This window comes from Pleurodeles waltl, chromosome 2_2 (assembly GCF_031143425.1).
Source record: "Pleurodeles waltl isolate 20211129_DDA chromosome 2_2, aPleWal1.hap1.20221129, whole genome shotgun sequence".
NCBI classification, from domain to species: Eukaryota; Metazoa; Chordata; class Amphibia; order Caudata; family Salamandridae; genus Pleurodeles; species Pleurodeles waltl.
The window spans coordinates 1,187,794,812-1,188,371,527 of record NC_090439.1 but is presented as its reverse complement, the minus strand read 5'-3'; the positions used below and the strand labels follow the sequence as shown (position 1 = coordinate 1,188,371,527).

Genomic DNA, 576,716 nt, shown 5'->3' with positions numbered 1-576,716 from the left:
TGCTTCCCTTTGTCTAACCATCATCCCTGCATCCAACATAGCAAATGTGGAGGTTGCTCCTTCTTCTTCCTAGCAGCAAAGGCATGGAATGAGCTACCCTTTCTTCTCCAGAGTTTCAAAAGGCCCTGAAGACCTGGCTATTCAACTAATCAACTGGACCCTGGCAGTGTCTGAAAACCCTCACAGGTGACAAGAAGCGCTCTACAAATATACTGGTTGATTGAGAGGCATTACATAAAGAATTTGTATTTTAGCATTCAATATATAGTGTGGAAAATATATATACAGTCACCAGTACGTAATTATAGTTAGGTCCATGTTTTCATGGATGGAGTATTTTTTGTTTTGCTAATTACTTTAGCACTGTTTCACAAATCTTTTTTTTCTTGCATTTATTTATTGATTTTCAATAAATCATGAACTTAAAGTCAAACAGAAAATTAAAACATTGTTACATGGCAATTACTATTAGATGTTATATTATTTAACACATAAAGACTTTGATATGCATTAGCGAGTCACAGATGTAGCCTTAATAAACCCCTCCAGTTCTGCTATGATTTGCAACCACCCCCAGAACAATGTATTGTGCTTCATCTGGGGGTTTTGGGACCCATGGGGCATCCGTATCGGCTCTTCTTATTCCATCATCTAATGATGAAGTCACAATCTATATATGTCATCCAGACCTTCTTTTTGCATCAGAGATCTCTAACGTGTTGCGTCCCCACAACCAGTGTCTCACCACATGAGCTAGGATTTAGCCAGTCGCATGAGCGAGAGGGCATCTAGATGCAAGCTCAAATGGCCAAGCAGAGGCTCCTAAACATCTTGCGGTATAGAGTTTAAAGGCAGGGTTTCTGCATATAATTATAATTGTTACTATACATTAGGTCTGACAGCCACTCTTGAATTTTGGGGCCCTTCCCCTCCCCCAGCGACCGGCAATTCTACGCGTAGCCAGCAGTAACTCCAAAGCTTTAAACCTTATATAGTTTGGTTAAATTTGTTGTGAGTAACCTGGCAAGGCTGGAGAGGTGTGATTTCAAACGCTGAATCTAACATTTCCCTCAGTGTTCTATATCCCACCAGTATTCTCCTACGTAGCTGCATTACCAAGCTCAATGTAAAAAGTCTGCACCATCTATATTGCATCTCTGGCAACTGTTGCCTTCCCTCAGCCCTTATCTATACAATCTATGCGGTATGTAGTAGGCTCTGTGTAAACATTTGTAATGAGTGATACAGAGGCGACTGCTGGAAGAGACTCGGCCAGTGTGGGCACAACAGTCCTTCCAGATGTCATCCATCATTTCTACCATTAGTTCAGCTTGCCACTTCTCATGAGCCCCAACGATTCCATAGGGTGCTTCCATTTGTATTGTGTAGTATAGTGTGGAAACCAGGTGGTGCGATTTCTGTGCCTGTATCAGCATCTGTAGGGTGTTCAGCGTGGAAGGTTCGTCAGGGAACTTAGGAGACTGATATAGAAAAATATATCTAGTGTTGATGGACAACTCCATGAAACACCGTTTATGTATAGGCCGCCCCACGTGCTAGCTTTCAACATGCTGCTTCTTGTGTGGTTTGCAAAAGAGAGTTATAAAGGAGCGGTATAAGTGGAGAGTAGAGCATAGGCTTGTCTGCGTACAGTGCCAGGGCCTTCCATGCAGCTGTGGTGCATGCCACTATAAAATCTATTGAGTTTGGGAACTGTAGTGACGCTCCCAGATATGATGCCGCAAGGAGCGGGCCATATATCCCTCCACCACCGCTAGGTGTGGCAGGTAAGGAGCAGGGTTGAACCAATATATCCCACAATGGGCTTATGCACAATTGTAGTAAAGTTTAAAATATCAGTACTTCAAAGCCATCCTGTGAGCAGGGGAGGATAAGGGATTCCCAGCTTTTACAGGGCTGCTTTCAAGCTCATGTCAGTCTAATCATTTGCGTGCAAAGTGCACACAAAATGGCACATCTTGGCCGATATGGTATATATATTAAGAAACAAGTATAAGAATTTGGGAAGTATGTCCATCTTCATGAGGCCTATACAACCAGCAAGGGATATAGGCAGGACTATCCATTTTGTGAACTTGTCAGTAATTTCTGATATGACCCAGCCATAGTTCACTCTTTGTCCATGGTGACCTTAACTTTAAAGAAGTTGAACTCCGCAGAACACCTCTGCAGCGGATAGTCCGGCGTGAAGGGTAGCAATTGCGGCATCAGTGGGAATATATGGGACTCCCCCCAGTTGATTTAAATGCCAGATAGTGTCCAGAAGGAAACAAATTCCTGCAGTACTGTATTCAATGTCTGCTATAAGTCCCCATACTCTGTCAAAGAATGCATAATCATCAAATTGGGCCTATAGCAATTAGCTATAATTGCAGGATAGAATCTCAGGCTACTCCAGACTATAGTATATCACCCATGCTCATGGTTGAGTGATCCTTGGGCCCGGAAGGGAACCTCCTTCTGTATTACTGTAATGGTGCCCCGTACGTAGGACAAGTAGGTGGAGTACTGCTTACATGCGGCCTATTGCACAGCAAACATTGGCCGTGTAGAGGGTGAGAAATGTGTCTAATGCAATATATCTATATGTATGTTGTGCCTCTCTAGGTAGGTCAAAATATGTCTGTGCTTTCACCAGTCTCCTGAGCCTCAAACATAACGTGTCAGGCATCTTAATGACTAACAGGGGAGAACACTGTTTGCGCCAGCTGTATGTCAGTTTTCCGCGTATGACATGGGAGGGTGGTTTGTGGTGTGATGACTTGCTCAAAAAGTATACCCATGCATGATTCTCTGTTCTGTCTTGTGCAGATCTAAGTGGAAACAGTAAACTTCATAAACATCCCAGATGCCCACTCTGACTGCCCAATCACGTCAGGTATGCCTGATCCTCTAACATCAAATGTCTCCATATATCAAAGGTTTGGGTGTTATGGAATCTAAGAGCAGGGTTAACCTGAGGGGGGCTTTACAAGTGCCAAATGGTCAAACCCTCATCCTCACAAGGGTACGTGGTGATAAAACAATAGAATTAGCATTTTGTTTTAGTTCAAATATATGTAGCGTCTTTCCAGGCTCTCATGCCTCTCAAGCTCAGCAGGACCCAAGAGATAGTTGAAACCACATATCATCAGTCTCTGTCTGAAGGGAGGGACCCAGTCTAGAGTGTGCTTCTCTGGAGCCCTTCTTCTAGGAGGCTGTATCTATTTTGTGTGAAAAGTCCTGGACTTGTTGAGGGGTTGCAAACTCTCGGTCCTTTCCTTGATAGGTGACCTGCAGACGGGCAGAGTTTCTGCTTTATGGCTGCAAACTTCCTCCGGGACTCTTGAACCTTAAAAGTAAAATTAGGATAGATTGATACAGCATTATCATCAAAGTTCAGCGTTTGGTGCTCCCAGGCAAGTTGAAGCATCATGTCTCGAACTTTGTACTTCAGGATTCGTGATATTATTGTCCAGGTGGGCGCTTCTGGAGGCGGTCACGTCGCAAGTGATCTGTGTTGCCCCTCCACCACAAACACCTAGGAGAACGACCCAACACCAACGAGAGTGTGAACAGCAGCTTCTCCACATAATCCTGTAGTCACCCAGTATTGGTCGACTCAGGCCCCCCCACTATACACAACTTTTTGAGCCTTGAGCGCACCTCCAGGTCTTCGTTTTTGACTGATATAAGTTTCAAAACTTTTTCCATATTCTAGAGTTGCTCCTTGAATGAGGTCTCTATGGGCCAGATGTATCAAGCAATTTTGTATTCTCAAACAGTGCAAATCGCAAAATTCGTCCGTTTGCAAATGCAAAAATGCCTTTCAAGATGTATGAAAGGCATTCGCTGTGCAATTTAAAGGAATCGCTAAAATAGCGATTCATTACAATTGCGACCCCATTTAGAGAATCTCAAATTGCGATTCTCTAAATCGGAAATCGCAAATAGGGAATTCCTATTTGTGATTTCCAAAGCACATGTATCAAGCATTTCCTAAATGCGAATTGGGCCTTTAGTAAATGCAATTACCACCAAATCGAATTTGCTGGTAAGCATGTGCAATTTAAAAAAAAGCATTATAAATGCATTTTTAAAAATGACATGTAGCGCACACATGCCCCTAGGGCAAGTGTGTGCGTCACATGTCTGCAAATATTTTTTTAGGGTGCATCACCCTGGGGTTTGCATTACTGGTATTCCCAAATTGGGAAATGCAAAACCATTCGCACATATGGGCCCACAGACCCATAGGGATGAATGGAGCCCCATTCTCTAATTGCATTCCGGTAATAGCGACTGAGAATTTTAAGAAAATGCTATTAACGAATCGCAAATTTCATCCATCCCACTTTGCATTTCTTAAATAGCGATTTCTTAAAATTTGCTATTTAAGAAATGTAAAACGGATCTTTGAGACATCTGGCCCTATGTCTTCAACTTGTGAGAGCTGCTGCTCCACCCATCATTCTTCTCCAGTTTGTTCACCATTGTATCCAGCCTAGAGCACAAGTTATCCACTCTGGCTTCAATCGATGACAGGCTGCTAGTCATCGTAACAAGCCATGTTTTCATACCTACATCATCTTGAAAGCACGCGGGGGGACGTTCGTCTCCTTCAGAAGCGCCTGCGCTGTTGCATGCAAGTTTGCTTCTGCTGCTCTAATTGCAGCTTAGATTGCCGCCATCAGTCTTGCCCATGCCCACAGTGCACCGCAGCGTATTCCCCACAGTACAGGAGGCCTATAAATGGGCCGCAGTATGCACCGTCTCTGGTGATGTCCACCTAGCTCCACCATCACTTCCATGCCACTTTCTTCCCAGCACCCCCTTGCAGCGCCACTCCTGCAGGCACAGCCACGTGGCTTCACCAGGTAATTAATGTTTGTAGCAGGAGAACAGATTTCACGCATGAGGGCCACCACCTTAGGCCCTCAGCAGTTTCCATGCCACTGTCTTGCCTGTCCAGTCACCGGATGTCCAGCGGAGGCTATCACGGCACCTCTAGCAGCAGAACCTTAGTGAATCTCAGTGCACCACTTTGCTGATAGTGTGCGCAAAATGCTGCAGATTTTGGAGGATTTCTGCCCCAGGTTGCGGGACCCTCACAGATGTGTGGCCATCTTGTGTGCCGGCACTCTAGCGCTCCCCCTGTTTTATGAATCAAGCAGGGGCGAAAAAAAGGGAGAAGGTCCCAAAATGTGTTTTCCCCATTACATTTTCCATAGGGATTTTAAACAGAACCTGAGCCTGTATGCAATTACATTAAATTCAGCAGAAAGCTAGCTCTTGGTCTAGAGACAACCCCTTATGTAAAAGAAGCAAGCTTGGTTATCCACATTTGTATTCATTTTGCCCCCCAGGTCGTTAAAGAACTGAGTAAATACAGGGAGTGCAGAATTATTAGGCAAGTTGTATTTTTGAGGATTAATTTTATTATTGAACAACAACCATGTTCTCAATGAACCCAAAAAACTCATTAATATCAAAGCTGAATATATTTGGAAGTAGTTTTTAGTTTGTTTTTAGTTTTAGCTATGTTAGGGGGATATCTGTGTGTGCAGGTGACTATTACTGTGCATAATTATTAGGCAACTTAACAAAAAAAAATATATACCCATTTCAATTATTTATCATTACCAGTGAAACCAATATAACATCTCAACATTCACAAATATACATTTCTGACATTCAAAAACAAAACAAAAACAAATCAGTGACCAATATAGCCACCTTTCTTTGCAAGGACACTCAAAAGCCTGCCATCCATGGATTCTGTCAGTGTTTTGATCTGTTCACCATCAACATTGCGTGCAGCAGCAACCACAGCCTCCCAGACACTGTTCAGAGAGGTGTACTGTTTTCCCTCCTTGTAAATCTCACATTTGATGATGGACCACAGGTTCTCAATGGGGTTCAGATCAGGTGAACAAGGAGGCCATGTCATTAGATTTCCTTCTTTTATACCCTTTCTTGCCAGCCACGCTGTGGAGTACTTGGACGCGGGTGATGGAGCATTGTCCTGCATGAAAATCATGTTTTTCTTGAAGGATGCAGACTTCTTCCTGTACCACTGCTTGAAGAAGGTGTCTTCCAGGAACTGGCAGTAGGACTGGGAGTTGAGCTTGACTCCATCCTCAACCCGAAAAAGCTTGTGTGTCTTGTTCAGTGGTGGTCGTCTTTCAGCCTTTCTTACCTTGGCCATGTCTCTGAGTATTGCACCCCTTGTGCTTTTGGGCACTCCAGTGATGTTGCAGCTCTGAAATATGGCCAAACTGGTGGCAAGTGGCATCGTGGCATTCATGGGCAGTTATTTTGCGCCTTGGTTTTTCCACACGCTTCTTGCGACCCTGTTGACTATTTTGAATGAAACGCTTGATTGTTAGATGATCACGCTTCAGAAGCTTTGCAATTTTAAGAGTGCTGCATCCCTCTGCAAGATATCTCACTATTTTTGACTTTTCTGAGCCTGTCAAGTCCTTCTTTTGACCCATTTTGCCAAAGGAAAGGAAGTTGCCTAATAATTATGCACACCTGATATAGGGTGTTGATGTCATTAGACCACACCCCTTCTCATTACAGAGATGCACATCACCTAATATGCTTAATTGGTAGTAGGCTTTCGAGCCTATACAGCTTGGAGTAAGACAACATGCATAAAGAGGATGATGTGGTCAAAATACTCATTTGCCTAATAATTCTGCACTCCCTGTATACATTTGTCATTAAGGGGAAGGCTACACAAGTGCCCCCCATCCCCAGGCTGATTGCAGCCCCAGAGACCACCACCCCATGGCCTGGCTGAAAGTGAAAATGGGGGCTGGGTCATGTGACTTCTCTCCTGGTCCAGTTTCAGCCACAGGGACCCCATTTCCTGCAACTTCACTGAATTACAGAATGGGGAGAGGTACTGCATAGCCCCCCTCCCAGATCCAAAGACCCCAACCAAGGGGCTCAGCCACGCATTGGAAAAGAAAGAAAGGCCACATGCCTCCCTCCAAGACTCAGTCCCCAGGGCTGCCATAGCTATGCCCCCGGGTGCCTACCCCTAGACATAGAGGCACTGGTGCGGGCAGGGAAATCTCTGTTTGCTTTCACTTGGTGGGATTAATGTAGAGCTCCCACTAAGTGAGAGCAAACACTAAGGGCCAGATTTAGATGGCTCTAGTGGTGCTATGCCCTGCACCATATTTACTAGGTGGCTTTAAGCCACGCTTTGTAGCTTAACCCAACCTTGCAAATATGGCCCCTTCACATGCAGCACTTTGCGTAGAAGGGCCCTGCAACGGGTGTTGCTGTGGCATGCCACAGCAACACTCATTGCATGTTGACACTGCCCCAGATTTACAAGATTTTGTAAACCTGAGGCAGTGCCAAAATCTAACGACACGCAAGGGGTGGCGTTAGCATGACGCCACGAGAAGAAATGCTTTTTCTCCTTGTTTTTTGCTCTTTCTATGTGTGCTGCATTCTGCATAACACTTAGAAAGAGCAAATCACCAATTAAGGTGTCCCTTCCTACACAAAAATAATATCCCACACAGCGCAGCCATCCTTGCACCATGGTGCAAAAGTGGCTGTGTTGGTGCTCAGCAGCAAATTTAGCACAGGACAGAGGGCAAAACAGGGGTGCGCCGAATTCTATTAAATATGGCACATCCCTGCATTGTGAAAATGACAGAGCGCGGCGCTGCCAAATGTGGCACAGCCTCGCCTGCTTTTCTGCAGCAGACATAGAAAGAGGAAAATACAGGGAGCAATAATGTTATTTTTCCAAGTTCTGCCACTTTAATGCCATCCCTGAGGTGCATAGGCAACTGAAGCATTCCCAGCCTTGTAAATCTGGGAATGCGTCTGATTCAATCAGGTTCCATGGATTTTTAGCGTGGGAACACCCATAGCAACACCCACGGAGAGCCCACTTCACGCAGAGTGAAAGGGTGCCATATTTACAAGACCATGAAAAACCATGCAAGGTGGCTTTGTGTGGCCTTGTGAAAATGGACCAGCACGCAGCCTTGCAAATGAGACCTGAAGTGAGAAGGAAGGTTTCTCTCTCTTCTCTCCCTCCTTCACCCTGTTACTCACCAGAACAGCCTGCACCACTATCTGCTTCCACACTCCATGTAACCTTGTTATTTATTGTACATCTTAGTCCAGCCCTCCCTTCCCTGGAATTGTTCCCGTCCCCACTCATCACTCTCCTTGCCTCAATAGCTCCTTTGATATACACGTCCTATCTTTTTTGCTTTTAGAGACAATCCACCGTACCATGCAATCCAGCAACGAAGACTGACACACACAACAGCCCCACCAAACATCACATATTTCACTCATTTTGCTACACGTCATTGCATCACCACTTAAACACACACATTTGGCTGAGGTGGGGACTCCATTAATCACGTTATTGCAGCTGCACCTTCTTACATAATTAGGTTGGATGACCAAGCGCTCTCACTGATATTAGCTTGATTGTGCTGCAACACACAGCGGTGCCATCACAGCCATTAGGAGGTCAAATAGCGACCAGCCCAGGTGTCTTGGGCCTAATATAATTATTAAAATTGAGAAACCTAATTGTTAATGAATTTTCATGTTTACACCCTCAACCAGATTTGTTTTTTGTACATACAGTCAATATCTACTACGGTGAAAAGCAAACCAACTAGAGACAAAATGCTAAATGCAAAAGGGTTTATTTGTGTGACACATTTGTGCCCCAACTAAGGGTCAGATGGATGTCTGGTCACGAAATGTTGGTCATAAATTGTGTAAATCTGGTTTTAAATATCCGGCTCAGTGTGCATCACAATATGAATAACCTCATGAATATGAATACAGTAGGGCACAAATTGTGACTCACTATGATTGGAGGCATCACAGAGATGGTGGCCAGCTGTGGTCTGAAGAACGCTTCAATGAGGTACACTTTTTTTTTTTTTTTATTCAGCCTGCTTTCCTTAAAAAAGATGGGACTGTTTTTGAAAAAGAGTAGATGGTTTCTAATTTTCAAGAAGGGGACCCCTTCCATTTTGTGAATACGAATTGAATCTTGAGGTGTTGGTAAAATGTCATTGTTTTTCAACTGGATTTCGGTCACACAACATCGAGAAATTGGATACCAAGTCAGTATTTGGAATGGAAGCCTACAAAACACTCTTGTAAAATAAGGTTACCTGTTGCAAACTGCCACATTGGAGCTTTTGCAATTAAAATGTTTATTACATCTGAACCTAAGTGCTTGTGTTGCATTTGTGTACCTTTACAACAATTATTTGGTAATGGGTATTCTAAATCAATTTTGTGCTTCCAATCAGTTGGCACATACTGAGCCTTTTTATTTTTTTTATAACCTTTATTGCATAAATGTCCCAGCACTGTTTACATTGGCTTGGCCATTAGGCCTACGAGGTAGAATCCTCATACGAAGCCAATGCTTTTTTTCTTCAAATTGCAATGCTTTGCAGACAATAGGCCTGCAAAGGGTGTTAAAGTTTGTGCTGTGAACTGCTTTGCGGTGCTGTAATTTTCAAAAGAAATGATTTCAGAAAAAGCAGAGATAAATCTGTGATTGCCACCCTAACACCATGCAGAGCATCTCTGTGAGATTCTTTATATGGCATTTCCTTTTTCCCACTCAGCGGGTGTGCATGTGGCCTGTTTCCACCTCCCAACCGCCCCTCCCTTCCCTTCTTCTTGCTTCCATCTGTTTGTTCCCCCAACCCTTGCTCTATGGGTTCCCACCACTGGCTTCCCACATCTTTACTCTATCTGCAGGCTCTTGCTCTGAGGCAGGGCACCAAAATATCCAACATAGCCGTCTGCTGCAGCCAGCTTTGGCTTCAAAAAGCTGACTGCCTTCTTAGAAGAAAAAAATCATGAGAGTTTTGTGAATTATGTGCAAACAATACTGCCTCCATAATTTACAAAAGTGACAAACTAACAATGAACATCCTTCCATGCCAAGGGGCAGATTTAAGAAAAGTAACACTGCATCTGTCACTTCCCTTGCACCCCTTACCGCCCCCCCTATCTCCACCATGTGTGCGCCATATTTAAAGTACAGTGCACCATGGCGCGGGGTAGGGGGAAATAGCATCATTATTTGTTACGCTATTGATGTACTGCTCAGGGTTAGTGCCAAAAAATGTGGTGCTAACCCTGAACAGTACGTAGGGGCCCATTGTAACCAGTGGTGTGCCCCCTTTTAATGCCTGCTCTGAGCAGGCAATAAAAATGGCGAACAAAATGGCACAAATACATCTTTTTTTTCTGCCCCCCAATGGGGAACGTCCCCCTGTATGCCTGGTGCAGGCATAATCTGACTCGAGGGGTGGCAAAGTGGACCAATTCATGCATTGCACAACTTTGTAAACCTGGCATGGCTATTCTAGCCTTGTTGGGACACATTACAATAAAATAAAAGATGCTAATATGGCACAAGGAGGCGCTAGGCCCTCTTAGATCTGGGCCCAAATTCCCATCACTCTAGATTAAAGTTGCTCATACCTAGAATTGGAGAAGGCTTTATTCATTGGACACATTTTATTAAGTAGTGTGCAATTTGATCCTTACTGAATAATGTGTGGCTATTACTTCTTGAGACGCTTCCCATGCCCGCCATATATTCTATGCTATTTTCTTGTAATTCTTCCATTTACATAAAATCATCTAGATGCCTAATCTGACTAAGATATTCAACAGTAATCAATCTGAGATGTTAAGGGACACGTGCTAGGTTGAACATCAGGGTACTAGGGAGATGTTAACAGCTTTCTGTGATATATCTTTTTTAAAGAGTTTTTTGATGGTTTGTTTGAGTACCCAGAGCTGTGTTACAAGCCTGTAATGATGAAATATAAACCTATTGTCGTTTTCTGAACAATTCAAACATTTATCTGATTCCAGAGATTGGTTTAAAAAAGTTTGATCCAGAAGCTTATGTGTGGTGCAGTGTGCAATATTGTCAAATATTGGTATGAAATTCATAGGAAACAAAGCATCCACGTCAGAAGCAGCCTACAGAATCAATCTGCTAGACGCCCCTGAGGTCTAGCAATATAATTTTGGAAAAATCTAAGTAAATATGAGAAGAAGTCCACAGAATTCGATCACCAGAGGCCCGAGGGGATGACCTTACAGCTCACTGAACACAGCTCAAAACCACAGATCTTCAACTGCTTCTACTCAAACAGAGCCCAAGAGAAACCTCTTACCAATCCTCCCTTCAGGAGGGATCACCATCTGTGATGTTTGATGGGACAAATCACTCCACACAGACTTGAGCTGGCTATAAACAAAAGTCCAGATAGGCCTAGCAATGCCACCACCGGAATATACTTCACATGGAACTATGAATATCTTTAATAGTGTAAACATTCCTCAAAAACTGGAACATATCCTCTGAAGACTTGAAACTATTGACCGGAAATATTCTACCCTGGCTCCATGGACGGACAGCATTCTCACCTAGAAGATCCTAGAGGGGCAGTCCAAATTTGGTAGCTGGGAGATTTTGGCACAGGCCTTCCAACTAGAAAGGTATCCACACACTCAATCCTCACGAGGAGGGTATACTTAGAGGAACAACGCGTGGTCACTGCCAAGACTTCTGGTCACTGTTAGAAATGGGGTCTTTGGTTGGCAGTCAGGTTACCCCCTGTCCAAGCAAGGACCCCCACTCTAGTCAGGGTAAAGGAGAATCACCCTCAGTTAACCCCCACTCACCCCCTGGTAGCTTGGCACGAGCAGGCAGGCTTAACTTCAGAGTCTAGGTGTAAAGTATCTGTACCAACACACACAGTAACTCAGTGAGAGCACTACAGAATGACACAACACATGTTTATAAAAATAGGAAATATTTCTCTAAACAAAACAAGACCAAAACGACAATAATCCAACATACACAAGTCAAGTTATTAATTTTAATAGCAAAAGAGTCATAAATCCTTTTGTAAACAGTAAAAACACTGATGGCTTTGAAAAGTTCCTTGGTAGCGTAAAAATATCAAGCGCAGGTGAGTGTGCATTAAAAAAGGTTACTGATGCGTCAATTTCTCACCCGCAAGCGAGACCGTGTGTCGTTCTCCTTCTGTGGTCACGTCGGCATCCATTGTTTTTCCTCTCTGCAGGAGAGCGATGCATCGATCTTGGCAAGCAATCGGGTCTGGGCAGGCGTTGCGTTGGTTTCAGCACCCGGCAAGGTTAGCATCGAAAATCCTGCTGCACTGTATCAGCAAAACCGCGCTGTGTGGGTTGCGATGTTACGAGCCTCCATTAGCGGTGTGGCACATCGTTTTTCCAGTCGCATGAGTTGATCTTCCAGCCGCGCTGCAGGCGGAGTGCCGATTTCAGCCGCGAAGCTGGTGGAACGCCGTTTCTTCAGCTGCTTATCAGAGGGTGCGTCGGAAATATCCCTGCACGGCAGTCTGTGCGTGGATTGTTTCAATCTTGGTCTGCAAGCTTCACCTGTCAAGGCTCCAGGATCTGGATAGGGCACCACTTGGCAGGGCAGGAGTCTAAGCAGAGAGTCCAGGTGCTGGCAGGGGAAGTCTTTGATGGCCCTGAGACTTCAACAACAGGAGGCAAGCTCAGGACAAGCCCTTGGAGATTTCTTCACAAGCAGGAATGCACAACAAAGTCTAGTCTTCGTCCCCCTTCACCAGGCAGAAGCAGCAACTGCAGGATAGCTCCACAAAGCACAGTCACAGGCAGGCCATCACTTCTCCTCAGCTCTTCAGTTCTCCTCCAGGTAGACATTCCTCTTGATGTCCAGAAGTGATCTAAAGCCTGTGGTTTTGGGTGCCATTCTTGTACCCATTTTTCCCTTTGAAGTAGGCTTACTTCAAAGGAAAGTCTCTCTTGTTTGTGAAATCCTGACTTACCCAGGCCAGGCCCCAGACACACACCAGGGGGTTGGAGACTGCGTTGTGTGAGGGCAGGCACAGCCCTTTCAGGTGTGAGTGAACACTCTTCCCCTCCCTCCTAGCACAGATGGCTCATCAGAATATGCAGGCTACACCCCAGATACTTTTGTGTCACTGTCTATGGAGAGGTACGAACAGCCCAACTGTCAAACCAACCCAGACAGGGAATCCACAAACAGGCAGAGTCACAGAATGGCTTAAGCAAGAAAATGCTCACTTTCTAAAAGTGGCATTTTCAAACACACAATCTTAAAATCAACTTTACTAAAAGATGTATTTTTCAATTGTGAGCCCAAACTCCACGTCTATCTGCTCCCACAGGGAATCTACGCTTTAATCATATTTAAAGGCAGCCCCCATGTTTACCTATGAGAGTGATAGGCCTTGCAACATTGAAAAACAAATTTGTCTTTATTTCACTGTTAGGACATATAAAACACATTAGTATATGTCCTACCTTAAACATACACTGCACCCTGCCCATGGGGCTACCTAGAGCCTACCTTAGGGGTGTCTTACATGTAAGAAAAGGGAAGGTTTAGGCCTGCAAGTGGGTACACTTGCCAAGTCGAATTGGCAGTTTAATACTGCACACGCATACACTGCATTGGTAGGTCTCAGCCATGTTTACGGGACTACTAATGTGTGTGGAACAACCAGTGCTGCAGGCCCACTAGTAGTATTTGATGTACATGCCCTGGGCACCTCTAGTGCACTTTACTAGGGAGTTACCAGTAAATCAAATATACCAATCATGGAAATCCAATCAACAATACAATTTACACATGGAGCATATGCACTTTAGCACTGGTTAGCAGTGCTAAAGTGCTCAGAGTTCAAAGGCCAACAAAAACAGGTCAGAAAAAAATAGGAGGAAGAAGGCAAAAAGATGGGGTATGACCCTGCATAAGGGAAAGAGTCCAACAGTCACCCTTGAAAATACAGTGTTCCTTTGATTCTAGCAATCCAACGACATCTTGGAAAATTAGATCAGATACATCAGATTTGACACTGTCCCACAAACAGGGTTGGTTCACTCCCACTGCAGTAGGGAGGAGCTCAAACTATTCCCAGCCCTCCCTCAGTACAAAACAAGGCTGAGCCTCAGAATTCATCCTAAACAAAGTCATTCCCATGAAGAATGGCAGGGACAAAGTCCACCGCCTCAAACAAAGCAGCACTAGCTTTTCTTCAGAATGGCAGCCTGCTGTGCCTGCAAGAGGCTTGGGCTTTCACACAACTATTAATCCCAGGCATGACTGAAGTTCACCTCCTCGTCAAAAAGATCAGTTTTTTTGGCAGGCCCGTTGGAGGCATTTCCACCTATATAAATCTGGCGCTAGACATTACAGCAGAAAAATTAAACTTTCTACTAACTAGGCCCTGACAGTTCATCTACAAGGCCTAAAAATAAATAGGATGAATAGACCCATATTACTAATCAACTTGAACACGCAGGGTGGGGAAAAATCCATCGGAAAAGGAAATGACAGATGCAGCGGGGAACATACTAAACACATTCCTTAAAAATTACCAGCTAAACTGAACCAAAAACAGGGCCTCCATGGCAAACGTCCCACTGTCCTTCAATAATGTGTCTACATTTCACAGCTATCATATTTTTTAATTGAAATACAGGAAACCACCAACCATTACCCATTAATTGCCACATTTGCCCTGCAGCCATGGCTGGCTCAGATAATAAATGTGCTACATACCCCCAACAAAGTAAGAAATGTCTAACCTCCTTTAAAGAGTGGAATAGAGCAAGGTTAATACTAAGAACTTGGTAGCCTAGAAGTTCAAATGGCTAGGGGGCAATATCTTCTTCTCAGGAGCAAACACCTTTCTGCAATGGCCTAAGTTACGGTTGAGTAAGGCTCTTTCAACTTCTAAAGTCATGGTCATTGCTGCAGAGTTCAGGAGTTTTAGCTTTTTCTAGTATGTGTGCAAAGAGTCTGTTATTGTCAGTTTCCATTCTTCCATTGAAAAAGCTGGGTTTAGAGGGTGTCTAGGGACGGTAGATGTTTTGTCTAGTCTGATGGGCAAGATTTTGGCAAACATTTCATGATAGACTTTCAGCAGTGTGTATTTTTTAGGATCTAGAGGGCATTTATTTTCTTTGTGTATGAGCTCTACGATAGCTTTTGAGAACTTGGGGCATGTTATCCCAGTGGACATGTAGTGGTCAAAATCCTGTCCATGTGGGCTATTAGATATAGTTGGACAGATTTATGAAACATTGCAGGAAACCCATTAAGTGCAAGTGGCGTACCCTTTTTAAGGTATTTGATTACTCTGCTTATGAGTCATGGCTTATACCAGTGTGTTTATTGGCAACTAGGTAAGCTCAGCATTCATTGAGAGTGTTTTTTTTTGTCTGGGTTGTATAAATCTCTATAGTAGTTACAGAAGTGTTTCATTAATTCTTTTATACCCAATTCAACTTTGTCAATTTTACCTTTGTCCCAAAGTTGAAAATGTATTTTGATTTGTTGATTTTATAGACATAGTAGCATTTTCTCAGCTAATTCATGGAGTTTCTTTGCTTTTATGTTGTTGACCCATACATGAGCTCTTCCACTAATTAGTTTATTGTAATCATGTTGTTTTGAATTTATTTAGAGGATCATTTGTCTTTTTGATTACTAAATTTTGTTCAAGTTAATTTAAGATTCACATTCATCATGTTTTTTGGTAATGTTTTTGTTGGACGTCTATACAGTGTGGCAATGCGTCAGAGTTTCTGTCGCACAGCAGGCGTGAATGTAAATGTAAATTAGCACTTGTATAGAGCACTACTCACCCGTTAGGGTCTCAAGGCGCTGTACTCATACCGCTATGGAACCCCTTCTGGCTTTTCCCTGTGAGGCGCCCACTCCTGAGCACCCCCAGGGTGAAGCCAGGCATCCAAGCGCTGTTGGGGCCGTTGTGGAGATTAAGCAAGCTATTGCCCAGAGTTGCAGAGTGGGACCCATGAATTAGATTAGGCACCGAGGCGAGAATTATCTGGTCAAGGGGAATTGAGCCCAAGACCTGCCGAAGCGGGACTTGAACCCTGGTCTTGAGCCAGATCTCTGCTTCAGGGTCTGCCGCTCTAACCATTGAGCCACACTTCTCCACGGCGTTACATTGATTAGTCGCGCAGGAAGTCAGGCTGTTTTGTTACGGCTCAGCGATGCGTCAATCCGTCTGACTGTGCATCAAAGTTCCGATCACAACACAGATGCTGGGTCGATTCCCACTCGGGGAGCCAGGCTGCATTGTTCTGGTTGGCGATGAGGTGATTCTTTCACCTGTGGGCAGGTTGTTCGTCTATTCCGGCAGGCTGTGCATTCATTTTCACCGCACAAGGAGTTTTCTTGAAGAATGGAAGTATTTTTGTCCCTAGACTCCAGAAACAGGAGGGAAGCTCAATCCAAGCCCTTGGAGAGCACTTCTCAGCAGAGCCAGAGGCCAGCAAAGCAGCAGCGCAACAGCAAGGCAGCAGTCCTTCACAGCAAAGCAGTCCAGGTGAGTCCTTTGGGCAGCCAGGCAGCTCCTCTTGGCAGGTTGCAGGATCTTGTTAAGAGTGTCTGTCCCAGGAAGTGTCTGAGTTGGTGGGGTCAGGGACAGGGGTTATATACCCCAAAGTGCCTTTGAAGTGGGGGAGACTTTAAAGAGTGGTTTTGAAGTGCACAAGGTCCCCTTTAAGTACAGGTCTGTCAGCCAGGGTCCCAGTAGACGGTTTGGCAGTACATTTGTGTGAGGGCAGGCCACTAGCCTTTAAAATGTGAGTGTCAGGCCCCTCCACCCTTCCATCCCAGCAAGAACCATTCAGTATGCAGAAGAGTGAAAGGTGTGACTGAGTATCCTGTGTTTGCTGTTGTCTGAGTGAAATGCACAGGGAGCTGTCAACCAGCCCAGCCCAGATGTGGATTGGAGACAGGCTGTAAGGCACAGTTGGATTTTAAGTGCAGAGAAATGCTCACTTTCTATAAGTGGCATTTCTGAAACAGTAATATAAAATCCAAGCTCACCAGTAAGCAGGATTTTGTATTACAATTCTGGCCATACTAAATATGACCTGCTTACCCCTTTCTGATCAGAATCTACCACTCAAACAATATATGAGGGTAGCCCTAATGTTAGCTTATGAAAGGAGAAGGCCTCACAGAGATGGAAAATGAACTTAGGAGTTTTCCACTACCAGAAAATATAAAACACCAAGGTATATATCCTGCCTTTTACCTATACCCTGCCCTATGGGTTACCTAGGGCCTACTTTAGGGGGTGACCTATATGTAGAAAAAGGGGAGTTTAAGGTTTTGCAAGTACTTGTAAATGCCAAGTGGAAGTAGCAGTGAAACTGCACGCACAGGCCTTGCAATGGCAGGCCTGAGACATGGTTAAGGGGCTACTTATGTGGGTGGCACAACCAGTGCTGCAGCCCACTAGTAGCATTCTATCTAAAGGTCCTGGGCACATGTTGTGCACTTTACAAGGGACTTACACGTAGATCAAACATGCCAATCGGGTATGAGAGAGCATATGCACTTTAGCACTGGTTAGCAGTGATAAAGTGCGCAGAGTCCTAAAACCAGCAAAACAGTGTCAGAAAAGTAGAGAGAGGCAGGTAAAACTTTGGGGAATAACCACCCTAAGGCTGTCAGGTCTAACACCATACATCTAGTTAGGTGCTGTGCTGGTCATTTACTGCTCCTTGCAGGTTTGCATACTAGTGTATATGTGCTTTTGAGTCTGGTGTTAGAGGTGTATGTAAGGGGTGAATGAACCTGTGATTGTTCTATGTTCAGTCTGCTTGCATGATTATCTAGTGTATGGATGTTGCTTGATTGAATTATAGAGTGTATTACTGAGTAAGTGTATGTTGAGATATGGTGTCTTACCATGACAGACGGCACAGTGTTTGGGTTCATTGTAGAGTGATAGTTACATTGATCTTGGTGTGTTAATACTGATCTGGCTCTGCTTGAATGCACACTACATGTAAGGGTGTAAGCATGTAATATCACTTTGTATGAAGCCTATTAATGGATACAGTACATACAGTTGCATTAGATATCTTAATTGAGTATTAAAACAGTATAATGGATTGTGTTATTTAATGTTGATGACAAGGTGAAGGTTTAAGAAACCTGAGAGTTACAGGGTAATCTCAATTTGTAGTTTTATCTTTGTGTCTAATTACAAGTTTACAAGAACCTGTAAAGTAAAATGTGATATTCAGCATTCTGAAATCATTCCTTAGTGGTATTAAGCATTTCCTGAGTGGAAACAGTTTATTTAGTTTCTTGTGATATTCCTATTTTAAATCATCCATTGAAAGTTTTTGTTTGGATTTTCCTGATGGATTTGAGTATCCTTTCTGTGTGGGAATACCTGAGAGGTTTGAGTACTATCACTCTCTTTCTGAGACTTTAGATTACTGTCTTGCAATCTGCTTATTCTTGTTTCTGCCTCTTGGTTCTGCTTATCACTGTGAGCTCACCCCCTCAGCAGGTATTACAAAGAGCAGACAGGCTTAACTTAAATTAATGAGTAGTACATTTATGCATTAGCAAAACAGTAATAAAGTCAAAACACAAGACAATAGACATCCTAAACTGAATTAGAAAAATTGAGTACATATTAATAATTAAAATTATACCAAAATGGCCCATATTCAATAAGGGAAAATTGAGATATGAACTTTTGGATTGTTAAATAAACATAGTAACAAACATCAATAGTGTTCAACTTGACGAGGTAAATTGGAACCTAAGTGTTTTTTCAGGCCAATTATATATTTTTTATTTTATTTTTTCCTACCTCCCTCACCTCCCAGTGTGAGTCCAGGGTCCTGGAGCGGCTCTTGCAATTATTGAATATCTTTGTTTAGAGTTTTGCCCGCCTCCAACTGAGTCCCATTGAATTCTCATTCATGGCCCTGAATGAACCCCAAGAAATAATTAGTTCATTTGGTAAAATGTTTGTTCTGCACCCCTTGCCTTCCATAGCCGTCCCATGGCCCTGGAAGGACACCAAACGTTTCTGTGTAACTTTGTCATGTGAAAGAAACTTTAGACATTTATAGGAGTGTAATATAATTAAGCATTTGTGATGATGAAGATGATGATGATTACTTCACTTTTTTTTCATTTGATAGATTCTGATCTCCCACACTTCACTGACCTTTTTTGTTGTTTGCATGTGCACAAGACATCATACATGGTACTGGTACAGAAAGAAGTGTGATATTTAGCTGACAACAATTCCTGAGTCCTCCTCTACTAATTTCTTCTGCTTCTAGTGCTAAGTGTCTCCTGCTATTGCTAGGAAGGAGGTTCCTGCCAAGAAAGTGACCAGTAGGGAGAAGAACAAGACTATTAGGACCACTGGCATCAACCCCTCCTTCTTCTTTCAGATGCCATGACATGCTGCAACCTTCTCTGTGCAGAAAGAGGCTGAGCGGATCAGTGTCTGCTGTCATGGAATGCAAGGTGTCTGAAACGGAATGGTCTCAGTCGCAAACTGAATCATTTCAGGCCAACTCCCTACTATCACCCAACTGCTCACCAGCTGTGCGTGGCAGGGTTTTCTGCAAGGCCTGGTAGCAAGCACCCAACCCCTATAACCACAAGCCACACATGCCCTTCGGCTGTGCACGGGGGTAGGCTACAGATCCTGGCTTGCGCCATTCCTGTGCTCCAGCCAGACGCCATATTTATGGAATGGTGCAAGCCAATGCAAAGGGTGGGCTAGTGTAAAAAAAAAAATGACGCTAACCAGTTGGGGGTGGCGGTATGGGAGAAGGGGGTTTTGCACCCCAAAATTACTTGGGCCCCAAGTTGGGCCTCCGATGGCGCTTCAATTAACAAAAAGAAAATACTTATCCATACTTAACTTACCTGGGATGGGCACCTGTGGACCCATTCCATAGTGTTAACCATGGAAATTGATCCACGGATTCCCTAACACCTGGTCTGACCCAGGTACTAAATAATAGTGCTAAGCAAGCTTAGCACCATTGTTTAGCCCCTCCGCCTACCCGTGCATCATTTTAGCACAGGGGGATACATGTGGGGCTATGGGGATAGCACCATTTTTGGGATGGGAATGCCTACCTTGCATCTCATTACCAATATTCCACTTTCCAAAACTGTTGCGGGACCAGGGGGTAAGCGTACCCTGGTCCCTTTTCTTTTTTTTTTTACTGAAGTTTAGTTTGAAAATGGCTGTAAGCGCTTCTTGATTGAGGTGTTGGCAGCCAATCAGATCTCTGCATGAGATCAGGAAGATTTGTAAAGCAGTCACGCCTCTAGATATACAAATGTGGTTTTCCTTCAATATCTCAAAAACTGCTGACGCGATTTACACAAAATAAGGAAAATTGTGCTTTCTGGACCAAGAGCTAACTTTCTGTCAAATGTTTCTGCCAAATAATTCTGTCCAGCTGGCAGTAGTCATGTCTAAAATCTCTATGGTGAATTAACAAAACTTTCCATGCACAACAACACAACAAGACCCTTGGGCAACCTTTTGTGGAAAAATAAATATATGTATATGATGAGGGCACATATTATAGTTTCCTTAGACAGCGAGTTATAGTTACTTTAAATAACTAAATATAACTGCTGAAGTTGACTTGGTTTGTGCAAGTAAATTCAGAACCTAACTATAACGTCCATGTAACGTGTGTTTTTTTAAGTGAATTTCTATGTTTTTTTAATTCTATTTCCTAATTAGGACATCCCTGTAACCTTTTTTTTTTTTGAATATTTATATAGTTATGTTTTTTTTTTCCCTAGACATAGGGGGTCATTCCAACCTCGGCGGTAAAACGAGCTTACCGCCAGACAGAAGACCGCCATAACACCGCCGCAGTCACGGTAAACCGCCACGGTCATTCTGACCCACAACAGGCAAAACGCCAAAATACCGACAACCACAAAACCCCGCCACACCAAAGGTCAGCGATAAACTGGCGATGACCAAACCTCCACCGTCACGCCAACAGAAATACGCCCATGCCATTACGACCCACGAATCCACGCGGCGGTCTTTCAACCGCGGTATTCTATTGGCGGTACACACCGCCGCGGTCGAAATACACATACTCGTACAAAACGCTACCACATTGGCCAATTCGAAATACACACACCTGATACACATACACACACCACTCCCACACACCCAATACAATATAAAACAAACACCCACATCACCCACAAACTTCCACTCCTAGAGATTCGTGAACACGCACCGAGAAAAGACATCCGAGCACCCAGACGCCCAATTCACTGTCACCCTGTAATATTAGCACGCACTTCACACAACACAACAATACACATCACCACACTTAGCACCACACAATCCATCCCACACATCACCCACACCACCCCATGGCACCTCAAAGACACCCCAGGTTCTCAGATGATGAACTCAGGGTCATGGTGGAGGAAATTGTACGAGTAGAGCCCCAGCTGTTCGGGACACAGGTGCAGCACACCACCATTGCCAGGAAGATGGAGCTATGGAGCAGAATAGTCGACAGGGTCAACGCTGTGGGACAGCACCCAAGAAATAGGGACGACATCAGGAAGAGGTGGAACGACCTACGGGGGAAGGTGCGTTCCATGGTATCAAGGCACAACATCGCGGTACAGCGGACTGGCGGCGGACCCCCACCTCCTCCACCAGAATTTACAACATGGGAGGAGCAAGTCTTGAACATCCTGCATCCTGAGGGCCTCGCAGGAGTCGGTGGAGGAATGGACTCTGGTAAGTCTCATCTTCACTACTTCATCCCCCCCACCCCACCTGCATGCCAACTCATACCCCCACCCTCACCCCCACCCCCATCACAACTACCCCTTGCAAATGTCTCACCATCACAACCCACCCATCCCAAAACTTAGCCCTGCATGCGGCCCCAAAGCATGGACACCCATCACCAAAGCATGCCCAATGCACATACCCATCCCCCCCCCCAAAACACCGTCACAACAGCCCCCACAAAGGAATGCCAGCACTGGGTTACACTGGCACCCACCCATTGCACGCCATTGGCACACACAGAAGCAATAACCATACTTTTATACCCTTGCAGGACCCGAATGCCAGGTCACCGCGCAGGAGGGTCCACAAATGTCCACTCCACCCCCAGAAGAGGCCCACAGTGAGGACAGCAGCTCTGTCTCCCTGGATCTAGATGACCAGCTCGGTCCATCGGGGACCTCGGGACAATCGGTTCCCCTCAGACAGTCACAGGCCACAGCAGACCTTCCCCCCTCTGGGAAAACCAGCACAGCACCCACCCAGCGGGCCCATACCTCTGTCCCCAGGACACGTCATTCAGCGGTGTGTCCACCACTACAGGGAACCCAGGTTAACCCACCACCCCAACAACAACAGGGACCTGGGCGCAGTGGTAGTGGGCACACGGTCCAGGGGACGGAGGCCCAGGGAAACAGGGGAACTGGGAGGGCTGCTGTGCGATGGGGGGGGACAGGCCAAGGGAACCCTCTCTCCAAGAGGCCCTCTCCTCCGTCATGGGAGCATACCACCGCTCCAAGGAGACGATGGTGACGGTCCTGGCCAGGTTTCAGGAAATCCAGCTTCTGCAGGAGCAACAGTATATGGGGTTCAGGGAGGAACTAAGAAACATCAGTTCCGCCATGGGTACCATCGTAGTGGCCCTGAATGAGTTAATCACCACATTGCGGAACACTGTGGCACCTCAAAGGGCCCCTGTCACTAGCATGGACCAAGAACTGGCTACCACCTCTGCCGGCGCTAGTGGACAGGAGGCCCCGACACAAGACCAACAGGCCACCAGAACCCCACCCCCTGCAGAAGGAGAACCACCCCGCAAGCGGGCCCTGAGATCCAGGAAGAAGACAGAGTAACATGTCAAGACCCCCGCCAGCAAAGGATACCGCCCTGATTGTCATCCCACTGTCCCACATTGTCACCCTGTCCAACTTTAAACTGCCCCTGCTCCACTTTCCACAGGCATTTGGACAATGCACCTGTGATACTGATAGTCTGGACTCTGCCATGGACAATCCTCCACCATCACCCCTCACCGATTTGCAACCACCCATCCAAATTAGAACACTTGAATAAACGCACTTATTGCACATAAACAATCTGGAGTCTGTCTGTGATTTTAACAAATGTATTAGACATGACAGTGCCAAAATGTTTATTCACATTGTGATGCCAACAAGCCGCTGTCACACAGCTGTAGTCCATGGGGAAACAAAGCAGATGTCACGCAGTGGGGCCCACAGCTCTGAAATCGGAAGGGAAAGTCACAACACTGTTACCATACACTGGGGGAAAAAGTCAGACAGTAGAGAGGTAGGAGTCTTTAGGTAAATGTAATATGCCGGTGTCTACTCTTACCTGTGAGTCATTGAAAATACTGCTCTATTACTGTGTTCCTATTGTCTATGTCGTCCTCTTCGGCTTCCTCCTCATCACTCTCCACAGGCTCCACAGCTGTTACAACACCACCATCTGGACCATCCTCCTGCAGAAAAGGCACCTGGCGTCGCAAAGCCAGGTTGTGAAGCATACAGCAGGCCACAATGATCTGGCACACCTTCTTTGGTGAGTACATTAGTGATCCACCTGTCATATGGAGGCACCTGAACCAGGCCTTCAGGAGGCCAAAGGTGCGTTCGATAACCCTCCTAGTCTGCCCATGTGCCTCATTGTAGCGTTCCTCTGCCCTGGTCCTGGGATTCCTCACTCGGGTCAGTAGCCAGGACAGGTTGGGGTAACCAGAGTCCCCTAATAGCCACACCCGGTGCCTCTGGAGTTGACCCATCACATACGGGATGCTGCTATTCTGCAGGATGTAGGCGTCATGCACTGACCCAGGGAACTTGGCATTAACATGGGAGATGTACTGGTCAGCCAAACACACCATCTGGACATTCATGGAATGATAACTTTTCCTGTTCCTGTACACCTGTTCACTCCTGCTGGGGGGTACCAAAGCCACATGTGTCCCATCAATGGCACCTATGATGTTGGGGATATGTCCAAGGGCATAGAAATCACCCTTCACTGTAGGCAAATCCCCCACCTCAGGGAACATGATGTAGCTCCGCATGTGTTTGAGCAGGGCAGACAACACTCTGGACAACACCTTGGAAAACATGGGCTGGGACATCCCTGATGATATGGCCACTGTTGTTTGAAATGACCCACTTGCTAAGAAATGGAGTACTGACAGCACCTGCACTAGAGGGGGGATCCCTGTGGGTTGGCGGATGGGTGACATCAGGTCTGCCTCCAGTTGGGCACACAGTTCATGTATAGTGGCTCGGTCAAGCCTGTATGTCAGAATGACATGTCGTTCCTCCATTGTCGACAGGTCCACCAGCGGTCTGTACACAGGAAGATTCCTCCATCTCCTCGCATGTTCCAGGGGACGGTGCCTAGGAAGGACAACAGCGAGTACAGAGTCAATCAACCCACAGGTACGTTCCCACAGCTTGCACACAACACGATTCACTATGCATTGAATGGTTTGTATGAGTGTTGAGGAAAGGCCTATGTATGTGTGACGCAGTAGAAATTAAGCCATGTGGGCCCTTGAAATGGTGGCTGCCTGACCTGTGAAGTGTGACAATGGGATGTGAGGTCAATGCGCTGGCGTGGGACACCGTGGCGGTAAGCGGTCGAAGACCGCGGCGCAAAGCCGCATTGGTTAACATTAAAGTCTATGGGTTTCACGAGCCAATGACGATGTGCGCCGGCGGTCGCGGTACGCACCGCCGCGGTACGCACCGCCGCGGGCGTGACCACCATTTTCTATCAGCTTAATCACTCGATACCTGATCTTCCACAGGAGAGGACCTACACTGCAAGTGCTGCTGTGACCTCGGTCTGGAAGAGACAATGGCTACTGCGACTGGGGAAAGGGCCCCTGCCTTCACCTCTGAAGAATTGGAGAAACTCGTGGATGGGGTCCTCCCCCAGTATGCGCTACTCTACGGTCCTCCAGACCAACAGATAAGTACACTGGGACCATGCTTTGTGGCCAATGCCTGGGTTGAGTCGGTGGATGAAAGATGGTAGGGAGGGGAGCGATTGAGGCATGCATCAGACGACAGATGAGAGCATGTGCCACATGGCAAGGGTGGGGATGGGGGCCACTCACATCGAGCATGCAGAAGGTGATGACAATTTTTCTCTCCCTGTACATGTCACATAGGTCAGCGCCCACCAGAGAGTCGCGATTTGGCGTGCCATCGCCAAGGACGTCCGGACCCTGGGGGTCCACAACAGACGGGGCACCCACTGCCGGAAGAGGTGGGAGGACATCCGACGCGGGAGCAGGAAGACGGCGGAGGCTCTGCTGGGGATGGCCTCCTAACGTAGGAGGGGTGCCAGTCGTCAATTGACCTCCCTGATGTCCCTTATCCTGTCGGTGGCCTACCCCGAATTGGATGGGCGCATGAGGACATCACAGCAGACACAAGGGGGTGAGTACAAATACATTCTGCTGACTTTGCGCGCAGTGGAGGTGTCTGGGTGGGGGAGGAGGGCTGTGGGTATCCCTAGGCCAGGGCGATTTCTGTAGGCTAGGCCCCTCCGTAAGGCATGGCCCTGTGCCCCCACCCCCCACCTCTGTAGGGTGCCAAGTACAGGTATCCATGGCCCTGTGTCATCTATGTGTGCAGTTGTCGTCCATAGGCTTGTAGGTCATGTCCCACGGATTGCGTAGTGGACCCCAAGTGCGCGGCGTAGTGCAGGGGGCTTCTGTGTCTGTCTTGTCCGCCAACGGTAGCGGTAATCCATGCACTCAACATGTCTTTATTTCTCCTCCCCCCCTTTTTTGTGGTCTTCCTGTTCATGTGTGCATTAGCATCATCAGGCAGAGGAGAAGTGGCATCGGAGCACGAGGGAGCTGCAACCCACATGGCCCTGGAGGTCCATGCAACGGACTCTGAGTACACCAGTGGGACAGAGGGCGAGGGGAGCTCCACAGCGGGGACTCGTGCTGATGTCAGTGGCAGCGACTCGTCTTCTGAAGGGAGCTCCCTTGTGGTGGTGGCAACATCCGTGCCCCCCGCAACAACAGGTACAGCCGCCACCCAGCGCACCAGCACCGCCCTCCCAGCAGCCCCTCAGCATTTGCCCCGTGCCCGCTCACCCAGGAAGGGGGGCATCTCCTTCGCCCCAGGCACCTCAGGCCCTGCCCCTGTCACCCCTGCTGCCCTCAGTGAGGAGGTCATTGACCTCCTGAGGACCATCATTGTTGGGCAGTCTACCCTTTTGAATGCCATCCAGGGTGTAGAAAGGGAGGTGCACCGGAGTACTGCATACCTGGAGGGCATTCATTCGGGTCAGGCTGCCCATCAGCGATCGTTCAACGCTCTGGCCTCTGCACTGACGGCAGCAATTGTACCTGTCTCTAGCCTCCCCCCTCCAACTTCCTCCACCCAGACCCAATCCCCTGTACCTCTGCCTATCCCAGACACCCCTACAGACCAGCCTGCACACACCTCAACACCCAAGGGAAGCTCATCCAGACATAAGCACCACACATCACACAAGCATTCACACAAGCAACATCCACATGCAGACACACCAACACCCACTGCCTCCACTGTGTCCCCCTCCTCCTCGTCTCCCTCCTCCCTCCCTGTGACGTCTCCACTCACACTTGCATGCACAACATCTTCAGCCACTACGTCCATCACCAGCACACCCACCAGAGCACTCCGCACACGTGCAGTCACCACCCCCACTACCATTTACACGTCCCCTGTGTCCTCTCCCAGTGTGTCTGTCACCCCCTCTTCCAAACCACACAAACGCAGGCAGCCACCCACCCAACAGCCATCCACCTCACGACAGCCTCCAGCCCAAGCACCTGCACCCAAAGACACCAGACTTCACACTCCTACAACCACATCCTCTTCCTCCACTCCCATACCCACTACACCTACCCGTCCCTCTGATGGCAAAATGTTTTTCCTTTCCAAACTTGACCTTTTTCCAACAACTCCCCCACCCCGTCCATCTCATAAGACTTCAATCAGCACCTCAGCCACCACCAAACCAGGACCGATCAAGACTGTTGTCCAAGGACTGTGGAGTCCCCCACCCTCAAGGGCAACTAGTTCTGCTAGGAGCCAAGGCACAGCCAGCCCACCCCCGGAAAAACACCCAAAGATAACCAGTGCCCGGCGCGAGAGGCCAAGGACACCAGGGACCAAAATCCCTACCCTGGCTCCGGCTGGAAGTGGGGTGCCACCTGGCACACCGCCAAAGGTGGGAAAGGGCCACAGACGACCAGGGAAGGGTGGGAAGGGCAGCACGCCCGACAAGTCCGGCAGCAGCCCAGCTGCCCAGGAGGGCCCCACCAGCCCCATCCCAGGTGTGCAGGAGGACACCCAGAGGCCCGGTACGGCAGCCCAGGAGGGCCCTGCAAGTCAACAGACAGATGGGCAGGAAGGCCCCGCCAGCCACATGTCAGGTGGCGAGTGACATCCATGCCTGGGCCGGAACCGCTGCACTGGACACTCATCTCAAGCACCGCTGAACTGGGCCCTTCATCTCAAGCACCGCTGAACAGGGCACCGCCGTCTCAAGCACCGCTGAACAGGGCCCTTCATCTCAAGCACCGCTGAACAGGGCCCTTCATCTCAAGCACCGCTCCGCTGGGCACCACCGTCTCAAGCACCGCTGAACAGGGCACCACCGTCTCAAGCACCGCTGAACTGGGCCCTTCATCTCAAGCACCGCTGCGCTGGGCACCGCCGTCTCAAGCACCGCTGAACAGGGCCCTTCATCTCAAGCACCGCTTCGCTGGGCACCGCCGTCTGAAGCACCGCTGAACAGGGCCCTTCATCTCAAGCACCGCTGAACAGGGCCCTTCATCTCAAGCACCGCTCCGCTGGGCACCACCGTCTCAAGCACCGCTGAACTGGGACCTTCATCTCAAGCACCGCTGAACAGGGCACCACCGTCTCAAGCACCGCTGAACTGGGCCCTTCATCTCAAGCACCGCTGCGCTGGGCACCGCCGTCTCAAGCACCGCTGAACAGGGCCCTTCATCTCAAGCACCGCTTCGCTGGGCACCGCCGTCTCAAGCACCGCTGAACTGGGCCTTTCATCTCAAGCACCGCTGAACTGGGCACCGCCGTCTCAAGCACCGCTGAACAGGGTCCTTCATCTCAAGCACTGCTCTGCTGGGCACCGCTGTCTCAAGCACCGCTGCACTGGGCCCTTCATCTCAAGCACCGCTGAACAGGGCACCGCCGTCTCAAGCACCGCTGAACAGGGCCCTTCATCTCAAGCACCGCTGAACAGGGCCCTTCATCTCAAGCACCGCTCCGCTGGGCACCGCCGTCTCAAGCACCGCTGAACTGGGCCCTTTATCTCAAGCACCGCTCCGCTGGGCACCGCCGTCTCAAGCACCGCTGAACAGGTCCCTTCATCTCAAGCACCGCTGAACAGGGCACCGCCGTCTCAAGCACCGCTGAACAGGGCCCTTCATCTCAAGCACCGCTCCACAGGGCACCGCCGTCTCAAGCACCTCTGAACAGGGCCCTTCATCTCAAGCACCGCCCCGCTGGGCACCGCCGTCTCAAGCACCGCTGAATTGGGCCCTTCATCTCAAGCACCGCTGAACAGGGCACCGCCGTCTCAAGCACCGCTGAACTGGGCCCTTCATCTCAAGCACCGCTCCTCTGGGCACCGCCGTCTCAAGCACCGCTGAAAAGGGCCCTTCATCTCAAGCACCGCTGAACAGGGCACTGCCGTCTCAAGCACCGCTGAACAGGGCCCTTCATCTCAAGCACCGCTCCGCTGGGCACCGCCGTCTCAAGCACCGCTGAACTGGGCCCTTCATCTCAAGCACCGCTGAATAGGGCACCGCCGTCTCAAGCACCGCTGAACAGGGCCCTTCATCTCAAGCACCGCTCCGCTGGGCACCGCCTTCTCAAGCACCGCTGAACTGAGCCCTTCATCTCAAGCACCGCTCTGCTGTGCACCTCCGTCTCAAGCACCGCTGAACTGGGCCCTTCATCTCAAGCACCGCTGGCCCATTGGCGGAAGGGGCAGTGCCGCATCTGTGTCGGGCAGGGCTGCACGAAGCACTCTGGGCACCAGTCCCCCTCCAGAACCAGTGGACACTGTCATCCACTTGAGAGACTGTGGCTTTGCACTCCCCAGGATGGTACAATGGGCAAGCCACCCACTGTATGGACTTGAGAGACTGTGGCTTTGCACTCCCCAGGATGGTACAGTGGGCAAACCACCCACTGTAGAGACTTGAGAGACAGTGCCTTTGCACTCCCCAGGATGGTACAGTGGGCAAGCCACCCACTGTATGGACTTGAGAGACTGTGCCTTTGCACTCCCCAGGATGGTACAGTGGGCAAGCCACCCACTGTATGGACTTGAGAGACTGTGCCTTTGCACTCCCCAGGATGGTACAGTGGGCAAACCACCCACTGTAGAGACTTGAGAGACTGTGCCTTTGCACTCCCCAGGATGGTACAGTGGGCAAACCACCCACTGTAGAGACTTGAGAGACTGTGGCTTTGCACTCCCCGGGATGGTACAGTGGGCAAGCCACCCACTGTATGGACTTGAGAGACTGTGGCTTTGCACTCCCCAGGATGGTACAGTGGGCAAACCACCCACTGTAGAGACTTGAGAGACTGTGGCTTTGCACTTCCCAGGATGGTACAGTGGGCAAGCCACCCACTGTATGGACTTGAGAGACTGTGGCTTTGCACTCTCCAGGATGGTACAGTGGGCAAACCACCCACTGTAGAGACTTGAGAGACTGTGGCTTTGCACTCCCCAGGATGGTACAGTGGGCAAACCACCCACTGTATGGACTTGAGAGACTGTGGCTTTGCACTCCCCAGGATGGTACAGTGGGCAAACCACCCACTGTATGGACTTGACAGACTGTGGCTTTGCGCTCCCCAGGATGGGACAGTGGCCATGGAGGCCCCTCGTGGATTTGGCGTTGTGTACTCATGTGGCTGAGGTGCCCCCCCTTCCCTTCCCCCTGAGGTGCCTGTAGTTTTTTTTTATCTGATGCCCCTGCAGTGTTCTCTCTGTAGGTGTCAGGTATCCTGTGTGGGCCTTGCCCATGTGATTTGGGCCCAGTGGTCCACGGACAATGACTGCTAAAAGTATCGGACTTTTAATATTTATGTATATATTAGTTTTAAATGTATGATATTTTGATATGCCAATAATACAATATATTCGACTGTTTATGTTCATTTCATATTGTCTTTGCATTCTTCCGGGGGGTTTGGGGGTTGTAGCAGTGATGTATTGCTATGCATTGATGTGTGTGTTGTAGTGGGTGAGGGTGGTGGTGGGTGTGTAGCGTATGTGTGCCCGTAATAATTTCTCCTCCCCCCTCCCCTGTGTCGTAGGTGCAGTACTCACCGTAGTCTTCTGCGCCGGCGTTCGTGCTCCTGGTAGAGGAGCAGGAATACAATAGCTGGTAGGATGTGTAGTTCGGGTTCCATGCTGTCCAGATTCCTCGTGGGGTGTATGGAGGTGAGTGTTTTCCGTTTAAAATGTCTGTTTCCGCGTGTTTTTATCGGCGGGGCTAGGGTGGGCAGTACATTGACTCCCGCCAGTCTGTTGGCGGTGACCGCCGCGCTGTTTGTTTGTCCCGCCGTGGCGGTCGGAGTGTTAATGTGGCAGTCTCTGTTGGCGGTTTCCGCCAGGGTCAGAATTCCATTTTTTGGACCGCCAGCCTGTTGGCGGGTTAGCCGCCGCTAGTGTTTTTTTGGTGCCGCTTGAAGAATCTTCACAAAATTTTCAAAACTTTTACTTTGGTCAGTTCATCTTCTGTCTTGACTGTTTTATGGTGATCCATCAAGCAGGGGAAGAGAAAAAGGGGGTCACAAATCACTTTTCCTTTTGAGTCAATGGGATTTTTCAAGTTTTGAAACATGCCTGCAGTCCGAAGTGCTGGATGAAATTACACCAAATTTGCCAGAAAGCCAGATCTTGTTCCAGAAAGCATGAATTTTGTGATTTAGTGTAAGTCTTTTCAGTAGTTTCTGAGATATTAGAGTTAAAAAGATATAGAGATATAGGGATGCAGATCCTCTGCGGATTCAACTGTCCCCATGCTCATATCTGATTGGCTGCCATCACTTCAGACAGAAAGTGTTGGCAGCCACCTTGGTACTCGCCTTCAGCTGAGTCCCAGACAGAAAAATTAAAAGAAAGAGAAAAGTAGCAAGGGTAGGGACACACTGACCACTTATCTCCGGTGCTGGGATCCTTGAGGAAACTTGCTAGGGCTTAAAAGCATGTTTTATGAAACGTTGAAATAATCAGTGGCTCCAGATCTGCAGATTTTTCTGACATTTAAAAAAAAAATGAATTGTTTCCCACCCTTTCCATGAAACCCCCGAGTGGCCCAAGTCTGTGGGTATGGGAAAAATAAGGAAGGATGCCAAAGTCCCGTGGACTGGAATATCCCTGTGGCTGAACTAATACTACTAATGACCACCACCTCCTGGGGGGCCAATGTAATATGTTATGCGGGGATGGGGTTGCGCGGCCCTCCTGTAGCCCCGGGGACCACCTCCTTCCAAGGGTAAAGATTTAGGGGTTTATCACAACTTTGGAGGAGGTGTTAATCAGTCCCAAAAGTGACGGTAAAGTGACGGATATACCACCAGCCGTATTACGAGTCCATTATATCCTATGGAACTCGTAATACGGCTGGTGGTATATCCGTCACATTTGGGACTGATTAACACCTCCTCCAAAGTTGTAATAACCCCCTTAATTTTGTGCGGGGTGCTGTGTGGCCCCCACAGCCCACGGGACCACCACCTCCCTGGGGCTAAGATACAATAATGAGGGGGTCCCCAGGGTAATAGTCATTTGAGGGGAGCTGCATACCACCCCCCCAAAGGAGCCAATGATGGTCCTGGTGACCACCACCCCCAGGGCCAGCTCCTGCTATGTCCTGGTGTGCCCACCCCTGCGACATAGCTGTTTGCTTTTGCTTGGCAGCAGAAAGTGGAATTTTCATCTGTTTTTTTCTGCACGCAAATATGCATGCAAGGGAAACAGATGAAAACAGTGCTCCCACAAGCAGGGAGATGCTATTTAAAGCTTTCTGAGTAATACCAGCTCGCGCAGGGTGCCTTGATGCTCCCCCCATGGTCCTGTCACTTTCTCTCTCTCTTCCATCCCATAATGGAATGGAAGAGATAGAGAGATTGTCATTGACATACAATGACAGAACAGAGTCACTTCTGGCTTAATGGTCAAGGTCTTGTGCTGTCACTCAGTAGACTAAAGGTTTCAATTCTAGTATGGCTTGGCAGAGTGTTCTCGTGTTTTCACTGATAAATTTTCCTGGTGATGGAACATTCATGTTTCTTCCCATTCATATGCATTGGTTGATTGTCATAGGAATGTCTGGAAGCATCATCGTCAGGAATTACGTACAGCCTAAAGGTTAAGGTCCCAGATCCTTGAGCTGAATGTTGAGGGTTCTACTCCAGGTGTGTCTGTGGTTATTTTCCTTTTTTAATTTCTTTGAACCTTCAAAGGCTTAAGGTTCACACTAAGCGGTGCTCTCCTTCTTTTTAATTTGTTGAATACGTTGTTCTTTTCAATTTCACCAGAAATATACCCTTCATCAATGTATAAAAACGCTCTATCTCTCCCCCTCACTCTCTTTCTCTCAATTTATTTATTTCAATCTCTTTCTCCCACTCACACACTCACTCAGACACTTATGTACCCATTCACAGAACCACTCAGACACTCACGCTCCCACTCACAGCCCCACTCAGACACTCAAGTACCCACTCACACACCCACTCATAGACCCACTGAAAACATTGGTTGGGGGTTGGCCTGAGGGTCTGGCTGCATGTCAGGCCCTGTGGCCAACCCCCACTGCATACGGCCTTTGGCCATGTGCAGCATGAGGCCCTGTAGTTATAGGAGGTTAGCCAAACGGCAGTGGTTGGATTAATGTATAGTATTGAAAATTACTTCACGTCACTGAGAAAAACAAGTGCTACAGGGACATTATAGTTAGGAAATAAACATAAAAAACATTGAAATTCACAGAAAAAAACAAAGGTTACATGGATGTTATAGTTAGACGCACATTTCACAAGAACAGAAGCAGTGAAATTCTGCAGTTATTGTTACTTCAGCTAACTCTAACATGCACCCTTGTATGCACTGCTTTCACCTCACATATTACATCACTCATGACATGGTCAGTGACATCACTGATGACATCTCAAAAGACATCACTGATGAAATCACTGATGACATAATTAACAAAAATGATCAGACACCCTCTCATACCCCCATGCAAACATGTAAACCCACACACACAACTACTCACATGCTCAACCATATACTCATAAGACTACTGACACACATGCGCTCACTCACACAGCCACTGACACAACTCACTCACCCATACATTACTAAGTTAGCTATTCATATACTTATACAGGTACTCACATTAACCCACTCACACACCCATATAGCTACTCAGACACCAACTCACCTGTACAACAACTCACAAAAACAAATAACATACCCACACAGCCACTAATATACCCACTCACTCACTAATACAAGCAGTCCCACATCCACACACTCAGCTATCTAGTCACAGACACAGACACTCAATCCCTGATACAGACACTGACACACAAAGTAACTCACCTGTACAACATCTATCAAAACCTATCATTCACTCATACAATCACTGACAGACCCAGTCACTCACCCATTCAGACACTAACACACCAACTCACTTACTTACAGAGCTACTCACACATCCACTTACTCTAACATATAGGGGGTCATTCTGACTCCCGCGGGCGGCGGAAGCCGCCCGCCTGGCGGGAACTGCCAGAAGACCGTACCGCGGTCAAAAGACCGCGTCGGTCATTTTGACTTTCCCGCTGGGCTGGCAGGCGACCGCCAAAAGGCCGCCCATCCGCCCAGCGGGAAAGCCCCAGCAACGATGAAGCCGGCTCCGAATGGAGCCGGTGGAGTTGCGGGTGTGCGACGGGTGCAGTTGCACCCGTCGCGGTTTTCAGTGTCTGCTTTGCAGACACTGAAAATCTTAATGGGGCCCTGTTAGGGGGCCCCTGCAGTGCCAATGCCAGAGGCATGGGCACTGCAGGGGCCCCCAGGGGCCCCACGACACCCGTTCCCGCCATCCTGTTTCTGGCGGTGAAAACCGCCAGAAACAGGATGGCGGGAAGGGGGTCGGAATCCCCATGGCGGCGCTGCTTGCAGCGCCGCTGTGTAGGATTCCCTGGGGCAGGGGAAAACCGGCGTTTCCCTTTTCTGACCGCGGCTTTACCGCCGCGGTCAGAATGGCCCCTGAAGCACCGCCAGCCTGTTGGCGGTGCTTCCTCCGTCCCCTGCCCTGGCAGTCCATGACTGCCAGTGTAGGAATGACCCCCATAGTCACTGATAGAGCCTGTCACTTATGGATAGTCACTCCTACACCCACACAGTCACCTACTTATCCACTCATTCACCAATACTGTCACTAACACACCCACTCACTCATTCATACAAGCTCCCACACACCCACTCACTCACCAATGCAGACACTGACACAATTAGTGACTAACTGATACAGCTACTCACACATCCACTTAATCTCCCATATAGTCACTGACACATCCACACACTTAAGCATAAACCCACTGATAAATACACTCACTCAATTGTACACACACTTACTCACCCATTCACTCACTGATACAGTCATAAGCACACTCCGTCACTCACCCATACAAGCAGACACACTCACCTTTACCGCCACTCACATGCCCCATCAACACAATTTGAGAAATTCCCTGGGCTGGTGGTGGTCCCTGGGCCTGAAGTAATAGGGAGGTGGTGGTCCCCAAGGCTGTGGAGGGCCTGACGGCCCCCCTCATTAAAAATGTTAATGCCCCTAGGACCTGGCCCACTCGGGAGCCTCACAGAAACAAGCACTTTAGCAATTTTTATTTTTTTATTTATTCTTTGCTGCAAGTTTGAAAATTTTGCAAATTTGCAGCAATATTGTTTAAAAAAATGCTTTCTGGCCCTGGAGGGGTCCCTTTGGGACTCCACCATCATAGCTAAGGGGTCACTATCCTGGCCCCTTTCCCTTTTTTTTACATTTTTGAAAGGAGCTTGGCTAAAGCCAACAGTTCCTGGTTTGAAGAGCTGTGCATTTGTTGTGCACATGCTCTTAACCTTCGCGAAGTTGTCGCAGACAGCGATATAGAAATGTGTTTTCTCTTTAATATTGCATTTACACCAAATAAGTGGAAGCACAATCTGCACACCGTCAGCTAGCTTTCTGCCAAATTTGGTGTGATTCCGTCCAGTAGGTCAGGCTGTAGTCTTGCCTCAAGGTCCTATGGAAATTAACATGGGAAACACAACTTTCTTGACCCCCCACCCCTATTTCCTCTGCCCTAGTTTGACGGATCACCAAAAAAACTTCAAATGTGCAACAAGAATCACTGAGGTACTCTTTTGGGAACGTTTCGTGAAGATTCGCCAAAGGGTGCTGTCTCAGTTTGACTCTTGCTCTAGTTAAGACTGCTGGTTTTAGGATGACAGCACTTCTGTATGTAGGGGACTAAGCCAATCCTACAACAATTCACAACTGTTGGCCCAACCCTCCCAGCTCACAAGCAGTACCTCACCAAAAACCCAAACAGAAAAAGAAGCTTTGTGGCAGCCTTTACCCATGAACTCAAGAGTTCAACATCTCATGGAGGTCATGGTTTTCTCACATGAGCTATATGTCTCAGTCATACACAGGCAATAAAAGGGAGGCAGTGAAGTTTAAATAGCCTTTATTAACAAGACTGCAATCTCCTGTAAATTCCATGGGCTGCAATGATTAGGATAATGAACAATGCAAGAAACAGAATTGTAAAAACAAGAGTCATGAATACAAAGACCCCAACCATCTTGCAAAAACATAAGATGTGAAATAGATATGAGATGAACCCTAATACACCAGCATGATGAACCTAATCTCTAACCTCTAACCGTGAGGACATGAAGACTGGGTTTACGTCAATGCAACGTGTAGCATAGATAACATTGATGGCATCTAGTAGGAATACCTCTGATTGTCTTTTCTGATTGAGATGTATTTATACAGATCTGGTAGGATCCCTGACACAGGTATGTTCCCAAACAATAGATAAGAAGGCATGCTTGGGGCCGCAGTTATATAAATAATTCCCTGAAAAGGTACATTATGTTACTGTCACATGAAAGTGGGAAAGTACATGAAGTGAATACCTACCTATCTCAGTTATCTTTGACGTTGGTAGTGACAACTTTACAAAGTGGCACTGATAACATGAAACTAAAACATCTTCCTAACTATGAACATGGCAGCCATCTTGAAAGAAATAATTAAATAAATATGCTAAAACAGAGCAAGCTGAGTAGGTTAAATGATACTAGGTGACGAGGGCACAAGACTACAAGCCAGAAGGCTTAGCTAAACTCCTGATTCCCATTAAAAGTAAATAGGATCAACTACAGTGCCAAAGGTATAGGCAAGTCAAAAAAATGCTTCTTCTATGGAAACATGGTCCTAACTTAACTACATAGTGGCACTTGCCACTTTACAATACATATAAATATATACTGTATATAAATACATATATATAAATATATATTTTGATTTTTTTATGTATATAGATTTTGAACTGGACTATTCACGCTGTAAGGTAACTATAATTCACGCCATTTCCATGCACATGATCACTATGGGGGGCTATAGGATGATAATAAGTTGCAATTATTTTTTATATTATTTTTTCATTAATTAATAATGTTAATTCTTAAGAACATATAGGTAAGTGTAATATGTTACAAGTGCAATAAAAGTATGATTAAAAGTGTTTGAAATATTAAAAATATGAAATCACATTTTTATTGGTATTAATAAACTGCTGCAGCGGAATATTATTACATATTAATTGAAACAGAAGGACAATACTGAGCTATTTGGTACTCACTTTTATTCATCTAATGTTACACTGCTTTATAGAGTAATGTGTACACAAGTAGCTTGGATGACGTCACTAGTGATAATAATAATGATATCAACAAGATTGTTGTTTGATGTGTCTTCCTTGATATAATAAATGATGTCATAGAACATGCATGAGTAATGTAATTGTAGAATCCCAGAGCCCATTTTCCTGGCTGGTAAATTGGGATGGAAGATGGCAGGGGCAAATACTCCATGGTATATAGCAATTCAAATGACAACTTGACAAGCAACATATTGGAAATATGCACCAAGGGAACAGTGATAAATACCTCACATAGGTTGCAATACCAAAACTATGTACTCCAGGAATCAACAAAGTGAACAACCTCTTCTATCTAAGATAAGCTAAAGTCTTACAAATTTCTCACTCATTCATCTATGCATGAGATTTAGTGAATGATGCAATAAACACACAGTATAATGCTTCCCAAGAAGTTGCTGTATTATGTATGTCTTGGCATCATGTCGCTGGAGGTAAATTAGTAAAAAAAACAGTGTAGGGAAATGGTATAATATACCTAGAAAGCAACCCAAGCTCAAATTCCCAGATAACTAAGCACATTAATCTACAAATCAATACATTGCAGCACTTAAGGTGAGAGCAAATGTTATACTTAGAAGGTGGGTGATTTCTAGAGGGGGGGATTGTTTATTCACTGTTTCTGTTAGTTGGGGAAATGGTTGCAAGGCAGTCACACATCTATCAGGAACATATATCAAAAGAAAGCAAATAGTGATATAAAGGCACCAGAAGATCTTCAGACTTTATTGCTAGCATATAGTGAGCATCATTTCAAGAACAACAGGGAGGGCAATGATAGAACTGTGATAGAATGGGGTGGCAGACAAGGATGGCACAAGGATGGCACTGGGGGTTGCCCTGATGGGTCTGCCACCATTAGTGAGTGACCATTGGAGGAAGAATCTGATGATGATTATGTTCAACCAGTCTCAACTGTGTCACTCCCCTCACCCTCAAGGCCACTGTGTCCCTCTGTGTCGGTTGCGTCTTGACCTGAGGTCCCATGTTCAGATGCTTCCCCACTTGACTCAGACCCGTCTCCTCCACTTGCTGGTGCAGATGCTGTAAAGACAAACAGAAATAGGGTCATCACATGTCCATGAACACACCTGAACAACAGCTCTGATTAGTAAACATTATGTCAAGTAGGCACCAGCAAATAACTACACCTAAGTAGCCAAAACATGTGTCAACCATAGGCATGCATGCCATCTGAAAAGGCAACAGATTACCACAAGAAAATCAGTATCTATGAAAGCTAAACATTCTTCATATATGACCTATATGTAGTTGCAGATATGTTTCACCATTGCCGGCCACAGTGCTACGTCACAGCACTGACATAGGTTTGTGCAATACCACCAGATGCATGGTCATCGGATGATGATGGTCCTGTGATCAGGGGCTGTTGTACTGCCCTCTGACTGTACCTTGGTTTATATCACAGTGGATTACTTTGATGTGTTATGTGACAAGGCTCAAGCTGGTGACATTAACCACTTATATCTTTGCCTATTCTATAGGACCCTCCCTCTGTGGTCTGGAGGACTTATCTCAGTATATCTACCTTTCCACAATATGAGTAAGATATTCTTGGCTTTGACAGTCCAGACATCTTGACAGTCTTTGTGCTGTACATTGAAAACATTTTTTTTGTGTGGCCAGACACATTTAGCAATGTGTCTGTGTGTTTTTAGCAATTCTTAGCAGGACAGTGTACCTGTTACACATCCCTCCTTGCACTTAGCATCTTGTGTCTTCCTAATTTGCTTCACATGGTCTTACATCTCTATATAGCAATAATTGTAACAGAAGCAAGCAGACACAAACTTTGTGATAGGCGCCATTTATTGTGCATAGGTGCATACGATGAAAATAAGAGACACGATGTAACAGAAAAGTGATGGTTGATGAAATCACTGTATTAGAAGCCACAGCATTTGAGGTCCAAAGTCTTTTGTACTCCTCCAGTAGGAATTGGAGGATGTTGAAGGATAGTCAATAGAGTCATCATGTGGCACACAAAGGAGTTCATATAGGAAGAGGTTACAAGCTGGCAGTGGATGGTGACTTGCTATCTGAACCTCCTGTATTCTTAGCTGGACATCCCCATTTGCATGGAAAGGAAGCTGCTGCTACAAAGGCAGGGGTGCCTGTTGCTGGTTCGTCCCCTGACAGGGCCTCCCTTGCTGATGATGAAGGGCCTGGTGTTGGTTGTCCAAAGGAGGGGGTATGGTGATGCTCATGATTCCCGATCAGGGTACTGCTAGTCTCCCTGAACACCCCTGTTAGAGAGGCCAAGATGATATTGGTGACCTCCCACATTTGAAGCATTTCCCAATGCATGTCTGCTGCTTGATCTCCAGTATTCTGCAACTACCTGGTCCATCACACCTTGGAACTCTTGATAGACCCGCACTACTTGGCTGATGGTGTCCTGGCCAGAGGCATCAACAGTGCCTATGGCCCGTTGGACCACAGCATCCCTCCCCTGTACCCTAACTCCATGGGCCTCTGCCCTTGCCACAGGGTATCCCCTACTACTGGTTCCAGGACCATCATTGTCCAAGGTAAAGTGATGTGACTCAGGATTCTGGACTGGGGACACAAGATAGTTGCCACTCTGCTCGGTACACCTATTGTAGTGCGATGATTGGCTGTGAGGTTGATGCAACTGGGCTGGGAGGTCTTGATCTGAGCACAGTGTGAGTTAGTGTTTGTGTCTGAACCGTCCTCCATGTCCAGATGCACAGGAGTGCTGTCATCACTGAGTGATTCCTCCATGAGAGTGGTGGCAGTCTCTTCAGTTGCCTCTGTCTGCCCAGTGGCAGTTTGACCTGTTGATGTGAAAGGCACAATGTTACTGGTTGTATAGTTACATGTACCTTCAGAAGTTTACAGTAAGATTTAACAAAGACCTTGTAGGTAGCTGTTTTGCTGGTTAACCTATTGTGACAGATACCCATGGTGTTGGTTGTATTGACTTGCCATTTGTGAAACACGCCAATTGCAATGACGTTAAGCAGCTGCTGAATTTAGGAGTCCATTGTCACTTGTGAGGATAGGCAGAGAATGCCATCTTGCCACCAATGCAGTTAAAACAGTGGCTTGGCAGGATGTGGTTTTGAGCATTCTGAGGCCTGGCTGATTGTTATGCAGGCAAACAAAGGGGTCTGTTTCATAAGTATAAAAGAGTCTTCCTTTTTGCCCTGGTCACCCCAAATGTTGTGTCTGATGCTGGTGATCAGTGACCTTGACTGTGCTCTGGGCACTGCTAAACCAGTCACAGGGCCATTGCTCTGTGTAAAATGGATTATGCAAATTAGGCTAATTATAATTGGCTGTACCAACCTACCTATAATTCCCTTGTATATGGTAGGGCATGTAGGTTTAGGGACCCCAGCATAGATAGTACACCCATAGGTGCACTGCTTTGATGCCCGGTATCATTTTGAAGGTGGGCATTCCTTGCTGGCTGCTTTTAAGTTAAAGTTAACCCCAAATTCGGCTTTAGAATTAAAAGTACTTTCAAAGTCCTAAGCTACCTTATTTTCACATTTAAGTCACCCCTAAGGTTTGACCTAAGTTCCCCTGGGTGCAATATAACTATAAGCAAGGGCTTTAAAAAAGATGTTTTATAATCAAGCCCTGGTAAGGGAAAAATGGCTAGATTTGTTTTAATCATTGTATTGAATGGGCTCCATAGGCTAACATGGAGAGACTTTGGCCCTCATTATGAACACGGCGGTCCGTTCGGCGCAGCCGGCAGTGGCAGTAAAAACCGCCAACAGAGGAGCGGATGGACCGCCAAATAATGAACCAAACTTAAGACAGGCATCCCGAAACCACCCATCATCAGTAGAGGAGTGCCGCCGACGACGGCAGAGTCCGCCCACAGGGCAACGGAAAGGCCCAACCCGCCCATCAAATAATGAACCACCAGTCCGCCGCCAGTTCCGGGGTGGGAGCCACCGCCACGCAAAGCCAGGCGGAAATGAACCAAATCCAATGAAACACTCACCTGAGGCCCTCACAATGCGCTGAAGCAGACATGGATAGAGAGCTGCAGATCATGCCAGCCCTGCCCCTTCCCATATACCTTCACGACTGAGACCACTGACGAAGATGACGACAGTAAGTACCGCAACCTACGAAACAAGGGAGGAAAGAGCACAGTTACATATCCACCCACCCTGCAATGCCCCAACCCTTCACAGCAGCACAAGTCATACTCCCCTCAGCAAGAGGTACTTACCTGACACAAGGTAAATCCAACTTGACCATAGTACATACAAGTGCCCCACACCCATAAACAATGAAATGAAAGACCAGGGAACAACAGTGTGCCACCAAAACACAGGTCACACAGAAATAATTTATGAAAGCTCACAGAGCCAAATACTCCAATCAGGGCCAATGGCCAGTCCGTATGGCTACAAGTGCCATGGGCCACAACGGACCCAACCTGACTCCCAAAAGGGCATGGTACTCCACCTAATGGGGCAACAATTGGGGCATCCAGGCACGTCACAGAACGGGGGCAGGGGGTGGTGGGGGTGGGGACTTGCGACTGGGGTGGGCCTTGGACTTTCGTTTGGAAGGTGGAGGGGGGTGAGCTTGTCCTTTAAGGGGGGGTGTTTTGAGTGGGTGGAGCCAGATGGACTAGGCTCTGCCCAGGCCTTTTTTTTCCTCTGGGGAAGGGGCACAGGAATGTGAAGGTCGGACAGGGGTGGGCTGTGAAGTGGAAGGAGTGGAAAGAGCAAGGAGGTGAGCGCACTTGGGGACAAGACGGGGTGGGCCAGTGGGTTGGAAGAGGTCAGCAACGGAGAGGAAAAGTTTTTTCGGAGCAATAGGGGTGGTCCTGGATGAGGGCATGGGAGTGGAGGCAGAGGCAGTGGATGTATGTGGTGTAGGGGTACGTGTAGTGGGTGCAGGTGACTGGACAGTATTCTGTAGCGTGGTGGATGTGTGATGGGTGGGTGTCTTGGAGCGTTTGTGTGTTTTTGGAGGAGGGGGTGGACACAGTGGGAGAAGACAGGCAGCTAGTGTGGATGTATGTTCTGCGGGTGTCTGCAAGTCTGGTGAGTGTGCTGCAAGTGTCAACTACAGTAGTTGTGGTGAGAGCAGGTGGGGTATATGGGGTGCATGTATGGATGTCTGCTATTGTGGTGAGTGCAGTAAGAGGAGCAGCAACAGTGACTGAAGGTGCATTGCATGAGGGTGTGGATGCAGAGGGGACAGACAGGGAGGCGGAAGAGGTGGGCACACTGGGGGAAGTGGATGTTGTTGTGTGTGCATGTGTCTGTTGGCTGTGTGAATGCGTGTGGTGGGAGGTGTGGTGCTTGTGTTTAGAAGTGTGCTTCTTGTGTGTTGATGTGTTTTACTGCATGTCTGAATGTGTGCTTTGGACGGGTTATGGGAGTGGGGTGCTGGAAGGGGTAGAGGAAGTTGGAGGGGGGACGGAATGGCCAGGGAAACTTCCTGCCATCCAAGAGGAGGCCCGAGCCTGAAAAGATCTCTGTAGGGCAGACACAGCACTGTGAATGCCAAACAGATAGACATTTGTCTGCTGCACCTCTGATGCTAGCCCCTGGATGGCATTGACAATGGTTGTCTGCCCTACAGGGATGGTTCTCAGGAGGTCAATAGCCTCCTCTTTGAGGGCAGCAGGGCTGACTGGGACAGGGGAGGAGGTGCCTGGGGCGAAGGAGATGCCCACCTTTCTGGGTGAGCGGGCACAGGCAACTCGGTGGGAAGCAGAAGGGAGGGCGGTGATGGAACGGGTTGGCGGAATATGTCACTGTAGTGGTGTGGCCACCAAGGTCTGCCACAGCTGGGGGAGCCCTCATCGGAGGAGGTCTCGGAGTCACTACCTCCAGTGCTAGTTGCCTTCCCCGTGGAATTCCCCTCGCCCTTCCACTCACTGGTCCCCTGGGCGTTGGATGTCTCTGCCTCCGAGGATCCGTGGGCAGCTGCTTCCCCACTTGCCGGTGCCCCAGCTCCCTCGCCAGATGTTGCTGATGTACCAAACCAACACAATAGAACAGGGATGGGGAGACAAAACAGGAGAGACACTTGTAAATAACTGAATGGAGGTACATAATGGCCAGACATACACCCACCCAGAAGACTCTCCCAACAGCCAGCACCGTTCACTATGCCCATGGCCATGTCCCTGACTACTGACCAGAATACTGCTCTACATCCATCCCCTGGACTACCTAAGGAGGCGACATGTGGGAGACCTGACAAAGACACCCCTACACCCTTCGGGGACCATATGTACATGGATGCCAGTCAGAGTCCCTGCCTCTAAGCAGCATGAACCCTAATGCACACACAGACATCCTTCCGGACTGAAGTTTGTGACATGAATACTCACCCTCTTGTGATTGCTGTGCAGCCTTCAAGCGCCCATCCAGGTCTGGGTACGCCACCACCAGGATACGTCGCATGAGGGGGGTCATTGCCCGACGGTCACCCCTTCCACGTTGGGAGGACTTCCCCAGTTGGGCTTCACAGATCCTGCGCGCCGAGCACTGCAGTTCTTCCCACCTCTTTCTGCAGTGGGTGCTCCGCCGGTTGTAGACCTCCAGGGTCTGCACCTCCTTGGTGATGGCATGCCAAAGTGCCCTCTTCTGGTGGGCGCTGACGTAAAAGGGTGACACAGACATGGAACACAGAGGTCAGGCACTTGCAAGCTAGGTACAGCTGGCTAATTGTCTACTATGGGACGGACAGTACTCTCAGACTTACAGGCCATACGCACGCAGCATGCCATGCACCACGGTCCATGCAGGCTCAGAGGTGCACACATATGTCCATTCAACACCATCCATTACACCCAAACAGTGCCCCCCAAACCCAGACTCACATGTACCTCTGGCCGTCCATAAAGTTTTGCGTACAGGGGCAGGACCCCACCCACTAGCCTCTCCTGTTCCTCCTGGGTGAAGGCCGGGGCCCTTTCCCCTGCAACACGAGCCACATCCATTGCCAGAGGCAGGTCACAGCAGCACACACAGTGGAGTACCTGTCCGCATGAGATTAGGGAGTCAAGTGAATAATAGATGACGAAATCGCGTACGTACCATGGCGTTGTGCACAGTCACCGCCGGCACGATCATGATACGCCAGAGTTCTCCATTGGCATCTATGTTAACCAATGACGGTGCGAACGGCGGTAAACACCTCCTTACGCTGTGAAGTCAACCGCTAGCGATATGAGGTCACTTCCACAACGAAAGGCCGGGATTACAGTGGTCAGACATTTTGGCAGTAACTACGCATCTATAAATAAAAATGTGCACAATGCAGGCCCTACTAGCCACATGAAGCACCTAAACTTGTGACCATTCCATAATATACCACACATGAAAAACTCTGTTCCCTCATTGTGGTGTAGATCTGTCAAGAAGCAGTTAATGTTGAGTCACTACAATGAACCATGCAGTGCACAATTGATGACAATATGTGCCTATGTATGTGTGTTCATCACACCTTTTTGATACCCCTCGTAGGTACCGACCCTTGTGGCGAGGAAGGGCACCATCGGTGTACAGACCACTTGTGGATATGAGGACCATGGTGGAGTGTCAGATCATAATCAAATACAGACTCACACGTGCAACAATTCAGGAACTTTGTGCTTTACTGGATCCTGCACTAACTCCGGGAAATCGTAATCAGCATGCCATCCCTACTGAAGTGCAGGTGCTCTCCGCACTCCATTTCCTGGCCACGGGCTCATTTCAAGTGACAGTGGGCATGGGTGCTGGATTTTCACAGCCAATGTTCAGCATGCTACTGACAAGATTTCTAAATGCATTTGTACAACACCTGCAGTCGTATGTGAGGTTTCCCCAAAGTACTGACCTCCCTGCCATCAAGTCTGAATTCTATGCCCCATGTTATAGGTACCATCGATGGCACCTTAATACCGATCATCCCCCCAAGAGTCAGTGAACAGGTCTACAGAAACAGAAAGAGCTTTCACTCCATGAACATCCAATTGGTATGTACTGCAGACAAGTACATCTCACATGTGAATGCCATGTTCTGAGGTTCAGTCCATGATTCCTTTGTGTTGAGGAAAAGCAGTGTGCCACAGAGGATGGAACAACTCCAAGAGACAGAGGATGATCAAAGGTAAGTGTGTCTGTCAATAACTGACACATAGCAGACAGCCAGGCTGTCTGACTAAGGGGCTTAACAATGACTACTCTGTATTGCACCTTTTTCTAGGTGATTCTGGCTATCCGAACTTGCGTTGGCTCCTGACACCAGTGAGGAATCCCAGGACGGATGCAGAGAGGAATTACAATGAGGCCCATGGATGTACTAGGAGGGTGATAGAGTGCACAATAGGTCTCCTGAAGGCTAGATTTCATTGTCTCCATATCTCTGGGGGTTCCCTGGCCTATGGGCCTGAAAAGGTGTGTAGAATAGTGGTGGCCTGCTGCATGCTGCACAATGTGGCAGTGAGAAATTGTATCCCCCTCTTGGAGGTGGAGGGTGCTGTATGTCCTGACCAGCTACCTCAGAGAGGGGAGGAGAGTGATGGTGATGATGAGGATGGGGAAGATGTCAATTCCAGGACCCAACTGATACAACTCTACTTCCAGTAACTGTGTGGGACTTTGGGCTGACATTGGGGTTTGTGACACATACTGTCAGTGTGCTCAGTCATATGGGGGGGTTGATAATCATAGGTGAAACATGGTCCAGTTCTGCATGGCACAGATTGATATTTACTGCATTTACTTAGGGCCCACATTCAGGCACACAGGACTCCCTTCATGCACAGATTTGACAATAAAGTAGTTATCAGTCACTTGCATCCATACTTCACTTTATTCACAATTTAACGCAGGGGACAGTTTTACAGGTGTGATATGTGTTTTATTGGTTGCAGGGAGTGAATAGTGCTATTGACAGTGATGGCAACTCGTAGGGGGTAGGTGTCTTAAAAGCCAACATGGTGGCAGCCTTGTTGGTAGTATTGATGGGTCCATCTTTTCTTACATTAGTTCATATTGCCTCTTAGCAATGTGTGGTGGCTGATTGAGTGGGATGGTTTCTGTGCAGATTGTTGCTGAGTTACTTCTTGAAGGGGGCCTTGTTTTTTGCTGGGGTTCCAGTGCCATATCTTAGCCTGAGGATCCGTTTGGGAGCCTGCTGTTGATCTTCAGGGGATGACATGGTAGGTCCTTGGGTTTCCTGTGATATTAGACCCTGGGATGTTTCTGCTGATGGTGTAATCTCATGGTGGGTGTCCGGTGCTGTAGTGGGGGTCTCCTGTCCTGTGTGGGTCTCAGACTGGGTTTTTACCAGCTGCAGCAGTGCTCCTGCTATGGTGGCCATTGTGGCGTTGTGCAGCTTCCACTGCTCCATGGCCTGTTGGTGGTGTTCCTGCTGCATCCTCTGACTGTGCTCCTGGGTGGACACTATCTGTGCCAACCTGTCATGGGTATGCTGGTAGGCCCCCAATACCTCTGATATCACGGTCTGGGCTGCTGCATCCATCCTGTGGCCTCCCCCCTGGCCCACTGCCACCCTAGCACTAACCCTAGCCCGGTGTGCCTGTGTCCCCTGCACAGGTCTGGCAGTACCACTTGTACTGGGGCCCTCACCTTCTTGCATGTTGGGAGTGGGAGACCCATGCCACTGTGGGGCCTCTGTACCTGTGTTCCACCAGTCTGTTGTCTGGATACACTGGTGTGGGGATGCTTGCCCTGGGCTGCTGGTCTTGACTGGGTAGTAGGGGTGGCAGTGGTTTCCTGGGTGGGGCTGCTGCATGGTGACAGTCCAGGACTGTGTGACGGGCCTGCCTGCTTATCAGTGTCCAGTGATCCTTCACCAGTGTCCTGTGAGGTGCCTCTGTCTCCCTGGGGGGCACTGGCATTCCTTGTCCCGTCTGTTAGGGTGGCATGGGTGGTATTGCCTGTTGGGGGACTTAGACATGTCTGTTACAGCTGCATGAACGTTTGAGATGAACAGGACTGGAATATTTCGTTCTGGGGTTACTTTCAGTGGCCTTACAGTGTGCCTTTGTGAGGTTGACACTGCATTTAGCATTGACTGTGGGGTTGCATTGTGGTGGGGGGGTGTCGTACCATTGTGTGTACTTGCAGGGGTAGGTGGCTGTGCAGAGGGGGAGGGATGTGGGCCTGTTAGTGGGTTTGTGGTTATGCAGGGGGGGTGGATTCAGTGGCAGTTGCCTGGGTGTGGTGTTGGTCCTGGTGGGTGTGGGTGGAGTGGGGTGGTGTATGCATTACAGGTATTGTGTATATGGGGTATATGTTGATGACTTACCCGAGTCCATTCCTCCAGTGAGTCCAGTGAGTCCCTCAGGGTGCAGGATGGCCAGTACTTTTTCCTCCCAGTCTGTGTATTCTAGTGGTGTTGGTGGCGGTCCTCCCCCAGTCTTCTGGACTGCAATGTGGTGCCTTGATGCCATGCCCCTGACCTTCCTCCGCAGGTCATTCCATCTCTTCCGGATGTCGTCTCGGGTGCGTGGATGGTGTCCCATTGCATTGACCCTGTTCACAATGGTCTACCATAGCTCCATCTTCCTTGTGATGGGCGTGTGCTGCACACCATAGCTCCATCTTCCTTGTGATGCGTGTATGCTGCACCTCGGCACCTTCAAGATCTCATCCACCATGGTCCTTAACTCCCTTTCTGTGAAGTGTGGATGTTTGGGGAATGACATGGTGAGTGTGGTGAATGGTGTTGGGGCTGGGAACGCGGTGAGGGTTTTCTTCTGTGGGTCGGTGTGCGTCTCGTGTATGCTGGCATTCGGTGTCTGCCTCTGGTGCTCTCTTGGCCTGGTTTCATTGCAAAAGAATATGGGGTATGTCTAGGGGTGTTTCATGGGGTTATGGATGTGTGTCAGGTGTGTGGGTTACACGCTTATCCAATGTGTGCACTTCTTGCTGTTAAGTCTAGTTGCCGCACGTGGCGGTCAGAAACGCCAATGGTCGTCTGGCCTCCACTCTCCACAAAGGTGGTTTGTGCATCATTATTTGGAGGGCGGGATGTGGGTGTGCTTGGCGGTGGCGGGGTGGGTAGGTCCGGGATTCCGTCGACAGGTTCATGGCGGGAAGTGGTGGTCTGGTGATTTTTGGTAGGTTTTCTAAAATGGGTTATTGGTAAGGGCAGGTAAGGACCTACAGTTAGCAATTGGCACTAACCTTCACTTAGGTCCAGTCAGGTCTCAGTAAACTAAACCTAGCTCAACCCTTTGTAGCTTGGCAATGAGTGACAAGGCTTAAATTAGGAGGCAAAGTTTAAAGCATTCAAATATCACAAAACAGTAATTAAATAAAACACAGAAAACAGTTTGAAATGCCAAAATCAATTCATAAAAATAGGAAATATTTTTAGCTTTAAAATGACACCAAAACAAATAAAATCAGCTAAGGGGAACCGGAGATTTGAATTTCTAACAAATATTGCTTTCTAGCGCATAGAAAAAACTAGCACCAATCTGGTCATCTGGTCTTACCTCGACCAGGGCAAAGTCAAAGTTTAAGGCCGACCGCGATGGAGCCTGGCTCGGCTACAGCCCGCGGGAGGCCTCAGTCAAAAGTTTATCTTAGGACTTAGTCATTTTTCTGAAGATTTTTTCAGTGGGACGAATCTGCCAGTCCAATCTGACCTCCTGGAAGTCTTCCTCGGATATGCGTCGCAGTAGCCCTCAGTGGAGATTTTACCTTCGGACTTAGTCATTTTTTTCGAGGTGAAAATCCTTTGATCGGGGCAAACCTGGATCTTTATCTGACGTCCTGGAAGCCCTCCTTGGATACGCTGGCTGGGAGGTCCCGGTCATCTTCCTGCGTTCGAACTTAATCTCTTTTTTGCAGATTTTCTTTACCGGTACGAACCTGCAAGTCAGGCCTGGTCGCGGTTGAGGCAAGCCGGCTAGAGGTAGCGCGGCGGGTCAGTCCCTCTATTTTTTTTTAAAGTTCTCCAAAGTTCTCCAAACTTATGGATCTTCTTCCAGATGTTCTTTAAAGGTTCTTTTGGGGTCCACAGCTCACCCCAAGGTTCCAGAAGCTCTGAGACGCTCCTTGGAGGTGTGGACTACAACTCCCAGAATGCATCTGGCACAAACTCCTTTTTGGCCACTGGACAGTGGTCAGCTGGTCGGTTTCTTCTGGAGTTGGTGCAGGGGACTCTGATTAGCAAGTTTTTACCTGTAGCAAACAGGGAATCCCTCCTTGAACCAGTTGAAGCCAGGCAAAGTCCTTCTTGTGGTGAGGCCCAAGTGTGCAGCTGGTGCAGTCCTTCAGAGTGCAGGGTCCAGGTGCAGGCCAGGGGTCCGGCAGGGCAATCCTTCTTCTTCTGTAGTTCTTCCTGGTAGGGATCTGGTAGGGAACTGAGGTGTGGATGCAGGTCTGCCAGTTTTATCCCTGTTCCTGGGTGAAAATCAGGGTGGTCCTGGTTTTCCAATCAGGGGCAGGGTCCTTCCCTCTGTGATGACCACTTCCTGGGAAGTGTGGCAAAAATCAATCCCAGGGAGCAACATTCTTCAAAAATCCATCATGGCTGAAAGTGATTTTTGGAGGTTACATCTGGCTAAACCCACCCACTGGTGTGGCTAAAAATCCTAAACACACCCCTCTCCTACCCTCTCCTAATCTAATCAAGGGGGCACCTACTTGTCTGGGTTTGCAGGATTTGAGGGTGTTGCTGGGTTGCTCCAATTGTCCTTCTCTGAAGACCAGTTTGACAGCCCTCCCCCTTCCTGCTTCACCATCTGCTGAGGGGAGACCTCCTCCTCCAGCCACATCTCTTTGTGTGGAGGCAGGCCACTTCACACCTCATCAAGGTAGCCTGGCCAGACTGTCAGAGGCTGGCCAATCAGAGCACAGCAGCAAAAACACTGGATGGCTGAAGTTGGCAACTTTTCAGGTAAAGTGTAAAACTCTTTACCTGAACAAGTTATATTAAATCCAACAACTGGAACTTGTGGGATTTATTATGACAATTAATTTGATACCAAACTTACTTAAGGGGACTTTAAAAATTAAAATAAAGTTTCCCCATTCAAGCCTATGGAGGCCATTCACTACAATGAGGGAAAAACAGATTTGGCTGTTTTACCTCACCAGGGCTTATAAAACTATTTTTATAAGGTCCCTGCTTATAGTTACAAGGCACCCAGCCCTAGGGGCACATAGGGCACACCTTAGGGGTGACTTATATGTAAAAATAAGGTAGTTTAAGACTTTGGAACTACTTTTAATTCCAAAGTCGAAATTGTATATAACTTTAATGTAAAAGCAGCCAGCAAGGCAGGCCTGCCTTTAAAATGGCACTGGGCACCTCAGCAGTGCACCTATGGGTGCACTACCTATGCTGGGGTCCCTAATCCTACATGCCCTACCATATTCTATGGACTTATAGGTAGGTTGACTTAGCCAATTATAATTAGCCTAATTTGCATACTGATTTTACACAGAGGACCTGGGACTGGTTAGCAATACCCAGGGCACCATCAGAGTCAGGAAAACAGCAGCAAAAAGTGGAAAATGGGGGCAAAAAGTTAGGGTGCCTCTGCAATCATCCTGTTCTCTCACAGCGGGGTTGGGATTTTTGTTCATTATATGGTGGGTTTCCATTCACCGGCAATGGTGGACTTCTGTTAACCGCCGCCACGGCGGTCGGCGGTGTTTTCCGCCGTGTTCATAATGACCACCTTTATTTTAAAATAATAAAGGATACTTTTTTATAGCAATAAGCTAAATATGGCAAATGTAGTGACAAATTAAAAGTTCAAATAAATCCAACAACTTACCACTGTTGAAGTGATCATGACTTGTACCTAGAAAGAATTGTAGAACCCTTCAAAGTTACCAACTTCAGCCCTGTAGTGCCCTTGTCTGATTGGTCAGCCTCTGACGAGGTGTGAAGTGGCCCGGGCTGTAACAAAGGAAGCAATCAGTGGGAGGGGATCTGCCTCAGTAGATGGTAGAACAGGATGAGGGGAGAGCCGCCGAACTGTACTTCAAAGGAGGAAAGCCGCTTTAACGCCTGCTCAGAGCACGCATTACAAGGGGGCATGCCGTTGAATAATATGGGCCCCTATGTACTCTGCAGGAATGGAGTCAACATTTTAATGCTACTCCTGCAGAGTACATCAATAGCATCAGCAATTCTGCCATATTTTAAATATGACGCGCACATGGTGGCGGAAGGGGGAAGCTAAGGAGGGGAGCTAAGGGCTCAAGGAAAGTGGTTCTGCACTGGATACGGTGCCGCTTTTCTTCAATCAGCCTCTAAGATAGAATTTTAGCCACCTTGGATTTTGGATGAACGTTGCGCCCTGGGATTAATTTCTGTCTCACTTCCTGAGAAGTTGTCACTCAAGAGGGTGGTGTCCTGCATGTGATTGGACAGAGCCTCCACCCCGCTTGCCACCTGAGGAGCAAGGATAAATATGGCAGAGATGTACCTCACTTCAGATCCCTACTGGAACAAGACAAGAAGAAGAAGGGCTGGCCTGCTGGACCCCTGGCTTGCGCTCAGAAGCATGCACCAACTGCACACTTAGGCTTCATCAAGAAAACAACTTTTCCTGGCTTCTACTACTGCAAAGAGGGACGCTCTGTAAGCTACAGGTAGAAAAGAGATGACCAGAGTCCCCTGCATCAAGCCCTGCAAAAATTGACCAGCTGACCAGTGGCCTTTTTTGGATTTGTGCTAATCCCCCAAGGAGCAACCCGGAGCTTTTGAAACCTTGTGGTGAGTTGTGGACACCATAACACTTGACTCGCCATCAGTGAAAATTGAATTTTGCATAGATGACAGGGTGGTAATCCAAAAAAACAAATTGAGACCAGTAACAGTTGACGGTGTCTTACTAAACAGGTGAAGTGCAAAAGTGCAAAAGTATGTAACTTGAAAAAGTGTGTGCAGGGTGTGGTATGTGTTGTGTAAAAAATGTAGGAGTGCCTATCCTATGTTTTTCTTTTTTTAACTGCACTTTGGCTTCAGTGTGTAGCAGTGTGAATGCAAAGGATTGTGGTCTGTGAAGGGGTGTGTTTTATACTGTCTCCTTTGCAGGTGTGTTGAATGTGACATTGAGTGTTAGCTGTGCTGTTTTCAAATGAATCCAATGTGCTGTTGTGTATTACTTTGGATACTACAAACCGCTGTGGTTCAGACTGCCATTGGCTAACCACCGTGGGTCTGCAACACTGTGACTTTGGACATGTAAAATGACCAGTGGTTGGTTACTGGGCTGTTGGTGTTGGAGGTCGGACCGCCTATTCCTAGCCCTCCACACCACTGCATGTCTGCCTTTTTTGTTGGTGGTCAGCTGTCCTACCTGTGTAACTTGTAATCGCCCGGTCTGTGAGACCATTAACTGCCAGCATGGCGGTCTGGTTGTCCGACTGCCAAACTCATAATGAGGCCCTTACTCTGTACTGGAAGTAGAATATTTAATTAATGTATTCAACAACTGTTTTTTTTAAATATATTATATAGTACCGTTATAAGTGTGTTAGAGTTAGGGTCTGATTTAGATGTGGGTGGAGGGAATACTCTGTCACAAACATCATAGATATCCCATATTTCGATCCTTATAAGATATAGTGGAATCACAATTGGGCAGACATGTTATCTGTCACATTTGTGATGGAGTATTGCCCTCCGTCAACATCTAAATCAGGCCAAAAGCTTGTGTTTTGTTACTGTTGTTTTTATTTTGCAGGTAATAAATAATAGTCTGTTTTATTGTATATTTTACTAACACAATTTTGCACACACTTTTTCACAGTGTACTTTTCATAGTGTACTTTGCTATAGTATATATTACATATATATTTGTTGTAGCACAAAATCACTTTGTTGTAATGCTTTTCCACTTTTGTATATATGTATACATATATTCAGCATGTATATTTACACATACAGACATATTGTATACTGCTAGTATACTTCAGTAGGTCTTTAGTTGTATTGTGTGCTTTTACATATATGTACAGCATTTTCAATTTTGGATATTTTTTATGAAAGGAACTTAATTTTTGGATATTTTCAACCATTATTAGTTCTAAATTTCCTTTTTTTTATTTTCCTTGAACAGTTCTTTATTTTCTTGTTTTCCCACTTTTTGGGGATTTTTGTTTGCCAATTTCTGTGCATTGTTTTTTATTTGTGGACTGCTGGTGGGTCATGGACATAAGCCACAAAACATTAAGTTAATTTATTTAACTTATTTTGGGGTGGAAATGTTAATGCAGCAATTTGTAATGATTTATGGGTAATTTAACATGATGTGGTATTTTGTTTGTATGTTTTGTAGCACTTTCTATGCATTGTTACTAAATATGACTTTGGTGATTTTGGATAACAAAAGTAATGTCAAATTACTGAGATTATGCCATTACACCATATTGCATAAATTCAAGAAGATCGTTTAACCCAAGATGTATAATTTGGGTAATTTTGGAACTTGATTAGCAGTTCAGGTATATTTCTTACCTGAGTGGAATATTCGGCTAATGTTTTAGCATGAAACTATAGATCAATATGCAAATGGCATTGGTTTCAAGGAGAGCAACCAGAAATCAGCTTGAAATACATCTTCAAGTTGAACTTTTACCTGAACTAATTGTTTAAGCAATTTGAAATCCGAAATGACACAAGTGATCCCTGGCCCTAGCATTGCAGCATATTATTGCATTTTTTGTCATGGTGTAGACCAATCAATACAGATAGATTTTGTAAAATGTATTAAACATAATTTTATTTTGTGGTAGCTGGTTTGTTTGGGCCTAGCAAAGCGGGACAGAGCCCCAGGGACTGATTGCTCTAGCTCTGCACAAGGGAGGATTTGTTTGTTCCTCCAAAATGACCAGCTTGAAGACGCCCCAGTCAGAGCTCAGTGAAGGCCACACCTGAAGCCAACTTATTTAACCAGGTCACAGTTTTGCTACTCCACCCCCAGGATTGTACAATTTAAGCCATCCACTTGTTAAACCTTGTCAGCTTTGAAATCATGCTTTGGCTAATATGTCATTAGTTATGTTTCATTTGTAGATCCAGCCAATGGGCAAGAATGGATATGCCAACTCTGAGTCCCCCCATGAACCATCTGTTCTTTTTTACACAAAAGCCATTACCAGCTTAGCATGCACAATTAATTTCACAGAGACGTACAAATGATAAAAAAAATCTACATTTCCTTTTTCCTGCATATCTTCTTGGGCAATAATAACAAGTCTACACACATCTCTGAAACAGTTGATTGTTTCAGTTATATCAAGGATTGTTTTCCCTTGTCTTTAACATTTACCATGACTTGTTACAATTTGCAAACTTTCCTTTCCATGTCCCAGTGCTGACATTGTTTACTGTGAATAACAACAGAATCTATGAGCTGTAACCTTTTCAGCTGTTTCCTGTTAAACCATTCACGCATGAACCAAGGCCAGCAACCATCATCAAGCAAACATCATGTGAAAGGCATGGACAAAAATGTCTGAAAGTGCAGGTAGCTCAGAATTCTATCACATGACAGGAAACAGGAACAGGTGGTAGCCATGTGAAGCATGACCCTGGCCTCCTTTTGTAAAAATAATGAATGTATGTACTGCAGTCAGAATACAAGCCCCTTTATGCCTTTGGGTTCATCAAAATGCATGTGAGTCCCTCTGTTTAGGCTTCCCCTGAGTGTATGAGGGCCGCTCCCTCCTCTCATTCTTCTAACACTTTCAACCCTCCAGGCAATATTTTGTGTCCTTATGTTCTGCTGAGTTCATACACTAATAAGACCTTTCGGTTTCATCCACATCTTACAAAATAACATCATCAATTCATGCATAATGGATCAGTCATTGTACCAGCACTTTAAGTGTTCTTAATGAGTCATCCGGGTCAGCAACTGAAAGTGAATGGAAAAAAGCGAATGTACAGAACATTGTAACAACAACAGTTGGTTCATGATGCACATCTCTTCAGGTCTAAACTTTCAAGTAGGCGCTGTACTTAGTCAAAAAATCCCCATCTAAAGTACAAGAAGCCCTAACTAAAGGATATCCTCTCCGGTGACAAGCCACACTATATAAATCCACTTGATTGAACTAAATGGCCGTGAACATGAATTCCTGATATCAACAGCAGGGAAACACCCGGAACAACGACTCTGAAACCACGAAGTCGTGAAAAACGAAAGCGAAACAACGCTTTCGTTTTCCAAGACTTCCTGGTTTTGGTACCTTAACCACGCATGTCTGAACCACGTACATGTGTGGTTAAGGTACAGAAGAAGGGAGTCGGAGTTGATGAGGTGAAGGAGGAGGTAAGTTGGGCTGGGACTGGGGCTGTTTTTTTTGGGGGGTGGGGTGTTGTGGGGGCTCGGGGTGATTAGGGTTTGGGAGGGTTCAGAGTTTAGGTTTAAGGGATGGGTTGGGGGTTGGGATGTGTAGGTTTTAGGGGCAGGGTGGGGACTCAGGTATTTTTTGTTTTTTGGGTGCCGTGGGGGGCTGGGGGTGATTAGGATTTGGGGGAGGGGGGTCAGGGTTTAGGTTTAAGGGGTGGGTTGGGGATTGGCGTGTTTAGGTTTTAGGGCGGGGTGGGGACTCGGGTATTTTTAGTTTTTGGGGTGGGGTGGGGGGCTGGGGGTGATTAGGGTTTGGGAGAGGAGGGATCAGGGTTTAGGTTTAAGGGGTGGGTTGGGTTGGTGGTTGGGGTGTTTTAGGTTTTAGGGGAGGAGGGTTGGGGTTCTGGTAATTTTGGGGGTGGAGGTTGGGGTAGTTATGGGGATGGGGGTTGCGGTAATTTTTGGGGGTGGGGGGTATGAGGGAAGCATGCTGGAACCGTGCATGCTGATTGCTAATGCCTTTACAAGGAATGCGTTTAGAACGGTAAAATCGTGGTTCCGACCTCGTTGTTCAGCCACGGGTGCTTGAAGCACTTGTGGTTCCGACATATAACCTCAACAGCATTCTGTTAAACATTGAAGACCAGGGAACTGTTCATAGCAAACCATTCTGTGCCTTTGCTTGGCTGCTCACAGTTGGGCTGTTTGTGAATTCACTCTACACAGTAACACAAAGGGAGCTGTGGTGTGTCCTGCATATCCTGATGAATCTTCATGAGCTAGAGTGGGCTAGAGTGGGAGGAAGGAGCTGACATCTGCGCTCACACAATACAGTTTCCAAACCCTAGAGTGTAGCTAGGGCAAGGCAAGGAAGAGGCAGGGTCTTGTGCAATATACAGAGTTTCCTTTCAAGTTTGCCTACTTCAAAGGCAGAAATGAGTTTAAGTATTGAACTGCTGACTCCACAAGTTTGAAACACGTCTTGATCAAGGGGAACCTCTACCAAGTAGAAGAGCTGAAGATCTGGGAGGAGAAGTACTGCACCTTTGTTGTGTGTGGGTTTCTAGGTTAGCCTGCAGTTGCTGCTTTTGCCTTAGAGAGGACAAAGAAATTTGCTGTGTATCCTGTTTGTGAAGTTTATCCAAGGGCTTGGACTGAAGCCTGTTAAGAAGTCTCAGAGACATCGATGACTTCACCTGCCATCACCTGGGCTCTCTTGCTGAGACCCTCTGACTTACCAAGTGGTTCCAGGACCAGTCCCTGGGCCCCTGGCAGGAGAAGCAGGCAGGAGTTGAGTGAAAATCTACGCACCGGCGCCAAGGAGTAGGAAATCAATACAGCACCCGCCTTGCAGCTGTAAAATCGATGAGGCACCTGCTTCGTGGCTGCAGAAATTGGTGCATTGCCACCTCAGCATGACTTCACTGTTGTCATGCACCTGGATTTTTAATGCATCGTCCCTGGGCATCAAGATCTTCAACATCACTGCATGAACCCTAGCTGCTCTCCCAGAAATCGACGTTTCCTTTCCCTCGAGGAAAGAATTGACACATTGCTTACTGGGTGGGGAAAAAATCGATGTATGGCCTCACTTGAGGATAAGGAATCACTGCATCACTTGTTTTTCTAACGTACCCTTGTCCGTGCAACTGTTGTTTTGGATGCATACCATGTATTTTTTGCTAAAACAACGCATGCATTGATTCTTTTAGTTTAAGACTATTTTTACTTTAAAATGTATATATCTTTTTTTATGTACAGTATGTTGGATTTTTGTCCTTTCAGTCTTGTTTGATTTAATTTTCTAAACTGGTGTAGTGTTTTTACTGTGTTACTGTATGGGTTTGTGCAAATACTTTACACATTGCCTCTGAGATTAGCCTGTCTGCTTGTGCCAAGCTACCCAGGGGTGAGCAGGATTTATCTTAGGTGTGTGGCTCCCTTACCCTGACTGGAGTGAGGGTCTCTCCTTTGACAGGGTGTAAACTGACTGCCAGCTAGAGATCCCATTTCTAACACATATAGACACTCCTGTTCCTTTCTGATCCCCAAAATACACAGAAATGGATGTAAATGGCTATTTTGTAGAAAAAAACACAACCCTTGTCACAATCCCATTAGATTAATTCCTAGTTGAGTAAAGGAGGTCATAATAAATATCACTTGTTACCATGATAGTCAATATTACATAATAGAACATGGGCAAATGGTCTACATCTGTGCGATATAAGGGATAGAAATAGTATAACAACATGATGATGATGGTGGTGATGATGATAATAATAATATTAATAATAATAGTAATAACGATAACAACACAACTACTGCTATTAAAAACACTAATAATAACCACAGTACAGATGATACAAACAATAACACTACAACAATAACAACTGCTGCTACTATTAACAATAATAATAAAAATAATAATACAAATAATAATATTTACAATAATAATGATAAGAAAACCTTCTCACTCTATGTTATTGAGATACAGGGATAAACTCAACTAAGCACAATCAAGCAGAGTAATATTTATGAGGCTCAATGGATGGAATTAATACAGCTGATTAATTAGGCGGAAGAAGACAGGCCCCCTCCTCTCAGGCTCTTGTTTCACTTCACAAGGGGATGCAAGAGGGGAAACCAGAGTTAACCCAAGATTCACAAAAATATCTTGGTTACCTGTTCATGGCAGACTGCTCGGTTTTATGGCCAGAAGAGGGGCTAATATTAGGCAGGTCTGCTGGACCTAGTTGGACCATTGTTAATATTTCTTTTTAAATATTTAGGTCCTGATTATGAATTTGGCGGTCTTGTTATTGCCCTGGCAACTAGGTCCAGTTAGGTCTCAATAAATTAATCCTAGCTCAACCCATGGTAGCTTGGCAACGACCAACAAGGCTTATTAGGAGACTTTGGGCCTCATTCCGACTTTGGCGGTCCTTTCACAGGACCACAGGACCGCCCAAGCCGCTGCAGGCAAAAGACCGCCAGTAATGGAGGTCTTTTGCCTGTCATATTAAGAGTGTCCTGCTTGGCCAGTGGGTGAAAACAGCGTTTTTGCCCGCTAGACCAGCGGAACACTCACCACAGCCTGGTGGTGTTGGCGGATTGACCGTGGCTGCTCCGTCACAATCATAATGGGGCGGTCAGACCACCCTGTAAGCAGCAGTGGGCCCGCCAACCTCGTAATGAGGCCCAAAGTGTGTTTACATATTTTTTTTTAAGAATAAGGGCCAGATTTAAGTGAAAATGACTGTGCACATTGAACAAGGTCATTTTCAAAATGCAGGGATGGACCGTACTTACAATAATATAGTGCACCCCTGTGTTTTCCCCTGCGCTGGCGCAAAAGTTTCTGCTACGCGCCAATGAAACCACCATTGCACCATAATGGCTGTGTTGAGAGGGAGATTGTTTTTGTGCAGGAAGGGACCCCTTCCTGCACAAAAACAATCTTCAATGGTAATTTGCTCCTTCTATGTGTGCCACTCTAATGCCACCCCTTGACAAGGGTCTGCTGAGTTCATAATGCAGCAACAACATTGCTGGTGGGGACACCCATGGTAGAAATGAAGGACTCTTTCTTGTTATCTATTTGATGTTGCAAAGATTGGATAGACGTTTTAATGTACTGTATCTGTTTGGTCTCTGAATCACAAGATAAAATAAAATGTAAATTTGTATATTACATAAATTTAGAAAAAAACTGTTTGGAATATAATCAAAACATTTATATCCAAATTATATTTTTACAAATAGCATATAGTAAAGAAAACATGAATTAAAAAATTATATCTTTAAAAAAATAGATTATACCAACCAATACATTTGAAACAAACATACCATCAAGCTACACTTTTCAAGATACTGTAGCAGTAATATTAAGTGATATATATCAATACGTTAGTGGTCTCTGTGTCTTTCTTTTTATCTAGCTCGTACAGTCCCGAACAATCTTCCCGTGATTTATGGTTGCGTCTATGCATTTGCCTGGGCGAAGGAGTGTCTCCCCACTGACTGTGCCAGAATCAGAAATAAAAAACTCTAGTTTACTATTGTTTTATGTTTGTGCTTCTCGCACAGCCAGGAGTGGAGGGAGGGGCGGGGTCGGTCATGGGAGGTGGGAGGAGGGGAGAGTGCCCCTTAGTGCATATGTGTGTTTGGCCGGCCGTCTGAGGTCGATCAAACACTAATGCGCACTTAGGTTTCTCGAGCCCGGCTGTGTTTAACAGCCAGACTGGAGAACCTGCACAGACCCCAGGGCAGTGTCTGAACAGCAGTCACTGCCGCTTATGCCAATCCTGGCACTGCTTTCATGCAAGGTTTTGCATGAAAGCAGTGCCAGGATTGCTAGGGAGCATGTGCTGGTGTCCCAGCACCAAAAGAAGAGAAACATGAGGAGGGATGGACGCAAGGTAAGTTCAGTTATGGGGCCGCTGTCAGGACTACATTTCGCAGATGCCACTAGATCTTTTACTTTTAGGTGAATTCTGGGTGGGACGATGGCTAGTTAATTCTTGGTTCAGGGAGTGCAGTTTCTATCTGCTGGCTGTAGGGCACTAGTGCCTTTAGCCCAAAGGAGTTCTGGTGATGCCTTTCAGTTGCAGAGGGGTTCTTCCTCCTTTTGGAACCAGTCTGTAGTCCAGGACGAGCTACGGTTATGCATTGTAACTGAAACAGGTGCAGAGTTTCACACCATTTTCTTTGTGGAGTTCTGATGGTGCACACACAGGTCTCTGTTGTTGTCCTTGGCTGCAGTTTAGAGCAGATCTGAGGATCATTGATTTAGGGGCCTTCTGGGTGTTGGGACAAGTGGCCAAGAGGTTACTCATTCATTCATTTAACTTTATTTCGGTGAGTAAAAACAAACCATTAAAGTACAATACACAACAAAGAAAGAAAGGACTTCTAAAAACACGAAGGTAATAAAAACATAGGTAAAAGTACAGTTAAAAAAGGGGCAAGACAGGTTGTTAAGAAACAAACAAGAAATAAGCAGTCAGATAAACATCACTTAATATAGTAAAAGGCAATACTCAAAAATGAAAATAGTTCCATGGATCAGCACTAGTTAAAAATATAATACACCAATATCTGTATACTGTGGAGCAATCACACATCCAATTTGATAAATATAAATAGGTAAGTCTAAAAATTTAAAAATTAGTTCCCCACTCTTGCTCTTCGAAATTGCTGAACTCGGATATCATAACAGTATAAGAATTTTCCCCTTTCCCTGATTTTCATTTAAAAATTCTCATAAAATAAGGGAACAGTTCCATAGGTCTATAAATAATCCATAAGGAATCAAGCCAAAATCCATGTCCTGTACAGAGAAAAGCTACAATCATACATCCAAATTGGAAAAATATACATAAATAGGACTAAACAGTAACTACACCATTTTATCCCTTAAACTTGCTAATCTCAACCTCCAGATAGACTCGAGGAAACTTGCATCTGGTAGAGCTATCTTGACGGACGAGTCGCTTTTTAAAATTCTCTCAGCATGGAGACAGGATCTAGCTCCTAATTGTTTAAGAAGCGGGATAAGCCAAAGTGCTCTTTGTTTGGGATATGCTTGACAGTGGAAAAAAACGTGTGAAACAGTTTCTGCATCTTTACAACCCATCGGGCAACCTTTAGATCTATTAGTTGAACTGGACCATTTGTATGTAAGGCAACACAGGGGGAGGGACCCAATCCTAAACCTAATAAAGAGGGCACGAGCAAATGGAGATAACTTTGCATCCAAAAAGGGCTCAAATTTGTAATGGCATTTGACAAGTAAAAAATTGTCGGACATGGACAATGGGATCGAACCAGCAAATTGCCCAACCTGAACATTATGCCAATAAGCATCCTTTAACAGCTGTGCAGCATTTTTAGGAATAGAAATAGGATCATGCCAATAGGAACCTAACCCCAGACGGGAAAAAGATTGTTCAACGAATACAGACCATTTAGGTTTGATACTAAAATCATGGCCCACCACATTTAAGAGGCCACACCGAAAAGGGTTTAGGGCATCAGTTGTCCACAGCCGAATCCAAAACAGCAGGGGCCTTAGGGCAGCAATCTGTGAGATTGAGAAAAGATTTAGGTCCAAGTGAATGGGGAAGGATGGGGTACTCGATGGAACTTTTAGCATCATTTTTGAAAACTGGTTTTCCGCGCTAGCCAGATTTGCCAAATTACAATGGCCCCAAAGTTCGGCTCCGTATTGGGCGGCCCCCCTAGCTTGAACTTTGTATATTTCCAGTGCAGGAGATATTGCAAATTTCGGGGAACTAGAGGCAAATCTGACAATTCCACCTGCCCTCTGCTTCAGGCATAATAAAGATTTACGGCGCTGGGCATGCCAAAGATGTGAATCTTCCACTTTCATACCAAGATAATCAAAGGTGCCCACCCTTTCCAAAGGGACATCATCTAAATATACAGGCCTCTTTATTTTTTTTCTACTATCTCCAAAAACCATGTATTTTGTTTTTGCTGAATTAATTGATAACCCATGATCAGTGCAAAACTCCAGAAATCTGGAGAGCAGCCTAGAAAGGCCCATGGCAGTACGTGATAGCAAGAGGGTATCATCTGCAAACAGAAGACAGGGGATCTTCTGCCCGCCCAGGCTAGGGGCGTCACTTTGACAGTCTAAGAGATATGGCAAACAGGCATTAATAAACAAAAGAAATAAGGTGGGCGCCAAAACACAGCCTTGCCTCACGCCCCGTGTAGTTGGGAAAGCAGGGGTTAAATCGCCAATGGTACCCCAGCGGACTTTAGCACAATTATCAGAATAAAGATCCTTAATAATATTAATCATGGAACCCGGAACACCGGTAGTACTAACGACCTCCCAAAGCTTGGCACGCGGGACCAGGTCAAACGCAGACTTCAAATCAACAAAGGCCACAAATAAGTGGCCTTTGTCTGCGTCTACCGTCTTCCACTTGATGGTGGTAAATCGGAAGATCTGATCGATAGTGCTGATCTTGTCCCTAAATCCTGCCTGGAGATGGCTTAAGACCTGGTTTTTCATTATCCATTGTTTTAATCTAGTTAGCAACTGGTACGAGAAGATTTTCTGCAAGTTGTCTAATAGACTAATAGGCCTATAATTCCCAGGGGAGCTCTTGTCTCCTTTTTTATGAACAGGGACAATAATCGCCATCTTCCACGAGAGTGGATAGGATCGAGATGTCATGGCGATGTTTGATACCCTGTTTATATAAGGGGTCCACACAGATAGGTCTGATTTGTACAGATCAGAGGGAATACCATCTTGGCCAGGGGCCCTACCAGATCTTTGAGCGCAAATTGCCATCTATTTTTCTTTTAGGGTGAAGGGCGGCATTTCGGGCTGGCACAGTGCATAATCTATGGGAGTATCATAGGGCTCTGTCCGAGAGCCATACAGTTCACGAAAGTAAGAAAGCCAAATTCCTGGGTCGATATGACATTCAGTAGTGGGTGACAGGCCTGGATCACTACGCGCAACCAAAGTCCAAAAGAGCTTGGCGTCGCGAGAGCTAGCAGCCTCCGCCAAACACTCCCATAAATGCTCCTCATATTTGAGTTTTGATAGAGTGAGAGGAGACCCATAGTTCTTTCTCGCATGTGTAATGTCGTCCCGATTCTTTGCCTTTAAGGCTTCAGATAAAAGATGCTTGGCCACCCGACACTCTTTGTCAAACCATTTGCACCTAGGAGCAGGAGATTTTGTTTGGGATTTGGCAGGTTTAGTGAAAAGCTCCTTAAGTTCCCCAAAAAACCCCACATAGGCGGACAAAATTTCTGAAGGAGATAATGCAATGGAGACCTCAAAAAGTTGGTGACGGGACATCATAATGTCAAGCTTATGGTTCAGTAAGTCGGATTTCAAAAAAGAGGGCCACTTTACCGCAAGCTTATTAGTGGAAAGTTTTGACAGAACACTTCAGCCAGGCAAACCAGTGGGTAGGTCAAACAGGGCTACGTTATATGCAATTTGCAGGGGGGCGTGGTCACTTGTACGAGGAAGACCCACCTCTACATTAGTTATAAAGTCTTCCCCTGAGGTGACCACATTCGAGGGTGTGTGTCCGTCTTCTACCCAGAATCCTCTATTTTGCCACTTATCAAGGTGCAAAACCAGTCCTTGGCTGTACAGACCAGCAGCCTACCCTAGAGGTGTGGTTAGCCTCCTGACTACCTAATTTTCCCTACCTGTCTGGGTGCTAATGTGCATGGGGGCAGAAGAATGTATTCGTCTACCTCTGGGTGACAGCCTACTTGCATGTCATAGTTGGTGTGCCCTTCAAATCTCACTGCCTTGATGTGCCACTTCACTCCTCCTCCCCCTTCAACACCCTCTGCATGCTCCGAAAGATCTATAAATGAATTCCCATCAAAACAAGAAGAACAGTCACCCAAGCCCTCGTAAGCAGCAAACTGGACTACGGCAATGCCCTCTACGTAGGAACCACGGGCAAACTCCAGAAGAGGCTGCAACGCATCCAGAACACCACTGCACGCCTCATCCTGGACATCCCCGCCACTGCCACATCACAGGCTATCTGAGAGACCTGCACTGGTTCCCAGTCAAGAAGAGAATCACCTTCAAACTCCTCACCCACGCTGACAAAGCACTGCACAACACCGAACCAGAATATGGCAACAGACTGCTCTCCTTCTACACCCAAACCTGGCATCTCCACTCCGTCGACCTCGCCCTCGCAACCATCCCACGCATCTGCAGCCTCGCAACCATCCCACGCATCCACAGAACTACAATCAGTGGCAGATCATTCTTGCACGTAGAACACTCTTCCCACGTCTTGTGTCAGACCAAAGACGTCCTTACCTTCAGGGAACTTCTCAAGACCTGTCTGTTTGATCAGTAGCAGCACCCCCCACACCTCAGCGCCTTGAGACCCTCATGGGTGAGAAGTGCGCTTTCCAAATTCCTGATTGATTGATTGACTAGCTTTCCTCAGAGGAAGGGAAGTGACACCTCCCACCCAGGCAGGCCTTTGTTTCTGTCTACTAGAAGTGTTCACACCTCCTTGCAAGGAGCCAGAATACTGTTTTGGTAGATGCAGGCTGTCAAAGGAAATCATGGAGCAACTAGGTAGGCAACCTCTAAGGCAATTACCTGGGTGTATGCCGCATTAAATCTGACTTCGGATCAAAGTTAGGTTTAGTGACACAAGTTGTTCGATACAAAACATGACATACTTCAGTGGGACCATAGTGGAGCTGTCATTCTCCGGGGTGCACTGGTGCCAAACCATGTTATCCTATGGACCGCTAATCACTTATAAGGGTCGGTAATTGAAAAGGCTACTGTAGGGACATATATGCTTGCACCCACACTTCTATTATAATGCACACTGTCTCCTGTGCTTGTGAGGCCTACCATAGGGGTGACCAGCATTTATTAAAGCAGTCCTTTTGCTGTGAGGTTTTTCAAAGTTCCTTGTGTACCTTTTGTTGCTATATCTGGGTGCCTTACATGTGTTTCTGGTCTACTTTTTGCTGCCTTTGCTGTTGATGAAATGATGCAGTGGCTTGAGATGTAGCTATTCTCGCAGCTCTATTTTCTGCTTTTTTTTTTGCTCAAAGATCTTGCCTATCTCTCTATAGCTCCTAGCCATGAACAGCAGGTGCTGGTATTTGGCCGCTCTTGCTGCAAACCTATTATTTTCTCAGCCATTCAAAGTTTTTTTTTTTTAAATGGTACATATTGCAATAATGATGAAATTAGAAAATTACTGTCATCATTTCATTACAATTTAGAACGACAAAAATTCTTTGACAAAGTATGGCCACAAATAAATGTACCTCAAATTGATTTTAACTATTGTGCTTGTATACAATATGCTCACTTAAGTACTGTTGCTTCAGGAAGGGGACGCATTGTTCACACATAACTGTTCTCATGTATTCACCGACATATTGTGATAAAAATTCGTTGAAAACATAATTTGAAGACATTAGTTTGGACATGAGTCTACCTTTACAATGAATAATCTCACCTAATACCAGCAGCTTCATTTCTGGCTTATGGAAACATGCTGCAGTTCTCATTTTTGGCCCATGAAAGTGCCCCATAGTACTCTCAGGGGCATATTTATACTCTGTTTGCGCCGGAATTGCGTCGTTTTTTTTTACGCAATTCCGACGCAAAACTAACTCCATATTTATACTTTGGCGTTAGACGCGTCTAGCGCCAAAGTCCATGGAGTTTGCGTCATTTTTTAGCGTGGACACCTACTTTGCGTTAATGATATGCAAGGTAGGCGTTCCCGTCCCAAAAAAGTGACTCAGAGGCATGTGCGCCGTATTTACACTCCCAGGCAAAATTCACGCCCGGGAGTGGGCGGGTCAAAAAAAATGACGTACAACCGCTTTTGCGCCGTTTTTTAGCGCCTGGACAAGGCAGGCGTTAGGGGACCTGTGGGCTCGGAAGGAGACCAGAGGTGCCCTCCCATGCCCCCAGGGACACCCCCTGTCACCCTTGCCCACCCCAGGAGGACACCCAAGGCTGGAGGGACCCATCCCAAGGATATTAAGGTAAGTTCTGGTAAGTATTTTTTTTTTTTTTAAATTGTGGCATAGGGGGGCCTGATTTGTGCCCCCCTACATGCCACTATGCCCAATGACCATGCCCAGGGGACAGAAGTCCCCTGGGCATGGCCATTGGGCAAGGGGGCATGACTCCTGTATTTGCTAAGACAGGAGTCATTTCTATGGGGGTTGGGAGTCGAAAAAAATTGCGCAAATCGGGTTGAGGCGAAAAATTTGCCTCAGCCTGACTTGCCCCATTTTTGGGCGCCCAAGCTCCATATCCCCCTACGCCGGCGCTGCCTGGTGTACGTAGTTTTTTTCCACGCACACCGGGCAGCGCCGGCGGCTAACGCCGGCTAACGTCATTGATTAAATAAGGCGCCCGCATGGTGCTTCAGAATGGCGTTAGCCGGCGCTAAGTTTTTTGACGCAAAACTGCGTTAGCGCAGTTTTGCGTCAAAAAGTATAAATACGGCCCTCAATGTTCAATATGCTCTCTTTGGATTCATTAGTGATTGCCAACTATAGGTTGATCTCCCTGCTACCCTTCCCAGTAAAACTCTTAGGCAACTCATGAACACATCCCATAAGAAACATCTAAACCACAACCCACTCCTTTATGTCACACAGTACTACATCACATGCAACTACTGAGCACATAAACACCTACATACAATGTTAGACGTAAATCTGTTAATAAAATAAGACAGATCGATTTGACAAAGTAATATAGATTTTATTGATTTTCAGCTGGGAATGACAGGCAGTCTCAACATAGAGGCCATGACTGAAGTGCAAAATTCTACAAGCAGTGGTATTTATATTGTAAAAACCACAACAAACTATGCTCACAAGTTCAGCATTGATGTAAGCAAGAACAAGCAGTACAGATAAGATAATAGGGGAGAGGGACCTCTTGACAAGAGCATATGCATAATTATTGGTCACCTCATGGGTGGGTAAGTAACATTGACATCATTCAGCATCTCTATCTTTCTGCACGACAAGTGACCACATGCAACTACTGAGCACATAAACACCTACATACAACATCTGTCTAATCCTGGACACACAGGCACAGCTGTCCTCAGCCTCCTTGACCTCTACCTGTAATTCAACATGTTCTCATTTAGTGCCTGTACAAGATTTGCATGGTATTTGAATTCAAGGACTAGCTTTCTACTGGACTTCCTAGTACCAAACTTGTAAGGCACAGTCAGTCAGCTTGGCCCCTCAGTATATGGAGACCTGCAAAGTAATTCTGTCATTATTGAAAGGCTCATGACTAAGCCTGACAGTCTTCAACGCATTTATGAATCATCTTGCAAAATTCTGCTTCACTCATGACATTGACATGATTTGCTAAGCAAATGATACTCGTGATCTGCTCAATGCTTGCATGCCCAAAACACCTGACTGAATGAGGACCAACTGTTTTACTTAACAATGGCAAGACAAATGTTGATAGCCAGCTGAACTTACACTCTTGCCACCACCAACACCTGTGTAAAGAACCTTAGGATCATCATAAATGACAAATTTACCATGCCTGGTCAAATCAACGATGTCCCAGCTTCCTGTTTCAAAACCCTGAAGGTGAAGATAAATATCTTCAAATGCCCCCCAAGCAGCATATCCAAACTGCTGTCACAAGCAAACTGAACGATGGGATCTCCCTCAAATTTTGAAATGTAAATTATCTCACCACGCGTCTGCCAAACACTTAAAGGGCTGCAGCAAGATTCACACTCTAACTTCCATTCCACATCCACATCACACTGCTCACAGGGATCTCCCTTGGGTCACTATACACAGGCAGCCACAGTTGAAAATGCTCACTCACACTTTGAACTCTCCTCTCACAAACCATCCAGACTGAGTCTTACTTGCAAACACCCTGTGCATATGCTAAGCATGATTCAGACGTTGTTTATTCCTCTACAGCGCTCCAAATGTGTGGAATAACCTGAAGTTAAATATCCAGGTCTCCTCCTCAGGTTTTGAGTTCCACACAAAGCTGAAGACATAGCTGATTGAATATTCCCTCCTGCCTACCTTAAGTGACTCTACACTTACTCCCCTAGTCAGTGCCAATATACCTTCCTGGGTTATAGTGGACTTTACAATTACTCCTAACGTAAGATAATATAAAAATATAAAATGGTGTTTGAATGACCAATTGTATACTCCTCTTGCCCTGTGTGCTACATTATACAGCGCACTTGCAAAGAAAAAATATATTTTTTTGTGCAGGAAGGGACCACCTTCAGCACTAAAGAGTACAAAAGCACACTTAATCTATGAACCAAGGAGTGGGATCAGTAACATTTCACAAAACATAGCACAGCAAGGGTAAAATGGTGTGTCAGACCTGGCATCCTTGGTATGGTTTCCCCTACCGTTTTGAATACGTGAGGTTGGGAATTTGCTGTGTTGCGATCTCCCCATAGGGCCACATGTGCTTTGGAGGAGTCGGGTGTCCCACACATCAGTGGCACGGCACTTAGGACTCACGCTGTGGTGAAACTTTGGAGGCATTTCGGTAGCTTTGTCCTGTGTTGCAGGTGTCATTCATTACACTCAGTAGGGATCACGGCTCCGGAGCAGGCAGTGGCGTGGAGTTAGAGAGCAGCGCTGGTTCTGAATTCGCTCTGGAGCAGATGTCCTTAGTTTCTTCTTGGTTGCACCAGAGCTCACATCCAAGGGTCCAGGAACTGGATTTGGCACCACATGGCAAGTCAGGACTCTCAGCAAGGGAGCCCAGGCGCTGGTAGGTGACAACTATGATGACCCTGAGACTTCTTAACAGGAGGCAAGCTCAGTTCAACACTTAGAAAGCAGGATTTAGCAAGTCAAGTCCACTCATTTCACTCCCATAGACGTCACCTATCAGCACCTGGGCTCTTGGCAGTTTGACATGGCAGTTTAAAACTACTCACACATACACTGCACTGAAAGGCCTGAGCCAAATGTACAGTGCTACTCATGTGGGTGGCACAATCAGTGATGCAGGCTGACTAGTATCATTTTATTTACAGGCCCTAGGCACACACTGTGCACTGTACTGGAGATCTAGTAGTAAATCATATAGGCCAATCATGGAGAAACCAATCACCAATACATTTTAGACAGAGAACATAGTTACTTTAGCACTGGTTAGCAGTGGTAAAGTGCCATGAATCCTTAAGCCAACAAATACAGGTGTCGCGCCGCCGCGTGCGTCTCGAGCCGAACATTCAGCTCGGGACGCGGAGCGCGGCAACAAGACGCGCCGCGCCCCAGACTACTCTGCATTCTCCAAGGCCCCAGAATTGGCATGGGGGCTCGTTTTCCTTTTCTGCACCACGCGTACAGGCAGGTCTGAACCCCCCCACTCACCTGTTCTTTTCTTTTCTTTTCTTTTCCTCTCTGCTTTTCCCTGGCTATCTGGTTGTTCCTTCCTTTATGTTTTTTCTCCCTTCCCATATCTCCCTTCTTTTCCCAACATTCCTTGTTCCCTGCTCTCTATGGTTCCTTGTTCATTCTATTCTATGTATCTTTTCCCTATCTAAGATGGTGTCTTTGTACTTCCTGTCGGTCGCTTCATGTTTATTGGTATTTAAGGACTGTTATTCTTTCTCTCCTTGCGCTGCAACACTTTCTGTTTGGATGGTATCTTCGCTCCTGTTTCTTTGCCTTTCTGTGCTGGTTCTGGTCGATTCAGTGTATTTCCTGTATTTTGCCTCTGTTGATTCCTGTTCTTTTGTTCCTGTTTGGAGGTTTTTTTCCCCTTTTCAGTTTTTTTTCCCTCTGCCGCTATTTCTGAAGGGCACGGTCTGTTCTTGGCGTTTCCATTGCCTACAGCACCGTGGCTACCAGAAAGAGTCACCCTTATCTGGGCCAAAGCCGAACATTCAAGACCCACGCCACTCGATCTGTGGATTCCAGGCGTAAGCAGCACGTGAGTCGTGACAACAGGTCAGAAGAAATAGGAGGAAGAAGGCAAAAAGTTTGAGGATAACCCGTAAAAAAGGGCCAGGTCCAACACAACTCCTTCCAGCCTAAAGGCAGGGTAGACTAATCTATACCTTGATGGACTTCCCTGCTTAGAGAGGTAGAACATGGACCCTGGCCCGCAACAGCAGGGGCGCCTTCCAGTTCTACACCTTTCTGAACCAAGCTCGATTCTTCTGGCTACCGGGGAGGTGAAGCATTGGTTCCTTGCTGCTAGGCAGGGGAAGTGAGGCATTGGTTTCTTATGGTTGCAGGGGAGGTGATACAGCATCTATTGGTGAGGTGTTGGTTCCTTACATTCAGGCTGGTTTGATGAAAGACGTGAGACGTGACTTTGCGGTGTTACACCATGGGGCCACAGGTGCGGCAAAGGAGTTGGTTTTGCCGGTCATCAGTGATACCACACTCAGGATTCATGGTGTGGCAAGACTTTGGAGGCACTTCAGTGTCGTCGGGCCTGTGTTGCAGGTGGTGGTCATTGCACTCAGAAGGGACCAAAGGTCCGGTGCAGGTGGCAATGTGGAGGTGTAGAGAAGTGCTGGTTCTGAATTCGCTCTGGATTCGATATGCTTAGTTTCTTCTTGGGTGCATGAGAGTTCACTTCCAAGGGCACAGGAATTGGATTTGGTACCACTTGCAAAGTCAGTCTCTCAGCAAGAGAGTGTAGGCACTAGTAGGTGAAGTTATTGATGGCCCTGATCCGTCTTAACAGGAGGCAAGCTCAAGTCCAGTCCTTTCACTCACAGGCCAGAAGGAGCAAGCAGCAGGTCAGCACAACAAGCAACAGGCAGAGTGGCAGTACCTCTTAGAGTATCCAGCGCTTCTTCCTGGCAGAATGTCCTCCGTCCAGAAGTGTTCTAACCCTGTGGTGTCAGAGTTCCGGTAATTATACCCATTTCTGTCTTTGAATTAGGCAAATTTCACAAAAGCGCACAAGACCAGGACTTCCCTGCTCTGGTCCCCGACACACTCCAGGGGGTTGGAGACTGCTTTGTGTAAGGACAGTTACAACCCTATTTAGGTGCAAGTGTCAGCTCCTCTCACCACTCTACCTCAGGAAGACCCAACAGCCTGGTGATGGGCTATCAATATATGCAGCGCACACCTCAGCTCCCTTTGTGTGACTGTCTACAGTGAATGCACAAACAGCCCAATTGTCATCATGACCCAGACGTGTATTCCACAGACAGGCAAGAAAATGCTCACTTTCTAAAAGTGGCTTTTTCAAACCTACAGTTCACAAACCAACTTCATCCAAAGATGTATTTTTAAATTGTGATTTCAGAGACCCCAAACTCGATATCTCTATCTGATCTCTGTGGGAAATTAGACTGAAAATGTATTTCAAGGCAATTCCCCATGTTACCCTTTGGAAGAGACAGGCTGTGCAATTGTGAAAAACAAATTTAGTGGCATTTCACTATCAGGACATGTAAAATGCTCTAGTACATTTCCAACCTTTTAAATACAATGCAACCTGCCCATGGGGCTGCCTTGGGCCTACTTTAGGTGGACTTAACATGTAGTAAAAGAGAAGGTTTGAGCCTGGCAAGTGGGTGTACTTTTCAGGTCAACAAGGCAGTTTATAACTACCCACACAGACCCTGCAGTGGGAGGCCATATTTACAGTGCTACACATGTGGGTGGTGCAATCAGTGCTGCATGACCGCTAGTATCATTTCATTTACTGGCCCTGGGCATACACTGTGCACTGTACTAGGGACTTAGTAGTAAATCAAATATTCCAACCATGGCACTTTAGCAGTGGTTAGCATTGGTTAGGTGCCCAGAGTCCTAAATCCAACTAAAAGAGGTCAGTAAAAGTAGGAGGAAGAAGGTAACATGTTTGTGGATAACCCTGCAAAAAGGGCCAGGTCCAACAAGGATCTTAAAAAAGTCCTGCATTGTTATTTTCCATCACTGTATACCCAATTCATGAGTGGGTATTTTCCATGTCTGCTGCTTTCCTTTGTTGTTTGTTGTGTTTGTTTCTCAGGCTCTCTTTCTGGAATAAAACCCTGCTTTCCTGTTCCCCATGGTCACCATTGTTAGGTAAGCCATCTGAATCTATTGTTATGCTACAGGGATGTGCAACAGGCTCAAGGTTATCTGAGTGACCACAGTGGCGCCATGAGACAGGATTGGTCACGTCCTGTTAAATATATGCAGTCTACAAGGTCAGCAGCCGTTGGCATGTATTAGCACTCGGGTTAGACCTGTCAGCCTTGGAGTGGTCTTCCACCAAACCTTTGCCTACTTACCTGCAAATTTTGCTGACAACTGTTCTTGTTGACTTTGTTGGCCTTGCAAGTTCACAGGCCAGCTCAGCTGTCTCCTGGCCTGAAAGCTTGGCATTGATGATTTATGCACAAGTCTCCCCTGACAGGTTCAGCTTCACCATTCTTTTCTTTTGGAAGTCTTATTGGAATAACTAATTGGAAATAGACCTTTGGTCTTTCCATTAGTGGCTCAAGCTTGTGCAAGTGTTTGCTGCACTGCGTATAGGATTTAGTCTACTCCACAATGTCTAGGGCAATACGCCCCACCACACTGATCTTTTGACGGTGGTGGTGACTTACTTCAGTTGGTTTCTCCTGCATATCATTTTCAGCCTGATGATGACCCTTGTCTAAGTCATTTTGTTATATGGGTCAAAACATCAACAACTTTTGCAGAGACTGTTTTTTACATTTGATTGAGGATTTCAACACTCTTAATATGAGTGCTGGTCATTCCGTCCATATGTCCATATCAGCCAAATGTACATATTTGCATCTTGTATAGCAGTTTTGCAGTATTTATTCACTTGATCACTTGCACTTACACGTTACACTTTTAGGAGCATCTGTTATATGTCTGTTCTTCAGAACCAAAATAAGTTCCTGATGTATGTGAGATATTTTTCTCAACAATAATTCTGTTTAAGCACATTTTTCTAATCAATAAATTGCAGAATGGCCAGGTATAGTCTTTTTACGCATTCCCAGGTTTACAAAACCTTGTAAGTCTGGGAATGCATCAAAATCCAAAGTTGGTGCTTGAGAACACCCACCAAAATGCCCATGAAATGCCTCTTTGATGCAGAGTAAGAAAACACAGTGGCTTTGGCTGCTTTGCCTTATTCCATATCTATAAGGCCATAAAAAAAACACAAACTGGCTTTGCTTTGCCTTGTAGATGTGGATCTGTAGCCTGTACTGCCGGTGTGTCAATAAAAGTGACACGCTGGTAGAGGAAGCCACTTGTAAATATCTTCCTCAGTCTTTAGGTGTGATGTATCATCTGCAAAGTGTGAAATGCACTGGCAGTAGGTGAGACCGTCTCTTACAGACCCTTAGGCGATAATCTGGATAATCTTCCCAAGTGAGCAAATCACAGTCCTTATATCCTAAGCCTTTTCATAGATTGGGATTTCTGGCATAAGTGTAGGAATACCTGAAATGTATTATGTGCATCAAGGTGTGCTTTTTTGCTTCTCTGTATGGACATTTAGGGCAAAAGGATGTTGATTCAGACTAAAATATTTGTGTTTCTATATCTATATTGGTTGTTATTTAGTCTTGACTAGATGGGAATCAACATTTGACCCAGAATCATGACGCCTGAGATGTTATATCTGTCATTGATCAAAAAGATTAATGATATCACAGTTCTTAGAAAGATATGGTCTGGCGACAGCGTTGTCAATAAGTCAACAATAATTAGCAAAAACATTAATCATGGTGATGTCCACTGTTCAGGATGGAGAAGATTGTGGCATCCCTGAGCTATGTTGGCATCGGGCCTACCTAAGATGGAGTCATACCTTAGCGACTTACCTTACTACATTTTCATCTGCACCCAGGACTCCCAGAAGTGAATCCAAGGGCAAGTTGCTGGTCTCCTGTTTATAACCACAGGAGATAAAAGGCTTCCACCATCTTGAACCCACACCTAGACCTAGCTGGAGTAAGTCCTCAACCCTCGAGAGGAGTCCCACCAGTCCTAGACTCTTGGCCAAAACATATTCTAAGAACCAGAAGACCGTGAACCACCTGCTTGCATATTAGCTCGAGATGCATCATCTGTCAGAAATAATTTGTGGCTTCTACTGCTATGTTCTTCTCCATAGCAGCAAATACTTTTCAGCAGTCCTTTGTTAAGGGAGTGTCCAATCTTGTGATACTCTCTTCTGCTCTTGTGCTTTACCTAGTTCTGCTAGAGATGCTAGAGACTTCCATTTCAGATTCTAAGGGCCCTATTTTGAGTTTGGGGGAAGGGAAAGCACGTCTGTCAAACTCATGACACGATGGCCATCGCCTACATGGCAACCTTCCCGCTGGCGTCATTAAGAGTTTCATGCTAGGTCAGCAGGCAGAAACCTGAGTTTCCGCCCCCTGGCCTAGCGGGAAACAGGATACAGCATTATCTCAGGTTTGTAATTTAACCGGCGACAATGCTGTAGGATGCAGGGTGCACCAGCACCCTCGCAATGTTCATTGTCGGCAAAGCAGACAGTGAACATTGCGAGGGTGCTGGCCAGGGGGGATCCTGCACTGCCCATGCCAAGTGCATGGCAGTGCAAGGGCCCCCTGGTGCCCCCTGCACCTATTCTCCGCCAGACTTTTCATGATGGTGCTACCTGACAGATTAGGACCGCCACCAACTTCCAGACTGCTGGGATCTCTGATCCTGGTGGAGCTTGTGGTTCCCTGGAGGCCCAACCACCAGGGTTGTAATGTGGTGATTTAGCAGTCTAGTGACCGCCTGACTCATAATGAGGCCCCAAGTTTGAATGGAGAAATCTTCACAGTGGCTTCGACCCAAGTCCATTCGATGATGTCACTTCCTTCTCGGGCACCTCCTGCAGCCTCGCCCACTTAACTTTACATCTTAGAACATTTTCTTTAAGACTTTTTCTATGTCCAAAGGTAAGTGCTGACCAGGCCCAATCAACTTCCTGCATCTGAACCGTGCTCCTTTCTGATAGGCAATAATTTTTTTATTTGACCTGGTCTCACATGTCCAGATGTCTACAGTTAGCGCTTTGATAATTTATGCACTAGTCTTCACTAAAAACTCATAAAAATCATAACTCTGGTTCTACCGAATGGACATTTGCTGTTTTACAGTCAAATTCATTTTTAATGTGTATTCTATTTTTCTAAATTGGATTTGGGATTTACCTTGTGTTATGTTTTCACTTTATTACTATTTGATTGCTGCATAAATACTGTACAAATTGTCCCTCATTACAACTTTGCGGTCTTTTTTGAAGACCTCCAAAGCCACTGCAGCCAGCAGACTGCCAATGTTGGCGGTCTGCTCACCACTATATTACAACTCCTGAAATAACTTTTGCCCATTTATGGGTGGAAATCTGAATCCATCGGAGATGAAGAGACGGTTCCATCACCAGCACCGTCACGTCAAGAAGACTCCACCCGCCATATTACAATACCTAATAGGGCGTGGCAGAGTCCTGTATGGCGCGTCAGTACTGTTGGTGGAAAATGCAAGGATCAATCCCCTCATGGGCAACCACCTCACCGAAAAAGGTAAATTGATTGTCCGAAAAGGGTGGGGATCGTGTGCCTGAATGGATGTGCATGAGTACATGTCTGTGTGCCTGGAGGGCATGTGTGTGTGCATGTGTGTGGATGAAGAGTGGGTGTGTGTGGCTGAAGGGGGGTGTGGATCGGTGTGGCTGAAGGTGTGGGGGCATGTGTGCATGTGTGTGGAGGAAGGGGGTGTGTGCACGAGTGTGAATTTGGAGGGGATGTGCGTGCATGTATGCTGATGAGTAAGGATGCATGTAGGTGTGTGGACATGTGTTTGTATGTGCCAGCGACTGGAATGGGGAATCCTGTCGCCGGGTGCATGACTGCCAGTATTTTGTGGCGGGGTGACCCCTGCAGAAAGCCTGGTGGTCTACAGTCTCATAACACAACCAGCGGCATTAGGACTGCCGCCGGCCCAGAAGCACTCACCGCCAGCTGCGTCGGAGCAACCGCACAAGCCGGCCAGATGGCGTTGTAGCGGTTTGGCTGCAGCCAAAACACCCATCTCATACTGCAGCGGTCTTTGGGAGATGGCTGCCATGAGGTTGGTGGTCCAAGGACCACCAGCCTCGTAATGAGGACCATTGTCTAAAAATTAAGCCTGGCTGCGTTTTGTGCCAAATTACTCAGGGTTAAGCACAGGTTAATTTAGTGACTTTGACTTTTTGTGGTTCACCCTGCAAGGGATTGTAACTGTTGCTTGACTAGGGTTTGCACCCTAGTAAACCAACAAGTCATAGCAAGTTTGTCCCCAAGTGCTATGAGTGTTATGAGTATGAGTTGGGTGATCCCAAATACCCCAGGAGGGCACAACCTCCTAGTACAGGGAAGACCCCGGGGTTGGTCACCGTTGTGCTTGGGGAGGAGGTGACCCCAGTTAATTTGAGGGAAACCAATATGGTTACCCAAGTATCCCTGGGTGACAAGGAGACAGTGTCCAATGCCCACATGCCTGCCAATACTTTCAAGTACAGGCAGTGGGTCACCATCAATGGGCAATCTCTGGTACAAAAATTAGTAATTACTTTCTTAATATCCTTTTGTGTGACTCATGTATAATGTACATATGGTTCATTAATTAACATCTTTGTACCAAAGCTTCTGTTCCTGGCAGAGTCTTGTCTAATCCCTTCCTTCCTTAGTCTGATCCTGTTTAGTAGGAGAACACATTCCCGCATCAGTGAGTGACTTGGTTATCATTATTGTCCCACCTCTTTTCTCAAGCTTCAGCCATGACAATTATTCCCCTCTGCTACTTGAAAATCAGGCAAGGCATGCTGTGTCTACGTGGCTGCAGATCCATCCATTCCCACTACTATGCATAGTAATTGTTGCAGATAGATTATACAGAATAATAATTCTTAATTCCTTTAAAGACAACAATTCACTACTTGTTAAATGTTTGATGCGTGTTAGCATTAGTCCAACCTTCAAGTAATGGATGTTGACACAAAGATAATTTTGGCCATGACCTGGACTCAGATGTAATGGGCAATCCTTAGTTTCTTTCTGAAATGCCAGGTATCTTAATTTTGGACTCTGAGATTTAGGAATGGCATGGGTGAGTAATGAAGGCTTACACTTGAAGGGTAGAAATTCAACTACAGATGACACTTGAAAGTAACTTAACTGTCCAGCCCACACTGTTACTTCTTTAAAAAGGAATACATATGCATGATATACACTTTTAATAACATACCATCCACTGAAAGATGGAAAGCAAAGGTTCTTTAGCAAATAGCAAAACAGTAATGAATGTGTGACTTATATCTGGGGAACATCTTAGCCTCATTACAGGTAAAATGGGAGGTTTAATAATGGTTCCAGTATTTCCATAATTGTAGGAGGCTGGACTGGCTTGTAGTGAGTACCAAGGGGTACTTGCACCTTGCACCAGGCCCAGTTATCCCTTATTAGTGTATAGGGTGTCTAGCAGCTTAGGCTGATAGATAATGGTAGCTTAGCAGAGCAGCTTAGGCTGAACTAGGAGACGTGTGAAGCTACTACAGTACCACTTAGTGTCATATGCACAATATCATAAGAAAACACAATACACAGTTATACTAAAAATAAAGGTACTTTATTTTTATGACAATATGCCAAAGTATCTTAGAGTGTACCCTCAGTGAGAGGATAGGAAATATACACAAGATATATATACACAATAGCAAAAATATGCAGTATAGTCTTAGAAAACTGCAAACAATGTATAGTTACAATAGGATGCAATGGGGAAACATAGGGATAGGGGCAACACAAACCATATACTCCAAAAGTGGAATGCGAACCACGAATGGACCCCAAACCTATGTGACCTTGTAGAGGGTCGCTGGGACTATTAGAAAATAGTGAGAGTTAGAAAAATAACCCTCCCCAAGACCCTGAAAAGTGAGTGCAAAGTGCACTAAAGTTCCCCTAAGGACAAAGTAGTCGTGTTAGAGGAATAATGCAGGAAAGACACAAACCAGCAATGCAACAACTGTGGATTTCCAATCTAGGGTACCTGTGGAACAAGGGGACCAAGTCCAAAAGTCACAAGCAAGTCGGAGATGGGCAGATGCCCAGGAAATGCCAGCTGCGGGTGCAAAGAAGCTTCAACTGGACAGAAGAAGCTGAGGTTTCTGCAGGAACGAAAAGGGCTAGAGACTTCCCCTTTGGTGGACGGATCCCTCTCGCCTTGGAGAGTCGTGCAGAAGTGTTTTCCCGCCGGAAGGACGCCAACAAGCCTTGCTACATGCAAATCGTGCGTTTGGCGTTTTTGGACGCTACTGGGGCCCAGGAGGGACCAGGAGGTCGCAAATTGGACCTGAAGAGAGAGGGGACGTCGAGCAAGACAAAGAGCCCTCGCTGAAGCAGGTAGCACCCGGAGAAGTGCCAGAAACAGGCACTACGAGGATGCGTGAAACGGTGCTCGCCGAAGTTGCACAAAGGAGTCCCACGTCGCCGGAGACCAACTTAGAAAGTCGTGCAATGCAGGTTAGAGTGCCGTGGACCCAGGCTTGGCTGTGCACAAAGGATTTCCGCCGGAAGTGCACAGGGGCCGGAGTAGCTTGCAAAGTTGCGGTTCCCAGCAATGCAGCCCAGCGAGGTGAGGCAAGGACTTACCTCCACCAAACTTGGACTGAAGAGTCACTGGACTGTGGGGGTCACTTGGACAGAGTCGCTGGATTTGAGGGACCTCGCTCGTCGTGCTGAGAGGAAACCCAAGGGACCGGTAATGCAGCTTTTTGGTGCCTGCGGTTGCAGGGGGAAGATTCCGTCGACCCACGGGAGATTTCTTCGGAGCTTCTGGTGCAGAGAGGAGGCAGGCTACCCCCACAGCATGCACAAGCAGGAAAACAGTCGAGAAGGCGGCAGGATCAGCGTTACAGAGTTGCAGTAGTCGTCTTTGCTACTATGTTGCAGGTTTGCAGGCTTCCAGCGCGGTCAGCGGTCGTTTCCTTATCAGAAGGTGAAGAGGGAGATGCAGAGGAATTCGGATGAGCTCGTGCATTCGTTATCTAAAGTTTCCCCAGAGACAGAGACCCTAAATAGCCAGAAAAGAGGGTTTGGCTACCTAGGAGAGAGGATAGGCTACTAACACCTGAAGGAGCCTATCAGCAGGAGTCTCTGACGTCACCTGGTGGCACTGGCCACTCAGAGCAGTCCAGTGTGCCAGCAGCACCTCTGTTTCCAAGATGACAGAGGTCTGGAGCACACTGGAGGAGCTCTGGACACCTCCCAGGGGAGGTGCAGGTCAGGGGAGTGGTCACTCCCCTTTCCTTTGTCCAGTTTCGCGCCAGAGCAGGGGCTAAGGGGTCTCTGAACCGGTGTAGACTGGCTTATGCAGAATTGGGCACCTCTGTGCCCAACAAAGCATTTCCAGAGGCTGGGGGAGGCTACTCCTCCCCTGCCTTCACACCATTTTCCAAAGGGAGAGGGTGTTACACCCTCTCTCAGAGGAAGTTCTTTGTTCTGCCATCCTGGGCCAGGCCTGGCTGGACCCCAGGAGAGCAGATGCCTGTCTGAGGGGTTGGCAGCAGCAGCTGCAGTGAAACCCCAGGAAGGGCAGTTTGGCAGTACCAGGGTCTGTGCTACAGACCACTGGGATCATGGAATTGTACCAACAATGCCAGGATGGCATAGAGGGGGCAATTCCATGATCATAGACATGTTACATGGCCATATTCGGAGTTACCATGGTGAAGCTACATATAGGTAGTGACCTATATGTAGTGCACGCGTGTAATGGTGTCCCCGCACTCACAAAGTTCAGGGAATTGGCTCTGAACAATGTGGGGGCACCTTGGCTAGTGCCAGGGTGCCCTCACACTAAGTAACTTTGCACCTAACCTTTACCAGGTAAAGGTTAGACATATAGGTGACTTATAAGTTACTTAAGTGCAGTGTAAAATGGCTGTGAAATAACGTGGACGTTATTTCACTCAGGCTGCAGTGGCAGGCCTGTGTAAGAATTGTCAGAGCTCCCTATGGGTGGCAAAAGAAATGCTGCAGCCCATAGAGATCTCCTGGAACCCCAATACCCTGGGTACCTCAGTACCATATACTAGGGAATTATGAGGGTGTTCCAGTAAGCCAATGTAAATTGGTAAAAATGGTCACTAGCCTGTCAGTGACAATTTAGAAAGCAATGAGAGAGCATAACCACTGAGGTTCTGATTAGCAGAGCCTCAGTGAGACAGTTAGTCACTACACAGGTAACACATTCAGGCACACTTATGAGCACTGGGGCCCTGGGTTACCAGGGTCCCAGTGACACATACAACTAAAACAACATATATACAGTGAAGAATGGGGGTAACATGCCAGGCAAGATGGTACTTTCCTACAATAATCAGCTGGCATTATCAACCCATCTACTATGAACAACATTTAGGGCTCACCAGAGGTTGCAGCTGCAACCCCTGCTGTGCCCCTTGTGACCCATAGCACGGTGTTCATGATCCCTGGTCTCAGAGGTGGCAAAATCAGTACCAGTAACATAGGGGCAGCTCTTCCTTACAGACATCGGTTGGGACAGCAATCTCCTTGTTTTTTTGTCAATTTGTATGACATGAATCATCAATAATAAGATATTATTCACTATTAGTCGAATACAAATGGAGTACAATTAGCTGAAATATGATCCTCCCTAGCAGTTAAAGTAACTAGAAAAATGCTTTTAAATGTATGTTGTGTCAATGCGTGCAAGTTAGAGAGTGTTTATGTGAGAGAGCTTGTGTATGTGTCATTGTGTGTTTATGTGTAAGCATGTGTTAGTCAGTGAATGTAAAAGTCAAATGTCATGTGCTGTCACTTGTGCCACCCCTGGCCTTTTGATGAATTAATGCACATGCCATCTGCCAGCCATTATGGGATATTGGCCCAGAATCGGGAATACCACATGAACGCCCAGTATTACATGGCCATTTGGCAAATGATACAAACATTTGGGGCCCTTTTCTGCTTGGAAATTCCACCTGCTGTAATCAGTATGCATTTGTTACCCGGAATGTTGGTAATATGGGTGCAGTATTCCTGGGATGTATTATTACTGACAACTATATGGGATTAACGTGTTGTGCCACATGTAATGTGCCCTATTTGAATATTCCGGAATAGTTTGAGAGTGTATCCTAGTTCAGTCCTATGAGAAATATGCACATGTATCTAAGTACCAGACACAGCTTTGGTATAATTTAGGAAGTCTCAATAATGATTTTTGAATGTGTATGGTCTGAGCATCAGACAAGAAGTTTACTCAACCAGACTAGTGCAGGTAACAAGTAGAAAGGATGCCCAGGCTCCGGAACTATTTAGTGGCACAGTGTTATAATGTGTAGCTTAGGTATATTAGAATGCTCGTATGTTGTTATAGGAACGTGGTTTCCTAGGAACTGTGACATTCCACTGGAGGCAGTTATTTTCATCCTGGCTGTGGTGGAGGTCACACTTGTTTCGTGTTATCTAATAAACACCTAACGAAGAGATCCTTTGTGTGGAGTCTTCTTTACAACACACAGCAAAATACAATTCAATAACACAGCAACAATGCTAACTGAGTGAATGTACTTTGGGTCCAGATCCAGGTGATGTTACCTTTGAAGTTGGGCTGGTCAATGATATCCAAACATGGAACATGGATAGGCCTGTAGAAACCAAACAGCAATGCAGACAGTTTGAATCAAGTCAGCGTGGAAGAGAGAGAATATCATGCAACCCGCAGGGCCTGATTCGGAGTTTGGTGTAAAGGGTGTTCTTTGCAACCTTTGATCATCCAGCTTTATTACCATCTATCAAACCATGTTTAAAACATATTTTACCTTCATATTAACAATACTTTACAAGCTCTACCTCCTAAAGCCCTGATCTCTTCAGTTATTAAAGCTGGAACTATTAGACTTAAAACAATAATAAACATTGTTGTTGACACACATTTCATGATGCACTCCGGATATGTGATTGCTAACTTAGTTCACTTTTATATTGTACTGTTGGCGAAGTAGAATTTTAGATGCACCATCATGCATTACGGGAGTGACATAATAATGAGTCTGACAATACATATATCGTATGTCTTAACGTTACTAATGTAAAGTGGAGCATCTATATTTTATTAAAGGTGCATTCACAGTAGAAGATTAGAAAAACATACATATGCGTGTCCTAATGTTTTATTTTAACACGCTTAAGTGTGGTACTCCTGCACATTTATATTCATGTATTCTGGCTATGGCACTAAGATGTAACCTCATATAATATTTTTTTTAATTTATAATTCATGTGTTCATTTATAATTGCAGGACACATATATAATCATGTATTCTGCATGCACATTTCATATCCTATGAAGTTGACATAACCAAAGGCCTGAACTATTTGGTTTTTGGTGTTCAAACTCATGTAAACATACACGCACTGACTCACATACACACCTGTACTCACAATATCACAGGTAAAGATTCACTTGCAATGTGCACACATAGACGTGGTGACAAGCACAATGCCTCATTATTCTGATGCCAGCATTCATTTGGCAATGAATACTGACACCATAATAACAATTGTGTATGTGTGCGATATGTGTCCTGTACCAGTGTGTCCCCATCAATCACTGAAACAAATGTGTTCCTGAATATGCCTGCTGTGGCATGTATATTTCTGCAGGGATCCCAAGCTCATGTCCAGTTCCCACACAACCTACACAGTACATGCAGTATCCCCACCTTCGAGTTTTGCAGCTGGGGGGGGTCATGTGTCCTTCGTGGTCCAGTGGTAGCAGTAAAGAAGGGTGATGTCCAATCAGGTCCAGTCCAAAACAGAAGAGGAAATGTGGAAAAAGGTAGGTTTTATGTCCCTTCCCTCTCTAATTCACCAACTCAGGTGTGAAGATTGGACTGCCAAAGTTGGCTTGGCGGCAAGGCACATCCAAATCAGCTTGGCTGCAAAGGGCCTGGAGTCCTGCCATCATCCCTTATTTCCAATGTTGCTGTCGCAGTGGCTGGAGATTCTTGGTGGAGTCAGAGGGACTCAGTTGGTATTTTACCAATAGTGCTGCAAATATCTAAATAGGGTGGGCAGACCACCAAGGCGGAGGACAGGGTTTTCCGATGGAAAAGTAGCAGCAGAACTGTTACCGCCAAGATGTAAATCAGACCCTAAGTACCACTGTGTGATAATGTGACTCTGTAAGTGTTCCATATTTGAAAGTGAGGGCTGGTGATTAAAGAGTCACTTAGAATGAATTGCTGTATATTTCGTGCACAGGAGATAATAACATTGATGCAACTGCCAATGTGTCTGAAGAGGTGTTTATGAACAGTGACAAAGGCAAACTAGAGATCATGGTAGAATTGCATGCAATGGGCATTGATACTCTAATGCGACCTACATTCTGTATCATTGTCCTATCTTACTGTATTTTGAAGATTGAGAAACCTGAGGGAGGATTCTGAGAAAATAAATGAGAACCTTGTAACAGGTAATGAGACATTGGGGTCACCATTAGACCTAGTAAATTTGTGTTTTATTCCCAATCATGGTAAGGAGATTTAAGATTTGAGTTATAAAGGCTTAATTTTGGGATTGGCATTAAATGTTAAGGCTTAAAGAGCTAATGGTAGACCCAGATTTCCAAATTGAGACCCACTTTTCCCAAACTCCAATGATCGCTCAGACTTCCATGGAGTCCAATCCCTGACAAACAGACTTAAACTTCACTTTGGTCCAACCCATACTCCATTGAACTTCACAGTGATGACTGTAATGGCATCCACCATGGTTCAATGTTAATGAAGATCACAACAGAGATGTTCAGCATGAATAGGATATAACTGGCAACATAAGACTATGGGTCTTTATTCCATTGTCTACACAGTATTGAAGCATTTTATTTGCTGTTTCATCTTGTCTGACATAAACTGTTCTAAAGTGCTGTATGTTTGCCTTCAATACTTTCACAACACATCTCGCATTAAACATTCAACTATTAGCTATTTATAAAAAACACAGTCTTATCGTAAATGCAGAAGCGTGAACAAAAGTTTATTTCTTAAACATATGGTGTGTAAAGCAAGTATATGTTTTGTTTTGTTACAGCACAGTGCACACCAATTGCTGGATTATAGGGCACATTGACATTGAGGATATAAACCCATCACTCTGCTTTCGTCTGATTTAAAAGCATCACCACACCAACACAATGTGGCTGATATTTTCCATGATCTAATATTCAAAGAGGTGTTCACCTCTAAAGCCAAGAAATAGACACAAAGCAGGAATGGCTGGGAGTACCTGGTACGGTCTCACAGATAGGAGCTGGTTAAATAAGTGGGAGGCTCCTGAGAGTGGTCACTGATTGGCCATCACTGTGGAAAGGAAGAAGAAAGCACTCAAGGTCATGCCTCAGTGGCTGATTATCAATGTCTTGCTCTAAGATCTCCAGCTTCATCTCAGATGGCAGGATAAACCTTATATGGATGGTTCTGAAGCAGACCTGTTCATAATTAAACTGCTTAGTGGTGAAAAGGATGTCACAAAAACTAAAAGGGATGGAAAGTACAATAATCACCCAGTGTTGGAGCATACAGCTGCTTGTTCCAGTGCCTGTATATCACATGTCAACACTGGGAGTTGATATGTAATTTGTAGTATATTTATTGGTACAATATACATTGATATACAATCATATAAACGTAAAGTGGTTCTAATCTTTAGTTGAAAATAAATCAGGCAATGTTATTTCAAATAGAGAGGTAACATTTGATTTTCAGTTTCCTCCATGGTTACGTATGACACCAGCAGTAGTAGCACATCTGAAGAAGAGCTCCTTCTCCAACCATAAGCCAGTATCTTTGGGTGGTTGGAGCCACTGGGTTTGCATCAGTCAATGCATCAAGGAAAGGAACCTCTGAGGCACCCAGGCACCAATAATGGCTGCATAGAGAGGGTGGTAGTCCATAAACAGCATGGGTGCCTAACAGGTACCAAGCACATTGCCTACTTGTATTCTTTCTCCCAGTGAGGGTGACATGAGTTAATCTGCTTCATTCTTACAATGTTCCTCTTCACAAGACCAGCCTCTGTATTCCAGGAATGTTTAGAGTTTAAGGAATGTTTCTACTGACAATTGCTAAGCTGGGGTGGGACTGTATGAATAATGGTCTCAAACCTTCTTGGCAGGTGAGCATAGAAAATCATAACTGTAGACTTGTGTCCCGGCCAGGTAGAAATTGTTGCAGAAATCTTGAGAAGCACATCCTTTCATGCTAAACTGTCTCACTGCATCACCTATAGATAAAACACATATACAATAATCAAACAATGCTGTTACATACATGTTTTATCTATCTAGTAAATAATTCATGCCCATCCCAGTTCCAAAGTTCCCAAGGTCTCAGACTGTCTAATAGCACACTACTAATAATTGGAGCCCACCCAACCCAGGGCCTGGTATTAAATGCTGAACTTTGAATGTCACAAAAATTCCCTTGCTGCCCATGATGTTTGAATTAAGAGGTCTTCGCTCATGTCCTGACGGGTAAGTAATAACTTCAGCTTTACTGAATGTCAATCAACCACATTAGTTTATTGAGATTATCTAGAAAATAATTGTATTTTTACTATTTCTGGAGTTGTTGTTGACCTTTTTCTTTTACAACACACATTGAACTCTTCATGTGTTAATTTAACTGATTACCTGAGTGCTCAGTCAATTTTCTATAAATGTTGTTGTGATCTGTACCACATTCATGGCAGAAAATACAACTTTTTTTTTTAATGTCTTTGTGTAAACTTTGCTGATGCCCTTGGATTGTCATAGAACTCTTACCTTGGGGCCAAGACTGCTAGGCTTTGGGCGGCAGCACCACCACATGTGGGTGACTAAGTCAATGCCTAACTGTTTAGAAACTGTTGGCCTAACCTGCTCCATCCAGCTTGCAGCCCCTCACCAAAACCCGAAAAGTAACGGTGATTTGTGGCAGCGTATACTAATGACACTCTGACTCTTGAGGGAAACTGTATCGTTTTCTCAGTTACACAATGTTCTCACACATGCAAAGATAGGCAGAGAAATGCAGGACATGTTGCATTTATTGAAATGACTGCATGCTACGATAAAATACATGGACTGTGATTATTAGGAGGATTAAACATGATAACGTGATACTTGTGACCATTAGGGGGAAATAAATAAACAGTACCACCATCCTCGGAAGATCCTGTGTCGAAGGATTCCTACCTACACCCAATTCTCCTCATTCGGCATGTGTGGTATTTTTATTGCAAAATATGTTGTGTTCTGAGAACAGGCCTGACATGATTGTGTGTCTGTGACTCCATTCTCTTGTAGCGGAAATACTATAGTGGATAAATATAACAGCACTGAGCAGAGCACAGAACAAACTGCATACAAAGTGCAGATAAATGCAGAACTTGAACAAAATACATTTTCTAGGAATGGCAGCTGATAAAACATAAAAGCAATAGGTTGAAAAGCTAACTGTGATAAAATATATTAAAATGAATAGCAAATAAAATGTGTGCATGCCTAAAAGGCACAGGCTATGGGCCTAAAGACTAAAATATGGGTGCCTAACCTACGGTCTAAAAGATGAATCCACAACAGGATATTCTGGCAATTTTAACAGTATGTTTAAGAGTGCGAAGCCTCTCCAATCCAGGGGGAGTACTCCACACATACAAAGATCAGACAGGCCTATCTCCAGCTACTGCCTGTGCAGCCCCTTCAGTAATTCCGATAGCGACAGCGCTATCTCATGAGGGTGTTCCCTCATTGGGATGGGTGTGGCCCAATGCAAATTAATTGTCAGGAGGTGCATTGACAGTGTGAGAACTGATGGCATCCCTCCCGGAGGAGGGGAAGGGGGTCCTACGAACCCCACAGACATCCCCTTTCCAGTCAGGTCCTGCAAGGGGATCTCTAATCCCTTTTAAGAGTACAGCCATGGTTGCCGCCTACCCAGTGAAACACAGAGAAGCTTCAAAGTAGCAGCTCTGATTTTCACTTGAGTGTGCTGCCCCTAGGGCTGTTCCGGTTCACAGCTGCCCTGGGAGCAGTACATTCAACGTGACAGGATGCACTTTCTTTGTTTGCACCCAGCGTACCTGTTTTAAGGTGTGCCATAGCACAAACAGTGAAAGTATGCCCTACGTGTAAAAGGACCACAGTGTCTTAGATCCCATTTAGCAATCACTTCAGCCACTCGAAAGCTTCCTCTTTTTTTGCTTTCGATTCAACCTTGCACAGCATGTTACCTTTTTGTGCTAGTCAAATACCACATGCATACAGATGCATACATACATATTTTGAATCTGTCAGCTCTGTACCCCTTTCATTGAAAAGCCCACCCGGAACCAATTAGAAAAACAATCAAGCTCAATTCACTTCTTTGAGAGGACATTGGTACATCAAACAGACAGTCTGATCGAGCATCAGGATATATGTGGTCAATGAGAAATGATTTGTACTTTGTATTATGGTAGAACTGTGAAGATATTATTTTAAATTTTATGTAAAAAAATATCATTAATTAGTGTTAACAGCATTAAGCTTGAAAGAAAGGGCCAGAAACCAAGAAGATTGGTGTATTGGGATATAAAACTAAAAATGTATGTATCTCACCAGGTCTGGCTGCTGTTCCTTTGAAGGTGGCACAGGTGTTATGCTCCCCGGTGCACTGAACTTCTCCAGTCACTGCGCAGGGGTCCACAGACTGATCATCAAAGCATTCTTCACAATTATATCCACTGGTAGCCTTGTCCACAGCAGGCACTGAAACAACCCAAGACAGGAATTAAAAAGCTTAACTCTGTTCATAAAGGCTAAAGTGTCCCACATTAACAAGCAGCCACTGAGCAAACCATCTTGTACCACCAGAAGAAGGCAGAAGCTGGATTTTTGTCCTTTGTAGAATCCATCAGTTTGAGTCACTTCTTTCTTGGTTATTTCATTTTGGTGACTCACTGTAACTTTTAAGCTTACGTGACTTGCGATATTGAGGAACACCGAACAAGCAAAATGGTGGGAACACAAATCCCTGAACTAAATATCTTGAGGTGGTTTGACTACCCAGGAGGCACAGAATTTTAATAATGCTGAGTTTTGAAAATCCTAATCCAGAGATTAAAGAATGGGCAGAGAGTAACATGGAAACATGGAATCATTGAATAGTCTAATTAAGATACCAATGAAATATGCAGACATTGACAGACAAAAATTACAATTGCAGATTGATACTTTGAACACAGAATTAGACTATGACCCAGAGCAAGATATGAACAAGAAATATAAAGAGGGAATTGGTGCCTTCTTTAAGAAGTATGAGGACACCATAAAGGCAAGAAAAACCCAAACATTCTCTAGGGACAAGCAGGATTACAATAGGGGCAGATTTTTGTGTTTCCTCATCACTTTGATGCTTTAAAATGTCAGAAATTAGTGGAAGGCAACAGGTCGCTACATGAACAGCAATCCTGTGACACCACCAGGCAGGCCAATTATATCGACCACTGGGGGGATATGTGAGAACATGTCAAAATACATAGATTATTGTTTGCAGGATTTGGTTAAAAGTTTACCCTCATATGTAAAGAACACAGGAGATTTTTTGAGAGCGATATATGATTTACCTTGGGATGAAAAGTATGTGTTGATGCCTCTGGATGTTACTTGACTCTACACTAATATGGATCATCAAGATGGTTTAAGAGCTGTGCAGTATTTCTTACAGAGAAGACCACTGAGTTTGTACAAAACACACTTGTATACTTTTGGATATGATCAGATTCTGCCTTGAGCATAATTATTTTTTGTTTGATAGCCAGCTACTTCACTAAGTTTCTGGGACAGCAATGGGCACATGCTGTGCTCCCAGCTATGCATGTCTTCACCTGGGGTGGTGGGAGGAGCGGGTACTCTGGGTCAAATACTGGCAGGCTTGGGAAAAGCTTGTGGTTATCTGACTTCATTTTGTAGATGATTTATTTGTGGTATGGAGTGGTACAGAATAGAGTGCAAACTATTTTGTGGAACAAATCAATATTAATAATCTTAATTTGCACTTTACAAGTAGCATCAGCAGGGGCAAGGTCCAATTTTTAGACTTGGAAGTTTTTTGTCTTAACAACAATTTGGAAGCTAGGTTGTACAGAAGAGGAGGCAGTAGGCAACACAGCGTTGCACGCCACCAGTTTCCACCCACCACACTTGAAAGCTACTATTCCATATGGTGAGATGTTAAGAGCCAGGTAGCAAGGGACTGAGCCGAGCACCATGAGAGTGACGTCAAACGCATAACATATTATGACATAGATGTGGTCCCACCTAGCAAATAGGGGGGGTGATCAGGAGGTAGCCCTCCACAGACCAGAAATTTAATATATTTTGGATCACACCTTGAAGTCTCCTAATGGGCTTAATATGGATGAGGAGTTATGTATGTGGCTATGAGTTGGCCATGAAGCAGGATTCGTGTCCCTGAGACTTTTTTGAATGATGTAGTGGCATGCCAAGAAACATGAATAATTTTAAATGTAGATAATATCCCCAAGTCCCTTCTATGCAAATTTTATATAATGGGGCATTTCAATCACAGTAAGTGGCAACAACCACTCAGGAGTAAAATTTCATGAGGGATAACAGTTATTGCTTTGCCCACTTGGGCTCAATTATTGAGTGCACACAACAGAATATTCATTAATCATGAGTTACTGCGGAGTTGCAATATTCTAGTGGTAACCCACATGGACAACACATAAAATATAAGTTATTAAATTAATGCTGACTCAATATAAAGAAATGTTGTGAATAGTGCAGGTGAACAAGGAATATTCTCAAGTGTGCGAGATTTAAAAAAGTGCAATGCAATGTTCAATTATGAATGAAGGCACAGAATTTAAATTTATTTTTATTTTACTCTGATTAGCAACAGTGAGGTGAAAATTCATAATTTTGGAAGGACTGTAAATCGAGAAATGTGCAATTCAAAATTATGAAATGAATACATACTGGGAAAGGTTTACACATTGCAGGTGAGGAAGCACTTGTATATGAAAGCACTAAAAATGGGGGTGCAGCATTGTTTGATCTATAGGGGAGTACGCTACAGTTACTTTAGGGCATGAGTTATAGTTACTTGAGGTAACTTTAACCATAACTTGTGAATTGTTATGGATTTGTACGTTTAAAATGTGAGTCTAACTATAACTACCATGTAACCTTTGTTTTTTTAATTGAATTTCCATGTGTATTTTTAATTCTATTTGTTAACTATAACGTCGCTGTAACCTTTGTTTTTTTCATTGGATATAGATATGTATATATACATAGATATTTATATAGACATTTAGATAGATAGATATAAATATATATCTATCCATGTACATAGGAATATATAGATAGATATATTTAGATAGATAGATAGATAGATAGATAGATAGATAGATAGATAGATAGATAGATAGATAGATAGATAGATAGGTAGATAGATAGATAGATATTCACTGAAAAAAACAAAGTTTACAGGGATGTTATAGTTAGGTTATCAATTTACTCATACAAAACCATAGAAATTCAGCAGTTATAGTTAGAGTTATTTCAAGTAACTCTAACGTGAGCCCTAGTTTAACTATAACTCGCGTCCTAACCATGCACAGTTTTCTCATCAATAATTTTATTGCAAATGTTGCAGTTGTAATATCAAAGTTGCTATAGAAGTTGTCATCAATGATATAATATGTGGAGTAATTAGCTGTATTTGGTGCAAGTTATAGTTACCTTAGAACACAAGCTATAGTTACTTGAAATATTTTTTCTATACCTGCTGAATTTCTATGGTTTGTACGAGTAAATTCAGAACCTAACTATAACCTCCCTGTAACCTTTGTTTTTTTCAGTGAATTTCTATGTTTTTTTAACATAAAGTAATTTTAATTATTATACGTTCCTTGAACCACTGAAGCACATGGCCAAACGCCCTGCACAGCAGGGGTTCGCTGCTGCCAAGCCCTTATGACCAGCCAACCCTTATAACCACCCAATCCCGTGCTGCACGTGGCCTTTGGCCGTGTGCAGATGGGGTTGGTTACAGAACCTCTGTCTCTCAGTAAATCTGTGAGTCGGTGCATGAGTATCTGAGTTAGAGTGTGAGTGGGCGCATGAGTCTCGATGCATGTATGAGTAAATGAATTATTTAATGAATGAGTATATGTTTTTTCTTTTTGAATTTTTCACATTCAAGAATATGTTGAAAATAATTTGCTGAAATTTGTGATTTTTCATGATTATTGTGCATGATGATGCAAAATTATTTTAATCCCATAATTTGCCCCTAAAACACAGCTATATCACACTCCTTGCATCATGATACCTTCACCCTGACCCATTATGCCAATTTCAAGTGATGTCTTAGGTTAAAGCTACAAAATTAATTTTCTGGGCTGGTCATACACTATTTCTCTTCCAAGATGTGGCTAAGGCCACTGCAGATCATTGAAAGCAGTTCCTGGACATGCACCCTCAATTGAGAGCCATGAACGCTCAAGTAGGTTTAATACACCCCTGCCTGTTTAAGGTGATGTACAAAGATAATACTACTAGTGATGAGGAGCCTGCTGCACTTAAGAAATTCCTCCAACCACACAGAGGAGAGGACATGGAGAAGAAAAATTACCTTATTATTAATCTAGTTTTCTTGCATGTTTCCTTTTTATACCTATTAAGCTATTTGATTTCTTCATGTCTTATTGTCATTATGTTTTCCTCATAATTATGACAATGACAATGTTTTAATTCTATAATGTCTTTTGTTCTCACATATCTTTCCCCTTGTGGTCTCACTATTATGTGATGTTCTCATCAACATAAAGAGTGCTCTGCTATCCTTCAAAGTTTTGGGTCCTATCGCTGTCATCTTCAGGTGTTGTCACCCTCCCTTTCTTCCTGTCTGTATGTTTCTCACTCGTCATTTTTATGATTTGTACTGTCTCTATGTTTTCTGCTTCACTACTTCCATGCTCATTTTTCTTCCAGTGGCTATAATCTGTTTCCCTTTTGTCCTTGTGCCGCTTCCCACTACTCCTTTCTTCTTTCCTCATTCTACTATGTCTAAATGATATTCTTCCTTATGTTTTAGCCAGTTTTTCATTAATTTTGTCACAGTAGACTTGTTAAATGTGTCTGTTTGAGTTTCAGCATTACAATCCAAGTTAGTCCATGGAATATCAAGGAATTAGTTAACCCTATTAAACAGCAGAGGGTTTTAGCCCATCTTGATTTACTCAGTACTGATGTGGCACTTCTTCAGGAGATGCATCTCTAAGAACTAGAGTCCGCCAAACTAAAAAGAAGCTGCGTAGGCACTGAGCTTGCTTCCCCTGCTAAAGGAAAGAAAAACTAAACACTAATTCTATGTCATAAAAATTATACATTACAGTTATTAACCAAGATCATGTCTCTGAAGGGTTGATCTATTATTGTAAATCTCCTTGTTGAAAATATACCCATAATAATTTTCAATCATTATGGTCCAGTCTCTGTCGACAACATTTTCTGGACCACAATTCCTGGCAAATTACTTCAATGTGCTGATGATTATATCATATTCAAAGGTGATTGTAATCAAATTCACGATCCCATATTGGACAGAAACTCAGCAGTCAAAATTATGCACACTAAAAAGCATTTGCAAGTTGTCATGGTTTCTGCAAGATGGCTAATGGGACGCGCTGCTTAGAGGCTCCCATCCGACCCGGCTATAGCCCACCATAACTCTGCCTGATGTTGGACATTTGCTGTCCATCCTGCTGGCAGAGAGCATGTGTAATCTGCTCTTAATTAGTGGACCTGGGGGCCCCCTGAGGGGACAAACTGCTGAGGAGCTGCAGGGACAGCTGACTGCGCTATAGGCTGTGTGACCGTTGTCCCTTTAACAGGAGCTGCATTGGAGGTTGGAGCTGTGGAGACGACCGTGGCCCCCTCTGGGAATGCAATGCCCTTGCTGATGCTGTTGGAGGTGGGGGCACTGCTGTAGTGGGGCAATGCCCACTTGAACCCTGCGGCCTGCATTTTGCGTTTTCAATTGCCTGAGAGGAGAGAGGGCGCTGCTGGCGGTTCATTGTACGGCAGTTGCACACAGTCATTCCCACTGAGCATACCTGCAGCAGCCTCGTCTTCAAAGATTGCTATGCTGGGTGGCCCCCTGAGCTCAGTGGAAGAGACGGTGTTCCATCTTGATGGCTGCGGTGGTGGTCCCTATTGGTACCGAGTGGGACACTGCTGCATTGGGCCCTTGGACCATGAGGAAACTGCCCTAGAAATTGAGGTCTGCCTCCTCCTCGCTGCTCTGCCTCTTGCTACACTATGCTGTGCAGGTAGGGTGGAGTTCGAAGCTTGGGGGAAAGTATTGCTGTGGTGAGCGGCACCTGGGGGTCCCATCTCCTGCATGACATTGTTGGGTCTTGAAAGGGACTTCTTGCGCTCTTTTCCACTGTCATGCTGAGCCTTATTGGGGGCTGCAAGCTGAGACCTCCTGTGCATGGTACTGGGGTCTGGCTGGGCCCTCCTTGTAGTCTATGGGAGAGGTCCAGCTGCTTGAAGTGGTGAGTGATATCAGCCACGCCTGAAAATCTGACTTAGCTCACTCTGCTTGGAGGGTGGTGTCTGATGCACCCTTAGACAGCCACAGACACAGGAGGGAACTCTTTTTTGCCACTTGTTTAAGCCTTTTAGGCCTGGATCATCTAGGCCAAATGTGGTAAACAGTATGGGCAGACACAGGCAGACAGGGACTTCTCAGGGTAACACAATAAAATAATACACAATCATGACAACCCTCTTGCAACACATTACAAGGCAAATGCCTGACAGGAGTGACTACAAAGCTGAGTGGGAACCTACCAGAGTAGAGTTCCTTTTGGCTATCAATGGCTCTAGGGAAGCATTGGCGTGGAAGATTGAAACTGTGGCATGATGAAGTGGCAGCGGAGGAAGAAACCTCCCAGTGGAAGGTGACTCCACTTAGAGTGGTCATCCAGGAAAATGAGGAGAGGGGAGTTTACACACTCATGAGAATGAGGTAGTGGCTGGGGCCTTGGATATTTAGTGAGACAATTCTGCATTTTATGTTTTATTTCTTTCAGGAGGGTGACCACAGAGCTTTTGCTCAACTGTGACAACTGTGCATACTCATCCTAGCTATATGTGAAAGTTGTTTCCTGCTAATTATACAACTACATTTTGATGCAGCAATATATTCTGCAGGAGTCGGGGAGAGACTTTCCACATTGGTGGCAGGCAATTCTTGGCAGTTATGGGGTTAGTTAGCGGTTCTGACAACACTTAGGCCCATATTTAAAAGAAAATGACGGAGCGCAACGCTGCCCCAAAATTGGCAGCGCTGTGCTCCGTCATATTCACAATTTTCACAATGCAGGGATGCGCCATATTTAATTGAATACGGTGCACCCCTGCATTGTCCCCTGCACTGGCACTAAATTGAGCTGCCTAGCGCCAAAGCAGGAATCTTTGCAACACTGTGCAAAGACGTCTGTGTTGAGTGGTTTGATTGTTTATGTGTGGGAAGGTGTCCCTTCCTGCACATAAACAATCACTAATGGAGATTTGGCACTTCTGTGTGCGCTGCAGAATGCAGAACACACAGAAGTGCCAAAGCGTCATTTTGAAATGATTGTTTAGGTGCAGGAAGGGACACCTTCTCGCACATAAACAATCATGTCTGGCATTTTGCTCATTCTATCTGTGGTGCAGAATCAAAGTATTCCTCCTCGCTGTGCCTTCCTAACGTCACTAGGGTAGTGTTAGATTTTGTCGCTTCCTCAGGTTTACGGAATCTTGTAAATATGAGGTAGTGTCAAAATGCAATGGTTGTTGCTGTGGCTCCATTGCATGTCCCTTCAATGCAAAGAACTGCATGTGAAGAGGGCGTATTTACAAGGTGGCGTGAAGCCACAAAAAGTGGCTTAATGCCAACTTGTAAATACGACACAGGTCATAGCGCCGCCGGAGCGTCACTAAAAGTGATGCTCCAGTGACACTAGGGGCTCTTAAGTATGCCCCTCAGATCTATCTGTTGTTTTACTGCTTATCCAGGGTGGGGGTCTGGAGTAATTATTCTAAGTTATGGCATTGTTATAACTATGGGCCAGATGTAGCAAAGTTGGGAATTGCGACTTGCAATTTGCGAGTCGGAGCGACTCGCAAATTGCAAGTCGCAATTTCCAATGCAGAACGGTGTCTCAGACACCGTCTGCGACTCGCTATGGGGTCGCAATGACCCACCTCATTAATATTCATGAGGTGGGTCGCAAATTGCGGCCCCATAGCGAGTCTAGGCACTCGCAAACATGGAGGCCTGCTGTAGTCAGCAGACCTCCATGTTCGTGACTGCTTTTAAATAAAGCAGTTTTTTTTTTTAAGTGTAGGCCATTTTCCTTAAATGAAAACGAGCTGCACTTAAAAAAAAATCCGAAACCTTTAGTTTCGGTTATTTTTCAGGGCAGGTAGTGGTCCCTTGGACCACTACCTACCCTGAAAAAATATTTGTGGGTCCATTCACAAAGTGGAAGGGGTCCCCTGGGGACCCCTTCCAATTTGCGAGTGGGTTACCATCCACTTGAAGTGGATGGTAACTGCGACACCATTTGCGACCGCATATGCGGTCGCAAATGGTATTGCATACCACTCCGAATCGCAAATAGGAAGGGAACACCCCTTCCTATTTGCGATTCTGAAATGCATATTGCGAGTCGGTACCGACTCGCAATATGCATTTCTGCATAGGGAAACGCGATTAGCGAGTCGCAAACGGCAATTTTTGCCGTTTGCGAGTCGCTATCCGTTTCCTGCATCTGGCCCTAAGTTCTTGTTTATTAGTACAGTGCATATGGAGGTTTGTCTTTATGGGGGACTATCGCAGAAGATCTCCAAAACTGCTGCAGGGAAGATGGGATGTTGGTTCCCATTTGGGGTAGGAGACAATTGAACTCATGGTTTAACAACTGAAAGTGACAACATGCAATGTCAGAGGGCTCAGAAAGTACACTACATGATACAGGATACATTTGTTTATTTGCATGCAACAGGTACAGATTGCTTGTCTACTAGAAGCACATTTGATGGGGGAAGAGACTCTGAAACTGGGAAAGTAGAGGCGTGGACAATTATTCACTGCAATGTACTCCTCCTATGCAAGAGGAGTAGCCATTTGGGTGGCTCCGGTGTCCATTTTAGGCACACATATAATGAAGCAGATGTGGAGGGTTGATGCCTAGTCTTGCAGGGTACATTGGATGGGAGGCCTCTAACGATCCTAAATACATATGCTTCCAATAATAATGACTGCATGTTCTAAGAGAGAATGGTAGATTTGCTCAAGGCTGTGGTGGATTCTTCCATTATCTGGGCTGGTGATTTCAACTGTGTGCTGGATGAAGATAGAGACCATCACCCACTTAGACAGGGTACTAAGCCACTGATGGTGGGTTGCCCCACTAGTATCATGAGCTGTTTGGGTCCCCTGTATAGATGGAGGGTGCTGTACACGGAGGGACAGGAATACATGTGTCATTCTGAAACACATGGTACATATTGCCGCCTAGATCTCTTCCTACTGGGAGGGTTAACCATTTTACAAATGACTGCAGTCACACACCTGGGAAGATTCTTGTGAGTTCATGCTCCTGTATTGCTGGCGCTCCACTGAATATCCAAGAGGGAATGGGTGCACTGACTCCCTCATGGATATTGTAGGTCGTGAGGCACTGGCAATGTCCTTAAAAGATTATTTGGAGCTGAAGTGGGGCCCCATGCAGCACAGACCATTAGAACGGTAGGCATTAAAGGCTGTTATTCTAGGAACAATTATAGGAACTATTTGTGGAGTGTGCCCTAGATGGAGGCTAAATGTAAAGTGCTGGAGTGGCACCTGTGCACTGTCAATAAGTCCTCGTGAGTAGTGACTTATTCTGTCAGTGCTAACGAGGACTTATTGACAGTGCACAGGGATCTTCATAGGCTTAGGTAGAGGTTTGACATGATAAATCCTAGGATATACCATCAAAGGCCACATAGGGAGGGGGATAAATAAGGCTGCTTGATGTATTGAATACTTTAGCAAGAGTTTGAACCTTCCCCCATCTTATACCTTAGGAATGCAGCTGGCGTGGGGGTCACCAGTACTCAGGAGATCAACACCTCAAGGCCATTTATATAGCTGGTCCAGTGAGCTTAGGAGAGGAATTATATGATTTTTTGCACGGGGTGGATCTCGAACAGACAGTGGAAGTAGAGGAGGATATCTAACTGGAGGAATTGGGAGAGGCAGTGCAAGTGCTCATTATATCTAAAGCTCTGGGTGGGGATGAATTTCCAGTGGAGTTCTGTCAATCATACAAAGCCACGCTCAAGGGCAAACCACTGGAGGTGTTCAAGGAGGTACAGGAGAGGGTAGTACTGCCAGAATTGATGCGCAAAGGGATTGTTTGCTTCGTGTTCAACCCAGGGGGGGATGTGGTGGATACCTCCCCTTATAGACCCCTCACTATTCTAAACTCGGCATTAAGATTCTTTGTAAGGTCATGACAACCAAATTGAGGGGTGTGATCTGAGATTTGATCCATAAGAACCAACGTGGATACCAGCATGCAGCACCACTTTTAATTTGTGAGGGCTTGCCCATGTTTTACACAAGAAATCTGGAGAAAAACAAGACCTAGCTCTAGTGTCACTAGACCTGGAGAACACTTTTGACATGGTTGAGTGGTGCTACTTGATGGTAGTTTTATGGGGTATGGGCTTTGGACTATGGTACAATGGTGCCTGGGTTGGCATTAGGCAGCAAATTTGAGTGCCAGCGCTAGGGAAAGCACAGGGATGCGCCGTATTGTAGTAAGTACAGTGCATTCCTATGTTTCTGAATTGACGCAGCACAGCACTGCAAAATTTGCCACAGTGCCCCATTGCACCACTTCTTTACAAATGGGGCCTAAATTCACATCTCCATTTGAAGCCTTCGCCTCTGAAATGTTTGCTTTTAAAATCTTTCCAGACTCCTCCTATGTCATGATTTGGGATTCTTTTAACCCCTCTGGGTGCTGTAGATGTAAATGTTACATCCTCAGCCACTTCGCTCGGATGCTGAGGATGTAACTGTTATGTCCTGTACCCTGCCCACGGGGGCGCGCTAGTTCTCCCCCTGTGGGTCTCCTACCTCACCCCTGGACAGGAATGAAAGGGGAATTGCTTCCCCTACCACCCCGACCCTCCCAACCCCCCCAGTGACATCTGATGACATCAGCGCATAATCCCGTGCTGACCTCATCAGAGGTCGCCCCTATCGCACTGGAAGCTCAGCTTCCAGCATGATCGATTGGGGGCAGGGGAGGTCAGAAAGGCATGAAAAGTAAAGGAAAGGCTTTTCCTTTCCTTTTCATGTTTCTCTGAGCATTCCTGCAGCACAGCATGCCCATAAGACTCCAGGGATTAGCATTTACATTCTGTAAACACATAAAGTGAGCGGCCCCATGGGCAAGGGTCGCTCCCCTGGGGGACATTTTTTTAGGGCCTTTTATTTTATTAGGCCAATCTGCACCCAAGGGGGGCAGAAATCACTGGACTCCAGTGTTTTTAATGCCAATTACACCAAGGGGAGTGACCCCTTAGGCAAGGTTCGCTCCCACGGGGGACAATTTCATTTTAGGCCATTTCTGCCCCCCTTGAGGGCAGTTCGGGCTATTTTAATTAGACAGATCTGCCCCCAAGGGTTGCAGAAACCACTAACCAGAAGGGATTTTTTTTCCATTTTTACAGATGGGGAGCAACTCCTTAGGCAAGGCTCACTCCCCTGGGGGCAATTTTATTTTAGGCCATTTCTGCCCACATTGGGGGCAGATAGGCCTATTTTAATTAGGTCAGTCTGCTCCCAAGGGGGGCAAAAACCACTAGACACCAGGGATTTTTTTTCTGCACCAATTTTACGCAAGAGGAGCGACCCCTTAGGCAAGGTTCGCTCCCTTTGGGGTAATTTTATTTTAGGCCATTTCTGCCCCCCTTGGGGAAGATCGGCCTACTTTTATTAGGCCATTCTACCCTCCAGGGGCCAGAAACCACTAGACACCAGGGATTTTTTTTCTTTACTATTTTGCCTAAGGGGAGCAGCCCCTTGGGCAAGTGCCGTTCTCCATTGGGGCAAATTATTTTAGGCCACTTCTGCCCCCCTTGGGGGCAGATCAGCCTATTTTTATTAGGCCCAGCTGCCCCCAAAGCGGGGGGGCAGAAAACACTTAGGCACCATGGATTGGTGTGTGTGTTTTCTTTGGGGGGCAGCCCCTTTGGCAAGGGTCGTTCCCCAAGGGGGCACAGTACTGTTTTTCACTTCTACCCAGATCATCCTATTTTTGTAAGGCCCATCTGCCCCCGAGGTGGGCAGAAAACCCACTATACACCAGGGAAGTATTTTGTTTTTTAAAAAGAGGGTGGGGATATGTCTATACCCCCATCCCAAATAAATGGGGACAAAGTTGATCTGCCAACCGGTGGGCAGATGGGGCAATTACCACCAATCCATTCCCTGAGGGGGCAGAAAGCCTTCTAGATGCCAGGGAATACATTTTAAAAAAGTAGTGGGGTGGTAGCTACCAACCAGTGTGGGCACGGTTATGCCCCCACCCCAACTAAAGGGGGTAACGTTCTTTCAGCTCTCCCCCCACACACTAAACGATATCCCAATGACAAGCAAGACGACATTTGATTATTTTGTGTTTTGATTTTACATTTGGGCCATGAGAACTTGTCTGACTCTTGAAATCATCCCACAAGGAATGGTGAGGGCTGCATATTTTGGACTTTGGGACGCTGCCATCTAGAAAAATCTACAAGACCTAGACACATCTGAAAACTAAACATGCGGGTGAGTACAGGGTGGTGTGCTTCACATGCAGCCCACACCAATTTCTTACCCACAATGCCCTGCAAACCTCCAACTTTAATTGAAATCACATATTTTCCCCACATTTTTGTGATGGAACCTTCCATAATCTGCAGGAATCCACAAAATTCCTACCACCCAACTTTGTTGCATCTATACCGATAACATTCTGCCCCACTTGTCAGCTTAAAATTTTTTTTTTCATACTGCCCTTTTGGACCCGCTTTGGTTCCCCCTCAATTTTTGACATGTTTTTGGCTCTTCCTTGTCACAGGCACTTGGCCCACTTACACAAGTGTGGTATCATTCTTATTGGGAGACTGAGAGGACCATGGGGGGTGTGGTGATCCCACACAGAGATGTGGGAAAAATATGATTTTTTAGCTAAATTTAAGGTTTGCTGAGGATTCTTTGTAAGAAAACACTGGGGGATCTCACCTTCCTGGACTCCCTCCGGTGTCTAGTTTTAAAAAATGTCTTGATTTGCTAGGTTTCCATAGATAGCTGCTGAGCCCAGGAGCAAAAACTCAAAAACAGGTATATTTGTAATTAATAATTTTGTTGTGTCCATGTAGTGTTTTGGGGCATTTCATGTCGCAGGCACTAGTCCTACCCACACAAGTGGGGTACCATTTTTATTGGGAGATGTGGGTAAATGCTGGGTAGAAGGAAGTTTATGTCTTCTCCCAGATTCCAGAACTTTGGAGCACCAAAATGTGAGGAAAAGGTGTTTTTGGCTAAGATTTGAGGTTTGCAAAGGATTCTGGGTAAAAGAACCTGGTGAGAGTGCCACAAGCCACCCCATCCTGGATTCCCTAGGTGTTTAATTTTCAAAAATGCACAGGTTTGCTAGGTTTTTCTAGGTGCCAGATAAGCTATAGGCCAAAATCCAAAGCTAGCCATTTAAAAAAATATATCAGATTTCAATGTAAAAATATGATGCTTCCATGTTGTGTTTCCTGTCACGGGCATTAGGCCTACCCACAAAAGTGAGGTATCGTTTTTAACGGGAGACATCGGGGGAACACAGAATAGAATAACAAGTGTTATTGTCCCTTGTCTTTCTCTACACTTTTTCCTTCCAAATGTAAGACAGTGTTTAAAAAAGAAGTTTATTTTAAAAATGCCATGTAATTCACATGCTAGTATGGGGACCCCAGAATTCAGAGATGTGCAAATAACCACTGCTTCTCATCACCTTGTGCCCATTTTGGAAATACAAAGGTTTCCTTGATACCTATTTTTCAATCTTTATATTTCACCAAATGAATTGCTCCATAGCCGATATACAATGAAAACCCATTGCATGGTGAAGCTCATTTATTGGCTATGGGCACCTAGGGTTCTGAATGAACCTGCAAGCCCTATTTATCCCTACAATCAGAAGAGTCCAGCAGATGTAATGGTATATTGCTTTAAAAAATCTTCCATAGCTGGAGTTATAGAAGAAAACGTGGACAGAAATGGCTCTTTTATTTCCCTAAATTTCTATATTTTTTCAATATAGCTGTTACTTCCTGTAAGAGAACCTTGAAGGATCTACATAAATGGCCCCTTGCTGAATTTAAAATGTTGTCTACTTTTAAAAAATGTTTAGCTTTCCAGGATCTAGTCTTGGTTAAAAACCCATTTCTGTCACTAACTGGAAGGAGGCAGAAAGCACACAAAATTTTAAAAATGGGGTATGTCCCAGTAAAATGCCAAAATTGTGTTGAAAAATGTGGTTTCTGATTCAAGTTTGCCTGTTCCTGAAAGCTGGGAAGATGGTGATTTTAGTGATTTCTGAAAAAAGTGAAATTTTACCTGTATTTTGGCTAATGTCTTGGTCTCTGCCAGGAGAACACACAAACTCTGAATGCCTTTGGAGTCCCTTGGACATTGGAAAAAAAGGTTCAAATTTGATGTGGATAGCTTATGTGGGCAAAAATTTATGAGGGCCTAAGCACAAACTACCCCAAATAGCCAAAAAAAGGCTCCGCACCTGTGGGGAAAAAGGCCTGGCAGCATAGGTGTTAAATCAGCAGCATGGGATATTGTTAGAAATGGGGTCTTTGCTTGGCAGTCAGGTTTCCCCCTGTCCAAGCAAGGACCCCCACTCTAGTCCGGGTGGAGGAGAATCCCCCCTCAGTTAACCCCTGCTCACCCCCTTGGTACCTTGGCACAAGCAGGCAGGCTTAACTACAAAATGGACACCACACCAGTTTAGAAAAATAGGTAATATTTATCTAAATCAAACCAGAACAAAACGACGAAAATCCAACATACACAAGGCAAGATATTCACTTTTAAAAGAATAAGGGGGTCATTACGACCCCGGCGTTCAATGGTATAGTGGAGATATTACTGCCAACAGGCTGGCGGTACGTACCTCCCCTATTCTGACGTTGGCGGTTTGGCTAAAGCCAAATCGCCAAGTCAACACACCGACTGTCACAGCGGTAATGAACGCCGGGCTGGAGAATGCAGTCTCACTAGGCAGCCCATGGCATTTTGACCCCGCCAACTGCCATGGTTTCCGTGGTTTCTGTACCACCGCTGAAACCATGGCGGTAGGCACTATCAGTGCCGGGGAATTCTTTCCCTGGCACTGATTGGGGTCTCCAAAGCCACCACACTCACAGCAACACTCATTAACATACATCCAGGCACACACGCAATCTCACGATACAACATGCACGTACACCCACACCCACTCATGCAAGGACGCATTACACATGCATGCATGCATTTACACACATCACCACACACCCACACACGCACACAACACCCCGCCCCCTCTCTTGTCGGAGAACCCGACTTACCTGTTTGCAGGGGGTCCTCCGGCAGGAGACAGGACCTGGCGCTGCTGTCAGCAGCAGCGTCCGCCGGCAAAACACCGCCAGGCCAAATCAAGGAACATGACACGGTAGGCAGTGTTTTGCTGGAGTGGTGCTGCTGCTGGCAGCAATGCCGCCACCTTACTGCCATCTGCCACCATGACAGTAGACCCCCTTCTGGCGGAATTCCGTATACGGTCATTATGCCATGGACTGTCGGTAGCCACGGCGACGGTATGTTGGCGGCCGTGGCCGTGGCGGTAGGGGGCATTTGCCACCAATTTCATAATGAGGGCCACATTCTTCAATCTTAGAAAACAGTGAGAATCATGTTGTTAAACAAAGTACCTGGTTAGCATAAAAAATAAAGCATGCGTCGGATTCCTTACCTGCAAGTGAGCCTGTGCGTCATTTCCTTCTTAAATGGGTTATTGGTAGGGCAGGTAGGTACCTACACCTAGCAACAAGCCACTAACCTCCACATAGGTACAGTTAGGTCTCAGTAAATTAATCCCAGCTCAACCCTTGGTAGCTTGGCAACGAGCGTCAAGGCTTAATTTAGGAGACAAAGTGTAAAGCATTCAAATATCACAAAACAGTAATTAAATAAAACACAGGAAACAGTTTAAAACTCCAAAACCAATTTATAAAAATAGCTTATATTTTTATCTTTAAAATGACACAAAAACGATTAAAATCGGTTCAGGGGAACCGGAGATATGAATTTTTAAAGTATTATTATTTTCTAGCGCTTAGAAACAAAAAGCGCCAATCGGGTCATCTGGTTGCACCAGGACCGGGGCAAAGTCAAACTTTCAGGCCGACCGCGATGGAGCCCTGCTCGGCTACAAGTCGCGGGAGGCCTCGGTTAAAAAGTTACCTTCTGACTTAGTCTCTTTTTTGATGTTTTTCTTCCCCGGGACGAACCTGCCAGTTGAATCCGACCTTCTGGAGCCCTTGTCCGGATACGCGAAGTCGGTTTCCTCTGTGGTGATTTTTACCTTCGGACTTAGTCGTTTTTTCGAGATGAAAATCCTTCGACCGGGGTAAACCTGGATCTCGATCCGACGTCCGTGGAGATCTTCTCGGATTCGATGGCTGGGAGGTCCCGGTCAACTTTTTACCTTCGGACTTAGGGCCTCATTATGACCCTGGCGGGCGGCGGAGGCCGCCCGCCAGGATGCCGCCCTCCAAAATACTGCGCCGCGGTCAAAAGACCGCGGCGGGTATTACGAGTTTTCCCCTGGGCTGGCGGGCGGTTGCTGAAAAACCGCCCGCCAGCCCAGGGGAAAACGACCTGCCCACGAGGATGCCGGCTCGTGATCGAGCCGGCGGAGTGGGAAGGTGCGACGGGTGCAGTGGCACCCGTCGCGTATTTCAGTGTCTGCAAGGCAGACACTGAAATACTTTGCGGGCCCTCTTACGGGGGCCCCTGCCGTGCCCATGCCATTGGCATGGGCACGGCAGGGGCCCCCAGGGGCGCCGCGACTCCCCCTACTGCCATCCTGTTCATGGCGGCTTTCCCGCCATGAACAGGATGGCGGTAGGGGGGGTCAGAATCCTCATGGCTGCGGAGCGCGCTCCGCAGCCATGGAGGATTCAAACGAGCAGCGGAAAGTCAGCGGGAGACCGCTGACTTTCCGCTTCTGACCGCGGCTGAACGGCCGCGGTCAGAATGCTCGTTGGAGCACCGCCAGCCTGTTGGCGGTGCTCCGGTCAGAATGACCCTCTTAGTCTCTTTTTTGGATATTTTTCTTTACCGGGACGAACCACGAAGTCAGGCCGGGTCGCGGTTGAGGCAAGCCGGCTAGAATTTCCGCGTCGGGTCGGTCACTTTATGGAGCTTTTTTTCAAAAATTCTCCTATCTTTTCCAAACTTCTGGGGCTTCACCCAGATGTTCTTTTAAGGTTCTTTTGGGGTCCACAGCTCACCCCAAGGGTCCAGAAGTTCTGTGATGGTCCTTGGGAAGTGCGGACTTCAACTCCCAGAATGCACCTGGCGCAAACTCCTTTTTGGCCACTGGACAGTGGTCAGCTGGTCACTTTTTCAGGAGTTGGTGCAGGGGACTCTGGATAGCAATTTTTCACCTGTAGCAAACAGGGAGTCCCTCCTTGAACCAGTTGAAGCCAGGCAAAGTCCTTCTTGTGGTGAAGCCCAAGTGTGCAGCTGGTGCAGTCTTTCTGAGTGCAGGGTCCAGGTGCAGGCCAGGGGTCCAGCAGGGCAGTCCTTCTTCTTCTTTAGTTCCTTTCTTGTTGAATTCTGGAGGGGATCTGAGGTGTGGGTGCAGGTCTGCCAGTTTTATCCTTGCTCCTGGGTGAAAAGCAGGGGGGTCCTGGTTCTCCAATCAGGGACAGGGTCGTCCCCCTGTGATGACCACTTCCTGGGAAGTGTGGCAAAAATCCATCCCAGAAGGCAACAGTCTCTAAAAATCCAACATGGATGAATCTGATTTTTGGAGGTTACATCTGGCTGAGCCCACCCACTGGTGTGGCTAAAAATCATAAACACACCCCTCTCCTGCTCTCTCCTAATCTAATCAAGGGGGCACCTAATTGTCTGGGGTTGCAGGATGTGGGGGTGTTGCTGGGTGCTCCAAATGTCCTTCTCTGCCTTTGAAGACCAGTTTGGCCGCCCTCCCCCTTCCTGCCTCACCATCTGCTGAGGGGAGATTCTCTCCCCCAAGCACATTCCTTTGTGTGAAGTCAGGCCACTTCACACCTCATCAAGGCAGCCTGGCAGAAGCTGCTGCAGGCTGGCCAATCAGAGCACAGCAGCAAAAACAATGCAGAGTCGAAATTGGCAACTTTTTAGGTAAAGTCTAAACTTTTTACCTGATCAAGTTATATTAAATCCAACAACTGGAAGTTGTGGGATTTAATACAACAATTAATTTGATACCAAATTCTTGGTATGTAACATTTAAGGAGACTTTAAAATTTAAAATAAAGTCTGCCCATTCTAGCCTATGAAGGCCATTTACTTCAATGAGGGAAAAACGAATTTGGCTGTTTTTACCTCACCAGGGCTTATAAATCTATTTTTATAAAGTCCCTGCTTATAGTTACATGGCACCCAGCCCTAGGGGCACATAGGGCACACCTTAGGGGTGACTTATATGTAAAAATAAGGTAGTTTAAGACTTTGGAAGTACTTTTAATTCCAAAGTCGAATTTGCATATAACTTTAATTTAAAAGCAGCCAGCAAGGCAGGCCTGCCTTTAAAATGACACTGGGCACCTCAGCAATGCACCTAGGTGTGCACCACCTATGCTGTGGTCCCTAAACCTACATGCCCTACCATATACTAGGGACTTATAGGTAGATTAACTTAGCCAATTATAATTAGCCTAATTTGCATATCCATTTTACACAGAGCACAGGCCCTGGGACTGGTTAGCAGTACCCAGGGCACCATCAGAGTCAGGAAAACACCAGCAAGTAGGGGAAAATGGGGGCAAAAAGTTAGGGGGCCTCTGCAATCAGCCCTGTTTTCTCACACAACCCCCCCCCAGCCCACACGCCCAGGAGACTCAGCCCAACCCTGGGAGAGTCTTCCTGGCTTGTTAGGCGAGGAAGACAGTGAAGAAAACTGGCTGTCCCTTTGCAGGGCCTACTCTGCCTTACATCCTCCTGTCAGGGTCACTCCCTCTGGGTAGTAAACCCACCCCAACAATGAAAGGACCCATCTCTAACTGAAACTTCCCTCTAGAGGGGTCTTCCTCCTCTCTCTCTGCCAACTTGGGTAGTGAGGTGCCCACCTCCCCTACTCCAAACTTTGCTAGGGCAACACCTAGCTTACCCAAAGAGGTCACCCAACACTTGAGCAACCCCACCATGACCAACAGGGTCAGGGGGCCTACTTTGCTATTGGCCCTGGGTTCTGCCTCCCAGGCCAAGTACAGTGCTGCCAGGAAGGCTAGCACCCAGCAGAGGCTACTGACAGCTGTCAGTACCCAGAACCACACCCTAAGCTCTCCACTGACAGGTGGCTGAGCTGCTTTAAGGGCAACTTTGGGGTCCTGGCACCCCTCTTGCTGTCTAGAGTGGGGGGCTACCACCTCTTGTGGTAGACACCCTCCTTCCACTCTCTCTTCTGTCAGTGCAGGGGCAACACCCTGCATCTGGACAGCTGCCTGACTACTCAGGACTTCCTTGGGGTCAGGGGAGGTCTCACCAGGGCCAACTCTGGGCTCCCCCCCTACTGGGGAAGAAGGCCTTTGGCTCCCTGGAACTCTCTTTAAGAGTGGCCTACCCTTCCTTTTCTTCTTTCCTTTTCTTGGGGACCCCTGTCTCCTAACTGTAGGGACTGACTCCCCAGTACTTTGGGTTGGGGGGGCACCCTGGGCGACCACCCTCTGGGAGGTCATTGCCCAGGATACAATCTAAGGGGAGGTCAGCACTGACTACCACCCTAATCCAGTCAAGGATACCCTCCCTCTCTAGGGACACTATGGCTACAGGTTTGGAGGTGACCTCCCCTGTGGCTATCCTGACTTTCTTTGTCTCTCCTGGGACATACATGCCTGGTGTCACTAACCGGTCACTCACTATAGTGTGACTGGCACAGGTGTCTCTCAGGCCAGTGGTAGGGATCCCATTAACTTGAATGTGGTGGAAGTGCCTACTCCCACCCTCAGGGATCACCAGCTTACCATCTGGTCCTGTCTCCCAGCTCAATGCTAGGAGGACTTCATCATCTGAGGAATCCTCCTCTATGGCTACACTGGACAGCCCAGTGCTAACCACCTTCTTTGGACAGGCTGCATCTCCTCTGAAGTGACCTGTCTGCTGACAGTCAAAGCAAGCCCTACTGTCCAAGAGTTTTTTTAACCCAGGGTCTAACTGTCTCTGCTGGTCAGAGTGGGAGTGGGATTTACTCTCCTCCTTCTTAGGGTTCTGGGGTACAGAGGGAGTCTCTGTGGTGGGCTTACCACCTCCCTCTTTAGGTTTTTGGGGACCTGTCCCCCCCTTCTTGGAGTCTCCCCCCTGGGACTTGACAACCACCCTGGTTCTCAACCACTTATCAGCTGCCTCCCCTAGCTCTCTAGGGTTGGTCTGCTTAGAGTCCACTAGATGCTGGCGTAACCTTTCTTGGGTACAATTGGTCAAGATGTGCTCTCTCATGATCAGATTGTATAACCCCTCATAAGTATCTACTTTGTTACCAATAATCCAGCCCTCTAGTGCCTTTAGTGAAATGTCCACAAAGTCAACCCAAGACTGGGTACTGACCTTCTGGGTGTCCCTGAACTTCATTCTATATTGCTCTGGGGTCAGACCAAACTTTTTAGTTAAGCACCTCTTCATACTAGGGTATGAATCTGCCTCCTCCCCCCTTAAGGTCAGAAGCCTATCCCTCCCTGAGTTGGGGACCAACTCCCACAAAAGGGAACCCCAGTACTGAGGCTTGACTCTCCTCATCTGGAGGGCCCTCTCAAAGGCCCCCAGCCACTTATCTATGTCATCCCCCTCTACATAAGCAGGAACCACCCCCTTGGGTAATCTAGGGCAAACTCCCCTACCCATGGACACCTCAGCTTCTTTATCGCTGCTTCCATCTCTTTTCTCTTTGTATGCCCACTTTTCCTTTTCTAGGGCCAGCTTCTCTGCTTCCAAAGCTATGTAGGCTAGCTGGGCTTCCAGCTCTCTTTCTCTGATGGATGGGTTCTCTCTTCCTGAAAGGACCCCCTTCCTACCACTAGCTTTGGGTCTGCCCCTAGTGACTGTATCTACTGAGGACCGTTCTTGCTCATCCTCACTTGGGCTCAGATGCCTTCCCTCCCCTGAGAGGTTAGAGTTAGCATCTTCCCCTTTTTCTTACTCCTCTGGAGCTTCCTCTGTGCCTAGCTCTTGGGCCTCAGCCCATGCTGTCAGGGATGCGATCAGGATTTGCTTCCTGAGGTCTGTGGTTGCAGGCAACCCTCTTTCAGTACACAACCCCCTAAGCTGGACTACTGTCAGTGTGGGTAGGCTAGCCAGATCAAGCTCCATGGTTCCCTAGTTTTGTGTCAACAAAAACTTTTTTGCAAAAATTGGAAACAAGAATTTAGAAAAATTAAAAAAATTCAATAATTGAAATTAATCCAAATTAAAAAATTAAAAACAATGTTTGCACTAGGACAATTTAAAGGATTTTTAATTTGTTTTACCCAAAACTGTAACGTGATATTGAACACAAGTACAGGATCCCGTCGCTGCTTCCAATTATGTTGGAAAATGGGTTATTGGTAGGGCAGGTAGGTACCTACACCTAGCAACAAGCCACTAACCTCCACATAGGTACAGTTAGGTCTCAGTAAATTAATCCCAGCTCAACCCTTGGAAGCTTGGCAACGAGCGTCAAGGCTTAACTTAGGAGACAAAGTGTAAAGCATTCAAATATCAAAAAACAGTAATTAAATAAAACACAGGAAACAGTTTAAAAATCCAAAACCAATTTATAAAAATAGCTTATATTTTTATCTTTAAAATGACACAAAAACGATTAAAATCGGTTCAGGGGAACCGGAGATATGAATTTTTAAAGTATTATTATTTTCTAGCGCTTAGAAACAAAAAGCGCCAATCGGGTCATCTGGTTGCACCAGGACCGGGGCAAAGTCAAACTTTCAGGCCGACCGCGATGGAGCCCTGCTCGGCTACAAGTCGCAGGAGGCCTCGGTTAAAAAGTTACCTTCTGACTTAGTCTCTTTTTTGATGTTTTTCTTCCCCGGGACGAACCTGCCAGTTGAATCCGACCTCGTGGAGCCCCTGTCCGGATACGCGAAGTCGGTTTCCTCTGTGGTGATTTTTACCTTCGGACTTAGTCGTTTTTTCGAGATGAAAATCCTTCGACCGGGGTAAACCTGGATCTTGATCCGACGTCCGTGGAGCCCTTCTCGGATTCGATGGCTGGGAGGTCCCGGTCAACTTTTTACCTTCGGACTTAGTCTCTTTTTTGGATGTTTTTCTTTACCGGGACGAACCACGAAGTCAGGCCGGGTCGCGGTTGAGGCAAGCCGGCTAGAATTTCCGCGTCGGGTCGGTCACTTTATGGAGCTTTTTTTCAAAAATTCTCCTATCTTTTCCAAACTTCTGGGGCTTCACCCAAATGTTTTTTTAAGGTTCTTTTGGGGTCCACAGCTCACCCCAAGGGTCCAGAAGTTCTGTGATGGTCCTTGGGAAGTGCGGACTTCAACTCCCAGAATGCACCTGGCGCAAACTCCTTTTTGGCCACTGGACAGTGGTCAGCTGGTCACTTTTTCAGGAGTTGGTGCAGGGGACTCTGGATAGCAATTTTTCACCTGTAGCAAACAGGGAGTCCCTCCTTGAACCAGTTGAAGCCAGGCAAAGTCCTTCTTGTGGTGAAGCCCAAGTGTGCAGCTGGTGCAGTCTTTCTGAGTGCAGGGTCCAGGTGCAGGCCAGGTGTCCAGCAGGGCAGTCCTTCTTCTTCTTTAGTTCCTTTCTTGTTGAATTCTGGAGGGGATCTGAGGTGTGGGTGCAGGTCTGCCAGTTTTATCCTTGCTCCTGGGTGAAAAGCAGGGGGGTCCTGGTTCTCCAATCAGGGACAGGGTCGTCCCCCTGTGATGACCACTTCCTGGGAAGTGTGGCAAAAATCCATCCCAGAAGGCAACAGTCTCTAAAAATCCAACATGGATGAATCTGATTTTTGGAGGTTACATTTGGCTGAGCCCACCCACTGGTGTGGCTAAAAATCATAAACACACCCCTCTCCTGCCCTCTCCTAATCTAATCAAGGGGGCACCTAATTGTCTGGGGTTGCAGGATGTGGGGGTGTTGCTGGGTGCTCCAAATGTCCTTCTCTGCCTTTGAAGACCAGTTTGGCCGCCCTCCCCCTTCCTGCCTCACCATCTGCTGAGGGGAGATTCTCTCCCCCAAGCACATTCCTTTGTGTGAAGTCAGGCCACTTCACACCTCATCAAGGCAGCCTGGCAGAAGCTGCTGCAGGCTGGCCAATCAGAGCACAGCAGCAAAAACAATGCAGAGCTGAAATTGGCAACTTTTTAGGTAAAGTCTAAACTTTTTACCTGATCAAGTTATATTAAATCCAACAACAGGAAGTTGTGGGATTTAATACAACAATTAATTTGATACCAAATTCTTGGTATGTAACATTTAAGGAGACTTTAAAATTTAAAATAAAGTCTGCCCATTCTAACCTATGAAGGCCATTTACTTCAATGAGGGAAAAACGAATTTGGCTGTTTTTACCTCACCAGGGCTTATAAATCTATTTTTATAAAGTCCCTGCTTATAGTTACATGGCACCCAGCCCTAGGGGCACATAGGGCACACCTTAGGGGTGACTTATATGTAAAAATAAGGTAGTTTAAGACTTTGGAAGTACTTTTAATTCCAAAGTCGAATTTGCATATAACTTTAATTTAAAAGCAGCCAGCAAGGCAGGCCTGCCCTTAAAATGACACTGGGCACCTCAGCAATGCACCTAGGTGTGCACCACCTATGCTGTGGTCCCTAAACCTACATGCCCTACCATATACTAGGGACTTATAGGTAGGTTAACTTAGCCAATTATAATTAGCCTAATTTGCATATCCATTTTACACAGAGCACAGGCCCTGGGACTGGTTAGCAGTACCCAGGGCACCATCAGAGTCAGGAAAACACCAGCAAGTAGGGGAAAATGGGGGCAAAAAGTTAGGGGGCCTCTGCAATCAGCCCTGTTTTCTCACAGGTTGGGTCAGAGATGCGTTATTTTTCTTCCTTGCAAGAGATCAATGAGTTGATTTCCAGGTGGGGAACCTTTGATCCATGCAGAGTTGGGTTGAATTTGACGCTCAGGGACAATGCGTGGAAGATCCGGTCAGAAAACTGCGCTGCACGGGGTTTGCGTCATAAAGAGATATTGTGAGTTGTTTATCCAGCCATGATGCGTCGATTTCCCAGCCACGACGCAGGTGGAGCTTTGATTTCAGCCCCAAAACCAGCAGCGTGTCGTTTATCAGCCACGTTGCAGGAGGTGCATCGAAAATATCCCCACACTGCGTTCTGTGCGTGGATTCTCAGCTCTTGCTTGCCAACTTCAAGGGCCCAGAGACTGGAAAGGACACCACTTGGCAGGGCACGAGTCTCAGCAGAGAGTCCATGTGGTGGCAGGGGAAGTCTTTGATGGCCCTTGGACTTCACCACAGGAGGCAAGCTCAGTTCAAGCCCTTGGAGATTCTTCTCAAGCAGTAATGCACAGCAAAGTCCAGTCTTTGCCCCCTTTCTCAGCAGAAGCAGCAACTGCAGGATAGCCCAACAAGGTACAGTCAAAGGCAGGGGCAGCACTTCTCCTCAGCTCTTCAGCTCTTCTGCTTGGCAGAGGTTCCTCCTGAATCCAGAAGCAATCTCAAGTCTGGGGTTTTGGATCCAACACTTGTATCCCTTTCTCCCTTTTTAAAGTTGGCAAGCTTCGAAGTAAAGTCTCACGTGTTTCGAAGATCCTTAACTGTCCAGGCCAGGCCCCAGCCACACACCCGGGGGGTGGAGACTGCATTGTGTAAGGGCAGGCACAGCCCCTTCTGGTGTGAGTGACCACCCCTTCCCTCTCTTCTAGCACAGACGGCTCATCAGGATATGTGGGCCATACCCTAGCCCCCTTTGTGTCACTGTCTAGAGAGAGGTGCCAACAGCCCAACTGTCAAACTGACCCAGACAGGGAATCTACAAATAAGCAGAGTCACAGAATGGTTTAAGCAAGAAAATGGCTACTTTCTTAAAGTGGCATTTTCAAACACACAATTAAAAAAACAGCTTCCCTAAAAGATGTATTTTTAAATTGGAAGCTCAGAGACCCTAAACTCCATAGTTCTATCTGCTCCCCAAGGGAATCTGCACTTTAATATAATTTAAAGGCAGCCCCCATGTTAACCTAGGTGGGAGATAGGCCTTGCAACAGTGAAAAACAAATTTGACAGTATTTCACTTTCAGGATATGTAAACACATAACTACATTTAAGTTTAAGTTTAAGTTTATTGACACGGTTAGTTAAAACCATCACAAATTCAGACATACATAAATACTTAGCATACTCACTATTTTAAATAGAAACTCATAGAAACATATATTACTTGTTTAAAACTAAGGGGCTGATTCTAACCCCGGCGGTCTTTGACCGCCGGGGCGAGGGTCGGCGGGAGCACCGCCGACAGGCCGGCGGTGCCCCGCACGGCATTCTGACCGCGGCGCTTTGGCCGCGGTCAGAAAGGGTAAACCGGCGGTCTCCCGCCGGTTTACCGCTGCCCTCAGAATCCCCCATGGCGGCGCAGCTTGCTGCGCCGCCATGGGGGATTCTGACCCCCCCTACCGCCATCCTGTTCATGGCGGGAAAGCCGCCATGAACAGGATGGCGGTAGGGGGGGTCGCGGGGCCCCTGGGGGCCCCTGCCGTGCCCATGCCAATGGCATGGGCACGGCAGGGGCCCCCGTAAGAGGGCCCCGCAAGGTATTTCAGTGTCTGCATTGCAGACACTGAAATACGCGACGGGTGCTACTGCACCCGTCGCACCTTCCCACTCCGCCGGCTCGATTACGAGCCGGCATCCTCGTGGGAAGGGAGTTTTTCCCTGGGCTGGCGGGCGGTCTTTTGGAGACCGCCCGCCAGCCCAGGGAAAAACTCATAATACCCTCCGCGGTCTTCTGACCGCGGAGCGGTATTATGGGGGCGGAATTCTGGCGGGCGGCCTCCGCCGCCCGCCAGAATTAGAATCACCCCCTAAATCTTATCATGGTAATAAATTGTGCGTGATTAAAACCTACTCCACCCTGATCTTGATCTTAAATTTAGGATTTCTTACTCCCATGTTAAAACTATGTTGAGTCCTGGTTGCTGAAAATGAGGCTCAGGGAATATCCTAAAGTAATTAACACTAAGGGGGTTATTCTAACTTTGGAGGAGTGTTAATCCGTCCCAAAAGTGACGGTAAAGTGACGGATATACCACCAGCCGTATTACGAGTTCCATAGGATATAATGGACTCGTAATACGGCTGGTGGTAAATCCGTCACTTTTCCGTCACTTTTGGGACGGATTAACACCTCCTCCAAAGTTAGAATAACCCCCTAAGTGTTACCTGTGACTTATTTCTGGCTGGAGATAACCATTTGGGTGGTTTTCTGACATAAATTGGTAAACCATGCACTCTTGGCTTGCTAGACTTTATTCTCTCATTCTTTCAGGGCCTGTACCATGAATTTGGTCCCTCGACAAGAAAACAGAATTTAGAGACACCTAAGCCAACTGATGACGGCCGGCCTACATGAGCTTATATTCAATGACCTAAAGATGTTTTTCAGATTTTTTTCAGATTTATTTTCATGTTTTTGTCAGCGTTGACAATTTTTCTTTGTTGTTTGGGTGTGGAATGAACTCAACAGTCATCAGTTCTGTTATTGAGGTATGAGCCAGGAGCTGAATCACATTTATTAGCTTCAGCATGGTGCCTCCGTTTAGAATGTGAAATGCCCCCTTCGGGTCATAGCAAGGCATTAGAAGTAATTTGTTGTTCTCTGAAACCATCTTGTCGTGCAATGTCTGATGTCCTGGAATTCTTTTTTGTGCCACGCTATTTGTGCAATCATCTGACCAAGGATAGAAGCCATGATCTAAGATCTGTTTGTTGTTTCCGACAGATTGGTTTGTTACGATCATATTGTGTTTGGCACTTGCACATTGAGGGTTATGTTCCCAGAGATTGGCGGTTTCCAACCTATTACTAACCTGCTGAGTTCCCTGTTCTAAGCACTGGCAGATAATTGTTCTTTTTCCCTGTGGTTCTCTTAAGTGCATCTCACCATGCAAGAGGCTACTGCACTGCTCGTTGCTGGAAATAGAGGTATTGGGAAACTGCTGCTGTGATGTTAATTGATTACCTGGAGCACTTAGGCCCATATTAATACTTTTTTAGCGCCGCATTTGCGCCGCTTTTTGATGCAAAAATGGCGCAAACTTCCAAAATACAAATGCGGCACTAAAAAAGTATAAATATCGGCCTTAGTTCACACGTCGTGTTGTCCTCACTAGCCGGCTGTTCTTCCCTCATCTGACTAGATTTGGCCCTGCTTGCTGTCTTGTCACTATTACCTATACTACCTGATTCCTTACTCTGCAAGCCATTACATTTAGCTAATTATTTCCATACATTTTGTTGCTGGACTCCCTTAGATTTTTTCCGTGCTTTCCTTTGTCACTTCTTTTCCCTTTTCGTGAGTGAGGTTTCCTCCGCTATTGAATTGTTGGCAACTAATTCCTTCGATCCACCCGTGGAGGAGCCTGTTTCTTGTGTGCTAGGGCGTGATCTACCCACTAAGTTACTCTGAGACCTTTCCTGTCCAGATAAGTAATTTCCTGTGAAATTATTGCATTCATGTGGAGGATCCTTTGGGATTTGTGTGCTTTCCTTATACACTGGGTTTTTGAGGGCCTTCTCCCCACTATTACTAAAATGATCTTGAGATCTAAGGGTCTGAACTTTTACTCTTTCAAGATGTTGTTTAAGATTTCCCTAGTTCTTTGTAAGTTGTTGCCTGTGGTGGCTTGTTTTTGATGCTCACGATGTGGACGGCCAGGATATTGAGTAGGTCCATCTGAGTGTCTTGCTTGTCTGCTTGAAATTGGATAGCTGCTGACATCGCATCCATTGTTGATAGAACAGCCTTGCACAAGTCTCCAGATGTTGATGGTTTTACATTTGATTTTGCCCACTTTATATGGTCCAATGTGGCATCGGTTTCTTCTTGTCACTCCGCTGCCATGACAACTGAAGTTGCATGCATGTCAGGTGTTGTTGTTGGTATTATTTTGCAAAGTGAGCGGTCTTTCCTTGGTGAGCTAGTGCTGCAGATGGATCTCAGTTTTGCTTTATTATTTACTGATTGCCTTGAGGGATGTCTGAATAAGTACCTGAAAGATCTATCAGCGTAAGTGCTGTTCTCTTCTTGCGGGGGTTGTTGGGAAAATGAGGTGCAGCACAAACTCTCCCCCCCCCCCGTTGTTCCGGATACTGAGATTTAAGGTGAAAATAGTGTCACTTCGATATTATCTGTGAATTTCTGTGTTGATCGTTAGGCGAGTTTTATTCGGCTGAGAGTTAGGTGTGTTTGTTGTTCCCAGGTCAGCGCAAGATCTTTCAACGTTCTGCGCAGTCTCTGCTTCAACCGCGTCTGTTGTGTCTGTGTTGTTGGCAAAAGCTATATCTTTTGAAGCATTGGTGGAGTTCGACTCCTTCTTAGTGAGCAAGAAATCCGTGATTTTGTATCCTGCCTTTCTACCCTGGCTTGGAGATTTGTAAGGCGATTTCTTTTTTTGTGCCAGTTTGTCAGTATTTTCCCTTCTGTGGATTTACTTTTTGACTCGTGCCAACCCTCTCCAGAGGAGCCCTGCCTTTGCCTCTTTGTTGTTTTTTTCCTTCCACGTGTTGGTATCAACCTTGCTGCCACCCCTGGGTTGACAGGCTATGTCTGAATATTACGGCTGATAGTCAAACCTTGTGTGTATGCAAGCCACTTCAGTCTATTTGCTGGCTGCTTCTGCGCTGAGAGGGCATCCTGCAGCCAAATGCTTTGAGGAATTTGTGCTCACTGGCTTGTCACCATTTTAGAAGTTTACCACAAGGTCTCTGAATTTCTTTGCTCTATATTTTTACCCCAGGGCTTCTGAGCTGAGCGGTCTGAAGTTGCTTGGAAGCCTGGAAATACCTTGCACACCTCTGAACCTCTGTGTGCCTGGCCCAACTTGTGGCTTATGGCTTCAATGTATGGGGCACTCTCAGGGCTCTCTCCCTCTCTCTCTGACCCCTGCTGCCTTTTCCTGGAACCTATGTGCAATTGCAATAGAGCAACAGAGCAGTGGGACTGGGGTGGGGTGAATAGCCAAGGGCCGAGTGCTCAAGTTCAGAGCAGGTGGGGAAGAACACAAACTGGGATCCTAAACAGGGAGAGCAGAGACTATGCTTCCCCTCACCCACCCACTTCGCTCCTTATTGCTCCTTATCGCAGCGCTTACTGGCGCTTCACCAGCTCTACCACTCTTTTCCTGCCACTGTCACTGCCGCTGCATGCCACTGGGTGCCAACTATCGAGGATCACGGCAATCGTGGCCTGCGTCCTCGCGTTCTCATGTCTCGCCGAGAGTCACTCGGCACAGGCGTGTGTTGCATCTGCGTGCGTCAGCCAAACATCAGAGACTGTCATTCTCTCATAAGTACATCTTTAACATACACTGCACCCTGCCCATGGGGCTACCTAGGGCCTACCTTAGGGGTGTCTTACATGTGTAAAAAGGGAAGGTTTAGGCCTGGCAAGTGGGTACACCTGCCAATTTGAATTGGCACTTTAAAACTGCACCCACAGACACTGCAGTGGCAGGTCTGAGACATGATTACAGGGCTACTTATGTGGGTGGCACAATCAGTGCTGCAGGCCCACTAGTAGCATTTGATTTACAGGCCCTGGGCACCTCTAGTGCACTGTACTAGGGACTTACTACTAAATCAAATATGCCAATCACAGAGAGCCAATTACACATACATTTTTACATAGGACCACTTGCACTTTAGCACTGGATAGCCGTGGTAAAGTGCCCAGAGTATTAAAAAACAGCAAAAACAGAGTCCAGCACACATCAACAACCTGGGGAACAGAGGCAAAATGTTAGGGGAGACTATGCCAAGGATGCCAAGTCTAACACATGTTTCCCCCGGCTGAAAGTAAGGAGTAACTACCCAACCTCATGGGAGTTCTCATTCTTAAGGCAGAAGAATCTGGATAGACCATCAGTATTGGCGTTCTCTGTGGCAGGGCAGTGTTCCACCATAAAGTCCATCCCCTGTAGGGAAATGACCACCTGAACAGTTTTCGATTCTCATCCCTCATATGCATTAACCATCTGTGGTCGGTCTGAACCCAGAAGTGAGTCCCAAACAAGTGGGGTCTTAGCCTCTTCAGTGCCCAGACCACAGCTCTCTTGTACTCCACCTACGTTCCCTGGGAAGTAACTTCCGGCTAATGAAGGCTACAGGTTGATCTAGGCCCTCTTTATAAGCTGTGAAAGTACTGCTCCTATAGCATGCTCTCAGGCATCCATTTGCACCACAAGCTCCTTGGAGTAGTCAGGTGCCTTCAGCACAGGTGCTGTGCACATGGCAGCCTTCAGGGCATCAAAAGCAGTCTGGCAAACATCTGTCCAGATTAACTTTCTTGGTTGCTTCTTGGAAGTCAACTCATTCAAGGGGGCAAAAATGGTGCCATATCCCTTGACAAACATCCTGGAATAGCCAGTGAGGCCTAAAAAGGCCCTCACCTTAGTCTGGGTGTTGGGAGGCTCCCAAGCCAAAATGGTGTCAATTTTTGGCTGTCGGGGTGCCACCTGGCCGCTTCCTACTTGGTGTCCCAAATACACCACTGAACTCTGCCCTATTGGCACTTACTGGCCTGAATAGTGAGGCTTGCCTTTTGCAGGGCCTCCAACACTCTGCAGAGGTGCTGCAAGTGTTCCTCCCAAGTGGAACTGAACATTGCAATGTCATCCAGGTAGGCTACACTGAAGTCATCCAACCCAGTCAACACCTGGTTGACTACACTCTGGAATATGGCAGGGGCATTTTTCATCCCAAATGGCATCAGTTTAAACTGGAAGTCTCCATCCGGGGAAGAAAATGCTGACCTCTCCTTGGTCTCCCCAGTTAGGGCAATCTGCCAATACCCAGATGTCAAATCAAATGTGCTGAGGTATTTGGCAGCTCCAAACCGATCAATGAGCTCATTAGCTCGGAAGATGGGGTGCGCGTCTTAGTGACCGCATTGAGACCCCGGTAGTCCACACAGACCCAGGTTTCTGGTGTGGCACCAGGAGCAGCAGCCTTTGGAACCAAGACCACAGGGCTGGCCCAAGGACTGCTAGAAAACTCAATTACCGCTAGTGTTAATATCTTAGACACCTCATCTTTGATGTTAGCCCTGACCTTATCAGTCACCCTGTAAACCTTCTGTTTAATAGGTGGTCTGTCCCCAGTGTCCACATCATATGTACAAAAATGTGTGATCCCTGGAATCAAGGAGAACAGGGAGGCAAACTGACCCAATACCTGGCGACAGTCCCTCTGTTGTTCTGAGGTCAGAGAGGGGAGATGTTCATTCCCTCCACAGATCCATCTTTTTCTTCAGCAGACAGGAGGTCCGGAAGAGGCTCACTCTCTTTCTCCTCTCCGTCATCCATTGCTAGGAGCATGAACAGTTCAGTCAACTCAAAGTGTGGCTTGAGACGGTTCACATGAAGGACCCTTAAGGGTTTCCTGGAATTCCTCAAGTCCACCAGGTAGGTGACTTCGCTCTTGCACTCCTCCACCTCAAATGGTGCAGTCCACTTGTCCTGGAGCACTCTAGACTCTCCTGGCGCCATTACCCACACGTGCCTAGGCTGGTACTCAACCAGAGTGGCATTCTGGTCGTACCAGTGCTTCATATCCTCCTGGCTTACTTCCAGATTCTCTTGGGTGAGCTTCCTGAAGTGAGCTGTCTGGTTTCTAAAAGTCAGCATGTAACTGAATACATCCTGCGGAGGTTTACTAGGGGCTTTCTCTGAGCCCTCCTTCACCGGACTCAAAGGTCCACTGTTAGGGTGGCCATACCATAACTCAAAAGGAATAAATCCAAACCCTTTCCGAGGCACCTCCATGTAGGCGAACAGAAGGCATGGCAAGAGGGTATCTGTAGGAGGCTGGCCTGGTTTGTAGTCGGTACCTAGGGTACTCACACCTTACTCCAGGTCCAGTTATCCCTTATCAGTGTATGTAGTCAGTGTGTAGAAGACAGGGCTCTCTAGTGGTGGTGTGGATGAGCAGCACAGGCCTAGGAGACATGCAAAGCTCATGCAATATCACTGCAGTCATACAGTACTTACATCCGTGAAAGAAAATACTCAGTGGTACAAAAATAAAGGTGATCTAGTTTGGCTAAACACTTGCCAAAAGATATTGTAGAGAGGTAAGTAATATACACAACATATACATTAGTATCCAAAAACAGGTAAATAAACAGTTAGAAAACAGTGCAAATAGTGAAAATCACAACAGTTAGAAATAGGCTTAGGGGGAACACAAACCATATACTAAGATAGTGGAATAAGAACATCAGTTTCCCACCTAGGCAATTGTAGTGTGTAGAGCGGCGCTGGGAATATTAGAAAACACCAAAGGTAAGTAACAGATCCCACCCCAGAGCCCAGGAAAGTAGGAGTAAAACACAAGAACTTTCCTACTACACAGAAGAAAATGAGAAAGAAGATATTGCAAGAACCAGAAGTGGCTGCAAGACACCAATAGTGGATTTTTGGACCTGAAGACCTGTGGAAGAAGGGGTCCAAGTCCAAGAAGCACAGAAGAGTCCAGGAAGAACAGGAGACCCTGCTAACCCGGATGAAGGTTCAAAAGAAGAACCACTGTTGAAGAAGAACAGTCAGTACTGCACCCAAGAAGATGGATGCGGGTTCCTGGTTGGTGCAGAAGATGTCCCACGCTGGATGGATGATGGCAGTCTGGTTTGCATCACTGGATTCTGCCAACAAGCCTTGAGAAATGCAAAGCTTGTGGTTGAAAGCAAATGGAGCTGCCCAGGACCAGAAAGAAACAGGTTGACTCTTCTCAGGAGGGAGAGTCAGAGGAGACTTCAGCAGCACAGAGAGCCCTCAGAAGACCAGGCAGCATGACTAGGGGTCCCACAAGAAGAGGACAAAAGAGATGCAAATCAAGACCTATGCAGCATTACAACCAAGGGTCCCCTGCCGTCGGAGAACGTTACAGCAAGTTGTGCATCACAGGAGGGAGTGCTGGGGGCCAGAGCTGTGCTATGCATGAAGACCTTTGTGGAAGGTGGCACACAAGCCTTGGCAACTGTAAATCATGTGGTGCACGGGGGTACTGTCTTGCGTGGGGAGGCAAGCTCTTACCTCCACTAAAGTTGGACAGCTGGATGTCAGGACCACTTCAGTCTACCGCTGTGTTGCTGGATCCACGCACTTCGTCGGGAGAGGGGATCCAAACCACCAGTTGTCGAAGCAGAGGGTACCTGCTGGAGCAGGGAAGTGATACCTTCACTTCTAGGGAGATTCCTTCACTCTTCTGGTGCAGGCTGAAGACTGGAAGCCCTCTGAGGATGCACGACCGGGAAACAGTTGCAGTTTCTGGCAGACATGGCCAACATTATGATGGAGACAGTGTCACACCAGCGGGCCCCTGCCACTAGCCAGTCGTCTGAACAGCCTTTCACTTCCACTGTCGCTAGTGGCCAGGAGGCCCTGCCACAGGACTCACAGGCCACTGGCATCCCTCCCCCTGCAGAAGGTGAACCACCCTGCAAACGTTCCCTGCGATCCAGACAGAAGCCAGAGACACTTGCCAAGACCCCCGTCAGGAAATGTCCCCCTTGTGTCCCACTCAGTCACCCTGTCCACCTTGAACTGCCATTGCTCCCCTTCCGATGTCCCCTTGGACAATGCACCTGTGCTATGAACAGACTGGACAATACCCTGAACTTTCCTCCATCATCACCCTATCCTATTGCACTTCCACCTCTATATATAAGCACTTCAATAAACACCCTTTGATATAAATTGATTTTGCATATGTCATGTGTTTCAAAGATGTATTTATTGAAACAGATACAACCAATGCAAATGAACTGTGCATAGAATGAGCATAGAATCAATGACCTGTAGCTGGCTGTTGGATCACACCAGGAGTATTTGTCAAATCACCAACATCTGCAAAATGAATAGCCAGAGGTAACAGTAAGTGGGCATTGAAGTGGGAAATGCCAGCATGTCAAAGCCACACAGAATACAACCAAAGTTATTGAAATGTAAATTTGCACTGTCTCACCTGTGTGTCATAGGAGGTACTGACGGATTACAGATGTTCTGTTGTCCACATCCTCATCCTCTGCCTCCTCATCCTCACTGTCCACAGGGTCCACTGCTGACACAGGTGCATCTCCAGCCTCCTCCTCCTGCAGAAAGGCAAATGTCGTCTGAGGGCCAATTTGTGCAACACGCAGCATGCCACTGCTATTTAGCAGACCTTCTTGGGTGTGTAGCACAGGGATCCACCTGTCAGATGGAGGCAGCGGAACATGGCCTTCAGGAGGCCAAAGGTCCTTTCAATGATCCTTCTGGTTTACCCATCTACCTCATTATAAAGTTCTTCTGCCCTTGTCCTGGCATTCCTCACAGGGGTCAGCAGGCATGATAGGTTTGGGTAACGAGAGTCTCTTGTAAATATTGAGGGACAACATTTAGCTACACACTATCCTATATGACCAACAGCATAGGCATACACCAACATATACTGGGTGGGAATTAGGGCTCACCTATTAGCCACACCTTGTGCCTCTGTAGTTGGCCCATCACATGGGATGCTGCTTTTCAAAGGCATCCTGCACTGACCCAGGATACTTAGCATTGACGTGGGAGATATACTGGTCCGCCAAGCACACCATGTGCACATTTATAGAGTGGAAACTACTAAGATTCCTGAACACCTGCTGATTCTGGCAGGGGGGAGAGGGTACAAATGCAATATGTGTTCAATCAATTGCCCAAATTATATTGGGGATATGTCCCATTGCATAAAACCCGCCCTTCACAGTAGCTAAATCTTCAACCTTGGGGAATGCTATGTGGCTGCACATGTGTTTAATCAGGGCAGACAACACTCTTGTCAGCACTATTGAGAACATTGGCTGTGACATTCCTGCTGCCAAGCCCACTGTCACTTGGAAAGCACCAGTTGCCAGGAAATGGAGCACTGATAGCACTTGCACAAGAGGGGGGATCCCAGCTCTGCTATCCTACTAGGCTACCTTCTGCCTCTCTCCTCCTTTTACCTTGCTCCCTGCTGCGCTTCACTACTGTCCCTTAGTGCTCCTTTTCCTCGTTTCTCTCTCACTCCGCTCTCTCTCTCTCACTTTCACATTCCCCCTCTCTCTCCCGCGCTGCACTCCTGCTGCTGCTTCCCCCACGGCCCCACCCTCCATTGTCGGCTCCGCCCCATTTTTTGTGCCATTTGGTGTCCTCCTCCCACCTCCCAGCTGTCCTCTCCTCCCACCCACCTCCCTACTTTATGGTGGCCACGCCACTGGCGTGAGCGCCCGTCAATGCCTGGACTGCACCCTGCACCAGAACCCCTGGCTCCTGCCCGCCCCCCACTGCCGACATGCACGTATTCACTATGATGCTGTTACCCTCCACGCCCTCACCACCGACCGCTCTCCTGCCTGCCCTTAATCCTCTCAGCAGACCATCAGTGGACCCTTCTCCTTCCGGAACTGCCCCTTTACCAGTCTCCACGCCAACGACCCACCCACCAAGGCAGGACCCTCTCAGATGTATTTTCCTCCGTCCACAAGCACGCAGTAGAGCTATGGAATCTACTCGACTCAGCCTCCCCAGACGTCGCCTTCCTGACTGAGACCTGGATGAAACCCTCCTCAGTGCCTGACATCGCCATAGACATCCCGGACAGCTACAAGATCTCCCGCAGGGACCGCTCCAACAAACCATGAGGATGCATCACCTTCGTCCACAAGAACACCCTCAGGTTAACGACCAGTGCCGAAGACACCCTCAGCACAGCCAAACACCTGCACTTCCAGATCCACACTGACCCAAACACCACCCTCTGAGGGACCCTCATCTACAGGCCCTCCAGCCCACGACAGCAGTTCAGCGACTCCATCACCGACGCACACTCTCACATCCACTGACTACATACTCCTTGGGGGACTTAAACTTCCACCTCGAGAACACCAACAACAACAATAGCGCCACCCTGCTCGACAACCTCTCCAACCTCGGCCTCAAACAGCTCACCACAACACCGATCGACTCCGCAGGACACACACTCGACCCTATTTTTTCCGCCAGCAATCACATCACCTTCAGCCACACCACCGAACTCCATTGGACAGATCACCGCTGCATCCACTTCTCCTTCAAGAAACCCGCAACACACCACCCCCCACCACGGATCCCCCACCACAGTTAGAACAAGGTCACTGTAGACCAACTTATTGCGACCCTATCCAGGAACCCACCCATCAACACCACCGACACTGATGTGGCTACCCGCAACTTCAGGCAATGGATCGACACCTGTGCCAATACTCTCGCACCAATCAAGAAGTCCTCCAACAGACACACCGACAGAAAGGTCTTCTGGCTTACCGCAGACCTCCACAAATCTGAGCAAACCTGCCGAAGACAGTGGCACCAAGATCAGACTCTGTACAATCACACAGCCTTCAAAAACGTCATCCGCAGACACCACCAACTCATCCGAGCCACCAAGAGAACTGCCTTCAAAGACAGAATCAACAACAATGCGCACAGCCACAAAGAGCTCTTCAACATCGTAAAGGAACTCTGCAATCCCAGCTTCAACGCCAACGACATCCTGCTATCCCAAGACCTCTGTCTCTCCCTAGCCTCTACTTCCACAACAAGATTGCAGACATCCACAACAGCTTCAGCACCCGACCCCCCCCCCCGGGAACCACCAACACCACAGATTCACCTCCGACCAACCTCCTGCTCTACTGGACCCCCGTCAACGACAACAACACCATCTAAATCATGAACACCATCCACTCCGGCTCTCCATCTGATCCCTGCCCTCACCACATCCTCAACAAAGCAAGCTCTGTCACTGTACCCCAACTACAGAAGATCATCAACAGCTCTTTCAAGTCTGCCTCCTTCCCGGAGAGCTGGAAACACGATGAGATCAATGCCCTCATCAAAAAACCCAAGGCTGACCCAAAGGACCTCAAGAATGTCCTGCTTATCTCCCTGCTCCCCTTCCCGTCAAAAGTAATTGAGAAGGCTGTCAACAAACAACTAACCCACTTCCTCAAGGAGAACTGCACCCTGGACCCTTCCCAATCCGGATTCCACAGCAACCACAGTACCGAAACTGCCCTCATCGCCGCCACCGACGACATCAGAACCATGCTGGACAATGACAACACTGCGGCACTCATCTTCCTGGACCTCTCTGCCGCGTTTGACACAGTCTGCCACCACACCCTACACTCACGCCTCAGCAATGCAGGAATCCGTGACAGAGCCCTGGACTGGGTCACCTCCTATCTCACCGGCAGAACCCAGAGAGTCCGCCTCCCCCATTCCGCTCGGAGGCCACTGAAATCATCTGCGGCGTACCCCAGGGTTCATCCCTCATCCTGACCCTCTTCAACGTCTACATGGCTCCGCTCACTAACATCGCCCGATCCCACAACCTTAACATCATCTCATACATTAACAACACCAAGCTGATCCTCTCCCTTACCAAGGACTCCACCAAGACCTACCGCCACAATGGATGAAGGCCATCGGCGAATGGATGAAGAGCAGCTGCCTCAAACTCAATTCTGACAAGACGGAAGTCCTCATCCTCAGCTCCACCCCCTCCGCAAGGGATGACTCCTGGTGCCCTGCCACTCTCTGAGCAGCTCTGACTCCCACTGACCACGCACGCAACCTAGGATTCATCTTGGGCTCCTCATTATCCATGACCCAGCAAGTCAACGCCATCTCCTTCTCCTGCTTCAACACCCTCCGCATGCTCCGAAAGATCTACAAATGGATACCCACTAAAACCAAAAGAACAGTCACCCAAGCCCTCGTAAGCAGCAAACTACACTACGGCAATGCCCTCTAAGCAGGAACCACGGCCAATCTCCAGAAGAAGCTGCAATGCATCCAAAACGCCTCTGCACACCTCATCATGGACATCTTCCACCACTTCCTCATCAGAGACCACCTGAAAACCTGCACTGGCTCTCTGTCAATAAGAGAATCACCCTCAGACTCCTCACCCACGCTCACAACGGACTGCACAACACCGGACCACAATACCTCAACAGACGACTCTCCTTCTACACCCCAACCTGGCATCTCCGCTCCACCGACCTCACCCTCGCTACCATCCCACGCGTCTGCAGAGCTACAACCAGCAGTAGAGCATTCTCGCACCTCGCCGCCAAAATGTGGAACACTTTTCCCACCCACCTGCACCAGACCAAATACCTCCTTACATTCAGGAAACTTCTCAAGACTGAGCAGAAGCAGCACCTCTCTCCCCCCCTTTCTCCCTCCCCCTCCTCAGCACCTTGAGACCCTCATGGGTGAGTAGTGTGCTTTACAAATTCATAATTTGATTAGATTTTTACCAGGACTGGCGTTTACTTAATAAACAACTTCTGAAAATTATCAAGATCAGGAAAGGAAATACTAGCAGGATATATTGTTTTCCACAACACTGAATATTGTGAGCTGCCTGAAACCTTTTACTGTCCCATGGTCTACAAAATTAAAAGGAATGTGGTAACTAGGCTTTTAAGTGTACAGAACAGGCCAGACAGGCTTCTGTGTATAAAGAATAAGGCCAGCTGTGTATCCACGCCTTCTTCATGGTCTAATTTCAGCATGAAGAAGATTAGCTTGTTGACCCCAATAAACATGTCAATGGCACATGCACAAGCTGTCAGCTAGAATGTGGATGTCCTAAATCAGACCCACTCCCAGCAGCTTCAGGCTTCCATAGTCTGAGATGCACTTCTTATGAGAAAAGTTGTTGGCTGCAGAACATTTGTTTCAATAATGTTTAACTTTTCCAAGCTGGTTTTGTAAGCTGATAGGTAGCGCTCCCTAGACTAGAACTATTGGGAAGATTGAGCGGGTAAGTGAACAGTAACTCATTTTTGTGATTTCATCATTGGCATGAGCCATAATCACCACATATGGGAGAGTCTAGAGTAATCTGGCAGAGATTTTAAAAATTCTGTGGAAAGGCAGCACAAATCCCAAATCACAGTTGTAATATTATTTTTTTATTTATTTACTATTTTTTTTATTTGTCTGTATGTTTGTTTTGGACTTTTGTAAAGTTTATTTTTAAGATTAGGTAAAAGAAATCAGTCATGTACAATAGAGCATTTTCTGCACAAGCGCATGACTTGCTTAGCTTTTCCTCTCAGGGAACTCAGCAGAAATGACACTTGCAAGTCAACATTTTCAACCCTAGTGAAACTTTACTCACTTTCATTATTTTTCATAGTTTTTACAGAAAATACTGGAAGATTGCTAGAAAAGGTTTTGCGACTTTTCATACCCCTTCTAAACACTGCTTCCCCTCTGTCCCTCCCTCCTGCCTCCCCGGCTATCACATCATAAATTAACCCCACTCTGGACAAGTTTCCCAGCTCTCCTCCCTTGAGTGCCGTTTCTTCACTATTTTTTCTAAATGTTCTTGGAGGAGAACCCTCGTTAACCCCGAACCCTTGTTATGTCGGTCAGGCTTGCTTGTTCGCCACCGTGCACTCATCCCAAACTTTTACGACCCACCACTTTCATATGTCACCAGCCTCCACTGCTCTGCCTCCTCTTCCTGTGAGCAGTAGTCCTCAAAGGCCAAAAGGGCTGACCTCTGGTTTGGCAATGTACTAGAAATGGTGTTGTCTTGTACATTGCCAAATTAAATAAACAGCAGTTTGGCCTAAAGTCAGGTGCAGTTTAGGGTGGCTTACAGGAGGGAGGTCAGCACAACACTCTTTTGGACACATAAGGACACTTTTTGGCTCTGTAATAATGGGTCCCATAATCATGACTGGAGATTAGTCTGAAGTTTGTGTCCCTAAGCCAAGATTTTGTACAGCTTTTTTGTTATTCCTGCTTCTCAATAAGGGGCCTTCCTACATGCATTTAATGTAGAACTCAATGCTTCCTCCTAGACATTTACTTTTATTAGGGGTAAAAGAAAAGAGTGGAGGGCAAGTGACTTCTGACTAACCTTTCGGAAAACAATACACTTTAGAACACTTTGACCCTCATTACGACTTCGGTGGATGCCGTGGGCACCACCGTACCGCCAGTGCTGGCGGTATGCGTGGTGCCCTATTATGACTTTTCCACTCACTGGCCCAGCGGAAAAGTCACATCAACATTGATGCCAGCTTGTAATAGAGCCAGCGGCAATGTTGATGTGCAGTGGATGCAGCAGCACCCGCCCCTCATTTTACTGCCCATAATTCGGGAAGTGAAATGCGCAATGGGGCTGTGCCTGGGGGTCCCTGCACTGCCCATGCCAAGTACATGGGCAGTGCAGAGGCCCACAGAGGCACCCCGAGTCCCCCTTACCACCAGCCTTTCCATGGCGATGTTTACCGCCATGGACAGGCTGGCAGATGGGGACTCATAAGCCCTCTGGCGTGGCGGTCCAGGACCACCAGGGTCATAATGACCCCCTTTATCTCCAGCAAATACCATTGAGAACATGTTTAATGGCAGCAACGATCCTGCAAGGAGAGGGGTTCTCTTAAAATCAGACTTCCTTATATATGATTATCGTGACAAGACGTTGGTGGCCCATTTTGTGGAGTCCATATAGTGAAGGTTAATGTTATTGGCCTCCCTGTTGTGCTATACAACGTCAGAGCTGTGAATGCTCTTGATTTTGGGGTTAAGAGTTGGGGCAGGGAAGAGTTATATGGAGTAATGAAAATTATTGGAGAAAACCTATACCACTAGCTAACTGATCCTCTAGGTATTTCTCAAGTTTCAGTACTCCATTCACAGCCAGCTCATGCACACATCCTCTCTGTTACTGTGGACAAAAACCCAAACTATATAAACATTGCAGATCCCCTACTTCACAGACTTTGAAGCTGCACACTGTGTGTACCATGTACATCGCCTCTGCACATATGTCACAGTCACAGCTTGTATGTACACTGCAAATCCCCTCAGTTGTATATGTAGGAGTCACTGACTGCAAGTACCCTATATGTACTCTCTGCTACAGGTGTAGAATTCACAGACATCCTCTCCATTACAGATCTCAGTCACACATTGTACCTACCCTGCACGTTCGCTTCATCCCAGACTCGAAAACCCTGCTCACCGCCTGTGTTACAGATGTCAGAGTCATAGACTGTACATACCTTGCACATCCCCTCTGTTGCAGAAGTCAGAGTCACAGCATGTTCGACTGATCTGGAAAGACAACACTGAGTTTCTGAAGGAGAACTCTCTATTGCAGGTTTGTTTATTGGAAGGATCCAGACAGCCCTTGAACACGGTTAGAGCAACATCACTCCCTGTTGGCAAAAATGCATGGTTTGATTCAACAAAAAACTGATATGATTATGAGTTCCAGAGCCGACATGGGTAAGCAGCATGCTGTGCCAAGGAGAAGCAAGTGTGTGTGTGTCAAAATAACATCAATGTTACTCAGCAAATATGAATTTTAGTGAGGAAGACCATTCCTCTTGAGCAGTTTTGAATGTGACGTCACACCCCCCTTACGACCACAAATGGCATGCTGCCACTGATGTTACTCACATGCCTTTCTAACTTTCTAACTAAGAGGCAAGCAAGAGAAATGAGTTTGGCAGGTTGAGAAATGTATCCCAAACAGCAGATATTAGCCAACCATACGTTGTTCGCATGTAGAAACAGTAGGGGGCATTACGAAGGTCACAGATAAACCTTACAACCAACACCTAGATGTCCAGAATCAGTACTTAATTTGTGCTGGTGTCAACTGCACATACTTGTGGCAATCCACCACATGGTGGCCTTGTCAGCCTATTCAATAGAAAGCACACGAGCAACGTGTTTACCAATTCAATGTGGTGAAAATAAAATACTAATATCAGGGTGCTTGCTCGGGCTATTCTTACAGCTCTGACTCACTCACCTAATGCAGTCCAAGTTGTCAAAGGTGTAGGACTGTAATGGTTTGTAAGTGCTGCTGTTAATGGTTAATTACCTTGGTGCATGAACCTATTATTTTTCAAATTCCACACTGGCCAGAAGTTTGATGATTGAGTCACGTTACAGATATGTGGCATGTGGCACTCACCCAGTGTGTTGTTCTCCAGCCCTTTGACGCAGTGAGTGACGTCAGGAGAGCATTGCTTGAGGATACCTGCGCAACTGGTGGTGTTGGTAGCCAAACACTGCTCACAAAGTAGGCAATCTGCTGGGAGAAGAAATACAACCTGGAGTTCTTTGTATGTATTTTCTTTTCATTCATACAGACAGATATGACTGTAAAAAGCCATTCACTCTTCATGTTGAAATGTTTCAGTAGTAAGTAGAGGACAAAGAAATTATGGGGATCATTGGTACAAATATAATGCAAAATAAGAAATGTTACAGTGTACCACGTTTTAGGGAGTAAAAGAGTGAAGAAACAAACACAAAAAGTCACTTGGACAGAAAAAAAAAAATATATATATATATATATATATATATCAACAAAAGCGGCTCAGTTCATGGCGACGCGCTCTATTAACCGGTGCTCAAACCGAGGGCAAGCCGTACCCTCAATTAATTATTGAAATAAGAAACGTTGGGTAGAGCGCTCCATTATTAATTGACTGTGAACAAAAGAACAACGCGTTTCGACCAACACGGCCTTTGTCGAGTTCTGAAATCCTACAATCCATTTTCATCTTATTTATAGCTAATCACCTTCTGGCCAAACTAATGCATGTTGGGACTGATAGTCCAATTAAACAAAAAGCAAACAGCAAGTTATCTTAACATAACTCATTACATCCTTTTCAATACTCACACTGGTGATTACCTATTATACTCGCAAACTGTAGTTTTGCCAAATACTTTTGCAAAATGTTTTTGTATAAATACAAATCATTAAATCAACAGAAATAAAAAATATGTAAATTATGTTTGTATATAAATCGGAATCCAACTAACTTGCTATGTACATTCATAATTCTCATGTTGACCTCCTCCTTGTGCACTTTAATCCAAAAACAAACAGTTGCAAGCAACTTCACCACCGCACTCCAGGAGGAAATGATTTCTTTTTATTGCAGTCAGGATTAAATCACCATCCTTCACCACTGACGCGTTTCGACCTACTGGTCTTGATCACAGTCAACAGAAACACGTCAATTTCCTCCTGGAGTGCGGTGGTGAAGTTGCTTGCAACTGTTTGTTTTTGGATTCATGAGAGGAAATGGTCCATTCCTCACACCTGCACCAACATGAAAGAGCGCGCCAGAAGCAGGACCAGTTTGTTTTCTCATATATATATACATATATATATATATATATATATATATATATATGTGCAAAAAACTAAGGAGAACTCTGGGAAGTTCCCAATTTTAGGTGGAGAGCTGCTCTAGTAAGGAGCACCCTGCAACACCAGCAACACTCTAGATTTGCTCACCTCAAATGTCTGTTTATCTAGCAAAGTCTTTAAGCATTGGATCAGCACAGTGCTATCCACGCCGAGCTAGATAGTGACAAAGTCTTTTGCCATTTGTACAGCAAAATCTTTAAGCATAGGATTGACACAGTGTCATCCTTGCTGAGCTGTAAAATGAGAAAAGCCATATGGACAGACATATATATGGACAGATAGAGATAGTTATAGATAATAAAAGATAGGGGAGCAGATTTGCTAACATTTGACGCAAAACACAGAGCAGCAACCAAAGTTAATGCGCTGTGCTGCATCTAAGGCAGAGAGGAGAACTGCACCATATATACTAAGGTAGTGCTCTACTTTCTGCTCTGCCTGTGCTGGAGCCCTTTTGGCTTCCTTGTGCAACGCACCCACACTTACACCCTAGTGCAAAGCAGTGTGTGTGATTTCTCGCGTAGGTTTTGTACTGGAAAGCTACCCTTACAATACAAAGTTCTCATCCATATTTGTCATAAATCCAGTCAACTCTGGAGGAGAAGAGGTCACATTCCTGCTCTCTGCCTGCTCTGGCTCACAAACCGCAGTATAGTGCCAACACAGTCACCCTTGTACCATCGTGTAAGGCTCCCTGCATTCCAGGCAGGATTATTTTTGTGCAGGAAGGAAGACCTTCCTGCACAGAAACAACTCTCCACAGCTTTTCCTCTCTAAACGTGTGCTGTAAAATGCAGCACACATAGAAAGTGGAAAAATGAGGCTAAATAAAGACATTTCTCCACATTACGTCTCCCCCGGGGAGCCGTAGCGTTCTGATGAATCCCATGTCTACCAGTTATTAGTAAATCTTGGAATGGTGCAGAATCCATGGGTGGATGCGTGGTAACACCCACATACTACCACTGAAATACCTCCCTGTAGAAGAGTATTGGAAGGCATCTACTTGCACTTTCTTGCATGACTCCAGATTTAACAAGTCATGCAGGTTTTGCAGGCGGGTGATGCAAAATATGCCCCTCTATGTTTAGGCACAGCTTAAAAATATTCCACATCTGTACGAGTGCTTTGCATTGCAAAACACAAGCAAATATGGAAATGTTTAGAGAAAAGAAAATTAGCATTCTGTTAGATGTAAATGATACGACTTGTCACATATATTTAACTTCAATGGCAATGGTGCATTAATGGGTCAACTTACTTACAGGAAAGTTAATTAAACCAATGATTTGAAGCCGTTTTGAATCACAGGTTTAGGGATAAAGCACACAATGTGGCACTAAATGACAGTCACAATCCATAAATTCTTTACACCAGAAATCTTTAGAGTCCATTACATAAAAAAATAAAATAATCAAATGTCCTATAGTCTCATCAACACCTACAATTTAAATTGGTTTTAGATGTGTATACTTTGTGAAGGAAGGATGCCAAAACGGTTTCCAATGTATTATCTTGAGTAAGACTTTAACAAATTATATTTTGATAAGAAGTTCTATAAAATATCAAATATCAAATCCTTATACTTTGTGAAGGAAGGATGCCAAAACGGTTTCCAATGTATTATCTTGAGTAAGACTTTAACAAATTATATTTTGATAAGAAGTTCTATAAAATATCAAATATCAAATCCTTATACTTTGTGAAGGAAGGATGCCAAAACGGTTTCCAATGTATTATCTTGAGTAAGACTTTAACAAATTATATTTTGATAAGAAGTTCTATAAAATATCAAATTGCAGCATACTTGTGATCCTGTATGGAAGGGACTGGGCAAGTCAAATTCTGTTTCACTATAGCTGAAACTCATTTTTAAAGACTGAAGATGGTCTGTCAAAGCTCAGCTGCAAAGACTACACATTCCAGGCTCATCACGGTCCAGGCAACATTTGATTTTACAAAGTAATAGCACACATAATAGACAGCCTGGACAGCTTAAATTCAGGCCTTCCACACTACGCCTGGCTTTGAATAGTCTTTTTTCACACACTATCAAGTTGATTTGCGGCAAACGTCTCATATGTGTTGTAGCCTAAGATCACATAAGTCTAGGAACAAATTAGACTTTTGGTACAGATTGTGTTCCATACTTCATAACAGTAATTGAGCCACGATTGTAAGGAGGTTTGTTATGTGAAGGACTCAATACAGGAAAATAAATTCATAATTTTGCCACTGAGCTAAATGAGACAATTGGATATATTTTATCACAAAGGAAATCCTTAGAAGTTGGGTCACATAGACCCAAATTCTAGTATGCAAAGCCTTACAATTGTAATTCTTCTTCAATGTAGATGATCAGCAATGGCTGAATGGTTAAACCACTTAAAATGTGACCCAATCCCAGGATAAAACTACATGGGACAGATAAAGAAGTTAGGAATTCCCATGTGCTTGACAGAGGACTGTGGAAACATGTGGATCCAGCTGTGTCTTGACCCTACATGCACAGAAAGTCATCCAATAGCTAGATGTGCTAGTAGTTGCACTAGCCGCTTGCTTCTCCACCTTGCCAACTTTCATGCAAACATATGTTGCTTATCATCTTATGGTAACTGTGACAACAGGTGCTCCAAACATGACTACGCTCAATTGTCCATTGCAACTGTTACAATGTTTGCGATGGTTATTGACTGCGCTTTCATAGGGAGGCTAGAAGGACTAGTCCCAGGATACAGAACTAAAAGCTTTAGCAACGTTCAGCCTACCAGAACCTCAGGTAGACACACATGTAACGATTTGTACCCTCTAAAGATTACAACTCAATGCAAATCATTTTTCTTCTAGCCCACCCTAGAGTGCATTAATGGGGGTTGCAGAGAGCACCAGATTTTCAGTTTGTGGGTGGGTGGTTCCTTGCAAAAGGCTGTAAAAACTTACATAAAGTATGAAAACACGGTGAAAGACAGGATCAATGGAAGCAAGGGGTGTGATATGATAGTAGATAAAGTCAGCAGGGGCCATTTTAACTTACTGCTGTTTTCAGGAAAAAGTCCTGCCCTGATGATTACTCTCTTAGTATCTATATCTCTCAGTAACTATGAACACCATTCTATGTACTCAAAGAATTCAAGAATATAGAAGGTCATGGTAATCTTACCTCCAGTTGTCAGTGCCTGGAGCATGATGACAGCTGCAAGGATGGACCTCATGGTGGTAAGACAGTAAGGAGTAGAGTAATGGAATCTCTGCACCTTCCTGGGTGATTTGTACATCTCATGCTCAGTATATGCCTTTTATACTTTCACAGAAGAGGTGAACACATGATACCCGAGCTCTACACACAGGATGTGACTGAACCTTTAGTTTCTGATAGGATGTACTTCTCTGGCTGATGTCATCATCCCTTAGATATGTGTTTAAATAAATTGTGTGACATGATGTAATGCAGATTTATTGAGCAAATACCAAACTGAACTGAGGCCATAATTATAAGTGCAGTGCTAAATTCCAATCAAACAAACATATATAAATATGTGCAGGAATCATAATTATGAGTAACATAAATTGTCCAGTAAAGGGGGTTATATCAAACACACAAAAGGTGATGTGAGGTATGCCACTATAAATAGAACTACTAAATAGTACTGATCTTCTTCTCATGGGAACAATCAATCCCGAACTGCCAGAAAAGGTCCCCTCTATAAAGGAATCCAAGCAACCACAAACCACAGAGTGGAATACTTATTTACTGCACATGTATTATCACAGATCTGACAACTTATCACAAAAAATGCCCAAAGAAGAAGCTAAACATGCAGGATTTTGGGCTGTAAATACTACATCCCCCTGTTTCGTCACACTACAAGGAGCAAAATCTGGAATATTTACCACACCCGGATAGTTCTGCTCTGTGGATGCCTCATTTTATTGCATCCTACTATGTCTTGTAATTCCTACTAAATATGCTGCAGATGTTGCTTTTCGTATTTTAGCTCAATTATGCATTCATACCTCTAAGTAAATGTGCACATTGGAATCCTAAAGCAAAAGATTGCTTATTCATTGAATACAGTTAATTAAGATGCAGATAACATGCTTAAGGCAGACTCACATCACACTAATAAGATATATTTAATTGTTCCTCTTTCCTCTTCAGGTTTCCTTGTTCCCTAGGTTCTTGCTCACATTATCAACTTCCGAAATTTGGGAAGAGATGCAAACGGAGATGTGAGGGGACGCGAGCTGAGGAGCTGATGTTGAGGATGCTTCCGGAACTCGAGGACCGCTTCTGGGGTGGTGGAGCCGGAGCTGTGGGTAAGCAGCTTGTGGCAAGCAGTGGAATGAGTCAACAGAGGGCGAGCTATTGGAGGGCAGAAAGGCGGCAAGGTGGTAAGATGGCAAGAGAAGCAAAAGCAGTCAGTGATAAGCAGTGGAACACCCTGTGATTTCTTGCAACCCCAAAACCGTCCTGAACCAGCACAAACCAGCCCAACATTCAACTCCCAGCTTTCCTCCATCCCTGTCCGTCCACCCCTCGTCCTAAGTGTCGGTTGGCTGAAAAAAGGTGGAGGTGAGGGTGGATGAAGTTATCACTGTACATTCATTGGATTTTGTGCAGCACTCTACCACTGCACTCTTCCAGCTTCCACCCTTCAGTCTCCCCAATTTCTGCTCCAAACCCACAGCTTTTGTTCCTGTTCTTGCTCCTGCTGTGTACAACTCTGCATTAACCCTGCATTCTGAGCACTCTGGCAATTTATTAACTTAGTGCAGAGGGGAAAAAAGAGACAGTGATTAATTAATGAATTATTCAACGCTATAAAGATCTATAACGTTGTAGAGGGGCTGCAAGATCATTAAATGAAGGCTCCCACAGATTGTCTGACTGGCCTGAATGACGAATTGTGCTGTAAGGACATACAGAGTGCGTGGCTGTGGCATTAGAGCCAGGGCCCTAGGGTAGAGCCAGAGAGGCATGGAAGAGCCCGTGCTAGGTCTTAGTGTAGCTTGGTGCGCTTTTTGTGCTCCCCCGCCACCTTGATTCATGTGGTCGATAGTGCAGCAATTCTCATAACCTAAGTGCAACTGTTAACACTGTGTGACACCAGCACAACAACCTATACAGATTTTGGATATTAAGACAATTGGCCAATAACCGGGGCCTGTTCACTGTGCACGACACTGCAGAAAAAACTATGCTAAAAAGCAGACGAAGTACCAATGCAAGGCAGATGGTCCCAAGGTGCTCAATGAGGGTGTTTAATAGGCTTATTATGACACATCCCAAGGCAAAAGGATTTGGGTAGAAGGAGCCCAGGACTATGACAGGTGTCGTTGATGCCCACTATGGTGCTGAGTCTACAGAGCCTGATTCCTCCTGCCCTGCACTCTCACTGGATGGAAACAACCGTAGCTGGGGTGAGACCATGGTGAATATAGTCATTCCTTGACCTCCCATGAGACAATAACCAAAAGGTGGATAAGGTGCTCCCCTGCAGCAGATTTCTGAGCAAACAGGACTAGAGAAACCAGTAGTGATGCAGGGTTTGCCTGAGAGGAGAATGGTGGGGAAGCAAGAACCCTGCGTCGGACGTACAGAGAGAGTTAGTGAGACGAGAGCTGATGGAGATGTTGAAACTGTTTTGTCTAGACCTTCAATGTCAGTGCCCATGGGAGAGCAAACCCGCAAGAAGTTATGTGCCATGCCAAAGAACCAACAATGTGTGATGGATAACTTAATGGAGGGGAGTGAACCTACAGCTCTGTGACAGAATAGGAAGGAGCACAAGGTCCTGCTCCATAGCTGCTCCAATAGAGAACCAATGGTGCCAAGCGACTGTCTGGGAGATGGTAAGCCAAAGGGGAAAAGTGACTACCTCAATGAAAGTTCCCTCATGTTTCTAGACTACACACTCCCTGATGTACCTTGTAGCCCAGTAGCGAATAGGAACAAGACAAGTTTCGGAAAGGCTGGATTTTTTTAATCACCAGATGCTTCATTGACATCAGATAATGGCTCAGATTCCTGGATGGAGGCTGCGCTTGGCTCCAAATCCACTAATACCAACACTACCCTAGTGGGGGGCTCTGCTCAGATGACTCTATATTCCAGAGCATCCTGGTTTGCCAGTACTCGAGGGATAACCCAATATCTGCAGAGTTCTCACATGTTTTTGTAATTTCTGAGGCTATGACTGCATTATACAATGTTTTAGCATCAATCCTTGCATTACTGGAGAAATTCCTTTGGGAAACCGACCACATTGAGTCACTATTAACTATCATATTACAGACCCTCGTTCCGGGCTTCCGGGAGGAAGGATGGATGAAAGGAATCGGGATACACCCCCTCAATCCCCCCGGTGAGCTGGCCAGAGCTGGACCAAATTTCCAATACTGAAAAGGAACACTGTACAGATGGAAATTCCAGATACCAAACCTGCTTAAACTGAGAGTCAATTACAAACTGATGTGATTATGGCCAAACCTTACGGTGATGGTGACCATGATGGGGCTATCACAACAGGGAGGGACAGCCAGCCCACAGATGAGGATCAGGCTAGTCGCTGTGAAAATACCACAGTTTCAAGATCTAAGCAGCCATTGGTTGGTACTGTGGAGTCAAAAGTAAGAACCTTGGGGCCACATGGAAACACCCCAGGTAAATCAGCTGAGAAGCCGAGTTTGGGTATCAAGAAGAAGGGAAATGCTGCAAAAAAGGGGATGGGGTCTTCACCGTTTCCAATTTATTCCTTAAAATGGTTGTTGCCCAACCCCAAGAATGATGCAGTCAGTGGGGTATTTCCAGCTTCCAGCTTTAAGGATTTGCTAAATGTGGAGAATACAGATGCTAGCAACTAAGGCACTCCTCTGTTGGATAATGCCTCATGGCAAGATGGAAGGAGTTGGGATGAAGTAGGGGACTCTGGAACCACTCAAATCCCCTATTGCGAGTATAGCCGAAGTGGGGGAGGTTCAACTAGAGAGGCAGCCTGGCCAGAATACCCATTAAGGGCAAGAGTGCCCAGGAATAAGAAGGCTCTAGGAAGGGAATGGTTGTGAGGAAGGGCACAAGAAGGGCAGCTAAGGCTTGTAGCCCTTGGCTTCGCACTCAGATGACAGTAGCCCAAATCGGGCAGGATGATGCATCTACTCCTCATGAACTGGAGGCGCCTTCTAGCCTAAACCCTGACGCCCTACCATTTACTGTGCCCACAGTAATTAGACTCAGAGACAGTCTGGAAGATTGTGATCTGTATTATGACTGCACTGCTGTTCCTGCTGGTGTCTTTCCTGATAGAAGGAACAGTGGGAGTTGCCTGGAGTTTGTTGATCTCTTCCCTGATGATCGGGTTAAACCAACCCATAAACAGATCAAGGCTGCTAGCTCTCTTTTACGCTATTCCAGAGCAGAGAGTTCATTCTTTTAGTGAAGCTGGGAGCATGCAACAGTGGTTGGATCATGGTAGGAGGTGCATTTACCCTGTTGTCTTCCTAGGTGGCCCTATCATCTCCTGCCGTTGCCCTGCCAGGTATAGCTAGACATATCCTCAACCATACAGACTGTTTCCACATAATGGGGTTGACGTGTTGTCATATCCTGATATCAATCAAGAGGGGGTTGGCTTGGATGAGCGGTGCAGGAGTAATATGGATATGTTGAGTACTGTTAGCCCATATGGATACGGATTTGCAACATGGGGAAAACTGAGGGGGTCTTAAGCTGATGGCAGTAGAGTGCTGGAACCCTGATTATCACTCCCCATAAAAACATCAGGCAAATCAAGATCCCCAATTATATCAAGAAGAAAAAAGGGAACAATTGAGAGTATTGGTCACGGGTAGTGGCTGTACTGGCTGGAGACATGAACCCCTCCTAGAGTGGGATTTGACTGAGTAAAGGAGGAACTCCCCCTCTATTCTGTCACTCCCCCTGCACACATTTTTCGCACACCTCCCCCTTGTGATAACTTCAAGGGGCTGTATACAAATTCTGTTGTGGAACGTAGCAGGCCTTGTTAGCAAAATGTAAGCTGATGATTGGTTAGACTTTGTTAGCTTATTTGATATTATTATATGATATATATGATATTTTTTGCTTCCAAGAAACCTGTGCTCTCTGTGAAATATGTGGGGCAGCCATTTGTTTGTCTTTATTGCTAATATTCAGCATGTGAGGCTCGGGCCTGGGGGAGACATGAGGAGGGTGGTTGACATCCTGAACATATATATCCCACCAGGATGGTCCCTGGAGATCCAGGCACTCTGGAAAGAGTGCCCCGCATATATTGGAAGTGCTAGACAGGATGTAATAGATGATAAACTAATGAGGGAGAATGAAGGAGGCAGGAATTTGATGCTGATTTGTGGAGATTTCAATACACTATCATGTGATGCCATTAATAATAGTGAAACATTGATTGAGTCCACAAGAAAGGTTAAGGCATTTACTGATCTTTTGTTAAATAACCATTTTTGCCTTGCCAATGGGTGTACCAAGTCAGATGGTGCTGCCACGGCAATGGAAGATCCTCTTTGATTATTGATTATGTAATTGTCAACGCAGAAGCGTGGAAGTCCATCTTTGATATGGTTGTGATCAGCAGAGTGGAGAGTGATCACAATCCACTTGTCTTCAGTATGAGGATGAGTGTTATGGGGTTTGAACCATGGTACTATGAGTGCAAGATTGTTCTGTCTAATTGTAGAAAGAGAATAGGGTGGTATCTGCGAGAACTCCTGCAATTTGAACATATAATGGCTAACTATGGACAATCTATTATAGATGCTTTGACCAGCGTTAGCCCCTCCATCCTAGCTACATATAACATGATGATATGGGAGTTGAGGGCTACGTGATCTATGCTGCAGAGTATAAGTTAGTAGGCAATAATAGAGGGGGGCGGTCTGGGAGGAAAGGTTGGTTTGATAAGGAGTGTGCAAGGGTGAAGAGAGATGTTTCCCATGCCTCAACATGGCACCATGATAGCTGCACCAGTGGAGAGAAATTCAGAGAATGTAGAACAGACTATAAGTGCCTTCTGGCCGCCAAGAACCTGCTGTACCAAAATGCTTTATGGGCAGATTGAGGGAGGCCGCAGCTGAGAATAATTCCTAGAAGTTCTGGGAATTGGTAGCCAGAGTGGGGAAAGGGACAGTGAATGTTCTAGAAACTTGTACAGGTCCATCTTTTTGGTTCACCATTTTAGTACTCTTTATAGTACTGCTCCGATTGGTCCCCTGGATTTCAAGCAGACACAAGATGTTCTGACCACCTCTCCCACTGCAATAAAAATGCTATTCCCAGAAGTAACCAGAGCACTAGGAGCTATGAAGAAGCATAAGACCCCTGGCCCTGATTTGGTATCTTGGGACCTTTATTGCAAGGCACCCTATTACTGGGTTAGACTCATCACTAAGGTGTTTAACAAAGTCCTTGGGGGAAATTAAGTACCTCAGTCCTGGCACTCTGCCATTGTTGTCCTGCTTTACAAGAAGGGTAATCGAGGCTGTCCTGCTAACTATCAGCTGATCTCCCTCCTTGATGGAGCCAGGAAGATTCTAGGGAAAGTCTTGCTTAATCGCCTGCTAGAGTGATTAGGTGCTCAGGATATGATGACAGAAGTGCAAGCTACCTTCCGGTCCCGGGTTGGAACTATTAACCAGGTTATCTGCCTCTATATGATTTAAAATATATTCACAGTAATCAGGAGGTCCTCATTGTACTTGGTCTTCATAGACTTGTTGTGTAGCCATTTTATGTATAGCTCCATATATGTTATTTTGGCACACTAGGCCTGCCACGGTGCACTTTAACCTAGATATATATAGCCACATTTGCGGTCTTGTTTTATTTCTCTCTATCTAGCTGTTCTTTGCCTAGGCCAACACTACGTTCCTAAACAAGACATTTCTTTCACTCTGTGCTTTTCTCAAGGCTGCAGTAAGATAGGTTGCTGGTAAACCTGGTAACGCTTTGTCTCTGGTATTCATAGAAACATACATATCGTTACGTAGTGACATTTCTCAGAACATCAGCTGTTTTATTATGAAACGGTTCTCCGTCCCATACACTTTAGAAGGAGATTCCAGCCAGATGACAACAACTGTATGCTGATTGCTTAACACATCACAACAGCTGCTTCTGCAGACGTCAGGCCTCTTGCTCAGATATGAGGGATGATGTCTTCCCAGAGGAACCTGAAGGGCAGAATTAGAGCTTAACATGTTGTGCTCTAACATAGCCTAGGTAGGAATTATTTTAATGACTCTGGTAACAACATGGTAGCCTTATTCTTATGCTTTACTCTTCTTGTCACAATTTTAATCATGTTATGCTTTATCGTCCTGGTTATTGCAGTACATGCATTACTATCTGGGATGCAGTTGCTTTATTAAAATCTTATTGAAACATATACTGCCTCTGTCCTTGTATATGTGAGACTAATGTAAATGAGAGAAGCGCATGCGATCTGAGTGACCACGATTTTCCTGAGAAGTCAATTGTATCATGCGCTCGGCTGCCAAATCATCCCTGCTCTTGGGTGGAGATGAGGCATTGCTAGTTAGCCGGAGCAAAACCCAGATTAGGCTGACAAGTGTCACCTGTAGTGGGTTAGAATCAGTCCCCCACCCTACAGGCGATTCTGCCACTCAAATTCAGCAGTCTCATTAGAATAATGAAAGCCTACGCAACAGACCTAAAAGCTGCCTTCAACTCAGTGGACATGGGAAAATTATGGAGGTAATTTTTGGGTTTGGGGGTTGATGCATCCTTAGTGAAAGCTATAGCAGCACTGCACTCAGACAATATAGCCCGAGAGAGATATGGAATGGGCAGGGAGTGTACAGATCTCTTCCAGGTACAAAAGGGTATCCGTCAAGGTTGGGTTCTGGCTCCTCTACTTTTCAGCCTTTTCCTGAATGACGTAGTTCACTACCTCCTAGAAGAGCAGTTAGATGTTCCTGTTGTAGCCGGTAGCAGGTTCCCAATATTAATATTCGCCGATGACGCTGTGCTTATGGCACACACTGAAAATGCATCCCGTAGGCTACTTGGCCACTTTGTAAAATGCTTCGAGGAAAAATCATTGTCCATTAATTGTGGTAAGACCATGGGTATGACTTTGCAGCCATCTCCTAGCCTTAGTCGAAAATTAGCAATTAATGATGTACCAATTGATGCCATTAAGCATTCCGACTATCTGGGTGTGTGGTTTTCGGATAACTTAAATTAGGACAGTCATATGCGGCTGGCAGCTATAGTTCTAAAGCAAGCAGCGGGGCAATGCTGAAGTTTAAGCATAAGGCTGGAGCCAGAAGTTAGTACCATCCTAAAAATATATGCCCAAAAGGCAGTGGCTGCAGCAGTCTACGGGGCAGACCTTTGAGGATAGGCAAACACCTGAGCTACAAGTAGCTGAGAATAATTTCCTGAGTACCGTATTGTGGTTAGGGCCAGGATCCCCCTTGAAGGCCCTCTTCGCAGAGCTTAGCCTGGTGCCAATATCAGAACTAGCAGTTCTAAGGCCAATGTTATATTGGGTAAGGTTAGTACAGAACTCCAAGGCAGCAGTGTATTTGGAAACTCTTGAAGAGGTCACCGTGAGTGGTGGATCTCGGGGATGTTCATGGGGGCTTATGTTTAAACGATTTTAGGAAATCCCCACCTAAAGGCTCTATGGGTGGACCCGAGCAGAGTCAGACAGGACACTGTGGGTCAGGTAAAGGACTGGAACCGAGAATTCAATAAGATGAGGGTACGCCAGGAACTTAGACCCAAATAAATTACAAGCTACTACTTTATAAACGTCTACGACCCTGCCCTCTCAAATTATCAAGATTTGTTGTACCCCGAACTGTCTACAAATATATGTTGGGTGTGCTGCCACTAAGAGGCTATCTAGTCCACATCCATGGGCTAGCAGCTAGACTGGAGTACTGCATCTGTACCTCTGGGGAGTGAGAAAATGTGTCCACTTTATCCTGTTTTGTAGGAAAATTTGATGAAGCTCGGAGTTGGTGGCTTTACCCTCTTTTAAAATCTAGTGGGGCAAACTGCACCAAAACTGCACTAGCACTTTGTATAACACCGGGTAATATCAGTGCACATAATTTGGTGGCCTCACATATATGGGCTGTTTGAGAGAGTTACCAACTAAACTAGGGTTGACTGAATTATAAGATCTCATAAGGCCCCAGCTTGATGCCTTTTTGAGATGGAACTATCTACTCCCTCCTCTATAAATGGGGCTGGCCTCAATAGCCATATGCAATGCCCTGCTGCATCAAACTGTTGTACATTTAAGCACCTCCTCTCTGAATTTCTTTTCAATACTATCTGCATAGTGAGGGTCGGCTCAGAAGTAGATGTTTTCTTTTTTTGTCTTGTTAGTATCAATTGCCAAATGCACAAGCACTCTTTCTCTGGGTCCTCTTCATGAAGGTTTTGCAATTGATGGGGTGGTTGTTCTTTTTATAGTCGTAAATGGTGGTACTGTAATTGCACACATGCGCGAAAGGTGGTTCAATGATTAGTAAACTGCCTGTGTGGAGCTGATTTGCTGCTGTTTTATCTTCTCATCTAATGATTATTTCTTTTTATACGTAAATTAATCTTTTCTTGTTTTATGCATACTGTTTTGATACTATTGTAAGGCTTGTAGCTTAAACAATTAACTAAATAAATAAATAAATAAACTTATGAAGTTCGCCACGCAGTGGTTTAAGTGATTCTGTCACGCAGGCTTGGGGTTTTTCAAGGCTGTGAACAATTTATTATAGCAAATAAATGTATATTCTTAGTTACGAGATCATCAAAAACTCTGCGTAGGTGATTACCACACAGATGTACCACCTCACTACACCTGTGCTGTGATTGGTAAGTTCTCACTCCTCTAGTGAATCACTTGTATTGTTTATGAAAGAACAGGAGATAAAGTGACAGAATATTTACAAATATCATGGAACATAAGGCGTTTGACAAGTCAATATATGAGAGATATGTAGCAAAGTCACAATCACCTTCTCCACTAATTAATAAGCTGAGCACTACAAAACCAAATAACATAACATAATAAACATACAGCATTTCTATATCCCATCCTAGCCAAAAAGCAGAAAAATATAGATGGTCAAAGACAAGCATTAATAGCAGAGGAGGCTAGATTGTGGATGGTTACTGCATTGTGATGGCGAGGTCTTTAAAAAGGTGAGTGTTCAAGTCTTTCCTAAATTAGTGCAGGTTGGGATGATCTGGATGGATACAGGATTATTGTTTCAGACCCTGCGTGCATAGATGGATATGAACTGTTGTCTTGTTCTTCTTTTTCACTCTTCTATTTATACAGCAAGATGGTGTCCTGGATACAGGTGTGATGCAAACCACCAGAGATGCAAGATAAGTTGGGGTGCTGGTCATAAATGATGTAGCTAGTTGTAAAGATGCCACTTTAGGGTGCCAGTGAGACACTGTGAGGCAGAGTAGTAGGAATTTACCGCAACCCAGATACAAGAGTAATAGGAGTAATAGGGCTTGCACAGCAGTTCTGAAGATGCATTCTGTAAGAGACCATTTGACTTTATTTAGAAGACAGAGCTGGAACCAGGTAGTCTTTGTTAGGCACTGTGTTCTTTGGGGGTGAGGTTGGTGTCCAAATTGAATTGAAATGACTTGGCTTATGGTGAGCGTAGGATTTTGAAGCCACCAAGGTTCATGTTATTTAGCCAGATTTGTACTTTAACTATCTTGTTGTCCTTGGCAAACAATAGGAATCTGTCTTGGTTTCATTGAGTGTTAGGAAGCTGCTGGACATCCAAGCATGAGTAATGGTCAAGAAGTGTTTGAGGTGTTGGATGTCTTAAACAGAAAGCATTTTCAAATAGAGTTGTATATCATCAACATATTGGTGAATCTCAATACTGTCATCCCTCTATGGAACACTACGTGAAGGTTATATATAGCAGGAGACAGAAGGATCCCTGAAGGAATCTACAGGGGAGAGGGATACTCTACAACTTGGAGGTGCCCACGTGAACAAACTGGTGTCAGGCTGAGAATCAGTAAAGACATTGCCAGGGATTTCTATTTAAGACTTTATCAAAGGCAAAATAAAGTTTCAGCATTATCAGGGTTTAGGGGTCATCTCCATCTGTGGTCAAAATCACATTGTCTGTGACATGCAGTGTAGTAATATCTATGCTGCAGCAAGACCTGAAATCAGACAGGCAGTCATGCAGGAGATGGTGAACATGGATGTGATCTTGGAGTTGAACATATAATTGTTTTTGATGATCTTGCTTATGAATGGTAGTAGGGTGATGGGCCAGCAGTTGTCAAGGTACTTAGGGTCTAGTGAAGGATTATTTAGAAATGGGATGATCTGGCCTGCCTCGAGATCTTCTGGGAAAATAGCTTATCTAAGCAAGGCATTGACAATGGTAAGTAGGCATACGAAAGCACCCCCATAGAGAGCTTTGATGAAGTATGATGATATGAGATCATTTCATAAGAAGTAGCTTTGCAGTCTTCTGTGGAATGGGGAACCCAGGAGAAAAATGGGTGCTAGTCTGCGCGAATCTTCTAGAAAAGTGAGGACCAGCTCTTCATGTCATGCAACATTCGAGGTGCTGTGTGGAAGACCCGCTAATTTCTTATGTTTTGTTGGTTTACTAGCCATTTGGAAGCAAATCTAACTATTACCACCAAAGAGTGAGTAAGCTGAAGCTTTCCTAACCTCAGTAGAACAGGCCAGATGATTGAAGGCATTAATCTTTTTTCGATCTTATAGCCATCAACCTAACAATTTCTAGAATTTGATTTGCTTGAAAGTTTGGCCCTGTGCAAGCTATTACAACCATATCTCCTGCATATAAAAGAATGGGTGCCTCACGATTTCCTACTTTGGGTACCTGCAAGCACAATTTTAAGAAGCTCTCAAATCCAATAACAAAAAAGATGAATTGGAGGGAGAGAAGTATGCAGCCCTGATGAGCTCAGTACCTAAATCCATGGAACTAGAGCACTCCCCATTAGACCCATGTGTGGCCTCAGTGGCACAAAATGTATATACTCATTATCTGTACATAGTGTGGCCATAATGGACCCCATATTGGTTCTATTGATGCCATAAAAGGTGGAGCTGAAGCCCATGAAGGCCAAATGTACTTTTTAAGACAACTGTATATTTAGTTATCACAAGTTTAATATTTAAACATAGCTCAATTGCTCCTAATCCACATCCACATCCAAGACCATAGTGAGTTCAACCAGAAGATTGTCAGTCGGGACTTGAGACAGGATTTTCTCTAAAATTCCCACCACATTCACCCAGAAATCACTGAGGGGTTTCAATGAATAACAATGCAGATCCTCTTCCCCCTTTTTGAAATTTTGGCAATAGTAGATTCCAACCAAAATTTGTGGATGGTGGATTTGCTATGTGCATTCAGAAGATTGGTTGCAATGGAAGCCAGCAAGTCTATATATTGCTTGTATAAATATATTGGGATCCCATTAAGGCTGTGGATTTCCACGGCGGGATCTTGCGTAGAGCTTTGGCTACCTCATCTAAATTAAAGTCCACCTTTTTACCCAATTGCTTTACACTATAGTTGATCGTCTTCACAGTTGGGCCATAAATACTACTAAATTGAGTAACACACATACCAGGGGGGATATGAAAATGTTCATGAACAAAGGAGCTTTTGACTGATTGTCAGAACAATTGCTGATCATTGAAGGCGCTGACCCAAGCCTTGTCCTCACAGCTATCCTTTTAGAGATTATTTTCTTACAGACACACCTAAGCATCATAATCATCATAATCTCATCTATGTCTGAAGGAGAACATTTAATGGTGAGGTGAAGGTAAGAACTCAAACAAGCATGATTGAGCAATTTGGGCTTCTTAAAAAAGTTATTGGACCAATTTTTCTTGATGTAAAAAGATCACTTAGAAAGTTATAGCTTTCTTTAAATATTTATAAAACATTACAATCAGCAGACCCTCCTGTTAAACAATCTAACTCACTATTTTGTTTGTCTAAGTGTCTCAGTTAACCGATTCTGGTTTTATACCTCTTTCATGGTCAGCCATAGCCAATATAGAGGGACATATTACTTTTCCGTTGTTACTGTTGTTACTTGAACTTCTGGTTCTTACATAATCTTCTTTCTCATGTCTGTGGCCCTCATTATGACCCCGATGGATGGCGTTTATATGGAGGAAAGTACTACCAAGAGGCTGGCAGTACTTTCCTCCATATTAAGACTTTGGTGGTTTGGCTGAAGCCAAACCGCCAATGTACCCACCGACTGCCACAGCGGTAACGACCGCCGGGCTGGAGACCTCACTCTCCAGCCCGGCAGCCGTCACTTGCCTGCCTGCAGGATTATGACCCGACCTACCACCATGGTTTTCGTGGCAACCTTACTGCCACGAAAACCATGGTGGTAGGCACTATCAGTGACAGGGATAGGGGTCTCCCCTGCCCCTCTCCTTCTCCAAAGCTTTCCCCCATTCCCCTTCCTCCCCAGAACTCCCCTTCATACACGCACCTTCATTCACACAGGCACACCGGCATACACACACTCATTATCATATTCAACCATGCATGCATCAATTCACACACACACACATCAACACACACTTACATACATACAAGCACACACACATTCACACAACACAATATACACGCACTCACACATCCATACATGCACACACATACAACACGCAACACACACCCGCACACATGCACACCCAACATACACAGACACCCCCACACACACACACATCACCCCTCTCCCCTGTCGGAGCACCCAAATTACCTTTTGTCAGGGGGTCCTCCGGCAGGAGATGGGATATGATGCTGCTGCCAGCAGCAGCGTCTGCCAGGAGAACACCAACAGTCCTTATCATGTGTCAAGATACTGTCGGCGGCAGTCTACTAGTGTGGGGCTGCTGCTGGCAGCAGCGCTCCTTACCACCTTCTACCGGCATGACCACAGCGGGATTTCTGACATCCTTCTGGTGGAAATCTGGCTGTGGTCATAATACGGAGGATGGATGGTAGCTGCGGCGACGGTCTTTTGCAGGCTGTTGCTGCGGCGGTAGGCGGTATTTACTGCCATTGTTGTAATGAGGGCCTGTGTGTTTTCTGGGGAAGTTACTATATATTACTCCTGCTTTCCTGGGATCTGGGGTGGGTTCTATTACTTACCTTTGGTGTTTTCTAATACTCCCAGCACCCCTCTACACACTACACTTGCCTAGGTTGGAAAGTGACTTTCGTATTCCACTTTCTTAGTATATGGTTTGTGTTCCCCCATGCCGATTTCTAACTATTGTGATTTTCACTATTTGCCCTATTAAATGTTTTTACAGCTTTTTCTGCATAGCAGTGTATATACTTTGTGTATTACTTACCTCCTAAGGGAGTATAGACACTGAGGCCCTCATTCCGAGATTGGCTGGCGGCTACTGCCGCCAGCCAAACGGGAACCGCCACTTGGCCGCTCCGCGGCCATTCTGGCTTTCCCGCTGGGCCGGCGGGCGCCCGCCAAAGGAGCGCCCGCCGGCCCAGCGGGAAAGGCCCTGCAACAATGAAGCCGGCTCCGAATGGAGCCGGCGGAGTTGCAGGGGTGCGACGGGTGCAGTTGCACCCGTCGCGATTTTCACTGTCTGCAATGCAGACAGTGAAAATCTTTCTGGGGCCCTGTTAGGGGGCCCCTGCACTGCCCCTGCCAGTGGCATGGGCAGTGCAGGGGCCCCCAGGGGCCCCACGACACCCGTTCCCGCCATCCTGGTTCTGGCGGTGAAAACCACCAGAAACAGGCTGGCGGGAAGGGGGTCGGAATCCCCATGGCGGCGCTGCAAGCAGCGCCGCCATGGAGGATTCTCCCAGCCTTCACAGCCGCGGTCGGAATACAAAAGGAAGCACCGCCAGCCTGCTGGCAGTGCTTCCGTGGTCGTCGACCCTGGCGGTCGATGACCGCCAGGGTCAGAATGACCCCCTGAGTATTTTCTTTCATGTGTGTGAGTACTGTATGACTACAGAGGAACAGTGGAATTGCATGAGCTTTGCATGTCTCCAAGTTAGGCCTTGGCTGCTCATCCACACTACCCCTAGAGAGCCTGGCTTCTAGACACTGTCTACTTTTCTTAATAAGGGATAACTGGACCTGGTGTAAGTTGTAAGTCACTTAGGTACCCACTACAAACCAGGCCAGCCTCCTACAGAAGGATTTCAGGGTTCAACCTCCAAGAGGTTCTATTGCCAGTATTAGTAGGCAAATTTAGTACCAGCAGCACTGGTGAGTGATCAGAATACGTTCTCACAAGGTGGCAGGTCTACCGCACCCAGGGTCCCAATTTTTCTGTATATATAAGCCAGTAGTCTATGTCTGGCCAGCTATTGTGTACACCTGAGTATAAGGTGCCCTCCGGAGTTTCAGGGTGGAGCAGTCTCTATAGATCGATTAGGAAGTATTCTGCCATTATATCTGTAACTTGCTTAGCGGCTACACTGTGTAAGGTGGGAGTGGGACCTAACCTGTCTTTTGTAACAAAAGGTTTGGGTGTTACCGAATCAAGACAGTAGGGTTAACCTTTGGGGGGCTTTGCAAGTGCCAGATGGTCAGACCCTCATCCTCACGAGGGTTTGTGGGGATAAAACAATAGCATTAGCATTTAGTCTAAAGTTAAATGATATTTGCCATCTTTCCAGGCTATCATTCCTCTCAAGCTCAGCATGGCCCAAGAGACAGTGGAAGTCACCTTCCAGTTGAAGACTAATATCATCAGTCTCTGTCCGAACGGAGCGACCCCATCTAAATTGCGCTTCTCTGGAGCCTTTTTTTCCAAGGGGCTGTATGTATTTTGTTCAAAAAGTCCTGGACTTGTTGAGGGGTCGCAAACACTTGGTCCTTTTCTTGATAGGTGACCTGCAGACGGGCAGGATTTAACATTGCATTGGTGGAGTTCCTGTTTTATGGCCACAAACTTCCTCGGGCCTCGTGCAACTTAAAAGTAAAATCAGAATAGATTGATACAGCATTTCCATCAAAGTTCACTGTTTGGTGCTCTCAGGCAAGTTGAAGTGCCATATCTTGAACTTGGTAGTTCAGGAGTCGTGCTATTATTTGCTGTGCAGGGGCTTCTAAAGGCAGTCAAGTCGGAAGTGATCTGTGAGCCCTCTCCACCACAAACACCTTGGAGAAGGACCCAGCATCAAAAAGTGTGAACAGCAGCTTCAACACATAGGGGGTCATTACGACCTTGGCCGCGGGAGACAGAATACCGCCATTGCCGCTTGTGTTTCTGTCTCCCTATTATGACATTTCCGCTGGGCCAGCGGACAGTAACAGTGTTACCGTCCACTGGCCCAGTGGAAATGTCACATCAACATTGCAGCCGGCTTGTAATAGAGCCGGCGGCAATGCTGATGTGCAGCGGGTGCAGTAGTACCCGTCGCGCATTTCACTGTCCGAAATTCGGACGTGAAATGCGCAACGGGATATGCCTGGGTGCCCCTGATGTTCAGGATCCTGGCGGTGGTGTACCCGGAGTTGGATGGGCACTTGAGGGCATCACAGCAGCCACAAGGGGCTGAGTACACTCTCATTCTTCTGATTCAGCACGCATTAGAGGTGTCTGGGTGGGGGAGGTGGGCTGTGGGTTCCCCTAGGTCAGGGCGAGTTTAGTAGGCAAGGTTCCTTCTTAAGGCAGGCCCTGTGGCACCCCACCCCACCTGTGTACAGTGCCAACTACACCTAGTCAGGCTCCTGTGACATCCATGTGTGCAGCAATCTGGCATAGCCTTGTAACCCATGTCCCTGGGATTGATTAGGGAACTCCAAGTGCACGGCGTAGTACAGGGGGCTTCTGTGTCTGTAGTGTCCGCCAACGGTAGCGGTATTGCATGCATAGCATCATCAGGAGGAGGAGTGGTGCCTGAGCAGGAGGGAGCTGCATCCCACATGGCCCTGGAGGGTGACACAACGGAGTCTGAATTCACCAGTGGGACGGAGGGCGAGGGGAGCTCCACGGCGGGGCAGGAGCTGAGACCAGCGATACGGACTCCTCCTCTGATGGGAGCTCCCTTGTGGTGGCGGGCCCATCTGTGCCCCCGCATCTACAGGTACAGCCGCCAGCCCTCTACCAGCACCGCCCTTCCAGCAGCCCCTCAGCGTGTGTCCCGTGCCCGCTCACACAGGAGGGTGGGCATCTCCTTCGCCCCAGGCACCTCAGGCCCTGCCCCTGTCACCCCTGCTGCCCTCAGTGAGGATGCCATTGACCTCCTCAGGTCCCTCACTGTTGGACAGTCTACCATTTTGAATGCCATCCAGGGTGTAGAGAGGCAGTTGCAACAAACCAATGCATACCTGGAGAGCATTCATTCTGGTCATGCAGCCCATCAGCAAGCTTTTCAGACTCTGTCCTCAGCAATGATGGCAGCCATTGTCCCTGTCGCTAGCCTCCCCTATCCAACTTCCTCCACCGAGACCCAAACCCCTGTACCTCAGCCTATCTCAAGCACACCATCAGACCAGCATGCACACACGTCAACACACAAGGGAAGCTCTGGCAAACATAAGCACCACACATCGCACAGGCACTCACGCAAGTATCATACACATGCAGACACACCAATATCCACTGCCTCCACTGTGTCCCCCTCCTCCACATCTCCCTCCTCCCTCCCTGTCTCGTCTCCACTCACACCTGCATGCACTACATCCTCAGCCACTAAGTCCCTCACCAGCACACCCACCACCACACCCGCTCACGTGCTGTCACCACCCCCACTACCATTCGCACATCCCCTGTGTCTTCTACCAATGTGTCTGTGAGCCCTCCTCCCAAACTACACAAATGAAGCCACACACCCACCCAACAGCCATCCACCTCACAACAGCCTTTAGCCCATGGACCTTCACCCAAAGTCAGCAAACGTGCACCTCCTACAACCACTACCTCTTCCTCCTCTCCCAAACCCCCTCCATCTACCCGTCCCAGTGTGTCCAAAAAGCTTTTCCTGTCCAACCTTGACCTCTTCCCCTCACCTCCCACACCCCTTCAGTCTCCTAGGGCCCGCCTCTCCAGGTCTGAACCCAGCGCCTCAGCCACAACATCTCCGGAACCAGTGGTGCCAGTAGTAAACGGCTTCTGGAGTGCGCCAGGCAGCAGGGCAGCCAAATCAAATCAAATCATTAACATTTATAAAGCGCGCTACTCACCCGTGCGGGTCTCAAGGCACTAGGGGAAAGGGCGGGTTACTGCTGCTCGAATAGCCAGGTTTTTAGGAGTCTCCGGAAAATGGAGTGGTCCTGGGTGGTCCTGAGGCTGGTGGGGAGGGATTTCCAGGTCTTGGCCGCCAGGAAGGAGAAAGATCTCCCACCCGCCGTGGAGCAGCGGATGCGAGGGACGGCAGCGAGTGTGAGACCAGAGGAACGGAGGAGGCGGGTGGGGACGTAGAAGCTGAGGCATCGGTTGAGGTATTCCGGTCCCTTGTTGTGGAGGGCTTTGTGTGCGTGGGTGAGAAGTCGAAAGGTGATCCTTTTGCTGACTGGGAGCCAATGCAGGTGTCTCAGGTGTGCGGAGATGTGGCTTTTGCGGGGTACGTCGAGGATGAGGCGTGCCGATGCGTTTTGAATGCGTTGCAGGCGATTTTGGAGTTTGGCTGTGGTCCCGGCGTAGAGGGTGTTGCCGTAGTCCAGGCGGCTCGTGACCAGGGCGTGGGTCACGGTTTTTCTAGTGTCGGCGGGGATCCAGCGGAAGATCTTGCAGAGCATGCGGAGGGTGAGGAAGAAGGCGGAGGACACGGCGTTGACTGGCTTGGTCATGGTGAGAAGAGGGTCCAAGATGAAGCCGAGGTTGCGGGCGTGGTCTGTGGGGGTCGGTGCGGTGCCGAGGGCCGTGGGCCACCAGGAGTCATCCCAGGCGGACGGGGTGTTGCCGAGGATGAGGACTTCCGTTTTTTCAGAGTTCAGCTTTAGGCGGCTGAGCCTCATCCAATCTGCGACGTCCTTCATACCCTCTTGTAGGTTGGTCTTGGCGCTGGCGGGGTCCTTGGTGAGGGAGAGTATAAGTTGGGTGTCGTCGGCGTAGGAGGTGATGATGATGTCGTGCTTGCGAACGATGTTGGCGAGGGGGCTCATGTAGACATTGAAGAGTGTCGGGCTGAGCGATGAGCCTTGAGGTACGCCGCAGATGATCTCGGTGGGTTCTGAGTGAAACAGAGGGAGGTAAACTCTTTGGGAACGGTTTGAGAGGAAGGAGGCGATCCAGTCCAGGGCCTGGCCTTGGATCCCGGTGGAGCGGAGGCGGGTGATTAGGGTGCGGTGACAGACGGTGTCGAAGGCAGCCGAGAGGTCGAGGAGAATGAGGGCGACTGTTTCACCGTTGTCCATCATGGTTTTGATGTCGTCAGTGACTGAGATGAGGGCGGTTTCCGTGCTGTGGTTGGTTCGGAATCCGGTTTGTGAAGGGTCGAGCAGGTTGTTGTTTTCCAGGAAGGTGGTCAGCTGTTTGTTGACGGTCTTCTCTATTACCTTGGCTGGGAAAGGCAGAAGAGAGATGGGGCGAAAGTTTTTCAGGTCGCTCGGGTCAGCCGTAGGTTTCTTTAGTAGGGCGTTGACTTCGGCGTGTTTCCAGCATTCGGGGAAGGTAGCAGAAGAAAAAGCCAGTGTGGCAAGGAGCCAGAGCACGGACAGTCCCCCACCTGTAAAGCACAAAAAGTTGGCCAGTGCCCGGCAGGAGAGAGGAAAGAAATCAGCCACCAAAGCTGCTCCCAGGGGTACAGTTGGGAGTGTGGAGACAGCTGCGCCACCATCCAAGGTGGGGAAGGGGCACAGTAAAACTGGAAAGTCTGGGAAAATCTGCACGGCAGACAAGGCCGCCACCAGCACCGCTGCCCAGGACACCTCCGCCACCAGCACCGCTGCCCAGGACACCGCTGCCACCAGCACCACTGCCCAGGACACCACCGCCACCAGCACCGCTGCCCAGGATACCACCGCCACCAGCACCGCAGGCCAGTGAGCCCCAAAGATTCCGACGCTACCCAGGCCGCCACGGGCCAGATGAAGCACTCTGGGCACAATGCCCCCTCCAGAACCAATGGAGATTCACATCCACTACCTCAGTCATTGGCAGGATGAAGCACTCTGGGCACAATGCCCCCTCCAGAACCAGTGGAGAAAGACATCCACAACCTCAGTCCTTGGCAGGATGAAGCACTCTGGGCACAATGCCCCCTCCAGAAACAAGTGGAAAATTTTATCCACTTGAGAGACTGTGGCTTTGCACTCCCCAGGATTGAACATGGGCAAACCACCCACTGTAGAGACTTGAGAGACTGTGGCTTTGCACTCCCCAGGATTGAACAGTGGGCAAACCACCCACTGTAGAGACTTGAGAGACTGTGGCTTTGTACTCCCCAGGATTGAACAGTGGGCATGGAGCCCCCTTGTGGATCTGGTGTTGTGCACTCATCCGGCTGAGGTGCCCCACCTTCCCTTCCCCCTGAGGTGCCTGTTTTATTTCTACCTGATGCCCCAGCAGTGTTCTCTCCGTCTTGTTTGGGTATTGAGCGTGGGCCTCGCCCATGCCTTTTGGGCCCAGTGGTCCACGGACTATGATAGTGGAATACCTTGGACTTGTATTCTTGGTGTATATATTTGTTTATAGTGTGAATATCTTTATATATGTATATATTTTTGATTACTGTTTTTGGATATATTACAATCATTCAACTCATTTCCTTTTGTCCTTGCATTCTTCCATGGGGGGCTGGGGGGCGTAACTGTAATGTATCATGATGTATTAATGTGTGTGTTGTCGTTGGTGAGGGTGGGGGTGGGAGTGTTGCATGTTGCATGTGTGTGTCACTGTTTTTCCCTCCCCCGTCCCCTGTGTCGTAGGTGCAGTACTCACCGTGGTCTTTGCCGCCGGCGTTCGTGCTCCTGGTAGAGGAGCAGGAAGATAAAGGCTGGTAGAATCTGAAGTTCTGGTTTCAGGGTGTCCTGGTTCCTCATGGGATGTGTAGAGGTGAGCGTTTCCCCTTCCAAGTCCTTTTTCTGCTGTGTTTTTGTTTGCGGTGAATCCGCCCTGGAAAAGATGGCGGATTGGACTGTTGTAATTCTGTGGGCGGTACATTGTCCTCCACCTGTCTGTTGGCGGTTACCGCCGTGGTGTTTGTTTGTACCGCCTTGGCGGTCGAAGTGTTAAAGTGGATGTCTATGTTGGCGGTTTCCACCACGGTCGTAATTCCATTTTTTTTCCCACCGGCCTGTTGGCAGTTTTACCGCCGCTTTAACACTGACCACCAGGGTTGTAATGACCACCATAATCCTCTAGTCACCCCTTATTGGTTAACTCATTTACCCCCACTATGCACACATTTTTTAGCCTTGAGCGCGCCTCCGAGTCCTCATTTTTTGCTGACATGAGTTTTCAAACGTTTTCCATACTCTAGAGTTGCTCCTTGAATGAGGTCTTTATGTCTTGCGAGAGCCGCTGCTCCTCCCATCGTTCCTCTCCAGTTTGTGTCAATTCCCAGCACGGCCTAGAGGTTGATCAGCATGGGTCACAGCCTGCACCATCTCTGGCGATGTCCACCCAGCTCCAGCATCACTTCTATGCCGGTTTCTTCCCGGCACTCCCTCGCAGCGCCACTCCTGCCACCACTGTCAGTCCAGGTCCCAGTCAGGAGCAGAGAGTCCCTTGCAGGCACAGCCATGCGCCTTCACTAGGTAATTAATGTTTGCAGCAGGTGTATGGATTTCACGCATCTGCCATATTAGGCCCTCAGCGGTTTCCATGCCTCTGTCTTGCCCGTCCAGTCACCGGCCGTCCAGCGGAGGCTATCACGTCGCCTCTAACAGCAGGACCTTAGTGAATCACTTTGCTGATAGTGTGTACACAAAATGCTGCAGACTTTGGAGGATTTCCTCTCCAGGTCACTGAAGCCTCACAGATGTGTGGCCATCTTGCGTGCCTGCATTCTGGAGCCCCCCCCTGTTTGACGAATAAAGCAGGGCAAGAAAAAGTGAGAGGGTCCCAAAATGTGTTTTCCCCATTAAATTTTCCATAGGGATTTTAAGCACAACTCCAGCCAAAACTGCTGAATGAAATTACACTAAATTCGGCAGAAAGCTAGCTCTTGGTCCAGAAAGAACCCTTTATGTAAATAAGGAAAATAGGGCAGTGGAGGAATATCCAGAGACCATGGGCCTGCTGGTGACATGGCACAACAAGGAGAAATGCGTTCATGTATCCTAATTTTTTGCTCTTTCCATGTGTGCTGCGTTCTGCAACACACATAGAAAGAACAAATCACCAATTAAGGTGTCCCTTCCTGGCCAAAAATCTCCCCCACAGCGCAGCCATCCTTGCACCATGGCACAAGGGTGGCTGCGTTGGTGCTCAACAGAAAATTTGGTGCTCATCAGCAAATTTAGCACCGGTGCAGAGGGCAAAACCAGGGTGAGCTGTATTCCATTAAATATGGCGCATCCCTGCATTGTGGAAATGTGGCACTGTGTTGCACACCGTCATTTTCTTTTAAATCAGGGCCTAAGTCTGCTTCCAGTGGGCAGGAGCATTAAAAAAAATCATGTCCACTGAGAATGGACTCTTCATCTTTTTCCCTGTCTCCTGTTGAGTGGGCAGAGAAACAGATGAAACAATTGGTTCTGTCCAAGGGGAGCAGCATTTTTAGCTGCTCTCTGCGGGCAGGAGCAATGCTGGCTCCTGCTGGAGGTGAGGAACCTGCTGGGGCCGTGGGGTCATTGGGGCTCCCCCTGCAACCTCCAAAAATAGTGAAATGGATGCCCTGAGTGGGTTCCAGGGCACATACTCTTTATTGATTGGGCTCCAAGTGCCAAAAATAACCCAGGGAGTGGGTCAATGCAGCATGCTGGTTCCCCTCTCTTTTGTGCCATTCCTACTATTACCCTTTCCAATTCATCTCTCTCCTGTGCCCTTCAAGAGTGACCCCTTCCACTTAGTATGTGTCTCTCTCCCTCTTACACTATGGGCCTCATTTACAAGGAAATGGTGCAGTTTAGCTCTGCAAGCCAGTTTGCTGCACTGAGCAGCGTAATTTTGAAAGTGCAGGGATTCATTGTACTTACAGAAATACAATGCATTCCTGTACTTTCATGAGCTTTAGCATAGAAACTGCTGCCTAGCACCAACACAAGCCTAGCAAGGGTGCCTGCATTACAGGAATGATTGCCTATGTGCAGGAGGGGGCACCTTCCTGCACATAAACAATCATTAATGGTGTTTTCCTCTTTCGATGTCTTTTGCAAAATGCAGCAGACATAGAAAGCAGAAATCAGAGGGAGAAATAATGTTATTTTTCCCAGTTGTGCCACTTTAATACCATCCCTGAGGTGGCATAGGAAACTGAAGCATTCCCAGCCTTATAAATCTGGGAATGCGCCTGATTCATCATGTTCCGTGGTTTTTACGTGTGGGAACACCCACAGCAACACCCATGGAGAGCCCCTTACACGCAGAGTGAAAGGGTGTCATATATTCACAAGGCCATGAAAAACCATGCAAGGTGGTTTTGAGTGGCCTTGTAAATATGAACCGGCACACTGCGCCACCAGACCATAAAAATAAATTATGATCTGGTGGCCCAATGTGCCTCTGGGCCTTGCAAATGAGGCCTGAAGTGAGCAGGGATATTTGTCTCTATTCTCTCCCTTCTTCACCCTGTTACTCACCACCACAGCCTGCACCACTATCTGCCTCGACACTTCATGTCACCTTGGTCCAGCCACCCTCCTTCACTGCTATTCTTCCCATCCTCACTCATCACTCTCCTTGCCTCAATAGTTCCTTTTATATACAAGTCATATCTTTTTTGCTTTTGGACTTATTTTCAATATAGCGTGTTATATGAGCTATATAACATGACAACAGCTACTTCGCTGAAGAGATTTGCGAGATGTGAAACTAACTGTACCATGCAACCCAGCAAAGAAGACTGACAAACACAAAATCCCTGCCAAGCATCACATATTTCGCACATTTTGCTACACGTCATTGCATCACCACATAAACACACACATTTGGCTGAGGTGGAGACTGAAATTATCATGTTATCAGAGCTGCACCAGCTCTTCTTACATACTTAGGTTGGATGACGAAGCGCTCTCACTGATATTAGCTTGATTGGGCTGCAATACACAGTAGTGCCATCACAGCCATTAGGAGGTCATTAGGTGTCTTGGGCCTAATTTAATTACTAAAATAGAGGAACCTAATTGTTCATGAATTGTCATATTTACACCTTCAACCAGATCAGTCTTTTGAACGTACAGTCACTATCTACTACAGTGAAAAGCAAACCAACTAAAGACAAAATGCAAAAGCATTTATTTGTGTGAAATCTCTGTGCCCCAACTAAGGGTCAGATGGATGTCTGGTCACGAAATGTTGTTCATAAATTGTGTAAATCTGCTCTTAAATATCCAGATCATTGTGCAACACAATATGACCAACCTCATGAATATGAATACAGTAGGGCACAAATTGTGACTCACTATGATTGGAGGCCATCACAGAGATGGTGGCCAGCTGGGGTCTGAAGAACACTTCAATGAGGTACACTTTTTTTTAAATGCAGCCTGCTTTCCTTAAAGAAGATGGGACTGTTTTTTTTTTTAAAAGAGTAGACTGCTTTTTACCCCTTCCATTTTGTAAATCCAATTCCAATCTTAAGGTGTTGGTAAAATGTCATTGTTTTTCAACAGGATTTCGGTCACACAACATTGATAAATTAGATACCAATTTAGTATTTGGAATGTAAGCCTACAGCACACACTTGTAAAATAAGGTTACCTGTTGCAAACTGCCACATTGGAACTTTTGCAATTAAAATGTTTATTACATCTGAACCTAAATGCTTGTGTTGCATTTGTGTACCTTTACAATAATTATTTGGAAATGGGTATTCTAAATCAATTTTGTGCTTCCAATCAGTCGGCACACACAGAGCCTCTTTTATTTGTTTTTATAACCTTTATTGCATAAATGTCCTAGCACTGTTTACATTGGCATGGCCATTAGGCCTCCGAGGCATAATCCTCATAAGAAGCCAAGCCTTTTATTTTTCAAATTGCAAAGCTTTGCAGACCATAGGCCTGCAAAGGATGTTGAAGTCTGTGCCCTGAAGTGCTTTGCGGTGCTGTAATTTTCAAAATAAATAATTTCAGAAAAAGTAGAGATAAATCTGTGATTGCCACCCTATCACCATGTAGAGCATCTCCTTGAGATTCTTTATATGGCATTTCCTTTTTCCCACTCAGCCGGTGTGCATGTGGCCTGTTTCCACCTCCCAACCTCCTCTCCCTTCTCTTCTTCTTGCTTCTGCCCCTTTGTTACCCCAACCCTTGCTCTATGGCTGCCCACCACTTGCTTCCCGCCTCTTTATCTGCAGGCTCTTCCTCTGAGGCAGGACACCAAAATAGCCAAAATAGCCTCCCACTGCAGCCAGCTTTGGCTTCAAAAAGCTGATTGGCTTCTTTGAAGAGGCCATCTTGGCATTCTATTCTTTCTTGTGGTGCAAGGGGTGGCATTGGAGCAGGGGGTTGCAGAGGTCTTGGGATGGTGGGATGGCATTGGAGCGGGGGTTGGAGAGTTCCTTCACAAAGTAGAAGAGCTTCTTGTGGCTGTGTGCTTTGTTGTTGATTCGGTTCTCTTGGTGGCTCGGATGAGTTGGTGGTGCCTGCGGATGGCGTTTTTGAAGGCTGTGAGGTTGTCCAGAGTCTGATCTTGGAGCCATTTTCTTTCGAGTCTTCGCCATCTTCGCGGAGGTTGGCAGTAAACGAGAAGGCCTTTCTGTTGGTGTGTCTGTTGGAGGGATTCCTAATTGGTGCTAGAGTATTGCCACAAGTGTTGGTCCATTGCCTGAAATTGTGGGCAGCTGCATCAGTGTTGGTAGTGTTGATGGGTGGGTTCTGGGAGAGGGTCGCGATAAGTTGGTCTTCGGTGACCTTTGTTCCAACTACGGTGGGGGATCTGTTGTGGGTGGTTTTGGGTTGTGGGTTTCTTAAAGGAGAAGTGGATGCAGCAATGGTCTGTCCAGTGGACTTTGGTGGTGTGGCTAAAAGAGACGTGATTGCTGGCGGAGAAAATGGTGTTGAGTGTGTGTTCTGCAGAGTGGGTTGGTATTGTGACGAGCTGTTTGAGGCCAAGGTTGGAGCGGTTGTCGAGCAGGGTGACGGTGTTGTTGTCGTTGGTGTTCTTGAGATGGAAGTTTAAGTCTCTAAGGAGTATGTAGTCAGTGGATTCAAGAGCGTGCATGCTGATGATGTTGGTAATGGAGTCGCTAAACTGCTGTTGTGGACTGGTGGGCCTGTAGACGAAGATCCCTTGGAGGATGGTGTTGAGGTCAGTGTGGATTTGGAAGTGCAGGTGTTTGGCGGTGCTGAGGCTGTCTTTGGTGGTGGTTGTGATCCCGAGGGTGTTCTTGTGGATGATGGCGATGCCTCCTCCTGGTTTGTTGGAGCAGTCCCTGCAGGTGATCATGTAGCCGTTTGGGATGGCTATGGTGATGTCAGGTACTGAGAAGGGGTTCATCCAGGTCACGGTCAGGAAGGGGACGTCTGGGGAGGCTGAGTCGAGTAGATTCCATAGCTCTACTGCATGCTTGCAGACAGAGTGGGTGTTGAGGAGGATACTTCTGATATGGTTGCGTCCTGCCTTGGAGGGTGGGTCGTTGACGTGGAGGCTGGTGAAGGTGCAGTTCCAGCAGGAGAAGGGTCCACAGGTGGTCTGTGGGGAAGCTTGAAGGTAGGCAGGAGATTGGCCGGTGTTGAGGGCGTGGAAGGTGGAGGCATCGTAGTGAAGATGTGAGTGGCTGTGGTGGGTGGGACGGGAGCCAGGGGTTCTGGCGCTGGGCGCAGTTCAGGCACGGACGGGCCCAGACAGGTTTGCCTTTGATGCACCTTTGGTACAGCAGCTGCGGGGGAGAGAGAGAGAAGGGGAGAGCAAAAGTGAGAGAGAGAGAGCAGAGTGAGAGAGAGATAAGCGAGGAAAAGGAGCAGTGAGGGACTGTAGTGAAACAAAGCAGAGAGCAAAGCAAAAGGAGGAGAGAGGCAAAAGGTAGCCTAGTAGGAAAGCAGAGTTCTCCCACTAGATACCAGAGATGAGGCGCAGGCAGAAGCCTGCGGGTGGAGGAGGGCCTCAAACTCCTGACAGGGCTCAGGAGTTCAGAGGAGTCAGGTAAAGGGCTCTACTTACAGGGTGGAGCCACAGGCGGCAGAGCAATGCACTGACCAGGTCAGTGGTATTGCTCAGCCTACCATGCAGCGGACGCCATTAAGTAGGGAGGTTGGGGGGAGGAGAGGACACCTGTGAGGCAGACGAAAAACAGCACAAAAATGGGGGTGGAGCCGAAAAGGAGGCAGGGCCGCGGGCAGCAGCGGCGGAAGAGAGAGAGAGAGGGAGAGCGAAAGTGAGAGAGAGAGGAGTGAGAGAGAATCAAGGACAAGGAGCACTAAAGGACAGTAGTGAAGCAGAGCAGAGCGCAAAACAAAGCAAAAGGAGGAGAGAGGCAGAAGGTAGCCTAGCAGGAAAGCAGTGCTCTCCTACTGGAGACCAGGGATGAGGCGCAGGCAGAAGCCTGCGGGTGGAGGAGGGCCTCGAACTCCTGACAGGGGTCAGGAGTTTAGAGGAGCCAGGGAAAGGGCTCTGCTTACCGGTGGAGCCAGGGGCGGCAGAGCAATGCACTGACCAGGTCAGTTGTTGTTAATTTAAGATTCACATTCATCCAGTTTTTTAAAAATGTTTTTGTGTACATGATACTTACAATAACAATGGATCTAACATTTATTTAGCCTGTATAGCCTTCTGGTGTTAAGAGAGTAATATGCATGTTCTGGGCATTAACAATAAATGAACCTTGTAAAATAACAATACATTGCTAACAACATTGCTTACAGTAAACATTTTAGTTAAACATTTCAAGAAAGATTTATCGGTGATTGGTCACTTGAATATATAATGAGGTATTGTTAATACTAATGCTTAGAGTAAATATTTTAGATAATCCTTTCGAGAAGTGTTGATCGTTTTTGGTCATTTGTATAAACCAATTACCCACATTTTATGTATCTGAGAACATTGAAGTTTGCATGTGTGTTATTGGTATGTCTTCTGTGGAATTGTTTGTGATGAATGGACACCACTTGGGTCTCTAGTTGGCAGAGGTATACACCCTTGTTCAAGTGGGCACCACAATCCTAGTCATGGTAAGGCACACACAATCCACATTACCCTGTGCCCACCCTATGGTAGCTTGGCACTGAGCAGTCAGGCTTAACTTAGAAAGCAATGCGTAAATTATTTGTGCAATAAATCATGCAAAAAAGCAATGAAAACACCACAAAAATACACCTCACAGGTTTAGAAAAATATAAGATATTTGTCTGAGTAAATTAAGATCAAAATGATCAAGATTTGATAAGCACAAATTGAAATATCACCTGCAATGATAAGAAGAGTCTTAAGTCTTTAGACATCAACAAATGTCTCTTGTGTGCACAAAGTACATTTTATGTGTCAAAATTACACACACGGAGACTGCAGAGGAGGAGATACATGGAAAAAGGAAGGTGTGAACTGGGTTTCCTGAAGCACACAGACGATGTGTTGATTCTTCCCATGCTGCAAGGGCTTTGCGTTGATTTCCGGCTCGCAGTCTTGGGTCCTCACTGGTCACCCCCCAGGGCACTGGGGACCAACACCTCCCTGAGGCTGTATTATATTAATATAACAGGGGCTGCAGGGACCCCCCAGGCCACCTACCTCCCCAGAGTTGCAATAATAAACTAAAGTGGGGGGCACATGGACCCCACTGGGCACTAGGGACCACCACGTGCTTAGGGCGGTATGGACCCCTGCTGGCACCAGGGACCACCTTCTCCCCAGTACAAAATATTACTAGAAAGAAGGAGGGAGGCCATGTGGCTCCCCTTAGGCTGATTTCAGCCCACAACATGACAGCCCCATTCCAGGGGGGCCAGCCTCATGTTCATAGGTGCTCTGGCCTCAAAGTCCCCATGGTCCCAAGGGATTCCGTCCTCTGCAGGACCTGGCATTGCTCCTGCATGGAGGGAACTTCTGCAAATAGCAGCTCCATGCGTGTGAGAGCAATCATTTCATCTCTTTCCCTGCCCGCATGTAAGCAGGAAGGAAAAGAGATGAAAACTTCATTTCCAGCAAGCAGGAACATTTTTAAAGCTACTGCTTGCTGAGAGCAGAGTTATGTTTGATTATGCTTTGTGGGAGATGACAGCTCCTACCAAGCAAAAGCAAACAGCTTCCTCCCAAGCAACAGTACCTCCGAGGGGGGCCTAGCCTCATGTAAATGGTTGTCCTGGCCTCCTGCAGGCGAGGGAATTTCTGCAAATAGCAGCTCTATGTGTGCAAGAGCAATAATTTCAGCTCCTTCCCTGCCCACATATTAGCAGGCAGGGAAAGATATAAAAACTCCACTCGCAGCAAGCAGGAGCATTTTTAAAGCTCCTGCTTGCTTAAAGCAGAGTCATGTTTGCTTTTGCATGGCGGGAGCTGTCAGCTCCTACCAAGCAAAAGCAAACAGCTTCCTTCCAAGGGTAGGCACCTCTGGAGGTAACAGGAGATGGCCATGGGGGGTGTTGTCCCCAAGGCCATATATGGTTCTTTTCAATATGTTTCCAGGAAGGTGGTGGTCCTGAGGCTGGGAGTCTGCAACAGACCCCTTCTTAAATATATATGTTGCCCCATGGAGGTGGTGCTCCCTTGGAAATAGGGGGTCACACGGCTCCGCACATATTTTATAAACATAGTCCCGGGGAGGTGGGTGGGGTAGTCTGCAGGAACCCCCCATTATTTTGGTCTGTGCATCCCTGCATCTATATTTGCTTTTTGCCTTTTGGAGATGGTTATCCCTGGGCCCTGGGGGAGTCTGTGTGGCCTTCTTCAATCATTTTACATTTAGCTCCAGTGAGGTTGTAGTCCCCAGGGCTTTTCAGAGCCCTAGGTGGGGTACCCACGTGCCCCTCTCCTTCATATTTATGCAGTGCTTCTGGCCCAACTGGGGGCGATATTAAAAGTAAGCGGGAAAGACCTTTTTTTTAATTTTTTTATTCATACCCAACTATGGAAATATTTGTGAATTTTGCTGTTTGGGGGTAAGTTAGGCTGAATTTTCGGAAAGACGCGAGTCATGCCTACCACCCCAGTGGCCAGCACAGGGGGCAAGTGTCCCATGGGCATGGCCATTGCACTCAGTGCCATGCAGGGGGCTCCAAGTTAGGGCCACCTATTGGCAAAAAAATATAGAAAAAATACTTACCTGGACTTACCTGGGATGGGGTCCCCCATCCTCCGGTGTCCCTCTGGTGGGGGTGTGGGTGTTCCTGGAGGTTGGGGAGGGCACCTGTGGACCCATTCCATGATGTTTAACCATGATAATGGGCCCATAGGTTCCATAACGCCTATTTTGACTCAGGCGTTAAATAATGGTGCCAAGCAAGCTTAGCACCATTATTTAGCCCCACCTCCCACCCATGTGTCATTTTAACAAAGGGGATAAATATGGGGCTATGGGGATGGCACCATTTTGTGGATGGAAACACCTACCTTGCATCTCATTGATGTAAGGTAGGTTCACTCATCCAAAAAATGGTGCAAAGTATAAATATGGGCCTTAATCTATGAAGATTCATCTGTCCGGTTTCCTTTAATTGATTTTGTAGATTTAGTATAATTTTAAAGGTAAAAAATAATCTATTTTTATAAATTGGTGTTGGATGTTTTTACTTAATTTTGTGATTTTTAAATCCTTTACACACCTGTCTCGTAAGTTAAGGTTATTGAGACTCTGACTGGACCTAGTGTTTTTTTGGCCTATTGCTAAGTGTAAGTACTTACCTGGCCTTACCAAGAATCCACTTTCCAACACTGTACCGGGGGTAAATGTACCCAGTCCCCCTTTTTTGTTTTTTGTTTTGAGACTCGACTGAATACCAGATTTGGAAGGGGGGGACAATTCCATGATCTTAGACATGTTACATGGCCATATTCGGAGTTACCATTGTGAAGCTACATATAGGTGTTGATCTATATGTAGTGCACGCATGTTATGGCGTCCCGATCTTACAAAGTCTGGGGAAATGGCCCTGAACTATGTGGGGGCACCTTTGCTAGTGTAAGGGTGCCCTCACACTTAGTAACTTTGCACCTAACCTTCAGCAAGTGAAGGTTAGACATATAGGTGACTTATAAGTTACTTAAGTGCAATGAAAATGGCTGTGAAATAGTGTGTACACTATTTCACGCAGGCTGCAGTGGCAGTCCTGTGTAAGGGATTGTCTGAGCTCCCTATGGGTGGCAAAAGAAATGTTGCAGTTCATATGGATCTCCTGAAACCCCAATACCCTCGGTACCTAGGTACCATATACTAGGGACTTAAAGGGGGGTCCAGTAATTGGAAATGCAGTCTCTGGCCTACAGTGACAAATTTAAAATCTGAGAGAGCATAAGCACTGAGGTTCTGATTAGCAGAGCCCAAGCGACACAGTTAGGCACTACACAGGCATATACACTAGGCCACAAATTATTAGCACTGGGGTCCTGGCTAGCAGGATCCTAGTGAGACAGGCAAAACACACTGACATATAGGTTTTTATCTATGAGCACTGGGGTCCTGGCTCGCAGGATCCCAGTGACACAGTAAAAACACACTGACACACACAAAGGGGGTCATTATAACATTGGTGGCAAAAGCCGCTTACCGCCGTGCAGAAGACCGCCAACACACAGCCGCGGAATTCCGCCATGGTCATTATGACCCACAGCTCGGAATTCTTCCAAAATCCAGACACCCACACAAGTCCGCAACACCAAAGGTCAGTGATAAACTGGCGATAACAAAACCTCCACTGTCACGCCAACAGGAATACGCCCAGACTATCACGACCCACGAATTCACTCAACGGTCTTTCCACCGCGGTATTCCACTGGCGGTACACACCGCCGTGCTCAAAATACACACACATATACAAAACACAACCACATTGGACATTTCGAAATACACACACCTGATACACATACACACACCACTCCCACACACCCAATACAATATAAAACACACACCCACATCACCCACAAACCATTACATCAACAATTGCGACTGAGGGTCAGAGAGAGACACCACCATCTACAAACTAGCATCCATAGGCACTCCACACCATCACTCACACAACATCCACGCACCTCACACAACACACCTCTAAATATCATCCCACACATCACAACACACACTACCCCACACATCGCCCGCACCACCCCATGGCACCGCAAAGACACCCCAGGTTCTCTGAGGAGGAGCTCAGGGTCATGGTGGAGGAACTCATCCAGGTAGACCACAGCTATTCGGATCACAGGTGCAGCACACCACCATAGCTAGGAAGATGGAGCTATGGCAAAGAATCGTGGACAGGGTCAACGCAGTGGGACAGCACCCAAGAACTAGGGATGACATCAGGAAGAGGTGGAATGACCTACAGGGGAAGGTGCGTTCCGTGGTCTCAAGACACCACATCGCGGGTCAGAGGACTGGCGGCGGACCCCCACCTCCTTCCCCACAACTAACAACATCGGAGGAGCAGGTCTTGGCTATACTGCATCCTGAGGGCCTCACAGGAGTAGCAGGAGGAATGGACGCTGGGAAGTCAAATCTTAACTATTACATTTCCCACCCACCTGCATGCTATCACATACCCCCACCCTCACCCCCATCACTCCAACTCCTCATGTATGTCCCAATATCACAAACCACACATCCCAAACTCAAGCCCTGCATGTAACACCAAAGCATGGACACCCATCACCAATGCATGGCCACTTCACATACCCATACACCCCATAAACCATTATCACACAAGGTCCTACACACTGGGGTACACGGTCACCCACTCATTGAACACCATGGCACACACAGATGCAATAATCATGCCTTTGCACCCCTGCAGGACCCCTACCCAACGTCAACGGACAGGGGGCTCCAGATATTCCCACTCTACCCACAGAAGAGGCCCACAGTGATGACAGCAGCTCTGTCCAACTGGATCTAGTTGACCAGCCCGGCCCATCTGGGACGTCGGGGCAGTCGGTTCCCCTCACACTGGCACAGGCCACAACAGAGCTTGCCCCCTCTGGAAACACCAGCACAGCACCCACCCAGCGGGCCCATACCTCTGACCCCAAGACACGTCAATCAGCAGTATGTCCACCACTACAGGAAACCCAGGCTAACCCACCACCCGAACAACACCAGGGACCTGGGGGCAGTGGTAGTGGGCACACGGTTCAGGGAACAGAGGCACAGGAACACAGGGGAACTGGGAGGGCTGGTCTGCGAAAGGGGGAGGACAGGCCCAGTGAACCCACTCTCCACAAGGCCCTCTCCAACATCATGGGAGCCTACCACCATTCTCTGGAGACGATGGCAACGGTACTGGCCAAGTTTCAGGAGACCCAGCGGCTGCAGAAAGAACAGTATTTGGGCTTCAGGGAGGAACTCAAATCCATCAATTCCACCCTGGGCACCATTGTAGGGGTGCTGAAGGAACTCGTGAACACCAGGAGGGACACTGTGGCACAACAAGGGGCCCCTGACACTAGCCTGGAGGATGAACTGCCCACCACCTCCGCCGGCGCTAGTGGACAGGAGGCACCACCACAGGACCACCACACCAGCACCCACCCCCTGCAGATGGAGAACCACCCCACAAACGATCCCTGTGATCCAGGACAAAGACAGAGAACAATGACAAGACCCCCGCCAAGAAATGAGACCACCCTGATTGTCATCCTTCTGTCCTACTTTGTCACCCTGTCCATACTTAAACTGCCCCAGCTACACTCCCTATGCCCCTTTGGACAATGCACCTGTGAGACTAATAGACTGGACTCTGCCATGGGCATTCCTCCACCATCACCCCAGCCCATTTTACAACCCCCTCCACTATTGAACACTTAAATAAACACCCTTAAATCAAAAAACAATCTGGAGTCAGTCTGTGCTTTCGAAAATGTGTATTTGCAATAACAGTGGCAAAATGCTATATCAAATGTAATGTCAACATATGTCACACACCTCTAGTCCATGCGGAAACAAAGCAGATGTCACACAGTAGGACCCACATCTGTGAAATCATAAGGGAAAGTGACAACTCAGTGACCATACACTGGGTGAAAATGACAGACAGATAAGAGGTAGTAGAATTAAGTCAGATGTAGCAGGCTGTGTTGTCTTCTTACCTGTGTCTCACAGGAAGTATTGCCGGATCACCATGTTCCTGTTGTCTATGTCCTCTTCTTCTGCTTCCTCGTCTTCACTGTCCACAGGCTCCACAGCTGCCACAACACCTCCATCTGGACCATCCTCCTGCAGAAAAGGCACCTGCCGTCGCAAAGCCAAGTTGTGAAGCATACATCAGGCCACGATGATCTGGCACACCTTCTTTGGTGAGTAGAATAGGGAACCACCTGTCATATGGAGGCACCGGAACCCTCCTAGTTCGCCCATGGGCCTCATTGTAGCATTCCTCTGCCCTTGTCCTGGGATTCCTCACTGGGGTCAGTAGCCATGACAGGTTGGGGTAACCAGAGTCACCTGCAAATGGCGAGGGACAACTGTTAGACACACACTAACTCATAGGGACATCCACTGACCCAGACAACTATTCACACTGTATTGGGTCCATGTCCTCACCTAATAGCCACACATGGTGCCTCTGGAGTTGCCCCATCACATAAGGGATGCTGCTATTTCTCAAAATGTAAGTGTCATGCACTGAGCCAGGGAATTTGGCATTCACATGGGAGATGTACTGGTCTACCAAACACACCATCTGCACATTCATCGAATGGTAACTCTCCCGGTTTCTGTACACCTGTTCACTCCTGCGGGGGGACCAAGGCCACATTTGTCCCATCAATGGCACCTATTATGTTGGGGATATGTCCCAGGGCATAGAAATCACCTTTCACTGTAGGCAAATCTTCCACCTGAGGGAAAACGATGTAGCTCCGCATGTGTTTCAGCAGGGCAGACAACACTCTGGACAACACGTTGGAAAACATAGGCTGGGACATCCCTGATGCAATAGCCACTGTAGTTTGAAATGACCCACTTGCTAGGAAATGGAGTACTGACAGCACCTGCACTTGAGGGGGGATTCCTGTGGGATGGCGGATAGCTGACATCAGGTCTGGCTCCAACTGGGCACACAGTTCCTGGATTGTGGCACGATCAAGTCTGTAGGTGATGATCACATGTCACTCCTCCATTGTCGACAGGTCCACCAGCGGTCTGTACACCGGAGGATGCCACCATCTCCTCACATGCCCCAGCGGACAGTGCCTATAGAGGAGAACAGCGAGCAGAGAGTCAACCAACTCTGAGGTACGTAAACACAGGTTACTCTGAAATATTAGCAAATCGACATATGCCTGTATGAATGTTTAGGCAAGGCCTAGATATGTGTGACGCAGTCCAAAATAATGGCATGTGGGCCCATGAAATGGCGGCTGCCTGACCTGTAAAGTGGGACAATGGGATATGAGGTAACTGCGCTGGCGTTGTACACCGTCGCGGTAGGCAGTTGAAGACCGCAGCGCAATCCTGCATTGGTTAACATTGGACCCTATGGGTCCCAGGAGCCAATGACGATGTACGCCGGCGGTGACGGTACGCACCGCCGTGGACGTGACCGCCATTTTCTCTCTGTTCAATCGCCCACCAGAAGAAGGACATTTGGTGTGCCATCGCCAAGGAAGTCCGGACCCTGGGGGTCTACCACAGACGGCGCACCCACTGCAGGAAAAGATGGGAGGACATTCACCGCTGGAGCAAGAAGACGGCGGAGGTCCAGCTGGGGATGGCCTCCCAACGTGGGAGGGGTGCCCGTCGCACCATGACCCCCCTGATGTTCAGGATCCTGGCGGTGGCGTACCTGGAATTGGATGGGTGCTTGAGGGCAGCAGCCACAAGGGGGTGAGTACACTGATTCAGTGCGCATTGTAGGTGTCTGGGTGGGGGAGGTGGGCTGTGGGTTCCCCTAGGCCAGAGCGAGTTTAGTAGGCAAGGACCCTTCTTAAGGCAGATCCTGTGGCACCCCACCCCACCTGTGTACAGACTTCTGTGACATCCATGTGTGCAGCAATCGGGCATAGCCTTGTGACCCATGTCCCTGGGATTGAATAGGGAACTCCGAGTGCGCAGAGTAGTGCAGGGGGCTTCTGAGTCTGTAGTGTCTGCCAACGGTAGCGGTATTGCATGCACTCAACATGTCTTTCTTCTGTCTTACCCCCCCTTTTTGTGGTCTCCCTGTTCTTGTGTGCATTAGCATCATCAGGCGGAGGAGCAGTGGCACCGGAGCAGGAGGGAGCTGCATCCCACATGGCCCTGGAGAGCAACACTACAGAGTATGAATTTACCAGTGGGGCGGAGGGCGAGGGGAGCTCCACGGCGGGGACAGGAGCTGACACCAGAAATACAGATTCCTCCTCTGATGCAAGCTCCCTTGCGGTGGCGGGCCCATCTCGGCCCCCTACATCTACAGGTACAGCCGACACCCCCCCACCAGCACCGCCTTCCCAGCAGGCCCTCAGCGTGTGTCCCGTGCCCGCTCACCCAGGAGGGTAGGCATCTCCTTTGCCCCAGGCACCTCAGCCCCTGCCCCTGTCCCCCCTGCTGTCCTCAGTGAGGAGGCTATTGACCTCCTCAGGTCCCTCACTGTTGGGCAGTCTACCATTTTGAATGCCATCCAGGGTATAGAGAGGCAGTTGCAACAAACCAATGCATACCTGGAGGGCATTCACTCTGGTCAGGCAGCCCATCAGCGAGCTTTTTAGACTCTGGCCTCAGCACTGATGGCAGCCATTGTCCCTGTCTCTAGCCTCCCCCCTCCAACTTCCTTCACCCAAACCCAAACCCCTGTACCTCAGCCTATCCCAAGCACACCATCAGACCAGCATGCACACACCTCAACACACAAGGGAAGCTCTGGCAAACATAAGCACCACACATCCCACAGGCACTCACGCAAGCATCACACACATGCAAACACAGCAACATCCACTGCCTCCACTGTGTCCCCCTCCTCCTCGTCTCCCTCCTCCCTCCCTGTCTCGTCTCCACCCACACCTGCATGCACTACATCCTTAGCCACTACGTCCATCACCAGCACACCCACCACCACACCCCGCTCATGTGCAGTCACCACCCCCAGTACCATTCACACGTCCCCTGTGTCCTCTCCCAGTGTGTCTGTGAGGCCACCTCCCAAGGTGCACAAACGCAGCCACACACCCACCCAACAGCCATCCACCTCACGACAGCCTCCAGCCCATGCACCTTCACCCAATGTCACCAAACGTACACCTCCTACAACCACTACCTCTTCCTCCACTCCCAAACCCCCTCCATCTACCCGTCCCAGTGTTCCTAAGAAACTTTTCCTGTCCAACCTTGACCTCTTTCCCTCACCTCCCCCACCCCTTCAGTCTCCTAGGGCCCTACTCTCCAGCTCCCAACCCAGCACCTCAGCCACAACATCTGCGGGACCAGTGGTGCCAGTAGTAACCGGCTTCTGGAGTGCGCCAGGCAGCAGGGAAGCCAGTGTGGCAAGGAGCCAGAGCACAGACAGTCCCCCACCTGTAAAGCATAAAAAGTTGGCCAGTGCCCGGGGGGAGAGGGGAAAGAAATCACCCACCAAAGCCGCTCCCAGGGGTACAGTTGGGGGTGTGGAGACAGCTGCGCCACCATCCAAGTTGGGGAAGGGGCACAGTAAAACCGGCAAGTCTGGGAAGATCTGCATGGCGGACAAGACCGCCACCAGCCCGCTGCCCAGGACACCTCCGCCAGAAGAACTGCTGCCCAGGACACCGCCGCCAGCAGAACCGCTGCCCAGGACACCGCCGCCACCAGCCCCGCTGCCCAGGACACCACTGCCAGCAGCACTGCAGGCCACTGAGCGCCAATGATTCCGACGCTACTGAGGCCACCACGGGCAGGATGAAGCACTCTGGGCACAAAGCCCCCTCCAGAACCAGTGGAGTATCACATCCACTACCTCAGTCCTTGGCAGGATGAATCACTCTGGGCACAAAGCCCCCTCCAGAGCCAGTGGAGTATCACATCCACTCACACAGTCCTTGGCAGGATGAAGCACTCTGGGAACAAAGCCCCCTCCAGAACCAGTGGAGTATCACATCCACTACCTCAGTCCTTGGCAGGATGAAGAACTCTGGGCACAAAGCCCCCTCCAGAACCAGTGGCGTATCACATCCACTACCTCAGTCCTTGGCAGGATGAAGCACTCTGGGCACAAAGCCCCCTCCAGAAACAGTGGAGTATCACATCCACTCACACAATCCTTGGCAGGATGAAGCACTCTGGGCACAAAGCCCCCTCCAGAAACCAGTGGAGACTGTTTTCCACTTGGGAGACTGTGGCTTTGCACTCCCCAGGATTGAGCAGTGGGCAAACCACCCACTGTAGAGACTTGAGAGACTGTGGCTTTGCACTCCCCAGGATTGAACAGTGGGCAAACCACCCACTTGGGAGACTTGAGAGACTGTGGCTTTGCACTCCCCAGGATTGAACAGTGGGCAAACCACCCACTGTAGAGACTTGAGAGACTGTGGCTTTGCACTCCCCAGGATTGAACAGGGGGCATGGAGCCCCCTTGTGGATCTGGCATTGTGCACTCAGCCGGCTGAGGTGCCCCCTTCTCTTCCCCCTGAGGTGCCTGTTTTATTTGTATTTGATGCCCCAGCAGTGTTCTCTCCGTCTTGTTCAGGTATTGAGTGTGGGCCTCGCCCATGCATTTTGGGCCCAGTGGTCCACGGACTATGATAGTGGAATACCTTGGACTTGGATTCTTGGTGTATATATTTGTTTATAGTGTGAATATCTTAATATATGTATATATTTTTGATTACTGTCTTTGTATATATTACAATCTTTCGACTCATTTCCTTTTGTCCTTGCATTCTTCCAGGGGGGGTTGGGGGGTGTAATTGTGATTTATCATGATGTATTAGTGTGTGTGTTGTCGTGGGTGAGGGTGGGGTGGGAGTGTTGCGTGTTACGTGTGTGTGTCACTGTTTTTTCCTCTCCCCCTCCCCCTCCCCTGTGTCGTAGGTGCAGTACTCACTGTGGTCTTCGCCGCGGGCGTTTGTGCTCCTGGTAGAGGAGCAGTAAGATAAAGGCTGGAAGAATCTGAAGTTCCGGTTCCGTGGCGTCCTGGTTCCTCGTGGGGTGTGTAGAGGTGAGCGTTTTCCCTTCCAAGTCCTGTTTCTGCCGTGTTTTTGTTTGCGGTGTGTCCGCCCCGGAAAATGTGGCGGATTGGTGGCTTGTAATAATGTGGGCGGTACATTGTCTTTCCGCCTGTCTGTTAGTGGTTACCGCTGCTGTGTTTGTTTGTACCGCCTTGGCAGTCGGAGTGTTAAAGTGGCTGTCTATGTTGGCGGTTTCCGCCACGGTCGTAATTCAATTTTTTTTCTGACGGCCTGTTGGCGGCTTTACCGCTGCTTTAACACCGACCGCCAGGGTTGTAATGACCACCAAAGAGGCTAAAAGTGGGGGTAACCCTGCTAGAAAGAGGATACTTTCTCACACTGGAGTCCTTGAGGAACCCAGATTTTTCTGGCATTTGAAAAAAAAATGGATGGTTTCCGACCCATTTCATGAAACCCCGAGTGGGCAAAGTCTGGGGGTCTGGGAAAAGTAAGGAAGTAGGCACATGGTGCCCCCCTTCAGGGCTTGCCAAAGCCCCGGGGACCGCCACCTCCCTGTGACTGAACTAATACCACTAATGACCACCACCTCCCAGGGGCCAATGTAATATGTTATGCAGAAGGCCAGCACGGCCCCCCTGCAGCCCCGCGGACCACCTCCTCACTGGGGCTAAAATACAATAATGAGGGGTACCCCGGGCAACAGTCATTCGAGTGGGGCTGCGTGGCCTCCATGAAGGAGCCCATGATGGCCCTGGGCACCACTACCCCCCAGGGCTGGCATGCCCATCCCTCTGACATAGCTGTTTGCTTTTGCTTGGAGGCAGAATGTGGAGTTTTCATCTGTTTTCCTGCATGCAAATATGCATGCAAGAGAAACAGATGAAAACATTGCTCCCACATTGCTCTGGCTAGGACTGTGGGTGCCTTGAGCAATCCCCCCCCACCCTCTATGGTCCTGTCACTCCCTCTGTCTCTTCCATCCCATAATGGAATGGAAGAGAGATTGTCATTGAAGTGGTCTCTCAATACAATGACAGAACAGAGTCACTTCTGGCCTGATGGTCAAGGTCTTGTCCTGTGACTCAGTAGGTTGAAGGTTTAAATCTTAGTATGGCTTGGCAGAGTGTTTGTTTATTTACTGGTGTTTTGACTGTTAAACTTTCCTGGTGATGGAATATTTATGTTTCTTTCCAATCACATGTATTGGTTGATTGTCATAGGAATGTCTGGAAGCATCTCAGTAAGGAATCACCTACGGCCTAAAGGTTAAGGTCACAGATTCTACTCCAGGTGTGTCTGTGGTTATTTTCCTTCTTTAATTTCTTTGAAGCTTCAAAGGTTTAAGGCTCATACCGAAATGTGCTCTCACTCTTTTTAATTGATAAATACATTTTTCTTTTCAATTTCACAAGAAATTTCTTATTCTAAGTATATAATTCATCAATGCACAAAAACTCTCTTTCTCCCCCCTCACTCTCAATCTTTCAATGTCTCTCTTTCAATCTCTTTCTCCCACTCACACACCCACTCAGACCTTTATGTACCTACTCACAGAACCACTCAGATACTCAGACACTCACACACCCACCCACAGACCCACTCAGAAATCATGCATCCACTCACACACCCACACAAATACCCACTAAAACCATGGGATGGGGGTTGGCTTAAAGGTCTGGCTGGCAGGCAGTGGTTGGATTAATGTATAGTAATGAAAATGACTTTATGTCACTGATAAAAACAAATGTTACAGGGACGTTATAGTTAGTAAATAAATATTTAAAAAACATTGAAATTCACTGAAAAAACAAAGGTTACAGGAACATTATGGTTAGACTGACATTTGACAAGTACAAAACCAGTGAAATTCTGCAGTTATAGTTACCTGAGCTAACTCTAACTTGCGCACCATTATGCACTGCTTATCACCTCACATATCACATCACTCATGACATGGTCAGTGACATCACTGATGAAATCTCAAAAGACATCACTGATGAAATCACCGATGACATCATCCACAAAAAAGATCAAACACCCACTCATACCCCAATCCAAACATGTGAATCCACACACACAACTACTCAGATACTCATCCATACACACATAAGACTACTGACACACACACACACACTCACTCACAAAGCTACTAAGACTACAAGTCACTCACCCATACATTACTAAGTCAGCTATTCAGATACTTACACAGCTACTCACAGATCCACTCACACACCCATATAGCTACTAGGATACCAATCCATACACCTGTACAACAACTGACAAAAACAAATAGCATACCTACAGAGCCACTAATATACTCACTCAATCAACCATACAGACAGTGACACATTTACTCACTCAGCTAACTAGTGACAGACACAGCCACTCAGTCCATGATACAGACACTTAAACACAAAGTAACTCACCTATTTAACAACTACCACACCCTGTCATTCACTTGTACAATCACTGACACACCCAGTCACTCACCCATACAGACACTATCACCCCAACTCACTTAGTGATAGAGCTACGTACACATCTACTTACTCTCCATACAGTCACTGATAGATCCTGTCACTTATGCATAGTTACTCATACACCCACACAGTCACCCATTGAGTCACTTTCTCACCCACTCACTCACCAATACTGTCACTAACACACCTACTTATTCATTCATACAACTCTCACACAACTACTCACTCACCCATGCAGCAACTCATAGACCCACTCACTCACCAATGCAGACACTGAAACCACTAGTGACTAACTGATACAGCTACTCACAAATCCACTCACTCTCCCATATAGTCAACAAAACAAATCCACACATTTATGCATAAACCCACTGTTCTATACACTCACACACCTGTACACTCACGGACTTACCGCTCACTCACTGATACAGACACAAGCACACTCCATCACTCACCCATACAAGCAAACACACTCACATACCCCTCCACACACAATTTAAGAAATGCCTTAGGGTGGTGGTGGTCCCTGGGTCTGCGGGGGGAGCTGGGTGGCCCTCGTTACAAATGTTTGAAGCACTGGGGAGGTGGTGGTCCCCAGGGCTGTGGAGGGCCTGATGGCCCCCCATTAAAAATGTTAACTCCCCTGGGACCTGGCCCATCCGGGGGCCTCACAGAAATAAGCGTTGTAGTCCACATTTTGTATGTGTATTTTTTGCTGCAAGTTCACAAATTTCACAAATTTGCAGCAATATATTTAAAGAAAATGCTTTATAGTCCTGGAGGGGTCCCTTTGGGACCCCACTACCAGAGCTAAAAGGTCAGGGTGTCCCTACCCTGGCCGCTTTTCCTTTTTCTCACATTTTTTGTGGGACACAGCTAAATCCAACACTTCCTGGTTTGTAGTGTCGGCAGCCAATCAGAGCTGTGCATTTGCAGTGCATGCGCTCCTAATCTTCGTGAAGTAGTCGCAGACAGAGATATACCAATTTTTTCCCCTTTAATATAGCAAGAACCTGCATTTACACCAAATAAGCGAAAGCACAACCTGTGTACCACAAGCTAGCTTTCTGCCAAATTTGGTGTAATTCTGTCCAGTTGCCCAGCTGTAGTTGTAACTACAGTTCCTATGGGAATTAACATGAGAAACACAACTTTTTTACCCCCCCCCCCCCTTTTTCTCGGCCCCAGCTTGATATATCACCCCTAAACTTTTAATGAGCAACAAGAACCACCGGGACACTTTTTTGGGAAAGTTTTGTGAAGATTAGCCAAAGGGTGCTATCGTAGTTTGACTCTGGTTACTGGTTATATAGAAATAGTGATGAGTTCATTCCTTATAATTGTGTAATGATTCAATATGAAGAATGTTTATATATTTTTTCTAACAAGTATAATGTTGGTATTATTTAGTGATTGGAGGATATTGATTTGAAGAAGAAAATTTTAAAACAATATATTTATATGATATGTGAATTTTATTGTCTCATATATAGGGGAATGATATTTAGAAATGTTGATATTGGCTTTAGTAACATTGAAGAAAAATTAGTTTATTTTTATAAACATCTTCGTATTGTATGTATTTATGAGCCGTACCTATATTTATAGCTGTATTTATACTCATATTAATATATATTTATATTTTTACTATCTGTTGGAATATGAGTGTCCTTTGCTAATATAGCAGATCAATTTACTATCAATGAGATGGATATTTATACATGGATATATATATATTTATTTTGTATTTTCTATTTAATCAGTCCTTAAACTCCTTTGTTTAAATCCTTTTTTGTTTATAAATTTTATTTATATTTATACTTGTATTCATAAGAGAAAGAAAAACTCAGTCCTGTTTTTATGACCATGATTGTTGGGTATTTAATGCTGTGTTCATTGGATGAATTATACATGTGATCAAGGCTGCTTGTCAGCCAAAACTCGTTGTGTGTGAATTAAACACCTTTTGCTTTCATTTCCTGAGTATGCGGTTTTTGTAGACGTTTTTGGTGTTAATGAAGATTAACCGGAGTGCTCTGCCGGTTTCACCGCACCACCCCTTAATGGCCGTTTGGAGCCCGTAACTCGGAGCACGTTTTGTTTGAAGAATATATATGTATATATATATTTATATATGTATATATATATATATATATATATATATGCACTAAATGCGGTGTGGTCTTTTGCTCCAGATCGCCGGGGGTGCCAGAAGTAATGCGCACCACCGCGTCTAATGTTACCACTTTCCTCCAGAGTTCCGACAAAGGATACAGCACTCCGCAGTTACTTGGAATCGGTTTATTGACTCGCAACGGAACGCGTTTCGGCATCAACGCGTTTCGGCATCTACCACCTTTGTCAACCTTGCGGTCGCCATTTTGAAAACACTTTATATACCCTGTACTCGTCCACATATTTCAAATCAATTTAAAATCTCAAGTACTTTTTAACGTTGTGACCACCTTTCACAATTATCATCACATTTACAAATAATCACCATCTTATTTTATATTTGCAAATATATATGATCGCATTTAACGAACTATACTAAATATGCATAACGATGCCAAGAAGTTATACAATAAAATGGCAACATCACCATATTAAACTTTCTTTACTATACCACATGATTAGCTTTCTGATTCCAATTACATATACATTTACTTTAGTTTAAACTTTGATGACCACCATATAATCGCTATTGCTTTCTTCATTGCAGATTTATAAATGAAACTTAACCAAATTCAAAATAACTGTCACAAATAAGTGTAATATAAATGATCATAAATATAACATTTCATATTAATCCAACATCAGACATTATTGAATATACACTGCCACTGGCAACATTTCATTAATTAATAATGTTAGTACTTAACAACTTATATAGGTAAGTGCAATATGTTACAAATGCAATAAAAGTATTATTAAAAGTGTTTGAAATATTACATTTAATGTTTATTAGTGGTAATAAACTGCTGCAGCAAAATATAATGAACTATTAATCTAAACAGAAGCACAATACTGAGCTATTTGGTACTTACTTTTATTCATCTAATGTAACTGCTTTATAGAGTAATGTGTACACAAGTAGCTTGGATGACGTCATTACTGATAACATCCGTGATGGAAAACAGCCTAAACAACGAATTAGGAGTGGAACAACACTTTCATGAACAACGATTCTGTTTATCTCTGCCTTAACCACGCATGTCCTCAACAACAAACATGCATGGTAAAGGCAGAGGAAAACAGACTCAGGATCGGGAAAGGACGCGGTCAGGGAAGTGGGGCTGGGGTAGGGTTGGTGGGTATTTTTAGAGTTGGGGTGGGGGTCACGGTAATTTTAGTTTTTAGGGGTGGGGGTTTGGGTAGATTTAGATTTTAGGGGTGGTGGTGGAGGGTCAGGGTCATTTTAGGGGTGGGGGTGGGGGTTGGGTAGTTTAAATTTTAGGGGTGGGCATGGGGGTTGGGTAGTTTTTGTTTTTTAGGGGAAGGGTGGGGGTTCAGGGTTGTTTTAGGAGTGGAGGTAGGGGGTTGGGTAGTTTAAGATTTAGGGGCGGGTGGAGGGGTCAGGGTAGTGTTAGCTTTTGGGGTGGGGGTCGCATAGTTCTAGTGGTGGGGTGGGGGTTCGGGGTAAGTTTAGTTTTTAGGGGCAGCATGGGGGGTCAGGGTAGTTTTAAGGGCGGGGTTGGGGGGTCGGGGTAATTTTATCTTTTATGGGTGGGGATAGGGGGTCGGGGTAGTTTTAGGTTTTATGGGGGGTGGGAGGTCTGGGGGGTCACACACTGGAACCATGCTTGCTGTTCCAAACATGCCTTTATCAGGCATGCCTTTACAATGAAAAATAGTTGCTAAGGCATTCGTGGTAAAGGCATTAGTGGTAACAACGCGGTCATTGTTCTGACCGTGTTGTTCAGGCATGTGCGGTTCCAGCATGCGTTGTTTCGACCTATATTCATGAGTGATATCAACAAGAATGTTGTTTGAGATGCCTTCCTTGATATAATCATGATGTCATAGAACGTGTATATTCCCAGAACCCATTTTCCTGGCTGGTAATTTGGGATGGAAGATCGCAGGGGCAAATACTCCATGGTAGATGGCAATTCAAGTGGTGTTGTCAGATAGAAATGGTACATTTGCATATAAATGTTCTTCCTAACTTGTACCATGCAACTCATAATCATCTCCCAAATGGAATCCCAAGAGCAAAGAAGTTTGTCATGTATTTAAGATCAAATAGAAGACATATAGAGAGACACAAAAATGCCCTTCAATGGAAAAACAATGAATCAACATCATAAATGAAAATGAAATCTGGGGTTTAACACAAACTGGTTCAACATTTTAATAACATATTTGCTTTTGTGAAATAGCTGTGAAGGTAATTCAATGGCTTTTGAAGCAAACCTTTATTTATTATTATTGGCAGGCAGAGATTAGTGGCAAAAATATAACGTCCCTGAGACAGGCAATACCCAGAAGAATAGTTTTCTTTTTTCCCTTACTTTTCACAGATTACTAATGAGCTACATTGAACACCACACATCCAATGTACAAAATATTTAATGTATGCTAAAGTATAGTATTTTTTACTGTTAATTTACTCTTCTGTTACATAATTTATCTTCGACATCGCACACCTTTGCACTGTGGTGCAAATGTGTGTACATGTTGCCAAGTAGCTTGAAAGAGCATCAGCGTTTAGGGCAGAGAAAAGAAGCAATAAATCTAAGTAGGTTCTGTGCTATCTTGCTTTCTGCTCCTAGCACAATGCATTGAACTGTAATTTAGTAAATCTCACCTTAAATGTCAAGACAAATGGGTTAACAATGTGCCACCATAAAGACAAAATACTGCTCATCAACTGCAAACTGAAGCTACTTGACAAGCAACATATTGCAAATGTACACCAAGGGAACAGTGATAGATACCTCCAATTGTATTTTGATCCTCACATAGGTTGCAATACCACAACTATGTACACCAGGAATCAACAAAGTGAGCAACCTCTTCTATCTAAGATAAGCTAAAGATAAAGAGTTATATATTGCTCACTCATTCATGTATGCATGAGATTTAATGAATGATACAATACACACACAGTATAATGCTTGACAAGAGGTTGCTGAATTGTGTGTGTATTGGCATCATGTGGCTCCAGGCAAAATTAGTTTAAAAAACTGCAGGGAAATGGTAAAATATACCTAGAAAACAACTTAAGCTCAAATTTCCGGATAACTAAGTAAATTCATCTAAAAAGCAATACATTGCAACACGTAAGGTGAAAGCAAATGTTATAAATAAAAGGTGGGCGATTTCTAGAGGGAGAGATTGTTTATTCACTGTTTCTGTTAGTTGGGAAAACGTTTGCAAGACAGTCACACATCTATCAGGAACATATCTCAAAACAAAGTAAATAGGAATATGATGGCACGATCAAAAGACTTGTAGATAGAAAGGAAACGATGTGGGCGGCTAGCATATAGCGAACATCATTTCAATAATAGCCAACGTGAACTGAGAAAATTGGATGTAATGTTTCCCAAAGGCAGTACTACAACACTAGTGAAGTGATTGCTTAATCAATCCAATATGAAAACAAAAACAGCCTCAAACAGGTGTATGAAAGCACAGTTGATTACTATAGTAAATTAAATCTCTCACTCATCTTTCCAATGTTAAATGTGATTGTCATATTTTATCGGAGAATGTAGATGTAATGTATATAGCAGCCTAACACACCGAGGGCTGCAACTGTCAATCCCTTTTGAGAAGAAGGTCTGCCTCACTGCAATGATCAACACCTTAAAATGTCTCTGCATGGATTGATAACCAACATGCAAAGTTCAATCAATGTGTACAGAATGATATGCTTTGAAATGTTCATAACATGTTTGTATTTAAATATCTTGATATAGAGCCAGACATGAAAAGTATCAATTTTAATATTTGTTTAAGAATATACAACATGTGGAGTAGAAGCATAGTGTGTGAATTTTAGGTTAGAACAGAGAATACAATTATTAACAGTGTATTTCACTTTGAAATTAGTAGCCACCTCACTGCATGTTAGTATGGGCTTTGGAATACTGCTGTTGCATTTAAACGTTCCAAGTAAATGATGATGTTTAATAATATGTATTAGTAACTATTTAGAATTAAGTAAATGCACAAGTTATTGCTGTTGAAATTGTTGAAATGGTGTTTGGACAAAATATGGAGTTTGTATAATGTGACAACAGTGTCTTGATACCCTCGAGGTGATTGATTGATTGCAAATATCATAGAGAATTGTGATGCATAAGATATCTTAGACTGGAATATTGCAGCATAATCTTTTTTGGTTTATTTTTAACATTGTTATTATTAATACTATTTTATTGATATTTATGCTATTTGTGTGCATTTTTAAAAAAATGTTACAAGTAGGAATGTTATTGTTATTTGATATGTATTTGTGATATTGTTAAAATTGATATAAAATGAGTTTTATAAGAGAAAATGCAAAAAACAGAACTTTTTTTAGCAGTGAGATGATGGGTTTTTGAGGACAAAAGGTGGGGAGAATGTAAAAAAAAAATATATATATATTTTTCCTTGTTTGATATTGACCTTCCTAAATTAGAGTTGTGAAAATTAATTTTAAATATATATTTTAGATGTTATTATGGACTTAAATATAATCCATATGAGTTATTTAAAAAAATAACCCATTAAAAACATATTTTTATGTGTCTAATATTTTGAAAAGCAATTTCTCAAAAGGTTTTAAATTCATAACTATTTTTTTGAATTCATAACTCATAAACAAGTTATTCATAACTGATTGAATATTTAAAGTGTTTTACAGTCAACACATATAAGTTGTTCACATTTAATATGTATGTGATTTAGATTTTCAACTGTACTTATTTTAATTCATGATTTATTAATTGAAAAAATAAGTATTACAATTCAGAAATACTTTTATTGTAAATAGAATCTACTGGGGATCGTGTGGCGGTGTTTAATGTATTGATACTATTACAAATGTATTTCAAATTTTACTAGCTATTATAATATTTTGTTATATTATGTGTTCTGTAAAATGGTTTGCTTTAAAATAAAACTAGTAGATTTCACCGCTTTAATATCCAGCAACTTTCCCCAATGCAGTTTAGATTGGAAGGAGAATTGACCCCTTTATTGTATAGCAATTTTTACAACATGGTTCAGATTGAAGTGGGGATAGTAAAACTAACCCCACTTTAGTGCTCATGACATTCACCAAGATTGTTTCAATTGGAATTGGAATAATAAGGCTGACTCATTCAGTGTCCATCATCCTCTCCAAATGGTTTGCATTGAAGCAGGAATAGTAGATCTGACCACTTTATTGTCCAACCCTTTCCAAAAATGGTTTGATTGAAGTAGTGATAATATGTATGACCCCTTTAATGCCTAACACGTTTCCCAACATGATTTTGATTGAAGTTGGAATAGTAAATATTACCCCTATATTTTCAGCACTTTCCTCAAGTTGATTTAGATTGGAGTGGGAATAGTAAATCCTACCAAATTATTGTCTAGCACCTACTCCAATATGCTTTAGTTTGGGAATAGTAAATCAGAACATTTTTGGATTTAACACCTTCCACAAGATGGCTTAGGTCCTCATTATGAATTTGGTGGTGCTACAGCCACTATGGCGGCCAGTGGCAATCCGACCACTGTCAGGATGGAGGTCAGACCGCCGTATTAAGAGCCATTTTGGCTTAGGGAGCGAAGACCCCTGCGGTTCCACTGGCACCCCCAAGCAGCACAGACCACTACAGTCACTGCACTGCAAAAAGAGGCCAGTGGAGATAGTGTTTCCGCTGGACACATTACGATGTTGCACACCACCAATGTAACCATGGCGGGTCAACCAACACATCTTAACAGACGGAAACTGACAGTACAGAAGGAGACACTCACCTCCAGGCAGCTTTACACGTTCAGAGCTGCTATTGAACCCATCACATATGTCCTGCCACTGCTTCTGGTCATCGAAGGAGACCCAAATCCCCTCTGTCATGGACACCATGGACTATAAGTACACAAACCTATCTGTGACATTTATCTTGATAACCGATCGTAGTGCCGTCAGCCACATCATAGAGGAAGAGGGGTGGGCGACAAGCACCAATTGCACTCGGCATTGTGTCTCACAACGGAACCAGATACCAATCCTGAAATATGCACACTCTCAATACAGGGCCTGTACGCAGCTCACTCACACTGCACCGCAACACGACACAGAAACACAGAGCAACACATCTCAGTGAAGGCTACAAATCATTCTTTCACACATCACCAACAACATACAAACATCACACATACAAATACAACTCATTCACTCAAATTCCACACAGGTCAGAGACTGTCATCACATACAACACAAATATGTATCAATGTGGCATCAAACACAAACAACACCACCATAAAACAACCTTGGAATGGACACACACATCACACACATCACAGCTTAATGGAAGGACATTGGCATCCTATACACAGAGAGACAAATAGACAAAGGGCAATATCTACACTATACTTACACAATTGGCAATGGGTTACCAGGCACGCCCATGGAAGCAGACTGCACTGGGACACATATCACTTTGCATACGTCCCTAAAACAACATGTGCACAGGAAAGGAACCTGCATGTGTGTCAGGGACAAATAGTACTAGACACAAATGACATGCCCCTCTGAACAATCTGGAAGTACAACTCAACAAAGCACCTATAATGTCAACTGCATGGGACATACCTATACAGGAACTAGCTACAAGGGACACACATAAAAATGTACACATACACTGCAAGTACAAACAAAGCTAGCACAACTGAACACATAGCATGTCTAAACTAACAAAACTCGATCTGACACACATTAGATCAATAAATAAGCCATATCTTGGGGACAATCCCAACACCATTCAAACTCACAATGGACAACAGAGGATGAAATACCCACTATAACAAACTCCACACAATGCCATGACACAATCATTGCATGTACACACACAGACATATCAATACACACAACATATACCCTTCTCTTGGGGGGGACATTATCAGTGCCCATAAAGTCACGTACTGCAAACAACAGCAAATGGAGCAGCAAGCATACCCAAACACACACAAATGTAGCCACGCAACACAAGTCACTCAGGAACAACATTAAGGTAGAAACGTAATTGCAGGACAAATATAACCAACTGTTTGGGATTTATTAATTGGGAAATATCATAGTCCAAAGGCCATAGGCCAGTCCATTTTAAAGACCAATAATGGCGCAGTGTTGTGCCTCAACTTGACTCCCAACTGCTATGGAATCTCCACAGGAACGGGCATCAATGGGGCAAGCAGGCATCTCAGGGATTATCCAGGGGGATGGGTGTAGATCGGTGCAGGAGGGGGCTTTGCACTCAGGAGGGGTGGGCTTCTTTTTGGCAAGGGGAGAGGTATGGGTGCTTGCAGGGGGTGCAGAGTAGGTCTTGGATCAAATCAAATCATTAACATTTATAAAGCGCGCTACTCACCCGTGCGGGTCTCAAGGCGCTAGGGGGGAAAGGGGGGGTTATCGCTGCTCGAACAGCCAAGTCTTTAGGAGTCTCCGGAAAGCGGAGTGGTCCTGGGTGGTCCTGAGGCTGGTGGGGAGGGAGTTCCAGGTCTTGGCCGCCAGGAAGGAGAAAGATCTCCCACCCGCCGTGGAGCGGCGGGTGCGAGGGACGGCAGCAAGTGCGAGGCCAGCGGAGCGGAGGGGGCGGGTGGGGACGTAGAAGCTGAGGCGTCTGTTGAGGTATTCCGGTCCCTTGTTGTGGAGGGCTTTGTGTTCGTGGGTGAGAAGACGGAAGGTGATCCTTTTGCTGACTGGGAGCCAATGCAGGTGTCTCAGGTGGGCGGAGATGTGGCTGTTGCGGGGTACGTCGAGGATGAGGCGGGCCGAGGCGTTTTGGATGCGTTGCAGGCGGTTTTGGAGTTTGGCTGTGGTCCCGGCGTAGAGGGTGTTGCCGTAGTCCAGGCGGCTCGTGACGAGGGCGTGGGTCACGGTTTTTCTGGTGTCGGCGGGGATCCAGCGGAAGATCTTACGGAGCATGCGGAGAGTGAGGAAGCAGGCGGAGGACACGGCGTTGACTTGCTTGGTCATGGTGAGAAGAGGGTCTAAGATGAAGCCGAGGTTGCGGGCGTGGTCTGCGGGGGTCGGTGCGGTGCCGAGGGCCGTGGGCCACCAGGAGTCGTCCCAGGCGGACGGGGTGTTGCCGAGGATGAGGACTTCCGTTTTTTCAGAGTTCAGCTTTAGGCGGCTGAGCCTCATCCAATCTGCGACGTCCTTCATACCCTCTTGTAGGTTGGTCTTGGCGCTGGCGGGGTCCTTGGTGAGGGAGAGTACAAGTTGGGTGTCGTCGGCGTAGGAGGTGATGATGATGTCGTGCTTGCGTACGATGTCGGCGAGGGGGCTCATGTAGACATTGAAGAGTGTCGGGCTGAGCGATGAGCCTTGAGGTACGCCGCAGATGATCTTGGTGGGTTCTGAGCGAAACGGAGGGAGGTAAACTCTTTGGGAGCGGTTAGCGAGGAAGGAGGCGATCCAGTCCAGGGCCTGGCCTTGGATCCCGGTGGAGCGTAGGCGGGTGATTAGGGTGCGGTGACAGACGGTGTCAAAGGCAGCCGAGAGGTCGAGGAGAATGAGGGCGACTGTTTCACCGTTGTCCATCAGGGTTCTGATGTCGTCTGTGACTGAGATGAGGGCGGTTTCCGTGCTGTGGTTGGTTCGGAATCCGGTTTGTGAGGGGTCGAGCAGGTTGTTGTCTTCCAGGAAGGTGGTCAGCTGTTTGTTGACGGTCTTTTCTATTACCTTGGCTGGGAAAGATAGAAGAGAGATGGGGCGGAAGTTTTTCAGGTCGCTTGGGTCAGCCGTAGGTTTCTTTAGTAGGGCGTTGACTTCAGCGTGCTTCCAGCATTCGGGGAAGGTAGCAGAAGAAAAAGAAGAGTTGATGACGGTCTGGAGGTGCGGGGCGATGATGTAGTCGGCTTTGTTAAAGATGAAGTGCGGGCAGGGGTCCGAAGGGGCGCCGGAGTGGATAGAGTTCATGATGGATTTGGTTTCTTCCGTGTTGATGTGGGTCCAGTTGTTGAGGGTGATGTCCGGGGAAGCGGGTTCAGTGGTGTATGGTTGGGTCTGGTGTCCGAAGCTGTCGTGGAGGTCGCTGATCTTGCGATGGAAGAAAGTGGCGAGGGATTCGCACAAATCCTGTGAGGGCGTGACGGCGTTGGCGCTGGCGCTGGGGTTGGAGAACTCTTTGACGATGCTGAAGAGTTCTCTGCTGTTGTGGCTGTTTTTGTCTAGTATGTCGGTGAAAAAGTTCCTTTTGGCAGTGCGGATCAGGTGGTGGAGTTCGCGTGTAGCGTTCTTGAGGGCGGTCATGTTGTCAGCGGTGTGGTCCTTGCGCCAGGCCTTCTCAAAGGCACGACAAGTTTTCTTTGATTCTTTGAGGGTGTCAGAGAACCAGAGAGGTTTTTTGGTGTTGGTCTGTCGATGCGTGCGTTTGAGGGGAGCAAGGTTGTCTGCGCAGTTGGAGATCCAGTTTGTGAGGTTGAGAGCTGCGTCGTTGGGGTCGGTGGTGAGGGTGGGTTGGTTGGCGGCGAGAGCGGAGAAGAGTTGCTCTTCAGGGATCTTGTTCCACTGTCGATGAGGGATGGGTTGAGTGCGGAGGTGGGAGGTCTCGCGTCGGAATGTGAAGTGGACGCAGCTGTGGTCGGTCCAGTGTAGGGCAGAGGTGTGGCTGAAGAAGACGTGTTTGCTGGCGGAGAAGATAGGGTCGAGCGTGTGTCCGGCGATGTGGGTGGCGGTGTTCACCAGTTGTTTGAGGCCGAGGTTGGCGAGGTTGTCGAGCAGGGTGGTGGTGTTGGGGTCGTTGTTTTGTTCCAGATGGAAGTTGAGGTCGCCTAGGAGGATGTAGTCCGGTGAGGCGAGGGCGTGCGGGGAGATGAAGTCGGCGATGGCGTCGCTGAAAGAGGCGCGAGGTCCGGGAGGACGGTAGACGAGGGATCCTCTGAGGGTGGTCCTTGGGTCGGTGCGAATCTGAAAATGCAGGTGTTCAGCGGTGAGGGGGGGGTCTTCGGTGGAGGTGGTGACGCTGATGGAGTCTTTGAAGATGATGGCGACACCTCCTCCTACTTGGTTGGTGCGGTCTTTTCTGGAGATCTTGTAGCCTTCGGGGATGGCGGGTAGCGATGTCTGGAGCAGAGGAGGCGTTCATCCATGTCTCCGTGATGAAGGCGACGTCCGGGGCTGTGGAGTCCAGGAGGTCCCAAAGTTCAACGGCGTGCTTGTGGACGGAACGAGCGTTGATCAGGATGCACTTGAGGTGGTTGATGGCGCGTGGGCTTGTGGTCGTGGTAGTTGCGTGGTGGAAGATGCGTTTGCAGGAGTTGCAGGCGAAGGGTCCATGGGTGCGTTTGGGGTGAGCTAGGAAGCAGGTTTTGGAGCGCCCTGGGTTGAGGGCGTGGAGGGTGGTGGGGTCGTAGCGGATCAGCGGGGCTTGGGGGAGCTGGGGACCAGGGGTCGTGGCGCTGGGCGCGGGCCAGGCGCGGACGGGCGCAGACGGGCTTGCCTCTGGCGCGCCTCTGGCGCGCCAGCGGCGTGCCTGCTGCGCGCACCCGCTGCGCAGTCGCGCAGCGGCCGCCATAAGAGGTAGGGGGGGGAGGGGTCAGCTGGGGGCGAATGGGAGCTGGGGGGCGGGGGCGTGCAGGAGGTCGCGGCGGGAAAGCGCGAGGGAGGGGGGGGACAGGTAGAGTGAGAGGAGCTGGGGGAGGGGGTTTAGGGTGGAGGAGGGTGAGTGTTAGGAGGTTTGGAGATTAGGGAGAGAGATAGGAGTAGGGTTGTGAAGATAGGGGAGGGGGGGTTGTAGAGGTGGGTGAGGGAGAGAGGTAGAGTGAGAGGATAGGGAGATAGGTAGTAGAGGGGGTGGCGGGAGGGGGGGAGAGATAGAGAAATAGATAGAGAAAATAGATAGAGAAGTCGATAGATAGGGAAATAGATAGATAGACAGATAGGTAGGTAGGAGGAGGTGGAGAGTGGGGGAGTTAGATAGTGAGATAGGGAGCTAGAGAGATAGGAAGATAGGAGGAGTGAGGGAGGTAGATAGCGAACGGGTTAGCTAGGGGTGAGAGAGGGGGAGGCGAGTGAGGGAGGGGGATGAGGAAGGAGCAGGAGGGCAGGCTCGGGGGAAGAAGACGGAGGAGGTAGAAGAGCCGAAGACAGGAGAACAGAAGACAGAAGAACAGAAGACAGAAGAACAGAAGACCGGAAGAGCAGAAGACAGAAGAACAGAAGAACAGAAGAACAGAAGAACAGAAGACAGAAGCACAGAAGATCGGAAGAGCAGAAGAACAGAGAAGAACAGAGAAGAACAGAGAAGAACAGAGAAGAACCGAGAAGAAGAACACAGAAGCACCGAGAAGAACAGAGAAGAAGAACACAGAAGACCGGAAGAACACAGAAGAACAGAAGGGAAGAACAGAAGAACAGAAGAGAAGAACAGAAGAACACAGAAGAAGATTGCAGAGGGGGAGCGAGGAGGAAGAGACAGAGAGGAGGAAAAGAAGCAGGAGCAGGAGAGAAGGTGAGTGGCGCGGGGCAGGGCGAGGGGCTGGGAGGAGGGGGGTACTTACAGTTAGGTGGGTCTCAGGAACACAGGAACTCGGGAACTTGGAGGAGCTGCAGCGGCAGGGGGAGCGACCTACCCTTGGGTCAAGGGTCGCTACCACTGTCGCGCAGCGGCCGCCATAAGAGGTAGGAGGGGGGGGGAGTGGTCAGCTGGGGGCGAATGGGAGCTGGGGGGCGCGGGCGTGCAGGAGGTCGCGGCGGGAAAGCGCGAGGGAGGGGGGGGGACAGGTAGAGTGAGAGGAGCTGGGGGAGGGGGTTTAGGGTGGAGGAGGGTGAGTGTTAGGAGGTTTGGAGATTAGGGAGAGAGATAGGAGTAGGGTTGTGAAGATAGGGGAGGGGGGGTTGTAGAGGTGGGTGAGGGAGAGAGGTAGAGTGAGAGGATAGGGAGATAGGTAGTAGAGGGGGTGGCGGGAGGGGGGGAGAGATAGAGAAATAGATAGAGAAAATAGATAGAGAAGTCGATAGATAGGGAAATAGATAGATAGACAGATAGGTAGGTAGGAGGAGGTGGAGAGTGGGGGAGTTAGATAGTGAGATAGGGAGCTAGAGAGATAGGAAGATAGGAGGAGTGAGGGAGGTAGATAGCGAACGGGTTAGCTAGGGGTGAGAGAGGGGGAGGCGAGTGAGGGAGGGGGATGAGGAAGGAGCAGGAGGGCAGGCTCGGGGGAAGAAGACGGAGGAGGTAGAAGAGCCGAAGACAGGAGAACAGAAGACAGAAGAACAGAAGACAGAAGAACAGAAGACCGGAAGAGCAGAAGACAGAAGAACAGAAGAACAGAAGAACAGAAGAACAGAAGATCGGAAGAGCAGAAGAACAGAGAAGAACAGAGAAGAACAGAGAAGAACACAGAAGAACCGAGAAGAAGAACACAGAAGCACCGAGAAGAACAGAGAAGAAGAACACAGAAGACCGGAAGAACACAGAAGACCAGAAGGGAAGAACAGAAGAACAGAAGAGAAGAACAGAAGAACACAGAAGAAGATTGCAGAGGGGGAGCGAGGAGGAAGAGACAGAGAGGAGGAAAAGAAGCAGGAGAGAAGGTGAGTGGCGCGGGGCAGGGCGAGGGGCTGGGAGGAGGGGGGTACTTACAGTTAGGTGGGTCTCAGGAACACAGGAACTTGGGAACTTGGAGGAGCTGCAGCGGCAGGGGGAGCGACCTACCCTTGGGTCAAGGGTCGCTACCACTGTCGCGCAGCGGCCGCCATAAGAGGTAGGAGGGGGGGGGAGTGGTCAGCTGGGGGCGAATGGGAGCTGGGGGGCGGGGGCGTGCAGGAGGTCGCGGCGGGAAAGCGCGAGGGAGGGGGGGGACAGGTAGAGTGAGAGGAGCTGGGGGAGGGGGTTTAGGGTGGAGGAGGGTGAGTGTTAGGAGGTTTGGAGATTAGGGAGAGAGATAGGAGTAGGGTTGTGAAGATAGGGGAGGGGGGGTTGTAGAGGTGGGTGAGGGAGAGAGGTAGAGTGAGAGGATAGGGAGATAGGTAGTAGAGGGGGTGGCGGGAGGGGGGGAGAGATAGAGAAATAGATAGAGAAAATAGATAGAGAAGTCGATAGATAGGGAAATAGATAGATAGACAGATAGGTAGGTAGGAGGAGGTGGAGAGTGGGGGAGTTAGATAGTGAGATAGGGAGCTAGAGAGATAGGAAGATAGGAGGAGTGAGGGAGGTAGATAGCGAACGGGTTAGCTAGGGGTGAGAGAGGGGGAGGCGAGTGAGGGAGGGGGATGAGGAAGGAGCAGGAGGGCAGGCTCGGGGGAAGAAGACGGAGGAGGTAGAAGAGCCGAAGACAGGAGAACAGAAGACAGGAGAACAGAAGACAGGAGAACAGAAGACAGAAGAACAGAAGACCGGAAGAGCAGAAGACAGAAGAACAGAAGAACAGAAGAACAGAAGAACAGAAGATCGGAAGAGCAGAAGAACAGAGAAGAACAGAGAAGAACAGAGAAGAACACAGAAGAACCGAGAAGAAGAACACAGAAGAACCGAGAAGAAGAACACAGAAGCACCGAGAAGAACAGAGAAGAAGAACACAGAAGACCGGAAGAACACAGAAGAACAGAAGGGAAGAACAGAAGAACAGAAGAGAAGAACAGAAGAACACAGAAGAAGATTGCAGAGGGGGAGCGAGGAGGAAGAGACAGAGAGGAGGAAAAGAAGCAGGAGCAGGAGAGAAGGTGAGTGGCGCGGGGCAGGGCGAGGGGCTGGGAGGAGGGGGGTACTTACAGTTAGGTGGGTCTCAGGAACACAGGAACTCGGGAACTTGGAGGAGCTGCAGCGGCAGGGGGAGCGACCTACCCTTGGGTCAAGGGTCGCTACCACTGTCGCGCAGCGGCCGCCATAAGAGGTAGGAGGGGGGGGAGTGGTCAGCTGGGGGCGAATGGGAGCTGGGGGGCGGGGGCGTGCAGGAGGTCGCGGCGGTAAAGCGCGAGGGAGGGGGGGGACAGGTAGAGTGAGAGGAGCTGGGGGAGGGGGTTTAGGGTGGAGGAGGGTGAGTGTTAGGAGGTTTGGAGATTAGGGAGAGAGATAGGAGTAGGGTTGTGAAGATAGGGGAGGGGGGGTTGTAGAGGTGGGTGAGGGAGAGAGGTAGAGTGAGAGGATAGGGAGATAGGTAGTAGAGGGGGTGGCGGGAGGGGGGGAGAGATAGAGAAATAGATAGAGAAAATAGATAGAGAAGTCGATAGATAGGGAAATAGATAGATAGACAGATAGGTAGGTAGGAGGAGGTGGAGAGTGGGGGAGTTAGATAGTGAGATAGGGAGCTAGAGAGATAGGAAGATAGGAGGAGTGAGGGAGGTAGATAGCGAACGGGTTAGCTAGGGGTGAGAGAGGGGGAGGCGAGTGAGGGAGGGGGATGAGGAAGGAGCAGGAGGGCAGGCTCGGGGGAAGAAGACGGAGGAGGTAGAAGAGCCGAAGACAGGAGAACAGAAGACAGAAGAACAGAAGACAGAAGAACAGAAGACCGGAAGAGCAGAAGACAGAAGAACAGAAGAACAGAAGAACAGAAGAACAGAAGATCGGAAGAGCAGAAGAACAGAGAAGAACAGAGAAGAACAGAGAAGAACACAGAAGAACCGAGAAGAAGAACACAGAAGAACCGAGAAGAAGAACACAGAAGCACTGAGAAGAACAGAGAAGAAGAACACAGAAGACCGGAAGAACACAGAAGAACAGAAGGGAAGAACAGAAGAACAGAAGAGAAGAACAGAAGAACACAGAAGAAGATTGCAGAGGGGGAGCGAGGAGGAAGAGACAGAGAGGAGGAAAAGAAGCAGGAGCAGGAGAGAAGGTGAGTGGCGCGGGGCAGGGCGAGGGGCTGGGAGGAGGGGGGTACTTACAGTTAGGTGGGTCTCAGGAACACAGGAACTCGGGAACTTGGAGGAGCTGCAGCGGCAGGGGGAGCGACCTACCCTTGGGTCAAGGGTCGCTACCACTGTCGCGCAGCGGCCGCCATAAGAGGTAGGAGGGGGGGGAGTGGTCAGCTGGGGGCGAATGGGAGCTGGGGAGCGGGGGCGTGCAGGAGGTCGCGGCGGGAAAGCGCGAGGGAGGGGGGGGACAGGTAGAGTGAGAGGAGCTGGGGGAGGGGGTTTAGGGTGGAGGAGGGTGAGTGTTAGGAGGTTTGGAGATTAGGGAGAGAGATAGGAGTAGGGTTGTGAAGATAGGGGAGGGGGGGTTGTAGAGGTGGGTGAGGGAGAGAGGTAGAGTGAGAGGATAGGGAGATAGGTAGTAGAGGGGGTGGCGGGAGGGGGGGAGAGATAGAGAAATAGATAGAGAAAATAGATAGAGAAGTCGATAGATAGGGAAATAGATAGATAGACAGATAGGTAGGTAGGAGGAGGTGGAGAGTGGGGGAGTTAGATAGTGAGATAGGGAGCTAGAGAGATAGGAAGATAGGAGGAGTGAGGGAGGTAGATAGCGAACGGGTTAGCTAGGGGTGAGAGAGGGGGAGGCGAGTGAGGGAGGGGGATGAGGAAGGAGCAGGAGGGCAGGCTCGGGGGAAGAAGACGGAGGAGGTAGAAGAGCCGAAGACAGGAGAACAGAAGACAGAAGAACAGAAGACAGAAGAACAGAAGACCGGAAGAGCAGAAGACAGAAGAACAGAAGAACAGAGAAGAACAGAGAAGAACAGAGAAGAACCGAGAAGAAGAACACAGAAGCACCGAGAAGAACAGAGAAGAAGAACACAGAAGACCGGAAGAACACAGAAGAACAGAAGGGAAGAACAGAAGAACAGAAGAGAAGAACAGAAGAACACAGAAGAAGATTGCAGAGGGGGAGCGAGGAGGAAGAGACAGAGAGGAGGAAAAGAAGCAGGAGCAGGAGAGAAGGTGAGTGGCGCGGGGCAGGGCGAGGGGCTGGGAGGAGGGGGGTACTTACAGTTAGGTGGGTCTCAGGAACACAGGAACTCGGGAACTTGGAGGAGCTGCAGCGGCAGGGGGAGCGACCTACCCTTGGGTCAAGGGTCGCTACCACTGTCGCGCAGCGGCCGCCATAAGAGGTAGGAGGGGGGGGGAGTGGTCAGCTGGGGGCGAATGGGAGCTGGGGGGCGGGGGCGTGCAGGAGGTCGCGGCGGGAAAGCGCGAGGGAGGGGGGGGACAGGTAGAGTGAGAGGAGCTGGGGGAGGGGGTTTAGGGTGGAGGAGGGTGAGTGTTAGGAGGTTTGGAGATTAGGGAGAGAGATAGGAGTAGGGTTGTGAAGATAGGGGAGGGGGGGTTGTAGAGGTGGGTGAGGGAGAGAGGTAGAGTGAGAGGATAGGGAGATAGGTAGTAGAGGGGGTGGCGGGAGGGGGGGAGAGATAGAGAAATAGATAGAGAAAATAGATAGAGAAGTCGATAGATAGGGAAATAGATAGATAGACAGATAGGTAGGTAGGAGGAGGTGGAGAGTGGGGGAGTTAGATAGTGAGATAGGGAGCTAGAGAGATAGGAAGATAGGAGGAGTGAGGGAGGTAGATAGCGAACGGGTTAGCTAGGGGTGAGAGAGGGGGAGGCGAGTGAGGGAGGGGGATGAGGAAGGAGCAGGAGGGCAGGCTCGGGGGAAGAAGACGGAGGAGGTAGAAGAGCCGAAGACAGGAGAACAGAAGACAGAAGAACAGAAAGACCGGAAGAGCAGAAGACAGAAGATCAGAAGAACAGAAGAACAGAAGACAGAAGCACAGAAGATCGGAAGAGCAGAAGAACAGAGAAGAACAGAGAAGAACAGAGAAGAACACACAAGAACCGAGAAGAAGAACACAGAAGCACCGAGAAGAACAGAGAAGAAGAACACAGAAGACCGGAAGAACACAGAAGAACAGAAGGGAAGAACAGAAGAACAGAAGAGAAGAACAGAAGAACACAGAAGAAGATTGCAGAGGGGGAGCGAGGAGGAAGAGACAGAGAGGAGGAAAAGAAGCAGGAGCAGGAGAGAAGGTGAGTGGCGCGGGGCAGGGCGAGGGGCTGGGAGGAGGGGGGTACTTACAGTTAGGTGGGTCTCAGGAACACAGGAACTCGGGAACTTGGAGGAGCTGCAGCGGCAGGGGGAGCGACCTACCCTTGGGTCAAGGGTCGCTACCACTGTCGCGCAGCGGCCGCCATAAGAGGTAGGAGGGGGAGGGAGTGGTCAGCTGGGGGCGAATGGGAGCTGGGGGGCGGGGGCGTGCAGGAGGTCGCGGCGGGAAAGCGCGAGGGAGGGGGGGGGACAGGTAGAGTGAGAGGAGCTGGGGGAGGGGGTTTAGGGTGGAGGAGGGTGAGTGTTAGGAGGTTTGGAGATTAGGGAGAGAGATAGGAGTAGGGTTGTGAAGATAGGGGAGGGGGGGTTGTAGAGGTGGGTGAGGGAGAGAGGTAGAGTGAGAGGATAGGGAGATAGGTAGTAGAGGGGGTGGCGGGAGGGGGGGAGAGATAGAGAAATAGATAGAGAAAATAGATAGAGAAGTCGATAGATAGGGAAATAGATAGATAGACAGATAGGTAGGTAGGAGGAGGTGGAGAGTGGGGGAGTTAGATAGTGAGATAGGGAGCTAGAGAGATAGGAAGATAGGAGGAGTGAGGGAGGTAGATAGCGAACGGGTTAGCTAGGGGTGAGAGAGGGGGAGGCGAGTGAGGGAGGGGGATGAGGAAGGAGCAGGAGGGCAGGCTCGGGGGAAGAAGACGGAGGAGGTAGAAGAGCCGAAGACAGGAGAACAGAAGACAGAAGAACAGAAGACAGAAGAACAGAAGACCGGAAGAGCAGAAGACAGAACAGAAGAACAGAAGAACAGAAGAACAGAAGACAGAAGCACAGAAGATCGGAAGAGCAGAAGAACAGAGAAGAACAGAGAAGAACACAGAAGAACACAGAAGAACCGAGAAGAAGAACACAGAAGCACCGAGAAGAACAGAGAAGAAGAACACAGAAGACCGGAAGAACACAGAAGAACAGAAGGGAAGAACAGAAGAACAGAAGAGAAGAACAGAAGAACACAGAAGAAGATTGCAGAGGGGGAGCGAGGAGGAAGAGACAGAGAGGAGGAAAAGAAGCAGGAGCAGGAGAGAAGGTGAGTGGCGCGGGGCAGGGCGAGGGGCTGGGAGGAGGGGGGTACTTACAGTTAGGTGGGTCTCAGGAACACAGGAACTCGGGAACTTGGAGGAGCTGCAGCGGCAGGGGGAGCGACCTACCCTTGGGTAGGAGGGACAGGCTGGGAGCTGGGTGAGGGCCTCTTGGGTTTGGGACAGGGTGTACGAAACAGGGGAAAGGGCAAGATCAAATTAAAAACGTTTTTTAGGGACAAGGGGACGGTCAGCAGGAAGGGGGTTGGGATTTTCCAGGTTGAGTGGTCATAGGCTGGGTAGGTGTGGATATTGTGGGTGCTTGCTTGTGGGAGGTATGTGTGTGGTGGATGTCTGTTGGGTGGGTGGGGGAGGGAATTTATGTGCCTAGGGCTTAGATGGGGTTGAGGTGCTGGTGGGTGAGTGGTGTCTGTTGGGGTAGTGACTGCAGGTGTTGTGCATGTGGCGGATGTATGTTTGCCTGTAATTTGGGTGTCTACAGGTGTGGTGCTTGTGGTGGAAGTCTGAGGGTCTGCTGGGGTGATGCATGCAGGTAGAATGGCCGTGGTAGCTGTGTCAGTGACTGTTGTGGTGGTGTCTGTAAGTATTCATAATGTTGTGTGTATGATGCTAGGGGTGATGGGGGTGTCCTGGGAAGTTGTGAGTGTTGCTTTGTCTAAGGGTAAATGTTGTTTGTGTGCATGCTGGTGTGTTGTGTGGTGCTTGTGTTTGTGTGCACTTCTTTTGTCTATTGAGGTGGATGTCTGCGGATATCTTTGTGTGTTTTGGGTAGGCAGGAGGAGGGGGATTTGGGCTGGGAAGACTGAGTTGGAGTGGGAATGGAAGGTGGGGGAAGACTGGCTGCCATTAGTGTGGAGGCCAGAGCCTGAAAAGATCTCTGTAGGCCAGACATTGCACCTGAATGCCTTCCAGGAAAACATTTGTTTGTTGCACGTGGGTCGCAGATCCCTGGATGGCATTCATGAAGGCTGACTGACCCACAGAGATACTTCTAAGGAGGTCAATAGCCTCCTCACTGAGGGTAGCAGGTCTGACAGGGGCTGGAACGGAGGTGACTGTGGCGAAGGAGATGCCCCCCCATTTGAGTAAGTGGATAGAGCCGACTAGGTGGGTAGCAACAGGAAGGGAATTGATAGAACTGTGATAGAACGGGGCAGACAAGGATGGCACTGGGGGTTTCTGCGATGAGTCTACCACCACTAGGGAGTGACCACTGGTAGAAGAATCCCATGATGAGGATGATGATGTTGAATCAGTCTCTCCTGTGGCACTCCCCTCATCCTCAAGGCCACTGTGTCCCTTAGTGTCGGTTGCGTCTTGTCCTGAGGTCCCATGTCCAGTTGCGTCCCCATTTGACTGAGACCTATCTCCTCCACTTGTTGGTGCAGATGCTGCCACATGATGCCTCATAAAGGGCATAGACTTTTAAATTGTGGCTCTTAACTCTAGGCCTATCTGTCATGTCCCTCATTGCTACTGCAGTTGTACATGCCAAATGACATGCTACAATGCTTGAGTGTATGTGTCAGACAATAGACAATGGTGGCACAATCCTGTAGGTGGCACAGCTGAAGAGAAAGGAATACATGCTGACATGTAGGCACATGAAATGTTGGCACAGGGGTGGCACATAAATGATGTCAATGGACAGTCCACACTTACCAATGGAAGGTGGTGATCCACAACTCTATATCAACTAAAACGTGAGCCCTGTCACGTGTCTATTAAACACCTACACATTACAGACTGCAAAGAGGCATCAAAACCCATCAGATACTGAAGAAAACAAGCTTCTGTTTAGCAGATGCCAACATATTCATTTACACACACCGCCTACTTACCTTTGGCCTGGAACATTGAGGAGTAGTGGTCTGTTCCATAGAAAATACACACACTACAACAGCAAACAGTGCATGATTGAAAACTGTACACATCCATTTGTGGTCCTGTCAAAGCTAATGGTTTGAGATTCCCACCCAGTGCAGTCCTAGGTCCCTGGTACAATAGGCCAAGGCACAACAGTATAAAACAGATGACTTATCAACGTAAAAAAACTCTCATCTACTGTGTTACACATGACCCATCCCTAGTTATCAGAGCGAGCTGTCAGATCCTCACACATTCACTTGGCAATGTAACAGGCAGGAATATGCCATGTACTTACTCCCTTGTGGCTGCTGTGCAGTGCTCAAATGCCGATGAAGCTCCGGATAGGTCACCACCAGAATGCAGGCAACTATGGGGTCATTGTCCACCCTGCTCACATTGGGAAGACATCCTCTGTTGGGCCTGTTCTATCTTTTTGGCCCAGCAACTCAAGTCCTACCACCTTTTCCTAAAGTGGGTGGTCCACCAGCTGTGGCCCCACAGGGTCCACATCTTCCGGGTGATGGCTCTCCAAATGTCTTTCTTTTGATGAGTGTTGACCTGCGTGGATCCAAAAGACATATCAAGAGATAATGTACACCTCTCTCATCACAAATGTCAAAAACATCAATCTTGGGCTTCCCCAAGCCAGTATGTTCAGGGCTATGACTACAGAGATATATATGCCAATCTGGAGGACAACCCAATACCCTGCTAAGGTCCTGCAAAGACTAGCCAGGCTTGCTGACATCTTTAGGGGAATGCTATAACAACCTGGGTGAGATGTGAGCCACCATGAGGCACTTCACACCTTGGTGGTTTCTGAGAGGTAAACTCCTTAGGCACCAATGAACTAACACATATACACTCTGTGAGAATTACTTTTGTCATACATTGCCATCAAGCCGCTGGCAAAGTACAAAGTCATACAACACGCATGGGTAACAACTTGCATGGTGGGTACAGAAAGTATCTAGCCATTCCCTGTGTGGAGCTCTGCAATGTTAAATGCAGACTCATGCCACTTCAGGGGGTGGGGTTCTGTGCTATGTACCTGTACCACATACAGGCCCTCATTACAACCCTGGCGGTCGGTGTTAAAGCAGCGGTAATATGGCCAACAGGCCGGTGGTAAAACAAATGGGATCACGACCACAGAGGGAAACTGCCAACACAGACAGCCACTTTAACACTCCGACTGCCACGGCGGTAGCAACAAACACTACAGCGGTAACCACCAACAGACACGCGGAAGACAATGTAACGCCCGCACCATCACAACCCGCCAATCCGCCAGTTTGTCCTGGGCGGTACCAACGCCATCAAAAGCACAGTGGAAACAGGACTTGGAAGGGAAACCACTCACCTCTCGACACTCAACGAAGAACCAGGACACCATGGAGCCCGAGCTGCAGGTCCTGCCCGTGCTGGTCTATCTCCTCATCTACCAGGAATACGAAAGGCGGCGGCGACGACCACAGTGAGAACTGCACCTAGTACAGAGAGGATGGGGGGAGGAAAAAGAGAGTGACACATACATGCAACACGCAACACCGCCACCCCCAGCCTCACCCACAACACCATAAACACAAACACATGCATCAACATTACATTTATACCCCGTAACCCGCTGGAAGAACGCAAGGACAAAAGGAATTGAGTTAAACAGTGATATTTTAGATATAGGCAGATATACCTAATACATCTAAAATCTGTATTTACAAAAATATTTTATATGTACATAAGACAGTACGTTGTCCATTCAAAATGTCCATGGACCACTGGCCCAAAAATCATGGGCCAAGCCCACACTTGACCCCTGCCTCAATACGGAGAGAACACTGCAGGGGCATCAGGTCGAAAACACACAGGCACCTCAGGGGGATGGGGAAGGGGGGCACCTCAGCCAGAAGATGGAATAATGCCACTGTTCCTCCAGGGGGCTCCATGTCCACTGCTTGGTCCTGGGGAGTGCAAGGCAACAGTCTCTTTAGTGGGTGGTTTGCCCACTGCTTGGTTCTGGGGAGTGCAAGGCAACAGTCTCTTTAGTGGGTGGTTTGCCCACGGCTTGGTCCTGGGGAGTGCAAGGTCACAGTCTTTTTAGTGGGTGGTTTTCCCACTGCTGGGTTCTGGGGAGTGCAAGGCCACAGTTTTCCAAGTGGATGGCTTCTTCCACTGGTCCTGGAGTGGGCCTTGTGTCCAGTGTGCTTCTTCCTGCCAAGGAGGGGGTGAGAGGATGCATATCTCCACTGGTTCTGGAGGGGGCCTTGTGCCGAATTTGCTTCATCCTGCCAAGGATAGGGTGAGTGGATGCATATCTGTACTGGTTCTGGAGGGGGCCTTGTGCCCAGTGTGCTTCATCCTGCCAAGGAGGGGATGAGCGGATGCATATCTCCACTGGTTCTGGAGGGGTCCTTGTGCCCAGTGTGCTTTATCCTGCCAAGGAGGGGGTGAGTGGGTGCCTTCTTCCACTGGTTGTGGAGGAGGCTTTGTGCACAGTGTGCTTCATCCTGGATGGGCCAAGGTCACTGTTGCTCACCTGGGTGTCTGAGGCACGAGATTTGCAGTGACCAGGATGCATGATTGTCCATGGAGGCAGGGTTAGACTCCATCCTGCGGCGGCTAAGGCTGCAAACTGGTGGTAGTGCCGGTGCTTGTAGGGGTGCTGCCAGTGGTGGTGGGAAGCTCCAGCCCTTCTCCTGCAGCCTCGGACGGCTGCCCACTGGTGCCGCTGCTGCTGGTAGTGGTCCTACTGTCAGCGGTGCAGGTGGTGGTGCGTGCGGCGGGCCTGTGGCGGTGCTAGTGGCGGTGCAGGTGGCGGTGCTGGCTGTGGTGCAGGTGCCGGTGCTGTCAGTGGTGGAGGGAGGCTCCAGCCCTTCTCCTGCAGCATCGGACGGCTGCCCACTGGGGCTGCTGCTGCTGACAGTGGTGATGCTAGCGGCGGGGCAGGTGGTGGTGCTGGCCGCGGTGCAGGAGGCGAGGATGGCGGTTGTGCTGGTAGCCACCAGGCCTTCACCTGCAGCCTCTGACGGCTGAAGTGCCTTGCCTGTTTTTTTCTGCCCCTTCCTCACCTTGGCAGATGGTGGTATGACCTTGGGTCTGGCAGCCGGAGTTTTTAAGGAGGCCTTGCTGGGTGGTTCCTGCTCCTTGCCCTTACTACATGCTGTCCCCCTCTTCACCTTGGCAGATGGCGGAATGGTTTTGTCCTTTGCAGGAGTTAGTGGTACACTGACTGGGCTGACGGGTGCCCCCTTTGAGTCTCTGTGAGTTGCAGGTACCCCAGCGGACGTCGTCTTGGTGGCTGAGGTGCTTGCCTGGGTTCTGGAAACCCTGGCCCGAGGGGAAGGACAGGGGGGAGGGGTAGGGAAGAGGTCAATGTTTGTCAGGAAAAGCTTCTTAGAGACACTAGGGCGGGAAGAGGGAGAGGGCTTGGGAGCGGAGGAAGAGGCAGTGGTTGTAGGAGGTGTTTGTCTTCTGAGTTTGGGTGCAGGTGCATAGGCTGGATGCTGTTGTGAGGTGGATGGCTGTTGGGTGGGTAGGTGCTTGCGGTTGTGTACTTTGGGAGGAGGGGTCACAGACACACTGGGAGAGGACATAGGGGACATGTGCATGGATGTGGTGGTGGTGACTGCCCGTGAGGGTTGTGTTGTGATGTGCCTGCTGGTGATGGAGGTAGTGGATGACGATGTAGTGCATGCAGGTGTAGAGTGTAGACACTACTGGGAGAGACGTGGATGATGAGGATGAGGGGGACACAGTGGAGGCAGTGGATGTTGGTGTGTCTGCATGGGGATGGTGCTTGTGTGAGTTCCTGTGAGATGAAGTGTGGTGCTTGTGTTTGCCTGAGCCACTTCTGGGTGTTGATTTGGGTGAATGCTGGTCTGAAGGTGTGCTTGGGATAGGTAGAACAAGGAGGGTTTTGGAGAGGGCTTTTGGGCTACTGAGGCCAGATTTAGGTGCCTTGACCGCAATGGTGGAGCCGTCCTCTACTCACTCGGTAAAGTGTGTCAGATCATTGTGGCCTGCTGCATTCTCCACAACATTGCCCTGCGGAGGAATATCCCATACATCCCAGAGGAGGGGGAGCCTACAGTGCCACTGGGTGAGCCTTCTGAAATGTGAAGTAAGGATGACAGTGATGAAGAGGAAGGCGTTGACTTGTGGGAAGATCTCTTCGATAACTACTTTTCTTGAGTGTGAGTATGTTATGTGATGTAATGACTGTGACCGTACAAAGAGCTATAGTTGTCGAGTGATTTTTAAAGACAAAGAGGGGCTACTGGTATCCAACATTCATCCAAAGTGTGTTTGAAAAGTTATCCCTATTTTGATGTAGCTGCTTTGTCCATGTCAGTCTCAGTACAATGTGACCTCATTTCCAGATAACTGCTATTTGCTTCATGTTGTAGGTATGTTATATATTCTATACACCTTGTTTTGTCTTTGTACAGGTACTTTCACCATGGCATCCTCATGTGAGCATTCCAGGCTTGTAACATGGGCAGGTATGTGATGCTGTTCTGACATGCAAAGTGGACATTAACTGTTTCAGGTAGTGTAGGTAACAGATTTGTGGTGTATGAAACCTGTTCCAAGGCAGCCTGGCCAGTGTTTGAGTGGGCAGTCTGAAGTGCACAATGTACTTGATTTTTCGTGCTTTGTTGGGCCAATTGCATCATGTGTGTGAACATGTGGGCCCGAAAAAAGTTGTCATCAATTACAAGCCAGGTATTCACCCTTCACATAGGCTAAACACTTATATGACCTATATGTAGTTGTAGATGTGTTTCACCATTGCAGGCCACAGTGCCTATGCCACAGCACTGACATAGGTTTGTGTAATATCACCAGGTGCATGGTCATCGGATGATGAAGGTCCTGTGATCAGGGGCTGTTGTACTGCCCTATGTGTGTACCATGGTTTATATGATGTTGGATTACTTTGGTGTGGTATGTGACATGGCTCAAGCTGGTGAAACTAACCACTTCTCTGTTTGCCTATTCTATCGGACAATGTCTGAAAAGGCCCTTCCTTGTGTGGTCTGGAGGACTTTATCTTGGTATATCTACCTTTACACAATAGGATCAAGATATTCTTGGCTTTGACAGTCCAGACCTTTTGACAGCATTTGTGCTGTATGGTAAAAAAAAGTTTGGTGTGACCAGACACATTCAGCAATGTGTTTGTGTGTTAGAAGGACAGTGTACCTGTTACACATTCTTCCTTGCACTGGTATTTTGTGTCTATCTCATTTGCTTCACATGGTCTCACATCTCTACATAGCAATAATCGTAACAGAAGCAGGCAGACACAAACTTTGTGATAGGTGATATTTATTGTGTATATGTGCATAGGATAAAAATAAGGGACCAGATAGAACAGAAAAGTGAGGGGTTCAGTCATGGTTGATGAAATCATTGTATTAGATGCCACAGCATTTGAAGTCCACAACCAAGTGTATTCCTCCAGTAGGAAAAGGAGGATGTTGAAGGATAGTCAACAGAGTCATCATGTGGCTCACAAAGGAGTTCATTTAGGAAGAGGTTACATGCTGGCAGTGGTGGGTGTCTTACCATCTGCATCTTCTGTAGTCTTAGCTGGACCTCCCCGTTTGCATGGGAAGGAAGCTGCTGCTACAGAGGAAGGGGTGCCTGTTGAGGGTTCTTCCTTGCTGACTGCTTTTAAGTTAAAGTTAACCCCAAATTCGACTTCGGAATTAAAAGTACTTCCAAAGTCCTAAGCTACCTTATTTTCACATATAAGACACCCTTAAGGTTTGCCTTAAGTGCACCCAGGGTGCAATATAACTATAAGCAGGGGCTTATTTAAAATATATTTTATAATCAAACCTGCTAAGGGGAAAATGGCTAGATTTGATTTCATCATTGCAATGAATGGGCTCCATAGGCTAACATGAAGAGACTTTATTTTAAAATAATAAAGGTTAATTTTCCTTAGGAAGAAGCTAAATATGGCAAGTTTAGAATCAAATTAAAAGTTCTAATAAATACCTTACCACTGTTGAATGTAATATCACTTGTACCTACAAGGGTTGTAGAACCCTTGCTAAAAGTTACCAACTTCAGCCCCCTGCAGTGCTCTTCTCTGATTGGTCAGCCTCTGACGAGTTGTGAAGTGGCCCAAAGGAAGCATCTGGTGGGAGAAGATCTGCCTCAGCAGATGGTAGAACAGGACGGGGGAGAGCAGCAACTGTATCTCCCCCATTTCCTTCAAACCCAGACAGCCAGGTGCCCTCTGATTAGATCAAGAGTAAGCTGGAAAGGGGTGTGTATAGGAAAACTTAGCCACACCAGTGGGTGGATTCAGCCACATCTAAACTTTAAGGGCCTGATTTAAGAGGCCATAGCACCACCTTAGCGCCTCCATAGCATCATTTCTTTGATGCTTAGGCACCACTAAAGTGGCTTTTTACATGCACCATGTTTACAAAGTGGCACAATGCATGCATTGCACAACTTTATAGACCCCTGTGCCACATTATGCCTGTGCCAGGCAAAATGCATGCAAGGGACGTTCCCCAATTAGGACGGGCTGAAAAAATGGGCAAGGAAATCTTAGAGATATCCTTGCGCCATTTTTTTTCAGCACTTTTAACGTCTGCTCAGAGCAGGCATTAAAAGGGGGCATGCCATTGAATAATATGTGCCCCTATGTACTCTGCAGGAGTAGAGACAACAAGCTGACGCTACTCCTGCAGAGTACATCAATAGCATCAGGAATTTTGAAGCTATTGCCCCCTACCCTGTGCCATGGTGTGCCATATTTTAAATACAAAGCACACATGGTGGTGGTAGGGGGGAGCTAAAGGGGGAGCTAAGGGGCTCAAGGAAAGTGGCACTGCACAAGGTGCAGTGCCACTTTTCTTAAATCAGCCCCTAAAATAGAATTTTTGCCACCTTGGATTTTGGAGGAATGTTGCTCCCTGGGATTAATTTCTGTCACACTTCCTGAAAAGTGGTCATTCAAGAGGGTGGTGGCCTGCGTGTGATTGGACAGAGCCCCCACCCCACTTGCCATCCGAGGAGCAAGGATAAATATGGCAGAGCTGTACCTCACTTCCGATCCCTACTGGAACAAGATAAGAAGAAGAAGGGCTGGCCTGCTGGACCCCTGGCTTGCACTCAGAAGGATGCACCAACTGCATACTTAGGCTTCATCAAGAAAAGGACTCTGTCTGGCTTCTACTACTTCAAAGAGGGACGTCCTATAAGTTACAGATAGAAAAGAGCTGACCAGAGTCCCCTGCATCAAGCCTTGCAGAAATTGACAGCTGACCAGTGGTCATTTTTAGATTTGAACAAGGTGCATTCTTGGACTTGAAGTCCTAACCTCCAAGGAGCCACCAAGAACTTTTGGAACCTTGTGGTGAGTTGTGGACACCATGACACTTAACTCATCATCAGTGAAAAGTAGATTTTGCATAGGTGACATGGTGGTAATCCAAAAAAAAAACAAATTGACTCTGGTAACAGATAACAGTGTCTTACTAAACAGGAGAATGCAAAAGTACGTAACTTGGAAAAGCATGTGCAGGGTGTGGTAGGTGTTGTGTGAAAAATGTAGGAGTGCCTATCTTATGTTTTTCTTTTTTTTAAATGCACTCTGGCTTCAATTGTGTACCAGTGTATATGAAAAGGATTGTGGACTGTGAAGGGGTGTGTTTTATAAGGTCCTTTGCAGGTGTGTTGAGTGTGACATTATGTGTTAGCTGTGTGGTTTTCAAATCCATCCAATGTACTGTTGTGTATTACTTTGGCGACTGCGAACCGCCGTAGTTGAGACTGCCATTGGCTAACCACCATGGGTCTCCAACACTGTGACTTTGGATATGTAATATGGTCAGTGGTTCGTTGCTGGTCTGTCGGTGCTGGAGGTCAGATCGCCTCTTCCTGGCCCTCCACGCCACTGCCAGTCTGTCTTTTTTGTTGGTTGTCAGCTGTCTTGCCTGTGTAACTTGTTATGGGGCGGTCTGTAAGACTGTCAACATGGTGGTCTGTTTGGAACTGCCAACATGGCGATCTGGCTGTCCAAATGTGAAACTCATAATGAGGCCCTTACTCTGTACTGGAAGTAGAATATTATATTTACTTATTCTACTAGCGTTTTTGAAAATATCTTACATTGTAAGGTTGCAAGTGTGTTGGAGTTAGGGTCTGATTTAGATGTTGGTGGAGGGTATACTCTGTCACAAACATCATAGATATCCCATATTACGATCCTCATAGGATATAGTGGAATCATAATGCAGGATATCTGTGACATTTGTGATGGAGCATTTCTCTTCGCCAACATCTAAATCAGGCCCAAAGCTTGTATTTTGTTACTGTGGCTTTTATTTTGCAGGTAATAAACAATACTCTGTTTTAGTATATATTTTATTAACACAAGTTTGCACACACTTTTTCATACTACACTTTTCATAGTATACTTTGCCACAGCATATATTACACATATATGTTTTCTAGCACAAAATTACTATATTATAATGCTTTTTCACTTTTGTATATATGTATACATATATTCAGCATCTATTTTTACACATATAGACATAGTTTGTACTGCTAGTGTACTTCAGTAGGCCTTTAGTTGTGTAGGGTATGTATTTATAATAGTGCTTTTACCTATAAGTACAGAATTGTTAATTTTGGATGTTTTTTCTGAAAGGAAAAATGAACTTTATTTTTTGATATTTGTAACCAATATTAGTTCTAAATTTCCTTTTTTTGTTTTCCTTGAACGGTTCTTTATTTAAATGTTTCTTTTTGTTATGATACCATAGGATTATTGTCTGGAAATTACTTTTGCATGTCCCGTTTTTCTAATTTTTGGGGATTTATGTTTGCCAATTTCTGTGAATTTGTTTATTTTTGGACTGATGATAGGTCATAGACATAAGCCACAAAACAGTAAGTTAATTTATTTAACTTATTTTGAGGTGGAAATTGTATTGTTGCAATTCGTATTGAGTTATGGGTAATTTAATATGTGATTTGGTATTTTGTTTGTATGTTTTGTAATACTTTCAATATATTGTTACTGAATATGATTTATTTTTAATATGTTTTAAGTAATTATTTTAAATAACTTTTATGTTAGAACATCATCATTTAATGGTGTTGTTTAGGCCATAGTAACTTTGGTGATTTTGATTGACAAGAGTGATGTCAAATTACTGAGATTATGCCATTACATCATGTTGCATGAATCCAAGAAGATAGTTTATCCCAAGATGTATCATTCAGGTAAATTTGGAACTTGAGCACCATTTAAAGTATATTTCTTACCTGAGGTGAATGTTCGACTAATGTTTCAGCATAAAACTATAGATCAAAATGCAAATGGCAGTGGTTTCAAGGTGAGCAACCACAAATCAGCTTGAAATACATCTTCAAGTTGATCTTCTACCTGAACTAATTGTTTCAGTATTTGAAATCTGAAATGACACAAGTGATTCCAGGCCCTAGCATATTATTGCAATTATTGTCATGGTGTAGACCAATCAGAACAGATATATTTTGTAAAATGTATTAAACATAATTGTATTTTATGGTAGCTGGTTTGTTTGGGCCTAGCAAAGTGGGACAGAGCCCCAGGGACTGATTGCTCTAGCTGTGCACCAGGGAGGATTTGTGTGTTCTTCCAAAATGACCAGCTTGAAGACGCCCAAGTCAGAGTTCAGTGAAGGCCACACCTGAAGCCAACTTATTTACCCAGGTCACAGTTTTGCTACTCCACCCCCAGGATTGCACAATTTAAGCCATCCACTTGTTAAACCTTGTCAGCTTTGAAATCATGCTTTGGCTAATGTGTCATTAGTTATGTTTGTAGATCCAGCCAATGGGCAAGAATGGATATGCAAACTCTGAGTCCCCCCATGAACCATCTTGTTCTTTTTTACACAAAAACCATTACCAGCTTAGCATGCACAATTAATTTCACAGAGCCGTACAAATGATGCAAACATCTACAATTCAGTTTTGCTGCATCTCTTCATGGACACTAATAACAAGTCTACACACATCTCTGAAAAAGTTGATTGTTTCAGTTATATCAAGGATTGTTCTCCCTTGTCCTTAACATTTAGCATGACTTGTTACAATTTGCAAACTTTCCTTTCCATGTCCCAGTGCTGACATTGTTTACTGTGAATAACAACAGAATCTATGAGCTGTAACCTTTTTAGCTGTTTCCTGTTAAACCATTCACGCATGAACCAAGGCCAGCAATCATCAGAAAGCAAACATCATACGAAAGGCATGGACAAAAATGTCTGAAAATGCAGGTAGCTCAGAATTCTATCACCTGACAGGAAACAGGAACAGGTGGTAGCCATGTGAAGCTTGACCCTGGCCTCCTTTTAAAAAAAATAATGAATGTATGTATTGCAGTTAGAATACAAGCCCCTTTATGCCTTTGGGTTCATCAAAATGCATGTGATTCCCTCTGTTTAGGCTTCCCCTGAGTGTATAAGGGCTGCTCCCTCCTCTCATTCTTCTAACACTTGCAACCCTCCAGGCAATATTTTGTATCCTCATGTTCTGCTGAGTTCATATACTAATGAGACCTTTCGGTTTCATCCACATCTTACAAAATAACATCATCAATTCATGCATAATGGATCAGTCAATAGAAATAAATGGATTTAGTTTTGTTTTGTTTGCGTCATTGTAGTAGCACTTGAAGTGTTCTTAATGAGTCATCTGGGTCAGCAACTGAAAGTGAATGGAAAAAGAGAATGTACAGAACATTGTAACAACAACAGTTGGTTCATAATGCACATCTCTCCATGTATAAACTTTCAAGCAGGCACTGTACTTAGTACAAAAAGCCCCTCTGAAGTGCAGGAAGCCCTAACTAAAGGATATCCTCTCCGGTGACAAGCCACACTATCTAAATCCACTTGATTGATTTATTGATTGATTGAACTAAATGGCCGTGCACATGAATTCCTGATATCAACAGCGTGCTGTTAAAGATGGAATACCAGGGACCTGTTCATAGCATGAACACGTTCCCAGGATTCCTAGATTTGTTTCTGACAAAGTGTTTGATTTTGGGAGAAACTGATCAGTGTCTTCAATGCCAGACTTTATAAAAACTGTGCTTTTGGTACAACAGAGCAAATCAGACACCCATTTTTCAGAAGACCATTCATGATTGGACACCATCAGTGTGATTGATTGTGTTTTAGCAAACCCCTCAGCTGAAAAAAGAGACCATAACATAGAAAACTATATGAAAAGTCTTGCTTATGTTTTTGTGAATAAAAATCAGTGCTTAACTCCTTTAAAATTTGTTATCTAGACAGTATTCTAAGAATTCTGTATGTAACTTACTGTTTCAGTACAGATGAATGCACTCTTTGACTCCCAAGGAAAGCAATACATTGTTTATATCAAAGTTTAGGAATTCTTCTCAACCAGGAACAACACTTACATTGAGGGTTGATTTAGCCAATGTTGTACTGGCCCGGCCAATATTCTTCTGACAAAACATGTAAAAAACAGAACAGCCACTAGAAGTTTGCCTTTCCCATGTTAAAATATTCTCCTAATGTAGCAAATAAAGTAAGAAAACACTGGGGCAATTTTAATGCTAATAGAAGACAAATATAGATACCATTGCAGAGTTAAAAACTATGACAGACAAGTCACATAAACTATTATACGTGTTTTTAGAAATTGCCCTTTTTGCAGGGTTATCCCCAATTGTTTTGCCTTCTTCTGCATATTGTTTATCTGTTTTTGCTAATTTTGATACTCTTGGCACTTTATAACTGCTGACCAGTGCTTAAATGCAAGTTCTCTCTATCTAAGTTGTGATTGTGATTAGTTATCCCTGATTGGCATATTTGATTTACTAGTAAGTCCCTAGGAAAATGCATTAGAAGTGTCCTAGACCTGTAAATCAAATACTACTAGTGGGCCTGCAGCACTAACTGTGCCACCCACATGAGCAGCCTTGTAAACATGTCTCAGACCTGCCACTGCAGTGTCTGTGTGGGCAGTTTGGAACTGCTACTTTGACCTGGCAAGTGCACCCACTTGCCAGGCCTAAACCGTCCCTTTTCATTACATATATGCCACCCCTAAGGTCAGCTCTAGGTAGCCCCAAGGGCAGCTTGCAGTATATTTAAAAGGTAGGGCATGTGTTTTACGTGTCCAGGTGGTGAAATACTGCAAAAAAAAACAATTCTCTATTGCAAGGCCTATCTCTCCTACAGGTTAACATTGGGATTGCCTTTAAATATCCTTTAAGTGTAATTCCCCAGGGGAATCAGAGATATGGAGTTTGGGGTCTCTAAGCTCACAATTTAAAAATGCATCTTTTGATAAAGTTGTTTTTTAGATTATGAGATTGAAAATGCCACTGTTAGAAGTGGACATGTTCTTGCATAACCATTCTGTGCCCCTGCTTGGCTGCTGACAGTTGGGCTGTTTGTGAATTCACTCTAGACATTAACGCAAAGGGAGCTGAGGGGTGTCCTGCAAATCCTGATGCATCTTCATGAGCTAGACTGGGCTAGAGTGGGAGGGAAGAGCTGACACCTGCACTCACACAATACAATTTCCAAACCCTAGATTGTGGCTAGGGCAGGGCATGGAAGAGACAGGGTCTTGTGCACTATACAGACTTTCCTTTCAGGTTTGCCTACTTCAAAGGCAGAAATGAGTTTAAGTATTGAACTGCTGACTCCACAGGTTTGGAACACTTCTTGATCAAGAGGAACCTCTACCAAGAAGAAGAGCTGAAGATTTGTGAGGAGAAGTACTGCCCCTTTGAGGTGTGTGGTTTTTTGGGTTGGCCTACAGTTGCTGCGTTTGCCTTAGAGAGGGCAAAGAAAGTTGCTGTGTATCCTGTTTGTGAAGTTTCTCCAAGGGCTTGGACGGAACTTGTTAAGAAATGTCAGAGACATCACAGACTTCACCTGCCATCACCTGGGCTCTCTTGCTGAGACCCTCTGACTTACCAAGTGGTTCCACATCCAGTCTCTGGGCCCCTGGCAGGGGAAGCTGGCAGGGGTTGAGTGAAAATCTATGCACCTGAGCCAAGGAGCAGGAAATCGACATAGCATTCGTCTTGCAGCTGTAAAATCGATGAGGCGCCTGCTCTCATGGCTGCAGAAATCGGTGCACTGCCGCCTCAGCATGACTTCACTGTTGTCGTGCACCTGGATTTTTAATGCATCGTCCCTGGGCATCAAGATCTTCAACATCACTGCAGAGACCATAGGCTGCTCTTCCAGAAATCAACGTTTTCTTTCCTTTGAGAAAAGTATCAACACATTGCTTACTGGGTGGGAAAAGAATCAATGCACGGCCTCACTTGACAATAAGGAATTGATGCATCACTTGCTTTTCTGACGCACCCTTGTCCGTGCAACCTTTGTTTTTGATGCACAGCAGGTACTTTTTGCTAAAACAACGCATGCATTGATTCTTTTAGATTAAGTCTATTTTTACTTTAAAATTTGATAACTCTTTTAGTGTATGTTGGATTTTTGTCCTTTCAGTCTTTTTTGATTTATTTTTCTAAACTGGTGTAGTGTTTTCACTGTGTTACTGTGTGGATTTGTGCAAATACTTTACACATTGCCTCTGAGATTAGCCTGTCTGCTTGTGCCAAGCTACCCAGGGGGTGAGCAGGATTTATCTTAGGTGTGTGGCTCCCTTACCCTGACTGGAGTGAGGGTCTCTCCTTTGACAGGGTGTAAACTGACTGCCAGCTAGAGATCCCATTTCTAACACATATAGACACTCCTGTTCCTTTCTGATCCCCAAAATACACAGAAATGGATGTAAATGGCTATTTTGTAGAAAGAACACAAAGAAGCAGGTCATAATAAATATCACTTGTTGCCATGATAGTCAGTATTACATAATAGAACATGGCCAAATGGTCTACATCTGTACTATATAAGGGATAGAAATAGTATAACAACATGATGGTGATGATAATAATAATAGTAATAATAATAGTAATAATAATAACAACACAACTACTGCTATTAATAACACTAATAATAATAATCACAGTACTACCACTGCTTCTACAACTGCTGCTACTTTTAACAATAATAATAATAATAATAATACTAAAATTAATAATATTGATACTAATAATGATGAGAAAACATTATCACTCTATGTTAGTGAGATAGAGGGATGAAATGAACTAAGCACAATCAAGCAGAGTTATATTTATGAGTTTCAATGGTGGTAGTTCTTAATGCAGCTAATTAATTAGGCAAAAGAAGACACACCCCCTCCTCTCAGGCTCTTAATTCACTTTGCAAGGGGATGCAAGAGGGGAAATCAGAGTTAACCCAAGATTCACAAAAATATATTAATAATTTAAAAAATATATATTTAGGGCCTGAATATGAATTTGGCTGTCTTGTTACTGCCCTGGCAACAGTGTTGGATACACCGCCTTAATGTTGGCAGTGCGATCTCCGTATTATGTTGTATACGGTTGAATTGAGGAAAAACCACCTTAGTCCAGACCTGGGCCAATGCGTCTTTTAGAGCCTGGACCACCAGTGTTACCACCAGGCAAATTTGAAGTAACTTCCTTCTGATGTGACTCTGGCAGTCCAACCACCACATGTGAGCTGGCCAAAAGAAGGGGATATGAGGCTCAAACTCGCCGGTACTCAGCTTCACACATCCTGTGCCACCATGGAGTTGATTGCACTTGTACTTCCACTGCTTGTGCTACTTGAATAGGCAAAACCAACACCTTCATGGACGCAACCGATGGTAAGCTAAACACTTACCCGTTTCCGTCAACTCCACAGTGAATAGATGCCCTACCATGGATCTGGCAAAGGTTTTGTGGTCCCTGGGCCTAACATATTTTGTGGGCACCTGTTCTGAGTTGTTCTCAATGTATGACCCAATCACAGCTCTGTGATGTCCCCTTTGTCCAGGTCACTGACATTACACAGCTACACTCTACTAAAGTTGACATGTGTGCACATCCCATAATCAGGGACACAACAGCACCTCCCCATCAATATCACACCTATTAGTCTAAATGACACCCTCACATTGCTCACATGCTCTGGCCTGTTGTGATAGCAAAGATGTTTATGTAGGGATATGTCATGAAACTGAAACACACATTCTCTCCTAAATCTCTATAATAGACGTCCACATATCACCCACATTTCAAGCTAATGTTAGATAAATGGGATGCAAAATAATCAGTGTGAGGAACATTTATAGGTCACAATGTAAAGACTCTAAAGATTGGGTTTGCCTCTACCAGGGGCACTCCTGGATGGCTGGATCTTTGGGCCACAATCCACTTTGCACATACCACAAAACCTCTATTTGCACAGGACCTATGGCTTCAATTAAATTAGTGATAAACAGTAGTATAACCAAGAACCATGCATATGTTGGAAATGTATAAGTGCAAGTAATGTACGCAAATACAGCAGTAACAGCATGGGTCACACATTTAGATAAAGTAGGTATGAGGAACACACATGAAAATGGACACATGCCAACTAATATGTATGCAAAGGTATGTCATTTATACACCCTCCATGCGTAAACAAACACATCTCTAGCTTGCACGCATCTAACCAATATCCAACCGACATACTAGAGAGAAATGCAACCCAATTGTCCTTGGCCAAGCCAAGTCAAAATATTTACCATATAGGAACCACCAAATGCAATGTCATCCCCAATTGGATCACATCTCACATGTCCATCCATTGAATATTTCCTGTTGTCCTGGGTGAATTCAGCACTGGTTCCAAGGCCAGATCATACCAACCACATCAAATGGATCTTCAATCAGCGTGCAACAAATACAACTGTAGTCATACATCCCAAATTATCCCTGAGCATCAAAATGGTAGAAAGTTAATGGCAGGACTAATGTGTAAGAAAACATGCATTTTTGTTTTATTTTAAACAGTTAAGAAATGAAGCAGAATACAGGTCAATTGCCAGTCCAAGAAAAAATGTGTGGTCCAACACAGTGCTGTGCCACTAAATGTGCCTCTCTTAACACTGCTATGGGAGCTTTCCCAGGAAGGGGCATCTAGTGGGAAGTCCAGATATCTCAATTATGTCATTTACGAGGAGTTGAGTCAGTTTTAGGATGGATGGGTTGGTTTTTGGAGGGGTGGGCCGGACGTTGGGAGGGGTGTCCTTGGTTTTGGGAGGGGTTTTGGTTTTCTTTGGGGTATGGCTGGGTTAAGTGTTGGGGGATCAGGTTTCACAGGGGAGGCTTGTGATGTGGAAAGGATGGGTTAGAGTGTTCTAGAGGTACCTTTAGTTTTGGGGAGGTGGTTATGCCAAGGGTTAGGGAAAGGGAAAACAATAATCTCTCCTTGGGAAAATGGGAATGATGTCCATGAGTGATTAGGAGTAGGGAGGGTGAGGGAGTGGATGTGTCAGGTGAGGGTGGGTATGCTTTTGGTGCTGCTGTCTACGTGTCTGAAATATGATTTTTTTTTGTAGGTGTCTGTTGTATGGGTGAGTTTGGGCACTTGTGTTTTTTGGTTGTGTGTGATGTGCTGGGTATGCAGAGGTGGTTGATGGGTCTATTGGTCTGGGGGTCATGTCTGGAAGTATGTTGGAAATGGGTCTGTGGGTGTGGGTGTGGTGTCTGGGGGTATGGTGAAGATGATGGACATGTCTGTGAGTGTGGATGTGGTGTCTGAGAGTACGGTGAGGGAGGTGGATGGATCTGTGGATCCTGGCTGTGGTATCTAGGGTATGGTGGGGTTGGTGGATACGTCTTAGGGAGCAGTATCTGGGGATATGTTGGGGTAGTCAGCCCTATGTCCGCTTGCCTAAGATGATGCTGAAATGACAATCTTGGAAAATGGACTATTGATGAGGGCAGATAAATACCTACACTTAGTAATAGGCTACTAAACCCCACTAGGCCTGGGTAGGTTTGGATTGGTAGCTTGGCAATGAGCAACAAGGTTTAACTTAGGAGACAAAGGGGGTCATTCTGACCCTGGCGGTCCATGACCGCCAGGGCCGGGGACCGCGGAAGCACCGCCAACAGGCTGGCGGTGCTTCCTGGGCCATTCAGAAAAGGGCAACCGGCGGTTTCCCGCCAGTTTACCCCTGGCCCAAGGAATCCGCCATGGCGGCGCTGCTTGCAGCACCGCCATGGGGATTCCGACCCCCTTCCCGCCATCCTGGTCCTGGCGGTAAATACCGCCAGGAACAGGATGGCGGGAACGGGTGTCGTGGGGCCCCTGGGGGCCCCTGCACTGCCCATGCCACTGGCATGGGCTGTGCAGGGGCACCCTCACAGGGCCCCATAATGATTTTCAGTGTCTGCAAAGCAGACACTGAAAATCGCGACGGGTGCCACTGCACCCGTCGCACCCCTTCAACTCCGCCGGCTCCATTCGGAGCCAGCTTCATTGTTGAAGGGGCTTTCCCGCTGGGCCGGCGGGCGGCCTTCTGGCAGTCGCCCGCCGGCCCAGCGGGAAAGTCAGAATGACCGCCGCGGTCATTTGACCGCAGTACGGTCTTTTGGCGGCTTCCGCCGCCCGCCAGGGTCGGAATGACCCCCAAAGTGTGTAAAGCATTCAAATGTCACAAAAGAGTAATAAAACAAAGGAAACAGTTAAAAAATCCAAAAAACAGTTTATCAAAATGGGAATTATTGATATCTTTAGTATGACACCAAAACAAATAAAATTGGATAAGGGTAATTGGAGATATGAATTTTTAAAGAATCAGGCCCTCATGACAACATTGGCGGTAAAGTCCACTGACCGCCGTGCTGACGGCCGCCAACATACCGTGTCCGCGGCAGAAGCCCGCAACGGGTATTATGACCCACACTTAAAAATCCTTCACAATACAGACACCCACACAAGTCTGCCACACCAAAGGTCAGTGATAAACCTGCGGTACCAAAACTCACACCATCACGCCAACAGGAATACGTCCACACTATCATGACCCACCCCAGAATCAACGCGGCGGTCGTTCAACTGCAGAAAACCATTGGTGGTACACACCGCTGCGCTCAAAATACACATACATTTACAAAACACAACCAAATTGAGCGATCCAAAATACACACACCTGATACACATACACACACTACACCCACACACTCACACCACTATAAAACAGACACCCACATTACTCACAACCCCCTACAACAACATTTTTGGAAGAAGCAGAGAGAGAGAAAAGCAAATACAACACCAGCATCCAGAGGCACACAACACCATCACTCATACACCATCCATGCGCAAAACACCACAAACCCCAACACATCACCCCACACATCACATCACCCATCACCTCACACATCACTCACACCACATCATGGCACCTCAAAGACACCCGTGGTTTTCTGAGGAGGAGCTCAGGGTCATGGTGGAGGAAATCATCCGGGTAGAGCCACAGCTATTCGGATCACAGGTGCAGCAGACATACATTGCAAGGAAGATGGAGCTATGACGGAGAATTGTCGACAGGATCAAAGCAGTGGGACAGCATCCAAGAACACGGGATGACATCAGGAAGAGGTGGAACGACCTACGGGCAAAGGTACGTTCCGTGGTATCCAGAAACCAGATAGCCTTCCAGAGAACTGGTGGTGGACCCCCACCCCCTCCCCCACAACTAACAACATGGGAGGAGCAAGTCTTGGCAATAATGCATCCTGAGGGCCTCGCAGGAGTAGCAAGAGGACTGGACTCAGTCATATCTCTACTATTATATTCCATCCACCCTACCTGCATGCCATCACAAACCCCAACCCTTACTCTCACACCCATCACCCCAACACCTCACATATACTCCACTATCACAACCCACACATCCCAATACCAAGCCCTGCATGTGACAACAATGCATGGACACCCATCTCAGACCTGCATGGACACCCATCACCAAAGCATATCCAGTGAGAGACTCACCCAGGGCACACAATCACCACTCACACAAGGGCCAAGGCGATATTGCAAGCATAGTAGTAGAGGGAAACACACCCATTGCACAAGATGGCACACACAGATACAATAACAATGCATTATACCCCAACAGGACCCCTACACAGGGGACAGGAGGTGCCAGTCGTATCCAGTCTCCCCACAGAAGAGGCCAACAGTGACAACAGCAGCTCTGCACGCCTGGATCAAGATGATCAGGTACCTCTGGATAGTCGGATCCCCTGCCACAGTCCCAAATCACCACTGAACCTCTCCCCTCAGGAAACAAAACCACAGCACCCACCCAGTGGGCCATGCCACTGTCCCCAGGACACGTCAATCAGCAGTGTGTCCACCACTACCTGGACCCCAGGCAACCCCTCTAACAGAAGACGATCAGGGACCTGGGGTCAGTGGCAGTGGGCACACGGTTCAGGGGACAGATGCACAGGATAACAGGGAAGCTGGGAGGACTGCTGTGCGACAGGGGGAGGACAGGACCAGGAAACCCACTCTCCATGAGGCACTCTCAAACATCATGGGAGCATACCAACATTCCCAGGAGACCATGGGCCAAGTTTCAGGAGACCCAGTGGCTGCAGGAGGAACAGTACCTGGGGATCAGGGAGGACTTGAAGTCCATCAACACCACCCTGGTCACCATTGCAGGGGTGCTGGTAGACATGGCCAACACAATGAGGGAGACAGTGGCATACCACCGGGCCCCTGACACCAGCCCGAAAGATGAACAGCCTTCCACGTCCATCTGCGCTAGTGGACAGGAGGTCCCACCACAGGACCAACAGGCCACCAGCACCCCACCCCCTGCAGAAGGAGAACCACCCCGCAAACGGACCCTGCGATCCAGGCACAAGATATAGAACATTGCCAAGACCACCCCCAGGAAATAGGACTCTCCTGATTGTCACCCTTCTGCCCCACTGTGTCACCCTGTCCACCTTGAACTGCCATAGCTCCACTTCCCATGCGCCCTTGGACAATGTACCTGTGATACAAATAGACTGGACATTCCTCCACCATCACCCCAGCCCATTGCACATCCCCCTCTACTTATTAGCACTGAAATAAACATCCTTGAATCACAAAACAATCTGGAGTCAGTCTGTACTTTCACAAGTGTAATATTAAAACTTCTTCAACAAATAGCAATGTTAATGTTAATTTGCACATACCAATGTATGAGAGTTGTTGGGCTGCAGTTAACATAGCAGAAGGCAGAATGAGGTACCCAGATCTGTGAAAAGGAAAGCCAAAGTGAACTGTCAGGGTCCATAAACAGAGGTTAAAAGGCTGACTTATACAATGTCCTACAGGAGTCAGATATGAGATGAGCAGTGCCAGTCTCTTACCTGTGTCTCACTGGAAGTACTGCATGATGATGTTGTTTCGGTTGCAATATCTTCTTCCTCTGCCTCCTCTTCCTCACTGTCCAAAGGCTCCACAGCTGCCACAAGACCATCATCAGGCCCATCCTCCTGCAGAAAAGGCACCTGGAGTCGCAAAGCCTGGTTGTGCAACATACAGCATGCCACGATGATCTGGCACACCTTCTTCGGTAAGTAATATAGGGAGCCACCTGTTAAATGGAGGCACTGGAATCTGGCCTTCAGGAGGCCAAAAGTACACTCAATTATACGCATAGTTTGCCTATGTGCGTCATTGTAGCGTTCCTCTGCCCTTGTCCTGGCATTCCTCACTGGGGTCAGTAGCCATGAGAGACTGGGTTAACCAGAGTCACTGCAAAATGTCGATGGATATCTGTTAGACACACATCAACCCTTAGGGACTACCCCATACCCAGACACCTATTCGTACTGTGTGGGGACCATGGGCTCTCCTATTAGCCACACCTCGTGCCTCTGAAGTTGGCCCATCACACTATTCCTCAGAATGTAAGCGTCATGGTCAGAGCCAGGATACTTGGCATTCACATGGGAGCTGTACTGGTCTGCCAAACACACCATCTGCACATTCATTGAATGGTAGCTTTTTCGATTTCTGTACACCTGTTCATTCCTGCAGGGGGAAAAAATGCCACATGTTTACCATCAATGGCACTAATGATGTTGGTGATATGTTCCAGGGCTTAGAGGTCCGCTTTCACTGTGTCCAAATCCTCCACCTGGGGGAAAACGATGGAGCTGCGCGTGTGTTTCAGCAGGGCAGATAACACTCTGGTCAACACGTTAGAGAACATTGTCTGAGACTTCCCTGATGCCATGGCCACTGTTGTTTGAAAGGAACCACTTGCCAGGAAATGGAGCACTGACAGGACCTGCAATAGAGGGGGATACTAGTGGGATGGCGGATAGCTGACATCAGGTCTGGCTCCAATTGGGCACACAGTTCTTGGATTGTGGCAGGATCAAGTCTGTAGGTGATAATGATGTGTCTGTCTTCCATTGTCAACAGGTCCACCAGGGGTCTGTACACTGGAGGATGATGCCATCTCATCATCTGCCCCAGCGGATGTGCCCTATGGAGGAGAATGGTGAGCAGAGGGTCATGTACCACATAGGTTGCACAAGTGTTTTTATAGTAATGTGAGTAAATCCGTGTGTGGCGTTGTCTGTATTTCTAACCAAATGTGCTGTGACGCAGTTAGGTGCCATGCCATGTGCCACCCTGAAATGGCGGCTGCCTGACCTGTAAGGAGGGACAAGGGGAAATGAGGTAACAGCGTTGGCGTTGTGCAGCTTCGCGGTAGGCGATCGAAGACCGCCGCGCAATTCAGCATTGGCTATCATTGGGCCCTATGGGTCCCAGGAGCCAATGACAATGTACGCCGGCGGTGACGGTAGGCACCGCCGTGGACGTGACCACCTTTTTCTATCTGTTCCCTCACTTGATACCTGACCTTCAACAGGAGAGGACCTTCACTGCAAGTGCTGCTGGGACCTGTGTCTGGAAGCTAAAATGCCTCGAGTGTCTGTGGAAAGGGCCCCTGCCTTCACTTCGGAGGAGTTGGAGAGACTAGTGGATGGGGTCCTCCCCCAGTACACGCTACTCTACTGTCCTCCTGACAAACAGGTGAGTACACTGTGAGCATGACCCGTGGGACATGAATGTATGGAGTGGAGTGGATGGAAGATACATGTGGGGTTGGGGCCTGAGGCCTGCATGAGAGGATGGTGAGTGTATGTGTGTTAGGGCATGGGTTGGAAGTGGTCACCGTCCACCAGAAGAAGGGTATTTGGCGTGCCATCACCAAGGAAGTGCGGACCCTGGGGGTCTATCATAGACAGAGCACCCACTTCCGCAAGAGATGGGAGGACCTGCGCCGCTGGAGCAAGAAGACGGCGGAATCCCAGCTGGGGATTGCCTCCCAACGTGGAAGGGGAGCCCGTTGCACCATGACCCCTCCTGATGTTCTGGATCCTGGCGATGGCATTTCCGGAGGTGAATGGGCACTTGACGGCATCACAGCAGCCACAAGGGGGTGAGTACAGTCTCATTCAGCTGACTCTGCGCGCTTTACAAGGTATCTGGATGGGGGATGTGGGCTGTGGGATCCCCTAGGCCGGGGCAAACTTGGGAGGTTACGTCCTTTGTTAGGCAGGCTCTGTGGCACTCCAACCCCAATAGTGGTAGTGGCCATCTACAACTAGTCAGCCTCCTGTGGCTTCCAGGTGTGCAGCAAATGGGGTTAGGCATAGTCCCCCATGGGCGGGTGTTTTTCCTACTAACTGCTAGTGCATGGCCTAGTTCATAGGGCTGCTCCCTGTGTGTTGTGTCCACCAACGGTAGTGGTGTTGCTGCCATTGATCATGTGTTTCCTCTGTCTTTCCCCCCATCTTGTTTTGTCACCCTGTCCTTGTGTGCATTTGCATCATCTGGAGGAGGAGCAGAGGCACCGGAGAAGGAGGGAGCTGCATCCCACATGGCCCAGTAGGGTGAATCTGAAGGCACCAGTAGGACGGAGGGCAAGGAGAGCTCCACGATGGGGACAGGAGGGAACACCAGCGACAGCGACTCCTCCTCTGATGGGAGCTCCCTTGCGCTGGCGGGCACCTCTGTGTCCACTGCAACAACAGGTACAGCTGCCACCCCCACTACGAGCACCTCCCTCCCAGCAGCTCCTCAGCATGTTTCCTGTGCCAACTCACCTTGGAGGGTGGGCATCTCCTTCGCCCCAGGCACCTCAGGCCCTGCCCCAGTCAGCCCTGCTGCCCTTAGTGAGGAGGCTATTGACCTCCTGAGATCCCTCACAGTGAACCATTTAGAATGCCTTCCAGGGGGTCGAGAGGCATTTGCAACAAACAAATGCATACCAGGAGGGTATTCATTCTGGTGTGGTGGCCAAACAGAGGGCATTTCAGGCTCTCGCCTCAGCACTGATGGCAGCCATTGTCCCTGTGTCCAGCCTCCCCCACCAACTTCTAGTACCCAGACCCAATCCCCTCTACCTCAGCATATCCCAAGCACACCATCAGACCAGCATGCACACACATCAACACACAATAGTGGCTCAGGCAAACATAAGCACCACACATCCCACAGGCACTCACACAAGTACCATACCCATGCAGACACACCAACATCGACTGCCTCCACTGTGTCCCCCTCTTCCATGTCTTCCATCTCCCTCCCAGTCTCGTCTCAACTCACACCTGCATGCACTACATCCTCAGCCACTACCTCCATCACCAGCACGCCCATCACTACACACCGCTCACGTGCAATCACCACCCCCACTACCATTCACACGTCCCCTGTGTCCTCTCCCAGTGTGTCTGTGAGCCCTCCTCCCAAATACACAAAAACAGGCACACACCCACTCAACAGCCATCCACCTCACAACAGCCTCCAACCCATGCACCTTCACCCAAACTCAGCAGATGTGCACCTCCTACAACCACTACCTCTTCCTCCACTCCCAAACCCCCTCCATCTTCCCATCCCAGTGTGTCTAAAAAACGTTTTCTGGCTAACATTGACCTCTTCCCTACACCTCGCCCCCCGTCCTTTCCCTAGGGCCAGGATGTCTAGAGCCCAGACCAGCACCTCAGCCACCAAATCGTCGTCCACTGTGGTCCCTGCAAGTCTGGGAGGATCGAAGAGGGCACCCATAAGTGCTGCCAGTGTGCCACCTAGTGAAGCTAAGGACCGCCCGATTCCGCCACCTGCCAAAGTAAAAAAGGGGCTAGCATGCAGATGGGAAAAGCCTCACCACCCACCCAGACAGGGCCTCATCCAGAGCCAAAGAGGACAGTGCCAAGGTCTTAGCAGTGAGTACCAAGGTGGGAAAGGGACACAAAAGCAAAGGAAAGTCACCTCAGGACACAGCGCCTCCTGGTGAGGGACTGGTGACCACCATTTCTCATGACAGGCCAGCAACCTGTACTATGGTGAGCACCGCCGCAACGACCGCCACCTGCATCGCCACCTTCACTGCCATCTGTACCGCTACTTGTACGGCAGCTGCCACAACTACAGTCACCAGCATCATCCCCAGTGGGCAGCCGTCTGAGGCAGCTGGAGATATCCTGGTGTCTCCCCCACTACTACAGACATCTGCACTATGGGCAGCACTGCCAGCATCTCCGCCGCAGCCAACGCCACCTGCCCTGACACGTGCCCAGCCAGTGCCACTACAGCAGACATCAGCAGCACCCTCTACATGAGTCACCAGCACTGGCACTACCAGCAGTTTGCAGCCTAAGTCGCCGCAAGGTGGTGTGTGGCTCTGCCTCCATGGAGTGTCATGCTACCTTTTCCCTGAAAATCTCGTGGCTCAAACTCCCAGGTGAGGGAATGGGCTCTGCCACATCCCAGGTGCAGCATCACTGGGCACCAAGCCCCCTCCAGAACTAGTGGAGAAAAGCATCCACTAACCCAGCCCTTGGCAGGATGAAGCACTCTGGGCACCAAGCCCCCTCCAGAACCAGTGGAGAAAAGCATCCACTAACCCAGTCCTTGGCAGGATGAAGCACTCTGGGCACCAAGCCCCCACCAGAACCAGTGGAGAAAAGCATCCACTAACCCAGTCCTTGGCAGGATGAAGCAATCTGGGCACCAAGCCCCCTCCAGAACCAGTGGAACATGTCACCGACTTGAGGGACTGTGGCTTTGCACTTCCCAGGAGCAAGCAGTGGGAAAACCACCCACTTGAGAGACTGTGGCTTTGTACTCCCCAGGACCATGCAGTGGGCAAACCACTCCCTTGAGAGACTGTGACTTTGCACTCCCCAGGACCAGACAGTGGGCATGGAGCCCTCTCGAGGGGCAGTGGCATCGCCCCATCATCCGGCTCAGGTGCCCCCCTCCCCTTCCCCCTGAGGTGCCTGTTTTTTCCGACCTGATGCCCCTACAGTGTTCCCTCTGTTTTGTGGCAGGTGTCATGTGTGGGCATCGCCCATGCTTTTTGGGACCCCTGGTCCACGGACATTTCATGGGACAGTGTACAGACTTGTGTACTTGCTGTAACTATTTGTATATATTGATTATTTACTGTTCTCTTGGGCTATCTGATTGCTCGAATATTACACTAGTTAAACTTGTTTCGGTTGGTCCTTGCATTCTTCCAGGGGATGACAGGGTGTATCTGTGATTTGATTGGATATGTGTGTGTGTTGTTGTGGGTGGGGGGGTGGCTGGTGGGGGTGTTGCATGTGTGTGTCACTCCCTTTTCCCTCCTCCCCTCACCTGTATGCTAGGTGCAGTATTCACTGTGGTTATCGCAGCCATCCTTCGTACTCCTGGTAGATGAGAAGATACACCAACATTGATAACACCTGTAGTTCGGGCTCCATGGCATCCTGGTTCCTCTTTGGGTGTCGAGAGGTGAGTGTTTTCCCTTCCAAAGACTGTTTCCGCTGTGCTTTTGATGGCGTTGGTACCACCCCGGAAAAGCTGGTGGATTGATGCCTTGTAATAGTGTGGGCGGTACATTGTGTTCGGTCTGTCTGTTGGTGGTTACCGCCACGGTGTTTGTTTCTACCACTGTGGCGGTTGGTTTGTTAAAGTGGCTGTCTGTGTTGGCGGTTTCCGCCATGGTCGTAATTCCATTAGCGGCCTGTTAGCGGTATTACCGCTGCTTTATCATCGACCTCCAGGGTTGTAATGAGGGCCTCAATGTTTTTTAGCACATAGAAACTAAAAGCGCCACTCGGGAAATCTAGTTGCACCGCGATGGGAGCAAAGTCAAAGTTTAAGGCTGACCACAATGGAGGCCTACTCGGCTACAGCAAGCCGGATGCCTCAGACAAAAGTTTACCTTCAGACTTAATCTTTTTCTTGAAAATGTTTCTCACAGGAACGATGTCACCAGTCTGATCTGACCTCGCTGGAGCCTTCTTTGAGATACGGATTGCTGGAGACCTTGGTGAACCACTCTACCTTAGGACTTTTCAGGGTGGAAATCTTTGTCTGGGCCAAAGTCGAATTTGGATCCAATGTCCCTGGAGCCCTCCTTGGATGTGCTGCACAGGAATTCCCAGTCATTTTTTTACATTCGGGCATTGTCACTTTTTTGTTTAGCTTTTTTTCTCTGACATCAGATGACCCTCCATAGCAAACTGATTTCAGGTTGATGTCATCAGAATGCCTTTCCAGGAGCCCCTGGTGAAATCCTGGAAGTCTGGGGCTCTGGAGCTTTTCAACGGGACGCGTTTGAGGTAAGTCGGCTTGACTAACAACATTGGGTCGGTCTCTTATGAAGTTTTTTTCCAAAAGCTCTCCAAACTTCTGGATCTTCTTCCAGAAGGTCTTTGAAGGCTCTGCAGCTTTTCACCGGGATGCGGTTGAGGTAAGCCAGCTTGACTAACGACATTGGGTCGGTGTCTTATGAGGTTTGTTTCCAAAAGCTCTTCAAACTTCTGGATCTTCTTCCAGAAGGTCGTTGAAGGTTCTTCAGGAGTCCACTGCTCACCCCAAGGTTCTAGAAGTTCTGAGTTGCTCCTTGAGAGTTAGTACTCCAAATCTCAGAATGCACCTGGCTCAATTCTAAAAATGACCACTGGAGAGTGTTCAGCTGTCAGCTTCTTCAGGTTTTGATGCAGGGGAGTGTGGTTAGCTATTTTCTACCTGTAGTAAACAGGGAGTCCCTTCTTAAACCAGTTGAAGCCAGGCAACATTCATGTGTGGTGTAGCCCAAGTGTGCAGCTGGTGCAGGGTCCAGGTGCAAGTAAGGGGTCTAGCAGGGCAGTCCTTCTTCTCCTTGTCTTGTTTCTTGTAGAGATCTGAGGTGGGGTACAACTCTGCCAATGTTATCCTTACTCCTGGGGTGGAAAGCAGTGGCCTATTGACAAATTGTGTGCAGAGCCACCACCCTCTTGAGTGACCACTTCTGGGGAGGTGTGACAAAAATCAATCCCAGAGTGCAACATTCTCCTGAAATTCAAGATGGCAACAATTCAATCTCAGAGGTTAGGTCTGGCTGAGCCCACCCTCTGTTGTGACTAAGTTCCCTTAATATGCCCCTCTCCAGCCCTCTCCTAATCCAATCGGGGGGCTCAAGGCTATCTGGTTTTACAGGAAATGGGGAGGTCCACTAGGCACCAGGGAAAGTTCTGAATGTTTGGTGGTGGGGTGTGTGTGGACTGGAATATATTGTGCATTTGAGATCCTAATGTTTTATTTTTATTTTTCATCCTAGTGCAAAGCTTTTGATTTCTTTGCTGTGACTTTGTTTGCAGTCCGAGTTGTGGTTTGCACAGTTGCATGTGTTTTGTAAGAATTTTCTTTTTTGTACTGTTTACTCTAAATAAGTATCCTTGCCATGCATGAATGAGATTTTTGTAAATGGTGTAATAAAAGCAGCATATTTAGCCTAAGTTTTATTGTGTGTGAAATCACCTTGGATTTGTGCATGATGTGTATTGTTTTGTCTTATGTATAATTTTATTTTGTTTTTCCTTTTTAGTGGGATATCGTTGGTGCTTGTTGTGTCAGTGCAGAGTAGGTGCTGGTGAGTCCCGCTGCTTCTGGCAAGTGAGTGGTATCGATATGAGTATAAAGGTCTTTACTGCCATATTTCCTACAATCATAAGTCAAGATCGACATTGACTTCTGGTGCGGCTGCTGCATTTTGTTGATGATGCTTCAGCATTGGCACAAGATTGCCCTTATTGTGAAATTCTTTTTAAGATTTGGCCTGTCCTTGATCACTTTGCAGATCGATTTTCAGGAAGCCAGAAAGCAGAAGGCCTTGGGCTCACTGATACTCTCTTTAAGAGTGGCCTACCATTCATTTTCTTCTTCTCTTTTCTTGGGGACCTCCGTCTCCTAACAGTGGGGAATGGTTCCCCAGGACGTTGGGTTGGGGAGGTGCCCTGGGCGACCACCCCCTTTGGGATCAGACTCACCTCTGGGAGGTCATTGCCCAGGATACAATCTAGGGAAAGGTCAGCACTGACCACCATCCTATAATAGTCAAGGATACCCTCCCTCTCAAGGAGCACTACGGCTACAGGTTTGGTGGTGATCTTACTTATGACTGCCTTGACTCTCATTGTCTCCCCTGGGACATACATATCTGGGGATATCAACCAGTCGCTCACTATAGTGTGACTGGCACATGTGTCTCTCAGGCCAGTGATAGGGATCCCATTCAGTGAATGGGGTAAAAGTACCTACTCTGACCCTCTGGGATCACCAGCCTACCATCTGGATCTGTCTCCCAGCCCAATGCTATGAGGACCTCATCATCTGAGGAGTCCTCCTTTATGGCTACGCTGCACATCCTAGTTGTAACCACCTTCTTGGGACAGACTGCATCTCCTCTGAAGTGACCTGTCTGCTGACAGTCAAAGTAGGCCTTGTTGTCCAAGAGCTTCTTTAACCCTGGGTCTCCCTGTTTCTGCTTTTCACAGTGGGAGTGGGATTTAGTCCCCTCCTTCTTAGTGTTCAGGGGTACAGAGGGAGTCTCTGTGGGGGGCCTACCAGCTCTATCCTTAGGTTTTTGGGGACCTGACCCCTCTTTCTTGGAGTCTTCCCCATGGGACTTGACAATCACTCTGGTTCTCAACCACTCATCAGCTGCCTCCCCCAGCTCCTAGGGGTTCATCAGCAAAGAGTCCACTAGATGCGTAACGTCTCTAATATACAATTGGCCAGGATATGCTCCCTTATGATCCAATTATATAGCCCCTCATAAGTATTTATTTTTTACCTTGTACCCAGCCCTGCAGTGCCTTAGCTGAGGTGTCCACAAAAAAATCCCAAGACTGGGTATTGTCCTTCTGGGTGTTCCTTAACTTCATCCTATACTACTCTGGGGTGAGACTAAACTTCTGTATGAGGTACCTTTTCATTTTAGGATAGGACTCTGTATCATCCTTCCTTAGGGTCAGGAGCCTATCCCTCCAAGATACTGGAATCAACTCCCACAGGCGTGAAAGCCAGTACTGAGGTGTAACCCTCCTCATCCTGAGAGCCCTCTCAAAGGCTCCCAGCCACTTGTCTATGTCATGCCCCTCTTGGTAAGCAGGAAGCCTTCGATAGTCTGGGGCAAAACCCACCACCCTGGACACCTCAACTTCTATATCGCTGCCACCAACTGTTTGTTCACTCCTTGCCCACTTCTTCTTCTCTAGGGCCAACATCTCTACCTCCAAAGCATTAATGGTTCCTGGGCCTCAAGCTCCCTCTGCATGAGGTCCAGTTCTGCTTCTTCTTGGGCTGGTACCACAGACCCTCCCTTCCCAGTAGCTCTGGATGTGGCCCAACCACTGAAGAAATGAGCAGGCGATCATCCTCCTCCTACTGGAGGTTGGAGAGGACATCTTCCCCCTCCCTTCATATCACTGAAGCTTTCTCTGACTCCTCCTGCACTATATAGGCTTCAAGGGACTGAACGCATTCTTTCTAAGGTTGGTAGCAGAAGGCAATCCCCTCCTTCTTCACAACACCATAATCTCAGCTGCAGTAGCTGTGGGTAGGCCCCCCGAAACCCAGCCATAACGTAGCGCAAAGGGTTACAAAATGGCACAATGCATGCAATGTCCTACTTTGTAAATTTGGTGCTGTGATTTTGTCCTCATTGGGCCATAAAACAAATTATGCTAATGTGGAGCAAGGAGGCACTTGGGGCTCATAAATCTTCCCCTAGATTAGGTAGTCTATTATGAATACTGCAGAGATTGAAGACCCAAGCAAGCTCTTCAATGCTTGTTTGTTGAGAAGGCTTTCTATTTCTTGCTCATGCTCAACTGACAAGAGAATGGCCAAAGAGATATTGGGCCAGATGTAGGTACAAATAAATTAGCGACTCGCAATTTGCGAGCATGTGCGACTCGCAAATTGCGTGTCGCTAATAGGAATGCAGGTACAATGTCCGTGTACAATTAGCGACTCGCACCCGGAGTCGCAACGCAGATAGCGAGTCCGCTGTCTGTGAGGTCGCTGTTTGCGACCAGCAAAAACGGGCTCGCAATTTGTGGGTGGGTGTCGCAAATTGCGAGTTACATGTAAATTGATTGCAGGTGCTGCAGAACACTCCATAAACCGCTCCAGAACTCTCTGGAAACACTTTCTGGCACATGATGATGACATCACAGCCAGGAAGTTTACTAATACACCTGGGAGGAGGGAGGACCACACCCATTTTTTAACTGCTGAAGAGCCAACAGGAGGAACAGCAGCTACAATGGCAGAAACAGCAAGAAAGAGAAAACTCATATTTTCTGAGAAGGAGCTGGAGGTGCTGACAGAAGAATGCTGTCAGCACTATGATGATCTCTTTGGAAAGGCAGAAAAAGTGAACTCCCGGGGGGTGAGCCACAGGAGTGTGGATGAGATCCAAAAAAGGTGGTATGACCTCCGCTCCCGGACCAAGGAGAGGGTGGCAGAAAGGCTCCGGGAGATGAGAGGCACAGGAGGGGGACCATCATCCGTACCACCACCCACACCCCTGGAGGAAAGGGTGGAAGAGACCCTGGAGCAGGAGGCAGTGACAGGAATAGGAGATCTGGACACCTCTGAGCCCACTACATCAACCGGTAAGTACCATGTGATATGCCTGTACCCCCATCAATGCCATACCCCCACCCACCATGTACACAGGGGCATGTACAACCAAGATATCTCCATTTCAGGGTAGCAAACACCAGAATGATGCATTGTGGGCAATGTAGTCAAGTAGGCAGTTGATAGGCAAATGTTTATTAGGAAGTGTGCAACAGATAGTAGACACTGACAGTCTGTTCCCCATGTCCCACAGGTCTCCCACAAGACACCACCACAAGCCACAGCAGCCAGCCCCATGAGGACAGCACAGGAGCTGCCACCACTCCCACCTGCACCACCAACACCATCCCCGTGATCTCAACACCTGCTGCAACAGTGGTTCAGGAGGCTGCGCCAGCAACAGCCAGGAGTGCCACAGTAGAGCACATAGGGAATCCACCGCTGTGCAGGCGACGCAGGTTCAGGAGAGCAGGGCTGCAGGCTGAGTCCGGCCGTCCATCTACCACCAACACCGAGGCACAGCTGCTCCGTGGTCAGCGGCTGCAGAACAATATGTTAGGGAGAATCAGTGGGGTGCTGCACCGCTTTGTGAGGAGCAATGAGGCCAGCATGCAGCAGCTCCATTCCCAATTGGACGTGATTGGCACAAACACTGGGGACCTAGCCCTGTCCATGAGGGAACTGGTGGCAGGACTACTGTCACAGAGCGAGGGTGGGCGGCGCAGGGACCATCAGCTGCTACAGAGGCTGGACAGGATGGCGACATCAATTGGCAGACTGGCAGTTAAAACCACTGGCCTGTCGAGAAGGACAGTTGGCCTCCAAGTTGAAATGGGCCACTTTGCAGGGGATGTGGCTAGAGGCCTGGGCCGGATCACACATGTGATCAATTTAATGGAGGCACAGCATCTGTCCAGGGGTACAGGGGACACCCCCCAGGACAGCGAAGAGGGCTCTTCAGTGAGCAGTGTCTCTGCCAGTGACACTAGGGTGCTCCGGAGTGGGAGTACCAGGCAGAGCACTGCAGAACAACCAGGGACCAGCCAGGCTGGCAGAGGCCGCCGTAGGACATAGACTGAACCCTGTCCCTGATGTTGGGGCACATGACAGCAATGTGCCCCATGCATGGTTTGCTTTTTGATGTTCATGAACAGTTAGTCATTGTAAATAGTTCAATTTCTGCACATATTAAATAGTTTTTTTGTTCCACTTAACATATGGAGTTTTTGGTCAATAGGTGAGTATGGTTGAAGTTGACACGTACCTTCCAAAGTATTGGGTTGCGATGTGTTCCCGTCTCAGTCTGCCTTGATTTGCTATACTCCGATCCCCATGATGGCAATGTGGTTGCTCCTGCTCTTCGTCCTCTGAATCTGGGTCTGCAGGGGTGAGAGGTAGCCCACGTCGGGTGGCAATATTGTGCAGGATGGCGCATGCGACAACAATTTTGAATGCTGTAATGGGGGTATACTGGAGGCCACCTCCACTGCGGTGGAGGCATCTGAACCTTGCTTTCAGCAATCCGAAGGTGCGTTCTATTATGTTCCTGGTCCTCTTATGTGCACTGTTGTATCGCCTCTCGGAATCATTGCTGGGTGTTATGAACGGAGTCATTATCCATGGCCGTAGAGCATATGCACTGTCACCTGTTGGGCACAAACATTACACTGTTAGAAAGTCCTGGTTGGTGTGCACAGTGACCTGTGTGTATGTCTGCAAGGTGTTATCAGCTCTACCTAGGAGGTATCCGTCTCCAAACTCCCCACGTTCCAGGTGTTGGTGTATCCCACTGTGCCTAAAAATGTAGGAGTCATGGGTACTGCCTGGAAATTTTGCAACAATGATGACATAATGGGCGTCACAAACAACCTGAATATTGAGTTAGTGGGTACACTTTCTGTTGCGGAACAGATGTTCCAGGTTTGCAGGGGGGCATATTTGAATATGTGTCCCATCTACACACCCTATGACATGGGGAAAGTTGGCAATCCGGTAAAAGTCCAGCTTGGTGCTGTTATTTTCTGCCTCATTCCTGGGTAGGTATATGAAGTGAGACATGTGTGTGAGTATGGTATCTAGGAATGCCCTGAGGAACCTTGACAGTGCACTTTGAGATACCCCACCTGCCACAGCAATGACCCCCTGATAGCTCCCTGAGGCCAAGAGGTGCAGTGAGCATAGCACTTGCACATGCGTAGGGATGGCGCAGCCGCGCAGCGTCTTGTGTTCTAGCTCTGGTTTTAGTAATTCAATTAATTCTAGTATGGCTGCGCTGCTAAGGCGGTATTTGTCATATATCTCTTCCTCAGTTTGCTGAAAAAGAGTCTGCCTTGTTCTGTAAATCTTCTCCTGTCTCTGGCTCCTCCTCCTCCACTGTTGGGCTGCGTGGACTCTCCTCCTCACTGCTATCAGGTATATCTCCGCCATCATGAGTAACCCAGATGCCTTCTGGGTCTCCTTTTACACTTTGGTAATGGTTACCACCTGCTCTAAGTTAGTGGTAAATGGGACATGCAAACTGGGCTTTTTGCGACAAGTCGCAATTTGCGAGTTGCAATTGCATATGGTTTGCGACTCGCAAATTGCGACTTCCTATTTGCGGGTTGCAAAATGGGGTTGCAATTTTTGCGAGTCGCTAACGGCTCGCATCACTTTTTGCAAGTCGGAAAAGGGATTTTTGCATCCCATTTCCGATTTTGCACAGTCGCAAATAGCAATTCGGGCCATTTGCGACTCGCAAAACTTTGCTACATCTGGCCCATTTTGGTTGAGTGATGAGATACTGCAAACTCAACTGTATTCATGTGTTGTGGTTGCATTTTGTCTTAAAAAAGGGGGTTGTGGCACCTAAAATTTAATTTTTTTCTTTCTCCTCCGAAGTCATTAAGGGTTTTCTGCTAAGTCGGCAGGCAGAAACCTAAGTTTCCTCCCACTGGCTTAGCAGGAAACAGGCTGCAGCATTGTCACCGGCGGCTCTTAATCAAGCTGGTGGCAATGCTGTAGTGAGCAGGCTGTACCAGTACCTTCACAATGTTCACTGTGTGCAAAGCATACAGTGTACATTGCAATGGTGCTGGGCGTGGGGCAGCACCCATCAGTTTGGCGGTGGCAGAGATCCTAATTCACCAGGACAGAGCTGCATGCAGTGCTGCCCTGCGGGCTACAACCTCATTCTCTACCAGCCATTCAAAGGCTGGCGGAGAAAAGGTACAGGGGCCTACAGGGGGGCCCCTGCACTGCCCATGCACCTGACCACTGTTTACTGTCTGTATTGTGATGGTGCTGGTGCACCCTGCTGGCTGTAGCATTGCTGCCTGCTCGACTACGAGACAGAGACAATTCTGTAGCCTGTTTCCTGCTTGGCTGGTGGGTAAAAACCTAGGTTTCCACCCGTCAGCCTAGCGCAAAACTCTTAATGGGTCTGATGGGGAGGTAGCCAGTGTGGACGCGTCTGCCGAACTCCTAATGAGGCCCAAAGTGTCTGTGGGGTTTTCTTTTTTAGGAAATCTTTTACTTGAAAAATATTAACCTGTTTTTTAAATATTATGCTGCCTCTTTCGCCGTATTCAGTAGTTTCCTAAGGCGTGTGTTGTAATCATGCCCTTCCATGTAACTGACATTGAAAAATCCAATGGCCCTAGTGGACCAGCAGCAATGTACCTATACTGTGCCATTATCTAATGTAAAAAAAAAAGTGTTTGCACAGCACGTTCTTTACAGATATATTTGCACCACCCGGCAGATGATCTTAGCCTTGCTCTGGCAACAGGGGCTGGAGCCCACAAAGCACATTACCAGTGGCTGGTGTATGGGACCATCCAAGCCACACCAGTGCTGTCACTAGTCTGGAGCTGGCCATTCCTATGCCACCCCCCTTTCATACCAGCTCTACCATCACCATGTGCTGTTAAAAAAGCTGCACTGATGCATTTTCGCGCATCCTGTCTTTTAATCTATTTCTCTAAGTGTATGTCAGTTAGGAGGGTATGTTGCCATCCCCTTCCTTGCCTACAGAAACATGGATCAACAAGCACTTATCTCATCTGCAGTAGATGTTAGCCGCATACTAAGTATAGTAGTTCGCTGCACTCAACAGTTTTCTTACTGCATAAATGAAGTAATGGCTGGTGGCTGCTCCCTCTGTCAATATTCAAAGCTCCAACACCTTACTGAAGGTCTTCCTAAGGTGCCTTGTTATGGTTTTAAGGAAAGGCATCAAAGCAAGGTCCCACTCCTATCTAGGTGCTCTCCAACTGTAGGATTAATCAATAGGATCACAGGCAACTAAATTGAAATCAAATCAAATCATTAACATTTATAAAGCGCGCTACTCACCCGTGCGGGTCTCAAGGAGCTAGGGGAAAGAGGGGGTTACTGCTGCTCAAAAAGCCAGGTTTTTAGGAGTCTCCGGAAAGCGGAGTGGTCCTGGGTGGTCCTGAGGCTGGTGGGGAGGGAGTTCCAGGTCTTGGCCGCCAGGAAGGAGAAAGATCTCCCACCCACCGTGGAGCGGCGGATGCGAGGGACGGAAGCGAGTGCGAGGCCAGAGGAACGGAGGAGGCAGGTGGGGACGTAGAAGCTGAGGCGTCGGTTGAGGTATTCCGGTCCCTTGTTGTGGAGGGCTTTGTGTGCGTGGGTGAGAAGTTGAAAGGTGATCCTTTTGCTGACTGGGAGCCAATGCAGGTGTCTCAGGTGTGCGGAGATGTGGCTGTTGCGGGGTACGTCGAGGATGAGGCGGGCCGAGGCGTTTTGAATGCTTTGCAGGCGATTTTGGAGTTTGGCTGTGGTCCCAGCGTAGAGGGTGTTGCCGTAGTCCAGGCGGCTCGTGACGAGGGCGTGGGTCACCGTTTTTCTAGTGTCTGCGGGGATCCAGCGGAAGATCTTGCGGAGCATGCGGAGTGTGAGGAAGCAGGCGCAGGACACAGCGTTGACTTGCTTGGTCATGGTGAGAAGGGGGTCCAAGATGAAGCCGAGGTTGCGGGCGTGGTCTGTGGGGGTCGGTGCGGTGCCGAGGGCCGTGGTCCACCAGGAATCGTCCCAGGCGGACGGGGTGTTGCCGAGGATGAGGACTTCCGTTTTTTCAGAGTTCAGCTTTAGGCGGCTGAGCCTCATCCAATCTGCGACGTCCTTCATACCCTCTTGTAGGTTGGTCTTGGCGCTGGCGGGGTCCTTTGTGAGGGAGAGTATAAGTTGGGTGTCGTCGGCGTAGGAGGTGATGATGATGTCGTGCTTGCGTACGATGTTGGCGAGGGGGCTCATGTAGACATTGAAGAGTGTCGGGCTGAGTGAGGGGCCTTGAGGTACGCCGCAGATGATCTTGGTGGGTTCTGAGCAAAACGGAGGGAGGTAAACTCTTTGGGAACGGTTTGAGAGGAAGGAGGCGATCCAGTCCAGGGCCTGGCCTTGGATCCCGGTGGAGCGGAGGCGGGTGATTAGGGTGCGGAGACAGACGGTGTCGAAGGCAGCCGAGAGGTCGAGGAGAATGAGGGCGACTGTTTCACCGTTGTCCATCAGGGTTCTGATGTCGTCTGTGACTGAGATGAGGGCGGTTTCCGTGCTGTGGTTGGTTCGGAATCCGGTTTGTGAAGGGTCGAGCAGGTTGTTGTTTTCCAGGAAGGTGGTCAGCTGTTTGTTGACGGTCTTCTCTATTACCTTGGCTGGGAAAGGCAGGAGAGAGATGGGGCGGAAGTTTTTCAGGTCGCTCGGGTCAGCCGTAGGTTTCTTTAGTAGGGCGTTGACTTCGGCGTGTTTCCAGCATTCGGGGAAGGTAGCAGAAGAAAAAGAAGAGTTGATGACGGCCTGGAGGTGCGGGGCGATGATGTCGTCGGCTTTGTTAAAGATAAAGTGAGGGCAGGGGTCCGAAGGGGCGCCGGAGTGGATAGAGTTCATGGTGGATTTGGTTTCTTCAGTGTTGATGTGGGTCCAGTTGTTGAGGGTGATGGCCGGGGGTGCGGGTTCGGTGGTGTTTGGTTGGGTCTGGTGTCCGAAGCTGTCGTGGAGGTCGCTGATCTTGCGATGGAAGAAGGTGGCGAGGGATTCGCACAAATCCTGTGAGGGCGTGACGGCGTTGGCGTTGGGGTTGGAGAACTCCTTGACGATGCTGAAGAGTTCTCTGCTGTTGTGGCTGTTTTTGTCCAGTCTGTCGGTGAAAAAGTTCCTTTTAGCAGCGCGGATCAGGTGGTGGTGTTCGCGGGTAGCCTGCTTGAGGGCGGTCATGTTGTCAGCGGTGTGGTCCTTGCGCCAGGCCTTCTCGAGGGCGCGACAAGTTTTCTTTGATTCTTTGAGGGTGTCAGAGAACCAGAGAGGTTTTTTGGAGTTGGTCTGTCGATGCGTGCGTTTGAGGGGAGCAAGGTTGTCTGCGCAGTTGGAGATCCAGTTTGTGAGGCTGAGGGCTGCGTCGTTGGGGTCGGTGGTGAGGGTGGGTTGGTTGGCGGCAAGTGCGGAGAAGAGTTGCTCTTCGGGGATCTTGTTCCACTGTCGACGAGGGATGGGTTGAGTGCGGAGGTGGCGGGTCTCGCGTCGGAATGTGAAGTGGACACAGCTGTGGTCGGTCCAGTGGAGAGCGGAGGTGTGGCTGAAGAAGATGTGTTTGCTGGCGGAGAAGATAGGGTCGAGCGTGTGTCCGGCGATGTGGGTGGCGGTGTTCACCAGTTGTTTGAGGCCGAGGTTGGCGAGATTGTCGAGCAGGGTGGTGGTGTTGGGGGTCGTTGTTTTATTCCAGATGAAAGTTGAGGTCGCCTAGGAGGATGTAGTCCTGTGAGGCGAGGGCGTGCGGGGAGATGAAGTCGGCGATGGCGTCGCTGAAAGGGGCACGCGGTCCGGGAGGACGGTAGATGAGGGATCCTCTGAGGGTGGTCCTTGGGTCGTTGGGAATCTGAAAATGCAGGTGTTCAGCGGCGAGAGGGGTGTCTTCGGTGGAGGTGGTGACGCTGATGGAGTCTTTGAAGACGATGGCGATACCTCCTCCTACTTGGTTGGTGCGGTCTTTTCTGAAAATCTTGTAGCCTTCGGGGATGGCGGTGGCGATGTCTGGAGCAGAGGAGGCGTTCATCCAGGTCTCAGTGATGAAGGCGACGTCCAATGCTGTGGAGTCCAGGAGGTCCCAGAGTTCAACGGCGTGCTTGTGGACGGAACGAGCGTTGACCAGGATGCACTTGAGGTGGTTGATGGCACGTGGGCTTGTGGTCGTTGCGTGGTGGAAGATGCGTTTGCAGGAGTTGCAGGCGAAGGGTCCATGGGTGCGTTTGGGGTGAGCTTGGAAGCAGGTGTTGGAGCGTCCTGGGTTGAGGGCGTGGAGGGTGGTGGGGTCGTAGCGGATCTGCAGGGCTTGGGAGAGCTGGGGACCAGGGGTCGTGGCGCTGGGTGCGGACTGGCGCGGTCGCGCAGTGGCCGCCATATGAGGTAGGAGGGAGGAGGGGTCAGCTGGGGGCGAATGGGAGCTGGGGGGCGGGGGCGTGCAGGAGGTCGCAGCGGGAAAGCGCGAGGGAGGGGGGACAGGTAGAGTGAGAAGAGCAGGGGGAGGGTGGTTTAAGGGTGGAGGGGGGTGAGTGTTAGGAGGTTTAGGAGATTAGGGAGAAAGATAGGAGTAGGGTTGTGAAGATAGGGGAGGGGGGGTTGTAGAGGTGGGTGAGGGTGAGAGGTAGAGTGAGAGGATAGGAAGATAGGTAATAGAGGGGGTGGCGGGAAGGGGGAGAGATAGAGAAATAGATAGAGAAAATAGATAGATAGAGAAATCGATAGATAGAGAAATAGATAGATAGAGAGATAGGTGGATAGGAGGAGGTGGAGAGTGAGGGAGTTAGATAGTGGGATAGAGAGATAGAGAGATAGGTAGATAGGAGGAGTGAGGGAGGTAGATAGTGAACGGGTTAGATAGGGGTGATAGAGAGGGGGAGGCGAGTGAGGGAGGGGGATGAGGCAGGAGCAGGAGGGCAGGCGCGTGGAGAAGAAGACGGAGGAGGCAGAAGAGCCAAAGGCAGAAGATAGAAGATAGAAGACAGAAGAGCAGAAGACCGGAAGAACAGAAGAACAGAAGACCGGAAGAACAGAAGAACAGAAGACCGGAAGAACAGAAGAGCAGGAGACCAGAAGAACAGAAGAACAGGAGAACAGAAGATCACAGAAGAGCAGAAGATCACAGAAGAGCAGAAGATCACAGATGAAGATACGGAAGACGAGGAACAGAAGGCAGAAGACAGGCAGAAGACCTCAGAAGAAGATGAAGAAGAAGAGAGGCGACAGGAGAGGCAGAGAAGCACACAGAAGAAGGGAGAAGACGGGGAGAAGAAGAGTACAGAAGAAGATTACAGACGAGGAGCGAGGAGGAAGAACAGAGAAGAAGAAAAGAAGCAGGAGCAGGAGAGAGGGTGAGTAGCGCGGGGCAGAGCGAGGGGCTGGGAGGTGGGGGGTACTTACTGTGAGGTGGGTCTCAGGAACCTGGAGGAGCTGCAGCGGCAGGGGTAGCGACCTTCCCTTGGGTAAGAAAAACCCAGAGTTGGTAGGTTCTACATATACATTTATATTATAGCTTTAGAAAGACAGAAGACAGACTACTACTAGTAAGATACATCAAAGCATCCCTCATACTAAAATCTAGCAATAGTAAGTTATTCTGGGCATGGAATTTGGAAATCAAAGTTATGAAATCCTCAAGTCATGAAAAATTTACTCAAAGTCAGCATTCTGTAATTGACAAGGTTAAGCAGTTTATAACAAAGGCCTCAATGAAGATGTTGACTTTGAGGTATGACGTTCTTTTTTACTTATGCATGGTGGGGTAAGCGGTGATGGTGTGGGGTATTGGTCGGGTAAACAAAGATCCCACAATGAGCTGGTGTCACATTTATTCACATCTGCCCTACCAAGTGTGTGATCTATTTGGTTAAAAAGACACACCTAAAACAAATCACACAGTTTGGGGGAAGAGGGTTAGGGGTTTGATGAATGGATGGGAAAGGGGATTAAGGGAAAGATGTGAAAAAGACAAATAAAGTACAACAAAAATACTCATCACGGCGATGAGTACCATATAATCATGACCAATCAGTTGTGGAAGGAATTGAAAGAATGAGTATAACACAGTTCAATTAAATACATTGCAAACAGTCCTTCTGCCCCAGAGACCCAAGCTATTGATATCTTATTGTTTTGTCATCTAGATTTGACATGGAGAAGTGAATTGAACCCACCCAGTTCTAAAATATGTGATGGGTAAAATAAAAATTATACTGTATTGCCAAATTAGGCAGTGCATCTGCATGCTCCTCAGAATGTCCTTCACTCTCGAGTCCCTGTCTCAAGACTGGTCCAGTAAGCAAGCAGGAGTGCTGAGCTCATCTTTCACCTTTTGTTTGTGCAGGAGAAGAGAAAGCCTGTGGATTGTAAAATAGAAATTGTATTGTTTTGTCTTTTACTGCCACATCAGTCCATTCGCCCTGCATCTAACTAAAACACTCCCATTTACCTTCTCCCTCTATGTGCAGCCAAAAATGAAAAACTTTTCATTTAGCATCCCAATTTAAATCTGCCATGCTAATTCCAATCGAATACCACTTTCAGCTAGATATTTAGGGGCATATTTACAACCTATTTGCGCCACATTTGCGTCACTTTTGTTTATAGGCAAATTTGGTGCAAAAATAACACCATATTTGTCCCTTCTAACATCAAAATATTGGAGGTTATGCCATTTTTAAGAAATGAAAAGCTACCTTGCGTTAATGAGATGCAAGGTAGGCGTTCCCATCTAAAACATGGTGCTAACCCCAAAGCCCCATATTTATCCCCACATGCTAAAAGGAGGAAGCTTACTTTGCACCATTATTTAATGCTTGGGTCAGACCAGGCGTTAAGGAACCTGTGGACCCATATCCATGGTTAAACACCATGGAATGGGTCCACAGGTGCTCTCCCCAAGCCCCAGGAATACCCCCACCCACACCAAAGGGACACTGGAGGATGGGGGACCCCATCCTTGTTAAGTAGGGTAAGTAAAGGTAAGTATTTTGTTTTTAATTAAAGTGCCATGGGGGGCCCAACTTGTGGCCCCCTGGGCATGGCACAGGGTGCAATGGACATGCCCAGGAGACACTGGTCCACTGTGCTGGCCATTGGGATGGTGGGCATGACTCCTGTATTTTCTAAGACAGGAGTAATATGGTATGGGTGATTCTGCGTCAGCAAATGACGCTAGGCTGGTTAGAGTCATCTTTTTATGACATTGGCGGTTTGGCAAAAGCCAAACCGCAAATGTGCCACATCGACCACTGTCTCCAGCCCAGCGGCCATCACTTGGCTGCCCATGGTAATAAGACCCCGCCCACCGCCATGGTTTCCGTGGCTTTTTTACCTCCTTGAAAACCTTTACGAAATCCTTCACTGGCACTGATAGGGGTCTCCACTGCCCCCCTCCCCCTCCCAAGAGTCCTCCCTCTCTCTACCCCTCCCTTCTTCCGACATCCCCCGACAGACACACACCGACACGCACAGACATACACGCGTATACACACATGCATACCTACATTCACCCATACATGCATATATTCATGCACACACACATCCACACACACTGACATCCATACGAGCACACGTGCATTCACACATCACAACATACACTCACACCCATTTATGCACATACGCATTCCACAGGCCACACACCTGCATGCACGCACACAGAAACATACACATACACCCCCCACACACACAACAACTCCCCAACCTCCCTCCTCTGTCGGAGCACCCAACATACCTGCTTGCAGGGTGTCCTCCGGCAGGAGACGGGACGCGGCACTGCTGCAAGCAGCAGCGTCCACCAGCAGAACAATGCCAGGCCGCATCATGTGTCATGATACAGTCGGTGGCTGTCTACTGGCATGGTGCTGCTGCTGGCAGCAGCGCCACCTTACCACCGTCCACCGCCATGACCTTAGCCGTAATTCTGCCATCCTTATGGCGGAATTCTGTATACGGTCATAATATGGCGAACGGTCGGTAGCCACGCCGATGGTCTTGTGGGGGCCGTCGCGGTGGCAGTAGGCGGCATTTACTGCCTATGTCATAATGAGGGCCTTTGTGTCATTCCCACTGAGCTGTCAAGTGCTTACACTATATGTGACTTATATGTATTAAAAAGGAAGGTTTGGTCCTGGCAAAAAGTGTATTTCTCCAGGTCAAAATGGCAGTTTAAACTGTTCACACAAACTGTGCAGTGGCAGGTCTGAGACATGTTTGCAGGGCTACTTAAGAGGGTGGCTGAATTTAATTTACAGGCCCTGTGTACATGTAGTACACCTTTACTAGGGACTTCTAAGTAAATTAAATATGCCAGTTGGGTATAAGCCAACTCTACAATTTTTAAGGAGCAAACAAAATCCCTTTAGCACTGGTTAGCAGTGCACAGAGTCCTAAGACCAGTAAAAAACTAATTCAGAAAAAACAGGAGGTCTGAAGGCAAAATGTTAGGGCAAAACCACACCAAGTTGCTAGGTCGAACAATAGGTGTACAGTGCCAGGGCCTTACTGCCTGTTTATTCCACAGGGCATTTTCCCAGTGGGCTGGAGCCACTGGAGGTCAGTTTGTACAGCAAGGGGCAGTTGCTGGCACCTCCACCACTTTCTCCAGCTCACCTCCGTAACTAAAGCAGGTGAAAGAGAGATGAGAGAGGAGGAAGGAAGCAGGGCTGATCTAAATATTTTTGTGAGGGCTGCTTTTGGTTCCCATTTTGGCCCTCAATTGTACTTGTTGATAGGAGTTTTCAGCCAGACCTCTCCATCCACTAGTCTGTTATTAAGTCATTCACAGCTGTCTATCACCAACACAGCATACAGAATGGAGCCATGAGTCAGTCAGCTCACTCCCGCCATTGGCTAACTGCACAGTGATAGATAGCATTCTGCCCTTTTACAAGGAGCACATCTACACACAAAGTAATTCCCACCACAGTGTGGGGAGCTATTTGGGATATGTGTGTTTTTGAGACCAAAAAATATGTTTGCTTTTAAGCAATGTATTTTTTTAAATTGGTGAGGGTTCCACAGCTCACAACCAGAACAATTTACAACCCCATAATAAAAAAGAACAAACACCGGCACTCCCATAGGGCCAGCAATCAATGTCAGAACCTCTGATGTTGCCAATGCTTTTTTTTAAATCTTCTATGGTTTCCTATTGCAGTGGCATGTCTAGAAAAGTCCTATCCTCGGATATGCTGCTCACTCACAGGGATGTTTAGCTTAATATCTGTCCTCTTTCCCTTCACTTAGTCTGGACGAATAATGAATCAGTGGATTACTGAACACTAGTGGCCAAGTAGATGAAGAATTATAGTGCAGTGATATTGGTCGTCACAACCAACACAACACACCTGTGCTGCATGACCAGCAAGGATCAGTGTTGATTTTGTGTTTTTGACAGTCTTCAGTGAGAAAACAGGCTTCACTTTTCCAACTGATTTTTTGTAATGGTCAGTAGCTTTCAACTGGGGCAATTAACATTGAGCAAATCTGGGTGACATTATGGTTCACACCTTTCTGCGATCTGCAGGTGGAAAGTGGGGGGGAACTTTCATGCCAATACACGCTATTTGACAGAGGACCACATGTATTACAACTCTGCCTTCTAATTGAAGCTCATGGCCAGTATGTGTGTGGTATTCATGTTGCACTGTCTATTCCCACATGACACATTTGCTGTTGGGAATATTGTGATTGTATGTTGCACTAATTTACATATACAACTCAGGCATTTGCTATAGTTAGTAAATGTTCAGGTAAGTCCAACGCGGCCACGATTTGCCCTGCTGTTTGAATAAATGCAGTTTTGTATCACCCAGCTTGAGGCTTTGTGAGTGGGACCCCAGATCGCAGTTGGCTGGCACCACATGGCTGTTGTAAGCTATACTGAGGCACCTTGGTAAACCATGCAGCTTCAGGGATGGGGAAATGCATGTAGAGCATCTGTAGGGAGCCCCACAGGCTGCCAGGAAGGCTTCACTCTATCATGTATTTTCAAAGAATAATGGTCCTCAGTCAGAAGCAGTGTAGTATGGCTGTGAGCAGACAACCGCTACAAAGCTGCAACACAGCATGACCATGTGTAATTCATGACATCTCTTTAAAGTCAGACCTGTCTACCCTGGGATGGATTCCACCATGTGATTCTACATGGAGGGGGGGGATTGGTCTCGGAGAAGGAGGAGCATGGAAAGGGGGATGAGGTCTGACACTCCTCCTTCAGTACTGTAGCAGCCATACACACCATCCTTAAAGCAAAAAACGTTTATCTGGTGATGGCAACCAGATTACTGGGAGACTGTGAAACTTGCAGGATTATGCCAAGGCAAAGACACCACATAGGAGCTAAAACTGTTTCTGATAATGCCCATTCACTGGGTGACCATGTCAAGAAAATACACTCTACATAGCTTTAGTGAAGGAGCCAGCAGGTCTTTTCCTATCTTGTTGCCACTGTTCATGTACACTGTGAATATTTGTATTACTGATGGCCTCAGGGGGTGCCTTTGGACTCGATGTATCCAGGGAAGGGGGCGGGAAGAGTCTCAGAGTGCCACTCGCTGGGAGGGTACGGCTTCCTGTGGGGGTGTGACCTAATAACATTGCCCTTGCACATCATCAACTAAACAAGTCCAATTCGAAGCTCTTTGGTTCAGCAAACCGATATGAGGGAAGATCACATCTTCAGAAGCTCCTCATACTACGTGCACCAGCACTTTACGTTATTTCCTCTATTTCAGTGGGGTCAGCTCATCTGCCCCTTATGAGCCTACAAGTTTTCTTTTGAAGTGCCTGCTCTAATATTTGTAATTATGTATTTTGTAATGATTTTATTTAATCAAGCAATAAAGAATACTTACTCACTGCCAGCTTAGAAGGTTATTTATACTGATTTTAGTTGAATGCTTGTGGTTTGAGCATCAGGTAAAACGTTTACTAAGCTGGATTGGGGCAGGTAAAAAGTAGAGAGATACCCAGGCTAAGGGGGCATTCAGTGGCACATCAACAAAACATCCAAGAACATGCCAGCAAAGATAAATGAGTGAATGCATTTGGGATCCAGAGCTGGGTGATATTACCTTGGATGTTCAGCTACTCAGTGATATCCAAACATAGAACATGATAGGCCTGCAAAAACGAAATGGCCACACAGATAACCAACCCAGCATCGAAGGCAGAGAACATCAAGTGACTCAAAGAAACATAGGGCCTGACTTCATTTAGAGACGGGTGGACCTTAAGTTTTCTGTCAAAAAAGCTCCTAATAACACCAATGATGGAAGACTTCGACAGAAGGCCTAAGAGAGCAGGGGCAGTTGGAGGAAGGACATTAGTTGGTCCAAGGAGTAATTTATTCTTTTTCTTTGTCCATGACTGCCAGACAAACTGGTGGTGAGGGACAGAAAAAATAATGACCCCCCATACCCTGGGAGAACATTTCCATTACATGCCTTACCTAAATAAACAATTCCCTCTGCCACCCTGAAGGATGGAGTACCATCAATCAAACCTTAAATCAAGTCCATAGCCGCTCACCTTAGTGGTGACAGCTACATTACAAGTAGGAAACTCTCCTTTTTGATTAATGAACCTAGATTTCCAAGCTACTCTGGCCCTTTGCATATTAACAATATTTTAGAACCATTATCACTTAAAGCACTGATCGCTTCAGTCATTATCTCTGGAGCTATTAGTTTTAGAAAAACAATAAACATCACTGTTGGTATGATTTGCTTGGCATAGTCTGGATATTTGGTTGCTACCTCTGATTAATTTTATATTGTACTGCCACGTTTCACTCAGCCTTCATCAAGTTGCACAGTTGTGAGCTTATCAGTCAAGCAATTGACTTTCCCTATCTATGGACCCTCCAATAATTGTTTTGTTATTGTAAAGTAGAGAGGCACCAATCTTGTCACTCTAGTCCTATTCTAAACAGCACCTTCTCCTTACTGTTGATTCTCCTGCATGGGCCACCCCAACTGTGTGGCTCCAGTATGTGGGACAATATCAAAGCTTACCAGATCTGTTGACACAGGTTGTCACATTTATTATGTGTAGTTGATATGACCATCACGATATTGCCACTTTTAAATGTATTGTATACCCTCTTTGCATTTATATTGAGAGATACAAATTAGAAAGCTGTTGGTGACCAACCCAGGCATACTACCATCTTTATTTCTGGGTATGACACACTATAAGTAATGGACTGAATGTGGTTTTTAGCTATAACAGCAGAATCTGACTTCATGGAAATGTGATTTGAAGTGTGGCATTGGACAACATCATTATAGGCCCATTTATTCACCTCTAAAATACAAAGAAACAAAGAATGGAAGTAAAAGGCATAGGCATTATGTTGCCTTTTCACTTGGATTGTGTTTCTCCAGAATAAGTAGGATATACCACAGGTGGGTAGGATTCTGCCGCATGAGGTGCCTCTTTTCAGTTTAGGATTGTTTTTATGGGTGAGATAAGACATAGATATACAAGGTGTATGCACATCAGAGGTGGGAACCAGTGTAGATTGCCAAGTGTGTGTGGAGTTCAGAGAGTTATCATCTAGGTTTCAACATGGAAGACATGTTTTATTTCATTTTCTTATTTCTTTTTATTAGGTTTTATAAGAACAAATACCGTTGTGCAATGAAAAGCTGTCAATTCACATCACATCGCTGCATCACCTATAGTACATGACAGAATATCTTAAGGTTATCAGGTTGACACTATAATATATGAGGCAGTTCTGATCACATTCACCAGAGACAACATAACACTAGTTTTCCAGGGGTCTAGACAATAACTATGCTGTGAGGGGCCCCCACATATCTCTTGGTCTGGATGCTTGCATATTTATTCTACATATAGATCCAGTTGTTCCTGACACTATGTCATATCTTTCAGCCACTCAGCCACTGTGGGGCAGACAGACTCCCCTAATGTATAACCACTGTTCATTCAGTCAATGGTATGGCAACTGCTGCAAATTTACGGTTCACTGGTTGCACTGGTTTTAGCAGGCCAAAGATGCACATTCTGGGCATACATTACACCATTTTTAAAACTGTGTCTACAATAGTCTGTATCACTTGGTCCTAAAATTAGCCCACCTTTGCACATCCCCATGCCATGTGTAGGAAATCTGCTTCCCCTCCCCGCATCACACACTTGTGGCATCCTCCTGCAAGCCTTAATGGAGCAGCAGTAATAGTGTATAGTACATTTGTTGCAGGTATTTAAAGTATATGATTCTCAGATTGCAATTGAGTGTAAGCATACCAGTGAGTGCACAGCGGAATCTTCAGCCATTAGGGATTAAGGGTGTATCAAACACTGCATTCCATTTCTCTAAGGCCTGGCGCTCTGCTACCTGAGTGTTACAAGTGTCTGCAATGTACTACTGGTAAGTACTTTTTGTAGTGCATTAAGTGCGGGATGCTCAGCAGGGAATTTTGGCATCTAGAAGTAGGGCCACAGCGACATCGAAGAACCTAGATAATAAAGTATGGCAAATATAGAGTGTAGATTATGGGCGGTGGACCTATGTGGGATTTAATCACACTGATATGGTAGTACTATGTTAGTGAAAAGGGGTTGCAGATGGGAGGCCAGTATTTTTTCAAGAGCCATTGTGAAGTTCAATTGTTGGCCATTTCAATTATCTGGGTTATCAAAGTTAGAGGTTGTCCTATTGCTGCGGGGCAAGGCAAGAGTTTTTACATATCCCAATGCAACTTTGGGCATTGTCAGAATCTTTTGTGATCCACAGTGGTTGACCCGCAGCCTTGCAGGATAAAGCATAGCATAGGTGATTCCCAGCTATTGGAATTTCTTTTTTTCTGGTTATGGATTGTCTTTGGACCACCTGTACCACCACGGTGAAGTTCCAGTAGAATACTATATTGTTCCCTTGGTATTGTGCGGCATCCTTTTCCCACGCCATGCAGAGTACTGCTTGGTGGTCTTGAAAATTTAAGAGCTGGGTTGTAATGGGGTGCAGTAGGACTCCTGGGGGAGGCTAGGCAATCAGCGACCTGGGGGCATGCTACACCACTAGCATACCTGACAAGTTCCCCTCACCGAAGTAACCTTGAAGCATGTTCTCTACGATGCGATCCACCACCCCAAATTAGTGGGTGCCCGCACTCTTGTGATTTGTAGACTCTTGCAGCAGGACAGCGCCTCCAAGTCTTCAGCCGCCATATGATCAATGCAGAGATTTTAGAGAATCAATTTTACTAGCAGTCGATTGCTGACTTTATTGCATAGCTAGTAATGTATTCTCTAAGGATATTTCTCTTGAGGGCTGTGGGTTCTGGGTAGGGCTTGCCACGGAGTCTGCAGGTGCCCTTGTGCCTTTCTGAGGCTCAAACACAAGGCATGATTGATTCTTGCCAACCTTACCCATCATGTAATCAGGCATGCAGTTTATAGCCAAGGGTGGGGTATCAGTGATGTCCATATGCCTAAGACTTTCTTTCGCAATCTAGGCAAGGGAGGACTAACAGGCACACAGGTTTATCAGCATGGTGTTTATTTTGGACATTTCCATCCTTTGATCAAGGGGTCTCTAAAGCTCAGAGGCATTTGACTGATTACAATATAAGTCTTTACGGTAAGTGCAGTAAGCGTACCCCTATTCTTTAATGTTCGATCAATGTCCTGTTGCTAGGGCAAGGGTGCATGATTCAGCACATCACAGGTGTCAACAGCATTGCCTTACATCTGTCAGCATGTGGGCCCACCAGAGTGCCCTCTGTGTGTGGTGTCAGCTATTATGAGGGGATATTAATATAGTGCACTCTCTCAGAGGCTCACAATTTATGCAGTAAGTTGATGGGGGAGACAGAGCCTCAATGGAAGAGGTAATATGTCCCAGAGTATAAGTCCATGAGTTTACACACACAGCTAGGCCTGCCAATGTCTCTGGTGCACAATGAAAAAGGCATGTCTGGCACTTCCAGTCCTGGTTATTTAGAGTGCTTACTTCTCCACTGCACCGTTTTCACCAGCCAGGTAGGGTATGGTGACCTATCTTGTGTCTCTCCACAGGGCTGTGTCTGTCTCTGCTGGAAGTAATGGTAAAGGTGGGAACAGGAGACCAGTGAGCATGAGATTGTCCAATCTTTGCATGAAAGTGACTATTGAGAAGATATGTTTGATGCAGTGCATAAGACCTAGTGATACCACACAGTCTGGGGCTTTTTATCTGTCTCTTGAAGGACAGCCTTATGTAGATATACAACCAAAGGACAGTGACACTTGTGGTGAGGGAAATAGCCTGAACAACATGTAGCCCATAAAGTAAACAAATGATGTCACACTTTTGGTAGAAATTAGTTATAAATCTTTTATATTCATGATGGAATTTGACTCAAGCACCATCTCATGACACCTGTTGATCTTAACTTGGGATATAGTTGCATGATATGAGGGTAAACATTACTTGTTGGACAATAATATTCCTAGGGTCTCCATGTGCAGAATAAAAACCACTGTATGATAATTTAGTCCTGGGATTGTTACATATTTGATAGTGAGGACTGGTGATTAAAATAGTTGATTTGAATGAATTACTGCATATTCGGTAGAATGGAGATGATAAACTTCATGCAAATGCCAATGTGTGTGAAGAGGTGTTCATGAACAGGGCCAGCTAGAGGTCATGGTATAATGTCATGCAACAGTCATTGATATTCTGATGACAATTATATTCTATAATATTTTGCCATCTTCCTGCTGTTGAAGATTTAGAAACCTAACAGAGGCTTCTAAACAAGCAAATTAGAAAATTGTCAGAGTTTATGAGATTTATGGGTCATCATCAGATCTAGTAAATTGTGGTTCATCCCCATTCATGCCAAGCAGATTTAAGATTTATTTGAAAGGCTTAATTTTGGGATTACTGTCAAAACGCTGATGCTTAATCAGCTATTGGTAGACCCAGATTTCCAAACTCTGGTGATTGCTCAGAATTTCCTGGATTCAAATTAATGGCAAACCTGAAGTCCATCATTTGCTTGACAAACAGTCTTAAACTTCTCTTTGGTGTGACATTGATTTCAGTCATGGCATTCGCTGTCAATAAGGATGCCATCAGAGGTCCGATAATATGTCTTCATTCCATTACAGGCATAGCATTGTATCACTTTCTTTGATGTTGCATTCTGTCTTTAATATAGACTGCTCTAAATTACTATCCATTTAACTTCTTTCCTTTTACACCACCTCTTCCATTAAACACTTAGGCCCTCATTCTGAACACGGCGGCAAACACTGCACAGGGAGTGGTGGCGGTAACAACCGCCAACAGACGTGCGGTCTGAAGCTCAAAATAATGAACCACCTTAAACACAGGCAGCCTGATAACCACTCACTGCCATCAGAGGAGTGCCGACACCGACAGCAGAGCCCGTCCACAGGCCGACGGAAAGGCCCTACCCTCCCATCAAATAATGAAGCACTAGACCGCCGTCATGTTGAAGTAAGCCTCAGCAAGGCCTACTAGTGCAAGGGGTTCACCTTTCTCAGCACAAAGTCCTCAGACCATGTAGGAAGAAGTTGGCACTGGAACTGAAATAAAAGACAAAGTTTATTAAACCTCATGAGGTGGTACTACAGTTCAAACAGCACCCTTAGGTAATGTCTGAAGTAGCACACTGAACTGAGAGAGCATGGTCCTTTTATACCCACGCAGGGGCTAAAAGGAGGTGGTACAATTATAGAAGCAAGACTTGCATACATGTAAGGTCATGTGGAAAATGCACAGTCGATAGGTAGGAGGAGCTAACAGTTTTCAAGGACTAACAGCTGCAGACCTTACTGAGCATGTGCGAAAGTGGGAGATGCTAAATATAACTTGTCATTAGGCAGATTTTCAAGAGTAGTTAACAGAAAGGTAGGACAGAGCACATGGTGAGCACATGGCAGCATGTGGCAGAGAAAATGGCTGCCATGAATACAAAATGGATTCCGTGAAATGTTCACAATAGTTACTAAATACAATATGTCTTCTGCTAATGCTTAATCTAATCGCTGCTAAACTATAACAGTCACTTCGGGGGGGGGACCACCGCCACGCAAAGCCAGGCAGAAATGAACCAAATAAAGGGAAACACTCACCGGAGGCACACACAACACGCCGAAGCAGACATGGATAGAGGGTTGTAGATCATGGCAGCCCTGCTCCTTGCCATATACCTCCACGACCGAGACCGCCGACGAAGACGACGACAGTAAGTACCTCAACCTACTAAAAAAGGGAAGAAAGGGCACAGTTACATACCCACCCACTCCACCCACCCCACAACGCTCCTACAACCCTTCACAGCAGCACAAGCCATACACCCCACAGCAACAGGTACTGACCCGAGACAAGGCAAAACCAACCTGCCCAAAGTACATGCATGTGCCCAACACCCCCACCCAATGAAACGATGAACCACGGATCCTGCGTGTGCCATAAACAAAACTAGCCACACGTTAATTTTTATTCAGCTCAATGAGCAATATAAGTGCAACATAAGACCAATGGCCAGTCTAATGTACATAGTCCGATGGGCCACATTGGCCCCAACTTGACTCCCACAAGTTCAAAGGTACTTCACCTCATAGGGGCAACAATGGGGCATCCAGCCACCTCAGGGAACAGGGGCAGGGGTGGTGGTGGTGTGGGCGTACGACTGGGAGTGGGGGAGGTTTGATTTACATTTGGAAGGTGGAAGGGGCTTGGATTTTGTGCTTGCAGCTGGTGGAGTGGACTTGGCGGGGGTGCAGCAGATGTTCCAGGGCCAGCACAGGGTCTCTTTCTCACAAGGGAGGTGGTACGAGAATGGGAAGGGCGGACAGGGACAGGCTGTGACATGGGAGGAATGGACAGGGCAAGGAGGTGTGCACGTTTAGTGTTGAGACGGGCCAGTGGTTTCAAATAGATCTACACGGGATAGGAAAAGTTTCTTTGGGGCAATTGGGGTGGACCTGGAGGAAGGCGTGGGAGTGGAGGTAGAGGGAGTGAACACGACAGGAGTAGGTGTGCGTGAAGTGGGTGCAGGTGACTGGACAGTATGCTGAGGTGTGGTGGATGTGTGATGGGTAGGTGTGTAGGTGTGTTTGAGTGTCTTGGGAGGAGTGGGGGTGGACACAGTTGGACAAGACAGGCTGCCAGTGCAAATGTATGTTGTCTGGGTGTCTGCAAGTTTGGTGAGTCAACTAAAGTTATAGTGGTAAGTACAGGCGTGGTGTCTGGGGTGCATGAATGGATTTTTGATATAGTGGTGACTGCAAGAATAGTGTCTGCAACACTGAATGAGGATGCAGTGCTGTGAGTGTGTATGTAGAGGGGACAGACAAGGAGGCGGAAGAGGTGGACACACTGGGAGAAGTGGATGTTGGTGTGTGTGCATGTGTATGTTGGCTGTGTGTATGCCTTTGGTAGGAGCTGTGGTGCTTATGTTTTGAAGTGTGCATCTTCTGTGTTGAGGTGCATCGCTACGTGTCAGATTATGTGCTTTGGATGGGTGAAGGGAGTGGAGTGTTGGAAGGGGTAGAGGTGGTTGGAGGGGGGACGGAATGACCAGGGACATTGGCTGCCGTCAAAGAGGAAGACAAAGCTTGAAAAGATCTCCATAAGCCAGATACGGCACAGTGAATGCCATCCAGATAGGCATTGGTCTGCTGCACCTCTGATGCTAGCCCCTGGATGGCATTGACAATGGTTGTCTGCCCTACAGAGATGGTTCTCAGGAGGTCAATAGCCTCCTCTGTTAGGGCAGCAGGGCTGACTGGGGCAGGGGAGGAGGTGCCTGGGGTCGAGGAGACGCCCACCCTTCTGGGTGAGCGGGCACGGGCAACTCGGTGGGGAGCAAAAGGGGGGCAGTGATGGCATGGGTGGTGGCAGAAGATGACACAGAATGGGTAGGCCCACTAGGGTCCACCACTGCCAGGGTGCCCCCATCGGAGGAGGTATCAGAGTCACTACCCCCAGTGGTAGTTGCCTCCCCTGTGGTACTCCCCTTGCCCTCCAACCCACTGGTCCCCTTGGCGTTGGACGACTCTGCCTCCGTTGAACCGAGGGCCGCTGCATCCCCACTCACCGGTCCCAGCTCCCTCGCCAGATGATGCTGATTTACACAGTCAACACAATAGAACAGGGAAGGGGAGACAAAACTGCAGAGACACATGTAAATAGCTGAATGGAGGTACATAACTAGTTCACACATACACCCACCCTGAAAATATTCCACCAGGCAGCACCTAGCACTATACACATGGCTATGCCCCTGACTAGTGGCCACAACCCTGCTCTACAGCCATTCCCACAGCACTGAAGGACCTGACGTACTGCAGACTTCAACCTTACAACCCTACTCCCCACGGGGGCCATTATGTAGATGCATATCAGTCAGAGTCCCTGCCACTAGACAGCATACATATGACCAAACACACACACACATCCATCAAGGAGCCAAAGTATGGTATTTGTACTCACCCCCTTGTGATTGCTGTGCAGCCTTCAAGCGCCCATCCAGGTCCGGGTACGCCACCGCTAGAATGCGTCGCTTAAGGGGGGGTCAGTGCCTGACGGGCACCCCTTCCTCATTGGGAGGACTTTCCCAGCTGGACTTCACAGATCTTCCTCGCTTAGCGCCACAGGTCCTCTCACCTCTTCCTGCAATGGGTGCTCTGTCGGTTGTAGACCACCAGGGTTCGCATCTCCCTGGCGATGGCCTGCCAAAGTTCCCTCTTCTGATGGGCGCTTACCTATAAGGGACACACAGAAAAAGTAACACTGAGGTTAGACAATGGCCATTATATACAGCTGGCTTTACGTCCACTATGGGATGAACATTTTAAACAGCTTAACAACACACACACGCAGCATGTCAGGAACCCAGGACTATACAGTGTCACACGTGCACACATGTATTCAACCATCTACCACCATTACACCCATCCATGCACCACAATTCTCCTACTCACCTGTACCTCTGGCCGACTGTAGAGCTTGGCATACAGGGGCAGGACCCCATCCAAAAGCTTCTCCAATTCCTCACTGGTGATGGCCGGGGCCCTTTCCCATTCCACACATGCCATTTCCATGACCAGAGGCAGGACACAACAGTACACTCAGTGGAGTACCTGCATGCACGAGATACAGGAGTCAAGTGAAGTTGGGGTGACGAGTTCACGTACGCACCACGGCGGTATGCACCATCACCGCCGGCGGCGATCATGATACGCTAAGAATGCTCATTGGCAACCATGTTAAACAATGAATTTGCGCACGGCAGTAAACACTGCCTTACACGATTATGCCAATCGCTAGTGGTATGAGGTCACTCCCACCACAACACTTCTGGATTACAGGGAGCAGACATTTTGGCCTTAACTACGCAGTTGTAAAATCCTCATCTGCACCATGCAAGACGTATTGTCCCCAAACACCCATGGGCATGAAACAATATACATTAGCTTACCTGAACAGTCCTGATATATCATTGTGGTAATGTTGCAAAATGTCACACATACTATGCATTTGTGTAGTCGACAATCATGCCAGCAGTGCTGAAAAGGAAACATTGTGTGCAGATGAATGTGTGTTCCTCACATGTGTTCTATACTCCTCTTGGGTACAGACCCTTGTGGCGAGGGAGGGCCCCATCATTGTACAGACCACTTGTTGATTTGCGGACCATGGTGGAGCATCACATCTTTATCAATTACAGACTCACTTGTGCTACTATTCATGAACTTTGTGCATTACTGGATCCAGCACTGAGACCAGCTAATCGTAATCAGCATGCCTTCCCTACTGAAGTGCAGGTGCTCTCTGCACTCCATTTCCTGGCCACGGGCTCATTTCAGGTGATAGTGGACATGGGTGCAGGTTTTTCACAGCCAATGTTTAGCATTATACTGTCCAGATTCGTGAATGCATTTGTACGACACCTGCAGTCCTATGTGAGGTTTCCCCAAAGTGCTGACCTCCCTGCCATCAAGTTTGACTTCTATGCCTTTGCCAACATACCCCATGTGATAGGTGCCATCGATGGCACCCACATAGCTCTCATCCCCCCAAGAGTCAGTGGACAGGTGTACAGAAACAGGAAGAACTTTCATTCCATGAACATTCAATTGGTGTGTACTACAGACCAGTTCATCTCACATGTGAATGTCATGTTCCCTGGATCAGTCCATGATTCCTTTGTGCTAAGGAACAGCAGTGTGCCACACAAGATGGAACAACTACAAGGGGACAGAGGATGGATCATAGGTAGGTGTGTCTGACACTTATTGCCACACAGTAGACAGCCAGGCTGTCTGTCACTGAGGATTGTCATTGTCAGTCCTGTTTTGCCCCCTTTGTTAGGTGATTCTGGGTTACCCAAAATGCATTGGCTCCTGACACCAGTGAGGAATCCTGGAACAGATGCAGAGAGGAATTACAATGAGGCCCATGGACAGACTAGGAGGGTGATAGAGTGCACAATAGGTCTCCTGAAGGCTAGATTTTGTTGCCTACATATCTCTGGCGGTTCCCTGGCTGATGGGTCTGAAAAGGTGTGTAGAATAGTGGTGGACTGCTGCATGCTGCACAACGTGGCTGTGAGGGTTCTGTATATCCAGACCTGCTTCCTCAGAGAGGGGTTGTGAGTAATGGTGATGATGAGGAGGGGGAAGATGTACATTCCGGGACCCAACTGATACAATTCTACTTCCAGTAACCATGATGAGATTGCTGTCTGTGCAGCATACTGTCAGTGTGCCTTTTCATCTAGGGGGGTGTTGGGTCAATAGACATTGCCACTGTGACCAGGTCTGCATAGGACATGTAACATTATAGTATAATAGTTCGACAATTCTGTAGGCACAACAACATGTTATACCTGGGGTGCAATTCCTGCTAAGCAGATATGAATAAATGATTTATAATGCAGTTGCATCCATACTTCAATTTGTTTCGACATAATGACAGGGGGCATAGTAATTGGTGAACTGGTGTTTTATTTGGTGCAGGGATTACATCGTGCAGTTTACAGTGATGGGAGTGGGCTACTGGTGGTTGTACAATATAGCAACATGGTTGCAGCATTTGTTGGCAGTAGTGGTATATCCATTTACATTTTCCAGTGTTTGGTGTTGTTTTTACACGGTTTGGTCATTGGTTCAGTAGGACACTTGGAGGATAGATCTTGCCAGAGACACTTCTTTGAGGGGGCCTTGGTCTTGGCAGGTGTTCCTGTGCCATATCTGGGCCTGAGGGACTGTTTGGGTACCTGCTGTTGGCCTGTACGTGTTGAGATGCACTTCTCCTGTGTGTCCTGAGATGGTGGAACATGTCCAGTTGCTGCTGCTGATGTTTTTGTCCAGTCTGTAGCTTGGCCTGTAGTAGGGTATTCCTGGCCTGTGTGGGCCTCAGGCTGTGTTGGGACAAGGTGCAGCAGCGCACCTGCTATGGTGGCCATTGTGGCATTGTGCAGTTTCCACTGCTCCATGGCCTCTTGGTGGTGTGCTACCTGCATCCTTTGGCTCCAGGGTGGACACTATCTGGGCCCATCTGTCCTGGGTATGGTGATATGCTCCCAGGACCTCAGAGATCAAGTCCTGGGCTGCAGCATCAATCCTATGGCTTCCCCCCAGCCCAGTGATGCCTTCCCACTGGGCCTAGCCCCCTGTGCCTCTGCCCCCTGCACAGGTCTGGTGGTACCACTTGTACTGGGGCCATCATCTTCCTGCCTGTTGGTAGGGGGTGGCTGTGGCCTCTGTCCATGTGTTCCACCAGTCTGTGGCCTGGATACACAGGTATGGGGACAGTTGCCTTGGGCTGATGTTGCTGGCTGGGTTGTAGGGGTGTCAGTGGTGTCTCGGTGGGCTGCTGGATGATAACAGTCCAGGACTATGTGAGGGGCCAGGGTGTTCGTCAATGTCCAGGGTTCCATCTCCAGTGTCCTGGGAGGTGTCTCTGTCTCCCTGTGAGGCACTGCCACTCCTTGTGCTGTCCTTCAGGGTGGCATGGGTGGTGGTGCCTGTTGGGGGGAATGGACATGTCTGTTACAAGTGCATGATCAAATGGGGTACACAGGACTGGGCTGTTTTTTGCAGGTTTTCACACTTTGGGGCCATGCAGGGTGCCTTTGTGAGGTTTGCATTGCATTTTGCTTTGGATGTGGAGGTGCATTGTGGGTCGTGTAGTCGCTTTGTGATTCCTTGCAGGGGTAGGTGGCTGTGCACAGAGGGATGGATGTGGGCCTGTTAGTGGGTTTGTGAGCATGCAAGGTGACTGGATTTTGTGATCCTGGGCTGGGTGGGGCAGTGGTCCTGGTGGATGCTGGAAGGGTGGGGTGGTGCATGCATTACATGTGTGATGGATATGGGGTAAACGTAGACGACTTACCCGAGTCCATTCCTCCAGTGAGTCCAGTGAGTCCCTCAGGGTGCAGGATGGCCAGTACATTTTCCTCCCAGTCAGTGTAGTCGGGTGGTGTTGGTGGAGGTCCTCCCCCAGTCTTCTCGACTGCAATGTTGTGCCGGGATGCCATGGACCCGAACTTCCCACGCAGGTCGTTCCATCTCTTGCGGATGTCATCCCTCGTGCATGGATGGTGTCCCACTGCATTGACCTTGTTCACTATTGTCTGCCATAGCTCCATCTTCCTGGTGATGGTTGGGTGCTGGACCCGTGCCCCGAATAATTGTGGCTCCACCTTCAGTGTCTCATCCACCATGGTCCTTAGCTCCCTTTTTGTGAAGCCTGGGTGTTTGGCGGGTGCCATGGTATGTGTTGTGAATGGTGTCTTGTGTGGATCTAGGTGAGGGTGCTGTTGTGTGGTTGGATGTATGAATCGTGTATTGTGGCATTCGGTGTCTGCTTCCGGGTTTCTCTGTATCAGTTGTCCAAATTTAATTGCAAATGATTGTGGGGTGTGTCTGTGAGTGTTTTATAGTGTTGAGGATGTGTGTCAGGTTTGTGGGTTTTAAACTTGCCAATGTGTGCCTTTCTTACTGTTGGGTCTACTTGCCGCCCTTGGCGGTCAGTACCGCCAATGGTAGTTCGGCTTCCACTGACCACCGCAGTGATTTGTACTTCATTATTTGGAGGGCAGGGTGTTTTTGTGCTCTGCGGTAGCGGGGTGGGAGGTCCAGCATTTCTGCCGACAAGGTCCTGGCGGTGACTGGTGCCGCGGAGATTTTTAGTGGTTTCTGATTTTTGCATCATTATGTGGCGGGTTTCTGTTAACCACCAATGGCGGTCTTCTGTTCGCCGTCGCCACGGTGGTCAACGGTGTTTACCGCTGTGTTCATAATGAGGGCCTTAATCATTAGCTATTAATAAAAAAACACAGTCATAGTAGTTGCAGAAGTGTAAACTAAAGTTTATTAAATTTTTCAACGTAAGGCTTAATGCAGGTATTTTTTTCTTCTTTGAGCTGTGAATTTTGTTACAGCACAATGCAACTTCAATTGTTGGATTACAGGATTACAGGATGGATTACAGAACACATTAAAATTGAGGCTATAAACTCAAAGTTCTACAGTCTTCGTTATTGACATCATGAACACAATGTGGCAGATATTTTCCATGAGCTTATATTCTGAGGAATTCACCTCTAAAGACAAGAAATATACAAAAGCATGAATGGCTGGGAGCACCTGGTAAGGTCGAAAAGATTGAAGCTGTTTAAATATGTTAGAGTCTCCTGAGAGTGATCACTGATTGGTCATCAATGTGGAAAGGAAAAAGAAAGCACTCAAGGTCATAGGACAAACCTTGTATGGATGCCTCTGGAGCAGGTCCCTTGATAATTAAACACCTTGGTGATGGAAAGGAAGTAATAAAGCTAAAGGGGTCAGACGTTTAATAGCAAGCCAGTGTTTGAGCATGCATCAGTGTATCACATGTCAACACAGGTACTTGATATATATTTATTGGCAGAATATACATTGATTACACAACCATATAAATCTAAAGTACTTCTTCTCTGCCTCTGGAAAAAAAAAACACAGATTTTTTACTTCAAGTACAGAGGTAACATTTCATTTCCAGTTTCCTTCATGGTTACTCATGACACCAAAATTAGTAGCACATCAAGAGGAGCTCCTTCTCCAACCACAAATCAGTATCTTTGGATGGTTACGAGGCCTCAATGCATCAAGCAAAGGGAACCCTCAGAGGCACTGGGCACCAAAAATGGCTGAATATAGAGGTTTGTGGTCCACAAGCAACATGGGGGCCTAACTATTACCAAGCACATTGCCTACTTGTATTCTGTGTCCCAGGGATGTGGACATAAGTTCATCTTCTTCATTCATAAAATGTTCCTCTTTGCAAGACCAGAATCTCCATTCCAGCCATGTGTTGAATTTAAGGAATGTTTCTACTGACAATTACTAAGCTGGGGTAGGAGGTCTGTACAATGGTCTCAAACCTTCTTGGCAGGTGAGCAAAGTAAATCATAACTGTAGGCGTGTGTCCCAACCAGGTAGACATTTTTCCAGAAATCTTAAGAAGCACATCCTTCCTGGCTGTACTCTCTCACAGTTTCACCTATAGAAGATTCACATAGACAACATTTAGACATTAAGAATGCTGTTACATAGATGTTTTCTTCATCTATGAAAGACTTCATGCCAATCTCAGTTCCGAAGTTTCCAAGGTCTCAGATTGTCCAATAACACACATTGCTAATAGTCCACCTGGCCCAGGTTCCAGGACCTGGGATTCAGTGCTGAATTGTGAGTGTCTCAAAAGGTCTTTAGGTGCCTCTGATGTGCAAATGAAGAGGTCTGCATGGGACATGAGCACTGTTGGCCTGATTTATAAGTACTAATTTGATTTTTGTATCATCAACAGTAAATGCCAATCACCCACAATATTTTATGGACATCTTCTACGAAATCAATTTATTTTTTACTGTTTTGGAGTGTTTATGTGACTTTTTCTTTTACAATATACCTCAATCTCTTCAAGTGTTATTTCAACTGAATACCAAAACCAAAGAGTGTTCAGTTGTTTTTATATAAATGCTGTTGTGATCTGTCCCACATTAATGGAAGTACTATTTATTTTTATTTTTGTATGTCTTTGTGTGAACTTTGCTAATGCACCTGGACATTATGGCGATTTAAATAGTATGTAAAATCAATCCAGTCTGAGAACTGCTTTCTTTGTATGTGTGTCATCCTTTTGGGTAATTTTAATATGCATTTGTGCCCCTTAAACTGTAACGACATCGGGAAGTCATTAGAAGGGGCATTGGTGACGGGCTCTCACTTTATACATTTGCAGGATTTGGTAATTTAGTTAATACACAAGAATGTATGGCTGGGTTGGTGGCCCAGCTTTTAAGGGCAGGGGGGCAAGTACAATTATTGATTACATATTTCTCTCAGCACCCTTGCCGCATTTTTACTTTACATTTGAGGTCTGGAGTTTGGCTCATAGCAATCAAAACTCGTGATTTCTTCAAGTGAAGTGGTCCGTAAAGAGTCAGGAAACTAGGGAGAAGGGCCCGAGGAATATGGAGCTTACCTCCAAAGAACAGGGAAGATGATTAAAATGGAACAACGATTCCCAGAAGGTTTTTCTGGAAGCCCTTATGACCAGTTGAGGCCTGCTTACAGGACCCAGGTAATGAGATATGGATTCAGGAGGCATTTGAAAATATCTGCACACAGATTAGTAACACTCCTAGAAATAAAGGTATGCTGGGAGCGCCTGGGGGTAGAGCTGGTTGGATCCCACTTGCACAAAGGTACTCTGTTGTTTAAAGGCCGCACTTAAAATTAGGAGGAGGCACAGGGAGTATAAGGCCTCTGTGCAAGCACGTAATAAGGCGGTCAGAGAACAAGTTTGGGATGATTTAATTCATCCAGGGAATTTAGAAAATAATGCCAACCCTGTTTTTCAGGGGTAAACAACAGGCAAATTGATTGTGTCATCCCAGCAGTAGGGTGGGTAAGGCATTTTCTTCCATGTATGAAGCAACCAAGGGTATGTCCCTGAAAGGGCAGAGGAGGCGCATTTTTATTAAACAGAAGATAGGAGCCGCCATCCTTGTCATGTCGAAGAATAGGACTCCTGGCCCTGATGGGTCCCAGGTGATATCTCTCGATACAACTTTGGGATTTGGTCTAAAGTATCGGCAGGAGCTTTTGATGTAGCATGGAGATTGGGCTCACTTCCCTCTTGGAAATGGTTGGTCATTGTCCTGGTTTTTAAAAAGTGGAAGAGATCAGAGCCAAGTTGTTAAAGGTCAATCTCTCCTATTGATTCCACTGTGAAGATTCTGGGCATAGTTATGTTGGCTAAGTTATTGGACTGGCTGGAAAGTAAGAAGGTGACCTCTGCCTTTCAATATGGGTTTAGGCAGGGTAGCAGAAGGGTGGTCCGCTGTCTGAACTTACATTTGATCATAAGTAAATATACTGTGGCTAAATCTGAGTGTACATAATTAGCCTTTATGGATTTGTCATCAGCTTTTGATTGAGTCAACAGAGCCAAAATATGGGTCATGTTGTTGGAGATGGGTATGGATCGTAGTATTTAACGTTCTGTGCATGAGCTGCATTAGGACCTTAGCACAAAAGATAGGTATAACCACAGAGGCTCATTATCATCACTAGTTAGTATCCACAAAGGAGTGAGACAGTGCTGTAATTTGGCCCCCATATTGGTTACCCCTTATTTTAGCCATGCAACCCTGTGTTTAGCTACATCTGGTACCCCTCGGGCTGGAAACTGGTATCCCTGTCTCAGAATATGCAGATGACACATACCTGATAGCTAGAAGAACGGTGGGGTTGCAAAGATTTTTTTTTATTTTGATTATGGCTTTGCTTGACCTTGAAACAACGTACCACACTTTGGTGGTTGGGAAAGCACATAAACCGCATTAGTGCATCTTTGGGGGTGGTAAAGTAGATCATGAGAGTCTTGACCCCCCACTACCTAGGAGTAATTTGTGACGATAAAGGAACATGGGCTCCACAAAGAAAGGTGAAAATAAATAATTTTGCTAGGGCGGTGTCTGCCCTATCTGATTTCGCAGTCAGGTTGGGGTCCAGACCACTGCAAGTTATGATGATAGTGTATAGGGAAAAGTGCCTGACAATAGTGCCCTACAGCAGTGAGTTATGGGACCTCAAGGAATGTCATGACTTACAAAGGGTGGAGGATGATTTTATAAAAAGATCACTGTGTCTCCCGAATTGTCCCCAAAATTCGCCGTACATGAAGAACTGGGTCTAAGTTACATTAGTGACATGTTGAGAGTTGCCCCTCCAGTATTGTGGTTTAAAGTATGGGCCAGTCCCGAGTTAGAGTTAAATCAGATCATCATTAAAGATTGCCTTGCCATGCATAATTGCCTAGGTATCCTGTGGGTACACTATATTAAAGAGTCTTTGGAAATGTTGGGTTGTCCAATATTTTTTGTGGTCCCCGGATCAAATTAGAAAACGGGATGGCCCGTGGATTAAAAAGCAGTCCTTGGCCAGAGTATATATGAAGTGAGAAGGGGAAGAATTGTAAAAACCAATGATTAGATCATATTGTTCTATGAAGACTGGAGAAGGTATATAGTCATATCTTCAGGTAGTGACCTCTATTCATTGACCCGTTTTAGGTTAAATGGCGTGTATTCTAGAACCCTGTAACTAGGTATATGTGTATAGTTCTAGGTACAGGGTATTCTTTCCTGTGGAAAGCACCGGTGACAGAGTGATAAGGCAATTGCAAGTACTTATCCCACCGCTGCACCACAAATGTAGGAGGCTGGCCTGGTTTGTAGTGGGTACCTATGGTACGTACACCTTATACCAGGTCCAGTTAGCCCTTATTAGTGAAATGTAGACAGTGTCTAAAAGCCAGGCTCTCTAGGGGTAGTGTGGATGAGCAGCCAATGCCTAACTAGGAGACATGCAAAGCTCATGAAATACCACTTTAGTCACACAGTATTCACACACGAAAGAAAATACTCAGTGTTACAAAAATAAAGGTACTTTATTTTGGTGACACAAATGCCAAAAATACCATAGAGACTTTACTCCCTTAGGAGGTAAGTAATACACAAATTATGTACACTAGTATGTAGAAAAAACTGTAAAAACAGTTAGAAAATAGTGCAAATAGTGAAAATCACAAAAGTTAGAAATGGGCCTAGATGGAACACAAACCATATACTAAGAAAGTCGAATGCGAATGTCGGTTTTCCACCTGGGCAGGTGTAGTGTGTGAAGAGGCCCTGGGAGGATTAGAAAACACCTAAGGTAAGTTATAGAACTCACCACAGAGCCCTGGAAAGTATGAGTAAATCACAGTAACTTTCCTAAAACACACAAGACACATAATGCACAAACCAGAAGAGACTGAAATACACCAACAATGGATTCCTGAACCTGAAGACATGTGAAAGAAGGGGACCAAGTCAAAGAAGCACTGAAGAGTCCAGGAAGAACAGGAGCTCCAGATGAAGGAGCAAAAGAAGAAGCACCGGTGAGGAACAACAGTCAGTACTGCACATAAGAAGATGAAAGCGGGTTCCTGGTTGGTGCAGATGATGTCCCAAGCTGGATGGATGATTGCAGTCTGGTTTGCGTCGCTGGATTCTGCCAACATGTCTTGGCACATGCAAAGCACGTGGTTAGGGGAAAATGGTGCTGTCTGGGACCAGGGGGGACCTGGTGGACTCTACCTAGTAGCTGGAGTCAGAGGAGGCTCTTAGCAACTCAGAGCTCTCAGAAGCCCAGGCAGTGTGCACAGGAGTCTCACAGCATGGGGACAAAGAAGGTGCAAAAGGAGGTGCATGTAGCACTACACAAAGGGATCCCACACCGCCGGAAAACCACTCAGGAATCTGTGCATTGCAGGATAGAGTGCTGGGGACCAGTGCTGCACAGTGCATGAAGAACTTTGTGGAAGGATGCAAACAAACCTTGGCAACTGCAAAACATGTGGTGCATAGGGATACTGTCTTGCTTGGAGAGGCAAGCTCTTACATCCACCAAAGTTGGACAGTAGGATGTCAGGACTGTCAGTACCACTTCAGTCCACCACTAGTGTTGCTGGATCCACATACTTAATCAGGAGAGGGTACCCATGCCACCGGTCATCACTGCAGAAGAGTGCCTGCTGAAACAGGTGAGTGACTCCTTCTACTCTCCAATGGAGATTCCGTTGTTCTTCTGGTGCAGGCTAAAGACAGTCTGCACAACCTGGAAACAGTTGCAGTTGCTGGCAGGAGCTGAAGATATAATGTTGCAGAAGTCATCTTTGCTTCTTTGTTGCAGTTTGAAGAGTTCCTGAAGGGTCCAGATGCAGTTTCTTCAGTAAGGAGGTGAAGTAAAGGATGCAGAGGATTCCTGCTGGAGTCTTGTAATCTGAATCTGTAGAACCACCCAAGAGAGAGACCCTAGATAGCCCTTAAGGGGGGATTAGTCAGCTAAACTGGTAAGCACTTACCAGAGGAGGGCTCTGACGTCACCTACTTGCACTTGCCACTCAGATGCTCCCAGAGTGCCCTGCAAACTTGCAGCCTGTTAGACCTAACAGGCTTAGGGTGGTCACCCCTAACTTTTCTACTGCCTCCCTCCACTTTTTGACACTGTTTTTGTTTGTTTTAGGACTATGCACACTTTACCACTGCTAACCAGTGCTAAAGTTCATATGCTCTCTCCCTTAAATCATGGTGATATTGGCTCATACCTAATTGGTTTATTTAATTTACTTATAAGTCATTGGTAAAGTGCACTACATGTGCCCAGGGCCTGTAGATTAAATGCTACTAGTGGGCCTGCAGCACTTATTGTGCCACCCACATAAGTAACCCCTTAACCATGTCTCAGGCCTGCCATTGCAAGGCCTGTTTGTGCAGTTTCACTGACAATTCGACTTGGCATTTAAAATTACTTGCCAGCCTTTTTCTACATATGAGTCACCCTGAGTTAGTCCCTAGGTAACCCATAGAGCAGGGTGCTCTGTAGAGAAAAGGTAGGACATGTACCTATGTAGTTTATATGTTCTGGTAGTGTAAAACTCCTAAATTCATTTCACACTGCTCTGAGGCCCGCTCCTTTCATAGGCTAGCATTAGGGCTACCGTCATATACTGTTTGAGTGGTAGATTTTGATCTGAAAGGAGTAACAAGGTCATAGGCCAGAATGGTAATACAAAATCCTGCTGACTGGTGAAGTCTGATTTAATATTACTATTTTAGAAATGCTCACTTTTAGAAAGTGAGCATTTCTCTGCACTTAAATCCCTGTATGCCTTACAATCCCGTCGCTGCCACCAATGTTAGAAATGGGGTCTTTGGTTGGCAGTCAGGTTACCCCCGTTCAAGCAAGGACCCTCTCTCTAGTCAGAGTAAATTACACACAATCCAAATTATCCTGTGCCCACCCTCTGGTAGCTTAGAAGGCAATGTATAAAGTATTTGTAAAATAAATCATGCAATTACACAGTGTAACCACTACAAAAGTACACCACACAGGTTCAGAAAAATATAGAATAGATATCTGGTTAAAATAAGGTCAAGACGATCAAGATGTGCAATAAGTGCAAGTGGAAATATGAATTTCAAGAGTTGTAAAATAGTCTTTGGATAAGAAGTCAACAGGTAATGCTTGAGTTGTCAAAGTACCTGGTGTGCATAAAAAATTACACGCACAGGGATCGCAGAGGAGGAGATTGCGTGGAAAAAGAGAGGGTGTGTGTTGGATTTTCCGGCGCCCATGTGTTCTTTCTTTTCCCACAACACAGGACTTGCGTTGTTTCTTCGATGTGCGGTCTGGGTTCCTCACTGCGATGTGAGATTCTTCATTTCACTCAGGGACGATGTGTGGAAATCCTGGGCATGCGGGGCAAAGTCATAGGCTTGCGTTGTTCCATTAGCACGTTGCTCCGGATTTTCTGTTGCACGGCAGGCTCTGCATCAATTCTCCATCCGAGAGTTGTGCGGCGTCATTCCGGCTAAGCTGTGGATCCATCCAGTGGGCTGTGCACCGAATTTCCGGTCGCCACGCAGGCGCTTCGCCGATTTTCACTCGGTAAGTCGGGCTGCGTCCTTCAGGTTTGGCTGTGCAGCGATTTTCTCGTCACGGTGCAGGCTGTGCATCATTTCCAGCAGGCTGTGTGGCGAATTTTCAGTGCACAAGGATTTCTTTGCAGAAGGTGAGGCCTTTTTGGCCTTGAGACTCCAGCAACTGGAGGGAAGCTCTATCCAAGCCCTTGAAGAGCACTTCTCAGCCGTGCCAGAGACCAGCAAGACAGCAGGGCTAACAGCAAGGCAGCAGTCGTTTATAGCAAAGCAGTCCAGGTGAGTCCTTTGGGCAGCCAGGCAGCTTCTCTTAGCAGGTTGCAGGTTATGGCTCAGAGTTACAATCCCAGTAGGTTTCTTGTCAAGAAGTGTCTAAGGTGGTAGGGCTAGAGACCCGGATTGAATACCCAAATGTTCCTTTGAAGTGGGGTAGACTTCAACGTGCGGCTTAAAAGTGCACAAGGTCCCCTTTCAGTTCCATCCTGTCTGCCTGGGTCCCAGTAGGGAGTTTGGCAGTCCACTGTGTGAGGGCAGATCACTATCCTTTGACCTGTAAGTGTCAGGCCCTCCACCCTCCCAGCCCGGGAAGACCCATTCGGTATGCAGATGTGTGCAGGTGTGACTGAGCATCCTGTGTTTAGGGTTGTCTGAGTGAAACGCACAAGGGAGCTGTCAACATATCTTAGATATGACACACACATGGTGGCAGTAGGGGGGCACTAAGGGGCACAAGGAAAGTGACTCTGCACTAGGTGTAGCGCCACTTTCCTTAAATAAGGCCCTAAATCACACATCAACAGGTGTTTTTGTCAAAGATGAGTTTCTGGATAGAAATGTCACAATGGTGAACCAGTATAGTATCTTGGATAAGCTCAGCACAAATGGGTTCTGTTGTGTCCAGGACTAGGAGTAAGGTTCAGACAGGCTTCAATGCTGTGTGTGGATACATCACCTAGGTCAACATAGAACACTCACCAGGATCCAGCAACACCAGATTCTGTAAGACCAGTGATTCCTGTGAGGGAAAGAGACTACTTAGAGGGAGCAGGGTCCAGTGGTAGGTCAAAAGGGAGATTCTTGTGAGCATATTGCGACATTTTGACCCATCAATAAAGGTGTCTATTGGTTCATGTAGGAGAGGGAGTGTGAGAAACTAGGGCTGATTGCAGAGGCCCCCTAACTTTTTGCCCCCATTTTCCACTTTATGCTGGTGTTTTCCTGACTCTGATGGTGCCCTGGGTACTGCTAACCAGTCCCAGGGCCTGTGCTCTGTGTAAAATGGATATGCAAATTAGGCTAATTATAATTGGCTAAGTTAACCTACCTATAAGTCCCTAGTATATGGTAGGGCATGTAGGTTTAGGGACCACAGCATAGGTGGTGCACATCTAGGTGCATTGCTGAGGTGCCCAGTGTCATTTTAAAAGCAAGCCTGCCTTGCTGGCTGCTTTTAAATTAAAGTTATATGCAAATTCGACTTTGGAATTAAAGGTACTTCCAAAGTCTTAAACTACCTTATTTTTACATATAAGTCACCCCTAAGGTGTGCCCTATGTGCCCCTAGGGCTGGGTGCCATGTAACTATAAGCAGGGACTTTATAAAAATAGATTTATAAGCCCTGGTGAGGTAAAAACAGCCAAATTCGTTTTTCCCTCATTGAAGTAAATGGCCTTCATAGGCTAGAATGGGCAGACTTTATTTTAAATTTTAAAGTCTCCTTAAATGTTACATACCAAGAATTTGGTATCAAATTGATTGTTGTAATAAATCCCACAACTTCCAGTTGTTGGATTTAATATAACTTGTCCAGGTAAAAAGTTTAGACTTTACCTAAAAAGTTGCCAATTTCAGCTCTGCATTGTTTTTGCTGCTGTGCTCTGATTGGCCAGCCTGCAGCTGCTTCTGCCAGGCTACCTTGATGAGGTGTGAAGTGGCCTGACTTCACACAAAGGAATGTGCTTGGGGGAGAGAATCTCCCCTCAGCAGATGGTGAGGCAGGAAGGGGGAGGGCTGCCAAACTGGTCTTCAAAGGCAGAGAAGGACATCTGGAGCACCCAGCAACACCCCCACATCCTGCAACCCCAGACAGCTAGGTGCCCCCTTGATTAGATTAGGAGAGGGCAGGAGAGGGGTGTGTTTATGATTTTTAGCCACACCAGTGGGTGGGCTCAGCCAGATCTCTCCTCCAAAAATCAGATTCATCCATTTTGGATTTTTAGAGACTGTTGCCTTCTGGGATGGATTTTTGCCACACTTCCCAGGAAGTGGTCATCACAGGGGGACGACCCTGTCCCTGATTGGAGAACCAGGGCCCCCCTGCTTTTCACCCAGGAGCAAGGTTAAAACTGGCAGACCTGCACCCACGCCTCAGATCCCCTCCAGAATTCAACAAGAAAGGAACTAAAGAAGAAGAAGGACTGCCCTGCTGGACCCCTGGCCTGCACCTGGACCCTGCACTCAGAAGGACTGCACCAGCTGCACACTTGAGCTTCACCACAAGAGGGACTTTGCCTGGCTTCAACTGGTTCAAGGAGGGACTCCCTGTTTGCTACAGGTGAAAAATTGCTAAACCAGAGTCCCCGGCACCAACTCCTGAAGAAAGCGACCAGCTGACCACTGGCCAGTGGCCAAAAAGGAGTTTGCGCCAGGTGCATTCTGGGAGTTGAAGTCCGCACCCCCCAAGGACCATCACAGAACTTCTGGACCCTTGGGGTGAGCTATGGACCCCAAAAGAACCTTAAAAGAACATCTGGGTGAAGCCCCAGAAGTTTGGAAAAGATTTGAGAATTTTTGGAAAAAAGCTCCAGAGAGGGACCGACCCGCCGCGGAAATTCTAGCCGGCTTGCCTCAACCGCGACCCGGCCTGACTTCGTGGTTCGTCCCGGTAAAGAAAAACATCCAAAAAAGAGACTAAGTCCGAACGTAAAAAGTTGACCGGGACCTTCCAGCCATCGTATCCGAGAAGGGCTCCACGGACGTCGGATCAAGATCCAGGTTTACCCCGGTCGAAGGATTTTCATCTCGAAAAAACGACTAAGTCCGAAGGTAAAAATCACCACCGAGGAAACCGACTTCGCGTATCCGGACAAGGGCTCCAGGAGGTCGGATCCAACTGGCAGGTTCGTCCCGGGGAAGAAAAACATCAAAAAAGAGACCAAGTCAGAAGGTAACTTTTTAACCGAGGCCTCCCGCGACTTGTAGCCGAGCAGGGCTCCATCGCGGTCGGCCTGAAAGTTTGACTTTGCCCCGGTCCTGGTGCAACCAGATGACCCGATTGGCGCTTTTTGTTTCTAAGCGCTAGAAAATAATAATACTTTAAAAATTCATATCTCCGGTTCCCCTGAACCGATTTTAATCGTTTTTGTGTCATTTTAAAGATAAAAATATAAACTATTTTTATAAATTGGTTTTGGATTTTTAAACTGTTTCCTGTGTTTTATTTAATTACTGTTTTGTGATATTTGAATGCTTTACACTTTGTCTCCTAAGTTAAGCCTTGACGCTCGATGCCAAGCTACCAAGGGTAGAGCTGGGATTAATTTACTGAGACCTAACTGTACTTATGTGGAGGTTTGTGGCTTGTTGCTAGGTGTAGGTACCTACCTGCCCTACCAATAACCCATTTTCCAACAGGGAGGGGTTAACCTCTGTTGTTTTGCTGCATCAGTATAGAGTTTACACAGAATTTTGACACAAAGAGAGACATTCATGCTTGTTTTTTTTACAAATCAGTTTGTTCCAGGATTCCAGGTAGTGTCTTCTCCGTTAGGAGCAATGTTTAACCTGCTAAGTCCTGGGTCACTCAAGACCCATCACCTGACTTGGCACAATACGTTCCACATTATTATTGAAGCAACATGGCCATTTTCTAACTTGGCCCCAGCTTACATATTGCCACTCACTGTTGGCTTAACAACGAAAGACTACTATCTCAGAAACACAACTCAAACCTCAGTAGCAGACTGTTTGTACCTGGCTGAACTTGCCATGGCTGACATTTTCCTGCATGGGAACATGCATATTTTTTCCATAAGCTATTGTTAAATGTCTTAGACTCTAATAAAGTAGTGTGGCTAAGCTTTCAAGGCGCCATACATGAACTTTGAAGCAATATCATCCTTAGATGGGGAACTGTAACTTGAAAGTGACCTTGGTAATGCTACATTGTCTGCATTTTGAATTAGTTTATTTACATAGAGGGTGATGGACAATACCGTATATTATTATGTAATTATAACTTTATCCAAAAGACCACATTCAATTGTCCCACTAAACAAAGATCTGCATCAACATGTCAGTACCCCAGTATACAAGTGACCTACTCCTAGGATATATTCTAATTGCAACTTTCTCCCTGAACAAAACATTCTGTCTGAAGATTCCTGTCCCCTATGCCTGGGTATAGCAAGCCTATTGTATATATGCTGTCCCCCTAAACAAAGTTGAGTATGAATAGGCCAGTTTTCCACTACAAATGTTAACTATTAGTAGGATGAATATCGTCCACGAGCAGACTGACAAAGTCCATATGTGTTGGAAAGTCTCCAGTTTACTGTCATACATAGGTGCATATTTACAATCTCGGCCCATCACAGATGCGTCACTTTTCACACTGCGTCAGGGAAAATGCATCCATGGATTGTTTTTGTGCAGGAAGGTGCACTTTCCTGCACAAAAACAATTGTGCTGACAACAAGGCCCCCTTGCACAATAGTGCATTATTGCCTGCATTGGTGCTAGGCAGCAGTTTGTGCACTAGCTCAGGGGGAAAGGACAGGAATGCATCATATCTTCGAGATACAGTACATTGTTGCTCTTTCCATGTGGCACAGGGCAGCACAGCAAGGTCACCTGCTGCCCTGCACCATTAAGATTGTAAATGTGTCCCTATGGAGCTTGTTTACAAGCCCCTTGTGCTGCAGGTGAGCCACATTTTGTGACACACCAGCGGTGCATAGTGCAGGCCCACATCTTCAAACCCACGAAAAGCCACTTTTGTGTCTTTTAATGACCTCGTAGATATGGGGGCCTATTGACACAGAGCTTGTGCCCCTGTTGTGTCATATTTTCTGAAACTGTGGTGGTGCATTCAGTGCTCCATTTTCACAAAGCGACGTATTAGGCCAATATGTCACTTTCTATTTTCCTGTGGCATAATTTTCCTGTGCCTGAACCATCTGTTTCATGCACCCATAAATACAAGCAAGGTAGTTGTTCCTTCATGAAAATCAATGCAGAACTGATGCAGTGATATTTACAAGTGTATGGAAAAGTGAGTCATTGTTGGCAAGTGGCGCACGGAGAAGAAATGCATCAAAATTCCTGCACATCAGCAACTAAGGAATAAGAAATGATGCGTTGACACTGATGTATAAACAGCACATACCCAAACCACTTTGGCAAGCTCAACTATGACATGGAGGAGCATATACCTCAGTTAGGAGTAGAGAGAAGACCACCACCACCACAATGGTGGTGTGCGCAAAGGGAGTGGATATACCGCCAAAGGACTACCATCATTGAGCTCAGCAAGGACAAAGTCACCTTCTACTACAGGCTCAGGAGAGAGTCTGTCATCCTGCTCCTGAACCTGATTACACCAAGACTGCAGACACATTACAGAGGTGCATCAACATCCCTCCTCAGGTGAAGCTGATGCCAGTCCACCACATGCTGGCATCTGGGTCATCACAAACCACCAGTGCTAGAATTGCAGGAATCTCACAGGCGTCCTTTTCAGCATTCCTACCCTCCATCCTGGATGCCATTATAAGACTGACACCCCAGTCAGGCTCATTTTCTATAACACACAACAGCGCCAACTGGAAAACAAGCAAGGCTTTAGTGCCATAGCTGAATTCCCACATGTGTTGGAGGCAATGGCCTACACACATGTGCAGCTTGCACCTCCAGCTGCTACATCCCACCTGTATCGCAATAGTAAGCACACATACTCTATCAACACACAGGGAATAATTGACCATCTTAGAATGTTTGTCAGTGTGCTGGGAAAGTACCCTGGCAGTGCTCATGATACATACGTCTTCATGAACTCCATCTTTAATGAGTGCTTCTAGAATGGAAGATATGTGAATGGCCTGGTTGGTAAGTACATCTGAAGTACATGCCAGGCCTAATAACAGTAATTAATGTATGATAAAATAGCCTTCTCTCTGTTTGATGACTGGGACAGTGCATATGTAGGAGGGATGTGCCATATATTTGCATCATACATCACAGCACATCTGCAATGAAACCCTGCAAGTCACATCCAATGCAATTATTTTAAAAATGCTGTGCTGTTATACTGTGGAAAGGCATCCATCTTTGTTGTCTGTGTGTTCACATGTAGCTTACATGGTCATGAGGCAATTCATGTATCCAGCACCAGGTAAACTGTGAAATGTCTCAAATCCTTTGCCCTCCCCAGGTCATGTGTACCGCAGACATTTTTCTTAAGTCATCCTACATACTCTTGCCACCTATGTGTGGTGTTTTCCATGGCACACAGACATACACTATCAGACCTCCAAGGGTTCATGCTGTGCACTAAGGTAGTCCCTCATGCACAAAGTACATCTTACAAGAACTGCTGCCACACATTCACCAAGTTGCGTTTGTGCCTTTCTGGGTGCTATGCAGCCCATTGGGTGCCAATGCAGTTTGAAATCTCAGGACTGTGCTGAATGGCCTAAAATGTGTCTGGCACTGCCTTTACCAAGTGTGACAGTGCAGCTCTGATAATTCACTATTTGTACTGTACAGTGCACGATTTCTAAATTTCTCTGCCCTTATGTCTTGTCAGCACAAGTGACCGAATGCACTGCAATGTGTAGACAAGGATGTCCCACATTGACGTACCCTCACTAATCAACCCATGGCAGTGGCTACTGAACAACTGTGACTAGTACTGACACATCCAAATCTATGTAAATGAATGGGACCACATCACCTGCACTGGGTAACTAATTAAAAATGACATTTGTAGTAGGGCAGAAATGCTAAGGATAGTCCCAAGCCAATGTAATAAAGAAGCATGAGATAAGTGTTTCCTCAATGGCGTACTCTATTTCCATGTCAGTAAAGACTCACCCTGTTCATGGTATTGTCAATAAAACATTTTGAAATTGGAAAGTGTATCACACATGCCAGTGAATACTACTGTGTCAGTCATATCAAATATGAAAGGCCATGTGTGTTATCCAATGTCAGTGTAGGGCCCATACTTGCAGAGATGTGTATGAGTCATTCATTACACCTAATAAGCATGTATTTGAATGTGGTTTCTTCCCCTGTCTTTTCAGCTGACTAAGGATATGGTCTGCAGCCATGGGTCATGACCCCATTTGCTCATCCCCAGACATAGGCAAGGCACCACTGCAACCAAGCCTGGGCAAGACCAGGGGTACTGTGGGGTGTACCTTTGGGGTCCTCAAATCTTCCTTCTACTGCCTGGACATGTTGGGTGGCAAATTGCTATAATACCCTCCTAATGTGTGTAAAATAATCCTGGCATGTTGCATACTACACAATATATGTGCAAAGATTAAGTTACCATAGGATGTGACCCCTGAGGAGACAGAATCATTGGTTGAGGCTGAGGATAAGTATGGAGAAGACACTTAACTATCAATAACCGGGACACAGAGATGCAACAACATTGTACAAAAAGTATTTTCATAAATGTTCTGTGTCAGGGTGGACTTGATTTTTATTTATCGACTGAGTATATGCTGCTACAATGTACTGGCCATCATACATCCTACCACAATCCAAAGGTAGTGTAAATCTAGACAGTGTGAAATGACTGTGTGTGTTGCACATTCAGCCACTTCAACTGCCTTCAACGCGTGGAGGCAACTGTAGTAAAGTTAGAGTCTGATGAATACGGTGCAATCCACATAGTCACCAAATGCAACATCAATGTTTGCAAGCACAATCAGTGTGAAATCTCACATAACACATATAATTGTGGAGTCCTCAACTGTGCTGGTGCTGGATTGGCTACCAAGCCCCAATGCTGGCACGCGTTCCCCATTAGGCAAGAATGCAACTGTTACCTGCAGGGAAGTATGTGACTGTGTTGTGTGTGACTCAGTTCTTTCTATGTTGGTTAGTAAAAATAGGACACCAGGGAACTCTAAAAAGATAGGTAGATGTTCAGGTATGACTACATGCAATATCACTTCTGCCAAGGTAGCATGCACCAACGCTTTTCAGGTTAGAGTGGCATATGGTGTCCAAACATGCACTGATGACTATCTGGTGTGTTTGCCTACCCATATTCCAAGTTCACATAAACCCCTCCATTGTTAAAAAATGTGATGCATAGTAATGGTAAACATATAGCCACTTGGAAGTCATCACATTTATTTTGATACTCAAGCTGGTCTCTTGATGAAAAAAATATGGGCTAACTATTAAGGGAAACCCTTTTCTGCAGGGGTACTGTGCATATGCCAGCCATATTGTTCCAGACACCATCCCTGACAGCAGATTTGTGTGTCCCAAAACATGATATTGGTTATTTATGTATGGTAAATGATGCTTTGAACATATTAACATGTGTCCTAGAGGCCTAGTTACATACCTTACATATCAAGACAGTCAATCTATGACCAGGATGCCAGATACACTATAGACTGTAGGAAGCAGCAGGTATATGTCATTCCCTATGTGTGTATTGTATCCATAACACATCCTATGTCAGGAATGTAGACATATAATATGTTATTAAAGTTTTGCCATAATCATTTATTGTAATGTGTATTACATGTTCATGGGACTGCAATATCTGAGTAATTTAGAAAACTACACAGTTATCCACATCCAGCCAAGCATGATACAAATAGTGAATGCAAAAAGAACAGACGAAGAACGGAATTCTGAACAATGTAGACATTCACCCCGGTCACAAAGATCCGGGTTTAATCAACTGTTTTTTTGCCCACCACGCCATCCCAGTTTGGACCCAGCAATATGCATATCAGTCTTGACCCTGTTTCCCATGGGGGTGGAGTTTTGCATTGTTCATCATTCCATCCATCATCTGTTTTTTTTTTTGCTAATGCAAAATGTAAGGCATAAGAAAAATGTCAAGCTCTCAAGAATTCTAAATATGTCAGTGTATTTCATTGTGATATGTGAAGTATTGCACGTTTCATGTAATTCGGAAATCACCCATCCGCACCAATGGGTCAAAAATAAAGCAATGTGCAGTGGCATGCATTTTGCAAAAATCATCCATTCCCTAATTTGCCAACGATGCATCCAAAAAACCAACGTATTTGGAGAAAACGTGATGTCTTAGCCCAAGAAACAATGCAATGGAAACATGCTGCTTTTGGTCATGTTGGCATATGTGCTATCCCTGTTGTGTCCCCAAACTGTCATTTTTATCTTGTAATTGTATTTTGTATTGTTTTGTGCACTGTATTGTTGGGTGTCTTTTATAGGGGTTTGTAGGTTTAGGGGTAGGGGGTAGTTTTAGTTTAAGTTAGGTAGTAGTTAAGGGTGTTTTATTTGTTGAGGGATATGCCAGGGAGGGACAGATCTAAAAATCTGTCAGAGGAGGAGCTTGGTAGCCTCCTGTGGCTCCTAGTACACTGCCTTCCCAAGACGATTGCCACAGGGGGAGGAGGAGCCAGGTGTACCCCACCCGAGAGAGGAAGGAGCCCTGGGAGAAGTTATAGCTGCATCTGAGCCAGCTGTCCTCAGCCGGGAAGCAGATCTAAATGATCATCTCAGGCTGGAAACTGGAGAGCCTGTTGGAAAGTACATACATACCATGAGCTTTTAGCTTGTATGAAAATCTGTTATGGCTTATATGACTCGAAGAGTGTGATATGTTTTTCGGTTAGTATGCCATGCCACAGGACAACTCTGTTATGAAAAAAAAAAAAAACATGCCACTGCGGCATGTTCACAGTGGCCTAGCACCAGCCCAAACAGACCATGCAGTGCAGGGGGGACCAAGAGGTGCTTGGGGGCCCATCTAGCACTGTGCATGGAGGGCTGTCACTTAGCCAGCCAGGACATTACTGGCTCCACACTGTGTGGGCCATCCTTCAGGTATGCAAGGGAGCACACTCACAAGTCATCACACATCAGGTTGGACAGATTGCTTTGTGCATCCCTAACAATTTAACATACATTTTATTTTGAAAACAATCACTATTCCTCAATGAGCCTGGACATGGCAATGATGGGCAATGTTTCTTTACTGTGCAGTAGTAGCTTGTAATGAGCTAAGTGAAGCCAACAAACAAGCATGGCTACTGCCTGATGTGTGAAGCATTGTTCAGAACAAATATTGATACGAGAAAGTGCCAGCAAAACTGTTACCTTGCAAAGAGTTGCCTGTCACATCATTCTGGCACCATTGTACCATCTAGCAACGAATGATGGTTTTGAACTTTGTCTGCACTCTGTGCAACTGAGATGTTATTTTTCTGTATTTACCTCTAAATACTGTAACATGACATGTTCATCATTAAGCCATTACAACTTTGGCACATGCTACACCATCTAAAGTGCAGACTTTAAGATGCATTTGTGAAGTAAATTTACAGTGCTTCATATGTACTCAGTGTATGTGTTCTAAATTAATAGAGCAATGTACCATGTTTTTGTCTTCTAGGTGGACCAAAACCATACACAGCAGAGGTGGAAACATTCCGGGGTACAATGCCACAAGTGAGTGTCAGCTGAATGTTTACTGTGCTGTATAAGGACTGTCTGTGATTGTCCATAGAAATCATTTACTTGAATTCCACTCTTAAACTACATTTATCAATATTTGTGGGAAATGTCATCCAGCATCATGGGTACCTGAGCATCTCTCAGTGACGTGAGAATGGGTGGCAGAGGAACAATGTCCAAAGAGACATTTTTTAAGGGTGTTTAATGGAACATCTATGTGAACCTGCCTTTGAACGGGTCAACTTCAATCTGCCTAATCTGCCAGATTGAATGCATCTTCATTTTGCCTGAATTCGGATGAATGTTGCAAGTGTAGTTGCACACATGGCAAAGTATGTGCATTGTCTATGACAGGTCGCCACAGGATGTGAGAACTCCTACCTTAGTGGTAACGGAATAGGTATGACCAACTATGGCACATGTCACAAGTCCACACATGGAGATGCAGTTAAAGGCCTGACTCTTGTCCCCATGTGCCCAATGTCCTGTACTCAACACATGACCATACCTCTCTAGTATTTTGTGCAGTAAAAGAACAATGTGTAAGGTAACACATGCATGTCTGCATTGTATGGTCTCCAAAAGACAAAATGATGACTTCTGAGGAAAAGGCCAGAGCTCAGAATCCACCAAAATCTAGACACCCACACAAGTCCGCCACACCGAAGGTCAGTGATAAATTGGCAATAACAAAACCAACACCGTCACGCCAACAGGAATACGCCCACACTAAAGAAAAATTGTCCAGAGCACACAGAATGTCGTGTCCAATAGTGTTGCAGGGATGAAAAACCCTGATGGTTTGTTGAAGGTAAGCGAAAGTTTGAGGTTGAAGAAAACGTCCAGAGTCTTGTTAGTTGAAAATGCCTTTATTCGTAGGTGTTGTAGAGCATGATAATCATCATAGATAAACAGCCAACACGTGTTTCGTCACACAAGTGACTTCATCAAGGCTGGGCCGTCCGGCCTGAGTGATCAATGTTATTTAGATCTGTGGGCTGGAATAGGTGATAAAGATCTTTATGGATTAAGGAAATTCAGAGTGGTAAGGCTGCCTGAGCAGCAGCAGGGTGGTTAGGTAATTGAGCATGTGGGTAAAGAATGGTATGTGAGCCCCTGATAAGCCGTTGAGACAAGACCTTAGAGAGTCAGGCCGGGGAGGCGCGGTGAGCAGTGAAAGAGCGTCTTTGACGAAACACGTGTTGGCTGTTTATCTATGACGATTATCATGCTCTACAACACCTACGAATAAAGGCATTTTCTACTAACAAGACTCTGGACGTTTTCTTCAACCTCAAACTTTCGCTTACCTTCAACAAACCATCAGGGTTTTTCATCCCTGCAACACTATTGGACACGACATTCTGTGTGCTCTGGCCAATTTTTCTTTAGGCTTTGCTGTGGGTATTCTGTTACTCACTTTGGTGCCTGCTGGGTAGTAGGGCACTCGGCCGGATTGCACCAGACATTGCTCTTCCATATATATTTGCTAAAAACTACTGTGTTACTACCTAGAAGTGCGGCTTCCGTCACCCTTACTACCCTTGTGTTTCTTTCACTTCCAGGAATACGCCCACACTATCACGACCCAAGAATCCACGTGGCGGTCTTTCAACCACAGTATTTCATTGGCGGTACACACCGCAGCGCTCAAAATACACACACATTTACAAAACATTACCACATTGGACAAATCGAAATACACACACCTGAGACACATACACACACCACTCCCACACATCCAATACAATATAAAACACACACCCACATCACCCACAAACCCTTTCGACCACAATTGCGACTGAAGGCCAGAGAGAGACACCACCATCTACAAACTAGCATTCACAAGCACTCAACACCATCACTTACACAACAGCCACGCACAAAACACCACACACCCCTAAACATCACCCCACACATCAAAACACACACCACCCCACACATCACCCACACCACCCCATGGCACCGCAAAGACACCCCAGGTTCTCTGAGGAGGAGCTCAGGGTCATGGTGGAGGAAATCATCCGGGTAGAGCCACAGCTATTCGGATCACAGGTGCAGCACACCACCATAGGTAGGAAGATGGAGCTATGGCGCAGAATCCTAAACAGGGTCAACGCAGTGGGACAGCATCCAAGAACACAGGATGACATCAGGAAGAGACCACATTGCAGTTCAGAGGACTGGCGGCGGACCCCCACCTACTCCCCCATAACTAACAACATGGGAGGAGCAGGTCTTGGCTATACTGCATCCTGAGGGCCTCGCAGGAGTAGCTGGAGGAAAGGACTCTGGTAAGTCAAATCTTAACTATTACATCCCCCACCCTACCTGCATGCTATCACATGCCCCCACCCTCGCCCTCACCCCCATCACTCCAACTCCTCACATATGTCCCACTATCATAACCCACCAATCCCAACACCAAGCCCTGCATGCAACACCAAAGCATGGACACCCATCACCAATGCATGGCCACTGCACATACCCACATACACCCCCCTAAACCACCATCACACAAGGACCCACACAGGAATGCAAGCACTGGGGTACAGGGTCACCCACCCATTGCACAACATGGCACACACAGATGAAACAATCATGCCTTTACACCCCTAAAGGACCCCTACCCAACGTCACCAGACAGAAGGGTCCAGACATGTCCACTCCACCCACAGAAGAGGTCCACAGTGATGACAGCAGCTCTGTCCAACTGGATCTAGATGACCAGCCCGGCCCATTTGGGACCTCGGGACAGTCGGTTCCCCTCACACTGGCACAAGCCACAAAAGAGCCTCCCCCTCTGGAAACACCAGCACAGCACCCACCCAGCGGGCCCATACCTCTGTCCCCAGGACACATCAAGCAGCACTGTGTCCACCACTACAGGGAAGCCAGGCTAACCCACTACCCCAACAACACCAGGGACCTGGGGGCAGTGGTAGTGGGCACACGGTACAGGGGACAGAGGCCCAGGAACACAGGGGAACTAGGAGGGCTGCTGTGCGACAGGGGGAAGACAGGCCCAGAAAACCCACTCTCCACGAGGCCCTCTCCAACATCATGGGAGCCTACCACCATTCCCAGGAGACGATGGCAACGGTACTGGGCAAGTTTCAGGAGACCCAGCGGCTGCAGGAGGAACAGTATTTGGGGTTCAGGGAGGAACTCAAATCCATCAACACCAACCTGGGCACCATTGTAGGGGTGCTGAAGGAACTCGTCAACACCAGGAGGGACACTGTGGCACAACAAGGGGCCCCTGACACTAGCCTGGATCATGAGCTGCCCACCACCTCCGCCGGCGCTTGTGGACCGGAGGCACCGCCAAAGGACCACGACACCAGCACCCCACCCCCTGCAGATGGAGAACCACCCCGCAAGCGGTCCCTGAGATCCAGGACAAAGACAGAGAACAATGCCAAGACCCCCGCCAAGAAATGAGACCACCCTGATTGTCATCCTTCTGTCCCACTTTGTCACCCTGTCCATCCTTAAACTGCCCCAGTTCCACTTCCCATCCCCCTTTGGACAATGCACCTGTGAGACTAATAGACTGGACTCTGCCATGGGCATTCCTCCACCATCACCCCTGACAATTTTACAACACCCTCCAATATGTAGCACTTAAATAAACATCCTTAAAGCACAAAACAATCTGGAGTCAGTCTGTGCTTTCGAAAATGTGTATTTGCAATAACTGTATGAAAATGCTATATCCATTGTATTGTCAACATACCTATGTCACACAGCTCTAGTCCATCTGGAAACAAAGCAGAAGTCACACAGTGGGATCCACATCTGTGAAATTGAAAGGGAAAGTGACAACTCAGGGTCCATACACTGGGTGAAAGTGACAGAGGAGAGGTCGAACAATTATATCAGATGTAGCAGGCAGTGATGTCTTCTTACCTGTGTCTCACTGGAAGTATTGATGAATCACTGTGTTTCTGTTGTCGATGTCCTCTTCTTCTGCTTCCTCTTCTTCACTGTCCGCAGGCTCCACAGCTGCCACAACATCTCCATCTGGACCATCCTCCTGCAGAAAAGGCACCTGTTGTCGCAAAGCCACGTTGTGAAGCATACAGTAGGCCACGATGATCGGGCACACCTTCTTTGGTGAGTAGAATAGGGAACCACCTGTCATATGGAGGCACCTGAACCTGGCATTCAGGAGGTCCTCTCTATAACTCTCCTAGTTCACCCATGGGCCTCATTGTAGCGTTCCTCTGCCCGTGTCCTAGGATTCCTCACTGGGGTCAGTAGCCATGACAGGTTGGGGTAGCCAGAGTCACTTGCAAATGTCGAGTGAAATCTGTTAGACACTCACTAACTCTTACGGACATCCCCAGACATCTAGTCACACTGTATAGGCTCCATGTCCTCACCTAATAGCCACACACGGTGCCTCTGGAGTTGCCCCATCACATAAGGGATGCTGCTATTCCTCAAAATGTAAGCATCATGCACTGAGCCAGGAAACTTGGCATTCACATGGGAGATATACTGGTCGGCCAAACACACCATCTGCACATTCATTGAATGGTAACTCTTCCGGTTTCTTTACACCTGTTCACTCCTGCGGAGGGTACCAAGGCCACATGTGTCCCATCAATGGCACCTGATGTTGGGGATATGTCCCAGGGCATAGAAGTCACCTTTCACTGTTGGCAAATCCTCCACCTGAGGGAAAACGATGTAGCTGTGCATGTGTTTCAGCAGGGCAGACAAGACTCTGGACAACACGTTGGAGAACATAGGCTGGGACATCCCTGATGCAATGGCCACTGTAGTTTGAAAAGACTCACTTGCCAGGACTGACAGCACCTGCACTAGAGGGGGGATTCCTGTGGGATGGCGAATAGCTGACATCAGGTCTGGCTCCAACTGGGCACACAGTTCCAGGATTGTGGCACGATCAAGTCTGTAGGTGACAATTACATGTTGCTCCTCCATTGTCGACTGGTCCACCAGTGGTCTGAACACCGGAGTATGCCGCCACCTCCTCACCTGCCCCAGCGGACGTGCTCTATGGAGGAGAACAGCGAGCAGGGAGTCAACCAACACTGAGGTACGTAAACACAACTTTATTACTCAATTTTTTCAAACCGCTATGTGCCTGTATTAGTGTGTATGCAAGGCCTAGATATGTGTGACGCATTTAAAATTAATGCCATGTGGCCCCCTGAAATGGCAACTGCCTGACCTGTAATGTTGGACAAGGGGATATGAGGTAAGTGCGCTGGCATTGTACACCGTCGTGGTAGGCGGTCAAAGACCATGGCATAATCCTGCATTGGTTCACTCACTTGATACCTGATCTTTGACAGGAGAGGACCTACACTGCAAGTGCTGCTGTGACCTCAGTCTGGAAGAGACAATGGCTCATGTATCTGGAGAAAGGGCCCCTGCCTTTAGCACGGAGGAGTTGGAGAAACTAGTGGATGGGGTGCTCCCCCAGTACACGCTACTCTACGGTCCTCCAGACAAACAGTTAAGTACACTGTGAGCATGCCGAATGGGCAATGCCTGTGTTGAGTGGTGTGGATGGAAGATAGGGGGGGGAATGAGGTGTGCATGAAACAACGGTGAGTGCATGTGCGTCATGGCAAGGGTAGGTATGCGGGCTAATGACTGTGACAGTGCGGATGGTTATATCTTCTATTCCAGTAGGTCAGCGCCCACCAGAAGAAGGATATTTGGCGTGCCATTGCCAAAGAAGTCTGGACCTTGGGGGTCCACCACAGACGGAGCACCCACTGCCGGAAAAGATGGGAGGACATTCGCCGCTGGAGCAAGAAGATGGCAGAGGCCCAGCTGGGGATGGCCTCCCAACGTGGGAGGGGTGCCCGTCGCACCATGACCCCCCTGATATTCCGGATCCTGGCGGTGGCGTATCCGGAGTTGGATGGGTGCTTGAGGGCATCACAGCATCCACAAGGGGGTGAGTACACTGTCATTCAGCTGATTGTGCGCGCAGTGGAGGTGTCTGAGTGGGGGAGGGGGCTGTGAGTTCCCCTAGTCCAGGGCGAGTTTAGTAGGCAAGGTCCCATCATAAGGCAGGCCATGTGGCACCCCACCCCACATGTGTTCAGAGCCAACCACACCTAGTCAGGCTCCTGTGACTTCTCTGTGTGCAGCAATCGGGCATAGGCCTTGTACCCCATGTCCCTGTGATTAATTAGGGAACTCAAAGGTACAGCCGCCACCCCCCCTACCAGCACCGCCCTACCAGCAGCCTCTCAGCGTGTGCCCCGTGGCTGCTCACCCAGGAGGGAGGGCCCTCCTTCGCCCCAGGTACCTCAGCCCCTGCCCCAGTCAGCCCTGCTGCCCTCAGTGAGGAGGCCATTGACCTCCTCATGTCCCTCACTGTTGGGCAGTCTACCATTTTGAATGCCATCCTGGGTGTAGAGAGGCAGTTGCAACAGACCAATGCATACCTGGAGGGCATTCATTCTGGTCAGGCAGCCCAGCAGCGAGCTTTTCAGAATCTGGCCTCAGCACTGATAGCAGCCATTGTCCCTGTGTCCAGCCTCCCCCTCCAACTTCCTCTACCCAGACCCAAACCCCTGTACCTCAGCCTATCCCAAGCACACCATCAGACCAGCATGCACACACCTCAACACACAAGGGAAGCTCTGGCAAACATGAGCACCACACATCCCACAGGCACTCACACAAGCATAATACCCATGAACACATACCAACATCTACTGCACCCACTGTGTCCCCCTCCTCCATGTCTCCCTCCTCCCTCCCTGTCTCGTCTCCACTCACACCTGCATGCACTACATCTTCAGCCACTATGTCCATCACCAGCACACCCATCACCACACCCCGCTCATGTGCACTCAGCACCCCCACTACCATTCACACATCCCCTGTGTCCTCTCCTAGTGTGTCTGTGAGCCCACCTTCCAAGGTACACAAATGCAGCCACACACCCACCCAACAGCCATCCACCTCACGACAGCCTCCAGCCCATGCACCTTCACCCAAAGTCAGCAAATGTACACCTCCTACAACCACTACCTCTTCCCCCACTCCCAAACCCCCTCCATCTACCTGTCCCAGTGTCTCCCAAAAACTTTTCCTGTCCAACCTTGACCTCTTCCCCTCACCTCCCCCACCCCTTCAGTCCCTTAGGGCCCGCCTTTCCAGGTCCCAACCCAGCACCTCAGCCACAACATTAGCGGGAACAGTGGTGCCAGCCGTAACCGGCTTCTGAAGTGCGTCAAGCAGCAGGGCAGCCAGTGTGCCAAAGAGCCAGACCACAGACAGTCCCCCACCTCAAAAGCATAAAAAGTTGGCCAGTGCCCGGCGGGAGAAAGCCAAAACATCTACCACCAAAGCCTCTCCCAGGAATACAGTTGGGAGTGGGAAGACAGATGCGCCACCATCCAAGGTGGGGAAGGGGCACAGAAAGACAGGCAAGTCGTTGAAAACCTGCACGGCGAACAAGACCGCCAAAAGCACTGCTGACAAGGACACCACCGCCACCAGCATCGCTGCCAAGGACACTGCCACCACTAGCACCGCTGCCAAGGACACCGCCGCCACAAGAACCGCTGCCAAGGACACTGCCGCCACCAGCACCACTTCACAAGAAACCGCCGCCACCAGCACCGCTGCCAAGGACACTGCCACCAGAAGCACCACTTCACAGGATACCGCCGCCACCAGCACCGCTGCCAAGGACACCGCCGCCACAAGCACCACTTCACAGGACACCACCAGCACCACTGCCAAGGACACTGCCACCACAAGCACCACTTCACAGGACACCACTGCCACCAGAACCACAGGCCAATGAACGCCAAAATCTCTGACGTTACTGGGGCCGCCACGAGCAGGATGAAACACTCTGGGCACCATGCCCCCTCCAGAACCAGTGGAGTATCACATCCACTACCTCAGACCTTAGCAGGATGAAGCACTCTGGGCACCAAGCCCCCTCCAGAACCAGTGGAGTATGACATCCACTACCTCAGTCCTTGGCAGGATGAAGCACTATGGGCACCAAGCACCCTCCAGAACCAGTGCAGACTGTTATACGCTTGAGAGACTGTGGCTTTGCACTCCCCAGGATAAAGCAGTGGGCAAACCACCCACTTGAGAGACTTGAGAGACTGTGGATTTGCACTCCCCAGGATAAAGCAGTTGGCAAACCACCCACTGGAGAGACATGAGAGACTGTGCCTTTGCACTCCCCAGGATAAAGTAGTGGACAAACCACCCACTGGAGAGACTTGTGAGATTGTGGCTTTGCACTCCCCAGAATAAAGCAGTGGGCAAACCACCCACTGGAGAGACTTGAGAGACTGTGGCTTTGCACTCCCCAGGATAAAGCAGTGGGCAAACCACCCACTGTAGAGACTTGAGAGACTGTGGATTTGCACTCCCCAGGATACATCAATGGGCATAGAGCCCCTTCGTGGATCTGGCATTGTGCACTCATCCGGCTGAGGTACCCCCCCTTCCCTGATGCCCCAGCAGTGTTCTCTCCATTTTGATCGTGTATCTTGTGTGGGCCTCGCCCATGCATTTTGGGCCCAGTGGTCCACGGACTTTAATGGTGGAATACCTTGGACTTGTATTCTTGGTGTATATATTTGTTTATAGTGTATATATATATATATATATTTTGAGTACTGGATTTTAATAGATTACAACTGTTCAAATCATTTCCTTTTGTCTTTGCATTCTTCTGGGGTGTTCGGGGTGTAACTGTAATGTATCATGATGTATTAGTGTGTATGTTGTCGTGGGTGAGGGTGGGGGTGTGGGGTGTTGCGTTTTGCATGTGTGTGTCACTCTTTTTTCCCTCCCCCCTCCCCTGTGTCGTAGGTGCAGTACTCACCGTAGTCTTTGCCGCCGGCATTCGTGCTCCTGGTAGAGGAGTAGGAAGACAAAGGCAGGGAGTATCTGGAGTTCCAGTTCCATGGCGTCCTGGTTCCTCGTGGGGTGTGTAGAGGTGAGCGTTTTCACTTCCAAGTCCTGTTTCCAACTTGCTTTTGTTTGCGGCAAATCCAGCCCGGAAAAAGTGGCGGATTGGACTGTTGTAATACTGTGGGCGGTACATTGTCTTCCGCCTGTCTTTTGACCGTTACCGCCAAGGTGTTTGTTTGTACCGCCGCGGCGGTCGGAGTGTTAAAGTGGTTGTCTATGTTGGCTGTTTCCACCACGTCGTGATTCCATTTTTTTTACTGCCGGCCTGTTGGCAGTTTTTCCGCCGCTTTAACACCGAACGCCAGGGTTGTAATGACCACCTTAGTCTCTTTTTTGGAGATTTTCTTCACCGGGACGAACCCACAAATCAGGCCGGGTCGTGGTTGAGGCAAGCCGGCGAGAGTTGCCGCGGCGGGTCGGTCCGTCTTTGGAGCTTTTTTTTCAAAAGATGTCCAAACTCCTCCAAACTTCAGGATCTTCTCCCAGATGTTCCTTTGAGGTTCTTTTGGGGTCTACAGCTCACCCCAAGGTTCCAGAAGCTCTGAGATGATCCTTGGGGGTGTGGACTACAACTCCCAGAATGCACCTGGTGCAAACTCCTTTTTGGCCACTGTACAGTGGTCAGCTGGTTGATTTCTTCAGGAGATGGTGCAGGGGACTCTGGTTAGCAATTTTTCACCTGTAGAAAACAGGGAGTCCCTCCTTGAACCAGTTGAATCAAAGCAAAGTCCTTCTTGTGGTGAAGCCCAAATGTGGAGCAGGTGCAGTCCTTCAGAGTGCAGGGTCCATGTGCAGGCTAGGGGTCCAGCAGGCAAATCCTTCTTCTTCTGTGGTTCTTCCTTGTTGGAATTCGATGGGGATCTGAGGTGTGGGTGCAGGTCTTCCAGTTTTATCCTTGCTCATGGGTGAAAAACAGGGGGGGTCCTGGTTCTCCAATCAGGTGCAGGGTCCTCCCCCCTATGATGACCACTTCCTGGGAAGTGTGACAAAAATCAATCCCAGGAGGCAACATTCCTTAAAAATCCATCATGGCTGAAAGTGATTTTTGGAGGTTACTTCTGGCTGAGCCCACCGACTGGTGTGGCTAAAAATCATAAACACATCCCTCTCCTCCCCTCTCCTAATCTAATCAAGGGGGCACCTAGTTGTCTCAGGTTGCAGCAGGACGTGGGGGTGTTGCTGGGATGCTCCAAATGTCCTTCTCTGCCTTTGAAGACCAGTTTGGCAGCCCTCCCGCTTCCTGCCTCACCATCTGTTGAGGAGAGATCCCCTCCCACAGGCACATCTCTTGGTGTGAAGCCAGGCCACTTCACACCTCATCAAGGCAGCCTGGCCAGGCTGCCAGAGGCTGGCCAATCAGAGCACAGCAGCAAAAACAATGCAGGGCTGAAGTTGGCAACTTTTCAGGTAAAGTTTAAAACTCTTTACCCGAACATGTTATATTAAATCCCACAACTGGAAGTTGTGGGATTTATAATAACAATTCATTTGATACCAAACTCTTTGTATCTGTCACTTAAGGAACCTTTTAAAATTAAAATAAAGTCTCCCCATTCTAGCCTATGAAGGCCATTCACTACAATGAGGGAAAAATGAATTTGGCAGTTTTTACCTCATCAGGGCTTATAAAGCTATTGTTATAAGGTCCCAGCCCTAGGGGCACATAGGGCACACCTTAGGGATGACTTATATGTACAAATAAGGTAGTTTAAGACTTTGGAACTACTTTTAATTCCAAAGTCGAATTTGCATATAACTTTAATTTAAAAGCAGCCAGCAAGGCAGGCCTGCCTTTAAAATGACACTGGGCACCTCAGCTGTGCACCTATGGGCACACTACCTATGCTGGGGTCCCTAAACCTACATGCCCTACCATATACTAGGGACTTATAGCTAGGTTGACTTAGCCAATTATAATTAGCCTAATTTGCATATCCACTTTACACAGAGCACTGGCCCTGGGACTGGTAAGCAGCACCCAGGGCACAGCCAAGGGTCAGTAACCACCAGTACCTGTCCAAAAAGTGTGGGGGTGACCAGGGCAAAAAAGAGGACTTTCCTACACCCTGCTAACCAGGTTCCCTGGGCCAGAGTGTTTTCCCTAAAACAGTTGTGATGTAGTGGCACAACTGGATACACCATTAGCTACTACTATAAGTCCATAGTAAAAGGTACTTAGGTACTCAGGGCATGGGGTACTAAGGGTAGGTCTCAAAGGTAGCAGCACTAAATGTGCCACCTTCTAGGGCCATACACCCAGATACACCCAGTCCCGCCATTGTAGGTTGAGTAATCTGGGGCAAACCTAAACCACAAACTCAACATGGCACACTGCCTATGTGCCTGTCCACCACACACTGCATGCACTATGGGTAAGACACCCCTACTGCAGGCCTTTTAGCCCTAAGGCAGAGTGCACCATATTATATGCGAGGGCATTGCTGCATGAGCAATATACCCCCATTGTGTCCTTGCCAAACCTAGGACAGGGTGAGTGGACAGAGTAGCCATTTTAGTAAATGTGCTGGATACTAGTCAAAATGAGTTTCACAGCTACGTGATGGCCACTCTGAACCCTGGGTTGTTTGGTATCAAACTGGTACCAGTGCTGGATTTATCACTAAATGTACCCATTAGACGGGCCCCCCTGCAAAAGCTAAACACCCTGGTATGGTTCTGGCTGGTTCTTTCTAGCCTGGCACCAGCAGACATCCAATCTACAACCCTGGGGGAGAAATCCGTCTCTCTGGATTGTAGTATAATGCCCTTTCTGGGTGGAGATGTTAACACCACCTCCCTCAGAAATGTGCTTCAAAAGGCTTACCACCTTTGAAACTCAACCTCCATGCCTGCTGCTGGCAGAGGGCAGGAGGACTGTCACGCACCATCTCTAAGGTATTGCCTGCGAGGAAGACAATCCATTTCACTTTCCTCCATCTTGGATGGAGGAAAAATAGCCAACCAGGTATAGGGAAGTGACCCCTCCCCACGGGATGTGGTCACTTAGAAGATGTAGCCACCCTAAGGTAGATGACCCATTGGTCACTACCAGGTTCCCCCTAAAACACCCAATAAATACAGGCCCATATTTATACTTTTCGACGCACAACTGCGCCAACGCAGTTGTGCGCCAAAAAATTTAACGCCGGCTAACGCCATTCCAACGTGCCACGCGGGCGCCGTATTTATTCAATGACGTTAGCCGGCGTTAGCCGACGCTGCGGAGTGGTGTGCGTAAAAAAAAATGACTTACACCAGGCAGCGCTGGCGTAGGGGAAAATGGAGTTTGGGCGTGAAAAAATGGGGCAAGTCAGGCTGAGGCAAATTTTTCGCCTCAACCCGATTTGCGTCATTTTTTTTCACTCCCAACCCCCATTGAAATGACTCCTGTCTTAGCAAAGACAGGAGTCATGCCCCCTTGCCCAATGGCCATGCCCAGGGGACTTATGTCCCCTGGGCATGGTCATTGGGCATAGTGGCATGTAGGGGGGCACAAATCAGGCCCCCCTATGCCACCCAAAAAAAAAAAAAAAAATACCTACCTGAACTTACCTTAAGTTTCCTGGGATGGGTCCCTCCTTCCTTGGGTGTCCTCCTGGGGTGGGCAAGGGTGACAGGGGGTGTCCCTGGGGGCATGGGAGGGCACCTCTGGGCTCCTTCCGAGCCCACAAGTCCCTTAACGCCTGCCCTGAGCAGGCGTTAAAAAATTACGCTAACGAGGGTAGACGTCATTTTTTTGACCCACCCACTCCCGGGCGTCATTTTTGCCCGGGAGTATAAATACCACGCACATGCCTCGGAGTCATTTTTTTGTAGGGAACGCCTCCCTTGCATATCATTAACGCAAGGAAGGTGTCCACGCTAAAAAATGACGCAAACTCCATGAACTTTGACGCTCGACGCGTCTAACGCCAAAGTATAAATATGGAGTTAGTTTTGCGTCGGATTTGCGTAAAAAAAAACTACGCAAATCCGGCGCAAACAGAGTATAAATATGCCCCACAGTATTTAGTGGGCATCTCTAGACCAGGAAATCAGATTTAATGGACAGAAGAAGACCAGCACCAAGAAGATCCAAGGCATGAGAACTGTGGACCTGCTGCAACAAAGAAAAGGCACCAAGCCCTGCCTGCTGCATCCAGGATCTGACAATCGCCACTGAGCAGCTGCTTGACAACTGGAAGACCTCTAAAGAACCCCATAGGACCTCCATGATTTGAAAATCACAATAGAACTCCCTCCAGAGTGAAGTTATCACTCCACAAACAGCAAGAAACCAACAAGCCAGTAAAGGTCACTTCACTGGCCAGCTACTAACTCCTGAATCAGACACCACAGCTAGACCAAACTATATACTACATACCAAGCTTGCTGGCACTGAGCCCTTCAGTGGCCTAACTGTACCAATACCCTGAGTATTGGTCAGTCAACATTGGAAACCCAGGGCGGCAAAAAGGACTAGGAGAAAGCCTGATTTGAGGGACTTCAGGAACACCCTGGGTCTCCCACTACAGTGGTCCCATTGTCCTGCAAATGACCCTTGAAACAACTTATCTCCTACCCCTGGGAGCATTGTTACATACAGCTCCTGGCTCACCGATTTGCTTTGCACCCAGCCACCCTGTGCTCCTGCACTGAAGAACCTGGCGTGCCCTAAGGATCCCCCACTCCGAGGGGACCCCAAGGAATCATCTTTAAACTTACCTGTGCAGCGCTTTTCCAAGTGGTCCCCGCAGTGGCTCTGCACCAGCTCCAGAGATTTTCACCTCTAGTCCCACTGGAACCGGGAGTTGCCTGAACTTCTCAATCAATCAATCAAATAATTTCTTAAGCGCTCTACTCACCCAGTAGGGTCTCAAGGCACGGGGGTGGGCATTTACTGCTTGAAAAGCCATATTTTTAGGTGCTTTCTGAAGGTTAGGAGGTCCTGGGTCTTGCGCAGGTTGGTGGGAAAGGAGTTCCAGGTCTTGGCGGCGAGGTGGGAGAAGGATCTGCCGCCGGAGGTAGTGCGTTGGATGCGGGAGACTGTGGCGAAGGCGAGGTTGGTGGAGCGGAGCTGTCGAGTTGGTATGTGGAAGTTTACTCATTCATTGAGGTAGGCCAGTCCAGTGTCGTGGAGGGCTTTGTGGACGAGGACTTTGAAAATGATCCTTTTGTTGATGGGCAACCAGTGTAGGGATCTGAGGTCGGTGGATATGTGTTTCTGGCAAAGGAGGTTGAGGATGAGACATGCAGCTGTGTTCTGGATCCACTGGAGTTTTCTTTGAAGCTTGGCTGTGGTCCCAGCGTAGAGGGTGTTGCCGTAGTCCAGTCTGCTGCTAATGAGGGCGTTGGTGACTGTTCTTCTTGTTTTTAAAGAAATCCATTTGAAAGTCTTGTGTAGCATGGGAAGGGTGTTGAAGCAGGAGGATAATATGGTGTTGATTTGCTGGGTCATGGAGAGAGATGAGTCCAGTACGATGCCAAGGTTGCGTGCGTGGGTGGTGGGTGTTGGGGGTAGTCCGAGGGTGGTGGGCCACCAGGAGTCGTTCCATGCTGTCTTCTTGGGGCCGACTTCTCCAGCTGGCATAGTGTGCCTATCGACGACCTTAACCAACCTGCAAAAGAAAAACATGGTAAGCAAAATGTATCATTTTATGTGTATTTTTAAAGGTGATCCACCATTGATTCCTATGGTGCGTAATTATGCACAAAAAGACTATTTTCATTAAAACTTCAAAAATGTGTATGTCGAAAAGTACTTAACCAATTTCGATAATCTTGGCCTTAAAAATTACATAAAAACCTGAAGTATTTTTATAAATTGATATCGAGTTATTCCTTTGAGTGTGTGAGTTGCAAGATTGATGCTGTGAGTACAAAAATGCTTTGCACTTCTCCAAGATTGGCCTAACTGTTCGACCAAGCTACCTTAAAAATTAGAGCATTGGGTGATCTAGTTTGTACCCCTCTTAACCAATGTGTGGTTGCCCGGACCCCCTTTGCACACTACATAGACGGCCATTCTCCTATAGATGGCAGCATTGACATGGAGCTCAGGACATCAGGGGCACCAGGGAGCAGACAAGGCAGGCACCAGCTAGGCAGCCATTGGGCCTGTGGTGGGGAGATGTAGCAGATCCTGGCCCATCCTCTGGACCAACCACACAGGTACCACAGGCTCAGACACCAACCCCAAGAGAGCCATCTGTGATAGAGCAACAGGCACTGAATGACCTTGCCAAACTCAAACAGCATTTTACGCACATTGAACAGCAAGATGGGAATGATGATGGGGATGATAAACACTTTACAGCATATTACTGCCCAGATCTTGGCCTCCCTTTTACTTCCTGCTCTTCCCCTGTTTTTACTATGTAGTTTTATAGATTTGTATATTAGTTAGTATAGCTTAGGTTAGTTATTAGCATAGGGATAGGCTATATTAGTTTAGTAGTAATATAATAATTGTTAATATTTTATTGCTGTTTTGTTGTTAGGTGGGGACATAGGTGGGTAGGTTGTTAAGAGGGGTTGATGTTTAGTATATGTTGAAAAAAACATTTTTTTAAATACAAAAAAATATACTTGCATAGCTTTCAATGAGTAGTTAGTTTGTGTGTAGGTATAATTTATGTTGTTAGTGTGTGAAAATGTGTCTTAAGGGGGTTGGGGGTTAATGTTTTACATGTCTGTTGAAGGATACGTGTAGAGTAGTAAAGGTTAGTTAGATCAAGGTATTTTTTAGTTAAATTAGTGTTGTTCGCATAGGTTTGTTAGCATAGGTTGGATCAGGAATATTGTAAATAGGATAAGTAAGCTAAGGTACTGTAGATAGGTTCAGATTTTATAGGTTGTATCTAGATATGAATAACGTGGGGGCAATTTAAGAGCCCCTAGCGCCACTGCAGTGTTTTTTTTTTTTTGTGACGCTCTGGAGGCGCTAAGCAGCACTTCGTATTTACAAGGCGGAGTAACGCCACTGTTTTGTACTTTCATTTTTATCCCTTAAAACAACTGGGGTAAATGTGTTATAATCTTGGTTGTTATGGTACGCTATCCACTGCAGATCTCCTTGCAGAGTAAACACAAGGTTCTCAGAAAAGTGAACTGTTACTGCATTGTGATGTAGGGCTCTTTAGAGAGGTGTGTCCTTAGATCATCCTGAGCAGGGCTTGTGAGGTCCTGATGGATACAGGAATGTTGCTTCAGATCCTGGGTGCACTACTGTCTCCAGTTTGATGGTATGAGATTGGGCCTCAAAACTAGGTTACAGAGTAGTATACAAAGTCAGTATAAAAATGTACAATATAATATACCATTTCATGTTGCAATACAATTCCTTCCTCAGACAGGGGCATTCATATTCCTAAAGAAGGTGAGTTCAGTCCAAAATAGTTTAGACCATGTCACAGGAAAAACATGTGTGGATTGGCATCCCTACTAGGGTTGATGATCTACTTAGAGGGTGTTTAGGGGGACAGGTGGGATCACTACTGGGTTCACCTTAACAGCGACAAGTAAACAACAAACTCCTTAGTTTATCTATACCCTTCATTTTTTCCCCCACAACAAGTTACCAAACAATAAAAAAATGTACACTCGAGCGTCAGGAGGCAATGCATATAGTTCAGCTTTTTCAGTTTCTGAGCTAGCATAGCTGTGAATGGAGATGCTCTGAGTTTTATGGAGGTGATGGAGCCTTAAAAAGAAGGGGAAGCAGGATCCTAAATAGACAATAAGACAAAGACTATGCCTGTATTGCTTTCCTATTCTGTGAGTTGAAATAAAAATGTAAATCTCAAATTATTCAAGAAAATCACCATCACAATCAATTGTACATGTGTTATACAAAAACGTTTTATGAGAATATGAATGGTACAATAGAAGTGGATACATAAAAAATCTTTTACAATACATTTCTTTGGTGTTCTTTTGCAGTTTATCATGCTCAAAATAAGCTGACTATGCCAAATAAATAATTTGGCCCAAATTTAAGAAGGCTTAGCGCCACAGTAGTGTCATTTTTTTAAGCTAATATGGCGTTAGGCTTGAAAAATTGATGTGCCATATCTACAAAGTGGCACAATGCATGCCTTGTGCTACTTTGCGGCTCTTTGCACCACATTATGCATGCACCATGCATAATGTATGCAAAGGGGGCGTTCTGGCGCAAGGAGGCCCGCAAAAATGGCGCAGGAAAATCTACAAGATTTAATTGTATCATTTTTGCCATAATTTTTAACGCCTGCTGAAAGCAGGTGTTAAAAAGACACATCCATTGTAATCCATGGGTCTCCTTGTACTTTGCTCCACTAGCATCACCATTTTTGATGCTAGTGGAGCAAAGCACCACAATAGTGTCAAAAATGTTGAAACTATTGTTCCTAATAGTGCCATGGTGCGTCGCATAACAAATATGGCGCACACATGGTGGCGTTAGGAGGGCACAGGGCGGTGCAAGTAAAGTGGTGCAGCGCAACTTTTCTTAAATTCAGCCATTAATTTGTAATTATTGGTGCAAAGACAGGAAATGAGAGACAGTCCTCAAGGTGAGAGAGTTGATGTGAGTGAGGGAGAAAAGAGGTGAAATTTTATACGAGGTACATTTGTTCCTTGAAGGTATCCTGTAAAAGACCATGGCCTATATTTATAATTTTTAGCGCCTCATTTGCGTTGCTTTTTTAAGCAAAAACGGCACAAACTTACAAAATACAATTGTATTTTGCAAGTTTGCACTGCTTTTGCATCAAAAAACGACACAAATGCGGCGCTAAAAAAGTATAAATATGGGCCCATATGCGACTTTCAGGAGCAGAAAGTAATGACACTAAGGCCCATATTTATACTTTTTGACGCAAACCAGCCCCGGCGCTGGTTTGCGTCAAAAGATTTACCGCTGGCTAACGCCATTCCTACGCACCATGCGGGCGCCTTATTTAAGGATTGACGTTAGCCGGCACTGCGGGCTGGTCAGAGTAAAAAAAAATTACTCTAACCAGGCAGCGCCGGTGTAGGGAAAAATGGGGGTTGTTTGTCAAAAAATGGTGCAAGTCAGGTTAGAGTAAAAAATCATGGCTCTAACCGGACTTGCGCCATTTCTTGACACACAACCCACATTGAAATGACTCCTGTCTTAGCAAAGACAGGACCCATGCCCCTTTGCCCAATTGCCATGCCCAGGGGACTACTGTCCCCTGGGCATGGCCATTGGGCACAGTGGCATGTAGGGGGACCCAAGTTAGGTCCCCCATGCCACTTTAAAAAAATATTATACTTACCTCAACTTACCTCGACTTACCTGGGATGGGTGCCCCCATCCATGGGTGTCCTCCAGTGGTGGGTGAGAGTGTCAGGGGTGTCCCCGGGGAAAGGGAAGGGCACCTCTGGACTGCTTCCATGGTCAGAGACCATGGAAGTGAGCCCATAGGCCCCTTAGCACCTGCCCTCATACAGGCGTTAAAAAACGGCCCACATCAGGCTGTGCGCTATTTTTTAAGGCCCACCCCGTCCTGTGCGTCAAAATGACTCGGGAGTATAAATAAGATGCACAGGCCTTAAAGTCATTTTTTGGACGGGAACGCCTACCTTGCATGTCATTAACGCAATGCGGTTTCCCGCATCCAGAAAATGACACCCACAGAGGAATTTTGACGTTCGCGGAGTCGGGCGTCATAGTATAAATATGGTGTTAGCTTTGTGCCGCATTTGCGCCAAAATTTTATATATATATATATATATAAATATGCCCCAGACTTTTTAAGGCCAGTAAGTAGTTCTCTGTTTGCCTTGTAGGAGAAGAATGGCAGCGCAAGCCTCCAAGAAGGCTAGAGTGACTTGTAACATTCACTACTTCATTCATTATAAATAATGCTCTGCTGCCATCTAGTGGAGAACTTTAGAGGTTTTATGCACTTACAGAAACCTCCCATTTCTGTTTAGATGTTAAACAGTGATTATTTCTTCAAATTGAAAATCAAAAACCTTTGGTGCGTGGTGCCCCTGGCTACTTTTGACAGATCACCAGTGTGCCACTGTGCACAGATTGGAAACCACCGACTTAGAGCATCCTCAAACATGATTGTACAATGTAAGAGGCACTCTTGCTGTGAATTGACACACAGCCCAAAACAGGTATTCCCATACTGTTGCTCTGTGTGTGTGTGTGTGTGTGTGTGTATGCATGTTTAAGTTGTGCTACACTTATTACACGGATGATCATGTCAAAGAACTGTCAGCATGCAAGGGGGTTTTGGCTTTCAGAATGATGCCAACCACTTGCAAACTCACCTTTGCACCATTTGTTTGTCACATCAGTGTTGCCTGCTGCCTAGTATCCATGGAGGTGCTCCCCACCTGTGCTGTAACTTCATTCAGTCTTGCCATTGACTGAATGCTAATTGTTGCACTTCATGCATGTGACCTTGAGTAACTACTTTCTGGTTTAGATGCATATTGGGTTCACATTAATTATTCTCCTTGGAGTGTGTAGATTTGTCCATGTCTTTATGAAATGCAATTCCCTTTAGGTGGTAGGTAGTGGCTTTAGGATCAGAACATCCACCAAGGTCTACTCAGTCCAATTATCAACAGACCTACAACATGTGTAGGAGAGGAGTATTCCAGTGAGGAGGAGATCCATTAGAGAAAGGAGACCACATTGACAGTCCACAAATGGGTAAGAGCAACAGGTGGGCAATCACAGAGTAGACAGTGATATATGGCTAGGACAATAGCATGCTACTCAACACAGATCAAATGGGAAACTGGGCAACAGCCACAGACAAATATTACTGGGAAATGCTCAGTCTGAGAGTGGGAAAATCCATTTCTTCGTCCTCTGATGTGTGGTGTGCCTCCCCTGAGGGTGGTGGTGTTTATGCATGAGACATCTGAGACACATACACATCAGGGGCTGAATGTGTGGCTCTGTTGTCCCCAGCAGCATATGCCTGTGCTCAGGAAAGGCAGCACAGCATTGAGAGGAGCCTGCTTGCTTGTCATTGTGGAAGGCACCCGTTGCTGTATTATAGGAGTCCTTCTTCCACTTCATGCATTGTAGGCTCTTACATATGGCCCCTAGCTGGGTGGCAACCTCACTGGTGTCACGTTAGCAGGGCTGTTATTATTTCTTCTGCCTCATTACACAAGCAATGGCATCCATGGACTGTTCCAATCTCTGGAGTGGAGTGTAGGTGCCTCTAATTGCATCAAACATGTCCTTATTGGGACTCAGGCACCTACAGTGACCCTCTAGGGTACCAGAAATGGTCTCCATCCTCGACCACACCCCATCCAACATTTGCTCCTGGACTCCTACCACTTGGCATTTAAATACAACCTGTGGGTCCTCAGAGTTCACTGCTGACCAGGGATTTGCTGATGGCATAGGTTGGATTGTGGGCAGTTCCTCTGGAGACCTGATGACACTGTCAGCCCCTCCCATTTCCAGAGAAGGTGAGACAACGTAATCCAGGATTTGCTGGAAGGTGTCATTGTCCATGGGGAGCAGGATATCATTGACAGCAGCTTGGTCTTCCTGGACAGGCAGCTGGTCAAGAGGAGTTGTTTCACCCTCGGCAACAAAATGTATATATGTTAGTGGTGTTCAGTGATAGAGGTTGATAGTAGTTATCTGGCTGACATACAGTATTCAAACTCATTCACTTTCAACTCAACATTGATGTGTGGTACCTACGTGACTTGTATGTACTGAGGGGAAGTGGCAATGTATTTGCATGTCAGATGGCAGCATATGTGCATTGTTCACATGCCGCTGTATGACAGGGATGTTTGCCACACATTATAACAGTTACACAGCTTGCTGGCCTGCCCTGCCAGCTCGGACATGTTGAGTTGAGGTACACATCCAGCATGGTGATTGCCACTTCTTTTCATGATGGCTATGTCTAATTTTTTCATGCATTCACAGCAATAGTGTGCACATTGCACAAACATTGTCCCAGGTCACTAGTGTACCTAGCATTTCCTGTGGCCACAACTCAGGCCACAGCTCCTGTAAAAGTGAACAGTGTTTGTTGATGTATTCAATTTGATCTTGTTGTCAGCCTTACACATGCTGCATCATGTCAGAATGCCTTGTTGTGCTGTCTGGCATGCACATAATGCATTTGTGTGTGCAAGGTTTATGTTGATGATGCCTCCACACTGCTCCACACAGCTAGCAACCTGCTACACTGAGGAAATATGCAGGGACATGTACTTGCCATGGGTATACTATATGACTAAACAGTGGTCAGTATGTGCAAACTCTGAGGGGACATACCCAGTGACACTAGGTAGACAGCTAGCACTGACGATCAGCCCGTTTCATTGTGGCCAGAGTTGGTTATTTGCTGAGTATCACACATTGTTAGACTTATCCCAACTCACTTGAACGTGTACATGATTCCTCTGGTAATCCTCATTTTAGCTCAGTGACTCAACCTACTGTCACACACAGATGGAAGCCTGACTATACATTGACACACATGTGACACCAAAGCCTACATAAACATTCACCAATTTCAATTCCCTAATATGGCTGCATGTATTTGTAATCAGGCTGAACACCACACACATGCTGGCATTTTTTATAATGCATGACATGTACCTAGCCTGGTTTGCCACACAACTTTACCCATACTTCACAGCACAAAACCATCACAAATCCATGTCCATAGTTACAGCAACCTAGCTCATCCTGTCACTTCTAAATTCACTGTTTGCCATCCTCCGGCTTTGACATCTGTATTGTGGTGAGATGTTTCTTTCATCCCCTTCCTGGCACGTGCTACATCTTCCCCCTGGTTTTCAAAATGCAAGGTAGACTCAAGGATCATTAGGGAAAGAGGGTATCGATATATCATAAGGAACAGAGGTCCCCAACCAACAATATTTTACATAATGCGCTGGGAATAAAGGATACCTAGGAAGCGCTCAATCAACGAATTAAATTCACATTTATTAGGGAATAAAGTAAAAATAGGTAAGTAGAGGTGCCAACCTTTACAGGGCACATTATAGAAGTATGGAAAATGACACAGCCACAGTTGAGTGACACAACACAACAGGTAATCCAAGTCACAGCTTCTACGCCCTTCCTAGATTGACATAAAGTTAATGGTGTTATAAATCAACAATGTTTCAATCCACTTGGCAATAGGTGATCATCATCAGGACTAAAGAATGCTCGCCCGAGGTAAACTAAACTCATGAAATTGAAAGCACCTAGGGAAATAAAAAAATAAAAAGAAGACAAAGTAAAAGATTAGGGCCAAAAGGAAAGAAAGGAGTAAAAAAAGGAGAGAGAAATATAAACACATTGAAATGCAGTAAGGAATGGAAATAATTGTACTTGGTGAGCAAAAGCCATGCAATAAATCCTCTGTGCAGTGATCACTGTGAAAGCAGGCTACAGCTCAAGTGAGGTGTCTGTTGAGCCAATCAAATAAAAAGTGTGAGATGGAATCATTTGTGCAATCCACCCACCATGCACAAAATCTATTAAATAACTGACAAAAACATAAACCTGACAGTGAGTATCAATGCAGGGGTCGGCATCCCAAGACATTGGCATACTATTTACTATAAGGTTGGTTGTGGACATCCGTTCCTTATAATACATCTTCCTCCTATTGCACATCACATGTTAGTTGTAGTACACCTGTGTCCTCTTCTATGTCTTCCTTCCCAGATGCAACAGACTTGTGATAATATCAAGCATGGCGATGAGGGTGTATAGCTACCTTGGAGTGCACACACCACTTCTCACCTCCTTGCTATGCAGTGTTCCCCTTTCAAACACAGTAATAATTCAATGTGCTCAACCACACTTACCTGAACTAACACTACCAGGGGACAACCTGTCTCACACACCATTTATTGTTTGACCATTTGTTACCATACTTTTTGAGAGCATGGACAGGAAGACTAGCTCAAGCTCCTGCCCCCAGCAGTGGGGGCAGGGCACCTGGAGTTGCAGCAGTGCCTGATGCATGTGTACCTGATTGACATTGCACTGCATGCGTCCCACAGGAAGCCATTTCATTCTCAGTGACAGGGAGAGTGTAAGCATTTATTGCCAAACAGATTCCTCTTTCATTGTATGAAATGGGGACCAGAATGTCTCCCATCACACAGCATGCCTTGACACTGTTTGCCTGCAAAGATCTACCTGCATGTGTTCCAAGTAAGAACAGGATTATAGTAACATAAAGGCTTCAAAAAAACAACAGTATATACAAAGTCAGCATACTAATCATTCATGGTCAGCAGGGATGAGCGCCGGTAAACTCCGCTAGGCAGTAGTCTCTGGAGTTTTTGCTGAACTTTGTGCTCCAGGCAGAGTGGAGTCTTCCACCCACCACTAGTGATTTCATACCTTGGGAAGTCTCCTCTGTTGTTGGCTTGATGGATTTGTGGGGTGTCTGAGAGGGAGAGAGAAGCTGATCAGAGATGTCTGGTCGGTGGTGGAAGGTCAGGCTTTTGTTGTCTTATAAGTGCAGCATCTTGAACTGGTATCTCTTATGAATCAGGAGCCAGTGTAGTTCTTGAGATGGGGTGTGATGTGGGTCCTTCTTGGGAGGTTGAGTATGCAACTTGCTGTACATTTCTGCTCCATGAGGTTTGTAAATATGCCCTGTAGGAAAGTACCATCTTTCTTGACATGGTTAACCCCGGTTTTCTACCTGATGTCTGTGTGTTTGACTGTGTTCACTGGGATCCTGCTAACCAGGACCCCAGCGATTATGCTCTCTCCCTTCGAACTTGGTTTCTTGAACCATTTCCATCTCACATTTGACATACTGTTGCTTTCATGTAAGTCCCTACTATATGGTGCCTAGGTACCCAGGGCATTGGGGTACCAGGGGATCCCCAGGGGCTGCAGCATGTATTATGCCACCCATGGGGAGCCCTTGCGAACTGTTTCTACAGGCCTGCCAATGCAGCCTGCGGGAAAGGGTGCATGCATCCTTTTCACTACAGGTCCTCCTAGCCCAGGGGACAGGGTGCAAGTACCTGTGTGTGAGGGCACCCCCACACTAGCAGAGGCACCCACAAATTCCAGTTCCATTTTCCTGGACTACATGAGCGTGGGGATGCCATTTTATGTGTGTACTGGACATAGGTCACTACCTATGTCCAGCTACATAATAGTAACTCCGGACCTAGGCATGTTTGGTATCAAACATGTCAGAATCAAACCCCAATACTATTTCTAATATTGAAAGTATGGTTCCATGCACTCTGGGAGCTCCTTAGAGGACTTCCAGCATTGTTCCTATCAGCCTTCTGGGCTTTTCTGGGCAGGCCAAGCTGCTGCCACCCTTCAGACAGGTTTCTGCCCCGCTGCAGCTTGAACACCTGAAGCCTAGAAAGGCAGAACAAAGGATTTCCTCTGGGAGAGGGGGTAACACCCTCTCCCTTTGGAAATAGGTGTTACATGGCTTGAGAGGGGTAGCCTCCCCAAGCCACTGGTGTGCTTTGAAAGGCACATTTGGTACCCTCCATGCATAAACCAGTCTACAACTATTCAGGGACCCCCAGTCCCTGCTCTGGCGCAAAAGTGGACAATAGAAAGGGGAGTGACCACTCCCCTGTCCATCATCACCCCAGGGGTGGTGCCCAGAGCTCCTCTAGAGGGTCCCTGGTTTCTGTGATCTTGAATCCAAGGTTGGCAGGGACCTCTGGGAGCATCTGAGTGGCCAGGTCAGGAAGGTGACTTCAGAGCCCCTTCTTGACCAATTCCAAACCCCCTTTCAGGGCTATTTAGGGTCTCTCTCTTGGGTGGGTGTATAGATTCGGCTTGCAAGATTCCAGCAGGACTCCTCTGCAACCTCTACTTTGACTTCTAGCCACCAGAATTGAAACTGGGCCCTCCAGGAACCAACAATCTGCATCCACGATCAAGACTCTGCTTACAACCCTGTTTCCACTGCTCCTTCCAGCTTTTTCTATGGCTCCTTCCAGCTTCTGCAACATTTCCCTGGCTGTGCATCCTCTGAGGGTTTCAAGTATTCAGTCTGCACGAGTAGGAAGAAGAAATTTCCCTTGGAGTGAAGGAGTCACTCCCTGCATCTGCAGTCATTCTCAGGACCAACTGCAATGACAACCGGTGGTATGGATCTCCTCTCATCCTGAGCCGCATGGATCCTGCATCACAGGTGGTGGTCCGAAGTAGTTCTCTTGGTCCTCTCTGCTAGCTGTCCAACTTTGGTGGAGGTAAGCCCTTGCCTTCCCATGCAGAGCAGTACCAAGGCTTGTTGGCATCTCCTCCAAGGGATCTTCAGCCTCTGCGTATCCTCAGCCCCGAGCACTCATTCCTGCAATGCACAGCCCTCTGTGTGTTTCTCCTGTGGTGTTGGACCCTTCTCCAATCGTGCTACATGGGCTCCTCTGTGACTCCTGGTTCCTCGTCAAGTGGGTCTCCTGTGGAGGCTTTTTCTTCTTCTGTGGACTCCCTGCCTTGCTGAGGGTCCCCCTAGAGCTCCCCCCATGAGTTGAGTGCTCCTGGACTGTGCTCGTCCCCGTCAGCTCCACTTTTGCTTCACCACAACTTCTGCCTTTGCCAAGGCTTGTTAGTGGCTTTTCCACACCACTAACCAACTGCAATCATCCATCCAGCGTTGGACGCCAACTGCATCCTTCAAGAAGTCTTCACCTGCTCCAGGGCTGCATTCCTGACCGTCATTGTCCTACCATCAACCAACTCCAACAAACCCTCACTGGACTCTTCTGTGACTTCTGGACTTAGTCCCCTTATTCCACAGGTCTTCCTCTTCGGGAATCTACTTCTGATTTCTTTCAGTCTTCTATGGGTCTTGCATTTCCTTCTTTTCGTTCCTTTTGGATGGTTCAGGGAAAATCCAGTAACTTACTCCTTTCTTCCTGGTTGCTGGGGGGCACTGTGGTACTTACCTTCGGGATTTCCTAGTACCCCCAGCTCCCCTCTACACATTCCTCTTACCTAGGTAGGGGTCCTACATTCACATCCCATTTTTTAGTGTAAGGTTTGGGCTCCCCCTAGGGTCACTACTGCTTATTGCTATTGCACTGTTTTATATTGCTATTTATTTATCTACCTCCTATTGGAGGGTTGCCTCTCTAGTCTTTCTCTAGTCTTTCATGTGTGTGAGTACTGTGTGACTACAGTGGTATTGCATGAGCCTTGCATGTCTCCTAAATAAGCCTTGGCTGCTCATCCACAGCTACCTCTAGAGAGCCTGGCTTCTAGACGCTGTTTACACTACACTAATAGGGGATACCTGGGGCTGGTATAAGATGTAGGTACCTTAGGTACCCACCACACACCAGGCCAGCTTCCTACATGCCCCATAGCATGCGACTGTTGGTCAAGGCTCTTTTTCATACAGCTGTCTCTCTAAACAAAGCTCAGCTTGAAGACTCTAAGCACATATCATGTACTGATTGGCTAAGTCTTTTCTACATGCTAGTGTGTAGGAAAGTAGCCTCTTTCTAGCATGGTTACTCCCACTTTTTGCCTGCTTGTCAGTGCGTTTGATTGTGTCTACTGGGATCCTGATAAGTATTTATGCTCTCTCCCTTAAATTATGGTTATAGGATACTGGTAATACAGTATTCTGCCGACAATTGGCATACTGGTGCCCCTTTATAAGTCCCTAGTACATGGTACTTAGGTACCCAGGGCATTGGGGTTTCAAGGGATCACTATGGGCTGCAGCATTTCTTTTGCCACCCATACGGAGCCCAGCCAAAGCCTTCTACAGTACTGCCATTGCATACTGTGTAAAATGGTGCATGCACCCTTTCACTGCCATTTACACTGCACGAGGTCACTTATAAGTCACCCATTTTGCAGGCCTTCCAGCCCTGAAGGCTGGGTGCAGAGTACCTGTGTGTGAGGGCACCCCTGCACTAGCAGAGGTGCCCGGCGACTTCTCGGGGAATTTTCCCAGACTTCATGAGTGTGGGGATGTCATTTTATGTGTGCACTGGACATAGGTCACCACCACGTCCAGCTTCACAATGGTAACTCCGAATATGGCCATGTTTAGTATTAAACATGTTGGAATCATACCCCAAGGCTTTTGCAAGCATTGTTTGTATGATTCCATGCACTCTGGGTGCTACTTAGAGGACCCCCAATATTGGCATTACAACCTTCTGAGGTTCTCCAGGCAGACTCAGCTACTGCCACCTCACAGACAGGTTTCTGCCCTCCTGTTGCTCAAGCAGCTTGAGCCCAGGAAGGCAGAACAAAGGATTTCCTTTGGGAGAGGGGTGTTACACATTCTCCCCTTGAAAATAGGTGTTACAGGCATGGGAGGGTAGCCTATTTAGGGTCTCTCTCTTTGGGTGTTTTTTTCAGATTTGGATTGGAAGACTCCAGCAGGAATCCTCTGCATCCTTTACTTCACCTTCTTACCGAAGAAACTGCATCTGGACCCTCCAAAAGCTCTACAACTGCATCAAAGAAGCAATGATAACTTCTGCAACATTGCATCTTCAGTTCCTGCCAGCAACTGCAACTGTTTCCCGGTTGTGCATCCTCAGAGGACAGCCATTCTTCAGCCACTTCCATGCTTCAACAGCCACCCTTCTACAGTGATGACTGGTGGCTTTGATACCCTCTCCTGATGAAGTGCATCTTTGTCCCCATGCTGTGGGACACCTGTGCACGCTGCCTGGTCTTCTGAGCCCCCACTGACTCTCCCTCCTGAGTAGATTCCACCAATACCCTTCTGGTCCTGGGCAGTGCCATTTTCCACTAACCGCAAGCTTTGCGTGTGCCAAGGCTTGTTGGCAGAATCCAGTGACGCAAACCAGGCTGCAATCATCCATTCGGCGTGTGACATCATCTGCAACAACCAAGAACTCACATCCATCTTCTTGGGTGCAATACTGACTGTTCTTCTTCATCTGTGGTTCTTCTTTTGCTCCTTCATCCGGGTTAGCAGGGGCTCCTATTCTCCCTGGACTCTTCAGCGCTTCTTGGGCTTTGCTCCCCTTCTTCCACAGGTCTTCAGGTCCAGGAATCCATTGTTGGAGTCTTGCAGTCTCTTCTGGTTCTTGCATAATCTTCTTTGTCGTGTTCTTGTGTGTTCTAGGAAACTTACTGTGATGTACTCCTGCTTTCCTGGGCTCTGGGGTGGGTTCTATTACTTACCTTTGGTGTTTTCTAATACTCCCAGCACCCCTCAACACCTTGCCTAGGTGAGAAACCGACTTTCACATTCCACTTTCTTAGTATATGGTTTGTGTTCCCCCTAGGCCCATTTCTAACTATTGTGATTCTCACTAATTGAACTGTTTTCTAACTGTTTTTATAGTTATTTCTGCTTACTAGTGTATATACGTTGTGTATTGCTTACCTCCTAAGGGAGCGTAGTCTCTATGGTATTTTTTGTCAATTGTGTCACCAAAATAAAGTACCTTTATTTTTGTAACACTGATTATTTTCTTTCATCTGTATGAGCACTGTGGCCCATATTTATACTTTTTGACGCTAAACTGCGCTAACGCAGTTTAGCGTAAAAAAATTTAGCGCCGTCTAACGCCATTCTGAAGCGCCATGCAGGCGCCGTATTTATGGAATGGCGTTAGCCGGCGCTAGCAGACCGGCGCTGCCTGGTGTGCGTGGAAAAAAACCACGTAGACCAGGCAGCGCCGGCGTAGGGGGAAAATGGCGTTAGGGCGTCTTAAAATGGGGCAAGTCAGGTTGAGGCAAAAAAATCGCCTCAACCCGATTTGCGCCATTATTTTCGACGCCCAGACGCCATTTAAATGACTCCTGTCTTAGTAAAGACAGGAGTCATGCCCCCTTGCCCAATGGCCATGCACAGGGGACTTATGTCCCCTGGGCATGGTCATTGGGCATAGTGGCATGCAGGGGGGCACAAATAAGGCCCCCCTATGCCACCCAAAAAAAAAAAAAAATGTCAAAAATTATACTTACCTGAACTTACCTGAATGTCCCTGGGGTGGGTCCCTCCATCCTTGGGTGTCCTCCTGGGGTGGGCAGGGGTGGCAGGGGGGGTCCCTGGGGGCAGGGGAGGGCACCTGTGGGCTCATTTTGAGCCCACAGGCCCCTTAACGCCTACCCTGGCCCAGGCGTTAAATAGTGGTGCAAATGCGGGGTTTTTTGACCCGCCACCTCCCGGGCGTGATTTTTGCCCGGGAGTATAAATACGACGCATTTGCGTCGCCGTCATTTTTTTAGACGGGAACGCCTTCCTTGCATCTCATTAACGCAAGGAAGGCGTTCACGCAAAAAAATTACGCTATTTGCCCATACTTTGGCGCTAGACGCGTCTAACGCCAAAGTATAAATATGGCGTTAGTTTTGCGCCGAATTTGCGTCGAAAAAAACGACGCTAATTCGGCGCAAACGGAGTATAAATACGGGCCTGTGTGACTACAGTGGTATTGCATGAGCTTTCCATGTCTCCTAGTTAGGCCTTGGCTGCTCATCCACACTACCCCTATTTTTAAAAGTCTTACTAAGCATGCAGGAAGCTGGCTCTGTGTACACTATACCAAAATGAGGTATAGCATGCGCAGAGTCCAGGGGTTCCCCACAGGCTTAACAGAGGCTAAAGTAGATAATCCTAATGTTCTCTTTGGTTGTAGTGTGGTTGAGCAGTTAGGCTTATCAGAGGATAGTGCAAAGCATTTCTTGTGTACACTCAGTCAGGAAATGAGGCCAATGTTTTTTTTATAGCAAAAGTATATGTTGTTACTTTATTACTAGAATCAAAAGATCTTTGTTACAGTTAAGTTCAGTTGTAAGTAGGTATCGAACATATGTGTCAAATGTGCTTTGTTTGGATTTTGCAGATAAAGCAGTTTACAATTAAGTAACACTGCAATTTTAAAAGCTGACACACTGCAATTTTGTTTAGGAATCAATGCAGTCCTAGGGGAGGAAAAGACTTAACACATTTAACAGGTAAGCACTCAATTTACAATCCCTGTCCACAGGTCAAAGTTCAAGTTTACACCAAAAGTTCACCACTAGCAACAGAGGGCCGGCTGGGTGCAGAGGTCAAAGTTGGCGTTGGGTTTTCAGTGGAATCCTTTGAGGACTGGGGGTGCTCGGTAGAAAACTAATTGCAGGTAAATACTCGTGGTTTCAGGACACAGGTGCGGGGGGTTTGGGGCAGCACCCGAGGGGGGACACAGGTCAACACCACAAACACCCTCGTTGACACAGGGGCGGCAGGGTGCAGGGTGTAAACACAACTCAGGACACCCAATGCTTCTCAGTGGTGGGAACCTGGGGGTCATAAAGGTGCTGCAGACTGGGTCCAGGGTACCAGTTCTGGATAAACTAAAGGCTGGACAAGTAGGAGAGGTTCCCACTGGATTTTGCTGGGCCATCGGTTGTATTCCCCAAGGCCAGCAGGCTGCAGATGCAGGGGTACCTTTGGGTGTTGAGAATCTTCGTCGGATCCGGTTGCAGTCAGGGCATCCTCTGGATTCAGGCTGCAGGCGTCATTGTGGTGGCCAGTAGGGGTCAACTGTAGGAGGCTGGACTGGCTTGTAGAGAGTACCTAGGGGTACTTGCACCTTGCGCCAGGCCCAGTTATCCCTTATTAGTGTATAGGGTGTCTAGCAGCATAGGCTGATAGATAATGGTAGCTTAGCAGAGCAGCTTAGGCTGAACTAGGAGACGAGTAAAGCTCCTACAGTACCACTCAGTGTCATATGCACAATATCATAAGAAAACACAATACACAGTTATACTAAAAATAAAGGTACTTTATTTTTATGACAATATGCCAAAGTATCTCAGAGTGTACCCTCAGCAAATATACACAAGATATATGTACACAATACCAAAAATATGCAGTATAGTCTTAGAAAACAGTGCAAACAATGTATAGTTACAATAGGATGCAATGGGGACACATAGGGATAGGGGCAACACAAACCATATACTCCCAAAGTGGAATGCGAACCACGAATGGACCCCAAACCTATGTGACCTTGTAGAGGGTCGCTGGTACTATTAGAAAATAGTAAGGGTTCGAAAAATAGCCCACCCCAAGACCCTGAAAAGTGAGTGCAATGTGCACTAAAGTTCCCCAAAGGACATAGTAGTCGTGATAGGGGAATTCTGCAGGAAAGACACAAACCAGCAATGCAAAAACGATGGATTTCCAGTCGAGGGTACCTGTGGAACAAGGGGACCAAGTCCAAAAGTCACAAGCAAGTCGGAGATGGGCAGATGCCCAGGAAATGCCAGCTGTGGGTGCAAAGAAGCTGCTACTGGACAGTAGAAGCTTAGGTTTCTGCAGGAACGACAAGGGCTAGAGACTTCCCCTTTCGAGGACGGATCCCACACGCCGTGGAGAGTCGTGCAGAAGTGTTTTCCCGCCGAAAGACCACCAACAAGCCTTGCTAGCTGCAAATCGTGCGGTAAGGGTTTTTGGATGCTGCTGTGGCCCAGGAGGGACCAGGATGTCGCCAATTGCGTCTGGGGACAGAGGGGATGTCGAGCAAGACAAGGAGCCTCTCAGCAGCAGGCAGCACCCGCAGAAGTGCCAGAAACAGGCACTACGAGGATGCATGAAATGGTGCTCACCCGAAGTTGCACAAAGGAGTCCCACGTCGCCGGAGACCAACTTAGAAAGTCGTGCAATGCAGGTTAGAGTGCCGTGGACCCAGGCTGGACTGTGCACAAAGGATTTCCGCCAGAAGTGCACGGAGGCCGGAGTAGCTGCAAAAGACGCGGTTCCCAGCAATGCAGTCTGGCGTGGGGAGGCAAGGACTTACCTCCACCAACCTTGGACTGAAGAGTCACTGGACTGTGGGAGTCACTTGGACAGAGTTGCTGGATTCAAGGGACCTCGCTCTTCGTGCTGAGAGGAGACCCAGGGGACCGGTGATTCAGTTCTTTGGTGCCTGCGGTTGCAGGGGGACGATTCCGTCGACCCACGGGAGATTTCTTCGGAGCTTCTAGTGCAGAGAGGAGGCAGACTACCCCCACAGCATGCACCACCAGGAAAACAGTCGAGAAGGCGGCAGGATCAGCGTTACAGAGTTGCAGTAGTCGTCTTAGCTACTTTGTTGCAGTTTTGCAGGCTTCCAGCGCGGTCAGCAGTCGATTCCTTGGCAGAAGGTGAAGAGAGAGATGCAGAGGAACTCAGATGAGCTCTTGCATTCGTTATCTAAAGTTTCCCCAGAGACAGAGACCCTAAATAGCCAGAAAAGAGGGTTTGGCTACCTGGGAGTGAGGATAGGCTAGCAACACCTGAAGGAGCCTATCAGAAGGAGTCTCTGACGTCACCTGGTGGCACTGGCCACTCAGAGCAGTCCAGTGTGCCAGCAGCACCTCTGTTTCCAAGATGGAAGAGGTCTGGAGCACACTGGAGGAGCTCTGGACACCTCCCAGGGGAGGTGCAGGTCAGGGGAGTGGTCACTCCCCTTTCCTTTGTCCAGTTTCGCGCCAGAGCAGGGCTAAGGGGTCCCTGAACCGGTGTAGACTGGCTTATGCAGAAATGGGCACCAAATGTGACCATGAAAGCATTTCCAGAGGCTGGGGGAGACTACTCCTCCCCTGCCTTCACACCATTTTCCACAGGGAGAGGGTGTAACACCCTCTCTCAGAGGAAGTCCTTTGTTCTGCCATCCTGGGACAAGCCTGGCTTGACCCCAGGAGGGCAGAAACCTGTCTGAGGGGTTGGCAGCAGCAGCAGCTGCAGTGAAACCCCAGGAAAGGCAGTTTGGCAGTACCAGGGTCTGTGCTACAGATCACTGGGATCATGGGATTGTGCCAACTATGCCAGGATGACATAGAGGGGGAAATTCCATGATCATAGACATGTTACATGGCCATATTCGGAGTTACCATTGTGAAGCTACATATAGGTAGTGACCTATATGTAGTGCACGCGTGTAATGGTGTCCCCGTACTCACAAAGTCCGGGGAATTGGCCCTGAACAATGTGGGGGCACCTTGGCTAGTGCCAGGGTGCCCTCACACTAAGTAACTTTGCACCTAACCTTTTCGAGGTAAAGGTTAGACATATAGGTGACTTATAAGTTACTTAAATGCAGTGTAAAATGGCTGTGAAATAACGTGGACGCTATTTCACTCAGGCTGCAGTGGCAGGCCTGTGTAAGAATTGTCAGAGCTCCCTATGGGTGGCAAAAGAAATGCTGCAGCCCATAGGGATCTCCTGGAACCCCAATACCCTGGGTACCTCAGTACCATATACTAGGGAATTATAAGGGTGTTCCAGTAAGCCAATGTAAATTGGTAAAATTGGTCTTTAGCCTGTTCGTGACAATTTGAAAGAAATGAGAGAGCATAACCACTGAGGTTCTGATTAGCAGAGCCTCAGTGAGACAGTTAGTCACTACACAGGTAACACATTCAGGCACACTTATGAGCACTGGGGCCCTGGCTGGCAGGGTCCCAGCGACACATACAACTAAAACAACATACATACAGTGAAAAATGGGGGTAAGATGCCAGGCAAGATGGTACTTTCCTACACAACCCCCCCCAAACGAAGGACAATAAGACTAGCCATGACCTGATGAGTCTTCATTGTCCAAGTGGAAATATCTGGAGAGTCCATCTGCATTGGAGTGGCTATCCCAGGTCTATGTTCCACTGTATAGTCCATTCCCTGTAGGGATATGGACCACCTCAATAATTTAGGATTTTCACCTTTCATTTGTTTTAGCCAAAGTAGAGGTTTGTGGTCTGTTTGAACAATGAAGTGAGTGCCAAACAGGTATGGCCTCAACTTCTTCAGAGCCCAGACCACAGCAAAGGCCTCCCTCTCTATGGCAGACCAACGCTTTTCTCTAGGGGTCAACCTCCAACTAATAAAAGCAACAGGTTGATCCTGGCCCTCAGAATTAAGTTGTGATAGGACTGCCCCTACTCCTAATTCAGATGCATCAGTTTGGACATAGAATTTTTTAGAGTAACAAGGGCTTTTTAGGACAGGTGCAGAGCACATGGCCTGCTTCAGCTCCTCAAAAGCTTTCTGACAGTTTGCTGTCCATAATACCTTTTTAGGCATTTTCTTGGATGTGAGATCATTAAGAGGGTCTGCAATGGAGCCATAGTTCTTAATGAACCTCCTGTAATACCCAGTGAGGCCTACGAAGGCTCTCACCTGAGTCTGAGTAGTAGGGGGAACCCAATCTATAATAGTTTGGATTTTCCCCTGAAGTGGTGCAATCTGTTCCCCACCAACAAGGTGTCCCAGATAAACCACCTTCCCCTGCCTTATCTGGCACTTTGAAGCCTTGATAGTGAGGCCTGCCTTTTGCAGGGCCTCCAAAACTTTCCATAGGTGGACCAGGTGATCATCCCAGCTGGAGCTAAAGACAGCTATATCGTCCAAATATGCTGCACTGAAAGCTTCCAGCCCTTGCAGGACTGTGTTCACCAACCTCTGAAAAGTGGCAGGTGCATTTTTTAATCCAAAAGGCATTACTGTGAACTGGTAATGTCCTCCAATGGTTGAAAATGCAGTTTTAGGTTTAGCATCTTCTGATAATTTGATCTGCCAATACCCTGCAGTCAAATCCAAAGTGCTTAGATACTTGGCAGATGCCAGTGTATCTATGAGCTCATCTGCCCTGGGTATAGGGTGAGCATCAGTATTGGTTACGTGGTTGAGACCTCTGTAGTCTACACAAAACCGCATTTCTTTCTTTCCATCCTTGGAATGAGGTTTTGGTACAAGTACCACAGGAGAAGCCCATGGACTTTCAGAGTGCTCAACCACTCCCAGTTCTAACATTTTCTGCCCCTCTTGCTTTATGCAGTTCCTGACATGGTCAGGCTGCCTATAGATCTTACTTTTGACAGGCAAGCTGTCTCCAGTATCTATAGTGTGCTCACACCAAGAAGTGGTACCTGGCACAGTAGAGAAGAGTTCAGAAAACTGACCCAGGAGATTTATGCAATGGTCTTTCTGCTCAGCAGTAAGACAATCAGCCAAAACCACACCTTCCACTAGAGCATCTTGTTCTGTGGAAGAGAAGAGATCAGGTAGAGGATCACTGTCTTCTTCCTGTCCCTCATCAGTTGCCATGAGCAGGGTGAGATCAGCCCTGTCATAGTAGGGTTTAAGGCGATTGACATGGAGCAAACTAAGGGGACTCCTGGCAGTGCCTAAGTCAACTAAGTAGGTGACTTCACCCTTTTTCTCAACAATTGTGTGGGGTCCACTCCATTTATCTTGGAGTGCTCTTGGGGCCACAGGCTCCAAGACCCACACTTTCTGCCCTGGTTTGTACTGAACCAAAACAGCCTTCTGGTCATGCCATTGCTTTTGGAGCTCTTGACTGGCCTGAAGGTTTTTACTGGCCTTTTTCATATACTCAGCCATCCTTGATCTGAGGCCAAGTACATAATCCACAATATCTTGCTTTGGAGCTTTTAAAGGTTGTTCCCAACCCTCCTTGACAAGTGTTAGTGGACCCCTAACATGGTGTCCAAAGAGGAGTTCAAAGGGGTTGAAGCCCACTCCTTTCTGGGGTACCTCCCTGTAGGCAAAAAGGAGGCATGGTAACAGGATATCCCATCTCCTGCGGAATTTTTCAGGGAGACCCATAATCATGCCTTTGAGAGTTTTGTTAAATCTCTCCACCAGTCCATTTGTTTGTGGATGATAGGGTATAGTGAACTTGTAAGTCACACCACACTCCTTCCACATGGCCTTTAAGTATGCAGACATGAAATTGCTTCCCCTGTCTGATACTACTTCCTTTGGGAAGCCCACCCTAGAAAATATTCCCAGGAGGGCCTTTGCCACTGCAGGTGCTGTAGTGGTCCTTAAAGGAATTGCTTCAGGATATCTTGTGGCATGGTCCACTACCACCAAGATAAACCTATTGCCTGAAGCAGTAGGAGGGTCAAGGGGGCCAACTATGTCAACCCCTACCCTTTCAAAGGGAACCCCAACCACAGGCAGTGGAATAAGGGGTGCCTTTGGGGTGCCACCTGTTTTGCCACTGGCTTGACAGGTTTCACAGGACTTACAAAATTCCTTTGTCTCCTCAGACATCCTAGGCCAATGAAACAAGGGAACAAGTCTGTCCCAAGTTTTCATTTGTCCCAGATGTCCAGCTAGGGGAATGTCGTGGGCTAGAGTTATGAGGAACTTTCTGTACTCCTGAGGAATCACTAACCTTCTGGCAGTTCCAGGTTTAGGATCCCTTGCTTCAGTGTACAAGAGGTTGTCCTCCCAGTAAACTCTGTGAGAGTCACTGACATCCCCATTAGCCTGTTTGACAGCTTGCTGTCTTAGACCCTCTAGTGTGGGACAGGTTTGCTCCTCCCTGGCAGGCCTCCCTTCACCCAAAAGCTCAGCAGTGTCTGCTTCCAGCTCCTCTGGTGTAGGTTCTGCACAGGGTGGAAATTCTTCTTCCTCAGAAGTAGAATCCACTGTAGAGGGAGGGATGGTAGGAAGTGCTTTACTTCTACTAGCCCTAGCTTTAGGGAGCACTTGGTCCATTGTTCCAGGATCCAAGCTTCCCTGTCCTTTTTGCTTTTTGGCCTGAACCCTGGTTAAAGCAAAAATATGCCCTGGGATGCCCAGCATTGCTGCATGGGCCTCCAACTCCACATCTGACCAAGCTGATGTCTCCAAATAATTTCCTAGTAGACAGTCTACAGGTAAATCTGTGGCTACCACAACTTCCTTTGGACCAGTAGCCCCCCCCCCAGTTGAGATTTACAACAGCCATGGGGTGGCTAAGTGTGTTGTTGTGAGCATCGGTTACTTGGTACTGGTGACCAAGTAGGTGTTGTTCAGGGTGGACCAGTTTTTCTATGACCATAGTCACACTGGCACCAGTGTCCCTGTAGGCCTGAACCTCAACACCATTTATTAGGGGTAGCTGCTTGTACTTATCCATATTAAGGGGACAAGCAACTAAGGTGGCTAAATCAATAGCCTCCTCAGAGACTAACACAGCCTCTGTGGTCTCCCTAACAAGACCAACCCCAACTAAGTTACCAAAAGTGAGCCCAGCTACTCCCTTGGATTGGCTATTAGTAGGTTTGCTCCCACCATCACTGCTATTAGTAGGGACACTAGGTGTAGCAGTAGGGGTTGTAGTGGTAGGAGGCTTGGTGCTTTTCTTTGGACAACTGGGATCTGTTGTCCAATGGCCTTTTATTTTATATAAATAGCACCATGGTTTCTTTTCCTTGTTTTGATTAGAAGAGGATTTGGGCCCACCACCCCCACCAGAGTGTTTTTGTGGGCCTGATGAAGACTCATTTTTAGATTGTTCCCCACCCTTGTCAGAAGACTTACCATCCTTCTTCTTGTTGCCATCTTTGTCACCCCCTGTATGAACTTTTCTGTTCACCCTTGTTCTGACCCATTTGTCTGCCTTCTTTCCCAATTCTTGGGGAGAGGTCAGATCAGAGTCCACCAAGTACTGGTGCAACAAATCAGACACACAATTATTAAGAATATGCTCTCTCAGGATCAAGTTATACAAGCTGTCATAATCAGTAACTTTACTGCCATGTAACCACCCCTCCAAGGCCTTCACTGAATGGTCAATGAAATCAACCCAGTCTTGTGAAGACTCCTTTTTGGTCTCTCTGAACTTTATCCTGTATTGTTCAGTGGTTAAGCCATAACCATCCAGGAGTGCATTCTTAAGAACTTTGTAATCATTAGCTTCATTTTCTTTCACAGTAAGGAGCCTATCCCTACCTTTTCCACTAAATGATAGCCATAGGATAGCAGCCCACTGCCTTTGAGGGACATCCTGTACAGCACAGGCCCTCTCAAGTGCAGCAAACCACTTGTTAATGTCATCCCCCTCCTTATAAGGGGGAACTATCTTGTGCAGATTCCTAGAATCATGCTCTTTTGCAGGATGACTATTGGGAATACTGCTGCTGCCACCATGGGTTTCTAAACCCAGTTTCTGTCTCTCCTTCTCTACTTCTAAAGTCTGTCTCTCCAAATCCAGCTGTTGCTTCTTGAGCTTCAGTCTGGTTTGTTCCACTCTCAATGTATTGAGCTCCCTTTCTAACAATCTGTCATCAGGGTGGGTGGGAGGGACATGTTTTGAAACAGAAGTATGATGAGAATGGACAGAAGGAGACCTGTCCCTTACAGAGGGCACCCTAACAGCTTGGTTAACAGAAACATCACTTCTACTGTGGTGAGAATGAATGCTCTTGCTATGATGTGAGACAACACCATCTGTATGATGTGACTCAACCTCAGTACCAACTATGCTAGACTGTCTAGTAATGGGCAGGCTAGGAAGTTTCTTTCCTGAATCTTTTCCTTGGGGAGTCCCAGGATCAGATTGGGAACCATTAGCTACTTTTTCAACAGATGGGGCACTTTTGGCCTTATCTTGTTCTCTAAGCATGTTAAGTAACAATTCCAAGGAAGGCTTCTTCCCTACACTCAAACCTCTTTCTATACAGAGACTCCTTGCTCCTTTCCAGCTAAGGTGGTCATATGCAAGTTTGGACAGATCAACATTTTGGCCTGTGCCAGACATTTTAGAATGAGTTTAAGTGACAGAAAAAGTGAGAAAAAGTTTTTCAGAACTTTTAGAAAGACAGAAAAAAAAAACTTTTTAAACTTTTAAGAACTTTTTAGAAAGTTTAGAAGTACTTTTCAGCACTTAGAAAAGAGTGAAAAGAGGAAATGCAAAAACTTTTTAGTTATGTGTACACACACTGAACTTGTTTTGTATATTTTTCTCTTATGAAAAGTACAATGACAAGAGTGGTAAGTAGTCTCAAAGCACTTATCCCACCGCTGCACAACCAATGTAGGAGGCTGGACTGGCTTGTAGTGAGTACCTATGGGTACTTGCACCTTGCACCAGGCCCAGTTATCCCTTATTAGTGTATAGGGTGTCTAGCAGCATAGGCTGATAGATAATGGTAGCTTAGCAGAGCAGCTTAGGCTGAACTAGGAGACGAGTGAAGCTCCTACAGTACCACTCAGTGTCATATGCACAATATCATAAGAAAACACAATACACAGTTATACTAAAAATAAAGGTACTTTATTTTTATGACAATACGCCAAAGTATCTCAGAGTGTACCCTCAGTATGAGGATAGCAAATATACACAAGATATATGTACACAATACCAAAAATATGCTGTATAGTCTTAGAAAACAGTGCACACAATGTATAGTTACAATAGGATGCAATGGGGACACATAGGGATAGGGGCAACACAAACCATATACTCCCAAAGTGGAATGCGAACCACGAATGGACCCCAAACCTATGTGACCTTGTAGAGGGTCGCTGGGACTATTAGAAAATAGTAAGGGTTAGAAAAATAGCCCACCCCAAGAACCTGAAAAGTGAGTGCAAAGTGCTCTAAAGTTCCCCAAAGGACATAGTAGTCGTGATAGGGGAATTCTGCAGGAAAGACACAAACCAGCAATGCAACAACGATGGATTTCCAGTCGAGGGTACCTGTGGAACAAGGGGACCAAGTCCAAAAGTCACAAGTAAGTCGGAGATGGGCAGATGCCTAGGAAATGCCAGCTGTGGGTGCAAAGAAGCTGCTACTGGACAGTAGAAGCTTAGGTTTCTGCAGGAACGACAAGGGCTAGAGACTTCCCCTTTGGAGGATGGATGCCTCACGCCGTGGAAAGTCGTGCAGAAGTGTTTTCCCGCCGAAAGACCGCCAACAAGCCTTGCTAGCTGCAAATCGTGCGGTAAGAATTTTTGGATGCTGCTGTGGCCCAGGAGGGACCAGGATGTCGCCAATTGCGTCAGCGGACAGAGGGGACACCGAGCAAGACAAAGAGCCCTCTCAGCAGCAGGCAGCACCCGCAGAAGTGCCAGAAACAGGCACTACGAGGATGCATGAAACGGTACTCACCCGAAGTTGCACAAAGGAGTCCCACGTCGCCGGAACCAACTTAGAAAGTCGTGCAATGCAGGTTAGAGTGCCGTGGACCCAGGCTGGACTGTGCACAAAGGATTTCCGCCGGAAGTGCACGGAGGCCGGAGTAGCTGCAAAAGTCACGGTTCCCAGCAATGCAGTCTGGCGTGGGGAGGCAAGGACTTACCTCCACCAAACTTGGACTGAAGAGTCACTGGACTGTGGGAGTCACTTGGACAGAGTTGCTGGATTCAAGGGACCTCGCTCGTCGTGCTGAGAGAAGACCCAGGGGACCGGTGATGCAGTTCTTTGGTGCCTGCGGTTGCAGGGGGACGATTCCGTCGACCCACGGGAGATTTCTTCAGAGCTTCTAGTGCAGAGAGGAGGCAGACTACCCTATCAGCATGCACCACCAGGAAAACAGTCGAGAAGGCGGCAGGATCAGCGTTACAGAGTTGCAGTAGTCGTTTTAGCTACTTTGTTGCAATTTTGCAGGCTTCCAGCGCGGTCAGCAGTCGATTCCTTGGCAGAAGGTGAAGAGAGAGATGCAGAGGAACTCAGATGAGCTCTTGCATTCGTTATCTAAAGTTTCCCCAGAGACAGAGACCCTAAATAGCCAGAAAAGAGGGTTTGGCTACCTAGGAGAGAGGATAGGCTAGCAACACCTGTAGGAGCCTATCAGAAGGAGTCTCTGACGTCACCTGGTGGCACTGGCCACTCAGAGCAGTCCAGTGTGCCAGCAGCACCTCTGTTTCCAAGATGGCAGAGGTCTGGAGCACACTGGAGGAGCTCTGGACATCTCCCAGGGGAGGTGCAGGTCAGGGGAGTGGTCACTCCCCTTTCCTTTGTCCAGTTTCGCGCCAGAGCAGGGTTAAGGGGTCCCTGAACCGGTGTAGACTGGCTTATGCAGAAATGGGCACCAAATGTGCCCATGAAAGCATTTCCAGAGGCTCGGGGAGGCTACTCCTCCCCTGCCTTCACACCATTTTCCACAGGGAGAGGGTGTAACACCCTCTCTCAGAGGAAGTCCTTTGTTCTGCCATCCTGGGACAAGCCTGGCTTGACCCCAGGAGGGCAGAGACCTGTCTGAGGGGTTGGCAGCAGCAGCAGCTGCAGTGAAACCCAAGGAAAGGCAGTTTGGCAGTACCAGGGTCTGTGCTACAGACCACTGGGATCATGGGAGTGTGCCAACTATGCCAGGATGGCATAGAGGGGGCAATTCCATGATCATAGACATGTTACATGGCCATATTCGGAGTTACCATTGTGAAGCTACATACTGTATAGGTAGTGACCTATATGTAGTGCACGCGTGTAATGGTGTCCCCGTACTCACAAAGTCCGGGGAATTGGCCCTGAACAATGTGGGGGCACCTTGGCTAGTGCCAGGGTGCCCTCACACTAAGTAACTTTGCACCTAACCTTTACCAGGTAAAGGTTAGACATATAGGTGACTTATAAGTTACTTAAGTGCAGTGTAAAATGGCTGTGAAATAACATGGACGTTATTTCACTCAGGCTGCAGTGGCAGGCCTGTGTAAGAATTGTCAGAGCTCCCTATGGGTGGCAAAAGAAATGCTGCAGCCCATAGGGATCTCCTGGAACCCCAATACCCTGGGTACCTCAGTACCATATACTAGGCAATTATAAGGGTGTTCCAGTAAGCCAATGTAAATTGGTAACATTGGTCACTAGCCTGTTCGTGACAATTTGAAAGAAATGAGAGAGCATAACCACTGAGGTTCTGGTTAGCAGAGCCTCAGTGAGACAGTTAGTCATAACACAGGTAACACATTCAGGCACACTTATGAGCACTGGGGCCCTGGCTGGCAGGGTCCCAGTGACACATACAACTAAAACAACATATATACAGTGAAAAATGGGGGTAACATGCCAGGCAAGATGGTACTTTCCTACATCAACCCAGGGTGGAAATTGCCTGTGGACCTTCTTTGGACCAGTGTATAATGTATGCAAGGGGCATGTTTCCAAAAAGTGAGGCTTCAAAAATGCCGCAGTGAAATTTCACAGTGACATTTTTTCTGTAATTTTTAATGCCTGCTCGGGGCAAACGTGAAAGTACCGGGCCCATAGTAGCCTATGGGCCTCCCTAGTGCCTAGCTACACTAGCTCCATAATTTATGGTGCTAATCCACCAAAGCGTTACAAAAATGTCATAAAAAATGACGCTATTGTGGAAACCAGTGCCATGGTGCATTGTATTTTAAATATGGCGCAACCATGGTATTGTTAGGTAGGGTAGGGGTGGTGCAAGAAAAGTGGCACATCGGGACCGATGTGCCACTTTCTTGTAGATCTGGCCCTTACGCCATATTTATACATGTTTTGCGCCGAATTTGCACCATTTTGTTTACGCAAGTTCGGTGCAAACCTAAAACCATGTTTATACTTTGGTGATAGACCCGCCTAGCGCAAAAGTTATGGAGTTAAAGTCAATTTTTGGAAGTGGAAGCCTACCTTGCGTCAATGAGATGCAAGGTAGGCGTTCCCGTGCAAAACATGACTCTATGGCATTAGCGCCATATTTATCTCCTGTGCTAAAATCACGCACGGGAGGAGGGGTCAAAAAATAGTGCAAAGCTTGCTTTCCTCCATTATTTAACACCTGGGTCAGGGAAGGCATTAGGGGACCTGTGGGCCTATTTCCATGGTGGAACACCATGGAAGGAGCCCACAGGTGCCCTCCCCAGTGCCCAGATACACTCCAACCCACACCAGAGGGACAGCGGAGGATGGGGGACCCCATCCTGGGTAAATAGAGCTAAGTACAATTAAGTATATATTTTTTTTTAAAGTGCCATTGGGGGCCCTGAAATGGGCCCCCCTACATGACACTGGGTGAAGTGGCCATGCCTGTGCACATGCTTGCCATTGGGGTGGTGGGCATGTCTCCTGCCCTTTCAGGACAGGAGTCATGTGCTATGGAGGGTTTTGCGTCAGAATATAACTCTAGGCTGGTTAGAGTAATTTTTGTTTACTCTAATGTGCCTAATGTCATTTTTTGGTGCAAAACCCCCTTCTTCCATACCTCCAGCCGCACCCGGCTAACGTCATTTCTTTTACGCTAGCCTACCATTTGCAACCTGGTGCAAAATGTTTTGAAGCAAAACTGCATTAGTGCAGTTTTGCACCAAAAAGCATAAATATGCCCCTTAGTGTTTTGTTTTGTTCAGGGATGTTTTTTAAATTCTTTTTTGTGGGTGCTTATAGTGCATGAACAACTTGTTTTGTTTTCAACGTGCTCACCCGACAGGAATTCAGGTAATATCAAGTATCCCGGTATTTTTACCTCTTTTGTTATTTTTGTTTTCAACTCTCTCCCCCAGCTGGAGTGAGATAACATCCAATAGCACCTTTTGTTTATCATAGGAACTTAAAGCATTTTAGTGAACATTCCATGGAACACAGGTTTTGAACAAAACACGTTCACCTGAGTTGAGCATTTTCTTAAATGGTTTCTTACAGATACCCAAATTCTGTTTCATCCCCCCTCCCAGCTGCCCGTCTGTTCTCCCCTCCCGTGCGCACTCGTCTCTGGTTGTTATACCCCTCCTACGTCGACTGATGAAAATGGTACCTCATTTGTGTGGGTAGACCTAGAGCCCGCAACAGGAAATGACCCAAAACACAACATGGATACACCATTTTCATCCACACAAAACTGGTCAAATTTTTACAAAGTGAATGGCTGTGGTGTTTAGGCCCTAGCTCAGCCAGCACCTAGGGAAACCTAGCAAGACTGTCCATGTTTCAAAACACACCACCATAGACTGCCCCAGATGTCTAGTTTTCAGAACTGTCTGGTAGGTTTTTCCAGGTGGCATCCTACCCAAGCTCAAAAAGTACACCTGTTCACCATTGGAAGTGGGATGATACTGGGACTTTGCCAAACTCTCCTGGACTAATCTTTAAAAAACAACACCTAACAAAATCAAATATCCTCTTGCGTGCCACTGGGGTGAAATGCTTTAGTCTACAGGGGAGCAGAAATACTGTTTCCCTATTTTTGAGCGAGTGAGGGTATGCCCATGCCCATGCTACAAAAAAGGAAACCCTGGTTTCTAGTGGGCTTTCTGCCCCACCGGAGGTACATATGGAGTAATTGCCCCTTGTTGAGCAGCCCCCACCGATAGAAATTAAAAAAGTCATCCTGGTGTCCAGATGGGCTTTCTACTCCTGGGTGGGCAGAAGGGGGTAATTAGATCAATTTGCCACCCCAGGGGCAGAAAGACGGTATCCCTATTTTGTGGGGGGCATGGCCATACAATTTTTTTTAAAATAATCCTTGGTCCCCCCTGTGGGGGGCAGACGGGCGTAAATGCCCCTATCTTCTCCACAGGGGGGGGGGGGGGCACAAAGGCTGTTTGTGTCTGGAGGGGTGGGAACATTGGCATGCCCATTCTGGGCAGCCCCCATTACTCTTTTATAAAAATAGACAGGAGGCCAAAGGGTGGGGAGGCTCTCTTTTGGGAACTGCAGCACTAGACCATGGTTGTGAGGCCCATGAAAGAGGGGAAGAGCCTCAGGTGCTGAACAATCACACTTGTGATGCTCATTCACTTGCAGGTCAAGTTTGAGGGAGCCAATGGGGGTTAAGCTTGTGTGGGCCCCTGGACCAGGATTCACCACTCAGAACAGCTCTATCTAATTTGGGCGTTTCAGGTGCTGCAGTTCTAGATTTGGCCACTGAGATGTCCCAGAGTGCGGGGGAAAGGGCTAGTCAAATGAAACATGCTGGAGGTCAGGACTCAGGGGAGTCTCCTTTGTTATGGCGAAGGAGCGTTGCCCCACTGACTGTGCCAGAAGCAGAAATATAAAACACTAGTTTACTATTGTTTTATTTTTGTGCTTCTCGCACAGCCAGCAGTGCAGGGAGGGGTGGGGCGGGCCGTGGGAGGTGGGAAGAGGGGAGAGTACCCCTAAGTGCGTATGTGCATTTGGCCAGCCATCTGAGGCCAGTCAAACACTAATGCATACTTTTTTCTCATGCCAGGCTGTGTTAACAGCCGAAATGGAGAAACTGCACAGACCCCAGGGCAGTGCCTGAGCAGAAGCCACTGCCGCTCATGCCAATCCTGGCACAGCTTTCATGCAAGGTTTTGCATGAAAGCAGTGCCAAGATTGCTGGGGAGCATGTGCTGGTGTCCCAGCAGAGAATACTGGGACACCAAAAGAAGAGGAGCATGAGGGGGGATGGAGTTAAGGTAAGTTCAGTTATGGGGCCGCTGTCAGGACTACATTTCGCAGATGCCACTAGATCTTTTACTTTTAGGTGAATTCTGGGTGGGACGAGGGCCAGTTAATTCTTGGCTCAGGGAGTGCAGTTTCTACCTGCTGGCTGTAGGGTACTAGTGTCTTTAGCCCAAAGGAGTTCTGGTGATGCCGTTCAGTTGCAGATGGGTTCTTCCTCTTTTTGGAACCAGTCTGTGGTCCAGGACGAGCTACGGTTATGCAATGTAACTGAAACAGGTGCAGAGTTTCACACCATTTTCTTTGTGAAGTCCTGAGGATGCACACACAGGTCTCTGTTGTTGTCCTTGGCTGCAGTTTAGAGCAGAACTGAGGATCATAGATTTAGGGGTCTTCTGGGTGTTGGGACAAGTGGCCAAGAGGTTACTCATCCCTGCAGCTAATCTTCCCCTGAGGTGACCACATTTGAGGGTGTGTGTCAGTCTTCTACCCAGAATCCTCTATTTTGCCACTTATCAATGGGCAAAACCAGTCCTTGGCTGTACAGACCAGCAGCCTACCCTAGAGGTGTGGTTAGCCTTTTGGGAGTGTATGCCTCCTGACTACCTAATTTTCCCTACCTGTCTGGATGCTAATGTGCATGGGGCAGGAGAATGTCTATAGCTACCTCTGGGTGACAGCCTACTTGCATGTCATAGGTTGTGTGGCCTTCAAATCTCACTGCCTTGATGTGCCACTTCACTATTCCTCCCGCTTCATCACCCTCCACATGCTCCGAAAGATCTACCAATGAATTCCCACCAAAACTAGAAGAACAGTCACCCAAGCCCTAGTAAGCAGCAAACTGGATTACGGCAATGCCCCCTATGCAGGAACCACGGGCAAACTCCAGAAGAGGCTGCAACGCATCCAGAAAGCCTCCGCACGACTCATCCTGGACATGTCTCACCACTGCCACATCACAGGCCATCTGAGAGACCTGCACTGGTTCCCAGTCAACAAGAGAATCACCTTCAAACTCCTCACCAACGCTCACAAAGCACTGCACAATACTGGACCAGAATACCGCAAGAGACGGCTCTCCTTCTACACCCCGACCCGGCATTCCCACTCCATCGCCCTCACCCAGCAACCATCCCACGCATCCGCAGAACTACAACCGGTGGCAGAACATTCTCGCATGTGGAACACTCTTCCCACGTCTTGCGTCAGACCAAAGACCTCCTTACCTTCAGAAAACTTTTCAAGGACTGGCTGTTTGACCAGTAGCAGCACCCCTCCACACACCTCAGTGCCTTGAGACCCTCATGGATGAATAGTGCACTTTCCAAATTCCTGATTGATTGATTGACTAGCTTTCCTGCCAGGAAGGGAAGTGACACCTCCCACCCAGGCAGGCCTTTGTTTCTGTCTACTGGAAGTGTTCACACCTCTTTGCAAGGGGCCAGAATCCTGTTTTGCTAGATGCAGGTTATCAACTGGAACTCAGGAAATGCTGGAGCAACCAGCTAGGCAACCTCTAAGGCAATTACCTGGGTGTATGCCACATTAAATCTGATTTTGGATTAGAGTTAGAATTAATGATACAAGTTGTTCCATACAAAACATGACATACTCCAGTGGGAACATAGTGGAGCTGGCATTCTCCGGGGTGCACGGGTGCCAAACCATGTTATCCTATAGACTGCTAATCACTTATAGTGGTTGGTAATTGAAAAGGCTACTGTAGTGACATATGTGCTTGCACCCACACTTCTACTATAATGCACCCTGTCTCCTGCGCTTCTGAGGCCTACCTTAGGGGTGACCGGCATATATTAAAAGCAGTCCTTTTGTTGTGAGGTTGTCTGCTTTTTGTTGCCTTCGCTGTTGATGAAATGATGCAGTGGCTTGAGATGTAGCTATTCTCGCGGCTCTATTTTCTGCTTTTTTGTGCTCAAAGATCTTGCCTATCTCTCTATAGCTCTTGCTGCAAACCTATTGTTTTCTCAGTCATTCAAAGGTTTTTTTTTTTAAATTGTACATATTGCAATAATGATGAAATTAGCAAAATATTGTCATCATTTCATTACAATTTAGAACCACAAAACTTGTTCTCATGTATATACCGACATATTGTGATTAAAATCACTTGAAAACATAATTTGATGACATTAGTTTGGACATGACTCTGCCTGTACAATGAATAATCTCACCTCATACCAACAGCCTCATTTCTGGCTCATGGGAACATGCTGCAGTTCTCATTTTGGACCGATTGAAATGCCCCATAATACTCTGATTGTTCAATATGCCCTCTTTGGACTCATTAGTGATCCCCAGCTATAGGTTGCTCTCCCTGCTACCATACCCAGCAAAACCCCTAGGCAACTCATGAACACATCCCACAAGAAACATCTGAACCACAACCAACTCCTTTATGTCACACAGTACCACATCACGTGCAACTACTGAGCACATAAACACCTACATACAACATCTGTCTAATCCGGGACACACAGGCACAGCTGTCCTCAGCCTCCCTGATCTCTACCTGAAATTCAACATGTTCTCATTTAGGGGCATATTTACACTCCGTTTGCGCCGGAATTGCGTTGTTTTGTTTGACGCAATTTCGACGCAAAACTAACTCCATATTTATACTTTGGCGTTAGACGCGTCTAGCGCCTAAGTCCATGGAGTTTGCATAATTTTTTAGCGTGGACACCTACTTTGCGTTAATGAGATGCAAGGTAGGCGTTCATGTCTAAAAAATCGACTCCGAGGCATGTGTGTCGGATTTATACTCCCGGGCAAAAATCACGCCCGGGAGTGGGCGGGTCAAAAAAAATGACGTACGGCCGCTTTTGCGCCGTTTTTTTGCGCCTGCACCCTTGCCCACCCCAGGAGGACACCCAAGGCTGGAGGGACCCATCCCAGGGACATTAAGGTAAGTTCAGGTAAGTATTTTTTTAATTTTATTTTGTGGCATAGGGGGGCCTGATTTGTGCCCCCCTACATGCCACTATGCCCAATGACCATGCCCAGGGGACAGAAGTCCCCTGGGCATGGCCATTGGGCAAGGGGGCATGACTCCTGTCTTTGCTAAGACAGGAGTCATTTCTATGGGGGTTGGGAGTGAGAAAAAAAATGGCGCAAATAGGGTTGAGGCGCAAAAATTGCCTCAACCTGACTTGCCCCATTTCTTGACGCCCAAGCTCCATTTTCCCCTACGCCGGCGCTGCCTGGTGTACGTCGTTTTCTTTAACGCACACCAGACGGCGCCTGCGGCTAACGCCGGCTAACGTCATTCAATAAATACGGCGCCCGCATGGCGCTTCAGAATGGCGTTAGCCGGCGCTATTTTTTTTGACGGAAAACTGCGTTAGCGCAGTTTTGCGTCAAAAAGTATAAATATGGGCCTTAATGCCTGTACAAGATTTGCATGGTATTTGAATTCAAGGACTCGCTTTCTACTGGACTTCCTAGTTCCAAACTTGTAAGGCACAGTCAGTCAGCTTGGCTCCTCCGTATATGGACACCTGCAAAGTAATTCTGTCATTATTGAAAGGCTCACTACTTAGCCTGACAGTCTTCAACGCATTTACGAATCATCTTGCAAAATTCTGCTTCACTCATGACATTGACATGATTTGCTAAGCTAATGATGCTCGTGATCTGCTCAATGCTTGCATGCCCAAAACACCTGACTGAATGAGGACCAACTGTTTTACTTAACAATGGCAAGACAAATGTTGATAGCCAGCTGAACTTAGACTCTTGCCACCACCAACACCTGTGTAAAGAACCTTAGGATCATCATAAATGACAAGTTTACCATGCCTGGTCAGATCAACGATGTTCCAGCTTCCTGTTTCAAAACCCTGAAGGTGAAGATAAATATCTTCAAATGCCCCCCAAGCAGCATATCCAAACTGCTGTCACAAGCAAACTGAACGATGGGATCTCCCTCAAATTTTGAAATTTAAATTATCTCACCACGCGTCTGCCAAACACTTATAGGTCTGCAGCAAGATTCACACTCAAACTTTCATTCCACATCCACATCACACTGCTCACAGGGTTGTGCAACAGGCTCAAGGTTATCTGAGTGACCACAGTGACGGCCTGAGACAGGATTGGTCACGGCCTGTTAAATATATGCAGTCCATAAGGTCAGCAGTCGTTGGCATGTATTAGCACTAGGGTTAGACCTGTCAGCCTTGGAGTGGTCTTCCACCAAATCTTAGCCTACTTACCTGCAATGTTTGCTACAACTGTTCTTGTTGACTTTTTTGGCCTTGCAAGTACACAGGCCAGCTCAGCTGTCTCCTGTCCTGAAAGCTTGGCATTGATGATTTATGCACAAGTCTCCCCTGACAGGTTCAGGTTCACCGTTCTTTTCTTTTAGAAGTCTTATTTGAATAACTAATTGGAAATAGACCTTTGGTCTTTCCATTAGTGGCTCAAGCTTGTGAAAGTGTTTGGTGTACTGCGTATAGGATTCAGTTCACTCCATAATGTCTAGGGCAATACGCCCTACTGCACTGATCTTCTGATGGTGGTGGTGACTTACTTCAGTTGGTTTCTCCTGCATATCATTTTCATCCTGATGATGACGCTTGTCTAAGTCATTTTGTAATGTGGGTCAAAACATCGACAACTTTTGCAGTGGACAGTTTTTTAAATTTGATTGAGGATTTCAACACTCTTATATGAGTGCTGTTCATTCCATTCATATGTCCATATCAGCCAAATGTACATATTTGCATCTTGTTTAGCAGTTTTGCAGTATTTATTTACTTGATCACTTGCACTTACATGTTACACTTTTAGGGGCATCTGTTATACGTCTGTTCTTCAGAACCAAAATAAGTTCCTGATGTATGTAAGATATTTTTCTGAACAATAGTTCTGTTTAAGCACATTTTTCTAATCAATGAATTGCAGAATGGCCAGGCATAGTCTTTTGATGGATTCCCAGGTTTACAAAAACTTGTAAGTCTGGGAATGCATCAAAATCTAAAGGTGGTGCTTGAGAACACCCACCAAAATGCCCATGAAATGCCTCTTTGATGCAGTGTAAGACAACACAGTGGCTTGTGCTGCTTTGCCTTATTCCTTATCTTTAAGGCCATAAAAAATCACAAACTGGCTTTGCTTGGCCTTGTAGATGTGGATCTGTTGCCTGTGCTGTCGGTGTGTCAATAAAAGTGACACGCTGGTAGAGGAAGCCACTTGTCAACATGTCCCTCAGACTTTAGGTGTGATGTATCATCTGCAAAGTGTGAAATGCACTAGCAGTAGGTGCGACCGTCTCTGACAGACCCTTAGGCGATAATCTGGATAATCTTCCCAAGTGAGCAAATCACAGTCCTTAAATCCTAAGCCTTATCATAGATTGGGTTTTCTGGCATAAGTGTAGGAATACCTGAAATGTATTATGTACATCAAGGTGTGCTTTTTTGCTTCTCCGTATGGACATATAGAGCAAAAGGATGTCAATTCAGACTACAATATTTTGGTTAAATATCTACATTGGTTGCTATTTAGCCTTGACATGATGGGAATCAACATTTGGCCCAGAAGCATGACGCCTTAGATGATGTATCTGTCATTGATCAAAGAGCTTGATGATATTACAGTTCCTAGAAAGATAAGGACTGGCGACAGCGGTGTTCAAAGGCAAACATGACAATAATTCACAAAAACAGCAAACATTGTGATGTCCACTGTTCAAGATGGCAAACAGGACGGCATCTATGAGCTATGCTTGCATCAGGCCTACTTAATCTAGAGTCATCTTGAACCCGCACCTGGACCTAGCTTGAGTGAGGCCTGTACCCCTGCGTGGAGTCCCACCAGTCCTGGACCCTTGGCCAAAACTACTCTGAGAACCAGAAGATCAGGAACCACCTCCTTGCATGTTAGCTTGAGATGTATCACAGGTCAGAAATAATTTGTGGCTTCTCCTACTGAGTTCTTCTCCACAGCAGCAAATACTTTTCAGCTGTCCTTTGTTAAGGGGGTATCCATCATTGTGGTACTCTCTTCTGCTCTCATGGTTTGCCTTGTCCTGATAGAAATGTTTGACTTCCATTTCAGCTACTAAGTTCTCTATTTTGAGTTTGGATGACGGGAAAGCCCGTCTGCCAAACTCCTGACATGCAGTCCCTACAAGGGATTATGGCTGTTGCTTGACTAGTGTTTGCATCCTAGTAAACCAACAACCCAATTTCTCATGTTGGTATTCCGCAGTGTGGATCTGGGCTTGTATTTGTGCAGTACCATGCATGGATTTCTGTTACAGAAAAATCCCAGAGCAATAATTTGACATCAGAGCCCTTTTTAAATTCTTCTTTAGTTTTCCATTGGCTGCATTTTCCCTTTTCTAAATGTAAGTGCCTTACCTTCCTTTTTGCATTTTGGATCTGTGCAGCTTTAACACCCCCAGCACGGTTGAACTGCTGAAACTCTGATGCAGAAGGGGCTGAAAGCAGACACTATGGCTACTAAGCTGGATCTCAGGTCTTTGATGAGGTGCAACGATGGCAGTCCACCTCAGGAGAGGAGGACGTGGGTGACAATGAGGAAGAAGGAGCACAAATGGAGAATAAGGATAGAGACAACCTAGCCCTGGGTCCTGCGAGTCCTCCGGGTACTGAGCAGCCATGACAGCCAAACTCAACCCCAGCTGATGACCAGAGTACCCAGGATGGGCAGGGAGTAATGTGTCTGCCATGGGCCCGACCTCAGAGGAGCTGGAGGACAGGAACGAGGAGAGAAAGCTCAACCAGAATATAAACAAAGATTCTAGCCCTTGAGCTCAGCCTCAGGAAGCGGGACCTAAGAGCAAGGCAGATGGAGTCTAATTATATTGCTGACAGCGTACCAGCAGTGTCGATTGGGGAGGTGAGGGTCCCCATATCAAAGATCTTGGTGGGGGATGATATAGATAAATTGTTTTCAGTACATGAGGTAGCTCTGAGAGTACACAAGGTCGCAACGGAGTACTGGGGGGATAACTGTAGGAAAGTACCATCTTGCCTGGCATGTTACCCCCATATTTCACTGTATATATGTTGTTTTAGTTGTATGTGTCACTGGGACCCTGCCAGCCAGGGCCCTGGTGCTCATAAGAGTGCCCTGTATGTGTTATCTGTGTTATGACTAACTGTCTCACTGAGGCTCTGCTAATCAGAACCTCAGTGGTTATGCTCTCTCATTTCTTTCAAATTGTCACTAACAGGCTAGTGACCAATCTTACCAATTTACATTGGCATACTGGAACACCCTTATAATTCCCTAGTATATGGTACTAAGGTATCCAGGGTATTGGGGTTCCAGGAGATCCCTATGGGCTGCAGCATTTCTTTTGCCACCCATAGGGAGCTCTGACAATTCTTACACAGGCCTGCCACTGCAGCCTGAGTGAAATAACGTCCACGTTATTTCACAGCCATTTTTACTGCACTTAAGTAACTTATAAGTCACCTATATGTCTAACCTTTACTTGGTAAAGGTTAGGTGCAAAGTTACTTAGTGTGTGGGCACCCTGGCACTAGCCAAGGTGCCCCCACATTGTTCAGTGCAAATTCCCCGGACTTTGTGAGTGCGGGGACACCATTACACACGTGCACTACACATAGGTCACTACCTATGTGTAGCTTCACAATGGTAACTCCGAATATGGCCATGTAACATGTCTATGATCATGGAATTGCCCCCTCTATGCCATCCTGGCATAGTTGGCACAATCCCATGATCCCACGGGTCTGTAGCACAGACCCTGGTACTGCCAAACTGCCTTTCCCGGGGTTTCACTGCAGCTGCTGCTGCTGCCAACCCCTCAGACAGGTTTCTGCCCTCCTGGGGTCCAGCCAGGCTTGGGCCAGGATGGCAGAACAAAGGACTTCCTCAGAGAGAGGGTGTTACACCCTCTCCCTTTGGAAAAAGGTGTCAGGGCTGGGGAGGAGTAGCCTCCCCCAGCCTCTGGAAATGCTTTCATGGGCACAGATGGTGCCCATTTCTGCATAAGCCAGTCTACACCGGTTCAGGGACCCCTCAGCCCTGCTCTGGCGCGAAACTGGACAAAGGAAAGGGGAGTGACCACTCCCCTGACCTGCACCTTCCCTGGGAGGTGCCCAGAGCTCCTCCAGTGTGCTCCAAACCTCTGCCATCTTGGAAACAGAGGTGCTGCTGGCACACTGGACTGCTCTGAGGGGCCTGGGTCAGCAGGTGACGTCAGAGACTCCTTCTGAGAGGCTCCTTCAGGTGTTGCTAGTCTATCCTCTCTCCTGAGTAGCCAAACCCTCTTTTCTGGCTATTTAGGGTCTCTGCTTTGTGGAATTCCTCAGATAACGAATGCAAGAGCTCATCCGAGTTCCTCTGCATCTCACTCTTCACCTTCTGCCAAGGAATCGACTGCTGATCGCACTGGAAGCCTGCAAAACTGCAACAAAGTAGCGAAGACGACTACTGCAACTCTGTAACGCTCATCCTGCCGCCTTCTCGACTGTTTTCCTGGTGGTGCATGCTGTGGGGGTAGTCTGCCTCCTCTCTGCACTAGAAGCTCCGAAGAAATCTCCTGTGGGTCGACGGAATCGTCCCCCTGCTACCGCAGGCACCAAAGAACTGCATCACCGGTCCCCTGGGTCTCCTCTCAGCATGACGAGCGAGGTCCCTTGAATCCAGCAACTGTGTCCAAGTGACTCCCACAGTCCAGTGACTCTTCAGTCCAAGTTTGGTGGAGATAAGTCCTTGCCTCCCTACGCCAGACTGCATTGCTGGGAACCGCGTCTTTTGCAGCTACTCCGGCCTCTGTGCACTTCCGGCAGAAATCCTTTGTGCACAGCCAAGCCTGGGTCTGCTGCACTCTAACCTGCATTGCACGACTTTCTAAGTTGTCCTCCGGCGGCGTGGAACTCCTTTGTGCAACTTCGGGTGAGCACCATTTCACTCCTCTTTGTAGTGCCTGTTCCGGCACTTCTGCGGGTGCTGCCTTCTTTTGAGTGGGCTCCTTGTCTTGCTGGGCGCCCCTTCTGTCCCCTGACGCAATTGGCGACATCCTGGTCCCTCCTGGGCCACAGCAGCATCCAAAACCCTAACTGCACGATTTGCAAATAGCAAGGCATGTTGGCGGTCTTTCGGCGGGAAAACACTTCTGCACGACTCTTCGCAACGTGGGCCATCCATCCTCCAAAGGGGAAGTTTCTAGCCCTTGTCGTTCCTGCAGAATCCTCAGCTTCTACTGCCTAGTAGCAGCTTCTTTGCACCCACAGCTGGCATTTCCTGGGCATCTGCCCATCTCCGATTTGCTTGTGACTTTTGGACTTGGTCCCCTTGTTCCACAGGTACCCTCGACTGGAAATCCATTGTTGTTGCATTGCTGGTTTGTGTCTTTCCTGCAGAATTCCCCTATCACGACTTCTGTGCTCTTGGGGGAACTTTAGTGCACTTTGCACTCACTTTTCAGGGTCTTGGGGTGGGCTATTTTTCTAACCCTCACTGTTTTCTTACAGTCCCAGCGACCCTCTACAAGGTCACATAGGTTTGGGGTCCATTTGTGGTTCGCATTCCACTTTTGGAATATATGGTTTGTGTTGCCCCTATCCCTATGTGTCCCCATTGCATCCTATTGTAACTATACATTGTTTGCACTGTTTTCTAATACTATACTGCATATTTTTGGTATTGTGTACATATATCTTGTGTATATTTGCTATCCTCACACTGAGGGTACTCAGTGAGATACTTTGGCATATTGTCATAAAAATAAAGTACCTTTATTTTTAGTATATCTGTGTATTGTGTTTTCTTATGATATTGTGCATATGACACTAGTGGTACTGTAGGAGCTTCACTCGTCTCCTAGTTCAGCCTAAGCTGCTCTGCTAAGCTACCATTATCTATCAGCCAAAGCTGCTAGACACCCTATACACTAATAAGGGATAACTGGGCCTGGTGCAAGGTGTAAGTACCCCTTGGTACTCACTACAAGCCAGTCCAGCCTCCTACAATAACATATAGAGATACATGCCCACGGTGGGGAGTGACACACTCCTGACACTTGAAGTAGAAGCCCCGAACAAGTATACCCCCATTAAGGCAGTACTTCTTAGCAAATTTGGCCAGACCTCTGAAAAATACCATCAGATGTCAGTGGTTCAGCCACAAACTCTCGCACCAGTGCTGGGTGAACTTCTTAGATCATTCCAGCAAGGCACTGAAGGGCTAGGTGAGAGTCAGCAATGCTTTTGTTGGGAGTAGAACCTGATTCTGAGGGAGCACATGTTCAATCCCTGATTTAGGCAGCTGAACCAACATCTAGCTGACTGACCCCAGGAAGCTTGCTAATGATGTGGACTTCTGGGTCAGCACCAGAGTGTCCAAGAATGTATCTGAGGGACTTCAAAAAGGGTGGTCAGGGTTGGCAGGGTTGGCTGGCTGGGTTCCTACCAGAGGAAGGCAAGGTTGATATAAAAAGCAGGAGTTTTCTTACGGCCCGCAAAATATTTCCTGAGGGAAAGAGACCCACTCCCAATCCGGCCACCAGTAATAAATATTTTCTAATATGAATCATAGAAATTCTGCCCCCAAGTCGTACGAGTATTATGAGTGTAAGTTGGGTGATCCCAAATGCCCTAGGAAGGCACAACCCCCCAGTAGATGGAAGAACCCAGGGTTGGCCACCATAGTGCTTGGGGAGCAGGTGACCCCAGTTAATTTGAGGGAAACCAGTAAGGCTACCCAAGTATCCCTGGGTGACAAGGAGACAGTGTCCAATGCCCACATGCCTGCCAATACTTTCAAGTACAGACAGTGGGTCACCATCAATGGGCAATTTCTGATACACAAATTAGTAATTATTTTCTTAATATCCTTTTGTGTGACTCATGTGTACTGTATATAGGGTTCATTGATTAACATCTTTGTACCAAAGCTTCTGTTCCTGGCAGAGTCTTGTCTAATCCCTTCCTTCCTTAGTCTGATCCTGTTTAGTAGGAGAACACATTCCCGCATCAGTGATAGACTTGGTTATCATTATTGTCCCACCTCTTTTCTCAAGCTTCAGCCATGAAAATATTCCCCTCTGCTACTTGAAAATCAGGCAAGGCATGCTGTGTCCACGTGGCTGCAGATCCATCCATTCCCATTACTATGCATAGTAATTGTTGCAGATAGATTATATACAATATTAATTCTTTATTCCTTTACCTTAAAGACAAGAATTCACTAATTGCTAAATGTTTGGTGTGTTAGCACCAGTCTAACCTTCAAGTTATGGATGATGACATGAAGATAACTTTGGCCATGACCTGGAGTCAGATGTAATGGGCAATCCTTAGATTCTTTCTGAAACGCCAGGTATCTGAATTTCAGACTCTTACATTTAGGAATAGCAAGGGTGAGTAATGAAGATATAACATAAGATATTATTCACTATTAGTCAAATACAAATGGAGCACAATTAGCTGAAATATGATTCTCCCTAATAGTTAAGGTAACTAGAAAAATGCTTTTAAATGTATGTTGTGCCAATGCGTGCAAGTTAGAGAATGTTTATGTGAGAGCGCGTGTGTATGTGTCATTTTTGAATGTGTATGGTCTGAGCATCAGACAATAAGTTTACTCAACCAGACTAGTGCAGGTAACAAGTAGAAAGGATACCCAGGCTCAGGAACTATTTAGTGGCACAGCAAAATACAATTCAATAACACAGCAACAAAGCTAACTGAGTGAATGTACTTTGGGTCCAGATCCAGGTGATGTTACCTTTAAGTTGGGCTGGTCAATGATATCCAGACATGGAACATGGATAGGCCTGTAGAAAACAAATAGCAATGCAGACAGTTTAAATCAAGTCAGCGTGGAAGAGAGAGAACATCAGGCAACCCATAGGGCCTGATTCAGAGTTTGGTGTAAAGGGTGTTCCTTGCAACCTTTGATTATCCAGCTTTATATAGAGACTGGCAGACCTAAAGTTTTCATTCTACAGAACCCAAGTTACATCATTGATGGACAAGACAGTAAGGGCAGTTGGAGGAAATACATTATACCAGGTTGGAGGTTGTAAGAAGTAATGTATTATTTTCCTGTCCATCAATGCCAGGAAAAATCTGGCAGTGGGGACAGAAAAAAATATATTGATCCTCACAACCTGGGAAAACTATTCTGGAAGTGACAGACCTACATAAAACACATTATATTGTCTAACCTAAATAAGCAATCTCCTCCACCACCATGAAGGATTGAGTACCATCCGTCAAAACACGTTAATGGTGGCAGGTATATTACATATGTTTAAAACATATTTTACCTGCTATTCTGATCACCTGCATATTAACAATACTATACAAGCTCTACCTCCTAAAGCCCTGATCCCTTCAGTTATCAACACTGGAACTATTAGACTTAAAACAATAATAAACATTGTTGTTGACACAAATTTCATGATGTACTCTGGATATTTGGTTGCTAACTTAGTTCACTTTTATATTGTAATGTTGGCGAAGCAGAATTTTAGTTGCACCATCATGCATTACGGGAGTGACATGATAATGAATCTGACAATACATATATCATATGTCTTAACGTTACTAATGTAAAGTGGAGCATCTATATTTTATTAAAGGTGCATTCACAGTTGAAGATTAGAAAAACATACATATGTGTGTTCTAATGTTTTATTTTAACACGCTTAAGTGTGGTACTCCTGCACATTTATATTTTGTATTCTGGGTATGGCACTAAGATCATATAACCATTTTTTAAAATTTATAATTCATGTTTTCATTTATAATTGCAAGACACATATATTATCATGAATTATGCATGCACATTTAACATCTTATGAAATTGACGTAACCAAAGGCCTGAACTATTTGGTTTTTGGTGTTCAAACTAATGTAAACATCCACGCACTGACTCACATACACAACTGTACTCACAATATCACAGGTAGAGATTCATTTGTAATCTGCACACATAGACATGGTGACAAGCGTAATGCCTCGTTATTCTGATGCCACAATCATTTGGCAATGAATACTGACACCACAATAACAATTGTGTATGTGTGTGACATGTGTCCTGTACCAGTGTGTCCCCATCATTCACTGACACAAATGTGTTCCTGAATATGCATGTTGGAGGTATTTAAAAAAAAAATACCTGTGGCATGCATATTTCTGCAGGGATCCCAAGCTCATGTCCAGTGCCCACACAAACAACACAGTACATGCAGTATCCACACCTTTGAGTTTTGCAGCTGGGGGGTCATGTGCCCTCCGTGGTCAAGTGGCAGCAGTAACGACAGGTGATGTCCAATCAGGTTCACTACAGAAGAGGAAATGTGGAAAAAGGTAGGTTTAATGTCCCTTCCCTCTCTAATTCACCAACTTATGTGTGGAGATTGGACTGCCAAAGTTGGCTTGGTGGCAAGGCACATCCAAATCTGATTGGCTGCAAAGGGCCTGGAGTCCTGCCATCATCCCTTATTTCCAATGTTGCTGTCATAGTGGCTGGAGATTCTTGGTGGAGTCAGAGGGACTCATTCGGTGTTTCGCCTATAGTTCTGCAAATATCTAAATAGGGTGGGCAGACCACCAAGGCGGGGGACAGGGTTTTCAAATGGAAAACCAGCGGCAGAACCATTACTGCCAAGATCTAAATCAGGCCCTTAGACCACTGTGTGATAATGTGACTCTGTAAGTGTTCCATATTTGAAAGTGAGGGCTGGTGATTAAAGATTCAATTTGAATGAATTGCTGCATATTTCGTGCAAAGGAGATGATAACATTGATGCAACTGCCAATGTGTCTGAAGAGGTGTTCATGAACAGTGACAAAGGCAGACTAGAGGTCATGGTAGAATTGCATTCAATGGGCATTGATACTCTAATGCAACCTATATTGTGTATCATTTTCCTGTCTTCCTGTATTTTGAAGATTGAGAAACCTAAGGGAGGATTCTGAGCAAATTAATGAGAACCTTGTGACAGGTTATGAGACATCGGGGTCACCATTAGACCTAGTAAATTTGTGTTTTATTCCCAATCATGGTAAGGAGATTTAAGATTTGAGTTTTAAAGGCTTAATTTTGGGATTGGCATTAAATGTTAAGGCTTAAACAGCTAATGCTAGACTCAGATTTCCAAATAAAGACCCACTTTTCCCAAACTCCAATGATTGCTCAGACTTCCATGGAGTCAAATTCATAGCAAACATAAAGTCCATCATTTACTTGACAAACAGACTCAGGGTCTCATTATGAACACAGTGGTGTTCATGCTGGCGGTCATTTAACTGACCGCAAGCCCCCCTGGGACCCTGCCGACCGTATAATGTACATTCTGCTGGGCCAGCGGGTGAAAACATTGTTTCTGCCCGCCGGCCCAGCAGAATGCCTGGCCTGGAAATTGCCGACGGCTCCACATGGAGCCACCATCAATGCCTCTGTGCGGCAGGTGCAGCTGCACCCGTCGCACAGATCACTGCCCGTAAATCAGGCAGTGATCTGCACGATGGGGCACTGCACAGGGGCCCCTGCACTGCCAATGCCGAGTGCATGGGCAGTGCAGGGGCCCCCAAGGGGGCCTGAGCACCCCTTCTGCCAGCCTTTCTTTCCCCCGCCAGGGAAAGGCTGGTGGCAGTAGAGATCATTATCTGAGGTACAGCAGCGCTGCCCTGTCGGATAATGATTCCTTCCACCATCAGACTGCCTGTCGGAGGCAGCCTGGCGGTGGAGGAGAGCCGCCTATGGCGGCCCTCCATGTGTTCATTATATTGCAGCTCAGGCCGCCATTCCGGTGGCAGACTTTTCACCCGCCGCCGGCATGGTGAGCTGAACCACCAGGGATCATAATGACCCCCTTAAACTTCACTTTGGTCCAACCCGTACTACATTGGACTTCACAGTGATGACAGTCATGGCATCCACCATGGTTCAATGTCAATGAAGATAACAACAGAGATTTTCAGCATAAATAGGATATAACTGGCAATATAAGACTCTGGGTCTTTATTCCATTGTCTACATATTGAAGCTTTTTATTTGCTGTTTCATCTTGTTTTTTAAATAAACTGTTCTAAAGTGCTGTATGTTTCCCTTCATTATTTTCACAACACATCTCCCATTAAACATTCAACTATTAGCTATTAATAAAAAAACACAGTCATATCGTAAATGCAGAAGTGTGAACAAAAGTTTATTTTTTCAACATATGGTGTGTAAAGCAAGTATATGTTTTGTTTTGTTACAGCACAGTGCACACCAATTGCTGGATTATAGGGCACATTGACATTGAGGATATAAACCCATCACTCTGCTTTCTTCTGATTGAAAAGCATCACCACACTAACACAATGTGTCAGATATTTTCCATGATCTAATATTCAAAGAGGTGTTCACCTCTAAAGCCAAGAAATAGACACAAATCAGGAATGGCTGGGAGTACCTGGTAAGGTCTCACAGATAGGAGCTGGTTAAATAAGTGGGAGGCTCCTGAAAGTGGTCACTGATTGGCCATCACTGTGGAAAGGAAGAAGGAAGTACTCAAGGTCATGCCTCAGTGGCTGATTATCAATGTCTTGCTCTAAGATCTCCAGCTTCATCTCAGATGGCAGGATAAACCTTATATGGATGGTTCTGAGGCAGACCTGTTCATAATTAAACTGCTTAGTGGTGGAAAGGATGTCACAAAAACCAAAAGGGGTCGAAAGTACAATAGTCACCCAGTGTTTGAGCATATAGCACCTTGTTACAGAGCCTGTATATCACATGTCAACACTGGGAATTGATATGTAATTTGTATGTATATTTATTAGTAAAATATACATTGATTATACAATCATATAATTGTGAAGTAGTTCTTCTCTTTAGTTGGAAAGAAATCAGGCAATGTTATTTCAAATAGAGAGGTAACACTTGATTTTCAGTTTCCTCCATGGTTACGTATGACACCAGCAGTAATAACACATCAAGAAGAGCACCTTCTCCAACCATAAGCCAGTATCTTTGGAAGGTTGCAAGAACTGGGTTTGCATCACTCAATGCATCAAGGAGAGGAACCTCTGAGGCACCCAGGCACCAATGATGGCTGAATAGAGAGGCTGGTGTTCCATAAACAGCATGGGGGCCTAACATGTGCCAAGCACATTGCCTACTTTTATTCTTTCTCCCAGTGAGGGTGACATGAGTGCATCTGCTTTATTCTTACAATGTTCCTCTTCACAAGACTAGCCTCTATATTCCACGGACATTTAGAGTTTAAGGAATGTTTATACTGACAATTGCTAAGCTGGGGTGGGAGTGTATCAACAATGGTCTCAAACCTTCTTGGCAGGTGAGCACGCAAAATCATAACTGTAGACTTGTGTCCCGGCCAGGTAGAAATTTTTGCAGAAATCTCGAGAAGCACATCCTTTCAGGCTCTACTGTTTCATTGCATCACCTATAGAAAAAACACATATACAATAATCAAACAATGCTGTTACATAAATGTTTTATCTATCTAGTAAATAATTCATGCCCATCCCAGTTCCAAAGTTCCCAAGGTCTCAGACTGTCCAATAACACACTACTAATAATTGGAGCCCACCCAGCCCAGGGCCTGGGATTAAATGCTGAACTTTGAATGTCACAAAAGTTCCATTGCTGCCCATGATGTTTGAATTAAGAGGTCTTCGCTCATGTCCTGATTGGTAAGTAATAACTTCAGCTTTACTGAATGTCAATCAACCAAATTAGTTTATTGAGATTATCTAGAAAATAATTTTAGTTTTACTAATTCTGGAGTTGTTGTTTACCTTTTTCTTTTACAATACACATTAAACTCTTCATGTGTTAATTTAACTGATTACCTGAATGCTCAGTCAATTTTTTATAAATGTTGTTGTGATCTGTACCACATTCATGGCAGAAAATACAACCTTTTTTTTTTTATGTCTTTGTGTGAACTTTGCTGATGCCCTTGGATTGTCATAGAACTCTTACCTTGGGGCCAAGACTGCTAGGGTTTGGCGGCAGCACAACCACATGTGGGGGACTGAGTCAACACCTAACTGAGTAGAAACTGTTGGCCTAACCCGCTCCCTCCATCTCGCAGCCCCTCACCAAAACCTGAAAAGTAAAGGTGATTTGTGGCAGCTTATACCCATGACACTCTGACTCTTGAGGGTCGTGGTCGGCAAACCGTATCCTTTTCTCAGTTACACAATGTTCTTACACATGCAAAGATAGGCAGAGAAATGCAGGACACATTTCAATGCATTTATTGAAATGACTGCATTCTATGATAAAATACACAAACTGTGATTATTAGGAGGATTAAACATGACAACGTGATACTTGTGACAATTAGGGAGAAACAGATAAACAGTACCACCATCCTCAAATGATCATGTGCCGAAGGATTCCTACCCACACCCTATTCTCTATATGATAGTATAGCAGTGTTAGCCTTGTCTGCCCATACAAGTCCCAGGGAAGGAGCCCCAACCCAATACCTGAAAGATAGGCCAGAATCTTGACTGTTGGTCTGCTCGACCGTCCTCCCAGTTGGCTGGGAAGATAACGCCAAGATTAGCAAAGCTGCAATGAAGTTGTACACAACATCAAATGGATTTTCTGGCTGGAATGTCCTCTCTCCTCATTCTGCATGTGTGGTATTTTTATGGCAAAATATGTTGTGTTCTAAGAACAGGCCTGACATGATTATGTTTCTGTGACTCCATTCTCTTGTAGCGGAAATACTATAGTGGATAAATATAACAGCATTGAGCAGAGCACAGAACAAACTGCATACAAAGTGCAGATAAATGCAGAACTTGAACAAAATACATTTTCTAGGAATGGCAGCTGATAAAACATAAAAGCGATAAGTTATAAAGCTAACTGTGATAAAATATATTCTGGCAATTTTAATATTATGTTTAGGAGTGTGAAGACTCCCCAGTCCAGGTGGAGTACTCCACACATACAAAGATCAGACATGCCTATCTTCAGCTACCGCTTGTGCAGCCCCTTCTGTAATTCCAATAGCGCCAGCGCTATCACTAGAGGGTGTTACCTCATTTGAATGGGTGTGACCCCATGCAAATGTGCTGCTAGGAGGTGCATTGGCAGTGTGACGACTGATGGCATCCCTCCTGAAGGAGGGGAAGGGGGTCCTATGGACCACACAGGCATCTTCTTGCCAGTCAGGTGCAGTCTCTAAAAGTGCAGCCATGGTTGCCGCCTACCCAGTGAAACACAGGGAAGCTTCAAAGTAGCCACTCTGTTTTTCACTTGAATGTGCTGCCCCCAGGGTTGCGAAGGCTTGCAGCTCCCCTGGGGGCAGTGCATTTAACGTAACAGGATGCACCTTCTTTTTTTGCACCCAGCACACCTGTTTTAAGGTGTGCCATAGCACAAGCAGTGAAAGGATGCCCTACAAGTAATAGGAACATGGGGGTTCATTACAACATTGGCTGTAAAAGCCGCTTACCTCCGTGCAGAAGACCGCCAATACACGGCCACGGAAATCCGCCACAGCTATTATAACCCACATCTCGGAATCCGTTGAAATTCAGACACCCACACAAGTCCGCCACACCAAAGGTCAGTGATAAACTGGCGAAAACAAAACCTCCACCATCACGCCAACAGAAACACGCCCATGCTATCACGACCCACGATCCCCACGCGGCGGTCTTTCAACCGCCACATTGGACAATTCCAAATACACACACCTGATACACATACAAACACCACTCCCACACACCCAATACAATATAAAACACACACCCACATCACCCACAAACCCCTACGACCAAAAATGATTGAAGAAGGCCAGAGAGAGAGCACAAAATAGACAACACCACCGCACAGAGGCACACAACACCATCACCCACACAACATCCATGCACAAAACACCACACACCACTACCCTTCACCACACTCATCACCACATACACCACCCCACACATCACCTACACCACCCCATTGCAAGGCAAAGACACCCCAAGTTCGCCGAGGAGGAGCTCAGGGTCATGGTGGAGGAAATCATACTTGTAGAGCCACAGCTATTTGGATCACAGGTGCAGCACACCTCCATAGCTAGGAAGATGGAGCTATGGCGAAGAATAGTGGACAGGGTCAACGCAGTGGGACAGCACCCAAGAAATCAGGACGACATCAGGAAGAGGTGGAAAGACCTACAAGGGAAGGTGCGTTCTGTGGCACAACATCGCGGTACAGCGGACTGGCGGCGGACCCCCACCTCCTCCCCCACAACTAACAACATGAGAGGAGCAGGTCTTGACCATTATGCATCCTGAGGGCCTCGGAGGAGTCGGTGGAGGAATGGACACTGGTAAGTCAAATCTTAACTATCATATCCCCCACACTACCTGCAAGCTATCACACACCCCCACCCTCACCCCCTCCCCTATCACTCCAACTCCTCACTAATGTACTAATAACACAAACCACCCATCCCAACACCAAGCCCTGCATGACATAACAAAGCATGGACATCCCTCAATAAAGCATGCCCACTGCACATACTCATAACACCCCCCCAACCATCATCACACAAGCCCCCACACAGGAATGCTAGCACTGGGGTACACGCCCACCCACCCATTGCACACCATGACACACACAGATGAAATAATCATGCATTTACACCCCTGCAGGACCACTACCCAACGTCACCAGACAGGGGGGTCCAGACATCTCTACCCCACGCACAGAAGAGGCCCACAGTTCCCCTTGCACAGACACAGCCCAACACAGACCTTCCACCTTCTTGTAACACCAGCACAGCACCCACCCAGCAGGCCCATACTTCTGTCCCCATGACACGTCAATCAGCAGTGTGTCCACCACTACAGGGAACCCAGGATAACCCACCACCCCAACAACAACAGGGACCTGGGGACAGTGATAGTGGGCACACGGTCCAGGGGACGGAGGCACAGGAACACAGGGGAACTGGGAGGGCTGCCGTGCGACAGGGGTCAGACAGGCCAAGGGAACCCACTCTCCACGAGACCCTCTCCTCCATTATGGGAGCAAACCACCACTCCCAGGAGACGATGGCTACGGTCCTGGCCAAGTTTCAGGAGACCCAGCACCTGCAGGAGGAACAGTATTTGGGGTTCAGTGAGGAACTCAGAACCATCAACCCGCCCTGGGCACCATCGTAGGGGTGCTGAAGGACATACAGAACACCATGAGGGACACCGTGGCACTCCTAGGGGCCCCTGACACTAGCATGGACGATGAACTGCCCACTGCCTCCGTCAGAGCTAGTGGATAGGACGCCCAGCCACAGGACCACCACACCAGCACCCCACCCCCTGCAGACGGAGAACCACCCCGCAAGCGGTCCCTGAGATCCAGGAACAGGACAGAGCACGATGGCAAGACCCCGCCAAGAAATAAGACCACCCTGATTGTCATCCCACTGTCCCACTTTGTAACCCTGTCCATATTGGAACTGCCCCAGCTCCACTTCCTATGCCCATATGGGCAGTGCACCTGTGAGACTAATAGACTGGACTCTGCCATGGACAGTCCTCCACAATCACCCTTCACCATCTTACCACCCTCTCCAATAATTAGCACTTCAATAAACACCCTTGAAGCACAAAACAATCTGGAGTCAGTCTGTGATTTAGAAAATGTGTATTAGCCATGACGGTGACAAAATCCGTTCTCAATAGTAATGTCAACAGACCTATGTCACACTTCACAAGTCCATGAAGGATGCAAGCAGATGACACACGTTGGTAACCACACCTGTGAAACCGTAATGGACATGTACAACTCAGTTACCATATACTGGTTGAAATTGACAGACAGGATAGAGGTAGAAGTGTGAAAGTCCTAGTAGTAGTCAAGAAAGTGTTCTCACCTGTGTGTCACTGGAAATATTGCTGTATGACTGAGTCCCTGTTGTCAATGTCTTCTTCCTCTGCTTCCTCCTCATCACTGTCCACAGGCTCCACAGCTGCCACAACACCGTCATCTGGACCATCCTCCTGCAGAAAAGGCACCTGGCGTCGCAAAGCAAGATTGTGAAGCATACAGCAGGCGATGATGATCTGGCACACCTTCCTTGGTGAATAGAATAGGGAACCACCTGTCACATGGAGGCACCTGAACCTGGCCTTCAGGAGGCCGAAGGTGCGTTCGATCACCCTCCTAGTCCGCCCATGGGCCTCATTGTAGCGTTCCTCTGCCCTGGGATTCCTCACTGGGGTCAGTAGCCAAGACAGGTTGGGGTAACCAGAGTCCCCTAATAGCCACACACGGTGCATCTGGAGTTGACCCATCACATAAGGGATGCTGCTATTCCGCAGGATGTAGGCGTCATGCACAGAGCCAGGGAACATAGCATTTACCTGGGAGATGTACTGGTCTGCCAAACATACCATCAGTACATTCATCGAATGATAACTCTTCCGCTTCCTGTACACCTGTTCACTCCTGTGGGGGGGATCAGAGCTACATGGGTCCCATCAATAGCACCTATGATGTTGGGGATATGTCCAAGGGCATAGAAGTCACCTTTAACAGTAGCCAAATCCTCCACCCGAGGGAAAACGATGTAGCTCCGCATGTGTTTCAGCAGGGCAGACAACACTCTGGACAACACGTTCGAAAACATAGGCTGGGACATCCCTGATGCCATGGCCACTGTTGTTTGAAATGACCCACTTGCAAGGAAATGGAGCACTGATAGCACCTGCACTTGAGGGGGGATTCCTGTGGGATGGCGGATTGCTGACATCAGGTCTGGCTCCAACTGGGTACACAGTTCCTGGATTGTGGCACGGTCAAACCTGTAGGTGATGATTAAATGTCGCTCCTCCATTGTCAACAGGTCCACCAGCGGTTGGTACACCAAAGGATTCTGCCATCTCCTCACATGTCCCAGCTGACGGTGCCTAGGAAGGACAAAAACGACCACAGAGTCAAGCTACTCAGAGGTATGGACCCACAGCTACACAGAACACGAAACATAATCCAAAAAGTTGTCTGTAAGTGTGTTGAGTACAGGGCTAGCTATGTGTGACACAGTTGAAAATGAAGCCATGTGGGCCCCTGAAATGGCGGCTGCCTGACCTCTAAACTGGGACAATTGGATTTGAGGTAACTGCGGTGGCGTTGTACACCGTCGCGGTAGGCGGTCGAAGACCGCGGCCAATGCTGCATTGGTTAACATTGGACCCTATGGGTCCCAGGAGCCAATGACGAAGTGCGCCGGCGGTGATGATACGCACCGCCGCGGACGTCACCGCCGCGGATGTGAGCGCCATTTTCTTTCTATTGAATCACTCGATACCTGATCTTCAACAGGAGAGGACCTATACTGCAAGTGCTGCTGTGACCTCGGTCTGGAAGAGACAAGGGCACCTGCGTCTGGGTAAAGGGCCCCTGCCTTCACTGCACAGGAGTTGGAGAAACTCGTGGACGGGGTCCTCCCCCAGTACATGCTACTATACAGTCCTCCAGACTAACAGGTGAGTACATAGGGTGCAAGTTATATGGGCTATGCCTTGGTGGAGAGGGCTGGTTGTAAGAAGGAAGGGGCCACAGTTCTGCGAGCATGAAGGACTGTGAATGCATCTGCCACATGGCAAGGGAAGGAATGTGGGCAACTCACTTCGACGGTGCAGTTGGTAATGACTTCTCTTCTTCCCCTGTACATGTCATGCAGGTCAGCACCCACCAGAAGAAGGATATTTGGCGTGCCATCGCCAAGGACGTCTGGACCCTGGGGGTCCACCAGAGACGGAGCACCCACTGCCGTAAAAGATGGGAGGACATTTGCCGCTGGAGCACGAAGACAGCGGAGGCTCAGCAGGGGATGGCCTCCCAACATGGGAGGGGTGCCCGTCGCACCATGACCCCCCTCATGTTCCGGATCCTGGCGGTAGCCTACCCTGAGTTGGATGGGCGCTTGAGGGCATCACAGCAGTCACAAGGGGGTGAGTCAACCATCATTCTGCTGACTTTGCGCGCAGTGGAGGGGTCTGGGTGGGGGAGGAGGGCTGTGGGTTTTCCCTAGGCCAGGGTGAGTTCCGTAGGCTAGGCCCCTCCATAATGCAGGCCATGTGCCACTCCACCCCACCTCTGTAGAGTGCCAAGTACAGGTATACATGCCCCTGTGTCATCTATGTGGGCAGATGTCCACCATAACCATGTAGGCCATATCCCAGGAACTGCATCTGTAGAGCCCAACAGCGCGGCGTAGTGCAGGGTGCTGCTGTGTCTATATTGTCCGCCAACGGTAGCGGTAAGCCATGCACTAAACCTGTCTTTCTTCTGTCGTCGTCCCCCCCTTTTTGTGCTCTCCCTGTTCTTTTGTGCATCAGCATCATCAGGCGGAGGTACAGTAGCACCGGAGCACGAGGGGCTGCATCCCACATGGTCATGGAGGGCCACACCACGGACGCTGAATACACCGGGACGGAGGGCGAGGGGAGCTTCACGGCGGTCACCGGATCAGCAACCAGCGACACGGACTCATCCTCCGATGGGAGCTCCCTTGTGGTGGTGGCAACATCTGTGCCCCCCACTTCTACAGGTACAGCCGCCACCCCCCCACCAGCACCACCCTCCCAGCAGCCCCTCAGCCTTCGCCCGTGCCCGCTCACCGAGGAGGGTGGGCATCACCTTCGCCCCAGGCACCTCAGCCCCTGCCCCTGTCACCTCTGCTGCCCTCAGTGAGGAGGGCATTGACCTCCTCAGGTCACTCACTGTTGGGCAGTCTACCATTGTGAATGCCATCCAGGGTGTAGAAAGGGAGTTGCAACACACTAATGCATTCCTGGAGGGCATTCATTCTGGTCAGGCTGCCCATCATCGAACCCTGCAATCTCTGGCCTCAGCACTGATGGCAGCCATTGTCCCTGTGTCTAGCCTCCCCCCTCCCACTTCCTCCACCCAGACCCAATCCTCTGTTCCTCTGCCTATCCCAAGCACACCATCAGACCAGCATGCACACACATCAACACACAAGAGTGGCTCAGGCAAACATAAAACATAAGCACCACACATCCCACAGGCACTCACACAAGCATCACCCACATACAGACACAGCAACATCCACTGCCTCCACTGTGTCCCCCTCCTCGTCGTCTCCCTCCTCCCTCCCAGTCTCATCTACACTCTCACCTGCATGCACTACCACTACAGCCACTAGGACTCGCACCAGAACACCCACCACCACACCCCGCTCATCTGCACTCACCACCCCCACTACCATTTACATGTTCCCTGTGTCCTCTCCCAGTGTGTCTGTGATGCCCCCTCCCAAAGTACACAAACGCGGGCACACACACACCCAACATCCATCCACCTCACGACAGCCTCCAGAACATGCACCTGCACCCAAATCATCAAAAGTTACACCTCCTACAACCACCTCCACTCCCAGACCCCCTCCAGCTACCCGTCCCAGTGTTCATCCGAAACTTTTCCTGAGCAACGTTGACCTCTTTCTCACCCCCCCCTCCAATTCATAGGTCCCGTACTAGCACCTCAGCCAAAAAATCTCCGGTACCAGTGGTGCCTGTTAGAGGTATGTGGAGTGCACCGGGCACCAGGGTAGCCAGTGTGACACGGAGCCAAAGCACAGCCAGTCCACCCCCTGTGAAGCACCAGAGGTTGGACAGTGCCTGACGAGATACGGGGAAGACTCCAACCGGCAAAGCCGCTCACAAGGGTCCCGGGGGGAGTGTCGACTCAGCTGTGACTCCTCCCAAGTTGGGGAAGGGGCAGAAGAAAGCGCTAAAGTCTGGGAAGAGCAGCATGGAGGAGAAGGCCGACATCATCCCCGCTGCCCAGGAGGCCACCGGTAGCCCGATCGTCACTGGCCAGGAGACCACCACCAGAGTCAGTGCCCAGGAGGGCAGCCCCATCGTCAGTGGTCAGGAGACCACCGCCAGAGTCAGTGCCCAGGATGGCAGCCCCATCGTCATTTGTCAGGAGACCACCGCCAGAGACAGTGCCCAGGAGGGCAGCCCGATCGTCACTGGTCAGGAGACCACCCCCAGAGTCAGTGCCCAGGAGGGCCCCGGCAGCCACAGCCACGCTGGGCAATGAGGGACCACCATGGCAAAGACCGCTGCACAGGTCAGAGACAGCAAAGTCAAGCACCGCTGAACAGGGCAATCACCGCTGAACAGGGCAAAGACTGCCATGGCAAGCACCGCTGAACAGGGCAAGCACCGCCAAGTCAAGCACCGCTGGACAGGGCAAGCACTGCTGAACAGGGCAAAGACCGCCATGGCAAGCACCGCTGAACAGGGCAAGCACCGCCAAGTCAAGCACCGGTAGCCCATGTGCGGCAGGGGCAGTGACGGAACTGGGACCATCACGGGGAGAGTGATGCACTCTGGGCACCAGTCCCCCTCCAGAACCAGTGGAGAACAGCATCAACTACCTCAGTCCTTAACAGGATGAAGCACTCTGGGCACCAGTCCCCCTCCAGAACCAGTAGAGACTGTCATCCACTTGAGAGACTGTGGCTTTGCACTCCCCAGGATGGTACAGTGGGCAGACCACCCACTGAAAAGACTTGTGAGACTGTGGCTTTGCACTCCCCAGGATAAAGCAGTGGGCAAACCACCCACTGAAAAGACTTGTGAGACTATGGCTTTGCACTCCCCAGGATGGTACAGTGGGCAAACCACCCACTGAAAAGACTTGTGAGACTGTGGCTTTGCACTCCCCAGGATGGTACAGTGGGCAAACCACCCACTGAAAAGACTTGTGAGACTGTGGCTTTGCACTCCCCAGGATAAAGCAGCGGGCAAACCACCCACTGAAAAGACTTGTGAGACTGTGGCTTTGCACTCCCCAGAATAAAGCAGTGGGCAAACCACCCACTGAAAAGACTTGTGAGACTGTGGCTTTCCACTCCCCAGGATGGTACAGTGGGCAAACCACCCACTGAAAAGACTTGTGAGACTGTGGCTTTGCACTCCCCAGGATAAAGCAGTGGGCAAACCACCCACTGAAAAGACTTGTGAGACTGTGGCTTTGCACTCCCCAGGATAATGCAGTGGGCAAACCACCCACTGAAAAGACTGGTGAGACTGTGGCTTTGCACTCCCCAGGATAAAGCAGTGGGCACACCACCCACTGTAAAGACTTGAGAGACTGTGGCTTTGCACTCCCCAGGATACATCAATGGGCATGGAGCCCCGTCGTGGATCTGGCGTGGTGCTATCATCCGGCTGAGGTACCCCCCATTCCCTTCCCCCTGAGGTGCCTGTTGTATTTCGATCTGATGCCCCAGCAGTGTTCTCTCCGTTTCTGGTCAGGTATCTGATGTGGACCTCGCCCATGCATTTTGGGCCCAGTGGTCCACGGACATTGAATGGTGCATACCTGCACTACTAATCGTGATGTATATTTTGTAGAATGTGTCTATATATCTGTATATATTTCCTTACTGTATTTTGATATATTACAATGGTTCAACTCATTTCCTTTTGTCTTAGCATTCTTCCGGGGAGGTTGTTACTGTGATGTTTGGATATGCATTGGTGTGTGTGTCGTAGTGGGTGAGGGTTGGGTTGGGGGTGGGGGTGTTTCGTGTGTGTGTCCCTGACTTTTGCCTCCCCCCTTCCCTTTGTCGTAGGTGCAGTACTCACCGTTGTCTTCGGCGCCGGTGTTGTTGATGATCGTAGAGGAGCAGGAAAACTATCGCAGGGAGTATTTGGAGTTCCGGCTCCATGGTGCTCTACTTCCTCTTGGAGTGTGTTGAGGTGAGTGTTTTCAAATTGAAATGGCTGTTTCCGCCGTGTTTTTATCCGCGGTGAATCCGCCCCGGAAAAGGTGCTGGATTGGTAGGTTGTAATACTGTGGGCGGTACTTTGTCTCCCGCCTGTCTGTTGGCGGTGACCGCCGCGCTGCTTGTCTGTACCGCCGTGGCGGTCGGAGTGTTAAAGTGGCTGTTTTTATTGCCGGCTTCCGCCACGGTCATAATTCCCTTTTTTTTCTACCCTTCTGTTTGCGGTCTTACCGCTGCTTTAACACCGTCCGTCAGGGTTGTAATTACCCCCATAGAGTCTTAGATCCCGTTAGCAAACACTTCACCCACTCCAAAGCGTCACCTTTTTTTGCTTTTGATTCAACCTTGCCCAGCACTCTGTTTCCTTTTTGTCCAAGTTTTGTGCTAGTCAAATAGCACATGCATACAGATGAATACATACATATTTTGAACCTGTCCGCTCTGTAGCCCTTTTATTGAAAAGCCCACCCAGGACCAATTAGAAAAACAACCAATGTCAATTTACCTCTTTGAGAGGACATTGGTACATCAAGCAGAAAGTCGGGTCAGTATCAGGATATATTTGGTCAATGAGAAATTATTTGTACTTTGCATTATGGTAGAACTGTGAAGATAATAATTTTAATTTTATGTAAAAAAAATATATAATTAATTAGTGTTAACAGCATTTAGCTTGAAAAAAAGGTGCGAGAATCCAAGAAGATTGGTGTAATGGGATACATAACTCAAAATTACAAAAATCTATGTATCTAACCAGGTCTGGCTGCTGTTCCTTTGAAGGTGGCACAGGTGTTATGCTCCCCGGTGCACTGAACTTCTCCAGTCACTGTGCATGGGTCCACAGACTGATCAACGAAGCATTCTTCACAATTATATCCACTGGTAGTCTTGTTCGCAGCAGGCACTGAAACAACCCAAGACAGGAATTAAAAAGCTTAACTCTGTTCATAAAAAGGCTAAAATCTTCCACTTTAACAAGCATCCACTAAGCAAACCATCTTGTACTACCAGAGTGTCGGAAAGTACCATCTTACTCCCATATTTCACTGTATATATGTTGTTTTAGTGTATGTGTCACTGGGACCCTGCCAGCCAGGGCCCCAGTGCTCATAAGTGTGCCCTGTATGTGTTACCTGTGTGATGACTAACTGTCTCACTGAGGCTCTGCTAACCAGAACCTCAGTGGTTATGCTCTCTCTTTACTTTCTAAATTGTCACTAACAGGCTAGTGACCAATTTCACCAATTTACATTGGCATACTGGAACACCCTTATAATCCACGTTATTTCACAGCCATTTACCACTGCAATTAAGTAACTTATAAGTCACCTATATGTCTAACCCTCACCTGGTGAAGGTTGGGTGCAAAGTTAATTAGTTTGTGGGCACCCTGGCACTAGCCAAGGTGCCCCCACATCGTTCAGGGCAAATTCCCCGGACTTTGTGAGTGCGGGGACACCATTACACGCGTGCACTGTACATAGGTCTCTACCTATGTACAGCGTCACAATGGTAACTCCGAACATGGCCATGTAACATGTCTAGGATCATGGAATTGTCACCCCAATTCCATTCTGGCATTGGGGAGACAATTCCATGATCCCCGAGTCTCTAGCACAGACCCGGGTATTGCCAAACTACCTTTACCGGGGTTTCACTGCAGCTGCTGTTGCTGCCAAACCCTCAGACAGGTTTCTGCCCTCCTGGGGCCCAGCCAGGCCTGGTCCAGTAAGGCAGAACAAAGGACTTCCTCAGAGAGAGGGTGTTACACCCTCTCCCTTTGGAAAAGGTGTCAGGGCTGGGGAGGAGTAGCCTCCCCCAGCCTCTGGAAATGCTTTGATGGGCACAGATGGTGCCCATCTCTGCATAAGCCAGTCTACACCAGTTCAGGGATCCCCCAGCCCTGCTCTGGCGCGAAACTAGACAAAGGAAAGGGGAGTGACCACTCCCCTGACCTGCACCTCCCAGGGGAGGTGCCCAGAGCTCCTCCAGTGTGCTCCAGAACCCTGCCATCTTGGAAACAGAGGTGCTGCTGGCACACTGGACTGCTCTGAGTGGCCAGTGCCAGCAAGTGACATCAGAGACTCCTCCTGATAGGCTCTTACCTGTGTTACTAGCCTATCCTCCTTCCTAGGTAGCCAAACCTCCTTTTCTGGCTATTTACGGTCTCTGATTTGGGGAATTCTTTAGATAACGAATACAAGTGCTCATCCGAGTTCCTCTGCATCTCTCTCTTCACCTTCTGCCAAAGGATCGACCGCTGACTGCTCAGGACGCCTGCAAAACCGCAACAAAGTAGCAAAGACGACTACTGCAACCTTGTATCGCTGATCCTGCTGCCTTCTCGACTGTTTCCTGGTGGTGCATGCTCTGGGGGTAGCCTGCCTCCTCTCTGCACCAGGAGCTCTGAAGAAATCTCCTGTGGGTCGACAGAATCTTCCCCCTGCAACCGCTGGCAACAAAAGACTGCATCACAGGTCCTCTAGGTCCCCTCTCAGCACGATGAGCGTGGTCCCTGGAACTCAGCAACTCTGTCCAAGTGACTCCCACAGTCCAGTGATTCTTCAGTCAAAGTTTGGTGGAGGTAAGTCCTTGCCTCCCCACGCTAGACTGCATTGCTGGGTACCGCGTGATTTGCAGCTGCTCCGGCTCCTGTGCACTCTTCCAGGATTTCCTTCGTGCACAGCCAGGCCTGGGTCCCCGACACTCTAACCTGCAGTGCACAACCTCCTGAGTTGTCCTCCGGCGTCGTGGGACTCCCTTTTGTGTCATCGGGTGAGCTCCGGTTCACTCCTCTTCCAAGTGCCTGTTCCGATACTTCTGCGGGTGCTGCCTGCTTCTGTGAGGGCTCCCTGACTTGCTGGGCACCCCCTCTGTCTCTTCACCCAAGTGGAGACATCCTGGTCCCTCCTGGGCCACAGCAGCATCCAAAAACCCTTACTGCGACCCTTGCTTGTTTGCGGTCTTTCTGCGTGGGGACACCTCTGCAAGCTTCTACACGACGTGGGACATCCATCCTCCAAAGGGGAAGTTTCTAGCCCTCTTCGTTCTTGCAGAATCCACAGCTTCTACCATCCGGTGGCAGCTCCTTTGCACCCTCAGCTGGCATTTCCTGGGCATCTTCCCACTCTCGACTTTGTCACGACTCTTGGACTTGGTCCCCTTGTTCCACAGGTACTCTCATCTGGAAATCCACTTTGGTTGCATTGCTGGTGTTGATCTTCCTTGCAGAATTCCCCTATCACGACTTCTGTGCTCTCTGGGGAATATAGGTGCACTTTTCACCTACTTTTCAGGGTCTTGGGGTGGGCTATTTTTCTAACCCTCACTGTTTTCTTACAGCCCCAGCGACCCTCTACAAGCTCACAAAGGTTTGGGGTCCATTTGTGGTTCGTATTCTACTTTTGGAGTATATGGTTTGTGTTGCCCCTATACCTATGTGCTCCTATTGCAATCTACTGTAACTTTACATTGCTCGCATTACTTCCTTTTGCTATTACTGCATATTTTTGGTATTGTGTACATATATCTTGTGTATATTTGGCATCCTCATACTGAGGGTACTCACTGAGATACTTTTGGCATATTGTCATAAAAATAAAGTACCTTTATTGTTAGCATATCTGTGTATTGTGTTTTCTTATGATATTGTGCATATGACACCAGTGGTATAGTAGGAGCTTTGCATGTCTCCTAGTTTAGCCTAAGCTGCTCTGCTATAGCTACCTACTATCAGCCTAAGCTGCTAGAAACACCTCTTCTACACTAATAAGGGATAACTGGACCTGGCACAGAGTGTAAGTACCCCTTGGTACCCACTACAAGCCAGGCCAGCCTCCTACACAGAGGAAGACAGAATCTGGATTTTTGTTCTTTGGTGTGTAGTGTAGCCATTTTTAATGTAGTTTTTTGCGCATTTGCTTAATGTATTAGGCCTCTGTACACTTTGCCCTAGATACATTTTATTTAGCCTCGCACTGTTATTTTACAATAACCAGTTTCACAGTCTTGTTTTATTTCCTTCTATCACACTGTTTAGCTTACATCAGCACTGTGTTCTCAAACAATACATCCTTGCTCGCTCTGTGCTTCAGTTAAGGAAACAGTCTGGTACATTGCCGATAGACATGGTAAAAGTTTAGTCTTTGTGGTTCGAAGACAGTACACATCCTTACGTAGGGACATTTTTTAGAGCACCTGCATGTTAGTTATAAAAACACTTTCTAGTCCTGATACACATAAAAGGGAGATTCCGATCAGGAACCCACAACTAGATGCTGACTGCCCTGTTGCAGATGCTGATCCAGATCACAGGCCTTTGCTCAGGTATGAGGGTTGATGTCCTCCCGGGGGAACCAGAAAGGCAGGCTTAGAGCCTCACATGCTGTGCTCAGAATATAACTTAGAGAGAACATAATTTAGTTGCAATATGATAGCCTTATTCTTATGTTTCACTCTCCTTGTTACTATTTCAATCCTACTGTGTTGTATGGTTCTGGTTATTGTGGCTCACGCCTTGTTATCTAAAATGCAGTTGTTTTATTAAACCAATCTTTAAAACTCAAACTGCCTTCGTCATTTATATATGAGACCGCACTTTGTACAAGAGAACTGGTTGGGACCTGAGTGACCACGACTTCCCTGGGAAGCACTAAGATGTCAAGCGCTCGGTTGCCCAATTGTCTCTTCCCTTTGGGAGAGATGAGGCACTGCTTGTTAGCCGGAGAATAACCCAGATTTGAGGTGACAAGGGTCCTTCACCGTGGGTTAGACTTAGTCCCCCACACTGCGAGTGATCCTGCCATCCAAAAAATCCAGTGGTCTCATTAAGATAATGAGAGCCTACGCGACAGGTGAGTCCATCTGTTTGAGTCACTTCTTCCTTGGATATTTCATTTTGGTGACTCATTGTAACTTTTAAGCTTAAGTGACTTGAGAGATTGAGGAAAACCGAACTAGCAAAATGGTGGGAACAAAAATCCCTGAACTAAATATCTTGAGGTGGTTTGACTACCCAGAAGGTTCCAAATTTTAATAATGCTGAGTTTTGAATATCCTAATCCAGAGATGAAAGAATGGGCAGAGAGGAACACAGAAGCATCAAATAGGCTAGTTAAGATGCCAGTGAAATATGCAGACAATGACAGGCACAAATTACAATTGAAGACTGATATTTTGAACACAGAATTAGACTATGACCCACAGCAAGATATAATCAAGAAATCTTAGGAGGGAATGGGTGTGAACCTTAAGAAACATGGGGAGACCATAAAGGCAAGAAAAACCCAAACATTCTCTAGGGACAAGCAAGATAACAATAGGGGGCAGATTTTTGCATTTTCTCATACTTTGATGCTTTAAAATGTCAGAAATTAGTGGAAAGCAACAGGTCTCCACAGGAACAGCAATTCTGTGACACCACCAGGCAGGCCAATTATATCAACCACTGGGAGGATATGTGAGAACATGTCAAAATACATAGATTATTATTTGCAGGATTTGGTTAAAAGTTTACCCTCATACGTAAAGAACACAGGAGACTTTTTGAGAGCGATATTATTTACTTTGGGATGAAAAGCATGTGTTGATGTCTCTGGATGTTACAGCACTCTACACTAATATAGATCGTCAAGATGGTTTAAGGGCTGTGCAGTATTTCTGAGTATCACTGAGTTTGTACAAAACACACTTGTATGCTTTTGGATGATCAGATTCTGCCTTGAGCATAATTTGTTTTGGGAAAACAAGCTATTTCACTAAGTTCCCAGGACATCAATGGGCACCTGCTGTGCTCCCAGCTATGCATGTCTTCCCCTTTGCCGGTGGGAGGAGCGGATGCTCCCGGTCAAATACAGGCAGGCTTGGGAAAAGCATGAGGTTATCTGACTTCATTTTGTAGATGATTTATTTGTGGTATGGAGGGTACAGTATAGAGTGCAATACATTTTGTGGAACAAGTCACTATTAATAATCTTAATTTGCACATTACAAGTAGCATCAGCAGGGAAAAGGTCAAATTTTTAGACTTGGAAGTTTTTATTCTTAACAACAATTTGAAAACTAAGATATACAGAAGAGGAGATGGTAGTCAACACAACGTTGAACGCGGCCAGTTCCCACCCACCACACTTGAAAGTTACCATTCCATATTGCGAGATGATAAGAGCTGAGCACGATGAGAGTGATGTCAAACGCATATCATATTACGACATAGATGTGGTCCCACCTAGCAAATAGCCCTCCGCAGACTAGAAACTCAATATATTTTGGATCTCAACTCGAAATCACCTAATGGGCTTAATATGGATGAGGAGTTATAAACGTGGCTATGAGTTGGCCATGATGAAGGATTCCTGTCCCTGAGACTTTTTTGAATGACGTATTGGCATGCCAAGAAACATGAATAATTTTAAATTTGGATAATATCCTTAAGTCCCCTCTGTGCATATTTTATATCATGGGGCATTTTTAATCACAGTAAGTGGCAACAGCCACTCAGGAGTAAAATTTCATGAGAGATGACAGTTATTGCTTTGCCCACTTGGGCTCCATTATTGAGTGCACACAACAGAATATTCATTAATCATGAGTTACTGTGGGGTTGCAATATTATAGTGGTAACCCACGTGAGCAACACTTAAAATATAAGTTATTAAATGAATGCTAACTCAGTCAAATTAAATTTTGTGAATTGTGCCGTTGCACAAGGAATATGTTCATGGTGTCAGAGAATTCAAAAAGTGCAATGAAATGTTTAATTATGAATGAAGGCACAGCATTTAAATTTTTTTTGTTTTTATTTTACTCTGTTTAGCAACAGTGAGGTGAAAATTCATAATTTTGGAAGGATTGTAAATCGAGAATAATAATAATGTACAATTCAAAATTCTGAGATGAATATGTACTGAGAAATGTTCACACATTGCAGGTGAGGTAGCACTTGTATATAAAAGCATAAAAAAAGGGCTTGCAGCATTGTGTGATCTATAGGGGCGTGTGCTATAGTTACCTTAGGGCATGAGTTATAGTTACTTGAGGTAACTCTAACCATAACTTGTGAATTTCTATGGATTTGTACGTTTACAATCTGAGCCTAACTATGGCTACTCTGTAACCTTTGTTTTTTTAAGTGAATTTCTACGTGTATTTTTAATTCTATTTGCTAACTATAATGTCCTGGTAACCTTTGTTTTTTCATTGACTATATCTATATATATATATATATATGTACATAGATATTTATATAGATATTTGGAGAGATAGATATAAATATACATCAATCAATATATATAGGAATAGATAGATAGAGATATTTAGATTGATAGCTAGATAGATAGATAGATAGATAGATAGATAGATAGATAGATAGATAGATAGATAGATAGATAGATAGATAGATAGATAGATAGATAGATATTCACTGAAAAAAATAAAGGTTACAAGGATGTTATAGTTAGGCTATGAATTTAATCATACAAAACCATAGAAATTCAGCAGTTATAGTTAGAGTTATTTCAAGTAACTATAACTTGCGCCCTAGTGTATCTATAACTCGCGTCCTCACCAGGCACAGTTTTCTCATCAATAATTTTCTTGCAAATGTTGCAGTTGTAATATCAAAGTTGCTATAGAAGTTGTCATCAATGATATAAATGTGGAGTAATTAGCAGTATTTGGTGCAAGTTATAGTTACCTTAGGGCACAAGCTATAGTTACTTGAAATACGTTTACTATACCTGCTGAATTTCTATGGTTTTGTACGAGTAAATTCAGAACTTAACTGTAATGTCCCTGTAACCTTTGTTCTTTTCAGTGAATTTCTATGTTTTTAACAGAAAATAATTTTGATTACTATACGTTAATTGAACCTCTGAAGCACATGGCCAAAGGCCGTGCACAGCAGGGGTTGGCTGCAGCCCAGCCCTTATAACCAGCCAACCCTTATAACCACCCAACCCCGTGCTGCACATGGCCTTTGGCCGTGTGCAGAGGGGGTTGGTTACAGAGCCTCTGTCTCTCAGTGAATCTGTGAGTGGGTGGGTGCGTGAGTGTCTGAGTGGGTCTGAAATTGGGTGTGTGAGTCTGGGAGTGGGTGCATGAGTGTCTGAGTTGGAGTGTGAGTGGGCGCGTGAGTCTCCAGGTGCACATATGAGTGAATGAATGAGTATGTGGTTTTTTTTTCAGAGTTTTTCACATTCATGAATATGTTGCAAATATTGTGATTTTTCATGGTTATCGTGCATGATGCCGCAAAATTATTTTGAACCCATAATTTGCCCCTAAAACACAGCTATATCATACCCCTTGCATCAGGGTACCATCAACCTGACCCCTCATGCCACTTTCAAGTGATGATAGTGTTAAAACTAAAAATCTAATTTTCAGGGCTGGTCATACACTATGGCGGTCATTCTGACCCTGGCGGTCAAAGACCGCCAGGGCGGAGGACCGCGGGAGCACCGCCGACAGGCCGGCGGTGCTCCAATGGGGATTCCGACCGCGGCGGTAAAGCCGCGGTCGGACCGGCACCACTGGCGGGCTCCCGCCAGTGTACCGCCGCCCCATTGAATCCTCCAAGGCGGCGCAGCTTGCTGCGCCGCCGAGGGGATTCCGACCCCCCCTACCGCCATCCAGATCCCGGCGGTCCGACCGCCGGGATCCGGATGGCGGTAGGGGGGGGTCGCGGGGCCCCTGGGGGCCCCTGCAGTGCCCATGCCACTGGCATGGGCATTGCAGGGGCCCCCGTAAGAGGGCCCCTACATGTATTTCACTGTCTGCTGCGCAGACAGTGAAATACGCGACGGGTGCAACTGCACCCGTCGCACAGCTTCCACTCCGCCGGCTCGATTCCGAGCCGGCTTCATCGTGGAAGCCTCTTTCCCGCTGGGCTGGCGGGCGGTCTGAAGGCGACCGCCCGCCAGCCCAGCGGGAAAGTCAGAATTACCGCCGCGGTCTTTCGACCGCGGAACGGTAACCTGACGGCGGGACTTTGGCGGGCGGCCTCCGCCGCCCGCCAAGGTCAGAATGAGGGCCTATTTCTCTTCCAAAATGTGGCTAAGGCCACTGCAGATCATCGAACGAAGTTTCTGGACATGCGCCCTCCATTGAGAGCCATGAACGCTTAAGTAGGCTCTGCTGGTGGTTCATGGTACGGCAGTTGCACACAGTCGTTCCCACTGAGCATACCTGTAGCAGCCTTGTCTGCAAAGATTGCTATGCTGGGTGCCCCCTGAGCTCGGGTGGAAGAGACGGTGTTCCATCTTGATGGCTGAGGTGGTGGGCCCTATTGGTACCGAGTGGGACACTGCTTCATTGGCCCCTTGGACCCTGAGGAAGCTGCCCTAGAAATTGAGGTCTGCCTCCTCCTCGCTGCACTGCCTTTTGCTACACTATGCTGTGCAGCTAGGGCAAGTGCCGTTCCCCATGGGGGCAAATTATTTTAGGCCATTTCTGCTCCCCTTGGGGGTGGGGGGTAGAAACCACTTAGGTACTAAACATGTGGGTGAGTCCAGAGTGGTGTGCTTCACATGCACCCGCACCATTTTCTTACCCACAATGCCCTGCAAACCTCCAACTTTAATTGAAATCACACATTTTCCCCTCATTTTTGTGATGGAACCTTCCAGAATCTTCAGGAATCCACAAACTTCATACCACCCAGCTTTGTCGCATCTATACCGATAAAATTCTGCCCCACTTGTCAGCCTAAAAATGTTTTTTTCAAACTGCCCTTTTGGACAGCGCTTTGGTTCCCCCTCAATTTCGACATGTTTTTGGCTCTTCCCTGTCACAGGCACTTGGCCCACCTATACAAATGAGATGTCATTCTTATTGGGAGACTGAGGGGAACATGGGGTAATGTGATTATCCCACACAGATTCTAAGAAAACACTGGGGGATCCATGCAAGTCTAACCTCCCTGGACTCCCTCCGATGTCTAGTTTTAAAAAATGTCTGGGTTTGTTAGGTTCCGTAGATGGCTGCTGAGCCCAGGAGCAAAAACTCAAAAACAGGTAGATTTGTAATTAATAATTTTGATGTGTCCACGTAGTGTTTTGGGGCATTTCCTGTTGCAGGCGCTAGCCTATCCACACAAGGGGGTGCCATTTCTATCAGAAGATGTGGGGGAAAGCTGGGTAGAAGGAGGTTTGTGGCTTCCCCCAGATTCCAGAACTTTGCAGCACCAAATTGTGAGGAAAAAGTATTTTTTGGAGGCCAAAATTTGAGGATTGCAAAGGATTCTGGGTAACAGAACCTGGTGAGAGTGCCACAAGTCACCCCATCCTGGATTCCCCTAGGTGTCTAATTTTCAAAAATGCACAGGTTTCCTAGGTTTTTCTAGGTGCCTGATGAGCTAGAGGCCAAAATCCACAGCTAGTCATTTTAAAAAAATATATCAGATTTCAATGTAAAAATTGTGATGTGTCAATGTTGCGTTTCCTGCCACGGGCATTAGGCTTACCCACACAAGTGAGGTACCATTTTATCAAGAGACATCGGGGAACACAGAATAGAATAATAAGTGTTATTGTCTCTTGTCTTTCTCTACAGTTTTTCTTTCCAAATGTCAGTGTTTAAAAAAGAAGTCTATTTGAGAAATGCCCTGTATTTCACATGCTAGCATAGGGACCCCAGAATTCAGTGATGTGCAAATAACGACTGCTTCTCAACACCTTATCTTGCGCCCATTTTGGAAATACAAATGTTTCCTTGATACCTATTTTTCACTCTTTATGCACAGGTTTCCTAGGTTTTTCTAGGTGCCTGGTGAGCTCGAGGCCAAAATCCACAGCTAGTCATTTAAAACAAAATATTAGATTTCAATGTAAAAATGTGATGTGTCCATGTTGCGTTTCCTGCCACGGGCATTAGGCCTACCAACACAAGTGAGGTACCATCTTATCGGGAGACATAGGGGAACACAGAATAGAAAAACACGTGTTATTATCCCTTGTCTTTGTCTACGTTTTTTCTTTCCAAATGTCAGTGTTTAAAAAAGAAGTCTATTTTAGAAATGCCCTGTAATTCACATGCTAGCATGGGGACCCCAGAATTCAGATATGTGCAAATAACGACTGCTTCTCAACACCTTATCTTGTGCCCATTTTGGAAATACAAAGGGTTCCTTGATACCTATTTTTCACTCTTTATATTTCACCAAATGAATTGGTGCATACCCGAAATACAATGAAAACCCATTGCAAGGTGCAGCTCATTTATTGGCTATGGGTACCTAGGGTTCTGGATGAACCTACAAGCCCTATTTATCCCCACAACCAGAAGAGTCCAGCAGATGTAACAGTATATTGCTATAAAAAATCTTCAATAGCTGGGAAAAAATATAGGATAAAACGTGGACAGAAATGGCTCTTTTTTTACCTCTATTTCAATATTTTTTCAATATAGCTGTCACTTTCTGTAAGAGAACCTTGAAGAACCCACACAAATGACCCCTTGCTGAATGTAATATGTTGTCTACTTTTCAGAAATGTTTAGCTGTCCAGGATCTAACCTTGGTTTCACACCCATTTCTGTCACTAACTGGAAGGAGGCCGGATGCTCACAAAATAGTAAAAATGGGGTATGTCCCAGTAAAATGCCAAAATTGTGTTGAAAAATTTGGTTTTCTGATTCAAGTCTCCTTGTTCCTGAAAGCTGGGAACATAGGCCCTCATTCTGACCTTGGCGGGCGGCGGAGGCCGCCCGCCAAAGTCCCGGCGTCAGGTTACCGTTCCGCGGTCGAAAGACCGCGGCGGTAATTCTGACTTTCCCGCTGGGCTGGCGGGCGGTCGCCTTCAGACCGCCAGCCAGCCCAGCGGGAAAGAGGCTTCCACGATGAAGCCGGCTCGGAATCGAGCCGGCGGAGTGGAAGCTGTGCGACGGGTGCAGTTGCACCCGTCGCGTATTTCACTGTCTGCGCAGCAGACAGTGAAATACATGTAGGGGCCCTCTTACGGGGGCCCCTGCAATGCCCATGCCAGTGGCATGGGCACTGCAGGGGCCCCCAGGGGCCCCGCAACCCCCCCTACCGCCATCCGGATCTCGGTGGTCCGACCGCCGGGATCTGGATGGCGGTAGGGGGGGTCGGAATCCCCGCGGCGGTGCAGCAAGCTGCGCCGCCGCGGAGGATTCAATGGGGCGGCGGTACACTGGCGGGACCCCGCCAGTGGTGCCGGTCCGACCGCGGCTTTACCGCCGCGGTCGGAATCCCCATTGGAGCACCGCCGGCCTGTCGGCGGTGCTCCCGCGGTCCTCCGCCCTGGCGGTCAAAGACCGCCAGGGTCAGAATGACCACCATAGTGATTTTAGTGATTTCTGAAAAAAATGAAATTTTAGCTGCCTTTTGGCTAATTTCTTAGTCCCCTCCAGGAGAACACACAAACTCGGAGTGCCTTTAGAATCCCCTGGAAATTGGAAAAAAAAGATTCAAATTTGATGTGTATAGCTTATGTGGACAAAAGGTTATGAGGGCCTAAGTGCAAACTACCCCAAATAGCCAAAAAAAGGCTCAGCGCCTGAGGGGAAAAAGGCTTGGCAGCGAAAGGGTTAAATGAGCAGCATAGGGTGTTGTTAGAAATGGGGTCTTTGGTTGGCAGTCAGGTTGTCCCCTGTCCAAGCAAGGACCCCCACTCTAGTCAGGGTAGAGGAGAATCACCCTTAGTTAACCCCCGCTCACCCCCTTGGTAGTTTGCCACAAGCAGGCAGGTTTAACTTCACAAGCAATGTGTATAGTATTTGTACCAACACACACAGTAATACCGTGAAAACACTACAAAATGGACACCACACCAGTTTAGAAAAATAGGTAATATTTATCTAAATCAAACAAGACCAAAATGGCAAAAACCCAACATACACAAGTCAAGATATGACTTTTTAAAAGAATTAGTGGTTCATTACAATACCGGCGGTCGGTCGTATAGTGGAGGTATTACCGCCAACAGGCTGGCGGTACCTATCTCCACTATTATGACATTGGACATATTTCCGTGTATGTCCTTTAGGACTTTTTTTGATTCTCTAGAGACTTGATTTTTCTGATTACGCAGTGTTTTGTTGTACCATGGCTTTTTTGCTCTGCCACTCTTAACTTTGTTGTTAGTCTCTATAGCCGAAATTGGGAGACGTTTTTTGATGATACATTTATTTATTAAGGAATCACACAAGTGCAACCAAGCAGCGACCCGTTCTCCTGGAAGGTGATCTACTTGTTCCTGCATTTTTTGTATTTTTTTGAGTTCTTCCGATGTACCTGCACTTTGGTAAACTTCTTCTATTTCAATTTTTTTGTATCATGAGTCAATGAGGCTGAAATTATGATATTAGCGGAGGGGAGCTGACTCCATTCGTTCCGGATCTTAATGTGTTGTGGGAAGTGATCGCTCTCTGTGCGTTGTTGGATCCTATATGATAAGACCAATGGCAGTGGGGTTTCATTAATAATGTGAAGTCAATATTGGATTTTTTTGTATCACTTGAGAAGGTTACTTTTGAGGATGAAGCATCCTCGGTGAGAGGCGTCAGACAGCGCAAACCCAAATTTTAAAGCTTAGTATTTGCATATGTTCCGTTGAGGGGTTTTGTGCTGCCCTTTCTCAAATCAAGGTTAAAATCGCCGGACACAATGAGGGTTGCGTCCATATTTTGCTTCTGCAACATGTTTAAAATGTTGATCAATGTTTTCATATTCTCACTATTTTGAGTTTTATTGGGGTGAATATATACGTTAAACAGTAGTAAGGTGCTGTTATTGTCTGATGACGCCCGGTGTTCCAACTTTATTGGTAGCAGCCAATCGATTCCCAGTCAATCTGTTTAATGACCCAAATGATTTTCGTAGAGCACTATATTGTAAGGCCCCCCTTGGCGTATCCGTGTCTTTCAGGTTGTTTTGCAGGAACGTCCGTCCCAGTATATCCAGAAGTTTGCAGTGGCTCCATACACCATGTTTCCTGCAACATGCTGATGCTGTAGGAAACTCATAGCAGCCTTGTCGGTAACCAGCTTTGTTAGACCATGAGTATTCCAGGAGCATATATGGATGTTTTCTGGTTTTTTGTCAGGACCAGTTGTGATTATTGATGTTTACGTTTTGCCTTGTAACCTGTTTGACTGTCGAGGGCGTGCCAATGAAGACCTGTGGTACATACTGTGATGAAGCAAGCTTTGGTGCTTTATTATTGTTAAGTGCTCCCAACTACTTGGGGAGGTTTCTACTCCCACAGCCCCTTTTAAAATTGAACCGCCTTTGTTTTGTTGCAGTAACAGACGATTGGGGTATCGGGGCAGTTCAAATTTTTGCAGGACGATGCCCCATGCGCTAAACATGTCATGATGTACTGAGATTTGGTCAATTATAGCAGATGTGGCCCAGGATGTCAGTGTTACCTCTTTGTCTTTGTTGTTTGGGTGTGAAATAAACTCAACAGTCATCAGTTCTGTTGTTGAGATATGAGCCAGGGACTGAATCGCATTTATTAGCTTCAGCTTGGTGCCACTGTTTAGAATGTCAAATGCCCCGTTCGAGTCATAACAAGGTATTAGAAGTAATTTATTTTCCTCTGAAACCATCTTGTCGTGCAATGTCTGATGTCCTGGAATTCTTTTTTGTGCTGCGCTATTTGTGCAATCGTCTGACCAAGGATGGTATCCATGATCTAAGACCTGTTTGTTGTTTCCTACAGATTGGTTTGTTACGATCATATTGTGTTCGGCACTTGCACATTGAGGGATATGTTCCCAGAGTTTGGCGGTTTCCAACCTAACACTAACCTGCTGAGTTCCCTGTTCTAAGCACTGGCAGTAAATTGTTCTTTTTCCCTGTGGTTCCCTTAAGTGCATCTCGCCATGCAAGAGGCTACCGCCCGCTCGTTGCTGGAAAGAGGTGTATTAGAAGACTGCTGCTGTGATGTTAATTGATTACCTGGAGCACTTAGTTCACACGTGGGGTTGTCCTCACTATCCGGCTGTTCTTCTCTCATCTGACTAGATTTGGCCCTGCTTGCTGTCTTGTCACTATTACCTATTCTACCTGATTCCTTACTCTGCAAGCTGCTAAATTTAGCGAATGATTTCCGTATATTATGTTGCTTGACCCCCTTAATTTTTTTCCGTGCTTTCTTTTGTTGTTTCTTTTCTATTTTCGTGAGTGAAATTTCGTCCGCTAATGAATTGTTGGGAACTAATTCCTTTGATCCGTCCGTGGTGGAGCCTGTTTCTTATGTGCTAGGGCGTCATCTACCCACTAAGTTACTCTGAGACCTTTCCTGTCCGGATAAGTAATTTTCTGTGAAATAATTGAGTTCATGTGGAGGATCCTCCACGATTTGTGTGCTTTCCTTATTCACTGGGTTTTTGAGGGCCTCCTCACCACTACTGGTAAAATGATCTTGCGATCTAAGGGTCTGAAATTTTACCTCGTTCAAGATGTTGTTTAAGATTTCCTGGGTTCTTTGTAAGTTGTCTGACATGTCACCTGCTGGGTAAATGAGTGGGTTTGAGCCCTGTTTATCAGATCATTAACATTTTTAAGCTTGTTGTTGATGCGCACAATGTGGACGGCCAGGATATTGTGTAAGTCTACCTGAGTGTCTTGCTTGTCTGCTTGAAATTGGATAGCTGCTGACATTGCATCGATTGTTGATAACAAGGCCTTCCATGAGTCTCCCGATGTTGATGGTTTTACATTTGATTTAGCCACCTGTATATGGTCCAATGGGGCATTGGTTTCCCCTTGTCACTCCGTTGCCGTGACAATTGAAGTTCCATCTGTGTCAGGTGTTGTTTTTGTTATTATTTTACAAAGTGAGCGGTCTTTCCTTGGTGAGCTTGTGCTGCAGATGGATCTCAGTTTTGCTTTATTATTTACGATCTGATTGCCTTGAGGGATGTCTGAATAAGTATCTGAAAGATCTATCAGCGGAAGTTGCTATATTATAATACAGTCAGTGTCGGTCTCTTCTTGCGGGGGTTGTTGGGAAAATGAGGTGCAGCACAAATTCTCCCCCAAGTTGTTCCGGATACTGAGATTTAAGGTGGAAAAAATGTCATTTTGATAACAGCTGTGAATTTCTGCATTGATTGTTATTCCAGTTTTATTAGGCTGAGGGATAGGTGTGTTTGTTGTTCCCGGGTGAGCGCGAGATCTTTCCACGTCCTGCGCAGTCTTTGCTTCAACCGTGTCTTTTGTTTCTGCGTTTTTGGAAGCGTTGGTGGAGTTTGACTCCCTCTTAGTGAGCAAGAAATCAGTGATTTTGTATCCTGCCTTTCTGCCCTGTCTTAGAGATTTGTAAGGCAATTTAATTTTTTTGTGCTGGGTGGAGTTATTTTCCTTTCTATGGAATCACTTTTTGACTCATGCCAAACCTCTCCTGAGGAGCCTTGCCTTTGCCTCTTTGCTGCTTTTTTCCTTCCACGTGTTAGTGTCATCCTTGCTGCCACCCCGGGATTGACAGGCTATATCTGAATATTATGGCTGATAGTCAAATCTTGTTTGTGTGCAAGCCACGTTGGTCTATTTGCTGGCTGCTTCTGCATTGAGAGGGCAGCCTACAGCCAAATGCTTTGAGGAATTCGCGCTCACTGGCTTGCCACCATTTTACCAGTTTACCACACAATCTCTGAATTTCTTTGCTCTATATTCTTTACCCCAGGGTTTCCGAGCGGAGAGGTCTGAAGGCGCCTGGAAGCCGGGAAATAACTTGCACGCCTCTGCACATCTGTGTGCCTGGGCACCACTTGTGGCTTTTGTCTCCAACGTCTGTGGCACTCTCAGGGCTCTCTACCTCTCTCTCTGGCCCATGGTGCCTTTTCCTGGCACCTATGTGCAATTGCAATAGAGCAAAAGAGCAGGGGGACTGGGGTGGGGCGAATAGCCAAGGGCGAGGGCCAAGTGCTCAATAGAAACTTCAGAGTGGGTGGGGAAGGACACAAACCGGGAACACAAACAGGGAGAGCAGAGACTATGCTCCCTCTTGCCCTCCTAACTCACTCCTTATCACGCCACTTACCGGGGCTTCACCAGATCTTCTGCTCTTTTCCTGCCACTGTCACTGCCGATGCGTGTCACCGGGTGCGGGCTATCGAGGATCGCGGGACTCGTGGGCCGTGTCCTCGCATTCTCGTGTCGCACCTAGAGCCACCCAGCACAGCCATGTGGTGCTTCTGCGTGCGTCAGCCAAAAATCAGAGGCTGACGTTCTCTCATAAGTACATGTTCCACCTTTAACACGCACTGCACCCTGCCTGTGGGGCTACTTACATGTATAAAAAGGGAAGGTTTAGGCCTAGCAAGTGGGTACACTTGCCAATTTGAATTGGCACTTTAAAACTGCACACACAGACACTGCAGCGGAAGCTCTGAGACATGATTAGAGAGCTACTTATGTGGGTGGCACAATCAGTGCTGCAAGCCCACTAGTAGCATTTGATTTACAGGCCCTGGGCACCTCCAGTGCACTGTACAAGGGACTTACTACTAAATCAAATATGCCAATCACGGAGAGCCAATTACACATACATTTTAACATAGGAGCACTTGCACTTTAGCACTGGATAGCAGTGGTAAAGTGCTCAGAGTATTGAAAAACAGTAAAAACAGAGTCCAGCACACATCAACAACCTGGGGAACAGAGGCAAAATGTTAGGGGAGACTACGCCAAGGATGCCAAGTCTAACACATGTCCCCCCTGCTGAAAGTAGGCAGTAACTACCAACCCTCATGGGATTTCTCATCACTAAGGCAGAAGAATCTGGATAGACCATCAGAATTAGCGTTTTTTGGGGCAAGGCAGTGTTCCAACGTAAAGTCCATCCCCTGTAGGGAAATTGACCACCTCAACAGTTTTGGATTCTCACCCCTCTTCTGCATTAACCATCTGAGGGGCCTGTGTTCGGTCTGAACCCAGAAGTGAGTCCCAAACAAGTAGGGTCTTAGCTTCAGTGCCCTGACCACAGCTCTCTTGTACTCTACCTACGTTCCCTGGGAAGTTATTTCCTGCTAATGAAGGCTACAGGTTGATATAGGCCCTCTTCATAAGCTGTGAGAGTTCTGCTCCTATACCATGCTCTGAGGCATCCGTTTGCACAACAAACTCCTTGGAGTAGTCAGGTGCTTTCAACACAGGTGCTGTGCACATGGTAGCCTTCAGGGCATCAAAAGCAGTCTGGCAAGCATCTGTCCAGATCTCCTTTCTTGGTTGCTTCTTGGAAGTCAACTCATTAAAGGGGGCACAAATGGTGCCATATCCCTTGACAAACAACCCATAATAGCCAGTGAGGCCTAAAAATGCCCTCACCTTAGTCTGGGTCGTCGGAGGCTCCCAAGCCAGAATGGTGTCAATTTTTGGCTGTAGGGGTGCCACCTGGCCGCTTCTTACTTGGTGTCTCAAATACACCACTGAACCCTGTCCTATTTGGCACTTACTGGCCTTAATAGTGAGGCCTGCCTTTTGCAGGGCCTCCAACATTCTGCAGAGGTGCTGCAAGTGTTCCTCCAAGTGGAACTGAACATTGCAATGTCATCCAGGTAGGATGCACTGAAGTCATCCAGCCCAGTCAACACCTGCTTGACTAAACTGTGAAATGTGGCTGGGGCATTTTTCATTCCAAATGGCATCAGTTTAAACTGGAAGTGTCCATCTGGAGTAGGAAATGCTGACCTCTCCTTGGCCTCCTCAGTTAGGGTAATCTGCCAATACCCAGATGTCAAATCAAATGTTCTGAGATATGTGGCAGCTCCAAACCAATCAATGAGCTCATCAGATCGGAGGATGGGGTGCGCATCAGTCTTAGTGACCGCATTGAGACCCCGGTAGTCCACACAGAACTGGGTTTCTGGGGTGGCACCAGGAGCAGCAGCCTTTGGGACCAAGACCACAGGGATGGCCCAAGGACTTCTAGAAAACTGAATTACCACTTGTGATAACATTTTCAACACCTCATCTTTGCTGTTAGCCCTGACCTTATCATTCACCCTGTAAACCTTCTGTTTAATAGGTGGTCTGTCCCCAGTGGCCACATCATGTGTACACAAATGTGGGCTCAAGGAGAACAGGGAGGCAAACTGACCCAATACCTGGCGACAGTCCCTCTGTTGTTCTGAGGTCAGAGAGTGGAGATGTTCATTCCCTCCACAGATCCAACTTTCTCTTCAGAAAGGAGGTCAGGAAGAGGCTCACTCTCTTTCTCCACTCCATCATCCATTGCTAGGAGCATGAACAGTTCAGTCCGCTCAAAGTGTGGCTTGAGATGGTTCACATGAAGGACCCTTAAGGGTTTCCTGGAATTCTGCAAGTCCACCAGGTAGGTGACTTCGCTCTTGCGCTCCTCCACCTCAAATGGCGCAGTCCACTTGTCCTGGAGCACTCTAGGCTCCACTGGCACCATTACCAACACTTGCCCAGGCTGGTACTCAACCAGAGTGGCATTCTGGTCATATCAGTGCTTCATATCCTCCTGGCCTACTTCCAGATTCTCTTGGGCAAACTTCCTGAAGTGAGCTGTCTGGTTTATCAAAGTCAGCATGTAACTGAATACATCCGGTGGAGGTTTACTGGGGACTGTCTCTGAGCCCTCCTTCACCAGACGTAAAGGTCCACTGTTAGGGTGGCCATACAATAACTCAAAAGGACTAAATCCAAGCCCTTTCTTAGGCACCTCCATGTAGGCGAACAGAAGGCATGGCAAACGGGCGTCTGTAGGTGGCTGGCCTGGTTTGTAGTGGGTACCTAAGGTACTTACACTTTACACCAGGTCCAGTTATCCCTTATTAGTGTATTTAGTCAGTGTCTAGAAGCCGGGGCTCTCTAGTGGTAGTGTGGATGAGCAGCACAGGCCTAACTAGGAGACATGCAAAGCTCATGCAACATCACTACAGTCATACAGTACTTACACCCACGAAAGAAAATACTTAGTGGTACAAAAATAAAGGTACTCTATTTTGGTTAAACACTTGCCAAATATATCTTAAGGACTATACTCCCTTAGGAGGTAAGTAATATACACAATATATACATTAGTATCCAAAAACAGGTAAGTAAACAGTTAGAAAACAGTGCAAATAGTGAAAATCACAACAGTTAGAAATAGGCCTAGGGGGAAAACAAATCATCTACTAAGATAGTGGAATACGAATGTCGGTTTCCCACATAGGCAAGTGTAGTGTATAGAGAGGCGCTGGGAGTATTAGAAAACACCAAAGGTAAGTAACAGAACCCACCCCAGAGCCCAGGAAAGTAGGATTAAATCAAAGGAACTTTCCTACTACACAGAAGAAAATGAGAAAGAAGATATTGCAAGAACCAGAAGAAACTGCATGACACCAACAGTGGATTTTTGGACCTGAAGTCCTGTGAAAGAAGGTAACCAAGTTCAAGAAGCACAGAAGAGTCCAGGGAGAACAAGGGCTAACTCGGATGAAGGTGCAAAAGAAGAACCACTGGTGAAGAACAACAGTCAGTACTGCACCCAGGAAGATGGATGCAGGTTCCTGGTTGGTGCAGAAGATGTCCTACGCTTGATGGATGATTGCAGTCTGGTTTGCGTTGCTGGATTACCACAACAAGCCTTGGCAAATGCAAAGCTCGCAGTTGGAGGCAAATGGACCTGCCTGGGACCAGGAATGACCAGGTCGACTCTACTCAGAAGGGGGAGTCAGAAGGGGCCTTTAGTAGTCCAGAGAGTCCTCAGAAGGCCAGGCAGCACGATTAGGGGTACCACAAGAAGAGGACAAAGGAGGTGCAAATCAAGGCCTATGCAGCATTTCAACAAAAAGTCCCCGCAGTTGGAGAATGTTGCAGGAAGTTTACCATCACAAGAGGGAGTTCTGGGGGCCAGAGCTGTGCTATGCATGAAGAACTTTGTGGAAGGTTTCATACAAGCCTTGGCAACTGTAAATCACGTGGTGCATGGGGTTCTGTCTTGCGTGGGGAGGCAAGCTCTTACCTCCACTAAAGTTGGACAGCTGGATGTCAGGACTGTCAGAACCACTTCAGTCTACCACTGTGTTGCTGGATCCACACACTTCGCCGGGCGAGGGGACCCAAACCACCAGTTGTCAATGCAAAGGGTACCTGTTGGAGCAGGGAAGTGATACCTTCACTTCTAGGGAGATTCCTTCGCTCTTCTGGTACAGGCTGAAGACTGGAAGCCCTCTGAGCATGCACGACTGGGAAAGAGTTGCAGCTGCTGGCAGGAGCTGAAGATACAGTGTTACAGAAGCCAGCCGGGCTTCTTTGTTGCCGTTTTGTAGAGTTCCTGGAGGTTCAGATGCAGTTTAGTCAGTGAGAATTGAAAGTAAAGGATGCAGAGAATTCCTGCTGGAGTCTTGCAATCCAAATCTGAAGATCAACCCAGAGGAGAGACCCCAAATAGCACCTAAAGGGGGACTGGTCACCCAAACAGGCAAGCACCTATTAGGGGAGGGCTCCGATGTCACCTTCTGGCACTGGCCACTCAAATGCTCCCAAAGTTCCTTACCCATCCTAAAAACAAAAAGGCAGAACCCAGGGACACTCTGGAGGAGCTCTGAGCACCACCACTGGGGTGGTGATGGACAGGGGAGTGGTCAATCCCCATTCCTTTGTCCAGTTTCACGCCAGAGCAGGGACTGTGGGTCCCTGAACCGGTATAGACTGGATTATGCAAGGAGGGTACCATTTGTGCCTTTCAAAGCATTTCCAGAGGCCCCGGTAGGCTACCCCTTCCATGCCTGTAATACCGATTTCCAAAGGGAGAGGGTGTAACACCCCTCTCCCAAAAGAAATACTTTGTTTCTGCCTTCCTGAACTCGAACTGTACAAGCAGCAGGAGGGCATAAACCTGTCTGAGGGATGGCAGCCGCTGGGACTGTCTGGAAAACCTCAGAAGGCTGTAATGGCAATACTGGTGGTCCTCTAAGGAGCCCCCAGAGTGCATTAAATCATACAACCAATGCTTGAAAAAGCCTTAGGGTATGATTTCAACATGTTTGATATCAAACATGACCATATTCGGAGTTACCATTATATAGTTAAACATAGGTATTGACGTATGTCTAGTACACATATATAATGGCGTCCCTGCACTAATGAAGTCCAGAAAATTGGACCTGGACGATGTGAAGACAGGTCTGTTGGTGCACAGGTGCCTTCACACACAGGTACTCTGCACCTAGCCTTCATGGCTGGAAGGCCTAACATACAGTTGATTAATGAGTGACCTAGTGCAGTGTAAATGCCAGTGAAAGGGTGCATGCACCATTTCACACAAGTTGCAATGGCAGTCCTTTGCTTGGGCTCCCTATGGGTGGCAAAAGAAATGCTGCAGCCCATAGGGTTCCCCTGGAGCGCCAAATGCCCTGAGTATCTAGGTATCTTATACTAGGGACTTATAAGGGGTGACCGGTGTGTCAAAATGGGATGAAATACTGGGTTACCAGTATGTAGGGTCAAAATTTAGAGTAGAGAGAGCATAAACACTGGGGTCCTGGTTAGCAGGATCCCAGTGACACAGACAAACACAATGACATTCAGGCAGAAATTAGTGGTAACATGACCACGTCCTGGGAAGTATGGCAAAAATCAATTCCAAGGAGCAACATTTCTTAAAAATCCAAAATAGCAGAAACTAGATTTTGCAGGTTAGGTCTGGCTGAGCCCACCCATTGGTGTGGCTAAAAACCCTAAATATACCCCTCTCCTGACCTCTCCTAATCTAATCATGAGGGCACCTGGTTGTCTGGGTTTGCAGGAAATGGGGGGTGGGGGGGGGTCCTGAGCTGCTCCAAATGTCTTTTCCTCCTCTGAAGACCAGTTTGGCTGTTCTCCACCATCCTGTTTCACCATCTGCCGAGGCAGACCCCCCCAGGAACTTCTTTTGTGTGCTTCCATGGCCACTTCACACCTCATCAAGGCAGCTTGGCCAGGCTGCCAGAGGATGGCCAATCAGAGAAGGGCACTACAGAGCTGAAGTTGGCCACTTTCAGGTAGAGTTTTAAAACTCTTTCCCTGAACTAGTTATAATAAATCCAACAATGGCCCTCATTATGACATTAGTGGTAAATCCTGCTTACCTCCACGCTGATGGCCTCCAACTGACCGCAGCGGATATCCGTTCACCATATTATGAGACACACACACCAACCCGACGGAATACAGTCACAGACACAAATCCTCCAGACCAAAGGTCAGTGAAAAAGTGCAGTATTAAAACCCACACTGTTACGCCAAAAGAACAAAGCCCACCAGTCACGACAGATGACATTCAAAGGCAGTAAACCATTGGCGGTTCATACCGCCGCATTCAGAATGGACAAAACAACACCACATTGGACAATTTAGACAACATACACCACAATGACACACCCACACCACTATAAAACACCCACCCACATTACCCACAACCCTTTATGAATATAAATCATTGGCACAAGACTGACATCAAGACCACTGCTACAACTATATACACACACCACATACACCCATACATCCCTCAAGCACCCCAACACATTACCAAAAGCACCCTTACCAACATACATCACATAACACCCATGGCACCACAAAGGCATCCCCATTTCACTGAGGAGGATTTAAGGTTCATGGTGGAGGAAATTGTCAGGGTAGAGCCACAGCTATTTGGAGCACAGGTGCAGCAGATATCAATAGCAAGGAAGATGGAGCTATGGCGGAGAATCGTGGACGGTGTCAACACGGTAAGACAGCACCCCAGAACAAGTAACAACATTGGGAAGAAGTGGAATGACCTACGGGGGAAGGTACGTTCCATAGCAAGACACCAGCTTGCTATACCTAGGACTGGCAGTGGACCCCCACCTCCTCCACCACAACTCACAGCATGGGAGGAACAAGTCTAGACAATGCTGCACCCTGAGGGCCCGGCCAAAGTCAGAGGAGGACTGGACTCTGGTATGTCAACTTTAAACAATTATCACCCCCCATGCCTGCATGTCATCACATACCCTCACCCTCAACTTCCCTCCCATCACTCTACTCCATCCCACACACACCACCATCACATCGTACTAATCCCAAAGCCAAGCCCTGCCTGATGTACCAATGCATGGACATCCCTCACAGCCCTTCATGGACACTCATCACTAAAGCATGCACAGCTTAGGGAAACTAACAATCCCACCATCCACCAAAATACACAAGTAAAAGATAACAGGGCAACACACACCATAGTGGGAAAGCCAGGGACGTACAATATGTCATACATATGAAGCATAATACATCATTTACATCCCCACAGGTACCCCAATCAATTGTCACTGGAGAGGAGGTGACAGCACTATCCAGTCCCCCAACTGAAGAGACCCACAGTGATGACAGTAACTTTGGCCTTAAGAATCTGGACAATCTACCTGGCCCATCAGGGGCAAGTGGACAGCCGGTTACCCAAGCCCAGTAACAGACCACCACAGACCCTCCCCCATCAGGAAACAACATCACAGCACCCACTAGCGTACCCAAACATCTGTCCCCAGGACTAGTCAATCAGCAGGGTGCCTACCTGTCCAGGGACCCCAGGCCACACCTCACACCCAAGACAATCAGGGACCTGGAGTCAGTGGCAGTGGGCATACGGTTCAGGAGACAGAGGCACAGGACAACAGGGAAACTGGGAGGAGTGCTGTGCACCAGGCAGAGGACAGGACCAAGGAACTGACTTTCCAGGAGGCGCTCTCTGAGATCCTGGAAGCCTCTCAACATTCCCAGGATATTATGGGCCATATCCTAGACAATGTGCGGGAGATCAGGCGGCAGCAGGAGGGACAGTATCTGGAGATCAGGTAAGACAACACCCTGATCTCCACAGCAGGGGTGCTGGGAGACATGGCCAACATTCCTTGTTTCACTTTACTCTCTCTCTCTCACTCTCGCTATCCCCCTCCTCTCTCTCCTGTGTTGCACTCCCACCGCTGCTGCCCCCTTGGCCCCACCTCTTTTTTCGGCTGCACCCCCTTTTTCAGCTCCACCCCCTTTTTCACACCCTTTTTTGTCCCCCTCCCAGCTGTCCTCTCCTCTCCCCACCTCCGTACTTGATGGCAACCGCTGCGTGGTAGGTCGAGCAATATCACTGACCTGGTCAGTGCTCCGCTCTGCCTCCCATGGCTCCACCCTGTAAGTAGAGCCCTTTTCCTGGCTCATCTGAACTTCTGACCACTTTCAGGAGTTTAAGGCTGTCCTCCACCCGGAGGTTTCTGCCTGCGCCTCATCCCTAGTATCCAGTGGGAGAGCTCTGCTTTCCTACTAGGCTACCTTCTGCCTCTCTCCTCCTTTTGCTTTGCCATCTGCTGTGCTTCACTACTGTCCCCTAGTGCTCCTTTTCCTCGTTTCTCTCTCGCTCCGATCTCTCTCTCTCGCACTTTTGCTCTCCCTCTCCTCTCTCTCCCAAGCTGCACTCCTGCTGCCCCAGCAGCCCCACCCTTCCTTTTTGGCTCTGCCCACTTTTTCAGCTCTGTCCCCTTTTTTGCACCATTTTTTATCCCCCTTCCACCTCCCAGCTGTCCTCGCCTCCCCCCACCTACTTAATGGAGGCCGCTGTGCGGCCGTGCAGCAGGCGCCGCTGGTGCTCCAAAGGCAAGCACGTCTGTGCCCGTCCACGCCTGGACTGCACCTGGACCGTACCCACTGCCCGAACCCCTGACTCCTGCCCCCTCACCGCCGACACGCACGTCTTCACTATGACGCCACCACCCTCTGCGCCCTCAACACCGGCCCCTCTCCCGCCTCCCTTCAAGCCTCCCCTCAGACCACCCGCGGACCTTTCTCCTGCCGGAGCTGCACCTTCACCAGCCTCCATTCCAATGACCCACCCACCAAGGGAGGGCCATCTCAGATGTATCCTCCTCAACACCCCCTCCGTCCACAAGCACGCAGTAGATCTATGGAATCTACTCGACTCAGCCTCCCCAGACGTCGCCTTCCTGACCGAGACCTGGATGAACCCCTCCTCAGCGCCTGACATAGCCATAGCCATCCCAGGCAACTACAAGATCACCCACAGGGACCGCTCCAAAGAACCAGGAGGAGGCATCGCCATCGTCCACAAGAACACCCTCTGGCTCACGACCAGTGCCGAACACACCCTCAGCACCACCGAAAACCTGCACTTCCAGATCCACACTGACCCAAACACCACCCTCCGAGGGACCCTTATCTACAGGCTCCCGGCCCGATAGCAGTTCAGCAACTCCATCACCGATGATATCAGCACGCATGCTCTCGCATCCACTGACTACATACTCCTTGGGGACTTAAACTTCCACCTCGAGAACACCAATGACAACACCGCCACCCTGCTCGACAACCTCTCCAACCTCGGCCTCAAGCAGCTCATCACAACAACGATACACTCTGTAGGACAACCCTATTTTTTCCACCAGCAATCACGTCACCTTCAGACACACCACCGAACTCCACTGGACAGATCACTGCTTCATCCACTTCTCCTTAAAGAAACCCACAGCACACCACCACCCACAACGGTTCCCCCACCGCAGTTTGAACAAGGTCACCGTAGACCAACTTATCGCAACCCTATCCAGGAAACCCACCCATCAACACCACTGACACTGATGCGGCTACCCTCAACTTCAGCCAAAGGGTCGACACCTGTGCCAATACTCTCGCCCCCAATCAAGAATCCCTCCAACAGACACACTGACATAAAAGTCTCCTGGTTTATCGCCGACCTCCAAGAATCTAAGCAAACCTGATGAAGGCTTGAAAGAAAGTGGCGCCAAGATCAGACTCTGTACAACCACACAGTCTTCAAAAATGCCATCCGCAGACACCCCCAACTCATCCAAGCCGCCAAGAAAACCACCTTCAAAGACCGAATCAACAACAACGCACACAGCCACAAGGAGCTCTTCAATATCATGAAGGAACTCTCCAATCCCAGCTCCAACGCCAAAGACATCCCGCCATACCAAGACCTCTGCGACTCCCTAGCCTCCTACTTCCACAGCAAGATTGCAGACATCCACAACAGCTTAACCACCCAGACACCCCCGGCAACCACCAACACCACAGATTCACCTCCGACCAACATCCTCCTCTCCTGGACCCCCGCCAACGACAACGACACCATCAAAATCATGAACACCATCCACTCCGGCTCTCCATTTGAACCCTGCCCTCACCATATCCTCAATAAAGCAAGCTCTGTCATCGCACCCCAACTACAGAAGATCATCAACAGCTACTTCGTGTCCGCCTCCTTCCCGGAGAGCTGGAAACAGGCCCTCCTCAAAAAAAAAAAACAGGCGGACCCAAAGGACCTCAAGAACTTCCGGCCTATCTCCAAGCTCCCCTTCCTGGCAAACGTAATCGAGAAGGCTGTCAACAGACAAGTAACCCACTTCCTAGGGGAGAACTGCACCCTGGACCCTTCCCAATCTGGATTCCTCAGCAACCATCGAACTGAAACTGCCCTCATCGCCACCACCAATGGCATCAGAACCATACTGGACATCAGCAAAACAGGGGCCCTCATCATCCTGGACCACTTGGCCGTTTTCGACATCGCCTGCCACCACACCCTACGCTCACGCCTCAGCAATGCAGGAAACTGTGACAGACAACTGTACTGGGTCACCTCCTATCTCACCGGCAGAACCCAGAGAGTCCGCCTCCTCCATTTCTCTCGGAGGCCAACAAAATCATCCGTGGCGTACCCTAGGATTCGTCCATCAGCCCGACCCTCTTCAGCGTCTACATGGCCCCGCTCGCTAACATCGCGTGATCCCACAACATCATCTCATACATCATACACCGACGACATCAGCTGATCCTCTCCCTCACCAAGGACTCCACCAAGGCCTACCTCCAAGAAGGAATGAAGGCCATCGCCGAATGAATGAAGAGCAGCTGCCTCAAACTCAATTCTGACAAGACAGAAGTCCTCATCTTTGGCTTCACCCCCTCTGCATGGGATGATTCCTGGTGGCCTGCCACTCTCTGAGCCGCTCCGACTCCCACTGACCACGCACGCAACCTAGGATTCATCTTGGACTCCTCATTATCCATGACCCAGCAAGTCAAAACCATCTCCTCCTCCTGCTTCAAAACCCTCTGAATGCTCCGAAAGATCTACAAATAGATACCCACCGAAACTGGAAGAACAGTCACCCAAGCCCTCGTAAGCAGCAAGCTGGACTACAGCAATGCCCTCTACGCAGGAACCATGGCCAAACTCCATAAGAGGCTGCAAAGCATCCAGAACGCCTCATCCTGGACATCCCCTGCCACTGCCACATCACAGACCATCTGAAAAGCCTGAACTGGCTCCCAGTTAACAAGAGAATCACCTTCAAACTCCTCACCCACACTCAGAAAGCACTGCAGAACACCGGGCCACAATAACTCAACCGACGACTCTTGTTCTACACCCCAACCCGGCATCTCCTCTCTGCCGACCTCGCAACCATCCCACGCGTCTGCAGAACTACAACTGGTGGTAGATCATTCTCGCTCCTCGCCTCCAAAATGTGGAACACTCTTCCCACCTACCTGTGCCAGACCAAAGACCTCCTTACCTTCTCAAGACCTGGCTGTTTGAGCAGTAGCAGCACCTCTCCCCCCCCCATTTCTCCCTCCCCCTCCTCAGCGCTTGAGACCCTCACAGGTGAGTAGTGCACTTTTCAAATTCCTGATTTGATTTGATTTTTACCAGGACTGGCGTTTACTAAATAAACTCCTTCTGAAAAATATCAAGATCAGGAAAGGAACTGCTAGCAAGGTATATTGTTTCCCACAACGCTGCATTTTGTGAGCTGCCTGAAACCTTTTACTGTCCCATGGTCTACAAAATTAAAAGGAATGTGGTAACTAGGCTTTTAAGTGCACAGAACAGGCCAGACAGGCTTCTGTGTATAAAGAATAAGGCCAGCTGTGTATCCACGCCTTCTTCATGGTCTCCTTTCAGCATGAAGATTAGCTTGTTGACCCCTATAAACATGTCAATGGCACATGGACAAGCTGCCAGCTAGAATGTGGATCTCCTAAATCAGAATCATCCCAGCAGCCTCTATCTCTCTGTCCCCACAGTACACTGAATAGCCCTTTCACCACATGTGACTCTGGCTGAAGCTCACAGGGAGTCAGTGTAGGTGAATTATGGTTAAATTATGTGGCACTGCTGCTATGGTGGGGAACAAGAGAGGCGTGTGCTGTGCCGCATCAGTGTCCATGCTTGTTCACTTGGTAATCATCCATTGACTCCTTGAAGAAAGGGCACTCAGAAGAGGAGAGCTGGGAAACTTATCCAGAGTGGAGGTTAATTTATGATGTGACAGCCCGGGAGGGAGAGAGTGGAGGCAGTGTTTAGAAGGGGTGTGAAAAGTGGTAAAACCTTCTCTAGCAATCTTTCAATATTCTCTGCAAAAAATATGAAAAATATTTAAAGTGAGTAAAGTTTCACTAGAGTTGAAAATCTTGACTTGCAAGTGTCATTTCTGCTGAGTTCCCTGAGAGGAAAAGCTAAGCAGCGCTTGTGCAGAAAATGCTCTATTGTACATGACTGATTTCTGTTCCCTAATCTTAAAAAGAACTTTACAAAAGTCCAAAACAAACAGACAGACAAATAAAAAAAATAGTAAATACACACAAAAATAATATTAAAACTGTGATTTGGGATTCATGCTGTCTATCCACAGATTTTTTTAAATCTCTGCCAGCTTACTCTAGACTCTCCCATATGTGGTGGTTATGCTAATAATGATATCACAGAAATGAGTTACTGTTCACTTGCCCACTCACTCTTCCCAATAGTTCTAGTCTAGGGAGCGCTACCTTTCAGCTTACAAAAACAGCTTGGAAAAGTGTCATCAGGGGGGAACGTGTGCTCCTCTGCACAGGGCACAGACTGTGGTTTTTAAATGGACACCAAAGGTGCTGTTCTTGTTCGATCCATTGGAGCCTGACAGTACTTCCATTATCTCAGAAACACTAGTGAAGATGTTAAATTGCCTCAGTTCATTCGCTTCCTATCTTCTCAACAGTAAACCATATGTGGGATTTTTTTCTCTGTTGAGTATGGTTTTCAGTATGTATTTAGTATTTTTTTTTTCTCAACCCCGACAACAGGAGGCGCTCTTTCGCTAACTGTGGTGGACTGTGGTGCACCCTGTGACGCAGACTATTATTACAGCAGCGTGATCAGTAACACAGTATTTGCAGGAGCAACAATAAACGCTTATCTCACAAAATTACAAACCTTCAGCAGCAATTACATTATTAGATCCATCTGCAAAGTTCCTGGAGCATCCGAGATGCTTCAGGAAATGTGACATCATGAGGAGGTTGCAAGTTGTTATCTCAGAGTCTGTTATGAAGTTCTATGGTTATATTGAATAGTAACAGCTCCCTATGTCATTATCATATGAAATCTCTTTATTGATGTCATAACTACAATATCTCAACTGTTTTATTAACCTTGTTTTCTCAGCTTTACTTGAAAATGTACCATTTGCACACTATGTTTTCAAACTTTTCTTGGGGGAGAACCCTTGCAGTCCCCGAACCCTTGTTATGTCGGTCGGGCTCGCTTGCCCGCGACCGTGCACTCTTCCCAAACTTTTACGCCCCACCACTTTCAAATGTCACCAGCCTCCACCGCTGACCTCTGGTGTGGCAGTGTCCTTGGAAGTGGTATTGTCTTGTACAAACAACAGCAGTTTGGCCTGAAGTGAGGGGCAGTATAGGGAGGTTTGCAGGAAGGAGGTCAGTACAATACTCTTTTGGACACATAAGGACACTTGGGTCTGTAATAATGGGTCCTATGATCATGACTGGAAATTAGTCTGAGGTTTCTGTCCCTACTTAGCCAAGATTTTGTGCAGCTTTTTCTGATTTCTGATTCTCAATAAGGGGCCTTCCTATATGCATTTAATGTGGAACCCAGTACTCCATCCTAGACATTTACTTTTGTTAGGGATGAAAGAATAGAGTGGAGGGCAAGAGTCTTCTGACTTACCTTTAGGAACACTCTACACATTAGAACTCTTTGGGGGTCATTCTGACCTCGGCGGTAAAAGGCGCCTACCGCCGGTCAGAAATCCTCCATAATCCCGCCGCGGTCGCGGAAACCCGCCACGGTCATTCTGACCCGCAGAAGGCAAACCTCCGAAAATCCGACCGCCACAACAGACCGCCAGACCAGCGGTCGGCGGAAAGGTGGAGGTGACCAAACCTCCACCGCCACGCCAACAGAAATACGCCCATCCCATTACGACCCACGAATCCACGCGGCGGTCATTCAAACGCGGTATTCCATTGGCGGGACACACCGGCGCGGTCAGAATACCCACCAACGAACAAAACTCACCCACATTGGTCGATTTGAATCCCACACACCTGATACACATACACACACCACTCCCACACACACAATACAATATAAAACACCCACCCACATCACCCACAAACCCCTACGCTTACAAAATCGTAAAGAAGGCAAGAGAGAGACACCAGGATCCAAAACATAACAGCCACAGCCACTCAACACCATCACCCACACACTATCCACACACAAAACAACACACACCACCACACTCAACTCACTTAAATACACATACTCCACCCCACACATCATACACACCACCCCATGGCACCCCAAAGACAACCCCGCTTCACAGACGAAGAACTCAGGGTTATGGTGGAGGAAATCGTTCGTGTAGAGCCCCAGCTGTTCGGCACACAGGTCCAATACACCAGCATTGCCCGGAGGACGGAGCTATGGCAGAGGATTGTCGACAGGGTGAACGCAGTGGGACAGCACCCCAGAAATCGGGAAGACATCAGGAAGCGATGGAACGACCTACGGGGGAAGGTGCGTTCCATGGTATCCAGGCACAACATCGCCGTGCAGAAGACTGGCGGAGGACCCCCACCTCAACCCCCACAATTCACATCATGGGAGGAGGAAGTCTTGAACATCCTGCATCCTGACGGCCTCGCAGGAGTCGGCGGAGGAATGGATACTGGTAAGTTGAAGCTTCAATACTGCTTCCCCCCCACCTGCATGCCAAATCAGACCCCAACCCTCACCCCCATCCTCGAACCCCACCCTCACCCCCACCCCCATCCTCACCCCCACCCTCACCCCCACCACCATCCTCACCCCCACCACCATCCTCACCCCCACCCCCAGCACACCTATTCCCCGCCAATGTCTCACCATCACAACCCACACATCCCAAAACCTAGGCCTGCATGCGTCCACTAAGCATGGACACCCATCACCAAAGCATGCCCAATGCATATACACATCCCCCCCACAAGCCACCCTCACCAAAGCCCCCACACACGAATGCCAGCACTTGGGGACACGGGAACCCACAGATACACCCATATGCCACACATTGAAACTATAACCATACCTCTATACCCCTGCAGGACCCGACCGTCAACACACCGCGGCGGAGGGGCCAGAATTATCCACACCCCCCACCCAAGAGGCCGTCAGCGATGACAGCAGCTCTGTCGATCTGGACACCGATGACCAGCCCGGACCATCGGGGACCTCTGGACAGTCGGTTCCCCTCACACAGGCACAGGCCACTATAGACCCTAACCCCTCTGGGAACACCAGCACAGCTCCCACCCAGCGGGCCCATGCCTCTGTCTCCAGGGCGCGTCAATCTGCGGTGTGTCTACCACTACAGGGCACCCAGGATAACCCACCACCCCAACAACAACAGGGACCTGGGGGCAGTGGTAGTGGGCACACCGGCCAGGGGGCAGAGGCCCAGGGAAACAGGGCAACTCGGCGGGCAGCTGTGCGACAGGGGGGGGAGGAGAGGCCCAGGGAACCCACTCTCCACGAGGTCCTCACCACCATCATGGGAGCATACAACCGCTCACAGGAGACGATGGCGACGGTACTGGCCCGGTTCCAGGAGATCCAGGTGCTGCAGGAGGAACACTATCGGGGGTACAGGGAGGACATCCGAGCCATCAACACCACCCTGGTTACCATGGTAGGGCTGCTGCAGGACCTCGTAAACAGCAGGGCGGACACTGAACAACACCCAAGGGCCCCTGCCACTAGCCGGGACCAAGAACAGCCATCCACCTCCGCCGGCGCTAGTGGACAGGAGGCCCCCGCACAGCAGCAGCCCACCAGACCCCCACCTCCTGCAGGAGAAGAACCACCCCGCAAGAGGGCCCTGAGATCTCGCAAGACAGAGTAGGATGTCAAGACCCCCGCCAGCAATGGATACCACCTGATGTCATCCCACTGTCCCACATTGTCACCCTGTCCATCCTCGAACTGCCCATGCTCCATCTCTCCACAGGCCTCTGGACAATGCACCTGTGTGACTGTTACTCTGGACTCTGCCATGGACATTCCTTCACCATAGCCCCCACCCACTTGAAACCACCCATCCCATTTTGAGCACTTCAATAAACACCTATTTTGCACCAAAATATCAGGAGTCTGGCTGTGATTTCAATAGATTGTAATTGACATGACAGTGCAAATATGTCCTTGTACATGGTGAAGTCAACAAACAGCTGCCACAAAGCTGTAGTCCATGGGGAAACGAAGCACAGGACTCGTAGTGGGGACCCCAGATCTGAAATAGGGAGGGAAAAGCCAAAACTCAGTCATCATACACTGGGGCAAATAGACAGGCAGCAGAGATGCTGCAGAGTAGTTAACTTTTACTAAATTATCTTTGAAATGTTACCTGTGTCCTATTGGAAGTACTGTTCAATGATTCTGTCCCTGTTGTCTGTTTCAGCCCCGTCGTCTTCCTCCTCGTCACTCTCCTCAGGTTCCACCGCTGCCACAACACCACCGTCTCGACCATCCTCCTGCAGGAAAGGCACCTGGCGGCGCAAAGCCAGGTTGTGAAGCATGCAGCAGGCCACGATGATGTGACACACCTTCTTAGGTGAGTACATTAGGGATCCCCCGGTCATATGCAGGCAGCGAAACCTGGCCTTTAGGAGGCCAAAGGTGCGTTCGATCACCCTCATAGTACGCCCATGGGCCTCATTGTACCGTTCCTCTGCCCTGGTCCGGGGATTCCTTACTGGGGTCAGTAGCCACGACAGGTTGGGGTACCCAGAGTCCCCCACTAGCCATACACGGTGTCTCTGTAGCTGTTCCATCACGTAAGGGATGCTGCTATTCCGCATGATGTAGGCGTCATGCACTGACCCTGGGAATTTGGCATTTACATGCGAGATGTACTGGTCAGCCAAACACACCACCTGGATGTTCATTGAATGGTAACTTTTTCTGTTCCTGTACACCTGCTCCCTGTCTCTTGGGGGAACCAAAGCCACATGGGTCCCATCAATGGCACCAATTACGTTGGGAATATGTCCAAGGGCGTAGAAATCACCCTTCACTGTAGCCAGTTCGCCCACCTCAGGGAAAATGATGTAGTTCCTCACGGATTTCATCAGGGCAGACAACACTCTGGATAACACCTTTGAAAACATGGGCTGAGACATCCCAGAAGCAATTCCCACTGTTGTCTGAAATGACCCACTTGCCAAGAAATGGAGTACTGACATGACCTGCACCAGAGGGGGAATCCCTGTGGGTTGGCGGATGGGGGACATCAGGTCGGGCTCCAGCCGGGCACACAGTTCATGGATAGTGGCACGGTTAAGACGGTAGGTCAGGATAATGTGGCGTTCTTCCATTGTCGACAGGTCCACCAGCGGTCGGTACACGGGAGGATTCATCCGTCTCCTCGCCCAACCCAGCGGACGGTGCCTAGGAAGGACAACATGGAGCACACAGTCAGGCAACCCACAGGTACGTACTCACAGCTAGCACAGTATACGATTCTCTATGCAGTGAATGGCGTGTATGAGTGGCTATGCAAGGCCTAGGCCTGTGTGACGCAGTTGAAATTGAGCCATGTGGGCCCTGGAAATGGCGGCTGCCTGACCTGTGAAGTGTGACAATGGGATGTGAGGTCAATGCGCTGGCGTGGCACACCGCGGCGGGCGGCGGGCCAAGACCGCGGCGCGAAGCCGCATTGGTTAACATTGAAGCCTATGGGTTTCAGGAGCCAATGGCGAAGGGCGCCGGCGGTGGCGGGACGCACCGCCGCGGTACGCACCGCCGCGGACGTGACCGCCATTTTCTATCTACTTATCCACTTGCGACTTGAACTTTCACAGGAGAGGACCTATACTGCAAGTGTTGCTGTGACCTCGGTCTGGAAGGGACAATGGCTGCTGCGACTGGGGAAAGGGCCCCTGCCTTCACTGGCGAGGAGTTGGAGAAACTTGTGGATGGGGTCCTCCCCCAGTATGCGCTACTCTACGGTCCTCCAGACCAACAAGTGAGTGTAATTCTATCTGGATTTGGGGCCACTGGCTGGCTTGGGGGCCTGGCGGGGATGGGGTGCATGTTGGGCCTGGCGGGGGCCTGGCGGGGATGGGGGGCATGTTGGGGCTGGCGGGGGGCCTGGCGGGGATGGGGTGCATGTTGGGCATGGCGGGGGGCCTGGCGGGGGCCTGGCGGGGATGGGGTGCATGTTGGGCATGGCGGGGGGCCTGGCGGGGGCCTGGCGGGGATGGGGGGCATGTTGGGCATGGCGGGGGGCCTGGCGGGGATGGGGGGCATGTTGGGCATGGCGGGGGGCCTGGCGGGGGCCTGGCGGGGATGGGGTGCATGTTGGGCATGGCGGGGGGCCTGGCGGGGGCCTGGCGGGGATGGGGGGCATGTTGGGCATGGCGGGGGGCCTGGCGGGGGGCCTGGCGGGGATGGGGTGCATGTTGGGCATGGCGGGGGGCCTGGCGGGGATGGGGGGCATGTTGGGCATGGCGGGGGGCCTGGCGGGGGGCCTGGCGGGGATGGGGTGCATGTTGGGCATGGCGGGGGGCCTGGCGGGGGCCTGGCGGGGATGGGGGGCATGTTGGGCATGGCGGGGGGCCTGGCGGGGGGCCTGGCGGGGATGGGGTGCATGTTGGGCATGGCGGGGGGCCTGGCGGGGGGCCTGGCGGGGATGGGGTGCATGTTGGGCATGGCGGGGGGCCTGGCGGGGATGGGGGGCATGTTGGGCATGGCGGGGGGCCTGGCGGGGATGGGGTGCATGTTGGGCATGGCGGGGGGCCTGGCGGGGGGCCTGGCGGGGATGGGGGGCGTTGGGCCACTGGAAAGGAAAATGCTGAGTAACTTGAACGTGGTATTTCTCCCTCCCTGTACGTGTCACATAGGTCCGCGCCCATGAGAAGATTGGGATTTGGCGTGCCATCGCCAAGGAAGTCCGGGGCCTGGGGGTCCACCATCGACGGGGCACCCACTGCCGCAAGAGGTGGGAGGACATCCGCCGCGGGACAAAGAAGACCGCCGAGTCTCTGCTGGGGATGGCCTCCCAACGTAGACGGGGTGCCTGCCGTCAACTGAGCCCCCTGATGTTCCGGATCCTGGCGGTGGCCTACCCTGATTTGGATGGGCGCGTGAGGGCAGCACAGCAGACACAAGGGGGTGAGTAGAAGCATCATCTACTCTGTTGTCGTGCAGTGGAGGTGTCTGGGTGGGGGAGGAGGGCTGTGGGTCCCCCTAGGCCAGGGCGATATCTGTAGGCTGGGCACCCCCGTAAGCCCCTGTGTCCCCAGCCACCACCCTCAGTAGTGTGTCAGTACAGCCATCCCTGGGCCGTGTCATCCATGGGTGCAGTTGACAACTCTAGGCGTGTAGGGCATGTTCCACGGAATGCGTAGCGGACCACAAGTGCGCAACGTAGTGCAGGGGGCATCTGTGTCTGTCATGTCCGCTAACTGTACCGGAGATCCATGTACTCAATATCCCTTTATTTCTCTCTCCCCCCCCCTTTTTGTTTGTCTTTCTGTGCTTGTGTGCATCAGCATCATCAGGCGGAGGAGAAGTGGCATCGGGGCAGGAGGGAGCTGCATCTCACATGGCCCAGGAGGGCCATGCCACAGAGTCAGACTGGACCAGTGAGACGGAGGGCGAGGGGAGCTCCACGACGGGGACGACTGGAGCCTGCAGCGACACGGACACGTCCTCGGAAGGGGGCTCCCTTGCGGGGGTGGCACCATCCGTGCCCCCCGCCATTACAGGTACAGCCGCCACCCAGCGCACCATCTCCGCCCTCCCAGCAGCCCCTCCGCGTTCGCCCCGTGCCCGCTCTGCCAGGAAGCCGGGCATCTCCTTCGCCCCAGGCACCTCAGGCCCTGCCCCTGTTACCCCCGCTGCCCTCAGTGAGGAGGTCATTGACCTCCTCCGAACGCTCATTGTTGGGCAGACTACCCTTTTGAATGCCATCCAGGGGGTGGAGAGGGAGGTTCATCGCAGCAATGCGTACCTGGAGGGCATTCATTCGGGTCAGGCTGCCCATCAGCGATCGTTCCAGGCTCTGGCCTCAGCACTGACGGCAGCCATTGTCCCTGTCTCCTGCCTGCCTCTACTAACTCCCTCCTCCCAGTCTCCTGTTCCTCTGCCTGTCCCACCCACACCATCAGACCAGCCTGCACACACCTCAACACCCAAGAGAAGCTCATCCAAACATAAGCACCACAGATCACCCAGACATTCACACACGCAACATTCCGATGCAGACATGCCAACAGTCACTACCACCTCTGTGACCCCCACCTCCTCGTCTCCCTCCTCCCTCCCTGTGACGTCTACACTCACACCTCCATTCACCTCACCATCAGCCAGTGTTTCCATCACCAGCACACCCTCCACTCCAGTCCGCACACGTGCAGTCACCACCCCCACTGCCATTTACACGTCCCCTGTGTCCTCTCCCACTGTGTCTGTCACCCCCTCTTCCACACCACACAAACGCAGCCACCCACCCACCCAACAGCCATCCACCTCACGACAGCCTATCCCTCCTGCACCTGCACCCAAAGACAGCAAACGTGACTCACCTACAACCACATCCTCTCCCTCCACTCCCATTCCCACTGTACCTACCACTCTCCATTGTCCCAAGAAGCTCTTCCTCGCCACTACTAACTTCTTTCCTGACCCTGAGCCCCCCCCTCCTTCTCGTCGGGGTAAGAAGAGCACCTCAGCCACCACCAGCCCTGCAGCCCCCTTGACAAGGGTGCAGGGGTATTGGAGCCCGCCAGCCCGCATGTCTGGATCTTCACCCAGCAGCAAGGGGACAGCCAGCCCACCCCCTGGGAAGAGGAGCAGAAGGCGGAAGGGGCGCCGCAGGAGCCCGCCTTCTACATCCCCCCCGGACACCACCCAGAGACAGTCACCAGCCACAGCTCCAAAGGGAGGCAAGGGCCACAGGCCGACGACTAAGGAGGGCAAGGGCAGCAAGTTGGAGAGGTCAGGCAGCAGGCCTGCTGCCCAGGAGGAGCCCACAACCCCCATAGCCGCTGCCCCGGGAGAGCCCACCACCCCCATAGCCGCTGCCCAGGGAGGACCCAGCCCAGCTGGCCAGGAGGGCCCCACCACCCACAGCCCAGGTGGGCAGTGAAGGAGCACCATCCCCGCTGCCCAGGAGGGCACCACCATGCAATTAGCAGTTGGCCATAGACCGTCCGCCGTCTCAAGAACCGCTGAACTGGGCCCCGCCGTCTCAAGAACCGCTGAACTGGGCCCCGCCGTCTCAAGAACCGCTGAACTGGGCCCCGCCGTCTCAAGAACCGCTGACCTGGGCCCTTCAAGGCAAGAACCGCTGAACTGGGCCCTTCAAGGCAAGAACCGCTGAACTGGGCCCCGCCGTCTCAAGAACCGCTGAACTGGGCCCTTCAAGGCAAGAACCGCTGAACTGGGCCCCGCCGTCTCAAGAACCGCTGACCTGGGCCCTTCAAGGCAAGAACCGCTGAACTGGGCCCCGCCATCTCAAGAACCGCTGACCTGGGCCCTTCAAGGCAAGAACCGCTGACCTGGGCCCTTCAAGGCAAGAACCGCTGAACTGGGCCCCGCCGTCTCAAGAACCGCTGACCTGGGCCCTTCAAGGCAAGAACCGCTGAACTGGGCCCTTCAAGGCAAGAACCGCTGAACTGGGCCCCGCCGTCTCAAGAACCGCTGACCTGGGCCCTTCAAGGCAAGAACCGCTGAACTGGGCCCCGCCGTCTCAAGAACCGCTGAACTGGGCCCTTCAAGGCAAGAACCGCTGAACTGGGCCCCGCCGTCTCAAGAACCGCTGACCTGGGCCCTTCAAGGCAAGAACCGCTGAACTGGGCCCTTCAAGGCAAGAACCGCTGAACTGGGCCCCGCCGTCTCAAGAACCGCTGACCTGGGCCCTTCAAGGCAAGAACCGCTGAACTGGGCCCCGCCGTCTCAAGAACCGCTGAACTGGGCCCTTCAAGGCAAGAACCGCTGAACTGGGCCCCGCCGTCTCAAGAACCGCTGACCTGGGCCCTTCAAGGCAAGAACCGCTGAACTGGGCCCTTCAAGGCAAGAACCGCTGAACTGGGCCCCGCCGTCTCAAGAACCGCTGAACTGGGCCCTTCAAGGCAAGAACCGCTGAACTGGGCCCCGCCGTCTCAAGAACCGCTGAACTGGGCCCTTCAAGGCAAGAACCGCTGAACTGGGCCCCGCCGTCTCAAGAACCGCTGACCTGGGCCCTTCAAGGCAAGAACCGCTGAACTGGGCCCTTCAAGGCAAGAACCGCTGAACTGGGCCCCGCCGTCTCAAGAACCGCTGAACTGGGCCCTTCAAGGCAAGAACCGCTGAACTGGGCCCCGCCGTCTCAAGAACCGCTGGACTGGGCCCTTCAAGGCAAGAACCGCTGGCCCTTTGGCAGACGTGGCAGGGCAGGATCTATCTTGCGCAGGGCTGCAGGATGTCCTCTGGCCAACTTGCCTCCTCCAGTGGCAGTGGGGTCTGTTATGGACTGTTTGGACTGTGGCTTTGCTCTCCCCAGGATGGCCCAGTGGGCAGGCCACCCACTGTATGGACTGTATGGACTGTGGCTTTGCTCTCCCCAGGATGGCCCAGTGGGCAGGCCACCCACTGTATGGACTGTATGGACTGTGGCTTTGCTCTCCCCAGGATGGCCCAGTGGGCAGGCCACCCACTGTATGGACTGTATGGACTGTGGCTTTGCTCTCCCCAGGATGGCCCAGTGGGCAGGCCACCCACTGTATGGACTGTTTGGACTGTGGCTTTGCTCTCCCCAGGATGGCCCAGTGGGCAGGCCACCCACTGTATGGACTGTATGGACTGTGGCTTTGCTCTCCCCAGGATGGCCCAGTGGGCAGGCCACCCACTGTATGGACTGTTTGGACTGTGGCTTTGCTCTCCCCAGGATGGCCCAGTGGGCAGGCCACCCACTGTATGGACTGTATGGACTGTGGCTTTGCTCTCCCCAGGATGGCCCAGTGGGCAGGCCACCCACTGTATGGACTGTTTGGACTGTGGCTTTGCTCTCCACAGGATGGCCCAGTGGGCAGGCCACCCACTGTATGGACTGTATGGACTGTGGCTTTGCTCTCCCCAGGATGGCCCAGTGGTCATGGAGTCCCCTCGTGGATCTGGCGTCGTGTACTCAAGTGGCTGAGGTGCCCCCCCTTCCCTTCCCCCTGAGGTGCCTGTCCTATTTTCTTTCTGATGCCCCTGCAGTGTTCTCTCCGTGGAGTTCTTGTCGTGGGACTGGGCCTTGCCCCTTTGCACAGGACCCCTGTGATCCACGGACAGTGGTTGGACTACATTTAGTAGCTGTATATATTTTGTACATAGTTTATTTCAATATATCTGCCCGTTTCTGATCTCTTCTTTTGGTCTTTGCATTATTTCGGAGGGGGGTGGTTTGTGGGTTGTGACAGTGATCTGTGGGAATGCATTGATGTGTGTGTTGTAGTGGGTGTGGGTGGGTGGGTGTGTGCCGGTAATCTTTTCCCTCCCCTGTGTCGTAGGTGCAGTACTCACCGATGTCTTCCGCGCCGCCGGGCGTGCTCCTGGTATATGAGGAGGAATAGGAGTGCGGGGATGACCTGCAACTCTGGCTCCATACTGCCGGAATCTCCCGTGGAGTGCGTAGAGGTGAGCGTTTTCCCGTTCGTAGTCTGTTTCCGCCGTGTTCTTATCGGCGGTGCTCCCGCCCCGGAAAAGGTGGCAGATTGGTGGGTCGTAATAGGGTGGGCGGTACTTTGTCTGCCGCCGGGCTGTTGGCGGGAACCGCCGCGCTGTTTGTTTGTACCGCTGTGGCGGTCGGAGTGTTAAGTTGGCGGGCTGTGTTGGCGGTTCCCGCCAGGGTCAGAATGCCATTTTTAATACCGCCGGTCTGTTCGCGGTCCGACCGCCGCCTCTCCGCCGACCGCCAGGGTCAGAATGAGGGCCTTTATCTCTTGCCCATACCATTGAGCACATGATTGATGGAGAGGGGTTCTCTTAAAATCTGAATTTCTTGTGGATGATTATCGTGACAAGACGTTGGTGGCCCATTTTGTGGAGTACATCTATGTGAAGGTTGATGTTATTGGCCTCCCTGTTGTGCTATGCAACGTCAGAGCTGTGAATGCTCTTGATTTTGGGGTTAAGATCTGGGGCAAGGAAGAGTAATACGGAGTAATGAAGATTACTGGTAAAAACCCACACCACTAGCTAAGCGATGCTCTAGGTATTTCTCAAGTTTCAGTACTCCACTCACAGCCAGCTCATGCACACAATCCCCTCTGTTACTGTAGACAAAGACACAAACTATATAAACATTGTGCATCCCCTACTTCACAGACTTTGAAGCTGCACACTGAGTGAACCATGTACATCGCCTCTGCACAGATGTCACAGTCACAGCTTGTATGTACCTAGCAAATCCCCTCAGTTGTATATGTAGGAGTCACAGACTGCATGTACCCGATATGTACTCTCTGCTACAGATGTAGAATTCACAGACATCATCTCCATTACAGATCTCAGTCACACATTGTACCTACCCTGCAAGTCCGCTCCATCCCAGACTCACAAACCCTGCACATCGGCTGTGTTACAGATATCAGGGTCATAGATTGTACATACCTTGCACATCCCCTCTGTTGCAGAAGTCAGAGTCACAGCATGTTCTACTGATCTGGAAAGAAAACACTGAGTTTCTGAAGGAGAACTCTCTATTGCAGGTTTTTTTATGGGAAGGATTCAGGCAGCCCTTGAACACGGTTAGAACAACATCACTCCCTGTTGGTAAAAAAGTATCTTTTGATTTAACAAAAAACTGATTTAATCATGAGTTCCAGAGCAGACATGGGTAAGCAGTATGCTGTACCAAGGAGTAGCAAGCGCTTGGTATGTGTGTGTCAAAATAACATCAGTGTTACTCAGCAAATATCAATTGAGGTGAGTAGGACAATTCCTCCTGAACATGTTTCAATGCGGCAGCACCCCCCCACCACCACCACACATGCCATGCTGCCACTGTTGCTACTCACGTGCCTTTCTAACCTTTTCCGCATTTCTATCATCCCATATTTTCTGTCATATATTGTTTGCAGATTAGCACTTTGAAAAAAGGCAAGCAAGAGAACTGGGGTTGGCAGGTTGAGAAAGGTATCCCAAACAGCAGATATTAACCAATCATAAGTTGATGGCGTAGAAACAGTGGAGGGGCAAACCTTACAACCAACCAATAAATATCCAGAAGTAGTACTTAATTTGTGCTGAATTTTGTTCCAGTGCTTGGCACCTGCACTTTTATTTATAACAATAGCACATGTTTATGGCAATCCACCACATGGGGCTCGGTCAGACCCTTCTTTAAAAAGCACATGAGCAAGGTGTTCACCAATTCAATGTAGCAATAATAAAATACTAATATCAGGGTGCTTGATCAGGCTATTCTTACAGCTCTGACTCACTCACCTAATGCAGTCCAAGTTGTCATAGGTGTAGGACTGTGATGGTCTGTAAGTGCTGCTGTTAATGGTTAATAATCTTGGTGCCTGGACCTATTATTTTTCAAATTAAGCTCTGGCCAGAAGTTTGATGATTGAGTCACGTTACAGATATGTGGCATGTGGCACTCACCCAGTGTGTTGTTCTCCAGCCCTTTGACGCAGTGACTGATGCCGACAGAGCATTGCTTGGAGATACCTGTGCAACTGGTGGCGTTGGTAGCCAAACACTGCTCACAATGTAGGCAATCTGCTGGGAGAAGAAATACAACCTGGAGTTCTTTGTATGTGTTTTCTTTTCATTCATACAGACAGATATGACTGTAAAAAGCCATTCACTCTTCATGTTGAAATGTTTCAGGTGTAAGTAGAGGACAAAAAAATTATGGGGCTCATTGGTACAAATATATAATGCGAAATAAGAAAGTCACAGAGTTTTCGACATTTTGGAGAGTAGAAGAGTGAAGAAACATAAACACAAAAAGACACTTGGGGTACACAAGCAAAAACAGAGATATATATATATATATATATATATATATTCTCCAAAAGAAAATCAAACTTTGGCACTCCATGCAAATCACTGGCCTTGGTTTATTTAAAAAATTCCATTAAACAAAACATAGGGCAACGCGTTTCAACCATCCTGGTTTTCTTCCTTGGCCCTTTTTACAAACATATAACAGAGATATGGCCCCTCCTACCTACTATATATCCACTCATCCATAGACATAGAAAAAATCCTTTTTTTTTTTTTTTACATTATTCAGCTGAATTGCCGTTATCCTTGGGGATTGAACAAGGACGAAGAACTTTCTGTTCATATTGGTTAGTCTGATGGTGGAAAGGAGGGTAAAATTGTAATAATCCCACATTAGGTTATCTTTTATTTTGAAAGGCCTAAATGAATATTATTTTGATGATTGATTGGTTTATAGAGTGGCTCTTCCAATTATTTGCATTACTGTTTATTACATATTAGTATCACTCTAATAGGGTATGTTGTATGTAATAGATCACTAGAAATATAACATTAGAATTTGGAAGTTTGCTATTCACGGGGGGGAGAAAGAAAAAAGGAAAGGAAGAGAAGAGAAGAGAAGGGAAAAAAAAAAAGGATTTTTTCTATGTCTATGGATGAGTGGATATATAGTAAATAGGAGGGGCCACATCTCTGTTATATGTTTGTAAAAAGGGCCAAGGAAGAAGACCGTGATGGTTGAAACGCGTTGCCCTATGTTTTGTTTAATGGAATTTTTTAAATAAACCAAGGCCAGTGATTTGCATGTAGTGCCAAAGTTTGATTTTCTTTTGGAGTGGATACAAAATGGCTCCTGTGCCCATTTACTGAGCACCAACCTCGTAGGCAAGCGCTGTAAGAAACACAGGACTGCTCTTTAGTATATATATATATATATATATATATATATAGATAGATAGATAGATAGATAAGGACAGTTAGAAATACGTATAGATTCACTAACATTTGACGCAACACACAGCAGCAACCAAAGTTAATGCGCTGTGCTGCATCTAAGGCAGAGAGGAGAACTGCACCACATCTACTAAGGTAGTGTTCTACTTTCTGATCTGCCTGTGCTGGAACACTTTTGGCTTCCTTGTGCAATGCACCCACACTTACACCCTAGTGCAAAGCAGTGTGTGTGATTTCTCGCATAGGTTTGTACTGGAAAGCTACCCTTATGGTGCAAAGTTATGTTCATATTTGCCATTAATTCAGTCAACTCAGAAAGAAACCTTGCAGTACAGCGTAAAAGGAAGAGGGTGCATTCCTGCTCTCTGCCTGCGCTGGTTCACAAACTGCAGGAACGAAGACCTTCCTGCACAAAAACAACCCTCTGAGGCTTTTCCCTCTGTACACGTGTGCTGTGAAATGCAGCACACATAAAAGAGGAAAATAAGGCTAAATAAAGATATTTTTCCACATTACGCCTCCCCTGGGAGCCGTAGCGTTCTGATGAATCCCATGTCTACCAGTTATTAGTAAATCTTGGAATGGTGCAGAATCCATGGGTGGATGTGTGGTAACACCCACATACTACCACTGAAATACCTCCCTGTAGAAGAGTATTGGAAGGCATCTACTTACACTGCCTTTGCATGACTCTAGTTTTACCAAGTTTTGCAGGTTTTGCACGATGGTGATTCAAAATACTTGATAAATATACCCCTTTATGTTAAGGCATAGCTTAAAAACATCTGTATGAGTGCTGTGCATTACAAAACACAAGCAAAGACATACATTTATGGAAAAAAGAAAATTAACACTATGTTAGATGTAAATGATACGACTTGTCACATATATTTAACTTCAATGGCAATGGTGCATTAATGGGTCAACTTACTTACTGGAAAGTTAATTAAATCTATGATACGAAGCCATTTTGAATCACAGTTCTAGGGATGGAGCACACAATGTGGCACTACATGGCAGTCACAATGCATAAATTAATTATGTCAGAAAACATTAGAGTCCATTACATTTAACAAAAAATCAGCAGAGACCACTCACAAAAGGCAAATTTCCTATAGTCTTATCAACACCTAAAATTTTGCTTGGTTTCTGTTGTGTATACTTTGTGAAGAAAGGATGCCAAAACTGTTACTTACTTGAGTAAGACTTTAATGTGTTACATTTTGATAAAAAGTTCTATAAAATAGCAAATTGCAGCATACATGTGATCATGAATGGAAGGGACTGGACAAGCCAAATTGTGTTTCCCTATAGCTGAAACTCTGAAATTTTTAAAGATTAAACATACTCTGTCAAAGCTCAGCTTCAAAGACTACTCATTCTAGGCCCATCTCGATCCAGCCTACATCTGGCTTTACAAACTAATAGCACAAATAATGCAAAGCCAGGACAGCTTAAACTCAGGCCTTCCACAATATGCCTGGCTTTGAATAGTCTTTTTTCACACACTATCAAGCTGGGGGCAAAGTCTCATATGTGTTGTACCCTAGGATCACCTAAGTCTAGGAACAAATTAGACGTGCTGGTACAGAGTTTGTTCCATACTTCATACGAGTAATTGGGCCACTATCGTGAGGAGGTTTGTTATGTGAATAATTCAACACAGGAAAACAGTTTCATAATTTTGCCACTGAGCTAAATGAGACAAAAGGGTATATTTTATCACAAAGGAAATCCTTAGAGGTTGGGTCACATAGACACACATTCTAGGATGGGAAGTCTTACAATTATAATTCTTCTTCATTTGAGATAATCAGCAATGGCTGAATGGTTAAACCACTTAAATTGTGACCAAATCCCAGGATACAACTACCTGTGACAGATGAAGAAGTTAGGAACCCCCATGTGCTTGACAGAGGATTGTGTAAACAAGTAGATCCAGCTGTGTCTTAATCCTACATGCACAGAAAGTCTATCCAATAACTAGATGTGCTAGTAGTTGTGCTAGCCACTTGCGTCTCCACCTTGCCAAAATTCATGCAAAAATATGTTGCTTATCATTTATGGTAACTGTGACAACAGGTGCTCCAAAGATGATTACGCTCAATCCTCCATTGCACCTGTTAGAAAGTTTGAGATATTTATTGACTGCATTTTCATAGGGAGGCTAGAAGGACTAGTCCCAGGGTATAGGACTAGAAGCTTTAGCAAGGTTCAGCCTGCCAGAACCTCAGGTAGACCCTAATGTAAGGCTACAACTCACTACAAATAATTGTTCTTATAGCTGACCCTAGAGTGCAATAATGGGGGTCGCAGAGAGCACCAGATTTTCAGTTTGTGGGTGGGTGGTCCCTTGCAATTAAAAGATGTCTAAAACTTACATAATTTGAAAACATTTCGAAAGACAGGAACAAAGGGAAAAAGGGGAGTGATATGATAGTAGATAAAGTCAGCTGGGGCCATTTAAACTTACAGCTGTTTTCTGGAAAGAAGAAGAAAGCCCTGCCCTGATGATTACACTTTTAGTATCTTTATCTCTCAGTAACTATGTGTACCATTCTGTATACTCAAAGTATTGAAGACTATAGAAGGTTATGGCAATCTTAACTCCAGTTCTCAGTGCCTGGAGCATGATGACAGCTGCAAGGATGGCCCTCATGGTGGTAAGACAGTAAGGAGTAGAGTAATGGAACTTCTGCACCTTCCTGGGAGGTTTGTACATCTTATGCTCAGTATATGCCTTTTATGCTTTCACAGAAGAGGTGGACACATGATACCTGAGCTCTACACAAGGGATGTGACTAAACCTTTAGTTTCTGATTGGATGTACTTCTCTGGCTGCTGGCATCATCCCTTAGACATGTGTTGAAATAAACTATGTGACATGATGCAATGCAGGTTTATTGAACAAATACCAAACTGAACTGAGGCCATAATTATAAGTGCAGCGCTAAATTCCAATCAAAGAAACATATATAGATATGTGCAGTAATCATAATTATGAGTAACAGGTAATTTACCTCAGTGTGGAGTATTTATTTACTGCACAGGGTATATAGTCTATATAACAGCAAACATGCATAAACCAAACATAAAGGAACAATATGTTTGCATCCGATGCAAAATAAATTGATATAACTTTTGGAGTTTAAGTTGCATGGTTGATCAACAGGGATGTACGCCTGATTGGTGGTTGGTTTTCAATGAAATTTAGTTTTTGTTGTTAAATTGTTTTTATAGGCTGTTGTAAAATTTGTAGTAAAGTTAGAGAATTATAATCTGAGCCTCAGGTCCTAACATAGAATTTGTAGCCAAAGTTTCCAGGCTTAAACTAGAGAACTATAATATATACTATATCAAAATACACAACCTACATAGGTATGACGCATGCTGTAATTACTCCACCAATCTTTTTGACACAACATGGGCCTCCTCCCAGTGAATGGAAAGACTAAATACATATATTTGGGAACTCCCTGAAGCTTTGCATATTCCAATTAAAAAACAGAATTAATTATTGGTAAGTGCTTTAGAGCAAGAAGGTCAGCACATTTTTTAAATACCTCCTTGCAGACTTAGATATGCAAAGGAATGCAACATTCTGGAATGTAAAGTAGAACAACAAGGATATCTGATATGAGACGATGGTCTAAGACCCAAGGGAAATTTGGTTAGTGCTAGAGTTCATGCGGTGGTTCCGGATGACAAAGAGAAACACATGTTATTATTGGGTCTAGTTCAATGCTATCCCAAACGTGCACCTATTGTTGCAGTCAAAGCAAAAGGGCAAATGTTTGAAAAGTGCAACATCATGTCATGATGCGCCACTTTTCTTGAGCCGCGTTGCGTGCCCCTAGTGTCACCATGTGTGTTCCATATTTATGATACGGCGCACCATGGTGCACGTTAGGGAACTAGCATCATAAATGTTGACGCTAGTTCGGCGCTTTGCAGGATTAGCATACAACTATTGCACTAATCCTGCAAAGTGACAGGAGGTCCATTGAAAACAAGGAGAGACAGATTTTAACACCTGCCTTAGGCAGGCATTAAAAATGATGCTACAAATGGTGCAGTGGAATCTCATAGATTCCATTTTTCTGGGCCTCCGAATGCCGGAATGCCCCCCCTTGCCTACATTATGCCTGGTGCAGGCATAATGTGGCGCAAGGGTTTACCACTTTGGAAATATGGCATAACTTTTTGCCAACCTAATACCACATTAACATAAAAGAAATGATGCTAATGTGGCTCAAGGTGGCCCTAAGGGCTTCTTAAATCTAGCTCTTAGTTTGCTGTTGAGAAAATGAAACATTTTAGACCGGGTTTAACTGCAGCAAATAATACTATGGGCTAAACTGCAGAGTTAAGGGGGTCATTATGACAACACCATGGCCTTGAAGGATGATTGCATTGTATTCCGCCCAATCACTTAGCATCTCTAAACGGAGTTTGAGAAGACCTTCCCACTTACATCTACCAAGTTTATTTGTCGATAATTTCCTGGGAGTGAGTACTCACCTTTCTTATATACGTTTGGTTATTGCCCCCTTTCAAATATCAGGAAATTTACCTGACAGAAGAAGTTTTTGAAAGAGGTGAAACAAACTAGTCCACCAGGCAATATTCAACTTTATTATTTCTGCTGGCAGGTTATCAGGGCATGCAGCCCTCATGAGTTTTAGGAACTCAATTGTTTTCTTGACAATTGGCACTAAAAACCCCTCCTTTTTCTCACCTTTACAAGATAATTGCCAGGGGAATGGTGGGAATGGCATCTTTATTATAGGTCTCCTCCCAAAATTCTACCCATGCCTCCTCTCCCACCAAACCAGTCATTTTACCCTCTGCATTTCCTATCTCACTCTGTACCAACCTCCAAAATGTCTTTATGTTTTTAGACTCTATTGTATCAACCATTGCAACCCAGCATTTTGCTTTGCAACACTTTGTAAATCTGGTCCAGAAAATTTAGCTTCATTGGGTCACGTTAGCGTAAAAACAGTTATGCCAATGTGGCGCAAGAAAGCGCTAGGAACCCTTAAATATGGCCCCATATTTTCATTTTCTTTCCTTACACTATGCAGACATAGCATATCCATTTTATTTCCAGTAAAACTCATATTACTTTCAAACTTTCCTCTTTTTCAATTTGCCAATCTACATTCATTATCAAACCATCTATTCCTGGAGTTCTGAGTTAAGCTCATTTTGCCCTGTGCTTTGTTAAATACTGTCAATGTGTTTTTTAAACATGCAACCACATCTTCTATTGTTCCCTCATACAATGGCAGAAAAGTAGAGGGCACCTTACTAGATATAAACTGCCCATATCTATATTGGATGACTTTCAGTAAGTTTAAATGATTCTCAGCGATCCTTCTTCTTAAGTGTTTTGGATATCTCATATTTAAAGGGGTGACCTTGATATGCATTGGGGCAATTTCCAGATCAAGGAGTGTGCCTAGGGGGTAATGATCACTCCCTTCCATTTGTAATACTTCAAATTCCCTTATTAAATCAAATGCCTATGCTTGCACAAACACATAGCTTTTGTGCACCCGACCACTGAAACTCACAAGCCCATTTGATGTAAGAAAATCTAACACGGCTACATCCCTGACTGCATCCTCCAGCTAGCGCTTCTGATATTACAAGCAGATAACAAATCATCTTACCTTTCATCCACCCTCTTGGAAAGCAATTTATAGGTACAGTCTCCTATTAGCATAAACATGTGTTGTGGATACAATTTATTTATATTCATCACATCTTCTTTGAGCAATTCCATATTCTCAAATCAATTGTGAGGAAAGTTTGCATGTATATGAATATTGAAAATAATGATGCATTTGTTACCCTTACTGGCATTTAACAATTTCATTCCACAGGCAGGAATCCAATAGCAATAAGTCTTAACTTCCCATGATAAATTTTGGAGGATACCACTGTTAACGCAAATGTATTAATTAGAAATTATTAATGAATGTTTATGTAGTATGAATAATGAATTAGTAGAAAAATGAATAATGTAGAAAATAATGTGTGGCCACCAGTATTAACAAGATTATTAAGAAAAATAATAACTTACAGTAAATTAAGAAAATGTAGTACAAATAATGTAGTAGTGTGATATATTGAAAGATGTAACCTCTGTTTTATTAATTATATGCCTTAACTTAGCAAAAGTATTGGCCTGGTCTTACCAGTCCTCATGCAGAAGCTGTGTTTCTAATGGTAAAATGGAAAACGTTGGGGAGCTGAACTAACCGTGAACTTCTCATTGTTTATTAAAAATTGCTTAGCCACGAACCTTCACGTGAACCGACAGACAAGAGATGGTAGAATCAGAACTGTAACAATTGTTGTGTAAATCGCACTGGGTGTACTTTCCCAGGACTCCAACAATGTGGACTCTGACTAGAGAAGAAGATGCAACATTTTCCATACCTGACGAGCCGGATGATGAGAACATCGCAAGACGAACCAATCAACAGTCTGTAAACTATGAAATATTAGAATCTATAGTTTTGGTGTGTTTTGTTCATTGGCTAAGTGAATAACGTACAACTAATTGACCAATTAGGAATTATGGGATAGTCTGGGTGACTTTGATATAACATCGTGACAGAGGGAAAAGACTTCAGATGATGAGAGCGAGAAGGAGAGATGTTCAGGGAGAGTTTGCGCAAGCAGACCTTAATCGCAAATGAAGATGTGACTCGAGATTCTGTCATTGGGCTCGATTCTCTGACTAAGAGCCTGATGCGATGCTGATCGACTGATGACCTGAGGATGAAGACTGATTCTGTTGCTGACCCATACCGAGGATAGGTAGATATGCTAATGTGACTGTATTGCATTGCTTTTCCTTTCTAGGTACCAACTGCGCTGTCTATATAGTATTCCTTAGTTAGATGTTTTCTTCAAATTCATGTTCTAAATTGTTTTCGCATGACGCCCCACATGCTAATGCTGATCTGGTTTAGATAAGGTTTTCTCTTTATGACGGGACTTGACATTGTCGCGTGAGCTCTCATTATCCTAAATGAGACTACTGGATTTCTAGGTAGCAGGATCGTTCCTGGTGTGGGGGACTGAGTCTGACCCACTTAGAAGGACCTCTGTCACCCTAAATCCGGTTTTGCTCCTGCTAACTAGCAGTGCCTAATCTCTCCCATGGGAAAGGGATGATTGGTCAGCCGAGCGCATGACTTCTTGGGAACTTCTCAGGGAAGTCGTGGTCACTCAGATCCAAACCAGCTCTCTCATTTACAGTATGATCTCATATACAAATGGCAAAGGCAGTTTGAGTTTTATAAATTGTTTTAATAAAACGACTGTATTTTAGATATTAAGGCGTGAGCTGAAATAACCAAAACCATACAACACAGTAGGATTGAAATAGTCAGGAGGAGAGTGAAACATAAGAATAACGCTATCATGGTGTTAATAAATTCTACTCTCTCTTAGTTAGTTCTATTTTGAGCACAGCATGTTAAGCTTTTAACTTGCCTTTTAGATTCCCTGGGAAGCCATCAACCCTCATACCTGAGCAAAGGCCTGTGATCTGGTTCAGCATCTGCAACGAGGCAGTCAGCGTCTAGTTGTGGTTCCCTGGTCGGAATCTCCCTCTTGCCTCTATTAGGACAAGGAAGTGTTTTTATAACTAACATGTCAGATTGATCACAAAATGTCCCTGCGCAAGAATGCCAAAGACTAAACTCCTACCACGTCTATCGGCAATGTACCAGACTGTATCCTTGACTGAAGCACAGAGTGAACAAGAATGTGTTATTGAAAACTCCAGTGCTGAAGTAGGCTAAAGAGTGTGATCGAAAAAATAAAACAAGACCATAGAAGTGGCTATTTGAAAAATAACAGTACAAAGCTGAATAAAAGCATTTAGAGCAAAGTGCACAGAGTCTCTATGCTGCTAGCAAAGGAATAAAATACATCCAGGGCAAAGTGCACGAAGGCCTAAAGCCTAAAGCTAACGCGCGAAGGATACATAAAACTGACCACACTACACCCTCCCCTTGTCGGTACCAAGTGGTTCTAATCAACAACGAAAAATAATAATATGCCCCAGATACAAAAAATATACAAAATACATTTCGACAAGTCCAGAGGACACTAAAGCATAAAACTATTTTTAAATTTGTAAGCATGTGACGGTAAAGCCAAATCAGTAAAATGTCAATTACTAAAAATCCAATTCTTAAATGGAAGCCACGGAAAGCAGGAGATCCTCCACCTCGACAGATGTCAACACAGGAAAATCCACGCAAAATACTATCATGGAGCAGGTGTGTTCCAAAGCCCCAGGACCATCCAGGGCGGCACCCCATGCACGGCCTATGAATGAGACAATACCATCTTCCTCCAGGAACGGAATCTCATAAACTGCCTCACGAAGCAAACGCAACTGCAGTGCACAAGTCTGGGAATGAGCCCTAATCGGGAACATCAACAGATCATTATCAACCACTGGGGGGCGCTGCAGTGAGAGACAGAGAGCCAGTGCATGTTCAAACGAGCACCAAAGGCACCGAAACACGGGCTGCACACAATCCAAAACTGGTCGGAATGACAGAGACCAGTCACACTCCAACTGTCCTAGGAGTGTTGCTCCAAAATGCTGCATCATGCGTTCACGACACAGCTGCGCCGACGGGAGCGCCAATATTGGATCTCGTTGCGGTGGGACCGCCATTGCGGAAGAACAACAGCAACAGCAAAACACCAGCCAACAAAGCCAAAGTAATTGGAAATCCCCCAAAAATGCTTCTGAAAATAGGAAGAATAGCCTAAGGTATTAAACCGAATATGGAAGAGAAGGTATGAGCAAAACCAACACCAACGGCTTTGAAAAAATGTGCAATACCAGCAGTGCTGGACGCATTAAATATACGTCCCACGAGTTCACCAAAGTGGCTCGGAAAGTTAGTATTTAATAGGGACTGTATTTCTGCTGATGACCTTGCCACCTGAAGTGAGTAGGTCTCGCATGCAGATGTAAGGGCCACATGCTTTTGAAACAATAGAGCCTTTATTCGACTCAACCTGTCGAAATTCACCTTGGAAGTATCAATGTGAGGCCAGATGTCCTCTACCTCCCTAAATTGAGTGGGGGGAAACAACACATTCCCGCAGCACGTAACGGCCTTGGTGACAAAGACTACGTAAACTATTCCGGCACGCATGCCACCACAGGCTTCACTGTTAAGAAGGACATAGTTGCCGTTCGAAAGCACCTGGAAAGTGCTTTTAATTACTGGGACTGGAACTCCCTTAAGATAGCAAGCCAAGTTCGCAACCGAGGCATTACACGCCCCATGCAAAGACAGCTGCTTACAAACCATCGAATGGCTGACAGAAGTTTCGCATTCGCTACCGCTAAGAAAAACCTCCCTCATACCATTAAGACATCTGTATAAAAAGCGAAGCTCCCACACCTCATGTATGTAACTGTCTCCCAACTTCTCATATCTACCCACCGGAATATGCTTCAAACAAGAAGTGAATTGCAGAGTGGAAATAGGCAAATTTATAACCCCGTGAATCAACCACTCAGCAGACGGAACCTCAGCCACAGTAAAAGGCAACTTCTCCAACTTTTCAATATGTAACATAACATACGTCGCTTCCTTTTTAGCCATCAGCTGTTGTTGACATGTCAAATTAAAGGAAAAAAATATCTCCCTGGCTCGGATGTGCTGCCACGGAACGCGACCTGCCTTTAATGTCTGTAGAGTCCAACCCAACTGCATGATGGACCGCGTCTGACTCTGCCCATGATATAAGGAAGACATATCTGATTTAATAATGTCTATAGCAGAGAAAACAATGTTATCAATCGTATATACGCGGTCGGATAGGGTATGCATTCCATAATCCACAACAGACAAGGCTTGTTTTAAATTCTCCTGATCTATCTGCCTCAACCGGGCCGCCGCCTCTTGTTGTGAAAGTTTCCAAATCTCATTGTACACTTCATACAAAAAACTTTTCTTCCGGGGTACTTGTGGACCTGACAAAAAATCTTGCAAGTCAGTATTATTAGACAGTAACGTGAGATGTGACTTAACTGCATCCAGCGTGGATGATTTTAACCAGTGTTGACAAAGTTTCCCCACGCTATATGTAGTAATGATATCAGCATGTTCTGGTGATATGTAGCGAGGGTCTGCCCTACTAGTCCGGAACCCCCCCGAAGAGGTGACAAAACGTTCATGACACCCATTAGTGTCCATGGGCCACAATAACCACCCACCCGGACGTGTCAATGAAGTGTTGAGCATACCATTCTGGACCCAGTCAGTAAGCTCACTAAACGTGGCATTAATATATTGCTGCCAATTTTTCAATTTGGAAGGGACAGGTATGCTAGGCAAATTCAAATATCTAATTATTGCTAAGCCCAAACAGCTAGTCTGTGTCATTTAAGAAAATCATTTGGACAGGAATAATACACGCCCTAAACAATGTGTCTCTACCCCGCATTTGCCAATTTTTTGTTCCCCAGACACTTTTTAAATCAACAGTTTTGGACCAGTATTCATACCCCCCAACTGAAAGTTTGGATACAAACACATTTGAATACAGTAATTAAGTATCAGTCAATAACATTTGCTTACTAGTATACGGAGTAACCTTAAAATAGTAAGACTTAGCACTCTGTTGATTATGCCCAGAAAAATATGCAAATTTATCATAATAAGTTTTAGAACTCCCCTGTGGAGGAGTCGGGCAATGTTCCCATTGCATATACTCAAATATTGATTTAGGGCTACTGGTTTTATGAATAAAGTGGTGTCCATAATAATTGTAGCAAAACATGTCACCATAATTATCTCTAAATTGGTAAGCATCTTCATCGTCGTAGACAGTATAATATTGCAATTCAGTCAGCATAGAATCTACTGTCTTCACAGCCCAATCATCAGAAACAATGCCTGGTATAACAATATCATTCATTGCCAATTTGAGAACATACGGTATTTGAATTATTTCAGTGGGACCATATATATCAAACATCACTCTATCCCACACAATCCCATCTGGAATCGGTACAGCAGAAATGTTCACAAAGGACAAGTCTCTTCTAACCATATGTGATGAAAAATGCGGTTTCAACACCTTCTCCACATGCTCAATCTCAGATCGTTCAGGAAGAAAATGACCATGTATCACCAGAAAAAAGGTAACAACAAACCCCAGCCATAGGAAAAAAGTCATTACAGTCATGAAAAGCCACAGATAGTTCCAAGGAACAACAAAATATGTATGCTTGAGCCAAACCAGCAGCTTACGTGGACCCAGGGATGGTGTTGAAGAGGACGAGGGGTCCGACACGGCATCATCAGTAGTGTTGAAGCAGCCGGAGGCAGTTCTCGCAAAAGGTGCAACCGTAAACAAAGGAGCAGATGGTGGCTCTCGCCTTAGCACGCTGTAGACTACACATTCAGCAATATCAGTAGAACTCACAGCAACTTGATCAAAAGATTCCAAATTATTCGCCGTCAGTGGAACAATTGCAAGATCAGCTTCCACCCTCCCCAAGCTCGGAGAGGAAATATCATTGGTGCAAATTACCTGCAGCGGAACTTCGTCCCCAGTAGTGAGGGATTCCGGAACTACTGGGCGTCCCTCTTGGTCTGCTGTGCAAAATTGGCCACATGTTGTAACTTGACATTGTCAATGGAAACAAAGCGATTTCCTTTGGCCCCTTGCAGCGGTGGCAAAATCACAGTTCTTGTGCCTTGAATCCCCAGCACAGGGACTGGCACTCGATAGGAAGGGCCAAATTCTTTTTTCACGGCAACCTTTTCACGCACAAGATCCCCAATTCTGGGAATCCAACCAGTAGGCGTTACTGGTTCATCCTTAATTCCTGTGGAGGCAGCACTGGCAGAAGAGTTATCTTCACGGAATTGTTGCAAATCCTGCAAAACAGTGACACGATCATTTATGTCAAAGGGTGTATCTGCCATCTCCACACCAGGACCATCTATATCAGGAACATACATTTGTGTGCCAAACAGGCACTCATATGAAGTACGACCCACCAGGGACCTTCTAGGCAAGTTATTAAGTGCTCTCTGTACTCCATACAGGTGGGATAGCCAACTACGACCCGTACCTATAACTCTGGCCGTTAAGGATTGCTTTAAATCGCGATTTAAACGCTCCACGACAGAATTTCCCTCGGGATGAAACGGAGACGAGAACTGGAGCTGGACCCCCAACGAAGCCATGGTGTCCCTGAATGCCTTAAAGGCAAAAGCAGGGCCCTGGTCCGAATGAAAAGCCGCAACTGCATATGTATCGACAAAGATGCGCAAATCTTTAATAACAGTTCGAGCGTCAGCCGAGCGCTGTGGCCAGACCCACACAAATCTGGAGCACGAATCTACAGCAACCAATATATATTTGTGTGCACTATCTGGCGTCAGCGGACCACAATGATCCAAGTACACACACTGTAAAGGTTTATTTGATATGAGAAGGGGCGTCTGCTGCGGGCGTCTAGCCGTGGAAACTCTAATTTGTTGGCAGATATCACAACAAAGGACATACTGCTTTGTCTCCTTATAGAGACCAGGCCACCAATAACGAGCCTGTAAGAGTGAAATGGTGGCAGCCACACCTGCATGTGCAGAAGCCGCCCCCTCATGTGCTGCAGTAATTAATCGAGGTCGCTCAATTTTATTGGGCATTTCACGTACACCAACGCCTGGGATTTTAACTACAGCATTCAGCATATCACCCATACAGTAACTATATTTAGAAGGGAATCCTTTAGGAAATGGCGTGCCATCAGCCGTAGCTTTTATGGCAGCCAAACTCTCTGTGTCTGGTTTGGAACTTGAATGAGTTACTGCGGCCACAGTGGCAACTGCCACTGCCGATTTTGTGGCTTCATCAGCCAAAGTATTACCAGCAACGTGTATTCCAACGCGCTGGTGTCCAAGTGTATGCACAACATGGACTTTAGGAAGCGTTTCCTTCAGATCTGCAACCTTCCCCCACAGCAATTTATGTTTAATGGTGTTTCCTTTGGAATTTCTGAACCCATTCAACCTCCAGTAGTGTAAATATTCATTGAAAGACTGAACACAGTAATAGGAATCACAAACCAGCAATGTAAATATTGCCGGATCCGCATGTTCCAAGGCTAACAATAGAGCTTTCAGCTCAGCCAACTGTGCCGTACAGTCTCCCAAGGTCTGTGTATAAGTATGTTGGGGGCATAACTCTTCCCCCTCCATATAGCCTCTCAACACCACACATGCAGCAGAATACTGTTGTTTAGTCCCAACCGCTGGTTGCGCAGAGCCATCGGTATACATGACCACCTGATATTGGTCAATAGGCAATGTGCCAGTGGGAACTGGGTACTCCATTTCATATTGAAGAAATTCTTGAGTCTGCAGTTTAGGGTCAAATATGTAATCTACATCAGTGGCTGTTAAAGACGTTGCCCATTGTATCCATTGCGGGTGTAGAGCTTTCGAATTAGGAACACTCACTTTTGTAACAGCCTCTAGGGCTGGAACCGGGGTAACAACAATGATGCGTTGGCCCTGGGCAAGAGGTCGTTCTTTAATCACAGCCATCTGTACTGCAGTGAGAATTTTTTCAGTCTGTGCAAAACGTTGTTCTGCAGCAGAATACAAGTGGGACTTGTATGCTATCGGGACCGTCTCATCCTCATTAAAGGTGACATGCGTAAACCCAACGGCCCCAGGTATAACCCTGATGACCAGATGCGTTTTATTGTCCCGAGTGTGTAAATGTTTTACTGCTAAGAGATCAGTTTGCAAATCGCGAAGAATATGTGTATGTTCATTCGTCCAAAACCTACTCGAGAAATTCGGGCGAATCAACTCGTATAATGGTTTTATACGTGTAGCGTAATCAGGAATGTAAGTTCTGCCAAAATTTAGAAACCCCAATAACGACTGGAGTTTCCGAATCGTATTAGGAGGTTGCAACTGTGCACATTTTTCCAAAAAGTGTGGCGCTAAGCTCTTGCCCTCATTCGACAACTCATATCCCAGGAAAATGACGCTGAGGAAGTCAATCTTTGATTTTTCTAAATTAAATTTTTAGCCAATTTCAGCAAATCCCACAACAATGCGCGCTACCCACCTTAAATGTTGCAGTAACTCATCGTCTGTCAGATATATATCATCAACATATGACAAAGCTTCAGGGTCCAACTCGTGCAGAATTTCAGTTACACGAGCCGAAAAGAGTCCTGGGCTATTCTTATATCCCTGAGGCAAACAACAAAACTTTTTCTGAGAGCCAAACGCACTAAAGCTTGTATAGTCCCTACTTTCGGGCGCTATATTCTGGCAGAAATATCCATTCGAGATATCTAAAGTTGTTTTGTATTTCTTACACACAATATTATTCATGAGCGCTGCGCTGTGTGAATTTTGTATTGCATATGTGCGTGTATGTCCATTTAAATGTCTGTAATCCACCACTATCCTATAAGAATGGTCCGGTTTAGCTACAGGAAATAAGGGATTATTCATCGGCGAGACACAGGGTGCAGTAACGCCCTGGTACTCCAATTGTGTAAGTATTTTCCTCACCAATGCCCTTGCTTCAAATTTTATAGGATATTGCGGTTGTGGCTGAGGTTCGCCCTTTATCGGAATTACATGATAAGGTGAATCCCTATCACACCCCACATGATTTCTATATAATGCAGGTGCTTGTGCCAGAGCCCATGTATTACTATAGGACTCAGCGAGTTCTCCTGGAACAAGTGGTGAGAACGAAGGTGTAATAACCTCCTCTCCAACTGGACAGTCGCGAACAAAGTCTGGGGGTCAATCCTGTTCGGCCAGCAGAATGTCATACAATTTGACCACACGGTCCCAAAAGATGGCGTTTATAGTGCGCTCAATGTCCCCTTCTAATTGTAAAGTTACTGTATAAACTCTATCGGGATCAGAGACACGCATATCTGCTGTTTCGACTTGTATGAAGTCATCAGTTGTTTTCACCTCCAGATGCTCTAGAAGATTCCGGCGAACTATTGTGACCTCTGCCGCGCTGTCTAACAGTGCCAAAGCCCATGTCTTGTTCTTCAAGAGAACTCTCTTCTTGTGTGGCATGCCTAACTGAGACTGCCGCCACCTTCTTCTTTTTAAATTGCTGCTTTTGTTGGATCGGTTTCTCTTCTTTCTTGACAGAAACCTCAGTTGAGCGTTGTGATTCCTGTCTCGGTTTCACGTACTCTGTTCTCCGCTCTGACCACCCACCTCTCTCATTTCTCTTTTCCGATGAGTCCTGAAGGGAACGAGATTGGCGTGTATCAGTATAATGATATCTATCAGGCGTCTTCAAATTATCCCTATTCCTGAGATTATACCTAGTCTGTGGGGTCTCCGGCTGCGGAGATTGTCCCCTGTCTTTTTTAGGTGTTTGTTGTTTTTTCTCCCAGTGCTTTTTAGTACCCTCAGGTTGCTGTTGTTTAGTTGTATCCTTACTACTCTTACCCTGTAACTGTGTTTTTTGCGGTCTAGCCCCTAGGCTATCACGACCGATACTCGAATATGTTTCTGCTATTATTCTCGGCAGCTCCCGCTCTTGATTAAGTTGCTGGACGTTTTGAAGACGCATACGCACCGCTAATGCTACTGCCTCTCCTTTGAGATTACTCAAAATAATAGAAGAAACTGCGACAAAATTGCCCATAAGCTGCATCCCTAAATCTAAGTCTGGGGCAGCCCCATATTCATCCTGAATTTGTTTCAGCACTTCCGGTAGATTAGCCAATGTTGGTGTACCGTGTGCTGTAGTGTAGAGCGCGGCAAACACCGTGCCCCAAGTATTACAATGATCCACAATAGGAACCATTCCATACGGCAAACACATCATCAATATCCTATGTTTATCCTGAGGTCCCGTATGGGGAGATACTGCTTCCAGCGTATTAATTTTTTGCGCCAGTCAAAATGGAGTTTCCTCTCGTTTAGCCGGTACTTTACACATAACTGAGTGTACAGTGGCCGGATTGATACCCGGAACCACCGCATGTGGTTGCGCTGGAGCAGCACGCGCTGCGTTTGTATTTAGTGTCTGCATTACAAACTGAACTAATCTTCTATATGTAGTCGCTAAGTCTATGTATAAACGACGAACGTCAGCCACCGCCAAGTTAGCAACCGCAGGATATGGTGTGTATGTAGCCAATAAAGGCCAGGTAGGACCATCATTACTCAGTGGACCTAACCTAACTTGTGCTACTGTGTGTGGGAGGGCGCCATCAAGCCAATTATGGTGTTCTTGATAAGATAAAGGTATCTCTAAGTATGCATACGCCCTGTATTGTCCAGGGACATTCGCAATAGTGTAGTCATGAAAGTGTGTGTACCCCCATCAACTGCTGGAAATACGACCCAAGAATAAAAAAGCTCTGTTCTATAAGCTGCATGGGCGTCCACCACAAACGTGACCGGACCCCCCTGGTTCGTTAGACCAATTGCTATCAGATATCCTGTGAGCGGTTGGCGCATATTAAGCGCTATATTCACTACATTAGGATTCGCCATTTGTTTTAAAAACAGCACCAGGTCAGAGAAGCTACACCAATATCGGGGTTTTCCTTTCAAAGTTCAAGCTTGAACAACCGACCACAAAGCAATAGGATGTACCTATATTGTGGTGGCGGAAATCCTCAGCGCCACGGACGTCTCCGTTAATGGAACCGAGGAGTCAATATATATATGAGACCGAGAGACCCGAAAATTAGAGCCAGACCAATCGTTGGCGGCGCCATGTCGAGTGGGCTCTCATTATCCTAAATGAGACTACTGGATTTCTAGGTAGCAGGATCGTTCCTGGTGTGGGGGACTTAGAAGGACCTCTGTCACCCTAAATCCGGTTTTGCTCCGGCTAACTAGCAGTGCCTCATCTCTCCCATGGGGAAGGGATGATTGGGCAGCCGAGCGCACGACATCTTGGGAACTTCTCAGGGAAGTCGATGTCACTCAGATCCAAACCAGCTCTCTCATTTACAGTATGATCTCATATACAAATGACAAAGGCAGTTTGAGTTTTATAAATTGTTTTAATAAAACAACTGTATTTTAGATATTAAGGCATGAGCCGCAATAACCAGAACCATACAACACAGTAGGATTGAAATAGTCACGAGGAGAGTGAAACATAAGAATAACGCTATCATGGTGTTAATAAATTCTACTCTCTCTCAGTTAGTTCTATTTTGAGCACAGCATGTTAAGCTTCTAACTTGCCTTTTAGATTCCCTGGGAAGCCATCAACACTCATACCTGAGCAAAGGCCTGTGATCTGGTTCAGCATCTGCAACGAGGCAGTCAGCGTCTAGTTGTGGTTCCCTGGTCGGAATCTCCCTCTTGCCTCTATTAGGACAAGGAAGTGTTTTTATAACTAACATGTCAGTGTGATCACAAAATGTCCCTGCGCAAGAATGCCAAAGACTAAACTCCTACCACGTCTATCGGCAATGTACCAGACTGTAACCTCGACTGAAGCACAGAGTGAACAAGAATGTGTTATTGAGAAATCCAGTGCTGAAGTAGGCTAAACAATGTGATCGAAAAAATAAAACAAGACCATAGAACTGGCTATTTGAAAAATAACAGTACAAAGCTGAATAAAAACATTTAGAGCAAAGTGCACAGAGGCTCTATGCTGCGAGCAAAGGAATAAAATACATCCAGGGCAAAGTGCATGAGGGCCTAAAGCCTAAAGCTAACGCGCGAAGGATACATAAAACTGACCACACTACACCCTCCCCTTGTCGGTAGCAAGTGGTTCTAATCAACAACGAAAAATAATAATATGCCCCAGATACAAAAAATATACAAAATACATTTCGACAAGTCCAGAGGACACCAAAGCATAAAATTATTTTTAAATTTGTAAGCATGTGACGGTAAAGCCAAATCAGTAAAATGTCAATTACTAAAAATCCAATTCTTAAATGGAAGCCACGGAAAGCAGGAGATCCTCCACCTCGACAGATGTCAACACAGGAATACATAAAACTAACCACACTACAACATGACTATATGACAATTGAATTGACGGACAAATTCTGCTGAACATATGCCACTAACTGGGTTACTGGGCATGATCTTGTTGATTTGTGCAAATGCTCTAGAATGTATCTTGATGTAAGTGTTGATTAGATTATGTTCATGGCATCTTCTGATTGACTAATCATCGTTCATTAAATTAAATAAAGTTTTGAATGAATCTTATGACTTATTATTGTAACAAAAAGGGCAAAAAAACTACTAAACGTATATTTTGAGGTGTGGTTTTTCATGGCTGAAAGCTCATGGGGTGTCTATCATTTGGTATTCTTGATTAATTGTTTAATTTTTGGACTAATATTATCAAAGCTGCACATTTGATTGCTGTGTACACTTGTCACATTGTGGCTAGGACACTCCATGCATATCAAAAGGTTCATTGACCTATACGCATCACCTTGTAAGTTTACTTATTAAGGACCAATGCTCTAGAACCACCGTTAACAGCCCCCCTGACCTGCTATACAATCAAATGCCTTATTGTGAACTTTCAAAAATCCATTTATCAGGGGGGTCCTCTGCACGGCCATATCTCCTGGAAACACAATATTGTGTACTGTTCAGTTATTTCTCTAAAAATCTGTAACTTCCTTAAGTCATTTAAGACATCAGAATCTCGACCAACATCGAAGACACCCTCAGCACCGTTGAACACATGCACTTCCAAATCCACATCGACCCCAAGGCCACCCTCAGAGGAACCCTCATCTATAGACCCACTTGACCTCAACCACAGTTCAGTGACTCCATAGCCGACGTCATCAGCACTCAATCCCTTGCTTCTACAGACTACGTCTTCCTCGGAGACCTGAGCTTCCACCTCGAGAACACCAATGACAGCAACTCCACCGCCCTGCTCACTGCCTCAAAAATACCCTGCAGAGCTTTTTTGCTTTAGGGCCATAACATTCAATAGTGATGAAGAGAAGGATGGTCTATTATCCAAACCAACACCGATGAGGGGGGAAGTTCCTGGTGCTCCATACCTATAAGACTTTACACCCCTCTCCCCTTGGAATCACTAACAAACTTGGGAGCCACAACATCAGATAGTGTGGGGGGTGTTCCTTTATTGACTACCTCAACCAGCTTCAGTGGTCCATGTCTCCAGCCCAGTGACCCTGGATTATTTCTATGGGAGCCTACTTCCTCTGATCTCTCCATCAGCAGGCAAGGCAAGGCAACAAAGACAATCTGGGTCCGGCAGGTCTACTTCTTGGTCAAACAGGAATTGAGATTTGTGTAGCTCTGCGCGCTCTCATCTGTGAGGGAGTGAGTAAGATCAGCCTGAGCTACAATAAAGCAATTTCACCCCTTTTGTTTACTGATTGCCCTTAAAATGCGTCCCCACAAATTCATTAATTAAGTTCACTAGGAAAGATGCTCCTGGAGTTGTGTCTCCCTCAACCTCTAGCATCCTCCCTGTCCCTGTACAGCTGTCCATTTGACTAGCCTGAGCTACTCCTCTTAGAACTCGGTGAGCTGGGGGAATTTCTCTGGGCCCTTGCTTTCTTTACTTTCTTCACTCCATAAAATGTTAAGGGCTTGCTTGGAACCATTATATGAGGCCATTAAATTAAATTGTTTGACTAGTGCTCACCTCCTCTTCGAAAATGGCCACAGGACTGCTGCAGAATTAAACATTTACATATTAATCAGACCCACACTATAGGTGCAACCTTTTATCAGTCCCACACCTTGATTAGATCAAAACCACTACACTTGAACTCCTTCATTTAGGCCTATATCCAATGGCCAGTTAAGAACACTTTAACACCAGGGTACACCAGGAGGTACAAGCCGTACTGCGGTATGCTGCGCTCCACCTCAACTCCCTGAGGAAGGCTGATGCAATCACAACAGGAACCCCCTGGTATATGTTGCACAGGATACACCTGCCCTACTTCTGACTCACCCACCACTTTGCTGGAGGTTGCTGCAAAGTGCAGGTGGGTTGTGGGTCTTGTGGGTCCTATTGACCTCAGAGGACTTTCTGATGTCCAGCAGTCTCTGCTGTTTCTTGCCTCTAACCAACCCCCAAAAGATAGATGGGGGATATTTATGTCTGGGCCTCCAACCACCACCTGTGGCAGAGCAGCTGAGAACTTCCACTTTTTTTTAATTTTAATAAAAAATGCGGCCTGCTGATCCTTCTCCTGTTGCTGCTGTAGCATTTGTGCTATTCACACACCCATTTCATTGTGGCGTCCTCTGGCATCGTGTGTCAGGCATGAGCATGGTCAGAGTCCATGGGTAAGAAAAAACTTCTATCCACTTTGTTTGACCCTGTGTGACTCCAGCTGTGCTTAGACTTTTAATGAGTAAATCATACACATATTAGTAAATGACCACCTCCCATAGGGAGCTCTGCTGAACCTGGCTAAAAGAATACTCAATGAATACAAATTCTCTGGTCTTATAGCAGCAAAAAATCAGTCTCTTAACCCCCTGAGTATTGAATCAATTGCACTAAGCCGAGGATTAAGAGTGAGTTACAGAAGAACACCATATGATCTCAAATTCTAGCCATGAGGGAGATCAGTGGGAAGGTGATGGTCACTTGGTGGGTCCTGCACAAGGGAATCATATACAACTGAACTCAGAAACCACAAGGATGTTTTCAACTGATTAAACAGGTCAGTGCTAAAGAAAGGAGAGAGTGACAACATTAAGAGAGAATACACAAAGAAAGTGCCAGAAAGGAAGCAACAAAGCCATGATCAAATGAGAGTCAAAATGTGTAATATCATTAAAATCAGAAAATCAAAAACTTTGTTGTTGCAATTCATAAACCATATAGATGAAGTGTTCCTTTGCCCAGGGGGTTAACTGCATGCATATAAGGATGGCAACCTAAATGTATTATTTGTTAGAGAACAAACATTTTAGAATAACTATCTAGTTTCCAACTTAAAAAGGTAATGACAAATGGGAGGTATTCTGGTGTTTCTGGTCAAACTGGGGTTGCAATAATAATCTTCATAGAAAACCTAAGAGTCTGCGTGGACATTATCACCATCTTATTTATTGACCACTGACCACCTCCTGGGCATATGCTGTCTCATATTTAACAGGCATTGCCATGCTAAAAGGTCTCTCTTTTAAACAGATATTGAATAATGTACAAATGTTCATGCATGTGCACACAGGCTGGTGCCTGGGCAACTATCTTGGAAATGGTATCCTAATAAAAGGCAGATGCTGAAAATGTGTATGCCAATGTTGCATCAAATGCTTGCGCATGTATAGTGCGACATGGGCAACCATGTTGGTATTTTTAGTTTTGTGTTCCAGCATGGTTGATGGTTATTTTAAAAAGGTATATTAAAAGCTAAGTAAAAAACCAAGGCCTCAAAATTGGTTAAGAAGGGCAATGATTGAGCAGGGGAGACAGATGATATGATATAAAGAGTGCGTTGGGAGCCAGGAGCACGGGATAAAACAAAACTGTGTGTTAACTACTCTCAAAAAACAGAACGCAGGACAGTGAAGGAAAGGGAAATTGTGGGATGAAAGCAGAAAGAAAGAGTGGGGCAGCAATGTGAGGAGGAAAACGTTAACAGGGAGAGATCAAGGAATTCCAGGGACTCCTGCGAAGTGCTGAAAAGGGGAAAAATAAATCTACTCAGGGTAGAAGTGGAAGGATACAACTCATCCTGTCAGAAACACGGTGAAGCAGAAATGCTGCAAGAGTGAGAAACACAAAAATAAGAAGAAAAGTAATTGAATAACAAATAAAGAAATGAGCTAGACAAGATCTCCATCCAATCTTGAGCAAGGGCTGGCCCAAAGCCCATTATGTAATATATTGTAGAAAATAGGTCATTTTGGAATGTCACATGGTCAATTTCAGTGTTGTGGTTGTCTGTGTATCCTGCTTGGGCAGGTTCAAATAGAGAGTTCTCTTGGATACAAGTGGATAGTTGAGGATTATACACTGGTTCTGTAACTTTAGAGAAAAATAAAACAGAGAGACTGGGAGATAGATACTTAGACTAAATGTATAAGCTGAGACTTTCGTCAGCAGAGACATTACCCTATTCTGTCTCTAGGTCAGGGATAGTGATCAAGTGAGAGGGACAAAACCTTTTATACCATTTGATACCAGTATATCAAGTATGTATTATTATGATGCACAAATACTGGAGTTAAAATAATGAGGATCCAATAGGAACAAGGTTGTTGTTTAAGATTTATAGTATCAAGGTCACTATAGGTGGAACACAGTTTAGTAAATGTAAACTTACCTATATTGATTTACCTCCATTTCAATTATTATACATGAGTTGCACAATAGTTTGCAGTCAATATTTTGACGTACAAGAGTCAAACGTCATGAGGAAGTACTGGAGGGAGGATCACAAATGGTAGTGTTCAAGGAAGAACTGCAACAAGGGTACAGTTGGAAACCCTAAAGATATCTTGCATAAGTCGATTTTTATTTCATTTACCAGAGGGGACGGTGTTAGTAGAGTTCCATCTAAAGTGATCAAACTCCTTGCTAACAGGATATTCTTGAGTTAGGTTGTCAGAAGTCACAAAAACATTCTTTCCCAGTTTGACTTCCACTTTGTACTTTTGATGACTCTGGAGTAGGTTACTTTAGCTTCCTCTGAATAGGGACATCGCCAAGCTTTGCACACCCTGAACGTTTTAGTGATGGCCTCAGTATGCTAAGCAGTTGATCGTATCCAATTAGAAGTAATCGTTTTCCAGAAAGCAATGGTGTGTAAGGAGATGCTTTTCCAGATATCCAGGCCTTAAGTATCTTTGCACTGTTTTCAATGTCCTTGGTTAGTTTATAGGAACAACTCAATAGTTCACAGGTTGGATTAGCAGTGCTAGGTATGTTATACATAAATCCTGAGGTTGAGATAGCTTCAGTGTTGCCTGCTGAATTAGGAAGAATATATACTAAAAGTTAACAGCCTCGTGGTATACTTGCTCAGAGGCTTGTGTTTGGTTGTTGATACCAAGTCAGTAGAATAACAAGCATTGGCAGATCTAACAGGTCTCACCTTTAACAGGACACGTCTAATGTACTGGATTTGCCAATTATTTTATCATTCTAAAAGGGCCATCTTTTATGTTGGAATAGTAAATTTAAAACAAATGACCTACAGTGCATCAAAAAGCATTTGCTGTGCACATGCAACAAAACACTTCTTTACTACTGTACACTGGGAGATTCCATATAACAAAATACCTTAAACACAACTTAACAACAATGTACTAGTAAAAGTTTATTAGCTTTAATGTGTGGCTTTCACAATAAATGAGTCAAGCTTACTTCCTTTGTCATAATTTTCTTTTTAATTAAAGAGATTAGATTTATTGCATTTGGCATGCCATTTCCCAATTAACCATTCATACCTGCTATTGAATTGTTACCATAACAACCGCTGGCCTCCTCTGCTGTTGAGGCACACAGTCATAAAATGACAAATGCATACACAATTGGCAGTCACAGAGGATGAGGTTAATGCACTTGCTACAGAAATTGACTGGCCACCAGGTACAGTACTAATAGAGGGATCAGGTTGTGGATGCACCTAATAAGGAAATTAGTTTGTTATTATATTGTGCCAAGAGTGTGAATCATCATATAACAGCATAGAACATGCAGAGGCATATCTTAGTAAGATTCAGGGTGTGTAAGTCTGAAATTTCCCAACAATTCCGCAGTGGACCCAACAAATAAAGATGTAAAAAGATTCTGCGACAAGTGGTGTGGCAACGGAGGGGACAACACTATGGCCCTCATTATGACCCTGGAGGTCTACTGACCACCAGGGCCACAGTGGCAGTCTCATCACCGACGGGCTGGTGGTGAAGACCGCCACATTATGAGTGGCGTGGGTTGGCCTCTGCCATCCCGCCACATCCCTTCTCAGACTGCCAGGGCGGTTGGACCCGCCAGGCCGGAGATGAGCATCTCTGTAACGGCCATCCAATGAAGACCTCAAGCGGTATTATGAGCCGGCTTTCCTCCACGGTTTCCATGGCGGTAACACCGCCACTAAAACCCTGACGGAAAGGCTACTGGTGACAGAGAATTTCTTCTCTGTCACCAACAGATGATTCCCCCTCCCCCAGAAACCACAATACCCCTCCCCCCTCCATACTAGAACCCCCCACGCCCCCTCTTCAGGTACAGGACCACCAACGTCGTAATGAGGGCCTATGTTTCTGATTTGAGGTCTGACAAAAGGAGGTTTCATATATACTATAGTGTCTGTGTATCATAGGCAAGGCACTTGATCCACTGTTCACAAGTGTGTGTGTGTGGGGGGGGTGGTTGATAGTATGTGCACATTCCTCTCTTTTTCTATGCATGTTTAATTGTATATATTATTGGGCATATTTAAGATCCGCTAACTCCACCTTAGCACTGCCATAGTGTCATTTTGGTAATGCTAAGGCGGCGCCCCTGCCATATTTACCAAAGTGGCACAATGCTAGCATTGTGCCACTTTGTAAACCTTTGTGCCACATAATGCCTGCTCCAGGCATATTGTATGGAAGGGGGGCGTTCCCCCAATAGGTGCGGGCTGAAAAAATTGCCAACTCTTTGGCACTACCTCTGCAGAGTACATCAATAGCGTCCTAAAAAACGATGCTATTGCCTCCTACCCTGCGCCATGATGAGCTGTAGGGGAGCTCTAAGGAGAGAAAGGAAAGTGGCGCTGCACTAGGTGCAGAGACACTTTTCTTAAATCCGCCCCAATATATTTAATGTCACATCATCTCTAACAGAGACCATTCCTATGTAACCAGCAACATCTAATTTTGGAATGTGTTACATAGAAAACAGTTGTGTGAGCTGATGAACATGTGACCATTGATATTACACTCCCCCACCCTTTCCCATGATATCAAGTGTATGTGGATATTGTGGGCTCAGCTCACAAAGAAAACAGTAAATATTCACCTTTTATATATTGGTGAAAGCTACCTCAGGTGAGAATGTCAGGTGGCATCTCCCATTGGCTCCTACTAGCATGTTTGAAACTTTACATAGCATTGACATATCTGTAGAAGGAATGAAATCCTCTTTATGAACTGATACTGTCTTAAAGATTGTGCTCATTCAGAAAGTCCTGCCCCATCCCCCACCAAATCTGGGGAGGGGGAGTAAATCATTACCCTAACTATAGTGGAATAAAAATGTACTTGACTGGGGTAAATGTTCATCCATTTCCCAGGTGGGACAGGGTCACAGTGGAGTTTGGGAATGTCCACAAACATACAAGTTTGTGTACATTCTCACACTCATGCAGCAGACCACACTTTGGAATGTCCACTGCTTATGTTGCACCTCCTGTGTCAGGTATTCCATTAGAGATGTCTCCACAATTATCTCATATAAATCTGCTGTAATAGACTATTACACTCGTCAGGAATCCTGTATTACCTTCCCCCTGCCAGGCATACATACAGGTATTTTGTCCTCCCAGGTCCAGACCCCTTTGATTTGAGCCTTAAGTGGTCCAAACATGATCAACGGCTGAACACATGTGTAGTGATGCATATGTGTATGGCTGTAGCAGTGCCCTTGGAGAAAGGAGGACTGCAAACACACTGGTCTGTTGCCAGAGGGGGGGTCTGGCTCCTAAGCCTCCCCCTCTAGTGGTGCCATTCGATCACAATCATCCTGTGTGAGTAGATCAGTATCCTGCATGCTCGCTGAAGTGGGAACCAGATTCTGTACCACCTTTGGCATTCTGTCTTGTGCCCTAATGAAGTGTACCGACACCACATCACACACTATTGTGCAATTCCTGTGTGTGCATTGCAGAGAGGGAGCCTTGATGGTGAGATGACTGCACAACACTATGAGCCATTTTTCCAGGCTTCTGATTTGCACAGAGGATGTGGGTCTCTGCAACAAATACTTTAATCCACTCCACTATTGTACTTAGGGTCAGATTTAAGTGAAAATGACGGTGCACGTTGCTGAGCCAAATTTGTGAAAAAAACTCGTAAATCTGGGGCAGCGACATAATGTAACGGGTGTGGCTGTTTCACGCCCACAGCAACACCCATTGCATGCCCCTTCTGCGCAAAGTAGTGCATGTGAAGGGGCCATATTTATAAGGTGGGATCAAGCCACAAAAAGTGGCTTAACGCCACCTTGTAAATACCGTGCAGTGAACAGCGCCACCGGAGCGTCACTAAAAGTGATGGTCTGGTGGCACTAGGGGCTCTTAAATATGCCCCATAGAATATAACCGTTTGACCTCCAGGTCACAGGCAACGACCTGCACCAGCACATACATCTGTAAAGCTCTTTCATGATGATTAGAGATTTACACCGGTGATGGAAGAATACACACTGACCTCTGTCGTATGTGATTTAACCACCTAAGTTGGCCTTCTCATGCTATAAAAATATGCACAATTTACTTTTGCGCAATCACCTGAATCATCTTTTGAAAATTTTTAGAAATTAGGCTAAATTACTCAAAATGCAAATCTGTCATTTCACATTATATTTTAGCGTAAATGCAGAATTACATCAATTTTTGACATGGATATATTCTGCGCCAAATAAATAGCGCAAAAAGCACACGTTCTGCATACAACAGTCTCAAGCTATGTGATGGCTCACATTGTACCCACTCACTGATGCTGAGCCTGTGCTGCCAACGGCACCGTAATTGGATGAAATGTTGCAAAGGACTTTTTTTCGGGAATTTCCCTGAACAGTGTAATGTGACATTCCCATCATCGGCGGATCACACTGAATTATTGTACATTTCGCCCAGTATCGCACCGAAAGCAGTTCATTTGAAACCCCTAAGAGATCTGCAAATATGTGCTAATAAAGCCAAAATTGTCTCTTTGTAACTTTTTTCATTGTGTTTTCCCGTGAGTAAACATTGTGCAGAACTAATGCGCATGTCCTGACGGAACACTGATTCTTATCGCTCCACCCCAGTTTTATGATGTAAGCTATTTTGATGTAACACAAAGTAGATGCCTATGCCCAAAGCCAAATTAAAACACAATAAACCTTATCTGTTAGCTGATAACTAAATATGATCATGTGTTTTAAAATAGTTGTCAGTGGTTGAGCTTCCTTGAAATGTCTCTGGTCTGGCACTGCTTTATTGAATAAATAGAAGGTGGACACTTACAAAAAGTACTTTTCATTGGTAGGGTGATGTATTTTTTGCCCCCAGATACAGTGTTTCTCATCTGGATTACAGCTGACTAGTTACCGACGACTCAGACAGAATCCTGTTGTTGGTAAATGATAAATTTAACTGGTCGAAAGGAACGTCTAGTTGATTAAGGAGTTGCTATTTTTTGTCAACAAGTGTAACAATTTCAATTGTTCCTGGTACAATTTCTTTCTCTGGATCCCCCATGGGGCTTAGTGGGTTAGAGTATACCACCTCCTACCCCAATATAGCTTTAGTTTTTACTAACATCAGGACATGGGACTGAGTTCCAAAGTCCTGTAATGACTGACACCAACATTTGTCTCATGTTGCTGGCAGCCAATCAGAATGCTTCCAGGAGTCTGACTGCAGGAGTGATACGGGCCAAAGAGGAAGAAAGCTCCCGGGGCCAAGCAGAATGCTCTATTTTTACAACTGGTGCTCCAGCAAGCGTCTCTGGACACACTCATCAGCCGAACCACCCAGATATCAATTATTTTTTACCCTTAATATCTCAGAAACGACTGAACAGATTTACATCACATCACATAAAGCGCAATCTGTCAACGAAGATCTAGCGTCCTCCTGAATTTGGTGTGATCCATTCAGCGGTTTTTGCTGTAGCTGTGCCTGAAACAGTCTATAGAATTTGAGTGGGGATTTTGGCCCATATTTATACTTTTTGGTGCAAAACTGCACTAAAGTTTACCGCTGGCTTGCGTCATTCCAAAGCGCCAGCCGAGTGCCAAACCTATGGAATGCCACAAGCCGGCGCTAAGCTCGGGCTAGCGTCAGAAAAAAGACTTTAGCTAGTTGGGGGTGGCAGTTGGGGCGAAGGGGGTTTTGTCTCAAAAAATGACGCTAGGCTGGTTAGAGGCAAGAAAAAGGCTGTTAACCAGCCTAGCGTCATTTCCTGATGCACAACCATCCATAACACATGACTCCTGTCTGAGCAAAGACAGAAGTCATGCCCAAGACAGGAGTCATGCCCACCACCCCAATGGCCAGCACAGCGGACTAATGTCCCTTGGGCATGGCCATTGCACCCAGTTTCATGCAGGGGGTCCCAAGGCAGGGCCCTCGGTGACACTTAGAATTTTTTTTTTTTTTAAACTTGCCTATACTTACCTTGAATGAGGTCCCCCATCTTCTGGTGTTCCTCCCATGTGGGTAGGGGTGTTCCTGAGGCTTGGGGTGGGCACCTGTGGACCAACTCCATGGTCTTTGGCCATGGAAATGGGTCCACATGTACTTTAATGCCTGGTCTGACCCAGGTGTTAAATAATGGCACTAAGTAGTCTTAGCACCATTATTTAGACCCACCTGTGCTCCATTTTTGCACAGGGGATAAATATGGCGCTACGGGCATACAGTCATTTTCTGGAGACGAATGCCTACCTTGCATCTCATTGACGCTAGGTGGGTGCACACATTTAAGAAATGGCGTTAACTCCTATATTTTGACACTAGATGGGTCTAGTGTCAAAACATAATTATGGAGTTAAGTTTGCTGTGTTTTGCATAAAGAAATTATACACAAATGGCGTAAACAGATTATAAATATGCCCCTTTGTGTTTGGTGTTGTTCCGTTATTGCAATAAAGGGTCAAAGATAATTGTACATTTGGACAGTTGGGCTCGCAGGAGTCCCACGGGAGCGCAAATTTAAAAATGGGGCCTGTGATTGGTAGAGAGGCCCCATTTTCCTGTAAAGCTTTATGTTTTTGCAGTAGCAAAAGGTTCCCGCAAGTCTCGTGAGAGTAGGCGCTCTGATTGTCTGGCTGTTGGAATGTTAGGAATGAAATTGCAGCCATTATGGCTTACTGTGAAAAATTAGAGGAGTTGTGGAAATGAAAATTAAAAAAGCAATATAAGGGGCAGCAGAAAGGCATGATGTCCCCCTGAATTTCGAGAGGAGGTGTCTAAGGGATAACTACTGTGAAGAAAATAAATGTATATTGTTTTTCACTAGTTTTTACGATTTAACAGGATTCTCATGAGATCAGGAATAGTTAAAAGAGATAGCTGAGTTCTGAATACACTCTATTGATAGTAATGCAAACTGTGGTCATTGTTTTTTAGAGGAAGTGTGTACGAGATAAGTACTGTAATGAGTAGACAGTTAATTCCTAATTTTAAAAAAAAGTTACAACCTTGTGAGACTCTTGCGTGATCGTGAACATTAGAAAGGAGTTGGTGATCTTGAATAGACTGAAGTATGCACACTTGGGACAGTAGGAAGGAGTATTGGTGGATATGATGTCAAAGTGTACTATTTACAGCCATTGTTTTTTTTAAGAATTGTGAGTAGGCTATAGTCTCTTCTCACACCCTACTATGCACATCCATTATTAGAGAGAGAGAGAACGGTCCCTGGGCAGAGCGTACTATGTACACCGGTTAATTGAAGGGAAAGGTCTCAGAGGAGAGGCTGGTTTCTCTCCACACACCCTACTATGCACACCTATCGTCTGAGAAAGAGGTCTCACTGGAGAGGACAATTTTCTTCATACAGCCTACTACACGCACCTGTCATCTAAGAGAGAGGTCCCGTAGAAGAGGGCAGTCCATGTGCACACTCTACGATGCACAGCTTTATCTGAGACAGAGGTCCCGTAGAAGAGGGCAGTCCATGTGCACACTCTACGATGCACAGCTTTATCTGAGACAGAGGTCCGGTGGAAGAGGGCAGTCCATGTGCACACTCTACGATGCACAGCTTTATCTGAGACAGAGGTCCGGTGGAAGAGGGCAGTCCATGTGCACACTCTACGATGCACAGCTTTATCTGAGACAGAGGTCCCGTAGAAGAGGGCAGTCCATGTGCACACTCTACGATGCACAGCTTTATCTGAGACAGAGGTCCCGTAGAAGAGGGCAGTCCATGTGCACACTCTACGATGCACAGCCTTATCTGAGACAGAGGTCCGGTGGAAGAGGGCAGTCCATGTGCACACTCTACGATGCACAGCAGTCCATGTGCACACTCTACGATGCACAGCTTTATCTGAGACAGAGGTCCGGTGGAAGAGGGCAGTCCATGTGCACACTCTACGATGCACAGCTTTATCTGAGACAGAGGTCCGGTGGAAGAGGGCAGTCCATGTACACACTCTACGATGCACAGCTTTATCTGAGACAGAGGTCCGGTGGAAGAGGGCAGTCCATGTACACACTCTACGATGCACAGCTTTATCTGAGACAGAGGTCCGGTGGAAGAGGGCAGTCCATGTGCACACTCTACGATGCACAGCTTTATCTGAGACAGTGGTCCGGTGGAAGAGGGCAGTCCATGTGCACACTCTACGATGCACAGCTTTATCTGAGACAGCGGTCCGGTAAAAGAGGGCAGCCCATGTACACACTCTACGATGCACAGCTTTATCTGAGACGGAGGTCCGGTAGAAGAGGGCAGTCCATTTACACACTCTACGATGCACAGCTTAATCTGAGATGGAGGTCCGGTGGAAGAGGGCAGTCCATGTGCACACTCTACGATGCACAGCTTTATCTGAGACAGCGGTCCGGTGGAAGAGGGCAGTCCATGTACACACTCTACGATGCACAGCCTTATCTGAGACAGAGGTCCGGTGGAAGAGGGCAGTCCATGTGCACACTCTACGATGCACAGCTTTATCTAGACAGAGGTCCGGTAGAAGAGGGCAGTCCATGTGCACACTCTACGATGCACAGCTTTATCTAAGACAGCGGTCCGGTGGAAGAGGGCAGTCCATGTACACACTCTACGATGCACAGCCTTATCTGAGACGGAGGTCCGGTGGAAGAGGGCAGTCCATGTGCACACTCTACGATGCACAGCTTTATCTAGACAGAGGTCCGGTGGAAGAGAGCAGTCCATGTGCACACTCTACTATGCACAGCTTTATCTGAGGCAGAGGTCCGGTAGAAGAGGGCAGTCCATGTGCACACTCTACGATGCACAGCTTTATCTGAGACAGCGGTCCGGTGGAAGAGGGCAGTCCATGTGCACACTCTACGATGCACAGCTTTATCTGAGGCGGAGGTCCGGTAGAAGAGGGCAGTCCATGTGCACACTCTACGAAGCACAGCTTTATCTGAGACGGAGGTCCGGTAGAAGAGGGCAGTCCTTTTACACACTCTACGATGCACAGCTTTATCTGAGACAGCGGTCCGGTGGAAGAGGGTAGTCCATGTACACACTCTACGATGCACAGCTTTATCTGAGACAGCGGTCCGGTGGAAGAGGGCAGTCCATGTGCACACCCTACGGTGCACAGCTTTATCTGAGACAGAGGTCCGGTGGAAGAGGGTAGTCCATGTGCACACTCTACGATGCACAGCTTTATCTGAGACAGAGGTCCGGTGGAAGAGGGCAGTCCATGTGCACACTCTACGATGCACAGCTTTATCTGAGACAGCGGTCCGGAGGGAGAGGGCAGTCCATGTGCACACTCTACGATGCACAGCTTTATCTGAGACAGCGGTCCGGAGGGAGAGGGCAGTCCATGTGCACACTCTACGATGCATAGCTTTATCTGAGACAGAGGTCCGGTAGAAGAGGGCAGTGCATGTACACACTCTACGATGCACAGCTTTATCTGAGACAGATTTCCGGTAGAAGAGGGCAGTGCATGTAAACACTCTACGATGCACAGCTTTATCTGAGACAGAGGTCCGGTAGAAGAGGGCAGTCCATGTGCACACTCTACGATGCACAGCTTTATCTGAGACAGAGGTCCGGTGGAAGAGGCAGTCCATGTACACACCCTCATACCTACACCTGTGACCTGAGAGAAAGGACTTTGTGGAGAGGCATTCTCTCTCCATACACCCTACTATGCAAACCCACCATCTAAGAGAAAGGTCTGGGAGGAGAGGGCAGTCTATGGACACACCTTACTACGCACTCATGTTATCTGAGAAAGAGCTTTGGAGAGAAAGAACCGTCCAGGCAGATACCCTACTACACACATTTTTCATGTGAGAGAGAGAAGGCTGAGGGAAGAAGCCAGTCTCTCCTCTCCCCCTACTATGCACACCCATCATCCGAGAGGGGTCTCACTTGAGAGACCAGTTCCTCCATACACACTGATATGTACATCTGTCAGTTGAGACAGAAGTCTGAATGGAGAGGCAAGTCTCTCCCCACACCCTGCTACACACACCTGACATGTAAGAGATAGGTCTCAATGGGAAGGATACTCCATTCCACATACTACTATTTCCCTACAATTTTGTTTCGATTGAGTGAGACTCTAGGGAGTATCCCAAGCTTTAAGAAGTGAAGTTTGCTGCATTAACAAAAAGGTGTTTTGTGGTCTCACAAGAATCTCGCTAGATTGTATAAAAAAGTCCCAAGTCTAGACTAATAGTTAGCATTTGTATTGAATTGTTAAAGAAATGCTGTGATGAGACTGAGTGCAAACACACCCGCAGAACGACTGCCGGCGGCAGATCATTCTCCCACTTCACCGCCAAGACGTGGAACACTCTTCCCACCCACCTACAACAGACACAGCATCTACTGACCTTCAGGAGACACCTCAGGACTCGGCTGTTCAATCAGTAGCAGCCCCCCATCAGCACCTGGAGACCCTCCCGGGTGAGTAGTGCGCTTTACAAATGCTTTGATTGATTGAACTAGAGATAGCTCAGATTGTTCTTTTCGATGTGTAGGAGAAGGTAGCCTGTTGGAGTTGTGCTCAACAGAGGTGACTGAATTTAGAACTGAGACAGACTGGGCTCTACCAAAGGCATGTGAAAAGAAATGTGTTACTTTACAAATGGTTATGGAACTATAGTTGAATGCATGTTATAACAGTTGTGGATCAAAAAAACTGTATTTGAGGCTGTGGATTTTTTAAACAGAAAGGAGAAAGGAACATAAAGTAATTTGGTCAGAGAATGTAGTGATGTATTATTGTAATCAATTATCGACCAGCATGTAACTTTATATGTCGGTGGAGGGAATACTCTGTCACAAACTGGACAGATATCCCATCCCCATTGGATATAATAGGATTGTCGTAAGGTGGACTGGATATCCGGCACATTTGTAGTCTCCTCTGTGGGCATTTAAATCAGGTCCTTTGTCTTCTTTGGGGTGCAAATGGAAAACAGAAGCGTGGAAAAACAGACACATGTCATACAACATACGGATGAGTAAAACAATATTTGTTTACTTTGGAAGATCTATGAACAGTAACTGGGTGGATTAATGTATTTCCTTGGAGAAACTTGTTCTGTGTAGATCTACTCTACTTGTTTTCAATGACAAAATGAACTGCTTACATAAGTAGTGAAAAAGTGATACATTTATATGAGGAGGGTTTTTTTTCTGGTTGAGCATTGAGTACCTGGGCAGGCACAGTGTGACTTGCTTTGTTTCGAACGGAACCTTTCTGAGTCCCCGAGGACTCTGTGTCAGTGCGAAGTAGTCACTAGAATGGGATGTAGTGAAGGCTTGGTATAGAATGTTGAAGTTTACAGGTATACACGGTGGAAGAAAGACTTGTCAATTTACAGCTCTGTGTGTGGTCTAGTCATTCAGTGGGTACCAAGCAAGGGGAGACATTACAACCCCTGAGGAGTTATCAAGCTCTGCAGCATGGGTTAACTCAGCCCGAGCAAGGTGTTGAGGGTCCATAACCCTCAATTGTTGCCACATGCCAGTGGTACTCATTGTGTATTCCTTGTCCTAACGGACACTGTAGAACCCCTTTTCGTATATTTTACCAAAGATAATAGATAAATAATAATTTGTAAATTTTAGTTTTTTTTACTGTTGTTGTAGTTTATTAATTTGTTTTTTTAATACAATGTTTCAAGTTACTACTGACTTCTTTGATTAATAGCTTTTAAATATTTGAAAATGAATGCAGTTGTTCTCTGGCATGTATATGTATTTTAAAGTACTACAAGAACGGTTGTATACAGATTGAATATGAGGGAAAACCACGCTTGGATGATGTCATCAGCTGTGTTTTCAAAGATTCCAATTGAGATGTCATATATGATGCCATAGAACATGTCATAAGTGATGCCATAAGCAGTACATGGCGGGGACACAAGTCATAGAGCTACTAACTATAACTGGTGAATTTATGCGTTTTTTTTAGTTTAAAACATTAACATTGTCACTGAGAAATTCACCAAACTATAACAATACATTAACATTTGTTTTTTTCAGTTCATTTCTACGTTTCTTCTTATTGAAAACTCTTTTATTGCATCTAACTATAAAGTTACTCTGACCCTTATTTTTTCAGTGAATATATATATGAGACTCATATAATTTCCAACTCTCAGAAGCGGCTTACATTAACCTCACAAGCCGCACAGAGGTCAAGAATGAAGGCGGCACACTCCAAGTCAAATCCACGATTTATTCTTTTTGCTCAATGTGGAATTTCATTTGGATATCATGGCATCTCGTTTCGGCCGTAGCCTTCAACTGGCATAGAAACAAACAAAGTACACGTACAATTTAAAAAGGGGCAAACCCTGCCCCTTCCATAAACCACTTAAAGGGACCACATAGAAATATACATTGTTTTGTTTTCATTTCAAGATACATGGTCCCCACCTTAATTTATAATTTAAAATGTACAAAATGACAAGATTCATTCTTTTACCAAGGTAATAAATCAATCTCATGGCTGTCATAAGAGTAAAAGAGAACAACTGTTTATAAACTGATCCTGATCCGTCTTCATAAACAACAAATATACGTATTTTACCGACTGTTGGATGAAAGGTCCATATAGTTCAGACCTAGTTTCCAAAGGGAAGGTGTTTTTTGACTTGGCTATATCTTTGGCACAATTTGATGAAACTTCATGAAATTTTCCAAAACAAGTGTTCTCTATGGTTCTGTTGCACATAGGAAGTTTGAGAGTGATCTGTCAAGCAGGGGCCAAGAAAAAGGGTGGGGCAAAAAAAGCGTGTTCATGGTAATTCCCACAGGGACTTTAGACACGACTGTAGACCAAACTGCTGAACAGAAGTACCCCACATTTGGCAGAAAGGCAGGTCTTAGTACAGAAAGCACTATTTTCATTATTTGGTGTAAATCTATTGAGTAGTTTTTGAGATATTGAAAGAGAACGAAATGTGTATATCTGGGGGGACCTAAGAACTGATCTCACAGTGAGGTCTGATTGGCTGTCAGCACTTTAACCAAACGTGCTGGCGGTCATCTCAGGACCAATATACATGATAGCGCCCACTGAAATGCATTGCAGTGAATGATGGGATTAGAGGGCCACACAAAGGAGAATGACTAAAGGGTGACAACAGACTTGAGTTGCAATATACATCCTTTGTTGCTAAGGTGATTTTACCCTGTGAAGAAGCCTTCTGCTGGGATTTCATCAATCATGTTTTCTCATGATTTTCCCATAGAGGTGAACGAAGGTGCTCCGGAAGCTAAAATGAGAGTGTATTTTCTGTAAACTCACACTATCTTTCTCAGTCTGACATTTTCAGTAACACATGAACTTTCAACAGGAGCAGATATTACATCACTCATGACATCTTCTATGACATCATTGATAATATCACGATAACATTTGCAGTAACATTATTGATGAGAAAGCTGTGCATGGCAAGGGCGCGAGCTATCGCTACCTACGGGCAGGAGTTGTAGTTACTTGAAATAACTCTAACTATAACAGCTGAATTTCTATGGTTTTGTGCACGTCAAATCTGAAACTAACTATATGGACCCTGTAACCTTTGGCTTTTTAGTAAATATATCTCTAGAGTTGCCAGTAGGTAGTTATAGTTAGGACCTGGTTTCCATGGGAAAGTCACTTTTTGTTTTGCCATTAACTTTGGTGCCATTTGATGAATCTGCACATACTTTTAAAAATGTGTATGACACAAACTTCAGCTGGTGTCGTGAAAGTTTTGGGGTGATTGGTCAAGCTGGGGCCTAGAAAAAGGGGGGCTCAGAAAATGTGTTTTCCCCATGCAGTTTCCCATATGCATTTAAGTCACTACTACAACCAGAACCATTATTTGGAGTTATACCAAATTTGGTAGAAAGCTAGCTCTTAGTCCAGAAAGAGCTCTTTTCGTGAATTGGTGTAAATCGGTTCAGTAGTTTTGTAGTTATAGAAGAAAAAACAAATATAGACATCTAGGGATGCAGATCCTAAGTGGACATATCTGATTGGCTGCCAACACTTAAACCAGAAAGTGTTGGCAGCCATTTTGGGACTCTGACTCAGCCGAGTCACAATAAATGTAAAAAATAAAGAAAAGAGGGCAGGGTAGGAATACGCTGACCCCCTGGGCTTGGGACTGATGTCCCCCAGGGATTCCACCTGGGTCAACAAGCAATTTATTTTTATGTGTTGCTGCAAAATCCTGGAGGATCCACAAATCCAGTCAAATATTTTAAAAAATACAAGCGTGGCCTCCTACGTTTGTTTAACATTTAGCCCTTGGGTGCGACAGATCCAGGGGGCATATAATGTTAAATATTGTGAGGAGGTGGGTGCCCCTACCCATTGCCTAGATTGGCCCTGGTGCCTGCCCAGGGCAAAGCTAGGCAGGCTGATTGACTTAATTTGAGGTGGGCCGCACTGACCCCCCCACCATCACTCTGTGGAGCCAGCTTCTTTCTGGGGCCAGGAGTACAATTTAAGGGGAGGGCACACAGCACCCCTCCCTGCCATATTAGGTGTAATAGTTAGGAAATTGAATATAGAAAAACCTTTGAAATTCACGAAAAACCCAAATGTTAGAGGGATCTTATAGGTTCATATTTTACACACACAAAACCATTGAAACGCAACAGTTATAATTATACTTATCTCAAGAAATTATAACTTGCACCATAAGGTAACTATAACTCGTGCCCTCTCAATGCACTGCTACTTATCCCCACATAATGTAATAGTAATTAAATCTTCTGTGACATCATTTAACATATAACTGCAACACTTGCAATAAAATTATTGATGAGGAAACTGTGCATGACGGGGCTGCAAACCCTGTCCACATCCGGCTGAACACACGGGTCGTAAAATGTGACCCATGTTTGAGGCAAAAGTAACACTTATAACAGTAATTACAAGTCCAATAATCATGTAACTGTTGACTTGCCAATCCACATTGGCCCTGGAATCACAGGAATAATGACGTGATCACCATAATCCAGCCCTGATAAACAGAAGGCCATTGTAAGCCTGTAATGAGATAAACCAAAACTTTTTAAACTAGTCCTATTATAGCTATTTCTGGCAACTGCTGCTGAAATGAACTAGTCTTATTATTGGAATCTGGGAACCTCTAAAGACATTTAGACTTGGACAATAGCGTAAAAAGCCCTTCTTTAACTGAATGTATTTTTTGTTTTAATGCATAATTTCTATGTGTAATGGTTTTAATTAACTAAACACTTTATTAATAAAACTGAAACTTCCTTAGACAGGTTTGTCTTTACAGTGGGCCTTTCTTCACTCCCAGAATGCACCACTTGGAGCCGCCCCCATGTAAATGAGAGAACAACCATTGGCGCAAAACAGGAACAGGAAGTGTGATGCTTACTGTAGGAGGAGGCAGACAAGCTTCAGCGGCTCTTGGATAGCTAAAGAGCGCCAGGAGGTGCTAGGAGCAGGCGCTGTGTGCTGTCACAGTGAACCTCCATGGTGAGGCCCCTGGTGCGTAAACTCTCCCTCCCCACAAGGTGCACATTGTTCTCATAGTAAGTTATTTCACCCTGAAGAATGAAACTATCTCACATGCAATCCTAGATTGAGTACAACTTCTTCAGGCTTTTGATTTCAGTACCAACACAGCATGAAAATAACATTAAAAGTGGACTATAAAACAAAATAATAAAATATTTAACGGGGTGAGGTGGATTTCCGCCATTAATACATGCTTTACAGTCAGAGAAAGCTTACACCAGCTGAAAAGTGAAGCCATGCCTGTTGTTTGATGAAATCCATCCGTACACAGATCTGTTCATTTAAAGAGTGAGGAAGAGTCCTTGTTGCTTTTGTTCATTCAATTGCACAGGACAGAAAAGTCACCCCTCTTCGGTGTCACATTCAAGAAGCTGTTCCCAGGTACTTCCCTCACATCCAGCAGGACAGGGGCAGGATACAAGGGGTAGATCTGTAACATGACCTGCTGCTATGGAGAAGAATATGTAACACAACAGTGATATTTTAGCACATAGTTTAACACAGTGTGTAAGACAAACATCAATGTCATTCATAACAAAAAAAATTATTAGGAAGTTTCACATACGAAGTACAGTTGTGGCGGCTTGAACCTAAATGGTGCACCCTCAAATGTGATCTACATACTCTGGACTGCAAGTACTTCCAAAGCACATGGGTCTATAAACCCTATTGGCTTTTCCACTGCATGTTCGTTTACCCTCGATGGCCACTGCAAATGAATGTGCATCTGCAGTGGTCATCCCTGAAAGTGTTTTACTCAGTGGCTGCTAGTGTACACCTGCAGTGGTCGTTTTACTCAGTGGAAGCTAGTGTACACCTGCAGTGGTCATCCCAGAAAGCTTTTTACTCAGTGGCTGCTGGTGTACACCTGCAGTGGTCATCCCTGAAAGTGTTTTACTCAGTGGCTGCTAGTGTACACCTGCAGTGGTCATCCCTGAAAGTGTTTTAGTCAGTGGCGGCTAGTGTACACCTGCAGTGGCCATATCAGAAAGTGTTTTACTCAGTGGCGGCTAGTGTACACCTCCAGTGGTGGTTTTACTCAGTGGCTGCTAGTGTACACCTGCAGTGGTCATCCCAGAAAGTGTTTTACTCAGTGGCGGCTAGTATACACCTGCAGTCGTCATCCCTGAAAGTGTTTTACTCAGTGGCGGCTAGTGTACACCTGCAGTGGTCATCGCTGAAAGTGTTTTACTCAGTGGCGGCTAGTACACACCTGCAGTGGTCATCCCTGAAAATGTTTTACTCAGTGGCGGCTAGTGTACACCTGCAGTGGTCATCGCTGAAAGTGTTTTACTCAGTGGCAGCTAGTGTACACCTGCAGTGGTCATTTTACTCAGTGGCGGCCAGTGTACACCTGCAGTGGTCATCCCTGAAAGTGTTTTACTCAGTGGCGGCTAGTGTACACCTGGAGTGGTCATCTCTGAAAGTTTTTTACTCAGTGGCGGCTAGTGTACACCTCCAGTGGTGGTTTTACTCAGTGGCTGCTAGTGTACACCGGCAGTGGTCATCCCTGAAAGTGTTTTACTCAGTGGCGGCTAGTATACACCTGCAGTGGTCATCGCTGAAAGTGTTTTACTCAGTGGCGGCTAGGACACACCTGCAGTGGTCATCCCTGAAAGTGTTTTACTCAGTGGCGGCTAGTGTACACCTGCAGTGGTCATCGCTGAAAGTGTTTTACTCAGTGGCAGCTAGTGTACACCTGCAGTGGTCATTTTACTCAGTGGCGGCTAGTGTACACCTGCAGTGGTCATCCCTGAAAGTGTTTTACTCAGTGGCGGCTAGTGTACACCTGGAGTGGTCATCTCTGAAAGTTTTTTACTCAGTGGCGGCTAGTGTACACCTCCAGTGGTGGTTTTACTCAGTGGCCGCTAGTGTACACCTGCAGTGGTCATCCCTGAAAGTGTTTTACTCAGTGGCTGCTGGTGTACACCTGCAGTGGTCATCCCAGAAAGTGTTTTACTCAGTGGCGGCTAGTATACACCTGGAGTGGTCATCTCTGAAAGTTTTTTACTCAGTGGCGGCTAGTGTACACCTCCAGTGGTGGTTTTACTCAGTGGCTGCTAGTGTACACCGGCAGTGGTCATCCCTGAAAGTGTTTTACTCAGTGGCGGCTAGTATACACCTGCAGTGGTCATCGCTGAAAGTGTTTTACTCAGTGGCGGCTAGTACACACCTGCAGTGGTCATCCCTGAAAGTGTTTTACTCAGTGGCGGCTAGTGTACACCTGCAGTGGTCATCGCTGAAAGTGTTTTACTCAGTGGCAGCTAGTGTACACCTGCAGTGGTCATTTTACTCAGTGGCGGCTAGTGTACACCTGCAGTGGTCATCCCTGAAAGTGTTTTACTCAGTGGCGGCTAGTGTACGCCTGGAGTGGTCATCTCTGAAAGTTTTTTACTCAGTGGCGGCTAGTGTACACCTCCAGTGGTTGTTTTACTCAGTGGCGGCTAGTGTACACCTGCAGTGGCCATCTCAGATAGGGTTTTACTCAGTGGCTGCTAGTGACATTTGAAAGTGGTTGCTGTAAAAGTTAGGGCTGACTTAGGAAGCAGGCAAGCACTGCGTTTCTTTAACGTTCTCCTACTTCTTATTTTGAAGGCTGTGTACCCCCCGATGAGAGTCCCACCACACCCATCTGCACAGAACCACAGTTACAACAGAAACACGTCCCCACTGCCTGCGCTGTCTGCAGAGAGGCCACAGATTGGATGGCACAAACACAGCGATGCTGGTGACTCGGTTCCAAGGCTAGGAGATGAATGAAAAACTGCTCCGAAGTGATGTGGCCAGGGGTCTTCAGTGAACTGATCTATAGGGCGGCTTTAAGCCACAGTTCACCTTTAATCTTGCCTCACAGTTGGAGCGCTTTATATGAGCACCAGCTACATTACACAAGAACAGGATTCGCTTTTGGTTTCTTTGGGCCAAAGACATTTCCGCCCTTCAACGAATGGTTAGCTATAATTAAATAAAGGATTTTTTAAATATCATTGGGAGCTGAGCATTTGTGCGCACAAATCACCCATTCTTAATGTACAGTTAATCCACGAGATGACCATATGGTTTTATGAAATGACGTCACTTCGCTCCTGGAGGGAGATTTCTTCACCGAATACGGTAAAATAACAGAATCTACCTGCGGGAGCCTGTGAACGTGTGTTTATGTGCTCTCGGCTTTCCCGCCATTGTGCACCATCTCGACGGGGCTTTCATTGCCTGAGTGCCCTGTGTGTGCTGGTGACACACGGGGACACATCTACACTATTAATCCCGTAGTCTGGGGGAGGCACCAACAACGCACATCTTGTACCGAAGCTGGCGCCATGACATGTAGAAAGTTACAAGGACCTATGCTGACGTCAGATGTATTTGAGCACAAGAATGACGTCATGAGTGGGCCAGGGCACAATGTTAGCCAATCCCCTTTACTAAAGAATCTACAACTGGTGGCACAGTGGCAGTGGGACACGTGGCCGCCAGTGCGCGGAGGCTTCTCCCAGGTGCACTCTTTGCATCCGGGAGATTCATGCTCTGGTTTTACACAGCCGTAAATGTGCATGACTGAACATGACCGAAAACGCGTTAATTCATGCAGATGGGCAGGAACCTGTGGGCTTCTCACGCACAGCCCGTGGGTGCTCTGAAGGCACATGAACCTGAGCTTACACCAGGGTTTGTGCAGGGAAACCATGAGAGGACGGTCAGTGGTGCGTGGCTGCTGAGAGACATCCTGCAGCGCCTTTAACCCCCAGGCACAGGGAGGTGAGACCTTGCTGCCCAAGATCAGGGTGCGTGAGTTGAAGCTGGCGCCGTGACTTGCAGCTGGTGGAGCGGCCGATGAACAGACTGAGGGGCACAGCGCCCACCTCCTTTCCAGAAGCGCTTTCTCATAGCAAGGCAATCTGAGCCCGGTGCAAGGAGGCACTGCAGGGGCCCATGTAGGAGCCCCCACACCCACTCAGGCCACTCCCCGGCCTCGTCTTACAATGGGCCCCCTGCACACCCTGTGATACTAAACATGGTGCATCTGTGAGTGTCCGGTGTTTCTTGTCCTAGCTGACCTGCACACCCTGTGATACTAAACATGGCGCATCTGTGAGTGTCCGGTGTTTCTTGTCCTAGCTGACCGCACGGGGCCCATGTAGGAGCCCCCTGCACACCCTGTGATACTAAACATGGTGCATCTGTGAGTGTCCGGTGTTTCTTGTCCTAGCTGACCTGCACACCCTGTGATACTAAACATGGTGCATCTGTGAGTGTCCGGTGTTTCTTGTCCTAGCTGACCTGCACACCCTGTGATACTAAACATGGCGCATCTGTGAGTGTCCGGTGTTTCTTGTCCTAGCTGACCGCACAGGGCTCATGTAGGAGCCCCCTGCACACCCTGTGATACTAAACATGGTGCATCTGTGAGTGTCCGGTGTTTCTTGTCCTAGCTGACCTCCTGGGGCTCGGGTACGTTCCACATGAAGGGGGGTCACAGAAGGAACAGAGATGAATGAACACCCCGAGAGTATTCTCAGCTTTGTGCATTGTGAGTCCATGTGTGAGGAGGCCACGGACACCGGACCTGCTATTGCAGCAAAACTCACAGCATCGCCAAGGAAAGGGCTTCAGTGGCAATAATAATAGAAACAGATCTTGGGAGGCTCTCACGCACACAACTCAAAAATCATAAACAGGTAAATTATGAACAATTATGTCATCAATGAACACACAACTACACATAGGAATCAAGGAGAGATGTTGCTACTTCTGAGCTAGATGATAAGATTTTTCCACTTCACACACTGTGTGATCTTGTTCAAATCCTCATCCGGCCCCTTGGCCTCAATTGCCCCAACATCTGATTGCAAATGAGTGTAGATGATAAACGCATGCCATTACACACACTCCGAGGCCAATAAAGCCGAGAGCCCTTCATTGAACAGAAAGGCAAGACCTCTGGGAGTCAGTCTGCCGGATGGAAAGTCACTCATGGTGGAAAAGGCTGGCTAAATACACAGGGTATGGGCATTCTCAGACAGACCTCCCAAGGTACCCAACTTAGGGCCTGATTTAGAACTCTCAGACTCTGTCACCACGGTGACGGATATCCCATCCACCAAAATCTAAATCTCATGATTTCCTATGCGATTTGGATTTCCGATGTGACAGAGTAACCCGTCCTCCGAGTTCTAAATCAGGCCCATACTTGGTTAAATACTTGATACTGTCTTCCATCAGCCGTGTCTCATTTTGATCACGTGCTCCGAGAGCAGCCAAGAGCTTGATCCAGTTTTCTCTTTTGCTGCTAAGACTCCCCGTCAACCAGCCTTGTGAATGATCTTCATGCCCCAGCGCTTCCAGCCCGTCTTAATGCATGCCGCAGCCCTAAGAGGTGTGTTCTTTTTTGTGTTGTAATTCTTTATTCAAAAAACCAATAAGACATTACACAGAGCCTTGACACGAAGCAAAGTACACAAGCCTAGTGGTACAAACACTGTGATACAGAAATACAGAAATAGTTGGGTATACTGTCAGGTGTAGATGAACAAGAGAGCCTAACATGCCCTGTATCAAATCGGAAGCTCGATAAAACATAAAATGTTGTTGATCATAACGCAGTGTGTGACACTGCCAGTAAGCTATCCCATGCCCAGTCTGAATTGAGTACAGGGCCTTCAAGAATCCTGGTGAAACGCTTTCAACTACCCCTCCTCAGAACCGCCCAGGACTCCATTGTGTTTAGGCTAGGCCTAGGTAAAATTAGCGGGGCTAGGGCAGACTAGGAAGTAGGTATAGTACAAGGTGATATTCAGTCCTTCCAGGATACACAAAGCCTCCAGATGTGGAGAGAGATGATAGGGGGGAGACATAAGTGTACATCTATTAAGGGTGATGTTACAGGACCCCGGATCCTTGAGGGTGGAGGTCATGAACCTGTGGCGGGTAGAAAGAACCAGGACGGTAGAAGGGGAGTTTGATGAAGGAAAGAAGGGGAAATGGGGAAAGAGAAGGAAGAAGAAGAAGTAAGAGTCGACAGAGTACGCGCCACTTCAACCTTAGATCCAGCTTTATCAGCTCAGTACTAACCAGAATCCTCAACACCCCATCACATGGCATCCTTGTGAGAAAGTAGCCTCTTTCTAGCCTTGTTACCCCCACTTTTGGCCTGTTTGTGAGTGTATGTCAGGGTGTTTTCACTGTCTCACTGGGATCCTGCTAGCCAGGGCCCTGTGCTCATAGTGAAGACCCTATGTTTTCAGTATGTTTGTTATGTGTCACTGGGACCCTGCTAGCCAGGACCCGAGTGGTCATAAGTTTGTGACCTATATGTATGTGTTCCCTCTGTGATGCCTAACTGTCTCACTGAGGCTCTGCTAACCAGAACCTCAGTGGTTATGCTCTCTCTTCTTTACAAATTGTCACTAACAGACTAGTGACCAATTTTACCACTTCACATTGGCATACTGGAACACCCTTATAATTCCCTATATGGTACTGACGTACCCAGGGTATTGGGGTTCCAGGAGATCCCTATGGGCTGCAGCATTTCTTTTGCCACCCATAGGGCGCTCTGACAATTCTTACACAGGCCTGCCACGTTATTTCACAGCCATTTACCACTGCACTTAAGCAACTTATAAGTCACCTATATGTCTAACCTTTACCTGGTAAAGGTTGGGTGCTAAGTTACTTAGTGTGTGGGCACCCTGGCACTAGCCAAGGTGCCCCCATATTGTCCAGGGCAAATTCCCCAGACTTTGTGAGTGCGGGGACACCATTTAACGCATGCACTATACATATGTCACGACATATGTATAGCGTCACAATGGTAACTCCGAACATGGCCATGTAACATGTCTAAGATCATGGAATTGCCACCCCAATGCCATTCCATGATCCCCCGAGTCTCTAGCACAGACCCGGGTACTGCCAAACTAACTTTCCCGGGGTTTCACTGCAGCTGCTGCCAACCCCTCAGACAGCTTTCTGCCCTCCTGTGGTCCAGCCAGGCTTGGCCCAGCAAGGCAGAACAAAGGACTTCCTCAGAGAGAGGGTGTTACACCCTCTCCCTTTGGAAAAAAGGTGCCAGGGCTGGGGAGAAGTAGCCTCCCCCAGCCTCTGGAAATGCTTTCATGGGCACAGATGGTGCCCATCTCTGCATAAGCCAGTCTACACCGGTTCAGGGATCCCCCAGCCCTGCACTGGCGCGAAACTGGACAAAGGAAAGCGGAGTGACCACTCCCCTGACCTGTACCTCCCAGGGGAGGTGCCTAGAGCTCCTCCAGTGTGCTCCAGACCTCTGCCATCTTGGAAACAGAGGTGCTGCTGGCACACTGGACTGCTCTGAGTGGCCAGTGCCAGAAGGTGACGTCAGAGACTCCTTCTGATAGGCTCTTACCTGTGTTGCTAGCCTATCCTCCTTCCTAGGTAGCCAAACCTCCTTTTCTGGCTATTTAGGGTCTCTGCTTTAGGGAATTCTTTAGATAACGAATGCAAGAGCTCATCAGAGTTCCTCTGCATCTCTCTCTTCACCTTCTGCCAAAGGATCAACCCCTGACTGCTCAGGACGCCTGCAAAACCGCAACAAAGTAGCAAAGATGACTACTGCAACCTTGTATCGCTGATCCTGCCGCTTTCTCGCCTGTTTCCTTGTGGTGCATGCTCTGGGGGTACCCTGCCTCCTTTCTGCACCAGGAGCTCTGAAGAAATCTCCCGTGGGTCGACGGAATCTTCCCCCTGCAACCGCAGGCAACAAAAGACTGCATCACCGGTCCTCTGGGTCCCCTCTCAGCACGACGAGCATGGTCCCTGGAACTCAGCAACTCTGTCCAAGTGACTCCCACAGTCAAGTGACTCTTCAGTCCAAGTTTGGAGGAGGTAGTCCTTGCCTCCCCACGCTAGACTGCATTGCTGGGTACCGAGTGATTTGCAGCTGCTCCGGCTCCTGTGCACTCTTCCAGGATTTCCTTTGTGCACAGCCAAGCCTGGATCCCGGGCACTCTAACCTGCAGTGCACAACCTCCTGAGTTGTCCTCCGGCGTCATGGGACTCCCTTTTGTGTCTTCGGGTGAGCTCCGGTTCACTCCTCTTCCAAGTGCCTGTTCTGGTACTTCCGTGGGTGCTGCCTGCTTCTGTGAGGGCTCCCTGACTTGCTGGGCGCCCCCTCTGTCTCCTCATCGAAGTGGCAACATCCTGGTCCCTCCTGGGCCACAGCAGCATCCAAAAACCCTAACCGCAACCCTTGCAGCTAGCAAGGCTTGTTTGTGGTCTTTCTGCGTGGGAACACCTCTGCAAGCTTCTTCACGACGTTGGACATCCATCCTCCAAAGGGGAAGTTTCTAGCCCTCTTTGTTCTTGCAGAATCCACAGCTTCTGCCATCCGGTGGCAGCTTCTTTGCACCCTCAGCTGGCATTTTCTGGGCATCTGCCCAATCTCGACTTTGTTGCGACTCTTGGACTTGGTCCCCTTGTTCCACAGGTACTCTCATCCAGAAATCCACTTTGGTTGCATTGCTGGTGTTGGTCTTCCTTGTAGAATTCCCCTATCACGACTTCTGTGCTCTCTGGGGAATCTAGGTGCACTTTACACCTACTTTTCAGGGCCTTGGGGTGGGCTATTTTTCTAACCCTCACTGTTTTCTTACAGTCCCAGCGACCCTCTACAAGCTCACATAGGTTTGGGGTCCATTCGTGGTTCGCATTCCACTTTTGGAGTATTCAGTTTGTGTTGCCCCTATACCTATGTACTCCTATTGCAATCTACTGTAATTCTACATTGCTTGCATTACTTCCTTGTGCTATTACTGCATATTTTTGGTATCGTGTACATATATCTGGTGTATATTTGGCACCCTCATATTGAGGGTACTCACTGAGATACTTTTGGCATATTGTCATAAAAATAAAGTACCTTTAATTTTAGTATATCTGTGTATTGTGTTTTCTTGTGATATTGTGCATATGACACCAGTGGTATAGTGGGAGCTTTGCATGTCTCCTAGTTCAGCCTAAGCTGCTCTGCTATAGCCACCTTCTATCAGCCTAAGCTGCTAGAAACACCTCTTCTACACTAGCAAGGGATAACTGGACCTGATACAGAGTGTAAGTACCCCTTGGTACCCACTACAAGCCAGGCCAGCCTCCTAGAATCCTTCCCAGACTCATGGAAGCACACAGAAGTCACACCCGTACTCAAGAAGCCAGCAGCCGACCCCAATGACCTCAAAAGCTACAGACCCATCTCCCTGCTACTGTACCCCACGAAAGTCATAGAAAAAATCATCAATCAACAGCTCACCGAACCCCTAGAACAAAACCACCTGCTTGACCACTCCCAATCTGGATTCTGAACAAACCACAGCACGGAGACCACACTAATCACAGCTGATTCGTCCTAGACTGAGGAGACCAGCAGCACTAATCCTACTGGACCTCTATGTGGCTTTCAACAGTCTCTCAACACACTCTTCTCAAGAATCTCCACAACATCAGTATTCAACAAGACGCTCTCAAGTGGATCGTCTCCTTTCTCTCAGGCCACACACAAAGCATCTGCAGCCACCCTTTGCCTCCGCGTCCAAATCCATCAACTGCAGCGTACTCCAAGGATCCACCATCAGCCCGCACTCTTCAACATTTACATGATCCACCTCGCAGACATCATCAGATCCCGCATCATCACCATACTCTCCTATGCGTATGACACACAACTGATCTTATCGCTCACCAAGACCCCCAAAATGCCAAGACCAACTTCCACATTGCCATGAATGATGTAGCCAAATGGATGAACCACAGTTGCCTCAAGCTGAAGACCGACAAGACAGAGTTCCTGATATTAGGAAATGTGGCAAGTTGGCTGTTGACTGCTTTTTCAATGACTTTCACAGGAAATGGGAGTAGGGAGATGGGTCTGAAATTTTTGAGGTCGGTGGGGTCAGCCGAGGGTTTCTTGAAGAGGGGTTTGATCTTGGCGTGTTTCCGTAATTGGGGAAGGTGGCGGCAACTAGTGAGCGGTTGATGGTGAGGTGGGGCTTGGGGCGATGGTGCCTGTGGCGCTGTTGAAAATGTGGTGGGGGCATGGGTCCGAGGGGACCCCAGAGTGTGTGGATCTCATTGTTCTCAGCGTATCTTCGGTGGTGAGGGGGGTCTAGGTGGTGATTGTTGGCCTGTGGTTGTCGGGTTTTGGTAGAGGAAGTTCTGTGCGTCGGTTGTTGTAGGAGGCTGGACTGGCTTGTAGTGAGTACCAAGGGGTACTTGCACCTTGCACCAGGCCCAGTTATCCCTTATTAGTGTATAGGGTGTCTAGCAGCTTAGGCTGATAGATAATGGTAGCTTAGCAGAGCAGCTTAGGCTGAACTAGGAGACGTGTGAAGCTACTACAGTACCACTTAGTGTCATATGCACAATATCACAAGAAAACACAATACACAGTTATACTAAAAATAAAGGTACTTTATTTTTATGACAATATGCCAAAGTATCTTAGAGTGTACCCTCAGTGAGAGGATAGGAAATATACACAAGATATATATACACAATAGCAAAAATATGCAGTATAGTCTTAGAAAACAGTGCAAACAATGTATAGTTACAATAGAATGCAATGGGGAAACATAGGGATAGGGGCAACACAAACCATATACTCCAAAAGTGGAATGCGAACCACAAATGGACCCCAAACCTATGTGACCTTGTAGAGGGTCGCTGGGACTATTAGAAAATAGTGAGAGTTAGAAAAATAACCCTTCCCAAGACCCTGAAAAGTGAGTGCAAAGTGCACTAAAGTTCCCCTAAGGACAAAGAAGTCGTGTTAGAGGAATAATGCAGGAAAGACACAAACCAGCAATGCAACAACTGTGGATTTCCAATCTAGGGTACCTGTGGAACAAGGGGACCAAGTCCAAAAGTCACAAGCAAGTCGGAGATGGGCAGATGCCCAGGAAATGCCAGCTGCGGGTGCAAAGAAGCTTCTACTGGACAGAAGAAGCTGAGGTTTCTGCAGGAACGAAAAGGGCTAGAGACTTCCCCTTTGGTGGACGGATCTCTCTTGCCGTGGAGAGTCGTGCAGAAGTATTTTCCAGCCAAAAGAACGCCAACAAACCTTACTAGTTGCAAATCGTGCGTTTGGCGTTTTTGGACGCTGCTGGGGCCCAGGAAGGACCAGGAGGTCGCAAATTGGACCTGAAGAGAGAGGGGACATCGAGCAAGACAAAGAGCCCTCACTGAAGCAGGTAGCACCCGGAGAAGTGCCAGAAACAGGCACTACGAGGATGCGTGAAACGGTGCTCGCCGAAGTTGCACAAAGGAGTCCCACGTCGCCGGAGACCAACTTAGAAAGTCGTGCAATGCAGGTTAGAGTGCCGTGGACCCAGGCTTGGCTGTGCACAAAGGATTTCCGCCGGAAGTGCACAGGGACCGGAGTAGCTGCAAAGTCGCGGTTCCCAGCAATGCAGCCCAGCGAGGTGAGGCAAGGACTTACCTCCACCAAACTTGGACTGAAGAGTCACTGGACTGTGAGGGTCACTTGGACAGAGTCGCTGGATTCGAGGGACCTCGCTCGTCGTGCTGAGAGGAGACCCAAGGGACCGGTAATGCAGCTTTTTGGTGCCTGCGGTTGCAGGGGGAAGATTCCGTCGACCCACGGGAGATTTCTTCGGAGCTTCTGGTGCAGAGAGGAGGCAGACTACCCCCACAGCATGCACAAGCAGGAAAACAGTCGAGAAGGCGGCAGGATCAGCGTTACAGAGTTGCAGTAGTCGTCTTTGCTACTATGTTGCAGGTTTGCAGGCTTCCAGCGCGGTCAGCAGTCGATTCCTTATCAGAAGGTGAAGAGAGAGATGCAGAGGAACTCGGATGAGCTCTTGCATTCGTTATCTGAAGTTTCCCCAGAGACAGAGACCCTAAATAGCCAGAAAAGAGGGTTTGGCTACCTAGGAGAGAGGATAGGCTAGTAACACCTGAAGGAGCCTATCAGCAGGAGTCTCTGACGTCACCTGGTGGCACTGGCCACTCAGAGCAGTCCAGTGTGCCAGCAGCACCTCTGTTTCCAAGATGGCAGAGGTCTGGAGCACACTGGAGGAGCTCTGGACACCTCCCAGGGGAGGTGCAGGTCAGGGGAGTGGTCACTCCCCTTTCCTTTGTCCAGTTTCGCGCCAGAGCAGGGGCTAAGGGGTCCCTGAACCGGTGTAGACTGGCTTATGCAGAATTGGGCACCTCTGTGCCCAACAAAGCATTTCCAGAGGCTGGGGGAGGCTACTCCTCCCCTGCCTTCACACCATTTTCCAAAGGGAGAGGGTGTCACACCCTCTCTCAGAGGAAGTTCTTTGTTCTGCCATCCTGGGCCAGGCCTGGCTGGACCCCAGGAGGACAGCTGCCTGTCTGAGGGGTTGGCAGCAGCAGCAGCTGCAGTGAAACCCCAGGAAGGGCAGTTTGGCAGTACCAGGGTCTGTGCTACAGACCACTGGGATCATGGGATTGTGCCAACTATGCCAGGATGGCATAGAGGGGGCAATTCCATGATCATAGACATGTTACATGGCCATATTCGGAGTTACCATTGTGAAGCTACATATAGGTAGTGACCTATATGTAGTGCACACGTGTAATGGTGTCCCCGCACTCACAAAGTTCAGGGAATTGGCTCTGAACAATGTGGGGGCACCTTGGCTAGTGCCAGGGTGCCCACACACTAAGTAACTTTGCACCTAACCTTTACCAGGTAAAGGTTAGACATATAGGTGACTTATAAGTTACTTAAGTGCAGTGTAAAATGGCTGTGAAATAACGTGGACGTTATTTCACTCAGGCTGCAGTGGCAGGCCTGTGTAAGAATTGTCAGAGCTCCCTATGGGTGGCAAAAGAAATGCTGCAGCCCATAGGGATCTCCTGGAACCCCAATACCCTGGGTACCTCAGTACCATATACTAGGGAATTATAAGGGTGTTCCAGTAAGCCAATGTAAATTGGTAAAAATGGTCACTAGCCTGTTAGTGACAATTTGGAAAGTAATGAGAGAGCATAACCACTGAGGTTCTGGTTAGCAGAGCCTCAGTGAGACAGTTAGGCACCACACAGGGAACATATACATGCACACCTATGAGCACTGGGGCCCTGTGTGACAGGGTCCCAGTGACACATACATATAGGCCACAAACCTATGAGCACTGGGGTCCTGACCAGCAGGATCCCAGTGACACCTAACAAAGATACTGAAAACATAGTGTTTTCACTATGAGCACTGAGGCCTGGCTATCAGGATCCCAGTGAGACAGTGAAAACAGTGACAAACACCCTGACATACACTCACAAACAGGCCAAAAGTGGGGGTAACAATGCTAGAAAGAGGCTACCTTCTCACAGTTGTCCTTGCTGAAATTGTTGTAGATAGTCTTTATTTTGTGGTGGAAGTAGGTGTTGAGTCTGTTGCAGAGTTCACTGTTGGGTTGGGCGAACTACTTGATGATGCTGAAGAGTTCCTTGCTGTTGTGTGTGTGTGAGTAGATTCTGTCTTAAATAGCTTTCTTTCTGGTGTTTCTGATGAGTTGGTGGTGTGCGGTGGGGGCGGCTCTGAAGTTGCCATGGGCTTCTGTGGATTTGGTGTTTGTCCAGATTTTTTCAAGGCAGTGACAAGTGAGTCTAATTCAGTGGTGAACCAGCTGGCTTTCTTTGCATGTGTGCTGAGGGGGGGCTATGATGTTGGTGCAGTAGGCGATCCATTTGTGGAGGGTACGTGCTGCGGTGTTTCGGTCATCGTGTGCGATGGTGGGGGCAGGATGATGAGGGCGGCGGTGAGCTGATCGTAGGTTATTCTTGTCCAGTTTCTATGTGATGGTTAGTGTTGGTGTCTGATAAAGATGGGAGCATTGAAGGTGAAATGGATGCATCAGTGGTCTGTCCATGGCAGTTCTGTGGTGTGACTGTAGGTAGCGGAGGTTCCTGTGGTGAAGATGGGATCAAGGGTGTGTCCTGCTGAGTGCTGAGAGGACCTGGCCTGGCTGTTCGGGCTGGACTGTTCCCACGGGGAACAGGGTCAGGACTGATTTGCATTTGACTGGGTCCAAACTGGGGTGGAATGGGTAGCAAAATAATTCATGGATTAAACTCAAATCTGTGACTGGGGTGAATGTTTGATTGGTTCCACATTCTATCTGTCAATTGTGTTTGTTTGCTTTTGTTGCCATAAGTGCGCTGGGTATGCCCAGACGTGGGTCCCGGGCTCACTATGCCACTGGAATCAAGCTAACCTGGCTGATGAAGGACCTGGCCTGGCAGTTCTGGCTGGACTGTTCCCATGGGGAACAGGGTCAAGACTGATTTGCATATGGCTGGGTCCAAACTGGGGTGGCATAGTGAGCAAAAAAAATTGATGGCTTAAACCTAGATCGGTGACTGGGTTGAATGTGTGATTGGTTCCACATTCCGTCCATCATTTGTGTTTGTTTGAGTGTTTGCTCTGTCACGATCTGTCGGAGTCCTAAGTCGTGGAGGTTGTCTGGGAGGGATGTGGTGTGGGGGTCTTGTAGATTTTTGAGGTGGAAATTGAGGTCTTCCAGGAGGGTGTAGTTGGTGGCTATAATGGCTTGTGTGGAGATGCAGTCTGTGATGGAGTCGGCTAAGAGTGTACGTGGACCAGGAAGGTGGCAGATGAGGGTTCCCCTGATGGTGGATGTCAGGCTGGTGTGTAGCTTGAAGTTGAGGTATTCCATCAGGCTTGTGGATTCCGCGGAGCCTTTGGAATGTGTGTTCAGGTGGAGGTTGGACCTGTGGACGATGGTGATTCCCCCCACCGGGCGGATGGGGCTGTCTTTCTGGGTGATCTTGTATCCCTGGGGGATGGCGATGGCGATGTCCGGGACTGAGGTGGTGTTGGTCCAGGTCTCAGTTATGAACGCGACGTCCGGGATGGGAGGTCCCAGATTTCAGTAGCGTGTTTGTGGAGGGAGCGGACATTGAGAAGAATGCACTTCAGAGTTTTCGTGGTCGGTGTGTTGTCGCAAGTGGGTTGTGCTCTGTCCAAGGTCTTGGTGGTGGTGTAGGTTTGGCGGCAGCGGAGGCAGCTGAAAGGACCGTGGGTGATAGCTGGTGATGCTTGCTTGCAGTTGTTGTTGCGTCCTGGGTTGAGTGCAATGAGTGCTGCTGATGTGAAGAGGCGGCGGGCGGCAGGACCTGAGGTTCTGGCGCTGGTCGCATTCGGGTCACGGACGGGCGCAGACGGGATTGCCTTAAGCAGTGGTGTGTCCGTTGCGTGCCGTGCAGCTGCCATTAAGTAGGGAGGGGGGAGGAAAGGACAGCTGGGAGGGGGGAGAGGGAATCGGCGTGAAAAAAGGGGCGGGCTGCAGGGGCAGCAGCGGTGGAAAGAGTGAACAAGAGAGACGGAGGGGGCGGGGCCGCTGGGGCAGCAGCGGTCGGAAGAGTGAACGAGAGAGAGGAGGGGGGCTGGGCCAAAGGGTGGCAGGACATGCGGTTCTGGTGTTGGTTGCATTCCGTTCGCGGACGGGCGCAGACCGGACTGCCTTAGGTGTGCCTTTGGCGTACCGGCGGTGTGCCCATTGCATGGCTGCACAGCTGCCATTAAGTAGGGAGGGGGTAGGAGAGGACAACTGGGAGGCGGGAGAGGGAAAAAAGGGGGCAGGGGCAGCAGCGGAGGGAAGAGTGAACAAGAGAGAGGAGGGGGGCTGAGCCGCAGGGGCAGCATCGGCGGGGAGTGAGAGAGGGGGGAGAGTGACAGTGATGTGAGAAAGAGTGGAGTGAGGGGAATTCAAAACGAGGAAGAGAGGGAAAAAGTGTAGAAAGCAAAAGGCACAAAAGGAGCAGCACACAAAAAAATAAAAAGAGGAAAAAAGAGGAAAAAAAGAGAAAGGAAGCCCAGGGCAGCTTAGCAAAAGAGCAGGGCTCTCCCACTAGACACCAGGGATGAGGTGCAGGCAGAAGCCTGCGGGTAGAGAAGGGCCTCGAACTCCTGACAGAGGTCAGAGTTCAGGGAACAGAAGGGCTTCACTTGCCGGTGGAGCTACGCGGTGGCAGAGCAGTTCACTGACCAGGTCAGTGAACTCAATCGAGTGCAGCGAAGATGCCCTTGGTCTTGTAGCGTGTATATCCCAAGAACTACCCCATCCTCTGCCCCCGCGGGAATCCTTGTAGTAACCAGACCTGGTTCTACTGATTCTGGTACTACTGATCCTCACCCTGTTCCTGCTGGTCTGCTGAATCCTTCCCCAATAAACCCTGCTGTCCTGGTTCTCCAAGGGCTGGCACTCCTAGTCGTCTTGGTTTAAGTCACCCTGATTCTCCTTTCCCTAGTCCCTGTCCTTGTGGTCAACCTAGTATTGCATCCACTGGCCCTGGCCCTCATATTTAGGTACTCGTGGACTGAACCTGGTAAGTTTTGTCCAGGTCTGGTAACATTGATCCTCGTGGGCCCGGTTGGCCTGCTTCCTCTGATCCTCACCAGCCTGGTCCTAATACCTTAGTTCTTAGTACTACTGCTCCACCTGGAACTTTAGGCCTGGTCTCCTTTTTTTCCACTTCCCCGATCCTTCTAGCCCCCTTCCTAGTCTTGGTTATTCTGACCCTTCTAGTCCTCCTAATCTTTCCCATCTGGTCCTTGACCTTAAATATCCAGGTGCACCTGCTCCTGACCTATGTAGTTCTGTGTGCCCTTCTCCAATATGTCATGATACTCCTGTCTTGATCCTCCTGCTCATTGTCATCCTGCACTAACTTGTCCACTTTGTCCTGATTCTTTTTTGTTCAGGTCATCCTTTTCTTAGCCACATGACTTGGTCATCAAGACGTGTGTCATCCTGGCCATCCTTGTCCTGGTCTTCATGTTCCTCCTCATCCTGGTCCTTCTAGTCCTGGTATGCCAGGTCCTCATTTTCCTGAGTCTCTGTGACTTGAGCTTTCCTTTCCCCGAGGTTGTGTTCCCAATGATTCCCCCTTTGTCCTCTTAGCTCTTGCCCTGCTTTCTCCTGTTGTCTGGTCATCACTTTGTGACTATCAGTCTGCTTTGCTTAACAATAGTCTTCCTATTTCTGGTCCTCTCAGGCTGTGTTCTTTTCTGTGATTTGTGCACACTATACTTTATTCTTTTTGCTTCTGATCCTCCTTGTTTGGGTGTTTGCATGACTAATCCTCTTGGTTCTTATCCTCCTGGCCATCCTGTTCCTTGTAGCCCCTCTTATCCTAGCTCATCCCTTTCTTTCTTTATCCTCTTGATCCTCACTCATTTAACCTGGTCCTTCTGATCCTTCTCACCCTGATCGTGTAATTCCTAGTACATCAATTACTGCCTCTGCGGTTCTCATTGGTCTACCTGGCATCTTGTGTCCTGGCAACCTATTCTCCTTGATGCCCTCTTAGCCGTTGTTTTCCTGGTATGGATCCTCTTTGTCCTCCTGGTCCTCTGCCTTGTACTCATGGCCCTTCTGGCACTGCACTCAATGGTTTGGGCCATCTTGGTCCTAGTTCTCTTTGTTTGGGTCCTTCTGAGCCTTGTCATTTTGGTCCTCATCATCTTGGATAACCATGTCCAATCAGTAATTCAATCAATCAATCAGTAATTTGTTAAGCGTGCTACTCACCCGGAAGGGTCTCAAGGCACTGAGAGGGGTGGGGGTGCTACTGCTCGAAGAGCCAGGTCTTGAGGTGATTCCTGAATGTCAGGAGGTCCTGGGTCATACGTAGGTTGGCGGGGAGGGAGTTCCAGGTTTTGGCGGCAAGATGGGAGAAGGATCTGCCACCGGTTGTGGTACAGTGTGTGCGGGGACCAATCCCCTTGCTCTTCTTGGAACTTGCTGTTCTGGCCCTCTGATCTTCCTCTCCCTAGTCATGCTACACCCAGGTCCTTGTCCTTTTGGTGCTGATTCTTCTAATCCTCCTTGCTCTGGTCCTGACCCTTTGGCTATGCTCCTTCTGGTATTCTTGGTACGGATCCCTCCATCTTCCTTGCTTATTCTGACTCTCTTGTCCTATTGGCCTGGGTTTTGTCTTCCTGGATCTGGGCCTTTCTCCCTGTTTCTTGCTCTCATACTTTTACACAAATTCATCATAGTCCTACTATATCTGGTTCTTCTGGGCTTGATCATCCTGCTGTTCATCTTCATGGCCATTCTGTTCCTAGCCCTGTGGCATGAATTCACTAGTCCTGATCCTTCTTTTATTTGTCACTCCAAGTCTCCTGGTACTCAAGCTCCTGATCCTATTTGCCTCTGCACCACCTGGTGCCTCTAGTCCTTTGTTACCTGGTCTTCTTAAAACTGATTCTTCTGACTTTGGTTGCCTGTGTCTCCGGTTGCAGGCACTTGGCACTCCTGGCCAAGGTCATGCTAGTCTTGTTTGTTCATAGTCCGTGTCTTTCTTGAGACTTTAGGCTCATTGTCCCTGATCCGATTAGTTCTGCCCCTGACAGGTTAGTTTCTCTCCTGGGCCTAGTTCTCCTGGACTTGATCCACCTTCCATACTAGTCTTTGGGCCTGATTTAGAGTTTGGCGGATAGGGTTACCCTGTCACAAATGTGACGGCTATCCTGTATGCCATACTACAATCCCATTTTATCCTACGGGAATTGTAATACAGCATACGGGATATCTGTCACATTTGTGGGGATCGTAACATGACAGATAGGATATCTGTCATGTTTGTGGGTCAGAGAAGCCCCATCCTCCAAACTCTAAATCAGTCCCTTTGTCTCCTTGGTCATAGCCATCCAGGTCCTCTATTTCCTATTGCCCTTGTTATCATAAACTTTGCCTTTTGGCCGCCGTGAACCTGCTTAGCTCCCCTGGTCTTAGCCCACCTGACCCTGTTCCTTTCTAGTCCTCTTTGTCCTTTTTACCTTTTTCCGGTTCTCCCCATGGTCAACTTTCTAGCCCTGGCTTTGCAGGTCGTGGTCCATGTTGCTTCCTGCGTCCTGGCACACTTAGGCCTATAGTTAGGAGGTCCTAGTGTCTCTTTGTGCCAAATATGCGTCATTTTGTTTGCGCTAATGTGGCCCAAAGAGGCCAAAATCGCTTTGCCAGATTAACAAAGTGGCACAATGCATGCATTGCACCACTTTGTAACCCCTTGTGCCACATTATGCCTGCGCTAGGCACAATGTATGCAAGGAGGTGTTCCCCCATTAGGGGGGCTGAGAAAATGACACAAAGGATTTTAATAGATTTCTTTGCCCAATTTTGAGCAGCATTTTTACCGCCTGCACAAAGCATGTGCTAAAAGGAGGCACACCATAATTTATAATGGGCCTCAAAGTGCTTTTCAGAATTAGCATCAAATCTCTTGATGCTAATCCGGCAAAGCATCGAACTAGCGTAAAAAATGTTGATGCTAGTTCCCTAACCACCACCATGGTGCACTGTATCTTTAATATGGCTTACTCAGGGTACAAGGAAAGTGGCGCATTGGATGCAGCACCACTTTTCTTCAATCTGCCCCTTAGTCTTTGTCCTCCCTGTCTGTGTAGCCCTGGGTCGTCTATATCTGTTCCTTGTCCATTCAGTCCTACTGGTACTGCCACTACTGATCCAGGTCCCCTTGATCCAGGTCCTCCTGCACCTGGCCATTTTGGTCCGGGTTCTTCTGGCCACCACTGTCCAGTTGTTGATCAAGATTCTGTTTTTTGTTGATCTTCTTATGTCTGATGATCCTCACCCTGGCCCTACTACTTACAATGATTGTTCTGCTCAACTTGGTATACCAAGTCCTGGCTTCATTTGACCCTCTCAGCCTTGTTTCTGGACCTACTGTTCTTGATCTTCTTGCTCGTGGTATTTTGTGTGGCCCTGCTACTGCCCCAGCTGCTCTTCATAGCCCCTGTCCTGCAAAGCCCAGAATCCTGGTCTTACTGTCTATTGCTCTTAAGACCCTCATCTCTGTAGTCATCTTCAATCCAGTGCTGGCCCTTTTCCTTCTGCTCCTTGCCCACCTAGTTCTGTAATTCTGCAATTACTTATCATGTCTACCTAGTTTTGATGTTCCTTGATCTCCAGTTCAAGCCCCTAGTCCTTTGCATTCTGGATCTTCTGTTTCACAGGCTCACCCTAATTCTCGTCTATCAGTCCTGCTAGTCCGGATGTCTGGTTTATCTAGCTCCCTGTGTTGCCTCCTCCTAATCCTTCCGAGCCTAGTCTCCTAGGTCCATGTAGCTCTGGTCTTAGTTCTGGTATTCATTTCTCTGGTCCTCATATATAGGGTCTTCTCGTGCTTGTCCCACTGTCTGTGGATTCTCTAGCCCCTCACAGTCCCCTGCTCCTCCTGGCTCATCCTAGTCCTGCTAGCCCCTCTGGTCTCCTGGTATGCCTGTTCTACCTTGTTCTCGTCCATCTGACCAAAGTCACCTCTATCGTGGGTCTGTTCTTCCTCATCCCTCTGGCACTGGTCCTCCTAGTTCCCATGCTTTATGTCACCCTGATTCATGTAGTCCTTGTCATCTGGGTTAAGATCCCGGTGAGTCTGACCCTCATAGACTTTCTGATCTTAGTCCTGCTGAGTCTCGATTTCCTGGTCCTTTATATCGATCCTGGTCATTCTGATCATGTGTCTCCTGGCCCTGCTAGTCTTTTCGATCATGTTTTTCTCATTCCCAGTCCATTTGCTTCTGGCTTGTTAGTCCTACTTTATCTGATCTCTGTGATTTGGGCCCTTCACTCTCTGATCCCTCCTTCCATTAGTCTCCTGCTGCTGGTCCTCATTGTTCTGTCTAGCTGGGTCTGCTACTCCTGGCCATGGCCATCCTCATCCCTCTGGCTCTCTCAGTACACTCAGACCCTCCTAGCCCTCCTTTTTGTTATGGTCTAGAGCCTTCTGTTCCTCCTACCCCAAGTCCTACTCTTTCACCGGGCACTTCTCCATTGGACCCAGATCCTCCAGTTCCACATCCTTTCAGCCCTACTGGTCTCATCCTGGTTTCTGTAACCCTAGTCCAGTTTTTCCTTACACTGTTTCTCCTAACCTATTTGTTCCTGGTCCCATCTGCCATGGATAAACCTGGTTGCCATGGATTAGGTCTGCTTGCAATGGTATAACAAAACTTGAGGGGGTCCCCCTGCAAACTATTTGGAGGGCCCACTCTTTATTCACTCAAGATTTCAGGCCAGGGCACTGTACTGAGAAGGCCCCTGGAGCTCGGTGGCTGTGCTACACCGTGGGGACTGTGGGGGCCTTTGTCACACCACTCTCTCTCTAGGCCTGGTTCTTCTTGTGAAGATCCTCGTGGCTTTGGTCAGTCTAGCCCTCCTGGTTTTCTACGTTCTGGCACTTATTCTCCTATTCTCCTTCTACTGGTCCTAATGCTTCCTCCCCTAGACTTATGCACAGAGTCTTTAGTCAGATACAGGATCCAGGTTTGCTACTCAGATCTTTTTTTCTTTAGCTTCCGAATTTCTTTAACATACACAGCACTGTCGAGGACAGAAACGAAGGCTCGGTAGAGATATATATAACCTTACCCATTTAAAACACTGCTTAGCATGTTAAAAATCTAAATTATGATTCATTGATGCATTCTAAGGGTGACTAAAATATCAAACCAGTTAGCATATAAATCCAAAATTCATAGGGTATAGTATAAAACAGTCTGTTTACTCAGTAGGCAGCTGCGTGAACTACCCAGATGCATTATTTACTTGTCTACTGCATTCACATCTCCATTCCACAGAAGTCCCATTACTCTGTCTCACTCAGTTTAGCTCCTGCAAGTGGCCTACCGCGCTGCGCCCCCAAGCACTGCTTGTCTAGCATAAGTACCTCTCCTTGTGTGGCGCAGATAAAAACCGGTCTGACTGCATTCCCTCTTTGCTGATTCTTGTTGACTGCGGCTGTGCTGCCTGGTTTAAAATACCAATCAAATATCATCCAAAAGAAACCCGATAAGGAGCCCCGCCCTCAAAAACCATAAAAAGAGGAGCACGAACATTAAATAAAGTGTATTTGCATGAGTAAATACAACATTTAAGTAACATGCTTTAAAGCATATTCAGTAGTTTTTGCAGACAGTCAAATACTCCTAAAGTGCAGCACAAACTATTCTGCGCCCTATCCTGAAGTTTATAAAACAGAAGTGTGATTCCTGAACTCATTATTTTAATATCAAAATAACATAAATGTTTTTTTAATCATCTTTATTGAGTAAATGTTCTTATTCAAAATTGATCTTACTGTTTTCTCATCTGTAAACAGCTTAGCATAATCCATGCACTTGCCTTTGTATGAACTAGGCTATTGTAGATTTGTTTATACGCTTCCTTTCAAAGGCTTCACACATGTGGTGTCCCCATTACAAGGTGGCCACCAGTCTACCGTTGCCAGAGTCTCTTCTTTCTTCATGGACAGTAGCACAAACCCTTCATTTACACTATTTAATGAACCGCCAGTCAAATTGTACATCATCTCTATTATTCAGCATGTGGCTGGCTAAACACCACAGATTGTGTACTATTTGGCCAGTGACTCAGTAAACAGACACTTTTATTAAACAAACCCACTCAAAGATGTGTCTGTAGGAACATTCATGGACATTCGTGGAAGAACATTTAAAAAGCTTTTGGAAAGAGTTTTCAACATGGCCGCTGAGGGTGGCAATAAAGGCAAGAGTGCTGGGGCATGTGAACACTGCACGAGGGCAAGAAAGAGAGGGATAGGTCAAAGGGAGTGATGGTTGAACAACAGTGGAAATTGGGAGTAAAGAGTGGAATGGAGGAAGAAAAGTGGCCCCTTACATGCGCTGCTACGTAGAGCATGATGCCAGCGGTGGACGGGCACATCAAACCACCCAGAAAGGTGTGGATCCAAGATGCTCCTGTGCTTACAACCAGAAGAATATGGAGCAAAGCCTTCTGTTCAGGAGCAGGGAAGTGACATGACAACAACAATGCCACCCAATCATGAGAACAAGGGGTGACCCAAAGCCCCCTCTCTTTCTATTGGAGATAAGATGTCAACACATAACTAGTGCTGTCTGTAGTTGTAGTTGTAGTCTGCTGTCTCTGTTGAAAATAGAGCATTCAGAATCTTCTTCTAGAGATGTTTAGAGATCTTACAAACCAATTGTCTTCATATTAGAGGAGCTGGCATATTTTAAAAATTATGTGAGGGACGCCAACATTTTTCCTTTAGCAAATCTGTAGAAGTATTTGTAAATTGCAAATCTGAAGGAGGCTACAGGTCGCCCACCCTCCAGCCACATGTGATGCGCACGTGGGAAGCATACATGACTTTAGCTCCTAAGCTGAACTGAAGTATGCAAGAGTGGCAGATAGAAATTGGTGGTTTCTGCTCACAATGCCATAAGGGGCTAAATATCACTGACAGCAATTAACTATTTTTACATCCTCTTTCATTCATTATTTGATGATTTCCTATCAACAGTGAAAATTACATGTTTGACAATTTGATTCAGTATATCTTGTCTTCAAGTTCTAAACAATATTACGCAATATATTGGCAGACCAGTAGACCTGGTTATGAAATACTCTGTTTATGTACTTGGTCGATGTCAAAGGGGAAATGATTGACCTGGGGTTGATCACAGGTCATGGTACCTACTGCATGTGGGCACACAAGTCTTACACATGCGTGTCTGGTAGTCAGGACTGACAACATTAAAGGGGTCATGTGGCACACAGCTGGTCTCACTCTGGGAGGTGAGACACACTGGTACGGGTGATCTTAAATTACCATGTGGACACCTGATCATGTGGTGGAAATTAACTCCACATGAGTTTGAAAAGCTTTGTACCAGCCATATGCATCATTGTCTAACATCCAAAACATCTTATTTCTTTTGTGTAAAATGTGGAGCAATGGGTGGCTCCTGATAATCATGAGGGTGTGACAAAGTAAAAGAGAAAGGGGCTTATTTACAAGAGGTTTGCCACACGGTGCACCCATTTTTGTGACACAGGCTGCAGGCCCATATCTATAAGGCCAATCACAGCCACTTTGTGTGTCTTTTCATGGCCTTTTAGACATAGAGTAGAATATGGCTTTACCTTGAGTTAAAGAGGCATTCCATGGGTGTTGCGGTAGGTGTTTGCAAGATTTCATAAACCTGGGAATGCATCAAACACCTATGCCTCCCCAGGGGAGGTGTATGGGAGGTGCTTCGAGGAAAAATATCCTTATTTCTCCTTGTTTTTTCCTCTTTCTATGTGTGCTGCAGTGCAAATAGTAAGAGGGAAATCAACTCTGAGGATTTTTTTTCTGTAGGAAGTTGTCCCTTCCTGTACAAAAGCAATCATTCCTACAACACAGACACCCTTGCAGGATGATGCAAGGGTGCCTCTTGGCGCATGGCAGCCAATTGTGCTCCAGTGCTGGGGGAAAGGACAGGAATTCACTATGTCTCATAGATACGGTCCATTTCTGCCCATTTCTTTTGACACAGGGCAGTATCGCAAGGATTTTTGTGGCACTGCCCTGTGCCAAAACCTTGTAAATGAGGTCCAAAGTGAGCTGAGTAGGGTAGAGTGCATGGTTTCTGTGTGTTTAAGCGATGTAATGGTTTGGGGAGGAAGGACTATAATTTAAAATAAAATTGAAGCCCTTCCAAGCACTGAGGAGAGCTGTGTAAAAGGAATCAGGGGGAACATTCTGTCAATAAATTGAGAGGTTTAGTACATTTTACTGAAACTGTGCCACCTGTTGGTTGCAATATTTGATATCTATGACCAAGGAGGTTTAACACAAGCTGCAGTGATCTATGTGTAACCTGCAGGTCACAGGTACCAATGTTTATACGATAGACTAGCGGATTAATGTCGCTATTTCACACATGCCCACAAGGCGGTTTCTATGTCATGTTTGGTATTTGATATAGCATGAATCTAACTCCAAGGAGTAGGCGAGAAATGGGAACATGTCAACATCAGTAGGGGTATCTGAAATCTGAGGTGCTACAGTATTTTATGTGCGAAGTTTGGATAAAACCAGATTGCAAAACCTGGAATGTGATACAGGGCAAAATGGATGGTTGGGTAGAAACAGGAAGAAACTTACACCATTCCCAACATCCCAACGGATAAAGAGAAACATATAACACATTTATTGGGCATTTTGTTCCTTCTCCCCAAGACTACAACCCTCCACCCCTTTCAATCATGTGCTGCTCTCTAGGGGACTATTTATTTTGTTTTCATCTATTTTTATTATGTCAGATTTTTACCCCTGTAAGTGCCCAAGTACTCGATCTCTATATCTATGTATGTATGAGTATAGGGGCCTGATTCACAAAGGCAACTTACACTCTTGAGTATGTTGCACTTTGGAATAAATCTACTACTTTACAGTATTCTCAAACACAGACTGTAAATGTACTTCAAAAGTGTAAGTTACATCCCCCGAGAATAGCAACTAGCTTCCTTTTGTGTGGGTGGATGACGTTCATCCCTAAACTCCTCCCTCACCCACCTACACCCCAATAACTCCTCTCTAATTCCATCACCTATTTTGAGTAGGTCTGAAAGTTTTAAAAGCCACTTCCCTCATCCCACCTGTATTTACTACCAAAATATATACTTAAGTGTGAGCAGAATCCTCTCTAAGGGGTTTTAGGTGGTTGGCCTGGCTTATAGTGGGTGTCTGATGGTACTTACACCTTGTGCCAGGTCCAGTTATCCCTTATTAGTAGATTACTAGTGATCTAGCAGCTTAGGCTGATATAGGTAGCTATAGCAGAGCAGCTTAGGCTGAACTAGGAGACATGCAAAGCTCCTACTATACCACTTATATCATATGGCACTATCATAAGAATCACAATATTCAGAGTTACTAGAAATAAAGGTACTTTATTTTAGTGACAATGTGCCAAAAATATCTCAGAGGATATACTCCCTTAGGAGGTAAGTACAATACACAAAATATACACGCAAACCAAAATCAAGTAAGTAAACAGTTGGAAAAGTAGTGCAAACACTGTAGAATACAATAGGATGCAATAGACCTAGGGGCAACACAAACCATATACTAAGAAAGGGGAATGTGAACCACTTAGGGTCCCCAGGCCTAGTGTAGTGTGTAGAGGGTCGCTGGGATTGTCAGAAAATACTAAGGGTGTCTAAGATACCCCACCTCAAGTCCCTGAAAAGTAGGAGTAAAGTGACCCTACTTCCTCAGAAACACAATAAAATTGTGATAGGAGATTCTGCAAAGACCACAACTGACTGCAAAGTACTGAAGATGGATTCCTGGACCTGCGGACCTACGAAGGAGGGGGACCAAGTCCAAGAGTCACAAAAGTGTCCGGGGGGGCAGGAGCCCACTAAACCCCGGATGAAGGTGCAAAATGGCTGCGTCTGGGTAGAAGAAGCTGAAGATTCTGCAACAACAGAAGATGCCAGGAACTTCTCCTTTGCACAAAAGATATCCTACGGAATGCTGGAGGATGTAGAGTTGTTTCTTTGGAGAAAGGCCGTAAACAAGCCTTGTTAGCTGCAAAGGTTGTGTTTGAAGAAAAAGCGTGCTGTCCGGGCCCAGGAAGGACCAGGAGGTCGCCACTTGGAAGAGGACACAGAGAAGGCGCTCAGAAACACAGAGAGCCCATGCACAAGAAGGCAGCACCGACCGAAGTACTTGAACATGGGTTCAGGAAAATTGAGCACATTGGTCATCTCAACACTACAAAGGAGGGTCCCACGAAGCCGATGGTCAATTCAGCGAGCTGAGCAATGCAGGACGGATTGTTGGGGACCTGGGCTGTGCTGTGCACAAAGGATTCCTTGCAAAATTGCACAGAAGCCCTAGCAGCTACAGTTCACACAGTACACAGGATTACTGTCTGGCGAGGGGAGGCAAGGACTCACCTCCGCCAAATTTGGACAGGTGGACCAATGGTCTGCCAGGTCACTTGGATCCAGCACCTGTGTTTCAGGGACCATGCTCGTCATGATGAGAGGGGACCCAGAGGATTGGTGAAGCAGAAGTTTGGTGCCTGCGTTAGCAGGGGGAAGATTCTTCTTGGCTTCCAGTACAGGGTGAACGCAGACAGCCCCCAGAACATGCACCACCAGGAAACAGTCGAGAAAGCCGTCAGGATTAGGCGCTACAATGTCGCTGGTAGTCTTCTTGCTACTTTGTTGCAATTTTGCAGGTGTCCTGGAGCAGTCAGCAGTCGATCCTTGGCAGAAGTGGAAGAGGGAGATGCAGCCCCCAGGAGAGACCCTAAATAGCCCTCGGAGGAGGATTGGCCACCTAGTCAGGTAAGCACCTATCAGGAGGGGTCTCTGATGTCACCTGCTGGCACTGGCCACTCAGAGGCCTCCATTGTGCCCTCACACCTCTGCATTCAAGATGGCAGAGGTCTGAGACACACTGGAGGAGCTCTGGCCACCACCCCTGGGGTGGTGATGGACAGAGGAGTGGTCACTCCCCTTTCCTTTGTCCAGTTTCCCACCAGAGCAGGGGCTGGGGGATCCCTGAACCGGTGTAGACTGGTTTATTCAAGGAGGGCACCATCTGTGCCCTTCAAAGCATTCCCAGAGGGCTGGAGAGGCTACTCCTCTTAGGCCCTTAACACCAATTTCCAAAGGGAGAGGGTGTAACACCCACTCCCTGAGGAAATCCTTTGTTCTGCCTTCCTGGGACTGGGCTGCCTTGACCCCAGGAGAGCAGAAGCCTGTCTGTAGGTTGGCAGCAGCGGTAGCTGCAGTGAAAACCCCAGAGAGCTGGTGTGGCAGTACCCAGGTTCCATGCTGGAGCCCTCAGGATGCATGGGATTGGCACCCCAATACCAGCTTTGGCATGGGGGGACAATTCCATGATCTTAGACATGTAACATGACCATAATCGGAGTTACCATTGTGAAGCTACATATAGGTATTGACCTATGTGAAGTGCACGCGTGTAATGGTGTCCCCGCACTCATAAAGTCTGGGGAAATTGCCCTGAACTATTTGGGGGCACCATGGCTAGTGCCAGGGTGCCCTCACACTTAGTAACTTTGCACCTAACCTTCATCAAGTGATGGTTAGACATATAAGTGACTCATAAGTTACTTAAGTGCTGTGTAACATGGCTGTGAAATAAAGTGGACATTATTTCCCTCAGGCTGCAGTGGCAGTCCTGTGTAAGATTTGTCTGAGCTCCCTATGGGTGGAAAAAGAAATGCTGCAGCCCATAGGGATCTCCTGGAACCCCAATACCCTGGGTACCTAGGTACCATATACTAGGGAATTATAAGGGTGTTCCAGTGTGCCAATTAGAATTGGTGAAAATGGTCACTAGCCTATGGTGACAATTTTAAAGGTAGAGAGAGCATAAGCACTGAGGTTCTGGTTAGCAGAGCCTCAGTGACACATTTAGTCACTAAACAGGTATACACATTCAGGCCACAAACTATGAGGACTGGGGTCCTGGCTAGCAGGATCCCAGTGAGACCAGCAACAACCAACTGACATACAAGTAAAAACGGGGGTAACATGCCAGGCAATATGGCACTTTTCTACAAGGGTGGAAAGCCCACCACACATAAATGTAGGTTGATTATTACTGAGGCGTATATTCTACATGCAATTTGTAACTAGCACTTAGGAATGCATTTGGTAGTATGAGAACATTTACTACAAAGTGCAGTTTGTGAATCAGGCCAAATGCATTTATGTAGTGGTATTTGTATATTTAAACCTATCTGAAATGCAATAGCTCTCTGACCTGTGTTTTTTTAGCCCGGAACTATGATTTGTGATCATTGAAAGGAGTCTCTGTTTATTGAGACTCATAAGTTCCTATTATGTAGGGCTCTAATGTTGTTTGGAAAGATGTGCTCTAATTTCAGTTCTGTCAGCAAGGATTTTCTTCAATATTGTAAATATGTAAATGGAGAACACTGGTCCTGTGTTTTTCATGTTATTCTATATTTGATTTTTTTCCCCTCAATGTCTATTTCCTTGATGGCTCCTAGATCACTGGTGGTAATTTTCCTGGCAGGTAAGCATGAGCACCATTTTTGGTGACCTTAGAGATGAGGCTGTGGATTTAGAAGATTATGCAACTTGAAACCTGTGTAATGTTGGGGTGATGTGATTGTGTCTTTTCAGGCTTTTAAGGGGATGTACATTACAGCAGTGTGAAAAATATATTTAATGATGCCAATGAGCTGTTTTGGAGGCTGGTGAGCCATGTCTCTCCAGGTAAAACAGGGGGGCTAAAACTCTGACTGTTGGTCCGATTTTGGTTTTGAACTGAACGTTTCCATGTTTTATTAGACGAGAGAGATGTTATCATGTTGACCTTTTTATCTAGCTTTTTTTGCATTGTGTTCTTCGTGCTGACTATAAATCAAAATGACCTGGCTGGGAGATAGCGTTGGCTAGGTTCTTATAAGGTTACCCTGCTTGAAACCCCAGCTGCTTGGTGTTGTAGGGTAACAGGAGGAATCCTGTCTTTATTGGCCTGTGTTGTAGGCAGGTGTGTGACATCCAGTTATTGATTAGATTCACACACTTCCACCCCTTTTTGCATACTTTAGTATCTCGTATTACTTTGTTCCACTGTCCTGCTCCGAATCCTGCTTTTCCGATGCCCATTCTTCTGTCTTAACCACTGCCCAGATTACTAATCTCCTTATTGTTTTAATTGATGTGAACTCCTCAATGAATGTGAGCTAATGTATTTTGTGGAGGGTTCAGTTCTTAGAAATGATGCAGGGGCTCTAGTTGCTGGTCATGCCTTTTGCACTGTATATCAAGTTATGGAAAGCTGTAGTTTACCCACAACAAATTCATCCCACGTTCAGAGCTAATTGCTGGTACCCTGGCTGATTAAGCTGCTAGGAATGCCATCTTGTCTAACACTGCTGATGTTGCATTGAGCGTTGAGAAAACTGAATTTTTATTCTGGGTCCATGATAAAAAATGTGTCTCAATTGCAGGTGTAAGCTTCCCTAACTGAAAATAAATACTGGCTCAAGCAACAATGTAAGGGATCCTGAGAGGGTATTGAGAAACAGAACTGGGCATGTGGTTGCACCAAAATTCCTACTCCAAAACCTTGCCTGACTGTATCATGGAGCAGCCAATATTGGTAAGAACAGTACAACATCTTCTGCTGCAACCCGTTGGTATGCACCCTTCTTCTTTTCCAAGTTATTGTCATCCAGATTGATTTTATTCAGTTAGCTTAATGTGCAAACTACTCTTATGTCCCTGTCATGGTTTGCACGATTTCAGGATAGGTGGAAGCATATGCTTTACTCAGAGATCTCATCCCAAGGTTGGGGTTACCCAGCTCAATCAGTAGTGACTGGTAGACACACTTTGGGGGTCATTATGAGTTCAGCGAGCTGCACTGCCACTCCCAATCTGAGGGTGCTGTGGGTGCAGCAGCACCTGTCGCACATTTCACTGCCTGTAATTCGGGTAGTGAAATGCACGATGGGGCTGTGCATGGAGGCCCCTGCACTGCCCATGCCAGTAGGGGCCCAAAGTCACCCATTCCACCAGCCATTCCCTGGCAGTGCTGTCCTGTGGGATTTGAAACGGCAAGACTGGCAGGCTGCCTGGTGGCGACAGCCTGGCGGTGGCGGCGTTTCCACTGTGGCGTCACTGCCACAGTCATATTATGGCGGGCGTACCGCCACTACCATGGCAGCCCCCCGACACTGTGAGTCTGGAGATCCATGGACCGCCAGACTCATAATGAGGCCCTTTGTGTCACAGTAATGCATTTAGTTTATAAACCATTTCCATTATGCCTATCACCCAGAATCAGTGACAAAAGTGGAAAGAGATAATGGAACCATCAAGAATAGGATAGCTATGATTCAGTCGGAGACACAGTTCAAACGGCCCATCCATTGTCCATTAGTGTTGTGGTCTTTGTGGATGAGTCTGCCTGTCTCCTTTGCTAAGATGGCTCTGCAGTTAAATGATGGTGCTGTTTTACAACACTGTCAATTGTGTCTCCATCGTTTCCATTCTCAGTTGCACACTACCTTACCTGAGTGTCCAACTAAGCAGTATCATTAAGCAGTCTTTGCCTGGCTTCTGCCTGTGTTCTTACCTGCACCTGATCCTCCTGCCAGGCCTCACCCTTCCACACTCAGCTCCAGTGCTGTCATGAAGCTGCCTGCCTCAAACATTTTTCCCTTTCCTCTTCAACCTTCTCTTGCTTTTCTACTCTCTCATTTCACTACTTTCTCTATTTCTATGACCGTTTACCTCCTTATTGCCTTGTGTGCTCCTCTGTCTGTCACTTTGACTTTTTGCTCAGGGTTACTTTTCACTTTGCCTGTTGTTTACTCTGTCTTACTTTGCCACTTGTTTGTCCTTTGGCATACTATTTTACTCCTCCTGGTGCCCTTTCCAGCCTCCTCTCCTGTGCTGTGCTCCCTTCCTGATTCCCTCCACTTTCTCAGCCCTCCCACCTCACAATAGGCATGACTCTGCAGACATGCCAGTGGTTCACCCATTGCAAGTCCATTGGCAATCATTCATGGCTTCACCAGTTTACATAAAATCACAGTGGACAAGCCCACACCAATCACATGGTCCGACCACACACTCAACTACTTCAACATTGCCATTCTGCCCCACCCTAGAAATGCCCCCACCACAGCTTCACAACAAGATTGGAACACGATCTCAGAATAATCCTGGTCTTCAAAGCTCCTACACCACCGACCATACTACTGCAACAACCTCCTCAGATCGATCTCCAACTTCAACCCCTAGATCACTTTCTGGCAGATGCCCTAGTTCCACTCAAAACCACCCAGACCATCAGAATCATGCTGCAAGCATACTGATAAACACAAGAGCTAAGACTCACCAAACGCCACTGCATGCAACTAGATTTCAGATGGCAGTATAGCAAAGCCAATCCCAACAAGTGCACCTACAGACCAGCCCACAGGCACTACCACCAACAAATAACAGCAACCTCAGATTCTCCTCTTACTGACTGCTTCACTGACTGCTTCAAAAGCAGCAACAAGGAAATTTCACAACTGTGAAAGAGATCACCTCTCCAGCAGCAAGCTCAACCAGCATCACTGCATCACAGGATCTCTGCACCTACCTGTTCCTCTGCTTCAGCTATAAGATCACCAGCATTTACAACAACTTAGAGCCCCATACGGACTCATCCAACATTGTAGCCCTCCTACTCATCGCAATCAACACTTCACAACCTCCCTGTTCATCTGGAATCACCACTGAAGAAACTGCAGCAACCATGTGATTCATGCACTCGAGATCACCCTCTGACCCCTGCCTTCACCAAGTCTTCAAAATAGGTCTGCACAGCCCTCACTGAAATACTGAATGACTCAACACAGCAACATTCCCTGATGCCTGGAAACACATCACAGTACTCTCCCTCCTAAAAAAAAGCCCTCAGCTCACCCAAATATGCTAGATCACCACCAGTTCATCTATCTGCTACAATACCAGCTAACAGTCATGGAGAATCATGGAGAAGATCTTGACTAGCTGACCATCTGAAGGACAACCGCCTCCTTGAAACAACTGAATACTACTGGCCTTCCTATTCTGGAGCTATCACCTACCTTTGATACAGTCTCCTACCCGAGTCTCATCCAACACCTCCATGACGCCAGCAATCAAGGCCTGCACTCTGCTGGATCTGCTTCTTCCTAGCAGACCGCACACATCCAGTCAGCCTGATTCCCGTCACCTCAGCCGCTGCGTACTTCATCTGCAAAGTTCCACAAGGCTTAACACTCAGCGCCACTCCTTGGAATGCCCACATGTTCCAACTCACAGCATCATCCATGTATACAGAGTCAATGTCTTATCCTTTGCAGATGACAGCTTTCTGACAAAAGGCTAAACACACTGATCAACGTCTCTGCCTGGATGATTGAAGTCACCAGATTGATGAAAACCCAACTGTCTCAAGCTCAGCACGGACAAAACTAAAGTAGTAGTCTCCCACACCTTGCAGTGGAATTCTGCTTGGTGGCCTAGTGAACTGTGACCCACACACCACCCAGCCACCCATGTGAAGAAACTTGAAATAATAGTTGACAAGCAGCTCTCCATGTCTGGCCAAGTGAACGTATTCATCTGTTTCTGTTTCCACACACTTAAGATGCTCAACAAGATCTTTAGGTACACACACACTATCACCCAATCATCAGCAAACTGTACTATGGCAATGCACTCCAACTGATCAGAAGATTCCACACAATTTAAAACCCAACAATCAGACTCACACTCATACTACCCCAAGAACACACATCACCCCCACCTCAAAGACCTCAACTGGCCTCCAGTCCACAAGCAACTCAACTTCAAACTCCTCATGCATACAAACAAAGCCCTGCACAAAATTGCCCCCAACTACCTCAATAATCGCATCAACTTCCACAAACCTACCACACACCTCCACTCAGCCGAACTACTACTCACATACAAGTGAGTACAAGATCAATTTTGGCCTGTCTGTCAGTATGTTTGACTTTGTCTACTGGGATCCTGCTAATCAGGACCCCAGTAGTTATGCTCGCTCCCTTAAATTATGGTTATTGCATACTGTTAACTCAGTATTTCACCCACAATTGGCATACTGGTGCTCCCTTACAAGTCCCTAGAACATAGTACATAGGTACCCATGGAATTGGGGTTCCAGGGGATCCTATGGGCTGTAGCATTTCTTTTGCCAAAGAGAGCCCATGCAAAGGCTTCTACAGGACTACATTGCAGCCTGTGTGAAAAGGTGCATGCACCCTTTCACTGCCATTTACACTGCACCAGGTCACTTATAATCCAGCCCTATAGCAGGCCCTCTAGCCCTTAGGGCAAATTGCAGAGTACCTGTGTGTGTGGGCACCCCTGCACTAGCAGAGGTGCCCCCATGACCTCCAGGACCACTTTCCCAGACTCAGTGAGTGCGGGGATGTCCTTTTATGCGTGTACTGGACATAGGTCACTACCTATGTTCAGCTAAATAATGGTAACTCCAAACATAGGCATGTTTGGTATCAAACATTTTGGAATCATACCCCAATGCTTTTGCAAGCATTGGTTGCATGATTCCATGCACTCTGGTGGCACCTTAGAGGACCCTCATTATTGCCATTCCAGCCATCTGAGGATTTCCCGGCAGCCCCAGCTGGTGCCACCTTGCAGATAGGTTTGAGCCCTCCTGTTGCCTGAGAAGGTCGACACCCATAAAAGGTAGAACAAAGGATTTCCTTTGGGAGACCGTTGTTACATCCTCTCCCTTTGGAAATAGGTGTTACAGGCTTTAGAGGGTTAGCCTCCCCAAGCACTGGAAATGCTTTGAAGGGCACATTAGGTGCCCATCTTGCATAATCTAAACTGCAACAGTTCAGGAACCCCCAGTCCCTGCTCTGGCGCAAAACTGGACAAAAGAAAGGGGAGTGACAACTCCTCGGTCCATCACCACCCCAGGGGTGGTGCTCAGAGCCCCTCCAGAGGGTCCCTGGGTTTTTCCATCTTGGATTCCAAAGTGACAGGGAACTCTGGGAGCATCTGAGTGGCCAGTGCCAGCAGGTGACGTCAGAGCCCTCCCCTGATGGGTGCTTACCCGTGTAGCAGACCAATCACCTCTTCAGGGCTATTTAGAGTCTCTCTCTTGGGTGGTTCTTCAGATTCGGATTACAAGACTCCAGCATAAATCCTCTGCATCCTTTACTTCACCTTCTTGCGAAGAAACTGTATCTAGACCCTCCAGGAACTTTACAAACTGCAGCAAAGAAGCAAAGACGACTTCTGCAACATTGTATCTTCAGCTCCTGGCAACAACTGCAACTGTTTCTGGTTGTGCATCCTCAGAGGCCAACCTGTCTTCAGCCTGCACCAGAAGAATGAAGGAATGTCTCTTGGAGTGAAGGAGTCACTCCCCTGCTTCAGCAGGCACCTCTCTGCAATGACGACTAGCGGCATGGGTCCCATGACCTGACAAGCTGCATGGATCCTGCCTCACAGGTGGTGAACTGAAGTGGTCACAATGGTTCTGACATCCTACTGTTCAACTTTGGTGGAGGTAAGAGCTTTCATCCCCACGCAAGACAGTACCCCCATGCACCAGTGTGTTTGCAGTTGCCAAGGTTTTTTGGCATCCTTTCATGAAGTTCTTCATGCTCCACGCAGCTCTGGCCCCCAGTACTCTATCCTGTGATGCATGGCTCTCCGGTGGCGTAGGACCCTTTGTTTTAGTTCTGCATGGGCTTCCTTTTGCACCTTCTTTGTCCCTGTGCTGTGGGAATCCTGTGCACACTGCCTGGTCTTCTGAGGGCTCTCTGAGTTGCTGAGTGCCCCCTCTGGCTCCCGTGCCTGGGTAGAGTTCACTAGGTCCCTCCTGATCCCGGGCAGTGCCATTTTCCACTAACCGTGATCTTTGCGTGTACCAAGGCTTGTTGGCGGAATCCAGCTATGCAAACCAGACTGCAATGGTCCATCCAGAGTGGGACATCATCTGCATCAACCAGGAACCCACATCCATCTTCTTGTGTGCAGTACTGACTGTTGTTCTTCCCCGGTGTTCTTCTTTAGGACGTTCATCCAGTTTAGCAGGGGCTCCTGTTCTCCCTGTACTCTTTTGTGCTTCTTGGACTTGGACCCCTTCTTCCACAGGTCTTCAGGGCCAGGAATCCACTGTTGGTGTCTTGCAGTCTCTTCTGGTTCTTGCATTATCTTCTTTCTCGTGTTCTTGTCTGTTCTAGGAAAGTTACTGTGATTTACTCCTGCTTTCCTGGGCTCTGGCCTGAGTTCTATTACTTACCTTTGGTGTTTTCTAATACTCCCAGTGCCCCTCTACACACTGCACTTACCTAGGTGGGAAACCAACATTCGCATGCCACTTTATTAGTATATGGTTTGTGTTCCCCCACGCCCATTTCTAACTATTGTGATTTTCACTATTTGTACTGTTTTCTAACTGTTTTTACACCTGAATTTGCATACTAGTGTATATAATTTGTGTATTACTTACCTCCTAAGGGAGTATGGTCTCTATGGTATTTTTGGCATTTGTGTCACCAAACTAAAGAACCTCTATTTTTGTAACACTGAGTATTTTCTTTCATGTGTTATGAGTACTGTGTGACTACAGTGGTATTGCATGAGTTTTGTATGTCTCCTAGATAAGCCTTGGCTGCTCAGCTACAGCTACCTCTAGAGAGCCTGGACTCTAGACACTGCCTACATTTCCTTAATAAGAGATAACTGGACCTGGTATAAGGTGTAAGTACCTTAGGTACACACTACAAACCAGGCCAGCCCCCTATATTACCTTCACTTTCAATACATTTTCTATGAGAGTGACAGGTTTTGGGTACATGAATATTCAAAAATGTATAGCTACCTGTGTAATTCCCAAACTTTTAGCTCCTTAGCTCCAAGTGACCGTCTTCTGGCACAGTCTTTGGTCAGGTGAAATGACAATAGTCCCTGATGTTTTGTTGAGCTTCTTGCTATTCACAAGCTAGTTGGAAGTCAGGCTTCCAAATCTGTTGGGACCAAAAGTCTAATGCCTAGATTTACGAAGGCATAGCACCATCCTAAGAACACATTAGCATCATTTTTTTTATGCTAATGTGGTGTTAGATGGCCAAAAACGCAGTGCCATATTTACAAAGTTGCTCAATTTTTGCATTGTGCCACTTTGTAACCCCTTGCACCACATTACGCCTGCAGAAGGCATATTGTATGCAAGGAGTGCATTCCCCTGTTATGGGGATGAAAAAATAGCGCAAATAAATGTAAGAGATTACTTTGCATCCTTTTTATCTGCATTTTTAATGCTGGCTCAGAGCAGGTATTACTAGGCCCTCCCATTGTTTTCAATGGGCCTTTGGATGCTTAGCAGGATTAGCGTAAACCTTTTTGACTCCAATTCTGCAAAGCGCCAAACTAGCGAAAAAATTATGACGCTAGATCCCTAACTACTAGCATGGAGCACCATGTATTAAATACAGCGCACACATTGTGGTGGTGGGGGGGCACTAAGGGGTGCGTGGAAAGTGGTGCTGCACTAGGTGCAGTGCCCCTTTTCATAAATCTGCCCCTAAGTTTAGGACTTTTCGGTATTCACAAAGTTAAGGTACAAGTAGTATGTTTACATCCAAACTCGGGACAGAATCTCCTCTCCCAGAGTGTACTCTCTGCATCCAGAGTGGAGTCTCCACACCCGGGGTGGATCTATGCCCCGAGTGCAGAGATTCTGCCCCAAGTGTGGAGATTCCACCCCCACTCATGAATACTGAAAAGTAGTAAACTTAGACTTTTACTTTAAGAAGAGATGTTTAAGTTTACCTTTGTGAATCGGACCCTCACTAGTTAAAAGCACACACAGATACGAAAGAACAGGTACATCCCAGAAAAGTGGTGGGGCCCATGTGCATCCTAACCTCTTTTAGTGGTTACGGTACAGCAGAGGGGACCAGAAGGGTGAAATGTTAAGCCGTTGGTGATGTTTGTTACATGACCCCTCATACAGGAATTCTTCTCATGCTCCGTAAGTTGAGTATTTGCTGCTAGAATCTACAAGTGAACTGAAAGTTGCAGGTTTAAATCACAACAAGGTTGTCTCAGTTTTTCATTCTTCCAATATGTTCTATATATTAAAATGCTCTAAAAGCTCTACTTACATAACTTATAATATATATACATGAAGGGAAATGAAAGAGATATAATAACAAGGCTCTGTGATCAACCTGGAACCAATGAGTAAACTAGCCTGTACCATGCAATGAGTTGATAAACATGAGTAACTTCTGCATCTCAGACTTAGGGAAAGTAGGAAGCAGGTTTAGCGGCCCGACCTTACCTTAGAGTCCGGTTCTGATGAGCAGGACACCGACACCAGTCACCAGGGAGATTGCTGTGCGGTGGAGCATCACACTGTCCGCGCTGTTGCACAGGTCAGTCTTACAGCAGTAATACAAAGTCAAAATCTTCCCATCAGACACCGCGCCCTCTGTACAAGAAGTTGAACATCTCATGCTTACGCTGCTGATCACCCCTGTGAAGAAAGAGTGTAGTTGGTAACATAGAAACAGGCATAAACACTCATACATGCATGTAACACAGAGGCAGGTACACACACGTGAATGTAACACAGAGGCAGGCACAATCACACACATGCATGTAACAGAGGCAGGCACAATCACACACCTGCATGTAACGAAGGCAGACACACACATACCTGTAAAATAGAGGAAGTCACACCTACATACATGCATGTAACACAGAGGCAGTCACACCCATACACACACACATGCATGTACCAGAGGCAGGTGCATACACAAACACACAACACACACACATGCATGCAACACAGAGGCACACACACATCATGTAAGACAGACGCAGGCACTCACACATGCATGTAACACAGAGGCAAGCAAACACACACACACACACACATAGGCATGTAACACAGAGGCAGGCACAAACACATGCATTAAACACAGAGGCAGACACACACACAAAGGCATGTAACACAGAGGAAGGCACAGACAAATATAAGCACATGCCTGTAAAACAGAGGCAGGCACACTCACACACAAATGCATATAACACAGACAGGCAAGCACACACACATACACACATACACACACACGTTCCCCTAACGACCCCTGACCCTCTAGAATCCTGCAAATGCTTAGCAAATGTATAGCAGCACCTTTAGAAAATATCTATGCAGAACTATTAGAATTGGGAAAGTTTCTCAACACTTGGAAAGAGACTGTCATTATGCCTATTAACAAATGACGGGGGGAGACCCAGGAGTCCTTAATAATCTGTGCCCTATTGCTCTCTTTCCAATGCTGGCTAAAATATAAGATAAGCATATAAATGAAGAACTTGCTACCTTTCTGCTAGCACATGATCAACTGGACATCTCCCAACATGGATTCCGTAAACACCATAGTACTGAGTCCGCACTATTGGTCACCACTGACATCATAAGAAAACAGGTTTACCATAAAGGATGCGCCATTCTGATTCTATTAGATCTGTCAGCTGCATTTGATGCTATATCGCCCCAAGTTCTGATCTACTGCCACTTCACGGCCGGTCTGAGAGGCTCAGGTTTGAGCTTGTTGGAGACCTTTCTCCAGGGGAGAAATGTGGCGGTGAAGTGTGGGGATTTCTGCTCACCCCCTTACAAACTTCCTTCTGGGGTCCCTCAGGGATCGTCTTTGAGTCCAACCATTTTTAATCTTTACGCTGCCCCCCCGGCCATTTTGATTTGTTCCTTTGACTTCCTGGTGTCCTCATATGCTGACGACACCCAAATCATTGTTACCTTGCAAGAAGGCGAAGACATTACAGCTGGCAGATGTCAATCTTGTATGAAGGAAGTCAATAAATGGATGAACCAGAACTGGTTAAAAATGAATGGGGACAAAACGAAGTTATGGTCTTTGGTGCAAACCCCACCATTTGGAACAACAACTGGTGGCCCGAGACCTGCGGAATCTTACCTACTCCAATAACTGCTGTCAGGAATCTAGGAGTCATTTGTGACCCAGGACTAACATTTGATGCCCAGGTAAATAAAATCACAAACATACATATTTGGCTACTCAAAACTCTTAAGACTATCCCACATGATCTTAGAGTTATGGTAGTCTTGGCCCTTACCGTGTCTCGGCTAGACTACTGTAATGCCCTTTACCTGAACATCAGTCAATTTGCCCTGAACAAGCTACAACTTTTTCAAAATGTGGCAGCCAGACTAGTACTCGGGATTCCCAGGTCTGCGTCCATTAAGAAGGGCCTTAGGAGTTTGAACTGGCTGCCACTTAAGAAACATTTCACCTTCAAGACACTGTGCTTGGCCCACAAAGTTCTTCTCTCCCAAGGCTCTAAATATTTACAAACTGCAATTAGCTGGCACACACCTAATTGCTCATTAAGATCATCAAACCTCAGATTAGCGAAGATTCCTAGATCCCACAAAGTAAAATGGGGATATAGGGCCATCTGTACGAACACATTTTCCCATAGACACAGAATGGGTAGAAACCTTTCATACATCTGGCCCATAGGTCCTTCTCAACAGCAGCCGCTAAACTATGGAATTCTCTTCCAGATGAGATCAGAGCTCTCGCCTCTCTGCTACCATTTCATAAGCATCTCAAGACATGGCTTTTTTCCCTCTAGATCTAGGATTGCTTTGGCTCTATTATCCGCGTAGTGCTTTGATACCTCCGGTCTCAATGGGCTTTAAAATAATTATAAATTACAATTACACATGCATGCATGCAAAACAGAGGCAGGCACACACACATGCATGTAACACAGAGACAGCCATACACACACATATGTAACAGAGGTAGGTACACACAGACATGCATGTACCAGAGGCTGGCACACACACATGCATGGAACACATAGAAACGGGCACACACACATTCATGTTACAGAGGCAGGCACACGCACACATGCATGTAACTCAGAGGCAGGTATACACACACATATATGTAATGAAGGCAGGTACACACAGGCATGCATGTACCAGAAGCTGGCACGTACACATGCATGTAACACATAAAAAGGGGCACACACACATTTATGTTACAGAGGCAGGCACACACACACATGCATGTAACACAGAAGCAGACAAACACACACAAGTAACATTATGTTTTCATTGCTGCCTCCGTAAAGACACTATACAGTCACACACAGAAGCTTTTACATTCTCTATTTCACATGTACAATAACATGAAACTGTCTCACATTGTTATACACTTGGGGCCCATTTCACAAAGGTAAACTTAAACTTGTGGTCTACGTTGAGACCAAAAGTCTAAGTTTACAACTTTTTGGTATTCACAAGTTATGAAAAGTATCTTTAAGTCTGCACTCGGAGTAGAATCGCCGCACTCGGAGTAGAATCGCCACACTCGGGGTAGAATCGCCACACTCGGGGTGGAATCGCCGCACTCGGAGTAGAATCGCCACACTCGGGGTAGAATCGCCGCACTCGGAGTAGAATCGCCACACTCGGGGTAGAATCTCCGCCCTGAGCGTGGATATTCCCCTGTGCACCCAGGGTGTAATCCCGGCACCTGAAGTGTATTCTCCTCATCCAGAGTGGAATCTCTGCACTTGGGGTGAATCTCCGCCCCCACGTGTGGCAATTCCAGCCCAAGTGAGGACCTAAAAATAGTACTCTTAACTTCCCTTTGTCAATACCAAAAAGTTGCAAACTTGACTTTCGGTCTAAACTTAGATCAAAGTCTAAGTTTACCTTTGTGAATCGGGCCCATGTCTGGTAACAGAAAATACTCTGATTTCTCGAAGGAGTGCAGAATCTGGACAGGAATTTAATCCAGTATACTATCTGTGTAGATGAGGAAATGCCATTGTCGGCAGGGTTGTAGGTTTCATTCCGCCAAATATTAGGGGCAGAACCCTTGGAAGGTGGTTTTGAAATCCCAGGGTCACTCATGTTGCTCTGTCACTCTCCTCCCCACCTTCCTGCATTTAACTGCAACAGGTACAGGAAGACTTCAAGAGAGAGAGAGGGAGGGAGTGAAAGGTAGAGAGAGAGAGAGATCAGAGAGGGAGGAGAGAGAAGGAGAGGAAGAATGTATGGAATATAACAGAGAGAAGAAACAGTAAAACAATGAAATGAAAGGTGAGATAGAGGATGGATGCAATGACAGAGAGAGGGAGTGGATGGAATGAAAGAGAGAGGAGCGAAAGAGAGAGAGTGAATGGAATGAAAAAGTGAGGAAGGAGCATAGGAGAAAGAGAAAGGATGGAATGAAAGAAAGAAAGAGGGGAGGAAATGAGAGAGAGGGGATGGATAGAATGAAAGAGGGAGAGAGCAGAGAAGGAGCAAGAGAATGGATGGAATGGAATGGAAGAGAGAGGGGAGAGTTGGAAAGAGATAGAATGGATGCAAAGAATGAGAGAGAGGAGAAAGGGGATTGATGGAATGAAATAGCAAGGAGAGAAGGAGAAAGAGAATGGATGGAATAAAAGAATGTGAGAGGACCGAAGGAGACAGATAGCACCTAGACCCTTGGAAGTGGACCTAGAAGCTTGGTCCAGTGGAACCGATGCATCCTCTGCTGTGACAGCAGAATCAATGAGTCAGCTTGGTCCAGTGGAACCGATGCATCCTCTGCTGTGGCAGCAGAATCAATGAGTCACAGCTGTTGCAGGAAATGGACCAGCCCATTACACTCAGAACCGCTGCATCACATCTGGATCTACCACCTCAGAACCAACGTATCGCTGTCATGGCATGGAGAAGATAAACGCAGTGCCCCTCCAGCATGTACTAACCCGGCACATCGCCTTCAGAACCTCTGCACTCACAAGATTGTGCTTCACTCATTGGAATGGACGCTACAGTTTTGTAGAGAACTCTGGCGTAACACCCCAACTACGTGGGGATCATCAAGACATCACATGCTGCAACACGGATTAAGGTACTTTTGCTCCGCAGGCCCTGCATGGGTCCTCTAGCCAACCTCCGCTCCATCGTGGGCAAACCAACTAACGTTTTTAGCACTAATTACTTCTAAGTGCTATATTTTGCATTTCACCTTTAAAAAGTTATATCTCAACTTCCACAGGATGGATTTTTGTCATTTTGAGCTTGTTTTATTTATAAATTCATAATCAATGGACCCTATTAATGTAAAAGTGGCACTGCGCCAAAACTGGCAGCGCCACGCTGCATCACTTCAGAAATGCAGGAACGTGAGATATTTAAAATATTACATAACATCCCTGTGTTTTCCCTAGTGCTGGTGCTAAAATTAGCTGCACATAAATGACTGTTTATGTGCAGGAAGGGACACCTCTTTCATCAGAAACAATCTATAATGGTGTTTTGCTCTCAGCAGCACCCATAGGAAAAGCAAAAACAAGAAGAAATAAAAGTATTTTTCCTCTTAGGGCCATGTTAACCCAATCCCTGGGGTCGCATTCGTTTTTGGCGCTGCCTCAGGTTTACGAATCCTCATAAATCTGGGACGCAGTCAAAATGTAATAAGTGTTGCAGTGAAACACTCCCCTCTGCTGCTGAAAATTGTGATGGGGTCATATTTACAAGGCAGCATTAAGCCACACAAATATGGAAAATGGCACAGCGCTACAGCACAGGCGCTATGGGCTTGTAAATGACTTCCTATGTTTCTAACCTGGTGAACAGTCCTTTGTGGTGTTTTACTGAGTTACTGTTTAAGTGAGCCTGACTGCTTTGTGCCAAGGCACCAGAGGATGCACACAGGATAATTTAGGATGTGCATCTGACTTACGCTGACTAGGATCATGGTCCCTGCTTGAACAAAGTGCATAGCTCTGCCGACTAGAGACCATATTTCAAACAATGCACAATTGCAATCCTCACTTCTCAATGCAAGGGGCATCTTGCTTTCAGTTTCTCGAAAAATGGTGAGCAATGCTTGGTGGTCAGTGGCAACCATGAAATGCTTCCCATACAGAAATACTTGTTCACAAGACCACACCATAGTAAAGTTTTCTTTTTCAAGTTGTGAATAGGCAAATTCCATAGACAACAAACTCCTGCTAGCATAAGCCACAATGTGTCGTGGGGAATTGTGATGTCCTGTGTGCTGGGCAAGGATGGCACACAAACCCTCTGGGCTCACATCAAGGGCAACCTCGATTTGCAATTACGAATCAAAGTATGCCATTTCAGTGGCATTCTTAAATGCATGTTTGATTGTCTTGAATCCTGGTTCACACTCACATGGCCATCAAAATGGAACATTTGATTTTGTTAAGTCCCTCAGTAGGCAACTCATAGTCGAAAAGTCACATATTACTCTTGAACAGTGACTGGCCATGCCAAGGACGCATCATAGGATAGTTACATCTTTCGGGGGAGAAGTGGATGACAAGTCCTGTACATTATTTGGATCTGGAGTCATTCCACCATCATAAAAAAAGTGACTGAAATAATTGAGTTTTGTTTTATGAAACTCATATTTTCTGCATTTAAAGTGAGACCAGCATCAGCAATTATACCACACACTTGTGCAAGGGCTTTATCATTTTCCTTTTGTGCTGCCTCAAAAATTAGTATGTCATCACTGTAATTGAAGGCAAAACTGAATGCATGATGGACGGAATACCGAACAATGCAAACATTCACCCTCAGTCACAAAGATCAGGGTTTAATCCATACTTTGTTTGCCAACCTCGTCACCCCAGTTTGGACCCAGCCATATGCAATTCAGTCATGACCATGGAAACAGTTGAGCCCAAGCTGCCAGGTCAGGTCCACTCTGGACTGGAAACAAGCATCCTGGTACAGGCTTCGGGGTATCACCCTTCATCAGCCAGGCTAGCTTGAGTTCAGTGGCGCAATGAGCATATTACCTATGTCTGGGCATACCCTTCCCATTTAGGGTGATAACGGCAAAAAGAACAGATAGTAGACAGAATGCTGAATAATGCAAAAATTCACTCCCAGTCACAAAGATCTGGGTTTAATCGCTCATTTTTTGGCGCACCACACCACCCCAGCTTGGACCTTGCCATATGCACATCAGTCTTGACCATGTTCTCTATGGGAACAGTCTAGACCAAACTACCATGCCAGGTCCTCCCTGGACCAGAAAGAAGCATCCTAGTACTGTGAGCACAGGACCCACGTCTGGTTATACCCTTCCCACTTAGGATGATAAAGGCAAAAAGAATAGATGATAACTGGAATGCAGAACAATGCAAATGTTCACACCCAATCACAAAGATCTGAGTTTAATTGATTGTTGTTTTGTACACTGCGCCAGTTTGGACTCATCCATATGCAAATCAGTCTTGCCCCTGCTTTCCATGGGATCAGTCCAGCCTGAACTGCCAGGAGAGGTCCTCCCTGGACCGGAAACATGGATCCTGGGATTAGTTTCTGGGTATCACCCCTCATTAGCCAGGCTAGCTTGAATACATGGGAACAGCCCAGCTCGAATTGCTGAAGGATAGTTACATCTTTTGGAGGAGAAGTGGATGACAAGGCCTGTAAAACTTGATTTTTGGTTTATGAAGCTCACACGTTTCTGCTTTAAAGTGGGACATGCATCAGCAAGTATACAACACACTTGTGTAAGGGCTTCATCATGTTCCTTTCCTGTGGTCCCAAAAATTAGTATGTCATCACTGTAATCGAAAGCATTTTGATGGGCTGCATTAGGCAACAAATTACATTTTGAAAGAGTTCTGCAGCTGATGACACTTTGAAACATAGCCTCTTATAACTAAGCAACCAAACATTTGTCGAAAAAGTAGTAACAAACCTGTAATTTTCTTCCAGTTCGAGTTGGTGATAACCTTTGTTGAAATCCAGGTGGGAAAAGACTTTGGCTCCATTCAGCTGTGCCTTCATGTCCACAATGTGTGGACCGAGGTGTCGTTCTCTTTGAATTGCCTTATTTGCTTGCCATTTATCAACACAGATGCGCACAGCACCTCCACTGCATTTTGTGGGCACCACCACTGTTAGAATTGGGGTCTCGAGTTGGCAGAGGTATACACCCTTGTCCAAGTAGGGACCGCAACTCTAGTCAGGGTAAGTCACACACAATCCAAATTATCCTGTGTCCACCCTCTGGTAGCTTGGCACAAATTATACAGTAACACAATGAAAACACCACAAACGCACACCACACAGTATTAGAAAAATATATGACATGTATCTTGTTAAAATAAGGTAAAATCGATAAAGATTCAAAAAGCAGTATTTGAGATACCACTTTTGCAAGATAAAAAAAGAGTCTTAAATCTTAGAAATCAACAGTTGATTGTGTATCTTGATTATGCAAAGTACCTGGTTTGTGTAAAAAAATAACACCCATAGAGATTGCAGAGGAGATAAAAAAGGTGTTCATCGGATTTTCCTATGTGGCACAGACGATGCGTTGTTTCTTTCCACGCTGCAAGGGCTTTGCAATGTTTTTCTCAGCTCGCAGTCTTGGTTCCTCACGGGGATCTTATTGACGCCCAGGGACAATGCGGGAAATCCTGGGCATGCTGGAAGCAGTTGCAGGTGTTGTGTCGGTCCGGTAGGGTGATGCGTCGGATTTTCTGTTGCACGGCAGGTACTGCACCGATTTTCCATTTGGGGAATCGGCTGCGTTGTTCCGGTTCAGCTGTGCATCGATCCGATGTGGCTGTGCTTCAAATTTTCTGTAGAAATAAGGAAATAAAGTCTTTTTGGCCCTGAGACTTTAGAAAACAGGAGGTAAGCTCAATCCAAGCCCTTAGAGGCCACTTCTCAGAAAAGTCAGAAGGCAGCAGGGCAAAAGCAGGGCAGCAGTCCTTCTCAGCAAAGAAGTCCAGATGAGTCCTTTGGGTAGCCAGACAGTTCCTCTTGACAGCTTTCAGGTTAAGGTCCAGACGTGTCTGAGTTGGTGGTTTCAGAGCCACAGTTTATAGACCCAAAAATGCTTTTGAAGTGGGGAAGAGTTCAAAGAGTGTTTTTTAAGTGCACACTTTCCCCTTTCAGTACAGTTCTGTCTTTCATGGTCCCAGTAGGGGGTTTGGCAGTCCATTGTGTAAGGGCAGGTCAGTAGCCTAGACCTGGCGGTCGGCAGTAATATGGTGGAAAGTACTGCCCACAGGCTGGCGGTACTTTCCACCATATTATGACACTGGCGGTTTGGCTGAAGACAAACCTCCAATGTACCACACCAACCGCCACGGTTTTTGTGGCTTCCTTACAGCCACGAAAACCATGGCAGTAGGCTCTATCAGTGACAGGGAATCCCCATGTTTCCCCACCCCCACCTCCTCTCTCCAGAGTCTCACCACCCATCCTTCCTCTCCATACCCCCCTCCAGTCAGACCCCCTTCACACACACACACGCAAACACACACCCATTCTCACATGCATCCACGCATGCATACATCCATTCACACACACATCCGCACACACTTTCATACATACACGCAGACATGCATTCACACAACACAACATACACCCACTTATGCCTTCATACATGCACACACATCCAAGATGAAACACACACCTGCATACACGCACGCACAAACATTCAGACCCCCCACACACAACATCCCCACCCCCTCCCCTGTAGGAGACCCCACTTACCTGTGTTCAGGGGGTCTTTCTGCAGGAGACAGGATGGGTCGCTGCTGCCAGCAGCAGTGTCCGGCAGCAGAACACCGCCAGGCCGCATTATGGGTCATAATACAGCTTGCGGCGGACTACTGGCGTCACCTTACCGCCATCCGCTGGCATGGCCACAGCTGGATTTCTGCCATCCGTCTTGCGGAAATCCGGCTGTGGTCATAATACAGCAGATGGCTGGCAACCGTGGCGACGATCTTTTGGCGGCCGTCGCCGCGGCAGTAGGCATTTTTTACTGCCAATGCCATAATGAAGGCATAAGTGTCTTGTGTTTGTGGTTGTCTGGGTGAAATGCACAAGGACGCTGTAAACCAGCCCAGAGTGGATTTGAGACAGGCTGCAAGGCATGTATGGTTTTTAAGTGCAGAGAAATTCTCACTTTCTAAGTGTAATTTCTGAAATAGTAATATAAAATCCAACCTCACCAATAAGCAGGATTTTCTATTACCATTCTGGCCATACTAAATATGACCTGGTTACCCCTTTTATATCAGAATCTACCACTCAAAACGTAGATGAGGGTAGTCCTAACACTAGTCTATGAAAGGAGCAGGTCTCTCTGTAGTGAAAAATTAATGTAGGGGTTTTTCACTACCAAGACATGTAAAACACATGTAAACCACATAGATACATGTCCTGCCTCTACCTACTTAGCACCCTGCCCTCTGGGTTACCTAGGGCCTACATTAGGGGTAACTTATATGTAGAAAAAGGGGAGTTTGCGGCATGGCAAGTACTTTTAAATGCCAAGTTGAAGTGGCAGTGAAACTGCACACACAGGCCTTGCCATGCCAGGCCTAAGACATGGTTGAAGGGCTGTTAATGTGGGTGGCTGTAAGAAAAAAGCCTCTTTCTAGCCTTGTTACCCCCACTTTTGGCCTGTTTGTGAGTGTATGTCAGGGTGTTTTCACTGTCTCACTGGGATCCTGCCAGCCAGGGCCCAGTGCTCATAGTGAAAACCCTATGTTTTCAGTATGTTTGTTATGTGTCACTGGGACCCTGCTAGCCAGGACCCCAGTGCTCATAAGTTTGTGACCTATATGTATGTGTTCCCTGTGTGATGACTAACTGCTCACTGAGGCTCTGCTATCCAGAACCTCAGTGGTTATGCTCTCTCATTTCTTTCCAAATTGTCACTAACAGGCTAGTGACTAATTTCACCAATTTACATTGGCATACTGGAACACCCTTATAATTCCCTAGTATATGGTACTAAGGTACCCAGGGTATTGGGGTTCCTGGAAATCCCTATGGGATGCAGCATTTCTTTTGCCACCCATAGGGAGCATTGACAATTCTTACACAGGCCTGCCACTGCAGCCTGAGTGAAATAACGTCCACGTTATTTCACAGCCATTTACCACTGCACTTAAGTAACTTATAAGTCACCTATATGTCTAACCTTTACCTGGTAAAGGTTAGGTGCAAAGTTACTTAGTGTGTGGGCACCCTGGCACTAGCCAAGGTACCTCCACATTGTTCAGGGCAAATTCCCCAGACTTTGTGAGTGCGGGGACACCATTACACGCGTGCACTACACATAGGTCAATACCTATGTGTAGCTTCACAATGGTAACTACGAATATGGCCATGTAACATGTCTATGATCATGGAATTGCCCCCTCTATGCCATCCTGGCATTGTTGGCACAATCCCATGATCCCACGGGTCTGTAGCTCAGACCTGGGTACTGCCAAACTACCTTTCCCGGGGTTTCACTGCAGCTGCTGCTGCTGCCAACCCTTCAGACAGGTTTCTGCCCTGCTGGGGTCCAGCCAGGCTTGGCCCAGGATGGCAGAACAAAGGACTTCGTCAGAGAGAGGGTGTTACACCCTCTCCCTTTGGAAAAAGGTGTCAGGGCTGGGGAGGAGTAGTCTCCCCCAACCTCTGGAAATGCTTTCATGGGCCCAGATGGTGCCCATTTCTGCATAAGCCAGTCTACACCGGTTCAGGGACCCCTCAGCCCTGCTCTGGCGTGAAACTGGACAAAGGAAAGGGGAGTGACCACTCCCCTGACCTGCACCTCCCCTGGGAGGTGCCCAGAGCTCCTCCAGTGTGCTCCAGACCTCTGCCATCTTGGAAACAGAGGTGCTGCTGGCACACTGGACTGCTCTGAGTGGCCAGGGCCAGCAGGTGACGTCAGAGACTCCTTCTGATAGGCTCCTTCAGGTGTTGCTAGCCTATCTTCTCTCCTAAGTAGCCAAACCCTCTTTTCCGGCCAATTAAGGTCTCGGCTTTGGGGATTTCCTTAGATAACGAATGCAAGAGCTCATCAGAGTTCCTCTGCATCTCTCTCGTCACCTTCTGCCTAGGAATCGACTTCTGACCGTGCTGGAAGCCTGCAAAACTGCAACAAAGTAGCGAAGACGACTACTGCAACTCTGTAACGCTGATCCTGCCGCCTTCTCGACTGTTTTCCTGGTGGTGCATGCTGTGGGGGTAGTCTGCCTCCTCTCTGCACTAGAAGCTCCGAAGAAATCTCCCGTGGGTCGACGGAATCTTCCCCCTGCTGCCGCAGGCACCAAAGAACTGCATCACCCGTACCCTGGGTCTCCTCTCAGCACGACGAGCGAGGTCCCTTGAATCCAGCAACTCTGTCCAAGTGACTCCCACAGTCCAGTGACTCTTCAGTCCAAGTTTGGTGGAGGTAAGTCCTTGCCTCCCCACGCCAGACTGCATTGCTGGGAACCGCGACTTTTGCAGCTACTCCGGCCACTGTGCACTTCCGGCGGAAATCCTTTGTGCACAGCCAAGCCTGGGTCCACGGCACTCTAACCTGCATTGCACGACCCCCTAAGTTGTCCTCCGGCGGCGTGGGACTCCTTTGTGCAACTTCGGGTGAGCACCATTTCACTCCTCTTCGTAGTGCCTGTTCCGACACTTCTGCGGGTGCTGCCTGCTTCTGAGAGGGCTCCTTGTCTTGCTGGGTGCCCCCTCTGTCACCTGACGCAATTGGCGACATCCTGGTCCCTCCTGGGCCACAGCAGCATCCAAAAACACTAACCGCACGACTTGCAACTAGCAAGGCTTGTTTGCGGTCTTTCTTCAGGAAAACACTTCTGCAAGACTCTCCACGGCGTGGGGGATCCATCTCCAAAGGGGAAGTTGTAGGAAAGTACCATCTTGCCTGGCATGTTACCCCCATTTTTCACTGTATATATGTTGTTTTAGTTGTATGTGTCACTGGGACCCTGACAGCCAGGGCCCCAGTGCTCATAAGTGTGCCTGAATGTGTTACCTGTGTTATGACTAACTGTCTCACTGAGGCTCTGCTAATCAGAACCTCAGTGGTTATGCTCTCTCATTTCTTTCAAATTGTCAGTAACAGGCTAGTGACCAATGTTACCAATTTATATTGGCTTACTGGAACACCCTTATAATTCCCTAGTATATGGTACTGAGGTACCCAGGGGATTGGGGTTCCAGGAGATCCCTATGGGCTGCAGCATTTCTTTTGCCAACCATAGGGAGCTCTGACAATTCTTACACAGGCCTGCCACTGCAGCCTGAGTGAAATAACGTCCACGTTATTTCACAGCCATTTTACACTGCACTTAAGTAACTTATAAGTCACCTATATGTCTAACCTTTACCTGGTAAAGGTTAGGTGCAAAGTTACTTAGTGTGAGGGCACCCTGGCACTAGCCAAGGTGCCCCCACATTGTTCAGGGCCAATTCCCCGGACTTTGTGAGTGCGGGGACACCACTACACGTGTGCACTACATATAGGTCACTACCTATATATAGCTTCACAATGGTAACTCCGAATATGGCCATGTAACATGTCTATGATCATGGAATTGCCCCCTCTATGCCATCCTGGCATAGTTGGCACAATCCCATGATCCCAGTGGTCTGTAGCACAGACCCTGGTACTGCCAAACTGCCTTTCCCGGGGTTTCACTGCAGCTGCTGCTGCTGCCAGCCCCTCAGACAGGCTTCTGCCCTTCTTGGGTCCAGCCAGGCCTGGCCCAGGATGGCAGAACAAAGGACTTCCTCTGAGAGAGAGTGTTACACCCTCTCCCTTTGGAAAATGGAGTGAAGGCAGGGGAGGAGTAGCCTCCCCCAGCCTCTGGAAATGCTTTCATGGGCACACATGGTGCCCATTTCTGCATAAGCCAGTCTACACCGGTTCAGGGACCCCTTAGCCCTGCTCTGGCGTGAAACTGGACAAAGGAAAGGGGAGTGACTACTCCCCTGACCTGTACCTCCCCTGGGAGGTGCCCAGAGCTCCTCCAGTGTGCTCCAGACCTCTCCCATCTTGGAAACAGAGGTGCTGCTGGCACACTGGACTGCTCTGAGTGGCCAGTGCCATCAGGTGACGTCAGAGACTCCTTCTGATAGGCTCCTTCAGGTGTTGCTAGCCTATCTTCTCTCCTAAGTAGCCAAACCCTCTTTTCTGGCTATTTAGGGTCTCTGCTTTGGGGATTTCCTTAGATAACGAATGCAAGAGCTCATCTGAGTTCCTCTGCATCCCTCTCTTCACCTTCTGCCAAGGAATCGACTGCTGACCGCGCTGGAAGCCTGCAAAACTGCAACAAAGTAGCAAAGACGACTACTGCAACTCTGTAACGCTGATCCTGCCGCCTTCTCGACTGTTTTCCTGGTGGTGCATGCTGTGGGGGTAGTCTGCCTCCTCTCTGCTCTAGAAGCTCCGAAGAAATCTCCAGTGGGTCGACATAATCGTCCCCCTGCAACCGCAGGCACCAAAGAACTGCATCACCGGTACCCTGGGTCTCCTCTCAGCACGACGAGCGAGGTCCCTTGAATCCAGCAACTCTGTCCAAGTGACTCTCACAGTCCAGTGACTCTTCAGTCCAAGTTTGGTGGAGGTAAGTCCTTGCCTCCCCACGCCAGACTGCATTGCTGGGAACCACTACTTTTGCAGCTACTCCGGCCTCCGTGCACTTCCAGCGGAAATCCTTTGTGCACAGTCCAGCCTGGGTCCACGGCACTCTAACCTGCATTGCACGACCTCCTAAGTTGTCCTCCGGCGACGTGGGACTCCCTTGTGCAACTTCGGGTGAGAACCATTTCTCTCCAATTCGTAGTGCCTGTTCCGGCACTTCTGCAGGTGCTGCCTGCTTCTGAGAGGGTTCCTTGTCTTGCTTGATGCCCCCTCTGTCACCAGACGCAATTGGCAACATCCTGGTCTTTCCTGGACCACAGCAGCATCCAAAAACCTTAACTGCACGATTTGCAGCTAGCAAGGCTTGTTGGCGGTCTTTCTTCAGGAAAACACTTCTGCACGACTCTCCACGGCGTGGGGGATGCGTCCTCCAAAGGGGAAGTTCTTAGCCCTTGTCGTTCCTGCAGAATCTTCAGCTTCTACTGTCTAGTAGCAGCTTCTTTGCACCCACAGCTGGCATTTCCTGGGCATCTGCCCATCTCCGACTTGCTTGTGACTTTTGGACTTGGTCCCCTTGTTCCACAGGTACCTTCAACTGGAAATCCATCGTTGTTGCATTGCTGATTTGTGTCTTTCCTGCAGAATTCCCCTATCACGACTTCTATGTCCTTTGGGGAACTTTAGTGCACTTTGCACTCACTTTTCAGGGTCTTGGGTTGGGCTATTTTTCTAACCCTTACTATTTTCTAATAGTCCCAGTGACCCTCTACAAGGTCACATAGGTTTGGGGTCCATTCGTGGTTCGCATTCCACTTTTGGAGTATATGGTTTGTGTTGCCCCTATCCCTATGTGTCCCCATTGCATCCTATTGTAACTATACATTGTTTGCACTGTTTTCTAATACTATTACTGCATATTTTGGCATTGTGTACATATATCTTGTGTATATTTGCTATCCTCATACTGAGGGTACACTCTGAGATACTTTGGCATATTGTCAAAAGAATAAAGTACCTTTATTCTTAGTATATCTGTGTATTGTGTTTTCTTATGATATTGTGCATATGACACTAGTGGTACTGTAAGAGCTTCACTCGTCTCCTAGTTCAGCCTAAACTGCTCTGCTAAGCTACCATTATCTATCAGCCTAAGCTGCTAGACACCCTATACACTAATAAGGGATAACTGGGCCTGGTGCAAGGTGTAAGTACCCCTTGGTACTCACTACAAGCCAGTCCAGCCTCCTACAGAAGTCTCTAGCCCTTGTCGTTCCTGCAGAATCCTCAGCTTCTACTGTCCAGTATCAGCTTCTTTGCACCCACAGCTGGCATTTCCTGGGCATCTGCCCATCTCTGACTTGCTTGTGACTTTTGGACTTGGCCCCCTTGTTCCACAGGTACCCTTGTTTGGAAATCCATCGTTGTTGCATTGCTGATTTGTGTCTTTCCTGCAGAATTCCCCTATCACGACTTCTATGTCCTTTGGGGAACTTTAGTGTACTTTGCACTCACTTTTCAGGGTCTTGGGGTGGGCTATTTTTCTAACCCTAACTGTTTTCTTACAGTCCCAGCGACCCTCTACAAGGTCACATAGGTTTGGGGTCCATTCGTGGTTCGCATTCCACTTTTGGAGTATATGGTTTGTGTTGCCCCTATCCCTATGTGTCCCCATTGCATCCTATTGTAACTATACACTGTTTGCACTGTTTTCTAATACTATACTGCATATTTTTGGTATTGTGTACATATATCTTGTGTATATTTGCTATCCTCATACTGAGGGTACTCACTGAGATACTTTTGGCATATTGTCATAAAAATAAAGTACCTTTATTTTTAGTATATCTGTGTATTGTGTTTTCTTATGATATTGTGCATATGACACTAGTGGTACTGTAGGAGCTTCACTCATCTCCTAGTTCAGCCTAAGCTGCTCTGCTAAGCTACCATTATCTATCAGCCTAAGCTGCTAGACACCCTAAACACTAATAAGGGATAACTGGGCCTGGTGCAAGGTGTAAGTACCCCTTGGTACTCACTACAAGCCAGTCCAGCCTTCTACAGTGGCACAATCAGTGCTGCAGGCCCACTAGTCGCATTTAACTTACAGGCCCTGTGCACTAATAGGGACTTATAAGTAAGTTAAATATGTCAATGTTACCATGTTTTTAGGGAGAGAGCACATGCACTTTAGCACTGCTTAGCAGTGGTAACGTGTCCAGAGTCCCAAAGCCAGCAAAAATGAGGTCAGAAAAAGAAGAGGAGGAAGGCAAAATGTTTTGGGGTGACCCTTCAGAGAGACCATTTACAACAACCACTATGGGTGACACCTGTGTCATCAGACCAGTGGATCACTCATTGATGTCTTGTTTTAGTAATGTCACAATTTCTCTCTCAACAGTAAATGCAATGCAATTTTAGCAATGTCATTGACCAACAGGGCAGATATACTCATTTATGTGAATTTACACTTTCATTGTCTTGAAGCACTGTAGTCCATTAAACAAGGGAACTATTTTGCTATTCCATGATAGGCGTTGATGTTGTGATTTACAAAAATCAGCCCAATGTCAGCAACAGTCCTGAAACTGAGCAAAAATGAAACTGAGTACATATGCACTCGATGAAGTGCCGGGCAGGACATCAATCTGTGCTTGTACTTTCATCTTATGCTTCACAGGAGCTATAAATGAACCTTGACTTTGCAGTGGTGCCGAAGCAGTCTACATGTACACTTTGTTTTTATTGGGGTTATATGGGCACTGGAGAAAGTTCATTGTATTTTTCCAGTGGCATGATGCTTCTTGATCTGCCACTGTCTATGATAAAAGGCATGGAGCACCCACTCACTTTCAGTGTGATTTTGGGACAGTATATATCCAAATGAAATTTGCACTTTCACTTGTAGATCTAGCTTTGACTGGTATCCTTCCATGCAAGAAGCTAATCCTACATGAGCACATTATCCAGCGGTCAAAATTGACATCCCACACCCATCTTCCTCAGTGTCCCTCAACAATGATGGTGACAAATGAGGAATTTCATGACAATCGATGTCCTTAAGTTCTACTTTCCTCAACCCATGTTGCCTCTTGGGCTTGTTGGGTGGTTGGATCATTTCGTGATCTTTCTGCCATCCATCTTCTTTTCTGCACGTGACACACTTGATCCTTCCTCCATTTTGTATTCTCAATGTGATCTTCCCATCACTTTGCAAACCATAACAAAATTGTTCTCTTTCTTGCAGCTTTTGCAAATCTGTTCAAGGGCGGGACATTAACCTTTATGTGGAAAGGAAAATCCACATTGAAAGCACAACTTTTTTCTTTGGAGACATTACCTGTTGGCCTTATACCTTATGTTTCGTCTTTCTTTTCACACTCAGAGCTGGTTCATTCTTGGGCCATTCCATTTTAGCAGCTTTTCTTTCAGCTCCTTCTTCTGCTCTGGGAGCTATGAGTACTCGCTCCAAACGGAGTCTCTCTTTCAGCATTTGTCTTCCGAAGGAAATGGAGACACAATCATCTATTACTCTGAAATGCAGGCCTCTTCTTAATTAAACTTGTTGCCCTTGCAATGTTTGATGTGTGAATCAAGTATTTCTACCAACTCATCCATTGTTTCAACAGCTCTCTGCCTTTGCTGACTAAAAATGTACCTTCTGTAGTAAATATTTAGCATTGGATAGAACGCCTCTTTGATTTGACGGTACGTCACTTCACCATTGTTTGGTATTTTGCTTAATCACTTCTTTGACACCTTCGCCCACCAAATCTTTCAGATACTTAGGCCCATATTTATACTTTTCTTAGCGCCGCATTTGCGTCATTTTTTGACCCACAATCGGCGCAAACTTACAAAATACAATTGTATTTTGTAAGTTTGCGCCGGTTTTGCGTCAAAAAATGCCGCAAATGCGGCGCTAAAAAAGTCTAAATATGGGCCTTAGTGCTCTTTTTTTCACTTGCTTCTTCTCGTGCATCAATAAAATCATCAAATCTTTTGATCCAGGCAGTCCATCTATCACCAATATTCTTCTTTTTCAAAGGTATGAGATGGTTCAGGAATGCAGCAGCATCATACCCAGTTATGGCCCTTATTGACAAAAGTATATGCTGTCAATCAATCAATCAGTTTTTTTAAAGCACAGCTACTTACCCATGATGGTCTCAAGGCACATGGGGGGAGGGGTAGGGCCTCATCCGAAGAGCCACTTTTTGAGGTTCTTCATGAAGATTGTGAGCGATGGGTTTTGTTTGAGGTGCAGGGGAAGTTGTCCCAGCTCTGTGCTGCAATTTAGGTAGAGGATCGCCCCTCGGCTGTGGTTTTACGAATGCGATGGATGGTGGCCAGGGCCAGCAGGGCTTAGTGGAGGGATCTGGCGGGGATGTGGAAGGAGACGTGGTGGTTCAAGTAGGCTGGTCCTGCATTGTGTATGGCCTTGTATGTGTGGGTAGTTGCTTGAAGGTGATTTGTTTCTCAACTGGGAGCCAGTGGAGAGTCCTCAGGTGTTGGGAGATATGTTCTGGGAGCGCGAGGTCCGGGATGAGTCTGGAGGCTGCGTTCTGGTGCTGTCTATTCATACTCTCTGTAAGTCTTTGCAACGGGATTACTTCAGTGTTATTATGGCCGATTTGAACTTGTATGGCTTAATTTCATGTGACCATTGGAGCTTTTCAATGTTTTAGTCGTGTGGAACGCACCCAGCACCTTCTGTGGTTCCTCTTTAGGGATCAACAACTCCATATCCACAATCACTAGATGTAGACTTGGGTGGCTTTGCCCAAATGTTGTTTTATGATAACTCTGTACTCAGGACCTGGTAAGTGTGATTGCAGTATCTGTATATCTGGTTATTGTCACCTCTAATGTTTCTCTGCATTTATCTGCTTCTACTCACAACACTCTCTTATATCTGGCTGTCGCCACTCGTTGCACTTTCGGTACCTGGTTTTCACTGCCTTTAGCGTTTCTTTGTGTTAGAAATGTTTTCCACTTTTAGTGCTTCCTTGCACTCAGCGATCACTGCATTTGCCACTTCTCGATACCTGGTTGCAGCTTGGGTTGGGCTCAATTTTTATTTCTTCCAGTAGAATTGGAGGAATTTAGAAATTCCCTGTTACTCTTGTAAAACAGAATTACACTGCTCCACCAGCAGAACTAATCATTCAGCACAAGATATTATGAGTCAGAGCTGCAGCACTTCTTTTCCTTCCCACTCTGCTGTTCTTGTCAGTCTCTGTGACACAATTGCAGGTATGGTTCAACCCACGCATTCACCAGCACGGCACCAGTGGGCTTTCGCACTGTTTTGAGTCTCAGGCTGAAGCCGCCACCCAGCCTCTTTAGCTTTCTTCATCAAGATGACTGTTGACAAGAGTCAGACCGAAGGCCGATCAGCGGAGTGTCTGCTGTGACTGCGAATGGCAGCAGCTCTCAAGACAGAGTCTGGGGCGGCTCAGGTCTGCTGAAGCAGATGTTTTAATTAGAAATATTACTGAGTGTTATGCATTTCTGATTAACAAGAAAATTATAGAAATAATTAACCATAGAAAAATTAATGTGCATGTTTGAAAATGTGCCCAAGGAGAGTGGTCACCAGAATTCACAAATTATACTAAGGATGACTAAAAATATGTGAAATGTTGAAAATGTGCAATAATAATGTAGTAATATGTCATATTGAGATGTATAACTTATGTTTTACATTATATTGTAGAGCTAACTTAGCCAACGATGTGGCCTAGTTTTGCCAGGCCTCATGCAGCAAAAGAATAATCATGCAATGTAGAGAAGCCAATGTGCCGAACTAACCCTGGACTACTCGTTGTTAATAAAGTCTGCTTAGCTAGAATTTTCTACAATGAACCGACAAACAGGAGATGAGGGAATCAAATTTGCAATATAGCCTATGTAGAGCAGAAGAGATGTACTTTCCCAGGACTCAAACAATAGAGACTGAGTGGAGAAGACGATGAAACATTTTCGATACCTGATGAGCCGGATGATGAGGACATCGTACCATGAACCAATCGACAACCTGAGAACGGCGTAATATTAGAATTCATAGATTTGTAAAATAAAGGTTATCTGGTAGAGTCATAACGGATGATTAGTTGACCAATTAGGAATTAGGAGATGGACGGGGTAAGTTTGATATCATTGTCGTGACAAAGGGGGAAAACTTCAGAACAGAACTGATGCGGATGTTAGATGTTGTAGGTTAGGCGTGGATACTTGATGAGATTCAAGACTTTGTCATTGGGCTCATGCTCTTGAGAGCCTGATGCGTTGCTGATCGATTGATGACCTGAAGACGAAGACTGACTTTGTTGCTGATCCATTCTGTGGATAGGTAGCTATGACAATGTGACTGATTAACTTTTGTGCCTTTTCTTCTTGGCGCCAACTGCGCTGTCTAAATAGTTGTTCTCTTAGCTAGATGTTTCCAAATTCATGTACTAACTTGTTTTCGCATGAAGTCCCGCATGCTAATGCTAATCTAGGTTAGATAAGGTCCCTATAGGGTGGCGTTGACAGTGACAAATGATTGACGGACTGGTTGCTGAACTCTGCTATCAATGTTGACATATTCATCTTTGTTGGCTTATGCTGAAGCATTAGAACTTATGCTTTCTCAAGTTCTGATTAGATAATGTTACTGGTGGTCACTAATTAATTAATTGTGAGCTGACTGAATAAAGTTTGAATTAACCTTATGGACTAGTATTGTAACTAATAGGGAAATAAAATTGTTAAAACGTATATTGAGTTGTGGTCATTCATAAAATGTTGACCGATTTTACTAATGATTAATATTTTCCTTAGTGGTTATTGATTTGTATATTGATTATTGATGAACATTGGTTACTACATAGCTAGGATACTCCATGTGAATCAAAAGGTTCATTGGCCTATACGCTCCCCTTGTAAGTTTACATACTAAGGATCAGGCGCGCTAGCAGGTCCACCCAGGACCTAGGCCCCACGTGGGTCCTGGTAGGAAGCAGTGCCAGCAGCCTTCCAGCTTACTTCACTGGCATTTCTGTGACAAACTGCGTATCCACCTTCTGAGCGGCCGGTCACCCAAGGGAAGAACGAGCTCATTCATCATTTGCTCTGAAGCACCATCAAGAGCTCAGGGATCACACATTATCTGTTCATAGCCCAGTGCGCGTCTATAAATGTATGTGTACACTGCATCACAAGCACACATGTATGGCAATACTAGGTCCGGTATTGCTTCGCTTTTTAGCAGATGACTCCTGATGAGGGTCCATTGAGGGTAGGTACGCACACATACATTCATGTCCCCGCATTAGGAAAATTACAGGGGGCTGACTGGTGGAAAGGTACACAGAACAGCCACTAGGCAGCCTCATCTTCCAGGAGCTGCCACCACCCGTCAGCACACAGTCTGGTGAAGGGGTGCAGTAGTTACTCTCTGGCTGGGGTACATCATGGTGTACTTTTTGGCAGAGTTAGGTTCTTTTGTCAATCCGCTCTTGTTAAACATGAGAGACCTTCCATTGGGGTTGTTGATTGTCAAGCTTATTGAATGAAGCACATTAGGCAGGTCTGAAAAGTGCACAGGGCAGAGCGGCACCGGCCTTAAAAAGCCACACAGAAGATGTGTGATCCATGAGCCCACTATTAGAGCAATAGCGCCCAGAGGAGCGTTTTAAGGTTGTCCAGGTTTCTAGGTGCATGTTTGCTGAAATGGGTCATGATAAATTTATCAGAAAGAAAAGTGTTGAAAAAAAAGCCTGAGAAATAAAGACATATTAATACTAAAATACTCAGGATACAGCTAGAGTCAATGAAAGCTCAATCAAAGGGGCACATTGGATCGACCATACAAACCTTTGCTATCAAATTCACTGTGTCACTGTTACTTACCCTCCAATTCATCGAAACGGAGCTGTGATTTAGTCAATGAATATGTTTCCCCTTAACACTTGATAAAACGTGCACTTGGGAGCAAAAGATACACGTGCTTGTGCATTTAATTAAATATTCTGTATACACCAGTTTTGCCTCCTTACACCTGGTCTGAATTAATCTCCCAAACTGGTAAAGTCTGCATACCAAAAATTTGAAAAGTATTTTTTTCAGGTAACTATTTAAAAACAGCTGGAGTTGCTTGCCTGCTTTTGTTTGGAAAGGGAGAGGTTACTGGGTAGCACAAGTCCCAACACCTCTGTGCCTAGAAGGAGACTGGTAATTATCTGTTCTGTGGTTTCACGTGAGAGGGGGAGGCAGAGCTGGCGAGACAGAGGGATATCCAGGAACTCGCACCTGCTTAGCAACAAGTGGGGGTGGAGGCGGGATGGAATATGTAGGAGCTCTGAGGTTCGGGGGGACCCAACTGACACCGGGAAGAGAAGACGCAGATACCGCTGAGCAGGAACCGCACTCCCAACCCGTGGTCCACCACATCGGAGAGCCCATTCCAGTCCTCCAAGGGCAGGCCCCACAATTAGAGAAGGGAACCAGCCAGATGTGAGACTTCAGCAAACCATCCGGTAGTTCAAGAGCGAAGCAAGAGAGCCCAGCGATCCAAGAGTGAAGTCATCAGGTAGGGGTGGGTGGAACTCTACGGCATCACGCAGAGTTTTTATGTAACTCCATGGAATCCTGTGGAGTAAAACCCTGTGAGTTCCACCTCCTAGTTGTTGCTACCTTTAGCGTTGTTGTACTGTCTGAATGACAGCTCTATATTATGCTGTGATGCAGTATCTCTTGCCTCAACTTCACTAGCACCTTTCTAGCTGAGAACAAAAAGACTTCCGGTAAAACCTTCACTTTCTTCACAGACCTTGCACTGGCTGGAGTTGTGCTTTCCCTCCGCGTACACCAACCGTAGCTTTTCAGTTCACTTGAGGCACACGTGGCACGCACAAGCAGTTTGCTGGACCACGGCGAGCTCTCAGGAGAGCACTCTCAGTTCTTCGGGTTGCGGGGTTTACATGAGCCCCTATCTCATTGCCAGTTGTAGTGTCCTCCCCAGCCTGGGTATACGTAAATGATCACGCCACACACCGATCTTGCTATTACACATTTTTGTTCTTCTTTAGCGTGCATATGTCAACTGAAAATCCTGCAGCATGAATTATATCTTCCACCCAAGCACTTAGATCACTGTTCCATAGGGTCCCATCACCTCTAACTCACATGACACTATGGGAGGGGCTGACACTTACACCTGGACAGGCAGTGTTGTGTCCGCACACAAAGGGCTGATCACCTCCTACAGTTAGTAAGGTATGGAGTTTTTCAGTTGTGTCTTCATTGTGTTACTGTGTGTTGTGTCTTTACACATTGCCTCCTTAGATAAGCCTGACTCTTCCGTGCCACAGTACCAGCGGGTGAGCACGGGCATCAGTCAGGGTGTATCTGGCACCCCCGACTGTGGTTCCTGCTTGGGCAGGGTGCACCCCTCTGCCAACCAGACACCCATTTTCCAACAGGAGAGTATGGGTTGTGAAGGACCTGAATGTGAAACAACGTAAGAAGTAGATACACGTTTCAGAAAAGTAACAACATTTGTGCCATTCGTACAGAAGCGCAGCACTGAGGCCCACGTTTATACTTTTTTAGCGATGCATTTGCGCCGCTTTTTGACGCAAAAGCGGCGCAAACTTACAAAATACAATTGTAATTTGTTGTTTTGCGCTGTTTTTGCGTCAAAAAATGCCGCAAATGCGTCGCTAAGAAAGTATAAAATGGGCCTCAGTGCCGCGCTTCTATATGAATCGCACAAATGGTGTTACTTTTCTAAAACGTGTAACAGATCTGGCAGTCAGTAAACCCTGTCTGGCACGAGATTAGAATACAATAAATGCTTTCGGCTTCAAGGCGCCTGGCAGTGTAACCAGGAAACTGTAAGACCCGTGACTGCGGTTGAAACATAAACTTTGATCCTATGCGTCTTCTTTTTGATTTATGTCTGACGTTTCAAGGATTTGGGCCCAAAGTATTAATTTCTCATTAAGAAGGCGTGGGATGGATTACAGAGCAGACACATTGGTGGTAACGTCTGAAGCTCGCCCTGACAGATCAGAAGGGGCTGAAGGATGAGACCTCTGGGGGGGGGGGGGGGGGGGGGGAAGCTGTCAAGCGAGAATAAAACCAAACACACGAGGTAACACTCCACAGGGCAGACGGCGACCATTCCTGCCCTCGGCCCCAGCCGTGACGAGGTGCCCTGAAAACACGAGCCCCTCGAGGCGCCCTGCAAACACGAGCGCCTCGAGGTGCCCTGCAAACACGAGCGCCTCGAGGTGCCCTGCAAACACGAGCCCCTCGAGGCGCCCTGCAAACACGAGCCCCTCGAGGCGCCCTGCAAACACGAGCCCCTCGAGGTGCCCTGCAAACACGAGCCCCTCGAGGCGCCTTGCAAACACGAGCCCCTCGAGGCGCCCTGCAAACACGAGCCCCTCGAGGCGCCCTGCAAACACGAGCCCCTCGAGGTGCCCTGAAAACACGAGCCCCTCGAGGCGCCCTGCAAACACGAGCGCCTCGAGGTGCCCTGCAAACACGAGCCCTTCGAGGGGAGATGCCCCCACAGGGCAAGGAGAGCAGGTGACATGGCAGAATGACGCGTTCACACCGGATACAGATGTAGGCTATAGGTCCCATACTGACCACTGAAGACGCCACGTGTGACCGTGAGCTGAAAACCACGGACTGCAGAGGCCTTCCGGATCAACATGTGGGACATCACTTCCCTGCACCTGCTCGAGGCAGAGGGTGCACAGATAGTCTTCAAAAAACTGTACATATCCTTACTGTGAGGTGGAAGAAATATATACATTTCTAAAAACTATCATTACTCAGGTCCTCTATGAATATTACTATAATGTGAAATAAGAAATGAATATTGTTAAAAAAAGCTTCGAGACCAAAAGAAACATCAGTGACAAAAAACTGACTTGTGCAAACGACGCAGCGCTCCGATGTGGAGACGCTGATTTAGAACAATTCTTTGAAGTAAACATAGAGACGGAACAGCTCCCAGGTTGTACACACCATTGTTTGATACACATCTCTCAGTGCTGCGCACACCCGTGAATTATCATATCTATCCACGAATTAAAGCAACTCGTGCGAGTGTGGCTGGGTGACCTGCACACTAGACTTGCAAAGATCCCTGAGATAAAAGAGGCACATGTGGGCGCTCCAAGTGCCCCGGGCACTCCTTGGCACACGCAGTAGCCACGGTACTTGCCCACACCGAGGGGTGTGGCAGGCGGCTTGGCGAGATGTAACGTGGTTAATTTAGTGTAAATTGGAGCTATAATTGAGACTAAGGACGGCATCTGGTTTCTCTCGTTATCATCTGCATGTTGAATGTTTAGATGACTTGCCCTGAGGAGGCCCTGTAATTACAGATGTTTATCAAATACAATGTGTACAACCATGGAGCTGTTCAGTGCCTTTATGTTTATCTAAAAACTTGTTACAATTGGACCTCTGCGTCGTCTGCCCTTGGTTCACCCTCTTATGTATAAATTGAAAGAAAATATATATATTCAATAATATATACTATTGACAGAAAATCAGTACGTTTTCATTGTTATTTTTATAACTAATGGATTCCTTTGAATTATTACTCAGCGTCTGAATGTAAAGGTGGCCCACAGGGCGACTGAGCTCATATTATAGAGTTAACCTAGTCCCTGTGGCCACATAGGGCCTTCCATGGTTTAGACCCCAACATCACTTCAGACCCCCTTTGCATTCACCTCTCCCTCCCCCCCGAGTGACCACTTCATAGGCACTACTAAGAGTTATAACAAAGGCTCCTGCATCCCCTGCAGTTCAGGGGGCCCTACAACCCTCAAGGGCCCCCCACCCTTCACAGGGGTCTCATTCTGCTCAAGGCCAATGAATGTATGTGAAATATGGGAGACTCAGGGACTCCACTTTAAATTATGCAGGGGACCCCATTGTTTTACGTTACCTGCTCTCCCGCCCTCCTGCGGGGCTCGGCGCCTCCTATTCGCTGCTGCTCTGTGGCGGGAAGGCTGGGCGGTGTCTTCCTCCTGGCGCCCGAGGGCCACACTTTTCTCTGTTTTCCAAGTCCCATCTCTACCAGCCACCACTGAGTGATTCATGATGGGAGGGGCCTCTGCAGAGGTGGGGAAAAAATCAGCTATGACCCTTTCACATGCCGCATATTTTGTTTTTTTTGCAGTTTTTTAAAAACATCCTTTTTAGAAGCAAAATTATGAAGCACAACATAAGTAGTATATATATATATATATATATATATATATATATATATACACACACACACATGTTAAGGATTGTGTACTTATAATACGTCAGCTTTAATGTTATGGGATGTTTCTGACTGTAGTATCCTGACAAATACCCACAATATAAAATGTTATTTTAGAAATTGCCATCCTCGAGTTTGAAGGGCCGGATCACCCAACATTTTTCACTGGTGCTAATACAGCTCCTCGGTGGTAAATAACCCGGTGCTTGGTTCAAGCACCTACCACAGTCTAAGAAACACAGGGGCTTATTCACTACTTTTTGTCACAATGGTGCAAGGGCGTCCACTTTTTAGGAATGATTGTTTTTGTGCAGGAAGGTAAACCTTCCTGTGCAAAAATAATCAATGGAGGCGTTTTTCTCCTTCTATGTGTGCTGCAGATTGCTGCACGCATAGAAAGTAAAAAAAAACCAAGGAGAAGTAAAGCTTCTCCTTGTTACGCCTCCCCTGGGAAGGTGTAGGCATTTTGGGCATTCCTAGCTTTAAAAATCCTTGTAAATCTGGGACTGCGTCAAAATCCGTGGGTGCTGCGTGGGAACAACCACCATAATTCCGATAGAGTGACTTTGAAGCAGAGTAGGGCAAAGCAGCGACTTGCACTGCGGTGCCTCGCTCCATATCTCCAAGGCCATGAAAAGCCATGTAAAGTGTCCGCTTGTAAATATGCCCCACAGATCTCTAGCGGTTGTGATGTGTGACAGAACGTTTGCACATTTTTGGTGCATTGCATTGAGCTCTTGTGGTGAGGCGGTATGTTATGTTTTTTGCTGCTGTGATTATGTGCTTCATCTTTGCTTTGTGCAGTTTTTATGGTGAACTGTGGTTGTTCTATTGTTGTCTGTTCTGAGTGCTTTGTCATGCATTGTCCATTAAGTTTTAGTTGTGTTGTTATTTTTTTTGTGGAATAAATGCACAACATTCCTTCACATTTCTAGTGACAAACAATCATTTACCACTATATAAGGTGGTAAAATAACGGTCTTCCAGTTTGTTGACTATTTACTACATTAGTCTGCTCAAAACTGTGGGCAAGAGCTGTCCTAAGTTAGCTCTCCCAATTAAATTCCCACAAAGCACTTCAAAGCCTCGTTAAAGGTAGGACCCACTGTCTAAAAGGAATTACATAAAATAGCACTGTCCTTCGATAATCCTGTGTAATCGCAGATGCTAACACACATATACCTAATCACATCTGCAGCCTCATACCTTCTTCTTGCCCAGCGGGTGGATCACCCGAGGATGGGGTTGGTGGATCGAGAGGTGCAGTGTACCGGTAGTAAGAAGCTGTTGGAAGAAAAGAGAAGGTTCAGCATATTAAATAGATTGTATGATAGAACAACAAATGCTGGAACCATGCATGCCTGAACAACGCAGTAGGAACAAAGACCACGTTGTTACCACAAATGCCTTTACCACGCATGCCTTTACAAGGATTTTTCATTGTAAAAGTGTTCCTAGTAAAGTCATGTGTGGAAATGGCATGCATGGTTCTAGCATGCGACACCCCATCTTCCTTAAGGCCCAAAAGTACCCCACCCCTAATACTAAAACTACCCCGGCCTCCCACCCCTAAAGCAAAACTACCCTGCATACCTCCCACTCACCCTGAGCCCTAAACCCTTCCCTGACCTCCCCCACCCACCCTAACAACTGATCCCCCACCCTGCTCCTAAAAACAAAAGAACCCCGATCCCTACACCCCACCCCCAAAAAACAAACTACCCTGTTTCCCTACTCCCACAACCAAACTACCCTGATCCCTCACCCCCAAAAACCAAACTACCCCGATCCCCCACCCCCAAAAACCAAACTACCCAGACCCCCACCCCTAAAAGCCTAACTACCCTGATCTCCCACCCCCAATAATGAAACTACCCTGCCCCACCCCAAAAACTAAACTAACCAAAAACCTAACTACCCGATCCCCCACTATCAAAAACCAAACTACCCTGATCCCCACCCCCAAAATCCAACTACCCCAATACCCCACCCCCAAAAACCAAACTGCTCCACCCCAACGCCCAAAAACAAAAGTACCTTGACCCCGACCCCTAAACAAAACTACTCCTATCCCCAAAAACAAAAGTACCCTGACCCCCACCCCCAAAAACCAAACTACCTCGATCCCCCCACCCCTCACAACCAAACTACCCGATCCCCCACCCCAAAAACCAAACTACCCCGCCTCCACCCTCAAAAACAAAACTACCCTGACCACTAAAACAAAACTACCCTGACCCCCCACACGCCCCTAAAAACAGAAATGCTCTGATCTCCCACCCCTAAAAACCAGAACTACTCCAATCCCTCACCCCCTTAAAAAAAAAACTACCACGACCCTCCCCACCCCAAGCCCTTAAACCACCCCCACCTCTAAAAAACAGCCACAAACCCTACCCCAGCCCCACTTACCTTATTGCATCCTCTCCTGATGCACTCTCCCTTTTTCTCTGCCTTAACCACATATGTGCGTTGTGCAGCACATGTGTGGTTAAGGCAGAGAAAAAGGGAGTTGTTGTTAACGCAAGTGTGGTTCCGCTTGCGTTAACAATGTAATCGTTGTTCCGGAGTTGTTGTTCCAGACTTTTCCTGATTAAATGATCTACACTGTGCTTCTGATTGTACCACTTAGATGCCACCTCTGCATCGACAACTCATTGCATGTACTCTGCAGCCACATTTCTTCCTCAGAGGAAGTGGCATGGTATTTTCATCACAGTAGGTTAGCAACGGTCTACACGCTACTTCCTGCTGTTGTCACATATCTCCAAAAAGCCTACCAGCCACTTTTGCAACTAGATTGGGAGCGTTTAGGGTGGAACCTATCCAAGAAATATCTTTCCTGCGATGTGGTTTCTAAAGCTTTTGGGGACAGGCCCTGTTTAAATCCAGTATAAAATGGTGGCAGGAGTTGGAAGTGGGCTAGGGAAGAGAGTGAGAGGGTTTAGAGAAATACAAGCAGCCAGTGGCAGTGAAGGCCTGAAGCACTTCCCTTAGTACAAATTCCACCCTAGCTTGACCTTTCTTCAGTGCCAATTTAGTTTTTTAAATTATTAATTTGAAAACCAAAATAACATTACAATTCATTATCCTGTCCAATCCCCCTTTCCCCACCCCCTGAACAAGGAGAGAGATGTCAGTCACACCAGAGTGCATAACTTGTATCTCACAATAACTGTGGGAGCCTGAGCCTTCACTACAAGCCCACCGCTGTCACTGATGAATGACTGGAAAGCCGAACACCAAGGTTGCCTAGTCTTGATTCCATGTCATGCCTCTTTCCTCCACCACACTACACTTCCATTCTCTGTATCTCACGTTTGTAGGTTGCTTTTCATCTTCGCATTCTTCTTTTCTCATTGTTTCCTTATGTTTCTCTCCTCCTGTTTATTTTCTTCCCTTATTTTACTTTTCTCTGTGTCCCAGCTTCCTTTTGTCACTTTTTGCTATCTTTGTCTTCCTTCTTTTTCTCCCTTTTCCCTTCGGTCGTGTGTTTACATCTTTCACAACATCTTTATTTCTCCCTGAGTCATTCTCCCTTTTTGCTCCCAGTGTAATTTTTGTTTCCTGCTTTTATTCTCTTCCTTTCTATTTTATCCTGGTTTCACTACCTTTCTCTTCCTCCACCTTGCTCCCTTTTCTCGTTGTCCCTGCTGCTATTTCTCCATCTTTCACTCCTCTCTTCTTTCTTCCTTAGTCATTGTTTTTTTCCTAACTTTCTCGTCTTCCTACCTTTTCCATTATTCCATTCTGATGAGGCAAATTCTGAAATAAGACTTTTTAAATGCAAAACATAATCAGGGGACATCTCTTTGTAGGAAGGTGCAGACACTCACTGAACACATCTGCAGGGGGACCTCTGTCCACCTTTAAACTGCAGGCTGGATAGAGTTTGCAAAAGGAAAGATGAACATCCTGCTCCACGCCATTTACACGCCTTACACGCCTTGCATTTAAAAGGGTGGATCTACCAGGTGTGTCCAATGCACACAGTTGAAGGTGTGCCACAGCACAGGCTAGTGCAGTGCACACTTAACATAATATAATCCCTGGTATTCTCCTAGATTCATGGCATCAAATCTTAGGCTCAAACCTTTAAAATATGGAACATGTACAGGGGCAATGCCCTGGCTTCTAATTGTTAGTGTGTATAATACATAACCTTAGTCTGAGTTGGCTACAAGCTCCCTTACTCAGTAACTAATAACCCAAAAATATATGAATCTGAAACTAATGATGCAAAGTCTCCAAGGAGTGTGTGGCTGGTACAGCAAGAGTTATATTCTGCCAGAACTTCAGGTACATCATTCAGAATTAGGTAAATGCAGTTGGAGTGAGGATACTCCTCTGAGGAACACCTTCTCTTGCTGGAAAGGCATCAGTTATATCCAGGGCCATGGGAATCATGCGGCAGGAGAGGTTCAAGTTATGTGGCAGGATTAAGTAAATTACATGGCAATAAAAGGCAAATTATGCAGCAGGCTTTGTCAGATTTTTAACCTTGGTAACGCTGTCTGGGCATTGGTTGCACCTCAATACCAGCAGTTAAACACCCTAACACAACAATATAATATAACAATAAGCAACTGAAAAGTGACCAGCCACATTTTTAAAAACTTTGGAACCGCTTAAAATAGAAACATTTTTCTTTGAAATCTGCAGAATACGCAGCAGATGATGGATTATGTCGCTGTGGCTGCACACGCACATAATCCCAGTGGCCCTAGGTATATCATCAGCAAGGCCATTTGGCACATGGGTACAATTCAGCCAGCTGTGAGTCTGGTCGAGCCTCCTTCCACCCCATGTCTATCCAGGGCTTTTCATAAGAGCGATCACACCTGGGCCAAGGGCCCTGGAAGGGTCATTAAAAGCAATCATACCTATTGTACTTCAGTACTAAATGAAGCAGGAACAAACTTTCCTCCACTATGTCACACCGAGATTTGAAACCAGCCATGATGATCTCACAACTCACCTTTGTGAACTAATAGGCACCAAGTTGTTGAAACATTTTGCAAGGCATCAATAAGTGAGAATTGATAGTAATTTTCTAGTCACCTTTTATATTAAGTGAAGGAAGATTCTATTTTCCATCAAGACAGTATAGCATTTACGAGGGCTAACAAAACTAGACCCTATACCACTTGAGACAACAGTGGGTCCCTTTAATATATGCATTTGCATGTGTAGGTGATGTGGTTAATAGGTGTAGAAAAGTAACCTCTTTTGTGGCATGATTAGCCCTTTTTTCTGCCTGATGTCATTGTGTTTGACTGTGTTCACTGGGATCCTGCTAATCAGGACGCCAGTGATTATGCTCTCTCTCCCTAAACTCTGTATTCATCCCTCAATTGGCATACTGATGTCCCCATGTAAGCCCCTAGTACATGGTACCCAGGTACCCAGGGGATTGGGGTTCCAGGAGATCCCTATGGTCTGCAGCAATTATTATGCCACCTATAGGGAGCCCATGCAAAGGGTTCTGCAGGCCTGCCATTGTAGTCTGCATGAACCAGGTGCATGCACCTGTTTTCACTATAAGTCACCCCTATGGTAGGCCCTCTCAGCCCAGAGGGCAGGGTGCATGTATCTGTGTGTAAGGGCACCCCTGCACTAGCACAGGTACCCCCACAAACTCCAGACCCATTTTCCTGGACTTTGTGACTGCAGGGATGCCATTGTATGTGTGTAATGGACATAGGTCACTACCTATGTCCAGCTACATAATGGTAACTCCGAACCTAGGCATGTTTAGTAAGTATTGCAAGTATTGGTTGTATGATTCAATGCACTCTGGGGGCTCCTTAGAGGGCCCCCAGCATTTCTCCCACAGCCTTCTGAGTTTTTCATGGCAGCCCCAGTGTAGGAAAGTACCATCTTGCCTGGCATGTTACCCCCATATTTCACAGTATATATGTTGTTTTAGTTGTATGTGTCACTGGGACCCTGCCAGCCAGGGCCCCAGTGCTCATAAGTGTGCCCTGTATGTGTTACCTGTGTTATGACTAACTGTCTCACTGAGGCTCTGCTATCCAGAACCTCAGTGGTTATGCTCTCTCATTTCTTTCCAAATTGTCACTAACAGGCTAGTGACCAATTTCACCAATTTACATTGGCATACTGGAACACCCTTATAATTCCCTAGTATATGGTACTGAGGCATCCAGGGTATTGGGGTTCCAGGAGATCCCTATGGGCTGCAGCATTTCTTGTGCCACCCACAGGGAGCTCTGACAATTCTTACACAGGCCTGCCACTGCAGACTGAGTGAAATAACGTCCACGTTATTTCACAGCCATTTACCACTGCACTTAAGTAACTTATAAGTCACCTATATGTCTAACCTTTAAAGGTTGGGTGCTAAGTTACTTAGTGTGTGGGCACCCTGGCACTAGCCAGGGTGCCCCCACATTGTTCAGGGCAAATTCCCCTGACTTTCTGAGTGCGGGAACACCATTACACGCGTGCACTATACATAGGTCACTACCTATGTATAGCTTCACAATGGTAACTCCGAATATGGCCATGTAACATGTCTAAGATCATGGAACTGCCCCCCAATGCCATCCTGGCATTGGTGAGACAATCCCATGATCCCACGGGTCTCTAGCACAGACCCGGGTAATGCCAAACTACCTTTCCCGGGGTTTCACTGCAGCTGCTGCCAACCCCTCAGACAGGTTTCTGCCCTCCTGGGGTCCAGCCAGGCTTGGCCCAGGAAGGCAGAACAAAGGACTTCCTCAGAGAGAGGGTGTTACACTCTCTCCCTTTGGAAAAAGGTGTCAGGGCTGGGGAGGAGTAGCCTCCCCCAGCCTCTGGAAATGCTTTGATGGGCACAGATGGTGCCCATCTCTGCATAAGCCAGTCTACACCGGTTCAGGGATCCCCATGCCCTGCTCTGGCACAAAACTGGACAAAGGAAAGGGGAGTGACCACTCCCCTGACCTGCACCTCCCCTGGGAGGTGCCCAGAGTTCCTCCAGTGTGCTCCAGACCTCTGCCATCTTGGAAACAGCGGTGCTGCTGGCACACTGGACTGCTCTGAGTGGCCAGGGCCAGCAGGTGACGTCAGAGACTCCTTCTGATAGGCTCCTTCAGGTGTTGCTAGCCTATCCTCTCTCCTAAGTAGCCAAACCTCCTTTTCTGGCTATTTAGGGTCTCCGCTTTGGGGAATTCCTTAGATAACGAATGCAAGAGCTCATCAGAGTTCCTCTGCATCTCTCTCTTCACCTTCTGCCAAGGAATCGACCGCTGACCTCGCTGGAAGCCTGCAAAACTGCAACAAAGTAGCAAAGACGACTACTGCGACCTTGTAACGCTGATCCTGACGCCTTCTCGACTGTTTTCCTGGTGGTGCATGCTGTGGGGGTAGTCTGCCTCCTCTCTGCACTAGAAGCTCCGAAGAAATCTCCTGTGGGTAGACGGAATCTTCCCTCTGCAACTGCAGGCACCAAAGAACTGCATCACCGGTCCTCTGGCTCTCCTCTCAGCACAACGAGCGAGGTCCCTTGAACTCAGCAACTCTGTCCAAGTGACTCCCACAGTCCCGTGACTCTTCAGTCCAAGTTTGGTGGAGGTAAGTCCTTGCCTCCCCACGCTAGACTGCATTGCTGTGTACTGCGTGATTTGCAGCTGCTCCGGCTCCTGTGCATTCTTCCAGGATTTTCTTTGTGCACATCCAAGCCTGGGTCCCCGGCACTCTAACCTGCAGTGCACGACCTCCTGAGTTGTCCTCCGACGTTGTGGGACCTCCTTTTGTGACTTCGGGTGAGCTCCTGTTCACTCCACTTTGTAGTGCCTGTTCTGGCACTTCTGCGGGTGCTGCTTGCTTCTGAGTGGGTTCTTTGTCTTGCTGGATGCCCCCTCTGTCTCCTCACGCAATTGGCGACATCCTGGTCCCTCCTGGGCCACAGCAGCATCCAAAAACCCTAACTATGACCCTTGCAGCTAGCAAGGCTTGTTTGCGGTCTTTCTGCACAAAAACACATCTGCAAGCTTCTTCACAACGTGGGACATCCATCCTCCAAAGGGGAAGTTTCTATCCCTTGTTGTTCTTGCAGAATCCACAGCTTCTACCATCCAGTGGCAGCTTCTTTGCACCCACAGCTGGCATTTCCTGGGCATCTGCCCACTCCCGACTTGAGTGTGACTCTTGGACTTGGTCCCCTTGTTTCACAGGTACTCTCGTCTGGAAATCTATCGTTGTTGCATTGCTGGTGTTGGTCTTTCTTGCAGAATTCCCCTATCACGACTTCTGTGCTCTTTGGGGAACTTAGTTGCACTTTGCACCTACTTTTCAGGGTCTTGGGGTGGGCTATTTTTCTAACCCTCACTGTTTTCTTACATTCCCAGCGACCCTCTACAAGCTCGCATAGGTTTGGGGACCATTCGTGGTTCGCATTCCACTTCTAGAGTATATGGTTTGTGTTGCCCCTATCCCTATGTGCTCCCATTGCATTCTATTGTGACTATACATTGTTTGCACTGTTTTCCATTGCTATTACTGCATATTTTGGTATTGTGTACATATATCTTGTGTATATTTGCTATCCTCATACTGAGGGTACTCACTGAGATACTTTGGCATATTGTCATAAAAATAAAGTACCTTTATTTTTAGTATATCTGTGTATTGTGTTTTCTTATGATATTGTGCATATGACACCAGTGGTATAGTAGGAGCTTTACACGCCTCCTAGCTCAGCCTAAGCTGCTCTGCTAAGCTACCTTTTCTATCAGCCTAAGCTGCTAGACACCCCTCTACACTAATAAGGGATACCTGGACCTGGTGCAAAGTGTAAGTACCCCTTGGTACCCACTACAAGCCAGGCCAGCCTCCTACACCCAGCTACTGCCACCCCACAGCCAATGTTCTGCCCTCCTGTTGCTTGAGCAGTTCAAGCCCAGAAAGGCAGAACAAAGCATTTCCTCTGGGAGAGGGGTGTTACACCATCTCCCTTTGGAAACAAAGGTGTTACAGGCTGGGAGGGGTAGCCTCCCAGAGCCTCTGGAAATGCTTTGAAGGGCACAGACGGTGCCCTCCTTGCATAAGCCAGTGTACACCAGTTCAGGGACCCCCAGTCCCTGCTCCGGCATGAAGCTGGACAAAGAAAAGGGGAATGACCACTCCCCTGCACATCACCACCCCAGGGGTGGTGCTCAGAGCTCCTCCAGAGTGTCACTGGGCTTTACCATCTTGGATTCCAAGGTGGTGGGGCACTCTGGGTGCATCTGAGTGGTCAGTGCCAGAAGGTGATGTCAGAGCCCTGCCCTGATAGGTGCCTGTGTAGCTGACCAATGCCCTTTTCAGGAATAGTTAGGGTCTCTCCTCTAGGTGCTTCCTCAGATTCGGATTGCAAGACTCCAGCTGGAATCCTCTGCATCCTTCACTGCGGCTTCTCACCAAAGAAACTGCATCTGGACCCTCCAGGAACTCTACAAACTGCAACAAAGGAGCCAAGGCTTGTGTGCAACCTTCCATGACGTTCTTGGTGCAAAGCACGGCCCCTGCCCCAGCACTCCTTCCTGTGACCCATAGCTTCCTTAGTGGTTCTCCGAGGGCGTGGGATCCCTTTGTGTAGTGATGTGTGGGCCTCCATTTGCACCTTCTTTGTCCCTGTACTGTGGGACTCCTATGCACACTGCCTGGTCTTCTGAGGGCCCACTGTGTTGCTGAGAGCCCCCTCTGCCTCCCCTTCCTGGGTAGAGGCCATCAGATCCCTCCTGGTCCCGGGCTCCGCCATTTTCCACTAACCGCGATCTTTGCTTGTGCCAAAGCTTGTTGTCAGAATGCAGCAACACAAACCAGACTGCAATCATCCATCCGGCTTAGGACATCATCTGCACCAACCAGGAACCTGCATCCATCTTCTTGGGTGCAGTACTAACTGTTCTTCTACACTGGTTGTTCTTCTGTTGCACCTTCTTCCGCGTTACCAAGGGCTCCTGTTCTCCCTGGACTCTTCAGTGCTTCTTGGACTTGGTCCCCTTCTTCCACAGGTCTTCAGGTCCAGGAATCCATTGTTGGTGTCTTGCAGTCTCTTCTGGTTCTTGCAAAATCTTCTATCACGTGTTCTTGTGTGTTCTAGGAAATGTACTGTGATTTAATCCTGCTTTCCTGGGCTCTGGGGTGGGTTCTATTACTTTCCTTTGGTGTTTTCTTACACTCCCAGCGCCCTTCTATACTGCCTAGGTGGGAAACTGACTTTTGAATTTGACTATTTTAGTATATTTTTGACTATTTTAGTGTTCCCCCTAAGCCCATTGCTATCCACTCTGATTTTCACTATTTGCACTTGTAAGGAAATGCCTCCTTGGCATGGTTACCCCCTGACTTTTTTGCCTTTTGTTGATGCCAGTTATGATTGAAAGTGTGCTGGGACCCTGCTAACCAGGTCCCAGCACCAGTGTTCTTTCCCTAAACTATAACTTTGTTCCCACAATTGGCACAGCCCTGGCACCCAGAAAAGTCCCTTGTAAATGGTACCCGTGGTACCAAGGGCCCTGATGCCAGGGAAGGTCTCTAAGGGATGCAGTATGTCTTATGCCAGGCTGGGGACCCCTCACTCAGCACATGCACACTACCTCACAGATTGTGTGTGCTGGTGGGGAGAAAATGACTAAGTCGACATGGCACGCCCCTTAGAGGGCCATGCCCACCTCACACTGCCTGTGGCATAGGTAAGTCACCTCTCTAGCAGGCCGTACAGGCCTAAGGCAGGGTGCACTATACCACAGGTGAGGACATATGTGCAAGGGCACTATGCCCCCACAGTGCCTAAGGAAAACCTTTGACATTGTAATTGCAGGGTAGCCATAAAGAGTAAATGGTCTGGGAGTTTGTCAAACAAGAACTCCACAGTTCCATAATGGCTACACTGAAATCTGGGAAGTTTGGTATCGAAGTTCTCAGCACAATAAATGCACACTGATGCCAGTGTGGGATTTACTGTAAAAAGCACCAAGAGGGCAGGGGGCATCTTAGAGGTGCCTCCCTGAATACCAGTCTGCCTCCTAGTGCTAGGTTGACCAGTTTCTGCCAGCCTTCCACAACCAGACGAGTTTGTGGCCACATGGGGAGAGTGCCTTTGTCACTCTGTGGCCAGGAACAAAGCCTCTACTGGGTGGAGGAGCTTCTCACCTCCCCCTGCAGGAACTGTAACACCTGGCGGTGAGCCTCAAAGGCTCACGCCTTTTGTTACAGCACCCCAGGGCATCTCAGCTAGAGGAGATGCCGCCCCTCCGGCCACTGCCCCCACTTTTGGCGGCAAGGCTGGAGGAGATAATGAGAAAAACAAGGAGTAACCCACCAGTCAGGACAGCCCCTAAGGTGTCCTGAGCTGAGGGGACCCCTACCTTCAGAAATCCTCCATCTTGAGATTGGAGGATTCCCCCAATAGGATTAGGGATGTGCCCCCATCCCCTCAGGGAGGAGGCACAAAGAGGGTGTAGCCACCCTCCAGGACAGTAGCCAATGGCTACTGCCCTCCTGACCTAAACACACCCCTAAATTCAGTATTTAGGGGCGACCCAGAACCCAGGAAACCAGATTTCTGCAACCTACACAAAGAAGAAGGACTGCTGGCCTGAAAGCCCTGCAGAGACAACAAAGACGTCAACTGCTTTAGCCCCAGCCCTACCGGCCTGTCTCCAGACTTGAAGACCCTGCACAGCAACGCATCCGACAGGGACCAGCGACCTCTGAAGCCACAGAGGACTGCCCTGAACCCGAAGGACCAAGAAAATTCAGAGAACAGCTGCACTGTTCAAAAACAGCAATAATTGTGCAACTTTCTTGCAACTTTTAAAGAACTCACTCTTCCTGCCGAAAGTGTGAGACTTCACACTCTGCACCCGACACCCCGGCTCGAGCTCCAGAGAACCAACACTACAGGGACGACTCCAAGGAGACTGCAAACTCTTCAGTAACCTGAGACGACCCCCCTGGATCCCCACAGAGACGCATGCAGAGAGAATACAGAGGCTCCCCCTGACCACGACTGCCTGTAACAAGGAACCCAACACCTGGACCAAGCACTGCACCCGCAGCCCCCAGGACCAGAAGGAACCGAACTCTAGTGCAGGAGTGACCATCAGGCGACCTTCTAACTAGCCCAGTCAGTGGCTGGCCCGAGAAGTCCCCCTGAGCCCTGCCTGCACCGCTAGAGTGACCCCCGGGTCCCTCTATTGATTCCTATTCAAAACCCGAAGCTTGCTTTGCACACTGCACCCGGCCGCCCCTGTGCCACTGGGGGAGTGTTTTGTGTGCCTACTTGTGTCCCCCTAGTGTGTCCCCACAGTGCTCTACAAAACTCCTGTGGTGTGCCCTCCGAAGACGCAGGTACTTACCTGTTGGCAGACTGGAACCGGACCACCCCTGTTCTCCATAGGCGCCTATTTGTTTTGGGCTCTTCTTTGACCTCTGCACCTGACCGGCCTTGTGTTACTGGTGCGGTAACTTTGGGGTTGCCTTGAACCCCCAATGGTGGGATGCCAATGCCCAGGAACTTGAATTTGTAAGTGCCTTACTTACCTGAAAAACTAACCAATGCTTACCTCCCCCAGGAACTGTTGATTTTTGCACTGTGTCCACTTTTAAAATAGCTTATTGCCATTTTAACTAAAACTGTGTATGTTAATGCTCTAATTAAAAGTTCCTTACTTACCTGTGTAGAGTACCTTGCATTTTATGCATTTACTTCAATTCTTGAATCTTGTGGTTCTAAAATAAATTTAGAAAATATATTTTTCTATATAAAAACTATTGGCCTGGAGTTAAATCATTGGGCATGTGTTGCCTGTGGATGTACTACAAATGCTTAACACTACCCTCTGAGAAGCCTACTGCTCGACCACACTACCACAAAATAGAGCATTTTGCCACTATCGACCCTTTAAGGGGAACCCTTGGACTCTGCACACTAACTCTTACTTTGAGATAGTATATACAGAGCCAATTTCCTACAGCACTGTTTTTAAACTGTTTTTACAGCTAATTCTGCATTCTAGTGTATATACTGTGTATGTTACTTACCTCCTAAGGGAGTATAGTCTCTAAGGTATTTTTGGCATCTGTGTCACTAAAGTAAAGTACCTTTATTTTTGTAACGCTCACTATTTTCTTTCATGTGTGTAAGTACTGTGTGACTTCAGGGGGATGTTATGTATTTTGCATGTCTCCTAGATGAGGCTAGGCTGCTCAGCTGCAGCTACCCCTAGACAGCCTGGCTTCTAGACACTGACTACACTTCACTAATAAGGGTTAACTGGTATGATGTGTAAGATCCTTTGGTATCCTCTACAAACCAGGCCAGCCTCATACACAGAATGGTTTAAGCAAGAAAATTATCACTCTCTAAAAGTGGCATTTTCAAACAGACAATTTAAAAACCCACTTTACCATTTTATCACTATACCACTTTACCCAAAAATGTATTTTTAAATTGTGAGTTCCGAGACCCCAAACTCATATCTCCCTCTGCTCCGAAAGGGAAACTGCACTTAAACGTTATTTAAAGGCAGACCCAATGTTAACCTATGAGAGAGATAGGCCTTGGTACAGTGAAAACTGAACTTTTTCACTGCTAGGACATGTGAAACACATCACACCATGTCCTACCTTTAACATACACGGCATCATGTTACCTAAGGCCTACCTTAGGTGTGCTTTACATGTACAAAAAGGGAAGATTTGAGCCTGGCAATTGGGCACACTTGCCAGGTTGAATTGGCAGGGTATGACTGCACACACAGACACTGCAGTGGCAGGTCTGAGACATGATTACAGGGCTACTTATGTGGGTGGCACAACCAGTGCTGCAGGCCCACTAGTAGTATTTGATTTACAGGTCCGGGGCACCTGTACTGCACTTTACTAGGGACTTACTAGTAAATCATATATGCCAATCATGGATAAACCAATCATCAATACAATGTACACAAGAGAGCATTGGCACTTTAGCACTGGTTAGCAGGAGTAAAGTGCCCAGAGTCCTAAAGCCGACAGAAACTAGTCAGAAAAAATAGGAGCAAAACGTTTTGGGGATGATCCTGTAAAAAGGGCCAGGTCCAACATACATTATTCAAGATTTATTAAGCCACGCAGGCCCATGAAAGGTGGCCTTGGATGGCTTTATGAATCTCATTTTTACATTTGTGTCGCTCTTGCACCAAGTTGTGTGGTGCAAGAGTGAAGCAAAGGGAAGCATAAATATGCCCCATGGGTTTAGAAGGCCAATCCACATTCCTAGCTATGCAGAGACTGAGAATTACTGGAAATCCCTACAGCCTGAGATGGGTCTGGGCCCAGGATCCGATGGCTTATACAGGGTAGTAGACTGTAGCAAAAGACCAGGGTGCACCTTTCAAAGAAATAGATGAAGCATCTGCCTGGCTAGCAGAGCAGTGGTGCATTTTTCTTGAGAGCTACTCAGCAATGAATGACAGTTGGAAAGTCTTGAATACTGGCTGCTGGAAAAACAGACATTTGTGGTGAGCAGTGTTAGAGTGCCAGGAGCTGCTACATGCCTGAAACCTTTGCCTAAAACCTGGTACCTACTCAGGGTTTTCTGCTGACTTTTTACATAATTTATGCATCACTCCAAACCTGAAAAGGTAATGATTTATTCACTATTAATTAATTTTCATCTAATTTTTTTTAAATATTACTATTTAATAAAGTGCTAAATATTCTAACAAAGTATATTTATAATGGCTAAATAAATGTAAATTAGATTTTATATGTTTTAAAAAATAATGAATTTTCTTCTAATTCATTGTTAATACAGTTGTAAGTATTTCAACATATTTGTATAGTTAATAACAAAATTAAGTAATGATTACATACAAACAATACCACATTATACCACAATATTTTAGTAGTTGATATTTTTGACTTTACATTACATGTATGTAAATTCAATATTTTTTGGTTGATAATTTGATCATGATAGTTTTGTATTACAATAATTTTATAATCAATATTTTGCTATGGAATTGATACAGAGTTGCCCCAGTGTTTGTGTGGCCTGAGTGTGAAACAATGAAACATATTTGAAAAGTTTTATAATACTCATACGCTGCCCTAGCTCTGGAAAGGCCACTCCTCCCAGAGGTACATATACACTCTCAGGTAATATTGTTGCACACTATCGTAAGACTTTACAAGAGTTAAATAATTTGCAAGTGTACTACAAAGTGCGCAGTCCACTTCATGTGCCACCACTACCACAGGTGAAACCAATGCAATAATGAAGACCGTCCAGTCCAGTGGGCCACCTCATGCCCCCACCGCACATTCAACAAAACCTCCTACCAATCACTGAGCCACTATCACCTGTCCTCAATGTCTCCATCAACTCAGCCACCTTCCTCAACACCTCATCAAGAAACCATCCACAGACCCTGCCAAGCCTGCCAACAGTTATCTCCCTCCTACCAAGGTCTAAGAAAAGCTCAACAACCAGCTTCCCACCAACCATCTCAGCAACCAACAGCTCCTTGAAGCTACACAACCCAGATTCAGGCCCAACCACAATACCAAAACAGCATTGATCAACACAATGGAAGACATCTACAAGATCCTATACAGAGGAGGCATTTTGGCCCTCGTCCTCCAGGACATCTGTGCAGCATTTGGAACAGTCTCACATCCCGTCCTCATCAGATGCCTGATTAAAATCAGCATTTAATTACCTGTTCACTGCTAAATCTGTCACATAGTAATGAACGGAACACAAGCCATCAGCCTGGCAGCTTACTCCTCGGAAATCAGGACCACCAAACGAATTTATGGAGTTTTTCAATGATCATCTCTCACTACTACCCTGTTCAACAATTACAATATCCCGCTAGCTAATATCATCAGTGAACACGACCTTAACGTCCTCTCCTATGCTGATGACATGGAACTCATACCCTCTCCCTTGGACAAGACCACCAGTGCAAGAAACCAATTTATCACCTGCAATTATGAAGTTGCTACCTTGATAAATGACAAATGATTCAAGCTCAACACTGGCAAGACATAAGATTTTATCTTCAATAATAACTTCTCACCATGGTACTCTGAATTCAGACTCGCACCAACCCCCAGTACCCATGTCAGAAACCTTGCAATCATCATCAACAAATAATTGGACATTCCTGCACAAGCCAACAACATCACTGAATCCTGCTTGCACACTCTCAAGCTGCTGAAGAAAATCTTCAAATGGCTATCAAACAACACCAGAATATCCTTCCCTCATACATTCAGCAAAATCAAGCTGGAGTGTGGGAACACCCTTTACACCTGCATCACCAAACAGCCCACCAGGGGATTATAACCATCCAGAACTTGGCAGCTAGTCTCATCATCAATCTCCTACGTAGAACTCACTTCTCACATTTCAGGGAACCCCACTGGTTTCCAATTCACAATTGTGTTCAGTTGAAACTCCTCACTCTAATCTTGAAGATACTACATAATTTAGGACATATCTACCTTCACAGTTGCATCTCGTTACATCAAGCTACCAAACACTCCTCTGAGCATGACTCATTCCACACATTACAATCACATGAAGAACAGTATCGGCTTTCTCTAACATAGCTCCTTGGACATGGAACAAGTCCCACATCATATCAAAGCCTCCTCTTCCCTTCTTGAATTCTGCAAGGAGCTGAATACATGGCTATTCAACTAACATCATGTCCTAGACAAGGCTAGACAATTACACATGCCCAGTGCAAGGATATCCTCACGAGTGTTAGTGCACTTTAAAAAAATACATAACATGACACCACTACAGTGGATGGTAACAGGTGTGGCCATATACTTTGTCCAAGTATTAGAAAGCAATACAATAGGAAGAGTGTGAGTCAAAGGGGTCTGTGATGATGAGAGATTTCTGTTTGTAGGAGATGGATGGCAATTAACAGTTCAGTGCTATTCAGTGTGGGCTACATTTTGAGGTGGAGGTTTGCTACCTAACTGTAAAGCTGTACAGGTGGCTTTGGGACAGGCCATCAAACATCTTTATAGCGTACAGTGTGCACTGAACACTCTGATGTAAAATGAGGGAGGTACAAATCCTTTAGAATGGAGTGTATGGTACCAATTATTCCAGATGCAGTTCAATGCAAGCACAAGGGATACAAAGCACTCAGGCCCATATTTACACTTTTTTTGCGCCGCATTTGCGTCACTAAATGTACAAAATACAATAATTATATTGTGTAAGTTTGTGCTGCTTTTGCATCACAAAAAGACGCAAATGCGGTGCAACAAGGTATAAATATGGGCCTCAGTATGGGATACAGGAAGGATGTGAGTGTACTTAGCCTGATGAGCTGGTTAAGAAAGCAATGTTTTCTGCCCCAGGGGCACTTGCCGTGTTGGGGTGAAGGACTAAATCCATCTCAAAGTTGGACCTTGGGGGGCTCAAACAGTGGATGGGTGGCTGTGTTGAAACATGCTGTTTGGGGTAATACAGTGATTGGGAAGTTGTGCACTGACTGTTCATTGGGCTGCGAAGAGAGGATGAAATTACAGTGCAAGAGCCTGCACCAGCGAGCCTTGAGGAGTGGATACCTGACTGTGCAACAACGTGCTTCAAGGGAGCCTCAAAGTGTGGATGGGTGACTAGACAGACACCTGCTCCAGGAAGACCCACAGCATGGTTGGGTAGTGGCGTCTGTCCCTGTTGATGGAGTAGTCATGCAAGAACTCGCCCAGGGACCTATCAGAATAGATGGGCGGCTGTGCAGAGTGTGCTGAAGGGACCTAACATGATCTTGTTCCAAGGGGCCTAGAAGAGTTCATGTGCTGATGTGCAGAAGCCTGCTCAAGGGCTCTGCTAGGTGGATGGGTGACTGTGAAGAAGTTTGCTCCAGCGGGGGCTGATGAGTGTAAACTTGACTTCCCCGTGGACCTAGCAGAGTGAATGGCCTGATGATGCAGGAGCCTGTTCCATTTAGGCGATGCTTCTATAATCCGTGGTCTCACTGGGTAATAGTTGAGGCTTTGAATAAAAGTGCTCCAGCCTCACTCATTTCTTCCAAGAACTGTGCCTCTCTCATGTTTCTTATGCTTGTTCTTTCTTATCATCACTGGTTATCACTTTTTCATTATCACTGGTTAGATTTTCACCTTGGTCACTTGCTTACACAGGAAAGTGATGCTAAATCTACTTACTGGACTTCTTCACAACTTTCATGCAAGAGGATCCAGAGGAGCAGTTGGCGACAGTCCCACATGCTGCCCGGTTCAGCGACAACGAGCAGGAATAGCACTTCAAAGAATTAGCTGAAAAGGACAAACCATCAGCACATTAGTATCGGTTTGCTGGTTTTCATTACTGTCTCCTTGGGAGAGACCAAGTGGAAGTACTTTCTTGCAAAGCTGTATTACACATATAGTCGAAAAAGTATAAATTATTACAATTATTTTTAGGTGAAACCAGCTTGGCCACATCCATGTAGGCCCTCCTGCTGGAGTCTGTCCTTTTTGGTCTCTGTCATTAATGTCAGCACTGATAATGTCTCAAATTACATCAGTGATGAGAGATGCTGGATTTACACATGTGGTCAGTGCCTTGAAACCCTCACGGGTATGTAGCGGGCTTTAAAAAATTAATTGATTGAATGATTGATATAATGTAAATAGCATAAAATGTAGAGGGAAGTGTGGTTCTACATGTTGAATGGTCTATGGTGCAGTGTTTATAAATCAGTAAAGTTGAGGGTACAACTAGAAATCCATGTTAAAGAAGGTAAAGGTTGGGCACACCGGATGCAGGTTGAAAAGGCATGTTTCAAAGTAGGTTGTGAATTGAAGCCAAAGCCTGTTGCTAAAGAACTGTGGGAAAAGTCAAAGCTTCTGATGGCAATAGATGATCCCCCTGTTGATCTTGGGGCCTGTGCCCATGCTAAGTAGTTGTAATATAGTGCGATAGACAAAGTCTATCAAACACGGATTTTTATAATGAGTGGCGGCTTACATCAGGACATTGCAAATCACTTTTAGGCATTGCAGATTGTTGTATTATTTAGAATGTAGGAGTGAGCCCCTTACAGGTATTTCCCAAACTGTCGGCTGCAAGCCAATTTTTGGTGGGTTGCAAAAGTCCAGGCACTAAGCTAAGACTTCATTAATTCTACATGCTGTGCTCCACAAGAGAGAGGTCAAATGTCACGCTACGATTTCTGACAAATTAGTCCTTATTTTGACACATTGACTGTTTTTACAAACTTCTCACAATATAGTGAGAGAAAGAAAAGTAAATGTTGCCAGAAATGTGAAATGAAAAGCTGCAGGAACTCATTTTGTGACACACAATACAATATGAATACCTGCAAATAAACTGTACACATTCAGCAGTCAGGAAAGCAAAAATAAAGCACATTATGTTTTGTAATTCTGAAGTGTGATGGAAACAAAGATTTTTAATAGAATCAAAACAAGCGAAGGCACCTTATTTGTTGATACGCACATGATAAGCAGCAAATGAATCCTGATTTCCATACACTTTATTTGCTTGCAATATAGTTTTATCAGTAAAAGTGTATGCAAATGTAATGGCCTTTTCAGTAGAAAATGTTCTTCCGATAAATGTCTGCGTTACCACACAAGCGCCAGTAACAAACCACCCACCTCAAGACCATAAAAACGAAATGAGTTATAAACGTTTGTTGTTCTAAAAACTGGCATATGGTTGTGAACGTTTGGGAAGCTCTAGTGCACTGTATTTTAGAAAACTACACAGAATTGTCCATAAGAACTGATAAAAGTGTTTCATCAGTGATAAATGCAATCCTTTTGCCTAAAACTGAATTTCTGTGTTTTTTGGCTTTTAAATGTTAGCTTTTTTCTCATACCTTTTCAGTAAATGTATTTGCTTTTTTTAACTGACGCTTAACTCTCATTGACATAACAGCACTTAAACGTTTGTTTTTTTAGTGAATATCCGGGGTATTTTTTAGTCATAGTTAAACCCAACCCCGTCAGACAAACCGCAGTGAATACCCCTGCAGTGCACAGCGTTTCACCATGTGCAGGCGGGGTCTGGTCTCCAGCAAGGCCCTGCAACTCACCCACTCTTGGCAGCTAACCACCACTGGGTGCGCCCTCTGTCTCTGCAGATGGAGGGTTGGCATCTAGCCAGGGCCTAATCCAAACCCACTTGTTAGGACAAGCCAATCACCTACTGTGCAAACCCGTGGGCGTGGCCATGCACAGTGGGGGCGTGGCTGCGGGGCGTGGCCTTTGTCTGAAGAAGTAAAGGCACTTCATGACCAGCAAGAACCCCTGATTTCATGTGCAGCTCACGCCACCAAGAAGCGAATTTGACAGTGTTAAGGTATATAGTCATAAACTAGCAACACTTTGGACACCTTCTGTATTTTTCTTGACAAGTAAGCATATTTGTAAGGTTATTTTTCCTGTGAAAATGCACAATACTCCTCCTCCCTCATTGCTTCTTACTTCTCCTGGTGAACCTCCTCTTCCGTGGTCTACATAGAAGAGGTCTTTGCAGGACATGTAAAGGTTTGTGTCCCACTGTCTTGGCTGAGAAGAAAGCTTCACTTCTTCACTGTCTGGGCACCGAACGTCAAAGGGTTTTTGAGAGCTTGTTTGACTTGATGATAAAAAGACTCAATCACGGCCAGTCTCAATGAAGATGAAGTTTGCATCAAGAAATTAGATTATGAATTATCTTCTGATGCTGGTGACCGTCCTCGAAAAATATAATTCTGGTGAATGGGTACAGAGAGATGATGACTAGAGGAATATGTGACTGTGTTACGCAAGTGATGCTTTCTCATTAAATTAAAGAGAGAATGTGGAACTAGGTCATGTTAAGGTATACATCTGGTACAATCAGAGATGAACAATTTCTCAAAGATTAGCCAATTAATATAGTTTGCTACAACTCTCAAACAGACTGAACATCCCTAGGCACGCGCTAAGGCACCGCACAAAGATAAAACTATGCAGCAATCATCCAGGCATTAGACACCAACATGAAACTTCTTTCTGAAATGTAAAACCTTCTAAAATGTGAGGGTGTCTGCTACAGGTGTGGAGATCCAGGTCACAACAGATTGCCCTGCCATGAAGAGTCTCTGCAAGTTATGTGGGAAAAGAGGGCACTGTATGCTGTAGGAGTAATAAAACCAGAAACTGGGGTCATGTTGTTTCCTCTGAGCTGAGTTGTATTGCAAGTAAGGGAAACTGTTAGTGATGTTGGGTTCTTTAAGTGTGAACACCCCATTGAACGTGAACCAAAATTGACTGAGGTCAAAATCCGCACATGCAGGAAATGGAGGTGGGGTCATATTGCTGAAACAGCAGTTTGAATGCTGGGAACAAAGACGGACAGGGAGGTGAGAGACATAATGAAAAATTACTTGGAAGAGTAGTTGGAGGCAAAATGTACAGAGAGGGAAATTTGAGGTAAGAAAGAAGAAACTAAGAAGGGAACAGTATGAATCAAAAAAGGAAACAAGGAAATAGGGAAATTATTTATATACACTGAAAAACACAATCTCCATGATTTTTTATGGAATAAACACCAATAATTATAAAATTTCTGAAAATATTGGAATACACTAACAATAAACCTACAGAATTTACAATCATTAAAAACTGTTAACAGGAAATAGACCCCATCACTTATTTAGCATATAGCAATATTACGAGTCAGTGATAACAGCTATACAGTCTCTAGTAGGAAAGGCAATGGCTCCAGGCCATGAACAGTTACAAGGGCACAATGGACACGTGTCGCGTGCCATAGCTTAATAGGACGGGGACTGAAATGAGGATATTGATGGAAACACAGGCCGCCAACTGAGAGTAGAGCAGGCCAAACATTTATAAGAAAGGTTTCCCCGGTCCATGTGATGTGTGACTTTGAGAATGTAGGGCAACTCTAGCAAATCAAAAGCCATCTGATTGTCAGAAGCTAATGTTGCTGCTGGAAGATCTATTTCTAGATGGTGCATTGTTGTTAGTTTGCAAAAATTAAATAGAATTGATGGACACAGAACTAAGCCATCTGGGGCACAGGAGGCTGCAATCCCTTGCAAAGCCATCTGGATATCGCTACTCATGATTAAGGAATGACTGCAACTCTTGGACGGGGACTGAGACTCAAGAGCTGACCCGGGTCGCGCTATATTGCCCGTCTTATGGAAACTGTGGCCCGTATTTATACTTTTTGACGCAAAACTGCGCTAACGCAGTTTTGCGTCAAAAAAATTAGCGCCGGCTAACGCCATTCTGAAGCGCCATGCGGGCGTCGTATTTATTCAATGACGTTAGCCGGCGTTAGCCGCCGGCGCTGCCTGGTGTGCGTGAAAAAAAACTACGTACACCAGACAGCGCCGGCGTAGGGGAATATGGAGATTGGGCGTCAAAAAATGGGGCAAGTCAGGCTGAGGCAAAATTTTCGCCTCAACCCGATTTGCGTCATTTTTTACGACGCCCAACCCCCATTGAAATGACTCCTGTCTTAGCAAAGACAGGAGTCATGCCCCCCTGCCCAATGGCCATGCCCAGGGGACTTATGTCCCCTGGGCATGGTCATTGGGCATAGTGGCATGTAGGGGGGCACAAATCAGGCCCCCCTATGCCACAAAAAAAAATATATATATATACTTACCTGAACTTACCTTAATGTCCCTGGGGTGGGTCCCTCCATCCTTGGGCGTCCTCCTGGGGTGGGCAAGGGTGGCAGGGGGTTTCCCTGGGGGAATGGGAGGGCACCTGTGGGCTCATTCCGAGCCCACAGGTCCTTTAACGCCTGCCCTGACCCAGGCGTTAAAAAACGGCGCTAACGCAGGTACACGTCATTTTTTTTGACCCACCCACTCCCGGGCGTCATTTTTGCCCGGGAGTATAAATACGACGCATATGCATCGGAGTCATTTTTCTAGACGGGAACGCCTACCTTGCATTTCATTAACGCAAGGAAGGTGTTCACGCTAAAAAATTACGCAAACTCCATCAACTTTGATGCTAGACACGTCTAACGCCAAAGTATAAATATGGAGTTAGTTTTGCGTCGAATTTGCGTCGAAAAAAACAACGCAAATTCGGCGCAAACGGAGTATAAATATGCCCCTGTATATTTATTTGTGGTGTGCTGTATTGCACTTTATGTCAGTAGATATATACATCTCTTGTTATGAAAGTAAGTATTGAACTGGACAATCGTTTAATGGGGTTTCTGGATGTATTTTGAGTTGTGAGCAGGTGTTCACACTACTCCTATCAACTCCCTGAGAAGCCTTGCTCAAACTATGCTGCTCTTGAGAATCAGATTTATTAAGATCTAGTGGTTTGTGTTTAATAGCATTAGTGGCTTGTCTGCTATGAATGTTTCTAGAGATTGCTAATAAGATCTAGTGGTCTTTCTTTAATAGTATTAGCGGCTTGTCTCGTATGAATTATTTTGGAGGTTTTAGTAGGGTCTAGTGGTCTATCTTTAATAGCATTAGTGACCTGTCAGATGTGAATCTTTCTTGAGGTGTTTATAGGATCTAGTGGTTTAATAGCTTTAGTGGCCTGTCTGATAAGACTTTTTGTAGAGGTTTTAATAAGATCTAGTGGTCTGTATTTAATAGCATTAGTGGCCTGTCTGATGTAAAATTGTCTGGTGGTTTTAAAAGAATCTAGTGGCCTTTGTTTAATAGCATTTGTTGGCTGTCAGATGTGAATATTTCTTGAGGTTTTTGTAGGATCTAATGGTCTTTGTTTAATTGCATTAGTGGCCTGTCCGATGTGAATGTTTCTGGAGGTTTTAGTATGGTCTAGTGGTCTGTCTTTAATAGCATTAGTGGCCTGTCTAATGTGAATTGTTTTGGCGGTTTTAGTAGGATTCAGTGGTCTGTCTGTAATAGCATTGTTGGCCTATCTGATGTGATTTCTTCTGGAGGTTTTATTAGGATCCAGTGGTCTTTGTTTAATAGCATTAGTGGCCTGCCTGATGTGGAATTGTCTGGAGGTTTTAATAGGATTTAGGATAGGGTCTGCGTTTAACAGCATTTGTGAACTGTCAGATGTGAATCTTTCTTGAGGTGTTTATAGGATCTAGTGGTCTTTGTTTTAATAGCTTTAGTGGCCTGTCTGATAAGAATTTGTCTGGAGGTTTTAGTAGGGTCTAGTGGTCTGTCTTTAATAGCATTAGTGGCCTGTCTGATAAGACTTTTTGTAGAGGATTTAATAAGATTTAGTGGTCTGTATTTAATAGCATTAGTGACCTGTCTGATGTAAAATTGTCTGGTGGTTTTAAAATAATCTAGTGGTCTTTGTTTAATAGCATTTGTTGGCTGTCAGATGTGATTTTTCTTGAGGTGTTTATAGGATCTAGTGGCCTTTGTTTGATAGCATTAGTGGCCTGTCTGATGTGAAGTTTTCAGGAGGTTTCAGTAGGGTCTAGTGGTCTGTCTTTAATAGCATTAGTGGCCTGTCTGGTGTGAACTTTTCTGGACGTTTTAATAGGATCTAGTGGTCTATGTTTAATAGCATTAGTGGCCTCTCCGATGTGAATCTTTCTGGAGACGTGCCTGCCTTGATGAGAACAATAATGACCACTTCACATTTTGATATTGTGAGTATATCTGTAGTAGTGTTTTCTCATACATTCTTAAGGAGTGTTGTATCAGTAAGTCTGCACACTGTTTATCAAATTCAAATGTGAACTTGTACAGCCCAGGAGCCCTGCCACTGGCTAAGGATTGCATTGTTTTTATATGTCTTCTTCAGTTACAGGATTGTTCAGAAGTTCTCTTATGTGACCTTTGACACATATAAGCATTACATTGTTGAAGTTCTCTGCTAGTACATGGGCACCCTTGGCTGTGTAAAGATTTGAGAAATAGGTTGCAAATGTGTTTAGGACTTCTGAAGAGTAGCAGTTGTTATGGTCACAAAATGCCATTGTGTGAGAGACCTGCTGTTGATGTTGATTTCTTCAGAGTCGTGGCGAATGTTTGGCAGGGTCTCTCATTTTATCCAAATGCCCTTACATTTACTAATCTGCCTTAATAAATGGGGCAGTAATTCTCTGATTTCCCAAAGAGTGTCACTACTACCCAATAACACCGGATTTGAGGAGTTTATTGTCATGCTTGATTTCAAGGTGTGGTAGTCTGTTTTCAAGTATGGGTGTGAAAATCTTGCATAATTTGCTGTAGTGTAATTACTACATAATTACATATAAATACATGAAATGCATCTCCCAATCAAATAATTACTGAACAATCCATATAGGTAAAAATTAAACTAAAACCATTGCTTGAGTGCACTATGTCTGAGAACCAGAATAAGCTGTGTGTCACATGGAGGTAGCAAGTGTGCAGTCAAGTGTACCATGCTAGTATGTATGTGGGCCCACAAATGACAGTCCATAGGGACAGTGTTTGTGGGTAGAGCACATCATGCTGGTTTGTATGTCTGCCTGGTAGAGGTACAATGGGTGAAAGGCAACACACATGTTGTTGTTCAGTGCTAAGGATGTGTGAGTGTCTGTTAGGTATCCAGTGCGTGTGATTCTGTGGGTCTCATGCTGGGAAACCCAAGGCTTGATGGAGGAACATGTAGGGGTAAAGGAACCCCCCAGATAGATTTGTGGATTGCTGCATTTGTGGGAAACATTCTGGAGGAAGGAAGAGGCATGCTTCTCAGTACACATCAAAAGGGGCTGTTTGATTCTGGAGAAAGGTCACTGGTCAAAGGGGTGTAGGAGGCTGGACTGGCCTGTAGTGGGTACCAAGGGGTACTTACACTTTGCACCAGGCCCAGGTATCCCTTATTAGTGTAGAGGGGTGTCTAGCAGCTTAGGCTGATAGAAAAGGTAGCTTAGCAGAGCAGCTTAGGCTGAACTAGGAGACGAGTGAAGCTCCTACAGTACCACTAGTGTCACTTGCACAATATCATAAGAAAACACAATACACAGATATACTAAAAATCAAGGTACTTTATTTGTATGACAATATGCCAAAGTATCTCAGTGAGTACCCTCAGTATGAGGATAGCAAATATACACAAGATATATGTACACAATACCAAAATATGCAGTAATAGCAATAGAAAACAGTGCAAACAATGTATAGTCACAATAGAATGCAATGGGGGCACATAGGGATAGGGGCAACACAAACCATATACTCTAGAAGTGGAATGCGAACCACGAGTGGACCCCAAACCTATGTGACCTTGTAGAGGGTCGCTGGGACTGTAATAAAACAGTGAGGGTTAGAAAAATAGCCCACCCCAAGACCCTGAAAAGTGGGTGCAAAGGGCACCTAAGTTCCCCAAAGAGCACAGAAGTAGTGATAGGGGAATTCTGCAAGGAAGACCAACACCAGCAATGCAACAACGATGGATTTCCTGACAAGAGTACCTGTGGAACAAGGGGACCAAGTTCAAGAGTCACGATCAAGTCGGGAGTGGGCAGATGCCCAGGAAATGCCAGCTGTGGGTGCAAAGAAGCTGCCACCTGATGGTAGAAGCTATGGATTCTGCAAGAACGACAATGGCTAGAAACTTCCCCTTTGGAGGATGGATGTCCCAAATCGTGAAGAGTTGTGCAGAAGTGTTTTCCCGCAGAAATACCGCAAACAAGCCTTGCTACCTGCAAGGGTTGCGGTTAAGGTTTTTGGATGCTGCTGTAGCCCAGGAGGGACCAGGATGTCGCCAATTGCGTGAGGAGACAGAGGGGGCATCCAGCAAGACAAAGAGCCCACTCAGAAGCAAGCAGCACCCGCAGAAGTGCCAGTACAGACACTACAAAGTGGAGTGAATCAGTGCTCACCCGAAGTTGCACAAGAGAGTCCCACGATGCCGGAGGACAACTCAGGAGGTCGTGCAATGCAGGTTAGAGTGCCGGGGACCCAGGCTTGGCTGTGCACAAAGGAAATCCTGGAAGAGTGCACAGGAGCCGGAGTAGCTGCAAAGCACGCAGTTCCCAGCAATGCAGTCTAGTGTGGGGAGGCAAGGACTTACCTCCACCAAACTTGGACTGAAGAGTCACTGGACTGTGGCAGTCACTTGGACAGAGTTGCTGAGTTCAAGGGACCTCGCTCGTTGTGCTGAGAGGAGACCCAGAGGACCGGTGATGTAGTTCTTTGGTGCCTGTGGTTGCAGGGGGAAGATTCCGTCGACGCACAGGAGATTTCTTCGGAGCTTCTAGTGCAGAGAGGAGGCAGACTACCGCCACAGCATGCACCACTAGGAAAACAGTCGAGAAGGCGGCAGGATCAGCGGTACAAGGTCGCAGTAGTCGTCTTTGCTACTTTGTTGCAGTTTTGCAGGCTTCCAGCGCGGTCAGCAGTCGATTCCTTGGCAGAAGGTGAAGAGAGAGATGCAGAGGAACTCTGATGAGCTCTTGCATTCGTTATCTAAGGAATTCCCCAAAGCAGAGACCTTAAATAGCCAGAAAAGGAGGTTTGGCTACTTAGGAGAGAGGATAGGCTAGCATCACCTGAAGGAGCCTATCAGAAGGAGTCTCTGACGTCACCTGCTGACACTGGCCACTCAGAGCAGTCCAGTGTGCCAGCAGCACCTCTGTTTCCAAGATGGCAGAGGTCTGGAGCACACTGGAGGAGATCTGGGCACCTCCCAGGTTAGGTGCAGGTCAGGGGAGTGGTCACTCCCCTTTCCTTTGTCCAGTTTCGTGCCAGAGCAGGGCTGAGGGATCCTTGAACCGGTGCAGACTGGCTTATGCAGAGATGGGCACCATCTGTGTCCATCAAAGCATTTCCAGAGGCTGGGAGAGGCTACTCCTCCCCAGCCCTGACACCTTTTTCCGAAGGGAGAGGGTGTAACACCCTCTCTCTGAGGAAGTCCTTTGTTCTGCCTTCCTGGGCCAGGCCTGGCTGGACCCCAGGAGGGCAGAAACCTGTCTGAGGGGTTGGCAGCAGCAGCAGCTGCAGTGAAACCCCGGGAAAGGTAGTTTGGCAGTACCTGGGTCTGAGCTAGAGACTCGGGGATCATGGAATTGTCTCCCCAATGCCAGAATGGCATTGGGGTGACAATTCCATGATCTTAGACATGTTACATGGCCATGTTCGGAGTTACCAATGTGACGCTATACATATGTCGTGACATATGTATAGTGCACGCGTGTAATGGTGTCCCCGCACTCACAAAGTCCGGGGAATTTGCCCTGAACAATGTGGGAGCACCTTGGCTAGTGCCAGGGTGCCCACACACTATGTAACTTAGCACCCAACCTTTACCAGGTAAAGGTTAGACATATAGGTGACTTATAAGTTACTTAAGTGCAGTGGTAAATGGCTGTGAAATAACGTGGACGTTATTTCACTCAGGCTGCACTGGCAGGCCTGTGTAAGAACTGTCAGATCTCCCTATGGGTGGCACAAGAAATGTTGCAGCCCATAGGGATCTCCTGGAACCCCAATACCATGGGTACCTCAGTACCATATACTAGGGAATTATAAGGGTGTTCCAGTACGCCAATGTGAATTGGTGAAATTGGTCACTAGCCTGTCAGTGACAATTTGTAAAGAGAGAGCATAACCACTGAGGTTCTGGTTAGCAGAGCCTCAGTGAGACAGTTAGGCATCACACAGGGAACACATACATATAGGTCACAAACTTATGAGCACTGGGGTCCTGACTAGCAGGGTCCCAGTGACACATAACAAACATACTGAAAACATAGGGTTTTCACTATGAGCACTGGGCCCTGGCTAGCAGGATCCCAGTGATACAGTGAAAGCACCTGACATATACTCACAAACAGGCCAAAAGTTGGGGTAACAAGGCTAGAAAGAGGCTACTTTCTCACAAGGGGCCACAGGCAGATTTGAATCCTAAGAGAAGGACTGTGGGCCTTTTCACACCCTTTAATTGACATATAACTAAGGGTGGCATCCATATGTCATCCTCTAGTCACTACCATGGCCTGTGTTTTTGGGATTTGGAGACTCTTAATAGCTGTTATAGGCAGCATTTTAGAGGAAGAGCAAGACAGAGGATTGGGCCCTTGAAAATTGGTAACCCCAAAAACACAAACTTCATATGCAGTGACTTTAAATCATATTTGTGGATGAAAAAGTGTTATAAAAAAGTAGGCTTGAAAATCCCAAATTGTGAAACTGTGGCCCATATTTATACTTTTTTAGCACCAGATTTGTGCCGCTTTTTGATGCAAAAAATTACGCAAATGTGGCTCTAAAAAAGTATAAACATTGGCCTGAATCTGTATATTAGTGCAGGAAAGCTCAACATAAGGTTTTCCAGTTGTGATCAGTACTCTGGACTAGGGGTCTGTTACTCTCTTATGCTGGGTGAGGGGATATCCCGCAGGAGAATCAAGAACACTTTCCTGGAGCCTGCAGCTCCAGCTTTTGCCTGACCCAAGATGAGAGGACCCTGTGAGGAGCAAGAGAGCCTCTGGGGGAGCAAAGTCCATTGGGGATCATGGTGACATGACAGGGTGCCTGCCCTGAACCAGTGTGCAATGAAGAAGTCTGGGAGCACCACGACCTGCTCCCGGAAAGAGAGTGAGCCTTACTGCAAGACAGGAGGAGTGCCATGTACATCTGACATCTCAGCGACAGAGTCCCAAACACCAACATCTGATCAGTTCTAAGTAGTAGGTGCCTTCCCGGGGACTCTGAACCACCACTCTAACAAGCGCAAGTAAGACTGATTGCCAGGCAGTCAGGCCCTGGAGAAGCTTCCTCTGACGAGCGCTCTCTGGAGCAGAAAAGCCATAATGTTTGCAAAGTTGTCATAGAATTTTTAAGACTTGACCACACTAGCTTGGATATCCCCACCTGTGATTGGGGAATGACCACAACTCTTAGAAGGGGAAATGGAACTTAAGAGCTGACCCGGGTAACACTATTTCTCCCATCTTAATAAAACCGTATACATTTTTTGTGATGTGCTGTATTGCACTTTGTGTCAGTAGATATATACTTCTATTGTTATGTAAGTAAGTAGTGAACTGGGCAATCATTAAGAGGGGTTTCTGGATGTATTATGAGTTGTGAGCATGTGTTGACCCTAATCCTATCACCTGCCCGACAAGTCTTGCTCGAACAATGCTACAACTGAAAGTCAGGTGCTGAAGGGTACTTGACCCAGTTACTCAGACCCCATAGTAGGCTGAGCTGCAGGACATCAAGAGTGAAAGGCCTCCCCCACAGTTGGGACCAATAACGCCTACTGGGCAAGTGGCCTCTGAAAGTAGTTTATCATTTGTTCAAATAGTCATTATTAAAATCCTTGGTGTATCAGAAAGCACAGCTTTTGCTTTTTTTCCTTTAACCTTGGGAGGAATGGAGTCATTAGCAATCTCACTCATGATATTGTTAAAATTATTAATGGTATCCTTTGAATCCTGGTTGTTGGCAGAGCAGTGGAGACTGGATGTAAAAAGTTAATTGGGGTGTATAATCTTGTTGGGAAAGGGGTGTCCCTTGCATGGCAGTTGAACATGTTCTACTGCCCTGAGTACCTGGATGCATGCGTATCTGGTATCCTGACTTTTATTTTGTAACTAGTGTCATGCTAATGAAAGCATGTCTACGTAGACCTAGAATGTTCCCTGACTATGTGAGGTCTATATCCAGTGGTCTGGAGGTACAAAACCTGTTCTAATTGTGGTCCCTGTCCTGGTCATAGCATAAAGTAGTAGTGGCACTTTTAGAAGATTAATAATGTGCTAAGAACATGTTAACTGCATCTCCAGTCACTGTTGTTTAAATGTATATCATCTATCCTGTGTGTGTTCCGAGTGTGTGCCTCTGTGTAGCGATTGTAGCACCGGTACAGTGGTGGGATTATATGTGTTAGAGCGTACTGAAGCCAGTGGGATGTACTTTGGGCATGCTTGGTTTGGCATAGCACAATATGGAGGATGAAGACAGCTTCCAAAAGTGTGGAAGTGTGATACATCCATTCTTGTGGCCGGATGGTGGAGATCTACACACTGGTGAAAAATATATGAATACAGAGCTACCTTTACAAATTCCATAAGGACCTTTGTTATAAAGAAGCGTATTTATTTATTTATTTAGTTCTTCCTGAGCAGTGCCATTAGGTTGATGATGAAAGTGAAGGGAGGTATTGCAGTCTCTGTTGGGTAAGTTGAGGAAGTCTCTAAGTCAGGACTGCCTTTTTGTCTTTCCTTGATTACTGATTGATTTGGGCCATTAAAATTCATGTGCAAAAGCTTTACAGTTCAATGTGTTTAGGTTAATTGGTGCTCCAGTTTGGAGACAGCCCAGGGGCTACCACATGTGAGAAGCATTAATTTGTTTGGAAAGCAGTCAAATGACACTAGAAAGGAGAACAGTCCAGAAAAGGTTTGGAGGTTTGAGGCTGTGGATCATCAACTCTTGTCTAGAAAATGTACATAAATTGGGGCCCAAAGTAGACCATTTTGTTCTTTTTCCAAGTCCTCAAACAATAAGGGAAGTATTGCTCTGAAGTATTACTAAAAGACTGCTGTGTGACTAGGACAGGTGTCTCCCACGGATGAGGAGTCCCCAATTGAATTCTGAATTTCCTGCTAGCGGAGCAAAGGGTCTGCGGAAGTGCCCTTAGGTGTGCCTATCTGATGAGAAAGAGAAGGGGGATACATAGCACCATAAGAGGATAGACTGACCTGTGTTGAGGAATGTTCTTCTGGACTCTCACATCTAGGTTCAAACCAGGAACCTCTCTCACCTGCTCAGCCAGATCAAGGCTGCAACTGCCTATTTGACCTAGTCATGGCTGCCACTGAATGCAGCACCATAGACCTGGATAGGAGTGCAAGTACCTTGTGGTGACATCAACCATCAGAGTTGCACCAGCCATAATATGATAACAGTCGCCTGGGTCTGCCTCTGTACACTGCATGCTTGCTTAGACTATTACATTGCAAATGTTGGGTTAGGTAGCTATGTCTATATAAACATGGCCATCCCCAAGCCATGTGGCAGTCTCAAGGTCGCTCCTGCGCACCGCAGCTATCTCATGGTAAGACCTCTGAAGTACCATATACACCCCAATGAGAGCACCATAAACTACTGCATACCTAACACACAATCTTGAGAAAGAAGCATAAAAACTAGAGGACAGAGTTCACTTATGACTCATGGGAGACGTTTGAGACTACACATGTCCCTAATGGATTCCTTTGCCATCACTACTAGGGAGCTGGCCATTAGGGGTTTACCCTGGGTGGATTTGCTCAAACGAGGAAATTTGGGGGTGCATCACCACAAGTGGACAGCATCACCAAAGTCACTGACCTGTACCTTGAATTGAATTGTGCAGTTTTTAATAACATACTGAGTTTAAAACTGCATTGTTTTTCTTAAAAAGTAAGCACTAGAATGGACACTGAAGTTAGTGTATTTTTTGGTTTATTGTTGAGATCTGAGAATATGCACTTCATCCCAGAGAAGCCGTGATTGGCTGCAACACAGTCTTGAGAGTCAAGTGTGGAAGAGGTTTCACTTGGCCCTTTTTATAGAGCCTTTGTAGGACATACCCTAGGAAACCAGGGACAATTGACCGTTACCGCAACTGTTGGAGGCCTACGACTCCCATCTACCCTTTGGCTTCCTGAACAGAGTTTGACAACTCACACCTAGACTTTCCCTTTTTTGGGTGGTTGATAGGTTTTGGATTTGCAGAAGACGTTACTAGGGTAAACAGGTGAGTACTCCTGCCCTGAGTAAGCCATTTCTAACTGATATGCTGAATTTTGTTTGCTCAGGTGGTGAGGCAATCTACCATGTGAACTGAGCCTAGGTCTGTCATGATGATTCCAAGGCCTAGTCTCAGTTGTGTGGCAATGGCATTGTGTACCACCTCGAGGAGTGCACCAAGCATACTCTCCTTACTGACATTCGATTACTGTCAATGTCCTGTGTTGTTGACATTAAGCAGATGGAATCATTACTCTACTTTTATGGATTGATAGTTCTACAAATGTATTTTTCAGAGGTGATGCAGACGACTGGCTCCAGTCATGTAACGTTCTGATTACATGTAGCACCCAGACCCTTGCTTTTTCATACTGTGTGCATGTCAAGTGCTTGCTTGTATGATGTGTTCATGAAGTGCGTATATTAGAACTCCTTTATGCGTGATAATCTGATTTCTGCAACTGGTGGGATTCATTCTGGATGACCCCTGGTTTGATACTAGGAGGCACAGACACAGCTTTTCTAGCCAGTGGGAGTGTACGGCATGTGTCCCTGGACTGAAAAGAGACCTTTATGCTGACAAGGTTGGCATTACAATGTCTATGAGACCCCGCTAGCCGAGGAGTACTGATTACTCTTTTATGAGCACTGCTCTTCTGTCTTTCTGGGATTGTTACTTCAGGAAGGCTGATGATTGCCAGGAGTAGTCTCTTCACACTTTAGTGTGCCCTTGGTTTGCATTATTCTGCTTGGACCCAGCATCACCACTACCTGTGAGAGATCCACCATCTCTGTCTGCGGTGAAGCTAAGGTATGTGAAGGGGAACAATACCAAAACTGATTCACAACATTAGACCCTGAATCAACATACATTGTATGAAGGCCGGATGCAAACCTTTGCACCTCATTCTGGTTGCAAGATCTTCTTAACCGAGAAAGGGAGTTCCCTGCAGATTTCTCAAAGAGCGGTTGTGGTGAAGTCCTGGTGTCTGCTTGGCAGCCAGTCTCCCAGACGTGAGGACACATCACCTGAAGTCAGCAGTCTCTTCTGCACGAGCTGAGGGTCTGCCTAACCCCTACACGCCTGTTAGCTAAGAGAGGGAGAGTGCCTTGCAGGAAGAGAGGCTGTCGAGATGGAGAGGCTGAGACAACTCACTGGGGACTGCTTTTCCTATTATGATTTCTTTCCTGTGGTGAAAGTCCTGACTTTTTGTAGAGGAATCCCACATGCAGCGTACTTTAATGCTGTGATATCAGACTGTCAGCTGCCTCTACACAATGGCAGATAATCAGAGCTTCCAATACTGCAGGAGCATCACGTTGGAGCTGTTCTTGCAGAGACAGCACAATAGGAGTGGTGCTCACTGCAGTGACATCACACCAGGACCTTTCTTTATATCACTAATAGACACGCTTGTGCTGTCCCTGATCTGGGGTCACCATAATGGTAGCTGCTTTATTATAATAACATCACCCTTGCGGCTGGCTTAGAGCAGTGACACCTCTCTTGCAGCTGTCTGAAAGCAGTGACACCTCTCTTGCAGCTGTCTGAATGCAGTGACACCTCGCCTGCAGCTGTCTGAATACAGTGACACCTCTCTTGCAGCTGTCTGAATGCAGTGACACCTCTCTTGCAGCTGTCTGAATGCAGTGACACCTCTCTTGCAGCTGTCTTAAAGCAGTGACACCTCTCTTGCGGCTGTCTTAATGCAGTGACAACTCTCTTGCGGCTGTCTGAATGCAGTGACACCTCTCTTGCAGCTGTCTTAAAGCAGTGACACCTCTCTTGCAGCTGTCTGAATGCAGTGACACCTCTCTTGCAGCTGTCTAAAAGCAGTGACACCTCTCTTGCAGCTGTCTTAAAGCAGTGACACCTCTCTTGCAGCTGTCTTAATGCAGTGACACCTCTCTTGCAGCTGTCTTAAAGCAGTGACACCTCTCTTGCAGCTGTCTGAATGCAGTGACATCTCACTTGCGGCTGTCTGAATGCAGTGACACCTCTCTTGCAGCTGTCTTAAAGCAGTGACACCTCTCTTGCGGCTGTCTTAATGCAGTGACACCTCTCTTGCGGCTGTCTTAAAGCAGTGACACCTCTCTTGCGGCTGTCTGGATGCAGTGACACCTCTCTTGCAGCTGTCTTAAAGCAGTGACACCTCTCTTGCAGCTGTCTGGATGCAGTGACACTTCTCTTGCAGCTGTCTGAATGCAGTGACACCTCGCTTGCAGCTGTCTTAAAGCAGTGACACCTCTCTTGCAGCTGTCTGAATGCAGTGACACCTCGCTTGCAGCTGTCTTAAAGCAGTGACACCTCTCTTGCAGCTGTCTGAATGCAGTGACACCTCTCTTGCAGCTGTCTGAATGCAGTGACACCTCTCTTGCAGCTGTCTTAAAGCAGTGACACCCCTCTTGCCGCTGTCTGAATGCAGTGACACCTCTCTTGCAGCTGTCTGAATGCAGTGACACCTCTCTTGCAGCTGTCTTAATGCAATGACACCTCTCTTGCAGCTGTCTTAAGGCAGTGACACCCCTCTTGCAGCTGTCTGAATGCAGTGACACCTCTCTTGCAGCTGTCTGGATGCAGTGACAACTCTCTTGCAGCTGTCTGAATGCAGTGACACCTCTCTTGCAGCTGTCTTAATGCAGTGACACCTCTCTTGCAGCTGTCTGAATGCAGTGACACCTCTCTTGCAGCTGTCGTAATGCAGTGACACCTCTCTTGCAGCTGTCTGGATGCAGTGACACCTCTCTTGCAGCTGTCTTAAAGCAGTGACACCTCTCTTGCAGCTGTCTGGATGCAGTGACACCTCTCTTGCAGCTGTCTTAAAGCAGTGACACCTCACTTGCAGCTGTCTTAAAGCAGTGACACCTCTCTTGCAGCTGTCTGAATGCAGTGACACCTCTCTTGCAGCTGTCTTAATGCAGTGACACCTCTCTTGCAGTTGTCTTAAAGCAGTGACACCTTTCTTGCAGCTGTCTGAATGCAGTGACACCTCTCTTGCAGCTGTCTTAAAGCAGTGACACCTCTCTTGCAGCTGTCTTAAAGCAGTGACACCTCTCTTGCAGCTGTCTGAATGCAGTGACACCTCTCTTTCAGCTGTCTGAATGCAGTGACACCTCTCTTGCAGCTGTCTTAATGCAGTGACACCTCTCTTGCAGTTGTCTTAAAGCAGTGACACCTCTCTTGCAGCTGTCTGAATGCAGTGACACCTCTCTTGCAGCTGTCTTAATGCAGTGACACCTCTCTTGCAGCTGTCTTAAAGCAGTGACACCTCTCTTGCAGCTGTCTGAATGCAGTGACACCTCTCTTACAGCTGTCTGAATGCAGTGACACCTCTCTTGCAGCTGTCTTAAAGCAGTGACACCTCTCTTGCAGCTGTCTTAAAGCAGCGACACCTCTCTTGCAGCTGTCTGAATGCAGTGACACCTCTCTTGCGGCTGTCTGGATGCAGTGACACCTCTCTTGCAGCTGTCTTAAAGCAGTGACACCTCTCTTGCAGCTGTCTGAATACAGTGACACCTCTCTTGCAGCTTTCTTAAAGCAGTGACACCTCTCTTGCAGCTGTCTGGATGCAGTGACACCTCTCTTGCAGCTGTCGTAAAGCAGTAACACCTCTCTTGCAGCTGTCTGAATACAGTGACACCTCTCTTGCAGCTTTCTTAAAGCAGTGACACCTCTCTTGCAGCTGTCTGGATGCAGTGACACCTCTCTTGCAGCTGTCTTAATGCAGTGACACCTCTCTTGCAGCTGTCTTAAAGCAGTGACACCTCTCTTGCAGCTGTCTGAATGCAGTGACACCTCTCTTGAAGCTGTCTTAAAGCAGTGACACCTCTCTTGCAGCTGTCTGAATGTAGTGACACCTCTCTTGCAGCTGTCTGAATGCAGTGACACCCCTCTTGCAGCTGTCTGGATGCAGTGACACCTCTCTTGCAGCTGTCGTAAAGCAGTAACACCTCTCTTGCAGCTGTCTGAATGCAGTGACACCTCGCTTGCAGCTGTCTTAAAGCAGTGACACCTCTCTTGCAGCTGTCTGGATGCAGTGACACCTCTCTTGCAGCTGTCTTAAAGCAGTGACACCTCTCTTGCAGCTGTCTGGATGCAGTGACACCTGTCTTGCAGCTGTCTTAAAGCAGTGACACCTCTCTTGCAGCTGTCTGAATGCAGTGACACCTCTCTTGCAGCTGTCTGGATGCAGTGACACCTCTCTTGCAGCTGTCTTAATGCAGTGACACCTCTCTTGCAGCTGTCTTAAAGCAGTGACACCTCTCTTGCAGCTGTCTGAATGCAGTGACACCTCTCTTGAAGCTGTCTTAAAGCAGTGACACCTCTCTTGCAGCTGTCTGAATGTAGTGACACCTCTCTTGCAGCTGTCTGAATGCAGTGACACCCCTCTTGCAGCTGTCTGGATGCAGTGACACCTCTCTTGCAGCTGTCGTAAAGCAGTAACACCTCTCTTGCAGCTGTCTGAATGCAGTGACACCTCGCTTGCAGCTGTCTTAAAGCAGTGACACCTCTCTTGCAGCTGTCTGAATGCAGTGACACCTCGCTTGCAGCTGTCTGAATGCAGTGACACCTCTCTTGAAGCTGTCTTAAAGCAGTGACACCTCTCTTTCAGCTGTCTGAATGCAGTGACACCTCTCTTGCAGCTGTCTGAATGCAGTGACACCTCTCTTGCAGCTGTCTGAATGCAGTGACACCTCTCTTGCAGCTGTCTTTATGCAGTGACACCTCTCTTACAGCTGTGTCAATGTAGTAACATCAATCCTACAGCTGTTTTGATGTAGTGGGATCACGCTTGCAGCTGTCTCAGTGTAGTGACATCACTCCTGCAGCTGTGTCTCTGTTCTGACAATGTGCTTGCAACTGTCTCAGTATAGTGACATCACGCTTGCAGCTGTCTCTATGTACTGACACTGTGCTTGCAGCTGTCTCAGTGTAGTGACAATGTGCTTGCAGCTGTCTCAGTGTAGTGACATCACTCTTGCAGCTAGTGACATGAATCTTGCAACTTTGTCAATATAGGGACATCACTCCAGCAGCTGTCTCAATGTGGGGACATCATACTTGCAGCTGTCTCAATGTATTGAAATAACGCTTGTATCTGACACAACTTAATGCCATCGCTCTTGCAGCTGTCCCAATATAGTGACATCGCTCGTGCAGCTGTCTCACTGTAGTGACAACACCCTATAAGCTTTCTCAATGTAGTCAGATCAGTCTGGCAGATGTCTCAGTGTAGTGAAATCACTCTTACAGCTGTCTGAATGTAGTGAGATTGTGGTTGCATCTCTCTCATTGTAGTGACATCGCCCTTGCAGCTGTCTCAATGTAGTGACATTGCCCTTGCAGCTGTCTCATTGTAGTGACATCGCCCTTGCAGCTGTCTCATTGTAGTGACATCGCCCTTGCAGCTGTCTCATTGTAGTGATATTGCCCTTGCAGCTGTCTCATTGTAGTGACATCGCCCTTGCAGTTGTCTCATTGTAGTGATATTGCCCTTGCAGCTGTCTCATTGTAGTGACATTGCTCTTGCAGCTGTCTCATTGTAGTGATATTGCCCTTGCAGTTGTCTCATTGTAGTGATATTGCCCTTGCAGCTGTCTCATTGTAGTGACATCGCCCTTGCAGCTGTCTCATTGTAGTGACATCGCCCTTGCAGTTGTCTCATTGTAGTGACATTGCCCTTGCAGTTGTCTCATTGTAGTGACATTGCCCTTGCAGTTGTCTCATTGTAGTGACATCACCCTTGCATTTGTCTCATTGTAGTGATATTGCCCTTGCAGCTGTCTCATTGTAGTGACATTGCTCTTGCAGCTGTCTCATTGTAGTGACATTGCTCTTGCAGTTGTCTCATTGTAGTGTTATTGCTCTTGCAGCTGTCTCATTGTAGTGACATTGCCCTTGCAGCTGTCTCATTGTAGTGACATTGCTCTTGCAGCTGTCTCATTGTAGTGACATCGCCCTTGCAGTTGTCTCATTGTAGTGATATTGCCCTTGCAGCTGTCTCATTGTAGTGACATTGCTCTTGCAGCTGTCTCATTGTAGTGACATTGCTCTTGCAGTTGTCTCATTGTAGTGTTATTGCTCTTGCAGCTGTCTCATTGTAGTGACATTGCTCTTGCAGTTGTCTCATTGTAGTGACATTGCCCTTGCAGCTGTCTCATTGCAGTGATATTGCTCTTGCAGTTGTCTCATTGTAGTGACATTGCTCTTGCAGCTGTCTCATTGTAGTGACATTGCTCTTGCAGTTGTCTCATTGTAGTGACATTGCCCTTGCAGTTGTCTCATTGTAGTGATATTGCCCTTGCAGCTGTCTCATTGTAGTGACATTGCCCTTGCAGCTGTCTCATTGTAGTGACATTGCTCTTGCAGTTGTCTCATTGTAGTGACATTGCTCTTGCAGCTGTCTCATTGTAGTGACATCGCCCTTGCAGCTGTCTCATTGTAGTGACATCGCCCTTGCAGTTGTCTCATTGTAGTGACATTGCTCTTGCAGTTGTCTCATTGTAGTGACATTGCTCTTGCAGCTGTCTCATTGTAGTGACATTGCCCTTGCAGCTGTCTCATTGTAGTGACATCGCCCTTGCAGTTGCCTCATTGTAGTGACATTGCTCTTGCAGTTGTCTCATTGTAGTGACATCGCCCTTGCAGCTGTCTCATTGTAGTGACATTGCCCTTGCAGTTGTCTCATTGTAGTGATATTCCTCTTGCAGCTGTCTCATTGTAGTGACATTGCCCTTGCAGCTGTCTCATTGTAGTGACATTGCCCTTGCAGTTGTCTCATTGTAGTGATATTGCTCTTGCAGTTGTCTCATTGTAGTGACATCGCCCTTGCAGTTGTCTCATTGTAGTGACATCGCCCTTGCAGCTGTCTCAATGTAGTGACATCGCCCTTGCAGCTGTCTCATTGTAGTGACATTGCCCTTGCAGCTGTCTCATTGTAGTGATATTCCTCTTGCAGCTGTCTCATTGTAGTGACATCGCCCTTGCAGCTGTCTCATTGTAGTGACATTGCCCTTGCAGCTGTCTCATTGTAGTGATATTCCTCTTGCAGTTGTCTCATTGTAGTGACATTGCTCTTGCAGCTGTCTCATTGTAGTGACATCGCCCTTGCAGCTGTCTCATTGTAGTGACATTGCCCTTGCAGTTGTCTCATTGTAGTGATGTCGCTCTTGCAGTTGTCTCATTGTAGTGACATCGCCCTTGCAGTTGTCTCATTGTAGTGATGTCGCTCTTGCAGTTGTCTCATTGTAGTGACATTGCCCTTGCAGCTGTCTCATTGTAGTGATATTGCCCTTGCAGCTGTCTCATTGTAGTGACATTGCTCTTGCAGCTGTCTCATTGTAGTGACATTGCTCTTGCAGCTGTCTCATTGTAGTGACATTGCCCTTGCAGTTGTCTCATTGTAGTGACATTGCTCTTGCAGCTGTCTCATTGTAGTGACATTGCTCTTGCAGTTGTCTCATTGTAGTGACATCGCCCTTGCAGCTGTCTCATTGTAGTGACATTGCCCTTGCAGTTGTCTCAATGTAGTGATATTCCTCTTGCAGCTGTCTCATTGTAGTGACATCGCCCTTGCAGTTGTCTCATTGTAGTGACATTGCCCTTGCAGTTGTCTCATTGTAGTGATATTCCTCTTGCAGTTGTCTCATTGTAGTGATATTGCTCTTGCAGCTGTCTCATTGTAGTGACATTGCCCTTGCAGTTGTCTCATTGTAGTGATATTGCTCTTGCAGCTGTCTCATTGTAGTGACATTGCTCTTGCAGTTGTCTCATTGTAGTGACATCGCCCTTGCAGCTGTCTCATTGTAGTGACATCGCCCTTGCAGCTGTCTCATTGTAGTGACATTGCCCTTGCAGTTGTCTCAATGTAGTGATATTCCTCTTGCAGCTGTCTCATTGTAGTGACATTGCCCTTGCAGCTGTCTCAATGTAGTGATATTGCCCTTGCAGTTGTCTCATTGTAGTGACATTGCTCTTGCAGTTGTCTCATTGTAGTGATATTCCTCTTGCAGTTGTCTCATTGTAGTGATATTGCTCTTGCAGCTGTCTCATTGTAGTGACATCGCTCTTGCAGTTGACTCATTGTAGTGATATTCCTCTTGCAGCTGTCTCATTGTAGTGACATTGCTCTTGCAGTTGTCTCAATGTAGTGATATTCCTCTTGCAGCTGTCTCATTGTAGTGACATTGCCCTTGCAGTTGTCTCATTGTAGTGATATTGCTCTTGCAGTTGTCTCATTGTAGTGACATTGCTCTTGCAGCTGCCTCATTGTAGTGACATTGCCCTTGCAGTTGTCTCATTGTAGTGACATTGCCCTTGCAGTTGTCTCATTGTAGTGACATCACCCTTGCAGCTGTCTCATTGTAGTGACATCGCTCTTGCAGCTGTCTCATTGTAGTGATATTGCTCTTGCAGCTGTCTCATTGTAGTGACATTGCTCTTGCAGTTGTCTCATTGTAGTGACATTGCCCTTGCAGTTGTCTCATTGTAGTGACATCGCCCTTGCAGTTGTCTCATTGTAGTGATATTGCCCTTGCAGTTGTCTCATTGTAGTGACATCGCCCTTGCAGCTGTCTCATTGTAGTGATATTGCTCTTGCAGCTGTCTCATTGTAGTGATATTCCTCTTGCAGCTGTCTCATTGTAGTGACATTGCCCTTGCAGCTGTCTCATTGTAGTGATATTGCCCTTGCAGCTGTCTCATTGTAGTGACATTGCTCTTGCAGTTGCCTCATTGTAGTGACATTGCTCTTGCAGTTGTCTCATTGTAGTGACATTGCCCTTGCAGCTGTCTCATTGTAGTGACATCGCCCTTGCAGTTGTCTCATTGTAGTGATATTGCCCTTGCAGCTGTCTCATTGTAGTGACATTGCCCTTGCAGCTGTCTCATTGTAGTGACATTGCCCTTGCAGTTGTCTCATTGTAGTGACATTCCTCTTGCAGCTGTCTCATTGTAGTGACATTGCCCTTGCAGCTGTCTCATTGTAGTGACATTGCCCTTGCAGCTGTCTCATTGTATTGACATTGCTCTTGCAGCTGTCTCATTGTAGTGACATTGCTCTTGCAGTTGTCTCATTGTAGTGATATTGCTCTTGCAGTTGTCTCATTGTAGTGACATTGCCCTTGCAGCTGTCTCATTGTAGTGACATTGCCCTTGCAGTTGCCTCATTGTAGTGACATTGCCCTTGCAGCTGTCTCATTGTAGTGACATTGCCCTTGCAGCTGTCTCATTGTAGTGACATCACCCTTGCAGCTGTCTCATTGTAGTGATATTGCTCTTGCAGCTGTCTCATTGTAGTGACATTGCTCTTGCAGTTGTCTCATTGTAGTGACATTGCTCTTGCAGTTGTCTCATTGTAGTGATATTGCTCTTGCAGTTGTCTCATTGTAGTGACATTGCCCTTGCAGCTGTCTCATTGTAGTGACATCGCCCTTGCAGTTGTCTCATTGTAGTGACATTGCTCTTGCAGCTGTCTCATTGTAGTGACATTGCCCTTGCAGCTGTCTCATTGTAGTGATATTGCTCTTGCAGCTGTCTCATTGTAGTGACATTGCTCTTGCAGTTGTCTCATTGTAGTGACATTGCTCTTGCAGTTGTCTCATTGTAGTGACATTGCTCTTGCAGTTGTCTCATTGTAGTGACATCGCCCTTGCAGCTGTCTCATTGTAGTGATATTGCTCTTGCAGCTGTCTCATTGTAGTGACATTGCCCTTGCAGTTGCCTCATTGTAGTGATATTGCTCTTGCAGCTGTCTCATTGTAGTGACATTGCTCTTGCAGTTGTCTCATTGTAGTGACATCGCCCTTGCAGCTGTCTCATTGTAGTGATATTGCTCTTGCAGTTGTCTCATTGTAGTGACATCGCCCTTGCAGCTGTCTCATTGTAGTGATATTGCTCTTGCAGCTGTCTCATTGTAGTGACATTGCTCTTGCAGTTGTCTCATTGTAGTGACATTGCCCTTGCAGCTGTCTCATTGTAGTGACATTGCCCTTGCAGCTGTCTCATTGTAGTGACATTGCCCTTGCAGTTGTCTCATTGTAGTGACATTGCTCTTGCAGCTGTCTCATTGTAGTGACATTGCTCTTGCAGCTGTCTCATTGTAGTGACATTGCTCTTGCAGCTGTCTCATTGTAGTGACATTGCCCTTGCAGTTGTCTCATTGTAGTGACATTGCTCTTGCAGCTGTCTCATTGTAGTGACATTGCTCTTGCAGTTGTCTCATTGTAGTGACATTGCCCTTGCAGTTGTCTCATTGTAGTGACATTGCTCTTGCAGTTGTCTCATTGTAGTGACATTGCTCTTGCAGTTGTCTCATTGTAGTGATATTTCCCTTGCAGCTGTCTCATTGTAGTGACATTGCCCTTGCAGTTGTCTCATTGTAGTGACATTGCCCTTGCAGTTGTCTCATTGTAGTGACATCACCCTTGCAGTTGTCTCATTGTAGTGACATTGCCCTTGCAGCTGTCTCATTGTAGTGATATTGCTCTTGCAGCTGTCTCATTGTAGTGATATTGCTCTTGCAGTTGTCTCATTGTAGTGACATCGCCCTTGCAGCTGTCTCATTGTAGTGACATTGCCCTTGCAGTTGTCTCATTGTAGTGACATTGCCCTTGCAGCTGTCTCATTGTAGTGACATCGCCCTTGCAGCTGTCTCATTGTAGTGATATTGCTCTTGCAGCTGTCTCATTGTAGTGATATTGCTCTTGCAGTTGTCTCATTGTAGTGACATCGCCCTTGCAGTTGTCTCATTGTAGTGACATTGCTCTTGCAGTTGTCTCATTGTAGTGACATTGCCCTTGCAGCTGTCTCATTGTAGTGACATCACCCTTGCAGTTGTCTCATTGTAGTGACATCACCCTTGCAGTTGTCTCATTGTAGTGACATCGCCCTTGCAGTTGTCTCATTGTAGTGACATCACCCTTGCAGCTGTCTCATTGTAGTGACATCGCCCTTGCAGCTGTCTCATTGTAGTGATGTCGCCCTTGCAGTTGTCTCATTGTAGTGACATTGCCCTTGCAGTTGTCTCATTGTAGTGATATTGCTCTTGCAGCTGTCTCATTGTAGTGACATCGCCCTTGCAGTTGTCTCATTGTAGTGACATTGCCCTTGCAGTTGTCTCATTGTAGTGACATTGCCCTTGCAGTTGTCTCATTGTAGTGACATTGCCCTTGCAGCTGTCTCATTGTAGTGACATCGCCCTTGCAGCTGTCTCATTGTAGTGACATTGCCCTTGCAGTTGTCTCATTGTAGTGACATCACCCTTGCAGTTGTCTCATTGTAGTGACATTGCTCTTGCAGTTGTCTCATTGTAGTGACATCGCCCTTGCAGCTGTCTCATTGTAGTGACATTGCCCTTGCAGCTGTCTCATTGTAGTGATGTTGCTCTTGCAGTTGTCTCATTGTAGTGACATTGCCCTTTCAGTTGTCTCATTGTAGTTACATCGCCCTTGCAGTTGTCTCATTGTAGTGACATTGCTCTTGCAGCTGTCTCATTGTAGTGACATTGCCCTTGCAGCTGTCTCATTGTAGTGACATCGCCCTTGCAGTTGTCTCATTGTAGTGACATTGCCCTTGCAGTTGTCTCATTGTAGTGACATTGCCCTTGCAGCTGTCTCATTGTAGTGACATCGCCCTTGCAGTTGTCTCATTGTAGTGACATTGCTCTTGCAGCTGTCTCATTGTAGTGACATTGCCCTTGCAGCTGTCTCATTGTAGTGACATTGCCCTTGCAGTTGTCTCAATGTAGTGATATTCCTCTTGCAGTTGTCTCATTGTAGTGACATTGCTCTTGCAGCTGTCTCATTGTAGTGACATCGCCCTTGCAGCTGTCTCATTGTAGTGACATTGCCCTTGCAGCTGTCTCATTGTAGTGACATCGCCCTTGCAGCTGTCTCATTGTAGTGACATCGCCCTTGCAGCTGTCTCATTGTAGTGATATTGCTCTTGCAGCTGTCTCAATTTAGTGACATCACCCTTGCAGCTGTCTCAATATAATATAGTGACATCACTCTTGCACATGCCTGAATGTATTAACATTGCACTTGAAGCACTGTAAGGAGATCACTCTTGGAACTGTCTCAAGATAGTGGCATCACTTTTGCAGCTGTCACAATGTAGTGACATTGAACTTGCAGCTGTTTCAATGTAGTGACATCAATCTTGGAGTTGTCTCATTTTAGTGTTATCATTCTTGCAGCCGTCTTATTGTAGCATCATCACTCTTGCAGCCATCTCAATGCCGTAACATCCCTTTTGCAACTGTCTCAATGTAGTGACGGTGCTTGCAGCTGTCTGGATGTAGTGACCTCGTGTTTGCAACTGTCTCAATGTAGTGACATCGTGCTTGCAGCTGTCTCAATGTAGTGACATCACCCTTGCAGGTGTCCCAATGTAGTGATATTGCGCTTGCAGATGTCTTAATGTAGTGACATTAGTGTTGCAACTGTCTCTTTGTAGTGAAATCACTTTTGAAGCTGTCTCAGTGTTGTGACATAAGTCTTGCAAATGTCTCAGTGTAGCGGCATCATTCCTGCAGCTGTCTCAATATATTGACCCCACTCTTGCAGCTGTCTCAGTGTAGTGACCCCACTCTTGCAGCTGTCTCAGTGTAGTGACATCACTCTCTGAGCTGTCTCAGTGTAGTGATATCACTCTCTGAACTGTCTCAGTTTAGTGACACCACTCTTGCAGCTGTCTCAGTGTAGTGATATCACTCTCTGAACTGTCTCAGTGTAGGGACCCCAGTCTTGCAGCTGTCTCAGTGTAGTGACATCACTCTCTGAACTGTCTCAGCTTAGGAACCCCCGTCTTGCAGCTGTCTCAGTGTAGTGACATCACTCTCTGAACTGTCTCAGTGTAGTGACATCACTCCCTGAACTGTCTCGGTGTAGTGACATCACTCTCTGAACTGTCTCAGCTTAGGGACCCCACTTTTGCAGCTGTCTCAATGTAGTGATATCACTCTCTGAACTGTCTCAGCTTAGGGAGCCCAGTCTTGCAGCTGTCTCAGCGTAGTGATATCACTCTCTGAACGTTCTCAGTGTAGTGACATCACTCGCTGAACTGTCTCAGTGTAGTGACATCACTCTCTGAACTGTCTCAGTGTAGTGACCCCACTCTTGCAGCTGTCTCAGTGTAGTGATATCACTCTCTGAACTGTCTCAGTGTAGTGACCCCACTCTTGCAGCTGCCTCGATGCAGAGAGATCACTCTTGCTGATGTGCACCATCATCTGCATTGTGATCTTTTCTTCATTTACTCCCAGGTGATCTCACCCCACCTCCTCTCACCCTCCACCCAGCGACAGCTCATCAGAGGATTAAAGTCTTAATTAAAACTCCAGAGGTATTAATGTCTCCTAGAAACATGCGCTGCCCCTCCCGCGCAGGCCTTTCAGAGAAAGACGCACTGACACTCTCGGAAGAAGCCCTGAGGGCAAAGTGCAAACGTCTTGTGTGACTGCGTAATGGAGGGCTGCAGGGGTACCACCGTGTGACAGTGCTCCGGTACTATCACTGCATGCAGTGCCCCTCTCTCTCCAGCCTGTCTCTGAGAGAGGTACTGGCACTCTTCAAACATACACAGTACTCACTCCTTGTATGACTGAGCCCTGGATGGCTGCAGGGGTACCACCGTGAGACAGTGCTCCAGTACTATCACTGCATGCACTGCCCCTCAGTCTCCAGCCTGTCTCTGAGAGAGGTACTGGCACTCTAAGAAGATACACAGAACTGACTACTTGTATGACTGAGCCCCCGGAGGGCTGCAGTGGTACCACCGTGTGACAGTGCTCCGGTACTATCACTGCATGCACTGCCCTTCAGTCTCCAGCCTCTACTTGAGAGAGGTACTGGCACTGTTAAAACATACACAGTACTGACTCCTTGTATGACTGAGCCCCCGGAGGGCTGCAGGGGTACCACCGTGAGACAGTGCTCCGGTACTATCACTGCATGCACTGCCCCTCAGTCCCCGGCCTCTCTGAGAGAGGTACTGGCACTCTTAAAACATACACTGTACTGACTCCTTGTATGACTGAGCCCTGGATGGCTGCAGGGGTTCCACCGGGAGACAGTGCTCCCGTACTATCACTGCATGCACTGCCCCTCAGTCCCCGGCCTCTCTGAGAGAGGTACTGGCACTCTTAAAACATACACAGTACTGACTCCTTGTATGACTGAGCCCTGGATGGCTGCAGTGGTACCACCGTGAGACAGTGCTCCGGTACTATCACTGCATGCAGTGCCCCCTTTTCTCCAGCCTGTCTCTGAGAGAGGTACTGACACTCTTCAAACATACACAGTACTGACTCCTTGTATGACTGAGCCCCCGGAGGGCTGCAGGGGTACCACCGTGAGACAGTGCTCCGGTACTATCACTGCATGCACTGCCCCTCAGTCTCCGGCCTCTGTCTGAGAGAGGTACTGACACTCTTAAAACATACACAGTACTGACTCCTTGTATGACTGAGCCCTGGGAGGGCTGCAGGGGTTCCACCGGGAGACAGTGCTCCCGTACTATCACTGCATGCACTGCCCCTCTCTCTCCAGCCTGTCTCTGAGAGAGGTACTGGCACTCTTAGAAGATACCCAGTACAGACTCCTTGTATGACTGAGGCCTAGGAGGGCTGCAGTGGTACCCCTGTTAGACAGTGCTCCGGTACTATTACTCCATGCACTGACCCTCAGTCCCCGGCCTCTCTGTGAGAGGTACTGGCACTCTTAAAACATACACAGTACTGACTCCTTGTATGACTGAGCCCTGGATGGCTGCAGTGGCTCCACCGTGAGACAGTGCTCCGGTACTATCACTGCATGCACTGCCCCTCAGTCTCCGGCCTCTGTCTGAGAGAGGTACTGACACTCTTAAAACGTACACAGTACTGACTCCTTGTATGACTGAGCCCTGGGAGGGCTGCATGGGTTCCACCGGGAGACAGTGCTCCAGTACTATCACTCCATGCACTGCCCCTCAGTCTCCAGCTTCTCTCTGAGAGAGGTACTGACACTCTTAAAACATACAAAGTACTGACTCCTTGTATGACTGAGCCCTGGGAGGGCTGCAGGGGTACCACTGTGAGACAGTGCTCCGGTACTATCACTCCATGCTCTGCCCCTCAGCCTCCGGCCTCTCTGAGAGAGGTACTGGCACTCTTAAAACATACACTGTACTGACTCCTTGTCTGACTGAGCTCTGGGAGGGATAAAGTGGTACCATCGTGAGACAGTGACTTGGAACTACCACTGAATGCACTGACCATCTCTGCCTAGCCTCTCTCTGAGAAGGTACTGGCACTTCTAGAAGATGTAGAGCACAGACTCCTCGTATGACTAACTCTGGGAGGGCTGCAGTGGTACCACCGTGAGACAGTGCTGCGGTACTATCACTGCATGCACTGCCCCTCAGTCTCCAGCCTGTCTCTGAGAGAGGTACTGGCACTCTTAAAACATACCCAGTACTGACTCCTTGTATGACTGACCCCTGGGGGGGGCTGCAGTGGCTCCACCGTGAGACAGTGCTCCGGTACTATCAATCAATCAATCATTAGCATTTATAAAGCGCGCTACTCACCCGTGCGGGTCTCAAGGCGCTAGGGACAAACGGGGTGGTTATCGCTGCTCGAACAGCCAGGTCTTTAGGAGTCTCCGGAAAGTGGAGTGGTCCTGGGTGGTCCTGAGGCTGGTGGGGAGGGAGTTCCAGGTCTTGGCTGCCAGGAAGGAGAAAGATCTCCCACCCGCCGTGGTGCGATGGATGCGAGGGACGGCAGCGAGTGCGAGGCCAGAGGAGCGGAGGGGGCGGGTGGGGACGTAGAAGTTGAGGCGTCTGTTGAGGTATTCGGTCCCTTGTCGTGGAGGGCTTTGTGTGCGTGGGTGAGAAGTCGGAAGGTGATCCTTTTGCTGACTGGGAGCCAATGCAGGTGTCTCAGGTGTGCGGAGATGTGGCTGCTGCGGGGTACGTCGAGGATGAGGCAGGCCGAGGCGTTTTGAATGTGTTGTAGGCGATTTTGGAGTTTGGCTGTGGTCCCGGCGTAGAGGGTGTTGCCGTAGTCCAGGCGGCTCGTGACGAGGGCGTGGGTCACGGTTTTTCTGGTGTCGGCGGGGATCCAGCGGAAGATCTTGCAAAGCATGCGGAGGGTGAGGAAGCAGGCGGAGGACACGGCGTTGACTTTTTTGGTCATGGTGAGAAGAGGGTCCAAGATGAAGCCGAGGTTGCGGGCGTGGTCTGTGGGGGTCGGTGCGGTGCCGAGGGCCGTGGGCCACCAGGAGTCGTCCCAGGCGGACGGGGTATTGCCGAGGATGAGGACTTCTGTTTTTTCAGAGTTCAGCTTTAGGCGGCTAAGCCTCATCCAATCTGTGACGTCCTTCATGCCCTCTTGTAGGTTGGTCTTGGCTCTGGCGGGGTCCTTGGTGAGGGAGAGTATGAGTTGGGTGTCATCGGCATAGGAGGTGATGATGATGTCGTGCTTGCGTACACTACCCCTCAGTCTCCGGCATCTGTCTGAGAGAGGTACTGACACTCTTAAAACATACACAGTACTGACTCCTTGTATGACTGAGCCCTGGGAGGGCTGCAGGGGTTCCACCGGGAGACAGTGCTCCGGTACTATCACTACATGCACTGCCCCTCTCTCTCCAGCCTGTCTCTGAGAGAGGTACTGGCACTCTTAAAACATACACAGTACTGACTCCTTGTATGACTGAGCCCTGGTAGAGCTGCAGTGGTACCACTGTGAGACAGTGCTCCAGTACTATCACTGCATGCACTGCCCCTCAGTCTCCGGCCTCTGTCTGAGAGAGGTTCTGACACTCTTAAAACGTACACAGTACTGACTCCTTGTATGACTGAGCCCTGGGAGGGCTGCAGTGGTGCCACCAGGAGACAGTACTCCGGTACTATCACTCCATGCTCTGCCCCTCAGCCTCCGGCCTCTCTGAGAGAGGTACTGGCACTCTTAAAACATACACTGTACTGACTCCTTGTCTGACTGATCCCTGGGAGGGATAAAGTGGTACCACCGTGAGACAGTGACTTGGTACTACCACTGAATGCACTGACCCTCTCTGCCAAGCCTCTCTCTGAGAAGGTACTGGCACTTCTAGAAGATGTAGAGCACAGACTCCTTGTATGACTAACCCAGGGAGGGCTGCAGTCGTACCACCGTGAGACAGTGCTGCGGTACTATCACTGCATGCACTGCCCCTCAGTCTCCAGCCTGTCTCTGAGAGAGGTACTGGCACTCTTAAAACATACCCAGTACTGACTCCTTGTATGAGTGAGCCCTGGGGGGGCTGCAGTAGCTCCACCGTGAGACAGTGCTCCAGTACTATCACTCCATGCACTGCCCCTCAGTCTCCAGCCTCTCTCTGAGAGAGGTACTGGCACTCTTAAAACCAACACAGTACAGACTCCTTCTATGACTGAGCCCTGGATGGCTGCAGTGGTACCACCGCTAGACAGTGCTCCGGTACTATTACTCCATGCACTGCCCCTCAGTCTCCAGCCTCTCTCTGAGAGAGGTACTGGCACTCTTAAAACCAACACAGTACAGACTCCTTGTATGACTGAGCCCTGGATGGCTGCAGTGGTACCACCGCTAGACAGTGCTCCGGTACTATTACTCCATGCACTGCCCCTCAGTCTCCAGCCTCTCTCTGAGAGAGGTACTGGCACTCTTAAAACCAACACAGTACAGACTCCTTGTATGACTGAGCCCTGGATGGCTGCAGTGGTACCACCGCTAGACAGTGCTCCGGTACTATCACTGCATGCACTGCCCCTCAGTCTCCAGCCTGTCTCTGAGAGAGGTACTAGCACTCTTAGAAGATACCCAGTACTGACTCCTTGTATGACTGAGCCGGGGGGGGGGTGCTGCACTGGTTCCACCGTGAGACAGTGCTCCGGTACTATCACTCCATGCACTGCCCCTCAGTCTCTGGTCTCTGTCTGAGAGAGGTACTGACACTCTTAAAACATACCCAGTACTGACTCCTTGTATGACTGAGCCCTGGGAGGGCTGCAGTGGTTCCACTGTGAGACAGTGCTCCGGTACTATCACTGCATGCGCTGCCCCTCAGTCTCTGGCCTCTGTCTGAGAGAGGTACTGACACTCTTAAAACATACACAGTACTGACTCCTTGTATGACTGAGCCCTGGGAGGGCTGCAGTGGTACCACCGTGAGACAGTGCTCCGGTACTATCACTGCATGCACTGCCCCTCAGTCCCCGGCCTCTCTGAGAGAGGTACTGGCACTCTTAAAACATACACAGTACTGACTCCTTGTATGACTGAGCCCTGGGAGGGCTGCAGTGGTTCCACCGGGAGACAGTGCTCCGGTACTATCACTGCATGCGCTGCTCCTCAGTCTCCAGCCTGTCTCTGAGAGAGGTACTGACACTCTTAAAACGTACCCAGTACTGACTCCTTGTATGACTGAGCCCTGGGAGGGCTGCAGTGGTTCCACTGTGAGACAGTGCTCCGGTACTATCACTGCATGCACTGCCCCTCAGCCTCCGGCCTCTCTGAGAGAGGTACTGGCACTCTTAAAACATACCCAGTACTGACTCCTTGTATGACTGAGCCCTGAGAGGGCTGCAGTGGTTCCACTGTGAGACAGTGCTCCGGTACTATCACTCCATGCACTGCCCCTCAGCCTCCGGCCTCTCTGAGAGAGGTACTGACACTCTTAAAACATACCCAGTACTGACTCCTTGTATGACTGAGCCCTGAGAGGGCTGCAGTGGTTCCACTGTGAGACAGTGCTCCGGTACTATCACTGCATGCACTGCCCCTCAGTCTCCAGCCTCTGTCTGACAGAGGTACTGACACTCTTAAAACATACCCAGTACTGACTCCTTGTATGACTGAGCCCTGGGAGGGCTGCAGGGGTTCCACCGTGAGACAGTGCTCCGGTACTATCACTGCATGCGCTGCTCTGGCCGGGTCAGTGCGGGGTCAGAGGAGACACAGGGGCTCTTATCTCTCTAAGTCACTTATTTTAAAAGTGATATTCGGGTACCATCTGTCCATGTCCCCCTTTCACCCGACTGCCTTCTGCCTCATCCGACCAAAACTCTGCGGGGAATACAATTAGACATCACTGGCCCGCACCCTCCAGGCAAGAATTTGTAAAAAACGGGTCACATTTTCAAATACAGGTACAGAGAACTTGACTTTTTGAACTCCCTGAAATACCATTCGTTCTACAATATTTTAACATTAAACTATTTAAAATAATTAGCAGATTCACTGTTTCCATTCATCACATTTAAAAAAATATTCCTAGCATGCTCTTCGAATGTTAAGGTTCTAAGGGAGCATTACTGGTTCTTTGGAAGTTGTTTTTGTGAGTCACTTGATATGTAGTGTGACAGCAAAAATGCGTCATTTGTAACCAGGAGACCTGTGTATAGGTAACAGCTTGTCCCTCTGTTAAAATGTATGTTCTTGGGCAAATGTCTCACATCGTTTTCAGTCAGTTCCCTTGTTGCATGCAAGGTGGGAGTGCCTGGAAATCACACTGTTTGCAATATCAGCCAGTGACAGACTTCCAGAGGGGGCCAGGAGTGGAACAAACCAGTGACCGACTTACATAGGGGGGCCAGAACCGGTAACAACCACTGACAGACATACCGAAGAGTGCCAGAACTGGTACCAACCAGTGACAGACTTACAGAGGGGGCCAGGACCGGTAACAACCACTGACAGACTTACAGAGGGGACCAGAACTGGAACAAACCAGAGACAGACTTACATAGGGGGGCCAGAACCGGTAACAACCACTGACAGACTTACATAGGGGGGCCAGAACCGGTAACAACCACTGACAGACTTACAGAGGGGACCAGAACTGGAACAAACCAGAGACAGACTTACTGAGGGGGGCCAGAACCAGTAAAAACCACTGACAGACTTACATAGGGGGGCCAGAACCGGTAACAACCACTGACAGACTTACATAGGGGGGCCAGAACCGGTAACAACCACTGACAGACCTACCGAAGAGTGCCAGAACTGGTACCAACCAGTGACAGACTTACAGAGGGGGCCAGAACCGGTAACAACCACTGACAGACTTACAGAGGGGACCAGAACTGGTACGAACCAGTGACAGACTTACAGAGGGGGCCAGGACCAGTAACAACCACTGACAGACTTACAGGGGGGACCAGAACCGGTACAAACCAGTGACAGACTTACAGAGGGGGTCAGGACTGGTATCAACCAGTGACAGACTTCCAGAGGGGGCCAGGACTGGAACAAACCAGTGACCGACTTACAGAGGGGGCCAGAACCGGTAACAACCACTGACAGACTTACAGAGGGGACCAGAACTGGAACAAACCAGTGACAGACTTACAGAGGGGGCCAGGACCGGTAACAACCACTGACAGACTTACAGGGGGGACCAGAACCGGTACAAACCAGTGACAGACTTACATAGGAGGCCAGAACCGGTACACACCAGGGACAGACTTACCGAGTCCGACCAGGAGAGCCGCAGCCAGGACTGGCGCGAGGTAGGTCATCATGCCTCCACCGTGTAGAGTCTCCCAGATGAAGGATGCGCAGAGAAGCTGGGTTGTAGTGCGATATCTCGGGCTGATGTCTGTGTCTAAGGGATTGATATATGTGTCTGATGCCAGGGCGTGTGTTTGATGTATAATTTATGTGTGGAAACCTGATGTCTGGGTCTGCTGTGTAACTCTAATGTTTATGTGTAATTTCTGGATCTTACATCCGTGCCTGTTTTTGATGTCTGACTGTAATGCCGGTGTCTGACTTCGATGGGTGGGCCTGTTTCTTATGTCTGATTGTGATGTTGTGCCTGACTGATGTGTGTGTGTGTCTGAGATGTCTGTGAGTTCTATCTGGGCCTCCTCGATGGTACGGATCTTGACGTGTGCGATGTGTCTGTGCTTGATGGTGCAGTGTGCTAGGTTGTCTGCTCTGGGATTGAGAGTTTGAGGCATTTATACTCCTACAAGGTGGTAACAATCGGGAAGGTACAGAACTTGGACTAGATAAACCGGTTTTCCAGTTCCCACAAAATAACACTGAAAAGCAAAAGATTCTGCGAAAGGGCTTAAATGAAAGCCATAAAAAGATTTTAAGCTCCACATTATTTGCTAGAACAGGTTTCAGCTTTAATTGTATTAGAGATGAACGACCAATCGGGATGGAGGGATTGATGAGGTAGCAATCATCCGTTCACACCTCTGTGTGAGCACTGGGGAGAACAAAGGCATGACACTCTAACTATCTAAATACGTTTCTGTGTTTGTGTGTTTCATATTCCACTCCATGGTGATTGCTGTAAGGAACATGGGGTGATGTTAGTGGCGCAGGGCAGCGCAGCAACTTACCTCACTGCCCGGGGTCAATGCGAAGGAGGAAGAATGCTCCCTACTTAAGGCAACAGGACGTTCCTGTCCTTTCCCCCGCGCTGGTGCACGGTCAGCAGCCTGGCTCCAATGCAGGCACTCTTGCACCATGGTGCAAGGATCTATGTGTTGCTTGCAGGATTGTTTTTGTGCAGAAAGAGGCACCTTCCTGCACAAAACAATCCTGTGAGGCTTTTTTCTCTTTCTATGTGTGCTGCAGAACGCAGTAAGGAGTATGGGGGTCATTCCTACCCTGGCGGTCCGAGACCGCCAGGGTAGGGGACAGCGGGAGCACCGCCAACAGGCTGGCGGTGCTCCAAAGGGCATTCTGACCGCGGCGGTTTGGCCGCGGTCAGAAAGGGAAAACCGGCGGTCTCCCGCCGGTTTTCCGCTGCCCAAAGGAATCCTCCATGGCAGCACAGCTTGCTGCGCCGCCATGGGGATTCCGACACCCCATACCGCCATCCTGTTCCTGGCGGTTCAGCCACCAGGAACAGGATGGCGGTATGGGGTGTCGTGGGGCCCCTGGGGGCCCCTGCAGTGCCCATGCCAATGGCATGGGCACTGCAGGGGCCCCCGTAAGAGGGCCCCACAAAGAATTTCAATGTCTGCTCAGCAGACACTGAAATTCGCGATGGGTGCAACTGCACCCGTCGCACCCTTCCCACTCCGCCGGCTCCATTCGGAGCCGGCTTCCTCGTGGGAAGGGGTTTCCCGCTGGGTTGGCGGGCGGCCTCCTGGCGGTTGCCCGCCAGCCCAGCGGGAAACACAGAATCACTGCAGCGGTCTCCTGAACGCGGAGCGGTGTTCTGGAGGGGGGAACTCTGGCGGCCGGCCTCCGCCGCCCGCCAGAGTAAGAATCACCCCCTATGTCTACTAATGACAAGCATCATCCAGGGGAGGGGTCTTAGCAGAGAAGGAGAAGACAGTCCCTCCTCACAATCTATTAAGCTATTAAGACAGATTACCGCCACAGAGTTTTCGGTGGGAGGTCCACTCCCTCTCCACACTCTACTATCCGCAGCCGTTACCGTAGGGAGGGATCTATATGCAGACTCATCATACTTTGCATTTGTCAACCAGGCAAGAGGTCTTAGAGGAGAGGCCTGTAGGAGACTGGCCTGGTTTGTAGTGGGTACCAAAGGTACTTCCACCTTATACCAGGTCCAGTTATCCTGTGTTAGTGAAACATAGGCAGTGTCTAGAAGTCAGGCTCTCTAGAGGTAGCTGTAGATGAGCAGACAAGGCTTATCTAGGACACATGCAAACCTCATGCAATACCACTGTAGTCACACATAGCTCACTCACATGAAATTATACTCAGTGTTCCAAAAATAAAGGTACTTTATTTTGGTGACACAAATGCCAAAAATACCATAGAGACTATACTCCCTTAGGAGGTAAGTAATACACACATTATTTACAAACAGTGCAAATGGTGAAAATCACAATTGTTAGAAATGCGCCTGGGGGAACACAAACCATACACTAAGAAAGTGGGCTGCCCAGACCCCAGGAGGGCAGAAACCTGTCTGAGGGTCGGCAGCAGCGGTAGCTGCAGAGAAAACCCCAGAGAGCTAGTTTGGCAGTACCCGGGGTCTATGCTGGAGCCCCGGGGATGCATGGAATTGGCACCCCAATACCAGATTTGGCTTGGGGGGGGCAATTCCATGATCTTAGACATGCTACATGGCCATGTTTGGAGTTACCATTGTGAAGCTACATATAGGTATTGACCTATATGTAGTTCACACGTGTAATGGTGTCCCCGCACTCACAAATTCCAGGGAAATTGCCCTGAACAATGTGGGGGCACCTTGGCTGGTGCCAGGGTGCCCTGACACTTAGTAACTTTGCACCTAACCTTCACCAAGTGAGGGTTAGACATATAGGTGACTTATAAGTTACTTAAGTGCAGTGTGAAAGGGCTGTGAAATAACGTGGACGTTATTTCACTCAAGCTGCAGTGGCAATCCTGTGTAAGAATTGTCTGAGCTCCCCATGGGTGGCAAAAGAAATACTGCAGCCCATAGGGATCTCCTGGAACCCCAATACACTGGGTACCTAGGTACCATATACTAGGGAATTATAAGGGTGTTCCAGTGTGCCAATCAGAATTGGTAAAATGGTCACTAGCCTGCAGTGACAATTTAGAAAGCAGAGAGAGCATAAACACTGAGGTTCTGGTTAGCAGATCCTCAGTGATACAGTTAGGCACCACACAGGGAACACATATAGGCCACAAACTATGAGCACTGGGGTCCCGGCTAGCAGGATCCCAGTGACACAGGAAAAAAACAAACTGACAAACAAGTAAAAATGGGGGTAACATGCCAGACAAGATGGTACTTTCCTGCACCACCCAAGAGAGAGACCCTATATATCCCTAAAAGGGGAGTGGTTCAGCAAAACGTGTAAGTACCTATCAGGGGAGGGCTCTGATGTCATCTGCTGGCACTGGCCAGTCAGATGCTCCCAGAGTTTCCTGCCAACTTGGAATCCAAGATAGCAAAACACAGGGACCCTCAGGAGGAGTTCTGAGCGATGGACAGGGGAATGGTCACTCCCCTTCCCTTTGTCCAGTTTCGTGCCAGAGCAGGGACTTGGGGTCCCTGAATCGTATAGACTGGATTATGCAAGGAGGGCACAACATCCTGAATCATTTTCACAAGGTAATGCCGTGTCCATTTTTTCTGTATCAGTAGGAACAGTTTGAAATAAGAATAAGTAGTGGTGGCCTCTGGAATTGTAAGTAGGAAATCACATTAGCAGTTATTGGTGCGAGTGAGGTTGGTTAGGTGTGGGATTGATATTGAATATAAGCAGTAGCTATGATGTTTTGTGCATTTTGAAATTGATATTGAATTGAAGATGGGAATCCAAAAGGAGTTTCGGCTTGTGCAAAGGATAAAAGGGAATTGTGAAGTTTAAGATGTTTAACCCCAAAAAAACTTTGGGGGTCATTCTGACCTCGGCGGTAAAAGGCGCTTACCGCCGGTCAGAAGACCGCCCAAACACCGCCGCGGCCGCGGTAAGCCGCCACGGCCATTCTGACCCACAACTGCCAAACCGTCAAAAACCCGACCTCCACTGCAGCCCGCCACATCAGCGGGCAGCGATAAACTGGAGATGACCAAACCTCCACCGTCACGCCAACAGAAATACGCCCATGCCATTACGACCCACGAATCCACGCGGCGGTTATTCAAACGCGGTATTCCATTGGCGGTACCCACCGCCGCGGTCAAAATACACACACAGCACCAAAACACAGCCACATTGGACAATTTGAAAGACACACACCTGGAACACATACATCCACCACTCCCACACAATCAATACGATATAAAACACACACCCACATCACCCACAAACCCCTACAACCAAAATTTTGACGAAGGAGAGAGAGACCCAGCAAACAATATACAGCTATACACACTGAGGCACACTACACCATCACACACACCACATAGAAGCACAAAGCACCACACACCAACATACTCATAACCACATACACCACCCCACACCTCACCCACACCACCCCATGGCACCCCAAAGGCACCCACGGTTTTCGGACCAAGAACTCCGGGTCATGGTGGAGGAAATTCTAAGAGTGGAACCCCAGCTCTTCGGCTCACAGGTGCAGCACACCAGTATAGCCAGGAAGGCGGAGCTATGGCAGCGGATCGTGGACAGGGTCAACGCGGTGGGACAGCATCCCAGAAATCGGGAGGACATCCGCAAACGATGGAACGACCTACGGGGGAAGGTGCGCTCGATGGTCTCAAGGCACAACATCGCGGTCCAGAAGACTGGCGGCGGACCCCCACCCACCCCTCCCGAATTTACATCATGGGAGCAAGAGGTCTTGAACATCCTGCATCCTCTGGGCCTCGCTGGAGTATCCGGAGGAATGGACTCTGGTAAGTCCAATCTCAACTACTTTATCCCCCCACCCCACCAGCATGCCAACCCACACCCCCACCCTCACCCCCAACCCCCCAGCACACATCCTCCCTGACAATGTCTCACCAGCACAACCCACCCATCCCAACACCAACCCCTGCATGCCAACACAAACCATGGACACCCATCACCTAAGCATGACCACTGCACTTACCCATCCCCCCCACTAACTACCCTCACAACACCTCCCTCAAGGGAATGCCTGCACTGGGGGACAAGGGCACCCATAACTCGCACGCAATTGCACACACAGAAACAATAAACAAACTCTCTTACCCCATGCAGGACCCGAACGCCAACACACCGCACAGGAGGGTCCAGAAATGTCCATCCCATCCCCGGAACAGGCCCACAGTGAGGACAGCAGCTCTGTCGACCCTGAACCTGATGACCAGCCCGGACCATCGGGGACCTCTGGACAGTCGGTTCCCCTCAGGCAGCCACAGGCCACACCAGACCCGACCCCCTCTGGCAACACCAGCACAGCTCCCACCCAGCGGGCCCATTCCTCTGTCTCTAGGACAGGTCAATCAGCGGTGTGTCTGCCACTACAGGGCACCTAGGCTAACCCACCACCCCAACAACAACAGGGACCTGGGGGCAGTGGTAGCGGGCACACCGTCCAGGGGACAGAGGCCGGGGGAAACCGGGCAACTCGGAGGGCTGTTGTGTGACAGGGGGGGGGAGGAGAGGCCCAGGGAACCCACTCTCCAAGAGGCCCTCACCACCATCATGGGAGCCTACCACCACTCCCAAGAGACGATGGCGACGGTACTGGCCAGGTTCACGGAGATCCAGGCACAGCAGGAGGAACGCTACATGGGGTTCAGGGACGAGCTGAGAAACATCGGGACCGCAATGGGGACCATCGTCCTGGCCCTCAACAGGATCGAAGACACGTTGCGGGACCATGTGGCACCACACAGGGCCCCTGTCACTAGCCCGGACCAGGAACAGCCTACCACCTCCGCCGGCGCTAGTGGACAGGAGGCCCCAACACCACGACAGGCCACCAGAACCCCACCTCCTGCTGAAGAACAACCACCCCGCAAGAGGAGCCTGAGATAAAAAAAAACGACAGAGTAGGATGTCAAAACCCCCGCCAGCAGGACATACCCCCTGAAGTCATCCCACTGTCCCACATTGCCACCCTGTCCAACCATGAACTGCCTCTGCTCCATCCTTCCACAGGCAAAAGGACAATGCACCTGTGAGACTGAGAACTGGACTCTGCCATGGACATTACTCCACCCCCACCCATCACCCTTATAATCACATGTACCAATATCTAGCACTGTAAATAAATCACATATTGCACACAAATCAGTTTGGACTCATGCTGTATTCTTAACAAATGTACTACACATTACTGTTCAATATATGTTCTGTCAATTAGTGATGACAACATACCAATGTCAATACGATGTAGTTCATGGGCAAACCAAGGAGAAGTCACGCTCTGAGTCATACAGCACTGAGAAGGGAAAGGGAAAAACAAAAATGAGTTACAAAGAACTGGGGGGAAATACAGAAAGTAGAGATGCAGGAGGCTCTAAGCAAACGTGAAATGGCGTGGGTGATTCTTACCTGTGGGCTACTGGAAATACTGTTGTATAACAGTGTCCCTGTTGTCTGTGTTCTCACCGTCGTCTTCCTCCTCTTCACTCTCCACAGGCTCCACGGCTTCTACAACACCACCATCTGGACCATCCTCCTGCAGGAAAGGCACCTGGCGTCGCAGAGCCAGGTTGTGAAGCATACAGCACGCCACGATGATATGGCACACCTTCTTTGGTGAGTACATCAGGGATCCACCAGTCATATGCAGGCACCTAAACCTGGCCTTCAGGAGCCCAAAGGTTCGCTCAATCACCCTCCTAGTACGCCCATGGGCCTCATTGTACCGTTCCTCTGCCCTTGTCCTGGGATTCCTCACTGGGGTCAGTAGCCACGGCAGGTTGGGGTAACCAGAGTCACCAATTAGCCACACACGCTGTCTCTGTAGCTGTTCCATCACATAGGGTATGCTGCTATTTCGCATTACATACGCGTCATGCACTGACCCAGGGAACTTGGCATTTACATGGGAGATGTACTGGTCAGCCAAACAGACCACCTGCACATTCATCGAATGATAATTTTTCCTGTTCCTGTACACCTGTTCATCGTCATTTGGGGGGACTAAAGCCACATGGGTCCCATCAATTGCACCAATGATGTTGGGGATGTGTCCAAGGGCATAGAAATCAGCTTTCACTATAGGCAAATCACCCTCCTCTGGGAAAATGATGTAGCTCCGCATGAGTTTCATCAGGGCAGACAACACTCTGGACAAAATTCTGGAAAACATAGGCTGAGACATTCCAGATGACATGGCCACTGTTGTCTGGAATGAGCCAGTTGCCAAAAAATGGAGGACAGACAGAACCTGCACTAGAGGGGGAATTCCTGTGGGTTGGCGGATGGGGGACATCAGGGCTGGCTCCAGCTGGGCACACAGTTCATGGATAGTGGCTCGGTCAAGTCGGTATCGGAGTATTATATGGCGTTCTTCCATTGTCGACAGGTCCACCAGCGGCCGGTACACGCGAGGATTCCTCCTTCTCATCGCAAGTCCCAGCGGACGGTGCCTAGGAAGGAGAATATGGAGTACAGAGTCAATCAACTCACAGGTACGTACAACACAGCTTGCACAGTACACGTAAATGTATGGCTTGCTATGTTTGTATGTGTGCCAAAGCAAGGCCTAGGCCTGTGTGACGCAGTAGAAATTAAGCCATGTGGGCCCTTGAAATGGCGGCTGGCTGACCTGTGAAGTGGGACAATGGGATGTGAGGTAACTGCGCTGGCGTGGCACACCGTGGCGGTAGGCGGTCGAAGACCGCTGTGCGAAGACGCATTGGTTAACATTGAACCCTATGGGATTCAGGAGCCAATGACGATGTGCGCCGGCGGTCGCGGTACGCACCGCTGCGGTACGCACCGCCGCAGGCGTGACTGCCATTTTCTATCTGCTTAATCACTCGAGACCTGATCATCCACAGGAGAGGACCTATACTGCAAGTGCTGCTGTGAACTCGGTCTGGAAGTGACAATGGCTGCTGCGACTGGGGAAAGGGCCCCTGCCTTCACATCTGAAGAGTTGGAGAAACTTGTGGATGGGGTCCTCCCCCAGTATGCGCTACTCTACGGTCCTCCAGACCAACAGGTGAGTACACTGAGTGCACATTGAATGGGTTATGCCTGTGTGGAGTGGGGGGGGTGTCATTTGGTGGGGTGGGGAGGAAATGAGGAGTGCAACGCACAACAGATGAGAGAATGGGCCACATGGCAAGGTTGGGGAGGGGGGGGCATGTACTCCAAACATGCAGAAATGTGACGTTTTCTCTTTCCCACCCTGTACATGTCAAACAGGTGAGCGCCCATCAGAAAATCGATATTTGGCGTGCCATCGCCAAGGAAGTCCGGGCCCTGGGGGTCTACACCAGACGGGGCACCCACTGCCGCAAGAGGTGGGAGGACATCCGCCGCGGAACCCGAAAGACCGCCGAGTCACTGCTGGGGATGGCCTCCCGACCTAGGAGGGGTGCCAGTCGTACCCTGACCCCCCTGATGTCCCGGATCCTGGCGGTGGCCTACCCTGATTTGGATGGGCGCTTGAGGACAGCACAGCAGACACAAGGGGGTGAGTATCAGCACATTCTGCTATCTGTACGCGCAGTCGAGGCGTCTGGGTGGGGGAGGAGGGCTGTGGGTGACAGTAGGCCAGGGCGCTTTCTGGAGTGTAGTCCCCTCCCTTAGACATGGCCCTGTGCCCCCGTCCCCCACCTCTGTAGGGTGCCAAGTGCAGCTACCCATGGTCCAGCATCACCCATCTGCGCGTCTGTTGTCCCTAGACCTGTTGGCCTAGTCAGAAGTACTGAGTAGTGTAGCCCAAGTTTGCGACTTAGTGCATGAGGCACCTGTGTCTGTCCTCTCCGCCAAGGGTATTGACAAGGCATGCACTCAACTTTGTTTTATTTCTCCCCCCACCCTTATTCTTTGTCTTCTTGTGCTTTAGCATCATCAGGCGGAGGAGATTTGGCGTCGGAGCACGAGGGAGCTGCAAGTCACCAGGCCCCGGTGGGCACTGAAACAGACACCGAGGGCACCAGTGATCCGGAGGGCGAGGGGAGCACCACAACGGGGGCCGGTGGAGACACCAGCGACACGGACACGTCCTCGTTTGGGAGCTCCCTAGCGGGGGCGGCAACATCTGTGCCCCCCGCAACAACAGGTACAGCCGCCACCCAGCGCACCAGCACCGCCCTCCCAGCAGCCCCTCAGTCTTCGCTCCGTGCCCGCTCGCCCAGGAAGGCGCGCGTCTCCTTTGCCCCAGGCACCTCAGCCCCTGCCTCTGTTACCCCTGCTGCCCTCAGTGCGGAGCTCATTGACCTCGTGAGGACGGTCATTGTTGGGCAGACTACCCTTTTGAATGCCATCCAGGGGGTGGAAAGGGAGGTGCATCGGAGCAATGCCTACCTGGAGGGCATTCATTCGGGTCAGGCTGCCCATCAACGAGCGTTCACTGCTCTGGCCTCAGCACTGACGGCAGCCATTGTCCCTGTCTCCAGTCTCCCTCTTCTATCTGCCTCCACCCTTTCTCTGTCTCCTGTACCTCAGCCTATCCCATCCACACCATCAGACCAGCCTGCACACACCTCAACACCCAAGGCCAGCTCATCCAAACATAAGCACCACAGAAGACACAAGCATTCACCCAAGCAACACCCAGATGCAGACATACCAACAGTCACTACCACCTCTGTGTCCCCGTCCTCCTCGTCTCCCTCCTCCCTCCCTGTGACGTCTACACTCACACCTGCATGCACACCAACATCAGCCAGTTCTTCCATCACCAGCACACCCTCCACTACAGTCCTCACACGTGCAGTCACCACCCCCACTGCCATGTACACGTCCCCTGTGTACTCTCCCACTGTGTCTGTCACCCCCTCTTCCAAGACACATAAACGCAGGCAGACACCCAAACAACAGCCAATCACCTCACGACAGCCTACGTCCCAGTCACCTGCACCCAAGGACAGCACACCTGACTCTCCTACAACCACATCCTCTTCCTCCACTTCTATCACCACTACTCCTACCCTTTACCTTGGTCCAAAGAAATATTACCTCTCCAATCTTGACCTCTTTCCCTCCCCTGACCCACCCCCTCCATCTGGGAAAAGTCCCAAGGGCACCTCAGCCACCACCAGCCCAGCTTCTAAGGTGAAAGTGGTGCATGGGTTATGGAGTCCACCCTTTGGCGGCAGTGACACTTCAGTCAGCAGCAAGGGGACAGCCAGCCCCCCCCCCAGGCAAGAGGACCCGGAAAGTGAAGGGCTGCCGTGAGCGGACAGAGATGGCTGCCCCCAAGGAGGTAACTCCGGCCACTTCACCTGCCACAACAGCCAGGGGAGGCAAGGGCCCGAGAGCCCCATCTAAGGAGCGGAAGGGCAGCAGGGCGGAGAGGGCAGCCACCAGGAGCGCGGAGCAGGAGGGCCCCACAAGCCCCATCCCGGCTGCAAGGGACGACACCAAAGGGCCCAGGACTCCGTCCCCGAAGGGGCCTGACACTGCACGTTCGGAGGGCGAGTGAGCAGGGTGTCCAGGCCAGGTCTGACTCCCTTGACATACTGCACGAGCACCGCTGAACAGGGCCCGCCGTGAAGACAGGTACCGCTGAACAGGGCCCGCTGTGCAGAAGAGCACCGCTGAACAGGGCCCCGGCGTGAAGACAGGTACCGCTGAACAGGGCCCCGCCGTGCAGAAGAGCACCGCTGAACAGGGCCCGCCGTGCAGAAGAGCACCGCTGAACAGGGCCCCGCCGTGAAGACAGGTACCGCTGAACAGGGCCCAGCCGTGAAGACAGGTACCGCTGAACAGGGCCCCGCCGTGCAGAAGAGCACCGCTAAACAGGGCCCCGCCGTGTAGACAGGTACCGCTGAACAGGGCCCAGCCGTGAAGACAGGTACCGCTGAACAGGGCCCCGCCGTGCAGAAGAGCACCACTGAACAGGGCCCCGCCGTGCAGAAGAGCACCGCTGAACAGGGCCCCGCCGTGCCGAAGAGTACCGCTGAACAGGGCCCCGCCGTGCAGAAGAGCACCGCTGAACAGGGCCCCGCCGTGAAGACAGGTACCGCTGAACAGGGCCCAGCCGTGAAGACAGGTACCGCTGAACAGGGCCCCGCCGTGCAGAAGAGCACCGCTGAACAGGGCCCCGCCGTGTAGACAGGTACCGCTGAACAGGGCCCCGCCGTGCAGAAGAGCACCGCTGAACAGGGCCCCGCCGTGAAGACAGGTACCGCTGAACAGGGCCCCGCCGTGTAGACAGGTACCGCTGAACAGGGCCCCGCCGTGCAGAAGAGCACCGCTGAACAGGGCCCCGCCGTGAAGACAGGTACCGCTGAACAGGGCCCCGCCGTGTAGACAGGTACCGCTGAACAGGGCCCCGCCGTGCAGAAGAGCACCGCTGAACAGGGCCCCGCCGTGAAGACAGGTACCGCTGAACAGGGCCCCGCCGAGAAGACAGGTACCGCTGAACAGGGCCCCGCCGTGCAGAAGAGCACCGCTGAACAGGGCCCCGCCGTGAAGACAGGTACCGCTGAACAGGGCCCCGCCGTGCAGAAGAGCACCGCTGAACAGGGCCCCGCCGTGAAGACAGGTACCGCTGAACAGGGCCCCGCCATGTAGACAGGTACCACTGAACAGGGCCCCGCCGTGCAGAAGAGCACCGCTGAACAGGGCCCCGCCGTGAAGACAGGTACCGCTGAACAGGGCCCCGCCGTGTAGACAGGCACCGCTGAACAGGGCCCCGCCGTCTCAAGCACCGCTCCGCTGGGCCCTTCATCTCAAGCACCGCTCCGCTGGGCCCTCCTCTCAAGCACCGCTCCGCTGGGCCCTTCATCTCAAGCACCGCTCCGCTGGGCCCTTCCTCTCAAGCACCGCTCCGCTGGGCCCTCCTCTCAAGCACCGCTCCGCTGGGCCCTTCATCTCAAGCACCGCTCCGCTGGGCCCTTCATCTCAAGCACCGCTCCGCTGGGCCCTTCATCTCAAGCACCGCTCCGCTGGGCCCTTCATCTCAAGCACCGCTCCACTGGGCACCGCCGTCTCAAGCACCGCTCCGCTGGGCCCTTCATCTCAAGCACCGCTCCGCTGGGCCCTCCTCTCAAGCACTGCTCCGCTGGGCCCTTCATCTCAAGCACCGCTCCGCTGGGCACTGCCGTCTCAAGCACCGCTCCGCTGGGCCCTTCATCTCAAGCACCGCTCCGCTGGGCCCTCCTCTCAAGCACCACTCCGCTGGGCCCTTCATCTCAAGCACCGCTCCGCTGGGCCCTTCATCTCAAGCACCGCTCCGCTGGGCACCGCCGTCTCAAGCACCGCTCCGCTGGGCCCTTCATCTCAAGCACCGCTCCGCTGGGCCCTTCATCTCAAGCACCGCTCCGCTGGGCCCTCCTCTCAAGCACCGCTCCGCTGGGCACCGCCGTCTCAAGCACTGTTCACGGTTCACTGTGCCCACCATGCATCCTCCTTGTCCAGTGGAGACATTTATCCACCTGATGGACTGTGGCTTTGCACTCCCCAGGATGGCACAGTGGGCAACCCACCCACTGTATGGACTTGAGAGACTGTGGCTTTGCACTCCCCAGGATGGCACAGTGGGAAACCCACCCACTGTAGAGACATTGAGAGACTGTGGCTTTGCACTCCCCAGGATGGCACAGTGGGCAACCCACCCACTGTAGAGACATTGAGAGACTGTGGCTTTGAACTCCCCAGGATGGCACAGTGGGAAACCCACCCACTGTAGAGACTTGAGAGACTGTGGCTTTGCACTCCCCAGGATTGAACAGTGGGCATGGTGGGCCCTTCGTGGATCTGGCGTCGTGGACTCATGTGGCTGTGGTGCTCCCCCCTTCCCTTCCCCCTGAGGTGCCTGTAGTTTTGTCACCAGATGCCCCTGCAGTGTTCTCTCCAAAGGACTCAGGTCTCCTGTGTGGGCTTTGCCCTTGTTTTGCTACACTTTGGCCCACGGACATATTTAATTCGTCAGATGTGCAGGACTACTTGCTTCGGTTATCCACTGCTGTGTACATATTTTTTTTTTATGTAAATATTTTTGATGGTTGAACAATACTTTTCAGAAGCTACTTTGTACATAAATATTTATTCCCAATTTGATTATGTCATAGCATTTTTTACGGGTGTTTGGGTGGTGTCACTGTGACTTGTTGCTCTGCATTGGTATGTACATATTGGGGGGGTGTGGGGGGTCGTATATGTGTGTGCCCGTAACCTTTCGTCATCCCCCCTCCCGTGTGTCGTAGGTGCAGTACTCACCGTTGACGTCTGCGCCGGAGTTCGTACTTGTGGTAGATGAGCAGGTAGACGAGAGCAGGTATGATGTTCAATTCGGGTTCCATGCTGTCCTCCTTCCTCGTGGAGTGTGTAGAGGTGAGCGTTTTCCCGTTTGTAGTCTGTTTCCGCCGTGTTTTTATCGGCGGTGCTCCCGCCCCGGAAAAGGTGGCAGATTGGTGGGTCGTGATACGGTGGGCGGTACATTGTCTGCCGCCTGGCTGTTGGCGGTGACCGCCGCGCTGTTTGTTTGTTCCGCCGTGGCGGTCGGAGTGTTAAAGCGGCGGGCTGTGTTGGCGGTTCTCGCCAGGGTCAGAATTGCATTTTTTTGACCGCCGGCCTGTTGGCGGGTTGGCCGCCGCTTTATCACCGACCGCCAGGGTCAGAATCACCCCCTTTGTGTTCTCCAGGTTATCAAGTAGATAGGTTTATTATTAAATTGTTCAAAATTATTATGCCAAATAGTAGCTAAGAAATGTGTGAAGATAATTGGGAGTATATAGGAATATATGTATAATAATGTACACCAATACTTAAAAATGGGCATGGAGAGGTTTTCTGGTTTGCTTTTGAATGTCAAGTATTCATGAAAGGAAAAGGTATTTTTAAACAAAAAAATTCAGGAATCTAAAACTCAATGTGTTTGATTTTTAAAGGATTATTCAATGTTTCCCCGCACCTTCCCAGCTTGCCATTGGTATCTCTTAAATGCACATAAAGCAAAGAGTTACATCAGTGTGCTGTTATCCTGATTGAAATATTATGTCATGGTGTGGATTGGAATCAATACACTATTGTTGTTAACTGTTTGAATAACTTCGCTAAAGGCCTGATTTAGATATTGGTTAATGCGTTACTCTGTCACAAGTGAGGGATATCCTGTCCGCTGAAATCTAAATCTCATAGGAAATAATGCAATTTAGATTTCTGTGGAAGGGATATCTGTCACCGTTGTGTTGGAATAACCCATCTACCAATATCTAAATCAGGCCCTATATTATATTGTTTGTACTATGAATAATTCAAACTACAATAATTGCCACATTTGACTAAATGTTTGTCCTGTTTCTTTGCTTTTAAGAGACATCACCCACAGTGCTGCCAGAACACAAGACCGGCACAAAGCGACAACACACCTCAGTCCTGCTTTTGTAGCTGAGTACCAACTAACAGAGTTAATGATGGCCCCAAAGGAAGGTGTTCCTGCCAAGGAAGTGGCCATTATGGAGGGGAAGAAGAAGCAGATTGGCACCACAGGTATGCCATCCTTTACGTTTTCCAGGAACCTTGCAGGGCCTTCTGCACCATCCTTCGAGCAGCAACCCTGGAGCATCACTCCAGCATCAGCGATGGCACCACCCAACCTAAGCTCAAGCCCATGTCTTTTAGCAAAGCAACTTCTGCAATCATATCACTGAGCAGTGAGTCTCAGTTGCAAACTAGTAACCAATTGTTGCAGTAAAACTGAGCAAACTGGATGACAGGAGCCGCAGACCAGCAATAGGTTTTCCTGAAGTAGGAGCAAAACTGAAGGTTGATCTTCCTGCTGAGCAAGAAATGCCTCTTCTTGAACTATTGGCTTCCTGATCTCCAGCAAGAAAAAGAAGGGGACCTCCGTCATCTTCTCCAAGACTTCCTTCAGATGATCTGGACATGGATTGGTAACTGGCTGAGAATGAGACCCGCCACAAGAGACTAGGGAAAAGGAATGTTCCTAAAAGCCTTAGAACTATGGAAGGGGAGGAGGAGGAGAAGGCAGTCATTGTCATGGCAGCTGATTCAGAGGACACCTACATATTAGTCTCCTATTCAAACTGCTCAGAGGGAGGTGGCACTGGCTCCACCACCAGTGCCAACTTCCTTATTTGTAAGGACCCTGCTGAGACCTGCATCCAACAGTACCTTAGTGGAGGTACACACTAAAGTGAGGCAATCGTGATACACCCACTTACATCTAATTCTTGGGGCATCGTCAGTGGCACCAGCGGCATACTAAAAGAAGAGGAAGATGTGGGTGGCAGCAGTGGGACAGTATCACTGGCATCAACAACCTCAAAATGGCACAACACTCAGATGGAGACACCACCACATACAGTGACTGTCCCAAGATGCACATTTAGTCTACCATCTCCTGGTTCTCTCTGGAAGTTGCCTGCATCAGTGCACCATAAAAGAAAAGAAAGAAGCTAGTATTACGTGCATGTTTAGGCAGAAGGGGCTCAATGAATGCAACCACCCAATGGTACGTTTGTACAACAAATATCTGGCAAAAATGTTAATGCTGGACCTCCTCCCTTTTTCTTTTGTGGAAGCAGTGGGATTTTTAGGATTTTTGGCAGCCATCTACCCAAAATTCAAGGTTCCCAGCTGCACCTATTTTGCCAGAGTTGCTGTTCCAGTGCTCCATCTTGATGTGCTTTAATTGTTTGGACAAGCTTTGCAGCAAAGTTACATGCACATTATACACCTTTTGACAGACGTGGACCAGTTGTCAAGAATGTCTCAGTGCTGCAGAAACATTTAAGGACGTTCAGAGACATACAATAATAGCCATGTTCACCATGGACAAATCCAATATAGCTGCAAGCATCTCGGAATACTTTGACAACATGATGTCTGAATGGCTGCAACCCAGTGGTCACAGTATTTTGATTTATTGCCACAGACAGAGGCAATAATATAGTCAAGGCCATGGCAGATGTGGATATTTCAGGTCTCTGTGTTTAGTGTATTGCATCAACCTGATTGTGTTGGGCTGTCTCTAAAAAGAAGACATAGGGCCCGATTTATAGTTTGGTGGATGGTTTACTCCATCACAAATGTGAGGGAAATCCCATCCACTGTGTTATGATTCTCATAGGATATAATTGGATCATGATACAGTGGATGGGATAACAGTCACCTTTGTGACACAGGAACCCCATCCATCGAAGTCTAATTCAGGCCCATAATCAGCAACATAATGTATCCCTGCAGAAGAATCTGTACTCATTTCAGCCAATTTTTTTAAGCCCGGAGTCAGTTGAGAATCATTCAGTGTGCTAAAAGAATACCAGTGAAAGCCCTCATACGGGAGGTACCAACACGTTGGAACAATACCTGCTACATGTTGCAACGTCTGTTTAAGCAGAACAGACCAACCATCCACTATGTCCTTCAGAGTGAAGGGGATACAACTGGAAAAAATATGTCCATGAGATGGACAGGTGGAACCTAGTCAAAGCTCTGACACAAATGGTACTTCCTTTTGAGGTTTTCACATAGGAAGTCACCAAGGAGCACAGTACGATGAACCAGCTATCCCATTGCTGCATCAGCTACAGGACCAGTTGCAAAAGGTGTCACAAAAATTTGCCGGTGAATGGAGAAGCGCATGAATTGATTGAGAACTTAATTCTTCACTTGGCTGTTAATGCAAGGCTGCAAAGAGAGATTGTTTTCTTCAAAGAGTACACCTGTGCCACAATACCTGAGCTTGAGGGAGGTGATGTTGTGTAACATCCAAGAAAGGGAGGGCATGGGTGGTTCAGTTAGCAACGCATGAATTCAGCTGCAGTCTGCAGCCGTTGCGTGGCTGAGTTGGTGGTGTTGGGTTTGGCTAAATCCAAACTTAGGCTAAAGGCTGTTAGTCTGAAAGATCGGACATACTTAGCAAATTATTGATATCCCATCTGCTGTATTATGGTTGACAACGCATAGAAGAACATGATGAACTTTAATGCAGTGAACGGGATCTTTCATTTGTCAGAGAGTATCCCAGCCACCAGAATCTAAATCAGGCCCTTAGTCCCACTTTAAATCTAGGCCTCCAACATGGATTATTCTCTAGAAATATCTTCACTTGGCAGTGGGGACAATTACAGGGAGGTCTGTGGTATTTGTTGCTTGACAACATGTTAAAAGCCAGGTAGCAATTGCATCAACCATAAAAATAACGTTTTCCTAATGGAGGAATGGGGATCAGAATGAGGAGGATTCAGGAATAAGGAAGGGGAATAAGGTAAGGCTAGGCTACGATTCTACAAATGGACAAGGGGTAGAAGGTTTTGGGTTGAGGATGCAGTAGCTCAATCTTGGTGCACTGTCATGAACGCTGCTAATATAAGACAGCAGTGGGGTCCATGCTCATGATGACCTCTCTGTCTCTGCCCCTGTACTTTTTAACTGTTTCTTTGTTCCAGAAAACAACCAACATGTATTGTGACTAGAGTACTACCTAGGTCCGGCTATGCAATTCTCTTGACATTACCAAAAATAATTTCCCCTCTTTGTACTACACAACAACAGCAACACATGTAATTGTAAAAGTGGAGCAAGTGGAAGCTTAAGGAAAAAAGAACAGAAGAAAAGTACAGATAGGAGAACGTCTGCTGTGGAAACAGGAAATATAGAAAAATACTGGGAAAGGAAGTGTGAGAAAACAGGGCTGATTGCAGAGGCCCCCTAACTTTTTGCCCCCATTTTCCCCTTTATGCTGGTGTTTTCCTGACTCTGATGGTGCCCTGGGTACTGCTAACCAGTCCCAGGGCCTGTGCTCTGTGTAAAAAGGATATGCAAATTAGGCTAATTATAATTGGCTAAGTTAACCTACCTATAAGACCCTAGTATATGGTAGGGCATGTAGGTTTAGGGACCACAGCATAGGTGGTGCACACGTAGGTGCATTGCTGAGGTGCCCAGTGTCATTTTAAAGGCAGGCCTGCCTTGCTGGCTGCTTTTAAAATAAAGTTATATGCAAATTCGACTTTGGAATTAAAGGTACTTCCAAAGTCTTAAACTACCTTATTTTTACATATAAGTCACCCCTAAGGTGTGCCCTATGTGCCCCTAGGGCTGGGTGCCATGTAACTATAAGCAGGGACTTTATAAAAATAGATTTATAAGCCCTGGTGAGGTAAAAACAGCCAAATTTGTTTTTCCCTCATTGAAGTAAATGGCCTTCATAGGCTAGAATGGGCAGACTTTATTTTAAATTTTAAAGTCTCCTTAAATGTTACATACCAAGAATGTGGTATCAAATTAATTGTTGTAATAAATCCCACAACTTCCAGTTGTTGGATTTAATATAACTTGTTCAGGTAAAAAGTTTAGACTTTACCTAAAAAGTTGCCAATTTCAGCTCTGCATTGTTTTTGCTGCTGTGCCCTGATTGGCCAGCCTGCAGCAGCTTCTGCCAGGCTGCCTTGATGAGGTGTGAAGTGGCCTGGCTTCACACAAAGGAATGTGCTTGGGGGAGAGAATCTCCCCTCAGCAGATGGTGAGGCAGGAAGGGGGAGGGCGGCCAAACTGGTCTTCAAAGGCAGAGAAGGACATTTGGAGCACCCAGCAACACCCCCACATCCTGCAACCCCAGACAATTAGGTGCCCCCTTGATTAGATTAGGAGAGGGCAGGAGAGGGGTGTGTTTATGATTTTTAGTCACACCAGTGGGTGGGCTCAGCCAGATGTAACCTCCAAAAATCAGATTCATCCATGTTGGATTTTTAGAGACTGTTGCCTTCTAGGATGGATTTTTGCCACACTTCCCAGGAAGTGGTCATCACAGGGGGACGACCCTGTCCCTGATTGGAGAACCAGGACCCCCCTGCTTTTCACCCAGGAGCAAGGATAAAACTGGCAGACCTGCATCCACACCTCAGATCCCCACCAGATTTCAACAAGAAAGGAACTAAAGGAGAAGAAGGACTGCCCTGCTGGACCCCTGGCCTGCACCTGCAACCTGCACTCAGAAGGACTGCTCCAGCTGCACACTTGGGCTTCACCACAAGAAGGACTTTGCCTGGCTTCAACTGGTTCAAGGAGGGACTCCCTGTTGGCTACAGGTGAAAAATTGCTAAACCAGAGTCCCCAGCACCAACTCCTGAAGAAAGCGACCAGCTGACCACTGTCCAGTGGCCAAAAAGGAGTTTGCGCCAGGTGCATTCTGGGAGTTGAAGTCCGCACCCCCCAAGGACCATCACAGAACTTCTGGACCCTTGGGGTGAGCTGTGGACCCCAAAAGAACCTTAAAAGAACATCTGGGTGAAGCCCCAGAAGTTTGGAAAAGATTTGAGAATTTTTGGAAAAAAGCTCCAGAGAGGGACCGACCCGCCGCGGAAATTCTAGCCGGCTTGCCTCAACCGCGACCCGGCCTGACTTCGTGGTTCGTCCCGGTAAAGAAAAACATCCAAAAAAGAGACTAAGTCCGAAGGTAAAAAGTTGACCGGGACCTCCCAGCCATCGTATCCGAGAAGGGCTCCATGGACGTCGGATCAAGATCCAGGTTTACCCCGGTCGAAGGATTTTCATCTCGAAAAAACGACTAAGTCCGAAGGTAAAAGTCTCCACCGAGGAAACCCACATCGCGTATCCGGACAAGGGCTCCAGGAGGTCGGATTCAACTGGCAGCTTCGCCCCGGTGAAGAAAAACTTCAAAATAAAGACTAAGTCAGAAGGTAACTTTTTAACCGAGGCCTCCCGCGACTTGTAGCCGAGCAGGGCTCCATCGCGGTCGGCCTGAAACTTTGACTTTGCCCCGGTCCTGGTGCAACCAGATGACCCGATTGGCGCTTTTTGTTTCTAAGCGCTAGAAAAATAATAATACTTTAAAAATTCATATCTCCGGTTCCCCTGAACCAATTTTATTCGTTTTTGTGTCATTTTAAAGATAAACATATAAACTATTTTTATAAATTGGTTTTGGATTTTTAAACGGTTTCCTGTGTTTTATTTAATTACTGTTTTGTGATATTTGAATGCTTTACACTTTGTCTCCTAAGTTAAGCCTTGACGCTCGTTGCCAAGCTACCAAGGGTTGAGCTGGGATTAATTTACTGAGACCTAACTGTACCTAATTGGAGGTTAGTGGCTTGTTGCTAGGTGTAGGTGCCTACCTGCCCTTACCAATAACCCATTTTCCAACAGGAAGGGATAGCAAACAACCAACATGAAAAAAGGTAACAATACAGAAGGCCATATTCAGGGATGAAAATTGCTTACAGGGGGCAGCAGAGCCATCGACCATGGCACTGGTGGTGGGGGTGGTGGTCACACCCGCCATGACACTGGTGGAACCCCTAACAGACATTGCTCCCTTGTCAATGGATACTTAAGAAACAAGGTGAAAAAACAATGATTTGTAATGCTCTGCACAAACACATTTTTTTACAGGAACAGCGTTGTACTATGTCAATGCGATAGTCTATTCGTTGTTTCCTAATACAAAACCTCAAATCGTAACATTTTGAACTATTCATGCATTCCAGACAATGATCTTTGCTTCTCAGCCCCTTTTTGATGAGTCAAATTGGTCCCCCTTTGCATACTGTACATTCAGGAGATTGGGACTATGAGTTGAATAAAGAGATAAAGCCACAGAGAGGAACACAAGTTATTTATGCAACATCCCTGATATACTTTACCAACATTGTGATAGTGAGTAACATGATCACAAGTTGACAATCATGCCTTAACTCAGCTCAAGTGAGCACCTGTCTAGCTTACAATAGAACAGAATCCTGACAGTATCATTCACTTGACCTCTACTACCCTACTACATTTCAAACTTCCTACATCCCCCATCAGACTGGCACCATGCACCACTACTGTACTCTATCAAGGGTTTCTGTTGCCTCTGTATCTAAGGATCAACAGACTACCATGCTCGTGATTGCTTTTAAATAAAGCAATCTCCTTTTTTTCAAATGCAGCATGTTTTTTCTTAGTGGAAAATGGGATGCGTTTTTTATAAGAAACAAACAATTCTATTTAAACATTTTTAAGAGTAAACAGTGGTCCACAGGACCACTGTCGGCTCTTGAAAATAAAATATTTTTTCAACCACTCTCAAGGGGGAAGGCCAGTGATTTAAATGGGCCGGTACAGTCCGGTACTGAGTAACAGCACTTTTTTATTTTGAGAGTGAGAGCACTTCTCAGAAACAAGCAGGTACTCTGGCACAGAGTACCTGCACTTTCATTTTTCCATTTCAAGCACTGGGGAGGGCCACTTTGAGAATGAATGGGTTACCACCAACTTGGAGTTGGTGATAAAATGTGAATGCTTTGCTACAACATTTCAGTCGCAAAACATTCATACATACCAATGCAAATCAGTATAAGGAACGGATGCTCTAAACACGCCTCTTCTACATACTGATTCACAATCCCAAATTGTGATTCAGTCAGAGCTTACTTAATTGCAATTTGGGATTGGCACATACAACAATGCCTTTTTACATTCACAAACTTCAAAATTCTGCAGATTGGGCTGTTTGTGAATGAAAAAAATCTTAATATATGTAGCCCTATATTACTAGCTGAGAACTCCTCCCATAGCTACAGGTGAGCATAGTAGGCATTCAGAAGGAAATAGTCTCTCCAATTACACTTATCCCCCAGACAATAAGAAGTATATGTAGTAGAATCTGAGCTAGTCTTTCTTGTAACCTATTTCCCCAAGCCAACAGCTGGGCTTATTAGGGTGTGAGGAGAGACTCGCCTGCCCACTATAATCTCCTCCTTGTTTGAGAAGTATGCGTAGTAGGGTGTGAGCAGCAGAGAACAGCCCCTCCGCTGACACTCTTTCCCAGAGTGACAAGTGTGTAGTAGGGTGTGCTGCGGACCGGCCTCTCCACTAAGTGTTCTCTCTTGGACAATGGGTGTGCCTAAATGGTTGTTGAGGTTGTGGCCCCTCTGCAGCTCGCTGCCTCTTGGAGGATCGGTCCGCATAGTAAGGCATAAAGAAAAATTGGCTGCTGTAAATACACCATAGAAGGTTGTGGGGAGGAAGTGTACTCTCTACTGAAACCTCTGTGTTAGGCGATGTGTGAGTGTAATAGGTTGTGGGGAGGGACAGGCCTCTCTGCTGAAACACCCCCGATATGATAGTGAGGTCCATAGTAGAGTTTTGGCAGGAACTGGCCTCTCTGCTGAGACCTCTCTCTTGAATGACAGATATGTGTGGTAGGGTGTGGAGAGAGACTGGCCCCTAAGCAGAGACATATCTCTAGGATGACCGCTCTGTGTAGTAGGATTGTAACATGGATTTGCCTCTCTGCAGACACCTGGCAACATGTAATGTCCGTGCATGGTGTGGAAAGGGAGTTGAATCTTAGCTACAGCCTCAATAATGGGCAATGTATGAGTGTAATAGATTATACAGAGGTACTGGCTTCTTTAGTGAGACCCCACTCCTGGATAAAGAGTGTCCATGGTGGAGTGTGGAGAAGAATTGACATCTCAGGTGAGACATCAGAGTAGGAGGCTGTGGAGAGAGAGTGACCCTATTGCAAAAACCTCTTCCTGGATGACGGCTCTGCCTCTCTATGGACACCCTTCCCTGTGCACAGTATGGTATGGGAAGGGAATGAACTTTCCTCTGAATCCTCAGTGTTGGATGACATATGAACATAGTGTGTGAAGAGGGACTGGCCTCTCAGCTTAGACCCCTCCCCAGGATGATGGATATTCATAGTAGGGTGTGAGGAAGAACTAGCCTCTCTACTGAGACCTTACCCTTGAACAACAGGCATGCATAGTAGAGTGTAATGAGGGACTGGCCTCTCTGCTGAGACCTGTCTCTTGGACAACTGGACATAGTAGATAGTGGTGAGGCACTGCCCTCTCCTCTGAGACCTCTCTCCTGGGCACAGGTGTGTTGCTGGGTATATGGAGGGACTGGCCTCTTTTCTGAGATCTCACTCTTGGCCAACATATGTGCATAGTAAAATGTGGAGAAGGACTGGCCTCTCTCTCTTGCACGATGAATGTGTGTAGAAGACTGTGGGAAGGGACTTGACTCTATGCAGAAACACTTCCCCAGGGTGACAGGCATGCATTGTAGGGTGTTGGGAGGGACTGCCCTCTCTGTAGACACCTCTGTGTTGGATGATGTGTGAGTGTAAAAGGGTGTGGGGAGAGACTCACTTATCAGCTACGAGCCCTCCCAGGATGATGGGTGTCCATCATAGAGGTGGGGGAAAGGCTAGCATCTCGGCTGACATTGCTCTGCTGCACAATGAGGTTGCTTGGTAGGACGTAGGGAGGGAATGGCCTCTCTGATGACACCTGTCTTCTGGATGATAAGTGTGTATATGATTGGGTCTATGGGGTACTGGCCTATCCACTGAGACCTCACGCTTGACCCACAGAAGTGCTTAGCACTAGCTAACAGGTGTACATAGTAGAGTGTGTGGAGGAATTGGCCTCTCCACTGAAACCCCTCCCAGAGTGATGGCGTGCATCGTAGGGTGTTGGGAGGGACTGGCCTGTCCACACAATAGTAGCAACACAGGCAACACAGGTACATTTGCACCATGGTGCCAGTAGAGCAACATTACAGACAGCATCGATTTTATGCAGGAAGGTATTCATTTCTACACCAATATAATGCCACGGTGGAAACGTTCCTATATTGCTTTTTATGCAGGACACAGTAGACAGTAGACCAGTGCTAAAACACTTAACAAATGTGCCATATGTAGTAGGTTCATTTATGTGGACGTCTATCACTAGAGCACTGTGTCCTGCTAAGTAACAAGGCAAGAATCCTTGCTCCATGATGCAATGGTACCTACAATACATGCAGCATTGTTTTTGATCATTGACATATTCCTTTGTGCACAACAAATGTTGCCTGTTACAGTGGCAGCCTTGCCCTGTGGTGCCCAAATGGTTGGATTGATTGTAAGCAACATTCATTGTATCCTTGGAAAGAGACAACACAATTCAACCATACTTACTACAATCAGCTAGCACTATCATTGTGTACTGCCTTTTGGTAAATCAGGTATCCTTCTACCATGGTGCACGAGTATCTGTACCATGATTGTTTTTATACAGTAATACATCACAGTCTTCAAAAGAAACAGTTCTAGCTATAACAGTGACATGATTGCAGCATGGTACAAACCTACCTGTGTTGCACACAGTATGTCAGTACTAAGATAGAACATAAAGGATTAGTTCTATCAGGCATTTCCTGTATTCATTTTGAAGGTTTAGACAAGATCCTCTTCAATAGTGCTTTACTAAAGAGTATCGTCCATATATGACAGACCACAAATATTTTAAAACTTACAACTCCATGAGGCTAGATCATCCCTGGCTTAAGTAAATGTGATTTAATAATTCCCCCCAGCAAGAGATATTCTGTAAGAGCACTTGCTCATTATTCAGTTGCAATAGTAATTCTCAGCTCCATCTGGTATGCTCCGCTACACTACTTCTATGTGCCACTTTTCCTTGCTAAATGTACACATTCTGCACAGGTAGAATAAACAGAAGGCTGAGAATAATAGGATGGGAAATCAGGATTTTGAAAAAAAAACATATTTTCATTTTACGTCATACTAAAACGTTAAATAGCATCTATGGGCATCACAGCCAGTCATTCATTATTTGAATTTAAAGAACTTAAATACTAAAATATACCTATGCAGCTACACACCTTAGTAATCTAAGATGTTGATAACCCATTAGCTGTATTAAATGGCCGTTATCCTTGTTAGGCCATGTTGGACCTTTTGGCAGGGTCATCCTCAAACTTTTTGCCTCCTTCCTATTTTTTCTGACCTCTTGCTGTTGGCCTTAAGACTCTGAGCACTTTAACACTGCTGATCAGTGCTAAAGTGCAGGTGCTCCTCCTTCTGAAGTTGGTATGATTGGCTTACACCTAATTGGCACATTTAATTTAGCTGTAAGTGGTATCCCTGTACCCAGGATCTGTTATTTAAATGCTACTAGTGAGCCTGCATTGCTGCTTGCGCCACCCACAGAAGAAGCCTTTCAAACCTGTCTCAGCCTGCTAGCGTAAGGCCTACATGGGCAGTTTACTGCCACAGGGACCTGACATTTAAATGTACTTGTTACGCCTAGAACTTCCCTTTTCTTGCATGTTAATACCCCTAAAGTAGGCCCTTGCTAGCTAGGGCAGGGTTCTATGTATGTATAAGTGATAAACAGCCTATTTGGTTTCTCACTGCTGTGAGAGCTGCCTTGTTCAAAGGATTGCATTGGAAATGTCCTGCCTTGTGACTTGGGGGTATTGTCTGATTTATGAGGGGTAGCATAGGCATGTTTGGTATGGTTGTAATGCTAGTGAGAAATGCTGCTTACTGGTGTAGGTGGCTTTTTTATTACCATTATAGAAATGCCACTTCTAGAAAGTACATATATAGGATTTTTGCAGCTTAACTCCAATCAATGTCTGGCCAGAGTGACACCTGTGCTTTGTACATACTTTTCAGACAGCCTGTACACAGGGAGTGTGGAGGTGTCACAGAGGTGCATCTGCTTTTTGAATGGTCTTCCTGGGCTGAGAGAAGGGGAGGCAGGGCTCACCTGCATTTGTAAAGCCTGTGCCCTGGCCTCACACTAAGGGCTTGTTTACCACCAACTGATGTCTGGAGCCTGTGCTGAAGGAGAAAGGGGGCACTCCGGGAACCAGTTGGAACTGGTTGGAACCGCTTATCCCCTCATTGAAAATGCTTAGCAAAACTGAGTATAAGTACAGGGAATTTTCCCCATGTAAGGTGCACAAGAAAGGATATGGACATAGAATGCTGCTGGAGGGACTGACCAGGAACTGCCTTGGATGGCTGCTGCTGTGCTGACTTGTGCCCTGCTGGGTCACTAGGAGAAACTGTCATCGACTTCACCCCCCTTGTGCTGGCCTGTTGCTGGGCCCTGCTGGGCCCAGTCACCCTGTGATCCATTTGTGGCCCCCCACCCCCTGCAACTGCTTGCTTTCAGCATTTAATAAGCAATGTTCTTAATTTACTCCTAATGCTTGAGAGCGTTTTCTTTTTATAAACATTGTGCTTTGAGAAGCACGTTCCTGTGTTGCTGCTGGACAAAAATCACAGCCGTGACCCGGGCAGCTGTGCCTTGTGTCCCCTGGGCATGAGAGGATGAAGCTGGAGTGAGCACGCTCCCAGAGGTGCCCCTGGGGTGAGGTGTGCGGTGTGGAGCACCCCTGGAGCACCAGTGGATGCTTCCTTTGGTCCAAGATCACTGCTGTGGCCCAGGGAGGGAGAGGCTCACGCACTGCATCGGTGAGGGTGCATCCGGAGGGGAGGCCTCATTGGAGGCCCCCCACTGTTCCATCAGGCTCCCATTCTTGTAGTGTGGCTCACAGGTGGGCAGGAAACCTCCACCTTGCCCCCACTAAAATAATCACGGGTGGGGCAGAAGCCTCATCAGAGGCCCCCCTCGTCACTGGGCCCAGTCTTTTTGGTTTTGGTTCATGAACTGTGGGAAAACCTCAAAGGAGGTTCTGGAGGTTCCCAGTTATCTCTGGATTTCAAAGACAACTTGTGGCACACGGGCAGGGTGGAGACCTCGCCAGAGTGCCCAGTACCGCTGGGATTTACAGGTGTTACCTCTGGAGCACAGGAGCTCCGATGTTGGAGTCAGGACATCCCTGTTTTGCCTGAAGGGCTTTAGGTTGGTGGTACCCCTCAGACTATTGCCAGAAAGTACATATACAACCCTGTTGGGTGCTAAAGATTTTCATGGGATTGGGCTTTTTTTTTTTTTTTTTACAACAATGGTCATGTGTCCTCTGATGATTTGTGCAACCAGGGTGATATGGCAGGCTACAGCCAGTGCATGCACCATCAGGAAACAGGAGAGAAAGCCAGCAGGATGAAGCGATACAAGGTTGCAGTAGTCGTCTTTGCTACTTTGTTGCGGTTTTGCAGGCAACCTGAGCAGTCAGCGGTCGATCCTTTGGCAGAAGATGAAGAGAGAAGTGCAGAGGAACTCAGGTGAGCTCATGCATTCGGTATCTGAAGAATTCCCCAAAGCAGAGACCCTAAATAGCCAGAAAAGGAGGTTCGGCTACCTAGGAAGGAGGATAGGCTAGTAACACAGGTAAGAGCTTATCAGAAGGAGTCTCTGACATCACCTGGTGGCACTGGCCACTCAGAGCAGTCCAGTGTGCCAGCAGCACCTCTGTTTCCAAGATGGCAGAGGTCTGGAGCACACTGGAGGAGCCCTGGGCACCTCCCCTGGGAGGTGCAGGTCAGGGGAGTGGTCACTCCCCTTTCCTTTGTCCAGTTTCGCGCCAGAGCAGGGCTGGGGGATCCCTGAACCGGTGTAGACTGGTATATGCAGAGATGGGCACCATCTGTACCCATCAAAACATTTCCAGAGGCTGGGGGAGGCTACTCCTCCCCAGCCCTGACACCTTTTTCCAAAGGGAGAGGGTGTAACACCCTCTCTCTGAGGAAGTCCTTTGTTGTGCCTTCCTGGGCCAAGCCTGGCTGGACCCCAGGAGGGCAGAAACCTGTCTGAGGGGTTGGCAGCAGCAGCAGCTGCAGTGAAACCCCGGGAAAGGCAGTTTGGCAGTACCCAGGTCTGTGCTAGAAACTCGGGGGATCATGGAATTGTCTCCCCAATGCCAGAATATCATTGGGGTGACAATTCCATGATCTTAGACATGTTACATGGCCATGTTCGGAGTTACCATTGTGATGCTATAAATAGGTAGTGACCTATGTATAATGCACGCGTGAAATGGTGTCCCCGCACTCACAAAGTCCGGGGAATTTGCCCTGAACGATGTGGGGGCACCTTGGCTAGTGCCAGGGTGCCCACACACTAAGTAACTTAGCACCCAACCTTCACCAGGTGAAGGTTAGACATATAGGTGACTTATAAGTTACTTAAGTGCAGTGGTAAATGGCTGTGAAATAACGTGGATGTTATTTCACTCAGGCTGCACTGGCAAGCCTGTGTAAGAATTGTCAGATCTCCCTTTTGGTGGCAAAAGAAATGCTGCAACCCATAGAGATCTCCTGGAACCCCAATACCCTGGATACCTCAGTACCATATACTAGGGAATTATAAGGGGTGTTCCAGTATGCCACTGTGAATTGGTGAAATTGGTCACTAGCCTGTTAGTGACAATTTGGAAAACAGAGAGAGCATAACCACTGAGGTTCTGGTTAGCAGAGCCTCAGTGATACAGTTAGTCATCACACAGGGAACATATACAGGGCACACTTATGAGCACTGGGGCCCTGGCTGGCAGGGCCCCAGTGACACATACAACTAAAACAACATCTATACAGTGAAATATGGGGGTAACATGCCAGGCAAGATGGTACTTTACTACAGGAACCATTCTGCATTGCTTCATAAAGGCTTTTTCAAAAGAGACTAACTTGTAATCTGGCACTGTGAGGTACACAAATCACTTTGAATCAATGTCTATTATGCCTGAATGGAAACAAATATCACATTGTGATTCAATTAATAGTCTTCTAGCTCTTTTAGCACTATCATTACCAATTCCTGCTGCACATTCAAACAAAAGGAACACTGATAGAGTGGTCAACAATGTCCGACATGACTGTGGTTAAACAACGACATGCTTTTGAGTCTTTACTGCACTGAGTAGAGTTGACAGAGTTCGCATCAGTCTTTGTCCTTGTTTATTTTAATGTTTTTATCTACTGGAGGTAAGGGGACTAGAACATTGTCAACTACGCTACAGTAACACAAAACATCTGAACTGTTTAGAACACCTCTAACATTCTGCATTTGATTACTTTTCATCTCTTTGAAACCCTGTTTAATTGCTTCATATACTTTTGGAACTTTACTTTTATGTGAAACTTCAGTCATTTTGCGCTTCCTATAACTGCCATGTTTTTCAACAATGGGATATAGACCCAGATGAAGAGCATACGACCCTCTCAAACAGTTGTATTCTTTTACACGTGATGTGTCAGCATTCATTGAGTTATCAGCAAACTGAAGAAGGTACAATTCTGATAGTGACTAAGCCCAAAATAAATCAACATAAGACATTTCATCTTTAAAACATGCCTGACCTATATTTATCATAGCTGCATCCAAGAATAAACCTTGAGATTTGTGAATGGTAACAGCATGGGCCAAACACTTTTACCAACACAAACCCAGCAGTGCATCTGCCAGTTTTTACCCTGTTCAATATGATCAAAATGTATCAAATTACACTTGTACTCTTTTTGAATATATGCTGAAATCTATTGCATTCCCAATTGCTCCATTTGCCAAACCCCGTCAATATTTAGATTGTGTCTTAAAAATAATCGTCTATTTTTCCAGAGGGTTGAAGTCTTTTTTAAACCAGCAGTGTTTGAAACTGTTTTCTCTAGTGATTCTAGTTTCCTTACCACTGTTGACATAGTGGTGAGTTTAAACCTTGATGTTCCGTGTCAGCTATACTACTAAGATTAACAAGCTCTTGTTTTCTAGAGCACACTCATCCACTGTTGAAATGAGGCACACAAGCTTTCACTTTTCAAAAGATGTTAGATTACAGTAGCAGGAGATTCATTGCGTGGAAGCGAGTGCTTACAGTGCGATTAGCAAGGAAGTTCTTTATTTCTGATTATTTCTATTCTCAAGTCTTTTAATATATTACTATACTCTACATCTGTAGCTTATGTTTTTAGTCACATCTGTGTACTGGGAATTAATCATACATTAACATTTCCCATACTTCCTAATGACCTTTTAATTTCTTCATGAAGTATTTTGTAAAACGGGTTGACCTTTCACAGCTATCAGCTGTAGAAGGTCAACAAATCGATGATATGCTTCCACCAAAGAGAACATCATAGTCTGAAGACCTCTTGCATCCTCAGATCAAGGAAAACTATCACTAGATATTTGGCACCCTGTTGACCTCATCAATAACTAGGACCAGACGTTTTTCAGAACCTTTGAGACTTCATGACCAGCATCACCAAATAACTTCAAGAACTCTGTTTTGTTGTCATGTTTTATAGGCAACATAAGTAGATGTTATAATGTGACTCCTTTAATAATGTGAACTCCTAATTCAGTAGGAACTATCACAACACATGAAGGTTTACCATTTGCCTTTCTGCGAACAAATGCAGTTAGCATTTTAATAAAGCAAAACTTTTGTTGGTACCTGCCTGATCACTAACCTACAGAAATGTAGGATTGAATGTTGTGAATATCCAGACATCATGCAGCAGTCCAATGCTTCACCTATTTGGGTTTTTATTTGAGAATTCCCAGCTATTCTTCATTAAGTTGAGCTATCAAACTGTCTTTATCAATGCTTGTGGTCCTCACTTGGCTCAAAGCATTTTTTACATGATTGATTGCTGTGGGGGCCTCTTTTTCATTCATAAGATGGGCAAACAGATCTTGGCTATCAGTGCCTGATTTCTGGTCCCTTGTGAACTGTGCTTTGCAGCCTCTACTGCAATGCTTTTCACTTGTTAAATTTAATCATTTACCATTAACATTTTCAGATAAATGGGAAGTACTGCACATTGAATATTATCTTCAACTTCATTGAAGCATCTTCATAGCAGTTATGTTACCTGACAATTCATCCATGAAATACCATGGTTTAAATGGTTGCAAAGGACCCAAGTAAAATAATTCTCTTTGTTTAACTGTTTTACAATGATTACTTCAACTTGGCTTTGAGTGTCTCACCTAACATCCATTTGAGCAAGCTACGGCACATTTCCATCCTCTGGTGACTTGGCCCATGTCATTCCTTTATTCCTGTATGTATATTATTGCAGTACCTAATACAGGTGTTTTAAGTGAACTCTCAGATTGGGACAATGTGTGTTCATCATGTTGCTTTCAATGTCAGTGCTGGCTGGATCAAACTGTGCAAGAAACTCAATTTCTTGGACTCAACATCTGCTAGGCCTAACCTTAACCAAATTAGAAAATTCAACTTTACGTATAGGCCACT

General features: G+C 47.1%; 2 protein-coding genes and 1 pseudogene across 5 annotated transcripts; all 3 read right to left on the bottom strand.

Moving 5' to 3' along the window:
- Positions 1 to 83,971: 83,971 nt before the first annotated feature.
- LOC138283062 (phospholipase A2 inhibitor gamma subunit B-like) lies at positions 83,972 to 134,185 on the bottom strand. Of its 2 annotated transcripts, none has more exons than XM_069221206.1 (5): positions 134,059 to 134,185; positions 129,645 to 129,764; positions 128,722 to 128,877; positions 87,594 to 87,743; positions 83,972 to 85,237 (listed from the first exon to the last, which is right to left on the bottom strand). In XM_069221206.1, exons 1-5 carry the CDS (start codon positions 134,171 to 134,173, stop codon positions 85,113 to 85,115), a joined length of 666 nt encoding a protein of 221 aa, XP_069077307.1. In that variant the 5' UTR covers positions 134,174 to 134,185; the 3' UTR covers positions 83,972 to 85,112. The 2 variants fall into 2 exon arrangements, with proteins under 2 accessions (XP_069077307.1, XP_069077308.1); XM_069221207.1 differs by having other exon boundaries at positions 129,645 to 129,761.
- A 72,673-nt stretch (positions 134,186 to 206,858) lies between these two features.
- LOC138283061 (uncharacterized) lies at positions 206,859 to 546,185 on the bottom strand. 3 transcript variants are annotated; one of them, XM_069221204.1, is made up of 6 exons: positions 545,726 to 546,185; positions 510,759 to 510,869; positions 493,788 to 493,865; positions 492,261 to 492,428; positions 466,132 to 466,326; positions 206,859 to 208,528 (listed from the first exon to the last, which is right to left on the bottom strand). In XM_069221204.1, the coding sequence occupies exons 1-5, from the start codon at positions 545,775 to 545,777 to the stop codon at positions 466,133 to 466,135; spliced, it is 603 nt and encodes a 200-aa protein (XP_069077305.1). In that variant the 5' UTR covers positions 545,778 to 546,185; the 3' UTR covers positions 206,859 to 208,528; position 466,132. The 3 variants fall into 3 exon arrangements, with proteins under 3 accessions (XP_069077305.1, XP_069077304.1, XP_069077306.1); XM_069221203.1 differs by lacking the exon at positions 206,859 to 208,528 and adding an exon at positions 423,902 to 428,845; XM_069221205.1 differs by lacking the exon at positions 206,859 to 208,528 and adding an exon at positions 423,902 to 428,842.
- On the bottom strand, positions 334,588 to 418,862 carry LOC138279249 (uncharacterized; annotated as a pseudogene).
- Positions 546,186 to 576,716: the final 30,531 nt, after the last annotated feature.

Coding starts and splice junctions, on each gene's coding strand:
- LOC138283062 (XM_069221206.1), bottom strand. CDS start 134,173: ATGTACAAATCACCCAGGAAGGTGCAGAGATTCCATTACTCTACTCCT. Junction 129,765..134,058: donor CCAGGCACTGACAACTGGAG/GTAAGATTACCA, acceptor TTCTTCTCCCAG/CAGATTGCCTACTTTGTGAG. Junction 128,878..129,644: donor GCTGGAGAACAACACACTGG/GTGAGTGCCACA, acceptor TTTTGCCAACAG/GGAGTGATGTTGCTCTAACC.
- LOC138283061 (XM_069221204.1), bottom strand. CDS start 545,777: ATGATGACCTACCTCGCGCCAGTCCTGGCTGCGGCTCTCCTGGTCGGA. Junction 510,870..545,725: donor GGCTCTCCTGGTCGGACTCG/GTAAGTCTGTCC, acceptor TGTCCTTTTCAG/CTAATTCTTTGAAGTGCTAT. Junction 492,429..493,787: donor ACCCGCTGGGCAAGAAGAAG/GTATGAGGCTGC, acceptor CCACCTCTGCAG/AGGCCCCTCCCATCATGAAT.